Here is a 506,961-nt window from a genome sequence, read left to right on the forward strand (position 1 = left end):
CGGAAGGCTGAGGCAGGAGAGTTGTTTGAACCCAGGAGGCAGAGGTTGCAGTGAGCCAAGATTGCACCACTGCACTCCACCCTGGGTGACACAGCCAGACTCTATCTCAAAATAAATAAACAAAAAAAAAAATACAATGCAAATATTATCAACATTTAAAATCTACTATGTTTCTGTTCTACTGGCTTATTCAGCAAAATTTTGATCTACGTTTTAGTCTTTTATTGGAAGTTCAAGGTTCTTGGTACCTACAGTGCCCACAAATTTGCAGATTTATATATTTATTCATTCAACAAATCTTTACTGATTGTCCACCATGTCACAGTCACTGTTTCCAGCTTCTGAAAACATAATATTGAGCAAAGCCAACAATGGACCCTGCCCTCACAGGATTTTCAGTTTAATGCAATAATCAATGCCCTAAGGAAATAATTATACAAGTTTAAAAACTGCAATTGTGACAAGGGCTGGGAGGGAGAGTTAGAAGAATGCTAGGATAATCTGTATGAAGATATTTGAATATCTGGGGCTGTGGGTGGTCAGAGAAAGCTGCCCTAAGAAAGTGATCTAAGGATGAATGTGTGTCAATTAGGAGAAGGGAGGGAAGAGTTTTACAGCAGGGAACAACGGCTTGTGCAAAGGCCAGATAGTTCTCAAAGAAAATGTGAAGGAGGGAAGGAGGTGAGTGTTGGAGAGATGAGGCTGGAGCAGTACAGGGCCACTAAACCTTGCTGGGCTTGGTAGCCATTTTAGAAGTGTTTTGATATGTGTAATAGACCAACAGAAAATAACTGAAACTTTGAAGGGTTTTAGGTATGAAGGGATCAAGAATCATGAGTGTGGGTGGGGTGATAGGATCAGATTTGCATTTTGAAAAGATTACTGACTTCTGTAGAGAATGGATAGGAGGGCACGGCCAGAATGTGTGAGTTATTGTGACAGATGCTTCTCTGAAAATATGCATGTAAATTTAAGCTCTTGTAAAATAAATAATGTTTTAAAGAGATTGAAATTTTCTAAGAAAAGAAATACCATGGTTTTTATCTTTTGAATCTTTTGTGTTTATTTTGGGGGGAAGGCCAAAATTGGTTCATAAGTGGAGAAAAAGAAGAATGAACAGTACTTATCCTTCAAAATGCTAGGGAAAACCATGTCATTTATTTTGTTTGTTTGAGACAAGGTCTTGCTCTGTTGCCCAGCTGGAGGGCAGCCATGTGATCATAGCTCACTGCAACCTCAAACTCCTGGGCTCAAGGGATCCTCCCATCTCTACCTCCCAAGTAGCTGGGACTACAGGTGTGAGCCACCACATCCAGCTAATTCTTTTATTTTTTGTAGAGACAAGGTCTCAATATGTTGCCCAGGCTATATGGCATTGATTATTGATGTTGTTAACTTTCTCCGCAAATGAAAATAGTTTTACTGACTTTTTTGTATGCTCAATATAAACTACATTTTTAATATAAGACTACAGAAAATGTATTAAGAATTTTTTTTTTTTTTTTTTTTTTTTTTTTGAGACGGAGTCTCGCTCTGTCGCCCAGACTGGAGTGCAGTGGCCGGATCTCAGCTCACTGCAAGCTCCGCCTCCCGGGTTTACACTATTCTCCTGCCTCAGCCTCCCGAGTAGCTGGGACTACAGGCGCCAGCCACCTCGCCCGGCTAGTTTTTTTGTATTTTTTAGTAGAGACGGGGTTTCACCGTGTTAGCCAGGATGGTCTCGATCTCCTGACCTCGTGATCCGCCCGTCTCGGCCTCCCAAAGTGCTGGGATTACAGGCTTGAGCCACCGCGCCCGGCCAAGAAAGTTTTTTTTAAAAACTAAAATTCTCACCAGGCATAGTGGTTCATGCCTGTAATCCCAGCACTTTAGGAGGCCGAGGGGGGTGGATCACTTGATGTCAGGAGTTTGAGACCAGCCTGACCAATATGGTGAAACCCCATCTCTACTAAAATTACAAAAATTAGCCAGATGTGGTGGCATGTGCCTGTAGTCCCAGCTACTTGGGAGGCTGAGGAAGGAGAATCACTTGAACCTGGGAGGTGGAGGCTGCAGTGAGCCCACAGATTCTATTCTGGTGAACATCTTTTTAAAGTTTTCTCCATGCTTCTGTTCGTACATGGATTTGACATATAACTCTAGGAACAAGGGCTGTTTTGTTCAGCAACGTATATATGCCCAGGGCTTAACAATATAGATGCTCAATAAATACTAATTGAATAATTATTGTTAATATGTTGCTTTTTTCACTCAACGTAAGCTTGATTTTTTTTTTTTTTTTTTTGAGATGGAGTCTTGCTCTGTCACTAAAGCTGGAGCGCAGTGGCACAATCTCGGCTCTCTGCAAGTTCCGCCTCCCGGGTTCCAGCGACTCTTGTGCCTCAGCTTCCTGAGTAACTGAGATTACAGGAATGTGTCACCACACCTAAGTTTTGTATTTTTAATAGAGACAGGGTTTCACCATGTTGACCGGGCTGGTCTCGAACTCCTGACCTCAGGTGATCCATCAGGTGATTCGTCCACCTCAGCCTACCAAAGTGCTAGGATTACAGGCGTGAGCCACCACGCCCAGACAATCTTGATCTTTTCAATCAAAAGACTGATCTTTTTGGCTGGGCACGGTGACTCACATCTGTAATCCCAGCATTTTGGGAGGCTGAGGTGGGTAGATCACCCAAGGTCAGGAGTTCGAGGCCAGCCTTGCCAACATGGTAAAACCTGATCTCTACCAAAATACAAAAATTAGCTGGGCATGGTAGCACGTGCTTGTAATCCCAGCTACTCGGGAGGCTGAGGCAGGAGGATTACTTGAACCTGGGAGGTGGAGGTTGCAGTGAGCTGAGACTGTGCCATTGCACTCTGGCCTGGGTGACAAAGTGAGACTCTGTAAGATCAATCTTTTAATGGCTGGTCAATAATTTATAATAGGAATGTACCATAATGCATATAAATAGGATAGAATGGAATAGAATAAATGGAAGGTCAAGGGATCTTCTTGATCCTGTTTTTTAGGCTTGTAAACAGTGCCGCAATAAACATGTTTGCACGGACATCTTAATACATCTATCTGGGATAATTTCTTAGTGCTGAAATTGCTGGGTAAAAAGTTATATACACGTTTTATATGTTGATACATACAAGCAACCTAGCAGAAAACTTGTTCTTATCTATATTCCCACTATGCTCATTTTACTATACCTTGGATGGGTTAAAAAAAATTACTTATCAATGGTGACTTTTATGCAAATTTCTGATTACTAGCCAAGACTGCACATCTTTTTGAATGTTTTCTAGTCATTTGTCTTAAATCTAGCAGTCTGGACTGCTATAACAGACTAGCACAAACAGTAGTTTAAAAACAACAAAATGTATTTCTCAGTTCTGGAAGCTGGGAAGTCCAAGATTAAGGCACAAGCAGATTCAGTGTCTGGAAGAGGCCTGTTCCTCATAGACGGCACTTTGTCACTGCACATAGTGGAAGGGCAAACAAGCTCTTCCACAAGCCTCTTTTATAAGGGCTCTAAAACACAGGACCCTGTCCTCATGACCTAATCACCTCAAAGTCCCCACTTTTTTTTTTTTTTAAGACAGAGTCTCACTCTGTCTCCCAGGCTAGAGTACAGTAGCACGATCTTGGCTCACTGCAACCTCTGCCTCCCAGGTTCAAGTGATTCTTGTCCCTCAGCCTCCTGAGTAGCTGGGATTACAGGTGTGCACCACCACGCCCAGCTACTTTTTGTATTTTTAGTAGAGATGGGGTTTCACCATGTTGGTCAGGTTGGTCTCAAACTTCTGACCTTGTGATCCGCCCACCTTGGCCTCCCAAAGTGCTGGGATTACAGGAATGAACCACTGCACCCGGCCCGGCCTGACTTCTTAATACCATTACCATGGGGCTTAGGTTTCAGCATATAAATTTTGGGGAGAACACAAATGTTCAGGCCATGGCACTTGTGTTTTAGACGGTAGCACTTTGTATAAGATTTTTTAATACATGTCCTCTGTACATTTTTTCTTCCACTACATTTGTTTTTATAATTGATTTATTAGACCTCTGTGTATATCAGTGATATTAAGCCTTTGTCTGTCACATATATCACAGATTTCTTTTTCCTAGTCACCTTAAAAATCCTTTGTTTATAATATGCTCATTCCCTTTGCCATAGATTCTCCTTTTTAGAATTCACCTTAAAGAAATAATATTTACAAAGTTCTACTTTCAAGGATGTTCACTGAAGAATTGTTTATAATGGTTAAAAAAAAGAAAAACCCACAAAGCCCACCTGTAAACAATGAAATGTTCAACAGTGGAACACTGGTTAAATCATTTTTAAATTTTTATTTTTTATTTGTATTTTATTTTTTGAGACAAGAGTCTCGCTCTGTTGCCCAAGCTGGAATGCAGTGCCGCCGATCTCAGCTCACTGCAACATCCCCATCTCGGGTTCAAGCAATTCTCATGCCTCAGTCTCCCAAGTAGCTGGGACTACAGGTGTACGCCACCATACCCAGCTAATTTTTATATTTTTAGTAGAGACAGGGTTTCACCATGTTGCCCAGGCTGGTCTCAAACTCCTGACCTCAGGTGATATGCCCACCTCAGCCTCCCAAAGTGGGATTACAGGCACGAGCCATTATCCCCGGCTAGTTAAATCAATTATGATATATCCATAGTCATTGAAATGATACAAAAAATTTCATTATGTTAAAACATATTATTAACTAAAAGCACAAATATCTAGGATCTATAACTTATAAACACCAAAAAAAAATTTTTTTTAGGGAGGCACAGAGAAAAAGGAGACTGTACTTATACAACAGTGGTTAATTCTGGGTACTGGAAATAAGAGGTGATCCTTTCTTTTTCTCAATGAGATAATTGAACAAGAAAATCTAAAATTTAATGTAGCTTATAATTATGCAGATATATAGTAGCTAATGGTGCCTTAGACTGCAGGGCATTACTCCTGTCTTCAATCTTACAAACTTAACTTCTGCCTCATTCAATAACCTCAAGCAAGTTCTTTAGCCTTTTTGCACACGGGTCTCCTCATCTGTTAAATGATGATAATAATAGCCATCATGAATTAACTCAGGGAGGTTCTGTAAACCCAATGTTTGTAATTCACTATAAACTACATAGAAAATGTCACTAATAATATTTATATCTAACTATGATTATTACAATTTTTAACATAAAGGCAATGGCAACATTAACTCACTACCTTTATTTTTTATTATTTTTCTGAGACAGAGTTTCACTTGTCACCCAGGCTGGAGTGCAATGGTGCAGTCTCAGCTCACTGCAACCTCCATCTCCAGGGTTCAAGTGATTCTCCTGCCTCAGCCTCCCAAGTAGCTGGGATTACAGGCATGCGCCACTGTGCCCGGTTAAATTTTGTATCTTTAGTAGAGATGGGGTTTCACCATGTTGGCCAGGCTGGTCTTGAACTCCTGACCTCAGGTGATGCCACCCGCCTCAGCCTCCCAAAGTGCTGGGATGACAGGTATGAGCCAACATGCCTGGTCACTCAGTACCTTTAAGAAGAATATTTTTGTACTAAGCCAAAAAAAAAAAAAAAAGGAAAGGAAACAGACGAAAAAGTTGCCTACCAAAATTGACTGCAAGGGAAGATATAATAAATTATTCAACACTTACTACTTGCCTACTATGTACTGGTGGGGGTAGGATGGAGGTATAAGACAGTCCCTGTTCTCATGTGCTTCATTTTGGTGGATGACTCAAGTCAATCCCACAGACAGAAAGGCTACTGTCCCTACAGCCTAAAGAGGCAAAGTACCTCTACTAAGGGAGTGAAGGACAGTCATGTTTGACCCTCAAAGATCAGCTGGGCCAGGTATAGAAGCTAAGCCCCATCACAGAGATATGGTGAGCCAGTAACAAGTGTAATCTACAGCAGTTTTATGTGGGGTAAGGTGAAATTAGGGGACAAATTGGTTGGGGATGCCCCATTCTTAAGGGGTTCCCCTGGTAAGCATAAGGGGGAATTCCCTTGAATATGGTAGTACCCTAACAACAAGTATAGGGGTTAGAGGGGAGAACACATCCCTGCTTGCTAGTAGGAGACTGGAAGGGCTTGGGGAATTCCTAAAAACTCCATTTACAGTGTAGGAGATCCCCTTCTGTTAGTCAAAGTTCCCTTCTTACAGAGTATTCTGAGACATTTGTGATTACTATCCCCTGGAGCTTTGTTTCTGATTTCCAACTTCCTTCAGGGCTTAGAGGAAGAAAACTGAATACATACATATACATACATACAAAATCATAAATATATAAATACACAGGCATGCATAATCAACCACACGCAAACACACATACACATCACTCTGATACAGTTAGTTCAGTGGTCCTAGAATTTAAGTCATTTATTTGTACCACTTGAATCTAGTGTCATTCGTTCCTTTTTTTTTTTTTTTTTTTTTTGAGACGGAGTCTCGCTGTGTCTCCCAGGCTGGAGTGCAGTGGCGTGATCTCGGCTCACTGCAAGCTCCGCCTCCCGGGTTCACGCCATTCTCCCGCCTCAGCCTCCCAAGTAGCTGAGACTACAGGCGCCCGCCACCATGCCCGGCTAGTTTTTTGTATTTTTAGTAGAGACGGGGTTTCACCATGTTAGCCAGGATAGTCTCGATCTCCTGACCTCGTGATCCACCCGCCTCGGCCTCCCAAAGTGCTGGGATTACAGGCTTGAGCCACCGCGCCCGGCCTATGTCATTCGTTCCTAATTAGTCCATGTTTAAACATAACTTCAGATAGAAGACAATGAGGATTTTATAAAACATAAGGTAAGATATGTCTGAGAAAAAGGCAGTTCTGACATAACACAGTTAGGGACTTAAACGTTTTTGGTTGATTCTGGCACTATTAGCAAAAATAATATTAACATAAACTTATATAGTGCCAACTGTGTATTAGGATATGAGATGAGAAGTAGCAAATATTTGAATTTAACAGTTTTAGAATGAAAACAAGCTTTAGAGGTGAAATACAATTTTTTTTTTTTTTTTTTTTTTTTTGAGACGGAATCTCGCTCTGTCCCCCAAGCTGGAGTGCAATGGCCCAATCTCGGTTCACTGCAACCTCCGCCTCTCGGGTTCAAGCAATTCCTCTGCCTCAGCCTCCTGAGTAGCTGGGATTACAGGCACGCGCCACTGTGCCTGGCTAATTTTTTGAATTTTTAGTAGAGACGGGGTTTCACCATGTTGGTCAGGCTGGTATTGAACTCCAGACCTCGTGATCCACCCGCCTCGGCTCCCAAAGTGCTGGGATTACAGGCGTCAGCCACTGTGCCCAGCAAAATAATTCTTAAGTCCATTTTCATTTCCCATCACCTTGATCCTAGATAAGTAATTAACTTCAGTAACTCTTCCCTGTTTTTATGGGGGTGGAGGCTGTGGTGATTAAAATATAATAAATGTATTTATTTTCAAAATGTCTAGAATGAAAAAAAAAAAACCACGCATTAAAAACAGAGCACAAGTATTATTATAGCATTCTTCCATATGTGGCACATATTATATACAGCTTCACTAGACAGAGTTCTCTTATTTCTGAAGGGTAAAAACTCCATCGTCTTAAACCTCTCAGCAGCTAAAACAAAGCAGGACAAAAAAAAACAAAACAAAAAACCCTACAACTGTACTCACCTGAGGAAATGCATCAGAATTTCAAGCTCTTGAGCACTGGTGGCCAAGTGACAATATGTTTATTACTGGAAAAATACTCAAAGCCAAAATCCTTTTGTGGCAGGGTAGTACTGTCATTCTTTACATTAAAATTACCTATAGTCTATAAGATAGAACCAATGTTTTTTGTTTGATACACAACACTGCCAATCAACACGGGTACTAAAAATTACAGTGAATCAAGTGAATGTTGCTTTGAATAAATCTATACAATCAGTATGAGTCTGGATGTGGATTCATGTGTTTAGTCCATTTAAAAAATATTAAGGAAAACGGCCTTTTATAATATGTTTGAGAAGACTTCTTTATTTAAATATTTATTTTTAAAAGACTAGTCAAGTGGAAGTGGGGAAAGAGTGGCACAAAGGGAAACCAACTGTGAATAACCAATTGAGACAATTCACTACCTTGGGACCAGCCAAAGCTTGCTTTTTAAAGTAACCTTGAAATACATACCATATTCCATATTATACAAAGCTTTACATATTGCTCTTAGTTTTGAAATAGAAAAAAACTTTTTGAAGAGAGTAAGAATCATAAAACTAGAAGGTCTAAAAATTGTAACACGTCCTCTTCATAAAACATATATCTTTATTTACATTAATATATTATTTAGGAGGTTCACGCCTTTAACATAACCCCATTAGATAATCTATAACTGTAAAGAGTTCATGTATATTTCTCATTTTCTGCACATATGTATTAATGTAAAAAATCTGCCCTGCCATATTCTTTTTTAGTCAACAATTATCTTGAGCATTTTATTAGTTTGTGATTCACCTTCTAATACATATGTTGCTTAAGAGTAAAAAGCCCCTCCATAACTTTAAAACATCTTTTTTTTAACCTGAAATAGGCTTAAATTCTCACGTTGTCAGATGAGTCTTAACACTTTAGTATTTGCTAAATTTAGCCTATTAAGATTTTTTTAAAGGAGCATAAGGGCCCTAAATTGGAAAAAAAAAAAAAAAACTCTCCTACGATCATAATTGTGGGATTTCATTTCCAGTTCATTCTGTTGGAATCAATCTGAATTCCATGTAATGTAAACAGTTCAAAAAGTCTTAAAAATGAATTGTTGACTTTAAACAATCTTCGGAGCCGCTCACAATGTCCGTAGAAGCAGACTCCTCCCCGCTCCTGGGGAAAACCCTGCCTAATATTTATAACGTTATGACATACTGTAATACTCACAAGGTGGTTGTAGAAGTATAAACACGACTGGAGTTATCTGATTGGCTGCTGGTGATGTAACACCCATGTCAATACTTCCCAGTGAACGCACGTGTTCGACCTTTTATTTAAATTTCCATTTCATCACAGCAATAAGACACTCGGGGCGGTGCATTTTCTGTGAAATGATTATTGCCCTGGGCCCGAGGTGCTGCCTCGCACAATGCATCAGAGGAGGTTGTGTCCGTGGTCGTAACCTCCTCGCGTGAAAGGCACCGCCTGGTCCAGTCTTTGTGAAGGAACAAAATAAGTTCACTTCCTCGGGCACCGCCACCCACCCTCAGCAAATGACAAGGCTGGAGCGCAGCTCCCACCGCACAGTTATTTGCAAAGTCCCAGGTGAACTCGTGGCGAGAGAAGGAAAATGCGCGTCCCGGGCGCGGGTAGGTGCGTGTGGGCAGCGGGGAGGCGGCCAGACCCTGACACTCGCCAGCTGTTTGTCCTCCGCGTAGCCCGGCCCCGGCCGCACACGCCCGCCCCCTCCCTGAGACCCCCAACCCGCCGCCCGGCCTTTTGTCCCCCGCCCCTCGGCCGACTTCCTTCCCCGTGGCCGCACCCCCGCCCCCAGGCCGGAGGCGCGGCCCAGCCCCTTTCCTGGTCCCCTGGCGCCCCCACCCCACCCCAGCCCAGCCCCAAGCCCAGCCCCCCTCCCCCAGCCCGGCCCCCACCCTTTCCCCCTCCAGCGGTTACTGCTACCCCGGTGCATTGTGGGCGCACGGTCCGTTGTTCATTTGCCATTCGACCTCCGCCAGGGCCTGGTCGGACGGAAACGCTCCGCCGGCTTTATTGTCGCTTCGTTATGTGGCGGAGCCGAGCAGCTTAGCGTGCCTCTCACCCTCAGCGCCTGCGAAGCCGGCGGCGGCGTCGGGACTCCTCGGCGCGCGGAGGAAGGATATCTGTGTGGAGGGTCGGTGTGTGCGCGCGGCTTTAAAGAGGGGGCAGCGAAGGGTCTCCCCGCACTCCGCCGCTCAACTTCGAAGGCCTCGCTTGCCCCCGGCTTGCTCCTCACCTCTCCGCCGCCCGCCCCCTTCTCCGCGCGGGACGCTGCCCGGAGCGCGGCGGGGCGGGGGTGGAGGACGAGAGAGCGGCCGGAGGCGTCGGCCCGGCAGCGGCAGCGGACGCGTGCGGCAGCCCCGGGAGCGAGCGCGAGCCGGGCTGCCGGGCGAGAGGGCGAGGCCGAGCCCCGCGAGACCGGAACGCCGGGGGCGGGGGCGGGGGCGAGACAGAGGGGGAGCCGCGGGGAGCGCGCGGGACGCGGCCCGAGGCCGTGCGCGAGCCGGGGCACCGGGCGGCGGCGGCGGCGCGCGCCATGTCGTTCAGTGAAATGAACCGCAGGACGCTGGCGTTCCGAGGAGGCGGGTTGGTCACCGCTAGCGGCGGCGGCTCCACGAACAATAACGCTGGCGGGGAGGCCTCAGCTTGGCCTCCGCAGCCCCAGCCGAGACAGCCCCCGCCGCCAGCGCCGCCCGCGCTTCAGCAGCCTAATGGGCGGGGGGCCGACGAGGAAGTGGAATTGGAGGGCCTGGAGCCCCAAGACCTGGAGGCCTCCGCCGGGGCGGTCGCCGGCGCCGCCGAGGAAGCCAAGGAGTTGCTGCTCCCCCAAGACGCGGGCGGCCCCACCTCGCTTGGCGGCGGTGGCGCGGGGGGCCCCCTGCTAGCGGAAAGGAACCGTCGGACTCTGGCCTTCCGAGGCGGCGGCGGCGGCGGGGGTCTCGGCAACAATGGCAGTAGCCGCGGCCGCCCCGAGACCTCGGCGTGGCCCCTGAGGCATTTCAATGGGCGAGGGCCGGCGACTGTGGATCTGGAGCTGGACGCGCTGGAGGGGAAGGAGTTGATGCAGGACGGCGCGTCCCTGAGCGACAGCACCGAGGACGAGGAGGAGGGGGCGAGCCTGGGCGACGGCAGCGGGGCGGAAGGCGGCAGCTGCAGCAGCAGCAGGCGGTCGGGCGGCGATGGCGGGGACGAAGTGGAGGGCAGTGGTCTGGGAGCTGGCGAAGGAGAGACTGTCCAGCACTTCCCGCTCGCGCGGCCCAAGTCTCTAATGCAGAAGCTCCAATGTTCCTTCCAGACCTCCTGGCTCAAGGACTTTCCCTGGCTGCGCTATTCCAAGGATACTGGTCTTATGTCTTGCGGTTGGTGCCAAAAGACCCCTGCAGATGGGGGAAGCGTGGACCTTCCCCAAGTGGGGCATGATGAGCTTTCGCGAGGGACCCGCAACTACAAGAAAACCCTCCTCCTGAGGCACCACGTCTCTACCGAGCACAAACTCCACGAAGCCAACGCCCAGGTATAGTATATCCTGCTCCTACGTTTTTGAGATCTTTTAGGGAAAGGTTTATCAGCATTCCCTTCCCCCCACCCCCCAAAAAAATCTCAAAACCATTTTCCTGGGTGAAGACATCGTTCCAGTTGAGAGGTGCGGGAAGCTTACGCGTGGGGGTTTAGAAAGCCTGGGAACAAGTTTTGAAAAGTTCTGTGTGTTGTGGGGGGAAGGGGATGGAATGACAATTGTCTTGTCGTAGCGCTGGATTTTTTTTTTTTTTTTATGACTCAGATTTCTTATCAGATTGAATCAAAAAGAAAGTGAGGTTGAAGGTTTTAACCTAAAAGGCTGACTTTGCGGTAAAAAAAATTTATTAGCTGTGATTTTAGAGAAGCTGCTCTGTGCTCACAGACGTTTAGTGTGCTGGTCGAAGTCAAATCGGGCAACTCTTTGAAGAGTGGATTAAACAGTTTTCCTTTACCTTTAAGGCTGCCCCTTTCAGGAAAACGTCCAGCCGAAAACATTCTTTATATGAGATCAAGATAATGTGAAGTATGAGCGAGTATGTAAATGTAGAGAATGCTATTTGGAACTCCTTGCTCTTGTGTATAATTTTACTAAATTAATCTCTGTTGAACTTTCTTACCAAGGCCTGGTTTTGGTAAATTATTGTAGTTTTTACTTGTTTACTCAGATTTCTGTGCTGAGATTTTTTTCGTGCTGTTCCTTTTCAGAAAGATTTTTAAATGCAGTTTACAATTAAGTACTTTAAACTTAGCATTAGAAATGTTTAATGTGTAGTTATTTGTATCAAGTAGTGGATTTGGATTGGTAGGGAATTTATTTACCAAACACCGTGAAAGTGCTTACAAAAAGTAAGCTGTACTTTAGTTCTTAGTCCTTGTTTTAACATTTCCAGTCTAAAGATAGTAAGCCTTACTATTTTGATAATCTGTATTCAAGCCAAACAGATGTTTATCAGTCCTCACTTTTTGACTTGAAGGCAACCTGTGGTGGTAGATGGAATTCATTCTTTCGTGTTGGTAGCCAGTCGTTGATTTTATAAAGTTAGCTCTCAGATAGTAGTCTGTTTATTGGAATGATTCTCCTGTTCAGCGCACTTACCGTGGGTTAATTAGGCGCACCAGTAACCCACAGACACAGCACCCATGTTTCTCAGAAGTTAGGGCTTTAACTTTAAAGCACAGGGTAATTTCCCCGCCCCCGCCCCAGTGGACAATGTAGTAGGGTTTTTGTTGTTGTTGTTTTGCACACATTTTAGTTGCCTAAGCCCTAGAAGGAAGGTCATTTAACGATACAAGGCCGAGAAAGGTTAAGTAAGTTGTCCTAAGAGTCTAGGGTGACCCAACTGAGGCTAGAGCCTGTAAGGAATGTCGTAATGGAAAAAGAATGGATTTGGAGTAAATCTGGGTTCAGATCTCAACTTTCTGCAATTAACTAGCTTTGTGAGCTTGGGCAATAGAGTGAAATGGAACTGACAGTTCCTTGTCTTTCGTGTGCCAAACACATTTATTCTGCAAAGTATTTATTTTTTGTTCCCATTTTACAGAAGAGGAATCTAAAGCCTTAAAGGGTTAAGTAACATTCCTGAAGTTAGGTAGTAAGATGATGGAGTTGCAGGGGACTTGTGAAAATGGAAGTTTAATTTTCCAAATAGGGCTAGGTTGGTTACTTAGAAAATGTTAAATGGGATGAATTTTCTTAATCTGCTGTGGACCAATTACTCTATCAGCATAGTCTCTCCCTGAAGGTAAATCTGAATGGGAATGCAAATTATAATTAGCTCCTTTAGTGAACCTGAAATCAGAAGAAGGGGCATCAGTTGGATAACCTTAAGTTAGCCTCAGCCTGGGTGTATTCTCCTCTGGGTATATATCTTTGTCTTGGAATTCCTAGGAAAAACCTTTCTAAACTTGAACTGAACTATGAGTCTCTTCCTGTTCACTCCTTTAAATTCCCCCATCAGTGCAATCTGCAGGCCATCTCCTTTCTTTGGGACGTTCTATACAATATGCATATATTAAGGACTACAGTTTTAGTAAGTCCTGTGTGTCCTAAGGTTATATGTTAGTCTCCTTGATTGGATTTTGAGTGTTTTCACTTTGAATTGATCCTAATCATTTCTTAGTTTCGTTAGAACTAATCTTGAGGGGATATCTTGTTATCAACCCCAGGTACCAGCTGTATAAATATCTCTTTGTCTTAACTTGAGTGACAGGTTCCTCATCTGTTTTACTCTTTTTGGAGACTGCAATCATTTTTTTCCCCCGTTCTTCTGCCGTCTCCAATTACCTGTAGGAGGCACTATAACACAACACGTAATGTAAGCGCCTACATGGCTTAAGGTCAGAGGACTTTGCTCCTAAATCTCTACTTTTTTGGGCAGGCAAATTAGTTAATTTTTAGTTTCCATATGTATGCAAAGTATGTGTGCCAGCATAAAACCACTTAGTGCTGTTATTTATTATCATTATTACCTTTTTGTTTTGTTTTTTTGAGACAGTGACTCCATTGCCCAGGCTGGAGTGCAGTGGTGAGATCAAGGCTCACTGCAGCCTCCTGGGCTCAGGCATCCTCCCGAGTAGCTAGAACTACAGGTGCATGCCACCATTCCTGGCTAGTTTTTAAGTTTTTTTTTTTTTTTTTTTTTTTTTGTAGAAACGGGGGTCTCACTATGTTGCCCAGGCTGGTCTCAGACTTCTCGGCTCAAGCAGTTTTCCCACCTTGACCTCCCCAAAATGCTGGGATTACAGGTGTGAGCCACTGAACCTGGCCATTATTACTTATTTTGATCACCAGTCAGTTCTCCTTTTTTATACCTTCAGAGACTTTGTGGCCATCAGGTTCTTTGAACATTCTGAGCCTATTTCTCATACATGAAATTTTTCTCAGCTTCACAAAGGCACTCTTGAATATCTTGTCTTAAAAACCTGGAAATGAGAGTTCTAGAATTCTTCAGGCAAGAAATCAGTTTGAGTCTAAGAGTACTAAACTCCTATTTTCCCCATCATTTCTCAGAGTCCTGTTTCTGAGAGGAATTTGTTTTTTTTGTTTGTTTGTTTTGTGTTTTTTTTTTTGAGACAGAGGCTCGCTTTGTTGCCCAGGCTGGAGTGCAGTGGTGCGATCTCCACTCACTGCAAGCTCCGCCTCCCAGGTTCAGGCCATTCTCCTGCCTCAGCCTCCTGTGTAGCTGGGATTACAGGCGCCCGCCACCGCGCCGGGCTAATTTTTGTATTTTTTTTAGTAGAGACGGGGTTTCACCATGTTAGCCAGGGTGGTCTCGATCTCCTGACCTCGTGATCCGCCCATCTCGGCCTCCCAAAGTGCTGGGATTACAGGCGTGAGCCACCGCGCCCGGCCTCTGAGAGGAATTTGGCCACATCTTAACACAGTCATGTACTGCATAACATTTTCAAGGATGGACTGCATATATGATAATGGTCCCAAAAAGACTACAGTGGAGCTGAAAAATTACTATCATCTAGTAATACCGTAAAGTTGTAGTGCACTTTGTTTTGTAATCCCAGCAGATCGGGAGGCGGAGGTGGGTGGATCACTTGAGGTCAGGAGTTCAAGACCAGCTTGACCAACGTGGTGAAACCCTGTCTCTACTTAGTGTAGCCTAAGTGTACAGTGCTCATAAAATCTACAGCAGTGTATAGTAATATCCTAGGCCTTTCATTCAGTCACCACTCACTGACTTACCCCAGAGCAGCTTCCAGTGATGTCAGCTCTGTTCATGGTGAGTGCCCTATAAGGTGTGCCATATTTTTTTTTTTTTTTTTTTTTTTTTTTGAGACGGAGTCTCGCTCTGTCGCCTAGGCTGGAGTGCAGTGGCTGGATCTCAGCTCACTGCAAGCTCCGCTTCCCGGGTTTACGCCATTCTCCTGCCTCAGCCTCCCGAGTAGCTGGGACTTCAGGCGCCCGCCACCTCGCCTGGCTAGTTTTTTGTATTTTTAGTAGAGACGGGGTTTCACCATGTTAGCCAGGATGGTCTCGATCTCCTGACCTTGTGATCCGCCCATCTCGGCCTCCCAAAGTGCTGGGATTACAGGCTTGAGCCACCGCGCCCGGCCCAGGTGTGCCATATTTTTACTGTACCTTTTTCATGTTTAGGTAGATTAGATACACAAATACTATTGTGTTACAATTGTCTAAAGTATTCATTACAGTAACATAATGTACAGGTTTGTAGTCTGGGAGCAATAGGCCTGACCATATAGCCTAGGTGTGTAATAGGTTATACCATCTAGGTTTGTGTATACTGTGACATTTGCACAGTGACAAAATCGATGCATCTCTCAGATCATATCCCTGTCGTTAAGTGATGCATAACTGTATGTCATGAAAGGTTACTTTTCTCTAAGTAAGAAAAGTATCTTTTTGTTAATCTCTTGGTAGTGACCAAAAAGTTAATTCTTCTGTTAATTGGACCTTGGTTATTGTGGACTATTTGTGGGAGAGTCTTTTAAAACATGCTTTCTGAGTCTGTGTTTTGAGCCTTCCATTTCAGAGGTGTCCCTGTATTTATAAGGATATGAGGGACAATTAATAGTTTAATTTTAAGTAACAATTGACTATATGATCAGAGTTAGGTTTAATGATTAGCTCATTCAGTATCTGACCATTGGCCCAGAAGACTTTAAAATTAAGTGATTACCACTTATTCTTGGTCTAGACCACTTTCTACCCAATTGTGAAATTTTCATAGGCTAAAGCACACATCCTGTTAACTCTTCCCAGGAGAAACAGGCACCCGAATGTATTATTGTTGTCAATTTAGTTAACGTTTACAGAAACTAAGTAATGAATTCAGACCAGTGATCTGATTGAACTATCTAGTTGGAATATATTGATGTCAGTAGCTGAGCAAACAAAGAGTATAAGGCAGATCTATCAGCCTAATTTGTTTTGGCAGAAATAAGGGCCAACGTTGATTGGTTGGTTGGTTGGTTAGTTGGTTGGTTTTTAACACTTTTGGAAGAAAGTCTGAAAGATCTTTCACTGAGGAAAAATCAATTAGAGTTGAGCTTGTAACCCATTCAATTCCATTGTTTATTATTTATATATTTTACATTATTTATAATTTATTAATTCTTTGTGTTTTATTCAGTAACAGCTAGTTCATAGCACTTACGCTTTTCAAACTTTTGTTAGCAGTGTTTGACTATACCTTATTGTGTACCTAGGATTAGCTTCCTTCTCCATCTTAAATTTAGCTGTGTTAGGTTGATGCAAAGCACTGGAGATAAAAATCTGTAAATAAAACATTCATTCTCTCTGCCCTCAAGGAACTTGTAGTTTAGTAAGGAGAGATAGGACTGAAAAAAGACACAGATACCATGGTAGCAGTGTATAATCAGGGTACATTGAAGATTTTTTTTTTTTTTTTTTTGAGACGGGGTCTCACTCTGTCACCCAGGCTGGAGTGCAGTGGTGTGATCTTGGCTCACTGCAACCTCCGCCTCCTGGGTTCAAGCGATTCTTCTCCCTCAACCTCCTGATTAGCTGGGACTACAGGCACATGCCACCATACTAGGCTAATTTTTGTATTTCTAGTAGAGACGGGGTTTCAGTATGTTGGCCAGGATGGTTGCTATCTCCTGACCTCGTGATCTGCCCACCTAGGCCTCCCAGTGCTGGGATTACAAGCGTGAGCCACACGCCCAGCCTGAAGATTCTTAAGGAAGGGAGTGATCAGTTCTACCTGCAAAGGTTGGAAGAAACTTGTACAACTGACTCTTGAATTTTAATTGGATTTAATTAATAGGTGTTGACCAGGGTGGGGAGGGCATTTAGGCATTGCAGTTAGAAACAGCCTGAGGAGGAGCCAGGCGCAGTGGTTCACGCCTGTAATGCCAGCACTTTGGGAGGCCGAGGTGGGTGGATCACTTGAGGTCAGGACTTTGAGACCAGCCTGACCAATATGGTGAAACCCTGTCTCTACTAAAAATACAAACATTAGCCAGGTGTGGTAGCGGTTGCCTGTAATCCCAGCTACTCAGGAGGCTGAGGCAGGAGAATCGCTTGAACCTAGGAAGCACCCCACTGTACTCCAACCGGGGCGACAAGTGAGACTGTGCCTCAGAAAACACACACACACACAGAGCCTGAGGAAAGTGAAGAATGGTATTTTAGAGAAAGGAGAGTTTGGTTGCTGTGCAGGATGAAAAATCAAGTTTGAACAGTAAGGTCATGAAGGATCTCCTGTCGTGCTGAAAACATTAAATTTTATTCTCTTGACAAATGGGCAACAATAGCAGTTTTAAGCTGGGGGAGAATCATTATCAAATGTGTATGCATTGCCATCCAGAGACACCTACGAAGTATGTATGTGGGCTTAGAGTTTGAGGAGAGAACTGGTTGGCAGGCTGTTATAATAACCTGAATAGGCCAGGCGCAGTGGCTCACACCTGTAATCCCAACACTTTGGGAGGCCGGGGGTGGGGGAGGGGGTGGATCACCTGAGGTCGGGAGTTCGAGACCAACCTGACCAACATGGAGAAACCCCATCTCTAATTAAAATAAATAAATAAATAATACAAAATTAGCCAGGCATGGTGGCATGTACCTATAATCCCAGCTGTTCAGGAGGCTGAGGCAGGAGAATCGCTTGAACGCAGGAGGCAGAGGTTGCGGTGAGCCGAGATCGTACCCTTGCACTGCACCTTGGGCAACAAGAGTAAAACTCCATCTCAAAAATAAAAAAATACCTGAATAACCATAGTCTGTCTGCTCCCTAACACTTACAGGATTAGAATTTCTGGGGATAGTACTTAAGCTACCAGAGAGGATGCCATCACTCAAAGATTCAGAGATGATCAGAAAACTACAAAAGAGACCACCTTGTCTTTTTCTCTACCAACTATTATAATTTGTCATTGCCACTAGCATGTATTTGTTTGGCATCACACTTGCTATGGCCTTGTCTTCCTTCTATAAAATGAATTTATTCTAAAATTTGGAAGTAGAAATTACTGTTTTTGTTCTTTCAGTATATTCCAGTGAATTGCTGCAGAGTAATGAAGATTTTGATGTTTTCATTGCTTTTAGTTTACCCTTGAATGATTGTGTTTCAAATGTCTTTTTTGCTAATTCAGTTATTGGAAAAGGGCTGTAATTGAGTACGGTAGTAAATACTAATTTCTTGTTTCTTTAGTTGAATAACATTTTCCTATCATTTATGGATTGACTACAGGTGTGTTGTTTGACTTTCTATTACTTGCAACTGAAGTTAGCCTCTCTTCCTCTATTCCCACGAAAGTGTAGGAGACTGGTGATGGTCTTGTATTCTCTACAAGTTGGCGGCATTGTTTAGGCCGCAAGCTAGAATGCTGATGACCCTATGATTCTCTCCCTCCACCCCTTATATCTGTTTTATCATGCAAGTTCTGATGATTTTTAGACTATTTTTGTAGGCTCTGCTTGACACCTCATTGACATCTATCTTCTCTAATCAAGGTCTTTTTTTCTTGCAAGTATGTTGCGCTGTTCACAGTAGCTTTCCAGAGGGTACATGGCTCACACCTGTAATCTTATCTCTTTGGGAGGCCGAAGTGGGAGAATTGCTTGAGTCCAGGAGTTTGCCACCAGCCTGGGCAACACAGGGAGACCCTTTTTTTTTTTTTTTTTTTTTTTTTTGAGACGGAGTCTTACGCTGTTGCCCAGGCTGGAGTGCAGTGGCGCGATCTCGGCTCACTGCAAGCTCCGCCTCCCGGGTTCCCGCCATTCTCCTGCCTCAGCCTCCTGAGTAGCTGGGACTACAGGCGCCCGCCACCGTGCCCGGCTAATTTTTTGTATTTTTAGTAGAGACGGGGTTTCACTGTGGTCTCGATCTCCTGACCTTGTGATCCGCCCGCCTCGGCCTCCCAAAGTGCTGGGATTACAGGCTTGAGCCACCGCGCCCGGCCTGGAGACTCTTACCTCTACAAAAAATTTAAAAAATAAAATAACCAGGCATGGTGGCACACACCTTGTAGTCCCAGCTACTTGGGAGGCTGAGACAGGAGGATCCCTTGAACTCAGGAGGTTGAGGGTACAATGAGCCATGATCTAACCACTGCACTCCTGCCTGGGTGACAGAGTGACACTGTTTCAAAAAAAAAAGGAAAACTAGCTTTCCAACTGGTCACGGTATCTGTAGTCTTCTTTCCCTGATAATAAATCTCCACCTTGCTGCCATAGTCATCTCTTCTCTTTGTTATTTCAATTATATCACTGCTTCTGAAAACTCTGTAAGGTGCCAGTAGCAATTGTTCTAATATTTGGGAGGGGGAAGGGGGTTCACATCTTTTTTTTTTTTTTTTTTTTTAGAGGTAGGGTTTTGCTATGTTGACTGGACTGGGCTTGAACTCCTGGCTACCAGCCATCCTGTCGCCTTCCAAAGTGCTGGGATTACATGTCCCTCTTTATAATCTGGTCAAAATGGATGGACATTTACCTCTGAAATGTGCCCAAGTGCATATTTGCATTCCATAGGGCTGTTTAGAAAATCACATTGAAATTCTTTTACAAATCTGAACTTTTTTTTTTTTTTTTTTTTTTGAGACAGAGTCTCACTCTGTCGCCCAGGCTGGAGTGCAGTGGCCGGATCTCAGCTCACTGCAAGCTCCGCCTCCCGGGTTTACGACATTCTCCTGCCTCAGCCTCCTGAGTAGCTGGGACTACAGGCGCCCGCCACCTCGCCCGGCTAGTTTTTTGTATTTTTTTAGTAGAGACGGGGTTTCACTGGGTTAGCCAGGATGGTCTCGATCTGCTGACCTCGTGATCCGCCCGTCTCGGCCTCCCAAAGTGCTGGGATTACAGGCTTGAGCCACCGCGCCCGGCCAAATCTGAACTTTTGAGGATGCTATAGACCATCTTATGTTTTTTTTTAAATGCTGGATTTTTTTTGTTGTTTTGTTTTGTTTTTAATGCTGTTTCAATTACTTGAAGTGCTCATCCACCCATCCCACTCTTGGATCCTTTAAAGCTCTGCTCAGGTCTTGTTTCTTCCAAAAAGCATCCCCACACTTTAAAAACAAAAAACAAAACACTGGATTAGATACACCTGCTTTCTGCTCTTACACCACCTTAAGAGTCTTACCCACTAACAGTAACTTCAAATTAGCAACTGAATCATTTTGGTTCCCAGTGTAGACCCAGGCCAAAGTAGGCATTCATTTAATGCTATTAAATAAATGCGTAAAGTTAGGACTTTTCAAGCATTTTCGTTTGAGTAAAATATTTACTATTTTGTAGCCTATGTTATTTAAATATTGAACATCTAGATAATAGGTTATAAGGATTTTAATAAATGGACACTTATCTATGTTTTCTAAATTTTAAAAGACTTGATATTGAGGTCTCATCCAGACTACAGTTTTACTAACGGGCATCTTCACAAATGAAAAAATTCAAGATTTCGTATTTAGCTCTGAATGTCTGTTTCTTTAAAATCTCCTTGTTTAGCCAGTTTAGACTATAATGTCAGAGCTAATTGTGTTGTCCTTTTTGGGAGAGAGGTTAGAAAAGGTCACTACATTTGAAAAGACCAGTTGTGGATATAGTAATTTTTTTTAAACTTACCAGTGATATCTGATGTTATCGGTATACTAAAAGTGGACATAGAACATTAAAGAAGGATCTAAAGACGCAAAGAATACCTGGAGTTATTAGGGACCTATTTAAGATTTTGTCTCTGGCACTAAGAATTTATTAATTTGTTGAGTTCAGCAAATAATATTGGCAGTTTTTTAGTGCTTTGTACTTATTTAGCTCTTTTACCCAAATCCTTTAATAATAATCTCCTTAGAGAGTACACGTACTCTTGGAAATGATTCATTTTTTCGAAGGGCATATTTATTTGTGTGGTTTTTGTTTTTTGGTTTTTTTTTGAAGGGCATATTTAATAGCTGCTGCAGACATATGGAATAGTGCTTTAATCAGTGGTAAACAAGAAATTGCTGTTACTGGTTATAAAAGCAAGCGACATTAATGTTCTTGTACCATAGTAATGAGAAAAAAAAAATAGTGGTTGAATAGTGTTTAATTTGTACAGTTTGTGTCAGAGTAGAATGGGCAGATATTTTGATGGATAGGCTTTTGTCTTAGTTACTTCTAAAAATTAGAACATCTGGTATGGTAAAGGCAGAGAATCTTAGCAATTGGCACTGGCCCAGAAAATTCAGAGTGCAGTGACCATAGCCTATTATGACTGCTACAATAGGCATAGCCACCTCCTGAAGTGTTTTCAACTGTTTGATATATGAACTTTAGGCAGTTCTTGACTTGTGCATGCTGATTCACTGCTTTCACAAACACTTCATGGGTATATGCTGCCAGATATTCAGTGTTGAAAACTTTGCTTCTTCCAAATATTCATACAATATTCATACTTTTACTGTAATATATAGTAGATAGAACATTGAACCACATGAGCTTGGGTTCAGGTACAGCTTGTGTAACAAAGCTTAGTGTTGGGCCTGCATCAAAGCAAGATTCTTCCCCCTTATTTGGAATTTCTGTAGAGAGCATAGGCAAAAAAATTTGACTCAGTCTTAAAAGGGAAACCAAGTAAACAGAATGATGCTTTTGTAGAAAGTTACATTGTCCAAGTAATTGTTATAGGTGTTTTTAGTATCATTCTTTACATTTTCACACAAGTAGTAAATCGTTTCTTTCCTCTTTGCTACATATGAACTTTCACAACATACTGTTTTTTTTTTAAGCAAGTATTTGCAACAATCCAATACAACATACTGGTTTAATACAAAAGCTTAGGTTAAATAAGTCTCATTATTACGTTACTTCCTTTCTGCTGTTCCCCAAAAACAAAAATAAGAGTATTACTCATGAATGGACTTGTTCTGATTCCTCTATCCATGACTTAACAGTTTTTGCAGAATTGGATGTTTTGGTAGGAGGAGAAAATAGCTAATTTAGAGCATGGAACATTATTATATGGTGGGGGGGCATGGGTGGGAGTTTTTTGGTAAAAGGGCATTACGCACTTGGTACCAGAAGGGAACGGGAAGGTTGCCAAGGAATCGTCGAAAATGAGGAAATTTCTCTACTTTGTGTGCTTCATTCTGAAGTGATCATATACTCCAGATTCGCAGGGTTTTTCATACTATTCTATTTTCACAGTGAAACAGTTGAAGTGTGTCCTGGAATCTTTTTTTTTTTCTTTTTGAGCCAGGATCTTAGTCTGTTGCCCAAACTGGAGTGCAGTGATGCGATCTTGGCTCACCGCAACCTCTGCCTCAGCCTCCCAAGTAGCTGGGATTACAGGCGCACCCCACTACTGCCCAGCTAATGTTTGTATTTTTAGTAGAGATGGAGTTTGGGGTTTCACCATGTTGGCCAGAGTAGTCTTGAACTCCTGACCTCAAATGATCCACCTGCCTTAGCCTCTCAAGCTGCTGGGATTACAGGCGTGAGCCACCGCACCTGGCTGTGTCCTGGAATATTAATACTTTGGTTCTTTCAGTTGACTTCTCATATGTGGGAGCAGCACTATAATTTTTAGATGGACTGAGTTAGTTTCAGAGAATTGAGATGACTGTGACAGTGTGTGTGGCCTCCTGTGACATGGACTCAAGTAAAGCTAAAATTTTTATGATTTAGCCATGCATGTGATTGCATTAAGTCACATTTTGTGATTGTTTAGGGATCCACCATTTAGGATATTGTTTGTGAGACTTCTTTTGCAGTCCTGTCATCTCTACACCACTTCTCTCTTCTAAGCATGTCAGTCCTTTGAACCTGTTTACACTCTAGTATTTATTTCTCCACGTTTTTCTCCATGCTTGTAAAATCATAGATCCATGTATATGTGTATATATTTTATTATTTTATAGAAATGGTCTATGTTTAACTTAATATTTTGTGCCAAAGAATTGACACTTGAATAAGGTCAGTATTTTCAGTTATCTTTTCTACTAGAAATGGTCTAAGCAGTTTATCTCTTGGGAAAGAGATTATTACTTCAGTTGTTTAGCAAAGTGTGGAGGGGATATTTAATCAAAGTGCTGGAGGGGATATTCAGCTCTGCCTTGAGGGAGCTTACCCACCTAGTCACTGTATGAGGAAAGTCATAAAGTTTTAACTAACATTTGTAATACTGATTTATAGTTTAGGGAAAAGGCTCGGGGATAGTGACTTTCCAAGGATACGCAGTTAATAGCTGGTACAGACAGCATTCTGAATTCTAGCTCATACTCTTACGATTATATCACACAATTTTAATTGTGACTCCAAGTAGGTCTATAATGAATACCTGTATGATAAGCAAAATTTATAAACATTTAGAATTTTGAATTCAGGAATTTTAATTTACCTTACAGTTTATAGTATGTATGACCCTAAAGAGATAAATCGTTTTGAAAGTTGATAGGAAATTATATAACTAGATATTCCTGCAGTTGAAGCAGATTTTCCCCTTAGGGTCTTACCTTTATCTCTAGTTAGATTTAATTAACTTCATTGACCTAAACTGTTTGATTTTAATGTTTGCCAAGACTTAAAATTTACCTTTTTATTAATGGTAGACAGGGTGATATGCCTAGCACAAAATATAACTTGGATAGTTTAAGTTCAATCAGGGGAGACTGCTGCTTTCCTATCAGAGATAAAGCAAACTCATTTAATTCCTATAAATGAAAGTTTCTTTTCTGAAGAAAATAATTGCTCTTTTTAATTTTAAGAAATTCTCAATTCATATTCTTAGCTTATATTTGAAAGATATAACATGATGAATGTTATTTTTAAAATGAAATCCTGCTGATCTTCAGTCAGATGTGTTGATTTTTTTTTTTTAAATAATAGCAGTGGGTTGCACCACCATTGTTCACTCTCTTTCTTGATTACTTACAGATTAATATATATGATTATCGCTTTTTAAAAGCTTGATAATTTTTTTCCTTGGTTTGGGAGTTTTTAAAAAAGTCAATAGAGTTTAATACTAATGTTTTTTATCCAATTACAGGAGTCAGAAATACCATCAGAAGAGGGGTACTGTGACTTTAATAGTAGGCCAAATGAGAACTCTTATTGCTATCAACTTCTGCGACAACTAAATGAACAGAGAAAGAAAGGTATTCTTTGTGATGTCAGCATTGTGGTAAGCGGAAAAATCTTCAAAGCTCATAAGAACATCCTGGTTGCAGGCAGCCGTTTCTTTAAGACTTTATATTGCTTTTCAAACAAAGAAAGCCCTAACCAAAACAATACTACCCACTTAGATATTGCTGCAGTTCAAGGTTTTTCAGTCATCTTGGACTTCTTGTATTCTGGTAACCTGGTGCTCACAAGCCAAAATGCCATTGAAGTTATGACAGTGGCCAGCTATCTTCAGATGAGTGAAGTTGTTCAGACTTGCCGAAATTTCATTAAAGATGCCTTAAATATAAGCATTAAATCAGAAGCTCCAGAGTCTGTAGTTGTGGACTATAATAATAGAAAACCAGTTAATAGAGATGGTCTGTCTTCATCACGGGATCAAAAAATTGCCAGTTTTTGGGCAACACGGAATCTTACCAATTTGGCAAGCAATGTAAAGGTTGAAAATGATGGTTGTAATGTCGACGAGGGCCAAATAGAAAACTACCAAATGAATGACAGTAGTTGGGTCCAGGATGGATCTCCTGAAATGGCTGAAAATGAATCTGAAGGTCAAACAAAAGTGTTTATTTGGAATAATATGGGCTCCCAGGGAATTCAAGAGACTGGCAAAACAAGGAGGAAAAACCAAACTACAAAAAGATTTATTTATAATATTCCACCTAATAATGAAACGAATTTAGAAGATTGCTCAGTGATGCAGCCACCTGTTGCCTATCCAGAAGAAAATACACTACTCATCAAGGAAGAACCAGGTAAATATATATACAAAGATACTTCCTTGTTCATCTTAATTCTAGTTGGATATAACCTTGAAGTATATTTTTAATTGAATTATTTTAATTATAAAGTAATACTAAAGTTGTTTACAAAAGAAGGGGGGACATCATTCAAATGCATTACATATTTGGTATATTTTCTTTGTCTTTTTTCAACACATATATATGTGAGTTTATCAAAAGATGTATTAATAGCCAGGTATTGCATATATTGTTAAGGAACGTGGACTCTGCTGCATGTACAGGTCTTTGACCTTCCTCATTTTTAGCCTCTGTGCTCACTATTTTATACCCAGTGCTGGGAAAGATAGAATCTTTAGTTGTAATATATAATCACTTTGTTATTTCAGAGACCACCTTAACCTTTTTTATTTTATTTTTGGCTGTTAAAACATATTTAAGTGTTTCAAAGAATTTTGCCAATTATGAGATTATGGTATTCTAGTTTATTTAGGACTACTGTTCTTCTGTTTTTATTTATTTATTTATTTATTTATTTATTTTTGAGTGGGAGTCTCACTCTGTAGCCCATGCTGGAGTCTCACTGCAAACTCCACCTCCCGGGTTCAAGCAATACTCCTACCTCAGCCTCCTGAGTAGCTGGGACTGCAGGTGCATGCCCCACACCCAGCTAATTTTTGTATTTTTAGTAGAGATGGCATTTCACCATGTTGTCCAGGCTGGTATCGAACCCCTAACCTCAGGTGATCCGCTTGCCTCAGCCTCTCAAAGTGCTGGTATTACAGGCATGAGTCACCACATCTGGCCTAGAGCAGCTACTGTTCTGTTCTCACACGAGAAGCTATTTTGTTTGTCCACTGTCACCTGATTTTCATTCACCTTTGCGTTAGTTGCAAAGCCTCTGAGGCCTTTCTCTTCAATATATTTCCCTCCAAAAGTTATATAGGAATCTTAGAGAATCACATTGATAGTGGGAATTTTTTTAAAAGAAGAAGACCATTGTTAAGTCTTTAGTTTAATCTGACTGTGTGTATCTTTATTTGAAGAAGCTCAGTGGGTTTGAGGTTTCCTATGCATACCCGAGGCTTGTCCACCACTGTCATACATTATTTAATGCTAGTTTTTTTCACTTCAAAGCACCATAACTGTTCAGTGTCTGATTTACACGATGGTGGTCATTTGAGGATGGAGTATTTTCTGTTAAAGGAATCACTGTTTTTAGTTGCCAGAGGGCAAAATGCCATAGTAATCCTGTGAAATGTTCCTCTGGCTTTTTAAATTTGGGTTAGCTTTCAGAGGTAGGAGTGTGTGTGTGTGTGTGTGTGTGTGTGTGTGTGTGTGTGTGTGTATGTGTGAAATTTTTACTGTGTGAAAATCAGCTAGTGTGTATATATAATGAATACTATTTGTTGATCTTTTTCCTTGTACTTTATATCAAGTTTTAACAATAAAATCCCTGAGACAGTTTAGTTAAATAAAATATTAAGGGTAGATAGACTCCTTAGCCAGCACTTTGTTTTGTCTTAATTATATAGAAGACCTTGACAAATTTCTTATTAGAGCTACATTGTCTTCCTGCTGTATGGATTATTCCTATTTAACAGTATGGTGGGAACCCTGTAGTGTTTTTAAATACACACACTTTTCCTTAAAGAATAAATAAGATCTTTTGGGTGTAGTGGTTGTTTGATGGCAACAGCAGTAACCCCATTTAAAAAATTAATGCCACATATAATTGGAGTGATTTAAAGAAAAGCATTAATAATGAACTACAATGCATACTTTCAAAAATAATATTACTAGCAATTTTTATCAAGTATTTCCTAGCCATGGTTGTATCAATGGATTAGTTCTATCGTAAATTAATTGGTGGTCTAACATACTTTATCTCTTACGTCTGTGTGGTTTTGTTTTGTTTTGTTTTGTTTTTTAAATGGAGTCTCACTCTGTTTCCCAGGCTGGAGTGCAGTGGCACAATCTTGGTGCACTGCAACCACTGCCTCCCATGTTCAAGCGATTCTCCTACCTGAGCCTCCCCAAGTAACTGGGATTACAGGCACATGCCACCATGCCTGGCTAATTTTTGTATTATTACTAGAAATGGGGTCTCACGATGTTGACCAAGCTGGTCTCAAACTCCTGACCTCAAATCCACCCACCTCGGCCTCCCAACGTATTGGGATTGCATGTGTGAGCCTCCGTGCCCAGCCATCTCTTAAAAAGGATCATTTTCGCCGGGCGCGGTGGCTCAAGCCTGTAATCCCAGCACTTTGGGAGGCCGAGATGGGCAGATCACGAGGTCAGGAGATCGAGACCATCCTGGCTAACACCGTGAAACCCCGTCTCTACTAAAAATACAAAAAACTAGCCGGGCGAGGTGGCGGGCGCCTGTAGTCCCAGCTACTCGGGAGGCTGAGGCAGGAGAATGGCCTAAACCCGGGAGGCGGAGCTTGCAGTGAGCTGAGATCCGGCCACTGCACTCCAGCCTGGGCGACCGAGCAAGACTCCGTCTCAAAAAAAAAAAAAAAAAAAAAAAAAATCGAACCTTGCTTAACTCACAAATTTGGTTCTATCAGTGCCACCAATGTTGTTTGGTGGAAAAAAAAAATGGGTCTCGAGCATTATGGTTAGGGTAAAATATGATTTAGAGCCAAGGACTGGCGAATTTTTACTGTAAAGGGCTAAAACAGTAAAAAAAAAAGACTTTCACCTTTGTTGGCCATAAAAATCAGCTCATCAACTCTGCCACTTGTGACATGAAAGCAGTCATTTGTAATATGTAAACAAATGAAGGTAGGTGTGTTCCAGTAAAACTTGCCAACCCTTTGTATATAGCAGTGGTTCTTAATCATGGCTATGCACATTGGGATCACTTGGGAGCATTACATACCGTAAGGGGTCTCTCTTCCTGTGGATTCCAGTTTAATTGGTATGGAATGTGGTTTGGATGTGGAATTTTTTTTAAGGTTCTATAGGTAATTCTGTGAGTTAAGGTTGAGATCAGCAAATATTACTATATCGGAAAGAGCCTAAATTGAATCAAACATAATGAATTTGAAAATAAGCTATGCCACCTACCCACTGTAGTCCATGATCAAATTAAGCTCTTGTCCTCAGTTTCCTCATTAAAATACTGTGTTGATTTTAGAGATTATGAAAATGAAGTGACAAATATGAAATAACTCTCTTGGTCATGGCAGTCCTCCTTAAACTTGGAAAAGACTATTGAGGTTATTCACATCAGTTTTCCGGTGCTGTGTGCTTTCTACCAAATGCCAAATAGATGGTCTTAGCCTCAGCTTGATTTTTTTGACTGCTTGTAAAGACTTCCTTAAGCAGCTTCCAGTGTAGGGTGACTGATTATTAGGTAGTCATTTTAAATGTAGCCAAAATTTGCTTCTCTATAACTTCCTAATTCTGTCATTGGGAATAGTATAATTTATAATTAATTAATTAATTGTATTTATTTATTTATTTATTTTTTTGAGAGACAGAGTCTCCCTGTGTCACCAAGGCTGGAGTGCAGTGGCATAATTTTGGCTCACTGAAACCTCCGCCTCCCAGATTCAAGCTTTCTCCTGCCTCAGCTTCCCAGGTAGCTGAGACTACCGGCGTGCACCACTACACCCAGCTAATTTTTGTATTTTGTATTTTTAGTAGAGAGTTTCACTATATGTTGGCCAGGCTGGTCTGGAACTCCTGACCTCAAGTGATCTGCCCGCTTTGGCCTCCCAGAGTGCTGGGAATACAGGCATGAGCCACTGCGCCCTGCTTGAAATAGTATAATTTAAACCTAACCTAATTCCTCTAATCTACCTGATAACCCTTCAAATGTTAGACATTTAAAAAGTCCTGTTTTTGTAGGCTATGTGCTCTTCTGCCCACCTTGTAATTAATGCACAGAATTTATTCTAACTTTCCAGGCAAGTTCTGACCAATATAGAACACAGTCAGCCTGTGTTTACCAAGGTTAAGGCCTTCCCAAGGTCATTCAGCTAGTAAAAGTAGAAAGAGGCAGGTTTCATATTTAGGACTATCCAGCATTACAACCTTGCAATTAACTACTAAAGTAGTAGATTCCTATCTTTTTAAAAAATTAGTTCCTTTTAACTTTAAAATATTTTTATGATCCCCTTCATCATTAGTTATGCTTTAATTTCCATTTATTGAGAAAACAAAAAGTTTTCCATGAAATAAATGCTTTTAAATGAATGTAAAGTTCTGTAGCAAACATCTGAAAAGTCTTAGTGAATTGTTCAGTCTGCAAACAATGCTTGGCATGTTTGGATTTGTGGGTCTCTTCTAGTTACTGTGACTTCTCCCAGGTCTTCAGCCCAGAGTTTGTAAGATAGAGCTCTAATAATGCTGTCTTATATAATGTTGAAGCTTTTGTTTGGGTGCCTTTTAAAAATTGAGATAAGAAGGTATACTCATAGCTGCAGAGTTTTTATTCAGATGGTATTTTTTTATCTTGAAAGTAACGTATTACTACAGCGTCATATTTGTTGTTAGACTTCACTTCAGATCATTTCTGATACACAAGAATACTTGAAGGTAGAACTCAGGAAAGTTAGAAACTTCTGTCCTAAGAGAGTATGCACATACTGGGATTATGGAATAATTAAAACTGTCAGCAAAAACTAAAATCTGGGTAATCAAATAAGGGTAAAAATGATGTCATGAATGAATTGCTCTGATAATGTAAAAATTTCAAAATCCTTGTCTTGCTGATTTGCAACCAGGAAACATTAAATTTTAGCCAAATAAAGTAGATTACCTGAGATTAGAAATTGAATTACAGAAGTACAGATAACTAGTGCCTAAATTTGTTTTACAATGTGTGTTCACACATGTCGTGTCCCATTTAACTAGAACAAGTCAGGTGTTAATCTCATTTTTTAAAATCACTTTATTCTGTGGGCTCAAGGAACATGGTTTTCTGAGCCTAGATTTTTAAATTTATACCTGTCATACTAGCAACTTCTGCCTATTATGAATAATTTTATTCTGTATATACGTTGCATGCATACATACCTTATTTTGAAATGACGAAAGAAACAAATTAGCAAAATAAAGTAAAATTGGCAAAGAAGAGTGCTCATCATGGATATAAATGTGGTTGCCCTAATTAAGCTTTTAATTGGCTCTAAGATACTAAACAGCCTTACTCAAAAGAGAAAAACATACCAGTTCTACCAGGATGACAAACTTCCTGGTACCGTCTTCCGAAAGGAATTTCTCCATTTTTTATGTAGTTGACACCAAGTAATATAATTGGACAGTTTCCTCAGATATTTTCTAGTAAATGCAGTCGATTATTATATTTTTTGATCTTTGCCACAAGCTGATGTAGTCTGTGTAAATGATTTTTTTTCTTATGCCATACGAGGACTCAAATGTAAGGTAATTTTAGTTGATCAAAAGATAAAATTTAGAATTCTTTTAAATAATCTGGAAGTTTCTTTCACCTAGACTTCTGATGGAAAAGGAGTTTTGCAGCATTTTTAGGTTTGTATTAATCCTTACAAGTAGAGTTGAAATCAGGTTTAAGCTTTGCGTTTATTTGTGTAATTGCTTTTTTGGTAAAAAAGCATATAATTTGGTACTTTGAAAACTATTTTGAGAAAAGAATATTCAAACTAGATAGATTTAACAAATCCTAATAAGGCATATATTTGAGACAGAGTCTTGCTCTGTCACCCAGGCTGGAGTGCAGTGTCACGATCATGGCTTACAGAAACCTCTACCTCCTGGGCTCAAGTGATTCTCTCACCTCACTCTTCTACAGTCAGTCAGCCCCACAGTACTTGGGATTACAGGTGGGCATGTACCACCATGCCTGGCTAATTTTTTTTTTTTTTTTTTTTTAAGTAAAGATGAAGTCTCGCTTTGTTGTCTAGGAGGCTGGTCTCAGGCTCAAGGGATCCTCTAGCCTGACCTCCCAAAGTGCTGGGATTACAGGCTTTAGCCACCGTGTCCAGTCTAAAATACGTTTCAAAACCATGGGACATGGCCTTGGTGAAGGAGACTTGGGCTTTAGATTCAGTTTTGCCACAATACTAGCCTTGAGTATATCCCAGACAGCCTCCCTAATGGGAAAGAAGTAAAATTTCTACCTTAAAATTCTGAAATCTTAAAAGCTCTAGAGACCCAAAGCTTTTTCTTAATCATTTTGGCAACAAAGCAGCTACTTATATTTTTTTACTTCCTTAAATGTGAATATTCATGGGCTTTTTTTCTTTTTTTTTTTGAAATGGAGTTTCACTCTTGTTGCCCAGGCTGGAGTGCAATGAATGGTGTGATCTCGGCTCACAGCAACCTCCGCCTCCCGGGTTCAAGCGATTCTCCTGCCTCAGCCTCCCGAGTAGCTGGGATTACAGGCATGTGCCACCATGCCTGGCTAATTTTGTATTTTTAGTAGAGACAAGACAGGGTTTCTCCAAGTTGGTCAGGCCGGTCTTGAACTCCTGACCTCAGGTGATCCGCCTGCCTCGACCTCCCAAAGTGCTGGGATTGCAGGCGTGAGCCAGCACGCCCTACAAATATTCATGTTTTACTGTATAAATATTAATGTTTTGTATAAATATTAATGTTTTGATTATAGGGTGCTACTCCAGACCCCACATGAGGTGTTACAGTCATAGCTATAAAATCTGAAACATTCTACATTCTAAGTCTTACTCCAAGGGTCTCACATAACAGATTTATGGACCTGGATTAGTTTTTATTCTCTTAGGAGATTCCGGGTGTTTTGCTAAACCTTTTAGGCATCCCATGGAGTATGCTATGAAGGATGAGCTACAAGTCAGAATTTAATTTCATTTTTCATTAGTAACTGGGGTTATAATAATTGGGGAGAGGATGCTGAAAGCCTGATGCTTATTTATTTTATTTTATTTTATTTTATATTTTACTAAGAGACAAGATCTCCCTCTGAGGCTCACGCCTGTAATCCCAGCACTTTGGGAGTCTGAGGCGGGCGGATCAGGAGGTCGAGAGATCGAGACCATCCTGGCCAACATGGTGAAACCCTGTCTCTACTAAAAATACAAAAATTAGCTGGGTGTGGTGGCGCGTGCCTATTATCCCAGCTACTCGGGAAGCTGAGGCAGGAGAATCACTTTAACCCGGGAGACAGAGATCGTGCCACTGCACTCCAGCCGAGTGACAGAGCGAGACTCCATCTCAAAAAAAAAAAAAAGGCCGGGTGCGGTGGCTCATGCCTGTAATCCCCGCACTTTGGGAGGCCGAGGCCGGTGGATGACAAGGGTAGGAGATTGAGACCATCGTGGCTAACATGATGAAACCCTGTCTCTACTAAAAATACAAAAAAATTAGCCGGGCGTGGTGGCGGGCACCTGTAGTCCCAGCTACTTGGGAGGATGAGGCAGGTGAATGGCATGAACCCGGGAGTGGGGGTTGCAGTGAGCCAAGACAGCGCCACTGCACTCCAGCCTGGGGGACAGAGCGAGACTATGTCTCAAAAAAAAAAAAAGATCTCCGTCACCCAGGCTGGAGTGCAGTGGTCATAGTTCACTGCAGCCTCAAACTCCTGGGCCCAAGTGATCCTCCTGCCTCAGCCTCTGAGTACCTGGGCACACCTACAGGCACGGGCCACCACTCTTGACTAATTTTTTTTAAGATTTTAAAAATAGAGACAGGGTCTCATTATGTTGCCCACACTGGTCTCCAGCTCTTGGGCTCAACTCTCCTCCTGCCTCAGCCTCCTAGAGTGCTGGGGTTGCAGCCACCATACCCAGCCTTGATGCTTATTTTCAAAAATAAATAATAGTTAATGAGTTATACGATATACTAATGCATAAGAATCTTCAGTATTTAATTTTAAAAGATGGTAGTACGCAACCATATGGTAGTGGAAATAGTAGTCTGCCACTTTTTCCACTTTTGCTCTGCTTACTGTTGGCTTTCCTTCCCTGTATTGTACTTGACCCAAGAAGTGGCTACACTGGTGATTATTACCTGTAAGTTAGAAACTCTTTTAAGTGGTCAGAGTAAAGCTGAAGAGCTGGGTCAGTTAAGACATTTTTGTGACTTCTTCCTGCTGAAGGTGTTAAATTGTCTAAACCATATAAAGGTCAGTCCCTGAAAGTTTTTTATAGAACTGAATTTTTGGTTTCTGATACAGCCTTAATATGTAGTAGGGTGACCAGATAGTGTAAATTTTCATTCAAAGCTTTACTCTTCAGAAATGTTACAACTTTCTGGGAACTCCAAAATAGCTTTCCACATATAATAGGAAATTTGGAAATGTATTTATTTAAAATCTAAAGACACCGAGCAATAGGCCACATAATGTCAAGATTGAGGAGTCCCTTATGTGGAACTTATTCACAATAGGCTGACTGTGGGGTAGAAGCATATGCAGTGCCATGTGATAAATGTTAAAAGTAGATTATTTAAGATGCATGAGGCGGTGCAGTGGAGCAGTCCTAACTGTCCAGGAGAGTTGGGGAAAGCTTCATAGAGAAGGCAGTGTGAGTGAATCTTTTGTTATTTACAGGTTTGCTAGGAGGAGAAGAAGAGCATTTGTTGACTTGCAAGGTGGAAAGAAATTGGAATGAGTGGGTAGAAGAATAGAAAGGGAGTAGTGTGGGGACATCTCCAATTTCCTACCACCTTGTCTATAGGTATAACTAGTTATTTTTGTATTGTAATAAATTGTGACTTGTTTTACAGACTCTAAAGTAATGAGTGGTTTTTAACTAGAGATTTGATCTGTTTATATTGCATTTAAGACTACAAAGTTTAAGAGCATTTTTCATGGATTGGAGGTGGGGCATGTACTGGGGGAACCTGTTAGGGAGAAATAACAGCACTTCGGAATAATGCAAGGAAGAAGCACTTGAGCCTAGTCTAAGATGGGGCAGTCACTTGTCAATGAGTTTGCGAGTGAAAGGGAAGCTATTTTGAGTTTAAAAGGCCACTTCAGGAACTGTAAAGGGTGGTTTATATAATACATTTGCAACTGAATTTACTGTCCATTGAAAGGAGAAAACCGAAGAGAAAAAGTCTGTACCTGTTTGGGGGGTGGGGAGGGGCAGCACCGAATGCATTTGCTTTTAGTTCTGAAACTGTTACCATAAGAGAAACTTGCGCTGATATGTATTTATATGAAAATGAAAGTTGAGTGGATCTGAGTCTTGAGTTTTTATACAACTTGTTTAGCTGTTTCTTAAAACTTCTTTCCCAGTGTCTTGTCTCATATCTTTTCAAGAGTATTTGTATTCTAAGAAAATCTGGATTAGTCTGCACTTGCCTAATGGTTGGAATATTGAGAATCACAAGCAAATGGTAGGGAAACCTTCTTTCCAACTCAGTCTTGTTTAATTTAGCATTCACAGGCAGGTGCTATACTACTCACTTCACACATAATTCAGAAGGGTTGGTAGCCAACCATGATCTGAGAGATTCCTGACATGACCAAGGCACCAAGATTAGTCTTGTCTTTAATGATACTTTGTTTTGTCTTGTACTTTGCTCAGTATTTTCATTTACTAATATCATTGGTCAAGGGCACATTTTTGGGAGGTAGAGACTGAGATTTAGACCAGTCTTTTAATCCCATCTCATTCTTTTTCCACTGTTTGTTATAAGATTTTTAAAAATCTATGGTAATATTTTCATTTTTTTTTAGGAGTCAGGGTCTTGGTCTTTCGCCCATGGAGGGAGTGCAGTGGGAGCTTGCTGCAGCCTTGAACTCTTAGGCTCAAGCGATCCTCCTACTTTGGCCTCCTCCCAAAGTACTGAGACAGACATGAGCCACTGTATCTGTCCTTCCATGAATAATACCTCTCATGAATATATTTTTTTAAATGCAATACATGGTTAATTAGGGAAATATATAAATGTTAATTCTGAGGAGGTTGCTTTAAAGTAGACAAAAAGTCTTACTGTAAAGAGCAATGATAGCTAGTACCTTGGTATCCTTAAGATTTTGGAGAATGTATTGTTAAATAAAGGGAAAGTAATAAAATGGATGCTGGTTTAAGACAGAGTGGAATTAATGTTTATTTTTGTTCATTTCACAAAAAGAGCATATCAAGTGTCAGCAGCAAAGTACGTGTGAATATACTTCTGCTCTCATGTTCCCAGCATTGCAAATTGCAGTTTTTTGATTGCCTGCTTATGTGCCAGGCCCTGAGGCTTGGTGCTTGTAATAAACTGTCGGGAAGCAATGTAATACAGTTACTAAATAGTGCAGACCTCTGCCATTAGCTTGTGATTTAACCTCTCTCAGCCTTAGTTTACTCATTGATAAAATGTTGAAAGATTTTACTGCTGGATGCATACAATCTGTTTTTGTTATAGAGATTGCTATCTTTTCACTGAGAAAAGACATTTTTTAAAATAGAAGACATCCTACATGGCTTGTCATTTAGTTCTGGTCATTTGAATATTACATGCCACAGGTGTACCTGCCACCAGTCAGAAAAATAGCTGTCATCTTGTGAAACCACTGTGGTGTGTGTGTGTGTGTGTGTGTGTGTGTGTGTGTGTGTGTGTGTGTTTTAGACAAGTGCAGTAGTGAGAAGAGGGGTAAGGAAACTAATGTTTGAATCAGTCTTCAGAAAGGATTTGTGCTGTTTGCAAAGAAATCTTAGCCCTTTTTTTGCTACCTTTAAATGAAGCTTAAGATTCCCATAGGAAGATATTTGATATAACAAAAGCAGGTGTATTAGAGTTTATTTTGTAATCTTGTAATTTTAGAGAAAAAGATGATGACCAAGAGTTGCTATCATGCTTCCTAATGAAGCAAAATTTATTCATGTCAAGTAAATGGTTGGTTGTCTGGCTTCTATTCCATTCACATCAACATCTCTAATAATGAGTTACTAGGTGGTTTAGCTGGTTTTGAATAAGGTAAGCAGTGACATAATATATTGCGTCCTGAAAGTTAAGCACACTATTTGTCAAAAGATTGTCAACTTGAAAGAACTCACCGGTTATTGAGATTTGTTTTTGATACCAAGAACCAAGTAGTTGGTGCCTTTCAAAAGAGACATGAGACAAATACACTTGCAATTTATTTCATAAGGTTTTGGCCAAGAAGGTCTATACTTGTTGTCCATGTAGAATTAGAAATCACAAGTTCTAATATACTTTAGGGGTAGGGTAGGAGATAGGAAATGCCTCTTAAGAATTGAGGAAAGCCTTCAGCAGTTCACTATAGAATTTTGCATAAATAGAAACCTGTATTTGAAAACCCACTCGGCAGAATTGTGAGAAATGTCCTTTGAACAGACTGCATTTCAGAATGATGACTTTTTTAAAAAAGATAGAGAAGTCTAATGAAATTGAATAATTGTATTTTTTATTTTTATTTCAATTTTGTTGAGACAGGGTCTCACTCTTGCCCGGACTGGAGTATAGTGGTGTGATTGTAGCTCACTGCAGCCTTGGACTCCTGGGCTCAAGCCATCCTCCCACCTCAGTCTCCTCAGTAGCTAGGACTAGTACATGCCTGACCAATGTTATTTTTTGATTATTGAAATACATTTAACTTTAAGAAAACAAAACCACTAAATTTCAGTTAAATATTTTCAGTTCATGATAGGTTTTAGTTTAATTGTAGACCAAAAAACCAAATTATTCTTCAGATACCATGAATTAAAACTAAACTTTGTTTAGTGATACAAGTTGCAAAGGGCAGACTATTCAAGCCAGCATTTAACTATAGTATATATATATCCCAAAGTGCTGGGATTACAGGCTTGAGCCACCATGCCTGGCAAACAATATTTTAAAAAGCCTTTTATTTATCATGCATTATGATAAATACTGGGAAAATACCTAAACAGTATCCATACTGTTCTTAAGGATTGGGCAGAGGAGTTCTGTATCTATTTACTGTTCTTTCCACATTAAATGCTTGTTCATTGTTCTGGCTTCTAACCCATTTATTCTAAGCAATAATGCTACATTCTACTTAATTTCACCTTACAGAGAAAAGAGAAATCAACAGCCTGGTGGAATATCCTTAAGTTTTGGCTTTAACTCTGTCCTTAAGTTTTGGCTTTAACACTGATTCTCTGCTGTCTCTCTTTAGTACCCAGACCTGTGCCCCTATATCGCAAGACTCCTTAGGAATGTTACACAATGGTTAATTCCTTCTCTTCGCAGCAATATCTAGTATCTTTAACTTCTCCCTTTAGTGACTCCTTCCTGTCAGCATTTAAATATGTAACTTTTGGCCAGGTGCTGTGGTTCATGCCTGTACTCCCAGCACTTTAGAAGGCCAAGGCAGGAGGATTGCTTGAGCCCAGGCATTCAAGACCAGCCTGGGCGACGTAGTGAGACCTTGTCTCTACAAAAAATTACAAAAATTAGCCAGGTGTGGTGGTGTACACCTGTAGTCCCAGCTATTTGAGAGGCTGAAGTAGGAGGATCGGTTGAACCTGGGAGGCAGAGGTTGCAGTGAGCTGAGATCGTGCCACTGCACCATCTCACTGCACTCCAGCCTGGGTGACAGAGGGAGAACCTGTCTCAAAAAAAAATGTAACTTTCACTTTCTTAAAAAAGAAAAAATCATTACCCTATTTCCTATACTTCCCTTTTATAGTTAAATTTCTCAGAAAGATTGTCAGCATTTTTTCTTAATTGATCATCATCTTTTCACAACAGACCACTCTCGTTTTATCTGCTTGCCCACCTACTCACCAGTATTGCTCAGTAAGATTACCAGTGACATCCTAGGTGCTTATTGAATGAAAGTGATGTCCATTTTTAGCATTCATCTTGAATTCTAGGGAGCGTTGACAAAGTGGACTACTTTTCCCTTAAAGGTTTTATATATATATATTTTTTGTAACTCATTAAATGTTAGGATTCTGCCGGGTGCGGTGGCTCACGCCTGTAATCCCAGCACTTTGGGAGGCCGAGGCGGGCGGATCACAAGGTCAGGAGATCGAGACCACGGTGAAACCCCGTCTCTACTAAAAATACAAAAAATTAGCCGGGCGCGGTTGTGGGCGCCTGTAGTCCCAGCTACTCGGGAGGCTGAGGCAGGAGAATGGCGTGAACCCGGGAGGCGGAGCTTGCAGTGAGCCGAGATCGAGCCACTGCACTCCAGCCTGGGCGACAGAGCGAGACTCCATCTCAAAAATAAAATAAAATAAAATAAATAAATAAATAAATAAATGTTAGGATTCTTCAGTGTACTTAATCTTTTCTCACTGTCTCATCTGTTTCACTCCCATGGTTTTATTTGCCATCTATATTCTGTATTCTGACAGTCAAACTTTTTTTTTTTTTGAGATGAGGTCTCACTCTGTTGCCCCAGACTGGAGTGCAGTGTTGTGATTTCAGCTCACCGTAGCCTCTGCCTCCTGGGCTCAGGCAGATCCTCCCACCTCAGCCTCCCAAGTAGCTGGGACTACAGGTGTGTGCCACCACACCTGGTTGATTTTTGTATTTTTTGTAGAGGTGTAGTTTTTCCATGTTGACTAGGCTGATCTCAAACTCCTGGCCTCAAATGATCTGCCCACCTCAGCTTCCCAAAGTGCTGGGATTATAGGCCCGAGCCACCACTTCAGTCAAGCATTCTAGCTTTAATTAGTCTTATCCACTTATGAACCAATACGGATGCACCAACAATGTGTTTTATACATCTGGTACTTACTAGTTAGTACTAGCAGTATTGTTTGAGTGTCAATTACCATAATTGTAACACTTGGCTTGTTACATTATCCAATTAGATTCCTAGATCGCATCTATGATATAAATTAGGGAGAAACTAAGGCACTTGGTCACGTAGCCTGTAACAGAAATAGGAGTGGCATGTAATTCACCCTGGTTCTACAGCCCATTCGTAACCAGTACACTGTACTCACTGTACATGTCTTAGGCTTCTGTGAGCCTTGTAGTATTGAACACAGTAGATAATTCAGTACTTACAGATGGTACTTTTTATTTAAGAAACAGTTCCAAGAAAGAGTGGTGTTTTGGGTGGTGGCTATGGTGTGGTTTGTAGATAAATTTTTCTATGTTTCTTTTTCAGATTTAGATGGTGCTCTACTCTCGGGGCCAGATGGTGATAGGAATGTGAATGCAAATTTATTGGCTGAAGCTGGCACTAGTCAAGATGGAGGTGATGCTGGTAGGTACAGTAAGATTTTAGCAACAGTACATTTAAGATTGGGAAGTGTTACATCTTACCTGCAGCCTGCTGTAATTTCTCTCCCATAAGGGGGTTCTGTTGTATATAACTACTCTCAATCTATGTTAGCTATGTTTATGATGACGTTGGAAAATTGATAAATGCAAATTGATGTTTCTGGTTTTGTATGTTTGAGAGAGTCATTTGTTTAGTTTAAAAACTCTTACATATAAAAAGTAATTGAGTTAATATGCCTTATGGCTTCCTGATGGTATATAGATACGGAATGGAAATGGTAATTACGATAATGATTGAATTTATTTTAATTAGTTTTTATGCAAAATGGTGTAGTTAATGGCTATAGAAAATGTTGATTAGTTCTGTGTGATATCAGCAGTGCATTGGAGGAAGCTTGATGAAAATAAAAACAGAATTCATGAGTATGTTATGAATGAAATAGAATAAAAGAAAGTCAATCTTTACAGAAGAATGCCAAGCTGATAGAAGAATGATAGAATTGGAAAAATAGCTATTTTGCAACCCCCACAGGAAATAATTCAAAATCATCAGTGGATGTTAAGCCACTGTTAATGGGCTTGTCCCACTATGATTGGGTGAAAGGTTGTTGGGGAATATCATATTCACATGGTCTCAAATTATTCCCATAGATTCCCATAGATGATTTCCACTTGCAAAGGGGAAAAGGTAAATTTAGAATAAAGAGATCTGAGGAAGATTGTCTTAACTAAGTGATTAAACTTCAGTGTCATTAGTAAGAGAACAAACTGAAATTAAAGGCTGGCTGATTTGATGTACTACCTGGCATACAACATTTCTTTTTTTTTTTTTTTTTTTTTTTTTTTTTTGAGACGGAGTCTCGCTCTGTCGCCCAGGCTGGAGTGCTGTGGCCGGATCTCAGCTCACTGCAAGCTCCGCCTCCCGGGTTCACGCCATTCTCCTGCCTCAGCCTCCCGAGTAGCTGGGACTACAGGCGCCCGCCACCTCGCCCGGCTAGTTTTTTTTGTATTTTTTTTTTTTTAGTAGAGACGGGGTTTCACCGTGTTAGCCAGGATGGTCTCGATCTCCTGACCTCGTGATCCGCCCGTCTCGGCCTCCCAAAGTGCTGGGATTACAGGCTTGAGCCACCGCGCCCGGCGGCATACAACATTTCTTATGCAGTATTCTTGAGAAACTGTTTAGCTTGTATCTGATGACAAAGGAAAACCCAGACATCGATGTATACGACAGGTAGTCCAAACTCTAAAATATTAATGTTATGATAGACAAGTGGGGAAACCACTAGATTGAAGGAGACCAAGGAAGTAAACTAAAGTGCAGCATGGATCTTGCTTAGATCATGGGAACACAAAATGACTAAAGAGGACATTTTGGGACCAACCAGAAATTAGAGTATGTAGTATGTGTTAAGTGATAAGCAATTTTAAATTTCTTATACGGTGGTTATCTAGGAGCATGTTCTAGAAGATGCATTTAGGCTTGAAGTTATGAGCATGCATGTTTTCAGATAGTGCATAGAAAGCATGTATGTGTGTGTGTACATTAAAACGTGACAAAACTAGTATTTGTTGAAGATAGATATGGATGTTTATTGATTGTTTCAGTTTTACTAGCTTTGGAATTGTTTTCAAAGTTGATGAGAACAGAGACAATGAGGTACTTCTTACAAAAAGTAGTCATGGGCTCTGAATTCAGTATGTACTGACGAAAATAAAGCCACATTTCTGAAGAAACTGCCTTACTGTCTAAAAGAATTTATAAAACAAGTTTTCAGATGTGTTGAATTTTAAAGATTTTGTTTGTACAGAAAATTGCTAACAGCGCAAGAAGATGTTATTGCACTTGCTTTCTCAGTTTTGAAATCTAGTCCAAGAATGGGTTTAGTTGGGGGTGTGTGAATTCATATGTAAAGTTTTAAATTTGTAAATCTTTGATATGGGGTTATTCCTCTTAAAGGGGACATTTAGATTCATTAGTATTTTTGCATCTGAGATCAGCCTTTGCTTGATGATTTTGATGTCAAAAACTTACATTGCTTTTTCCTTAGTTTTCTATTATGGAATAATGTACCCAGAAGGATATTATTGATCAGTAAGCACCATTTTGAAGAGCTCTATGACCTCAATGATCCTTAAGTGTAGTGAATTACAATGACAGTACCTTTATTCAGGCCACTCTTGTAATTCCTACAAGTATTCTCTGTTGTAAGAATTAGGAGAGATGGAAGAAATTTGGGGCAAGGTTTACTCAATTTGAATTACCATTTTGTGTTGCAGATAGAGTGTTACATTCCTTGTTATCATGGATGTTGAATCTCGGATTTTCAGTTTACAAATCGTTTTAGGGATATTCTTCTGTCTTTCTTTTGAGATGGGCTCTCGCTTTGTCACCCAGGCTGGCCTGAATCTCATGGGCTCAAGCGATCGTCCCACAGCCTCTCAAATTACTGGGATGACAGGCACCAGCTACTGTGCCTTGCCTATTTCCTTATTCTTATATGTTGTGAATAATTATAGATATTAGAACATCTAACATGTCTTTTGATACTAGTTTCCCAAGTTATTTTAAGCAAGTCAGAAGAACTTATTGGCATGTGCTAGATAACATTTATTCTACAAGTAATTGTAGGACATATGTCTTAGACAGTAGAAAAACCAAGGCAAGTAAGATAGGCACAGTTCTTGCTGTCTTGGAGTTTGACTTTGTACCGATTTAGACAAGAAATATGGATCATAAAGCTCAAACTTTATTTAGAAATGTGAAACTAACAGTAGGTTGACCTCCAGGCTACCACCTCCATCCCATTCTTTATCCCTCACACAGAAATGCTTCACTTTAGGATTCTTACAGCTTACTTCCAAACACGAATTAGGTGCAACTATGATGAATTATAGTTGAATTATATGTAGCTATGGGTGCAGGGAGCTTTCTTTACATCAAAAACCGGTCAAGATATTCCAAGTACAGCACAGTTTACAGTAATAGTAATGATGTGCAGTTTTAAAATACTTTAGAGACATTTTTACTTTGTTGGGTATTAAGACTTTCACCAAAAGGAATCTTAAGTTATCTTAATTTTTAAGAGGAACAACATGTCTGGGAACATATATGGGAAATGATTCTTAGCAAATCCATTTGGGTAAACATTCTTTACTTTTGAAACCGTGATGCCCATGGGAGGAAAATGTATTATTGCTGCTTGAGTGAACTGTATCTTGGCAAGGAGTGTTTTAGGCAGCTTAAGTGCTTTGAATTGGGAGCATGCTTATCCATGGATGAGGAACAGCACAGAGGTCAGTATGGTTGGAATAGAGTGACTGAAAGGGTGGTTGGAAGCCAGGGCTCCACCAGGTAAAGCTCTGGAAGATACTGAAAGTCTCTAGCTTTTACTGTGAGGGTGGGTAGTCTTTGCAGCCTTGTAAGCTGATGGTGATCTGCCTTAAGGTAGTGTTTTAAAGAATCTGTGATTTCTCTCCTCAGAACACACTCCAGGAAGGCAACAGTGGAAGTAGGGAGACAAGTTTTTGGTGGCTACTGAAGACAGTCCAGGGGCTAGAGCTCACGATTGATTGGATCAGGGTGGCAATAGTTGTGGAAGATTCTGGATATATTCCTATTGCCAAAAGGTTCCTGGTCCAAGGAATTACATTAAAGATGGAATTAAATCCAGTGGATATAATTCCCACCCTTGCTAATCTGAAGATCCTTAGACACATGCATTATTCTATTTTGATTCTGTCTTCTGCACGTTATTTTATTTAAGGATGGAGTTAGAAAGAAATTTCAGTGAACCCTGAGAGCATTCAGTTACCTTGCCCTAATATGTCTGAAACAACAATGATATAGTAATAGAACTTTAAATTTTTAATTATCCTGTGTATATTCTTTATTCTCAGTCCATTTTTCTATACTAATCTTAAAATTATGTGCCTGTCTTGGGTTTGTAATAAGGAGAATATCCCATTTGATAGCTGGGCTTTAGGGTGATATAATCTCAAGTGATAGAGTAGTTAGAAAAAAGCAACTATTAGGAGTTCTGGTTTGAATATACCCATCCTTTAAAAGGGTAATTTCTTGTGGCGTCTGCACAATTAAATGATACTCATGTTTTTTTCTCCCCTACCAGCACCTTTTTTTTTGTTTGTTTGTTTTCGTTGAGACATGGTCTCACTGTCACCCAGGCTGGAGTGCAGTGGCGCAATCTTGAATCACTGCAACTCCTGGTCTCAGATAGTCTTCCCAAGTAGCTGGGACTGCAGGCACCCACCACCATGCCCAGCTAATGTTTAAAATTTTTTTGTAGAGACGGAGATGGAGTTTCTCCATGTTGCCCAGGCTGGTTGCAAACTCCTGGGCTCAAGTGATCCTTCTGCCTCAGCCTCCCAAAGTGCTGGGATTATATGCATGAGCCACTGTGCCTGGCCCATGATTTTTTTTTTTTTGTAAACTGAATTTCTTCTATTATAGTTGAATAGTATTTCATTTAATTGTGATAATAAAGTAGGAAGACATCTCAATTTTAGACTAAAATACAGTTTTATTTAACTCATTAAGAAGTTCTATCATAATGCTCATAGGATATAAATATATTTTCTGTTTTCTGACTCTGATAAGAGATAGATCTTTATTACCATTACTAATTCAGACTTTTTACTTGTACTAGGTACTTCACATGATTTCAAGTATGGTTTGATGCCTGGTCCTTCAAATGATTTCAAGTATGGATTGATACCAGGTACTTCAAATGATTTCAAGTATGGATTGATACCAGGTGCTTCAAATGATTTCAAGTATGGATTATTGCCAGAATCTTGGCCAAAACAAGAAACTTGGGAAAATGGCAAGTATTAGTCAACTAAACAAATACAAAATTATTAAATAATTGTTAAGAATTCAAAGCTTTCATATTCTGCATTTTTTTAAAAACAAGTATCAGTAGTTCTACATAATTGCTGTTCTCAGAGATAAGAAGTTTTGATAGCAAGTTTTCTGTTTAATGTATAATAAGCACTTTCTCTTTTTTTGTTAATTCTCATAGGTGAATCATCTCTAATCATGAACAAGTTAAAATGCCCTCATTGTAGCTATGTAGCCAAATACAGACGAACACTAAAAAGGCACTTGCTCATTCACACAGGAGTGAGATCATTTAGCTGTGATATTTGTGGAAAACTGTTTACTCGAAGAGAACATGTAAAAAGACATTCCCTGGTAAGTAACTTTAAATACAGCTGATCTTTGAGATAAACTGTATTTATGTCAGTGAAGTTTAAAGGGATTTAAACAGTTAATTGTGAATTTAAGGAAGATTGTCTCCTAAATTGCTTTAAACAAAGAGTTTGACTTTATGAACTGATAGTGAGCTTTTTACAGAGAAACAGTGGTATATTCACTCATTACTAAATGTGTGGTTTAATTTGAGTGGTTCAAATGCATTCTATTATATATAATATCCTTATATTGGATTTTTCCCCCCTTCAATTAGGTGCATAAAAAGGATAAAAAATACAAATGTATGGTGTGTAAGAAGATCTTCATGTTAGCAGCCAGTGTTGGAATAAGACATGGATCTCGACGTTATGGTGTTTGTGTAGACTGTGCAGATAAATCACAACCAGGAGGGCAAGAAGGTGTAGATCAGGGACAGGATACAGAATTCCCTCGGGATGAAGAATACGAGGAGAATGAAGTAGGAGAAGCTGATGAAGAGCTAGTTGATGATGGAGAAGATCAGAATGATCCCTCTCGATGGGATGAATCAGGAGAAGTTTGTATGTCTCTAGATGATTAACTGACCTACTATACTCCTCAAGGATGCTGCATTTGGACCTAATATGAATCGACAATTTGGATTGTTGAACTTGAAGGCTTGCAAAATATGGTACATGCTGGATAGTAGTTATGTTGCTGTGAAAACTGTAGGGTCAAAGCCTTATAGCAAAAAAAAATTTTTTTTTATATTTGCACAGGACTATACAGCAAACAACCATGTGGTTGGATTACATGGAGTCCCCACATATTCAGTCAGTTATCAAAGTAAAATATTTTCTATTTATAGGATATACAGTAACTATTTGGGTCCTATGAAAATAGTCCTTAAAGAGCTTACATTCATGTGCTACTTTAACATGAATGGAGAAAATCCATTTATGGAAGTACAGTGACAATTGACCCAATCACTCTGTCCATCAAACCACTCAGGCTAGTTTGTACTAGTAGAGTTTTGTTTCTATTTTTATTTTTATTAATTTTATTTTTTTTAATACAGATTTTCAGTGAGGGGCTTTTTCAACCCCATTGGTTCTATTTTCTTGTATTTTTCCATTTAATTTGCTTCATAACTTAAACCAAGTCTCTTCTAGTCTTAGGTATTATTTCTCAATTTTGTGCTGATGGGCATGTTTATAAGAACTGGAGAGGTAATTTATTGGAATGAACTAACTGACTTCCTCCATTCCCCCCTTCCTTTTTGACATGAATTTTACTACTTCACAAATGAAGAATGATGTTATGAAGTTACCGTGGCGAAGTTGACAAATACCACTAAAATGATTATGATTTAGAAGTAACTTTCTTCTGCTGCTCTAATCTGATAAATGGTTACTATATGATGTTTTCTGACATGGTATTCGGTTTTGGGTATCTGTTACTTTGGCACTATTCTTGTTTGCCTCTTTATTTTTGCCAGTGTACTATACCTCAGTCCTATTTGAAAGACCTAATTGAAAGAAAAATCATAGAAATAAGTAAAATGATTTGTTTTATAATTTATCCACCATGTCCAGTTTGGTTAGCTTGTTATGCAATATAAGTGAAATATCAGGTTTTTACCCATGTCCCTTTTATCATTAAAATTAACACAAAATGTGCATTCTCTTTTGTTTCATACTTAGCGGGATATTGATTGTTTTGAAATTATGATCAATACTTAATTTATTTTTTTCTGTTCCTTGAAGTCACTACACCTTGATACAGCCCTTCTAGTAGTCACCATGATTCAACAGTCTCAAAAATCTTACAAATAAAATTCTGAGAAGCTTTATTATTCTATAAACTAAATTCTTCAGGGTACAAAGGGTGACATTGAGGTGAAATTGTCAGATTTACTTAGCCTGGTGACATGAATTAGCTGATTGTGGAACTCTCAGCAGCATTTCACGTATTGTTAACATGTATGGCATTTATTAGCATATTGTATATTATATAAGATTGAGGGATGTCATATTTTCAGCTTTCTTTTAAATAAAAATTGAGTATATTTTCCTATTTTATATCAGGTAACTAAATTATGCTAGTTATGTGGAAAAAATTGCAAAGATGCTTTGACAGATATAATCCCTTTGGTGCTCCATCTGATCAAAGTTGGAAAGTTGATGTTTTTTAAGAGACAAGCTTTATCATTGTCTCTGATTTCAGTAGAATAATGGTTTATTGTTAGACAATGATGTTTCTGCTTGGATAAATCAAAGATAAATTACAGTTACATGGTTAGATGCATCTTTTGTCATCTATATTGTAGTTTCTACATAACTGTAAACCTGACAGATAAGAATAGTTTCAGTTTGATTTTTGTTTAAAACAGATGAGTACATCTTAATGTTCTAGACAAATGAGTAACATGTATTTCTGGTAGAAATTAGTTGGGCAAAGATACTATGAATGAAAAAGTATTTTAAACGTAAAATGTTCTTTGTGAATATGTAAGTATAGTATAAAGATTTCTTTCATCCCATTTATTCCCTTCCTTTAAATAAACTAGTTTACAATTGGTAGATCTGTCTATATATAAATATATATTAAAGAACAAAGATATATATCTAAAAATCACCTAAATCTGCTTTATTAGACTACAGTTCACTTATTGCATAGAAACTGGACTTTGGCTTTACATTCTTAATGTACTTTTACTTTTCCTCAAGATATGAACTTACTCTCTTGAAGCTGAATTTTCTTTTACTACTTAAATCATTTATGTATATCTGGTAAATTATGACCAAATTTTTGTTAGATTGCATACAGTAAATTGAAATACACACTTGGTACACTACAGGATTGTTGTGCTTTTGTTTGGTTTTAGTTGGAAATAAGGTTTGATGTAGATGGCTTGTTACTGTTAATTTAAAATATTCTATAATTGTCCATTTTATGTTGTGTTGTGACAGATTTGGCTATATTTTTAGTCAATTGAAATATGATACTTTAAAAGTTTGTTTTTAGGTAATCCAAAGGAAAAGTGTTTATACTCTTGAATATATTAGCCTCAGCCTATATAAAAATTTCTTTGAAGTAAACATTTTACCAGAAACAGAATTGACAGATTTTTCTACTTGCTGACTGCCTAACTTATTTTGTTTCATGATCTCGAGGGACTGCCTTTTCCCATCTAGATCTTTTTAAAAAATAGTTTTAGTACTAAGGTATACTACTGGACATTTCTATTTTTTTAAGTGTATTCTTTTTCTGACTTACAGTAAAATTTCAGGAAGTTGATAGATACTAAGAACTTATGATTGGTCTCAGAGGTAACAATGAAATACTCATAATTTTGTCTGTGGAACTCTGGCAGAATTATGTTACACATTTGGCGAAGTTGTCTCTTGTAATTTATATTTTAAATGAAAAAGTATTTTAGAGCTTTTAATTTTAATGAAGGGGAAGAGTATAAACTTTCTTTCATATTCACTCTGTAGTTACAGACAGTCTCATAAATCAAGATTGTGCATTATTTCTTAGAGTTCTCAGAGACAGATACTTCCATATGGACCCCTGTTCATCTTTCTTATTTACTAGATATTTTGCTAAATTTAGCACACTAGCAATTAAGAGTTTAAAAAAGAAGAAACATTATAGGAAAGGGAAACTGAACAGTAATGAGTAGCTTTGAAATTGAGGAAAACACACTAGCTGGGTTAGGTACAGCCATCCTAATGGAGAAGAGTGAGCTAAATGAGTTAATTCATGTAAAGTGCTTAGAACACTGGTACATAATAGGTGCATAACACATCTTAAAGTTGTTTAATAATAGATAACCAAGAGGGAAAAAGAAATGAGAAAAGACAGGGGAAAGGAAGGAGAAAATAGGAAATGAAAGGATTAGGACTTCGTCATTTATATTAATACAAAATGGTGTAAAGGGCCTGAATATGACTGGAGTAGTATCATATGGGGGAAAGTGTGATGGAAAATAGGTTTTTAAAAATCTTAAATTTTAAAACTTTAGTAAGCTTTATTTATATTTTTTAGGATTTTCTGAACATAGCATGAAGGGTTTAGATTCATTTTTCTGAAAAACGATTCAAAAAACTACCAATTTTTTTTTGAGTGCCCACACTTGCCATTGTGCTGTATACCTGATTTTACCTTAATCCTCTATAAGGTAGGTGCTAATTGTCTCCATTTTATAGATGAGGAAAAGCTCAGAGAAATTCAGAAACTTGGCTAATTTAACACAGCTGTGATAGAGCTGGGGGCTTTGAGCACGTCTGATTCTGAAGCCCATACTCTTTCAAGGAGGCTCTATTGCTGCCTCACTGAACAACTCTTGTAGAATTTCAGCTCTTAATGGAGTCTATGGATTTATATTTTTCCTATAAGACAGCTGTGTTTAGAATTTTGAGTGTCTTTCCTCCCCCCAACAAATTTCCTTACTACTCTTTCCTCATAAAGCAGTTGTTTTGTCACTTTGACTATATTAAGACACATCAGTGTAGCACATGCTCTTAACCGGCTGTGGCATTTTAATTTTATAAAAGAATGGTTTTTATCTGAAGAACTAGATAGAAACCCCAGTTTTTGTGCCGTTCAGTCACCCAGATCCTTAAACTTAACGATGGTACATAATATCCACACTTAGAACTAACAGGTGTTTAGTCACTTTAGGACTTAAAATGGAAAGTTTTTTTTTTCCTGCTGTATCCCTGCTTTCAACTGAAGTTAAAGAATTCTAGATAGTTTAAAATGTGTTAGGGATAAGCACACTTCAAAAGATGTTTTCTAGCCCTAAATTTGATGATATTGGGTACTTAAATTTGGAGTACACTAGCTATTGAGAACAATATTTTGGGTTGAGGAGAGTGATGGTTGAGGCCATTATTTAGTGGGAGCATTGGCATTTTGAACACTGTAAACATAAAAGAACACTTCTGCCTGCTGTTTGTAAAAGCTCTTTGGGAAGATCTTTTACGAAGACCAACTTTTTAAAATGTAAATTACCTACCTAATATAAGTGTCCTAAGACATGTATGTAAACTTCCGAAACTGTTTTGTCTGTGTATTTAGAAAATACACAAGAGTCTTTATTCAAACCTAAAAATATAAACTTGTGAGCACTAAACTGCTTCTGGCTTTGTGAATTTTATTGACTGACATTTAATTCAGATTTCTTTGCAAGTGTACTAATTTAGACTAATTGGGGTAAGGGAAACACCTTAATGAACTTGACATGTATAATTCAGATATCTTTGTACTTCAGGCTTACAAGTTTGAATTATAGAATACTATAAGGGTTTTTTGTTTATTTGTATGTTTTTATATGAAAGTACATAAATGACAAACTACCTCCAAGTAATGCTGCTTTAATTAGTAGCAGTGATTTGTAATCAGTGTATCTTTTAAGATTCTCTACAGGTTTTAGAAAACATTAAAAATTCCCTTTTAATTTACATTTGTGCATAATCTTGGAAATGGGTTGAAAAGCAAAGGTAAACTGCTTCATCCCGTGTTGTATATTTGTGGACTGATTGACTACAAGTGATGTGATGTTATAAATTTCAAGTCTTTGAAATTTTATTAATGTAGAGAAAACATAACTAGCTTTTTAGGTTATTTCAAAGTAATAGAGCAAAGGAAATCAGAACTGATTAGATTATTCAGACTTTTCTTAGAAAAATAGGAGTTCGTTGATTTTGTTTGGAGAAGGGCACAATACAGGGAAGCCTACATAGCATTATAATGCCTAGTATCTTTAAACATGTAAAGAGCTATCATGAGGCAGAATAATTAAGATACTTTATGTGTTTCTAAGGGGTCATGATTGGGACCATTGGCTCAAGATTGAAAATCGGTTTTTAATTATCCAAAGATGAAATGGGGCTGCTTCAGAAAAAGGTCTGCCGCTAGAGATAACTGCGTAAAGTCAAAGAGATTACTTAATCATTTTGGCTAAGGCAGTATTGACCAAACATTTCTATTTCAGAGTTGGATTTGTGCTTAGTTTTTTTTAGGTGTTGGGACCGTTGTAGTTACTTTTTGTTTTGCTTAGTCAACAAATAACTAAAATGATAAAATTTTGTATGTGTGAGTACTGGTGGATGAAGGATGTTTTGACAATAAAAATGACATAATTTAGGAAATTAAGAATTTAGACACCAACTTCAGCTTAATAGAAAAAATCACTACTTGAACTTCTTTCTTTTTCACCACAAATCACCACAGACCAGTGTTTGGGAGCAGGTATAGGAAATTGAATTATTGGATCTATGTTTAGGTAAGAAAACTAAAGGTTCTTCAGAATTTAGGCTATGACATGACTGTCTTTCTGAAGTTTAAATAAAGAAATTGAACTATAGGAAATCTATTCTGCTAATTAAAGTGAATGAAAAACTGCATGGCGCCCTACCTGCTATTAATACTGCCACTTTACTGTCAGCCATATTATTTTTTTCCCACCATGGCCAGTCTTAAATTTGGCAATAAGAAAAAACTAATCTTCCAAGTGTAATTAGGTATGCGTTAGAAACTTAGTAAAAGCTAAACACAAGACAGTCTTCTTGGCACAGGTCCTAACAGTTGCTGAGATAATACATAAGATGGTTTCAAGATTATTGTAGAATTACTTAGATTGAAAAGAGACTACCCAATGAAGCATACCCAGAGAGGTTGCCACAGTGACTCCAGTCAGTTTTAGGACCCAGGACTCCTGAACTTCCATTTCTGTATTATTTTTCCTGTACCAAACTCATTCAATAAATGTTTGAGATTAGGGATAAGTTTGAAGTTAGAAGATTCCAAAGTACACTCAAATAGTATTTGGCACATAGCTTGTTGCTCAAAAGTATTTACTAAGTGAATGACTAAAGGCACTAGCAACTTTAAGGATTTCGCCTGTTAGTATCATATGGCATGTAGCTATCAAGCCAGTTTCATTTAGTTATTTTGTGTTGCCAAGCATATGATACATGGTGTCACACTGAGCCTTTGGGATCCTTTGCCTGGATACATAACCCTAGTAGATAATGTTACTGCAAGATGTAATGACCAAATCCAACCTACTGCAGATGTTACTATGGAGATCTCAATGCAAAAGTAGCCGTTGTAATTTTTTTTAAACCATCTCCGTAACAACATTTAGTGAGAATTATTAGCCATTTGCTGCAAAATATTTGTTTAAAAATGTCTGACATATACACCACTAATATTTAAATGCCCAGCATTCGGTCTATATGTGAAAAAACTAGAAGAAAAGCCCTGTTGGAGTTTTGATGTAGCGTGCAATAATACATCAATAAAAATATTTTAAAATGACCTGATGTTTTAGTTGCCAATATGATTTTGGTATTTGTGAAGAGGTATGTTGGGTTTTGGCATTTATATTTTACCATATGAAAGACATATTCATGTAAAAGGTAATGTGAAGCTTAGCATCTCTGTCAGCCTGTCCCGTTTTCAAGTAGTCTCCTTGGATATTTGTAGCATCTGGATTCCTAAAGTGAGATGGTGGCATTTATGTACTGACATGGGTAATTCTCCAAAGCAGATCTTCCCACACTAATTTTTCAAGTACTTGTCACCTAAATCATTAATAAAATGTGCCCATTCCAAATAATAGCAAATGTAGGAATTGAATCAGCATCCCAGAGTACTAGTCCTGGGCCATATCCTCATTTATAGCAAAGGAAATTTGAAGAAGTCCTAAAATGACTTTACTTAAGGTGAAGTCTAGAATTTTACATATGTAGGTATATTTTTGTTAGTCTTGCATTTGTCTAAAAATTGTTTTTTTTATTTCATAGGCATAAAGATGTTTTTATTAAAATCTTACATTAGACTGAAGACAGTGTTTTGGAGCCAGGAATCATTCTAAACTTTTATCCTGTATTTGCCTTTTAAAGGTAGCTGACATCTGTGGTGGTCTTTCATTGCTCCTGGGGACTTGTACCACACTCAGATGTGAGCTCCCATTTCATTCTGTGGACTCTTCCTCTTTGTTCATACATGCATTCCACAGATACACATTGAATACCCACTTGTTAGGCCCTTGGATGAATAATGAGACCACAGGGTATATAGTGTTCTCAATTATTACTATACTGCAAGTCAAGTCAGTTGGGATGGGGAAAGATGAAAAATTAGACATCTGGGAAATTTTACCAAAAAGACCCTTTGTATCAATGTTTTTTTTTCTTTCTTTCTTTTTTTTTTTTTTTTTTTTTTTGGAGACAGAGTTTCGCTCTTGTTGCCCAGGCTGGAGTGCAATGGGACAATCTTGGCTCACCACAACCTCCACCTCCCGGGTTCAAGTGATTCTCCTGTCTCAGCCTCCCAAGTAGCTAGGATTACAGGCATGTGCCACCATGCCCGGCTAATTTTGAATTTTTAGTAGCGACAGGGTTTCTCCATGTTGGTCAGGCTGGTCTCGAACTCCTGACCTCAGGTGATCCGCCTGCCTCAGCCTCCTAAAGCGTTGGGATTACAGGTGTGAGCCACCACGCCCAGCCTTGTATCAGCAGTTTTTAAAAGCAGGAGCGGGTAGGAGGGGTAACAGGTTACAGGATGAAGACAAATATAAAACAGTGCAGATTAAGAATGCATACAGACAACTTTACATTGTCCCCCTTCAACATAATAAGAGGGGAAATAATACTTTCACCTTAAAAATGCACTACAGCGTTTTGGGAAAAAGATGTTAACTCAATTTTGACATGTGCTTGACATTTTTGTATTAACTGGTATAGAAAGATGATAATGTTGGTCAGTTACATCTTTTTCTAGGATATATATTTTTTAAGTGCTGCTTGTTTCTATCAGCTGTATTGGATAAGTCTGTAGAATTAGAAACGCTATTTTCTCAGAAGACTTGGTATATACTCGGAAACACACGATAGAGTCTGCCTACCATTTTAGGGGCGTAGATGATGGAGAGGGTTTAAAGACCTAGAGGAGTTTTCCTATCCAATAAAGCAGTTCACTAAAATTGCAGATACTTAGGTTAATGTTCATTTCACTTTTTGCAGGGTAGTAGAAAAAAAAAAAATCACCTTACAGGATGAAATCATAAGCTTCTGTAAGTATTCGCAAGGAAAGTGATAGCCTAAGTATCTGTATTTAATTTTAATGTGGTTTTTTTAATTTAAAAAAGCATAGCATATTTACATCCTCCAAAATTATTGTATCAAATGTTTAGTAAGTGTCTAAAATTCCAGTTTTCTCATTGGTTGGAATATATCATTCTGGATATGTTTCTTATTGCCTATTGTATATGCGAGTGTATTTTGCTTTTTAGTCAGGATTATTCGATGTATGTAGGAATCACCAAACTTTCTGTAAGGGACCAGACACTTCGGTTTGGTGAGCCATAAGGTCTCCATGACAACTATTCAACTGCTGTTGTGGCACAAAAGCATCCATAGACAATATGTAAGTGAATTGTAAGGCTGTGTTTTGTTTATTTACAAAATTAGGCAACAAGCCACAGTTTGCTGATCCCTGATCTATAGGTTCCCCTTCCCCCACACCTTGTCCCTGTAATACATACATTGAAGAATGATGTACCTTCCTAACATCAACGAATTCTTCCCTTCCAGAATTACAAATCTTGAGTAGCAAAGAGACTTAACTTTAATGGCATCATTTTAGCCACAGAGGATTAAAAACCTTACCATTTCAGCTTTAATCAAACAGCAAGACCGTAATAGGAATTTAGTTACACCATATCTCAGTACCCAAGGTGTCCCCCCGCCCCCTCCCACACACACCCTGGCTCTTATCTGATTGAGAAATAACATTCAAAACTTCATGAGAGGAGACTTTAACTTACTAATAAAAATAATTTGCTAATTTAGACCCTTTTGTTGCCACGTTATGTTAAAAGAGCCTTTTATTTTCAATCATGCTTCAACCTTGAGCACTATAACAGACTTTCTGTAGCCTTTCGAATGTTGAGTATCTGATTAATATCTACATTCATAACAAGGTATCACTAAATTAGACTTGTCAGTCATCCTGGGCATAGCTTGAAAATGCTAAGTTTGTGAATCAAAATAGCTTATGTGAAAAATACTTTTCCAAAAAAAAAAAAAAGAAAAATACTTTTCATCAAGCCCTCAAGAAGTTCCCAAGACTAAAGACTATCAAACTGAATAATAAACCTTTATGTCATTGTTTCAGACACACTGATTCCCCATTGGAAGTCCTAATGGAGGACTTTCTCATAGTCTTTGTGCTACCCAGTCTGGTGGAATAGTAGGCTCTCAGTAAGTACATGCCAAATGTACAAATTCAGTGCTGAGCACCACTCTTTAGAGTCAGAAAATTTCTATTTAAAACAAGTTGATCTAACTTGTTCCAAGAGTTTTCCCATAATATTAAGGCTAATATTAATCAGAAGTTAGTTTGATTCTAAGGGATATAGAAAAATTTCTATTGTTCTTCCTGTTTAATGAGATCCTATCCCATCAGGAGGGTCAGATATAATCAGGGAAGATATATAATGGAACTCTGAGGAAAACATAACCATTTAAGATCATGTGGGCATTTAATGCACTGTCCAACCCATAGCAATCTAGACTCTGTCTTCGATATTTTAGTGAAACTACCCTTCAAAAGGCCACTAGTGACTAGTTGTCAAATACACACCCCACTCTGCAGCATTTAGCATTATTAATAACTAGTTTCCCTCAGATAACACTCCTCTTATTTGATCCTGAAAGCATTGATATTCCCCTATTTCTTTGCTGGATACTTTTTTTTTTTTTCCCTTGAGGTAGGGTCACACTCTGTCACCCAGGCTGGGATGCAGTGATCTCAGCTCACTGCAGCCTTCACCTCTTAGGCTCAAGTGATCCTCCTGGCTGGGTGCTCTTTTCCCATTGTTCTTTCCATTGGTGTTATTCCGTTCCATTGATCACAGTGGCTTAAACTCTGGTAACTTTTATCCCTGATCTCTTCAGAGTTTGCAAACATGTAAATGATACCATGCACTGTTGCTTGGTGCATGAAGGATATTCAGTCACAATCCTAATTTGGGTCACAATTCTTTAGTTTCTGTTGGATGTCCTCAAGGTCTTTGGATTTACATTTTACTGTACGGAGTCTCACCATGGGCTGATGTTGCATAGTAAAGTCACTTTTAGAAAAATTATAACCTCACCTTTTCTGAAGATATTTAATGCATGCCAGCCGTGTTAACACTGTTTGATGAGGTGGTGTCTAGCTGACTTCATCATGTCTCATCATGTATGTGTCTCTGTTAACTAAAATCAATAGAATCTTAGAGCTGAAGGAATGTTAGAAACAAATACCCTGTACTTTATCCGGCCTCTGCTTGAACTCATGCCATAAATGTTTACCTCCCACTTACTACCTCATATAACAGGTCATATTATCTTGAGGTCCTATCAGTTCTTCCCTACATCGAGGCAGGTGGAAATCTGCCTCTCTGCAACTTCCACCGGATAATCATTTCATCCCCTGAAGCCACTCAGATTAGTTTGAGACTACCACATAATGATTTATGTAACAGTGGAGATTGGAAGGGAGAGAGGAGTGCTTGGGATCTTAAAATTTTTCCATGCCTAAAAAACAATACTCTAGGTTTTCTTTCTTTCTTTTTAGAGAGGATCTCACTTTGTTGCCCAGACTAAAGTGCAGTGGCACAATTGTATTTCACTGTAGCCTTGAATTCTTAAGCTCAAATGATCCTTCTGCCTCAGCCTCCTGAGTAGCTGGGACTACAGGCATGCCCCACCACTCCCAGCTAATTTTTTTTTATTTTTTGTAGTAACAAGGTCACACTATGTTGTCCAGGCTGGTCTCCAACTCCTGACCTCATGCAATCCTCCTGCCTCAGCCTCCCCAAGTGCTGGGATTACAGGTGTGAGCCACCGCAGCCAGCCTATGTTTTCATTTCTGTAAGAATATGAGAAACCCATGCTGTTTACCTTTTTTCAATTGAATGTTTTACTTTTCAAGACTAAGAATTGAATATTTGATATGAAAAATGGATGCCCAAAAAGATACTTTAAAGAGAGGCATCAAGAATTATTTTTTGTAAACTAGGATGTTAATTTGCTGGCACTGGTAATAACACTTATCTTGGAGAAGCAAGTTTAATCTTAAGATTAAGTCTGCAGTTTGATATCAAAATTTAAATGTTGCTTAATCCCAGGCTTTCAAGAGTTTCATAATTAATTGACTTAAGGCAGTGTAATTTTAGCATTCATAAATTTATGCAATTCCTTTAGCAAATGTATTACAGGGAAGATGAGAGGTTTTTTCTTTAATTGCATTTTAGATTATAGTCTAAAAGAAATAAGGAATATTTCAATATTTATTTATTATTAAATTCTTGTAAAACTTCAAGTCCCTCAAGCCCCAGTCATTCGCCTCGTTAGCAGCAGGATAGATTCATCATTATAGCTACTTTGTTATTTTTATGCTGTCCTTATTTTGAAAAACATTAAGAGTATATGTCTAGTGCATTTATGTCACTAAGATGGAATAATTTGAATATTCTCATTAGCTAATTTACATCCTAAAAGTTATTAATGCTCATTAGCATATTTTTGAACTTAAAAATATGAGTCAGAAAATTACCTAATAATAAACACCCAAACGCATTTTCTAAGGCTTATGTGCTATTTGAAAGCTACCACCGTAGATGTCATTATTCTCTTGGCATAAGGTCTACAAATGAGAGAGCTGAGAATCCTAAGACCATCCTGCCTGTCTAGGTGATTCATTTTATTGCCATTTGCAGGGATTGATTGATATGCGTGACAAAGGAAAGTTTTTACTCTTTAAACATTTATCACTCAGTAGCATCATGCCAATTTGCTGTAAGTTTTATGTTTAATGTAAGCCATTTCCTTATAGTATCAGTGTGACTCAACTTCTAAATGTTGGGAAACTAAGTGCAAATGATGCAGACATGCAGTATTTTTTGCAAGCAGAAAGTTGATAAATATGCATTAGCTATAGTGGTAAATATGCATTTACCACTGTAGAAGTTTGCTTTCTGCATTTATGATGTAAATCACTTGAAAAATCAGATTTGAGAATGTTTCCAGTATATTATACTTAATTAATGTCCTTTTTAGTGGCATATTTTAAAAAATAGTACCTCCTTTATCACCATAATTTCATTGTTGGAGATGACTAATGAGGTAATTGCAAAGGCAGAATGTAGTGTTTATAAAGAAAGAGACTCAGTTTTATTTTTTAACCACATGCACTCACAGAAAGAAAACCTAATCGTACCATTAAAGAAAAATCGCAGCAATTGAAGCTAAAGATTGATGTACTATGTAATTGAGTCCCATCATAATAATTTAAGTGTGTTTAAAGCATTTTTATTGTGGAATTAACAATTAGAACATGGCATATATTTAAGGCCTTTATATTTCGATTTCAGAGATGAAAGCTTTTAAAGACTTTTGAGAAGAGTAGTTATAGCTCATGAATGGGACTCTATCATGGACATTGGAAAGGGAATGTAGGGGATTCTTATGAGGCACAATAGTTGGAAAATATTCCTCAAGCAAAAATTGTCATGATTTGTAGATGTGATTTAGAAAGGTTTCAGAATAAACTACAGCTTCATATGAACTGGCTTTACTTCTCTGAGCAGGTAAAGTTGGGGAATAATTGGATAATTTTTTTTTCTTTAATATGTCCAGAACATTTGGTATATTCCATCACTATTGGTATCATTTAGATCATGTATATTTATTTAGCTCTATTAGAAACCTTTTTTTTCTTTATAGTAGAGAGTGATCTAAATAATCTAGTTTAATTATTTATAACATGAATTTTTAAAGTGATTGAGCTTTGTATTTTCCCTCTTTTTGTTTGTGCTTGACGAGTGTTCCATACATTCTTTGCCTTCATCTCTGAGTTCCTACGTAGTCCTTTGCTTACTTTCTTCTATCTTTGGCTAACTCTTGGGAGTTACTTTTCTGGCTAAATTCTTTTAACTAAATCTAGCTATGTTTTAGATAAAAAGACAAAGCTAAAGACTCACTGTATCTTCAAGATAACCTAAAATAAATTGGAATCCTATTTTATTTGCTAAAAATAATCTCAATGTTTAAATTTTTATTCTAATGTTAACCATGTAAATTTACTGCTGGATTTTGAATACTTTACTTCCAGGAATGGTTTTTTCACAGTGTATTTTCCTCTGCCTTAAATTTGGCCTTTTTGCCCTGACTGTGACCTTTCTTGTTTAAGCCTAACTGGCTAACAAATGCAGAGTGAACCTCAAAAGAGCATTGTTTTCACTTTTAAATAACCTTCTTCAGGGATTTTCAAACTGTGCTCTCGGGTCCTAGGGGCTCTTTGAAGATGCCTCTCTGGCTTGTCCGGGAAGGACATAGCAGAGTAGTAGGTGGGACTCTGGGCCTTAAGCTAAACCTCAACTACAGCAACTTCACTTTTATCTTATTTGTTAGGCTTTCAGGGTTTCGTGCTTACAAAAAAATTTTTTAACCATTAACCTAATTTTAAAACACTCATGAATGATGATGATGATGATGATAATAATAATAATAATAATAGCTTTTGTTTATAGAGCACATATCTTGTCCCAGACCCCGCTTTAAATATTTTTGAACACTTTTTTTTTTAAAAAGCCCTCTAAAATGTGCTTTCATCATCCCTGTTTTACAAATTAAGAAACTGAGACTTAAGGAAATAAGCAATTTACCCACAGCATCATAGCTACTAAGTGACAGATTCTGAATTCAAATTTGGGTGCATCAATTAATGTATTAGTTTAAGCCAGGAATGACAAATACAGGATTAAGTGTGCCCTCACCCCGTATTCCCACATCTGAGGCAGACAGGACTAATGGATGAAAACAGTCTTTTTCGCTAATCACCAACACAGCCTTAGAATCTTTCTTAGCAAGGTGCTATGGGCCGTCTGTCCAAATCTATTGGTGTTGGCATTAAATGAGGCCTATTTACTTCCCCTACTTTAAGGTGAGATATTTGTGGCCCCACACTTCCGAATAGGAAGTCTCTTTAGCTCTAAAAGTGTTTGCCAGTTGATTGTTTTGATATTAATAAACACCAAATTATCTTTGATCCTAGATGTACTTTATCATAATGAAGTTATTCTGTGAACTAAAATCCCTAACTCTGTCATCTTCATTCTAACTTCTAATATAGAAGTTTTGTTTCTGTATTTATATATTTGTAATCTGTATAATTTATACATTGATAATTATAAACACCACACAGTCCTCATAATCAGGATCATTACGGGTTTAAAAAAAAAAATTCACTTTGAGTAGCCTAGTGGAAGAAAGACCTAAAATAATTTATATTCTGAGACCTAATATTTTAGCTGTGGGGTGGAGGTGGTGAGGGAGAGGGTGGAGAACTCATGATTGGGGTAAGTCAGCCAGTTTCCATATAGCTGAGAATTTAGTGGTTTGAATAACCTTCACTGTTTCCACTACCAGCATGCCCTGCCCAAGAATGTCATAGCCACAGGGCTGGGTGAATGCCCAAACATTTTTAAAAAGGAGTATACACAACCAACCCCTTGCTGATTTTTTCAACTGCTCTTGCCAGGAGGGAACCAGTAGTTCCTGGGCTGTACCCATTCTTACCAGGGAGAGCTGGGTGCAATTAAAGTTTTTCCTGTTAGGTGCAAGACTTTTTGAATGACTCATCATAGTTCCTGCTCAAGACGTGTCAAAGAGGCCCAAGGCTATATTTAGGAACTTACTATGAAATTGCCTGTCAGTCCCAACCAATTTTTCCAATATAGTGTATATGGAGAGTTAGTAGCAAGTAACTTTAAATACATGAAAAGGTATTTGTTGTCGTTTTCTGTTGTTGCTGTAAACTGGTATTGAAGATTTTCTTAAATGGATGGACATTCCTTTCATTGTGAAATGATTCAACACCCATTCAGCATGCACATGACTATATTGGAATGACCCTCATGACCATCATCATGGAACCCATTAAATTCTTGTTTAAAAAAAGTTTGAATATGTCTTAAAATGTTTTCTATATGAATAAAAAAGGATCTTTCTAAAAGCTATTTCTGATGCACTTTTTTTTGAGATGGAGTTTTGCTGTTGTTACCCAGGCTGGAGCGTAGTGGCACAATCTCGGCTCACTGCAACCTCCGCCTCCTGGGTGCAAGCAATTCTCCTGCCTCAGCCTCCTGAGTAGCTGGGATTACAGGCATGCACCACCACGCCTACCTAATTTTGTATTTTTAGTAGAGACGGGGTTTCTCCATGTTGGCCAGGCTGGTCTCGAACTCCTGACCTCAGGTGATCCGCCCGCCTCAGCCCCGCAAAGTGCTGGGATTACAAGCGTGAGCCACTGAGCCTGGCCTCTGATGCACTCTTGAGTATTTTTGTAAAATCAGAGATTGTTGGACAGTGCTAAGGAGAATGAATCATGGTGACTGGGTCCAGTGACACTTGAAGTATGAAATTCTTTTGAGAGTTTAAAGAACCACCTCTTGCTGATGAGAGTGTTGGAAAATTCTATGGTTGGAAGTCAGCTCCACGTGCCTCCTGGTTTTTGCTTTTGTTGAATAAGAGAAAAGAGAGTAGCCAATTGTAAGTGATCGTATTCCTAGCTGATGAGGACTTGCTAAAAAAAAAGACAATCAAAGCCATTGATTCAATTACCGTAGGTATAAGAGTTTTAACTAGGATCAGTAGCCCACATGAAGTAGAAATAGAAAGGCCAACCAAGGAACTAGTGATTCTAAGGTAAAATTTCCAGAAATGTAGAAAAGAACACTTAAGATTGGAGATGATGCCAGTTTTATATAAACGGTGATTGATAGCTGTTAAGGTTTGATGAGAAAGGTTCACGTATGTCTGTTTTCTTTCAAAAGTTTGTTCCCCTGATACTTCTTTTCTTTTTTTCTGAGACAGTCTCGCTGTGTCACCCAGGCTGGAGTGCAGTGGCGCATTCTTGGCCTACTGCAACCTCCACCTCCTGGGTTCAAGCGATTCTCCTGCCTCAGCCTCCCAAGTAGCTGGGACTGCAGGCGTCCACCACCACACCCAGCTAATTTTTGTATTTGTAGTAGAGACGGGGTTTCACTATGTTGGCCAGGCTGGTCTTGAGCTGCTGACTTCATGATCCACCCACCTCGGCCTCCCAAAGTGCTGGGATTACAGGCGTGAGCCACTGTGCCCGGCCTGTTCCCCTGATATTTCTAAGTCACTGTTTATTAAAACACGTAATCCTAAGCATAAAAATTAATTTTTTTTTTTTTAAGAGACAGGGTCTTGCTGGGTCGCCTAGACTATAGTGCAGTGGCGCCATCACAGCTCACTGTATCCTCAAACTCCTGAGCTCAAGCGATCCTCTAGCCTTAACCTGTGAGTAGCTGGAACTGTAGGCACACACCATCATGCCCAGTTAAGTTATTTTAGTTTTTTAGGGGTTTTTGTGTGTGTGCTTTTTTTGTTTCGTTTTGTTTTGAGACAGGGTCTCCCTCTGTCCCTCAGGCTGGAGTGCAGTGGCATGATCGCAGCTCACTGCAGCCTCAACCTCCCAGGCTCAATCAGTCCTACCACCACAGCCTTCCAAGTAGCTGGGACTACAGGTGTGCACTACCACACCTGACTACTTTTTGTATTTTTAGTAGAGACAGGTTTTCACCATGTGGCCCAGGCTGGTCTCGGACTTCTGGGTTCAACCTATCCACTGGCCTCGGCCACCTGAAGTGCTGGAATTACAGATGTGAGCCACTGTGCCTGGACAAAGTTATTACTATTTTTTTAAAGTAAACATGCACTGCAGTTACCTGATGCTACCACATATTAACTGCATGAAAAATATTCCATAGAAGTAGAAAGTCCTTTTGACTGTGAACTTACAAACATGTCAATGGAAAGTATTATGAGCTATAAATTGAATATATTTTTTTCTTAATGACTTTGTAGAAGGGCTCTGATACAAGCTTAATATGAATACTAAAAACGGCCACTTTTAGCAACTGAAGCTAAAATATTGTAAGATCAGAATACTCCCGTCTTGTAGACTGATAGAAGGCTATTTATTAAAATTTTGGGGAAAATTTTTCTTTTTTTAATGTCTTGAGTCAGTTTGGAAAAGTGTGGGTTTTTTTGAAAAATGTTAATAGAGTTAAAAGTCATAAAATTTTTCCTTAAAAACTTACTGTTATTAAAATTTCTGGCCCATAATTGATTTGTTGGATAATAGTCATTAGTATAGTGCTATTATAGCATTTGCCATCACAATGCCATTCATATGGCCAACACACATAAAAATAATCCAGTGAAACTATTTCTCAAATATAAATTAAAACTAGAAAATGGATAATTTTTAAAAACTATACTACTATCAATTTGCAACTGTAAGGCTAGATAAGATTTGACATTATTGGGAGAGCCTCCCTGGAAAGCAATTTGGTAATACATTTCAAGAGTCATTAAAAAATGGTCATAACCAGGTATGGTAATGCACACCTGTAGTCCAAGCTACTGGGTAGATTTAGGCAAGAGAATCACTTGAGCCTTGGCGTTCGAATCCAGCCTGGGCAATATAGTGAGAACCTGTCTCAAAAAAAAAACTAAAAGTTTAAAAACTTGATGCCTTAAAAATGTACTCCTAGAAAACTATCCCAAAACAGAGATGACTTTCATAAAAGGATGTTTTTCAAACAGTAATTTGTAAGCCAAAAGAAAAAAAAAAACAAAACCTTGTTTCTAATATATATATTGGAAGAAATATGGGAAGAAGTAAGTCATGATAGATTCTCATATTATAATTAGGTACCCATTGATAATATTTTCAAAGAAAGATAATGTATTCTCTTGTTTGAATATTAAGGAAAAACTAGTCAAACACCATTGTATGCTTTCAATTTTGTATAAAAGATAAAAGAAACCCATCAGGGCCGGGCACGGTGGCTCATGCCTGTAATCCCAGCACTTTGGGAGGCTGAGGCGGGCAGATCACTTGAGGTTAGGAGTTCGAGACCAGCCTGGCTAACATGGTGAAACCGTGTCTCTTCTAAAAATACAAAAATTAGCCAGGCGTGGTGGCGCATGACTGTAATCCCAGCTACTCGGGAGGCTGAGGCAGTAGAATCGCCTGAACCCGGGAAGCAGAGGTTACAGTGAGCTGAGATCATGCCACTGTACTCTAGTCTGGAAGACAGCATGAGACTCTGTCTCAAAAAGAAAAGAAAAGAAGCATATGAAAATACAGAAAGGCGGCCGGGCGCGGTGGCTCAAGCCTGTAATCCCAGCACTTTGGGAGGCCGAGACCGGCGGACCACGAGGTCAGGAGATCGAGACCAGCCTGGCTAACACGGTGAAACCCCATCTCCACTAAAAATACAAAAAACTAGCCGGGCGAGGTGGCGGGCTCCTGTAGTCCCAGCTACTCGGGAGGCTGAGGCAGGAGAATGGCGTAGACCCGGGAGGCGGAGTTTGCAGTGAGCTGAGATCCGGCCACTGCACTCCAGCCTGGGCGACAGAGCAAGACTCCATCTCAAAAAAAAAAAAAAAAAAACAACAACAAAAAAGAAAATATAGAAAGGTATGACTAAATAAAGAAGAAAAGTGAAAAAAATCACCTATAATAGCACCACTTAGAGATAGTAATTGTTAACATTTTGTTGTGTATTCTCCCAAATAATTTTATGCATATGTAGCTCTATGCAGGACTGGTTTTCAAGCACACTGATAAATAGCCATGTCAGGTATTTATTTTTATTTTTTATTTTTATTTGTTTTTGTAGGTTTTTTTGAGACAGAGTCTCTGTTGCCTAGGCTGGAGTACACTGGCGTGATTTCGGCTCACTACAACCTCCGCCTCCTGGATTCAAGCGATTCTCCTGCCTCAGCCTCCCAAGTAGCTGGGATTACAGGCACCCACCACCATTCCTGGCTAATTTTTGTGTTTTTAGTAGAGACAGGGTTTCACCATGTTGGCTAGACTAGTCTCGAACTCCTGACCTCAGGTGATCTACCCACTTCAGCCTCCCAAAGTGCTGGGATTACAGGTGTGAGCCCCCATGCCCGGCCGTGTCAGGTATTTATAATCAGCAACTGTTCTGGTTGTTTAGTGTCCTTGCCTACTGGTGGTAAAATATGTTAACTATTACCCTTTTCCTATCAACCTATTGATGGATCTATTTTTATACTTTTAAAAATGTGACCATTAGCCAGGCATAGTGGCTAACACCTGTAATCCCAGCGCTTTGTGAGGCCAAGGCAAGTGGATCATGAGATGAGGAGTTCGAGACCAGCCTGGCCAACATGGTGAAACCCCGTCTGTACTAAAAATACAAAAAATTAGCAGGGCATGGTGGTGGGTGCCTGTAATTCCAGCTACTCGGGTGGCTGAGGCAGGAGAATCGCTTGAACCCGGGAGGCAGAGGTTGCAGTGAGCCAAGACCGTGCCATTGCACTCCAGCCTGGGCACACAGCAAGACTCCCATCTCAAAACAAAAAAAAAAAAGAGTGACCACATACTATGTTATCTGTCCTATAATCTGCCCTTTTTTAATTTAACAATGTAGTAACATATTTTGATGTTAATAAATACAAGTCTACCTCATTTTTAATAACTGCATTGAATTTGTGTGCTTAGGAAAGCCGTCTTCATTTTAAAATTACTAAAATAGTTGATTACTTTCCAGTTAAGGTTATCTCTAACTCAGTGGTCGTCAGCAAACTTATTCTGTAAAGGGCCAGACAGTACATATTTTTGGCTTTGTGGGCCATACAATCTCCATTACAACTAATCAATTCTGCCATTGTAGTGGGAAGCAGCCATAGACAGCCAATACCTAAACAATCCTTAAACTTAACTTCTGCACGCTGAAATTTGAATTTCATACAATTTTACATGTTATGAAGTATCTTTTAATTTTTTTTCCGTTTAAAAGTATAAAATCATTTTCCCCTTTCTTAACTCACCAGTCATACCAAAACAGGTGGCAGATTGCACTTGGCTCCCAGGCCGGAGTTTGCTGACCCCTCTAGTAGAATGCCTTCCTTCAGAGCTTTCATCTCCTGCTATGAAGTCTCTCAGTGTCACACCTAAGTTTCCTTCAGTTAGATGCTAACCGTCTTGGAATATATTCTTTTGATGGTACAGAGATGCCCTGGGTTGTAAAGCAAAAAATCACACCTCTGACTTAGCTTGTGTTTTTGTCACACGTTTCTGATCCAAAACATAAAATGATAAAATTCAGAGGTTGGGAGAACAACTTCATTTCTATTTTAGAAAACACAACCATTTGAACATGTTTACTGAAAGCACTGATATATTTTATAAATTCAGTTTTTCCTTCCTTTTCTTATAAAAGTTTCTCATTGCTCTTATACCTTTACTAAGAAAAAATTGCCTTGATATTGAAGAGGGAGACTTCCCTTACTGTTATCCTGTAAAAGCCATATTTCCCAAGCTGCATTATATACTCCCTTTGTTTTTTGTTTTTTGTTTTTTGTTTTTTTTGGAGATGGAGTCGACTGACTCAGTCACTCAGACTGGAGTGCAATGGCACGATCTCGGCTCCCTGCAACCTTCACCTCCCAGGTTCAAGTGATTCTCCCGCCTCAGCCTCCTGAGTAGCTGGCATTACGGGCACCCACTATTATACCTGGCTAATTTGTATTTTTGTAGAGACAGGGTTTCATTATTTTGGCCCCACTGGTCTTGAACTCCTGACCTCAGGTGATCTGCCTGCCTCAGCCTCCCAAAGTGCTGGGATTACAGGTGTGAGCCACCGTGCCTGGCCTGTATACTCCCTTTTTAAAAAATAATTTGTACTGCTTAAGTACTGCAGATGTTTTTCTTAATTGACTGCCACCAAGGAATATTGAGTATCAAGTATTCTTCTAAAGGCCCAATGTGCATTATCTCCTGTAGTTATCCATGTCGGCCTTGTGTGGTAGGTACTTATATTTATTTTAGTTTATATATATAAAAAAAAAATGAGTCAGAAAGGTAAGTAACCTGCCTAAGATCACTCAGCTAGCAAGTGCAGGATGGAAATTTTTTTTTTTTTTTTTTTTTTTTGAGATGGAGTTTTGCTATGTCATTCATGCTGGAGTGAAGTGGCATGATCTCAGCTCACTGCAACCTTCACCTCCAGGGTTCAAGTAATTCTCCTGCCTCAGACTCCCCAGTAGCTGGGATTACAGGCACCCACCACCACACCTGGCTAATTTTTGTATATTTAGTAGAAATGGGTTTTTGCCATGTTGGCCAGGCTGGTCTCGAATTCCTGACCTCAAGTGATCCACCCACCTCGGCCTCCCAAAGTGCTAGGATTAACAGGCATGAGCCACCCGCCCCCTGTACTTGGCCTAGGATGGAAATTCAAACCTAGATTTGTGAATCTTCAAAGATCACCAATGCTCTTGAGCAACGCTAGCCTGCATCTCTGTGATTTGCCATTCTGAGGAAGTGCAATTTTTGGTATTCAATAAGAACCTTGTGAAATGTTATTTTGATGTAATTGCAAAGGCTTGTCTCGACAATATCTATTTCCCATCCAAAAACAAATTACAAATTGGGTGGCCAGCATGATTAAAGGCTCAGAATGAATTAAGCCCCAAAACCTAATTATGTTCAAAAAACCCTGCAGTAGACAGAGGTATGTTTTTTAAATCTACTTACTTTCTGCTGTTTAGGTTATTTTTTTACATAGTCAAATCACTTTTGTTTTCTTTATAATTTCTGCTCGTGGTGTCTTTTATAGAAAGGACTTCCCCAATCCAAAATTATTAAAGTGATCATCTATTTTCCTTTCAATATTTCCCTTGAAGTAAACCAGTCTCCGAGCTGTTCGTAAGATTGTTTGGCAATTTATTTAGAAGAAATCCATGTCAGAGGATCCAAATTTAATATGCTTTTGCTTTGATTTCAGTATCAAAAAGTTAGATAATTTTGCTATGACATTATCTTCTCCCTTACAAGTCTTGATATCTGAATTTATAATGTTCAAACGTAACCCCACTTTTCAACAGATTCAGTTACCTTTGAAACTGTGTATCATGTTTATTAATTGCAGAGAAGCCCATGAGCTGTAGAAGAAAGCTCCTATTCCTAGGGATTAGTTCAGTATTACTATCTAAATAACTAGTTCACCGTCATAAATGATTTCTTAAATGGTCTCTTATTAATTCCCCATGAGAGAGATAATTTAATTCAGAAATTGCCTGTTGCATAGCCTATCTGCACTCTTGTGACCCACAAATGGATGATCCATATGTTGCTTTGAGGAACAACTGGATAAAATTTCAATCTCCTAAAAGACTCACTAAATAAATTTTTTATCTGGTCATATAATTGAGATTTATAGTCCACCAAATGAGCTCTATTGGTTTACAGCTGGGAATTGGCCATTAGAACTTCATAATATCTTTTTAAAAAATATTTTCTATCTGATTCCACAGAGATATTTTGGTCTGCAGCCTTTATTTTCTGCTCCTTTCTTTCCTGCTTTTCTGCTGAGTAGCTTGTGAATTTACTTTCACTTACATTTCTCGCTATGTGTTTTTCTGATTAGAAATGTAAAGCCACAAGATTTTAAAGGTAAGTGGTTAGAAGAAGCAGTGTACAAAATTGACAGAGGTTATAAGTGTTGTGAACAAGAAGAAAAGTATATATTCACAGAAAGAAACCTGGACAGATCATAATGTTTGCAGTGATTATTCCTGAGTGGCGGGAGCATGGATGATTTTCAGTTTCTTTGTATTTTGGTTATTTTCAAATTTTCAACAATGAGCTCAATTACTTTTACATAATTACAAAATATTTGGGCTCAAACATTCACCTATTTCCCTTTTACTAAAAGTTACTGGAATTAACATCATTTGATATAGTAAATATTTCTGAGTTAAGAAAACATAATTAAGATCGCAAAATTACAATAATTATTAAGCCACTGACTTATTCCATAGCACTGTGTAAGCACAGCATAGAATTAAGAAGATGAAGATCCCAGAATGTGGAAACAGAAAGCTGACAAGTGATTGAGGAGTGGTGAGAAGACACAGGTTCTGAGGACTGCTGGACAGCCTTTCCTGTTTTTAAAGAAAAGCTCTCTTAGAATGAGAGAAGAGTCATGAAAACCAAAAGGTTTCTGCATTTAATTCATTACTTAGAGGGCTGAATTTACTCTTTGATTTACTCTTTGATTACAAGCACTGGTGGTTATATTTTATCTACTTTGTGGAAATGAGTTAGCACATGTAGAAAACTGCTCCCAAAAGGGCTGAAATGAAGCCATTAAGACCGAAGTGTACTTTTTAAAAATCCAAACGTGTTGATTTATATCTTGATCTTGGTGATACTTATATGGGTGTGTTCACTTTGTAAACATTCATCAAACTATACTTACCACTTGTATGCTTTTCTATATGTGTGTTATACTTCAATTAAAAAATTTACTTGAAAGAAAAAATCCCACCATAGCTCTGCTTCTGTCTTTTTGCAATGCACGGTGGTAGCCACAGTGTTTGGTTCCCCAGAACATTTCCTCCCTACGCCCACCTCTGGATCTGGCCAATCGCAGCAGCTCATCTCCTGCGCTCCAGATTGGTGGGTATGTTTCTGAAGCAGAGCCAATCAGCGTGCTTCCCTGGATCCCTTTGTGTGAAAGGAGGCGAGAATCAAGGTGGGTGGAGTTGGTGTTGGTGTGTTAATCCCTGCACAGTATTGTGAGAAGGAAGGGCAGTGGTTGAGGTGTTTCTCCCAGCTGGTAAAGAGAAGCTGCAAGCTTTGCACAGGTTGACCTGTGATCTCTAAGTTGGATTTCTGAGTTCCTTGACACATGAGTCAGTTGCGGCAGCTAAACAAGGTGAATGTCTTTTTTTCCTCTGGATTAAATGACAGCTAAATTGAATTACTCTAAACCAGTGATTTTCAAAGAGTGCATCAGCATCACCTGAAACTTACTAGAAATGCACATCCTTGGGCCACACCCAGACCTACTGGACCCACTAGTGATGGGTCAGGGGCGGGGCCCCAGCAGTCTGTGTTGCAGCAGGCGCTTCAAGGGATTCCAATGTGCTCAAGTCTAAGAGCCGCTGCCCTAAGCTTACAACACACATCCTCTCATATCGCTATACCACACAAAATATCTCTACCATAAATTGACCTGTTGAGAACGTCTCTCTCTCTCTCGCTTTTTTTTTCCGAGCTCCAACCATGTATGCAGAATCCTAGGTGGAGAAAAGACATTCAAGAAACCAAGGGGGGTTCTCCTTACCTTCAGGTGCCAGTAAAAGTAACAATAGGAAATTTAGTTAGTAAAGCATTGCAAGACAAGAATTCATAATGCTTTTAATTGTAAGACTGTGATTAATTCCTGATTCATTACCACATAATTGATAAAGGAAGAGGGAGATAACCTTTGTAGTTTAACAGGACTGTAGAATCCTTTGTCCCTTGCCTCAGGCTTGCTGGAAGCTATTCTAGAAAGCTGGAGAAGCTTCCTCAGGGTTTATGCACCTCTTCCCCAGTTTGTCATAGTGTGGGCAAGTAATTGATATATGTGGATTCTTTAATAACTTGCCAGTGCCTTTTTACTAGTATTTCTACAGAGTATGTATGTTCACAAAGGGAGTGCTTGCAATGTTGGACCTAAACGATGGCTGATGCCTTTTTTTTTTTTATCTGAGACTTTAAAAAGTGAGAATAAAAAAAAAAAAAAAAGGCCGGCATGGTGGCTCATGCTTGTAATCCCAGCACTTTGAGAGGCCTAGGCAGGCAGATCACCTGAGACCAGCCTGGAGTTCGAGACCAGCCTGGCCAACATGGTGAAATCCCATTTCTACTAAAAATACAAAAATCTCAGGGCGTGGTGGCGCATGCCTGTAAATCCAGCTACTTAGGAGGCCGAGGCATAAGAATCGCTTGAACCTGGGAGGTGGAAGTTGCCGTGAGCCAAGATCGTGCCACTGCACTCCAGCGTGGGTGACAGAGCAAGACTCTGCCTCAAAATAAATGAATAATAATAATAATAAAATAAAAAGTGAGAATCACTGTTATTATCTTCTATACTTTGACCCTTATGCAGCTTTCCCTGGACTGAGATGCCTCCGTTTTTCTGGCCTGAAACTCTCCAGATGGAACGAGTAAGGAGGGGCCTTCAGGCTCTGCATAATACCTAAGACTCTGGAGAAGGTGAAGGCAAGCAGAGGGAAGCTGGGGGAAGGGAGGTGACAAGGATCCAAGCAAAGGAGTGGAAATTGGGCCTGGCGACTTGCTTTCCACCTTTCCTCCCCTGCCCTTTCTACCAGGTCAGATCCTCCTCCTGCTTACTATAGCTTTCACATGTCAATAAAAATACTGCGTCATGTAATATATAATGCATTTCAGGTGCTTGCTACAGTGCCTGGCATGTGACAGGTGCCTATTATTCTTAACATTATTATTTTACAGTAATAGTAATATATTTTCTTTTCCTTTTCGTCTTTTTTTTCTACTATTTAGTTACCTGCATGGCAAACTCTCACTCTGAAGGCCTTTCCATCCCTCACACCAGTAGGACAATATTAATCATACTCTTCTTCTGTGAGGCCACTTATATTACATTATGTTATGTTACATTATATTTTGTTGTGTCTGCATTTCCTTCTCAACTGTGAACTCCCTAAACGACAGGGCCTAGGTTTCGTTTTACACATGTTCGAATCTTCAGGGCAAGCACAGCACCTGATACTTATTAAATGTGTGTTAAATGAATATTGGATAAATTGAGTCACAAAGAGAAAAGGAGATATCTGAAAACCACATGCTTTATTTTAAGACTACTATCTATTGACATAGTATATGACCACCTATTGCCCTGTCCTTGGGTTTCCACAAGCTGCCTCTTTTGTATTATCTTTCATAGATTTCACTGTCTTTCTTATTGCTTCTGAATTTTTAGCAACTATTTCCTTTCGTGAAATATCTTGAGTTGCAATTTATTCCAATGTTGTCAGCTTTGCCACATTATCCATTAAGAGCATTTTTCTTTCATATTGGAATCTAAATCATTGTTAGCTATCTTTTATTGAGCCCTTGCTATTTATTAAACAAATATGTATTGAGTATCTACTATGCCAAGTACTATTCTAGGTACGCTATGAAATAAAAGAGACAAAAAACTGTGCTCCATGTCTGGTGATAGGCCATGTGTTTTCTATATGTGTCATCTCATTAAATCACATGTTGTGAAAATGAAATTTTTCAATTCTCATGGCAAGCCTCAATCTAGAGAACTGGGAAATATTTCTAATTTACGTTCATTAATCTCTTATTTTATCTTAAGTGATAAAAGAGACCATCAAAGTATCACTAACTATACCATATTCTATATTTTATAAAATTTACCAAGTTTACTTTCCAGCTCAAAGCCCATTATTGTTTAATATTGAGCATTAAAATTACATCCTAACCCATGGGCTACGTGCATCTCTGGATGTTTATTAGGTGAGGTTGATAATTGTGCTTTGTACCCAGGCAACTTGGATGAGACTATTAAACTCCTGTGTGCCTGGGTTCTTATAATTATTACTATTATTAGGATGAACCACATGGCCCAGAAATTTGAAACACTCCGTTTGATTTGTAATCCCTGTTGCAACTAGGGAGTGTTGAAGAGTAATTAAGAGATAGTTTATCGGCCGGGCGCGGTGGCTCAAGCCTGTAATCCCAGCACTTTGGGAGGCCGAGACGGGCGGATCACGAGGTCAGGAGATCGAGACCATCCTGGTTAATACGGTGAAACTCCGTCTCTACTAAAAAGTACAAAAAACTAGCCGGGCAAGGTGGCGGGCGCCTGTAGTCCCAGCTACTTGGGAGGCTGAGGCAGGAGAATGGCGTGAACCCGGGAGGTGGAGCTTGCAGTGAGCTGAGATCTGGCCACTGCACTCCAGCCTGGGCGACAGAGCGAGACTCCGTCTCAAAAAAAAAAAAAAAAAAAAAAAAAAAAAGAGATAGTTTATCCAGCTTTCTTGCTGAAATAAGATTTTTCAAAATACACAAAATTGTTTTACTATGGTTAAAAAACACATAACCTAAAATTTATCATCTTAACCATTTTTAAGTGTGCAGTTTAGTAACGTTAAGTATATTCACATTGCCAAGAAACAGATTTCCAGAACTTTTTCTTCCTGTGAATCTGAAACTCTGTCCCTATTGAACAATGACTTTCTTTTTCCACCTCCTTGAAATATCTTTATAGGGCTTCCATGGACAATGTTTGCAGAGTTCAATGCTTTTTCTCGAAGAGGTCTCTTAAAGCACAAGAAGAAAATAGTAAGGCCAAAAAGAATTGGTGTCTGTGTTTTCCTATGAGGCATTTTACCCTATCCCGCTGTCAAAATTGCTGGCTGTCAGAAAGCTCCCTGAGTAGCATTGGGTCTTTAACAGATGACTCTGGCCCTGAGTGGTGCCAGGGAGTCAGAATGTATCTTAGTCTGTTTTGTACTGTATACCAGAGACTGGATAATTTATAAAGAAAAGAAATGTGTTTCTCACAGTTCTTGAGGTTGAGAAGTTCAAGGTCGAGTGGCCAGCATCTAGGGAGGGCCTTCTGCATCATAGCACATCAGAGGGCATTACAAGTTGAGAGAGAGCAGGGGGGTCGAACTGGCTTTTATTATAAGCCCCTCTTTCGATAACAAGCCACTCCTGTGATGGCAACATTCATTCATCCATCTATGAGGGCAGAGTTCTCATGGCCTAATCATTTCTTTCTTTCTTTTTTTTTTTTTCTTCTTTGAGCCAAAGTCTCGCTCTGTTGCCCAGGCTGGAGTGCAGTGGCAGCAATCTTGGCTCACTGCAACCTCCGCCTCCCAGGTTCCAGCAATCCTCCTGCCTCAGCCTCCCGAGTAGCTGGGATTACAGGCGTGTGCCACCGCACCTGGCTAATTTTTGTATTTTTAGTAGAGACGCGGTTTCGCCATGTTGGCCAGGCTGGTCTCAAACTCCTGACCTCAAGTGATCTGCCCACCTCGGCCTCCCAAAGTGCTTGGATTACAGGCATGAGCCACTGCACTCAGCCTCTAATCACCTCTTAAGTGGCCCCCATCTCAACACTGTTGCATTGGGGATTAAGTTTCCAACACATCAACTTTGAGGGACACAGTCAAGCCATAGCAGAATGCCTTTTGCTTGTTTGTTCTGGGAGGACTTCTAGAAATGGGTTCTAGGAGATAAAAAGGCCATACAGCTGTGGGCTCCTCCCCCACCCCCCAGTGCTGGCATTCTCCCACTCAGAGCTCAGATAATGATCACGTGGCCTGCACTTAAATACCTCCAATGATGGGCCTCTCACTGCACCTGAGGCCAATGTTCCCTCATCATCTTCCCTTTATGATTACTACAGGTTGTGAGAAAACTTCACAAAACTGGCCTCTTAGGTACTTGAAAGTATTTAGAGTTACCTACCTGGTCTGGTTCCTTGTCTTTTCTGCTTCAAGCTGCTTTCTTTCTTCTTCTTTTAAGAGACAGGATCTCTGTCGCCCTGGCTGGAGTGCATTGATAGGATTATGGCTCACTGCAGCCTTGAACTCCTGAGCTCAAGCGATCCTCCTACCTCAGCCTCCAGAGTAACTGCGACTATAGGTGTGCACCACCAAGCCCAGCTAATCTTTTTATTTATTCTTTACAGATGGGGTCTTGCTATGTTGCTCAGGCTAGTCTCAAACTCCTGGACTCGAACAGCTTGCTGTAAGACAGAGCCTGAAAGCCAGGAGACCTACTGGGTGGATACCTTTGTTTTTGTTTTTTTATTTTTTATGTTTTCAAGATCTCTTTGATGTCATCCTTCCTCCCACTCTAACCCACCCCTGCCTTTACGGGCGAGCATGTCATCTAGGAATGTTCAGAGTACACTGTGTCTCTACCTTGGTGATGATGTAATCCCTCATCTCTAGCTGGGGCTCTGGGAATTGCCTCTTGCCAGATACGGTGTCCAGAGCAAGATCCAATAGCAGGTTCTATAACTTTCAGCTAAAGGGTAGCATAGTCAAAGAAAATCAAAGTGAACAGATCATAATAAAGATCACCCACTCAATCTGATTGGAAAGAAGCCTACGAAATTAGATATATAACATAAAAACAGACTGGGTCGACTGGTCATGGTGGCTCACGCCAGTAATCCCAGCACTTTGGGAGGCCAAGGCAGGTAGATCACCTGAGGTCAGGAGTTTGAGACCAGCCTGGTCAAAGTGGTGAAACCCCATCTCTACTAAAAATACAAAAATTAGCTGGGCGTGGTGATGGGCGCCTGTAATCCCAGCTACTCAGGAGGCTGAGGCAGGAGAATCTCCTGAACCCAGGTGGCGGAGGTTGCAGTGGGCCAACATCTCGCCACTGTACTCTAGCCTGGGTGACAGAGCAAGACTCCATCTCAAAAAACAAACAACAAACAAAAGCGATTGAGCCTGGTGGCTCACGCCTGTAATCCCAGCACTTTGGGAGGCCAAGATGGGCGTATCAGTTGAGGCCGGGAGTTTGAGACCAGCCTGACCAACAAAGTGAAACCCTGTCTCTACTAAAAATACAAAAATTAGCCGGGCGTGGTGACGGGCGCCTGTAGTCACAGCTACTCGGGAGACTGAGGCAGGAGAATGGCGTAAACCCGGGAGGCGGAGCTTGCAGTGAGCCGAGATCACGCCACTGCACTCCAGCCTGGGGGACAGAGCGACACTCCGTCTTGGAAAAAAAAAAAAAATACAAAAAAAAAAAAATTAGCCAGCTGTGGTGGCACACACCTGTAATCCCAGCTACTCAGGGGGCTGAGGCGGGGGAATCGCTTGAACCTAGGAGGTGGAGGTTGCAGTGATCAGAGATTGCGCCACTGCACTCCAGCCTGGGTGACAGAGCAAGATTCTGCCTCAAGAAAAAGGAAAGAAAAGAAACTTTAAGAATAAAATAAAATAAAAATACAAACCAGTGCTATTTCATTAAGGAACTGAAGAAACTGCTAATGAATTAAGAAAATGTAAAGGCAGACCCAACCCTGAGAAACATGTTGAAAGAATTGAGAAACAAGTAAAAATATTGTGCAACTTTATCAAATTCCATGTATATGTTTCTGAAATATATTAAAACTCAATTTTTTGACAAAGAGAAAGAAATAGTGCATGCTGTTTCTGCACTGAGCCCTGTAGAGTGTGCTTTTGCAACAATTGGTACTATAATAAATTCTAGACAGATAATTTATCTTCCACTATTTCAAGAAAGATTCCTGGACATTTCAAAATGAACTATGCCTTTGAGTTGAAGATTAACTTGTTTAGAAGACTTTGTGCTGCCAAAAATACCAAAAGATAACAAAAAATAATAAAGAAATAAGCAGCTCAAACTTTGCTGATCTTTATGATAAGCTAATTCTCTCCTGGTTATCTGCCTTTTGAAGCTCCGTTAACTCTATCCTTCACAGGCTACTAGGGCAGTAGCTTTCCAGTTTTTTGACCCTGATACACATAAGAAATACTGCAAATGGAAATCTAGAACAGACATTCTGTATGTATGTATCTATATAAATAAGAAAAAGTTGTATTAAGTATTTATTTCCCTTACCACTTGCAATTTACTGACATTTTATTTCCTTTTTCATTCCATTCCTTTTCTGTCTGAAATTCTGTTCTATTATTCTGTTTATTTTGTTTTATCTTATTTCATTTTTTTATATTTAACTTTTATTTCTTTATTTATTTATTGAGACAGGGTCTTGCTCTGTTGCCCATGCCAGAGTCCGGTGGCACGATTTTGGCTCACTGCAGCCCCTAACTCCTGGGCTCAAGTGATCTTCCCACCTCAGCTTCCTTGAGCAACTGGGACCACAGGTGTTTGCCACCACACCTGGGTTTTTTGTTTGTTTGTTTTTTGGCAAGGGCGGGGTTCTGGGCTCCATATGTTGCCCAGGCTGTGCTCACGCAATCCTCACTGCTTCGGCCTCCCTAAGTGCTGGGATGACAGGCATGAGCTACCCTATTCCATTTTTAAATCTCAATTGTGACTCACAAAATTGTTTTTCCCACTTACTAATTAGTCTTAATGAGTAGTTTGAAAAACACTGCTGTAAAGTGTGGCAAAAGGTGAAAGCTAGAAATGTCCTCTCTGCACCAGCCCAAGAACCTTTGCTAATCTACTTCATATTCACTTTCTACACTTCTTTTTCACGAATTCATTTATTCCTCATTTCACTTATTAGAGGAATACCTATGAAGCATCTGCCATGAGTCAAGCACTTGGCCAGTTACTGGGAAAACAGTGGTGAGCAGGAGAAATGTGGTTTCTACTTGTCCCGAGTTTACAGGACTAACCCACTTGTTTAAAGTTACCAAACTTCCTCCCCTGTTGGGTGTACGGCAGTGGGCTGTCTTAGGGAACCTGAATCAGAAGTGACCTAAACACCAAGGGAGACAGTGGTGGAGTGAGAAAGGAGGCAAGTGTGCTTTTTTTTTTTTTTTTGAAATGGATTTTCACTCTCGTTGCCCAGACTGGAGTGCAATGGCACAATCTCAGCTCATTGCAACCTCCGCCTCCCGGGTTTAAGCGATTCTCCTGCCTCAGCCTCCTGAGTAGCTGGGATGACAGGTGCCTGCCACCACGCCTGGCTAATTTTGGTATTTTTAGTAGAGACAGGTTTCACCATGTTGGCCAGGCTGGTCTCGAACTCGTGACCTCAGGTGATCCACCCGCCTCGGCCTCCCACAGTGCTGGGATTACAGACATGAGCCACCACGCCTGGTCACAAGTGTGCTCTTATATCATGGCACTGGGAGTGCCGTGATATAAGAAACTCTTTACTCAAGAGTTTCCTAGTGGTAACAATAAATGCAGTCTTCAGAAAGAAAGGCATTTTACTTGGTTTGATAATATGATGATGTATAGCGTCTTTCCTGCTTCCAATCTGATGGTGTGGGTGTGGGTAACACGTACATGATTACAACACAATTAAATAATATAATAGACCAACATAATATTTTTGAGTTGCATGCAGTTAAGGGATAGTTGAAAGGAGAGGAAATGACAGGAAATGAGGGTAAAAAAAAGGAGCCTGGTTGTGGGGAGGAGTTTTCCGCGAGAGGAAGAGATTTGAATATTTTTACAGATTGAGAGAAAAGAACCAGTGGAGAGGCAGAGACAGGGCATCATTAATTAATGCGATAAGGTGTTGGTAGACAAAGGTTTCCAGGATTAACCTGGAAAATAAAATCCCTAGAATGGTGACCACTTTATGGATAAAATAAAGGGATAATAGACAAAGCCTGTACTATTATTATAGTTATTAAAAGCAAAAGATATTTGATATGGTGGAAACTTTGCCATTAGCTACTTTTTCTCATTTTCTTGAATGGTCAGGTGATAGCATTTTGTCCTGAAACTACTCCCTAAATTACAAGTGCCCTTGCTTCCTCCCTTTATTTCGTGGATTTCTTTGGGCCCATCAAAACTACAGCATCTTTTGTCCTACGGCCCCTTGTTTGTTTGTTTGTTTGTTTGTTTTCTAACTTGTAAGGGAAGAATAGCATATACATTTAAAAATGCAAGCATCAAACTTATACAGTTTGATGAATTTTCATAAAGCGAACATATCTGTATGTAAATTCTACATTTACACACAGAAACAGAACATTACCAGCATCGTGGAAGCCCATCATTCTCAGAAACCCTTTCCCCATCCAAGGGTAACTGCTGTGCTGACTTCTAACAAAGGGTGCACTTTTAAAAGAGAAAATGAACTTTCCAGTAGATAAACTCACAAGCAAGAAGGTATTTCTTTAAAAGCTATCCAAATAAGGAAGGCATTTTCAACCTGTTCTTAGCTGTTTACCCAAAATATTTCTGTCACTCCTATATTGTTTGCCCAGTTGGAGCAGAAGCAGAGTGAAGAACAGGCCAATCAGGAGGCTTCTGTCTGGAAGACTCCCCTTGGAAACAAACATTTTGAAATGGGAGGTAGAATTAAAACCAAATGTGAACCAACTTATATAATAAGTAACCTGTTTCTGGCTATCTTATGCATCTGATGCATTGATACCTTTTTATTTTGCTTGTTTGTTTGTTTATTTTGAGATGGAGTCTTGCCCTGTCGCCCAGGCTGGAGTACAGTGGTGCGATCTCGGCTCACTGCAACCTCCGCCTTCCAGGTTCAAGCGATTCTCCCTGCCTCAGCCTCATGAGTAGCTGGGATTACAGGCGCCCGTCACCACGCCTGGCTAGTTTTTGTATTTTTAGTAGAGACGGGGTTTCACCATTTTGGCCAGGCTGGTCTTGAACTCCTGACCTCAGGTGATCCACCTGTCTTGGCCTCCCAAAGTGCTGGGATTACAGGCGTGAGCCACCACACCCAGCCTGATGCATTGGTATCTTTTTAAAAACCAGAATCTATTTTTCATTATTACTTACAAAATAAAATTTTGGAAAATACAGAAAAGTCAAAACAACCCACAGTTCATCACCCAGCAACATCATTGTTAATATTACGGTATATTTTCCTTTTTGTATTTCTTATTGATTAGATTATTTATTGAATGCATATGCATGGTCCCTGTGGCATTATTTGTAAGAGTGAAAAAATGGACATGTTTTAACATCCATAAGTAGGGAATGGTTAGATTATGGTACAAACATAGCATCATGACATGTTGAAAAGGATTAAGTGGAACTATGTGAACTGACATGGGAAGATACCCATCATCAATTTGTAAGTAAAAAAGATTCAGAACAATATTTATAAAATGATCTCATCTATATTTAAAATACATAGATGATGCCGGGCATGGTGGCTCACACCCATAATCCCAGCACTTTGGGAGGCCGAGGTGGGCAGATCACCTGAGGTTGGGAGTTTGCAACCAGCCTGACCAACATGGAGAAACCCTGTCTCTACTAAAAATACAAAATTCGCTGGGAGTGGTGGTGCATGCCTGTAATCCCAGCTACTTGGGAGGCTGAGGCAGGACAATCACTTCAACCCGGGAGGCAGAGGTTGAGGTGAGCCGAGATCATGCCATTGCACTGCAGCCTGGGCAACAAGTGCAAAACTCCGTCTCAAAAAAAAAAAAAGATGAAAAAGGATTTGGATGTTGACTTTTTATCCAAAAACAATTCTTTTGGTCTCACATAGATATGGCTTAAGTTTTTTGTTTTTGTTTGTTTTTTTTGAGACAGAGTCTCGCTCTGTCGCCCAGGCTAGAGTGCAGTGGCACAATCTCGGCTCACTGCAAGCTCCGCCTCCCGGGTTCACACCATTCTCCTGCCTCAGCCTCCCGGGTAACTGGGACTACAGGCGCCCACCACCACGCCTGGCTAATTTTTGCATTTTTAGTAGAGATGGGGTTTCATGTGTTAGCCAGGATGGTCTCGATCTCCTGACCTCGTGATCCGCCGGCCTCGGCCTCCCAAAGTGCTGGGATTACAGGCATGAGCTACGGCGCCTGGCCTTAAATTTGGTTTAGGAGTAATTAAGAAACACTTTGCAGCCGGGGGTGGTGGTTCACGCCTGTAATCCCAGCACTTTGGGAGGCCGAGGCGGGCAGATCACGAGGTCAGGAGATTGAGACCATCCTGGCCAACACGGTGAAATCCTGTCTCTACTAAAAATACAAAAAATTAGCCGGGCTTGGTGGCGGGCCCCTGTAGTGCCAGCCACTCAGGAGGCTGAGGCAGGAGAATGGCGTGAACCCGGGAAGCAGAGCTTGCAGTGAGTGGAGATGGCACCACTGCACTCCAGCCTAGGCGACAGAGCGAGACTCCGTCTCAAAAAAAAAAAAGAAAAAAGAAAGAAAGAAACACTTTGTATTCAAGAGCCAATGCATTTTGAGAACAATGGCAAATAACTATTCATTCAATACATACTTATTGGTAAATAATTGTTTAGAAACCAATACCCAATTGTCTCATGGAAATCTGTCAGGTATTTAGAGTTACCATGTTTACAATATTTCCTATTACATACTAATTTATCATTTTTAGTGAGTGATTCTCTTTTGTGAGACATTAAAGCGTCACTAAGTCAGGCACGACTTACTGAGATACAGCAGAATTTGAACTCAAGATGCAACCAGAATACTCCAAGTGCAAGGTCGTTTATTTCCAATTGCCTTGAAGTTGGCGACTACGTTAGAAATATGGCTGTGGAAGTACCCCATTCCTACAATATAAATGATTTCCCCCCTTTTTTATTACCAGAATTTGAAAGAGCCAGCATAAAGGAGTCCTCCTCTATGAAGGCATCGATGTTTCACTCAGACAGAATGAGATGCAGTATTCTTTTCATATATATGTCAATATTTATCTACATTATTGCATTTATCATGTATAGTTTTTTTTTTTAAATTTTTTGAGGCTGAGTCTTGTTCTGTCGCCCAGGCTGGAGTTAAGTGGCATGATCTCGGCTCACTGCAACGTCTGCTTCCTGTATTCAAGCGATTCTCCTGTCTCAGCTCCCAAGTAGCTGGAATTACAGGGGTGTGCCACCACGCCTGGCTAATTTTTTATATTTTTAGTAGAGATGGGGTTTCACCACATTGGCCAGGCTGGTCTCCAACTCCAGACCTCAAGTGATCCACCTGCCTCGGCATCCCAAAGTACTGGGATTATAGGCGTGAGGCACCGCACCCAGCCTATCATGTATAATTGTAACTATTTACTGAAGGGTCTCTTCCAATAGATTATACTCTTCTTATGGGCAAGGCTAATGCCTTTTCTCTTTGAACCCTAGTGCCTAGCATAGTATTCAACACATACGAGTACTATCCCTGAGATACTGCAAGGTTTATATAATGGTTTGTAGAAACCAATGGTAGTATCTAAATGCCTAGGTAAAGAAATACTTTTAAAAGCAAGTCTTTTTTAATGAATATTTTACATCTGACTGATTTATTTAGTGACCGTAGGTTTTATTTTTCAAAAATGGCCACCATAATGTATTTCATGCCGCATGCTACTTGTACACTGAGAAGGTGACACTCCTCCCATCAAGTACTGTGGCTTATATCCCCTCTGCTTGAACTTGGGCAGGTCTCTGTGACTGCCTCAACCAACAGTGTATATAGTTGGAAGTGATGCCATATGACTTCCAAAGATAGGTCATACAAATGCCTTAGATTCTGCCTTATCCTCTTGGGACACATTCTTGGGATCCAAAAAACTATGTAAGGAAGGCAAGCTCCCATATGGAAAGGCTACATGCAGGTGTTCCAGCCAGCAGCCCCAGCTGAGGTCCCAGCCATTCGCCAGCATCAACTACTAGATATGTGAGGGACTCAGATGGTTGCAGTCCCTAGCAGTTGAGTCACCAGCTGACACTGCATGGAAAGAAACAGGCTGTCCCTAAAGAGCCCTGCACAAACTGCAGATGCATGTGCAAAATAAATGATGGTTGTTTAAGCCACCAGGTTTAGGTAGCTTGTTATGCAGCAAGAGATAACCAGAACAGGTCACCGGGAGTTCACATGCCAGTGGAAATGGAGGGAAGGGTTAGGGGCCCAGAGCCATCCATTCTATTTCCTGTTTCTTAATCTTGGTGCAGTGAGAAGCAGCATGGTCAGATGGAAGCAGGATTAGAACAAGAAGGATGACCCCAAATGGACCCTGAAAAGTTAATTAGAAGCTGCTAATTTCAAACAGAAACATTAAAAATGTATTTGTGAGGCACAGAGTTTATTTTTTGAGGAGGCAGAAAAACTATTTTAAGTGATTACAGAATGATCGTGGCAAACACTCTTCTCTCTCTATATATATGTATATACACATGTATAATGTATATATATGTATAATTGTAACCATTTACTGAATATATATACTGAATATATATGTATAATTGTAACTATTTGCTGAATAGATAGATAGATACAGAGAGAGAGAGAGAGAAAGAGAGACCGAGTCTCACTCTGTCACCCAGGTTGGAGTGAAGTGGCATGATCTCAGCTCACTGCAACCACTGCCTCTTGGGTTCATGCGATTCTCATGCCTCAGCCTCCCGAGTAGTTGGGATCACAGGCATGTGACACCACGCCTGGCTAATTTTTGTATTTTTAGTAGAGACGGGGTTTCACCATGTTGGCCCAGCTGGTCTCGAGCTCCTGACCTAAAGCCATCTGCCACCCTTGGCCTCCCAAAGTGCTGGGATTACAGGCATGAGCCACCGCACCCAGCCCTAGTATCTTATTGATGTGTTCAGAATCATGTATGGTGATTGCATGGACGTGCCGCTTAACAAAAGAATTACGGATGGATAGTGTAATTATCTAATGCTGGTGATTTGTGAATTTGTGATGAAGGACCAATTACCTGCTGCAGAATGACTTCAAGATTTGCCCAAAGATTTGCCCAAATAATCAGTGTGAACAGAATGTGGTTACCACCCTTATCAATGCTTTTGACACAGTAAGTTATACTGTGATGAAAAAATTACACAGGAGCAAAATGCATGCCTCAAGTGTAGATGAGTTAACTGGCTGGTTCATGGACACAGGCTGCTTTCTTTCTTGGAAAATTACTTGTGACAGTTAAATTAACCTTGGAGATTGGCAAAGATTTGCATATTTTTTTTCCCATTCTTTATGAACTGCCAGGTTCTTTTGCGAGTACAACAGTGCACTTTTATGTTAACAATGAAATACATTATTTGGGAGGAAACAATGAAAAATGAGATAGAAGAAACCAACTATGAGTTATCAACCCTTTCAATCTATTAAAATACTGCAGCATATAACCTTGAATAAATTGTCTTGGTTCTTTAATGAAGATTAAATGTAAAGCATTTTTTATTAAGAAAAAACGGCTATTAGATGTGAATTTCCCCCTTATTCCCTTTTAAGCCAAACTACCTATTTTTTCTTTAAAAATGACATCCATCAGCCAGGTGCGGTGGCTCACACCTTTAATCCCAGCACTTTGGGAGGCCGAGGCAGGTGGATTACTTGGGGTCAGGAGTTCGAGACTAGCCTGGCCAACATGGTGAAACCCTGTCTCTACTAACAACACAAAAAAATTAGCTGGGCGTGGTGGCACATGCCTGTAATCTCAGCTACTTGGGAGTCTGAGGCAGAAGAATTGCTTGAACCTGGGAGGTGGAGGTTGCAGTGAGCAGAGACTGTGCCATTGCATTCCAACCTGGGTGACAAGAGCAAACTCTGTCTCAAAAATAATAATAATAATAATAATAAAATTAAAATGACATCCGTCAAGTTCGCAATGGTCTTTGGCTTAGACTAACAAGACTGCATTCCTTTAGACTGCCAAATGAACAAATGCTAGCATTTCCACCTGCTCTCTGACAGTGAGATACTCTCCTTTATGAAGTTGGAATAAATAGACGTCAAGACCTGCTTTGTCCTATTGCTTGAGTCTTGGAGGGCTAAGGTTAATTAAAGACAATTATTAAACCCCAAATATTGAGAAAGTATATGCAGAAAGATATTTATCACAGTATTGTGATTTTAAAATGTCAAAAAATTAAATATTTCAAAAACATTGGATGATGCATAGCTTATAAATTATGATTACGAAGAACATTTGGCAACAGGGGAGATCTTTAAGTGGATAGAAAAAGGAAAGAAATGTATTAAAACCCTAACAAAGATTGCTTTAGGGTAGCAGAATAAAATGTGATTTTATTTTCTTTTCTCATTTTTTCTCTATGTTCCATAAAGGTGATTATATTATTATTATTCAAAAGTACTTAAAACAATTGCTAAGTATTTAATGATGCTTGAATCCAGCAGGAGAGAACAGAGATCATTTTGAGCTATAGGTTGAAAGGAAATGACACGTAAATATGGAGAAAACCTTGATGGGGGGGGGGTCTTTCCTTCATCATATCTATGCAGATAGAAGAAGTGGCTTCCGGCCGGGCGCGGTGGCTCAAGCCTGTAATCCCAGCACTTTGGGAGGCCGAGACGGGCGGATCACGAGCTCAGGAGATCGAGACCAGCCTGGCTAACACGGGCGAAACCCCGTCTCTACTAAAAAAATACAAAAAAACTAGCTGGGCGAGGTAGCGGGAGCCTGTAGTCCCAGCTACTCGGGAGGCTGAGCCAGGAGAATGGCGTAAACCCGGGAGGCGGAGCTTGCAGTGAGCTGAGATCGGGCCACTGCACTCCAGCCCGGGCGACAGAGCGAGACTCCGTCTCAAAAAAAAAAAAAAAAAAAAAAAGAAGAAGAAGTGGCTTCCAGGTGGACACAGCCCCCTCACAAATAGGCTCTATTCCATTCCTATTTTTCCTAAAAAGAGCCTTTGCCTGAATTCTCCATCTAACTTCTTCAAATCCTCAACTAATCACCCAATCTGGAGTTAATAAAAAACATTTATGTATAAGTAGGAGCAAATAATATTTTACTTTTTTATTTATAAGATAGCAAATGCACATCAGGAATTGCAAAGCTGTTTCTGAGAAAACGAGGATCCAGTTTACATGAAGAGTTGTGAAGAATATATGAAGATGGGGTGCTATCAGAGGTGAGGTAACCCCGGTTTTGAGGGGAAAACCTTAAAACTAGCGAAGAAAAGCCAGTAAGAAGGGGAAGTAGAATTTGCAACATAGAAGTAATTGAGCCACAAACTTTAAAAAAAGCGTGATATAGAACAAAAGTTAGATTATGAATAAAAAATAGATTAACCTGGAGGGGGTGCGGCTAGCAGGAAGGCGTTGAATAAGTTATCTTGACTTTCTAAAAGATTTTGGGTTTTCAGAGTGGTCTCAAGTTGCATACCTGCAGCCCTTTTGGCTTGCTCTTCTGCCATAAGCATGTTATTAAGCTGCAATTTACATCTGTACTTGAAACACAAATTCAGATTTTAGAGAGTATCCAAAAGTTCTTGCTTTTCTCACCTTGCTTTAACAAGTTTAATCCTGGATGACACTGACTTTCTTCTATACACATTTTTCATTTAAAAGATTATTCTAGTTACAAATAACTACTGATAGGTTGATGCCAAATTTATTTAAAACGGTGTCTTTTTTTTTTTTTTTTTTTGAGACGGAGACTCGCTCTGTCGCCTGGGCTGGAGTGCAGTGGCCGGATCTCAGCTCACTGCAAGCTCTGCCTCCCGGGTTTACGCTGCCTCAGCCTCCGGAGTAGCTGGGACTACAGGCGCCTGCCTAGTTTTTTGTATTTTTTTAGTAGAGACGGGGTTTCACCATGTTAGCCAGGATGGTCTCGATCTCTTGACCTCGTGATCCGCCCGTCTCGGCCTCCCAAAGTGCTGGGATTACAGGCTTGAGCCACCGCTCCCGGCCTAAAACGGTGTCTTATAATGTTCATTTTGCCTTCTACCCAGCTTATATCCAAATAATTCCATCAAAAGTTTATATTCATTTCCCAAATATGAAAACCAATATCCTGAAATTCTGTCTGGTATCTTTTGGGCTTATCAGTATCATTATTTCCATATATTTGAAATAAAGACAAGGAGCAAATAACATAATCTGTGCCTTGATTGAAGCCAATATTTTTCCCAAGAGTATCATTAAAAAGTATCATTTTATTAACAAATCCATCTTATAGTCCTTTTATGTGACTGTAATAGTTCTTTGTTAATATAGCCATAAGAAATTATTTACATTAAAACAATCAGAAGTGTTACAGCTCTTTTAGAATTTGTCTAGTAGGTTTTCCAGTGACCAGAAAATCTTCTGCTAAAAAAAAAAAAAAAAAAAAATCAATTGGGTATAATAAATCAGTTATCCATTTCTCATCCCCACAATCATTCCTGTCTGACAAAAAAAAGTATAGGAGAGTTGTTTGCAGAACACATCTTACTTGTTAATGCGTCTTTTAAAATTCTGCTTCTTTCTTATGTAAACAATTCTAATCAAAATCTTTTCACACCTTCTGCTGCAACAATGACCCCAACCCCATACAAAACAACAGACACACACCTCAGGGACTTCCAGATTTTTCCAACTGTGGTTCCCATGATGAGAATTCTGTAGTGTAGGGTTTGCATCAATTATTTCCCTAATAACATCTAGTGAGTACATGTTTGTCACTCAACTGTTATATATGATCCAAATATGAACCCAGGGTGCTTTGGGTATGAGTCATATATAAGTCAGGTGCTTGATTCATACCTACTCTTCTTTTGACAGTAATCCTTGTTAATGCCCTAATTTTATGATGTAATTTTACTTGAATTAATCTTGAACAACTGCAAATTATGTAATTAATTACATTCAGCTTCAATGACAATTACTTTTTAATCTCAACCTCTCAGCCTGACATCCCAGCAGAAATCCTGTATATACAATGGCAGTGACGGGTGGATGGGAAGACCTCTCCAGCTTACTGATGTGTATGGACTCATTAATTATATAAATTGCATTTATTTTTGCAAAAAAAAAATTCGCAAAAAAAAAAAGTGAAGTGTATGCCATTTTCTTGGACTTAAGGGCTTAGAGAAGTTAAGGGACAGAGAGTGAAAGAAACTACCTTCAGTAGCTCCTGATTATTTTTCCCTTAACACTCATTTTGAAGGGGTGTAATTGGCATAACTTAAACAAATTATTGTGGTCACATAAATTTGGTTTATGCTGGATTTAAAATTGAATAGGTTTCTTTATTATAGAATTGCTTGTTCTTTAATATATTACTATATGTTGTGACTTTCCAAGAAGTGGAATATAAAATGTTTCCCAAACTGTTTTGAAAAGAGAGCACCCTTTCTTTCTAAACAAATAACAACTTTATTGAGGTATAATTTATGTGCCATGAAATTCACTTACCTTAAAGGAACAATTAAATGATTTTTAGTGTATTTACACTTACGCAACCATCACCAAAATCCAAGTTTAAAACATTTTCACCATCTCAAAAAAATGTGTTTCTATTTGCCATCACTCGCTATTCCTCACTCCAGCCCCAGGCAACCACTAATCTACTTTCTGTCTTTACAGGTTTCTCTTTTCTAGAAATTTTACATAAATGGACTCATATAATAGGTCTTGCTCTGTCACCCATGCTGGAGTGAGTGCAGTGGTGCAATCATAGCCCACTTCAAGCTGGAACTTCTGGGTTCAAGTGATCCTCCCGCCTTGGCCTCCCAAAGTGCTGGGATTACAGGCGTGAGCCACTTTGCCCTGCCACTTAGCATAATGATTTTGTTTTGTTTAGTTTTGTTTTTTGAGATGGAGTTTCGCTCTTGTTGTCCAGGCTGGAGTGCAATGGCGCAATCTCTGCTCACCACAACTTCCACCTCCCAAGTTCAAGTGATTCTCCTGCCTCAGCTGGGATTACAGACATGTGCCACCACACCCGGCTAATTTTGTATTTTTAGTAGAGACGGGTTTCTCCATGTTGGTCAGGCTGGTCTCGACCTCCCGACCTCAGGTGATCCGCCTGCCTTGGCCTCCCAAAGTGCTGGGATTACAGGCGTGAACCGCACCCTGCTTAGCATAATGTTTTTGAGGGTCATCCATTTTGTAGCATGTATCAATACTTCATTGCTTTTTATTGCCAAATAGTATTCCATATAAGTATACCACATTTAGCTTATCCATTTATCAGTTTATGGACATTTGGGTTGTTTTCACTTTGTGGTACTGTGAATAACATTTGAGTACAAGTTTTAGTGTTTTTATATTTCTCTTAGGTATATACTTTGGAATGGAATTGGTGAACTTACGTTAAACTTCTGAAGAAATTTCCACACTGTTTTCCAAAGTGGTTGCACCATTTGCATTTCTACTAACAGTGGATGAGAGTCTCAGTTTCTCCACATCCTTACCACCATTTGTCATTGTCTGTTGATTCTAACCATCCTAGTGGGTATGTAGTAGTATCTCATTGTGGTTTCTATTTGCATTCCTTGCTGATCAATAATGAGCATCTTTTCATGTGTTTATTGACCATTCATATCGCTTCTTTGCCCAAATGTTTATTCAAATTTTTGCCCATTTTAAATTGGGTAATTTTCTTATTATTAAGTTGCGAGAGTTCCTTCTATGTTCTAGATACAAGGCCTTAATCAGATATGATTTGCACGTATTTTCTCTGTCTGTGGTTTTTCTCTTCACTTTCTTAATGATGTCTTCTGAAGCATGAAAGTTTTTAGTTTTGACAAAGTTCAGTTTATCAATTTTTTAGTGCTTGTGCTTTAGTTGTATCTACAAAGGTCACAAAGATTTATTATGCTTATGTTTTCTTTTAAGAGTTTTACAATTTTGGCTCTTACATTTAGATCTATGATTCATTTGGAGTTAAATTTTGAGTATGACGTGGGAGGCAAAGGTTTAAATACATCTTTTTGCATGTGGCTATTGAATTGTCCTGGCACCATTTGTTGAAAAGACTATCCTTTCTCTATTGAATTACCATGGCACCTTTGTTGAAAATCAATTAAGCATAAATTTAAGAGTCTTTAATATGTTAATGTATGTTGTGAGTCTCCAACAGGGAGGATAGAAATGTTCACAATTTTTTTTTTTTTTTGAGACAGTCTCGCTCTGTAGCCCATCGTGGAGTGCAGTGGCGCGATCTCGCCTCACTGTAGGTTCACCCCATTCTCCTGCCTCAGCCTCCCGAGTAGCTGGGACCACAGACGCCCGCCACCACGCCCGGCCAATTTTTAGTAGAAACGGGGTTTCACCCTGTTAGCCACGATCACGATCTCCTGACCTCGTGATCCGCCCGCCTCGGCCTCCCAAAGTGCTGAGATTACAGGCGTGAGCCATCGCGCTGGGCCCCCAAAATGTTTTTAACAAGGAATTCTACTCCCTCCCCTGACCTTTAAAAAAAAAAAAAAAACACTGACTTTCATACAGGTTCTCATTGAGGTTCACAGAGCAAGCTGTAGGGAAGCCAAACTGTTTTCATGCTTCTCTAAATTATTCAGGGCTCTAACTTTTACTGAAACTTTGTTTGTTTAGACTCTAGGAGGCTAACTGTTGTATTTGAACTGCAAAACCAAAGACAATTTCTTTTAGTGTGCTTATTACAAAGACATCTCATTATGCAAAAATGATGCAACTTTGGAAGGTTTATGGATGCAAATTTGGAAGTATGAACAATTTTGCAATTGTGTCTTTTATGTTTTTAGGGCAATGCATCTTGCTTGATCATGATATATGACTGGAGAGAATATCAGTATGAGGTGTTACAGTCAAATAAGACTTGTTTGCATACACTTTATCACACACACACTGTATACACACACAATCACATACATATACACACATATTGGAGATACAGTTTTTTCTTTTTAAATATACACACATACTGAAGATATAGTTTTTCCTTTTCCTATTTAAAACAAGTAGATCTTTTCTTAATTTTTTTAGCTTCTGAATTTTAAAGTCAGTCACGTTTTTATTTAACCAAGTATAATGCAAAATGTTGGATTAATTGCTTAAATTTGACTTTGTTAAAATGACAATATTATCACTTTTGCATTATATTACTACAACGAACAGAAGAACTTAGTACAAAATTAAAAGCAAAAAAGTAAGGCCGGGCATGGTGGCTCACGCCTGTAATTCTAGCACTTTGTGAGTCTGAGGCGGCGAATCACCTGAGGTCAAGAGTTCAAGACCAGCCTGGCCAACACAGTGAAACCCCATCTCCACTAAACATACAAAAATTAGCCGGGCATGGTGGCATGTACCTGTAGTCCCACCTACTTGGGAGGCTGAGGCAGGAGAATCACTTGAACCCGGGAAGTAGAAGTTGCAGTGAGCTGAGATCGCGCCACTGTACTCCAGCCTTGGCGACAGAGCTTGACTCCCTCTAAAAAAAAAAAAAATGGAAAAGTAGAATTAAGTGTCTCTTTATTAGTTTGTATTTATCTGCAGAACAACAACAACAACAAAAAACACACAGGCAAAAGCCAACGATAAGAGAAAAAATATACAGTTACTTCGATGAGGAGATTGCAGCGTCATAAATCTAGACAGGGAGATTGCAAGCGAAATCATCTGCACTGCAGTCCTCTGCAGCACTGGCCAACCCAGGCGGCCTACCCCAGTGAACCGCTAAGCTTCAAGAAACCTACAGAAAATGACGGTGTAAGACAAGCATAGAGGTGTTCTACTGCGGCCCTCCAAAGTGCATTTAATTACCCTAACTGACACGCTGATTTTCTATGTCCCCACCTGCTAGTGATTTAGTGTTATTTTTACAAGAATAATATATATATTTTTAAATCCAGATGGCATTATCTCACCTTACATGTAAGAAATGATTACATACAGAAGTTTCCTTTTTTAAAAAAATAAAATAGAGATGGGTCTCCCTATGTTGCCTAGGCTGGCATCGAACTCCTGGGCTCAAACTATCCTCCCACCTCCGCCTCCCAAAGTGCTGGGCTGAGATTACAGGCATGAGCCACCATGGCAGACAGAAGTTTCCTAATAGGTAATAATACTGTTTATTATTATTATTATTATTATTATTATTATTATTATTTGGGGCATTCTATTATGCCCCAAACACAATTTATAGTAGAAAGTATGATTTCTTGCAAAACTTTAGCCATATTTAGAACAGCTTTCAACGCATAAGGCACCCCCTCTCTTTGTCAGGGCATTCCGGCTACTTTTGAGGCTTAATAGCTCTAGTCCATTTCCATTCTCACTATACTTTTTAGGTAACTTAAATGTTCATTTTAGTTTAAATCTCAAGTCCTTTTCTCAAATGGATTTTACTAATTAGCTAATTTAGGAAAATTGTCTGGTATTTTTTCTTTCCTTTATCACCTCAAACCTCGCTTGGTATTTGCTCAGCATTTTAAGATCTCCCCCGCCCCCCAGGCTACTTGGAAGCTTCCAGGCTACTTCCTTACGGGCAGTTTACAGATTTTGTTTTCAAAGGCCTTTAGTTGACCTTGACCTGCGTGGGTGTTCTTTCCTCCTATCGTATGTTACGGTTACCTGCAGAGGCTAGCGTCGAAGGAGAGGTGCTATGCGAGGATGGCCCCAAGTTAAACAGTGACAGCCTCTGCCCTCCTAGACCCCAGGCGCGCGGGGGGCGGGCGCGGCACACCGATTCCACCGCCACCTCCAGGCCTCGCGGTATGGCGGGGTCCGGGACGTCACACAAATGCCAGGTCACCCATGTTTCTGCCCTGGGGAACTCTCATGTCAGCCGGTCCCCCTATTCTGCTAAAGGAGAAAACAAAATTTCCCTCCCATGGACGCAGCTGGGCAGTTTGAGAACTGGTCGGGCAGAAGGCTGATCGCGCAGAGCCTGGTACAAACGGGAAGCAATTGCCCTGGAAAAAGAAATGAGGGGCAAGAATTTGCATGTCTTTCCCAGGACTATCAAAGTCTGGGAGAGTTTCCTTCCCAAAGTCATCTGTTCCAAACTGAACTAAAAAAGCTACCTCCCAGGGGCTCCCCAGGAACAGGTTCCCCTGTAAGGGCCGGCAGAACTTGAATAATTTGGGAAGAAGACTCCAATCAAGGATGGGAATTATCCCCTTACACACTTGGCTAAGATTCTTAGGAGAGTAAAGAGGGACTGGAAATTAATATATTTGGAGTCATATATAAATCTGACATTGTAAAATGCAGGCAGTTCTTATTCTGCAGCGTAGGGCCAATCATTATCACATCGGTTACTCCTTGTGGTATCTTTGTAAAGTCCTGATTTAAAGAACTGCTGTTTTGTTGTAGATGAGTGTCTGGGCTGATGGAACTCTCACATCACCTAAATAACCATGAGGCTGTTTTTCAGTTTGCTCACCTCAATGCTACACATTGCACATGCATTAACAAATATCACCAATGAATGATGATGGAGGTATCATCATTTACTTGACAATCTGTAAAGTACCTTCCAGGTAATTGACAATGTATACCTACTTAATTACTTATGCTCTTCACATCTCTGTTCCTTCTGTTTACTTTGCAAAGAGAAAAACCCTTTGAACCCAAACATTTGTCGACCCCAGTCCCAGAGAAGTCACAGAATTTGCCAGAGGGAAGGCAAATCTTTTAGCATCTACTTCTAGTATAGGTGAAATTACTGGGAGTGACTGCTCAGGAACAACTGAGCAAAATTGGCAATTTTCCCCACAGAGCAAAAAGATTTGATATGAAAAACATCATACAGCCACTCAAATGTAATTGCCAATATATTTACCAAATTGAACAAGTGATTTTTTTTTTTTTTTTTTTTTTTTTTTTTTTTAGACAGAGTCTCAATCTGTTGCCCAGGCTGGAGTGCAGTGGCACAATCTCGGCTCACTGCAACCTCTGCCTCCCAGGTTCAAGTGATTCTCCTGCCTCAGCCTCCTGAGTAGCTGGGACTACAGATGAGTGCCACTACGCCCGGCTAATGTTTTGTATTTTTTAGTAGAGATGGGGTTTCACCATATTGACCAGGCTGGTCTTGAACTCTTGACCTCATGATCCACCTGCCTCAGCCTTCCAAAGTGCTGGGATTACAGGCGTGAGCCACCGCACCCGGCCACGGGTGATTTTTGGATTATCCACACCATGGCTTCCCTCCTACAGATTGACTTTAATTACCTGAAGTAAGTTTGTAAGTTTAAATAAAAAGAAGTCGCAAGCAGTAGATAGTGAAATGAACAGAAATGGAAACATATCCTGAAAGTGTAATACGCTGGGAAATTTTACAGAGGAAGGTGAGATTAAATGAAAACAGGAAGAGTTCCCATGCTAGGTTAATTTACACAATGTCTTTTATTTGCTTACATTTATCTGGGGTGAATACATTTATAATTTATAATTTTAACTTTTAAAGGTGTGGACAGAAATGCTTTTACTGATTAGAAAATAATTTTTATTCCACTAGAAGTGGAACAATACTTCTTGTAAATAAATACTAGAAGTGAAGTACATCCAGTGGAACAAAATATTTAAAATAAAATATTTAAAACTACACTTGAAATTTCAAATGCATACAACTCAGAGGATAAAATATCTTCAAAAATCACAGACACAGAGTTTAGGAAGCCAAAGGCTGTGAACTTCCCTTCTCACTGAATCTATGCTTTATGTTGCATTCTTCACAGGTAAGCAATCAATGCCTGTTCTGCTGTGGACCAAAACCAGCCCCATGGAGCTGATCTTCAAAGAAATGGAATTTACTCTGGCATACTCTCATGTATGATACCTTTCCAAGGCCAAATCCCAAGATACCAACAAGTGTAACTTTAGGCAATGATCCAAATCTTGGATTAGCTGCTAAATAACGTTGGCAGAACAGTCCCTGGGTGACGAACATGCTTACAGGAGAAAAAGGCAGAGCTCTCTTCCAGAAACTTTCTTCTTGACATCCTCTTATAATGGTTGAAATCTCTCCTCTGTGAATGTGCAGTTTTTTGAATAAAACAACAGGCCCTGCTTGCCTGGTGGTGGCAAATGGGGACCTTTCTCTTGGTTTCCATGAGTAGACATTGGGGCCATGATGACTTCGTGTTTGCTTTTCTTTTTTTTTTTTTTTTTTTTTGAGACGGGGTCTCGCTCTGTCGCCCGGGCTGGAGTGCAGTGGCCGGATCTCAGCTCACTGCAAGCTCCGCCTCCCAGGTTTACGCCATTCTCCTGCCTCAGCCTCCCGAGTAGCTGGGACTACAGGCGCCCGCCACCTCGCCCGGCTAGTTTTTTGTATTTTTTAGTAGAGACGGGGTTTCACGGTGTTAGCCAGGATGGTCTCGATCTCCTGACCTCGTGATCCGCCCGTCTCGGCCTCCCAAAGTGCTGGGATTACAGGCTTGAGCCACCGCGCCCGGCCCGTGTTTGCTTTTCTTCCAGTTGAGTGTGCTCGGCCTACTCCTTGACCCAGTGCTGAGTGTCTGTTACATGTCAGGCAAGGGCATACGTAGACGTGAAGAAGAATAAGACACAATCACTGCTGAAGGAACTCACAGTCTGTGGGGGGTGTTCCCCAAGGCCGTGTCCCTGGCACTGCCAAGCTGAGCTGGCCTCCTTCCTCGGTGACTGCCACAGCCTGGACTGGAAAATAAATTTTAATTTCTAAGAAAGTAGAGAATGTGAGAGCGCCTTCAAAGTGAGGTTTACGGTTGTAAAACTTGGATTTCAGCGTGTTGTTTGAAAGGCAAGTAGTATTTATATGTACTCATGTGTACATAATTTTATAATCACTTACAGTGTGTCTGAACCAGCTCCTGACCTCAATGTTGTACTGCTCTGGGGAAACATCACACTTTTTCTACCCAGGGAACTTAAGTCTATCCCAAAGAATAGTAAATAGATTTAGAAACTCTCAAAGTGTTCTGCATAGAAAACTAAAAGGAACTCTCCTGTTTGAGAAACTGGGATGGGTTTTAAAAGATTGCAAATTCTTTATCACCACCCCCAACCCCTCAGAGGTGGAATTAATCTCTTCTCTCCTTGAATATGGCCTGGTTTTGAGACTGCTTAATGAATAGAAGGTGGCAGCAGTGACGCTGTGGCAACTCTTGGCTTACGTCCTGAGAAGGCCTGGAAGTTTCCATTTTCCGTCTCTTCTGGGACCCCCAAACTACCACACAGAGAGACCACATATCTTGCATTGGAGAGGGAGGAGGCTGGCCTCCTGGTGGGGCTTCCTGGAGCCTCTAGTTCCAGGCATCTTTTGAAAGACACCGAGAACTGCCAGCTGAGCTATCAGTCTACAGAAGCTAGAAAGCAAACAAAGTGGCTGTTGTTTTAAGCCACTAAGTTTGGGCAATTTGTTACATAGCAATAAATAATTGAAATAGAAAGCAAGCCATTCACTGTCACCTATAATTCTTGGTTAACAGGGAATGGCTTTGCTTTTTTGGAAAGACAGACTTAGTTCTCTAAACTGAGTTTTGGCCGATGATTCATTGTGAGTTGCAGAGGACACAGGTAAGGGTTCCTCTAGTTAGAGAACACAGGGATATAGGGTCAGAAAAGATGCAGAGAATTATGTGGGGAGTAGGCAGCGAGGTGTGACCTTTAGGGCCTGGCGGGTGGCGGCAGACATGAGGACCCAAATAGATGCTGTGAATAAAACCAGTGATCCCAGGCAGACGGTGGTACCAAGGCTATGAGTGCTGAAGGAGAGAGTGGGGAGGAATGATAAAAATAAAAGCATAATTATTCAAATAAAAATGTTTATTCATATGCCACATAAAATTATCTACCCTACTACAATTTTGGAAACACTGCCTAGAAATAACACCCTTTTCATACCTCATGGCTCCTTCTGAAGGAGTCCTTCATGAGGAAGTAAGTAAATAGGGATTTTTCTCTTTTTTGAAGAAACTAGATATTTTTTCTTACATAGTGAAACACAGGTCTTTCTTCATTACTCCATGCGGTGGTCACACTTAGCCCCATCAGCACAGTTATACAGGCACAGCCACACACCAAGGAACAGGTAGACACACAAACACACACACACGCGGACACACTCTTAAATAGGATGTTTTTCAAATTGGCAATCATGAAGAAAAATTGTCAACTTTTATACTTTCAAAGTTCCTAAAAATAGATGAGTCTATTTGATGGCAATTATGGCATTTTTGAGGGAAATAAGTTTACTCATATTTTCAAATATTTAAGCTTAAACTGCATAATTAGAGAATTCCGTATCATCTTTAATTTGTTTTTTTTTGTTTGTTTGTTTTTGAGACGGAATTTCACTCTTGTCACCCAGACTGGAGTGCAGTGGCGGGCGGCAACTTGGCTCACTGCAACCTCCACCTCCCCAGTTCAAGCTATTCTCCTGCCTCAGCCTCCCGAGTAGCTGGGACTACAGGCATAGTGCCACTATGCCTGGCTAATTTTTGTATTTTTAGTACAGACGGGGTTTCATCATGTTGGCCAGGCTGGTCTCGAACCCCTGACCTCAAATGATCTGCCTGCCTAGGCCTCCCAAAGTGCTACTAAATGTGCAGTTTCATCATTAGTCTTTTTTGTACTTTTGTGTTTTTATTTTTAATTTTTATCATTAATCTTTAAAAAATCAAATGAAAGTATTATTGGATAACAAAATTGATTTCAAAAAATTGATTTCAAAAAATTCCAGTTTTGTCTACTGCTTGAAACTTTAGGTTATGGTCTCATGAGCATGGTATTTCAATGTCTTCCCATGTAGGATGGGTATTTTTCTACTCTAGAACAGGTATTATTACCATGAGGTAATCTATTTTTAAGAGTGTCATAGGAGGCAGAAGGGAATCACTTGCTGTGTCCTAAAATTTAATATGTAGAGTTTTTTTTTTTTTTTTTTGACACAGAGTCTCGCTGTGTCACCCAGGCTGGAATGCAGTGGCACGATCTCGTCTCACTGCAACCTCCACATCCTGGGTTCAAGCAATTCTCCTGCCTCAGCCTCCCGAGTAGCTGGGACTACAGCTGCGCACCACCACTCTCGGCTAATTTTTGTATTTTTCAGTAGAGATGGGGTTTCACCATGTTGGCCAGGCTGGTCTTGAACTCTTGACCTCATGATCCGCCCACCTCGGCCTCCCAAAATGCTGGGATCACAGGCGTGAGCCACCACGCCCGGCGAGTTTTATTTTCATAATTTAAAAAACAATTTATCTGGCCGGGCGTGGTGGCTCAAGCCTGTAATCCCAGCACTTTGGGAGGCCGAGACGGGTGGATCACGAGGTCAGGAGATCGAGACCATCCTGGCTAACACGGTGAAATCCCATCTCTACTAAAAAATACAAAAAACTAGCCGGGCGAGGTGGCGGGCGCCTGTAGTCCCAGCTACTCGGGAGGCTGAGGCAGAAGAATGGCGTGAACCCGGGAGGCGGAGCTTGCAGTGAGCCAAGATCCGGCCACTGCACTCCAGCCTGGGCGACAGAGCGAGACTCCGTCTCAAAAAAAAAAAAAAAAAAAAAATTTATCGTTGATAGTGTTTCATGCAGTGGTTATAAGATCATTTTCTTAAAAATTTAAAGCTTTTAATTATTTGGGATTTTTTTTAAAAAAATGCCTGAATTTTAAAAATTGCATGTAGCCTGAGGACTTAATGTCTGTTTTGTGTTTTTTGGTCTGATGAATTTCTTCTGTTATTTCTATTTACTTATTCTGGAATCATGGGATTTTAGAGCTATGAGCCGTCATGGAAGTTGCCTAGTTCTTATCCAACCATTTTAATGGAGGCCCAAAGTCAGTTGAATAGTGGTTCAAAGTCACCCAGTGTCATTCATCTGCTTTTGTCTGAATGAATTAATATTTGCATGAGACTTCTGAGAAAAATCCCATTTCTTTGATGGAACAACTCTTCCAGCAGAATAGGGTTCATTGTGCCCTAAGGTGGGCAGCAGCTCAACACCAACATTGGGCTTTCTGGTGAGCAAGGCCTCTCCAGAATGCACAGAGACTTAGACTAAGCCTTTCTTCTGAGACCTGGTCATCCAAGTCCTGCCCCCTTGAAACATCTGTTCCATGGTATGCTTATGCCAGACTGATCCCATCTGTGAAGTTTTCCCCTGAGCTGAGACATAATAGGTTAGGTGAGATTCCTGCAATGTCCTTTCTTATTTTGTCCCGGGGGTCCAGACACAAACCTCGGTAGGAGGCAGCACTTTATAACTGAAAAAAAAAAAAAAAAACCCTGTACAGAGGGTTCTGCCACAAATGTATGACCCCAGGTAAGTCACTTAACAGCTCTGGTTTGTAATAGAGTGAATTAGGTGATCTCTAAGATAAACAAAGGTGGGGGAAACAGATGTTTAATTGAATCCTAAAAGGACACTAATAGACTAATTTTTCCCTTCTATTTGTATTTATTTTATTTTTATTTTTATTATATATTTATTTTTGAGACGGAGTCTTGCTCTGTCACCCAAGCTGGAGTGCAGTGTTGTGATCTTGGCTCACTGCAACCTCTGCCTCCTGGGTTCAAGCGATTTTCCCACCTCAGCCTCCCGTGTAGCTGGGACTACAGGCGCCTGCCACCTCGCCCGGCTGGGATTACAGGTGCATGCCACCACACCTGGCTAATTTTTGTATTTTCAGTAGAGGCGCAGTTTCACCATGTTGGCCAGGCTGATCTCGAACTCCTGACCTCAAGTGATCTGCCCACCTCAGCTTCCCAAAGTGCTGGGATTACAGACGTGAGCCACCACACCTGGTGTATTATTATTTTTAAAGTCATGGTAGTAAGTAGCAGTTAACATGGAACATGGATATAAGTATATTTTAGAGAATCTGGAAGTCAAGGTATGGAGAGCAAAACATGATGTGGAAAGTCACAGGGAGTTTGGACACTGTCTGCTTAACCTGGTGCAAGGAGAAACCGCTTCTCCCTAACTCAAAATCAGCTATCTTTTTTTTTTTTTTTGAGACGGAGTCTCGCTCTGTCGACCAGGCTGGAGTGCAGTGGCGCGATCTCGGCTCACTGCAAGCTCCGCCTCCCGGGTTCACGCCATTCTCCTGCCTCAGCCTCCCGTGTAGCTGGGACTACAGGCGCCTGCCACCTCGCCCGGCTAGTTTTTTGTATTTATTTTTAGTAGAGACGGGGTTTCACCGTGTTAGCCAGGTTGGTCTCGATTTCCTGAGCTCGTGATCCGCCCGTCTCGGCCTCCCAAAGTGCTGGGATTACAGGCTTGAGCCACCGCGCCTGGCCCAAAATCAGCTATTTAAAATCAACATTCTTGGCTACAGATGATTGGCTCAGAGGTGAATACTTGACTGAGGTGGAATCAGTCAATTTTTTTTTTGACCCCATATTTGGCAATAAGAGTCAAGATGGCCAGTTAGTGGTGTACCCAGAACTGAGGTGATAGAAACTAAGCTTTTCTGTGATCACAATTGATCACGTGTTCAGAGGAACACAAAGCTGGTCTGCAGAGGTGAAAAGAAGCTTCATGAAGAGAAAAAAACAGACAAAAAGCAGAAATGGGGAAGGTGTTCTGCCTCTTTCCTGCTAGCTTTGGGGATTTCACCCAGTTCCTTCTGAGGCCAGGATGCACTTGCCCTTGGGCACGATGAAGTATGCCTATGTCCCTGAACCCCAACAATAAACTCCCCCGGTAAACATTGTAAAGTCATCACATAAAAAGGGGCAGAAATACGCTTGTCTAGTGTAGTCTAATGGGCAAGATCAGTTTTTTAGGAAGTACGGTTCTTAGAAAAGAGAAAAATGGGTAAATTCCAGCAAAATCAAATGTGTGGGCTTCACAGGGTCCTTGCGCCAGCTGGCCCGCCCCTCCGAGAAACCTCTCTCCGAAGTGCTCCTCAAGCTTGGCCCTAACAAATGAACATGCAGTTCCTCAGGGAAGCCTTCCCTCCCCAGTTCCTGTCTCTCTCACCCCCTCAGGCCATAAACAAATAGGCCAGTGATTTCCAAATTAGTAAATTCTACAAAAAGACAATTCTTCAATTACATGTTAATAGTAACAGTATTAATATTGTCCTCTATCTTTATTCAAGTTTCAACTAATCAATTGGCTAAGGATTTTTCTTCTCCTTCTACTCATCTTCTAACCAACGGTCACTCTCTCAAGGTGAATTAGCCAAAATTTTTGGTTCAAAACCAAGAGCTGCGTGCGGTCAGTCCTCTGGATAGGTTTAAGCATGTATGGATGCCTCAGAAATAGCCTCTGCCTTCCACCAGACTAAGGGAAAAGGAGATGGTATTATCTCAAACTTCAGTCTACAAAGAAAGTCAGCAACTTTCTTTGAGCTCGGAAACCCCAGCTGTGAGCCTTCTTCTAATGACACCAGTAACACAAAGTAGATGAAGGAAGCTCTAGCTGAGTGGCTGAAATGTGCTTGTCCAAGTGTACTTTTCCTTGGGTGTTTGGGAAGGCTCCTCTTCACCCCCCACTAACTAATCATTACTATGGGGAGATGAAGAGGGAGAACCCAGATGGAATTCCACCTTTGCCATTGACAATCTGGGTGTCCTTAGGTTAGTTACTGGGCCTCCCTAATCCTCAGTCTCCTCCCTGTAAAATCAGCGCAGTATAATACAGTGTATAGATGGGTGTTGGAGGCTCAATATGAGGACTGCAGGTCATGTTTGTAACTTCATCACTCACATCTCACACAAAGTAACCATGCGCCGCATCTTGCTCAAAAAGTTGCCAGCTGTTCTATCAGGTCAGAAAAGTCCAGTCATGTGCTTCAGCCTGTCGCTCCTGTCCCTGTTCAGACTTCTCTCCTGGCATAGCCCTCACCCCAAGTCCTGTCTTCCATCCCTGGACACGATTACAGTTTCCGCTAACTAATGTGTCCTGTCCAGCGAAGTTATTTTCTAATGTGGTGGTGTCACGAGTCTCATTTTATAAGGCCTTTTTTCTTTACCTCATGCTAATCAGGTCCAGATATAATGTTGTTGCTTTTTCTAAGAAAATGTACTGCTTCCTTTCTATGTAAACAGCACATGTGCTTAGAATTATTTGGTGATCAATACTAATTAGGTATTCCGCTCAGTAGATGTTTAAAGTTTAAATTCTAGGCTTTCATCTAGTCACTTTGAGTTGATTGACCTAAACTCTATATTGATTAAATGTCTTCTTTTTGTTTGACCTCCTCAGTAAGGGAGGAAAATCATTCAGTTGTATTCCTTCAAATTTCAGATCCAAAAATCAGTCTGTAGGTATAAAAAGAAAAAATAAGGCATACAATAATGTTAGTGTGAAATGTTGCTTATGAATTCAATTAAAAGGAACTTTTGCTGAAATAAAAACTGAAATCCCCTGAAAAATTTTTAGTCTCTCTCTCCCCCTCCTGATCTCTTCATTCCTATTTTCTAATAAATCTTATTCAGACTGGAGACCCTACTGGGAAATTTCACTTTTAGTTTTGAGAAATGTCAGTTACCAGTGATGGGAATATCAGAATATTTAAGCAAAGAAAAAAAGAATCTCTTCTCTCTCACATGTGTTAAAAATAGTCACAGGGTATTTTTCCCTCTAAATTCTGAAAAAGGGGAAAAAAGCACTTTTTGGACTAACGTTCATGAGGGAGTATTTTCCTAAGGGGAAAACCTTTTTAGAAAATTGGAAGAAACAAAAAGATTTAAAACTGCAATCAGTTCTAGCAGAAGGAGGGGTGGGCCAGAAGGCATCTGCCTGTCCCCTTCTTCCCTGGCTCCCTCCCTCTGGACAGGCTCACAGGGCCATCAGGGAGAATGGCTCTGGCTGCAGGCAAACACCCCCTTTCCCCTTCAGATTGTCAGCAGCAGGAAGAGAGCAGAGTAAGTCCCTGCTCTCTAAAACTTCCTGGGGGCCTGGCCTCTTGAACCTGCTTACCTTGGAGGAGTCTTACCCCGCCCCCAGTCAAGTCAACTGAAATTCAAGCTTGCTCCTGAGCCACGCCTGAAAAAAACCTCTTCCTTTTAGTGCTCCGCCTAAAAACACTGGCAGTACCAATACTGATTCTCATCTCGTCTCCCTATCTCGCCCTCATCCTGAGCCCAGCCTACGATTAGCCCCTGGTCTTGGTGACTCTGCTCAGGGAAAAGCCAATCTTTTGGCCACCTCCGTCCCAAATGTTCCCATTTTGTTTCTTTCATGCTCCCTTTCCTCAATCACCCACTGCTGTGTTGTTCCCTTCGCCCAGTCCAGGAAAGGGCCACAGGACTGACTGAGACAGAAGAAAAGATGCAAAGGCAAAAGATTTTAAAGGTGGATATATTCTCTCTCTTTTTTTTTTTTTTTTTTTTTGAGACGGAGTGTCGCTCTGTCGCCCAGGCTGGAGTGCAGTGGCCGCATCTCAGCTCACTGCAAGCTCCGCCTCCTGGGTCTACGCCATTCTCCTGCCTCAGCCTCCCGAGTAGCTGGGACTACAGGCGCCCGCCACCTCACCCGGCTAGTTTTTTTTGTATTTTTTAGTAGAGACGGGGTTTCACCGTATTAGCCAGGCTGGTCTTGATCTCCTGACCTTGCGATCCGCCCGTCTCGGCCTCCCAAAGTGCTGGGATTACAGGCTTGAGCCACCGCGCCCGGCCTGTATTCTCATTATTCACTTACAGAGGCCAAATTCAGCAGATGACTCTGAACCCCCACTTGACTGATGTGCAGGCAAACATCAAATGATGCTTAGTCTATTCCTCCTAATTTGTAGTTGCCTAAGAATTTAAGGTTGTGGTCAGATTTTGATAGAAAATAAAGAAACAAGTCAATGTTATCCAACAGGATATAACCAAATTCTAAAAAGATGGTTTATGAGTGAATTCAGAATATGTCTTTTAAATATTGTTACAGTTCTAAATAATCATGTGAAGCTACATTAAGAATTTGTGCAAAGAATCAGTAATAGTATTAATGTAGGTGGAAGGCAGTATCCCATGTCTTTAAAGACTTTTTTACTTGCTGCTTTTTTTTTTTCAGACAAAATCTCACTCTGTCGCCCAGGCTGGAATGCAGTGGCGTCATCTTGGCTCACTGCAACCTCCGCCTCCTGGGTTCAAGCGACTCTTGTGCCTCAGCCTCCCGAGTAGCTGGGACTACAGGCGCCCACCACCTTGCCTGGTTAATTTTTGTATTTTTAGTAGAGACGGGAGTTTCATCATGTTGGCCAGGCTGGTCTACTTGCTTAGTTTCTTAAAACAAATGTACTCTTATCTCTGCCATTTTGCTATATCAAAGTCAGTATAATGATTATCTTTCAAAGCCTTTTTATAATATTGCTATTGCACAGTTTTCGACTCCTTGAATGAAAAAGGCTTGGATAATAACTACTGAGGAACACTTAAAAATACTGATTCTTGAATTTACATGTCTGTCTACTGCCAGAAAAATTGGACAAAAGTGAGAAATTCAGTTAGTTTTTTTTTTTTTTTGCCCACACTTAGAATCCATATTATTCTAGATGAGATTTGAGGGAGGTTCTGCTCTTGTGGAATGTGTAGTCAGGGAACAAACTAACTGCTCAGAGATGGTAGGTTTGGGGTCTTTGACCCAACCCTGTTGACTACTATTGGGCAAATCTGGGCAGGTTTTATGCCCTTTCAAAACTTCAGTTTCCTCATCTATCAAATGGCATAATAACAGTACCTGTCTTCTAAGTTTAAGATAATTGAGTAAAATGCAAATGTCTATAAATTGCTTAGAATAGTGCCTGGAATTCAGGGAACCGTCACAAAATGCTACATGTCAACTAGTTGGGAATCTAATTCTAGAAGTCATGCATGTTATGTCAAAATTAGTGAACATTTAGAGTTTTATAGATAAACTTACAGTTTACAGAATTTGCTTACATTTTTCATCTTTTCTTTTTGGTCAGCGACAGAGTTGAAACCAGATGGGATATCACACAATTACAAACCCACGAGTTTTCCTGTTACTTTAAGGTAGATGCCTAATTTGGGAGTATGTGGGTAGAAGAAACCAAAAAATGTTCCTTTGGATAATACCTGAAAACAGGGGTTACCGATTTGGATTTTCAGAACAAACAGCAAAACAAAAGCTCGGACTCTATCCACAGAAAGTGTTTTTTAGGGCTTCCAAGGATTCTTTGACCTTTGCTTTAGGAAACATGGACAATCTTACATTTGATTGGTGAATTTTCTGCTGGTGTTTTGTTTTTTTTTAAACCATGTTCCCTGCCTGAAAGCTAAACCTATTTATGGTGAGCGCTGTTTTTTCAATTAGGTTTATTTTCATTTTCCCATAAGCCATGTTAGCTGAGAACTTCCAAAAGTTTATTTTTCTTCTCTTTGCTTTTTATAATGGTTTTTAAAATAAAATATACAGCACTTATCTATAGATTTTCTCTGGAAATACTCATGTCTGAAATAAGCTTTTTTTCCACACCTTTAACACCACGTCATAAGAGCTATTCAAAAATGCCTTTCTGAATGTAATTGTCCATTTCTGTGGCAAACTCTTCGAGAGCAAGGATCGCGTCCAGTTCGCCAGCTTTGTGAAATATCTTGTGCAAGCTGGCGCTTAGCAAACAGTACTTAAGAATGATGATCTGTTTGTGACTCGGCTTCTCCCAAACATTTTCAGCTGGTTATCAGAAAACATTGTTTAAAATTCCAAGCTTAGCATTAGTAATATGTTTTCTCCACGAGGTCCCTGATTTGGGGTGAGGGGTGGACTGAAAACGAAAACCCACATCACCTTTCTAATAGTTGTGTAACGGAAAATATTCTCTGGTGAAAACACTCCAGGCGAAAGCGAGACTTAGCTCGGAATTCCCTCGGCGGCCGGCGCCTCCCCTCCGGGGGCCTGGCTCGCAGCCCGTCGGGACGAGGGTCTGCACGTCCCCGGGGGACTGAGGGCTGCTCTGGGTGAGGATGGGAAGGCGGGTGCCGCTTAGGAGGGGTCCTCTCGCCAAGGGAGAGAGCCCTAGGCCCGCTCCCGGGGCGCTGCTCTTCCCAGGCTGGGGTGGGCGGCAGCGGCAGCAGGACCTCGCTCCCTCCCGGCCGCCCGCAGCCCCGCGCCTCCTCCCAGCGCCCGGTGTCCCACGAGCCTGCGCGGTCCCCGCCCGCTCCGGCTCCCGCGCCTCCCTCCCCCAGGCAGCTGGGGCAGGAATTCGGCTGGAGAATCTGGCCCGGGCACCCAGCCCTGGAGGGCTGGACGGGTTCGCCCGGGGCCGCGCACTCATCCCGGTTCCTACCCGGCTCTCCGTCCCGCGCTCCTCCCAGCTCTGGCTCCCCCACTCCTTCCCCTCTCCCGCCAGCGCTCCCCGCCTCTGTTCCTCCCGCTCCCCCTCCCGCGCTCCTTCTCCCTGCCCCCATCCACGCCGCCGCCCCCGGTCTTTCTTCCTGCCCCAGCTCCTCCCCTGCGCCCCTTCTCCCTGCTCCCCTTCTCCCTGCTCCCCTCCTCCTCGCCCCTCCTCCCCTGTTCCCCTCCTCCCCTCCTCCCCCGCTCCTCTTCCCGGTTTGCGGAGCTCCCACGCTGTTGCTATGGAGGCGCCCGCGGCTGTTCGCGGCCAGGCGGGAGCTGCCCTGGGGCCCTGGGGACGGAGCAGAGACTCTGCCCAAGGCTCGGGCGCCTCGCCCCATTGGGGCCCAGGAACAAAGCGCGCCCTCCCCCACCCCGGGAGTGCGCTGTGAGACCCTCAGGCGTCCCGGGCCCCCAGGCTTAAGACCACCGCGAATCTGCTCGCCCCCAACCTCTGTGGGCAGGACCCCTGGGGCCGGGGTGACAGCTGCGCTCTACCGCGCTACCTTCCTGGCCCCCCGAAGATCACTCCCGCTCGCCCCATCCCGGAGGTGTCGCTGGGGCCGGAGGACGGCCAGATGGCCCCATTTAACAGGACTATCCCTTTTGTTGGGGGCCGAAGCAGCGTCCAGGCCAATTTACATAGGAAAATGGGGTTTGTGTCCCCAATTCAGTGCAGTGCCCCGACAGCTGGTGGCTCTGTCATCATGTCAGGACCCCACAGCATGATGTTTAAAGTGGCTTTATCTGTGCAGATGTGTGAGTGTGAATAGCAATTGACTGGGAACCAGTAGCTACTAGGTCTGGCTTGGAGATACTAAGCATTCACAGAGGAAATTTTATCAGCCTGGTCACCGAATAAGAGCCTGGACGGGAAAAGGCCTGCTGAAGACTTCTGATGCTCTCCTACAGACCTTTTAGCTTATCATTTTATTCAGAAGTCTAAAAAGCCAAATTGTTTGGGTCTGAGGAGGGCTTTGAAATCCTTTTATTTACAGCTTGGTCATTGCTTGTAAAAATTGTGAGGCTGAACATAAAAACGGTTTAAGGAGGACTGCTAAGACTTAAAAAAAAAAAGATGAAAGATCTAATTCATTTTATTGAACTACTTTGACTCAGCTGGTTTGTATCCAGAACGATAGCCTGTAGTAGGCTGAAAGTTATCATGTGTTTAGTTTGGATTCAGTAGCTTAAACGTGTACTTAAATTGCAGCATGTTGGAACAGGGAGAAACTTTCTTATTTTATTAGTGAAGAATTTGAGGCTCAGAGAAGTTAAGTGATTTTCCCAAGATCACACAACTGTGAAATATGATCTAAATTATTCAAATCCATAAAAGACAAAGGAAGAGGACATTTGAAAAGACAGTAGTTTTAGAAGCCCTTGAAAATACCTCCATCAAGAAGCTCTGGATCTGCAAGAGGTGGGGGCTTTCGAATTAAAAAAAAAAGCAGCAACCACTCTTGCACCTTTCCCCCAGTACGCTGGAGCCACCAACAGGTAACTCCCTAGAAGACAAGGGATCCAGAGGAATTTTTTTCCTGCACCTTTATACATTCATCATCTTTGGCTGAGACTGTATTGGAACCAATTCTAGCCACTAAAATTTTCTAGAACTGTGCACTGGGACTAGTGACTTTGTTTCCACAGAAGCTATCATTTTGTAACAAAGATGGAAAGTATAATATATGTTTAGGATTTGTAGGCAATGGGAAATTGAAGCTGGGCTGGGACTTTCTTAGTCCCCATTTTTAGGTAGGAGGACATAAGGACTCTTATGGAACCCGCATTCACCTTACCAGAGGGTAGGGAAGTTAATTTCGAAAGGCTTTTTTTGTTTCTTTTTTGGACAGGGTCTCACTCTGTCCAGGCTGGAGTGCAATGGTTCAGTCATAACTCATTACAGCCTTGAATTCCTGGGCTCAAGTGATCCTTATGCCTCAGCCTCCCAAGTACCTAGGACTACAGGTGCTCACCACCACACTGGCTTACTTGGGAAGGGATTGGAGCTCCCCAGAACAACAGCACTACCTACATTTATAATAATTTAAAAGAATCTTTGAAAGATGCTCTCTCTCTCTCTTTTTTTTTTTTTTTTGAGACAGAGTCTCTCTCTGTTCCCCAGGTTGGAGTGCAGCGGCACAATCTTGGCTCACTGCCAGCTCCGCCTGCCGGGTTCACGTCATTCTCCTGCCTTAGCCTCCTGAGTAGCTGGTACTACAGGGGCCTGCCACCGCACCCAGCTAATTTTTTGTATTTTTAGTAGAGACGGGGTTTCACCGTGTTAGCCAGGATGGTCTCGATCTCCTGACCTCGTGATCCGCCCATCTCAGCCTCCCAAAGTGCTGGGATTACAGGCATGAGCCCAGCCGAAAGATGGTCTCTTTACATCAAGAAGTGTATTGGAAGAACTCTGTTGTCCAAATTTCCCAATAGACTTCTATTGGCTAAACCCCCTGCCTTTAACCTTAAGTGAGTTTGTAATAATTTAGGAAAGAATGCCTCTGGGGAAGGTTTTAATTGAGCTGTAGTGAACCACAGGATGCTACATTAAGAAGAGAATATTTGAGTTTCCACACTGCACTTCAAACATGAGAAAGAACAGGGATGTGTAGCTGGATTGGAACTGGAGAAGGGTGTTCATTTCTGCTCTGCTTCTCACACCAGAACACATTAGCTTTTTTTTTTTTTTTTTTTTTTTTTGTCGCCTCATATTTGTTTGGGTCCATGTACTACCTGGATGAGAGTACCAAATACATAATGGAGACACTAGGTAATGAACATAAGAACCTCTCAATTATTGGAAAGAGAGGTATCTTTAGAGTCACTAAAAAAGTGTTATATTTTAAAAATAACTGTATACAAGGAAGGTATTCGAAATTGACCCCAGCATCACCACTACCACGCAGTACCCTCTATCCCCTTCACTGTTTTGTTTTTTTCTTATGAAGCACTTGTACTGGTTAACTACCAAGGTATAACAAACAGCCCCCAAACTCAATCTCACACAATGACCATTTATAATTTTAGCTCGTGCATCCGGGGTCCACTGGAGGTCAGCAGATCTAGGCTGGGCACATTGGGTGGCTCTGCTTATGCTGGCTGGGCTCATATGTGCATCTGAGAGTCTCCTGGGGCACTGAGTGGGACTGAGGAAGCTTCGCTGAAGCAGCTCTGCTCCGTATCTCTTATCTTGTTGAACCCGCAGACCAGCCTGGGCGTGTTCTCATGCAATGGCAAAACAGCAAGAAAGGCCTTGGAGTCATGAAAGCCTCTTGTTTCTCTAGAATAAATAGCCAGGAGCAGGCATGCTGTCATTTCTACCTCATTCTGTTGGTCAAAGCAGGTCACATGGCCAACCTCAAAGTCAAGGGAAAGGGGAAAAAGCCCCACTCACTGCAGAAAACATGACAAAGGGAATGGAGAGAGGGAGAATGAAGAGTTAGGGCCATTAATGCAATCAACCACAGCACTTGCCACCATCTAATTTACATATTTTGCTTGTGTTTGTTCTCTTGCTGCTGGAATGTAAACTCCCTATTGGTATGGACTTTAGAGGATATATTGCTATATCCCCGACACCCAGAACAGTAGCACATTATAGATGTTTAATAAATATATGGAATGAATCAATTAGGAGGATTACATTAATTATTTTGGCTTATGCAGGAAACCAACACTCCTTACGATGGCATGTAAGTTTGTGTTAGTTTATCCTAAATTGATTGTATAAATCTTTTAAATTTTATTTTATTTTATTTTTTTAAACAGAGTCTCACCCTGTTGCCCAGGTTGGAGTGCAGTGGCACAGTCTTGGCTCACTGCAACCTCTGCCTGCCAGGTTCAAGCAATTCTCATGTCTCAGCCTCCCAAGTAGCTGGGTCTATAGGCATGCACCACCATGCCTGGCTAGTTTTTATATTAAACGTTTTTAGTAGAGATGGGGTTTTACCATGTTGGCCAGGCTGGTCTCAAACTCCTGACCACAAGTGATCTGCCTCCCTTGGCCTCCCAAAGTGCTGGGATTACAGGCATGAGCCACCATGCCTGGCTGATGGTATAAGTTTTCTGATTTAAAGATTATTACCCATATTTGTAGAAAGTGCTGGCTATTTAGAATAAACATTTCTTAAACTTAAAACAAGTCTATATTTCAAAATGGTTTAACATTTCCCTAGAACATATAAACAGGTACCGTACAAAAGTAGATTGGTTTCATGGGCAGAAAATTAGAAGTAGGGAGAGGGGGAATTTTACGCATATTTTGGCAGAAAATATATTGCTTCTTCCTATATGGAAATAATACCAATATAATTTCAAGCTTTCAGAATTTGAATCTGAAATATTCTCAAGACTTTTGGATTTGAGCTATTCCAAACAGGTGTGGGATACAGGATATTACTCACCCAAATAACTTTTTAAAGGGTTTTTGGATCCACAGAATTCACTTATTTCTGTCCTTTTTCTGTCCCACTTTACCTAATCCAGAAGACAGCTCAAAGGAGTTTTCTTTAGGTGATGCTTTCAAAGGGGATTCCTATGCAATGTACGTTTTTTTAAAATTTCCTTGGAATTTGAATTTGTGCTGCCATTTTTTGACTGTGACAGATGATGAGGTAGGAGATAAAGTAGGCGTTAATGCTCCGTTACGTAAAGGGGAGTTTTGTGTATGTCCATACTTAGCAACAGGCTAATTTGGGACTCCTACGAGACACCCAAGTCTTGAACGCTGGAGTATCTGAAGTTTCAACATGCCAAGTGACTAACTCCTCAGATGGGCATCTTTTACACCCGAAAGCAGGATTCCAGGTGGATGTATTATTTTGGATAAAAGGGGAACCTGGAAAGTTAGGGGCCTGGACACATCCTGAATTCTAGTTCTTTCTCTCTCTCCAGACTACTGAATAGAATCCCCACAAACCATGAGTATTGCAAGTTATACATTTAAAAGGTTATAAACATTTCTCAGAAAGGTTTCATTTACCAATTTACATGAACGTACTTGCCCTATTGTTATTAAGACCCCCAAAAGGGTTTAGTTAGTTTCTTTTAACTTTAGCCCTTTGGACTGGGAGTTTGGAGAGGGTCTTTGGTTCATTCATTCAGCAATCATTCATTGAGGACCTACCGCATGCACCGAGTGCAATTAGACAGAGTCCTTGGCCCTAAGACACTCACAAGTGCCTTAAGATTTACAAGTCAAGGGGCAATTTCAGCACAGGGGGATAAGAACTAGATTGGAAAAAGGGTGCTGTGAAGGTTCAGAGGGAGGGGTGCCTAGGGACATCACGGGACGCAAGGAAAGTAAACTAACATTGGTCGTCGTTTGATGCCTTCAGATTTGCAGAAGTCCTTTTATATTCCTTCTCTCCTCTCATCCTGACACTAGCCCTCCCTGCAGGCCAGGGCAAGGGTATCCTTCCTATGACCCTAATATTCCTGTGTCAGGCTGAAGTGTATACAATCTCAACATTGTACACTTTGTAAGGGATTTAACCTGCATTCACACCTGGGTCTGCTGGTAGAAAGGAGCCTGGTGGATCTTGGGCAGAGCAGCTCCTGGGCTCTGGAGCTGGTGTCAAGGAGATGCCTACCTGCAGTATCAGGATGAAGGTAGGTGGAGCCAGACAGGAGATGCTTGAGGCCTGGAAAGAAAAAGCCAATCAGGACAGAGGTCTAGGATTGGCTGCAAAATGTGTTCTCTGAACAACAAACAAACAACAATAAAGGGAGAGCAAAGGAGAAAGAGAAGAAGAAAGACAATAGGGCCCACTGAAGAACAAAATATGTCAGTAAGGTCAATGTGCCAGTAAGGCCAAACTGAAAAATACAGGGAACGGCAAACAGGAGCAAATTATTCATCACCCCAATTCTCATCTGCAAATGGAGATACCTTTCTAACAGAGCAGGTGTGAGGATAAGAGGCAACAGAATTAAAGACTGTGTGGTAATGTTATCTCAGATGCTCAGAAACTGTGACAACTCCTAAATGTAGGTGTGGCTGTTTCACAACACACAATAGAAAGTAAAAAATACCTTTTTTTTTTTTTTCTGGATCAAATTCCAAGGTATGTGTACTCTTTGGGTCTTGGAAGTGAAATTTTGAATATGGAAGCATATCTCTTCTCAGTTAAGTGTGGGTCCCCTGGTCCCACAAGGTTATGTAAGGCCTACAAAGCAGGTACCTACAAAATTAGGATGACAGATTCAATTTCCAAAGTAAGTGATTTTACTATCTCCTAAGCATAGCAAGAGCTGCAGCTGAACTGAGACTCTGGTTCAGAGTTTGCTCTTGTGCACACCTCGCAGGGGTTGAACATCAATTGGAATGGGTGCCTTTGGTGATCGTCAGCACTATTCACAAACGTTCTGATTCTCTCCTCCCAAGCATGTGGTAGGATTGTACTTTTTGTTCCCTTAAGGCTAAGCATGGGATATCCTTTGGCTGATAAAATGTGTTCATAAGTAATTTGTGTCACGTGTAAGCAGCCTTTAGTTAGAAGCCTGGCCACAGAAGACATGAAGCATTTATTTTTTTAAGATGGAGTCTTGCTGTGTCACCCAGGCTGGAGTGCAGTGGCATGGAGTGCAGAGTTGCAGAGGCTCACTGCAATCTCTGCCTCCTGGGTTCAAGCGATTCTCCTGCCTCAGCCTCCTGAGTAACTGGGACTACATGCGTGCACCCCCATGCCCGGCTAATTTTTTTTTTTTTTTTTTTTTTTTGAGGTGGAGTCTCGCTCTGTCGCCCAGGCTGGACTGCAGTGGCGCAATCTTGGCTCACTGCAATTTCTGCCTCCCGGGTTCACACCATTCTCCTGCCTCAGCCTCCTGAGTAGCTGGGACTACAGGCGCCCGCCACCACCCCCGGCTAATTTTTTGTATTTTTTAGTAGAGATGGGGTTTCACCGTGTTAGCCAGGATGGTCTCGATCTCCTGACCTTGTTATCCACCTGCCTCGGCCTCCCAAAGTGCTGGGATTACAGGCGTGAGCCACCACGCCCAGCCCCCCATGGAGCATTTAGAGATGGAGCCTCTGTCAGCTTGGCTTCCTGGATGACTCAGATGGGCAGACAGCCCCTCACACCTGCATCACACACATAGAAGACACAAGAAGTAAATATTTTGCCGTGCTTCACTGCTATTATTTCCAGTTGTTTCTGCTGCATAACTTGGCCTATTTTGACTGATACATTTGATATTCTAGAGCCTGTTTTTTTTTTTTTTTTTTTTTTGTGGGAGGAGTGCACCGTTTTTGGAAGTACTGCAACACCAGGTTGATGAGTCAGGTGAACGGAGCAAGCTCCTATTCCATCTCCTTGCTGCAGAAAATCCACTTAGTATATTGTACTCAGATAGAGGACATATCAGATATTAACTGTAGATATTCACTAAGATACTACACTTGATCTTAGCCAAAGGCCAAAAGGCCAAAAACAATGAGCCTTTTTTTTTTTTTTTTTTCAATTTAAGGAGGAGAAAGTTTTTGTTAGTTTCTCTTGCTTCTTTTGTTGAGGAAATAGGAGGATAGAAGGGCCAAGAACAGTGGAAGGAGATACATGTGCCTGTTCTCCATTTGGGCCCGCAGTCTAGTATGAAGTCCCAGTGGATAGCCAGCAGCGACAGCAGGAGCAGGCAAACACGGGTGGATTTGTTACAGAACATGCCTGAGACATCACTCTGGAGACTCCCAGAAATGACCAAGGGAGATTTGGGAAGAGTGGCTAAGGTCCTGGTGTTACACTGGAGGTGCTAGGAGCTACTGCCATTTGGAATTAATATTACTGTGACCTTATGTGTTTATATAGGCTCAGGAGGTATGGCGACAGCGAGTCAGATAATAATTCAGCTGCTTTGGTTCATCGAGGCCTGGAGCATGTCTGTGAACGTGTGACAATATACACCTATTGATCTTTCTGATTGACTGTTGGCCTTATGCTCTGTCATTTGTCCATGTAGACTACTTTTATCTGGCAGTATGGATCAGTGTATATTTTCTTTAGCAGTTAAACTGAATGTATAAAGTATTAATTTTGTGAGGAAGAAAACCAAAATGTTTAATTAAAAAGCCAGTATAATTTCTAGACTTCATCATGGGACCGATTTTCCTTTTTTTAAAAAAATAAAATAAAATAGTTTTCTTTTTGAGAGAGAGGTGTGAAGTGTTTTGCTAAACTGTATTTACCTTGTCTATAGTAATGACTTTAAGAAAGCCAACAAACTCTCCCAAGGTAGATTTTATAAGGGGTGAAGGATGTTGGAAAGGAAGAAATAATAGAGAAACTGTTATGAAAGCAAAGGTATCTGTGTGATTGCAAATGGTACAAAAAATAGAAACTTTTTTGTTATCATCAAACTTAAGTTGAATTGCGTGAGGTTTTCATTTTAACACCCTGCCACAAAACCACAAATTCAGCTATGCTATCCAGGAAATGTTATTTACAGTTTACCCTCACCTTAGACTCTCTGACCCTTCAAGACACCTTAGAGGATTGGCTGCCCCTTTCTCTCTCCTCTAGTTTATCATCTTTGCCTCTTGTCTTTAGGCAGCAGCGCAGAATTTCCTGGTGACACCTGCTTGTGACCCCAGCTTTGAGAATCCATTAATTCTTCTCCATCTGCTTGGATCGATAGCTAAGGCAACCCTGGGCATCACAGTTTTGTGCACAGTAGAGCCATCCATTTTCCTCTTGAAAAATCATGTAAAAATTGGGAACAACGTCACCATGCAAAATAGAATTTCTTCTTTGGATAGTCAATGGCAAATTACTTTTGTTACTATTACATTTCTTTCAAATATTATAACTTAAAAATGTATAAAGCTCTTTCAAATGATGTAACTCATTTTTTTTACCCCAAAATGGTAAAGTCCAATTGAATATTATTATTCCTCACTTTATTGACTAGGAAATAGTCTTGCTCAAGGTTACCAATTGGTAACAGAAACGGAACTCACACTCGGAACGTCACACTTTTTGGCCATCTTCCCCTTTCTTCATTTAAGGGTCATCATTAAAAAATTAAAGGGTAACATTTTCTACAATATTTTAAAGCTTCAACACTGTTATTTTGCTTCTATACAAAGGAGTAAAGAAAAATTTTTCCACTTCGAGGTAAAGTACGATGGAGTGCTCCTCATGTGTGAACTGCTACATCTCCCTGACAACCAGCTCTCTTTCCCACATTGGCAAAGGAGGCCTGTGCCTCTCTGAACCACCTTCCAAATTCACCCAAAGATCTAGCTGCTGAAAAGATCATATGTACAAGCAGATAGCTGTGATCTGACAACTTAGGATACAAATATTAATCAAAAGAAAAGTAAATAAATAGTTGCCTGTATGTTACTTCATCCAAACCCTACCTTACTAGTCCCAAAAATAACAGCAGTAAAATATTAGCAGCAACCATTTCCTGAATGTTTACTCTAGAGCCAAGCCAAGCAGGACACTCAGCCCCATGTCCAGCCACTGTCATTTAATCCTCAGTATAAGCCCGCAATGTCAGTGCTATCCTGGCTTTATTTTACTGACGAGGCGCTGAGGCTTACAGAGCTTAGGTAACTTGTCCAGGTTTTACAGCAGGCAAGCAGCTGAGCGACATCTCCATTCACACCATTGACTTTATTCTTGTACAACAGGAAATCTCATTTCATAAAAGAAAAGTTTCCCACAAATAAAATCAAAATTCATCCAACCCAGAAAGAAGCTGAAGAAGTTGAGAGGTCATCTAACAGAGTTCTGCTTTGCTCATTGGAAACTGACTTCAGTGGAGACTTGTTAATCTTGTCAATTTTCCTAGAAAATTAATTTGCTTTGCAGCAAAGTCTTAAGACTGTGTGTATTAAATGTTACAGCTAAGCTAGACCCTTCAGCTAGTCACAAACTCTTCAATTTAGAGGGGGAAAACAGTAAATTAAGAGAAAGCAATGGGAAACATTTTTCACTGAAAGAAAAGCAAGCCACATAATATATTATTTTTTTCTAGCTTCAGGGTCTTGACCCTTTGGGGATGTTGAAAGGAATAAATGGATTGATTGAGGAAAGGGAAAAACAGCAACTTTAAAAAGCTTGTGGCAGATTAGATGGTGTTATGATGCCTGCTCCTGACTTCCTCCTGCCAAAATGAGATTCATTAAAGAAAACTCTTAAGTAAATTAAAACTCTGCTCGCCAATACCCTCCCCTCCAGATGTTAACAGCCAACTGTGGTTCGTTTGATGACATGGCTGTGGGTAATCAGTAGAAACGTTTCTATTAAGAGGGATGATGAGAAGCACTGGGAAATATTTTATGTACTTTTAACCAAAAATGACCGAACAGCTGACTGATTGATGACTTCTGGTATCAGGAACCCGAGATGCTCTCACTGTGTGAGCAATTGCTCATGAGTTCAGTCTGGCCATTCCCGCACCAACAAGATGCTGTTATTCCCTGACTTACGTCTACGATGAAAAGGTGGCTTCGAGAGCAGCAGCAGGGAGGAACCTTTGGCTCAGACAGTGTCAGGCCCCTTGGTGGATTGTGGCCATTTCTGGACTCATCACCAGGGTAGCGTATGTTCTGGGATACAGCAACAGTTCTTCCTGTGGGTATTTCAGTTTATGGGAAAACGGCAGAAAACAGAACTGCCTATGTCAAATTAGAATCAACTTCCTGTCCTGCTGCGTGTGTGTGTATCGATCCAGCTATCTATCTATCTATCTATCTATCTATCTATCTATCTATCTATCTATCTATCTCTGTCTGTTTACACATCTAACTATCTCTATAATGGAGACATATCTCCATTGGAACAGCAATCAAAGGACACATCTGGTCAGCAGGGTTATTAAATGACACAGTTACTTCCCGGTGTGGTGGGTGGGGGCTTGCACCTGGAAGAAGGCAGAGTAGGTTACACACCTGTTGTCATCTCTTTAATGCTGAAGGGAAGTTTAGAGTGCCCCCTTCTGTCACCTAAATTTCAGAAAATAGGAATGTTGATGTGAGTCAAAGGAGTATTCATTTGCTTGAATGTTTTTTTTTTTTTTTTGAAATGGAGTCTTGCTCTGTCGCCCAGACTTGAGTACAATGGCGCAATCTCGGCTCACTGCAACTTCCACCTCCCGGGTTCAAGCAATTCTCCTGCCTCAGTCTCCTGAGTGGTTGGGATTACAGGTGTGTGTCACCACGCCTTGCTAATTTTTGTATTTTTAGTAGAGATGGGGTTTCACCACATTGGTCAGGCTGGTCTTGAACTCCTGACCTCGTGATCTGCCCGCCTTGGCCTCCCAAAGTGCTGGGATTACAGGCGTGAGCCACCATGCTTGGCCTGTGCTTGAATCTTTTACCAGATTGTCAGCTCCTTAAAAACAGGGACTTGTTAGTTATATTTGCAACCTGTCATTGGGTGCTTGGATCATAATAGGAGCATAATAGATATTGTAAACGAATCAATAAATGAATGAGTTTTGGCCTGATTTTGAAATGGAGGAGGTCACCTTTTTCACTTACTTTGAAATGCTATGGTCAGAGAGGGTTCAGGGGTGCTTCTTGCCAGAGAAGTGTCCTCCCCTAGAAGACCAAGTGTGTCCAGGGTGTGCACAAGAGGGGAGGAGGAGTGGATGGGCTGCTTTGCTCAGTCTGCTCTGGGTTTTAGGAGAGAAGGAACCCTCACGGAAGAAGGGGCTAATTTGTCCTGAAGCTTACCAGAGGCTGAAGCTCCAATACAGTGTTCTCAGCCGTCACTGAACTTTGGGAGTATTAAAAAAACAAACCAACCAACCAGGATCCCACCCTAGGCTAATTCAATGAGAACCTGGGGCTGGTGATAATGAAGGGAATGAGGACTTTAAAAAATCTCTAATATGCAGTCAGAATTGGGGGCTGTGGCTCCAGTTCAGTGGCTGTCAGCTCGTTGAAATGTCAGAATAACATGTTAAAAATATGTATTAATAGATACTATCCCCCACATCCAGAGGTGGGCGTTAGGGCGTCCAGGTGGGGTTCGTACTTCTGTAATGACACATTTTGAAGACCATCAGGATTGAGACAACTCTTTGGCTTAGGATTTCACGTTTCAACGAGCAATCTAGGGTGCTTGTTAAGAACATGGATTCCTGGGTTTGCCCTAAATTTACTGAATCAGACTCCTGAAGAGAGGAACATGGGAACTGGTAGTTTTAAAAGTGCCATTCTCATGATAAGGGAAACATTACTAGCTTGTGTTTCTTAAAGTGTGGCCCCCGATCAGCAGCATTGGCAGCACCTGGGAACCAGAAACTTTGGGGTGGGACCCAGCAGTCAGCTATTGAACAAGCCCTGCAGGTGATTCTGATGCGCACTCCAGCGGGAGGACCACTGCTCTAGTTCTCTGTTTTTCAAGGTATGGGCCCCAGACCAACAGCACTGGTACCACCTGGGAGCTTGTTAAAAATGCAGACTCCTGGCCCCACCCCAGACCCAAGGGGTTAGAATCTACACTTTAAGAGGCTCCCCAGGTGATCTATATGCACACTAAAGTTTGAGAAGCCCTGTCTATACCCCAAATAAATACCACTTTGCTGTGGAAATCAACAGGTGTAAGCTGCTTTAACAGGAAGCAAAATCTAAAGTCGATGTTTCCCTTTCAGAACAGAAGTGGCTTTAATTCTAGAGAAACTGTGAAGCAAATCACTTGGAACTCTACTATTAAAACAAATCCCTGCATTGTGTTATTAATTCAACTGAAGTGAAGGATTCAAATACAATTAGATGTAAAGTTCTTTATTTTTTAGACGGAGTCTTGCTCTGTCACCCACGCTGGAATTCAGTGGCATGATCTCAGCTCACTGCAACCTTTGCCTCCTGCGTTCAAGGGATCCTCCCACCTCAGCTTCCCTAGTAGCTGGGATTACAGACGTGCACTACCACACCTGGGTAATTTTTGTATATTTTGTAGAGAGAGGGTTTCTGCATGTTGACCAGGTTGGTCTGGAACTCTTGAGCTCAAGTGACCCACCCGCCTCGGCCTCCCAAAGTTCTGAGATGACAGGCGTGAGCCACCGCTCCTGGCCAAAATTACATGTAAAGTTCTAACCTCTGTCCTGTATTATTTTGTCTTTCCATACTTTCCTAGTTTCATATAGAGTCTGTCAAAGTATTCTACTCCAGAGCCTGACTTTACACCTTTGGAATATAAATTTGTGGCGCGCACACACACACACACACAAACACACACACACACATCTATTAGATTAGTCAGGGTTCTCCACAGAAACAGAACCAATAGGATATATATAGAGAGAGGCAGAGGGCAGTGGGGAGGTATTTTAAGGAATTGGCTCACGCAGTTATGGGGGCTGGCAAGTCTAAAATATGCAGGGCAGGGCAGCAGGCTGGAAATTCCAGCGAGAGTTGATGTTGCAGCTCGAGTCTGAAGGCAGAATTCCTTCTCGTTAGGGGACCTCAGTGTTTTGCTTTTAAGGCTTTAAACTGATTAGATGAGGCCCACCCATATTATGGAGGGTAATCTGCTTTGTTCACATCTACTGATTTAGAAGTTAATAACTTCTAAAAAACACCTTCATAGAAACATCCAGACTAATGTTTGACCAAACAACTGAGGATGTGGTACAGTGAAGCTGACACATAAAATTAACTCTCTCTCTGTCTTTACACATACACACATATACATGTATATGTTTATAAAACATTTTTTGAATGTTGTAGAAAGTCATAAAATATGCCTATTATCAGAGCTACTGATAATTTCATAAAGTTCATCTATTATTACTCATTCTAAATGGGTTTTCCCTCTGTTTTATTTTCCCTTTCATTTTCCACCTTGCATTAAACTTATGTTCAGACAATATGGCCGGGCGGGTGGCCCATGCCTGTAATTCCAGCACTTTGGGAGGCCAAGGTGGGCAGATCACCTGAGGTCAGGCGTTCGAGACCAGCCTGACCAATATGGTGAAACCCTGTGGCTACTAAAAATAACAAAAATTAGCCGGGCGCGGTGGTGTGTGCCTATAGTCCCAACTACTTGGGAGGCTGAGGCAGGAGAATTGCTCAAAACCGGGAAGTGGAGGTTGCAGTGAGCCAAGATCACACCACTGCGCTCCAGCCTGGGTGACAGAGCAAGACCCCGTCTTATTAAAAAAAAAAAAAAAAAGGAAAAAGATAAAAAGAAAAAAAAAAACTTATGTTCAGACAATATAAAATCTTAGGATAACCTATGGCACTCCAGATAGCTGTCACAATTGCTTGTCCTCTCATATCTTTAAATAGCAAATTTGAATTAAGTAAATAATTTTTGACAGTTGCAACTTAAAACACACACAGTGAATCTTATTTTAAACATTGCCCCTGAGGTTTAAGTAAACTTGGCCTGATCCCACAGTTAAAGGCTTGAAGCAGACAGAAGTTATTTTTACTCTCTTTTCAAATTATCAGCCTACCTTTCTCACTCTTTATTGACCTTGGCGTTTGTGTCCATAAGGGCCATTTAGGTGTGGCCCTTGCTATACAGAATGACAACTCCAGACCAGGCAAAAAAAAAAAAAAAAAAAAAAAAAAAAAAGGGACAGCTGTCCTGGAGATAGACGCCAATTAATTTTGAGGCTTTTTTCTTTAGTGCATTATTATTATTATTTTTGAGACAGGGTCTCACTGTCACCCAGGCTGGAGTACAGTCACATGATCGGGGCTCACTGCAGCCCTCCTGCCTTAAGCAATCCTCCCGCCTCAGTCTCCCAAGTAGCTGGGACGACAGACACGCACCACCATGCCCAGCTAATTTTTAGTATTTTTATTAGAGATGGAATTTCACCATGTTGGCCAGGCTGGTCTTGAACTCCTAGGCTCAAATGAACCACCCGCCTCAGCCTCCCAAAGTGCTGGGATTACAAGTGTGAGCCACTGCGCTTGGCCAATACATCATCTTTTAAACATAATAAATGATTTCTGTATGGTAGTATAAACGCCATTTGTGTAGGCAAGATTCTGAAGATATTGTGGTTTTGCACGGCCCAAGAAGAGAAAAGGGGGTTAATTTATAAGAGAATTTCTAGGTGTGGACCCAAATAGCTCCTTGGATTTTTGCTTGCATGTGTCTTAATTGTGTCTTAGCTGTGCTTAGCTAAGGCATTTAGCTATGCACATGAGTCACTTTAGACCTCCACCCAGCTTGAAATTACCGGGTACTAAAAGTCATGCAAATACTCTGGAAATGACAATGATTCCAGAGATGCATTTGGCCACTGTTTGTTTAGGTGGATGATGGTATCAGGTGGGAGTCTCACCTGTGACAGAATCTCATCCAATTTAAGGATAAATGAGGCTTTGATGGAAGGTATCACAGAACTGCTGTGCTGCGAGACTGAGGGCAGCTGCAGACACTTGGGGACGGCTCCTGCATCCTAGGATTGGCTTATCCCTGATCATTCTCTCAGACTCCTCCATAAGGTGGGATGGCTGCTGACCAAGCTGAGGTTACATGAGTATAGCTTAAAATCAAAGAAGTAACAGGATTTCCTATTGGCTCCAGAAGAAACATCTCCCTAGTTGAGTCACAAGCTCATCCCTAGACCATCACAGCAGGCAGGAAGAAGGTTCTGTGAGGATTCCAGTCCAGGTCAGTTACCTTGCACAAATTTGTTCCTAGAAAAAGTGGGGACAAAGTTGGGCTGGGAAGATATAAAACGAAAGCTAGTAGAGTTTAAGAATTCGCTTGTTCATGGATTTTTTTTTTTTTTTTTTGAGACGGAGTCTCGCTCTGTAGCCCAGGCTGGAGTGCAGTGGCCGGATCTCAGCTCACTGCAAGCTCCGCCTCCCGGGTTCACGCCATTCTCCGGCCTCAGCCTCCCGAGTAGCTGGGACTACAGGCGCCAGCCACCTCGCCCGGCTAGTTTTTTGTATTTCTTAGTAGAGACGGGGTTTCACCGTGTTAGCCAGGATGGTCTCGATCTCTTGACCTCGTGATCCGCCCATATCGGCCTCCCAAAGTGCTGGGATTACAGGCTTGAGCCACCGCGCCTGGCCCTTGTTCATGGATTTTAATCGCTCTCTTGGCAGTCTCCTTCTTCTATGAGGAAGTTTCTTGCCCTTCTATAAGAGGTTTTTAGTTTTTGTAGTGTGCCACCAAGGCAGCCATTTTTGCTTATGGCTGATTTTTCATGCTCCATCTTGTATTTATTTCTTTTCCTTGGGGAATTCTTGCTGTTATAGCGAGTGTTCTATTTGGTAAGTATTGGGGTTCTGTTTGGTTATGGTGTAATAACTATCTGGTATATGGTTTAATAATTATTTTTTATTTTTATTTTTTTGAGACGGAGTTTCACTCTTGTTGCCCAGGTTGGAGTGCAGGAGCTCGATCTTGGCTTACTGCAACCTCCCCATCCCGGGTTGAAGTGATTCTCCTGCCTCAGCTTCCTGAGTAGCTGGGATTACAGGCGCCCACCACCATGCCTGGCTAATTTTTTGTATTTTTAGTAGAGACGGGGTTTCACCATATTGGCCAGGTTGGTCTTAAACTCCTGACCTTTGGTGATCCACCCGCCTCGGCCTCCCAAAGTGCTGGGATTACAGGCTTGAGCCACCGCGCCTGGACTTGTAATAATTATTTTTAATAGCTTTGTTGAGTAAGTAGATGTTCTTGTACCAATCTCTTAGACACTTACATTATTTCTAATTTACTCTCTTCCAAATGCGGCAAGATGGGATTTTTTTTTCCTATTGTAACTTTTTATTCTGTTTTGTTGATGCTTAAGGAAAACAGCTCTGCCCATAACTCACTGTAGCTTGGAGTTATGACACCAACTTGTATTTGGCCAATTAGAAAGAGTCCAAACTGCATTCTTCTTAGAAGGTCTATTCAGTTGATAAATGGCACTTAGCTGATTTTTTTTTTTTTTTTTTTTTGCATATAACCTTTAACAAGAACTCTTAAGTTGCACTGATTATGTCCCAAGAAATAAGGGACCGATGGTAATTCAGATGGGCACCTCTGAAAAGATCATCAGTTTTCTGTCCCATTCCAGCCAGATGTTTTGGAAAACCTTGGGGAAAGACTGAAATTCCCCACCAATCTGAGACTGTATGCAAGTCTTTACAACATTAATTGGAAAAAACAAGAATCCCAACATGGCACCAAATAGACCTCCACAGATAAAATCATTGACCAAATGAGCAGTGCGAGTCATTGCGGTAGGCAGATGCTCCTTAATGGGACCTTGAAGGCTGAAAAACAAGACATTGCTGAGTCCATTCCGGAAAAGAATGGGCACCAAGCCTCAGAAATACTCTCCAATTCCATGACATTTCAGTGCCTTGAAAGCTTGGTAAATGTTGGTAAATTTGTCATGATGCAGCCTCAATAATACTCTCCAATTCTGTGACGTTTCAGTGCCTTGAAAGCCTGATAAGTGTTGGTAAGTGTGTCATGATGCTTGTGGTCTTGAAGCAATGTCTGAACTCTTTCCAGTGGAGTGAAAGTTGCTTCTGTTGTCCCTGAAAGCACTGCTGCCACACCACGGGTGCAAAACTCTGGAGCACTGACATGCTTGTGGAGAAGGCAGGATAAATCCTCATACAGACCAAACATAAGTGCAAATATAGTTGTCTTCTGCATCAAGGGGGAAGGATTCCACGATACAAGCTTCAAAATCCATCCCTTCTCAAATGAAGTTTTACATCACGGGTTTTGATGCTATACAGCTGTTGTCAAAAGAGCACATTCTGAATGGGAAATGTGATTGTGAAATTGTTGAAGGCTGCACAACAGCCACACAAATAATGCTTCATTTCACCAACATTTGTAATATGAGGTGATACATCTTGTTTTGAAGATGTTAGTATTGGTGGCCTCTTTTCATGAGCCTCTGAATCCATCATGTTGCTTAAGAGCTTTCTTTTTCATGAAGGACTTTTTTTTTAACCTGCAATATCATCTGAGCCTGGAGTTTGGCAGGATGATAGCTTTTTAATAATGTTCCCAATTTCTTCCATTGTTATTCTTCTGTTAGGTTCTCTCTTCTTGAGTCAATTTTGATAACTAGATTTCTGTTCTCCAGGCATCCGTTTCCAAGATGGGATTTTCTTTTACCTTCACGCCCATTTTTTCTTTCCCTTTTCACCTTCAGTGAGAGAAGATATTTTATAGACAGAATAAAGAGAACTGTTAGTAGAATACTTTAAAAATTTGTTGTGAGAGGTAGTCGATGTCAGAAAGAGAAAGGCTTGTTTTTCTGGTAATTGTTCTCCTCTGAAGAATCTCAAAGGCAAATGCTTCCCCCATGAAGCATGGTAAGGACCTGCTACTTCTGTCAGGTTGGAGATGCTTTCACTTTATGGGTAATGCAAAAAGAAACATGTACTCTGGAGGAAAGGAAGAGGAAACATTTTTTTAAAAGACAAAGAAGGAGGGAAAATGTAGAAAAAAAAATTTTGGAAACGTATTCATGGAAGAATCTGGATGGACAGTGAGGGTTTTATGGTTTCATAAAATAGAAACTAGGCTGGGTGTGGTGGCTCACACCTATAATCCCAGCATTTTGGAGGCCTAGGTGGAGGGATCACTTGAGCCCAGGGGTTTAAGACCAGCCTGGGCAATGTAGGGAGACCCCCATCTCTACAAAAAATACAAAAATTAGCTGGGCACGATGGTGCATGCCTGTAGTCCCAGCTATTCAAGAGGCTGAGGTGGGAGGATCACTTGAGCTTGGCAGGTTGAGGCTGCAGTGAGCCAAGATCATACTCCTGCCTGGGCAACAGAGAGTGAGACCCTGTCTTAAAAACAAACAAACAAAAAAATAAACCAAATACAGATAACTTAAGTGTTGAAAAAATATGGGGCTGGCCATGGTGGCTCAGGCCTATAATCCCAGAACTTTGGGAGGCCAAGGTGGGAGAATCACTTGAGTCCAGGAGTTTGAGACCAGCTTAGGCAACATAGTGAGACCCTGTCTCTACAAAAAATAAAAAAATTAGCCAGGCACAGTGGCTTGTGCCTGTGGTCCCAGCTACTCTGGAGGCTGAGGTGGGAGGATTGCTTGAGCCCAAGGAGGTTGAGGCTGCTGTGAACTATGATCACACCACTGCACTCCAGCCTGGGTGACAAAGTGAGACCCTGTCTCCTTCACCACAAAAAAAAAAAAAAAAAGGAAAGAAAAAATATGCGTAGGTCACAAGATTTAAAAATAAATGCATGAACTAGACTTAGAGCAGAAATAGAGAAGTTTCAGAGCGCCAGGGGGAAGGAACTAATGGCCATTCTCCAGCATTAGACCCTCAGGATAAATTAGCCTCAGTCACTGGTTTAGCTGGGCTTGGCCAGGGGAGGTCAGGGTTCTTGGACAGTCACTTGTAGCCTGTGTACAATGGCAGAGGGGTAATTGTTCAAAGCAAACTCAAGGTGGTGTCACCAGAAGAAAGAGGAATGAATGCTGGCCAGGTAAAAGCAACAGTTGCCCTCTACGATGTCTAGATGGAAACTGAGGAAATATGTTCACCATCTTCTGGGGGCCATTTGCTTTTGTGATGGGCCAGTAATAGGATTGCTTTATTTCTTGTAGTGCTGTGCTTGAGTACAGGCAAAACTATGGAATTACATGAGTAATGTGGTAATGAGGATCATTTGCATTTGTTCTGTCTTCTTCTGAGTTATTTTCTGGGACAAAATTCTCAGGGATGGAATTCCCAGGTCAAAGGGGATGATTATGTTTATGGCTACACTACTTCAGTTCTACATGGAAAATAAATGACAGCGAAGATATTCAAAACAGGGCAAGCAAAAACAAGTGTTGGGCCCTAATTTTGTCAACCATGTTTTGTAAAGGATACAATAAGAGGTATGGAATAATAGTTAAGGTTATGAGGTAAAGGAGTAATATTATTAAATAATATTTTGGGAGTGCCAATCAAGGGAAAGATCTCAACCTCGATTGTTAGGTACTTTAGATTTTGAGCAACAGAGATATCCTCAGTTTACCTTAGTTGATGACCTTCCTTCCTTCCTCTTTCTCTCCCTTTTCTCTCTTTCTTTCTTTTGAGACAAGGTCTTGCTCTGTTGCCCGGGGTAGAGCACAGTGATGCAATCACAGCTGACTGTAGCTTTGAACTTGGGGGCTCAGTTGGTCCTCCCACCTCAGCCTTCAGAGTAACTGGGACTACAGGCATGTGCCACGATGTCCAGCTAATTTTTGTATTTTTTGTAGAGATGAGGTCTCCCCATGTTGCTCAGGCTGGTCTCGAACTCCTGGACTCAAGTGATCTTCCCACTTCAACCTCCCAAAATGCTGGGATTACAGGTATGAGCCACGGCCCCCGGCTGGTAGTTTCTTTTTAATACAAATTTTATTTTGAAGCAGTTGACTGAAAAGTTGCAACTACAGAAACAAAACAAAACAAAACAAAACTCTTTCTTTCTGGTAACCATTTGAGGGTAAGTTGCCAAACTAATGCTCACCCCGCTGAAAACTTCAATATTCATTTTCTCAAATGAGGACATTCTCCCATATCACCATAGCCCAACCATCCAAGGCAGGAAACTAACACTGATACATTTCTACCATCTAATCCTCAGACCCAGTCAAGTTTTGCCAACTGTTTTAAATAGTAAAAATAAAACAAGACAAGTTTGGAATCCAGCATTGAATTTAGGTGTCATCTCTTTCCTTCTGGAACACTTCCACTCTCCTTGACTTTCATAACCTTGATACTTTTGAAGAATACAGACAGTTATTTGATTATTATGAAAGCAATGCTGTGTTTTCCTCATTGCCTCCTATCAGGGAGCACACAATGTTGATTTATCCCATTTATTATGCTGTTTACTTGATTACCTGATTTAAGGTGGTGCTAGGCTTTCCATTATAAAGTTACTCTTCAACCATGTGTAATCAATCACTATTTAGTTAATACATGTTTTGTGGGGAGGCACTTTGAAACTGTAAATATCCTGTTCCTTGCCAAATTTTGAATTTATTTATATAAACATGGACCCACGGTTTCCTGTTTCACTCAATGGGTTATAATAAGTTGTTGTCACAATTTATTTTGATACTCAAATTGTCTCAGACTTGGCCACTGAGGGCCCCTTCAAACTGGCTCCCGTGTCCCTTTGACATGCCTTATCAGTCTTTGAGCATTTCCTTGATTTCTGGATCAACAAGATCTTCCAGGTCATCCTATAATTTTCCTGCCTCAGCCTTCGAAATAGCCATTTCTCCAAGAAGCCTGGGTTGACTTTTGGAGAGAATGGATGGTATTTAAGAACAAGATCTGGGTGCTAGATGGGCTCATTGCAATTGGGCTGTGCTCATTGGGCTGTGCTCACTGCTCCCAGGCCCTTTGACTAGACAGAGCCAGGGAACACACATGTGCGCACACACACACACACACACATTTGTTTCTGTATCTAAGCATCTCTATCATCTCTATTTATGTACCTAAGTACCTACATACCTACCTACCTAACTACCTACCTATCAAAAACCATAAAAAAGCTGGGCACAGTGGTGAGTGCCTGTAATCCCAGCTACTCAATAGGTTGAGGCAGGAGAATTCCTTGAGCCTAGGACTTTAAGACCAGCCCTGACAACATATTGATGCCCCATCTCAAAAAAAATAAAATACCAAAACAAAACCCCCAAACCATAAGGTCACACTGATATCACAGGGTTCAAGCTGGTTCTACTACCATTAACGTACTTACCTATTTTATCAATATTTCTTCATGCAACCAATCTCGCGTGACCACTGCTGCCTCCTCCCCAGCATGGACATCTCCTCATCCCATCAGTCCTCTGACCCTCCATGCTGCCTCCACCCCCACCCCTCTGGTAGACAGTCTCCCCACCCTGCTTGGGCTCCAAAACCCCTCTGACAGCTGCCATGACACCCCCACATGTGGGTGCTCTGTGCATCTGTCTCAGGCTCTGATACCACTTGCTGGAAAGTCCCTTTTGCATGGACAAAAGGCAGTTTCTTTTACGGGAGAAAACACTAGAGCTGGTTTTAGAAAGGTTGGCTTCCAGAGCCTTTGTCTTTTTTCGAGAAGGAGTCTCCCTCTGTCTCCCAAGCTGGAGTGTGGTGGCACCATCTCAGCTCACTGCAAGCTCCTCCTCCTGGGTTCAAGTGATTCTCCTGCCTCAGCCTCCCGAGTAGTTGGGATTACAGTTGCCCACCACCATGCCCGGCTGACTTTTCATATTTTTAGTAGAGACAGGGTTTCGTCATGTCGGCCAGGCTGGTCTGGAACTCCTGACCTCAAGTGATCCACCCGCCTTGGCCTCCCAAAATGCTGGGATTACAGACATGAGCCACTGTACCCGTCCTCAGAGCCTTTGTCTTAAGAGGAGATCATTATAAAGTGTGGGTGAAGTCCAGCGGCCATTCGAAACAACTGAAGGGCACGCTGGACTGCTGTGCAGCCAAAAAGACTTCAAAAGACCTAGACCTCTCTTTCTTTATTTTTCTTTTCTTTTCTTTTCTTTTTTTTTTTTTTTTGAGGCAGGGTCTCACTGTGTCACCCAGACTGAAGTCAGTGGCGTTATCTCAGCCTGGGCTCAAGCGGTCCTCCCACCTCAGTCCCCTGTAGCTGGGACTACAGGTGTGCATCACCACACACACCCTGGTAACTTTTCTCTTATTTTTTGTAGAGACAAGGTTTTGCTTTGTCGCTCAGGCCGACCTCGAACTCCTGGGCGCAAGTGATCTGCCTGCCTCGGCCTCCCAAAGTGCTTGATTATGGGCATGAGCCACTGTGCCAGGCCAAGAGCTAGAATTCTTTAGCATTACATAATTTTTATGTTGGCCTCTTGGAGACCATTTTGTCCTTGAGGAAACCAGGGCCTAAGCAGGTTGCTCATGCATTACCTCTTTGGTTTTACCCATAAGAGCATAAACTTCCAGAAAAGTGTTCTGTTACTTTCTGTGATGCCTTATCTTTTTTTTTTTTTTTTGAGGTGGAGTCTCACTCCATCACCCAGGCTGGAGTGCAGTGGTGTGATCTCAGCTCACTGCAACATCCATCTCCTGGGTTCAAGTGATTTTCTTGTCTCAGCCTCCCGAGTAGCTTGGACTACAGGCATGCGCCGCCATGCCCAGCTAATTTTTGTATTTTTAGGAGAGAGGGGGTTTCACCATGTTGGTCGGGCTGATCTCAAACTCCTGACCTCAGGTGATCTGCCTGCCTTAGCCTCCCAAAGTGCTGGGATTACAGGCATGAGCCACTGCACCCAGCCATGCTGTGGAAATAATGTGTTTGATTATGGACAGTTTTTTGGCTCTCCTTTCAGATATGTTCTATTGCCTGTGCCTAGAGAAACAGCCATTCAAGATACTTCTTAACATTTTCCTTCCTGGCCCTCACTTTTGGCTTAAAGATGTTTGCACTGTCCCAGAATTGTGCCCCAAGATGGGAAGATGATGGAACAAGTACTTAATGGAATGCAGCAAAAAAGAGCAAGGATGATTTGCCACGTTGTGGATCATTCCCCATATGCCTTCTTTTATGATTCTAATTCTTTCGTCTTTACTTAGCATTCAGTGGAGAATTCCCGAGTAAGAAAAAGAATTATTTCCCATCAAGAACCTTTTCCCATCCAGAAATAGTAGATCACTTTATATATTTATTATTAATGTAACCTCCATATCGCTTGCTGCATGGGCTTGCTGCCTACGCTTTCTAGGCTCCTCCCTCTTTGCACCTGGCAATTGCTACCTGCCTGAACCTTGAAGTATTCTTCTTCCACACCTCACCCTCCTGTGACAACGCTCCCACAGAACAGGCCAAGACATTAAAATAGTGGAATCTGTAACATAGATATGAATGAACCTGTAAATAGTATCTTGAATGAGATATTGCAAATAACACCTGTAGTGCATTTCCTGGCATTCTATTAAGACTCCAGAACTGCGCATCCTCCTCATCACCATTACTGTAGTCATTTGTTCTAATGCCCAGAAGCATCTCCAGGCAGCCTTGTCATCTTCCTGTGTTCGTTGACCTCACTGGGTAAATGAACTGTGACTCTGGACTCATCCTGTGCTTTCTCATGCTTGTTGCTTGGGCCTCAGCAAATGGGGCTCCCCCGCATTCTCCCCAAACCTCACAGAGTGTGCTGATTTCCAGCATCTTTAGGTCTTACCCTGAATTGCATTGTCATGCAGGTAACTGGCACACTCCCTCCCTGTGGGCTCATGATGTTATACAGCATGCACTTAGAAGTAAAAAACTTTTTCAGATTTATTCCAGAACAGCTATATTCCCTCTTCATAGAGCATCATACTATTATCTCTTTTTTCTCTCTTCCAAGAAAGCCCACTTTTCCCATCCCACAAGAGAAAAACAATCCTAACCCTGAGAACACCCCCACGTGTTCCAAATTTGGCTGCTTTCTTGACTTTCCCAATAGCAAACTCAAAAAATTACACCTTTGTTCTCCTGGGATAATTTGTATAACCTAGAAGTTATTTAGCCTTTTAACCCACACAGACAGTCTTTATATATTTTATTTTTCATTATTATATTAATAAATAGCCAATGTTTCTTGCAGATGAATTAGAAAATATTTGAGTTGCTGTAAATGAAAAAAGGAAAAGAAAATTACATATAATCTCAATAGCCAGGAATTGCTCTGTTATCATAGTAACGTATGGATTGCCATCTTGTCTCATAGAGTCCAGTTCTTGGGATGAAATTATTATGTGCATACTATTTTTAACCTCAATTGAAAATTAAGTTTAACATATTTTGAAACTTTGCTTGTCAATAAATAAAATTTGATGGAATTCCAACATGGAGATCCAGTCATGGCAGGGGAGGTGGTATGGTTAATAGCAAATAGTCTTACTGTTGATTCATCAGCATCCACACAGAATCTAAACATTGACAAAACGTCGCTATAGCAGAGAGGCTGTGTTGAACAATTTAATTAAGAGTGCACATCACAATCTGTGATTATCTTCTTGTTTATTTTTTGCTATCTTGTTTCTTGTCTATCATTCCTTACTAGAACATAAGCGCAGCATCCAACACAGAGCAGGTCCTCAATAAATATCGTCTAGTAAATGAATGAATGAATTATTGAATTCATATTCTCTCTTGCTGTTCTATAACTAAGCAGATTGTGGCATGGAGAGATAGTGCTCTCCAAGTCTCCATGGTCTCCCCTACATTTCCCAGCATCCCTTGCAGAGACGGTATAGCCACATGACAAGTTGAATTAGAAAATATATTTGAGTTGCTGTAATAATAAATATATTTGAGTTGAGGCCAATGGATTGTGAATGGAAGTAACCTGTGTCACTCCTAGGCTGTGGCAATTAAGAGCTAGTAATACTTCCTGCATCTCTTTCTTTCCTTGACTCATGACTCTGAAGGCCAGGTGTGTCAGTTGACATGGCTACAGAATGGAAGAAAGACATTTAAACCACAGCAGACTTATGTAAGTGAGAAATAAGGCTTTTTTTTTTTTTTTTTTCAGTTCATCCACTGATATTTTAGTGTTTCTCTTTTGGGAACTTACTGAAACACAGTCAAGACTATCCTGACACACATGATATAAAACCAGAATTAGACATATTAGACATTTGTTCTTTGGCTGTGAGACTGATCAAATTTAATTGACATAAACAGGATATAGTCTATGATTATAACTTCATGGTTGTATTTCCTTGTTTGATTTTAAAACACCTACCCTGAAGTGCTTGGGTGAAAGGATATAAATATTCTGAATGTAAATATTCTGAACGTAAATTCAGTTTCTTCAGATGTGTCATGGTTTGAAATAAAATATTTTATTTTAGTATGTTATTTAGATTATTTCTATTGTAAATTCTAATTTCTCTCACCCATAGGTTGTTTATGATTTCTGAACAGGAACAATTCCCTTAGAGCTGTAAAAAGGAAAACAATACTTGTGCTCTTGGGGTATCATAGTTTTAGGCGACAGCTGCAATGATGGCAAGTAGGATGAAGAGAGAGAGAGAGCTATTGGCTTGCTGTGGTCAATCAGTTACCTATTTTAGAAGTTCCCAGACTTTCTCAGTTCATAGCTATAGTTATTCAGTAATTTATGCATGGGCCCTAAGCCAAAAGATATATATATATAAAATGTGTATGTAATATATATACACATACACACACACACACACACACACACACACACACACACATATATATATATATATAAACATTTTGGTTTATTAAAGTCCAAATAACTTAATGGTTTGTATAGTGCCTGGCAGATGTCACCTTGTTTCCCTCAAAAGCTTGAAACCTCCTGCAGGGCCCGTCATCTTCACTACAGTGACCCAGGGTGCCTCAGCACATAGTTTGGGAACCACAGACAATATGATTTAATATTTGTGGGATTTGAGGAACCCTATCTTTTAATATCTAGCCTTTCGTGAGCCTCTGTTTTATTGTAAAGAAATCTGAATATCTACTCATAGCATGTCAAAAGGTAGTAACTTTTTAAAAAATTGAGATGGAGGTCTTGCTATATTGCCCAGGCTGGTCTCGAACTCCTGGGCTCAAGCAATCCTCCCTCCTTGGCCTCCCAAAGTGGCATGAGCCACCATGCCCTGCCAAAAGGTAGTAACTTGAGCTTCATGTGAAATTTGGAATTGCATAATTCATTGAAAGAAGTAGTCATCAGTGTGGATGACAGGTAAGGGTCGCTAGACAGAAGAACGAAGCAGTAAGCCACTTAGTCTCTGGTCATTTCCAGCCTCTGTTTTCTTCCAGAAGTCTGTGCTCTTGTGGCTTTCCTGTGGCCTCTCTAGCTAATCCTTCACGGTTTCTCTGATTGGTTAATCCTTGCTATGGAGCTTTTATTGTCGACATTCCTCAAGTCTTAGTCCTCAATTTCCATTATAGACTATGAGCAGATGGTCCCAAAACGTAGAATATTTTTCTTTTTACTGGTATTTCCCTTTTAAGATTTCCCCAGTCCTTCAATAAAAGAAAGTCAACCTTGACAGCCAGGTGATTGGAGAGATGGAAAGGTAAGACCATCAAGAGGTGCCTCCTTGGCTTTCTCTCCCTCAGGCCCCATAAAGAGAAGCTGAATCCCATAAGGGAACAGAGGCGCAGGGGGTGACATGGTGACCAGCAGTACAGCGAAGGGGCCACGGTGAGGCAGGACCTGATGGAGATGCATGACCTCCACAGAGAGCATCTTGGGAGGTGACTCCAGAGAGGGAAAGCGTCCATTTTCCCACAGTGTGGGAGCAGGTGTTCTCTGCCCTGGATGCTCAGGAGACTCACCGGAGAATCACTGGGGAGATTTTTAAAGTGACAGTCCCCCACCATGAAACAATAAAAACAGTTTTGGGGAGGGGATGCTGGGCATCAGGAATCTAAAAATGCGTAGCCAGGGTTGAGAACCACCTTGCTGGAGGAAGCTGACCTGAAGAATGAGTGGAGGTGAGGGTAAGGGAGCGTGAACTTGACTCTCTCCCTGCTCTCACCACAGGTCCAGGAGATGGGAGCCTGGACGTGCTGATGGCTGTCTTGCCACCATGTATAGCCCAGGAATAAACCTAGCATGGGAGGCTGTGGAGCTGAGCTAGGAAGAGAGTCAAATTTTGCTGACATCATTTGAGACATTCCTGAAGCTACTACTGTTTCTGGAAATGTCAGTTATGTATCCCACGTCTTCTCTTTTTCCTTAAAACCCAGTATGGCTTGTGTTTTCTGTCTTCGCACGGAAACAGCTGAGGACTACTTGTGTGGTTATTACTCCCTAGCTCCTTCTTTAACACCAAAACCTTGGAGGGGCGTTTGCATTTTAGGGAGTATATGAAGGGCTTTAGTTTATTTGTTTTTAATTGCTTTGAGACAGGATCTTGCTTGCTCTGTTGCCCAGGCTGGAGTGCAGTGGCATGATCGTAGCTCACTGCAGCCTTAAACTCCTGGGCTCAGGAGATCCTCCTGCTTCAGCTTCCTGAGTAGCTGGTACTATAGGTGCATGCCAACATGCCTGGCTAATTTTTTTGTTTTGGTTTTGAGACAGAGTCTCTGAGTCTCACTCTGTCGCCAGGCTGGAGGGCAGTGGCGTGATCTCGGCTCACGGCAACCTTCACCTCCCGGGTTCAAGCGATTCTCCTGCCTCAGCCTCCCAAGTAGCTGGTACTACAGGAGTGCACCACCACGTCCAGGTAATTTTTGTATTTCTAGTAGAGACATGGTTTCAGTATGTTGGCCAGGATGGTCTCGATCTCTTGACCTCGTGATCTGCCTGCCTCAGCCTCCCAAAGTGCTGGGATAACAGGTGTGAGCCATCGCACCTGGCCACCTGGCTAATTTTTATTGTTTTTGTAGACAGGGTCTTGCTAGGTTGCTCAGGCTGCTCTTGAATTCCTGGCTTCTAGTGCTCCTCTCACCATGACCTCCCGCAGTGCTGGGATTATATGCATGAACCACCACACTCAGCCTGACGGGCTTTATTTTTGCTTTGGTTGGCAGAGACTGCTTATTGTGTCCCAATATTTGTTCTCCCTTTTGTCCATGTAATAGCTTTTTTAGCTGAGCTGCTTAGAAAAATAAAGACTACAATTCTCAGTGTCCATCACCACTGTGCCAATAGGCATAGCTTTGGCCAATAGGATGCACGCAGAAGCATAGCGGTAGCATGTGGAACCCTCAAAAATCAGCAAGAATGGACCCTGTTCTCCATCCTTCCTCCTTTGTGCTGTCTGGAACGTGGATGTCTCCATGTTCAGCTTGAGGAAGAGATGGTAGGAATGGTGGAGCAGTGAGCTGGATGGGGAGCTTGAATCCCCGGAACTCCAGGGAACAGAGCCACCACATTGACTGTGGCCTGAGACTTCCAGAGTTCATTTATGTGAATGAGAAATAAATTTCTATCTTAATAAGCCAGTGCTATTTTGGGTTTTCTGTCACTCAAAGTGGAATCTAATTCTAACTAATATCCCCTATTAAGTTTCATCTTGATAGATTTGGACTGTCACTTTGTGTCTTTGGGCCCTGATGTCATCATTCAACATCTCCTTTATCCCATCCAGCTCTCTGTCATCTGTTAATGAGATCAGCGTGCCCTCAGTACTTCCATCCAAGTCATTAATAAAAATAGGATCGGGAGAGGGCTGAGGACAGCGGCCTCCAGCCTGCTCCAGCGAGCTCTCTCATAAGGGTCCTGGGGATCTAGCCACCTTGCCTTGGTCATCTCAGAGGTGGCGTGGAGAGGAACATTGAGGAGTTTCAGCCGTAGATCCACAGGTGTCAAGCTTTAGCATACATCAGGAACACCAGAGGACCTTTTTTCTTAAATTTAATTTTTTTTTCTCTTTTTTTTTTTTTTAATTTATTTATTATTATTATACTTTACGTTGTAGGGTACATGTGCATAACGTGCAGGTTTGTTACATATGTATACTTGTGCTATGTTGCTGTGCTGCACCCATCAACTCGTCATTTACATCAGGTATAACTCCCAATGCAATCCCTCCCCCCTCCCCCCTCCCCATGATAGGCCCCAGTGTGTGATGTTCCCCTTCCTGAGTCCAAGTGATCTCATTGTTCAGTTCCCACCTATGAGTGAGAACATGCGGTGTTTGGTTTTCTGTTCTTGTAATAGTTTGCTAAGAATGATGGATTCCAGCTGCATCCAAGTCCCTAAAAAGGACTCAAACTCATCCTTTTTTATGGCTGCATAGTATTCCATGGTGTATATGTGCCACATTTTCTTAATCCAATCTGTCACTGATGGACATTTGGGTTGATTCCAAGTCTTTGCTATTGTGAATAGTGCTGCAATAAACATACGTGTGCATGTGTCTTTATAGCAGCATGATTTATAATCCTTTGGGTATATACCCAGTAATGGGATGGCTGGGTCATATGGTACATCTAGTTCTAGATCCTTGAGGAATCGCCATACTGTTTTCCATAATGGTTGAACTAGTTTACAATCCCACCAACAGTGTAAAAGTGTTCCTATTTCTCCACATCCTCTCCAACACCTGTTGTTTCCTGACCTTTTTAATGATTGCCATTCTAACTGGTGTGAGATGGTATCTCATTGTGGTTTTGATTTGCATTTCTCTGATGGCCAGTGATGATGAGCATTTTTTCATGTGTCTGTTGGCTGTATGAATGTCTTCTTTTGAGAAATGTCTGTTCATATCCTTTGCCCACTTTTTGATGGGATTGTTTGTTTTTTTCTTGTAAACTTATTTGAGTTCTTTGTAGGTTCTGGATATTAGCCCTTTGTCAGATGAGTAGATTGCAAAAATTTTCTCCTATTCTGTAGGTTGCCTGTTCACTCTGATGGTAGTTTCTTTTGCTGTGCAGAAGCTCTTTAGTTTAATCAGATCCCATTTGTCAATTTTGGCTTTTGCTGCCATTGCTTTTGGTGTTTTAGACATGAAGTCTTTGCCCATGCCTATGTCCTGAATGGTACTACCTAGGTTTTCCTCTAGGATTTTTATGGTATTAGGTCTAACATTTAAGTCTCTAATCCATCTTGAATTAATTTTCGTATAAGGAGTAAGGAAAGGATCCAGTTTCAGCTTTCTACTTATGGCTAGCCAATTTTCCCAGCACCATTTATTAAATAGGGAATCCTTTCCCCATTTCTTGTTTCTCTCAGGTTTGTCAAAGATCAGATGGCTGTAGATGTGTGGTATTATTTCTGAGGACTCTGTTCTGTTCCATTGGTCTATATCTCTGTTTTGGTACCAGTACCATGCTGTTTTGGTTACTGTAGCCTTGTAGTATAGTTTGAAGTCAGGTAGTGTGATGCCTCCAGCTTTGTTCTTTTGACTTAGGATTGTCTTGGAGATGCGGGCTCTTTTTTGGTTCCATATGAACTTTAAAGCAGTTTTTTCCAATTCTGTGAAGAAACTCATTGGTAGCTTGATGGGGATGGCACTGAATCTATAAATTACCTTGGGCAGTATGGCCATTTTCACGATATTGATTCTTCCTATCCATGAGCATGGTATGTTCTTCCATTTGTTTGTGTCCTCTTTTATTTCACTGAGCAGTGGTTTGTAGTTCTCCTTGAAGAGGTCCTTTACATCCCTTGTAAGTTGGATTCCTAGGTATTTGATTCTCTTTGAAGCAGTTTTGAATGGAAGTTCATTCCTGATTTGGCTCTCTGTTTGTCTGTTACTGGTGTATAAGAATGCTTGTGATTTTTGCACATTAATTTTGTATCCTGAGACTTTGCTGAAGTTGCTTATCAGCTTAAGGAGATTTTGGGCTGAGACAATGGGGTTTTCTAAATATACAATCATGTCATCTGCAAACAGGGACAATTTGACTTCTTCTTTTCCTAACTGAATACCCTTGATTTCTTTCTCTTGCCTGATTGCCCTAGCCAGAACTTCCAACACTATGTTGGATAGGAGTGGTGAGAGAGGGCATCCCTGTCTTGTGCCAGTTTTCAAAGGGAATTTTTCCAGTTTTTGCCCATTCAGTATGATATTGGCTGTGGGTTTGTCATAAATAGCTGTTATTATTTTGAGGTACGTTCCATCAATACCGAATTTATTGAGCGTTTTTAGCATGAAGGGCTGTTGAATTTTGTCAAAAGCCTTTTCTGCATCAATTGAGATAATCATGTGGTTCTTGTCTTTGGTTCTGTTTATATGCTGGATTATGTTTATTGATTTGCGAATGTTGAACCAGCCTTGCATCCCAGGGATGAAGCCCACTTGATCATGGTGGATAAGCTTTTTGATGTGTTGCTGAATCCGGTTTGCCAGTATTTTATTGAGGATTTTTGCATCGATGTTCATCAGGGATATTGGTCTAAAATTCTCTTTTTTTGTTGTGTCTCTGCCAGGCTTTGGTATCAGGATGATGTTGGCCTCATAAAATGAGTTAGGGAGGATTCCCTCTTTTTCTATTGATTGGAATAGTTTCAGAAGGAATGGTACCAACTCCTCCTTGTACCTCTGGTAGAATTCAGCTGTGAATCCATCTGGTCCTGGACTTTTTTTGGTTGGTAGGCTATTAATTATTGCCTCAATTTCAGAGCCTGCTATTGGTCTATTCAGGGATTCAACTTCTTCCTGGTTTAGTCTTGGAAGAGTGTAAGTGTCCAGGAAATTATCCATTTCTTCTAGATTTTCCAGTTTATTTGCGTAGAGGTGTTTATAGTATTCTCTGATGGTAGTTTGTATTTCTGTGGGGTCGGTGGTGATATCCCCTTTATCATTTTTAATTGCATCGATTTGATTCTTCTCTCTTTTCTTCTTTATTAGTCTGGCTAGTGGTCTGTCAGTTTTGTTGATCTTTTCAAAAATCCAACTCCTGGATTCATTGATTTTTTGGAGGGTTTTTTGTGTCTCTATCTCCTTCAGTTCTGCTCTGATCTTAGTTATTTCTTGCTTTCTGCTAGCTTTCGAATGTGTTTGCTCTTGCTTCTCTAGTTCTTTTAATTGCGATGTTAGAGTGTCAATTTTAGATCTTTCCTGCTTTCTCTTGTGGGCATTTAGTGCTATAAATTTCCCTCTACACACTGCTTTAAATGTGTCCCAGAGATTCTGGTATGTTGTATCTTTGTTCTCATTGGTTTCAAAGAACATCTTTATTTCTGCCTTCATTTCATTATGTACCCAGTAGTCATTCAGGAGCAGGTTGTTCAGTTTCCATGTAGTTGAGCGGTTTTGATTGAGTTTCTTAATCCTGAGTTCTAGTTTGATTGCACTGTGGTCTGAGAGACAGTTTGTTATAATTTCTGTTCTTGTACATTTGCTGAGGAGTGCTTTACTTCCAATTACGTGGTCAATTTTGGAGTAAGTATGATGTGGTGCTGAGAAGAATGTATATTCTGTTGATTTGGGGTGGAGAGTTCTATAGATGTCTATTAGGTCTGCTTGCTGCAGAGATGAGTTCAATTCCTGGATATCCTTGTTAACTTTCTGTCTCATTGATCTGTCTAATGTTGACAGTGGAGTGTTGAAGTCTCCCATTATTATTGTATGGGAGTCTAAGTCTCTTTGTAAGTCTCTAAGGACTTGCTTTATGAATCTGGGTGCTCCTGTATTGGGTGCATATATATTTAGGATAGTTAGCTCTTCCTGTTGAATTGATCCCTTTACCATTATGTAATGGCCTTCTTTGTCTCTTTTGATCTTTGATGGTTTAAAGTCTGTTTTATCAGAGACTAGTATTGCAACCCCTGCTTTTTTTTGTTCTCCATTTGCTTGGTAAATCTTCCTCCATCCCTTTATTTTGAGCCTATGTATGTCTCTGCGTGTGAGATGAGTCTCCTGAATACAGCAGACTGATGGGTCTTGACTCTTTATCCAGTTTGCCAGTCTGTGTCTTTTAATTGGAGCATTTAGTCCATTTACATTTAAGGTTAATATTGTTATGTGTGAACTTGAGCCTGCCATTATGATATTAACTGGTTATTTTGCTCGTTAGTTGATGCAGTTTCTTCCTAGCCTCGATGGTCTTTACATTTTGGCATGTTTTTGCAATGGCTGGTACCGGTTGTTCCTTTCCATGTTTAGTGCTTCCTTCAGGGTCTCTTGTAAGGCAGGCCTAGTGGTGACAAAATCTCTAAGCATTTGCTTATCTGTAAAGGATTTTATTTCTCCTTCACTTATGAAACTTAGTCTGGCTGGATATGAAATTCTGGGTTTAAAATTCTTTTCTTTAAGAATGTTGAATATTGGCCCCCACTCTCTTCTGGCTTGTACAGTTTCTGCTGAGAGATCTGCTGTTAGTCTGATGGGCTTCCCTTTGTGGGTAACCCGACCTTTCTCTCTGGCTGCCCTTAAGATTTTTTCCTTCATTTCAACTTTGGTGAATCTGGCAATTATGTGTCTTGGAGTTGCTCTTCTCGAGGAGTATCTTTGTGGCGTTCTCTGTATTTCCTGGATTTGAATGTTGGCCTGCCCTACTAGGTTGGGGAAGTTCTCCTGGATGATATCCTGAAGAGTGTTTTCCAACTTGGTTCCATTTTCCCCCTCACTTTCAGGCACCCCAATCAGACGTAGATTTGGTCTTTTTACATAATCCCATACTTCTTGCAGGCTTTGTTCATTTCTTTTTCTTCTTTTTTCTTTTGGTTTCTCTTCTCACTTCATTTCATTCATTTGATCCTCAATCGCTGATACTCTTTCTTCCAGTTGATCGAGTCGGTTACTGAAGCTTGTGCATTTGTCACGTATTTCTCGTGTCATGGTTTTCATCTCTTTCATTTCGTTTAGGACCTTCTCTGCATTAGTTACTCTAGCCATCAATTCTTCCACTTTTTTTTCAAGATTTTTAGTTTCTTTGCGCTGGGTACGTAATTCCTCCTTTAGCTCTGAGAAATTTGATGGACTGAAGCCTTCTTCTCTCATCTCGTCAAAGTCATTCTCCGTCAAGCTTTGATCCGTTGCTGGCGATGAGCTGCGCTCCTTTGCCGGGGTAGATGCGCTCTTATTTTTTGAATTTCCAGCTTTTCTGCCCTGCTTTTTCCCCATCTTTGTGGTTTTATCTGCCTCTGGTCTTTGATGATGGTGATGTACTGATGGGGTTTTGGTGTAGGTGTCCTTCCTGTTTGATAGTTTTCCTTCTAACAGTCAGGACCCTCAGCTGTAGGTCTGTTGGAGATTGCTTGAGGTCCACTCCAGACCCTGTTTGCCTGGGTATCAGCAGCAGAGGCTGCAGAAGATAGAATATTTCTGAACAGCGAGTGTACCTGTCTGATTCTTGCTTTGGAAGCTTCCTCTCAGGGGTGTACTCCTCCCTGTGAGGTGTGGGGTGTCAGACTGCCCCTAGTGGGGGATGTCTCCCAGTTAGGCTACTCAGGGGTCAGGGACCCACTTGAGCAGGGAGTCTGTCCCTTCTCAGATCTCAACCTCCGTGTTGGGAGATCCACTGCTCTCTTCAAAGCTGTCAGACAGAGTCGTTTGCATCTGCAGAGGTGTCTGCTGCATTTGTTTAGTTTACTGTGCCCTGTCCCCAGAGGTGGAGTCTACAGAGACAGGCAGGTTTCCTTGAGCTGCTCTGAGCTCCACCCAGTTCGAGCTTCCCAGCAGCTTTGTTTACCTACTTAAGCCTCAGCAATGGCGGGCGCCCCTCCCCCAGCCTCGCTGCTGCCTTGCCGGTAGATCACAGACTGCTGTGCTAGCAATGAGGGAGGCTCCGTGGGCATGGGACCCTCCCGGCCAGGTGTGGGATATGATCTCCTGGTGTGCCTGTTTGCTTAAAGCGCAGTATTGGGGTGGGAGTTACCCGATTTTCCAGGTGTTGTGTGTCTCAGTTCCCCTGGCTAGGAAAAGGGACTCCCTTCCCCCTTGCGCTTCCCAGGTGAGGCAATGCCTCGCCCTGCTTCAGCTCTCGCTGGTCGGGCTGCAGCAGCTGACCAGCACCGATCGTCCGGCACTCCCCAGTGAGATGAACCCAGTACCTCAGTTGAAAATGCAGAAATCACCGGTCTTCTGTGTCGCTCACGCTGGGAGTTGGAGACTGGAGCTGCTCCTATTCGGCCATCTTGCTCCGCCCCCCTAAATTTAATTTTTAATTTGTTTTAGAGAGAAGCTTTTACTCTGTTGCCCAGGCTGGAGTGCAGTGGTGTGATCATAGCTCACTGTAACCTCGAACTCCTGGGCTCAAGCAGTGCTCCTGCCTCAGCCTCCTGAGTAGCTAGGACAGGACTACAGTCATGCACCACCATGCCTGGCTAATTTCCTTTCTTTTGTGGAGAGTGGGGGTCTTGCCATGTTTCCCAGGCTGGCATCAAGCAATTCTCCTGCCTCAGCTTCCCAAAGTGCTGGGATTACAGGCGTGAGTCACCAAAGCCCAAGTATTAGTATTTCTAACAAGTCTCAGGTGATGCTGATACTGACGGGTTAGAGGCCACACTTTGACAACCACCTTTTTTGGAAGGTGAACTGCAAGATGGAAAAAAATACTTCAAAGTAGTTTGGCTCTAGAAGGTAAGTCCTTCAGGAGGCAAGAGGGATGGACTGCAGAACATCTGGTGGAGGATTGGACTATGATGGGACCCAGCTCTGCATTGGGGCTTATAGGAAGCAGGCCAGCAGAGTTGGGAATGGATGAAGGTAGGTAGGTTGGTCCATTTGATTTTGGGAGGCTTCAGGAGGTTCTGGACAATGGCATCTATTTTTTTTTTTTTTTTTTTGAGACAGAGCTTTGCTCTTGTTGCCCAGGCTGGAGTGCAATGGTATAATCTTGGCTCACTGCAACCTCCACCTCCTGGGTTCAAGTGATTCTCCTGCCTCAGCCTCCCGAGTAGCTAGGATTACAGGCGCGTGCCACGACCCCCGGCTAAGTTTTGTATTTTTAGTAGAGATGGGGTTTCTCCATGTTGGCCAGGCTGGTCTCGAACTCTTGACCTCAGGTGATCCATCTGCCATGGTCTCCCGAAGTGCTGGGATTACAGGTGTGAGCCACTGTGCCTGGCCAATGGCATCTATTTTCTCAGTGAAAAATATGCCAGAACATTAACTGAAGCATTGACTGTTAACTATGTGGGGAGAAATTATGAAGTAGGGGGCAGCAGGCAAACTCAAGCATGGCTGAGTAACTGTGTAAGGAGGAAATGGACTAATCTTCGCATTAGTACATTACTAAGAACATCTAAGTATTAACCTATAAGCAGTTCCAAGGAGGAGATGGCACTGTATTCATCAAGATATCAGCAGGCCCAGCAAAGTGCTTGGTGAGTGCTCAAGTAATTTTTAAATTTTTTGTGTGTTATTTTAAAGACAGGATCTCACTCTGCATCTAGGATCCTGGCTCACTGCAGACTCACACTCCTGGGTTGAAACAACCTTCTTGTCTCAGCCTCCTGAGTAGCTAGGACTACAGGTGTGTGCTACTATGCCTGGCTAATTTTCTTCTGTAGAGAAGGGGTCTCCCTGTGTTGCATAGCCTGGTCTTGAACTCCTAGGCTCAAGTGAACCTTCTGCCTTGGGCTCCCAAAGCACTAGGATTATAGGCATGAGCCACTATGCCCAGGCTCCATTCATGTTTAACAATAAATGAGCCTGTGAAGTTCAATTTTTAGCTTATATTGTCCCTCCAGAACAAAATGGCAGTTCATTAGGTTTACATGGGTATGTTTTGTGTTAATTTTAATGAATTAAAAAATAATTTGTTTCACAGACAGACATTACATAATACGTGATTGTTTTAAGACAGATAACATTTTACACAATCATTAGAGTATTATCACACCTTAAAACAAAAAGATTGTGAAATGTACCACCACCAAACCCTGAAATGCAGTTTTCTTCCTAAAGTTGAGTTACAGGAACGTCTAACAGGTTCTGCTTCATATGATCACCATTGTCATCCTTCTGACACACATGAGCTCAGAATCATGGTTCAGCAGCCTCCTGTCTGGGGACATGATAAATAAAGGAAGAAATCTGTGGGCACTTGGAATAACTTCCTACCAGCTGCAGAGATGGGGACTGGCCTAAACCCACTGCTGGTTCTGACATGAAGGAGTTAGGAGCGGTGGAAAGTCAGAGGATAGCTTTGTCATTAAAACAGGTCCATACAGCAGGGGAAGGTGACCAACTGTCTTGATTTGCCTGGGACCAAGGGGAATACCAGTATGTGGGATTTTTCACTGCTACACCTAGGATAGTCCCAGGCAAACCGGGACAAGCCAGTCACCGTCGCCGGGCTGTCCACAATGGAGAAAAAAAATCCAAAATAGTAGCTCCTACAGCAAGGCTGCTGTTTGATTTCTGGTAGGAAGCAGAGCTGGCTTCGTGGGCGTGGGACTGGTGTAGCAGAATCGAAGAGGACTTAGAAGAACTCATTCTTAGTTTGATGCTCTGCTGTCATTTGAAATTCTTCCTCATTTTTGAACAAAAGGCCACTCATTTTCATTTTGTACTGGGTCCTGCATGGTGTGCAGCTGGTCCACAGGGGAAGAGGCCTGAGGGTTCTTCCCTCCTTTATTCCTAGGTGGCCTGATGCGAGAAGGTTCTCTCTCCCTCTCTCTCCTTCTCCCTCTTCCTTTCTCATTGTTCCCACCCCTCCCCTTCTTTCTCTTCCACCCCACTCCCTCTCCTCTTTCTGCTTTAAGCAAAACCTGTGCAAGGCATTATTTTATCCATTATATATTTTTAAAGTCCATGCCATCTTATCACAGGTGTTTGTGTTTAAAAAAAATAAACTTGGTTCACATGCAGCACTTCCCCCCTGCATGTGCTTCTCCCAGCAAGAAAAAGTGAGCCGGAGAAGGACAGATAAAAATATTTGGAAAAGTTTAAGAAAGTGTGGCAGCAATGCCAGTTGACTGCGGTCTCCAGGCTCATAGCAGGGAGAAGCCACCCTCTGGATCAAAGGGAACCCCCTCAGCAAAGATGAAAGGGGTGATAATTGTAAGTTAAGAGAAAGAGTTTTATAATAGAAGCGATAATAACAGCTGCATAGCAGGAAACTCAGGGAGCATTACATTGGGGCTGGGTGGGTGGGGCCCAGGCAGGTCGACTGAGGAATCTCTCCTAAAACTGTGCTATGGGAATCTGAATTCTCTCCAAGTTATTTCTGCTTTCCTTCTTGGATGTCAAAAATCACACTTTTTTTAAAAAATTTATTTATTATTATTATACTTTAAGTTGTAGGGTACATGTGCATAACGTGCAGGTTTGTTACATATGTATACTTGTGCCATGTTGGTGTGCTGCACCCATCAACTCGTCATTTACATCAGGTATAACTCCCAATGCAATCCCTCCCCCCTCCCCCCTCCCCATGATAGGCCCCGGTGTGTGATGCTCCCCTTCCTGAGTCCAAGTGATCTCATTGTTCAGTTCCCACCTATGAGTGAGAACATGCGGTGTTTGATTTTCTGTTCTTGTGATAGTTTGCTAAGAATGACGGTTTCCAGCTGCATCCATGTCCCTACAAAGGACACAAACTCATCCTTTTTGATGGCTGCATAGTATTCCATGGTGTATATGTGCCACATTTTCTTAATCCAATCTGTCACTGATGGACATTTGGGTTGATTCCAAGTCTTTGCTATTGTGAACAGTGCTGCAATAAACATACGTGTGCATGTGTCTTTATAGCAGCATGATTTATAATCCTTTGGGTATATACCCAGTAATGGGATGGCTGGGTCATATGGTACATCTAGTTCTAGATCCTTGAGGAATCGCCATACTGTTTTCCATAATGGTTGAACTAGTTTACAATCCCACCAACAGTGTAAAAGTGTTCCTATTTCTCCACATCCTCTCCAACACCTGTTGTTTCCTGACCTTTTTAATGATTGCCATTCTAACTGGTGTGAGATGGTATCTCATTGTGGTTTTGATTTGCATTTCTCTGATGGCCAGTGATGATGAGCATTTTTTCATGTGTCTGTTGGCTGTATGAATGTCTTCTTTTGAGAAATGTCTGTTCATATCCTTTGCCCACTTTTTGATGGGGTTGTTTGTTTTTTTCTTGTAAATTTGTTTGAGTTCTTTGTAGGTTCTAGATATTAGCCTTTTGTCAGATGAGTAGATTGCAAAAATTTTCTCCCATTCTGTAGGTTGCCTGTTCACTCTGATGGTAGTTTCTTTTGCTGTGCAGAAGCTCTTTAGTTTAATGAGATCCCATTTGTCAATTTTGGCTTTTGCTGCCGTTGCTTTTGGTGTTTTAGACATGAAGTCTTTGCCCATGCCTATGTCCTGAATGGTACTACCTAGGTTTTCCTCTAGGATTTTTATGGTATTAGGTCTAACATTTAAGTCTCTAATCCATCTTGAATTAATTTTCATATAAGGAGTAAGGAAAGGATCCAGTTTCAGCTTTCTACTTATGGCTAGCCAATTTTCCCAGCACCATTTATTAAATAGGGAATCCTTTCCCCATTTCTTGTTTCTCTCAGGTTTGTCAAAGATCAGATGGCTGTAGATGTGTGGTATTATTTCTGAGGACTCTGTTCTGTTCCATTGGTCTATATCTCTGTTTTGGTACCAGTACCATGCTGTTTTGGTTACTGTAGCCTTGTAGTATAGTTTGAAGTCAGGTAGGGTGATGCCTCCAGCTTTGTTCTGAACCAAAGACAAGAACCACATGATTATCTCAATAGATGCAGAAAAGGCTTTTGACAAAATTCAACAGCCCTTCATGCTAAAAACGCTCAATAAATTCGGTATTGATGGAACGTACCTCAAAATAATAAGAGCTATTTATGACAAACCCACAGCCAATATCATACTGAATGGGCAAAAACTGGAAAAATTCCCTTTGAAAACTGGCACAAGACAGGGATGCCCTCTCTCACCACTCCTATTCAACATAGTGTTGGAAGTTCTGGCTAGGGCAATTAGGCAAGAGAAAGAAATCAAGGGTATTCAGTTAGGAAAAGAAGAAGTCAAATTGTCCCTGTTTGCAGATGACATGATTGTATATTTAGAAAACCCCATTGTCTCAGCCCAAAATCTCCTTAAGCTGATAAGCAACTTCAGCAAAGTCTCAGGATACAAAATTAATGTGCAAAAATCACAAGCATTCTTATACACCAGTAACAGACAAACAGAGAGCCAAATCAGGAATGAACTTCCATTCAAAACTGCTTCAAAGAGAATCAAATACCTAGGAATCCAACTTACAAGGGATGTAAAGGACCTCTTCAAGGAGAACTACAAACCACTGCTCAGTGAAATAAAAGAGGACACAAACAAATGGAAGAACATACCATGCTCATGGATAGGAAGAATCAATATCGTGAAAATGGCCATACTGCCCAAGGTAATTTATAGATTCAATGCCATCCCCATCAAGCTACCAATGAGTTTCTTCACAGAATTGGAAAAAACTGCTTTAAAGTTCATATGGAACCAAAAAAGAGCCCGCATCTCCAAGACAATCCTAAGTCAAAAGAACAAAGCTGGAGGCATCACACTTTTCAAACAAAGGGTGTCATTGTGGTGTTTGCTTAGCTTTTGCAATTTTAAATGTGGAATGTAAGGAGGACGGGGATGGTGGGCTGAGACAGGGTAAATAACACTGAATTTGGAGTGTGAGGCCGGGTGGCTGAGCTGGGTGTAAGGCTGTAAAGGCCACTTTGGGGCACTGGCTGAGCTCAGCTGTGTTTTCACCTTGACCTCACCTCCTACCGGGAGGAACGTCCCTGGGGAGCAGCAGGGCAGGCCTGGAAGGGGAGGCGAGCGTGGTCCCATCAGCGCCGCCCGCCTGGCACCTCCTCCGGTGTGCGGGGCTCACCTGAGCCATGGGAACACATCTGAGCTACCGTAGGTCAGCGCGGGAGGAGGAGGTCACAGGCAACAGGACGCCGAGCACCGCAGCTTAGAAAGGTAAGTGGAGCAGAGCCTGCTGTGCCAAACGCACGGGCTTTGAGATTTTAAACGTATTTTTTTTCTCCCTGTCTTTGCATGGGTAGAGTGTCAAAGCCATCTAGGGGATGAGGCATGGGAACGGGAGTTGGGATCGGCTGCAGGGATTCTGCCCCAGGCGCTGGAAGGTTGCTCAGCTCCCATGGGTTCTCCTTCCTCCTCCTGTGCATGTAGGCAGTAGGGTTAAGAATAGCTCTGTGAAGGTTTGGGTAAAGTAATCTGGCCTTCTAGGGTGGAGGCAGGGGGTGAGGATGGTAGAAGTATACTGTAAATACACAGTATGACCCGGCTGGAAAATGATAATTTGTAAAGCATAGAAAACTTGGCTGTGTATATATGTTTGGCTCCCCATTTATATTAAACTAAATGATGAATGGCTTTCAGGCAATGAGGCAGAAAAGCAAAAGCATTTCTGAGTGGCTGCTGATAAGTCCGGAGGAGGAATACCAAACCCAGGCCTCCTCCTGCTTTCTTGCTGAAATGCCCTTGCGTTGTAAAAGCTGTACTTTCAAGCTGTGGTTCAACAATATGAAAACTCAGAACTGGCGGGGCGCGGTGGCTCAAGCCTGTAATCCCAGCACTTTGGGAGGCTGAGACCGGCGGATCACGAAGGCAGGAGATCGAGACCATCCTGGCTAACACGGTGAAACCCCATCTCTACTAAAAAATACAAAAAACTAACTGGGGCGAGGTGGCAGGCGCCTGTAGTCCCAGCTACTAGGGAGGCTGAGGCAGGAGAATGGCATGAACCCGGGAGGTGGAGCTTGCAGTGAGCTGAGATCCGGCCACTGCACTCCAGCCTGGGCGACAGAGCGAGACTCCTTCTCAAAAAAAAAAAAAAAGAAAAAAAAAGAAAACTCAGAACTGCAGATAGATGATTTAAAAATGATTATGCATATCCAGACAGCTCTAGATGTAACTTTTATTAAAGAGTATACATTTAAAAAAATTGTTGGGTCTTTTGAGGTTAACTCAGGTTTCCCTTGGAAAATAGTCTATATTTGTGTGTTAAAGTAAAGCTTTCCCAGCAAAGTAAATATTTAAGAAAACAATGACAAAGTCACCATTTTATGGAAGACAGAGGTAACTGAAATGATTGCTAAGTGGTGAATATCTAATTTCAAAAGATATGCCTATATTTATTTTATTCTCTTTTAAAACACATCTTAAGACTTAATTTTCTAGCCTTGACATGGCAACTTAAATTTTTAAAAAATCTATTTTTAGCACAAGTTTTACTGAATTGTCCACCAGAGGGCAGTATTAGATAAAAGTTTCATAAAAATATACATTCACTGTAATTCATAGAAATCGTATGTTTCATTTGTTTTTATTAACAATGATATTAATAGAAAGCACTTCCTTCCATCCACAGAAATAAAGTGAGCAAGCTCTGCATATTTGGTTTCCACATGGGGTAAATCGTTCTGAAAGCAGCATATATTAAGTTGTAAAGGATATGTTTGTTTCATAGCTTTCAAGATGAAAGAAGCAGTCAAAGGAACTACAGACGATTTGGGTGGTACTTTACAGGCCCGGGATTGATCCTATTGGCTTGCTAAAAAGGAGTTTGGTTGTTTCAACTCAATCTCCAACACGCTATTTACCCTCCCTGGGAAACCATCCAAATTTGGCCACATCCCATATGCTAGAAAAAGCTCAGAGCCAGAGCCAACTGTGGGTTTGCCTGAGGTGGCAGAACAGCATGTGGAGAGGTTGCAGGCTGGTTTCCAGGGGCCAGAAACATCATCACCACACCCGTGAGCTGTCGTGAGTGGGAGGTGGTAGGGAGTTATGCCTGGCTCCTACAAGGTCGTCAATAAATGTTGGTTTCTCTCCTATTCACTCGCTGTGTAATTATGTATTACTTTGTGGTGTTGCTTTTGTTTGTAGTATTTACAATTTTAAAAAATTAAAGAAACACATACACACATACACATGGTAAGCAAACAGTATAAGGTGGTGTAGAATTAAAAATGTCTTTCTGAACCCACCGACCAGACCCTCTCTCCAGAGGTGAACATCTGCAACAATTTTTTTTTTTTTTTTTTTTTGAGACCAGGTCTTGCTATGTTGCCCAGGTTGGAGTGCAGTGGCTGTTCACAGGTGTCATCTTGCTATTAATCAGCACGGGAATTTAAGCCTGGTTCATTTCTGACCTGGGCGGGTTCATTCCTCCTTAGGCAACCTGGTGGTCCCCTGCTCCTGTGAGGTCACCATATTGTTGCTGAACTTAGTGTGGACCCTCTACTGGCATAGCGTACTAGAGCCCAGAACTCCTGGACTCAAGCAACCTCAGCCTCTTGAGTAGCTGGGACCACAGGCAAGTGCCATCATGTCGGCTGGCAGCAACAATTTTTGTGTATCATTCAGAAAATTTTCATCCAGACACCTGTATATCCCATAGACATTTTTATGCAAATAGGAGCAAACTATATAGACCTTAGCTTGCACCTTGCTTTTTTTGTTCAATGACGCATCTTGGAAATATTCCCAATTTTATTTCTTAACTTTTCCCATTTTATTTCCAGTGAGACATATTTCTCCATGGCAGGAACTTTGTTGTAAGTATTTTCTTTTCCTCTTTGCCTTACAGTGTCTGAGAGAATACTCTTGACATACGAGGTGTGTAAAAACGATTCTGGGGTTGATTAGTTGGAATGTCAGTCTGTTCCTGGCAAAATGGGGGAAGAAGGAAAGGTTGTAATCACATAGAATAACTTTTATTGTTCATTTCCAAAAACATGAGAATTGGAAAGAGTACACTGGGTCTTGTGTAGTATTTTTCTTAGCCTCCAACTGCTTGAAATTGACAGCAAATCCTTGTATTATTTGGCATGTTGGTTGCCCCAGCTCCCCTCATTTGTCATTCAGTGGCGAGCTGTGCCTTTGGATCACCAGGTCTTCATAACCTCATATTAATGACTGATGCTCTGTGATAACAGGGCATGAAGGGAGCTCCGGAAGTCAACGATGACATTCGTATCGATCTGTTGGCACACACTATACAGCCTTGAAAATTGTCCTTCATTTAAAAGGCCGTGTATTAGGATAGTTGAAATCACATACAACAGTCCTACTACTTTTTACACTACACCCTTTGTTGAGCTTTTATAGCCTTGATTTGAGAAAAATTTTTTTGTTACTCAAATATCTATGCATTTTATCATTTAGAAATAATCATACCTAGGGGACTGCATTGTGGTGCAACCTTTCAAACATTTGAAAAGTCCCTCGCATAGTTTCAATAGTGAGTTACTACCATTTCCTACTGAATAAAGATTAAGTTTCTTAGGTCGGGACATGATCACAGCAAATCTTGAATGTTTATTTGCGTCCAAGAATCCACGTGTCAGCAAAGTAGACTCTCTGTTCCCCAAATGTGTCTTCACTGTCTGGGCCTTTTTTCCCCCTTGTTTGCCTGTCTGAAGTTCCACCTATGTCTTAAGGTCCAGCTTCAATGCTCCCATTTGGATTCAAGCTCGCAGACTGTGCGCTACGCTGTGTGCAGAGATGCGCCCATAGCTCTGGGGAAACAATATGGGTAAGGCACGTTTTCCTTTCTACCAGCAGCTCTGTGGGTAATGGCGGCCACAGTCAGGTGGGCAGTGCTGCAGCGGAGGCCTCACATGGGCTGCAGGAGAAGAGGGAGGGATTGGTTAGTACTGGAGATTAATTTGTGGTTTCCCAGAGGTGACACTCGAGTTGTTTTTTTAAGAGTCTGAAGACTTATTTGGACAGATGCCAGGAGTGGAAGGATATTCCAGAGCTGAACAAAGGCTGTATTTTCTAATGATGCTGGCAAATAGCCTGTGTCTAAAGGGTTCGGTGTGTGTGGAAGCGGCTAGAGCTAACCAGGTTTAGGTTCTGAAGAGCCCTGATTTTCTCAGAGCTCAGGAGTTTGGAATGGAAGAGGTCATGCGTGGAGTCTGTGCAAGGGAGGATTGGATGGATAATGACTGTCTTCATCAAAATAGGGAACGTGAGAGGTTAGGCAGGGAGAGAGGAGAGAATTACATGGGTCTCATACACAATGAGTTTATGGTGCATCAGGAACCTCTCCTTGGTGATTTCTAGTAAGATTTGGGAAGCTCAGAGGGGTCAGGAATGGGGCCCTGGGAGTACAAGTTAACAAAAGCATTTTCTCCTCTATGAACAAAATGATCTTGGGTTAACTTTCTAGCCCTGTTATCCTGGAAACCTGCTAGAAGTGCTAGCTGTGTGACCAGGTAACACCGCTGATGCTAAGAAGGGCTTATGATTGGTAAGTGCATATGGACAGGGAGGACCAGGAGTGAATCTGACTGTGCAGGGAGGAGGCATAGCTTCGGGCTTCATGGGTGGCCTGACTTGCAATGGGGCACTCTGCTTGCTGGGACCCGAGAGCCGTGGCTCAGTAGAAATAGTTCCTGACGTGTAGGGGCCAGGGAGGCTTCTGCACCCACCTGTATGGTCTCAGGCCCTCATATCTGACCTGTGACTCAGGCCCTTAAAACTAACCCATGGACTTCTGGGAGTGCTCCTCCTGCTGTGCTGTTTCCTGCTCCATTCCTCAAGTGAAGCCAGCATTGGGTGAGGCTTCTTGGAGTCTGTTAAGTTCTCTTAGCTTAGCCTCAGACTATCAAGAGTGGACATCGCAGGAAATAAGTCAGATTTATTTATATGTGACAGGCAAGATTTCTACTGTTCTGACATATTAAAGAGAATATTCTGGCTTTGTGTGATCGACTTGTTCCTCCATTGATCTCCTCCAGTGAGCCAGGCATGCGTCCTTAGCACCCAGCACATCAGTGCCGGTCACATGGCAGGCAATGCTCAGGCAGTAATTGTTGCTTAAAAGAGATCAATAAATATTTGTTGATTACTTTCCACATTTCAAGTACCATGCTGGTTTCCAGGATACAAATTCATGTCAATATACAATATACTCTTTCTCTCAAAGAATTCACATTCTATTAGACAGAAAACAGAATTTTGTCACAGTGTGTGCAAAGGGGAATGATGAATGAATGACTCGCATGGTTGATATTATTGTCTTACAGTAGCAAAAATAAACCCTCAATCAGGACCCATTCTGTATAGTATGTTTTTGTTACTTCTTTTCAAATTTATATTTACATTGTCAGATTGTCCTATCTCTCTCCCTACCAATGAGTCACTAATTGTAGTCATGGTCATCATTTTCACCATCATTGTTGTCATACGCATTGCCGTCATCACTTGGAGAGCACATATTGCTTGCCAGCGACTGTGCTAAGTGACCTAGTGGGATTATCTAGTTGAATCTTCTAACAGCCCTATGAGGTAATTACTAAAATTATCCCCATTTTACAGATAAGAAAACTAAGTTGGGTAGAAGCAGGATTCAAAACTGGAAGGCTGACTCCAGAGCCCACTCTCTACCATCCTGCTTCTTGCTGCCCTCACCTCAGGTATTGAGGTGGGCTGTGAAATGAAGCCTAGGCATTTATGTGCTGGAGCCCTGAAAGCTACATCTTGTGTATACATGGAAATAAAGTAAATGGTTCTTCAAATGTTTCATAGGTACAGTAGATTTAGGACAGTTGTAGTAACAATGTCTAGTTCTCATTTACAAATATCCTAAGTGAGAAATCAAAAATGTTCCCCTCCATGTAGGACTTTAAAACTTTTTAAAATTTTTGTGGGTATATAGTAGGTGTATATGTTTATGGGTTACAAGAGATAATTAGATACAGACATGCAATGGGTAATCAGGGTAAATGGGGTATCCTTTCCCCCAAGTATTTATCCTTTGTGTAACAAACAATCCAATTATATTCTTTTAGTTATTTTAAGATGTATAATTAAATTATTTTTGACTATAGTCACCCAGTTGTGCCAGCAAATACTAGATCTTACTATCTATTATTTTTTTGTACCTGTTAGCCATCTGCCCTTCCCCCACAGCCTCTGGTAACCATCCTTCTATTCTCTATCTCCATGAGTTCAATTCTTTTCATTTTTAGCTCCCACAAATAAGAGAGAACATGCAAAGTTTGTCTTTCTGTGCCTGGTTTATTTCACTTAACATAATGACCTCCAGTTCCATCCATGTTCTTGCAACTGACAAGGTCTCTCTCTTTTTTTTTTTTTTATGACTGAATAGCACTCCATTGTTTATATATACCACATTTTCTTTATTCATTCATCTGTTGATGGACACTTAGATTGCTTTCAAATCTTGGCAATAAACATGGGAGTGCAGATATCTCTTCAATATACTGATTCCTTTCTTTTGCGTATATACCCAGCAGTGGGATTGCTGGATCATGTGTTGGCTCTATTTTTAGTTTTCTGAGGAACCTCCAAACTGTTCTCCATAGTGGTTGTACGAATTTGCGTTCCCACCAACAGCGTACCAGGATTCCCTTTTCTCCACAGCCTCGCCAGCATTTGTTACTGCCTGTCTTTTGGATAAAAGCCATTTTAACTGGGGTGAGATGACATTTCATCGTAGTTTTTGATTTGCATTTCTCTGATAATCAATGATGTTGAGCACCTTTTTAGATACCCGTTTACCATTTGTAGGTCTTCTTTTGAGAAATGTCTATTCAGATCTTTTGCCCATTTTTATGTCAGATTATTAGATTTTTTCCTTATATATTCTCATTAGTGATTCCTCATCAGATGAGTAGTTTGCAAATATTTTCTCCCAGTTTGTGGTTTGTCTCTTTACTTTGTTGATCGTTTCCTTTGCTGGGCAGAAGGTTTTTAACTTGATGTGATCCCATTTGTCCATTTTTGCTTTGGTTGCCTGTTCTTGTGGGGTATCAATTTTGTTTGTTCACGCATAAAGGAATAAAATGTTGGCCCTAAAGTTAGAAATTAATATATAATATATTTTAGGTAAAGCTCAGGCTATAAGACTTTTTTATTGTACTTTACTATACATGGCAAGTTTAGTTTTATTGTATCCTGGTGGAAATCTAGGATAATTTTTTTTGACTTTTTAAAAAAATTTTTTATTATACTTTAAGTTCTAGGGTACATGTGCACAACGTGCAGGTTTGTTACACATGTATACATGTGCCATGTTGGTGTGCTGCACCCATTAACTCATCATTTACATTAGGTATATCTCCTAATGCTGTCCCTCCCCGCCCCCCTACCCCACGACAGGCCCCAGTGTGTGATGTTCGCCTTCCTGTGTCCAAGTAATCTCATTGTTCAATTCCCACCTATGAGTGAGAACATCCGGTGTTTGGTTTTCTGTCCTTGTGATAGTTTGCTGAGAATGATGGTTTCCAGCTTCATCCATGTCCCTGCAAAGGACATGAACTCATTGTTTTTTATGGCTGCATAGTATTCCATGGTGTATATATGCCACATTTTCTTAATCCAGTCTATCATTGATGGACATTTGGGTTGGTTCCAAGTCTTTGCTATTGTGAATAGTGCTGCAATAAATATACATGTGCATATGTCTTTATAGCAGCATGACTTATAATCCTTTGGGTATATACCCAGTAATGGGATGGCTGGGTTAAATGGTATTTCTAGTTCTAGATACTTGAGAAATCACCAGACTGTCTTCCACAATGGCTGAACTAGTTTACAGTCCCACCAACACTGTAAAAGTGTTCCTATTTCTCCACATCCTCTCCAGCACCTGTTGTTTCCTGACTTTTGAATGATTGCCATTCTAACTGGTGTGAGATGGTATCTCATTGTGGTTTTGATTTGCATTTCTCTGATGGCCAGTGATGAGCATTTTTTCACATGTCTGTTGGCTGCATAAATGTCTTCTTTTGAGAAGTGTCTGTTCATATCCTTTGCCCACTTTTTGATGGACTTGTTTGTTTTTTTCTTGTAAATTTGGTTGAGTTATTTGTAGACTGTGGATATTAGCCCTTTTTCAGATGAGTAGATTGCAAAAATTTTCTCCCATTCTGTAGGTTGCCTGTTCACTCTGATGGTAGTTTATTTTGCTGTGCAGAAGCTCTTTAGTTTAATGAGATCCCATTTGTCAATTTTGGCTTTTGTTGCCATTGTTTTTGGTGTTTCAGACATGAAGTCCTTGCCCATGCCTGTGTCCTGAATGGTATTGTCTAGGTTTTCTTCCATGATTTTTATGATTTTAGGCCTAACATTTAAGTCTTTAATCTATCTTGAATTAATTTTTGTATAAGGTGTAAGGAAGGGATCCAGTTTCAGCTTTCTATATATGGCTAGCCAGTTTTCCTAGCACCATTTATTAAATAGGGAATCCTTTCCCCATTTCTTGTTTTTGTCAGGTTTGTCAAAGATCAGATGGTTGTAGATGTGTGGTATTATTTCTGAGGGCTCTGTTCTGTTCCATTGGTCTGTATGTCTGTTTTGGTACCAGTACCATGCTGTTTTGGTTACTGTAGCCTTGCAGTATAGTTTGAAGTCAGGTAGCGTGATGCCTCCAGCTTTGTTCTTTTAGCTTAGGATTGTCTTGGCAATGTGGGCTCTTTTTTTGGTTCCATATGAACTTTAGTTTTTTTCAGTTCTGTGAAGAAAGTCATTGGTAGCTTGATGGGGATGGCACTGAATCTATAAATTACCTTGGGCAGTATGGCCATTTTCACAATATTGATTCTTCCTATCCATGAGCATGGAACATTCTTCCATTTGTTTGTGTCCTCTTTTATTTTGTTGAGCAGTGGTTTTTAGTTCTCCTTGAAGAAGTCCTTCACATCCTTTGTAAGTTGGATTCCTAGGTATTTTATTCTCTTTGAAGCAATTGTGAATGGGAGTTCACTCATGATTTGGCTCTCTGTTTGTCTGTTACTGGCGTATAGGAATGTTTGTCATTTTTGCACATTGATTTTGTATCCTGAGACTTTGCTGAAGTTGCTTATCAGCTTAAGGAGATTTTGGGCTGAGACTATGGGGTTTTCTAAATATGCCATCATGTCATTTGCAAACAGGGACAATTTGACTTCCTCTTTTCCTAATTGAATACCCCTTATGTCTTTCTCCTGCCTGATTGCCCTGGCCATAACTTCCAACACTATGTTGAATAGGAGTGGTGAGAGAGGGCATCCCTATCTTGTGCCCATTTTCAAAAGGAATGCTTACAGTTTTTGCCCATTCAGTATGATATTGGCTGTGGGTTTGTCATAAATAGCTCTTATTATTTTGAGATATGTCCCATCAATACCTAATTTATTGAGCGTTTTTAGCATGAAGGGCTTTTGAATTTTGTCAAAGCCTTTTCTGCATGTATTGAGATAATCGCGTGGTTTTTGTCTTTGGTTCTGTTTATATGCTGGATTACATTTATTTATTTGTGTATGTTGAACCAGCCTTGCATCCCAGGAATGAAGCCCACTTGATCATGGTGGATAAGCTTTTTGATGTGCTCCTGGATTAGGTTTGCCAGTATTTTATTGAGGATTTTTGCATCAATGTTCATCAGGGTTATTGGTCTAAAATTCTCTTTTTTTGTTGTGTCTCTGTCAGGCTTTGGTATTGGGATGATGTTGACCTCATAAAATGAGTTAGGGAGGATTCCCTCTTTTTCTATTGACTGGAATAGTTTCAGAAGGAATGGTACCAGCTCCTCTTTGTACCTCTGGTAGAATTCGGCTGTGAATCCGTCTGGTCCTGGACTTTTTTTGTTTGTTAGGCTATTAATTATTGCCTCAATATCAGAGCCTGTTATTGGTCTATTCAGGGATTCAACTTCTTCCCGGTTTAGTCTTGGGAGGGTGTATGTGTCCAGGAATTTATCCATTTCTTCTAAATTTTCTAGTTTATTTGCATAGAGGTGTTTATAGTATTCTCTGATGGTAGTTTGTATTTCTGTGGGATAGGTGGTGATATCCCTTTGTGATTTTTTATTTCATCTATTTGATTCTTCTGTCTTTTCTTCTTTATTAATCTTGCTAGCAGTCTATCAGTTTGTTTTATCTTTTATTGGTCTATCTTTTCAAAAAACCAGCTCCTGGACTCATTGATTTTTTGAAGGGTTTTTTTGTATCTCTGTCTCCTTCAGTTCTGCTCTGATCTTAGTTATTTCTTGCCTTCTGCCAGCTTCTGAATGTGTTTACTCTTGCTTCTCTAGTTCTTTTAATTGTGATGTTAGAGTGTCAATTTTAGATCTTTCCTGCTTTCTCTTGTGGGCATTTAGTGCTATAAATTTCCCTCTACACACTGCTTTAAATGTGTCCCAGAGATTCTAGTATGTTGTGTCTTTGTCCTCATTAGTTTCAAAAAACATCTTTATTTCTGCCTTCATTTCCTTATGTACCCAGTAGTCATTCAGGAGCAGTTATTCAGTTTCCATGTAGTTGAGGAGTTTAGAGTGAGTTTCTTAATCCTGAGTTCTAGTTTGATTTCACTGTGGTCTGAGAGACAGTTTGTTATAATTTCTGTTCTTTTACATTTGCTGAGGAGTGCTTTACTTCCAACTATGGTCAATTTTGCAATAAGTGCGATGTGGTGCTGAGAAGAATGTGTGTTCTGTTGATTTGGAGTGGAGAGTTCTGTAGATGTGTATTAGGTCTGCTTGGTGCAGAGCTGAGTTCCATTCCTGGATGTCTTTTTTAACTTTCTGTCTCATTGATCTGTCTAATGTTGACAGTGGGGTGTTAAAGTCTCCCATTATTACTGTGCGGGAGTCTAAGTCTCTAAGTCTCTTTGTAGGTCTCTAAGGACTTGCTTTATGAATCTGGGTGCTCCTGCATTGAGTGCATGTATATTTAGAATAGTTAGCTCTTCTTGTTGAATTGATCCCTTAACCATTATGTAATGGCCTTCTTTGTCTCTTTTGATCTTTGTTGGTTTAAAGTCTGTTTTATCAGAGACTAGGATTGCAACCCCTGCCTTTTTTTGTTTTCCATTTGCATGGTAGATCTTCCTCCATCTCTTTATTTTGAGCCTATGTGTGTCTCTGCACATGAGATGGGTCTCCTGAATACAGCAAACTGATGGGTCTCGACTCTTTATCCAATTTGTCTGTCTATGTCTTTTAATCGGAGCATTTAGCCCATTTACATTTAAGGTTAATATTGTTATGTGTGAATTTGATCCTGTCATTATGATGTTAGATTGTTATTTTGCTCATTAGTTGCTGCAGTTTCTTTCTAGCATTGATGGTCTTTAGAATTTGGCATGTTTTTGCAGTGGCTGGTCCCGGTTGTTGCTTTCCATGTTTAGTGCTTCCTTCAGGAGCTCTTGTGGGGCAGATCTGGTGGTAAAATCTCTCAGCATTTGCTTGTCTGTAAAGGATTTTATTTCTCCTTCACTTATGAAGCTGGATATGAAATTCTGGGTTGAAAATTCTTTTCTTTAAGAATGTTGAATATTGGCCCCCACTCTCTTCTGGCTTGGAGAGTTTCTGCTGAGAGATCCGCTGTTAGTCTGATGGGCTTCCCTTTGTGGGTAACCTGACCTTTCTCTCTGGCTGCCCTTAACATGTTTTCCTTTATTTCAACTTTGGTGAATATGACAATTATGTGTCTTGGAGTTGCTCTTCTTGAGGAGTATCTTTGTGGCGTTCTCTGTATTTCCTGTATTTGAATGTTGACCTGCCTTGCTAGGTTGGGGAAGTTCTCCTGGATAATATCCTGCAGAGTGTTTTCCAACTTGGTTCCATTCTCCCTGTCACTTTCAGGTACACCAATCATGTAGATTTGATCTTTTCACATAGTCCCATATTTCTTGGAGGCTTTGTTTGTTTCTTTTTACTCTTTTTTCTCTAAACTTCTCTTCTCACTTCAGTTCACTCATTTGATCTTCAATCACTGATACCCTTTCTTCCAGTTGATCAAATCGGCTACTGAAGCTTGTGCATGTGTGACGTAGTTCTTGTGCCATGGTTTTCAGCTCTATCAGGTCATTTAAGGACTTGTCTACACTGGTTATTCTAGTTAGCCATTTGTCTAATCTTTTTTCAAGGTTTTTAGCTTTTTTTGTGATGGAATCAAACTTCTTCCTTTAGCTCGGAGAAGTTTGATCGTCTGAAGCCTTCTTCTCTCAACTTGTCAAAGTCATTCTCCGTCCAGCTTTGTTCCATTGCTGGCGAGGAGCTGCGTTCCTTTGGAGGGGGAGAGGCGCTCTGATTTTTAGAACTTTCAGCTTTTCTACTGTTTTTTCCCCCATGTTTGTGGTTTTATCTACCTTTGGTCTTTGATGATGGTGACGTACAGATGGGGTTTTCGTGTGGATGTCCTTTCTGTTTGTTAGTTTTCCTTCTAATAGTCAGGATCCTCAGCTACAGGTCTGTTAGAGTTTGCTGGAGGTCCACTCCAACCCTGTTTGCCTGGGTATCAGCAGCGGAGGCTGCAGAACAGTGAATATTGCTGAACAGGTGCCTCCCAGTTAGGCTACTCAGGGGTCAGGGACCCACTTGAGGAGGCCGTCTGTCTGTTCTCAGATCTCAAACTCCATGCTGGGAGAACCACTACTCTCTTCAAAGCTGTCAGACAGGATCATTTAAGTCTGCAGAGGTTTCTGCTGCCTTTTGTTTGGCTATGTCCTGCTCCCAGAAGTGGAGTCTACAGAGGCAGGCAGGCCTCCTTGAGCTGTGGTGGGTTCCACCCAGTTCGAGCTTCTGGGTCACTTTGTTTACCTACTTAAGCCTCAGCAGTGGTGGGCGCCCCTCCCCCAGGCTTGCTGCTGCCTTGCAGTTTGATCTCAGACTGCTGTGCTTGCAAGGAACAAGGCTCCGTGGGTGTGGGACCCTCTGAGCCAGGTGCGGGGTCTAATCTCCTGGTGTGCTGTCTGCTAAGACCGTTGGAAAAGCACAGTGTTAGGGTGGGAGTGACCCGATTTTCCAGGTGCCATCTGTCCCCGCTTCCCTTGGCTAAGAAAGGGAATTCCCTGGCCCCTTGCACTTCCCTGGTGAGGCAATGCCTCACCTGCTTCAGCTCACGCTGGGTGGGCTGCACCCACTGTCCTGCCCCCACTGTCTGACAAGCCCCAGTGAGATGAACCCAGTACCTCAGTTGGAAATGCAGAAATTACCCGTCTTCCTCGTCGCTCACGCTGGGAGCTGCAGACTGGAGTTGTTCCTATTTGGCCATCTTGGAACCGCCCCCTAGGATAATTTTACTTTCAACTCTATGCCTTAAAGAAGTTTACAGGTGTTCTTGTAGGTTTAAGTGCATTAGAGTGTGCTGCCTATTAATACTGAATTCTTTCAAGCACAGGAGAGTGGAAAGACACTTAATCTGCACAATTTCCTTGACAATGCTTGAAAGTTCCAGAAACACTTTATTTCTCTTCCTTTTTTTTTTTTTTTTTTTTTTTTTGATATGGAGTCTTGCTTCGTCACCCAGGCTGGAGTGCAGTGGCACTATCTCGGCTCACAGCCATCTCTGCCTTCTGGGTTCTAGCAATTCTTGTGCCTCAGCCTTCTGAGTAGCTGGGATGCTGGGATTATAGGTGTGTGCCACCACGCCTGGCTAATTTTTGTATTTTTAGTAGAGACAGGGTTTCCCTGTGTTGGCCAGGCTGGTCTCGAACTCCTGACCTCAAGCAATTCTGCCTCAGCCTCCCAAAGTGCTGGGATTACAGGTGTGAGCCACCGCACCCAGCCCCTTTTCTCATTTTTGTAACTGGCTCTCCACATATCCCTCCACTCCCTTCCTTTGATTTACTTGAGGAAAGACAGCTCGCTTTCACTTCTACTCCCCTCCCCTCCATCCCACTTCCTGTACGAGGCTGCTGTGGAGCAGTGCAGTGGCAGGGAAGGCCGACCCAAGGAATCTCTTTACACTCCTGTCTCTAAATCCCCACAGCACCACAAATACAAGACCATGTGCTTAAGAAGGGTGTCAATATAATATATTGTCCGAGGGGGACACTTTTTTTTTCTTTGTTTTTTGAACAGACAGAGTTCCACTATATTGCTCAGGTTGGTCTTGAACTCCTGGGCTCAAGTAATCCTCCTGAGTAACTGGGACTACAGGCTGAACTGATTGAATTACACCAGGACACCAGGCACAAGTGGCAGTCCCAGCAAGCTCAGATGAACTGTCACCTTAGTAAAAGAGGCATTTACTGAAGGACTGTGGATGGCAGAAGAAACACAGAGCGGGCAACAATTTAAAATTGACCTCCTTTTTTGTTTTTTTCTTGAGACAGAGTCTCGCTGTGTAACCCAGGCTGAAGTGCAGTGGCGTGATCTCGGCTCACTGCAAGCTCCGCCCCCCCAGGCTCAAACGATTCTCCTGCCTCAGCCTCCCGAGTAGCTGGGATTACAGGCACACACCAGTATGCCTGGCTCATTTGTGTATTTTTAGTAGAGACAGGGTTTCACCATGTTGACCAGTCTGGTCTCGAACTCCTGACCTCAGGAGATCCACCTGCCTTGGCCTCCAAAAGGGCTGGGATTCCAGGTGTGAGCCACTACGCCTGGCCTGGCCTTCTTGAAAGCCCCTTAGTGTCACTGCCTTAGGAGGTCCTCAGGAGACATCTGGTTTCCCAGGCCTCTCCCTGCTGCTTGTGGCTCATGTTAAGGGAGGTGGGGAGAGGGTGATGTGAAAAGTCCTTTGTCTGCACTGTCCAGGACAAAATAACCACGTGTGGCCATTTTCATTTAAATTAAACTAATTTAAAAATTCATTTTCTCTGTTACATCAGCCGCAGTTGAAGCACTTGGTGGCTGCCGTATTAGACGGTACAGAATGCAGAACATTTCCATCATCACAGAAAGTTCCATGGGACAGCACTGTCTTCTCACCTCTCCCTGCTTCCTTCCTTAGTTCTGGGTTCCTTATCCTCCCTGACACACACACACACACGCACATGCACTGCCTGACTGTCCAAATTCCATTTGTGTATTGCACAGAAAAATGGGCTATTCAGGCTGCATCTAAAGGGCTTTTCTTTCCACTAAAGAAGAATTGTCAATGTTCTCTGAGGTGTTTTCCTAAAAACCAAAGACCTGTCTGCTTTGGGAAGAATTATCACTGTCTCCCAGAAGGCAGAAGTGTCTACAGTCCGTTCTTGTTTCTCTAAAATTATGACATTGGTTTTCAAATGTGGCACATTGAAGCCATTTTATTACTTTATCATCATACGGTGGATAAAGAAGTACAAGAAGTTCTAAGTCAAATCCTTTGTTTATTTGGCTATAAAAAGCAAAGAGAAGAAAATGAAAAAAGAATTACAGCTCAGCCTTAGGCACGACATCAGCTTTTAAATGGAACATATTTGACTTGTACTGAGGAATAGTCTGTCTGCACTGTGTTGAATAATTTGCCAGATGGCCGTCCAAACAAATGAACTGAAGCAAAACAGGCCAGATTTATGGTTTCTTTGCAGTCAAAAATAACTTTTCTATTATTAAAAGTAAATAATTTCATATTGAGGTGCTGTGGCTTACATAAGAACAATTTGTATTGAGAGGTACGCTAGAAAATAGAGTTATACTGCAGAAGTCAGTAAACATTTGCCTCAAGAAGAGATTATTCATTTTGTCTAAGCAATGCGCCAAGGGTGTATATTTATAATCAGTTTTTCCAATTGATCATCAGATTGTAAAAATTCTAGTACCTAAGCTTCTACTGAGACATTTATTGCTGGATTTTTCTCAGAAAATCCTCTTCCTTCCATTGCTATCATCTCAAAACAAACAAAAACGTAAAAAGGGAGATGCATTCTTTGAGTAACCCATTTTATAATTTTTTAGTTTTTTGCAGGAAGATCAGACTCCATGTAACTGAAGTGGCCTTGTAGTTTTTAGTTTTTATTCTGTTTATTCATTTAACAAACTTCCTTTTTTTCTTTTTTTCTTTTTTTTTCTTTGAGATGGAGTCTTGCTTTGTTGCCCAGGCTGGAGTGCAGTGGCGTGATCTCGACTCATTGCAACCTCTGCCTCCTGGGTTCAAGTGATTCTCCTGCCTCGACCTCCCGAATAGCTGGGATTACAGGCATGTGGCACCATGCCTGGCTACTTTTTGTATTTTTAGTAGAGATGGGATTTCATCATGTTGGCCAGGCTGGTATCGAAACTCCTGGCCTCAAGTGATGTGTCCACATCGGCCTCCCAAAGTGTTGGGATTACAGGTGTGAGCCACCATGCCTGGCACCTTTCTTTCTGAGACAGGGTCTCACTATTGCCCAGGCTGGAGTGCAGTGGTGTGATCTCAGCTCACTGCAACCTCCACCTCCCTAGTTCAAGGGATCCTCCCACCTCAACCTCCTGAGTAGCTGGGACTACATGTGTGTGCCACCATGCCCAGTCAATTTTTGTATTTTTTGTAGAGACAGGAGTTTCACTATGTTGCCCAACTGGTCTCGAATTCTTGAGTTCAAGCAATCTGCCTGCCTCGGCCTCCCAAAGTGCTGGAATTACAGGTGTAAGCCACCACACCCAGCCTCATTTAACAAACTTTCAGATACATTTTGATGTGTATGTCCTTCTAGGCAAGTGACAAGTGGGGGTGGGTGCCATTAGGGCTGAATTGCGCAGGGACCCACGCAAGCAGCATTGGCAGGATTTAGGGTGCATGAAGAGTGCATTGAAAGAATGCACTAGTAACTGGGGGAGACTCGTTAGGTGCCATTAAGAAAGTACAGGCAATAGAGGATGGTGGCTTCCACTCAGGTGGGAGCAGTGGAAACAGAGAATTGAGGCAATTTAAAAGATATATAGGAGATAAAATCCACTGGACTTCGTAATGGATTTGCTGCAAGAAGTGAAGGAGAGAGTGGTGTCAAAGATAACAGTGGGGTGAGAGGAGCCCATGATACTGCAAGGTAGTCTAGTTGGAGGAAAAGAATTCCAGAGAGGCAGTGAGAAGAGCACCAGAACAAACCTCTGGTATGGTCTCACCAAAGGGATATATGACTGGAAAGTGGGAGCAACGCCTAATATGTTGAGTGGGATTTCCAAATAGAGTGAGCTGCGCCCTGCTTTTCAGAGCATGCTCCAGGGAGAGGCCATCATGGTGCCAGAGGGGCTGGGCAAGTGAGGTAGTGTGGCATGGCAAAGTCTAGATAGGTCAAGAAAGCCCTTGAGTTTCCTAGGGCACCAGAGAGAGGCGGGAGGGTTGAGGCAGGGCCGGACACTGGAAGGGTCCTTAGAGAGTAATGTGGGATATGTCAGTAGATGTGGCATGGGCTGTGCCCCTAGAGACCACAGCATGACCATGGCACTAAGAGTGGGTGATGGATGGTAGGAACAGAAGTCCAAGGACCTCATGGAATGGGTTTCTCTCCAGTGGACCACAGTATATATGACTTTTGGGGATCAGAGACCATCAGTCTCACTACTTCCTGCCGAATGATGCATAAACGGCCATAGGAAAAGGGGAAGGGGAAATTGGGTTGACTGAGTTAAATCAGGAACAAAAGAGCCTTGAGGAGATCCTAACTTGGTAACAGTTCAGTAACTTGGAGAACGGCTGGGTTAATCATAAATGAAGTTGACATTAGTCAGCATTTGGAAAAAAGAATACATTCTGAAGGCCAGGCAAGGTGGCTCACGACTGTAATCCCAGCACTTTGGGAGGCCGAGGCGGGTGGGTCACCTGAGGTCAGGAGTTTGAGATCAACCTGGTCAACATGGTAAAACTCTGTCTCTACTAAAAATACAAAACCGGGCGTGGTGGCGCGCACCTGTAGTAGCTGGTAGTCCCAGCTACTCAGGAGGCCGAGGCAGTACAATCGCTTGAACCTGCGAGGTGGAGGTTGCAGTGAGCCGAGATGGCATTATTGCACTCCAGCCTGGGCTATAGAGTGAGACTGTGTCAAAAAAACAAAAACAAAAACAAAAACAACAACAAAAAAAAACAAAAACATTTTGAGCTTTACCTTATAGCAAAATATTCTAGATAGTTAAGAAAAAATTAGTATAAATAAAAGGCAAAGAAAATATAAGGGAAATATTATTTGACACCTGAAATGTGAGAGGCCTGTCTAAGCTGTGGGTGGGCTGTGAAATTTTAAAGCAAACCACTGACAGATTTAATGATACAAAGATTTTAAAATGTGCAAGCAAAAATGTGTCATACCTGAATTTAAAATGCACGTACATTGCAAAAACAATTATAGCAAATAAGACAGAAGTTTAAATTCTAACAATAGAAAGAACTCCTACTAATACATAAGGAAGGGTTAAGATCCCAAAAGATAAATAGGCAAAGGATGTGAACTGACAAATTGTAAATATAAATTGTAAATGTCTGACAGAGAAAACTGTTTAACATAATTAGCTTTTATTTAAGAACTACAAATTGACTGGTCATGATGGCTCACACCTGTAATCCCAGCACTTTGGGAGGCCGAAGCAGGAGGATTGCTTGAGACCAAGATTTTGAGACCAGCCTGGGTAACACAGTAAGACCCCCATCCCTACAGAAACATAAAAACCATAGCTGGTTGCAGTGGCACGCACCTGTAGTCTGGCTGCGGAAGGCGGAGGCAAGAAGATCATTTGAGCCTAGGAGTTTAAGTTTGCAGGGAGCTATGACTGTGCCACTGCACTCCAGTCTAAGCAACAGAGCTAGATTCTGTCGAAAGAAAAGAAAGAGAAAGGAGAGAGAGAGAGAAAAAAAAAGAGAAAAAGAGAAAGAGAAAGCGGGAGGGAGGCAGGGAAGGAGGAAGGAAGAAAGAAGGAAGGAAGGAAGGGAAAAAGGAAGGAAGGAAAAATTAAAACAAGGATGACATGCTTTTTAATATCTATCAACTTAGGACAGATTTTAAAAAATGATAATACTCCTTGCAGATGAGCCTACAGAAAGACACTCATTCACTTTGCCGCTGGGAGAGTAAATTGAGCCAAATCATTTGGATAGTAATCTGGCAACTGTAGTAAAAGTTTAAAAGAGTGTAAAATTGGAAACAACATACATTTTCCAAATAGGAGAATATTTAAGGAAATCAGTGTATATCTACATGCGGTACTATTACACAGCTATTGAAATGAAGGCATTTGAAAATATTTAATGATGGGGGAGTTGCATATGCTATAATGTTAAGTGACTAAAGGCAACATGCTGAATTATATATACAGTGTGATCACAACTATGCAAATAAATATGCATGGAAATAGCTTGAGAAAAATGTATCAATCTACCAGTGCTTATTTGTGAGGGTGGTAGTTATCTGATACTCTTTCTACTTTTCTGTACTTCTATAGTACAGAGTTAACTTGAAACATTAGAAAATAATCTTTGTTAGAAATAAAAATGTACTTTTAGCTTACTACAGCTAACTGACGGCTTCTGCTATAATGGTTCAAGATGCTTTTTTGAGACTGTTTTTTTTTTTTTTTTTTTTTTTTTGAGACGGAGTCTCGCTCTGTCGCCCAGGCTGGAGTGCAGTGGCCGGATCTCAGCTCACTGCAAGCTCCGCCTCCCGGGTTCACGCCATTCTCCTGCCTCAGCCTCCCGAGTAGCTGGGACTACAGGCGCCCGCCACCTCGCCTGGCTAAGTTTTTGTATTTTTAGTAGAGACGGGGTTTCACTGTGTTACCCAGAATGGTCTCGATCTCCTGACCTTGTGATCCGCCCGTCTCGGCCTCCCAAAGTGCTGGGATTACAGGCTTGAGCCACCGTGCCCGGCCTAGAGACTGTTGATTACTCAGAGAAATACTTTGGGGGAGCCAAAAAAATACTTTCATGGCTCTCAATATGTGCCAGGCAACATACTAAACACGTTACACATATTAACTCATTTATAACTCTCGATACTCATATGAGACAGGTCACATTATTATCCATATTTTATGCTGCAGGAAATTGAGGCACACAGAGGTTACGTAATTTCTCCACGGTCACACAGTTAGTAAATGGTGAAGCTGGGATTTGAATTCAGGCAGTATGGCTCCAGTTTTCCTACCCTCTGTGCTCGGTGAGGCTATGTTTAAGATAATAAGCAACCCTTTTTTAACTTTATTTTTGAGGTAGGGTCTCACGCTGTAACCCAGGCTGGAGTGTGGTGGTAGAATCTCGGCTCACTGCCGCCTCTGCCACCCAGTAGCTGTGACCACAGGCGCTCACCACCACACCTGGCTAATTTTTTGTGTTTTTGGTAGAGATGGGGTTTTGCCATGTTTCCCAGGCTGGTCTCCAACTCCTGACCTCAGGTGATCTGCCCATCTTGGCTTCTCAAAGTGCTGGGATTACAGGCGTGGGCCATCACACTTGGCCCCTTTTATAACTTTAAAAATAATTTTTTCATAGGTGGTTTTCAATGGCCTAGATAATAGATAACCTTATCTTTCAGAAAACAAGTAAACAATGGAACTTTATGAAAACAAACTGACATCAAACAATACTAAAATGTCAAATGATATTCATGGTCATGAATCTCCTCTGTGAACCAAGGGAGTTAAATTAGATGATCTTTCAAATCCCTCCTGGGTGTAATAACCCATGACTGTATTTATTAGCAAGAAAAATGGGTTTTGTATCCTGTACTAGAAATGGTAAAATTATTTCTTCCACCAATCATTTCCTTCCTAACCTCACACCGTTTTTTTTGGTTTTTTTTTTTTGAGGCAATGTCTTGCTCTGTTGTCCATTCTGAAGTGCAGTGGCACAAACAGCTCACTGCAGCCTCAATCTTCCTGGCTCAAGTGATCCTCCCATCTCAGCCTCCTGAGTAGCTGGGACTACAGACACGTGCTCTCATGCCCGGCTAATATTTTTATCTTTTGTAGAGATGGGGTCTCCCCATGTTGCCCAGGCTGGTCTCAAACTCTTGGGCTCAAGTGATCTGCCCACCTCCACCCACACTTTATTATTAGGTTGGTGCAAACATAATTATTAGAGAAACTTCCATGTGGGCCCGAACAGTACACTCTCACCCCTCCCAGTTGGTTGGAGCAGGGGAAGATGGCTCTCCCTTGTTAGGCCAATCAAATTCTCTCAAGTTTGGAATTGGTGCTCCAAAATTCTAGTCCCCTCTTGACTGCATGCGTTGGGAGGTCATGTAGGCCTCTGCTGGCCATTTTCCACCACGTGCTGGAAGAGCAGAAAAGGCAGCTATGTAGGGTGAGGAGGGAAGAGACCCTAGAGAAGAGAGGAGTCTTGATCCTGCTGCCCCTGGAGACTGGATGACAGGATGGGACTGGAAGGGCAGTGTGGCTGCCTATTTCCCAAATCCTTTCTCACTCCTGATTCCAGGCCTCTATGTGGCCTGACAACATCATCTGACCAGGGGTCCCACAGAAGACACCATGTGTCCTTTCAGTAAATCCCCACTTGTGTTTGCTTGGTCGAGTTTGAGTGGGATTATTACTTGCAGCCAAGCACATAAAATGCATGGGTGCAGCTGGTTTCCAGCACCTCTGGCTGTAGCCACAAGGTGAACAGTGAGCAATTTTCCTTTAGCTGAGCTAGCTGAGCCATTCTGCAACATCTGACATGAATTGTTTTTCTGGGATGATCTGGGCATTACAGTGAAATCAGCTAAAGGAAGGAATGTATCAAAAACTAGGAATTGCTGTGCAGATGATATTAAAAGAGATTGTGAGCGACCTGCTAGCCAGCTGGCTGACTGAAGGCTTTGGCCTGGGGTCTGAGGCTAGTTTGCAGGTTTAATTTGGAGGTGAGCACACTTGATTGTTTTCAGGTTACCCAGGCTTACTGTGCTTTGGAGAATTGATTCACAACCAACAAACTTGTGAGAAACTCATGGATCAGCCCACAGGCCAGCGTCCTAATGCGCAGGGAGATGCCTGTGTTGTTCAGAGCATTAGGTCTCAACCGTGCGCAGGGGGCGCCCCTGGTAACACAGGGAACTTCCCTGTGCCAGGCACTTGGCCAGTCCCTGTGCAACACTCTCCAGCCTTGTGCTGTGCTCTGTCCCTCTTGCTCTTGATACCATAGATGCCTTGGCTGGAGCTGGCTGGAGCTTGTCAGGCATACTTGCATATAATTAAATAAAAAGATATAAATGGAATCAAGTCCCAGAAGAAACAGTTAAAGAAGTCAAACGTGGCTGCTTCTGGGAGCATAATGAAGGGGTGAAAAGGGACAGCAGCAGGGACCTGCTTTCACTGTAAGCTTTTTACTACCCTGATTTTTTTGTAACTGTGTGCATATATTACACAGATACAAACAAATAAACGATGACTATCATACCTAGATCCTTCTCCTAAAATAGTGTCTATTATGCCTTAATGCCAGCCTGGATTCTCTCTCCTGTGTTACTGACACAGATCCTAATAGTCTCATTCCATTTACTCTGCTTGCTTGTAAGAGCACAGGCCTATGTTGTAATTTATTTCCTTTAGAAGCATTCATTTTTGTTCGCTTATTTATTGAATTGCTATGTGCAAGGCATTTCTACATGAAACAGTAACCATGTGATTGCACACTTTGTCCTGTATTGGCTAATTATTATGTAATCAATATAGTCATTTGGAGTTGGCCATTTTGAGAATGTACATATTCTAAAGAAACTTTAAAAATGTGGCTTTCCAAATAAATGTCTATGCCAGTCTTTAAAATGTTTCCTTATTTCCTCTGCTTTGTTCCAGCACTGGCAGGTTGAAGGCAGAAAGCACATCTGAAGCCGGAAGAAATGCTGTCTGAACAATTTGTTCATCCATTCATTAAAAAATGTATCGATCATCTATTATATGCCTGGTAGAGTATGACACAAAGTGGGTAGAACACACAGGACATGGTCTTCACCCTTAGGAAATGTAAGTTCTTGCAGGGTATTTTTTGAGGGGAAGGTAGCTTGCATTTTTACACTAAAAAAAATCATTACCTCCTCAGCTGTTTGCTGCAGCATCCCTTTGTATAGGATTTAGTAAAAACTTGTTTTGCAAATGTATGCTATCCACACAACTTTGCAGGACAACATCGAAGGCCCAGATTCTCAGTATCTTTTTCTGCTGCCCTGCCCCTGAGGGTTCTGCCGTGTCCCGGTCACTGAGACCCGGAGAGCCTCTGGGACCCTGGGAGCAGAGGGCTGGGGAGGGGCGCACTTGCAGTCTGAGCACAGTATGTGGAGGCTGCTCTGCCCATCCCTCCTCCACGGCAAATGTGGGCACTGAAAGTCAGCTTTGCAGAAACCCACTTTCAGGAGCCCGAGGCCTGAAGATGACAATTCCAGGCTGGCTTAGCTTCAAAATAGGTATTATTTTCCCTCTGTTTGCCACGTTGTCTACTTGTTTGGGACAAAAGTCAGCAGCACAAGGTCAGCAGCTAACATATCTGGACAATCATTGCTAAGGCTTGCTAAGGGAATGGGTTGAAATTGTCATTAGCAGGGCTGAACATGAGGACACATGCCTTCCACATGTTTCTAAAAATGGCCTTGATCATGAAGACATCTCCTTGGTTTTGAACTATTTTTACAACTCTAGGTAAAACCCCAAGCCCCAGTGAGCCTTTCTTGGTATACATTAGTTATCCTTAATTAAATAAATGGTTTCCAGATAGAAGCAGATACACAAAAACTTTTATTAAGTGGAAGTTAGACTTACTTCATGGTAATTAACCAGTTACAAGTGCATTTAAATTCATGTGTGTAGACACTGTAGAAGTCAAAATGGTCTTTTGAAAGTCCAGTGTTCTGGCTCTGTGCCAGTGCAACCCCAGGTAGAACCATCCACAAAGTAAGTACAGGTCAACGATGATATCAGACTAGATTGGCAACACCATATTCATTGTTACAAGCATTACAGAACAGAAAAGTCCAAGGACCAGAAGACGATTACTAAAGTGATTCTTACTATAAGCCTTTTCTTCTACTTAAATGCTTCCAGAGGACCAGTGTAGCAAATCCTCAACTCTGGGGGGACAGAGCCACTTCTGCATTTTACACTTAAATGGGCCACAGAAACTGTAAACATTTGGTGGTCTCTTGATGCCCATTTCAAGTAGATGCCAGCTGTCCCCTTGGGAAAGTGCAGTTTAACTGGTGTGAACATTGAACATTGTACATCTTCGATCTGAAAATTTCCTTCTGTTTCAATTAGCACCAGTTTATTTAAAAATATTTTTCCTGGTGTTAAATATTTAGGAAACATTTTTTTTTAAACAAACACACAAAGTCCAAAACAATGGAAAGCAACAGAAATTCAAAAAATTGTTTTAGAGAATAGCATTTAGAAAAACAAATGATTTAAACATTCAACAAATCTATGTACAATGTGCCAGAAGCTGGCAAGGAGCATGGCTGAGGAACAGTCAGGTAAAAGGTTTATCAACCTGAACCTCCACAGGCTGTATTTACAGTCAGATAGGTATTCAGAAATGTGTATCAGAACATCTGGATTTGGCTAAAAATCATATAAAAAGACACATTGCCCCTCCCCCAATAACTTCTAATTAGGTAGCAAACAATCCAGTATAACCTTAAGTACAGGTTTAGAAATGTGTGTGTGTGTTTTCCCCCCGTCCCCGTATTTTACAAACAGTTGAGAAACTTTCTCAATGGACACTGAAGAGAACCAGAATGGCAGAGAGATGGAGTTATTTCCACATTGTCAGATGAAGGAAAAGATATTTTTTCATGCTGAGGAATGTAGTAAAGCACTGATTAAAGAGAGAAGGCAAATTATTAGGGGAAAAGGTTTCATGAAAATATGAAATCAACAAAAGGGCTGAAGAAATTTGTGTATATTCTATGTAGACTTTCCAAAATATAAGTAATTTTGAAAAAAGATATGATTTGCCTTGCTGGACAATATTTTCATATTTTGTTCTTTGAAACTATAACCGAAACCCCTTGAAGAATATTTTTTTTCTGGGATTGAGAATTAAACCCAACAGATAAAACCTATGCCATTTTTATCCAATGAAATATTCGTTCACTTCATGCAGTTTCATTTGCTTGTTAATCCAGTGTTACTAGAACTTTTAAACAACTGGGCACATTTTCTAACAGCCAACATTTCCCATTGATGCTTAAGGAGTAAAAAATAAACCATCTCCCATTTATTCATCTTAATGATGGAATTTTTTAGAGCCTGATGTTTCAGAGTAAAGTTTCAATCTTTAAAAACATCAAGTAGGAGAATATAGATGGGCTTCCCATATCCCCATAAGGATATGTATCCAAGTTTATTTTGAATAATTTGCAATTGTGGTAGGTAGCTATGCAAAAATTTACTTGGATTCGATACAAAATACATGCTACTCTTTGAAAATGCATAGTTTATAATTTTATACATTCATTCACTAATATTAAAGACTTTTGTTAAGCAAGTACTTACCTCTGAATGGTGGTAAGATTGTATTTCAAAAGATCTCTAAACATTGGACAGCCACCTAGCTTTTGAGTTAGCACTCAATGACATGTGAATGCCAGTCATTTTCACACGAGTGTCACGCAGGAAGGACTGCTGTTTTCTCTTCATTCCTTCTCCTTTACTTGTTTAGCAGGCACTAAAAAGCAATGCTTTCTACTGATTGCATTTCCACTAAATACCCCGTTTTAAATATTTAATAATTTCATTTTAATATTTTAGATTTAGTGTAGAAAATTCAGAAGATGGCTTAATTTTTAAAAGTTTCCTTAAACATTGTCATGGACTAAGGGCAACAGAGGTTTTGTGATTACTGTTGTTCTCTCTCCAGTCTTCTCATTTGATAAAATGACCGTAGGTCACTCGCAGTTGCATCTGATGATAGTCATGAACCCTTTGGGACCTAGCGATTTTTTCTTATCCTGAGTTCTTCTTCTAAGTATATAGGATTTTGATACACAAAACACTTTGGAAACTATTCTAGTGTCTGGTTATTCCAGAGAGCCTATGTTTAAATGGCTGATCACTGTCCAACCATTAATTACAAAAATAGGAATTTTAGGGTGTGTTGTAGGAAAATATTGATTCAGGGAATTTTTTTTTTTTTTAAACATGTATGATCCATATTCCTGGGTTAATTTACACCCAGGACATTTTCAGTTATCGAAGTCATGGGACTAGTATGTTTTGGAGATTTTTTAGTTCTTCCCTAAAAAGCTAAGTCTTTTCTAAAGCTTTCTACCAATGACCAAGGAGGTTCCCCGAACAGTCGGCCGACAGTGAAAGGAGGGGCTTTGCTATCATCACAGGTGTTGGTCACATCACAGCCATTGATTTCCAATAAGAAGAGTATGGAAAAAAGGTTTAAAAAGTAAAACAAGGGTTGTAATCTGCAAAGTTATGCATTGCCCCTCAACCTTTTTTGGGAGAGTATGGGTAGCTTATCATTAAACTCCACTGTAGATCCCTGAGGGGTATATTCACACTCTGGCAGCCGCTCTTCCTCTTTCCTCTCAGTCACAGCCATCTGTGCCCAAAACATAGGAAGGGGGCTCCAGTGGAGTGAGGGGCAAGTGCTTAACAACATGAGTGGACTGGAGTCCTCTTCTCTTTCCATAAATACGAAATTATAACAATTATACCCTGCAGGAGCCACTTCCTTTTCACATACTAAAGGCCAATTCTGCTTTCATGCTCTGTAATTGTGGGCAGAAGTCAGAGCCTGGAGTAATTAAACATGGAGCCCTCTTGCTCTGCCCTCACTGTCCCCTCCTAAAGTGGAACCCAGCTCACATTCCTGGTTCTGATCACTCTATTAGCCTCGCATGTGGAAAGGACCAGTAGGGTTGCTGACTTGCACAGCAGGCTTTGAGGCACAGTGAAAGGATTAGCTATCTGCCTTGTCATTCTTTACAGTGAGTCTGAACAAATCTTTTGTGATGAGCGTGGCTGGCTGTCTGCTAAGCCGCTCTCCTCATGATCACCTAAAACCGTTCAGACAGATGGAATATTTCCCCCGAAGGAAGGGGCTAGCCACATTGACTGAGCCTTACATCTCAGTCACAGTAATATTTATCCCCTTGCACCTTAATTTAAGAGAGAGAAAGCAGTACCACAGAAACAAGAATGTCCCATCAGGGGCTTTAGAATTGAAAAAACGTTAACAACAGCCTGGCCTCCAGCTCAGGGAAATGAGGGCAAAGGGATGGGTAATCTTTCAATAGCAAATTCACTGGGGCTTGCCAAGATGGGGGAAAGCAAGACTGGTAGCTGGAATGGGGACTGTTCTCTTTTAAGGCTCAGTTTCTTCTCTAGAGTGCTGGTTTTCCTTTTAAGTTAAGGATTGTAGAGAGAATTCAGAAGAAATAGATGAGCACCTTTGTTTTTTTCTGTTTGTTTAAAGCAAATTTCCTTCTTTAATGGTAGTCTCACTCCATCCCCCAGGTGCAGCGGTGCAATCTCGGCTCACTGCAACCTCTGCCTCCCGGGTTCAAGGGATTCCCCTGCCTCAGCCTCCCAAGTAGCTGGAATTACAGGTGTGCACCACCATGCCCAACTAATTTTTGTATTTTTAGTAAAGACAGGGTTTCACTCTTCTTCTGTTTTCACTCTTTCTTTCTTCCTCTGTTGGCCAGGCTGGTCTCGAACTCTGACCTCAAGTGATCCATCCGCCTTGGCCTCCCAAAGTGCTGGGATTACAGGCGTGAACCACTGCATCTGGCCAACTCTGGTTAATTTTCTGAATTAAAAATTTAGGGAAATGGCCCTAGCAAGATAATGTAATAGTTAGACTTGAGAATTAATTTTTAGTATTTTCATGATATAAATAAATCAAGGGGATCTTCTCTTTGGAAGTTGGTAGTTAATAACTATGTGGATGGTGCCTAACATGAAAGAACATTTTTAAAAAACAAGGACTACAGTTTAATCACCATCTCCACCTTCTTCCAAAATCTACAGTTACCTGCTTTTGGAACCATAGCTTTCTCTTTCTTTCTTTCTTCATGGGTCTTTCTACATCCTGTTATTGTCATGGCAATGGTGCTACCAATGATTCTTTTCCATCAGAAGAGGAAAGCACTAAACTGCTTCCTTCTCCAACACTGTATTACTTTAGAAACATAATAATAAGTATCATTCATCAAGAACCCTGTTCATGATGTAGGAGTCTGGCCAAAATGTTTTTCTTGAGACTCCTTCTAGCTCCATGACTCAACTGCCTGTGAATGACTTTACTCCAAACTCAAGATGTTACACCTGGTAAATTAATGGGAGAAAGGTAAGATGAAATCCATTCATATTTTGGACTGCTTTTTAATCATTCACAATGAAAGAAATCTCAGGCATTGCCAATGTCATTTAAATTGCATTCATATTTAAACATGACTTAACCATATTACCAGGCGTTTCCAACTCTGAGTTTACAGTATGTTTTGATTTGATCATTACAGATTATAAATTTGAGCTGGTTTTAAAATTTCTGGCATTGACTTAAGTTTATATACATAGCAAATGTTGTATGCTAGCAGCAAAATAAATTTTCCCCAAGGAGTCAAAACTTTTACTCAGAACATACATTTAGCTAATAAGCTCCTATAATTAACTACCAAATTGGCTGAAATTTAGGGATTAGAGATCCGCTATAGTAAAGGGATTCATCTGGGGATAAATCAGTTTGCACTTGGCAACATGACTAACGGGTGGGCTCTTTATGTCTATGCTGAAAGGCCTGGACTGAAAAGATGGTTTGAGAACATGGTGGGTCCCTGGGTCTTCTTACGTCCCTAATCAGTCTGGAAGACTAAGGTCTGAGCCAGGCCTTTAATGAGCCCTTTCCCTCTTCCTTGCAAGCAGTACTGAGGCTGACTTAGGTTCAAGACTACTCTGGGTTGGCCTTGGAGGTGGGTATGTTGATTTTAAATATTCCTATTCTACACTGGGTTCTTACAGAGATCAAATGGAATAGTGTATGTGAACGAGACGGATTTTATTACATACGTGAAAAGGTCAGTGATTATCCCAGTACCATCAGGACTCCGATGTAAGATACAGTTTAAAATAACTTAGTCCATCTAAATGAAGGAAGCAACTTCTCATTTTTTCCATGACACATTTATTCCCATTTTGCTTTTGTCCTCAAAGATGCTAGAGTTTTGTATGTGGAAAAATCTCCTTTTGAGGTTAGTGGACACTCCGAAATAACCTAAATGCCTACCAGTTCTGAAGCAAGGCTTCTGCTGTATCATAGGTGAAGCAGGGGTAATTTGACACGGGAACGAAGACTCATGAGGCAGGATGGAGAGGGAAGGAGTGTGGGGAGGCTGGCAAAGGGCTTTGGCACAAGGAGGCAATGTGTGCTCGCTTCAAGCTTCAGAGGCTCCTGGCCACCTTCTCGGAAGGCACGAGGCTGCTCTTTGCCAGTCCCTCATCACAGTGGCCACGGTAGAAAACAGTAAGAAAATTAGGATAACAGTGATTCAATGCTTTGTGGGGCCCGGCCTGGGCAGGCCAAAAGGAGGCAGAGTGAGAGAGCTGGATAACGCAGCGTATCTCTATTCAAGTCTGCCATGAGAATGATATCCGGGGAGAAACGATCTCTTTCCCCTCTTTTATTTTAGTTGCCCAGATAGTGCCGACATGCGAGTTTGTGGGGCTGATGGATGAACCTGACAACTGTGGAATGTGAAATCCACTTTTCCTAACAGTTGAAACTGGGGGCCGCAGGCTGCACCTGCCTGTCTACAGCTTCTCTTTGGTCTGCATAGTGTTGGCCAAGAGTTTGAGTTAGTTGTCAACACTTACGTGCCAGGTAATATCCTATTTCCAAGTCAGAAGATCTAGCAGCCCTGGGCCTGATTTCTGCATGGTTCTGATTGTCTAGAGCTGAGTGTGGGTGCCCCTTCAAAGAGGGCATGTGTTCTCCAGTTCAACCTGGTCTTCACCATTCTTGTGTTCCTCTTTGCCTGATCCACATCAATCATTTACAGAACTTGCCTGGTCCTTCTGAGGCACTGACATTTGCAACCTCTCCTATATAGAATTAGGAATCTTTTGGAAATGAGACTCATTTGGTTCAAAACCGCACAGCAATAAAAACTTCTTGGGGACTTTAACGCTAATAATGGAGGCATTCCAAGGAGTGAAAACAGAGATTTGCAGGACTCCTCATCTTAAAGACCAGGAGCCAAGGCTGTACATGGCTTTCCCTAACTCTGTTCATTTCTAGTCCTCAAGTGTGCAGATTCTAAAGCCTATTTCAAACCAAGGTCCGAGTGACCTTCTGACCACCTCATAAGAGCTGCCCAACGGGTGTATGGCTGTTCTATCTCAGCTTTGCTTTTGATGTTATCTGCATACTTGGCTAATTAGGCTAGCTTCTGGATTACTACAATCTTAGAAAGAAAAGATGCTTTCTTGTTTTAACAGTGAGTGGGCTTGAAAAAACTGTACAGCATTATGAAATGGTTTTGGCAAAGCTCTAAGTTATTTGTGCAGTTTTAATAAACTCTTCACAACTCCCTTCTGTTTCCTGGTTCTTGGGAATGCAGTCACTTTCTGATCACAACCTCGTGTGCCTGCTAGTTCTTCACAGTGAAAAATCAAGCACTTGTTCTTTTTCTTTTTCTTTTTTTTTTTTAAAATTTTCTTTTTTCTTTTTTCCCTCCACTATATTTTGGAAGCACTTGTTCTTATGTGGAAATTACAGTTATATAGTTAGTGCTGAGGACAAAATTATTTTAAACACTACTGATCACCTAAGAATTCTATCTTTGGGCCTATCTACTATGATTTTAGGAATTTCCACCAAATGATACTTGCTGGTTAAATGCAAGTATCTGTGGTTCTGGTAGGTCAAGTGGTAAACTTGTCTTTGTGACAAAGAATTTATCATTTTACACTAAAAAATTTATAAGAATATTTCTCCCATGGCCTATAAGCATATCTATTAACATTTTTTAGATTTAAAATATATAAAATGACTCTTCAGGCATCTTTTTCCATACTTTGAAAACACACCGTTAATGATAAAAGGAGTAGCTGTTGCTATTTTGATTCTCTTATAATACCCATTCCATCTGATCTGTATTTCTACCCTTGCTGCAGAGGGTTAATTAAAAAGATATGCATCAAAACATTTGCTTAAAAGAGACATAGCCCTTTGTTTGGTGAGCCAGAATTACTTATAATATTAACACTTCCTGTCTGGTAAAATACTATATTTTAAAAAATAAGCTACAATGTATAAAACCAAGGTCATTTCTCGCAAAATGTCTGTGTTCTTTGTGATTACAAAACACTGCATCTTGTAAAATATTTCCAGTTAACTTGAGAAGTAGAGTATTGATGCTTATTACCAAAGTGTCATGTCTCTTAGAACTGTAGAAGCCTAACCAGTATATTTCTTGTTTTATTTGGAAAATTAAGTTATAATTGTTTTTGTATTTAAAGATTACATTTTGCCACAACATATTACCATTGTGATTCTCAGACCCACAACAAAAGTTATAAAACATGAGATTGTCTTCAAAAAAAGGAACTATTTACAAAACAGGACCAGAAGTAAAATTCCCATTTTGGTTCCTGGTCCTATGACAGATATACCTTTTAAAGCATGTATATCATTGGATATGGGCTTTTTCAAAGTCAATCATAATAAGCAAACCAGTTGGTCTTAAATACATTTTATAGTTTCTTGCTCTATTGGTGTGCATTACTCAGTGATACAACTGGTACCTAAAAAAAGTGCTAATCTCATTTTATTTACTGACTTCAGGTTTGGCTAGTTACAATGCAAAAAAGACACAAGAAACAGTTCTGATATGGAGGAATCCTCACAGGTACGAGGAACAGGGACAGTCCATGCCGCTGGTAGGGCTACTTTCTTAGAGAAACGAAATTTCCAATTGACCCGTGTGCCCGGGGCATTCTCCAAAATGATTCACATTCTCATTCATATTCATGAATCCTGCTCTGTTTCCACTCATTTGTATGCACAAATTCTTCCCCGAGTTCACACAGGTCAGTGCTACAGAAGATGTGGTCGATAGCAATTCTACAGGGTCATGAGAAAAATCAGCACCTTGTCCACAAGAGTCCATGGAAGTTTGTTTGCTAACATGCTATTAAAGCAAAATGTACATCGTTTACGGCTTGCTTTCACCTACAGAATTCTGCTGATAGCGAATAAACAGTCATCCATTGGGTAATGATAAAAAGAACCAGAAAGGCTTTGTATTCACAATTACATTCAGAAAAAGCCTTACATGAGTCTAGGAATATCCCCCACCCGGCCCCCACCCCCAGGCATTGCACCTGTGGTCCAAATATTAGCCTTAGGCTACGGGTCAGCTACGAACCGTTTTCCCAGGGCACTCCCCCACGCCTCACCAATGTCAGTACTGCCCAGTTCACGTAAATTTGTCTTGAAATAATACCATGTTCATTTGAAAAAAAAATTGTTCTGAGTAGAAAAGACTTTAGTGACAACAAAATTCTTCCTAGTTTTAGGAGTCTCCAGACCTATGTTTGCATGCCCTTTATTTTTCCCTGAGGAAATGAATATTATTTACAGTATTTTGCTACTATTCTCAAGGTATTCTCTCTTATATGTACAACTCTGGCCACTTTTCTCTGAACCTTTGCAAGTGAATGCTGCACTTTGGAGTCTGATGAAGGGGGAACACGGATTCAGCAGTGCCAGCTAATTCAGAACCCAGGGCTGCTTTCAAAAGTGTGGCTTAGTGTGACACCAGAAACAGCAGACTTAAAACTCCAGTGATCTTGAGATTTAATGGAGGACATTTCAGTTTTAAAAATCTTTTGCAACATATAGACATGTGGCTATCTCTTTGAAAAGTTTTTAGAAAGGTCAAGAATTGTGTCATTCTCTATTGAAAATTTTCATCTGCAATATGGTTATGTTCAGGCGGGAATTGTCTAACGAAAGGGCACCTTGTTGGTGCCTGGAGCTGCCGCTGGGCACTTTGCAGCTAAGCGCACACATTCTTGGTCAGAAACCCACGGCTTTTTTCCTGACACTGGCTTTTGCCAACCAAGGGAGAAAACTTTTCAGCTAGTGTGGTGGAGAGAAGTCCGTATCTGCTAGAGATGGCCCGCTCGGGCTGGGCACAGCAGCTCTGCACCCTTGGCCAGAGGTACTTCCCTTCAGGTCATTCTCTCCTTGCCTCAGGCAGCTGCTCCCAGAGGAGACAATGGCAGCTCCCTGGGAGGTGCTCAGGGATGGTGACCACTAGCTGATCAGCACCAAGAAGATGAGCAAGAGCCAGGTGTCCACAGACCTATTTTACCTCCCCCCCGACCCCCTTGCTACCTGTGTGTTTTCTCCAGGTTGTCACACTGCCTCCCACCAGTGCAGCACACATCTTCCGGGAAGGCCCAAGGCTTAACACCACTGCCTACTGGCCACTCTGTTTCGTCACTGTCTGGAGAATGTCCTGTCAGTCACTATGAAATGACTTCTTTGGAGAGAGATGAGAAAACTTTTCTGAAGGTTGGGGTGTCAAAGGAGAAAAAAAATCAAAAGGCTCCATCATGCCTAACTTAGAAATATTTCGGGACCAGAATCCATTGTTTTGCATGTCTTTTGCACAGACAGGCCTCCTCTGAGCTCCCTGCGGTGGCCAGGGCTCCAGTTCCGCCGCCAGCCTGCTGTGGGAGCAGTCTGCCCAGCCCTCCCCCTCCTCCCAGCCAAACGAACACATACAGAGAACTTGGTTCCACAGCGATGGCATCCAACGAATGTCTGGCTAATTTGGCACTTCATTTAGTTCCAAAATATAACAAAATAAAGCTACATTAAAAAAAAAAACAACCTAACTTGCATCATCAGCGGTGTATACTGGAATTCATAGCTTTCAGGGTGGCCTGTAAGGAGTATAATCCCTTTTCTTCAAGACCAGCCACCTGTGGTCTACTAGTTATTCCATGCATTGGTCCAGGGAATATGTGTCTGTGTCTAGGAAGGTACTGTGAGGGTCTGTCTGCACCTGAAGCCAGAAAAGAAACTACACAGAGCCCTGGGCTATCAGGCAGAAAGGAGCCCCAACTTGGGCAGGAGGCACAGAACTATGTGAAAAACACTTTAGAAAGGAGAAAAGATCCCAGGGAAGCTACATTCAGCTTTATAGTTCTGCTTACACCTGTGCACTGGCTGCACACTAGGTAAGGACTGAGCTTGGCTCAGCTAAGCTGGAGCTCAGCACTACTCATGGGATATATATCTGGGGGTGAAAGCCACGGGGCTTTGCTCCAGGACTGCTCCATAGCAAAGATCTCTCCCTCCTTGTGTTTCAAAGTTCTGGGATGGGGGATGGATTTTATACTTCATTACTTGAATCTTTTTCTATTAGTAACAGTCCCACGATCAAGGGCCAGAGAGCTTTGCTGAAGAGAAAAACCTCTGGTCCAGGAGTATACCCTATCATTTAAATACATGGTGAACTTGCTTAAACAGGTGACCAGCTCTGGCCTCCCAAGGCCATTGGGCAATATGGCCATGGCTCAGGGCTTCCTGGACCAGCCAGAGCATCGTCTCACATCAGTGGTGCTGCATGGGGGGTGACAGGACACCAGGAGGAGAAAGGACATGCTAGAGTAGAAGAAACAAACACATTTCTGCATTTTAAAAAATGTCATTTCCTGGCTGACCTTGTAAGTCTAAAACATACAGTATTGCTGGTGCTGTGACTAGTACTGATTGGTAATCAAGATGCAAAATTAGATGAAGCTCTTTTACTCTTCTTCTAAAATAAATGTTTTTAAAGAAACAAATAAATGAAGAAAAAACCAGGATCTCTTCCAAGGAATAATTTTTAAAAATTTATATGAAAGTTTAAGAAATAAAAGTCCCATAATATGTGAATGCACAGATCGTGGATGTTGCGCTGTAGAACCTCCTTATACTTTCTTTTGCTTGTATATAAAAAGAATATGTCATTACTAGATGACTTCTCTCTATGCTTAAAAAAGTGTATGTACAATCTCTAGACATATATTAAACTTTCCTCTGTGCAATTTCATTTAACATTCCTATGGCTGATCCCATGTCCCCTGTCCCTATACAGTGCCTCCTATAAGGTGCTCTTCCTACTTTGCATAGGTATAGGAGAAATAACTCTTTAGCAGGGCAATTGAGAGTAGGGTAGATAGAGAATGAGCTTATTTATAGGGCTTGACGACTCCCCTCTCCCCACCACTATCCTCCAAACAAGCAAACAAGCAAGTTACAAAGTCCAGTAAATGGAACACAGTGCAAGCCCTGGCCCTACTAAATTAAGAAATTCCTATACCTACATGCATTTTCCTTTTGATGTTCTGTATGTTCCCTTTTGAGCGAATTCTTAAATGAATAGCTCCAATATTTTTATAAGAAAAAATTAAGGTTTGACAACCTTCCATTTACTCACATGTTTATATTGTTCATTAACTCAGCTCCCAGACATGCTAAAGCATAAAACCTATAAAAGTGCACTCAGAATGGAAGTGGTTTGTCGACCTAACATGACTTTCTGAAAAGGTGGGGCCGTGTGGGCTGTGCTCTGCTATCTAAAGCAAACCTGCTGGGACAGTTTGAAGTTCTCTACCTCTTCTGAAATCAGTCAGTGGTGGAGCTTGGAGAGAAGGAAAATGACCCATTAACCTGGCTACAATCTTGACAGACAAGCAGTAACAAATAGCTCTGAGTTGCCATTTGTGTCACATCCCTGAAAGAAGCATCGAGGCTTACCCAGATGGCTACAGGTGCCAGTTCTTGACTGAGTTGTGGCAGGTAGAGAGTAAAATTAGCTGTGCTGCCTCAGGGGAAGAGCTTCTTATGGATCCAAGGAAGACTCCTAGATGTTTCCCAACAGTGACAGCTGGACTTCCTGAACTCAGCGTGGGGCTGAAGTCTGCTGGTGATTTCCGTGGACAATCGCTTCTCGAGTTTATGCCATCTGGGGGCCCTACAAGCTAACAGCTCTACCATGGTTCAGTTTGGGGTCATTCTTAAAAACAAAACAAACAAAAAGACATAGAAAAGATGTCCAGAGTGCTGCGCTTTCTTGCAACACATCCTGACATATACTGCTCCAAGAAGTCAAATGGAAAATAGGGAAAAGATTATTCACAACAAAAGTAGGTATTGTTCTTTGTACAAATGCTACTGAATAACCTGTAGCTTGTTTTTTAAGTGTCAAAAAAATCTTGGAAATGGCATAATTCAGAAAGCTTATCAAAATATGCCTCCTTTCTAAGTAAAATGGGCTTTGTTGGTTCAATTGCTACAGAAGTCCACAGTTTTAAATCTAGACATACAGCAAAAAAGTTGACTTTTCTTTTGAAGGAAAAAAGCTAGTTATAGCTGTTCCAGGCTGGGTTCTCAGTAAGAGCAACTTTCTTTTGTCATAGGTGGTAACTTAAACAATTTTTCTGTGTTTTTGCTGTTATTCCTCCAAGGTTCCTGAAAGGGCTTTTCCCAGCTTCAACTGTGTTTTATTCAGTAGGAAAAGCTCTTTCCAACACCAGGAGTGGGAAGCCAGGGCAGGAGCGGCTCAGGCCCCTCTGCCTGGGGGTCTCTCAGTCGAGGAACCTCTGGCAGGCCTTCTTCCAGCGGCAGGCGGTACACCACATGTCTCGGTTCTCCATCCCGTACACCTTCCGACATTTTTTGCCCTCTCCCCTGGGCTTCCTGTAAGACAGACGAGGAAGGTTAGTTTAGTGGGAGGAATTCCATGGGCATTCTATGGACAGCTCAAAATCCCTTGAAAGAGTGAGGGGGAAAAAAAAAGGCTGGCCATGGTGGCTCATGCCTGTAATCCCAGCACTTTGTGAGGCGGAGGTGGGCAGATCACCAGAGGTCAGCAGTTTGAGACCAGCCTGCTCAACATGGTGAAACTGTCTCTACTAAAAACACACAAAAATTAACCAGGCATGATGGCAGGCACCTGCAATCCCAGCTACTCAGGAGGCTGAGGCAGGAGAATCACTTGAACCCGGGAGGCGGAGGTTGCAGTGAGTCGAGATGGCGCCACTGCACTCCAGCCTGGGAGACAGGGCAACTTCTCTCTAAGTTCAGACTCTAATATGTGCTGGTTGTTTTCACAGCCACTCAACTGTTAAAATTTGCTACCATATCCCTTAGGCTTCTATTTGTCTACTTGTGGACATGCCCATTTGGGCATCTTCATAAAACTGAATTAAATAAGTAAACACAAGAAATGCCAGTAGAGAGCAACATTGCTCTTTCAAGTTTTAAAATAGGTACTTTCAAATGCTCCCTCCATTCTCAGTACAGCAGTCCCTGCTAAGGGTGGGGAATATGTTCCAAGACCCCCAGTGGATGCCTGAAACTGCAGATAGTACAAACCCTATATATATACTATGCATGAATTTCTTTTTCTTTCTTTACAGTTTCATGGATTGAAGATTAATTCTTACTGTCGATTTTTGCAACCTCAAAACCTCAAGAAAAAACAATTTTTTTCTTTCTTTGTTAAGTTGAAAACTTTCACCTTTTCACTTAAAGGAAGCACTTTACGGCTTGTCTTTGGCATATCTGAATTAAAGCCTCACCACTCTTGCACTTTGGGTCCATCATTAAATAAAAGAAGGGTTACTTGAACATAAGCACAGTTTGTAACAGTCAATCTAATGGGCGAGTAGTGTAGACAGTGTTAGTGGATACACTAAACAAGGGATAACATTCATCCCAGGCAGGATGGAGCTGGATGGCACGAAATTTCATTACACGACTCAGAATGGTTTGCAATTTCAAACTTAGGAATCATTTATTTCTGGAATTCTCCATTAAGCATTTTTGGACCACAATTGACTTCGGGTAACTGAAACCACAGAAAGTAAAACTGTGGATAAAAGGGGACTACTGTATTTTGGTTAAGGAACTTCTGGGGAGATTGTTCTTGATCTGCATTAAAAATTTTATCTTATAGTTCATTTAATATAGAGATTAATACAACATGGCTCTAAATAGACCCAATAATCACCATTACCTATTCTGTAAAAACAAAACAAAACAACAAAAACCCAATACCTTACTGTAAATTATTACCCCCTAAAACAACAAATCTTCATTAATAGGTAATGGATGGGAAAAACCACAGGAAAAAAAGAAAGGGAGTTTTGTCAATTGTGGAGAAATTTTATAGAAGATCATCTCTCAGGGTTCTCTCTGCTGTTCTGTTTTACAGTTAATTCCCTTGTGGTGAAGTATGTGGAGTTTTAAGCTGTCGTACCTTAGGCTGACTGTGCCTCTGGGAGGGGAGGACAGGACCGTGTGCGCATGCTGTCTCTGCTCTCCTGTGCCCACCGGATGATGATGTGTGGGTGACACCTGGTGAATACATGGAAAACAAAGTTGATGGGGCAGGTTCTCCACCCATGCAGTTAGTTAGCTTTTGCTATGTGGACACTGGTCCTTGACCATTAGAAGCAGAGATGAGGCCGGGCACGGTGGCTCACACCTGTAATCCCAGAACTTTGGGAGGTCGAGGTGCGTGGAGCACTTGTGGTCAGGAGTTCAATCAGCCTGGCCAACATGGTGAAACACTGTCTCTACCAAAAAGTACAAAAATTACCCAAGCTTGGGAGTGTGTGCCTGTAGTCCCAGCTACTTGGGGGGCTGAGGCAGAATTGTTTGAATCCCAGGGCGGAGACTGCAGTGAGCTGAGATTGCGCCACTGCACTCTAGCCTGGGTGACAGAGTGAGATCCTGTCTCGCAAAAAAAAAAAAAAAAAAAAAAAAAAAAAGAAGCACAGATGCTTTCCTCACAGAGACGACACATTAAAATGGAGGAGGGCTGCTTATGGCAGAATTAAAATGCATTCCCAAACAGAGAAGACCCACCAATAGCCAATATCTCAAACATTTTTTACTTCATATCTATGCATTTCAAGTGGCTCATAATACCATATTTTCACTTGAATAATATTTTAAACCTTAAAGTACATTCCTGTCTATTTCTTTTAATCCTCATGAACCCTGTCAAGTAGGGCAAGGCTCACGATTCCCTTTTTAGAAGATGAAACATACCTAGAGAGGTTAAAAGATTTATGATTATGTAGCTAGTAAGCGACAATGACACAATGCAGGTCTAGGCCTTCTGTTGGCTCTAGTGGATCAATCACAGCCACTAAATACATGGATTCTTGTATAAAACACCCCCTCAGCAGACTCTCAGGTCCAAACAGGAAGGAATAAAGGCAAGAGGCAGAGAGCCTGAGCAAATCAAGAACATATGCCATCCACCGAACACTTACTGAGCGCTCACTATGTGCCAGGTACACCAACAGCAGCTTTAATCTTCACAACGACCCCACATAGTATTACTATTGTTCCCATTTTATAGATTAGGAAACCAAGGCAGATGGAGGTTAAGTAACTTGCCAAAGGTCACGGCATGTGTCATGGTAGAGCCAGGGCTGTGCTGCAGCTCTCCCTGGCACCAGGACGTTTAACTCTGTTGCTCTTCTGTCCCTCATATCATAGAGAAGGACCCCTGCTGTCCTCAGTCCCTTCCGGATTACTCAATTCAGCCCTTTGCATCACCTGCTCTCGTAACACTAAATAATGTCCCCAGCTTCTGGAATTCTTAAAAGCTGCAACAAATTAATTTTTTTTGACAAAGGAAAAAGAATGTTTCAACTAATTAATCAGTATTGCCATATATGGGAGGGCAGACATTTAATAAATTTAAAAACCTAGGAGCCAACGTGGTCATAGGAATAGCATTGTCAATTAAAAGTCATGGGAGCGTTCCCTAGACATTCTTAGAGAATTGCTGTTCTCCAGTACAGGTATTAGTACTTTCTCTTCTCTTTCGACATAAAGGAATGCACGGGATACAGTTTGGATGTGTGCCCCTGCCCGAATTTCATGGTGAAATGGAATCCCCAATGCTGGAGGTGGGGCCTGGTGGGAGGTGTGTGGATCGTGGGGATGGATCCCTCATGAATGGCTTGGACCATTCTCTTGGTGATATGTGACCTCTCACTCTTGAGTTTACATAAGACCGTGGTGGTTTTATGCCCATTCCTGCTTCATACATGACGTGCCTGCTCCTGCTTCACCTTCCACCATGAGTAAATGCTCCCTGAGGCCTCCCCAGAAGCAGATGCCACTGTGCTTCCTGTACAGCCTGCAGAGCCAATTAAACCTCTTTTCTTTATAACTTACCCTGTCTCTGGTATTTCTTTACAGTAATGCAAGAATGGCCTAATAAAGATCATCAGTGTTATTTTCCCAGACATTAATTTTAATGCTATGGTTTGAATGTTTGTCCCCTCCAAAACTCTTGTTGAAACTCACTTGTCATTATAATAGTATTAAGAGGTGGGGCCCTTAAGAGGTGATTAGGCTCTGAAGGCTCCACTCCCATGGGTGGGATTAGTGTTCTACAAGGGCCAGTCTGGCCCCCTTACCCTCTCACCTTCTGCCATGTGATGATGCAGCATAAAGGCCCTCACAGAGGCTGGCATGTTGATGTTGGACTCCCCCGCCTCCAGGTTGTTAGTCAGTAAATTTCTGTTCATTACAAATTACCCAGTCTAAAATATTCTGTTATAGCAGCACAAAACTTAGACATTTAAAAAATTACACAGGGAGGGCCAGGAGTGGTGGCTTACACCTGCAATCCTAGCACTTTGGGAGGCCAAGGTGGGCAGATCACTTGAGTCCAGGTGTTTGAACCCAGTCTGGGCAACATGGTGAAACCCCATCTCTACTAAAAATACACAAATTAGCCAGATTGGTGATGTGCACCTATAGTCCCAGCTACTCAGGAGGCTGAGGTGGGAGGATCACCCGAGTGTGGAGAGTTCAAGGCAGCAGTGAGTCGAGATTGTGCCACTGCACTCTAGCCTGGGCAACAGAGTGAGACGCGTCTCAAAAAAAAAAAAATTATACAGGTAAGTAAAAAAATCTAACATTTGGAGCCATTGTTGCCATGAGTTTGTATTATTCTATACCACTGGTCTTCCTGCTAAAGTTGGGTGAAGCAAGGGCCAGCAGAGGTAACATTCAGAGTTTTTAAAAATAAAAGCTTTGGAGTTCAGTGCATTCATTTCATGTGTATAGATACGCAGCTTCCTCCAAGAGCAGAATCCTCCTCGCCCCATCTCATAATGGCTTTGGTTTTGTACAGGATGAATAACAGCAAACTAGAGGGAGTGAACACCTGAGACATCTATAGTCACTGTAGATGATCTATGATATGCTTATATGAACTGTTTTAAATTATCAGGAAAATAAACATAAAAATCTAACAACTCTTGTAGAACTAATAGAATCCCAAGAACACTGTGCTTCATTTTAGTCAGAGAACTGGAAAAGTTTGGTTGACATGACAGTAACACTACTTCCATCAGCCAGGGATAATGTGGAAGTTTCTAGATCGTGCAAAGTTGCCATAGCCCTTTTGCATGAAGTGATATGAGATTTTTGGATACTCTTCATTCAACAGATATTTATTAAGTACTTGCTATGTACCAAGCATTGTTACAGATTCTGTGGATATAGCTGTGAACAAAACAAATTCTCTGCCCTCATGGAGCTTACATTCTAGTGAGAAGACAGACAATAAATACAAAATCACACAAGACCATTTTAGTGATAAGTAGCTGACAGAAATAAAATAGGGTAATAGGCTAAAGTGTAATAGAGGAAGAGGACATTTATTTATTTTGAGTGGTAAGAGAAGGCCTCCCGAGGAGGTTACCTTTCACCTACAAGGCATTGCAGAAAAGGGGGTGGGCACTTTGTGGGAGGTGAAGGGTGGGAGGAGAGGAGAGGAGAGGGAAGTATCAAGCTATGCCTCTGACCTGCAATAAGGGATGTGAATGTTATTCTAAGCGCAATAAGTAAGCCATTGGAGAGTTTTTAAAAGCAAGACATCTGATTAATGCTTTAAAAAGATCACTGGCTCTTTGGGGAATGGACAGTAGATAGCCCGGAAAGGAGCCCTGGAAAGGAGCCCTGGAGTTAAGAGGCTTTTGCAGTATTCCAGGCAAACACATACTGGTGGTTTAGACTAGGTATGGTGGCAGTGGTGGGGAGGGGCTGGATTCCTGTTGTTTAGAGGCACAGCCTAGGACTTGTGGGTTGGGATGGGCACAAGGAAAACTGCATCTTTAGATCTATCAAGGATGAACTGAGGAGTCAAGAATGAATCCCAGGTTCTGGCCAAAGTGGCTGGAGGGACAGTGGTGCCACTTTCTGAGATGAGAAAATTGCAGAAGCAGCAGGGTGGGGGAGGCATGAGGAACAGGCTTTTGAAAATTCCAGGAACAGAGTTTGAGGGATATGGATTGTCTTTGGCTGTTTTGTGCTGCTATAACAGAATACCTGAGACTGGATGATTTATAATGAGCAGAAATTTATTTCTTACAGTTCTGGAGGCTGGAAAGTCCAAGGTTGAAGGGCCTGCATGTGACAACAGCCTTCTTGCTGTATCATCCCAGGGCAAAGGGTGGAAGGGTAACAGTGCACTTAAGAAAGAGCTGAACTTGTTTTTATAACAAACCCACTCTCCTGATAATGACACTAATCCATTCATGAGAGTAGAGTCTGCTAGACCCCATCACCTCTTAAGGGCTCCACCTCTCAACACTGTTGCACTGGGGATTAAATTTCCAACACATGAACTTTGGGGGACACTTTCAAAGCACAACATGGACCTCCTGCAGGAATGACCCCTCACCAAAGTCTTTCTTCCTGCTAATGGCTCTCTTAACTCTGGAGTTCAGCACATGTGTTTCTACAGGGCACAACACAGCAAAAGACAGAGGACCCACTTCAAACTTCCGTATGTGGCTTAGTTCAGTGGGAGGCTCAATATGACATGTGAGTTTTTCTTGAGACTTTTAATGGCAAGACAGTTATGTTTCAGCTTCCTATTTTAGTTGAGGATGAGGGTGGAGAAACCAAGCGAGTAACTGGGGCAGTCAACTACCATTTATTCAGTGCTTGCGAATGTGAAAGACAGGCAAGCAGGTTACCTATTATCTCTTCTAATTCTCACAGCAAACTTGCAAAATAAGCAATCTATATCTACATCTTACAGATAGAGAAATTCAGGCTTTGAGCAGGGAAGTGGCCTGCAGAGCATCCCAGAGGTAAAAGTAGCAGCAGAAGTAATTTGCTGAGAGCCTGCTATATAAGCTAAGTGTCTTCCATATGTTATCTATTTTAATCTTCACAACAACCCTATCATAGCCATCATTTCCATTTTATAGATGAGGAAATGGAGAAGTTAACTGCACTGCCCAGACCACACAGTTAGTAAATGGACTCAGGATTTGAACACCGTTGTCTGACTTGAACACAGCTGGCTTTGGAACTCACTTCTGAATGATGTCAAAGCCCTGCTTTTTGCACTCTTCATCCTACCACATCCCTGGTGGAAATAATGTGTGTCCTGAAATAAAGCCCCATAAAGCAAATACTCTCTCTCTTAGTGGTCTCTGCATTGCAATTTGTTTATTTCTTAACCATTTCTAAGTTCTATTTTGTGGCATGTGTTATAAAGCGTATAATGTACTTGGACAGTATAATATGATAATATTTCTAATTAAATAAAATTGTTGGGCTATATGTCCATAGTTTGTCTGTTGGTTAGGTGTGACCTCAGAAGAATCTAAAGAATTCTAAATTATTGTCTGTAAAAATTGGGGTTAATCTCTCCCATGTGTTGAGTATATCTGTGTTACAGGAATCAATCCTAAATAGGGAGGAGCCGCTTTCTCTGACCCATTAAACAGGGCTGAGACATAGTAAAGGCAGCAATGATGGTAAGAGATCTGTAGTGTCAGCTACATGCCAGGCACTGTGTGAACAACACAACTCTACAAGGTAGTACTAGAGTAGAGGATATTACTTTAGAAGGGTCACATGGTGTTCACAAATGCCAGAGCAAGGATTTGCAAGTAAGCCTCACACTAGAGATGCTGTGGCCTTCTGTAAATATGCAGGAGAAATTTCTTTTCTTGGAATTTTTTCTCTCTTAAGAGGGGAAAAAAAGGGCTCTGGCTTGGTTTTAACCTCATATAATTCTGAACCTTCCCTCAAGGCATTAAAAAAGAAACCTCAAACAAGCTAAGCATTTGACAATTAAGCACTGCTATTTCAGCTTTGGAGACCCTCCCCAACAGCCTGAAGCCTCCTAGAACTGCTCTTTGATAGCAAGTTGACTAGCTCATACTTGCTTTCTTAGGGGCAGTTATAGATCGAATGTTTGTGTCCCTCAAATTCATATGATGAAGCTCTAGTCCCCAGTGTGGCTGTACTTGGACATAGGGCCTTTAAGGAGGTCATAAGGGTGGGGCCCTGATCCAACAGGATTAGTGTCCTTTAAGAAGGGATAGCTAAGGCTGGTGCACTCCTTCTCCATGCTTGCTCTCCCTGGCTTGCCAGTGCCCTGGCATGTGCTTGTGTGCGCTCTCTCTCTCGGCTCTGCATGCACAGTGAGAAGGCAGCCATCTACAAGCAGGAAGGGGTCTTCACCAGAACTGAATTGGCTGACACCTTGATTTGGACTTTTAGCCTCTAGAACTGTGAGAAAATAAATTTCTGTTGTTTAAGCTGCCAAGTCTCTGGTATTTTATGGCAACCTTGAGCTGATTAATAAAGGGGCCAAGGGCTCTTAAGTTTTCTGTCATGAAAAGAGAAAGAAATGGAGATAATTAGGAGAGAAGGCAGGTCATTAGGGAAAAACATGTCAAAGAAAGTTGTAATTAAGGATATTCTCTTTCCTACCCCTCTCCCTACAGCCTTAGGCTACAAAAGACTGAACTTCCAGTTACATTTGTTAAATATGCAGTTCAGCCTTCTCGGCTACACACCTCCGGGAAGAGGTCTTACCCAGGGAACTTATTAAAGTCCAATGTTCAGGAAATCTAGCATAGGCAAATGAATAAATAAAATCCTACAACCCTTGGGATTTTTCAGAAAGGGATTTCTTCCCACTTTCTAGGAAGTGTACGAAAGTATCCCTCCTCAATACCAAGTCTCAAAGATATGGGAGAAAAGTAAACTCTAAACAGGGTTGACAACCTCAGGGTATTTATTTTAGAATACAAGGATAAGGGTAATTTTTTGAAAAGCATTTTATAACATGAATATTTCTCTGTTCTTCAGTTTGGACACAATTGAAGCCATCATTAATACAAATTCATTGTAACTTACAACTTTTAGAGCTTTGGTCTGAAAACCCTATTACACCAATTTAGAGGGTAAGAATTCACATGTTTTTAAATTCTACCTGGCTTGCCTGGCACTCCTGGAGCATTCAGGGACAGTTGCTGGCACGCTGCCCGTGGGTGTGCAACAGTCCTGCATCTGTGTGGGTGGGCCGTCATGAGAGCTAGCCCACCAGGAGAAGGAGGAGGACAGCAGCACCTGCTTGTTTTTTTTAAAGCATGGCCAGAGAGTTTAGCAACATAAAGAACATTCTTAGTTGTAGCCTTCTTGTCCTTCTAGGGTAAAATAAAAACCTTTGAAAATTCCACCCCACCCTTATTTTATCTTTAAACAGGAATGGCAAGCTTGACTGCTAAAATCAGTCTAAAGTCTTTGCTGAAACAGGTTACACAATCAGCAAAATTGGGAATTCTCTGGTGAAAGAATAAATTAGAAGCTCTCAGCTGGGCGCGGTGGCTCAATCCTGTAATCCCAGCACTTTGGGAGGTTGAGGTGGGCAGATTGCTTGAGCTCAGGAGTTCAAGACCAGCCTGGGCAACATGGGAAACCCCCATATCTACTAAAAATACAAAAATTAGCCAGGTGTGATGGTGTCCATGTGTAGTCCCAGCTACTCAGGAGGCTGAAGTGGGGAAGAGGAGCTGAGCCCAGGGGGGTTGAGGCTGCAGTGAGCCATGATGGCACCACTGTACTCTAGCCTGGGTCATGGACTGAGACCCTGTTTCAAGGAAACAAACAAACAAAAAGGCTCACATAGGATTTTAGTGGAATACCGACTTAATCCAGCTATAGTATGTCTTATATATCGTATATATATATTTTCTGTCAAAGTTTTTGTCTAGAATGTCCCAGGTAACCAACACAGAGTGAAATGAGGGATTCTGTAAAAATTCAAGGGCACTGAGATGAGGGTAGAAATACAGTGTCCGTAGCAGAGTTTTAACATCCCATTGTTGAAAAACAAATGGTACAAGGTATGCTGGCTTGTATCCTAGTGTGTAAGATACATAAGAACCATGGAGGACATGGAGCTAGTAAAGAGCCCCTCAGAGTGATTTCCCTATACTTCAGAAGATAATTTAATTAGAAAAGCAAAGGGGAAAACATTCCAGTTTGTCTGGCCACAGAGGTAGCCTGAAAGAGGTCTGAACTGGGCTGTTCCATCTACATGCTATAGCACCAGATGAGCAACATGGTGTATGCTTCCCATACACCACTGAAAATTCTTCCCAAGTTAAAGGCAGGAATTAATAGGATGCAGAATAGATGGTCTCAATAATTCTGTAACTGTGGCTGCCATTTTAGGTTAATACAGAGAGGCTGTCTCAAAAGTGATATCAAGAGTCACTCTGGGTCTTTTTATGTCTACCAAAAAAAAGTCCCCAAACAGACAGATTGTTAACCTCTGACACCTACATCAGTGGATCAGTGTTCTTGCCAGAAGCAAAACTAATACCAACACGGCTAAGCTGCCCTCTTCTAATGTCTACTAACAAGGTCACTCTTGCAGAGCTACCAGAAGTTACCACTATTCAATGAAAATACAACTTTAAAAATGACTCCAGACCCATGGTATTGTTTACAAATCACATTCCCAGAGTCTTTTCTGGAAGCCACTATTTCCCAAATTGCTTCCAGCAGTATGCTTTTTATTGTTGGCTATTCCTCTATGGAATTTAATAAATATTCATCAACAGAGCACAGCATAATTCATTCAGCCACTTTCACTTTTATCAGTTCCACAGAAGGGTTTAGACTTTGCTGGAAACCTCGGGGAGTTGCCAGTGGTTGACAATAAGAAGCTTTTGTGAGGTCCTTGGGGAGAGGGGTGGAGAAGAGAAAATAAGGTTAATATCTGTTATCATAAGCCACTTCCTGAACCTTATCAGGAGTTATACACCACTGTGAGCCTCAACAGTGTGCATGTCTGTGGCTGTTCTGTGATAAACTATAAAAGACCCAATATATTTTTAAATGAATGGTTAGAAATCAAGTTAATTCACAGTGATTTATCAGACAGGAATCATTTAATATGTCAAATCAATTCTTATGTACTACTTAAGGCTGATTGCATATTTCAGCACTCATTTATTTTCAGATTATCCATCAGCATGGATTATTCAGAGTTTGAAAGAAAAAATGATTTTAATGTATTTTTGAGACTTCAAAATGACAGAACCATATTTCCTAAGTAATAAAATTTATAGTTACTTATAATGATAAACACCATTTTTTCTATACAAGATCTGAGTTCAGCTATTAATTTTACCATCATTTGGAAACATACAAACATACTACCAACACAAAAAAATCTTCATATATTTCCAACAAGATGTTTATGAACAGTTGAAACTCTCTTGTAGTTTTCTGAAATGTGAAACACCTTTTTGAAGAGAAGTGATACCTGCTGATGAGTTTACAAATATCATTTAAGAAATATAGTACTTCTGGCATCCTGATGTTTGTATTTTTCTTGCATGCCTCTACTATTTGCTCTCTAAATTTAGTCTACATTGGCTTTGACCAGATTTTTGGCTTTTTCGTTTTTCTACTTACTGGAATGCCTGTGAAAGTGACCGGAGGAGATTGCCAGGAAATGCTGAAGCTGCTGCCATTGGGGGTGAACTTGGCAGATCCTGGAATGGTCACAGGGGGTGTGGCCTGTCAAATAAAAAAAACAGAGAAGGCTGTTATGAAGGAGTATTTTCCTTCGGAGCTTTAAGCTCTTATTACCAAAGGAGGACCTCAGAAATGGTCTCAGCTATATTAATAACTTAGACTAATTATCTAATAGGAAGAGATTAAACAAGGTTAAAGGGAGCAGCCAGAAATAAACTTTGTATATACACCCAAGCAAGCTATCTAAGGTATAAAAAGAGATGGTTTTTGACTGTTGATTTCTGAAAAGAATTTTATTATATATACATATACTTATTTTAGGATACCTGTGAGATAGAATTCTTCACTCTAAAATTGGGGAATATACCCTGCTATACTGTGAGGGTGGGTGTAAATTAGTACAATGTTCTTGGAAGGTAATTTGACAGTACATATAAAAATTCTTAGCATTCTCTGTGTTAGCTATTCCACTCTAGGAATTCATTCTAAAGAAATGTACGCAAGAATGTGCCTTGCACAACTATATATTATAAAAAAACAATTGGGGCTGGGCGTGGTGGCTCATGTCTGTAATCCCAGCACTTTGAGAGTCAGAAGCAGGAGGATCACTTGAGCCCAGAGTTTGAGACCAGAGAGGGCAACACAGTGAGACTTCGTCTCTACTAAAAATAAAAAAAATTAGTCAGGGGTGGTGGTGTGTGTCTGCAGTTCCAGCTACTTGGGAGATGGAGGCAGGAAGATTATGTGAGCCCAGGAGTTCGAGATTGCAGTGAACTACGATCATGCCACTGCACTCCAGCCTGACAACAGAGTGAAATCTTGTTTCAAAAACAAACAAACAAACAAAAAAAAAAAAAAAAACAAGGCCAGGCGCGGTGGCTCACGCCTGTAATCCCAGCACTTTGGGAGGCCTAGGCAGGCGGATCATGAGGTCAGGAGATCGAGACCATCCTGGCTAACATGGTGAAACCCCGTCTCTACTAAAAATACAAAAAAAAAAGAAATTAGCTGGGCGTAGTGGCGGGCGCCTGTAGTCCCAGCTACTTGGGAAGCTGAGGCAGGAGAATGGCGTGAATCAGGGAGGCGGAGCTTGCAGTGAGCCGAGATCGTGCCACTGCACTCCAGCCTGGGTGACAGAGCGAGACTCTGTCTCAAAAAAAAAAAAAAAAAAAAAGAAAAAAAAATACTGGAAGCAACACAAATGCCCAGTAATAGGGAAGTAGGTAAATAAATCACGATATACCTACAGAGTAATTCAAAACGTTGTTAAAATGGCATAAAAACAGATACATATACCAATGGAACAAAATAGGGTACCAAGAAATAAGTCCACATATTTGTAGCCAACTGATTTTTGACCAAGGCAATGAGAACATACACTGGGGAAAGGACATCCTCTTCAATAAATGCTGCTGGGAAAACTGGATATCCACGTGCAGAAACATGAAACTAAACCCCTAGCTCTTGTCATTTACAAACATCAACTCAAAATGGATTAAAAACTTAAACGTAAGACCCTAAACTATAAAACTATTGAAAGAAAACACAAGAAAAACACTCCAGGACATGGGCCCAGGCAAAGCTTTTATGGCTAAGACTTCAAAAGCACAGGAAACAAACAAACAAAAATAGACAAATGTGACTATATTATAAAAAGCTTCTTCACGGCACAAGAAACAATCAACAGAGTGAAGAGCAACCTGTTGAATGGGAGAAAATATCCACAAACTATTCATCTGGCAAGAGACTACTATCCAGAATATACAATGAATTCAAAACAACTCAATAGCAAAAACCAAATAATTCCATTAAAAAGCGGCAAAGGACCTGAATTAAAATTTTTCAAAAGCAGACATACAAATGACCAACAGGTACATGAAAAAATGCTCAACGTTGCTAATATCAGAAAAATGCATATCAAAACCACAATGAAGTATCATATCACCCTAGTCAGATTGGCTATTATTAAAAAGATGAAAAATAACAGATGCTGGTGAGGAAGCAGAGAAAAGGGATCTTGTACATACTGTTGGCGAGAATGTAAATTAATACACCTATTATGGAAAACAATATGGAGATTTCTCAAAATCTAAAAACAGAACTACCATATAATCCAGCAATCCCACTACTGGGTATTTATTTAAAGAAAAGGAAATCAGCCTATCAAAAGGATACCTGCACTCTCATGTTTACTGCAGCACTATTCACAATAGCAAAGATAATATGGAATCAGCCTAAGTGTCCATCAACAGATGAAGTGTCAAAATGTGGTAAGAACACAATGGAATACTATTCAGCTATTAAAAAGAATGACATGCTGTCATTTGCAGTCATATGAATGGAACTACAGGTCACTATGGTAAGTGAAATAAACTAGGCACATGAAGACAAACATCACATGTTCTCACTCATATGTGGGAACTAGAATAATTGATGTCATGGAGGTAGAGAATAAAATGATAGTTATGGGAGGTGGGGAAGGGTGTGATGGGCCATGGTGGGGAGATATGTTGGTTAGTAGGTACAAACATACAGTTAGATAGAAAGAATGAGTACTAATGTTTGATAGCAGAGTAGGATAGCTATAGTTAACAACAATGTATTTTAAATTTCATAACAGCTAGAAGAGAGGACTGGAAATCTTCCCAACACACAGAAATGATAAATACACAATGGATTAATATTCAAAATACCCTGACTTGATTATTATACATCTTATGCATATAACAAAATTCTATGTGTACCCCACAAATGTGTATAAATATTAGGCATCAATTTTTAGAATGGTGTTGTTGAAGAAGATTCATTGGCATGGGAAAATGTTCATGATATATTAAATAGAAAAAATAAAATACAGTAAAAACAGTTCTGCAACAGATCCCTTTTAAAAACTGCACATATATAAACACAGAACAAAGTCTTGAAGTACATACAAAAAATATTAACCAAGGTTGGAATTAGGGATGAATTTTCTTTCTTTACTGTGTTTAATATTTTCTATGCTGAGCATTTATAATTTCTATAAACAGAAAAGTCTCAACATTTCTAAGTCTATGCTTTGGGAAGGACATTCTAGATCAACTAGTGTGTGTTCCAACTCTCTCATTATATAGATGAGCAAAATGATTTAAGTAAGTTGGCACCCATGATTTCTGGCCTAAGTGTAACAGTGATAAATAAAGATGAACGAATTACTTGTTTTGACCAACATAATAAGAGTCAGGAATGTATTTATTACACTAACTAATTCAAACATTAGCTCTATTCCATTACCCTTGAGTTTAAGTCTGCTAAATAAGTGGCTAAATTTTTTGACTAAATTTGTAATTTTCTACTTACAAATATATTTGCTAGTGGCAGTGGCTTTGTACTTGGTACTACTGGAAAGCATTTTGACAATACACAGTAAGAGTCATAAGCTGTTCACTCATATTACATCCTCTGACTCAATAATTATTCTTCTGAGAATTTAAAGAAAAAATAAACACTACAGGCACAGAGATGTTTACAGTGGAGTTATTAATGATGATGAAAAAACAGGATAGATTAAAAAGTAAATATCTAACAATAAGAATGATTAAAACAATTTGGTGTTTCAATTTAATTGGATATTATTTAGCTATATGGAAAGTTTTTATAAAACAAGGGTGGGGGAACGTAATTACAAGTGTGTAAAGAAGATTTTAAAAAGTTGAATAAGGTAGTTGAGAATTATAGGACAAATATTTTCTTAAAATTTGAATGTATTAACATTGTATAAAAACAAATCAACATTTAAAAGAGTTAATGGCCAGGCATGGTGGCTCAAGTCTATAATCCTAGCACATTGGGAGGCCAACATGGGAGGACTGCTCGAGGACAGGAGTTTGAGACCAGTCTGGGCAATGTAGTGAGAGCGTGAGAGCTTGTCTCTACAAAACATTTAAAAAATTAGCTGGATGTGGTAGTGCACACTTGTAGTCCCAGCTACTTGGGAAGCTGAGGCAGGAGCACTGCTTGAGCCCAGGAGTTCGAGGCTGCAGTGAACTGTACTCCAGCCTGAGAGAAAGATGGAGACCCTGTCTCAAAAAAAAAAAAAAAAAAAAAAAAGTAACTTCTGGTGGGGAAAAGGGAGTTTTACCCCTGTCCTAAATTTGCAGGATTTGTCCCTAAGGTCTTGTTAGACTTTAGCACGACTCAGGATTACCTGGAGGGCCTGTTAAAACAGAATGCAGGGTTGGTGGGGGGCACAGAGGAGGGTGTGGAAGAGGGGTGGTCCCAAGAATTTACATTTCTAACAAGTTCCCAGGTGATGCTGGCACTGTTGATTTGGGGAATATTGAGAACCACTACTCTAATCCGAGATGCTTAATTATCCATTTAGAAGGCAGGGCATGAAGTCCCAGATTTGGAGTGTGATTCTGCCGTTGTGCCAAACCTTTCCAATGCTTACCTTTTATTTATTTATTTTTCTGAGACAGGGTCTTATTCTGTCACCCAGGCTGGAGTGCAGTGCCACAATCACAGCTCACTGCAGCCTCAACCTCCCTGGGCTCAGGTAATCCTCCCATACCTCAGCCTCCCAAATAGCTGGGACTACAGCACGCACCACCATGCCTGGCTAATTTTTGTATTTTTTGTAGATATGGGGTCTCACCACGTTGCCCAGGCTGGTCTTGAACTCCTGAGTTCAAGCGATCCACTTGCTTCAGTCTCCCAAATTTCTGGGATTACAGGTGTGAGACACTGTGCCCGGCCTTATTTTTTTTTAAATAGATACTTATGTAATGTGCCAGGCACCATTTTGAGGGCTTTGCAACATTAGGGATTTTTTTTTTTTTTTGAGATGGAATCTCGCTCTGTCGCCAGGCTGGAGTGCAGTGGTGCGATCTTGGCTCACTGTAACCTCCGCCTCCCGGGTTCAAGTGATTCTCTCGCCTCAGCCTCCTGAGCAGCTGGGACCACAGGCATACCCCACCATGCTGAGATAACATTACGGATTATTTATTTATTTATTTTTTGAGACGGAGTTTTGCTCTTGTTGCCCATGCTGCCGTGCAAGGGCGCGATCTTGGCTCACTGCAACCTCTGCCTCCTGGGTTCAAGTGATTCTCTGCCTCAGCCTCCTGAGTAGCTAGGATTACAGACATGTGCCACCACACCGAGCTAATTTTGTATTTTCAGTAGAGACAGGGTTTCACCATGTTGGTCAGACTGGTCTGGAACTCCCGAACTCAGGTGATCTGCCTGCCTCAGCCTCCCAAAGTGTTTGGGATTACAGGTGTGAGCCACTGTGCCCAAGGGATTTTTATCATCATAACAACCTTTATGGGATCGAATCCACAGGCAGCATTGGGCAAACTGAGACTAGACCATAGGACCCTATCTGTGTGAGATCCTGGCTTTAAAGGGAGAAAAAGAAACAAAGCTACTGGGCTGCTGTGTGTGATGCTGTTTTTCCACCAAGTTATCTTTTACTCATAGGCCAGATGGCCCCTGGTTTTGGTCAAGGTCAAAGTGATTGCTCTCACAGCCCCCTGCAAGTCACCTGGTAAGCATGATCAGTGTGCACGAGGTAGAGGGTGGTGGGAGCTGAGCGGCTCAAGGGCGTCATCAACTTAGTCTCTGTTTTGGCACAAGGAGTTTCTGTTCGGCTTGAATCTGGGATGGGGAAAGTAGGAGGTGAAGCCAGGGACTGGGAAGGTGAGACCGGGGCCAGGCTGCTCAGCCCATCTGCCACTGAGTCTGTGTTGAGCTTGATCTCAGTGTAGTAAAAGTCCTCTTCTCCATCACTGTAGTCGGAGTCTCCAACGCGCCTAATGCAAAAGAGAGCAAAACAATCATACTAAGCCAATCTGTTTTCTTGCCTCGAAATCTTGCACATGCGTTTCCCCTCCGTCTGGAATGCTTTTCCTCCCTCTTGTTTGCCTTGCAAACTCTTCCTTATCCTGCAGCACTCAGTTCAACGGTTCACTTCCAGGGAACCCTTCCTTGATGTCATAAAGCAATTCATTCATTCATTCATTCATTCACTCATTCAGTCAATTATTCAACAGTGATTTATTCAGAATCTAGTATGTTCAGGCACTGTTCCAGGGTCTCCTGATAACACAGTGAATAAAATATAGACTCCGCCCTGATGGAACTTACAGTGGGAACTTACAGGCAGACAAGAAACCCCTAAAGAAATAGATATTTATTAAGTGGGAGCTAAATAATGTGTATACATGGACACAGAAAGTGAAATAATAGACATTAGAGACTTCGAAAGGCGGAGGGTGGGAGGGAGGTGAGGGATGAGAAATGACCTAAGGGGTACCACTTTCACTATTCGGATGCTGGCTGCACTAAAAGCCCAGGCTTTATCACTGTGCAACACAGCCATGCAACGAAACTGCACCTTGTACTCCCATTCAATCTATGAAAACAGAGATTTAAAAAATTAAAAAATAATTAAAAAAGAAATAGATATTTAATACATCAGGTGTTACTAAGTCCCAGAAAGAAAAATTCAGCAGCCTAACACTGTTGTTAAGGAGGATTAGTGATGGGGGCACTATTTTAAATAGAGTGGCCAGAGGAAGGCTCTCTGAGGAGGCGACGTTTGAGTAGAGACCTGCCTAGAGGAAGTGAGGGAGACACCATGCTGGCACCCACAGTGAGAACACACCAGGGAGGAGTGACACAGAGCTCTCAGGTGGGCGGCCTTGCAAAGAGGCCAGAGGCTGGAGCTCAGGACACCAGGGAGTGACGGGGGAGGAGTGAGAACACGGGAGGAGTGAGAACACGGCAGAGGCAAGGTCATTCAGGGCCTGTAGCCCACGGCGACGGCTTTGGCTTGCATTCCGAATGTGGTGGAAGCCACTGGGTGTTTTCAGAACTCTAACTTAATTTTAAAAGGATCACTCTAGATACTGTCTGGGAAATAGAGGACAGGAAGACAAGAGCAAAAGCAGAGGCCACCGAGGAGCTGTTGTCAGCAATATTCCAGATAAGCAGGGCAGGCGAGCAGTGCAAGGGCCGAGACGTTAAGTCCTGGGTGTATTCTGAAGGTTGGGAGTTAGAACTTCACTCCTAACTGTTAGTGCTCTGTGCTCCCTCTGAAGTGTGTTTACTCATCTGTTTTGTTAATCACTGGCTACCTGTCTGTATTTTTTTAAACCTCTTTGTCGCCTCGCTATGACTGATTCTCTAGGGATGTGTTTTATCATGTGTCACTCCACACATATTGGTGTATTTGGCGGAGGGTAGGTACCTAGTAAATGTTGCCTGAATGAATGAGTGAATGAATGGAGCTGAGGTTGTTGTAGCACAGTGATTAAGAGAATGGGTTCTGGGGTTAGACTTCCTAGGTTCAAACCCTGACTCCTACACATTCTAGTTGTGTGCATGATTTTGGTGGCCTACAGACAGCTCCGTTCCTCAGTTTCCCCACTTATAAAATGGGGACCATTAATTATAGCACCAGATTATTGTGATGATTAAGCTAATAAATATAGGGTGCTTACAATCAGACCTGACACAATATAAACACTATGTAAAGTGCTTATTAAATAAAAACAAAGACGATGTTAGAAGGTCTCAATTTTCACCGTCACCAGGAAAAGTAGCTTCTTAGGTGTTTTCAAAGTTCCCTTCCCTGAAACATAGCACATTGTACTTTTCCACAGAAAGTTTTGAGTAAAATAAAATAACTCTCCATAATGTCAGAAAATGTTTATTAGATGATTTGTGAGTTTGTAGAGAAGTGGTGCTTCCCTTCTCTAGAAACCTGGCTTTCCAGGATGGCTGGGCAGAGGCCGTGGGTATCCCCTCACTGCAGCAACAGCAGATCACTGACTCAGAACATACCTTTTCTCCAATAATGAGCCCTGCATAGAACCTAACATAAAAATCCATGCCTCACCTCTTCACAAGCCTGTTTGTTCAAGTCAGTGGCTTGTCCTAGCCTAGCTCCATTTCCCCTGAGCTCCCAGGCTGAGGCGCCTGGGGAGGTGTCTTTGCACCATATCAGGTCTGGCTGGGCTTGGCCTTGTGACCAGCATACCACTAAAGACCCCACAGAGTGGGAAGAAGAACGTGCGTCTGTTCTATTCCTGTCCCCACTTCCTTTCCAGTTAAAGGCAGGTTGAGTTGCTGCTGGCTGCCACGTGCTGCTAATAGACACACAGGCCTGGGGGACATTGTGTGTCCCACGTGGGGATAAATCAGGACCAGCCCCTGGTGTACAAGAATGGAGTGAGATTTAAGAGAAAAGTGGTGTGCTTTTTATACAGGTACGGCGTGTACTGCAGATACATCAGAGGTGAGGGCATATTTTCTTCCGGCTTTGACATGTTTCCCTCTTCATCCCCTCACCAGCCAATACTCATTAAAAATTCCCCATCATCCTACAGCCATGTAATTGAGTTCATGGATCAAGGCAAAGGTGTGTTCTCTCTCCCAGTGCATGAGAGAGCACAGGCACTGGGCTTCATAAGTATAGATTGGCCTCAGAGTCCTGCTAACCCAGGCCCATTCCTGTATGGTGCCTGGCAGGGCTATGAACCATAATTCACCAGGGAAGTTCTAAAAGCACATCAGGAAAAAGGGGATCCTAGGAAAGCAAAGTGGCTGCATTTTGGATTCCACCCACTGTGCGAGCACCCCAGGAGCTCACAGGACTAACATGTGATACCAATTCTGGGGTCTATAAATACATATAAACAGCATATGCTTCTGATGGGACTGAATAGGGCTCAATTTTCTGGGCAGACAGACTTTAAAACAAATATCCTACCTCCTGGCTCTAGCTTTGGGAAGTTCTTTCTAAACCTTTAAAAAGCTGCTTCCATTGTGAATTGTCTTGACAATGAGATTTCAGGGGAGACACTGCAGGATTTCCTTCCCTGAAGGCTTGAGGAACAGAAGGGGGGTGTTCTGCCCTGAGGTATTTCAACTGGTATTTCTTACACATAAGGTAGACTCTGGTCAGGGAAGCCTTACAGGGCCATATCTCCAGTGCCTGTTGACCTATGGGTAATATGCTCTGGAAGGCTCTGGTGTGTCCCCAAACATCAGCCTGGATGATTACAGAGCTAGATCCCTGTTTCTCTCCATGGTCACTATGGAGCCACCCTCAAAGATTAGCAATATCACCTTAGAAGCTATTTTCACCTTCTGCCTATACCACTTGTTGGGCATGATGCATTTTCTAAATGTATCCCTTGCTGGGTAAAGTGACTACTGTATTTATTTCTCTGCACTTATCTTGTGGAAAGGACTCCTCTGTGTCCAAGCACACAGGAGCCTGGCCATGCATTTGTGCTTGCCTGATGAACACTGGTTGTGACTTACAGCCTCTCAAGGTCCCTTCTAAATCTCAGATCGCTGGATGAGATAGACTCAGGGCAAAAAGCACAGGACTAATGGAATACCACTGCCCCCCTGGGGTGACCTGTAACTGCTGTGGCTCCTAACCCTTCATTTTATCTTTCCTTTAGAAGGTTGTTATATAATATGAGGAAAATTATGCATTTTACAAATAAACAGCTTATTTGAGCAACAGAAAGTGACTGAGCCAGATGATCAGGCATCATAAGAATAAGCAACAGCAGCATCGATTGGTGTGGTGGTTCTTGAACCCTTTTTAGGCTATATATGCCTGTGAGGCTTAAAGTCATGAATACTCTCCACTGAAAAGTAAATGTACATTTCATTCCACAGGTAATTTCAGTGGGTTCAAGGACCCCTTGAAGTCCAATAACAGATTCCAGGTTACTCTAGTGTTTTGTACTTTACAAGTCTGTCTCACATATATTTTATCTTTGGCACTCACACTTGACCCTGAAGAGCTGACATTATTATAAATGTCCATAAGAAACTGTGGCTCTGGGCAGCAACTTGCCTAAAGTGACTCAGTAAAGTGAACTAAAGAGGCTCTAAGATGTTACATCCTTGTTCTTTCCACTGTGCCATATTGGCTTAGATGATCTACAGTGGCCATCTCTCTAGAAATTAGGAAGACCAAGTCAGCCCAGTGTCCAGAACCTTTAAGGCACACTGTGGTGCACAATTTCTGAGTGCGGGTGGCCTTAGACTGAGCAGATGGAGGCTACATCCCTGAAGAGTGGGCTGCCTTACCCCAGATGGATGGTCCGGATGTGTTTCTGGATACCTGCCGCAGTACTCAGCACCTTCCCACAGTTTTTCCAGAGGCATTTGAACATCACCTTCATGGAATTCTGTAAAGGGGAGAGAGTGGTATTAAAATGGAAACTATTTTCTAACAACATTTTCTTTCTGTCATCCCAACATATTTTTTTCCTTCATTAGAAAAGTTAACAGCATACCCAGTCTCGTGACTATAACTCAGGACACTGTTTTAGGCACCCTTAGGTTTGTGAGTATCTTGGTGACCTCAGTTAATTCCTCATATCCTTCATGAGAAATGAGCTCTGCTGGAATATTTCAGATCATGTTCATCAAGGTAGTCACAGGGCCATTTCGGCTGTCTAAACAGTGGATAACATTCACTGAGCACTTACTGTGTGCTAGGTGCTGTCTTAAGTGTTTATTTCCTTTAATCCTAAAAGACAGATACTAATATTAATCTCCATTTTACAGATGCATAGAAAGCTCCAGTAAAAAGTGTCCAGTCAATGAACCAGCTACTGGCAAAGTTGAAATATGAATCCAGGGACTCTGGCTCCAGAAACCATCCCCTCCACCAGTACAAAATTCCACCTCTTCAACAAGGGTTGCAGTATTTTCTTTTCCCTTTTTTTCGGACATAGGGTCCCACTCTGTCACCCAGGCTGGAGTGCAGTGGCACACTCTTGGATCACTGCAGCCTCTGCCTTCTGGGCTCAAGCAATCCTCCCACCTTAGCCTCCCAACCAAGTAGCTGGGACCACAGGTACATGCCACCATGCCTAGCTAATTTTTTGCATTTTTGGTAAAGACAGGGTTTTGCCATGTTGCCCAGGCTGGGGCAATATTTTCCAAAACAGTCCAGTGCCATGATTGATAGCACTGATTTTAGGCTTATTTCTCAAGTTCTTCGTGCTCTTATTTATAAAATAGGAATAATAATAGTACCTGTTTCACAGCATTATTATGAGGATTAAATGACGTCATGGAAGTGAATCACTTAGCAGAATGCTGACAGGAATAACCATTCAACCAACAGCAGCTATTACAGGATTATTATGATTGTGTGTCCTAAATTTTATAAAAAGTGAGTTTTCTCCAGGGAGGTCCCTTGTCATTGGGATGCCATCTCTTTGCTGACTGTTCCCTTGGGTATGGTGACAGTCACTTCCATGTGTTCACCAAGCCCCATTTCCTTTTCCTGCTGGGTACACAGCTAGACCTCGTTTCCCAGACTCCCTTGCAGTCAAGTGGCATCACATCACTGAATTAGGGCTGATGGATGAGAAGTGACACACATTCCTTTTAAGTCTTGCCCCTAAACTACTTCCCAGTATCACTCCCAGCCTGCGCTGCTGGCTAGATGCAAAGGACACAAAAGTCTTAGGGGACAGCAAAACCACCAGATCAGAGTTCTTAATTTTTTGTTTGCCATGAACCCTTCTGGCAGTCTGGTGAAACCTATGAATCCTTCTCAGAATAGTGGTTTTTAATGTTTAAAATAAAATACACAAATTTATAAAGAAATGCAAGTGTACTGAAATACAGCTAGAAAAAACATTAAATATTTTGTAACCCCATTAAAAAGTGATCAAAGGACATGAACAGACATTTCTCAAAGAAGACATACAAGTGACCAAAAAAGAAAAAAAATAGGAAAAAGATGCTCAATATCACTAATCATCAGAGAAATGCAAATCAAAACCACAATGAGATACCATCTCACACCAGTCGGAATGGCTATTATCACAATGTCAAAAAATAACAGATGCTGGCGAGGCTGCAAAGAAACGAGAATGCACATATACTGCTGACAGGAGTGTGAATTAGTTCAATCACTGTGGAAGGCAGTTTGGAGATTTCTCAAAGAACTAAAAATAGAACCACTGTTCGACCCAGCAATCCCATTACTGGGTGTATACCCAAAGGAAAATGAATCATTCTACCAAAAAGACCCATGCACTTGTACGTTCACTGCAGCACTATTCACAGCAGCAAAGACATGGAATCAACCGAGGTGTCAGTGGAATGAATAAATAAAACGTGTTACACATACATCATGGAGTACTATAAAGCCATGAAAAAGAATTAAATTATGTCCCTTGCAGCAAAATGGATGCAGCTGGAGGCCATTATCTTAAGTGAATTAATGTGGAAAGAGAAAAGCAAATACTGCATGCTCTCACTTATAAGTGGGAGCTAAACCATGGGTACACATGGACATAAAGATGGAAATAACAGACATTGGGGACTACTAGAGGAGGGAAGTAAGGAGGGGGGTAAGTGTTGAAAAACTATCTATTGGGTACTATGTTCACTACCTGGGTGATAGGCTTAATTGTATCCCAAACCCCAGCATCACGTAACAAACCTGCATATGTACCCCCGAATCTAAAGTAAAAATTGAACTTAAAAAAAATTTTGTAATATTGTAATACACATACTCTCTAATTAACGAAGTAAATAACAAGACCTTGAAGTGGGCCTAATAACTAGCATAATTTTAGGCCGGGCGCGGTGGCTCAAGCCTGTAATCCCAGCACTTTGGGAGGCCGAGGCGGGCGGATCACGAGGTCAGGAGATCGAGGCCATCCTGGCTAACACGGTGAAACCCCGTCTCTACTAAAAAATACAAAAAACTAGCCGGGCGAGGTGGCGGCGCCTGTAGTCCCAGCTACTCGGGAGGCTGAGGCAGGAGAATGGCGTAAACCCGGGAGGCGGAGCTTGCAGTGAGCTGAGATCCGGTCACCGCACTCCAGCCTGGGCGACAGAGCCAGACTCCGTCTCAAAAAAAAAAAAAAAAAAAAAAAACTAGCATAATTTTAAAGTAGTGTTATGAATAAATGATATTTCATGATATCTACTAAATTGTAATGTGATATGAAACATCTATGATTTTGGTAGGTATTAAAGTCGCAGGTGGTGCTAACATTATTATGCCTTGATGCCTTAAATCATAATTACAGGAAGTGTTAAATTATGGTTAAGAGGTTGGTGAAAATAAAGATACACTTTTTCCCTCATACAGGTTCACCGACCTCCTGGATTCTGTGTATCCATTTGGGGATCTGTGGATTCCAGGTTAAGAACATCTGCATTAGAAGGAAGAAGCCTGGATCCCCAGAGGGCTGTTTGGAGCAAAGACATCCACCCTCTTTGGAACCTCCACTGACCTGACTGGATTGTGACATGAGAATAAACAAACCTTTATTGTGTTAAGCTACTGACACGAGAAAAATGGGTTGTTTCAACAGTCAGCCCACCTGACCAACACATATAGCAGTGGTGACATCTTTCCCAAACTGATGGAACTGATGTAGCTTGATTTATGTGCCTGCTAGAATATCTGCAATCAAGTACTTCTGGTTCACACCATCATACTCTTGATTCTATGAAGCAATCATTCACTTATTTAGAAGACGACTCATCAGCTATTACTGATGGAATCAGTATCCAGATGATTTATCTGGACAGCCACCCCATGTTGAAGATTTTCCACAGGTTTCTGAATTGAAAAATGGTACTTGGGAGCTTCCAGAATTGAAGAGTGCTCATGTGTTGGTGAATGGCTGCCTTAAGCATGGCAAGCAGAGGACAAGTGTGGTAGCACATTGCAGCAGTCTGCTAGAGCAGATTACTGACCACGGAAGGAACCCACTGTTCACATGGGCTTCGTGAGTCCAGTGGCCCACTGTGCCCCAGAGGCTCTGCCTGGGTGGCCAGCATTCACAGCACAGCAATCTTTCTGTTTCTTCTGCAGCTCCTGGGCACACACACCCAGCTCCATGATGTTCTCCCTGCAGTGTGCAGTGCCGGGCGTAGGACCTAGAGCTACACGGAGCTAGAGCTAAAGCTCTTTGAGATGCGGAGAAGCAAAGACATAATTAGGAAACTTTAAGTACATGATCCTTATGAGTCTGTGTTTATTCCAAGGAGGCAGTTTACAAATTTCAGCCTCCGTGACCTTCTTAAGCCAGTGATCTAAACACATGAAACATAAGATGCGCCAGAGGTGGCGATTTAAATCCCAACTTCAAACCTGCTAGGTTCACAAAAAGAAATTCTGCAGAATTCAAAATATTATTTTACTCAAAGCATAGAATTTAACAGTACTGTCTTAGTCCATTTTGTGTTGTCATAAAAGAATACCTGATGCTGGGTATAAAGAAAAGAGGTTTATTTAGCTCGTGGTTCCGCAGGCTGCATATGAAGCATGGCGCCAGCACCTGCTCAGGTTCTGGTGAGGGTTTTTGTGTTGAGTTAAATCATAGTGGAGGTCAAAAGTGATGCAGGAATATGCCAAGAGGGATCTAACCTAAGGGGCATTCTGGCTTTACAACAACCCACTCTCCTGGGAACTAATCCATTCTCTCAAAAACCAATCCAGTCTCATGAGAGCGAGAACTCGCCATTATGAGAATGGTACCACGCCACTGAAGAGGGATCCACCCTGATGACCCAAACACCGCCCACTAGGCCCCACCTCCCAACACCCCTACACCAGGATCAAATTCCAACATGAGATTTTGGTGGAGGTAAATGAACCATATCAAACCATGGCAAATATTAATGAACAACTCCTTACACTATGAATGCTTTCTGCCCATTTTTCAAATGATGAAGCTATATTGTAGAAAATATCTTCCACGTAAGAGAACCAATGACTCAAGCAAAAATACATGTACCCAGCAGTCCAAGCATCTGTCTGGAAATGAAGTCATGATGGATGAAAACACTTTTTGATTAATTCCTAACCTTTTTGCTGATGGCATTCTTTCATTCATTAAACCAAGTATCTATTTAGCAAGGAATATTCTAGGTTTTGGGGATAGAGAACAAAAAAAGAAACGAGGCTTCTTTCAAGGAAGTGAAATTCTAGTAGGGGAGAGACATAAATTATAATATATGATGACCATTTCAGATATAGCATGAGGCCTGTAGAAGGTGACTTTTGAGCTGGGACCTGAAGGTTGGAGAAGGAGCCAGCCAAGCTATGAGCTAGAGTTTTCCAGACATAGCAAAGAGTTAAGTACAGAGGCCTGAAAATGAGAAAGAGCTTGGCTCTTGGAGGCCAGAAAGAATGAGGGTGTTTTGAGAGTGAAATGAGGGAGGCAGTGATTTGTTTGAGATAAAGTGGCGAAGCAGGGTCAGATCATGTGGGGCTTTGCAGATAAAGGTAAGGAATTTGGATTTTCTTCTAAAAGGAAAGAGAAGTTACTGAAGGAAGAGAGTGACACTACATGACTTGTTTGTTTGTTTTTTTAAATATGACTCTGTTTTGGGATAGAAAACAAATGAAGTCACCAGCATGGAGTCACTGCATGAAGTCACCACAGGTGAGAAGAGATGGTAGCTTAGAGGGTTTGGGCAGAGAGGATGGAGAAAAATAGACACATCCAAGACATATTTTGGAGGCAGATCCAACAATACTTGCTGTTGGGTTGACTATGAGGAATGATAAAAGGGATGGTGTTAAAGATGACTTCCATGTTTTAGGTTTGAATGACTGGGTGTGTTGTGGTTCTGTTTTGGATATGTTAATTTTGAGATGACTATTATGTATCAAAAGGAGACTGCATGCAGGACACCGGATATGTGAACCTGGAATCAGGGAGAGTCAGGGATAGAGATATAAATTTGGGGTCAGGAGCTGAAGGAGCACTTAAAACTTGGGTGTGGATGAGACCATCTAGGCAAAAATGCAGTTAGAGATGATTAGGGTGCACTGTAGCATCCAATATTTTATGTTGGAGATTGAGAAGGAGCAGCCAGAGAGGGAAGTGGTCAGGAGATCATGATATTAAAAGCACAAATAGAAGAAAGTGTCTCAGGAAGGAAGATGTGACCAACTGTGTTGAACAAGGACTGAGAAGTGTTCCTCAGATTTGGAATATGGAGGATGCTGGTGGCCCAGATAGCGGTAAATCTCGTAGAGTGTTGTGACTGGAAGTCAGATTGGCATGGACTGGAGAGTAAGTGGGATTTAGGAAAACAGAGAGAGTAAGTGCCAATGTTTTCAAGAAATTTTGCTGACCGATGAGCAGTCAAGGGAGGGTTTGTAAAGATGAGTTATACCAAGGTGAGCTTCTATGCTGATGGGAATGACTGCAAACACAGGGAAACTGATGGTGCAGTAGAGAAGCAGGGGTTAGCGACAGGATGAGGTTCTTCTGAAGGTCAGGAGAGCAGCACCAATATACACAGAACAGGGAGAGGGGCTGCCTTGGACAAGATAGGGCAGTTCTCCGCTGGAAAAAGGAGGGAAACCAGATGGTGGCTGCAGATGCAGTTAATTTGCTGATTTGGTGGAGAAGGGGGAAAAAAAAGCATTCCTGTATGAATGTTTCTAATTTTTCAGTGAGGTAGGAACTGGGGTCAGAACTGAAGACAAAGAGGGAAGGTTGTGTACGAAGTTTGAGGATACTTGAGAAGGATAAAATAGTTGCCTTACAACAGCAGTCCCCAATCTTTTTGGCACCAGGGACCAGTTTCATGGAAGGCATTTTTTCCACGGACTGTGGCGCAGGTTGGGCGAGGATGGTTTCGGGATGAAACTGTTCCATCAGGCATTAGTTAAGATTCTCATAAGCAGCGCGCAACCTGGTTCACAATAGGGTTCATGTTCCCATGAGGATCTAACGCGGCTGCTGACCTGCAGGAGGCGGAGCACAGGCGGTAGCGCTCACTCGCCTCCTGCTGTTTGGTCATGTTCCTAACAGGCTGTGTGCGGACTGATACCGGCCCGAGGCCCGGGAGTTGGAGACCCCTGCCTTAGAGAGCGGGGAAAGGAATGGGCAAAGCATAAGACACTAGTTCCGTATTTCTGATATTCATGGTGGGAAACAAGATTCCAGAAAGTTACAAGACTTATCCAGTGTCATCTGATGGCTCTTACCAATGAGTCAGTCAGATGTAGGCTTTCATAATGAATAGTATTGTACGACAAATAAAGCCAAATTCTTCCTACATCATGGGACTTTTTTAAGGCCTCAAATTGCTGATTGTTTTAGGATATGATAATCACTGTGGTATTTTTGTGCCATAACAAGTACTATTTATAAGATTACTGTTCTTCGTCCTTGCAATAATGTCAAGTATTTGTTTTTTAAACTGACAAGTAGTTAAGGTTGGTCCTTACAGAAAAATAAATATCATTGGTTTAACTCCTTTCCATAGTTTTCATTTGTTACTTCAAGTAGATGACACATTTTGGAGGCATCAAACCCCCAGAATCCAAGGAAGCTGACCATTATCCTCTGTTAAGTCCCCTGGAATTAGGATAACTACCAACAGCAATTGTTTATCTCCTCCTCACACATACACATACCTTCCTTGAACCCCTGCAAAAAGGCTCCAAAGAAATCTGTTGCCCAAAGAAAATTAGGTAATGATAATAAGAAATGTAATGAACTTTGTCTCCTTTTGCCTTTTTTCCTTTTGCTGGGTTTTCAAGAGGCACTTTGGGGATAGACTATATTCTATCCCAGTGCCTCACAGTGTCTGGCTAAATAAATATTTGTTACGTTCAATCTTGGAAAGGTTGTGTTTTGGGACCCTCAGAGATGAGCCACATTTGAGACATCTTAATTTATTTAAATAGCACTTTGTAAAATTTACTTAGTGAATTGTCTGTGTTCAAAGCATGTTTGTCAAAAAGATTTGTTCTGTAGAATTTAATGTTTCTCAGCATGATTAACTCTTGCTTATCTTACCTGGCTGTAAATTAACTTCTCAGGGGACATCCATGGTGATGCCCTGCATGGAGAGGATTGAATTATAAGATGGTTTTCCCTTCACTTTATATCGCACATTTCTCTTCCAGTCTTGCATACCCTACACTGGTAGCTGCTTGAGGAAAGTCTGAGTTCACCAGAAGACAATGGAAAATCTGCTACAGGAAAAATTGCTAATTTATAATGACTCAGGTCATTGGCAAAAGTGATTAGAAAACAATGTTGCATCCTAGAGATACAGAAAGTTCCTGTGGATTTGCAAGGCAGTTGTAAATAGGGACTCAGAAACATAATTACATATAGTGGGAAGACTATCAACTGTTTTGGGGGAGGCGGCACTCCCAAAACAAAGTTCTGCTTTCTCCTCCACCTCTTCCTTTTGACATTCCTTTTGAATATCTCATCTCACATTTATGATCTCATTTTAGTCCAGACTGTCAGAGCTCTGCCTTCATAGTTTACACATGCACAGATAGGGGCCATCTTTAAATTTGAGGGCAACACAGCTTAAGGCAAACACAGCTTAAGGCAATAAGAGCTTAAGAAACACCTATAACTTTGAGCCAATTCAATTTGTAGGAATCTATCCAAAGACAGTAATTCAAAATACTTGCAAAGACACATGTATATTCATCACACAGATTTTTACACTAGATAAAAATAAGAAATAACCTCAAGGTTGACAATAGGGGATTGGTTAAATTATGCCATATGACTGTATATTAAACAATCTTAAACATGAAGTTGTAAGAAAAGCTTCTTTGGTGTGAAAAGAAAAGTTACATGTCTATTAAAGGACTTGATGAGCTGTCCTATTTGACCTGACAGGTCTACACCATGCCTTTTCTGCACCATGCTCAGGGGCCCAGGAGGCTGCATTAACAGGGCTTCTGGCTCGTAGACCTCTGGTTGGATTTGGCCAATGAGAGGCACCGGCAGGAGGTGGGGAGGCACGAGAGACTGGAGAGCAGGAGGGTATTGATTCCTCCTGGCTCTCTCCTTCTGCCTGGCCACAGGTGGGCAGTGGTTACATTTCTCCTCCAACAGTTACCCTTTCTGTTGGGTAACCTCTCCAAAAGCTATATTTCCAGAGTTCTGGTAAATCTTCTGGATTGTAGAAATTCCTCTCTTGCAGAGTCTCTTTAGGCTCTAGGGGTTAGGGTTAATAATGGCCTTCCATGTTGTTAGCCCCTGGAGTCCTACACCACCCCCCTACTGATTTCCCCTAACCCTGTCTACACCTTTGTAAAGTGACTTGTCTCTACAAAGGCCAAAGACATTCTTGCATCAAAGCATGAGGCTCTTTAAATGGGAGTTTAGTGCTTTTCAAAGTCCCCTAACTACATCCAGTTGAAACAAATCCTTTGTCTACAAACAGACTACTTGCTGTTACACTAAAGAAAAGCAAGCCATGGGAGGAGGAGAACATGAAAAAATAGCTAAATAAACAACGCCCAGATTGCCGCATGGGTCCAAGCCTGCCCAAGGAAGCCAAACCAAGCAAAGCTGCTGGCAGAGTTGCAGCAGCCAAATCCAAACAGTCCCATCTGTGCTTCTACCCTGGCTTCTCCTCACAGAGCTAACAGATGTTTGCAAAGCTGGAATGTCCACCAGCTCATGGAGAACAGCTGAAAATCTACCCCAGTGGAAAGCACTTCTGCAGAATACCAACGTCAGCAAAGACCTCAAGTCTAACAGAATGGTCTTCTTCATATAAAGGAGAGGGAACAGAGGGAGGCCACTGTAGATTGGGAACCACTCTGTGCCTGGTCCTGTGCTAGGAACTTCCACATGTGTATCTTATTTAACACCTGCAACAGGCCCAGGAGGAGTTGAAGCTCCATGCAGTCGTGAGCAGACTCCTGGAATCTCACATATGCCTGATGTGAGATGTATAGCAGCTCCCAGACAAACTCTTTAGAATTTCTCAACATTGATGCTCTGGGCCACCATGGTTGGAGAGAACTTCCCAGAGATTTTCACCTTTGCAGCAGCTTCTGAACTGTTTCTAGGAACAACTGCCTTGGGTCTATTGCTGAGACCTTTGGCCAAGGTTTCCCTGATTTTCTCTCTGCTTGCCCTACCAATAGTAAGCCTCAATCCTGTTTTTAAAAGATGATTTCATACTTAGAATATATGAAGTAGCTTCTATTTTCTTGACAGAACCCAGACTGATACTTAGGATTGATACGGTGACTGTTGAAGCTCACCTTCAGTTCATTGAAGAATTATATAACATTTTTGAAGTATTTCGAAGTATTGTATAACATGCATATGACGTGTAAGTCCAACTAACGCTATATTCTAGAAAGTACATGAACATCACTTTATCACTCAGCAGCCTGGAGTTAACGTCACGTTCTGAGGTAACTGAGAGGATCTTCAGGTATTTTTTTTTTTTTGTATGGTGACGTGTGTGTGTGTGTGTGTGTGTGTGTGTATGTGTGGTGTTGGAATGGCAGGGCAGGGACAGGGGCTTACACATCCAAGACTCTCCAGAGAGGGCCGAGTTATTCTGTGCAGGTGAGTTGGCTGCATTATACAAACTTCCTCAGCTTGTCTTGTGAAAACCCACACAGCTTGGCAGCGGCTCCAATGGCTCTTTCAGGGTCAAGAGGTCCACATAGATCCTCAGCAGATGCCAAAAGATCGGTAAATGCACTAGTGTATTTTAAAATTAGTAACTTCCTAGAAGCTGGCAGGGGTTCCAGTGGTCTCCTGAATTGGGAAAGCAGCCATGTTACCTCATGCTACCTCACGGTTACACGGTATACAAGTTGACTTACCTTTTGGGGGATTTATTTATTTATTTGTAAGATGAGGGGACTAATGAGAGTAGAGGTTTTGGATCTTCAAGGTGTGTGGGGTTAATACAAAGTAACAGGTGAATTCAATGTATACCAAGCACAGATGAAACACCTCCCACCTCCATGTGCTGTTTATAGATGCTGTGGTGATAAGTGAATACAAAATTAACAAAAGTTTTATAAATGGAATAACCCTGTATTGTGCCTGGCTTTTTTTCCCCTCTGCATAATGTTTTTGTGATTCACTCACTGTTTCGTGTATCTGTAGTTCGCTCCCTTTTATGTGGTGAAGTATCCCATTGTATGATTATACCACAATTTGTTTATCTAGGTACCTGTTGATGGGCATTTGGGTTGTTTCCAGTTTGGGGTGATAATGAATAAAGCTGCTATAAACATTTGTCTGCAAGTTTTTTTGTGGATGTGTGTTTTCTTATCTCTTAGGGAAATACATACCTAAGAGTGGAATTGCTGGGTCATATGGTAAGTGTATATTTAACTTTCTAAGAAACTGCCAAACTGTTTTACAAAGTGGTTGTACCATTTTACATTTCTACCAGCAATAAATGAGAGTTCCTGTTGCCAACATTTGGTATTTTGTATACCAAAAATACACACTGTATAATTCCATTTACTTGAAATTCTACAACAGGCAGCATTAATCTATAGTGATGAAAGTTATACCAGTGGTTGGTTGCCTGTTTGGGACTTGGTGGTGCCTTTGACTGAAGCGGGGTATGAGGAGTGCTGGCCTTGGTTAGAGTGGTGATTACTCAGGTAGAGACAGTCAAAACTCACTGAACGGTATACTTAAAATGGGTTCATGGGTTCATTTTATTATGTGAAAATTATACCTAAGTAAAGTTGATTTTAAATGATTTCTATAACAGCAACAACAAACGACAAAAAGATTTCTGAATTAACAGAAATCCCTAGTCATTCTGTGTTTTCTCAATCAATGAATTCTAAAAGTGCATCTCATCTTTGGGGACATCTGGACATTTCTAGACATACTGAGTAGTCCTCTAACTTGGAAAGATCAAGACTGGGCTAGAAGATTTCTAAAGTCCTTCGAACTCCAATGTTCCAGAGCCTATATACTACATGGCACGTTATTCTAAGATCTTGTCACTAAGTTGCCTAGATATCACTCTCTTTATCCTGAATTTTCTCTATGAGGCCAATCAGCTCCCTGCCCTGGCTGACAATGCTGTATGTACCATCACCATGAAATCCGTGCAGTTGATCCAAGCTGCTGTTCTTAGCACCGCCCTCCCCAGCAGTTTTAACAGATGGATCTATTTCTGGAACAGCCGTTCTTTTTGCGAGAGGCACTCTCTGCTCAAAATTAGTGGGTTAGGAATTAAGTCAGCAGAGAGACTGGCAACATGCTTATTCGTGAGGGCTTTACGGGTTTGTTTTCTTCTTGGAGCAGCCATTCACAATTTAAAGTGATTCATAGCTTTTTGGCTCTGAACGATTAAAAATACAGAGTGGAGCAAATGATTAATTGTTTGCTACTATTGTTTGCTACTATTACTGAAGCACCTTATGTTAACTCAGTGCTTTCTTCTCTAACTTGAGGTTCTTCCTAATACACAGGTACAACTGTTCATGGTTAAGACACACACCTGTGAAATAAATGGAAATGATGAATGCTGAAATTTGGAAATTGCCTCTGAGATGCTGCTAATGTTCTGAAATGCAGAGTCCTGAGTCAGATTTCCTTTTATGCCCCCAATTTCTGCTACCGTCTTTGCTGCACTAACCTAGTGCATTGCAGAGGGCTTCTCAATGCACACCCAAATGAGCACAGGGTGGCTGAGGGATCCGGAGTCATCTTGAGCCACTGTGGCATTGGCGTGGTGAGTGTGGTCAGGGTGGAGGGTGGAGGCAAGCACCCCCTTCTCTCCACACCTATGCTTCTCAAATTCCCCATTCAGGCAGTTGCCAAATGGGGGGAAAAGAGGCAAAGTATTAGCAGCTAACATTTATTGCTCTTTACAGGGCCTCTCGTATATTCCTGACAACAGCCACATCGATATGGTGCCACCATTTTCCATATTTTATAGATGAGGAAACTGAGGCTGAAGAGGCCAGATGACTTGCTTAAGTCACGTAAGTCCTAAAGCTGGCATGACAATTTCGGAATGTACAGATTCCAGAATCTGACAGAATCAGGGATCTGGCATGGAAAAGGGCACATAAATCATTTCTGATCAGCGCTTCTTGATTTTCTTGGGGTCTTGTGGAATTGATGGTTAACTCTTTGACCTTCCATAGAATTCATTTTCTCCCACGAACTCCCAGAATGGCTGTATTCAGGGTCACTGCATCACCTTGTGGTCATGACGGAAATTGCACCTCCCCAAAGTTACACGACTCACAAAGTTGTGTGAGTCTGGACTCACACAACCTGGTTTTTCTCTGAGCTTGGAAGTTCTGTCAGTCTATCTTGAAATCCCAGAGGAAAAATTCTGCCAGACCTGGGCTTGACAAAGTTGGCTGGCTGACCTCCAGAGCCAGGATAGAGAAGCCTTTCATTTCCCTTCTCATATTCTCACCTACCTTGGCTGCAGGTTCCTTAAGGGTGACGGATACTTCATGTGGCAGACAGCCTGGAGTTCCTATTTCTGCTCTCCATTTCTTTCGGAACTTTGTGCACCCTTGCTCCCGCCCTGCCACATAGCTGTAGTTATGTCTGATTATTTTCTCTCCACGTTTTTCTCCTTGTGGGCCGAAGGAAATATAGATTCACTGAATTAACTTGCCTCAAACGTTTCCTCTGCTATTTCAGTTAAACTGATCTCTGCCACATTATAAGCTACACAGCCTTGGACAGTTAACATAACCTCAATGAGCCTCTTGGCACAATGGGGATAAGAATACACCAAAGATTTGGGGGATGATTAAATGAAATGCTACATTTAAAAGCATTTGGTAAAATGTAACTAAATATGCAAATATAGTGATTATGAGCAAATATTTCCTCCTCACTATTGATAGTAAGAGAGACTGCCTTGTCTATGCAGTGTACCACACACTGTCATCTTCTTTACATAAGCGGAACATGGATCTCCACAAGAGGTGGGAGTCAGTCGTCTCTGTGCTGGGGGGAGGTGGGAGAAGAGATGAGGAAGCTTCCATAATAATGAGAAAGGTCAGGATCATTGTTTCGTAGTCAGATATAGGCAATGCTCCCTCCCCTTTTGTTTAGAGTCCTCAATGTCTATTCAAATGTTGCCACATTCTAGCACATTTAATCTTCATGACTATCCTGAGAGGCATGTTAATACCTGTTTGCCTGTTTTACAGATGAAGAAGTTGATGATCAGAGAGGTGAAACGATATTCTTAGGTTCTCAAGGTAGCAAACAATGTGAATCTTTTGATTTCCAATCAGGACATCTTAATTTACCACAAATCATATTATCTCTTTATAACAAAGAACAGAAGCTTCCAAACTTTATGGATGATGAGCCACAATAAGAAATACATTTTGCACCACACATACACATATGTATACACTGAAACAAAATTATCAAGAAAGAATACTTATTATGTACAGTGTACTCTATTCTGTTTTATTGATTAAAGAGTGACTCACCACTGCTCAGTGAAATAAAAGAGGACACAAACAAATGGAAGAACATACCATGCTCATGGATAGGAAGAATCAATATCGTGAAAATGGCCATACTGCCCAAGGTAATTTATAGATTCAATGCCATCCCCATCAAGCTACCAATGAGTTTCCTCACAGAATTGGAAAAAACTGCTTTAAAGTTCATATGGAACCAAAAAAGAGCCCGTATCTCCAAGACAATCCTAAGTCAAAAGAACAAAGCTGGAGGCATCACGCTACCTGACTTCAAACTATACTACAAGGCTACAGTAACCAAAACAGCATGGTATTGGTACCAAAACAGAGATATAGACCAATGGAACAGAACAGAGGCCTCAGAAATAATACCACACATCTACAGCCATCTGATCTTTGACAAACCTGAGAGAAACAAGAAATGGGGAAAGGATTCCCTATTTAATAAATGGTGCTGGGAAAACTGGCTAGCCGTAAGTAGAAAGCTGAAACTGGATCCTTTCCTTACTCCTTATACGAAAATTAATTCAAGATGGATTAGAGACTTAAATGTTAGACCTAATACCATAAAAACCCTAGAGGAAAACCTAGGTAGTACCATTCAGGACATAGGCATGGGCAAAGACTTCATGTCTAAAACACCAAAAGCAACGGCAGCAAAAGCCAAAATTGACAAATGGGATCTCATTAAACTAAAGAGCTTCTGCACAGCAAAAGAAACTACCATCAGAGTGAACAGGCAACCTACAGAATGGGAGAAAATTTTTGCAATCTACTCATCTGACAAAGGGCTAATATCCAGAACCTACAAAGAACTCAAACAAATTTACAAGAAAGAAACAAACAACCCCATCAAAAAGTGGGCAAAGGATATGAACAGACATTTCTCAAAAGAAGACATTCATACAGCCAACAGACACATGAAAAAATGCTCATCATCACTGGCCATCAGAGAAATGCAAATCAAAACCACAATGAGATACCATCTCACACCAGTTAGAATGGCGATCATTAAAAAGTCAGGAAACAACAGGTGCTGAAGAGGATGTGGAGAAATAGGAACACTTTTACACTGTTGGTGGGATTGTAAACTAGTTCAACCATTATGGAAAACAGTATGGCGATTCCTCAAGGATCTAGAACTAGATGTACCATATGACCCAGCCATCCCATTACTGGGTATATACCCAAAGGATTATAAATCATGCTGCTATAAAGACACATGCACACGTATGTTTATTGCAGCACTATTCACAATAGCAAAGACTTGGAATCAACCTAAATGTCCATCAGTGACAGATTGGATTAAGAAAATGTGGCACATATACACCATGGAATACTATGCAGCCATAAAAAAGGATGAGTTTGTGTCCTTTGTAGGGACATGGATGTAGCTGGAAACCATCATTCTTAGCAAACTATCACAAGAACAGAAAACCAAACACCGCATGTTCTCACTCATAGGTGGGAACTGAACAATGAGATCACTTGGACTCAGGAAGGGGAACATCACACACCGGGGCCTATCATGGGGAGGGGGGAGGGGGGAGGGATTGCATTGGGAGTTATACCTGATGTAAATGACGAGTTGATGGGTGCTGACGAGTTGATGGGTGCAGCACACCAACATGGCACAAGTATACATATGTAACAAACCTGCACGTTATGCACATGTACTCTACAACTTAAAGTATAATAATAATAAATAAATTAAAAAAAAAAAAGAGTGACTCATTAAATTGATTCACAACTCACTAGTGGATTGAGACGTGCAGTTTGGAAAAAACTGATCTAGAAGGTTCTCAAACAATACCCACAGAACAGGTGACTATCACAATAGGTTTTAAATGGGTATTATGAAACTGAGGGAAAGGAGAGGAGAATAAGATGAACTCAGAAAGTTCTACCAATTAGACAGAACATATTGTCTGGTTTAAGCAAATTAACTCATAGAAATCTTTTGAAACATGATTTTTAAAATCTCTAAAATAACTGTATTACAGTTACTGTGTTCTGTCACATCATGAACACTGCATTTATCACTTGTAATTATTGCCTCTTTACACATCAATTTCCAGCCACCCAACTTTTGACACCTTGAAGGAAAAAACTATGCCTTATTCTCAGGGGAATAAGTATTTTGCCTGATATGTGCTCAATAAATATTGGTTCACCTAATGAATTTAAAAAAGAATAGCATCAGCCTCACCTTCTTGTTATTTTCACCATTCCAAGTAACTTTAAGTTCAAAAGGCCAAAGTAACAACTTGGTCTATGTAAAATCCATGCATTAAACATTAGTGGCTACAATCAGCATCCTATTGGTCTCACTTTGGGGACATCTAAAGTCTGAATAGAGGGAGAAGTCATAAAGAAAGAAGGATAAACACTATTCTTACTCGTTCATTCCTTCCTACTATCTAGCTTCTTCTGGAGTGGGCCTATGCTCATTCAATAAAAATAAATATATATAATAAAAATTTAAAAAATAAAAAATACAAAAAAGGAAGCTTTTTTCCTTTTCCTTTGGTGACTTGACTATAACTTAATTTAGTTAAAGCCTGTAGACCTTCCATATGGGGCTAACAAGTACAGTCTAATTGTGATGCAAGAGTGTGAATTTTGGCTCAGTGGCTACATTAGAAATGGAAGGGTGTGACAGGCTTTCATTAATGTGCCTTAAATAACATTGGGGTTCCCTGTGCTCTGAGTCCTCTGTCACAATCCTGGGCCATGCCTGTTGAGTGTTTGAACTACACACTCAGAAAACTCCAGGGAGAAAGTCTGTGAAGCTTAAAGTAACAGGAAAAGACTTCAGGTTCCTACCCTGTCCTGCCTGCAGGTACCCACTGATACAAGTGCCAGCCTCTCTCCCCCACTGGTCAAGTGAAGACCCAGTGTCCCTGGGGACCCACAGGGTGCCAGAACAACTCCAGCCCCTTTGCATGACACACTGGTATGAAACAGCAACTCTTCAGGCCACTGCCTCTGGGAAGGTCAGGGGTCTACATTAATATCCTTTTTTCTGGATAAAAATGTCAGCCTTTTTCACATGTACACACCCAGAGACAGTGCCCATATCACCTCCACTGTTACACATGTGGAATGATGCTGAGAGATGCAGGGAGGGAAGGCATTGTTGGATCAATGCCATCTCTTTGTTTTCCTCTTTGAAATGAACTGGGGGAGGAAAAAAGTTTGCACTGCAATCCTCAGGGCTTTATATCGGATTTTTGTTTGTGAACAGCCATTTAATAATGAAGCTACCAATACTAAATTTAAAAACCAATATATATAACAACAGTTTTACATTTATGTGGTGATTTTAAAAATAATGCCAAATGTCTTCTAGATTTAGTGGTAGTATAGTGGTAGTTTTGCTTCATTCTGTGAAATGGAAATGTTTTTGAAAAATGATGACCGAACATAACTTAAATGTACCTGAAGAGAATGAAAAGAATATGAACTTGAGGCTCAGGCAGATCTGGGCTGGAATGGTGGCTCTGTCCCTTTCTAACCTGCCTGACGGGGGCCAGTTAAATGTACAATCAATCTCCCTGATCCTCAGTTTCCTCATATCAAGATGGAAATGCAAAACTTACTATACAGGACTGCCGGGAGGATTAAACAAATGTGTAATCAATTAATTTGCTAAATCAATTAATTAGATGTCTTTTTTTTCTTCTACTCCTTTTTGTTTTGTTTAAAGCTCTCACTCTGTTGCCCAGACTGGAGTGCAGTGGCCAGATCACAGCTCACTGCAGTCTTGAACTCTTGGACTAAAGCGATCCTCCCATCTCAGCCTCCTGAGTAGATGAGACTACAGGTGCATGCCACTACACTAAGCTAATTTTTTTTTTAATTTAAATTTTTTTAGTAGAGACAGGGTCTTGCTATGTTGCACAGGCTGGTCTCCAACTCCTGGTCTCAAGCAATCTTTCTGCCTCTGTCTCCCAAAGCAGTGGGACTACAGGTGTGAGCCACTGTGCCTGGCTCTTCACTTTTTATTTAGTTAATATATAATTTCTAGGATGTAAGAATGGAAGTTTGTTTATATCTCAGCTTTTATGTATATTTCACAGATAACTGCATAAAAATGAGATACAAAATATTCTTCCCAATAACCCTTCAGGGCTGACTGAGGGAGAAAAGAGGAAAAGATATTAATTATACTTTACATTTGAAAAAAATAAGTCCCATGAAGAGAGTGAGTTCATACCGAAGCAAGCCTGAGGTCCAATTTTCTAACTTACAAATACTGGTAACTCCCAGGTCAGCAATTTATAACCAGAGGATGGGACACGTGCGTATATACTTTCAGGAAACTTACCAGTATATGTCATTTTTTAATTGTCACCATAACAATTTCTATTCAAACTTCAACAACATTAAAGAGGAACGTAAGCTGCTGCTTTCCACAGAAAGCGGGTGTAGGTCCAAGGTTAAGCTCACACTGGCCCTTCAGAGGGGACAGAAAGCACCTTCAGGAAACTGAACGCATGGTTGACCACCAACCTTTCTTTTCCTGGGAATGGGCTCGTCGAAGAGCAGGTTGCTGGCCTCCGCCTCGTCGATGCCGTCGTCTGGCTGCGCGGGGCTACGGAAGGGCTTGAAGCTGTCAGCCGAGAGCGGCGGCGACGGCGTGGACGGGTTGGACTGGTCGCTGGGGGCGCTCCAGCTCCAGTAGCCGCTGCTGCTGGTGCTGGAAGGCACGCAGCCGCCCTCCTTCCAGGATCCGCTGAGGCTCTCTGCGTGCACACAAACACAGTCAGTGCCAGGACCCCTGCGTGCCCGGGCATGGTTCAGTGGGAGCCTTGGTTCTACACCAGTGAAACCACTCCAGCCCTCTCAATCATCTGCAACAGCTGGGTATGTAAGTTTTAGCTCTATTTATACACCGCCTCCCAAAAGCCACACTGTAGTTTATAAACATTTAATTTTTTTAACCTCATGATAATAGGTTTTTCTAAGAGTTTTCTGATGTGTTTTTGTATTGTGCAACACAAATTCCTTGGGATCATAGTGGGGATTATATGGAAAAAAAAGATTTTCTTGTTCACTGAGTTTGGGGAGCTCTGGGTTTATTGACTGCAGTATTTCTAAGACAGGAATAGCATTTGCAGTATTCTTCTGAATGGTTTGGTCACAGAGTTCCCTCTCATCCCAACCCCTCTAATTTCAACATTTTTAAAAAAAGGGATTTCTTAGCTGAGGGCAGTGGCTCACTTCTCTTACCCTAGCATTCTGAGATGCTGAGGTAGGAGGATCGCTTGAGGCCAGGAATTCGAGGCCAGCCTGGGTTACATAGTGAGACCCTGTCTGTACAGAAAAAATGAAAGAATTAGCCTGGCATGGTGGCATGCACCTGTAGTATCAGCTACTCTGGAGGCTGAGGAGGGAGGATTACCTGAGCCCAGGGGTTTGAGGCTGCAATGAGCTGTGACTGAGTCACTGCACTCTAGCCTAGGTGAAAGAGTGAGATCCTGTTTCAAAAAAAAAATGGGGGGTGGGAGGTTCTTATAGGACTGTGATTCTTAGAATACATTTATAGGAAGTTAGTCTAACACTTAAGAATCTAAGAGAAATAATTTCTGTATAGTTATCTAAAGCCCATTTCCATTCTGCTTATTACAACAAATAGTAATGCTTTACATTTTGTGAGTGTTTTACATTTTACAAAGCTTATTTGCACAGTCTCAAGCATTCTCACAACATCTGTCCTTCAGAATAAGGATTATTATCCCAGTTTTATAGATGAGGACTCTGAGGCAGCAGGAAGCAAAGTGACTTGCTATGTGACTGGTAAGTATCCCTGGTGAGCCCAGGCCCAAGGTGGCCTGCTGGTTGGACCTCTTTCCTCAGTGCATGCAGTCCCTGGGCTGTAAACAACCTCCATTCTTTCTGGCAAAGCTGGGATAGGATAAGAATTTATTGGCAATAATTAAGACTGCTATTGGATATTACCTTTTCATTTGTGGTGGAAAGCATTATGAAATGTTCGCTAATGTGGAGAGATTTCTGCCCAGTTAGAATGTCTTCTGCCACCCTGGCTAATATGGCGAAACCCCGTCTTTACTAAAAATACAAAAATTAGCTGGGCATGGTGGTGTGTGCCTGTAATTCCAGCTATTAGGGGGGTGCTAAGGCAGGAGGATCACTGGAACCTGGGAGGCGGAGGCTGCAGTGAGCCAAGATCGTGCCACTGCACTCCAGCCTGGGCAACAGAGTGAGACTCTGTCTCAAAAAAAAAAAAAAAAAAAAAAAGAATGTCTTCTGGGTGCTCTTTTAATCACTGAAGATTTGCTTTACTTTTCAAGATGTACAACCTTAATTAGCATTTGTATAAATTCTACTTTCTTTTTGGATAATTTCTCCTCCATATTTATGTGCATTTTGAATATATTAAAACTATGTTCTAATTACAAGGAAAAAACATCCCCAAATGCCTCATTAAAAAAATACTGTTAATGTCTGTGTAATTAGTAATGAAGTGAAGACAAATGGTACATTAGCATTCATGGGGAAATTTCATAACTACCTTTACCTAATTATAGATTTCTAGCATATTCCTCAACTATGTCAAGCAAAAAGTTAAGTTAGAGGAGTGAAACTGTAAATTGAAATAGGAGAAACTACCCATCTCATTACAGCTAGGTTCTTTCAGAATGAAATGGTCATTTATGCAGTCTCATGCTTCGCCAGCATCAACAAAACCAAATTAGCATCTCACTCCCTGCAGTCTACACAGAGACTGATGCACTCACCAGACTAGAGTTGCCTGTTGTAAATAAGAAAGCTCCATTTAGTACAACAGGAGTTCAAGAAGAGCATAATATAAGGCTTGATGATTTTACTTGGTGTGAAAAACTCCCTTGGCAGGCCCTGGGTGGCTTATAAATATACTGTAGTATGCATTTGTAAAATAAAATAAAGCTAATGGCGCTAGATGTATAATCATGTTAAGTATGAGGCACTGAATTTATTTTGAGAATCAACTATTATTACAGTGTGGTTACATGGTTTCATGTCAATGCTAAAAGTGAATTTGCTTACTGATTTGTGAATGGCATTTCCTTTAGAAACACTATTTAGTCAGAAGGATTATAAGTGATGTAGTAAAGTTTTTTTTCAGAAAAAAGTCAGGTCTGATTTATAATATTCTTAGGGGACAGAGCCTCCTTATATTAAACCACTGTTTGTCAGGAATGGAGACAGGCACTGCTGGACTCTTACCCTCTTTGCAGACCCACTTCCTGACAGAATGATCCTTTTTAGGCATAGAAAATGATCACAACAGTTTCAAAAAACTCACTGATGTGCAATAATTCTAGAGAAAATCTTTTTTTCCTAAAAAAGTGCCTTCATTATCAGAAATTGCTTTCTCTATTTAAGAATTTGCTTTTTCTTACAGACTAAATGAGAGACAGCAGACAATTTGGGGTTATTAGTTGAGTAGTTATTTTTTAAACCATAAATGAGCACTGAATTACTTTATTACTATGCTAACAAAAGTTTGCATTGAAGAACCAAAAGGTTTATTTTAATTCTGACCTTTAAGTACAAAGGAACACTAAAAATGTTCTCAATTAAAAAAAGAAGCCAATGGTAAAAATAATGATTACTTTAAAATACACTTTTTTTTTTTTCCTTTAAGGATTCCATGACATTCTGCAATTCCTTTTTCTTAGAATATGTTTTGGGGGTTTTCCAGGGTTTTCGTATTTTTTATTTTTTAGAGTTGGAGTCTTGCTCTGTCACCCAGGCTGAAGTGCAGTGGCACCATCATAGCTCTATGCAACCCCAAAGTCCTGGGCCAGGACTACAGGCATGTGCTTCCACACCTGGCTATAGTTTTGCCTTTACTATAATCTTTTTTTAGCATTGCCAAAGTGAGAAAGGTAAATCTGAATACCTATTTGCTAGAGACCCCCAGAAGAGCAGTCAGGTCACTGAATGGGAGTAGTCAGGCCCATTTCAAGAACAACTCGTCTGGTGCTACGTAAAGAGGAGGTGTCGGCTGGGTGAGGTGGCTCCCGCCTGTAATCCCAGCACTTTGGGAGGCCGAGGCAGGCGGATCACCTGATGTCAGGAGTTCGGGACTAGCTGACCAACATGGTGAAACCCTACTAAAAATACAAAAATTAGCTGGGTGTGGTGGCATATGCCAGTAATCTCAGCTACTTGGGAGACTGAGGCATGACAATCGCTTGAACCCAGGAGTAGAGGTTGCAGTGAGCCAAGATAGTGCCACTGCACTCCAGCCTGGGTGATGGAGCAAGACTCCATCTCAAAAAAAAAAAAAGAAAAAAAAAAAGAAAAAAAAAGAAAAAAAAAAGAAGAGGTGTTATCCCAGCTTGGTGAATCATAATGTTGCTGGGCAATACTGATTCATGACATTAATTTGAATTCCTAGCATCTTGATCATTCTTTCCCCCTTATAATGGGGTTGGAGTAAGTTTTGGTGAGGATTGAATATATGTTCAACGAATTTATTTTAACACCTCACATCTAAAACCAAATTGGGTGTGAACCATCTCTCAATCTCATAATTGACCACGCTGGTTTCTGAGAGAAGGTTTTCACTGATCAGAAGTCTCTTTCAGTGGTCTCAGTGCATTACATTTCAGTGAACTGCAATCTGCAATCTGGCTTTCTTCCCTGGGGAGTGCTCTTGACAAAGCCACCAGTGACCACCTTCCTGATGCAATATTCAGTCTTTTTAATGCATGACCTTCTGAAGCATCAGACACTTCTCCTTAAAACATGCTTTTCCCTTGGTTTCCATGAAACCACACTCTCCTGGTCTTCCTCTACCTATCTGGTCACCCGTCAGGGTCTTCCTGGGTGCTTTTCCCACTGCCAATTCCTTGCATGATGGTGAGTTTCACTGCTTCCCTCCTTAGCCATCTTCTCTTCTCACTTTGCTTTTACATAACTCTCTCATGGTGACCTCATCTACTCTCATGGCTTCAAAATGTTGCCTTCTAATTCTGTACCTTCAGCCCAGATCTCTGTCCCAAGATACGCCCAAATCTCTGCCAGATGTTGCCCCTCGAATGATCCTCAGGCACTGCTTATTAAACATGTTTCCTATTGTCTTCTTCAGCAACTTCAGCTCTTGAACCAAACATTTGCCAATACATCTCTTCCTGTGTGTTTTTCACCTACTCCAGTGAATGTCCTCCCCTTGCTGAAGCACACCAACTGCCTGGAAGTCATCCTTGACCCACCCTCCTGCTCACTCTCTCTGTCCAGCACCAAATACTCTTGATTCTGCATTCTTCACATTTCTTGGTTATGTCCTATTCACCTCCACTGTGACCACCAAGGTCTTTTCTTTTCCTTTTGGTTGATAAACCTAATCATAACTTTGCAGGGCTAGAATCACTTTAATGGTGCTCCCATAGCCTCAGCATAAAGTCCAAACTCCTAGCCAGGCATAAATGACCCCTCCTGAAAGGTCTGCCAGTCTCTCCAACTTCACCTCCTACTGCCTGACCTCCTTATTTACTGTGTTGGATTATATGAGACAAAATCGTATCACGATTAAGAGAATAAATCTGGAATCAAAAAGACATGGAGAATTTCAGTTCTGCCAGTTAATCCCTATGAGCCTTAGTTTACTCATCTGTAAACTAGTGATAATAATATCTCATAGAATTGCTGTGGGAATTACAGGAGATAAGGCAAGCATAGTACTTGTTTACTGACACATAGTAATGCTCAATAAATGCTAGCCATTCATATGGCTATGATTGATGGTCCTTCTTCCCCAAAGAGACAGTATACTACCTAGGAGTGTGGATACTTTTTCAATGAGGTATTCAATTCTTCTAGCATGGTACCTGATAAATGTGTATGGAATAAATGAATGGACTAGATAATTCTATTTGATTAAGGAGTCTGAGATAATGTTTTTAAAAAATAATCTCAGAGTTCTTTGATCCAACTGCCTCCCCAGTCAAACAGAAATAATGCTAGGGAAAGTAATTCATTAGCTCAATCTTCATTTACCTGGGAAAAAAAGGGACACAAGTACTGCAAAGACATGTCCTAGCAAGGCAGAAAATAAAGGAGCTCAATAAAAGTGAGTTGAATGGAGGGATGGGTGAACTAAGCAGTGGGCTCCCTGGGAAAATGAAGAGGAGGCTGACAGCTCTGGGGGCCTCGATTTCTTCCATGTTTCCCTTTGCTTCCTGCTAATGGCTGAGGGTCAGTGGTTCATAGCGTTTGACAGGAATGAGATGCCTCAAAGAGAGGCCCTGCTCTTGGTGTCAAGGGGCCCTTCCCTAAGCCCCACATCCTGGGCTTACCGTTTGGTCGCACGGGAGGACTTCGAACCAAAGGGCTAGTCGACAAGCTGGTTAGTACCATTGCTGCTGTCACCTTGTCCATGTCTAGTTCCTCTGAAGATTTCCTGTAAAACACGAAGGGACATTGGTGACTGTTCACTCTGCATCTGCTGTGGGCTACACAAGGTACCATATGCTGTTACGCGTTTACTCTATTAACTTATCCCCATGAACAACCGATGCTCTGTTAGCTTTATTTTACAGATGAGGAAGCTGAAGTCCATGAAGTGAAGTGTTTCAAAGTCATACAGTATTAGGAAGACAAGGATTCCATCACCCATACTTCATCTAACAACTGTTCATTGAGAGTGTGCTGTGGGCTAGACCCTGTTCTAGCCATGAGTGATATGAGGTGAACAGCAGACAAGGTTCTTGCTTTCATGGAGCCTAGAGGATGGTAGGAAGCAACACGCTTATCAGTAAACAAACAAGCTAGAAAGAACAAAATCATTTCGGATAGTGACAAGGGCTATGAAGTGAATACACAGGCTAACGTGATAGTGCCTGCCTGTGGGGGCTGCATCTAAGGTGGCCAGATGTTTCTCTGAGGCGGTGACGTCTGAGGTGAACTGTGAATGTGGGGGAGAGTCTGTCCTGAGGGGCAGGGAAGTGCACCCCAAGCTGAGGCAGCAGCCTCTGGAAAGGCATGGCAGTGGGAATGTGCAGGAATGTTTAAAGGTTGATCTTACCGTGTGAGAAGGGGAGAGCAGTGCAGAGCTGGTCAGGTGGGGTCTGGTGGCCATGGAAGGTGTTCTGATTTTATTCTAAGTGAAACAGAAAGTCCCTGGGAGGCTTTAAGCAGGCCTAGTGAAGTAATATGGTGAATATCTGTAATATAATTAATTAGCTGAGCTGCTATATGGAGAATGGATTTTAGGGAAGGTAGAATAGAAGCAGGGAGGCTACTTAGGAGATGACTGCTAGGAGTCCAGGAGAGCTTGGACTAGGGTGGGGACAGTGGCTGGAGACCCAGCAAGACTGGCTGATGCAGTTGGACGTGGGAGATGAGCAAAACGGAGCAAGGAAGGCTGTCAGGTGTTGGCTGGAGCACTAATTAGAGCCATTTACTGAGAAGGGAAGAGGCTGGAGAAGAAATGCAACTAGGGGTGTTTGAGCTCCCGAGCTTTTAAAAAAGTTTTTAAAAACTACTTACTATAAAAAGAGTAGGTCATGGGAATAGTTACCATGTTGTTAAAGTGAAGAGCCACTGGCAATGATTCACTGAGATGAAGAGGTTGCTCTGGTTCATTAATTTTGGCCAGTTAACCCTGAATAAAGGTTCATAAGATTATGATCATGGTGACTGGAGTCAACTTCTTTTAAGCTTATTTCAATAAAGGAGGTAAAATTGAGAGGCAAAAGTTTGTGTCGTATGATGAAATCAAATAAATTGTACCTCCTGAGAGAGGTGAAATCAAATAAATTCACCTCCTGAGAGATGAACATTTTCAAATTAGAGAACAGCTGAAGAAGCCCAACAGAGAATTAACAAGCCATATCCGCAAATGAATTGTCACTTTGACACATGTGGCTTTCATTCACAGGTGTGCTACCTGATTTGTAAAAGCAATGAACTCTTAGAGATAGAAACTTCATAGCACTGCTTCACAAAAGAGTGGCAAGATAAATTCTTAAACTGGAGAAAAAAACAAATAGTTCCCAATTATGGGTGGGGGGGTCTGCTCAATTTCATCATGAAGTTACAATTTTTGTAAATTGTTACAGTTTGGCTCTCTGAAGTCCACCCATGATACTAAATTATTAAACAAAGCCTATTCTTTCAATCGAAGGTACCAAGAGACTGAAATCTTTCAAATTTTCTTCAATAATTCTTCTCAAAGCACCTTATGCTCCTTATGCACCTTACACACCTTAGCAAATTGTTCTATCAAAAGACAAATTACTTGTTTCAGAGATGACTATTAAAATACTTTTGTAAAGCAAGCTTAAGAGTGCACAGTAGCCGGGCACGGTGGCTCAAGCCTGTAATCCCAGCACTTTGGCAGACCGAGACGGGCGGATCACGAGGTCAGGAGATCGAGACCATCCTGGCTAACATGGTGAAACCCCGTCTCTGCTAAAAAATACAAAAAAACTAGCCGGGGACAAGGTGGTGGGCACCTGTAGTCCCAGCTACTCGGGAGGCTGAGGCAAGAGAATGGCGTAAACCCGGGAGGCGGAGCTTGCAGTGAGCTGAGATCCGGCCACTGCACTCCAGCCTGGGCGACGGAGCAAGACTCCGTCTCAAAAAAAAAAAAAAAAAAAAAAAGAGTGCACAATTCACTCCATACAGAAATGGAGTTTTCAAGACAACCTCATACACTTAGGGGGAAAACCTGTTCATTCATTTGGCATACCATTTAAAGATTTTACAGTATTCACAGTTTACAAGATCCCTGTACTTGGGAGTAAAGGTAAAGCCATTTTCTTAAACAGACAAAGCCTCTTGAAATCGCACCAGGGAAAGAATGCAAAGCACCTTCAGGTAATTCTGAGTGTTTTGTTGGCTCAATCTCCCCATGTAATGCTGGTCACAGAAGGGATAAATTGGGGCTTGCTGCATATCCACTAATCCACCTTGGGGCTCCTCCAACTATCTGCCCTTCCCAGAGCCCAGCTCCAGGATCACCCAGAGTGGGGGACATCTGAGCTGGCTGCTGCCCACACCTCTTCCAAGACTGAATTAGGAGGGCTGCTGACTTCTCTTTCCAACAGCCAGTCTGCTTTTATTCCCTTACTAACAAAGGTTTAAGAACCAGGATAGGAGGCCCGTGCACCTGGTACAGCGGGATGACATGATTTGGTAAGGAGAGGGTCCCCTCGCCCCTCTCCAGGTTCCTACAATGACTTGCTAAACAACCTTTTTCCCTCTTCTACATCTTGGTTTCAGGGATCATTTCACCCCTCTCTCAATCTGCTTTGTATCTCTTTTGATTTTCCACACCTAAGGTGAACATTTTGCTTTAGAGGTCTAATTGATAATTAACTCAAATACTGATTTATGTGTTTTTAAAAATATGACAATACAGAATGCATCATTGTAAAATATACATTTTGCATTGCAAAAATCTACCACATTTCAAAATAATTATTGAGCATCATAAAGAGATTTACAATGAAGAATGAAAAAAGGAATAATTAGTATAATCAGAGTGTTTTTGGATTTGGATTTCCTTTAAGTTTCCTGCTGGCACTGGAAATCACTAACAACCACAACAAAGTAAAAGGAATACATCACTAATGACTCAGTTACCTGTATTTCTCAGGGAATATTTTAATCATGCTACATGAAACATTACCAGATGAGATGGCCTTGTGCTAAGTTGTGTTTTTGTTTTTATCTTTGTTTAACTTCTTTTGGTACACTACTATCTAATTACTGATTAACTGGTAAATTCAAATCCTTGTAATTAAACACGAAGAGATGATATACAAAGTAGAATTTGTTACACTTTGAGAAAACTGCTGCAAGGCCCTTCTGGTAGATTTAGAGTTGTTGAGAAAAAACAAACCACTAGAGGTGATATTAAATATTCTCCCCTACTTTGAATCTCAATCTACAATTGAAAACCTTAAGAATCATGTTTACTAAAGGCTTTTACCTTTTTAATTAGTCTTTCCTCCAGCCAGATTTGAATACTATGGGACTTAAATTAGGAATTATTTAAAAATACAGGTTGAGTACTCCTTATCCAGAATGTTTGAGACCAGAAGTTTTGGATTTCAGAATTTTTTTTTTTTTTTTTTTTGAGATAGAGTCTTGCTCTGTCACCCAGGCTGGAATGCAGTGATGTTATCTTGCCTCACTGCAACTTCCATCTCCCGGGTTCAAGTGATTCTTCTGCTTCAGCCTCCAGAGTCGCTGGGATTACACGCATGTGCCACCACCCCCAGCTGATTTTTGTATTTTCAGTAGAGATGGGGTTTCACCATGTTGACCACGCTGGTCTCAAACTCCTGACCTCAGGGGATCCACCTCCCTCAGCTTCCCAAAGTGTTGGGATTACAGGCGTGAGCCAAGGTGCCTGGCCAGATTGCTTTGATTTTGAAATATCTGCATATATATAATGTAAGGTATTGGGGATGGGACGCAAGTCTAAACACAAAATTGATTTACGTTTCGTATGCACCTCACCCACATAGCCCAAGGTAAGTTTATTTTACCCTAGGGGACGCTGAACAAACTGTGTGTTGTGTGACTGTGACTTGCTGCATGAGGTCAGGTGTGAGCTTTTCCACTTGTGGTGTCATGCTGGTGCTCAAAAAGTTTTGGGCTTTGGACTGCTTCAGATTTCAGATTTTGGAATGAGAGATGCTCAACCTGTGATAGAAGTATTCGTTGTCACTCTACATGATTTGTTCCTGAAGCCAACCTGGATGAACAGGATTTCAAGACGGGAGAAACACATCAAGGAAGCCGGTGAGCCCTGGGCTTGCTGGGAGACCACTCAAGGGTCCTACGTGACAGATGTGGTGGAAATGGGGGCAGAGCCTGAGCCAGACCACGGGGGTGTGTGTGCCAGGCTGAGTGGTTTGTTGTATTCCTATAAGCAAAGTGAATTGACGGAACATTCATGAACCCGGGAGTGAGGTAATCAATCTGTATTTAAGAAATGAGTGAAAATGGGAAATGTAAGGAAAGTGAGGAAATGGAAGGCAGGCTGTTCAGCTGTTTTTAGTGGAGTAAAGTCTCATTTCAACCGTGTTACATTAAAAGGGACACTGCCCCTCCATGCAGAGATACTATTCAGTCTATGAGTATGGACCTTCCTGGATTTCTGCTGAGGCTGTGTTCTGGACCTCTCCAGGAGAGGCAGCAACAGTAATGACTAAGAGTGTAGGCTCCAGAATGAGTTAGATAATGTGGCTTCAGATCCACTCTCTGCATTGCTACCTGTGTGACCTTGGGCAAATTACTTAAACGCCCTGTTTCCTTATCTGTAAAAGAAGGATAAACATAGACTTGTTGAGAGGGTTAAATGAGAAAGTACATGAGCACCAGCATGAGCCTCAGCCACAGTCAGAATTCATGTTATGTCAGCTCTTACTAACCTTCTAATTCCTGACTACACCCATAGTGTGTGTCCCCCATGAGGGAGGAGAGCATCAGATGACTTCACTTGCTTTTCTTGTTCAGCACCAGCACTAGCAGTTGTGGATTTTCTTTTTGTAAGGCAGGTATATTATTTTTGATAATGAAAAGACTGCTATAACTCTGTAAGAGCTGGCAACTGGCTCATGGAGAAGCAGCTGCTGGTCCCTCACTAGAGTTTCCAGTCGGTGCTTTGGCAAAGACACTGCTCATTACATAATGAGTCTTGGCCAGACTGTCCACAAATAGAAAAGCCTAGAGTGCTTGTTTGGATTCCATGTTTAAGAGTTTATGCTTTCAGTACTCACTCTTGGAGCACTATGTGCTAGGGGCTGTGCTAGATAGGAGAATTAACAGTCTTTATAAAAATGAACAGTTTCTACCCTCTTCAGCTCTGGTCTATTGGAGAACTAGACCTTAATCAAACACACACACAAATAAATGTAAACTTACAAATGTGATAAATGCCAGGAAGAGTACTATTGATTGGATGAGGACCAACCTAGGTACTTCTAGCTAACGGGAGAACAGGTCTGAGACTGGAAGTGAGTATGGGTGTTGCCTCAGAGGATGGAAGAACTTTTGGGCAGTGGAAGAGCCAGGGCAAGGCTTCCTTTAAAAAGGAAAGGGAAGACTGAACACGAAGTGCAGTGTGCTTGGGAGGGGCAGTTCAGGGAGAGCCTTCCATGCTCTATAAGGGCTTTATCCTTATCTTAAAGGCCCTGGGAAGCACTGAAGTGTTTAACACGCAGTGGGGTTGGGAGAGGTTGGGTAAGGTTGGGGTGATGCTATCAGATTAGCTTTTCAAAAAGCTCATTTTGGCTGCCGTGTGGAAAATGAGTTTCTTGGGTTTGACAACCAATCTTTTATCTGAGGAATTGATTGTCTGATGACTGTGGCAGCAGGTTGCAGAATGACATCATCTACTACACGAAGAGGCAATCAGCGCAGTGCACAGCATCAGCAGAGGCAGCCCGGCCAGGTCTCATGCATGGGTGGGTGTGGCTGATCTGTCCTTGAGCGCTCAGCTATGGCCTGTGCTTACAAACCCAGCTATTGTTTGTGCTGCAAGAAGCCTTTTCCTTCTTTCTAGCCACTTCGTGCCTGAATACTGCCTGCTTGGAGGATGCATATAAACACTGTCTCCCGTGACTAGCTAAGGGAGAGATGTTTTACACCTTGGAGAGCCATAAAAGACATTTATCAGCAATTAAAGTGCTGTAGTAACAAATGGAAGTAAAAATGAATAATATATTCCTTAGATTAGCACTAATCTAGTTCCTTAGCAACTATTGAAATCTGCTGTCTAGACCAAGTTCAGTCACTTTTAAAAACTTGTAATATTCTTAAAATGAGGAATAATATCTGAAAATAAAATCTTTTACTGGAAAGGCATAATCATCCCCAATCTTGGAATTCTGAGAAAGCTTTTACTAAGAGTTTGGAAAACTGGATTCAGTAACTATTAAATATGATAAAGCACAGAACTTCATTTCCATTTTAAAGAAATCTTGTAGAAGAAGTGGTAAATGTTAACTCTTCCCAATTAATTTTAGCTTCTATTTCTTTTAAGACTATAGGGAAGTCAGTATTCATCAAAATTGATGGAAAAAGAAAAAAAATCAAAGGGAAGATTAGAAAGCTGCCTATTGCAATAAAGTGTTCAGTGGCCTGGATCGAACAAGATGGAAAAGTTAGAGTGAATACGTCATAATACATAAGGCAATATATATCAGTACATCTGAAGCCATCTGTGGCGAAGGTCATTTTTAAGACATTTTTAATATGTCATGGATCGATACTATACAAAAAAACCATGGCCTGTGGAAAATTTCTACACCCCTTCTTCTTCATTTCTGTACCTGGCCCAATGACTAACAAAGAGCTTGCAGACTGGCACTGGCCCATTGTCCACACTTTGAGTAGCATGAAGCTAGGCAGTTGCTTTAATTTCCATTAAATTTTGAAAAGACTCCCTCCTGTCCCTCTTTCTCCTGCTTTCTGTTCTTGCCTCATGAACCCTCTACAACTTCTCTCCCCACTCACTCTGCCCACTGGACCCCTGTGTTCCATTGCAAATTGACCCTCGCGTGACCTCGCCCTCTTCCCTTTTACCATACCCAGACTCTCCCTGGTAGGTCACTCCTCCTTTCCACTGGAGTTACTCATCCCTCTACCCCCAGTGAGGTCAGGTGGGGTGTGGGCCTTTCATCTGCCTCCCTTAGGAGACCATCCCCCTTCACCCACATGCAAAAGCTCCTGGTTCTTTGAGGCACAGGCAATGCACTTATCTTGTTCTCTCTTTTCTATTTCAGGCATTGACCTTCCTGTCAGGACCTCTCTCCCCTAATATTCATAAAACACTCTGGCACATAAATTACAGCCTTTATTTTTTACCTTGCTTGGAATTATAATCCTAGGAGATGTACTGAAGGTAGCCAATATCCTAACTGCATAACTTTTGTCTCCTTAACCCACCGCCCCCAGCCAACATTCAGCAGAGTGCTGAGTTGGAGAGAAAAGATGCTGCAGTCTGACAGACTGCAGTTTAATCCCCAAAACCTCCATTTATTAGCTAAGTGCTTTTAGGCAAATCTTGCAGCTTCACAAAACTTCTGATTCCTCATCTGTAAAATGGGAATGACAATAATACAGACCTTAGAGGGTTTGGAAGAGTTAAATAAGATGAGTAAAATATCCGACATATACTAAACACTCAATAGTTGTTATTATCCTCCTCCTCTTTTACCTAAAACTGTTATTTCAGTGAACCACTCTCAGGTTAAAAACCTGAATTTTACCTATTTAAGTATTTATAGGTGAAATAACATGAAATCTTGGATTTGCATGAATATACTGCAGCCTCCCACAACCCCTTCCTCAAAAGTGTGAGTTGGGGATGATTAGATGAAGTAAGATGGACAAAATGTTGACAACTGTTGAAGCCAGGGAATGGGTACTGAGGGAATCATCAGACCATTCTCTCTATATCTGTGTAGATTTGAAACTTCCATAATACGAATTTAAACAAGAACACAGCATGAACACACACCTGGATTTTGGCGGTCACCTGCCATCGCCCCATTTCAACTCCCCCCTCCCCTTTTCTGTCTAGCTCCACTCTCTGTCACTGCATCTGCTCCTCCATCTCCCAGGGACAGCCAGTCTCTGGATTTCTCCTTTCCTCACAGGCAGTAGAGGCTAGTACTACTGACCTAGAATAGCTTACTTCTGGCTACTGTTTCCCTCCCGCCGGGTCCACTGGTGGCTCAGTGGGGTGCTCCCTTCACTAGTATCCCTGAATCCCTGGCCTTGTGAGCCTTCTGCTCCACTGGCCCAGAAGAACCAAACCCTGGCTGAATCCTCCTGGCCTGCTCTTTACTGTCCCACCCCAGGGCGTTCAGTGCTGATGGGAAACAGCGAATGACTCTGCCGGCCGGATCCATCCTCGGCATGCACCCTACCTGCACATGACCTCAGCAGGCCCTTCACCCGCCTTCGCTCACCACACCTGCCTGCTTCTAGCCAGGATTCTGCCTTATCTTCATGTCTCTCTGCAAGGCTCAGCTCCTGCCAACCCAAGCAGCAGACGCCCTTTCCTCCTAGATTATACAGAGAATTGAGGCCTCTAGGCATGGCCTTTGTCCCATTCTGCCTTTCTTACCTTCTTGCTTCAGTCTCACAGGGAGGTTAGCATGGTGTTTTGCTTTCTGAAGCCACTGCCTCTACCTGTGCTGTCTTTATCCTCCTTCAACAAGACCTCCTCTCTCCTGTTCCCACTGGCCCTTCTCTATTAATAGGCTTCTGTTTTCTCCCCACTTACATGAAAGGGGCCAAACAGGACCAGAGAGGTAGGAAAGAAATGAGGAGAGGAGTCAAGTGATTACAGATACAAGAGGGAAGAGAATTTCAGGAAGAACAGATTAACAGCATTGATGTAGAGACATCAAGCCAGATGAGGACAGACAGGGAATTTAACTTAATTCCCTTGAACTTAGCAGCAAGGAAGTAGGTCTCTACTTCCTCCACTCTAGCTGAGGTGGAGACTCTAGCAGGAGTGGAAGTGGACTGCTGTGGGTTGCAGGGTGGATGGAAACTGGGAGGTTGAGAAATTAGAGGCAGTCATTGTAGAGGACTCTTAAAGACACTTGGCCATGAAGGGAAGGGAAGGGAAGGGAAACGTGGTTCTTTGAGAAGTTAGAGAGTTTTCCTGTCCTTCAGATGAAAGGAACTGTAGCATATTTAAATGCTGATAGGAAGGAGCTACTAGGGATGAAGAGGTTGAAGATACAGGAAAGAAGGGATGAGGAATGGACAAGGTCTTTACTGGGGCAGCATGACAAGGGTCCTGGGCTCCAATGGAAGTAGCTTTAGACAAAAGGAGGAACAACCACCCCTTCTACCCGGAGTGAGAACAAAGATGGGCTGGGTGTAAGCACACTTGTAGGTGTGGGGCTGGGGAAGTCGATGCTTCTCTCTGGAGGCCTCTCCTCAGAAGCAGGTAAGTTTCTCTGTGGAGAGTGGAGAGGACATTGCCGTGCTGAAGGTTTGGAATTGCTGTTATGAGTACTGGGAAAGAAAATGGAGCAGGACACCAAAAGTCTATCAAGCAGCAACTGAGGCTCAGCTGAGGTTGGAAAGCTTGGTCCCATCATGACAAGTCCTCTGCGGGGCAGCTCTTCCAACTCATGAAAATTCTCCGTGAGAAGACTCACCTTCTCCTCTCCATACCTGTGAATAAGCTGTGCCCTCTGTTTGGAACAAGCTTTCTTCTCTTCCTGCGCTGGCCTGCTTCTACTCACCCTTAGTACTCATCTCCATCCCGCTCCTGGGAGCTCCTGGAAGCCGCCTTCCACCTGCCGAGGGCCAGAGGTACTGACTGCTGTGCTGTTGGACTGCATGTGCTCCCTCCTCCTCCCCACTGCGAAGATCAGGGCTTAGTTTTGCATCTTTTTATTCCCAACTTCTAGCACAAACCCTTGCTTAGGGTAAGTTTTGTTTTTGTTTGTTGAGGCAGGGTCTTGCTCTGTCACCCAGCCTGGTGTGCTGTGGTGTGCTCATGGCTCACTGTAGCTTCCACTTCCAGGGCTCAAATGATCCTTCTGCCTCAGCCTCCTGAGTGGCTGGGACTACAGGCAAACGGCACCACACCCGGCTAATTTTTCAAGTTTTTATAGAGACGGGGGTCTCACTATGTTGCCCAGGCTGGTCTCGAACTCCTGGACTCAAGTGATCCTCCTGCCTCAGCCTCCCAAAGTGCTGGGATTACAGGCGTGAGCCACTGTGCCCAGCCTTGGGGTAAGTTCATAATCAAGGTTTTGTGGACAAATTAGCATTAAGTAAGGATGGTGACAGTCCCGGAGGAGTGGCAGGGGGAAGCACAGAACATGTATCTGAAAAACTTCTGCAGCTGTCCTCTGCTCACTCTCTTTCATCTTGTTAGACCTGGTGATTTATTTGTTTCCTCTTGTGGAAGACAATTCCTCACAAATTCAAGTATTAAATAAATCATTCATAGGATTTTTTTTTTCTTTTTACTGGCCCTAAAAATTGTTGGCTTATCTAGGCAAAATGGATTTTGTTCCAGTGTCTGTGATAATTCTTCTATATTCACAAAGGCTCATAGACACATCAGTGAACTCTAGAATGTCAGCAATAACATTATTAAATAATAAGTTTCAAATCCCCTGAAAACAATTCTGTGTGATTAGCTGGACTTCTTGATGTGAGCAGCCTGCAAAGCACAGCTCAGGGAGGCATCTCCAACATTCCTTGATGGCATTTTTGCTTTGTAGGTTTAGTGCTTTTGACTGCAGCCAACGTTTTCTCCCAGGAGTCACAAGGCCAGTCTTAAACTAACAGAAAGCCCTCTGTGTGCATGTGATATTGTGAAACAGATATTTTGTTTTCCTCCATCCCTGTTTCCTGCTGTATAACTCCTAAAATCCTTGGAATCTCCAGTGACAGGTGTCTTTGTGTGTGCTAATGAGATGACTGGTGGCTGGCAGCTTCTAGGTCGCTTCTGGCTGGTGCCGGTCACAGGAAAGACCAAGGCAGGATTAGAGGGTTGGACTTTCGGGCACCGTCCCCCAGTCCAACCTCTGGGGGTGGTGGGGGAAAGGGCTGATCACCAGTGGCCAATGATTTAATAAATCATGCCTACATACAAAGCCTCCATAAAACCCAAAAGGACAGGGTTTGGAGAGCTTCCAGACAGTGGGACATATGGAGGTTCCCAGAGGGTGGTGAGCCCAGGAAAGGCAGAGAAACGCCACACGCCTTCCCACATGCTGTGCCCTACACATCTCCTCATCTGTATCCTTTATAATAACCTTCATAATAAACCGGTAAATATAAGTCAGTTTCTCTGAGTTCTGTGAGCAGCTCTAGCAAATTAATCAAACCCGAGGAGGGTGTCCTGGGAACCCTGATTTATAGCCAGTTGGTCAGAAGCACAGTAAAACAACCTGAAACAACCTGGGGCTTGGGATTGGCATCACAAGTGGGGAATTCTTGTGGGACTGACACTTCTTCAGGTAGACAGTGTCACATTTGAACTGGAGGACACTCCCCTGTAGAACTGGTTGCTTGCTTGATGTATGGGGGAAACTCCCACACATTTGGTGTCAGAAGTGTGTTGTGGGAGTGCAGTGGGAGAGCCTGAGTGTTTACCCCTGAATTCTCAGAGCTCCCGTCTGGGACTGCCACTGAGGCTGCATGTGATGAAAAAAGACCAGAGGGAACACAGCAAATTCCTGAATTTATTTGGATAGTGTGTGTTTTGTGTGTCTCTGCGTATGGGTGTGTATATATCTGTCTATGTCTGTGTGGGTTGGTGTCCTGGGTGTGTGTCTCTTTATAGCTGTGTGGGCCTTGTGTGTATGTGTGTGTCTTGGTCCTTTGTGTATGTGTGTGTGTCTGTGTTTGTGTTCATGTGGGTTGATGTTCTGGGTGTGTGTCTCTGTGTGCACAGCTATGTGTGTCTGGGTCCTCTGTGTGTGTATATTTGTATCCCTGCGTTTGTATCTATGTGGGTTGGTGTCCTGTGTGTGTGTCTGTGTGTGTATCTCGGTCCTGTATCTGTATATGCATCTGTGTGTGTGTGTGTGTGTGTGTGTCGGTCTCCGTGTCTGTGTGGGTCAGTGCCTCTGTGTGGACTTGTGTGTACTCTGTGCATGGAGGAGGAGATGAGGGAGTGGGAGGTGGCTGTGCCCCAGACCCTGTCTCCTGCCCAGGGCAGCCAGCCTCTTTCTTCTAGCTCCCTGGGATGGCAAAGTCCTTGCTTGCTTCTCTGTACCCCACTAAGTATGAGCTTGCTCCTCAGTCATGGCCAAAGAAAGGTTATCAAACTCTGGAAAGGGCTCTTGATTGTTTCAGGAAGCTGCTGGCTGGGGTGCATTTAGCTGGGCTGTTGTCTGTGCAGGCTGTCAACCAGTCACTCCTGGGGTCCCGGGGAGCACCTCATCCAGCAGAGCCTGTCGTATGTGCAGGGGTGGCAGGGCCCAGGCTAATGGGGTTGAAGTGCCCTGTGTCATTTGGGTCATTCTCAGGTTAACGGTCTGCCTGATAAATGTCATGGTTATTCTCCAGAAGAAAACTAATCAAAGTTGCACCTCTCACTCTTACGTCTGTGTCCACTTTGAGTCACTCCAGGCTTACTGATGGGGTTAAGTATGTTATTGCTTGGAGCCTCAAATCCACTTAAGCCCCAATAATGTAAAGAACTTCTAGCTACATTTTCATGGTGATAACACTTATATCATGAGAGCAGTTGGGAGAAAACAAATCCAGCATTTTCTTATTTGACAATGCAAGAAAAATAAGGTGATTTTTTTCTTTTTTTCTTTTTTTTAAAAGAAAAAACAGATTTAAAAAGACCACACTTCTTATTTCCGCTGCTTCTCTTACCTGAAATAGTATCATTATTATGTTGGCAACAGACTGAAACATGGGCTAGAAGTGACAGTTGTAGCTATTTTACTTTTGTTTTTTCCAAGAGAGAAGACTCACATCATTCCTAACAGAGCCACCCCTATTGGGTTCCCCAGGAGCAAGGGGGCATGTGTCTCCCCTCAGAGAGCAGCTGTGGAGCCATCCCTGCTTGTGTGCTGCAAAGGCAGCGGGGCCTGGGCTCTGGGTAATGGCCTTGCCCTTCAGGAGCAGCTGCTCTACTTGGGCAGAGAAATGAAAGGCTCAAGTCAAGTGGGCTAATTTGCTGAGATGCTTTAGGCTGAGAGTTATTCAGAGTTTTTCATTATAACTTTAAATTTTGGTTTATTTCACCTTCAGCCTGTCTGGGACCTGCCTGCAGATTTCAGCCACTTCTGGATACGCCTGGGACAGGGCTGATACCTCCACTGTCTTACACGGTGAAGAGGGGGACAAACTGATGTGTGACATAGACCACTGAATCAATCCCCTTTTAAGCTGCTTAAGTTCCAGATTTAGTTTCAAAGAGAAAAAAAATTGCCATCTTTTTAAAAAAATTGCATCTTCTTTCTCCTAATAGCTAATATTTATTGAGCATTCATGACATGTATACACTATTTTAAACTGCCACTGTGGGTTGATGTCACTTTGCCATTTTATAAACATGGAGACTTTGGTAACTTTCTAACAGTACTTGGCCAGTCAGCCGGGCCTGTCCTCTTCAGAGGCGCAATGGGGTCTTTATACTACAGACTAATGCTGTTTGCATGATCATCCCTATCACTTTGTTTTTAATTTAAGACAAACATGTAATTTCCTATAATTGAAATATATATGTGAGCTAAGATCAATTCCTTTTAGGTCACACATTTAAAATTGTGTTATAATGGAAAGTATTTCCTTTATATATAGGGGTGGGTCCACATTAATGAGAACGTAATATATGGATTATAGGCCAACTACTCATTTAAAAAAGAGTGTTTTGCTTTCAAAAGGATCTCTATGGGTTTTCTTTAAATAGTATTCTTATAATATACCTAAAATGTTTTGAATAATTCAATTTCAATTCAATTCATATACTCAAACTCTAATCTCTATACTGACACCTGTTCTATGTTATTAGGTTGAACCATATGAAATTGTGAATCTTCATTAATCTTTTTGTATATAAAAATGGCAATTTCATATGGTTCAGCCTGTATTTGTGCTAATTCAAATACTATTTATCTTTTGTTTCACAGGCCAGAAGTGAACCGGTTTGTCCTCATTTAAATTCGATTGTTTCAATCAATGAGCCAGATAATGGTTCTCTTTTCTAGGGTGTGTATATTATTGAAGATAATCTTCAATAATATAATTCAAGCAGGCCTCAATTCAGTAATACCTACCATGTACAAAGTATTGCTTTAGGCAGAATTCCTTGCTCCAAAGCTTGTCAATGCTCTTCATAAGACACTTGGAATGTCCAAATTTGGGGAAATGGATGGAAGCACCTATGTTGCCCTCTGGAGGATTCTCATACACACATAACATTACTGGCTCTATTTCCTGTGTCCTTTTATTTATATTTTAATTGTGTTACCAATATATGTTTCTGTCAGTTCATACAGCTTTTATTTGATGACTGATCAATTTGAACTTTCAATACAGGTATCCTGTCCCTAGAAAATCGTAATTCTATCATTTAAAACATTTGTTCATAATGGAACTATCTAAGCTCTATGAAATCAAATCTATTTACTGAATATCCGCAGGCTGGACAATTGCACATCTAGATGTGTATACTCCGTGCCCAAGGAATATGACTTCCCCAAAGGAATGAGCAGAAGAATCTGATACAGCTAGAAACACAATGCAAAGGTTACCACTGGGCATAACAGCAGATCAGTAACATGGCTGGGTGGCTACTGGCCAGGGCATATCCAGTTTCCTGTAATAGGAGGTGGATGAATACAGGTTAATAATGCCAAACAGGGCTTAGGCAAAAGCCAAGTGAAGTCCACAGTCCAGAGAAGGCAAAGCATTGCAGCTCCTATTTAACATTTCTCCTGAAAACAATATACATGGCTTATAAGCCTAGGATGCTGGAATTAATATTTAATGTGGAAAGCATTGCTAAAAATGATTGTATAGCTATCAGGTATAAATCATAATTTCCACCTCTGCTAATAACTTTTAGCTCATTTAGGTTGTCATAGTTGTGTAGCAGCAGTTTATAGGCAACCTTACTGTAATAGCATGTTGATTCAACTATGTTGGAATTATTCAATCTATCTTCCAGTTCTACACTATTATGAAGTTCTAAATATTTCAAATACTAATAGGCCTCTATTAGTCAAGAGCTCAGTGGCTGTCTGTCTTCTTTCCTTTTTTTTTTTAGTTTTGAATTATTAGGAAGGCTGATTAAAATCAACTTTCCACATACTTCAAGCGAACCCATGAGCTTATGATAAGGAGTTAGCAAGCACATAGACTACAGAGCTGGGATTTACTTGAAATTTGATGGGAAAGTGAGCCAACTAAAAATTATTATAAAAATATAGAGAAAAAAGCATTTCCAATATGACACATCACTAACATTAACGTTTCTTTTCCTACTTGGTATGTTATTTCTATGAAGGTTCATCTACCACAGATAGAAATAAGCACCTGATTTCCTGTGTAAGTAGGAAAAACTTCTGAAAGTTCAGGCCAGGTGTGGTGGCTCACGCCTGTAATCCCAGCACTTTGAGAGGCCAAGCCAGGCAGATCACCAGGTCAGGAGATCAAGACTATCCTGGCTAACACGGTGAAACCCCGTTTTTACTAGAAATACAAAAAATTAGCCAGGCGTGGTGGCGGGCACCTGTAGTCCCCGCTACGCGGAAGGCGCAGGCAGGAGAATGGCATGAACCTGGGAGGTAGAGCTTGCAATGAGCCGAGATGGCACCACTGCACTCCAGCCTGGGCAACGCCATCTCAAAAAAAAAAAAAAAAAAAGCAGTAATGGTGTGTCAGTTTGACTCTTCCAAGAAGCAGACACCAAGAAAGGATCAGTTCTATAAAGGACTTATTGGGGAAGGTGCCTATGAAGGATGGTGGGGTGACAGCCGGAGAGGGCAGGGAGAGCCAGCCAGACCACCAGGCAGGTTTGACCCCTGGGAGAAAGGAAGGATTGGGTGGGAAGAACTTTGGAGCAGTTCTAAGAAAGTGTCAGCCCAAGGCGATGGGGCATCCTGAGGAAAGGTTGCCCATTACAGGAGTCCTGTGTCAGGCAGGATAGCCTGCTCTACTGTGCTAGGACCTTGGAGAGGATGAGCCCCAGGGAGGATGGCCTCGGTGGCTGCCGTGGATCTGCAGCAGCAGCAGCAGGAGGCTGTCCACCACCATGCTCCCCACAGCAGCAGCTTTGCTTGTAAGATCTCAGGGGTGCACTTCCATCCCCTCCGTGAGTGCTGTTTCCTTTTGGTGATTATGTAGTTTTGTCCCTAGGATCTCGTATCTTACAAACAAAGCTCCAAAATCCCTGGGCTAGACATCTTTGCCAGCTTCCCTGAGGACCAGTTGTCTGCTTATGTGCTTTTCCTACCCAGCCGGGTGGCACTTGCCGTTATGGTAAAGGGGAAAAAGATGGTCAGCTTAAATAAAGCCTCTGGGGTGACTTCCTATCTCCTGTCTTCCAGAACTGTTTGAGAGCCACTCCAATATTTGCCCAAGACTTACCCTTATTAACTTGTTTAGGTTATGGTCCTACCAGGTCAAACCCAGGGTATAATCAACCTCTTTAAATAAATCATAATAGTAAACATTCATGCAGCATTTCCCATTTGTCAACCACTGTTCAGCCTGTATATTCATTAACTCAGTTACTCCTCATAAGTCTATGAGGTCAATATTACTCTCTTCATTTTTTTAGGGATGAGGAAACAGCCACAGAGAGGTAAAGTGAAGTAAGTGGTGGGGTTTGGATTTCCACCCAGGCAGTTGGGCACTACAGTATGTATCCATTATGACAGTGATTACATCTCCCCAAGATTCACATGTTGAGGCCGTACCCTCGACATGATAGTATTTGGAGATGAAGTCTTTGGGAGGTAGTTAGGTTTCGATGAGGTCATGAGGGTAGAGCCCCCAGGATAACATTTGTGTCTTATAAGAGGAAGAGACACCAGAGCCTCCTCTCTCTACCGTGTGAGGCCACAGCAAAAGGTGGCTATGTGCAAGCCAGGAAGAGGACCTTCAACCAAAAACTGAATCTGCCAGGACCTTGATCGTGGACTTCCCCGCCTCCAGAACCATGAGAAATAAAGATCTGTTGTTTAAGTCACAAGTCTGATATTTTGTTATAGTAGCCTGAGCAGACTAAGACAGTGGTTTTTTGTTTTTATTTTATATTTGTTTGCAATCAGCTTTCTTAGGTTGAATAAGACAATGTTTTTACCCAGCATACTGGGGAGGGAGGTTGGCAAGAATTAGGCAAGCAGAGAGGGTACCAGACATGTGAGGTGCAGTTTAGCACAGGGCTAATTCTTCTGGCATACAGGAATACCAAAAGCTGGAGGCCAGCTTGGCAGCATGAGGCCCAGCTGGGTGAGCTTCGGGTATACTGTGGCACTGCAAACAGGCACATGAATCTCAGGCCTAGGCTAACAGAGTGCTTCCTGACACCATCCTATGGTGGTTCCTACTGTACTTCCAGCCATAATTGGTTCAACAGTTCTGTATGTTCTAGCCTTCCAGTGACAGACATCAGAGGCTGTAGCTAAGCAGTCACAGGGAAAATGGACACTGACAACAGTCCCAATGGCAGCGATGATTCTGATAGTAGCAGCAGTGGCAAGAGGAGTCAATAGTGGCAAATGGCAGCAGTCTCAGGAATACTGGGGTTAGTGATGTTTTTGTCACATCCACTAAGAATAGACAAACCCACTATAAATGGGAGGTCAGGGGTAAACTCTGTATCAGGAAAGGAAAATGTATAGATACATGTACAAAAAATTTTGTATATTATTTCAGTGGGTTGACAGATTCTTTGAAATTGATCCATAACCTCCAGCAGGTTAAAGACTCACTGCTTTAAAGAAACTCGAGGGAGTACCTGTGGAGCTCAAAATACATAACCTGTCTTTGAAGGTCCTGTGATAAAGGGCAGAACACCAGTGTGATTGTTTTATAAGGGTTTCCAGGGGACAGGAGAAACTACCAACTACTGAGGCTCAGATTTTTTTACTTTATATGCTGGAGAAATTAAAAGGGTGGAGCCGCAAAACACTAAGTGAACTACATGACTTCCGTAAAAGCGAATTATGCCTGATTCATCTCTTACAATTTTGAGGATATAAATATGCATGTGGGTAAAGGAGAAGCAGTGAAGGTAATGGCTCACAGCACCCCACCCCTATGGATGCATAACTATAGTATCCAGCAGGACAGACCACAAACAACACCCAAAGCAATTCAAATTGTGAAAAGTAGTACCTTGAAGGTGATCTCTTTAGTCTTTAAAAATGCCTTTAATAAATGCTCCACTATGGTTCGAGTTTGCTCCCCACAAAGTCCATGTGTTGGAAACTTAATTCCCAACGCAACAATGTTGGGAGGTGGGACCTCTAAGAGGTGATTGGGTCATGAGGGCTCAGCCCTCAGGAATGGATTAATGCTGTTATTGTGAGAGTGGGTTAGTTATCCCAGAAGTGGGTTCCTGATAAAAAGGATGAGTTCAGCCCCATTCCCTTCCTCTCTTGTGTACTCTCTAACCATGTGATGCTTTCTGGCACTTTATGACACAGCAACAAGGCCCTCACCAGATACAGCCCCTCCATCTTGGACTTCCTAGCCTCCAAAACTGTAAGCCAAATAAAATTCTATTGTTTGTAAATACCCAGGTATTCTGTTATAGCAATATAAACCAGACAAAGACAGGCTCAATCTTATAGACTATTTTTTAAAAAAGGGAATTAGCATGAAATTGAAGGAAACTTCCATAAATAACCAGTTTAGAGATGGGGGGGGAAAGTGGAAATGAATGGGCACGTCTCCCCAGAGACATGTCAACAACTGAGTTCCTGTAGAACTGCTGCTTAGGATCATTTTATAAACGTGTTGGAGCAGGGCACAGGAAAATGTTTGGATCTGCTGATGATCCTGACCTCTCAACTGATGAGGATAGATTTCAGATGATATTTTAAGATTATACTAAATAGACAGAATGTTGTTGTGTTTTAATGTGGGAAAATGCGAGGTAATGAATTAAAAAAAAGTATCACCAAGTTTAAGGCATATGAGATCTGAGTGATCAGTTACAACCCAGAAGAGTTTCCTGGGATTAAATGATAGAATCCACTGTTAGAAAAACGATCTCAGGGTCAGCTAGACCAATCTGTCACCTGAAGCCACTGACACCTTCCACTGCATCCTCCCTAGATGAACACTGCATTTTGCTTTCACAGTGAGGAACTCATCATCCCTGGAGGGAGCCTCTTCTTTCAGACAATTCAATGTTTAGAAGGTTGAAGCAACTTAGGTCTTTTCCTTATGTAGTACAGTGTTTCAGGATGACAGAGAGCAATTCTGATCCCTCTTTGACAGAAATGTCACTCACATTGGAAGGACTAGGATGCTTCAGTCTCAATAGATTTGTCTATTCTAGTTTATATAAATGAACTCACACAACATGTAACATTTTGGGACTGCTTTCTTTCACTTAACCATGTTTTCAAGGTTGATCTCTGTTGTAGCATGTATCAGTACTTCATTTCTCATATTGCTAAATAATATCTGTTGTATGGGTGTGTCACATTCTGTTTATCCATTCATCAGCTGATGGACATTTGGGTTGTTTCTAAATTTTTGGAATAATGAATAATGCTTTTATGAATATTCATATATGAGGTTTTGTGTGGACATGTATTTTCAGTTCTCTTGGGTATATACTTAAGAGTGGAATTAATGGGACATATGGTAACTCCCTGTTTAACCTTTTGAGATTAAACAGTGACTGCACACTGTTATAATTCCACTGGCAATGCACAAGAGTTTCAGTTCCTCCACATCCTCTCTGACACTTGCTATTGTACATCTTTTTTTTTTTTTTTTTTTAACAGCCATCATAGTGGGTATGAAGTCATTTGGATTTGCATTGCCCTGATAACTAAAGATGCCGAGCATCTTTTTATGTGTGCCTATTTTCCATTTGTATATCTTCCATGGAAAAACGCCTACACAAGTCCCTTGCCCATTTTTTCAACATTTTACTTTAAAAAATTGACATATAATAATTGTATATATGGGATACACAGTGATGATTTGATACACAATATATAGTGATCAGATCAGGGTAATTAGTATGTCCATCATCTCAAACATGTATCATTTCTTTGTGTAGAAACATTCAATATCCTCCTTCTAGCTATTTGAACTATATATTAATGTTAACTAGAGTCATCCCACAGTGCTATAGAACTAGAACTTATTCCATCTAGCTGTAATTTGTATCCTTTAACAAGTCCCCCCCGCATCCCCTCTTCTTTGCCCATTTTAAAATTTGGTTGTCTTTTTATTATTGAGTGGTAAGAGCTTTTACATATTCTAGATACTATATCCTTATATATGATTTGCAAATACTTTCTCTCATTCTTTGGGCTATCTTTTTACTTTCTTGATAGCGTTCTTTGTAGCACTAAAGTCTTTAGTTTTTATGAAGTCCAATTTATCTATTTACTCTTTTGTCACTTGTGCTTTTGGTGTCATATCTAAGAAACCATTGCCAAATCTAAGGTCATGAAATTTACTCCTGTATTTTCTTCTAAGAGTTTCATAGTTTACATCTTAAATTTAGGTCTTTAGGCTGGGTACAGTGGCTCACGCCTATAATCCCAGCACTTTGGGAGTTGGAGGTGGGTGGGTCACCTGAGATCGGGAGTTCGAGACCAGCCTGACCAACATGGAGAAACCCCATCTCCACTGAAAATACAAAATTAGCCAGGCGTGGTGGCGCATGCCTGTAATCCCAGCTACTTGAGAGGCTGAGGCAGATGAATTGCTTGAATCCAGCAGGCGGAGGTTGCAGTGAGCTGAGATCACGCCACTGCACTCTAGCCTGGGCAACAAGAGCAAAACTCTGTCTCAAAAAAAAAAAAAAAAAAAAAAAAAAAAAAAAAAAAAAAAAAAAAAGAAAAGAAAAAAAAAGAAAAGAAAAAAAAAGAAATTAGGTCTTTAATCCACTTTGAGTTAATTTTTGTAGAGGTTGAAGTAGGGTTTTTTTGTGTGTTTGTTTGTTTTGGTTTGGTTTGGTTTTTTGAGACGGAATTTTGCTCTTGTTGCCCAGGCTGGAGTGCAATGGCGTGACCTCAGCTCACTGCAACGTCCACCTCCTGGGTTCAAGGGATTCTCCTGCCTCAGCCTCCCGAGTAGCTGGGATTACAGACACCCACCACCACACCCGGCTAATTTTTTTGTATTTTCAGTAGAGATGGGGTTTCACCATTTTGGTCAGGCTGGTCTCCAATTCCTGACCTCAGGTGATTCACCTGCCTGGCCTCCCAAAGTGCTGAGATTACAGGCATGAGCCACTGCACCCAGCCTGAAGTAGGGGTTTAACTTCATTCTTTTGCATGGAGTTATCCACTTATCTCAGCATCACTGAAAAAATTAAATGACGTTAAAAAGACAATTCTTGAATTGTCTTGTCACCCTTGTTCAGAATCAGTTGACTGTAATGGGGAAATCACTTCTAGTAATGATGTTGGACATTTGCTTTTCATACTGTTGACGTATTACTGAGTTTATTGCCACCTAAATCCTCTAAGTGTTTTACAGGTGTTGCTGTTAAACCAAGTCTCCCCCATTCTGCCCTTGTGCAGGAGATAATTGCGGCTCGAATGATAGATTTCATCTTTATACCTCTTAAATGTCACCTTTTCAGTTCAGCTGGTCATTCCACTAAGTTGGGAACTTTAGGATGTGGGGTCTAATGTCTTTTCCAGGTTTGTATCACCTACATCTTCAGTTTTTCTTATCAGTCATAACATATTTGATAAAATTCGTATCAGGCAACTTGAACTAAGTATTCATGAATAAGACAAGGCACCTGTCTGTACGGAGGAAGCAGGGAGCAGAGAGACAATGCAGAAGTAAACTAATGAGCAAGATAACTTCAAATAGTGGGCTTCTTCAGCCATAGGTCATTTAGGGGAATCCCCTTAATCTATACATTTCTTTTTGTAGCACTTATTTCTTTGCTGTCATCTTAGAAGCTGGCTCTGTCTAAATGCCATTGTTTAAGATTGATTTCAGCAAGTGCTTCACTCTGAGATTGACCCTCCTTGTATTTAATGCTGACATCAAGTAGAATATCCTCTTCAGTACCCCTCAGAGGCATGCACTACAGGGATGGCTTGCTTTGGGTTCTAGAAGAATACATTGCAATCCTAAAATGATTACTTTAACTTGATACATTACAGAGTGCATGCTAACACTGCTGCTACTTTTTCCTGTATACTTAATACCAGCTGTCTTGGGTGCTGGTCCACTTTCTTTTACCATCAGCTGCAGCATTATACACATGCTCTCCTTCTCTGTAACAAGCGCCATCTTGCAGAAAATTTGTAGAGCCAAATCAGAGTAATAGTTGACTTAGCAGGAAGTCCTACTGAGGCCAAGGGAAATGAAATGTACCAGAGGAAAAACCTTTTCCTGACTCTGGATCATCTCTTGAGATGAAAGTCTGTCAATACTGATGAAAAGCAGCTGTGTCCCTACAGTTGAAAACAATGCCTGACATGTAGCATCCAACAAATATTTGTTGAACGAAATGAAAGAATCAATGAAAAATTTTGCACTATTCAACAGTTTTGCCTCTTCTGAAGATTCTTCTGTTCATGAGACTTTTTTTGAAAGTTCACTTGAGTATCAAACTTTCCTTTGTTTGTTTGATTTTGTTTTTAATTCCTTCTTGATCAATACAGCATTGACTACTACCAAGGTTCTGAGGTGGTATTAGCAGCCTCCAGGAAGCTCTTGGTACCTCTAGGCAAGCATGAATCATTCCATGGCATTACTGAACACTCTAATGATCTCCTCCTCCAGCCTCCTTTGTGTGCCTTTGATCTTTTCCTTCCTAGCTTCACATATTTACACTGGCAGTTTTCTTCAAGAAAAGAGGGCTCCAAAATTGAATTTCTCTTAGCAACCACTAGTTTCTATTTGACCGATAAATCATCTTCTAAGTGCAATTTTAGGTAACACACTGGTCCCACTTTAAGTCATATGGCGGCGGTGGTTGGGGAGAGGGTGGCAAGAGGCAGGTAGGGCCAGGATTGTGATCTTTCAGTATAAATATTTTGTTTGGCACAGAATCACTCTATCACCACTAATCTTTCTTTTCTGCCATTTTGCCTCCATGCGTACAAGCAGAAGTCAGATTTAATATTTATCAATTTAACTGATTCCATGGAAACAACAGTGATTTCTAAGATTAAAAAGAATTATGGATGCACACTGATCATATTTCTTGGCTGCAAAAACCAAAACTCTGACTCATCAAATTAAATTACTCATTAAAATACAGGCCAAATAAGTACACTCTGCATTCAGGTACTGATATCTATCAGAAGGGACAGGGAATGAAATAATACTGCAAAAAAATAATTTGCTTCCCTGTTCTCATGAGCAGAAATACAGGATGCATTTCTAGGACACTACTAATGTATAAGCCCACACAAAATGTGAACTAAATCGCCCTTGTCCTTTGTTTTTAATTGAACACTGTCTGAAATGGATGTATTTGCTGCTCCCCAAAGTGAGCGTTTTATTCTTTTTCTTCTGAGAAAGATACTGAGATCCAACGGGGGGCCCCGCAAGCCTCAGAGCAGGTTCCTTCAGTGCTTTGGGACAATATTCCCTGGCAGCAACTTATTTATGGCAATGGTTTTACTATTTGGATTGGAGCGGCATATTCCTAAGCCCTCTGTATTGGGTCTTCCAATTTCTGTTTTGGGGATGTGAAGCTATGTGGAAGCATGAGGCCCAAGGAAGGGGGTGGGGCTAGAGGTTCCCTATTCTACTGCCCAGAGTCTTGCTTGTAAGATTGGTCTGATCCTGCATATCTCAAAACTTCTTGCATATTAGACTCCTTTGGAGAACTTTAAAATATAATACAGATGCTCAGTTCCAACCCAGACTAATTAAGTCAGAATCTCTGGGAGTAGGGCTGGGGCACTGGTATTTTGAAAACTCTCCAGGAGACTCTGATACAAAGTCAGATTAAGAATTATTGAGTCTGGGCTGGGCACAGTGGCTCACGCCTGCAATCCTAGCACTTTAGAAGGCCAAGGCAGGTGGATCACCTGCAGTAAGGAGTTGGAGACCAGCCTGTGCAACATGGTGAAACCCCATCTCTACTAAAAATACAAAAATTAGTTGGGCGTGGTGGCTCATGCCTGTAATCCCAGCTACTTGAGAGGCTGAGGCACAAGAATCGCTTGAACCTGGGAGGCGGAGGTTGCAGTGAGCTGAGATTGTGTCACTGCACTCCAGCCTGGGTGACAAAGTGAGACTCTGTCTCGGGGGAAAAAAAAAAAGAATTATTGAATCTGATTTAGAGATGAACAGATGGACCCCTCCTGACTCCTGTTCTATCAACACCTTTGGAGGGGCTCCCTTAACATTATCTAACTGCTTTCATCCTTCATCATAGATATCATGTAGAGGAGCATTAAATCAAGTCATATGACATATTGGAATTATGGGAGTTAACTTCAAAGGCCTTGGTGCTCACAGGTCAAGAAACATTTGAATTTTCTTCAACACAGCAGGATCAATCTTCTGCCCAGCCTGCTTTCTAAAGCACTTCTTTCTCTTGATAGGGTCAAAGGAAATCAGGTCACTTAAAAAGAAATCAGCAACTCACAAAAGGAATCACAGTTCATCTGTGACCCTCTATCCTTGGATCATCCCAAGACATCTCTTAGCCTTCTAGCACCTGGAGCCCAAGTCATTTAAAAGACATTTACCATTCCTAAAGATTATAACTGATATTGACTGTGAATAGGAAGCTTATGATGTCAGGACCTGATCCACAGAAAGTTTTTGGATAGATGTCTAATTGCATGTTCAGAAAACTTCTAATATATATTAAGTCCTTTAAACTGTTTTTGTTCATAAGTTAGCAAGTTCAAGCAAAATAGTTCCATTTTTGGCACTGGTCTCTGTTCTCTATCTTTGGGATTGCACGTCTGTTCCCAAAATCTGAAAACAAGAACTCAAGAACCTATCCAGACCGGGATTATAATATTCATCAGTTTTAACCTACTGAAGGAGCTTTATATTAAATTCTACATGGAGGGCATATGCTGTCAGAAACAATACCTAAGTGCTGCTCAGCAAGATTTGTTACTTGCTGCTATTCACTGTCAGCTTCCTCTGCTGGTTTGGTTTATCTGCCTCAGGGAAAGCTAAGAAAGGCCAATTAAAACACTGCTTAAACTTTATCACACTTCCATTTTTAAGTTGCAAAGGCACTCTATACTCTTTAAATAGCTCCAGTATTTAAAGCCTCTCTGACACTTTTAGCTGATGTAAAACCTTGGCAGGGAAAGATTTAAGTAGAAAATACATGTGTGAAATGTCTTAAATCCAACTGTAGTCCACTCATCACTTCGTGGTCATTGCATCAACAGCAGGGCTGTTATGTACCACTGTGAGAAGATGTTCAACTCTCTGGTTGCTGTGCCACACCACCATTCACACATACAGTACCACTTACTCATTTTATTATTTCTTCTGTAAATATTCACTGGTTCCTACTATGTGCAAGTTCATGCCAGGCACTGAGGATGCAGAGAGCTGCATTCCTGAAGCTTATACTTTAGTAGAAGGATAAAATGGGGCAAACAGAGACCCTGCAGGCTGCAAAACTGGGTTGAAGTTCTGTTTTTCTACTTATTCTGTAACTCAATTTTCTCAACTACAAATGGAAATAGTAATACCTGCTTCCTAGGGCACTGTGAGATTTGAGAGAGAATGTGCACAAAAACCTTTGCTGCCTCCCTCTTCCTCTTTGCCAATCTGAACTCTAGGTTCTTTTGATTTTGTTTCTGCAAGTTCTCGCCAATGCATTCCCTGCTTTTTACATTCCCTTTCCTAGGTTCTGTCCTTTTGTTGGGATTATTACCGGTTGGCTAGCTGGTCTATCACTAGTTTTTTTTCTCCTTTTTTTCTTTAATCAATTCTTCAAACTGCCTCCTATGTGATCTCGCTGAAATTTAGCTCTCATCATGACACTGCTCCCTCTATAAACTAATCTTTGATGACTCTATATTACTTACTGAATGAAAGCTAAACCTCTTAGCATGCCATTTGAGGTCATTCATCAGCTAATTCCCATCTAGAATTGTCTCCTTCTCTCTCACATATTTACAGGGCTGAACTTGCATACAAATGTGTTAGTGTGCAAAGGTGCATTTTTGTAGGTTAAGGCATCAGAACATTCAACGAATTCTCAAATGAACCCAAAATGCTTAAAACCTGCCAAACTGTGCCTTCCTTGTTTTTGTTTCCATCTTCCAATGATCCCATGCTCTAGGGTTTTAGCCACCCCATAAGATTTTTCATTATTTTATTAAAGTCAGTATGGTTTATGATTTTCTTTATGGTACTCACTCTATCTGGAATGTCCAAACCCCTAGCTTGGCTTATTGAAATTCTACTTTCTCTTCAAGGTTATCTCAAATGCCATGTTCTCCAGAAAGTAACACTGATCTCCTCCATCAAAATTAATTAATCTCTATATCATGCTCCCTAATGCTTTCAACTGTTATTATCTTACTGTGGAGGGCTAGATCATTCTTCTCCATTTCTCCCTCCTCCCTGTCTCCATCCCCCTTTATCAGCGAACATTGTAGTTTCTCCCTCTAGAGGTAGAGTATTCTTCCTCACCAGTTGTTGTTGGGGTTGGCCAAGGGACTTGCTTCAGCCAGTAAAATTGGACAGACATGATGGTGTGCCTGTTCTGAATCTAGGCTTCAAGGAGCATGACAGATTTCTGTTTGCCCTTCTTGCACTTCTGTCGTTGTTAGGACAAGAACACGCCTGGGCTGGCTTGCTGATCCAAGGCAGATGACAGTCATGAGGAGTGAACCTAAACGCAAACTGCAGCTTGAAGCCCAGCCTTCCCAAGTCCAGTCTAGATCAACCCACCCCCAAAACAACCTGCTAATTAATAAATAAGTACGTAACTGAGGTTTTAATCCATTGAGTCTGGGGTGGCTTGCTACTCAGCATTATTATGCCAACAGCTGATATGATTTTTGTACAGTTTTGTATTTTAGTTTTCCATGTACGGTACACATCTATTCCTTTTCTCCACCTATAAAGTTCTAGTTGGCAATAACCACGTTGTCCTCATCTTTGTGTTCTTCAGTGACTTAGTCTATTTCTTGCACAGAGTGAGCACTCTACATTTTTTTCTTTTTTGAGACAGGGTCTCACTCTGTTGTCCAGGCTGGAGTGCAGCGGCATGATCATGGCTCACACTGCAGCCTCTACCTCCCAGGCTCAATTAATTCTCCACCTCAGCCTCTCTAGTAGTTGGGACTACAGGTGTGTGCCACCATGACTAGCTAATTTTTTTTTTTTTTGGCAGAGATGGGGTTTTGACATGTTGCCCAGGCTGCTCTCAAACTCCTAGACTTAAATGATCCTCCCAAAATGCTGGGATTACAGGCATAAGCCACCACTCCTGGTCATCTATAGATTTTTGTTGGTTTCAATTGGATAATGAACAATTTACTGAGGTTTAAAATAAACAGAGGAAGTCATTAATGACATCTTGATTATCATCAAAGACTACCTAGTGGGCTCCATGTGGTGGTACCAAAATAGTTTGACAAACTTCCATGAAATGCTTCCGGAAAAGATCAAAGTAACAATAACTACTATTAGTACACAAATAACTGTTAGTTACTAGGGCAATAATGGCAGGGTGGCCCTTTTTGAAATGTGCACAGGTCAATTATCACAAAGCTTTAAGGAGCCAGGACAAAGGAGCTGCTACTCTATTGTAAGCAGCAGATTTGGTGACTTGCACATGTACTCAGAAGGGCTTCTTGCTCCCGTAAATCTTCTGTGGGGACATTTTCTGCCTTTTCACCATGAATTTTAGTAAATTCATGGATGTTTCACATGGATGTTTGTCACTCTGTTTTTAGGAAATGTGTTAGGAGCTGAGGGATGAGAGAAAGCAGGTCACTGCTGCAGCTGGCAGAAGCAGGTTACTGAGCACATGAGAAATGAGCACACTCCAGGCTGAGAAATGAATCTGCCTTCCAGCTCTGAATTGGTTTCCACATCATGGATGTGATCTCAGGAAATCATTCAGCTTACTTGAAATGGAAAGAACTGAGATTGATGGAATGTAGTCATTGGTCTAATATTCTATACACGTTGTCTCATTCCTCCTCACAATAACACCATGAGAAAAGTGAAGAGCTTTAAAGATGTTAATTTGTCCAAGGTCACACAGCTATTAAATGGCAAAGCCAGGATTTGAATTCGAGTCTGTGTGCCTGCCTCTACGATCCACGCACTTCCCAGGACACTGCTTCCCACTGCATTCCCCCTGGTGTGTGCCCCCATCACCCAGATGTGACTCCTTGGACATCAGTCTCAGTCCATGTGGCATCTGAGGTTGACAAGCTCCCTGTACAGAGATTTCTCTCTCTGCTCATCTCCTTTGGAAGTCAGCCCTAAGGCTTTTAGCCAGAGCCACCAAGCCACTTCTGCTTTCTTTTTCTTTTCCTACCTGTTCTCAAAGTTTCACAGCCAAGGTCATGCAGGTTATAAGAGGACTTCTGAACTTTCTTCTCATAAGTTTATACACAGGCAATGCTTAGGTATAAGGTAAATTTTCAAGACTAGTTTATGCAGCAGTCTCTGTTTTGTAGCCACAGGAACTTCCTATATATACTAATAGCACTTTCTGTATTGGTCTAGAAGGTTCTATTTCAATAACTCAGCAATAGAGATGGCTAAGTATCTGGGTAAGGAAAGGAATTGTTCTCAGGCTGCCCATGGCCCTTTTCTCTTCTAAGCCGCCGCCGCCGCCACGGCGGCAGCAGCAGCAGCAGCAGCAGCAAGAACAGTCAAAACCATGGATGGGTGGGCTACAGGAAACCATCAGAAATCTCTTCTCATTCCCCACAAGGGTAAAGAAGGAAATACCACAAAGAACTGTATTTTCACAGTCCTCACCTCATCTCAGAGGGAAAACTCAGAAGCGGACCAAAGTCCTATAGACAGTTACAGCCACTTGGAAGGTTAAACGCAACTGCCCATTGGTTAATCTCACCAATCTCAGTCATGCAGCCAGTCACCGAGGGAGCTCATGAAGTTACTCAGCCAACAGGCAGCTGGCCAGGCAGGGGCCAGGGACTTATAGCACAAAGGCGAGTTTTCAATGGCTCATCAATGGGGCCCGCAGAGTAGCACAAATGCCAGGGTCCCATTCGCATTGGGTGACCACCACCCTTCTTGTATCACTTATTTCACTGTACTTTGATTGTGGGTCAATTGCTTACACCCTCTTCTGGACTATAGGATCTGTGAGGGAGGAAGCACATTCTCCTTCGCTCAGCACTGTCTCCTATGCTCACTGCTCTGCCTTCAGAGTCTAATAGTCTGAACTGTAGTAGATGTTTGAACAGAGATTTGCAATTTAAATGTTAAATCTTGATAAAGCTGAATTTATGTTGGAATGATGTGGTAACTTGAAGGAAATAGAGGAGAGAACTTGAGATTCCTTTATAATAAAAAGGAAGAAAAATGCAGATATTCATGGTCTGAACATCTTAGATACGCGAAATGCAAACTGGGAGTTGCGGAAGGAGTGGCAGCTGAGTAGGAGAGGACATAAGTAGTCCTAGATGTTTTGCATTAGAAGTTTCACAAGAGTTTAATTAAAATATATTGATATTTATATTGTTAATCTTACTCTGCAGTATGCCTAAAGGTATTCTGAGAATTGTTTTTCAAAGGCGTAATGAAATCAGAGAAATATGTAACATTTGGTTAAAATTTTCAATTGGTTGAAAATCTGCTCAGAGTTCCTTAAAACTTTTTAATATCCACTTCCACCATATACAAAACGATTTATTATGGTTTTTTAACCAAATTGACTAGGCAGTTTTTGGATGTCCTGCATCATTCCTGGCTCATAGTTTAAAAAACTGTTACTATTATTATTTAACACTTATAGTCCAGTGGAAGAACTCTTAGTACACATGCTTGGTCAGTTAATCAGTTGGTCAGTTAACCAAAAAAGCTATTAAAGAGGAAAACTATAAAAATGTTATATATATGGACTTTATACATTTTATTTTTAACTCAAAATTTAAATGTAATCTAGGCTAAGGTTTTAGAGGACAGGCTTACTTACTAAGCACACAGACTCCAAAGAAAGACTGCCTTGGTCAGTCGCTGTGGCTCACACCTGTAATCCCAGCACTTTGGGAGGCAGAGGTAGAAGGATGGCTTGAATCCAGGAGTTCAAGACCAGTCTACGCAACATGGCAAGACTCTGTCTCTACAAAAAAAATACAAAAAAACGTAGCTGGGAGTGGTGGCGCATGCCTGTAGTCCCAGCTACTCTGGAGGCTGAGGAAGGAGGATTGCCTGAATCTGGGAGACAGAGGTTTCAGTGAGCCAAGATTAGGCTACCACACTTCATCCTGGTTGATAGAGTGAGACCTTGTCCCCCCTCCAAAAAACAAAACAAAACAAACAAACAAAAAACAACTGCCTGTTTCTCTTATTAGCTACGTAATCTTGGGCAGAGTACATTTTCTGTATCTCAATTTCCTCATCTGTAAAATGGGATGAAAAGATATTTACTTCACGGGGCTGTCATGAAGATTAACGAATACAAACAAATTAGTTAGGCCAGGTCCTGGCACATGGTCACCTCTCAATAAGTGTAAATTATCATTGCATAAATCATGAAATATAGAAAATATTTAGTTGTGATTTAAAGTGAAACAAGAATTTAAAGTTATTTAAAAGCAAAAGAAGTACATAATCCTTAATATTTAAAAAGTATTTTCCATCTTTTGTAGCATTTGCAGCACCTAGTTTGTCATCAATTTTAAAAGCAACCTAGCTTTTTCAAAGCAATCAACTTAGTTTTTATAGAAATAACGCATTTTTACATTCCTCAACTTCTATGTGCACTTTCTACTGTGTTCTCTCTCCTACAAGTGATCAGAGAATATATTTACTGTTGGGAAGAGTGGGTTCTCTTTATCAGCATCCCAAACCACTCTCTCCCACTTTAAGAAAAAAGGCACCCTTTATCTATCTCCCTGTGAACTGCCTCAGGAAGAAAAGCCCTCCAGGGTGGCAATCAAGGTGTCAAATTAGGAAGATCAGTGTTGGTGTAGTAAACAGTGAATGACCCTAAGTATTGAATAAAAACAATTATTTTACATGTGGTTTCCAATTCTTTGGTTTCAAGAAAATTGAAAGATAACTTAGAAATAATATTTGAAGATACAGTACTATGTCACATTTGACATGCTCTTGTGAAACCAGTTCAAATAACTGAATGACACCAATAACAAAACTACAAATTTCTTCCCATTAAAAAAAGGAATAAAATTGAAGCTGAATAGTGTCATTCTAGTAATATATAAAACTCATCAAAAGACAAATGAATTTTTAAAGACTCCTCAATCTCATTAAGTCATGGTTTTAAGACAATTTTATTTTTTGTATTCACTTCTTCATCAGACTTTTAATTAATATATGTTGTGTTGATCAAATATCCACTACTAGTAGCTGGAAGTATAACTCATACCAGAAAAAAAAAAAGTTAAGCAGTCAGGATTATATGGTCAAAGGAAATGCAAAACATTTTAATTTAAATTTACAAATGTGTTTTAGAGAAGTATGGTGACTGGTAAAAAACATTGAAATCATAAATAGATTAGGATAAAGTTCATGGAGAAAGTGAAATGGAAAATGAGTTAAAATGAAAAGAAACAAGTAAAATTTCTGCCAGTTAAAAAAGAGCTTATTTGTGTATTTTAAAAAATGGATGATGGTGAGAATCAAATCTCTATGGTATTTAGATTCCACTGGATAACCTTAAAAGTAATACTATATATTTTTTAGTTAAGATATCAATATTACATCCTTTGCAACTATTTAGACCTAAAATGTAAAAATCTAAGATGTCAACTTTAAAGTGTGAGAGGGTACATGGTTTTCAAAATTCTTGCAGAGGATTTATGAGCAAAAAGTTTGAACACCAGCAATCTAGAACAGCCTGCCAGCTGTTCATTTTGGGCATCAGAATGGAAAACACTGGTTAATCCAGGGAGCCAACTGATAGATGTTCAACTGTTTCAACATTTCAAATGACCTTTAGCATCATTAGTTAGTTGTTAATGAGGGAAATGCTATTTGGTGGTGGCTCACTCTGATTCTCATCAGATTTTACACTTTCTAAAACCATTACAAGTCTTTTAGATGGAACTGTATTATATTTACACAAGTAATGTACACAAAACTGGTGGTGCTTTGAAGATTCTTAGATGGGATTACTTTTTCACAGTATCTCATCATCAATAATTACCTGGTGATGCTGGGATTTTTGTGATTTTTTTTTTCTTCTATGAAATTCAAAGTACTTTATCCATTATATTCAATTAGTCTTTAACAAATTCTGATGAAATATGTAGGAGGTAGTTTGACAGAGGTTAAGTGATACTCCTTTAGGGAGTCAAAGATGGTATCAATAATAAATCAAATAAAATCCATGACTCTTCCTATTTATAAAAACATTCTGGACACAAAACAGCAAGGTCATGTTAATAACTCAAAGTTTCTTCTTTACAGCCCATGCTGGGTTTAAGCTCATCAACCATATACCTTTTCTTTAGTTCACCTATGACAAATATATATCTGCGAACTGGCATTTCCCAAGCCCCTCTCTATTTTAATTGTATACACTCTTCCTGGCTAGCTTCATCCGTTGGCATGTCTTTAACTCTCGATACTCACAGATGATTCCCCCAAATGTCTCTCCAGTCCAGACCTTCTAAAACTGTATTCCTGCCTGCCATTAATGAAACCTTCACTAAATGGCTGTAGAAGCCAGAAACCTAGGAGTTGTCAGGCTTCGTTTCCCTTCTTTCTTCCTTATACCCGACTGAACCCAAGTTCTACTGATTTTACTTCAATGAAACCCTAAAATCCCTCTCCATTCTTATTTTTCACCACCACTGCCTAATTCGGGCACTCATTTTCTCTCTGCTGAGTCCCTCCTCTCAAAACAGTAACCCCTTAACTGATCTCCCTGCCCTAGGCTCTGCTCCATTCACTCTACACCCCACAATGCCATTCAAGCAGTCTCTTCAGAAGTTAAATAAAATCATGCCATTCCAGGTCTGAACAATTTCCAGTGGCTCTCCACTGTTTATCATTTAAAAGATTTCTAAGTGTGGTTTATAAAGTGCTCATGACCTACTCTCTATCTACTTTTAGAGCAACACCTCCTACCCTTCACCAAAGTGCAAATGCTAAATCCTAGGACTTGAAGAATAAGGCATAGTGTTTGTGTTACAAAGTGGTAGGGAGACACATACATATCACTATGAAATGTTAGGGCACTTAAATATTTTATTAGAGGTGTGGTAGGAGGGCAGAAGGAGTATAGTGGGGAAGACTTTCTGGACGAAAAACCAGTCCTTGAAGGGTTTTCTTAGGTTAAATTGTCAGATAAAACCCAGGACTTCCAATTAAATTTTCATTTCAGTTAAACAACAAACACAATTTTTGTATAAGTATATCCCATACAATATTGGGACATAAACAATGACCACAGATTTTTAGTTTATGCTAAATTCAATTTTCAGTGGGCCTCCTGTATTTTTATTTACTTAACACAGCAGCCCTACATCAGGTATATGGAACTGACAACAAAAAGAACATGGACACGAAAACACAAAGATTATGCCAAATTGTCTAATGCATTTGGAGTCTCAGATACATAGGGGATGGGGAACAGAGGAAGTTATGGGAGATGCTGCTGGAAAAGTAATGAGGGCCCCAGCAGAGAGGCTTCTGAACGACCTTGATTTGTCCAAGAAGATGATGTCATCCTACAAACTTAGAGTCAGCAATGAAACAGAGACAATATCCTTCATGAAAACTAGACTGTACATATAAGTTTTTGTGGACCTAGCTCATGTCTCCCTGAGGGCTTACTGTTAACAATGCTTATATGAATTCTAAACACATCTGGAGCCATACAGAGCTTGCCCTTAAATGGAGAGAGATGTATTTTCTAAAAATTAAATATTTACATTTAAACAGGAACAGCTTAAAAGTAAATTTCTTTTAAAAAGGAAATAGTGAACATTAAATATTTTTCTAAACAAATGTCTAATGTAGGTAGTGAGTAACACATTAAATCTAAGATGAAACAAACTAATGAATGTCTACAACAGGGAAAGAGTCAATAAATTATGGTCTTGTTTATATACCGTGTTGATTTAAATAAGATTTTAAGTCGTATGTTTAGATACAGAGCACATCAAAATATTGGCCATCTGACTCACAGATATAAAATTAATAATTATAAAATTAATACATATTTATTAGTTACTTTAACCAGCACAGAACCTTACTTTAAAACAAATTATTCAGGTTAACAATGATAAAAATAAATTAGCAATTTTGTTATTTCTTACTGCATTAATATCAATATATGTGTTTTTTAATCAGTTTGAAATTCAGCTCTGAAAAAGCAAGAATTCACGACATATTTAGATATATCTTTTTTAAAATATTTAAGCACTGAGGAATATTTTCTGTGATTTTTTTAAGGTGTAAAAAGATACTTTTGAGCTACTGGGGAGATCTGAAGATGAACTGGACATTAGATATTAATAATGAAGAACTATTTTAATGTTGTGAGGTGTCAGAATAACTGTGGTTAAGTTAAAAATAACATCCTTTTCTGTTGGAGGTACACACTCAAAGATTATGGGTGCAATAATATAATGTCTGGGATTTGCTCTTAAAATACTCCACTTTGAAAAAAAAGGTGGAGATAGTAGATGAAACAAAGCTGCCAAAATGTTGATAATTACTGAACTGGGATGATGGATATACAGGGAGTTCAATATTGATTCTATTTCGGTGCATGTTTAAAAATTTCCATAATAACAGGTAAAAACAAAACAGGCCTTTTTCATGAGAGAATAATTTCCTTGAAAGTACATCATATAATGCCTTTACATCTTCCAATTCATGTTAAAAATATACACACACACACACAGTTTCCTCTAATGGTTAATAAAGCAGTTATGCATCTGTATATTATTAATGATCACTCATTTATTGAGTACATTCTATGGACCAGGCACTGTGCTTAAAGATTACCATGCACTAGTCATTTAATGTTTGCAATAATCTTTTGGTCTAGGATTGATTATTATCCCCATTTTACAGATGGAGAGACTGAGGCCTGGAGCGGCAACACAATTCCATCATAATGATAGTACATATACTGTGTTGGAATACAAACTGAGGTTGCCTGACTTTAACCACAACCTATACTGCCAGGTAGAATAGCAAGAGTTTAAATAAAGATACTCACAATACATATTATAATGAAAAGAATGTGGGAAATCGCACACATATTTCTCCCTTGCTATAGCCATGTGGCTCAGGGCCAGACTTACGATCGGCTCAGACCCAGCATCGGTTCAGTCATAGATCAAGCTGTTGTTTTAAGTGGAAGAGGGGAAAGATTCTGCTCTCAGACAAAGAAGGAGATGCAAAAGAAACAACAGAAGTCTCTTCTCAGTGACAACAGCAGTTCTGCAACTGGTTTTTGTTTTTGTTTTTTTTTTTTTCGTTTTTAAAAATAATACAAAATAACCAAAACGCACAGTTTGCTTTTTTTGTGCCTTCTGATGCCTGGTTATATTTTGCAAGAGTTCGCTTCGGGTTTTAAATAATTCATCATGCAGTGCCTCTTGTTTGGCGCAGGCAGGCAGGGGGTGGATGGAGCGGGTAACGAGGGAGAGGCGAGCTTGGAGGACGCACATCATACAAGTGAGGAACTGGCACAGCTGCAGCCTCATGAGACCCCGCCCCGATGAGCTCATCCCTTGGCAGTGCAAATTAGGATGACATAATATTTCTGGAGAGCTCCTTCTAGCCCAATGCAGCAGGAGAGCTCTTGCTTTTCCTGAGCATAGGAAAAATTAGCATCGGTATTTCTAGCTGTTCCTGAGGAAATGGCATTTTATTCAAGGGTGTCGTGGGAAACATAACACATTGCCTGCCTTAGTATCAGCTACTGAGCAAAAGGAAAGCAGAGCTTATCAGTAAATAAGTCACTGATTGTTGCACTTGCCAAACTACAAAGGTAACCAGCATTCTTCAAAAACAGGGTCCAATTACAAGGGCATGAGATATAGTCTGTGTGATTCTTCAAAATTTTTTAGCCCAAGAATATAAAAAACACCACAACAATACTATTAAATAATAGTAACAATCATTATCATTTATTTAGCTCTTGCTTTATGCTAGAAAGTACTGTAAATGTTTTATATATTTTATCTAATTTAATCCACATTATAACCCTACAAAGTAGTCATCGCCACCTCTACACATATACACACTTTACAAATTAGGAAACTGAGGGCCAGAGACGCAGGGAATTTGCCCCAGGTCACAGAGCTGTGGGCCCAAAGCCTGCACTCTTGATTACTATGCTGTTTCTCTACAGGCCATAACACAGCTCTGATGGATGCATGGCAGTGTTTAATAACTCAAAATAAAACGTAGAACTCAAATTTCTTGTTTTGGCCAAGAAACCACAGATGATCAAAGCCACAATATCTTCCACGCCTGGCATTTCTCACTGCATTAGACAGCCAATTTTGTAAAAGATGTGGGGGAGAGTAGTATTTCTTAAGGGCATCCCATGAGTTAGGCATTTCGTAAGGCAAATTATATGGCTCAATCATTTAACATAGTAACTGTCGCATGTTGTATTTATTTTTATTATCCCTAATTTATATGTGACAAAAACCAAAGAAGCGAAGTAACTTGTTTAAAGGCACAGAGTAATTGGGTCTGGGGTTTGCAGCCAGGTCTGTTTATTTCTTTTTTTTTTTTTTTTGAGGCGGAGTCTTCACTCTGTCGCCCAGGCTGGAGTGCAGTGGCACCATCTCGGCTCACTGCAAGCTCCGCCTCCCAGGTTCGCGCCATTCACCTGCCTCAGCCTCCCGAGTAGCTGGGACTACAGGCGCCCGCCACCGCGCCCGGCTAATTTTTTGTATTTTAGTAGAGACGGGGTTTCACCGTGTTAGCCAGGATGGTCTCGATCTCCTGACCTCGTGGTCCGCCCGCCTCGGCCTCCCAAAGTGCAGGGATTACAGGCGTGAGCCACCGCGCCCGGCCAGGTCTGTTTATTTCTGAAGCAACACGCTATGGTAAAACCTGCACAAATTTTGGAGTCAATAAATCTCAATCTGAATTGTGGCTCCTAAACTTACTTTGCAATGCTGGGCAAGTTATTAATCCTCCTAAGTCCCAGCTTCCTCAGCTATGAAATGCGAATGACACTTCAGAGAAATATAGTAAGGAACAAAGAAAATGAGAAAATATAAATAAAGTGACTAGTCCAGAGAGCTCAGCAGTAGGAGGCAATCATTAAAAGTTGATTCTTCTTTTTTTCTTTGCATGAACCAAAACGATCGTTATGAAAATATTTAAGGAAGATAAAGGAACAAATGGAATACACCTGCAGTTTTCATCATTCCCTCCCCTCACTCCTCAAGTAACCTCTGTTGAACTATTTGAGCTAGGGTTTTAGGGAAAAGAAAAGTAAATGAAGGTAAGGGAAAGAAAGAATGGGAAGAAAAAGTAGGAACAGAGAGGATGAAAGACAGGTAGATAAGAAAGAGTGAACGGAAGAGGTGAGATGTAAACTACTAAAAGGGGAAGGGTGGCAAAATGAGTGGCTGGGTGGGGGCTGTGGAGTCAGAAGGATTTGGATTTGGGTACAGTCTGTACCACAAAGGCTTGGTGGCCTCAGATAATACACTCAATCACTTTGAGCCTCAGTTGTCTTAGCTATAAATGAGGTGATAATGTACTCTTCACAGTGTCATTGTGAGGTGCCAAGTAAGGTAACATATAGTTCTGAACCTATTGCCTGGCGTGCAGAAGGAACTCAATAATGGGAAGGGTATGAGGACTAAGAATAAGGAACTAGAATCCCTTCCACCACAGCTGAAACCTGGCATCCTCTTCTTGGCTCCCAGAGAGTAATCCTGCTTCATTGAATTAAGTGGGAGTCAATCATTTTTCTGTGAAAATTTTTTGAAGTTTTTTCACCAGAACCAGTTTCACTACCAATCCACCCACTCCTGCAGTTTGGTTCCAACACTGGTTGCAGTCTGGGGAAATGCTGTCTGGCTGGCAGGTAACTGAGTGCTTCATCTGAGCTGCAGTGTTGATCAGAAACATAGCCATGGCTTTGGGAGATTCCAGTTGGAGACAGAATCTATTTTCCTGAGTGAGATTTCACTGAAGCAGGACTGAAGAGGTATAAGGAAATCTTACCCAAGGAGAACAGAGTTTGATTACTGCTGGAACCCCCCGAGCCAGGATCAAGTTTCTGATCGGCCTTACTGCTGAGAATCACCTGGATGGTGGCTTCTCCTGTGTGCTTGCTACATGTCTATAGAATTGCATGCCCCATTCTAATGCCTACTACACAAATTAGGCAGCTTGATATGAACACCACCAACATCTATGCATAGGTTGCCAGAAACAGAACACACCTGGGGAGATGCGATTGCAGCACTAAGAACTTTAAACTTCAGTCACATGACAAAGAAATAGATTTAAATAATGGAATTCCTGTGAAATCATTTTTTCTTTTACAGTTAAGAAACACGTGTCCAGAAAATATTGTTTGTGTACTACATGACTATATATGAAATCATGCTGTTTAGTTTATTTAAAAACTTGTGCATTTAAATCCCAGCACTTTGGGAGGCCGAGGCGGGTGGATCACCTGAAGTCAGGAGTTTGAGACCCTGGCCAACATGGTGAAATGCCATCTCTACTAAAAATACAAAAAATTAGACAGGCATGGTGGTGCGTGCCTGTAGTCCCAGCTACTAGGGAGGCTGAGGCAGGAGAATCACTTGAACCCGGGAGGCGGAGGTTGCAGTGAGCCGAGGTTGTGCCATTGCACTCCAGCCTGGGTGATAGAGTGAGACTCTGTCTTTTTTTTAAAAAAAAAAAAAAAAAAAAAAGGTTGTGTATTTAGTTAATTGTGGTCACAGGTGATAAAGTATAATAATTACCAACAATAATAATGCATTTTACTTTCTAAAAAATAGATTAGATTTTTTTTTCCAATGGTGGGAGCATCTCCTTCTCATTTTTTAAAGCTATATCTTTGCAAATAACATTACTTCTAAACTTTGCCCTGGTTTAGTAAAGCTGATGGTTTATACCAGGAGAAGTTAATCTCTGTAATGAAAAGGTAGCCACTCAAACAACACGAGTTGAATTAGTTATAAATTGGGAAATGAAAGACGTGACTTGCATGTTTCATACACTCAAATTCTGATTAAACTTTAAAGAAACAAATAGAATCATATAATTTGATAACTGAAACCAACTTTTAAAGACACTTATTTCAAATTTATATTTGAAGAAAAACAAGTTCACTGGAGAATACTTTTAAATGAACAAGGTGCCTCCTGTCTAAGAGATAACAGATTAAACCCAATCTGATTTAAGGTAGTTATATCCTTATGACTGCCACTAAATTGACATTTGAAGCCAGAATGGCCATCTGTCCCTACCTCCATGAACAAGAACCAGGTTCCATTGCTAAATAGATAGCATCTACTGTTTAACAATCCATAACAAAATTTAGGGATCTTGACGTTAACCAGACTTTCTACTGGTAAATCTATTATTTAAAATATTTGCCACTTAAAAACAGCTGGTAAAAGCAAAATTGGCAGTTCTTCTAAACAAACGAGCTGGGTATATATCAAATTAACTTCTGCTGATATAAGACAAAGGAATGGTATATGTGGTGATTCAAATAATCAGTTATCAATGGTATACACACATGATCAATTTTTAAAGACCTGGACTACATCATGATGTATTTAAAGAAAAAAGATCATAAACATACCATAACATTAAAATATACATACTAATGGGATTTCAATACTTGAAAATCATCTTTATGAATTTCAACTATCACTACTTTCTATATGTATGAAAGTATCATTAGTAATAGCTGAATGTTTTATAGCTAGATAACATCAAGTTAGCCGGGTGTGGTGACATGTGCCTATAGTACCAGCTACTTGGAAGGCTGAGGCAGGATCTCTTGATCCCAGGACTCCAAGGCTGTGGTGAGCTATAATCATGCCACTGCACTCCAGCCTGAGTGACAGAGTGAGACTCCATCTCTAGAAAAAACCAAACAAACCAAAAAACGCCCCCAAACACATCAAGTTAACTGGAATTTTATTCTCTGTTATAATGCACATTTTTCCTTTTTATAGTGCTTCAGGCTAATCCAAAGGTTAGTTACCAAGGGCTAGAAACAAGAATGAAACACAAACAGTGCTAAAATCGTCTATCACATGAAGGCGAGACTTTTCCAAAATAAAAATGAACAGCCATATTCAAACTAATGATAATGTCTTCAAACAGAGGCTAAAAATACTAAAGACCAATTATATGTGCATACAGTATAAGAGAAACTCTGGTTTTGCACTATCTTTCATTCTGCTTGGAATTCACATGGCTTCTTGAATTTGCGCCTTGAGATTTTTCATTTGTTTTGGAAGGTTTGGGGTCATAATCTCTTCAAATATATGACTGTTTCCATCTTAATCTCTCTGTTCTCTCCTATGATAATCCAATTACATACCACATCCCGTTTTTGGGATTTTGTCTCTTGGTGTTCTATTCTGTTTATTATTCCCCTTTCCTGGTTACTAATTTTCTCTTCTGCTACGTTTAATCTTTGGTTAAATCCATCATGGTAGCCAGCTACCAAGGGACTTCTGGTAGTCTTCTGTCATAATAGCTCAGGGCTTATCTGTGTGACTAACAGAATATGGCAGAAGCGACAGTGTGCCACTTCTGAGGCTTGGCAACCAAAGACCTTACAGCTTCTATTTTGCTTGCTTGGATCTCTAGTTCTGAGGAAAACCAGCCACCGTGTCATGAGGACTCTCGAGCAGCCCCCTAGAGAAGCCCTCATCAAAAGGAACCTCCCTGCCACCCATATGAGGGAGCTCCCTTCAGATGGCTTTAGTCTCACTTAAGTCTTTAGATGACTGCCCCCAGACAAGATCTGATGGCAACCTTATGAGAGATCTTGAGCAAGAACCAGCCAAACTGGGTGTGGTGGCTCACACCTGTAATCCCAGCACTTTGGGAGGCTGAGGTGGGTGGATTGCTTGAGCCCAGGAGTTTGAGACTATCTTGGGCTACATGGTGAAACTCCATCTCTACTAAAAATACAAAAATTAGCTGGGTGTGGTGGCATGCACCTGCATGCCCAGCTACTAGGGAGGCTGAGGTGGGAGTCATTTGAACCCAGGAGGTCAAGGCTGCAGTGAGCCGAGATTGCACCACTGCCGGCCTGGGTGACAGAGTGAGACCCTGTCTAAAAAAAAAAAAAAAAAAAAAAAAACCAGCCAAATTTTAATCCTTAAATCTCGACTCATTTAATCTTTCCTATGAGAAAGATTAAATGATTTTTGCTGCTTTAAGTCACTAAGGCTTGGGGTGATTTGTAAACACAGCAATAAAAGCGAATCCAACCACCCATTAAGTTTTTAATTTCAGTTTTTGAATTTTTCAGTTGGTTTATTTTGGTAGTTTCCAGCTCTCTTCTAAAATTTCCAGTCTTTTTTTTAAATCTCATAGAACATATTAAACATTTTAAAAAGTGTGTATAGTAAATGTGTTATGTGGAGCCCTGTGCTTCCATTATCTGTTATTTTCCTTGTTTTTTCCCCGTGCACACTGTCCTATTTCCTCATGATCCTGGTTATTATTACCTGAGTAGTGGATATTTTATATAAAATCTGTAGAAATAATTTGAGGCTTTGATAAAAAAATTTTTTTGAGATGTACTTTACTTTGCTATTGGAGGTATAGAAACCAGCAATCCAAGATAATCTTGATTCAATTTCAAGGATTAAAAACTGATTTGAAGTTGAGCTTCAGACTCTGAGTGGGCCAATCTATTTCACTCTTATTCCTGGCGGTAGCCAGTCATGTCTCAATCCAAAGTGTAGGGTATTTACTAGCTTCACTCCCAGCTTTGGTTGGTTTCTGGACTGCAAGTTTTATTCCCTTATTCTACAGGGCTGTCAAAAGCCCTGCTACATTTCTCAGCTTCTCAGTTACCTCTTCCAGGATCATAAGATATCTGAGTGGAAAAGTGGTCCCACATGGCAGATTCACCTCTCTATTTCTTACTCATTTTCCATATTTTCCCATAATTTTAGACTTCCCATGTCTCTGAGCAATTCCTTTTAGTATATTTTGTCCAGCTTTTATTGTTCTCGGAGGGAAGGCTGGTTTAAATTTTGAACCTTACAAAAAAAGTAGAAATCCTTGTATTGTTTTATTAGCTAATCTAGAATTATAGTCACCTCAGAAAACAAAAGACCATATGCATATTTTTTTGGTATGGATCTGATAGCATAACTTATTCAAAACCACTCCCATATGATACAAACCAGTATTATCCAGATGATGTTTTGAAAAACTGCCAATCTACTCATTTATGACAAGTCAACTGGTCATAGCAAAATGTGAGAAACCACTATTGATAGAAACAAATCGTTTCTACAGAGACTGTCAAGCAGTTTCCTGTAGCATCAGATCACTAGACAAGCTGGCCATTGCTTCTCTTTAGTCTTCAGAGAAGGACACAGACTCCTGTCCTGTGGAAAACCAGTAGCCATGTTGTAAGGATACTCAGTCATATGGAAAGGTCCACAGGCCCCTGGGAATATTTCCACATTTTCTGGATTGTTTAATATTACCATATCAGGATGCCTACCTAATGGTTAGTTAACTAAAAGATGAAAGGAAGGAATGTTTCAAACATATAAGGAAGTCTTATATTTGAAGTACTATGACTATCCGTAACAAGAATTAGATGTCTAACTGTTCGGTATAATGCTGAACAAGATTAACTGGAACTTAAAAATTCAGATAATTTTCATTAGAAAGGGAGGAAACAAATTTCTAGATGTGATGCTGCCACTTTAAAAGGAATATTTTAAGTATATGTATGTTGCAGATAAAACCTTATTTCCTGTTGAAATACAGTTTATCTACAATAGAAAGATGAGCATTTTATCACAATACCTTTATATGTTTTAACATGCATTCCACTTGAACTATAAGATTATAAAATTATATTTCCTAATTTACAAATTTTAGATTTGAATGTTCAAAGTAGGTTATTTGTTGATTGTATTTTCACTGTCGTCACTATCTATTGATGGCTGTCTGCCATTTGGAGCTGGCCCTCAGTCTAGGACATATCCCTTAAAAGGAGAGCATGCTTCCAATTAATCAAGTTTCTTAATTTTCTCTACTGTGTCTCAGATTTGTTCATCCCTCTATTGTTTTACTTTTTTGAAACCATCCTGCAGGTTACTTCCTTCTCCTCTTACTTCTGTACACATCCTCTCAATTTCAATTTGCTCAGAAACTTTCAATGGTTACTGGGTCCTCACCTTGGCCTTTAAGGCTTCAGCATCATCTGGTCCTGATCTACTTATTCAAAATCACTTCCATTACTTTTGAAATAAGCCTCTACTTTATATAAGTTAGTCATGTCACCACTGTCAACATGATGCTTAGTTTTGCTGTTGTGATTCTCTTCCGGCTTAGGTGCTCTCTTTCCTCCTTACCTATCCAAACTATACCCATGACTCGGTCACCAAATATCAAAGACCTACTACTCTTATTTATGAAAATCAAATGCTACCTTCTCCTACACATCTTTTCTGTCCAACCTGATCCATGCTTGTCATTCTTTGAAATTATGTTTTACTCATGATTTAGAAAGCAAAAACTCAAAGTGCATCCTATACTGTCTTCCATTTTATCAGTGGTGTTACAAACCTGCTGAGCCAGGGGCAGAATCTTCAAAATCTTCTAAAGTTCCCACACAAAACCCATGTTCAACAAATGCCTTTTAAATATATTCAACTTAGTGTCCAAATCTAAGTAAAGGAGTTTCATTGGACAGCGATGAGCCTGCTTAGCCCACGAATTACCATTTGCTTCTCCGTTTTGGTAAATTAGCTGCCCAGATGACAAAATAGAAAGGTCAAAACTCATTTTGGTAGAGACCTGGTTCCTGGCCACAACACATAGATTATTTTTTTTTCCACGGGTTATACAATGGGATGAAATGATAAACTCTTCCACACTAATTGTAGGTTGTCTATTTCATGGCTCCATGTTTTCAATATAAAATATGCAGACCTTCTATTTAAACAAACTAGTAATTTATTTTTTCTTAGAAAATTATCATCAGCAGGTGATTTTCTTAAACTCATATGCAGCAAATGTTGCTTTGGTATGTATGCTTTACAAAGAGAAAGAAAATATAAACAGGAAGGAAGGAATTCCAGTTTAGTATACTAACCAAGTAAGCATTAACTACCGTTTGAAATACTGTCTACAAATAGTATGCTTCCTGCCATAAGGTCTATAGAATTGTCCTGTGGTTTCTGCCTGTCAAGTGGCAAACTCCTTTAGTAAAGCTTGTTTAACTTTCTTCAAAGAAGGCTACATATAATCACATGCTATTTCAATGGACAGTTTTTGAATCTCTTTCGTACAATACATTTTCTCTTATGCATAAAGCCTGTTTTGATAAAATATCAAGAAATATAACTTTCTACTCCTAAGTTCAGAAGTCGGAATGTTGGTAGCCCATATTTAAACATTACTTTTTTGTTATTTTTTTTGAGACGGAGTCTCGCTCTGTCACCAGGCTGGAGTGCAGTGGTGCGATCTTGGCTCATTGCAACCTCTGACTCCCTGGTTCAAACGATTCTCCTGCCTAAGCCTCCTGAGTAGCTGGGATTACAGAAACACGCCACCATGCCCAGCTAATTTTTGTATTTTTAGTAGAGACAGGGTTTCATCATATTGGCCAGGCTGGTCTTGATCTCCTGACCTCATGACCCACCTACCTAAGCCTCCCAAAGTGCTGGGATTACAGGAACGTTACTGTTTCTACAGCAGTAGTCCTTTATCATGGCTGCCCATGAAAATTATGAAGGGAACTTAAAAAAAATTGGTGCCAGGCTATGGGGATACACAGGCATAAGAATGATCCAATGGACTTTGGGGACTCGGGGAAATAGTGGGAGGAGGTAAGGTATAAAAGACTACATATTGGGTACAGTGTATACTGCTTGGGTAATGAGTGCACCAAAATCTGAGGAATCATCACTAAAGAACTTATTCATGTAACCAAACACCACCTGTTCCCCCAAAACCTATTGAAATAAAAAATAAATAAATAAAAATTGGTGCTTAGGTCCCATCCCATAATTTGTGATTCAACTAATATGGTCTAGGGCTTTGGGCCCTGGTGTTTTTTTAAAAAAGCTGGCCAAGTGATACTCATATCCAGCCAGGGTTAAGAATTACTGTTCCAAGTAGAGAGGAAATGGGAGGACCAGAACATCAGGGGAAGAAAAATAACAGTTTTTCAACAATAATGCTATAGTAGAAACAAAAATTTATTGCATACCTATATACATTAGGTGATACGCTAACCATGTTTCATCTCATGTTCGTTATCGACCTACATATAACAGATCATCTTAAAGTTTAGTGGCTTAAAACAACAAACATTAGTATCTCACAGTTTCTGTGGTCAGGAATTTGGGAGCCATTTGGCTGAGTGCTCCAAAGTTTCTCATGAGGTTTCAGGCAAGAGATCAGCCAGGACTGCAATTGTCAGAAGGCCTGACTGAGGCTGGATGGTCCTTTTATAAAGAGGCTCACTGACATGACTGTTGCTAGGAGGACACAGTCCCTTGCTAACTGTTGGCAGGGGGACCTAGTCTCTTACCCCGTGGGCCTCTTTGCGAAGAAGGCTGCTTGAGTGACTTCATGATATGGCAGCTGGCTTCCTCCAGAGCAAGTGATCCCAGACAGAGCAGGTTTTATGACCTTGTCTTAGAATTTACGTATCATCAATTATGCCACATTTTATTCATTAGACGTGAAACACTAAATACAGTCTACTCAAGGACAGGAAATCTCTCTATTTTTTGAAGGAATGGGGTATGAAAGAATTTGTGAACATATATTTTTAAAATAAATTTTTTATTTTGAATAATTTTTCTGGACTTATGATAGATTTAAGGAAAGGTTGCAAAAATAATATAGGGAGTTTCTATATACCCTTCACATGGTTTCATTTTTTCTTAATATTATCTTATGTTACTGTGCTACATTTGTGAAACCTAAGAAAGCAGCATTAGTAGACTATTACTGATTAAACTCTCGACTGTATTCAGATTCACCAATGTTTTCATTAATGTCCCCTTTTCTCTTCCAAGATCTAAATCCAGGATACTAAATTGCATTTAGTTGGCATGTTTCTTCTAGTCTGGAACAGTTTCTCAATTTTTCCATGTGTTTCATGACCTTGATAGTTTTGAGGAGTGCTGGTCAGGTATTTAAAAATGTCCCTCAATTTGGGTTTGTCTGCTGTATTTTCTCATGGTCACACTGGGGTTATGAGTTTTTGGAAAGATTACCATAGAGATGAAGTGCCCTTTTCATCATACCATTTCAGGAGGTACATTCTCTCTGATCATTTTAACTTGATCATCTGGTCAAAGAGATATCTACCAGGTTCCTCCAGGTAAAGTATTTTTCCCTTTCCACATGTCTTCCTTGGAAGCCAGTCGCTAAGTCTAGCCCAAACTTAAGGTGCAGGGATATAGATACTCCTCTACCTCCTGGAGAAGGAGTATCTGCATATATTACACTTGGGATTCTTCTCTAAAAAAGGTTTTTACAGACACATTTTAAAACCACGCACATTTATTCTATTATTTAATGTTTACAACAATCCTATAAGGACTATAGGATTTTTATAAATACATACATGGCTTAAAAAAGTTAAGTACTGTACCCAAGGTGACACAGCTAGTGAGACTTGGCATTTTACATGAGGTTGGTTTGACTCTAGAGTCTTTTTTTTTCTTTACTGAACCTTTTAACCTTTACATTGATAAGAACCTGCTAATATAATTCAAACATATTTTAATATTCTACAAGATTTTCAAGAACTTGGTAGAAAGGGCAATACAGAGCTTGCTTGTATTGAATTGTATTGAAACAACAATATCTTGTTGAATACTGTTGTTTCCCAGATGTGTATCTGTCACATGTACTTCTGTCTCCCCTGAGCACCTGGTATACGGGTACTCAGCAGATACTTAGTGGCTGAAAAGAAAATGACTCTTCCTCCTTACAAGTTATCAACACTGTCCTGAATGTCTATCATGGATGCCAAAACTTAAGATGGTCAGTCCCTTAATGCTCAGACCCAGGGATGAAGTATGAGATATGACAGGGCTCACACCAGCATGACTGGATAGAACCTGCAGGCTAGAAGGGTAGGACAAGCAGGAACTGTTAGTTTACTCTTTCCCTGTTCATACTTTAATGAGCAATTATAACTGAAGATTCAGGTTATTTAGCAAATACTCAGTCCCAAAATCCACTCAGGAAATGAGTATAATTTTTGGATTGCTAAAGTAATGGGTTGGTTTCATCATATCAAAGATTATACATCATATTTCTGGGTCATACCTAAGGCATTTTCTCCAAATTTTGGGCATTTGGAAGCCCAGATTCCAGGAGAAACCACGATAGTCTTTCAAGCAATCTCTTCTATACATCAGGTGCTCAGATGGTTCAGGGAGATGTCCCACACTTGGTTAAACTGGAACTCTGTCTCCCTAGGATAAGACAGCTAACTTATGGAGAGGTGGGCAGAAAGCCTCCAAGCTCCTCTCCTATTTCTCCTCCCCTTCTCTTATTTGCTGTGTAGATGGAGAAATGGAAGCAGCCCAAAGGAAAGGGCTGGTTCCTACTATGCTCACTATGCTAACAAACTCAGGGAGGCTTGGCAAAGGCTTCTAAGAGAAGACTCTAGTTCACCTGACCAATTATGCTGAAAAACATTTTTCTTCTCTTCAGTCTTCTAGCAAGAAAGTATGCTTGGAAGACACTGCTAGTTTCTTTCTCCTTACCTATGTCTGTAGTTAGGAGATTCCCAGCTCTAGATCCCTACTTACAAACTCCAGGGAAAAAGAAAATGACTTCTATTAAAATGACTCCTATTACACTCTGGAAAAGGGAAAAGCTGGGCAAACTGAATGCCTAATCAGGCTTGCTTCCAGTGCAGTCTACAAGCACACTTTAAAAAAGATTGTTCACATAGAAATAAGCTGCCCCTTCATCCATGCCCCTTATATCAAGGGAATCACTGGAAGGCCCACTGCCCCAGGGGATGAAGGTCCTCTGAGCAGAAGCCACTAACCAGATGATCCAGCAGCAGGACTGAGGGTGCCCGGGGCAAGTGCCAGCCCATGCCATCACCCTCACAGAGCCCTGGGTATGCTTGACCATTGAGGGCCAGGAGGTTAACTGTCTCCTGGACACTGGCCTGGCCTTCTCAGTCTTACTCTCCTGTCCCAGACAACTGTCCTCCAGATCTGTCACTATCCAAGGGGTCCTAGGACAGGCAGTCAGTAGATACTTCTCCCAGCCACTAAGCTGTGACTGGGGAAATTTACTCTTTTCATGTGCTTTTCTAATTATGCCTGAAAACCCCATTCCCTTGTTAGGGAGAAACATTCTAGCAAAAGCAGGGGCCATTATATACCTGAATATAGGAGAAGGAACATCCATTTGTTGTCCCCTGCTTGAGGAAGGAATTAATCCTGAAGTCTGGGCAACAGAAGGACAATATGGATGAGTGAAGAATGCCCATCCTGTTCAAGTTAAACTAAAGGATTCCACCTCCTTTCCCTACCAAAGGCAGTACCCCCTTAGACCCGAGGCCCAACAAGGACTCCAAAAAATTGTTAAGGACCTCAAAGCCCAAGGCCTAGTAAAACCATTCAATAGCCCCTGCAATACTCCAATTTTAGGAGTATAGAAACCCAATGGACAGTGGAGGTTAGTGCAAGATCTCAGGATTATCAATGAAGCTGTTGTCCCTCTATACCCAGCTGTACCTAACCCTTGTATTCTTCTTTCCTAAATACCAGAGGAACCAGAGTGGTTTACAGTCCTGGACCTTAAGGATGCCTTTTCCTGCATCCCTGTACATCCTGACTCTCAATTCTTGTTAGCCTTTGAAGATCCTTTGAACCCAACATCTCAACTCACCTGGACTGTTTTACCCCAAGGGTTCAGGGATAGTCCCCATCTATTTGGCCAGGCATTAGCCCAAGACTTGAGCTAGTTCTCATACTTGGACACTTATGTCCTTCGGTACATGGATGATTTACTTCTAGCCATCTGTTCAGAAACCTTGTGCCATCAAGCCACCCAAGCGCTTTTAAACTTCCTCACCACCTGTGGCTACAAGTTTTCCAAACCAAAGGCTCAGCTCTGCTTACATAAATACTTAGGGCTAAAACTATCCAAAGGCACCAGGGCCCTCAGTGAGGAACGTATCCAGCCTATACTGGCTTATCCTTATCCCAAAACCCTAAAGCAACTAAGAGCGTTCCTTGGCATAACAGGTTTCTCTGCTGAATATGGATTCCCAGGTACGGCGAAACAGTCAGGCCATTATATACACTAATTAAGGAAACTCAGAAAGCCAATACCCATTTAGTAAGATGGACACCTGAAGCAGAAGTGGCTTTCCAGGCCCTAAGAGGGCCCTAACCCAAGCCCCAGTGTTAAGCCTGCCAACGGGGCAAGACTTTTCTTTATGTCACAGAAAAAAACGAGAATAGCTCTAGGAGTCCTTACACAGGTCCAAGGAACCATCTTGCAACCTGTGGCATACCTAAGTAAGGAAACTGATGTAATGGCAAAGGGTTGGCCTCACTGTTTACAGGTAGTGGCGGCAGTAGCAGTCTTAGTATATCTGAGGCAGTTAAAATAATACAGGGAAGAGATCTTACTGTGTGGACATCTCATGATGTAAACGGCATACTCACTGCTAAAGGAGACTTGTGGCTGTCAGACAACCATTTGCTTAAATATCAGGCTCTATCATTTGAAGCGCCAGTGGTGTGACTGCGTACTTGTGCAACTCTTAACCCAGCCACATTTCTCCCAGACAATGAAGAAAAGATAGAACATAACTGTCAACAGGTGATTGCTCAAACCTATGCCACTTGAGGGGACCTTCTGGAGGTTCCCTTGACTGATCCCAACCTCAACTTGTATACTGATGGAAGTTCCTTTGTAGAAAAAGGACTTTGAAAAGTGGGGTATGCAGTGGTCAGCGTTAATGGAATACTTGAAAGTAGTCCCCTCACTCCAGGAACTAGCGCTCAGCTGGCAGAACTAATAGCTCTCACTCAGGCACTAGAATTAGGAGAAGGAAAAAGGGTAAATATATATACAGACTCTAAGTATGCTTACCTAGTCCTCCATGCCCACACAGCAACATGGAGAGAAAGGGAATTCCTAACTTCTGAGGGAACACCTGTCAAACATCAGGAAGCCATTGGGAGATTATTATTGGCTGTACAGAAACTTAAAGGGTGGCAGTCTTACACTGCCGGGGTCATCAGAAAGGAAAGAAAAGGGAAATAGAGGGGAACTGCCAAGCAGATATTGAAGCCAAAAGAGCCACGAGGCGGGACCCTCCATTAGAAATACTTATAGAAGGACACCTAGTCGCCTCCAAGAAACCAAGCCCCAGTACTCAGCAGGAGAAATAGAATGGGAACCTCACGAGGACATAGTTTCCTCCCCTCAGGATGTCCAGCCACTGAAGAAGGGAAAATACTTTTGCCTGCAGCTAACCAATGAAAATTACTTAAAACCCTTCACCAAACCATTCACTTAGGCATTGATAGCACCCATCAGATGGCCAAATCATGATTTACTGGACCAGGCCTTTTCAAAACTATCAAGCAGATAGTCAAGGCCTGTGAAGTGTGCCCAGGAAATAATCCCCTGCACTAGAGGCCATACATTTCAATCCCTGTATCTTTAACCTCCTTGTTAAGTTTGTCTCTTCCAGAATCGAAGCTGTAAAACTACAAATAGTTCTTCAAATGGAGCCCCAGATGCAGTCCATGACTAAGATCTACCACAGACCCCTGGACCGGCCTGCTAGCCCACGCTTTGATGTTGATGACATCAAAGGCACCCCTCCCGAGGAAATCTCAACTGCATGACCCCTACTATGCCCCAATTCAACAGGAAGCAGTTAGAGCCATCGTCGGCCAACCTCCCCAATAGCACTTGGGTTTTCCTGTTCAGAGGGGGTACTGAGAGACAAGACTAGCTGGATTTCCTAGGCTAAGAATCCCTAAGCCTAGCTGGGAAGGTGACCGCATCCACCTTTAAACATGGGGCTTGCAACTTAGCTCACACCTGACCAATCACGTAGTAAAGAGAGCTCACTAAAATGCTAATTAGGCAAAAACAGGAGGTAAAGAAATAGCCAATCATCTATTGCCTGAGAGCACAGGGGGAGGGACAATGATCAGGATATAAACTCAGGCATTTGAGCTGGCAACAGCTACCCTCTTTCGGTCCCCTGCCTTTGTATGGGAGCTCTGTTTTCACTCTATTACATCTTGCAACTGCATGAAAAAAAAAGACTCCTATTAAAATTAAAAAGAAAACAATTCCATATCAAAAATATATTTGAATGACATTAACAGGTTCTTATTAGTGTAAAGGTTAAGGAGTTACTCATCTCAACAGTATGAGGCATAGGTACTCAGGCAAATTTATAAACATGCTTAAGGATGTGTTTGTATGAACTTAGTGGGTAAACATCTATACATGTAATGATAAATAAATATAAACTAAATGTTGTCTGGAGAAAGAGAAACACATGTCTGGGATGTTCAGAGAAGCAGGTGGGCTTCAGCGCTGACCTAGTGGCTCTCCTGGCTGCTGCTGCTCCGCACACCCTCCATTCTCACTCATCCAGAAAGGCTCCTGGTAGCTCAGCAGCCAGCATGCCTGGAGTCTCCATTCCTTTCTCAGCAGAGAGCTGGGGGTGGGCCCAGCAAACCTGGATTGGAATCCTGACTGTGCCTCCTACTACCCAATGTTACCTCAAACAGGTAGATCAATCTCTGTGTCTCAATTTCCTCATGTGTAACATAGAGATAGAGATGTCTAACTTTATAGGGTCCCTGTGAAAATTAAATTAGATAATGAAAAGATGTAACATGCTTCACACAGTGGATGGTTCAGTAAGTGCTGGCTTTTGTAATGATCAAAACTTCCCTTTTCAATGATCTCAAGACTTAAAGATAGTGAAATGTGACTCTAAGAAAAAACAAGACTTAGTAATTTTCATAGCAAAACCCAGTGTGAGGCTTCCAGACTGCAAGACAGGGAGATCTTTTCTAGACTTGAAATGTGGCTAGTCTGAATTGAGATGTACTGTGAGTTTAAAATAAACACCAGATTTCTAAGACATACTAAAAAAAATAATCTAAACTGCATCACTAATATTTTTAAAATACTGATTACATATTGAAATAACATTTTAGACACAGTGGTTAAATTTATATTATTCAAATTAATATCACCTATTTCTTTTCACTTTTTAAAAATGAAAAATTTAACATGTGTCTCACAACATTACATATATATATATTTGGATGGCACTGTTCTAGAACATTGAAGTAACATGGAGACAAGTACTTCATTAAACTAAATCCTAGGGCACTAAAACAGTTAATTCATCTCCCCAAGGTACTATTTGAAAGTAACTCAATCACATGAGAACACAAAATGAAATATGTCACAAACTGCTAATCACATCATTAAATATAGTCTCCCTTGTTGCAGAGTATAATCATTCATGAGAATAAAGGGCTCAGGGACTTTCAAATCATGAAAAATTTCAAATCTCCATTCAAATAATCGTGTCATCCCTGCTAAATTTGTCATAATCTAATCTGGCTGCAAATTAGTGCATGACATCTTCATCACAATTCACAAGTGCACTCAACTGGCACAAATAGCTTTTTTAAATGCACAGAGCCAGGGAAAGGGTGATCTTTGCTCAAAATAATGCGCTTAACTAATGGACCATCCCTTTTACCATTGGGGAGGCCAGAAGTAATGAGGAGACACACATGAACTAACCAATATTAAACGTTCAAGTAGCTAATTCTGTGGTTTAAACTAGAAGACAAACAGATTATGTCTTTATTTTTTACTGATCCTCAAAGCTCATAAGTACCTAAATTTTTACTTATTCCCTTGTAGTAGTAAATGGCTATGAGAAAATGAAAGTAATACAAAACAGAAATGACACTTGTATGCGTTAAAAACTGTACTTTAAAAAATCTATGGTCAATAATTAAGAAAAACATTTACAATCTGAATGATCAATTTTTAAAATGTTTAAGTAAGTTTAGAGTAAAAACTGTGTGCTTTAAGAGGACACCTATTTCTTCTATTCCTACAATCTCCTGCAGCATTCTGTTTTTTCCTTAGTTTTGCCGTAAATATAGGTATCAGTGTCTCAATCTATTTGATACAAACATTTCAAATTTCCAAAGTCATAATCCAGGAACTACATAGTTTTACCTCTTTCTGGACTCCTATGGAATTTTAAAGCCACATCACATTGTAGTTTTGATGGCAGCCCCTACTTCTGCAATGTTACCATTGACTATATTAAGCTTTATAGATAGTCAAGATAGAGACTATATTAAGCTTTATAGAGACTATATTATAGTCTTTATAGATAGAGACTATATTAAGCTTTATAGATAGTCAAGATAGAGAAATTTCAATTCAAGGAATTCTCAAGCACAGGGAGAAATTGCTTAGTTTTGGTTGGTAGGGCTGTGGCAACTATGCAGCTAAGTTCCAGGACTAGAAAAATGCTCTGAGGGTAAATTTAACTATGAGGGGGAAATGACATCTTCAGGAGAAATACCATTACGTATGGATAATACCCAGTATCTTAATAGACTAGCCACCCACCTCAACCAAAGTTTTAAGTAAGTGATATACCTTAAGCTTGTAAATAATAGAATACTCTATAAAAAGTACAATCAACTTTGCTAGAAAACATGCATATCACAACAAGGGGATTACTATATATGAATGTGTCCATTAAAAATATTCCTCTGCAATTCCTCTTTTTATAATTTTGGAAGTGCTTTCATATCTGAAAATACCAGTAAATGCACATGAGCATGACCAAATTCCACATATCAGATTACAGCTGCAAAAACATTGTACTTCAAAATGAAGTCAAACACGAGCTCAGAACCACGCAGATTCTAAAGACAGAGTGTACAAAACAGGAACAAGCAGGCCCTTTGGCAAGATAAGGAAAACATCAAAATCGTCTCAACTACTCTTAACTGATTAAATATATTTCTGTCAAGGGAAAGTAGATTTAATTTCCTAGGACAGCTCGGACTTTCTCACAACTCAGACCTTCTCAGGATTGTTGTGAAGATTGTAAAATGGAACCAACACTTTGGGAAACTGACAACTTCTTATAAAATTAAATGCCTACTCTATGCTTTCAGGTATTAACCCAAGTGAAATGTAACCTCATACAATGTTTCCAGCACTGTTGGAAAGATTAAATAAAATCATAAACAAGAAAGTCCCTTACACAGGGTTGAGCATGTGGGAGGAGCTTATTAAATAGGTTCGATCGCCTTTCATGTTTTTGGATGTATAATAAAAGGCGAAAGATTTATACCATCTGAAGAGAAAGCACAGTATCTATTTTTGGATGTAATATTAAAAAGTACAGGGTTTCGATAGGGCAGACCTGGGTTTAAGTCCTGGTCTATTACCATTCAACCTTTTTTGGACCTACTCTGTGCAAAGCACTCTTCTAGATGTTGGGGATATTGTGCTGAATGTGACAGTTTGAGGCTTTACTCTTATGGGGTTCACATTCTAGCACCTTGGGCAAGATGTTTAAGTTTTCTGAACCTCATTTTTGCCTCCACAGTTCAAGTAAATTCAGCACCTATGACACGCTGGGTATTATACTAAGTTTGGCAGTACAAGAACCAACTAGATAGAACCTATGTTTTCAAGTACTTTTACAAGTCTGATGGGGGCAGCAGACAAATAATCATGTGAATTTGGTACTGTGAGAGGGATCAGGACCCATTGTTATGGGCAATAGGGAACTCAGTCCTGGGTGGCAAGGAGATTGGTCTCAGGGGTGAGTCAGAGAAGGCTTCCTGGAGAAAGGCATTTAAATGCAGTCTGCAGAGTAAACCAGGCAAAAGGTCCTCACGATTCACATTATTAGTAAGGTGAAATGAAAATATAGTTGGGAAAGTACACATCAATCAGTCCATAAAGTCCTTCATAATATAAAGCAGCACTATTTCTACTTTAAAGGCAATAGTATTAAACTGGAAAATCACTGTGTAGTCCTGAATCCACTTTATACTCTCTTTGACAATATGCTGTCTTCCTAATATGTGCTTCATCTGGACTTTCCTTATCTGCTTCCTTGATCCCAACACTTCTAACTTTCTGCTTGAAGAAACTGGGTACTTGAATAAATTGTTTTTAATCATATGGGACCAATTCTGACTTCCAGGCAAGTCCCTGGGATTTGCTAAATTCACAGTCTGCAGTGTAGGCTCTGTGGTAGGCCACAGTGGCCTCAAAGCATAAAACAGGCCTTCCAAATAACCATGAATCTTGCTATTCTGGTACCCACCAAACATTTAATAATTTTTTTCAAGCTAATTGAAAAGCCCTGTTCATGGGACTTGAATATAGTTTATACCATAAATAGCCAGAACTACAAAACAGTACAAAACACTAGCTCTGCTGGAAGACTTTTGATTTGCATTTGCTCTTTTATTTTATATGCTACACAAACCTCTGAAAAATGGAAGTAGGGAGTGAGACTGGGGACAAGGGCTTAGTAAATTCCTCTTTCCAAATACTGTGGCATTAAAATAAACTTGGATGACAGATGTCATTAGAGAAATACAGGCTACATTCAGCACATCCTCATTCCATGGTGTACACTCAGGCTGACTGAAGACTTTATGATTGCATCAGCAATTATGATGAAAGCCACTCCAACCACAAGAACTTTGAACCATTTAAGTAGATTTTTGAAAAAAAATGTTTGTTTTTTTTTTGAGATGGAGTCTTGTTCTTGTCGCCAGGCTGGAGTGCATGGCGCGATCTCGGCTCACTGCGACCCCCACCTCCCCGATTCAAGCGAGCCCCCTGCCTCAGCATCCTGAGTAGCTGGGACTACAGGTGCATGCCACCATGCCTGGCTAATTTTTTGTATTTCAGTAGAGACAGGGTTTCACCTTGGCCAGGCTGGTCTTGATCTCCTGATCTCGGGATCCGCCCACCTCGGCCTCCCAAAGTGCTGGGATTACAGGCGTGAGCCACAGTGAAAAAAATGTTTAAAGCACTTCATTTTCCTCTTGGGAAGTTGCAATAGTTGTTAGATATAGCAATTCTCCTACAAACAGCAAGGCTTTATGTGAAGGCTATACTCCATCTTCAAAAATATCTGTTTTATAGTCAGATGTCAGAGATGTTTCCTGGATTGTCAGAAGAAAAGAGATTGTGATGTAGAAATGCCCATTCCCAAAATAATGGCAAATATATAACCAGAACAAAATAATTGGTATAATAAAAGTGGGCACCATGCAAAGTCTAATGGAACCCTCTTCTCCAGCCTAAGTATGCTTGAGAGCCTCATGTAAACAGAAGAAATGTGTCTGGTGAAGTGAGAATGGGGAGTTTTTGTTCCTTGAAGGGAGAAACTGACCAACAGTAGGAGGCAGCTATCTGATGCCAGGCCCAAACCAATGTATTAGCAACATCACTTTTTAAAACACTGTGTAAAATCCGTATTTTAGACTAGTGGAAATGGTAGGGGAATGGGCATTGCTGTAGCAAACAGCAAGAGTGAAAGCAACTTATTCTTGGGTGGAAAGAACCCAAGGAAGATAGTAGGAAAAAGTTCTGGAAACAGAAAGACAGACTGGTGAGGGGAACTTGGCTTAGAGTCAGGAAAGACACCAAAATTTGGAAGGAAGTTAAGAAAGGAGGAAGGGAGAGAAGAAGGAAGTTGACTAGTTCTGAGACATCTTCTCCAACTTCTAGGCTGCCTCTGAAAGACATGGTCAGGCCCTTTTTTCTGGGGAGTAGGAGAAATGCAGAAATTCCATTCAAACATTGGTTCATTCAACAAATTATTTATTTAGCAACTAATGGTTCCAATCACGTTTCCTGGTGCTGGGGATTCAGCAGTGAAGACGCAGAAACTCGTTTAAAGCAATTTGATATCTATGGTCATCTACTAATGAGTGAGGTGTGATGTGAGTTCAGCCCCTGTGCCCACAACTGAATGGCCCCATCTACTTCCTAACAACTATATAATTTTAACTACCTGCAAATGACCAACAGCCTTCACCTCCCTAGTAGATTAGGAGTCCTTTATTTACTCTTTTATTCGTAGAGATGGGGTCTCACTATGTTCACCAGGCTGGTCTTGAATTCCTGGCCTCAAGAGATACTCCTGCCTCAGCCTCCCAAAGTGTTGGGATTACAGGTGTGAGCCCCTGCACCTGGCCCCACTTTTTGTCTTTTACAGTGATTTTTACTGTATCTTTTCTGTACTTATATACACAGGATGCTTGCCGTTGTGTTATGGTCACCTACACCATTTAAACCAATAAGATAGTATGCAGTTGCACAGTGTGGAGACAGTATATATCATACCACATAGCCCTGAGGTGGGGCAGGATCTACTACATAGGTTTAGTGTGTGGAATCGTCCAATATAACATGACCAGAGCTGCAACCTCTGATTTAGACAAGGAGTAAGGGTGCTGGGACCAATGATCACCCGCTGCCCAACTACCAAAAAATTATGCTTCCAAAATCTCTTGATGTTTATTCTGCATGAAGAGAAATCGAGTTGTCCTATGTGTGCCACTCAAGACAGAAGCCCTTTTTCCCTTTATTCACACGTTTAATGCATAGAGAAAAACCTAGTGCTTGGCCCACAGTAAACATTTAACAAACACTCAATTAGCATTTGGTAAATCACTTCCAAGGAAAAGGGTCCCTGTGGAGAGCAGCAGGACATTGGCCTGTGACTTTACCTAAGGTGTCAGTAACTGAACCAGGGGTGGACCCTCCTTGCCTCTTTACCAGAGGTGATTTATCAGGCCGAACTCAACCAGCCTGGATGGTTCCAGGTGCGTGAATCTTCCCTCACCTGCACTGTATAAGGTGTTTGCCTTCTCACAGAATCACCTTAACATTAACTTGAACTTAGTCCTGCGCCCTGGAAGCTTCTAGTTAACTATCCTTTAGGCTAATCGAGAACTCCTCCTGGATGGGCAAATGGTATCAGGCCAGGAGTTCAGGATATTCCTGCCTGCACAGCCAAGGTATGGTCTCACAGTCCTCATACATCCCCCCAGGCAGCTGCAACATGGAACAGGGTTGGCACCACAAGCAATGACTGTCAACTTGTGTGCAACTGGAGGCCAGGGATGATTTCTCACTCTGACTCAGAGGGCTGGGATCTCCTCAAACTCTAATTCTATGCTACCCAATAAAAACACAACGTAAGCCACATACGTAATTCTGAATTTCCTGGTAGCTACACTAAAAAAAAAAAAGAGAGAGAAATTAATTTTAATAACATATCTTATTTAGTATAACATACGCAAAATATTTCAATGTCAAATCAATATTAAAAATTGACAAGATAATTTATATCCTTTTCCTCATACAACTCTTCAAAATCCAGCATGTATTTTAAACTTTTCTTTTTTTTTTCTTTTTTTGAGAAGTTGTTTCGCTCTTGTTGCCCAGGCTGGAGTACAATGGCGTGATCTCGGCTTACTGCACTCTCTGCCTCCTGAGTTCAAGCAATTCTCCTGCCTCAGCCTCCCAAGTAGCTGGGATTACAGGTGCACACCACCACACCTGGCAAATTTTGTGTTTTTAGTAGAGACGGGGTTTCACCATGTTGGCCAGGCTGGTCTTGAACACCTGACCTCAGGTGATCCACCTGCCTCGGCCTCCCAAAGTGCTGGGATTACAGGTGTGAGCCACTGCACCCGGCCTTATTTTAAATTTTTAGCACATCCCAGTTCCGACTAGCATCATCTCAGATGGTCAAAAGCCATGTGCGGCTACTATCCTGGACAGCACAGCGCTGAGGAGTTCAGGAATCTCTGAAGACATCTTGGGGTGACTGTTCCTAAACAAATCTTTTCGACTAAAAATCAGTTTAGGAAAAATAAAAATATTTACGAACGAATCACTCTAATAATTCTTGTGTGGGAAAATGTTTATTCCCGCAACGTAGATAACCTGTTTTAACAAAACAATGTTAATGGGAAAAGTTTTGCTTTTTTTTAACCACTCAAATCTTAATATCTGGACATATTTATTACAGAAGAGGCAAGGCGGAGGAAGTCTTTAAACTGTCAGCTTGAAATCACATAAATAATCACACTGTAAAGCTAGGTGGGCAGCAAACTACTTCTCACTGCTAGGGTGCCCTTCCCTGACCAAAGAATGACTCCCTGGGCCAGTGTGCTGGTTCTTTCCTGGTCTTTGTTTACAGTGACAACGCAAGAGCCCTATAAGGAAGAGAGGAAGAGAAATAGATTGGATCTTGGTTTCTAACCTGTGGGTCTGAAGTTTCTGTCAGTCTGCTTGGACACTAACAACAGTCTCCTGACTGAACAATGTTTAATTTTCAGTCAAAACTATTTACCAAATGCTAATATGAGGCAAGCACTGTTTCAGGTGCTGCAATTTACCCACCACATATTTGAATTATTTTCCAAATATACGTGGAAGGTATTATAATGAGTAAAATAAAAATTCATACATAAGCATTAATTTCCACCAGCTGTTTCTCCTTTGCATTTTCCCAATCAGTGGAATCTAAAAGTACATACATGTAAAGATTCCCGAAATTGCTTGATGCTAAAGTGTGATCTTTCAGCATCAAAAATCACTATTTTGCTCTCCTTCAAGTGGTGTGAGTGGCATGACTTGAAGTCAGCCAGGATTCTTTTTTTTGTTTTGTTCTTGTCACCCAGGCTGGAGTGCAGTGGTGCAGTCTTGGCTCACTGCAACCTCCGCCTCCTGGGTTCAAGTGATTCTCAGCCTCCCAAGTAGTTGGGATTACAGGTGCTCACCACCACACCCAGCTAATTTTTGTAATTTTTTAAGTAGAGACAGGGTTTCACCAGTTGGCCAGGCTGGTCTCGAACTCCTGACCTCAGGTGATCCACCCACCTCTGTCTCCAAAAGTACTGGGATTACAGGCGTGAGCCACCGTGCCCAGCCCCAGCCAGGATTCTGAGATGAGATCTACCCGTTGCTTGTTATTAAGTTAACAGTCTCTTGTTAAGAAGCACTGCGTTTTAGAACCAACTATAGGCTGAGTTTAATTATTCAATGCTAATACATTCAACACAGATGATTTCATTATATAAATGCACTGGCTACTTTGCAGTATTTCCTTAGGCATAATAAGCTTTTACCATAAAAGCCAAACCAACATTAATCTGCAAAGCTGTCATTTTATATCCACTGCCAAGGAAAAAAGATAAAAAAAAAAAAAAAAAAAAAGAAAAGATAAAGTAAACCTTTATCAAGGAACTGGACCAATACAATGATCAAACCAGCTCTCTCCATCCCTTTGGGGCAATCTGATCTACAAGCTGAGGTTTCAAAGTATATTTTATTTAATTGCTGAGGGCAAGAGAACAGTAGGAGGTTTTGAGTCAAGCTCTTTATAATGCTAGACTGCTCTGCTTTGGGGGTAAACTTAAAAAAAAAATCTTTTTTTTTTTTTTTTTTGAGATGGAGTTTTGCTCTTGTTGCCCAGGCTGGAGTACAATGGTGCAATCTCGGCTCACCGCAACCTCCACCTCCCGGGTTCAAGTGATTCTCTGGCATCAGCCTCCCTAGTGGATGGGATTACAGGCCTGCGTCCTGACGCCTGGCTAATTCTGTATTTTTAGTAGAGGCGGGGTGTCTCCATGTTGGTCAGGCTGGTCTCAAACTCCCGACCTCAGGTGATCTGCCCACCTTGGCCTCCCAAAGTGCTGGGAATACAGACCTGAGCCACCATGTCTGGGCAAAAAAAAAAAAAAAATCTTTTAAAGTTAGCATTTTCAAGCCAGTCTAATAATCCCACCAGTTCCATTTCCTTTCAGTTGCAGTAGGAAAGAGCAAAATGCTGCCCTGGTGAAAAAGTAAAAAGTATTCACGTTTCAAAGCTGGCTGGTAGACAGTAGCCAGCCAACTCCTCCTGTATTTCCAAGCAAACACAAGGCAAAGCAACGTGTTTTTTTTTATACCTTTTACAAACAATCTGTGTTTAAACAAGGCATACACAATGCTTTCTTCCCAGTCTCTAAAAGCTGGCCACTGTTACGTGTTTAATTATACTCCTAAATCCTAAAGAATAAAACAGCCAGCTAGGTAGTGACTGTTTGATCTGCACGTCTTGGCTGGAGATGACAGTGCAAAGCAAATCTGCCCAGGCTCCTGTTTCTAAACTCCTCCAGCCAGGAGGGCCTGAGGCTTGTGGTGCAGCAAAGCCAAACTCTTCCTTCCCGCTGGAGGAGGGCAAGGAGTATACAGCACACACCAGTTGCATTCATGAGGAAACAATCTTCCTGCCCACCAGCACTATATTTAGAGCCATCTCTTGGCAATGCAAACTTATATTTCTGGGCCTTCTGCCACTTGGACCAAAGGAAAAAAAAAGGGGGGGGGGACAAGAAAAACTGGTTTGGTTCCAGTGCTGAGCCCAAACAACAAAAGTTAAATGTGGCCTTCCCCATTGATGCATTTCTGTGTCAAACATCCCTCCTTCTTCAAAAGCAGTGAACACTGGATGTGGCTCTAAAGAATGGAATGCTTTTTTCCCCTTCCAATTCTAATGAATAAAACGTGTCCTACTCTCTAAGGGGACATTTTATAAAGAAGGAAGTAATGAAGCAAAGTTATCTGAAAAGGACAGAATGTTTTAAAAATGTTTAAAGTAATATCATCCATGCTGGGGCTGTCAGCTTCCCCAAACATGTAGTAACCTCTGAGAAAAGTTAAAGCCCAAAGTCAGCTACAGAGTTGATGGAAAAAATACGCAGTGCTAAATAGCCAGGCCTCTCCGATCCTCAAAGGCAGACCCCATGAGAGATGCTCTCTAGCATTTGCTGTTTTGCTACATGAACATCTAGCGTCTGGGAATTTCAGGGCTCTTCACTTCCAGGAGAAGTGATGCAGGCAGAGACCTTAGTGTGTACACCCTGAGCAAGCAGCTGCCAGTCTTACTTGGCTTCGAACTGTGGAGTGCCACTGTCTATCAGAAATGAGCAAAACAAACATCTCTCCTGTCTACTCCCAAACCTAAAGGGTCTTTCCTGACTTTCTTCTTCCTGTTTTTTCTTTTCCTTACGATTGTATTTTCTGAACTAATTTTAACATTTCTTTCAGTTTAATATCTTGTCATGGTGCTGAGTGCTCAGTAATGTAGAATACTAACAGGACAGCCAGTATCTCCCACAAATGCAACACCAAGCAGGACAGCCATTTAGTGGTTTGGGTAAGTATTTCCTCTGCACTGGTATGTGCAGTCACCTCTAACTAGTTCAACAAATATAGAAAAGGAAAGAACAAAAATATCTGCAGCTTTGCAGCCATTTTCCCATGCTAAAATTATAACAGAAAATTAAAACAAGTATTAAATTTCTTTTGAAAATCCTCCACAAAATTTCTTAAAATTACGAAATGATATGTATGTATGCAAATTAACTCCACTTGATATGAAATATGAACACTTCTGAAAGCCCCAGAATAGTTCCATATAATACCTATTCTGGTTTGGGATTTCATAAATGGATAAATGCAAAAAGAAACTGACTTGCTGCCAAACAAAAAACCATTCTCATTGTTCAGGTCTTAAAAGACTGTTCACAAGGCCTCCTCCTTCGAGGCCTAGGGTAGATTGTAAGCCCTGTTCCCCTGCAGTTAGGCATGACCCCATGATCTGCTTGGGTCAATGGAACGTGAGCAGAAGTGACAAGTGTTGCTTCTCTAACGTTGGTGCTCAGTTCTCTGTGTTCTCTTTCTCGCTACATTTACCTGAATCCTGGATGGACATGAAGCATAAGCCAGAAATATATTAAAGACTTTGCTGTTTAAGTCTACTGAGATTTGGGGCTGCTTGTCACCATGGCAGACCTAGCCTAATCTGACCAATATAGTAAATTAGCAAAAAATTAACAACAATTAACAGAAGATAACAGGGTAAAAGTTCATCACAGGTCTAGCACCAAGGAGGCACTCAATTGTGTCACTCCTTCCATAGTGTCCCTTCCTACCATGGCTTAACATTTGCATCCACTCGACTTCCAGGATATATCCAGGATCTATTGAAATCCAAAGCAAATAAAACACTTAAAAAAAAAAGAAAGAAAGAAAGAAAAGAAATAACAGGGCTGGGCACAGTAGCTCACACCTGTAATCTGAGCACTTTGGGAGGCCAAGGCGGGCAGATCACAAGGTCAGGAGTTCAAGACCAGCCTGGCCAACATGGTGAAACCCTGTCTCTACTAAATTAGCCAGCCGTGGTGGTAGGTGCTTGTAATCCCAGCTACTCGGGAGGCTGAGGCAGGAAAATTGCTTGAGCCTGGGAGGTGGAGGCAGCAGTGAGCCGAAATCATGCCACTGCACTCCAGCCTGGGTGACTGAGACTCTACCTCAAAAACAAACAAACAAACAAACAACCCAAAAAACAGAACAGAATGGGTCCAGCTGAGGAAAACAGACATGACTACTGAGAAACAGTGATTCCCAGTGTCTCTAAATCTCAGGTTCTCAATACTGCTCATCCAGGTTCAATCTGAACTATTCCAAGTACTGAGTTCTAGGTAGAATCCAGGCATCTGTAGTGCTTCCCTGCCTCCCCTGGTGATTTCAGCGTGCAGCCAGGCTTGAGAACCATGGCTTCACATGACTGGGCTTTACCATTTTCCAAAACTCAGTCCCAGGACACTGAATATTTTAGGAAAGAAATGCACAAACAACAGTACCCCCAAACAGCAGTTCATGTTATAGCAAAATGTAGCTGAAGGCCAGCCATGGTGGCTCACATCTGTAATTACAGCACTTTGGGAGGCCAAGGAGGGAGGATCACTTGAACTCAGAAGTTCAATACCAGCCCTGCACAACACATCAAGACCCCATCTCTAAAAAAAAAAATCAGTAAATCAGCTGAGTATGCTGGTGCACATGTGTAGTCCCATCTACTTGAGAGGCTGAGAAGGGAGGATGGCTTTAGCCTGGAACAGCAAGGCTGCAGTGAGAAGTGATCACACCACTGCACTCCAGCCTGCGTAACAGAGGGAGACTTCGTCTCAAAACAAAACAAAACAAAAATATATATATATATAGCTCTCCATAGTATCATCAGAGCCCCTCAAAGAACACATGTTGCTGCACCAGAAACCCAAGTCTTTTGGATCTCAAGAGAGAAATATCCAAGAGCACTGTATCTCACTCCAAGAACAACCAAAGTTTCCTGGCACCAGATCTGTGAACACATAAGTTTCCATTACAATGGAAACAATGATGATATTGTTATTTACTACTCATTCATTGCTGATTATGTACCAGGGATATTATTATTTAAAAGATACAATTTAATCTTATCTTTATATCAACCCCACGAGGAGGTATTATTATCATTTCCATTTTACAGACTAGCCAATTGAGACTATAAGCTTAAGCGACCCACTGTGTTTATGTGTTTGAAAATGAAGAGGTTCATATACTGCCCCATAATACGGCATAAAACTGAGGAACAGGTCGTTTGGAACAATTTCTCTATATGCACTTCCAGTTGTCACAATACCTGTTTTTCAGAAACTCACTTGGTTTAACAACCTAAAGAACATGTCTTATTAATGGCAGACCACAAACCATAATTTTGACGAATATGTACTGAATAAAAAAATGATTATTATTTGAATTTTGATAAAGTCTGGCATCATTATATGTAATTCACTTCTTTGCCTGAGGTTAAACAGTGTTCATGCATTCACCAAGTGATGATTTAAGAACCTTCTGAGTGCTAGTTACTGCAGAAAAAATGGCAAGCAGGACACACAGTCACTGCCCTTTGCAAGCTTACAGTTCAGCTAGGCACACAGGCAATTAGGCAGCAAGAACAGTGTGCAAAGGGGCAGGTATTATGAAGTCTCTCAAGGTGGCCAAGGACACTCATGAGTGGCCAGTTGTCCTTCCATAGACAGTCATGTACCATGGTTATCTTGTAAGATTATAATAGAGCTGAAAAATTCCTATTGGCTAGTACTTACCATACTGTACTTTTTACTGTCATTTCAGAATACAGTCCTTCTACTTATGTAAAAACAAAAGTTAGCCATAAAACAGCCTCAGGCAGGTCCTTTAGAGGTTTTCAGAAGAAGGCACTGCTATCATAGGAGATGACAGCTCCATGTATGGTATTGCCCCTGAACACCTTCCAGTAGAACAAGATGTGGAGGTGGAAGACAATGATATTGATAATCCTGCCTGTACAGGCCCAGACTAATGTGTGTATTTATGTCTTACGTTTTCAGCAAAATGGTATAAAATGTGAAAAATTAAAAAATTTTAAAATAGAAGCTTATAGACTAAGGATGTAAAGAAAATATATTTGTATAGCTATATAATGTATTTGTGGTTTAAGCTAAGTGTTATTAAAAGAGTCAAAAAGTTAAAAAAAAACCCTTAAATGTTTATAAACTAAGAAAGTTACAGTAAGCTAAGGTTACTATATTACTGAAGAAAGAAAATTTTAAAAAATAAATTTGGTGTAGCCTAAGTGTACAGTGTTTTTAGAGTCTCCAGTAGTGTACAATAAGGTTCTAGCCCTTCACTTCACTCACCACTCACTCACTGACTCACCCAACACAGCCCCCAGTCCTGCAAGCTCCACTCATGGTAAATGCCCTATACAGGTATACCATTTTTAATCCTTTATATTATATTTTTTACTGTACCTTTTTAATGTTTAGATTTAGATACACAAATACTATTGTGTTACAATTACCTACAGTATTCAGTACAATAACATGCTGTACAAGTTTGTAGCCTGGGAGCAACAGGCTAGACCATATAGCCTAGCTGTATAGTAGGCTATATCATCAAGGTTTGTGTTAAGTATTCTATGATGTTTGCACAATGACAAAATTGCCTAATGACGCATTTCTCAGAATGCCTATCCCCATAGTTAAGTGACACATGACTGTAATTGAAGTGCACTGGGCTTTGTTTCTTATACCTATGGCCAATTTAACAGATAACACTCATGGTCCAGACTTTGGCCTCCTATGTTGGTATATTATAGCTGTGCCTTTGGAGCAATTTGTATCAATATCACATTGCTTCAAATACATCTTCATTGTCATCGGAAGTATTTCCAGTCTCAGATATAAAGGGTTTCCTTCAGTTCACAGTGGAGCAATGGCTCAGCTAGTCACCAAATTATCAGTTATCACAGGAACAGGCAAGCGGAGCAGAGGGGCATTAAAAGCTGGCTCTCGACCTGTTGAATTGCTGAGCATAATTTGGGCCTTTATTCTACCTTCGCTTAAGAGATTGATGAAGTGTGGGAAGCACACCTTCCACACAAAGGCCTTTGTCAAGTGTCACACTTATTAAGCATTTTGCACAGAACTACAGGTCATTATACATCATCTGGTCTGTGACAGCCATTTTGTTAGTATCTCCCTCCTTCTTTGAAAAAAACCAACAATGGTTTTGTAGATCTGTTCTATAACTCAGTTTCAAATATTAGAAAAGAAAGCAAAATATAATGACTCATTTTAAGAGTTTGCAAGAAGAGGACCATAATTGCTAATAATAAAATAGCTAATACTTATTAGGCTCTTACTATATGAAAGATACGTATACTAAGTGTCTTACGTGTACTATCTCATTTAAATTTATCAAAACCACAAAAGGTAGGCATCCTTGCATTTCATCAATTCTAAAGCATACATTTTTTTCATATTTTAATATGTTTGAAATCAGGGTACATTTTATAATCAAGTTATATCACAGTTTAATTGGCAGCATTATTTTTCTTTATGAATCACACAGAAAATAATGCTGTATCTTAAAATACATAGTGCCTTAGATGTAATAAAATATGGTAGTACTATCCCCATTTTATAGAGAAACTGAGCCTTAGAGAATTTGAGTAACTTGCCAAAGGTTATATAGCAAGTAAGTGGCAAAGGAAGCAAGTGATCCCAGGTTTTTCTGACTCCAAAGTTCATGCTCTGAACTGGTACACTATACTGCTTCCCACCACGGAGAAACACTAGATTTAAAAAACATTAATCTATTCAGCACTTAGTATCTATTATGAATGAGTCACATAGAATGAATGCAAGGAGTAGAAACACAAGCATAACAGCTTTTAATGTGACTGATTAGGGACTGTGGGCACCTGAGCAGTTAACTAGACTGTTCAGCTTTGTAGACTTTCGATGGACCCTAGAGTCACATTATATTTAAGCATGGGCTTTTTTTTTTTTTTTTTCCCCAGGACCTTTTTTTCCCCCACTAGCAAAATATCTCACGCCTACATACAAGCTTTGGACTGGGTGAGTAATATTTAAATCAACATTTTGGTGTGGCAGACTTTAAGATACCCCCCCCAATGATCTCACCTCCTACTGTTCACACCCTTTTTAATACCCTCTTTACTAGTGTGGCAGGACCTATGACTTGTTTGTAACCAAGAGAATATGGCAAAGGTGACGATGTATCACCTTCATAATTGGGCTACATAGACTGGGTTTCCATCTTGCTGGCTTTGATGAAGTAAGTTGTTATGGTGGGGAGGCCCACATAACAAGAGACTGAGGAGAGGCCTAACTCTAGTCAATAGCAGCTAGGAATTAAGGCCCTCAGACCAACAACCCAAAAGGAAATGGATCCTGCCAACAACCACGTAAGGGAGCTTGGGAGAGGATCCCTCCCCAGTTGAGCTTCCAGATGATACTCCAGCCCTGGCTGACACTGTATTTTATTTCTGAGACAGGATCTTGCTCTGTTTCCCAGACAGGAGTGCAGTGGTCTGATCATGGCTTACTGCAGCCTCAACCTCCTGGTTTCCATCAATCCTCCCATCTTAGCCTCCCAAGTAGCTGATCACAGATGTACACCACCACACCCAGCTAATTAAAAAAATACATTTTGTAGAGATGGGGGTCTTACTATGTTATTCAGGCTGTCTTGAACGCCTGGCTTCAAGTGATCCTCTTGCCTCAGCCTCCCAAAGTGCTGAGATTACAGGCATGAACCATTGCGCCCAGCCCTGGCTGACACTTTAAATTTAGCCTCATGAGAAAGACCCTGATGAGCAGTTGATCCAGCTAAGCTGTGCCCCGATTCCTGACCCACAGAAACTACGAGAGAATAATCTGCATGGTTTAAAGCTGCTAAATTTGTGGAAATTTGTTATCCAGTAATAAATAATACACTTGTTACTATGGTTTGAATGTACAGGGGTCCCCAAGATTCACAGATTGGAACCTAAAATCCAGTGTGATATTTTGATTAATGAGGCTGAATTCTCATGGATGGGGTAAGCACCTGAATTAGTCTGTTTTTGCATTGCTATAAAGACCTGGCCGGGCACGGTGGCTCACGCCTGTAATCCCAACACTTTGGGAGGCTGAGGTGGGCGGATCATGAGGTCAAGAGATCGAGACCATCCTGGCCAACATGGTGAAACCTCATCTCTACTAAAAACACAAAAATTAGCTGGGCGTGGTGGCACATGCCCGTAGTCCTAGCTACTCAGGAGGCTGAGGCAGGAGAATCGCTTGAACCCAGGAGGCAGAGGTTGCAGTGAGCCAAGATCGTGCCACTGCACTGCAGCCTGGTGACAGAGCGAGACTCTGTCTCAAAAAAAAAACCCCCAAAAACAAAAAACAAAACCTGAGTCTGAGTAATTTATAAAGAAAAGAGGTTTCATTTATAAAGAAAAGAGTCATAGGTCTTGCAGGCTGTACAGGAAACATGATGCTGGCATCTTCTTGGTTTCTGCAGAGAGAACTTATAATCATGGCAGAAGGTGAAGCGGGAGGAGGCATGTCACATGGCCAGAGCAGAAGCAAGACAGCGAGCACGGAACTGCTGCACACTTTCAAATCACCAGATCTCACAAGAACTCACTCACTATCATGAGGACAGCACCAACGGGGATGGTGCTAAACTATTCACAAGAAATCCACCCCCATGATCCAATCACCTCCCACCAGGCCTCACCTTCCAACACTGGGGATTACAATTCAACATGAGATTTGGGTGGAGACACAGATCCACACTGTACCAGTACCCTTATAAGAGGGCTGCAAGGAATTACCCTCTTGCCCTTCCACTCTTCCACTACATGAGGACACAGCAAGAAGGTGCTATTATGGAAGCAGAGAGCAGCTTCACCAGATACCAAATGCCGACACCTTGATCTTGGACTTCTCAGCCTCCAGAACTGTGAGAAATAAGTTTCTGTTCTTACAACTTACCCCAGTCTCAGCTATTTTGTTATAGCAGCAGGAAAGAACTAGTACAATTGGTTAAAAGGTAAATTTCTTTGTGTCACAGACATTTGTGGTGCTCTCAAATAACTGGTACGTAAAATCTAACTACAAATTTAACCTTTTGGGGGTTTGGGCCATAATCCTGAAAGATACAGTCCTAAACACTATAATCCTGAACACTGAAATCCCAAAAAATCATAATCCCTAACGTCTAAAATCCTGGAAATCACAATCCTGAGAGATCAAAATCTTGAAAATATAATTCTGAAAAAATAACTTAATAAAAATTCCTTGAGACTTTTATTTACATTTTTAAAAAGGAGATTTGAGAAACATCTAAAAACGTGACAGAATACGTTGTAGGCCACTTTACACAATAACATAGGTAGAAATTAATATACAGATATTGGTAAGCATAAACACTCAGGTATACTAACAATGGTCACATAGGTGTAAAAGTTATGAGAAGACAAACCATATTTATAAATAGGTCAAAAAGCAAAATGTGTAAACAAAGTCACTATGGTTGGTAATTGTGTGCACCCAGCTTTGTAACTGTGGCATCTGAAATACCTTGATAGATAACCTAAGCCTTTTGATGAGATCTGTTAAAAACTTCAGTGGGTCAGCAACATATATGCAGTTGCCCAAAGAACCAAGATCTAAAGAAATTTTATCTTTAACAAATGCAGATGTACAAAAGGACATCTTCCTTTACTGAGGAAGTTTCAATATTTCTTCATATGTGCACAATGCTTACACCCAACGTTGTGATAATGCACTTTTGTGAAGTCAAATTGGCAAAAAAAAAAAAAAAAAAGCATAAAATGAATTAGATGTCTCTAAAAATCTTGACACAATTTATACCTCCAGTATTGGACATGATGTGAAAATGAAATACATCGCATAGCAAATTGATGCTATGTGTGAAGGGGCAGAAATCATACGTGATTGAATAATTTGGCAGGTGTATTACTTTATTTTCATACTGTTATAAAGAAATATCTGAGACTAGGTAATTTATACAGGAAAGAGGTTTAATTAACTCACAGTTCCACATGACCGGGGAGGCCTCTGCAAACTTACAATCATGGTGGAAGGTGAAGGGGAAGTAAGGACCTTCTTCACATGGTGGCAGAAGACTGAAGTGCAAGCAGGGGAAATGCCAGACGCTTATAAAATCATCAGATCTCATGAGAACCCACTCACTGTCACGAGAAGAGCATGGGGGAAACTGGCCCCATTATCTAATCACCTCCCTCCCTTGACATGTGGGGTCCCTACCTAAACATGGGGATTATAATTCAAGATGAGATTTGAGTGGGGACACAGCCAAACCATATTATTCTGCCCTGGTCCCTCCCAAATCTCCTGTCCTTTATACATTTCCAAACCAATCATGCCTTCCCAACAGTCCTCCAAAGTCTTAACTCATTCAAGCATTAACTCAATGTCCAAGTCCAAATTCTCATCTAAGACAAGGCAAGTCCTTTCCACCTATCAGCCTATAAAATCAAAAGCAAGTTAGTTCCTTGCAAGGTACAATGAGGGTACAGATTGGATAAATGAAATGCTCCCATTCCAAATGGGAGAAGCTGGCCAAAACAAAGGGGCTACAGGCCCCATGTAAGTCCAAAATCCAGTGGGGCAGTTATTAAATCTTAAAGCTCCTAAAAAACCTCTTTTGACTCCATGTCTTACAACTAGCACATGCTAATACAAGAGGTGGGTTGCTATGGTTTTAGACAGCTCTGCCCCTGTGGCTTTGCAGGGTACCACCTTCCTCCTGGTTGCTTTCATGGGCTGGTGTGGAGTGTCTGCAGCTTCTCTAGGTGTACGGTGCCAGCTGTTGGTGGATCTACCATTCTGGGGTCTGGAGGACAGTGGCTCTCTTCTCACAGCTCCACTTGGCAGTGTCCCAGTGGGGACTCTGGTGGGGGCTCCAACCCCACATTTCCCTTCCACATTGCCCCAGCAGAGGTTCTCCATGAGGGTCCCGCCCCTGCAGCAAGCATTTCCATACATTCCGTACATCCAGGTGTTTTCATACATTCTCCAAAATCTAGGCAGAGGTTCTCAAACCTCAATTCTTGACTTCTGTGCACCTGCAGGCTCAACACTACATGGAAGCTGCCAAGGCTTGGGCCTTGCACCCTCTGAAACCATGGACTGTGCTGTATCTTGGACCTTTTTAGCCATAACTAGAGCAACTGGGACACAGGTCACGAGGTGCCTAGGCTGCACACAGCAGCGGGGGGGGCCCTGGACCTGGCTCAGAAAACCATTTTCCCTCCTAGGCCTCTGGGCCTGTGATGGGAGGGGCTCCCGTGAAGGTCTCTGACATGTCCTGGAGACATTTTCCCCATTTCATAGCTATTAACATTGGGCTCCTCATTACCTATGTAAATTTCTACAGCAGGCTTGAATTTCTCCCCAGAAAACAGGTTTTTATTTTCTATCATATTGTCAGGCTGCAAATTTTCCAAACTTTTATGATCTGTCACCTCTTGAATGCTTTGCTGCTCAGAAATTTCTTCCACCAGATACCCTAAATCATCTCTCTCAAGTTCAAAGTTACACAGATCTCTAGGGCAGGGGCAAAATGCTGCCAGTATATTTGCTAAAGCTTAGCAAGAGTGACCTTTGCTCCATTTCCTAGTAAGTTCCTCATCTCCATCTGAGATCACCTCAGCCTGGACTTCATTGTCCACATCAGTATCAGCATTTTGGTCAAAACCATTCAACAAATCTCTAGGAAGGGCCGAACTTTCCCACATCTTCCTGTCTTCTTCTGAGCCCTCCAAACTGTTCCAACCTCTGCCCATTACCCAGTTCCAAAGTTGCTTCTACATTTTTGGGTATCTTTATAGCAGTACCTCACTCTCTGTGGCACCAATTTACTGTATTGGTAAATACACTGCTATAAAGAAATAGCAGTTTTCGCACCATTATAAAGAAATAACAGACTGGGTAATTTATAAAGGAACGACTCACAGTTACACATGGCTGAGGAGGTCTCAGGAAACTTATAATCATGGCGGAAGATGAAAGGGAAGCAAGGACTTTCTTTGCATGATGGCAAGAGAGAGAAGTGCCAGCAGGGGAAATCCCAGATGCTTATATAACCATCAGATCTCATGAGAACTCACTATCACAAGAAAACATGGGGGAAACGGCCCCATCATCCAATCATGTCCCTCCCTCAACACATGGGGATTACAATTTGAGATGAGATTTGGATGGGGACAGAGAACTAAACCTTATTATAGCAGGGGAGATTTTTTGTGTTTTTCAGTTGTGTTTTTACTTCTTCCATGATTTCAAAACTCACTGCATTTACATCTGGAGAGTGGTTGTGGTCTGCAAATTTTCTATGTATATGCTGTCCAACTGAAAGTCTGGTTATTGCTTGGCCATTGTAATTAAGTGATTTTCTGCTTTTGCAGTACCAATAATAATTAGCTTTTAAACTTTTATCTTTCACCATTAAGGGAGCCTCGTATACTTAACTTATCACTGACTTTTTTTCAAGAGAATAATTTCATATATCTCTTACATTGTGTTATAAGAAACACAGTAAGAAGGAATGATATTCAGCTTCTCCAATACCAAATCTGTAGCAGTCAGGGTTCTCCAGGGAGATGGAACCCACTGCATATGCATATGAGAAGATATGTATTAGGGGAATTGGTCCATAGGATTATGGTGGTTGAGAAGTCCCATGACAGGCTGTCTGCAAACTGGAGACTCTTGGGATGCGGGTAGCCTGGTTCAGTCCAAGTCCAAAGGTCTCAGAACCAGGGAAGCTAATGGTGTAACTCTCAGTTTTAAGTCAAAATCCTCAGGCCCCAGGGGGCCACTGGTGAAAGCCCTGGAGTCCAAAGTTTGGTGAGCCTAAAGTTCTGGTGTCCATGGCAACACGAGAAAAGTCGGCCCCAGCTCTCAAAGAGAGAGGCCTTCTGTATTTGTTCTCTCCAGGCCCCCAACCAATTGGATGGTGCCTGCCAGTATTGAGGGCAGATCCTCCCCACCTGGTCCACTCCGACTCACTCGCACTAATCTCCTCTGCAAACATCCTCACATACATACCCCAAATTATGTTTTAACAGGTTTCCATGTATTCCTTAATCTAGCAAATTGATACCTAAAATTAAGTTCACAAGTCCACTCCTTGTCAACTTGGCACCTAAACCCACATCCTTAAGCCATAATTTCCAAATAAAGATAGTAACAAGGTAATAGTTCAGCCTAACATGAGGTAACCAACGTGATGTAACTATCCTGCATATAACCAAAAACTCACTATTTTCTTCCCCAGAATTTGGATGTCAGGATTTTAACATTTGGGATTTTAATCTCTTGCAATTGTGATTTTTGGGATGTTTAGATGTTAGGGATTTTACAGTTTAGGGATTTTGACCTTTCGGGATTTTGACATTCAAAATTATGGCATTTGGGATTGTGTCTTTTGAGATTATGAGCGGCACCTATCTCTTTGTTAGATCATAAAAATAATAGATCAGAATTATGATCAACACCAATCTCTTGGCTAGATTATAAAAATAATAGCTACCATTTATCGAGCATCCATTAAAAGCCAGGTAAATTCCAGCATGTATTAATGCAACTATGGCCACATCTACCAGCAATAATTCATTAGTGTAGTTACTACCTATATAAGAAACAGTAAGTGATGATTTCATTTAGCAATTAAACAAAAAGTTTAGTGAACTTTACTATTTCCTTGTCCAATTACTACTCCTTCTCTTATTGTGGTAAATATACTCTTTCCTTCTAGAATATGCTACTTCTTCTATTAATAATACCAGTTATATTATTCTAGGGGGTCGTTATCTTATTTAACCTGCTTCCCTGTTCACAGTAACTGATCCAAGGGTAGCCACCTCATCCAAACTCGGCCAATGGGCACCCTTCTCCAATATATTTTTTTTAATGTGGGGCAGGAGAGAGTAATGAAAATTCCTTGAGTTCCAAAGCAGGAAGGGTCAAACATGAACTCTCAATGGCCAGGTTCCCTGCTATATGCAGGAAGTCATTCTTCAGATGGGAAAAATGATATGAACACCCAGAAAGGGGCAGTCTGGTTCCTTCCAGTCATTTCTGCTATTTCCTGGTGTCAAGCTGCACCCCTGCCCTTTCTTGGGGTCACAGAAGCCTTACTATAAACTCCCTTTGGGATCCAAGCAAGCATAATTTAGCTTCAGTTATCTCCAATTAAAAGATACTTTAGTTAATACAATTTCCTAAACTATGTTACTGATATTTTGAAACGTGGATCCTTTATATTGTTTAGAAACAATTTTTCTATTACTAATTCATTACTACCACACTTAGCTGACTTCTGTATCACAGAATATTAAAGTTAGAGGGACATTACAATTATCTAGTCTGACTCTTACTTTTTTTTTTTTTTTTTTTTTTTTGAGACTGCGTCTCACTCTGTGACACAGGCTGGAGTGCAGTGGCACAATCTCGGCTCATTGCAATCTCTGCCTCCTGGGTTCAAGCGATTCTCCTGCCTCAGCCTCTGGAGTAGCTGGGATTACAGACATGAGCCACCATGCCCGGCTAATTTTTGTATTTTTAGTAGAGAGGCGGTTTCAACACATTGGCCAGGCTCATCTTGAACCCCAGTCCTCAGGTGATCCACCCGCCTCAGCCTCCCAAAGTGCTGGGATTATAGGTGTGAGCCACCGCACCCGGCCTGACTCCTACTTTTAAATAAGGAAACCACACCATACAGAGGTTAAGCTACCTTCCATAATGAAAGTCCATGCCAGAATTTCCTAAACTTTGACCTTTTATACCCATTCCAGTGAGTGCTATCATCTAACATTACGCTGAGGTCCCAGGAATTTATGGAGGCTTAAAGAATTTGACCTTTGTTTTAAAGATGCCTCACAAATCTGTCATCTTTCAAAGACTTGTAATTAACTTAATTAATAAATATCTTATAATAACAGTTTATTTGATTTCACCCATTAAAGTGTTCATTGTTCATTCTCAATTCTAAGGACACCAAGAAACACATGGCCACCAGTGTTAAAATTATGTAAAATAAAAGGACCTCTATGTTCACTCCTCTATGCTCTGGTTTAGTTTAACTGCTTCACTTCTAGACTGCATAATAGTTGCTAAACAAATAAGAATAATTCAAAATTTACTATATAATCAATAACACTGCCTCACTTTTCTACTTAAATTTTAATCATAAAATAATGCATATTGAAGAAAATATAGAAACAGAAAAGCAGAAAGAAAACATTCACTCATGCTTAATGTCTGAAATAGGTATAAGCAATAACCCTGAACTATATAATGCTTTGGCTAGTTTTTGTAAACTTATCGATATTGAGCAGCTACAATCCAATACTCCAAAGAGGCAGCTGTTAATATGTTAATCAATACCCCAGGTGTTCTCATATAAGCACCTTTACAAAGAAATTCACTTCCCTCTACTCAGCCTTTTTGCTGCTATTAAAATTACCTTCTCCTTGAAACCCTCTATAACTAAGGTCATCAACCCACTTTTCCCAGAGGTTCCTTTGCTTGCAGTATACATTTTAAGAGTATCTGGGTCTATTAGTCACCTTGAGTTTTAGAAGAAACTAAACAGGCTTCCCTGAGGTTTTCTTGGACAGTTTAGCTCAATTGAAATCTCTATAGCAACCTAAAGGCATAGATGTCTGGAATAAATAAACCATGCCAAAGCAAGCAGAGATTGTGGCCCAAGGGCATGCATGTTGCAACACAAGCTTTTGAGTGTAGATTATACTGCAGCTGCAAGATAGTGTGAGGAGAAAATACTATCTATGAGATAGTTTTTGGAAACATCCAACAAGATTGAAAACAAGCAGGAATAAGTGTGATTAATCAGATGTCAGAAATGATTCTTTAATACTAAGAAACAAGCCTACAGTACAAAATTGACTCTTTTTTTTTTTTCCTTTCAGACTCCTTAACAAATAAAGCTTTATATGATATGTCCTTGTAAGTACATCTCCCATAAGCCAATCAACCTGAAGAAGAAATTAAGAGGCTAAACTGGAAAAAATCAGCCTGCTTCCACCATGAGTTGGACACCGGCAAGTTAATGTAATTCATGCCCTTCTTAGCGCTCCAAATGAACACAAAAAGGTTTGTATTCAATAATAGTAAGGCATATTCTTTATAATTTTCTTTTAGAGGTGAAGGCCATGGGTTTGCTTTGAGACAACTACTGATTCTCAATGGATCTCTCACACTTTTAATGAGAAGGGATTAGGCAGTAACTCGAAGCCCAGATTTTCTTTGTGATTTTAACACAAGGTTGGCATCAGGAAATAAACGCGGTTAACATCGCATGCTATCTAACTCAGCTCCATCCAGTGGTGTGCTGGAGTCAGCTTATACTAGCTCGTGAAGGGCAATGGATACATCTCTTTCCAACCCCATGTTTAGACATGTCATTCTAGTAGCCTGAAATTGGCCCTAAAGGAGTATTTACACCAGAGAAATCAGCAAATGATATAAATGAGCACTTCTTTTTTTCTTCTGGAGAGCTAGTTGTCAAATATTTACCAGAACACCACTGGTTTCATCCATTCATCCAGCCATCTAACATGTATTTACTGAAATCTAACGTATGCCAGCTAAGACCTTGTGGTAAGCCCTAAGAGTATACAACCTACACAGTTTGTGCCATAAAACAGCATACATTTTAGTTTCCTAAAATGTGTGGACCAACAAACATACTGGTATATGATTTTCTTTCCCAGCTGAGTTAGATGGTTCATGATGATGTTCAAATCTAGAGATTCTAAAGAACTCTATTAGCTAATGCAGTGGAGCCTAGGAAAACTGCATTAGTTCTTGCTGGAAAGAATTAAGACTTACTGCTGAAACTCCTGATTTGGTGATTCTGCAGAGGCCCACTTACTCAGCAATTATTAAACTTTTTATTTTGAGATAATTGTAGATTCACAGTAAGTTGTAAGAAAATAATACAGAGAATTCCCATGTATAATTCACCCAGTTTCTCCCAATAGTAACTGTATTAGTCTGTTTTTACACTGCTGATAAAAGACTAAAGACATACCTGAGACTGGGCAATTTACAAAAGAAAGAGGTTTATTGGACTTACAGTTCCACATGTTCTTGAATGCTTTGCTGCTTAGAAATTTCTTCCTCCAGATACCCTAAATCATCTCTCTCAAATTCAAAGTTCCGGGAATCTCTAGGGCAGGGGCAAAATGCCACCAGTCTCTTTGTTAAAACATAACAAGAGTCACCTTTGCTCCAGTTCCCAACAAGATCCTCATCTCCATCTGAGACCACCTCAGCCTGGACCTTGTTGTTCATATCGCTATCAGCATTTTTGTCAAAGTCATTCAACAAGTGCCTAGAAAGTTCCAAACTTTCCCACATTTTTCTGTCTTCTTCCAAGCCTTCCAAACTGTTCCAACCTCTGCCTGTTACCCAGTTCCAAAGCTGCTTCTATATTTTCGGGTATCTTTTCAGCAGTGCCCCACTCTACTGGTACCAATTTACTGTATTAGCCCATTTTCATGCTGCTAAGACATACCTAAGACTGGGCAATTTACAAAGGAAAGAGGTTTATTGGATTTACAGTTCCACGTGACTGGGGAGGCCTCATAATCATGGCAGAAGGTGAAAGGCACACCTCACATGGTGGCAGACAGGAGAAGAGAACTTGTGTAGGGAAACTCCCCCTTATAAAACCATCAGATCTCATGAGACATATTCACCATCATGAGAACAACACAGGAAAGACCTGCCCCCAGGATTCAATTACCTCCCACCGCCCACAACACATGGGAATTCAAGATGAGATTTCAGTGGGGACACAGCCAAACCATATCAGTAACCTCTTGTAAAACCACTGTCCACTATTAAAACCAGGATAGTGATATTAATATAGTTAAGAGAGAACACTTCTATTACGAGGATTCCTCATGATGTCCTATTATAGCCAAATCGATTTACCTTCTGTCTCCATCCCTCCTTCACTCTTGGTAACCACTAATCTGTTCTCCATCTTGATAGTTTTAATAGATGTGTAGTGATAGCCCATTGTGGTTTTTATTTGTATTTCCCTAATGGCTAATGATGTTGAACATCTTTTTGTGTGCTAACTGCTTTTTTCTGTGCTTATTTGCTATATGTCCTCCTTAGTGAACTGTCTGTTCATGTTGTTTGCCCATTTTCTAGAGGATTGCTTTTCACTGTTGAGTTCTGAGAAACTTTATATATTCTAGATACTAGTCTTTTGTTAGGTATGTGGTTTGAAAATATTTTTTCCCACGCTGCAGTTTGTCTTTATATCCTCTTAAGAGAGTTTTTGTGGAGTAAAAGTTTTTAATTTTGATAGAGTGCAATTTACAGTTTTTCCTTTTAGGGACTGTGGTTTTAGTGTCAATTCTAAGACTTTTTCGCTGAGCCCTGAAGTCTAAAGATTTTCTCATATTGTTTCTTTTAATTTTACGGTCGCACATTTTATATTTAAGTTCATGATCCATTTCAAGTTAATTTTTGTATAAAGTATGAGACTTAGATCAGGGTTTTGTTTCATTTTTGTTGTTGTTGTTTGTTTGTTTGTTTTCCTATGGATATCCAATTGCTTCTCTACCATTTGTTGTGAAAGATAACCTTTCTTGCACTGAGTTTCTTTTACACTTTTGTCAAAAATCAGTTAGGCTCATTTGTGCTGTTTCTGAATTCTTTATTCTGTTGCATTCATCTATGTGTCTATCTCTCCACAAATAGCACACAGTCTGGATTACTGTAGCTATATAAGTCTTGAAATTTATTCCTCCTACTTTATTCTTTTTCAAAATTGTTTTAACTATTTTACTTTCTTTGACTTTCCATGTAAATTTTTGAATAATCTTCTCTATATCTATAAAATATCTTGCTAGAAATTTGATAGGAATTGCATTAAACCTATATATATTTTTGTGAGAATTGACTATATTATTATGTTGAGTCTTGCAATCCATAAACATGGTATGTCTCTCCATTTATTTAGATCTTTGATTTCTTTCATCAGTTTTGCAGTTTTTAGCATATAAGTCCCATACATGTTTTATTAGATTTACAATTAAGTATTTTTTTCCTTTGAGAAATTTTAAATGATACTGTATATTAAATTCCAGTGGTCATGTGTTCATTGCTAATATACAGAAATACAACTTTTTTTTTTTTTTTTTAGGGCTAAGTAGATTTTCTTTTTTTTTTTATTATTATTATACTTTAAGTTCTAGGGTACATATGCATAACGTGCAGGTTTGTTACATAAGTATACTTGTGCCATGTTGCTGTGCTGCACCCATCAACTCATCAGCACCCATCAACTCATCATTTACAACAGGTATAACTCCCAATGCAATCCCTCCCCCCTCCCCCCTCCCCATGATAGGCCCCGGTGTGTGATGTTCCCCTTCCCGAGTCCAAGTGATCTCATTGTTCAGTTCCCACCTATGAGTGAGAACATGCGGTGTTTGGTTTTCTGTTCTTGTGATAGTTTGCTAAGAATGATGGTTTCCAGCTGCATCCATGTCCCTACAAAGGACACAAACTCATCCTTTTTGATGGCTGCATAGTATTCCATGGTGTATATGTGCCACATTTTCTTAATCCAGTCTGTCACTGATGGACATTTGGGTTGATTCCAAGTCTTTGCTATTGTGAATAGTGCTGCAATAAACATACGTGTGCATGTGTCTTTATAGCAGCATGATTTATAATCCTTTGGGTATATACCCAGTAATGGGATGGCTGGGTCATATGGTACATCTAGTTCTAGATCCTTGAGGAATCGCCATACTGTTTTCCATAATGGTTGAACTAGTTTACAATCCCACCAACAGTGTAAAAGTGTTCCTATTTCTCCACATCCTCTCCAGCACCTGTTATTTCCTGACTTTTTAATGATCGCCATTCTAACTGGTGTGAGATGGTATCTCATTGTGGTTTTGATTTGCATTTCTCTGATGGCCAGTGATGATGAGCATTTTTTCATGTGTCTGTTGGCTGTATGAATGTCTTCTTTTGAAAAATGTCTGTTCATATTCTTTGCCCACTTTTTGATGGGGTTGTTTGTTTTTTTCTTGTAAATTTGTTTGAGTTCTTTGTAGGTTCTGGATATTAGCCCTTTGTCAGATGAGTAGATTGCAAAAATTTTCTCCCATTCTGTAGGTTGCCTGTTCACTCTGATGGTAGTTTCTTTTGCTGTGCAGAAGCTCTTTAGTTTAATCAGATCCCATTTGTCAATTTTGGCTTTTGCTGCTGTTGCTTTTGGTGTTTTAGACATGAAGTCTTTGCCCATGCCTATGTCCTGAATGGTACTACCTAGGTTTTCCTCTAGGGTTTTTATGGTATTAGGTCTAACATTTAAGTCTCTAATCCATCTTGAATTAATTTTCATATAAGGAGTAAGGAAAGGATCCAGTTTCAGCTTTCTACTTATGGCTAGCCAATTTTCCCAGCCCCATTTATTAAATAGGGAATCCTTTCCCCATTTCTTGTTTCTCTCAGGTTTGTCAAAGATCAGATGGCTGTAGATGTGTGGTATTATTTCTGAGGACTCTGTTCTGTTCCATTGGTCTATATCTCTGTTTTGGTACCAGTACCATGCTGTTTTGGTTACTGTAGCCTTGTAGTATAGTTTGAAGTCAGGTAGCGTGATGCCTCCAGCTTTGTTCTTTTGACTTAGGATTGTCTTGGAGATGAGGGCTCTTTTTTGGTTCCATATGAACTTTAAAGCAGTTTTTTCCAATTCTGTGAAGAAACTCATTGGTAGCTTGATGGGGATGGCATTGAATCTATAAATTACCTTGGGCAGTATGGCCATTTTCACGATATTGATTCTTCCTATCCATGAGCATGGTATGTTCTTCCATTTGTTTGTGTCCTCTTTTATTTCACTGAGCAGTGGTTTGTAGTTCTCCTTGAAGAGGTCCTTTACATCCCTTGTAAGTTGGATTCCTAGGTATTTGATTCTCTTTGAAGCGATTGTGAATGGAAGTTCATTCCTGATTTGGCTCTCTGTTTGTCTGTTACTAGTGTATAAGAATGCTTGTGATTTTTGCACATTAATTTTGTATCCTGAGACTTTGCTGAAGTTGCTTATCAGCTTAAGGAGATTTTGGGCTGAGACAATGGGGTTTTCTAAATATACAATCATGTCATCTGCAAAGAGGGACAATTTGACTTCTTCTTTTCCTAACTGAATACCCTTGAAGAAATACAACTGATTTTTGTGTTTATTTTGTATCCTTTGACCTTGCTTAACTCTCTTTTTAGTTCTAGGAGTCTTTTTAAAAAATAAATTCCTTGGAATATTCTACATAAACAATTATTTTATCTATAAATAGGGACAGTTTTGGTTTTTTTCCTTTCCAGCCTGTATGTCTTTAGCTCATTTTCTTAACTTATTGCACTGGCTAAAACTTCCAGCAATATGTTGAATGACAGTATTGACGCCAGACATCTTTGCGTCATTTCCAATCATACAGGAAAAGCATTCAGCTTTCCCCCATGAAGTATATTATTATTTGCCCTTTATCAGGTTTAGGAAGTTCTTTCTATTCCTATTTTTCTCAGCATTTTATCATGAATGCGTGTTGAATTTTGTCAAGTGCTTTTCTGCAGTGATTGATACGATTATGTGATGTTTCTTCTTTAGCCTATTAATGTGGTGACGAATAGGTTAAAGATTGACTGATTTCCAGTCAATCCAGTGATTTTTTGCTACAATGATTGATCTTCAAATACTGAGTCAGCCTGGAATAAACTCTACTTGTCATGTAGTACTATTAATTTTATATATTGCTGAATTCTATTTGCCAATACATTAAGAATTTTTGAATCTGTAGCCATAAGGGATATTTCTCTGTATTCTTATTTTTTTTTGTACTGTCATTGGTTTTGGTATTAGGGTAATACTAGCTTCATAAAATGAATTGGGAACTGTTCTCTTGTTTTTTAGTTTTTTGGAAGAGATGTGTAGAATTGCTTTGTTGATTTATTAATCTTTTCAAAAAATGAAATTGTATTAGATTGTTCTTGCACTGCTATAAAGAAATACCTGAGACTGGGTAATTTATAAAGAAAAGGGGTTTAATTGGCTCACGGTTCTGCAGGCTTACAGGAAGCATTGCTGGGGAGGTCTCAGGAAACTTACAATCATGGTGAAAGGGGAAGGGGAAGCAGGCACATCTTACATGGCCAAAGCAGGAAGAAGAGAGTGAGAGAGGGGAGGTGCTACACACTTTTAAACAATCAGATCTTGTGAGAACTCCATCCCGAGACAACACTTGGGGGACGGTGCTAAACCATCAGAAACCACCCCCATGATCCAATCACTTCCGACAATGCCCCACCTTCAACGTTGGGGAATACAAATCAGCATGTGATGTGGGTGGGGACACAGAGCCAACCCCTGTCAGGGATCTTTGTTTCATTAATTTTCTCCACTGTTTTTCTGTTTTCAATTTCATTTATGTTCTTTATTATTTCTTTCCTTTGTTTGCTTTGTGTTTATTTTGCTTTTCTTTTATTGTATTTATTTTACTTTGGGTTCTCGAGGTGAAAGCTTTGATTATTGATTTGAGACTTTTGGTCCTTTCTAATACATGTGTCAGCACTCCATTAGCTGTGTCCTACAAATTTTGATATGCTATATTTTCATTTTCATTTAGTATAATGCATTTTAAGATTTCTCCTAAGAGTTCCTCTTTGATTCATGGATTATATAGAGGTGTGTTATTTAACAATTTTGAGACTCCTACTTTTATTGATGTACAGTGTTTTTGAGTGTATCCCTTTGTATAGCTTTCTTTAGTGGTCTCTTTAGATATTACATTATATGGACATAACTTGTCACAGTCTACTGGTGTCGTCACTTTACTAGTTCAAGTGGAATACAGAAATCTTATCTCCTTTTACTCTCCCATTTTTAATTGTTTTAAATATTTCCTCTATGCACATTTAGAATTACATCAGACATTATTATATTTTTTGTTTCAACCATCAAACATAATTTAGTAAACTCAAGAGAAGAATGTTGTATTTACATGTTTTTGCTTACCGTGCTCTTTCCTCTTTTCTGACATTCCAGAGAACTCCTTTTAGCCATTATTTTAGGGTAGGTCTGCTTGTGACAAATTCTCTTAGTTTTCCTTAATCTGAGAATGTCTTGATTTGTGATTCATTACTGAAGGATATTTTCTCTGGGTATGAATGCTGGATTGACAGTTCTTTTCTTTCAGCACATGAAAAATATTTTGCTATTTTTCTTCACCTCCATGGTTTCTCAGCAGAGACTATTTCTTTGATGAGCCTTTCTATTTTTTCATTTGTTTCAAGCATGTTCCTAATTGTTCACTGACGCATTTTATCATGACTGCTTTAAAATCTTTGTCAGATAATTCTAACACCTCTGTCATTTTGGTGTTGGCCTGTATTGACTGCCTCCTTTTTTCATTCAGTCTAAGATCTTCTTGGCTTTGTGTATTATGAGTTATTCTGAATAAACATTTTGAGTTATTCTGAATAAATATTTTGTATTATGTAATGAGATTCTGAATGTTATTTAAATCTACCTTTTTTTTTTTTTTCTTTTTTTGATACAGGGTCTTGCTCTGTTGCCCAGACTGCCAGGCTGGAGTGTGGTGGTGCAATCACAGCTGACTGTAGCCTGGATCTCCTGATCTCCAAGGCTCAAGTGATCCTCCCATCTCAGTCTCTCCAGTAGCTGGGACTACAGGCACATGCCACCATGCCTGGCTATTTTTTGTTTGTTTGTTTTAGTAGAGATGGGGTCTCCTTATGTTGGTCAGGCTGATCCTGAATTCCTGGGCTCATGCAATCTTCCTATCTTGCCCTCCCAAAGTGCTGGGATTACAGGTGTGAGCCACTACAACCAGCCTAAATCTTCTTTTTCTAAATGGCTTTCTTTGCCATGCCTCTGGCAAAGGAAAGATTGAGGTGCTGCCCTGTTACTGCAAGGTGGGGACAGAAGTCTACGTTTCCTACTCGGGTCTCCTGACAGCTGAGGTGTGCAGTGCTGCCTTACTGTTGACCTCCACATAGTCTCTGCTCACATCATGAAGGGAAAGGGGTAATTACTGCCCAGGGGGGATAAAAATCTAAGCTCCTTACTTGGCCTTCTCTGAAACCACCCCAACAGGAGTGCTAGGATGCCTCCTTAGGGCTTCATGGGGTAGAAGTCTGGGTTCCCCACCAGGCCTCTGATGGCAAGGGTGAGGGTGGGTCCACATTTCCTTCTGTGGTGTTTGGCTAGAGGATTGTCTAAAAGTTTTCTGTCTTGCTAGGATGTTCCTGTTTTGGTCTTTTGACTAAGAGAGAGCAGGCTCCATTGGAGCTTTGGTCTATGCTGTTGACATTTCCTATTTGCCACCTTTTTCAGCTCCACGTCTGGGATACACGAAGCAAAATGAAAACCCATGAAACTTACCGCTATGCTGTTGCTGTGGCCTGGGGGTTTCTAGCCAGTCTGTTTTCTTCTCTCTACCTTTCATCTTTATATTTTTAAATATATAATATTCAAGGTTTTTAGTTTGACTTAGGGGAAGAAATACAAAAAAGTGTGTCTACTCAACCTTCCAAAAGTGGAAATCTCCTACTCAGCTATTTTTATTAAGCATCCTATCATCTTAGGAATTAAAAAACAAAAATCACTGGATCCCAACAAAGCAGTTGGTATTCTTGCTAAAATCATGGAACATCAAACACCTTGGTTATAAAAACACAATTTAGTCTAAATTAACCACAAGGAATTTGCTAATAAGGCCTGCAAGAAATATTATGGGTTTTGTGAATTTTGTTTCTTTCTCTAATTACCTGACATATTATAGTTTTAAAATTAGAATATCAACATTTTCACTTATAGTTAGATAAAGCATGGATGCTAATGTTTGGTCATTCCATTGGTTTGTTCTTACTATATTTAAAATGGTGGCATCTGAGAAGCCCTGCAAAGTGTTTGAAGGTAAAATAAATAATAAAGAAATTTTCAGCAAGTTATTTTTCAGTGTGTATGCAGCAGACTTGTAGACCTGTACTGACTATACTCAGATAAGGCCAAACCTAAGGTAGGTAAAAATTTGAGAACAGTAATCATCATTTAAGTTGAATATCCCAAATAAACTATTTGCTGTTTATTTTAGTTTACTTCTTAATTTACTCAGGGTGTTGGAGAAGTGATAGGGTGGAAGAAATGCAAAAATTATACTGCGAGTACAATACAGTACAGTTGTTTGAATACTTATCTTTATGGACAATTCTAGAGTGAAATGGCAAGTGATAAAAATGTGCTCCAACACAAAACACTGCCTTACATGGGAGACTGCATTAAATTATTTATCTTCTTTAGAGGGAAAAACATATACTACAAAGAAAGTAAAAACGTTAGTAAGAAGAATGAATATTTATCCTAGTGATAAAGAGTAGCTTATAAAGTTGGCTTTAGCATTTATACCATTTGTATTATGCACACAATTTTTCAAAAACTTTGCACTTCAAAATAATTTTTCCATGCAATCTCCATAACCATCATTTTTAATAGCTGCATGATAGTCCTTTGGGCATTATACCATAATTCAATTCTCTAAGTAATCCATTATTGCTAAATATTTAGCTCAGTTACAGTGTTTCACTTCTATAAATAATGAGTGACAAGTGTTTTGCTTATTGTTTTCACCCTATCACTACTTTGGATTATTTACTTAAGCAAGAGACCCTGAAGTAGAATTACTGAATCAATGGTATGATAATTTTTATGACTTCTCATAAGAATTGCTAAATTCTTTCCCAATAGAGTTGCACAGCTTTGCAATACTACCATCAATGTATGCAAATAGGAGCATGTCTGCACCCTCTCCAGCAAGTTACTGTTGTTTTTTAAAGGCGATTTTTAAGTTGAAATATTCATAACTTAATTTGCAATGATTTAATTAGCAGTTATTTACTAGATTTATTTCTTTGGTGAATTATCTGTTATCGACTTTAGTCATTAATTCCTTGAGATTTGGAAGTTTAATCAATTTGAATCAATTATTTATAATAATAAAAAACGTGCAAATTGTTTTCTAGTCTTTTAAAATTTGTTAATATAATAAGGTTGTGATTTTTATACAGTTAAAATTTCTGATCCTTTTCTTTTTCTTTTTTTTTTTTTGGAGAAGGGGTCTTGCTATGTTGTCCAGGCTGAAGTGCAGTGGCTACTCACAGGTGGGATCCCATTACTAATAAGCATGAGAGTTCTGATCTGCTGTTTTCAACTTGTGACATTTCACCCCTCCTTATGCAACCTGGTGGTCCCTGGCTCTTGGGAGGTCATCACAATGATGACAAACTTACTGCGGACACCCAATTGACGTAGCGCATTACAGCCCAGAACTCCTGGACTCAAGTGATCCTTTTGCCTCAGCCTCCCGAGTAGCTGGGATGATAGGTGTGCACCACCACACCCTGCTGATTCTTTTCTGTGTGATTTGTTTAGTTTATTCTAGGCTTAGGATCTCATTCACTGTAATTCCGCATTTTTCTTTTTATATGTATTTATTTATAAAATTTTCCATCCAATATAAATTAGTTCAGCATTTGTTTAGAGAGGAAGGGCAAAGTTATTTTTTTTAATTGCTAAGAATTTATCTTAATATGATTTCCATGAATATTCCTGCCCTTCCCTATTGTTTTATCACGTAAGAAACTGCTAGTATGCCAGGTCCTTTGGCTGTTTATTTCAGTCCACTAATCCTTACTTAGCCTTGTATCATTACTGTTTCAATAACTGTAGCAATACAGAAGTAGTATAAAGTCAATAGCTGCTTGTTAAATGAATACTGAATCTGGCAGGGCTGATAGCCTTCAGTACTATTTTTAAAGAGTTTTCCTTAATATTCTTCCCCCTGCTTGTTATTTTTGAACAATGTCAAATCTACAGAAAAGCTAAAATCATAATACAATGAACATCTGTATATATCCTTCACCTTGAGTCACCAATTATTAATAGTTTGTCATATTTTATTTTCTCTGTGTATCTTTATATACATACAACACACGCACACACACTTCTTTTCCTGAATCATGTGAAAATAACCCATGGGCCAGGCGTAGTGGCTCACACGTGTAATCCCAGTACTTTGGGAGGCCAAGGTGGGCAGATTACCTGAGATCAGGAGTTCAAGACCAGCCTGACCAACATGGCAAAATCCCGTCTCTACTAGAAATGCAAAAATTAGCTGGGCATGATGATGGGCACCTGTAATCCCAGCTAGTTAGGAGGCTGAGGCAGGAGAATTGCTTGAACCCAGGAGGCAGAGGTTGCAGTGAGCCAAGATTGCACCACTGCACTCCAGCCTAGGGGACAGAGTGAGGCTCCAACTCAAAAAAAAAAAGAAAGAAAGAAAGAAAAGAAAGTAACCCCCCACAAATATCATAACACCTAGCCCCTAAATATTTCAATATATAGCTCTTAAGAACAAGGACATTCTTTTTTGTAACCATAACAGCATTACTATATTCAATACTATTATCCAATACACACTCAATATTGAAATTCAATATTCCCATAATTAACTTCAAAGCTTAAAAACTGATCAAGCATCACCCATTGAGAAAATATGTGCAAACCATACATCTGATAAAAGTCTAATATCCAGCATCTATAAGGAACTTAAACGAATTAAAAAAAAACATTAAAAAGTGGGCAAAGGACATGAACAGACACTTTTCTAAAGAAGACATACATATGGCCAACAAGCATATTAAAAAAAAGCTCAGTGTCACTGATCATTAGAGAAATGCAAATAAAACTACAATGAGATACCATCTCATACCAGTCAAAATGGCTATTACTAAAAAGTCAAAAAATAACAGATGCTAGTTGGGTTGCAGAGAAAAGGGAACACTGAATACACTGTTGGTGAGAGTGTAAATTAGTTCAGCCACTGTGGAAAGCAGAAGACAATTCCTCAAAAAGCTAAAAACAGAATTACCATTCAATCCAGTAGTCCCATTACTGGGTATATACCCAGAGGAATAGAAATCATTCTACCGTAAAGACACATGCACACAAATGTTCATTACTATACTACTCACAACAGCAAAGACATGGAATCAACCTAAATGCCCACCAATGGTAGACTGTATAAAGAAAATGTGGTACATACCCACCATGGAAAACTATGCAGCCATCAAAAAGAATGAGATAATGTTTTTGCAGGATCATGGATGGAGCTGGGGGCCATTATCCTTAGCAAACTAGTGTAGGAACAGACAACCAAACGCCACATCTTCTCACTTATAACTGGGAGCTAAACAATAAGAATTCATGAACACAAAGAAGGGAATGACAGACACTGGGGCCTACTTGAGGATGGAGCATGGGAGGACGGAGAGGAGCAGAAAAGATAACTATTCAGTACTAGGCTTAGTACCTAGGTGACAAAATAATATGTACAACAAACCCTGGTGACACAAGTTTACCTATATAACAAACCTGCACATGTACCCCTGAACCCAAAAAAAAAGTTAAAAAAAAAAGGATGAACCATTACATTAGTTATGTGTCTCTAACATCTTTCAATATGTCTTCCTTCCTTCCTCTCTTCCTTCTTCTCCTTTCTTCTTTCCTTTCTCTTTCTTTCCTCCTCCTCCTTCCTCTCCCATTCCTCTCTTCTTATCTTTTATGACATGACATTTAAAAAAAATTCCAGGCCAGTTGTTTTACAGAATGCTTTTAAATTTGGATTTGTCTTACCTTCATTTGTGTAATTATGCCACTACATCCAGCTAATTTTTGTGTGTTATTCTTGACAAGTTTTGAAATCCTTTTATGCCCTAGTCTTATCTCTTGGAATATGAGACTCATCAAATTGGAATTTTGTCAGTAACCTATTATATAAATAAAATTTAAAAATATTTCACAAAAATGACACTAAACCTTAAAATCAATGTATAAAGAATGACATCTTTACATTATCTAAAGGAAAACAGTATATATTTCTTTTAGTCATCTTCACTTGTGTCTCAAAATTTAAAACATCTTCATATAGATACTAATAATACACTTCTCATTAAGAATACTTTAGTTACATTATTTCACTATTGAGAATTTTTATATTATATTTTCTTATTGGTTATAAACTAGAGTCACCCTCTAACTACAGGATAACTGTTTTTTTAAAAATCGATCTTGTTTGCTGTCACTTTACTAAACTTTAGAATTACTTTTCTTAATTTCCTTTATTTTGTTAATTTTCCTACATTTGCAGTCAAAATAGCTAAATATGATGATAATAATATACCATGTGAGGTGCCGAAGGCTCAGAGATTCATCCCCAGCGGAAGGAGCAGCAAAGCTCACGGGGAGGTGGGACCTCAGACGGGCTTTGAAAGGTATCTGGGTGTTAGGTGATACGGGGGCAGGGATCATGGTGATAAGGATGGAGGAACAACTAATGTTCCAGGAAGAAGGAACAGCGTGAGAGGATTCAGAGAGAAGGGAGGACCAGCGAGGGCAATGGCAAGTAGCACAGTGTGGCTGGAGGGCAAGGTACATGGAGGGAAGAAGAAAGAGAAAGAAATGGAAAATACACTGGTAACATTACTGCAGAGAGCCCTAAATGTCAAGCTTGGAAGTATGTTCTGAACTTTTGAAAGAGTAGGAAACTGTCAGAAATTTTTAAGAGATTCCTATGGCAGAAAGAGATCAGAATGGTGCAAGTAGGACTCGAGAAGGGGATAGAATCTTCAATGGACACGACTGGCTGTTGGGGGAAGAGGAGAACAGCGGCATGTGTATTGAGTTGGATGGTGGCCTCAAAAAGGAGATGTCCCTGTCCTAAGCCCCAAAACCTGAAGGTGGTCTTATTTGGAAAAGAGGTCTTTGTGGCTTTGCTAATATAATTACATTAAGGATCTTGAGATGAGATCATTTAGATCAGCCGTGTGAGCCCAAGGTCCCATAACAAATGTACTCATAAGAGAAAATCTGAGGACGATTTGAGACAGATAAAAGAGAAGACACAGAGAAGAGGAGGGGGCAATGAGATCACTGGGGCAGAGACTGCAGTGAGGTACTTACAAGTCAAGAGCGCTGACAGCCACCACAAGCTGAAAAAGGCAAAGAATGGGTTATTTCCCTAGACTGCCGAGAGGGAACACACCCCTGCTGGATTTTGGACTTCTGGCCTCCAGAACTGTGAAAGAACAAACTTCTGTTGGTCAGGTCAACCCACAGTTCATAATCTGTTACAGCAGCCCTAAGAAACAAATACAGCCTTCTTTCCACAAAATCAAAAGTTTGGAAGAGAGCTGATTTGGAGAGAAGTGCTTAGAAACGGATCCACATAATTTATATAGTCTGAGGAAAAATTATGGCGTTGGATTAAGGCACAGTAAGTTCGGCAGAAAAAGTAGGGCAAAGTCTTTTCCTTTCTCACATCCTTAGCTCAGGATCACTAGTCTTGTCTGTTTGCCTAGGGATGAATTTCGAGAGCTTGCTTAAAATGTACATTCTTGGACCCCCATCTGTAGACATTCTGATTTATTTGTTCTGAGGTGGGGCTCAAAAATCCACAGTTTCTAAACCATCCCATTAACACAAGAGTGGGCAAACTTTTTCTGTAAAGGGCCATATCTGTAAATATTTTAGGCTTTGTGGGTCATACAGTCTCTATCACAGCTACTCAATTCTGCTACTGTTTGCAAAAGCATCCAATGACAATACATAAACAAATGAGCATGACTGTGTTCAATAAAATTTTATTTATGCACACTGAAATTTGAATTTCATATAATTTTCACATGTCATGAAATATTATGCTTCTTTTGATTCCCCCCCAACCATTTAGTGATGTATTAAAAACAGGTGGTGAGCCAGATTTGGTCCACGGGCCACAGTTTGCCAACCTCAGCTTAAGGATGCTGCACTTTGCGAATCGCTGCTTTAAATGTTAGGGCTGAGAATTTTCAAGCCAGTGGCATGTCATGAACCAGCAAGAGAGAAAGGAATACACCAGGATAATCCTCAGCAAGTTGGCAGTGTCTTCTAAAACAGCAGCCCATAATGTGCCACCACTTTTATAGAAGGGTGTTGCTCATGGGTACATGGTCCTTCAGGCATGCCATAGACTTAAAAATAAACTGAGAGCCATTGTGCTGGAGTAGTGATTGGCAAACCCAGCTTATCGACTGGGTTGGGCCTAGATGAGAAAGCCTGGTTTCCACTAGTTTAATTCCACCATTTTTCTCCCATTGAAGAATGGCTGGAGAATGATGGAGATAGTCTCAAATTCACTCTGATTTATAGGAATAAGTTCTTCATAGACATCAGTTAAATGTAATTAGCAATAAATGGCTTTTGCTATATCTCTTAATGTTGAACTGTGAACTGCCACCAAAAATATTAGGAAATTACTGCTTAGAGAATGGGCAGTTGCCTTCCCCATCCCCGAGCAATCATCACTGCTGTCTTCTCTCAGTACCTCTTGCTTTGAGTTAGCGCAGCTGGGATATATTTATTTTCAAGCCTCTCTACCTGGGTTGCAGACACAAGCAAGTATGCATTACAGAAATACATGACAAAACCAAGATTCAATAAGATCTCAACAAGCTGGAACTCTGGGCTCGATATAACAAGATGAAATTTAACTAGGACAAATGTAATTGTCTGCATTTACATTTAAAGAGATTCAATTATAAAAGCACAAGTTGGGGGAGAGACGGCTTTACAAGCAGCTGTGTGATGCAGCAGTTCAGAGGATAAAAGGCCTCAGGGATGTTTTTAACTAGAGTCTCAACAAGAGCTAGGGAGATGGGGCTGCTGAAGTACTTAATATAATTTTGGCTGCATTAATGCAATTACGATGTCCAGATGAATACAAGAGTCCACTGTACTCTGAAATAATCATATGATATGTAGAGTCCTTTGGCTATTCTAGGCATTAGGTTTTTAAAAGAACATTAAAATAAGATAGTAGGAATGGTATTTAGCAATGGGACTGTAACCAGAAGAGGAGGAGGACCAGGGTAAGAAAGAGCCTGAAAAAAGGGTTTCATTAAGGACATCTGAGGGAGCTGGGGTTGTCAGCAGTGCTTTTGAGGAAGTACAGTCAGTCGCTGCTTGGTATTTGCAGGTGAATGGCACCAGGACACTTCCCACCCTCAAAGTTACCAACATCCTCACAAAATCCTCCTGTCGGCCTTCTATGCATGCGGGTTTTGCATCCTGTGAATACTGTATTTTTGATTGGTGTTTGGTTGTGGACATGGAACCTGCCCATATGGAGTGCCTACTGCACTTACTGAAAAAAATCCACGCATAAGTGGACCTGAACTGTTGAAAACTGTGTTGTTCAAGGGCACTGTACTTGGAAAAACTTGAAAATCAGAGAAATGGCATGGTTTGAAAGTTAAACTACAAAATCAAAGCATAATGGGTCAGGGCCATAAATGCATAAGGTCTATATACATTTGCACTCCTGGAAACCAGATATCCAGATTGAACATGTGTGTTCAGCAGAGGTGTGTATGTCCACAAGGAGCAGGAGCAAAAGTGGGATGACAGAAGCAAACATATGCCTTGCCTATCCTGCCTTGTCCAGAAGAGAAGGCCTGTCCATCTAAGAAAGACCAGAACATTCAACTATAGCTGAAGCCATCACACATTTAAATTATGTGACTTTAGTCCTTTTTTTTTTTTCTTTTCCAACTTTTAAGTTCAGGGGTACCTGTGCATGATGTGGCAGTTTGTTACATGGGTAAATATGTGCTGCGGTGGTTTGCTGCACAGATAATCCCATCACCTAGGTATTAAGTCCACTTAAGTCCATTCTTGTTCTGACTCCATGTTCTCCTAGCAACAGGGGTAGCCTTTGGATAACGTGACTTCCATTCAGTTTCCCTAATGGGAGAAGAGGACGTCATAGATTTCTTATTGACATTTTTGAATTAATAAACTTTTTTAGAGCAGTTTTAAGTTCACAGCAAAATTGAGAGGAAAGTACAGAAAGTTCCCATTTTCCCCCTTCCCTCAACCTGTACAACCTTTCCCACTGCCGACATCGCCCAACACAGTTACAACTGATGAACCTACACTGAGACATCGTCATCAGCCAAAGACCACATTTTACACTAGGGGTCACTCTTGGTATTACGCCTTCTAAGGGTTTTGACATATGTAGAATGACATGCAGAGTCACCATTATAGCACCATACAAGGTAGTTTCACTGCCTTAAAAATCCTGTGTTCTCTCTACTCATCCTTCCCTTCCTCCAACCCCTGGCAACCACTGATCTTTCTACTGTCTCCACAATTTTGTCTTTTCCAAAATGTCATATAGTTGGAATCACAGAGTATGTAGTCTTTTCAGATTGGCTTCTTTCACTTAGTGGTGTGCATTTAAGCTTCTTCCATGTCTTTTCTTTTTTGCTGAGCACCCTCTGTCCTCATACTCCATATGTCTTTTCGTGGCTTGATAGCTCATGTCTTTTTAGCACTGAACGATATTCCATTTCTAGATGTGCCACAGTTTATCCATTCACCTACTGAAAGTCATCATTGCTTCCAAGTTTTGGCAAGTATTAATAAAGCTGCTATAAAGATCTATATGCAGGTTTCGGTGTGGATAAAAGTTTTTAATTCATCTGGATAAACACCAAGGAGTGTGATTACTGAGTTGTGTGATAAGAATATGTTTAGTTTTGTAAGAAACTGCCAAACCGTCTTCCTAAGTGACTGTACCATTTTGCATTCCTACCAGCAATTACTGTTGTTCCACTTCCTCACCAGCATTTGGTGTTGTCAGTGTTCTGGATCTTGGCCATTTGAATAGGTACATAGTGATTTCTTGTTTCAATTTGCAATTTCCTAATAACATATGATGTTGAACCTCTTTTCATATGCTTATTTGCCATCTGTGTATCTTCTTTGAGGAGGTGTCTGTTCAGGTCTTTTGCCTGTTTTTTAATTGGGTTGTTTTCTTATTTTTGAGATTTAAAAGTTCTTTGTATATTTTGGATAACAGTTCTTGCAAATATTTTCTCCCAGTCTGTGGCGTGTCTTCTCCTTTGCTTGACATTGTCTTTTGCAGAGCAGAAGTTTTTAATTTTAAGGAAGTACAGCTTATTAACTGTCTCTTTCATGGAGCTTGTCTTCGCTCTTGTTTCTAAAAAATCATCACCACACCCAAGGTCATCTAGGCTTTCTCCAAGGTATCTTTAAACATTTTTAAAATTTTATTTTTTTAGAACAGTTTTTGATTGACAGAAAAACTGAGATGATAGTGTGGAGTTCCCATATAGCCCCCATGCAGTTTCCCCTACTATCTTACATTAGTATGATACATTTGTCACAACTAATGAAACAATGTTGATACATTATTATTAACTAAAGTCCACACTGTATTCAGATTTCCTTGATTTGCTTAATGTCCCTTCTCTGTTCCAGGGTCTCATCCTGGATACCATATTACATTTAGTCTTTATGTCTCCTCAAGCTCTTCCTGGCTGTGATGTTTCCCAGACTTTCCTTGTTTTCGATGACCTTGCTGTTTCAAGGAGTACTGGTCAAGTATTTTATAGAATACACCTCAATTGGGATTGGTCTGATGTTTTTCACTTGATCACACTGGAGCTATGGGTTTTTGGGAAGAAAACCACAGAAGTAAAGCATCATTTCCATCACATCATATCAAGGGTATATACTAGTAACAGGACTTATCACTGTTGATGTTGACCTTGATAAACTGGGTAAAGTAGTATTTGTTAGGTTTCTCCACTGTAGTTACTCTTTTTTTTTCCTCCTTTGCATACTTCACTCTTTGGAAGGTCATTATGAGCAGCCTATACTGAAAGAGTGAAGCGTTATGTACTACTTCCTTGAGGCGGGAGTATCGACAAAACTTATTTGGGATTCTTCTGCAAGGCGATTTATTCATTTTTTCCTCTTTATTTATCAAATCATTTATTTATATACATATGGACTCATGGGCATTTATTTTATAGTTTGGGTTAACCATCCAATACTACTTTACTTTGTTGTTTAAGTTGTCCCCAGCTTTAGCCACTGGCAGCTCCTTCTGTTAGATCTTGTGCTCCTTTGACATGTTGCCATCAGTGAGGTTTTTTACTTCTTCACTTTCTGCTTTCTGGTATTATAAGATTCTCCAGGCTCATCCTGTGTATTTCCTGACTCATTCCTAGAATCAATCATTTTTCCAGGCCCTGATTCCTTTTACTAGAAAATAGTATTAAAAACCAAAGTCTGGTTGGTGGGTGTTCTTCTTGCTACTGGGTTATTGTTGTTTCTAGCCCATCTTGGCCGATAGAGCAAGAAAATATATGTGTGCATACTAACCCACGTATATACACATATCTATAAATATGGCATCTAGGCCAGGTGCGGTGGCACACACCTGTAATCCCAGCACTTTGGGAGGCTGAGACAGGTAGACTGCTCAAGCCCAGGAGTTTGAGACCAGCCTGGGCAACATGGGGAAACCCTGTCTCCACAAAAAAAAAAAACAAAAACAAAAACAAACAAACAAACAAAAAAAACCCCACAAAAATTAGCCACAAAAATGTAGTCCCAGCTACTTGGGAGGCTGAAGTGGGAGGATCCTTTTACCTGGGAGGCCAGGGTTGCAGTGATCTGAGATCATGCTGCCGCACTCCAGCCTGGGTGATAAAGCGAGACCCTATCTTAAATAAGTGAATAAGGCATCTACACTTACAGTCCCTTTTCATATGAGTTGCTTAAGTGCCGAGCTACAGTCAGCTATCTGGTCAGCCCTACAGAGATCCAGCTTCTGTGTCTGTCTGAGACCGACTGACTTTTACTTGAACAATTTTCTGCTACACTACTACCTACCATTCCTCTTTCTTCAAATTTCCACAAGGATGTTTGGTCTGAAAAAGGAGACATTTAGAAAGGACCTAATAATTGTATTCAAATATTTGAGTGACTGCCACGTAGAAGACAGTCTGCAGTTGCTCCCTAGGGCACAATCAGAACCACCCATGTAAATTACATGGAAGACAATCTGAAGTTAATATGAGGAAAACTGTGTACAAATCAAAACTTTGTCATAAAGAGAAATGTGCCGGTCTTGAAAAGTCCTGAACTCTGTATCATCAATAGGTGCGCTCAGTCAGAGACAATCACCAATGGCTTGTCCTGGATGTTGTGATGGAGACTCCTGTTCTGGGTCAGAGACTGGACTCACTGATAGCCCAGACTTAAAGCAAAAAGTCTGAACCTGTAATAAGAGCTATTTTAAAAGAAACAGTCTTATATGCTAAGCCCTTGTGCTGATAGCCCATAAGATCAGGATTTATTATCAAGAAATGAACAAATAAAACTCCTGATTATTATACAAAAAGAATACATTTTTAGTAAGTCCACGTTAGTTGTTAAATATGGTAGTAAAATATACTAAAGCACAGAAGAGGCTTGTTTTTATTGAATAAGTGTGATTGAAGCAGAGGTGGATAGTATACACTTTAATTGCTAAGATTATGGCAAATATTTGAACCACTGCAATAACCTCATGCAGAGAAAAGATTTTGTGCACTATTTTACATCTGCTGTACTATATGTGCTACTTCATCTGATAGGAAGCTTCTGGGATAGCATCCAAGGAAATCAGGCAATTCAGAACACCTTTTTTAGAAATGCTGCCAGATGTTTTCTCTTTACCTCCCTCTTTCTTCAAAAATTATGCATGAGAACACACACGTGTATATGCATATTTGCACGTGGACATGTGCATGCACACACACTCACCTTAAAGGTCTAATCATGTCGCCAACATGTCACCAGCAACACAGGAGTTCTTACTCAGAAAAGCAATAACACAAAACCCTACAAGAGTTAGGAGATCAAAGTGCTTCCTATGCTAAGCTTTTAATAAACACAGCCCCAACATCCTGCGGAGGGTAACTGCATTTTAAACATGCACCTATAGTCTTACAAACTATGCAGAATAAAATCATCAGGAATTTAAATGAAAAAAATACATTTCAACTGAGTCAATATGGCTGATTTCTTTAATTTTCTAGTTTTCTTTTTTAACAGTGAGGCGAGTTTTTATGGCCTCATGCTAACCCCTTCCCAATATATTTTCTGGTGACAATAATCACAGCTCTGTTCTAGTCTCTCCTTCCTACTTCTGAGATCTGTAGTACAAAACTAAGTTAGGTTACCAGTTCACATTGCACCTTATAATTTCAAATGCCGCACAAGCACCGCCAATATGCTGTAAGGAGAAAAACAAATTGTAAAGGAATTTCTTTCTTTTAAAAAATTATCTTGTATAAAATCTTAACTGCAATAATTTTCCATCTAAAATTTCCCTACTCTGATGAGAGGAGGAAACAGTTTCTTTGCCATATTGTAGCCATTATGATTTAGCGGGTTCCTACTTTCCCGTATTAGCAGGATTTCAAGTATATTTGCAAATTTCAAAATCAAAACACCAGGCAGTATAAATTTATGACACATTTTATTTTTATTAATAAAACTCCAAACAGGATAGTCAGAATTTCATGCATTACGCAGTGACATGATTTTTAAAAAGTGCTAGAATAATTAGAGTAGTTGAATACTTTTATAAACACAAAAAAGCAAAACCAACAGAATAAAATTTCACTCATTTGAACCAAAATCATTTATAATTTATAAAAATTAGCTAATGTTGGTCTTGGGTTAATCAATCTTTTACTACTAGAAAATGCAGAACTTTTAACAACAAATCATAAAGAAAAATTAAAATGTTTAATGAACTAGAACGGCAGACCCTACCAGCTACCTGCTCTATAACCAGTCTCCCTTTCTTTCTCACTAACAGAATGTTTCATTTATTTGGGATGGCAATAGGTGTAGCTAAAAAATTATATCTCCTAGGTGATAAAGGTGGCCAAATGACAATTCTGTCCAATGAGATGTAACTGGAAGGCATGGGGTAGAATTCAGGGAAAGCTGCTTAAAAGAGCAAACTCAATTCTTTACCTTTTGTTCTCTGAATTTCATCTTGTGTCTGCCTGGAAAAAAGTGTGCTGTTGGAAATTGTAGAAAGGATCTTAGGTCTACAAGGATGACAGCCACCTATGAAGGAAGGCGGAGCATGAAGTCACAAGGAGTCTGGGCCTTTACGACACCTGAGCCACTGCATATACTGCAGCGGTTTCTTTAAGATTTTTTTATTACATGAAGGGGGGAAAACAAATTTGCTTAAGCCACTCTTTAGTCGGGTTTCTACTGCATGCTCCAAACCAACTCTAACTGATAAAAATTGTGTTGTGTACCCTTAAGAATTTCAAAATCTCCACTTAAAAACAACTATGTACTAACCACTACCCATTCTTCTCTACTTCTTAAACCAGATCTCCTAAGTACCTCTACTTTGAAAAACTATGAACTGTGTTTGGGTGAATATGTGCTCCTGAAAGTAATGTACTATTTTCATTAAAATTTATTAAAGCATTGCGAAGTGTTAAGAGTAAAAAAGATGATATGAACCATTAATTTCAATTAGATTTCCTACAATGACCAATGCTAAAACTAAGAGAAACCATAAGTAAACAACTCCAAAAACATTAGGAAGAAACTAGAATGATTCTACAAAAGAGAAAAACAGCATTTTTGATGACAGTTTTAAAGTGAGGAAATGATTAAAAACAGGTACAGCGTGGACATCATCACGCACTTCTGACAGTGTCACAGCATAATTAGTATGGTCTGGTGGTGGAAGAACTAGCTATTGGTTATGAGGTCTAATTTAGTTACCATCTTTACATTGATATATCAACAAAAATGAAATATAACTTAACTTATATGAGGTACTGTAATGTGCTAAGTTAAATTAATTGTTAAAGATGGTAAACCCAAGAACATTACAAAGAGCATAACCAAAAATAGGCTAGGTGCAGTGGCTCATGCCTGTAATCCCAGCACTTTGGGAGGCCACAGAGGGAGGATAGGTTGAGGATAAGAGTTTTGAGACTAGCCTGAGCAACCTAGTGAGACTCTGTCTCTACAAAATTGTTTTTTAAAAAATTGGCCAGGTATGCCTGTCATCCCAATTACTCAGAAGGCTTAAGTGGGAGGATCTTTTGGGCCCAGGAGTTTGAGGCTGCAGTAAGCTATGATCACTGTACTCCAGCCTGGGTGACAGAGTGAGACTCTGTCCTCTGAAAAACTAATAATAATAACAAAAAAAACACCCTAAAAATAACATGTGATTCAGCTTCAACAATAAGCAATAAAATGAAGTAGGTACCTTCAAAGCTTCTGCCAGTATCTCGGGTTTAGACTTCCATTTTTGTTTGATGAAGATGAGGATTATTATACTCAACGAAAGATGTCAAGAAGAAATAGTCAGAGGAAGGATATTTGTATGTTAAAATCCAATGACTGGTCCATGAACAGATATTTACAAGTATGCATTTCAGAATCTGGTAAGAAAACAAAGGTAGGCAAGGTGGGAAAAGATTGGTGTGGACGTGTGTGGTGCTGGTTATCAATACCACAGCATTTCCAGTGTGCTGTGTCAGCTAGAAGCTGTTCTCACTCTTCAATGTGCATCAGTATCCTCGGGGTTAGGGGTATTTTGAAAAAAACAAAGATGCTTCAGTCTTGCCCAAGAGTTTAAGTTTCAACTGTGCAAGGACTGGGCCCAGCTAAAATATTATTTTAAGAACACCTCAGGCGACTTTAATGTGCAGTTAGGGTTGCGACTCCCTGGCCTAGAGTTACAGCAGTTGGCCCTGAACTGGACCTTGGTTATGTGGAGGACATGGATCAGTAGAGAGAAGGACGATGAGTGTTCAGGAAAGGAAAATAGGAAAAGGATGAGTTAGGAATGCCTGAGGGCCAAGGACTGGTGATGAGTGCAGATGGTGTGTTAGAAAGGTACCGGAAATAAAAATCACCTATGTAAATACACACACACACGTACATGAGGTAGGGCCAGTTTACAGACTTTTTTTTAAAAAAACAATGACAGGAAATGGGAAACTATAGGTAAGAAAGTGACCAGGTGACGTTAACTGGGGGAAGTCCAGTGCAGCAGGAGCCCCAGGGAGGAGTGCCAGTGCGGGAGATGGGAACAGGAAGACCAGCTGAAAGATGGGTGGCAGAGGTCCCAGGGTGAGATGGTGACACACAGATTGAGTGGAGCCACACTGGGCAGAGTGGGCAATCTGGGGGTTAAGAAGTTCTGAGGGCATGAAGCTAATATTATTGAAGGATGCTCTGGGACATCAATAAAAAATAAAAAGGGAGGAGGGGCAAAGTGAGAAGAGGAAATGTTGAAGGCACTGCAGACAACTAAGAAGGAGTTCACTAAAAATCCAGGTGAGAGACCCTTATGAAAAGGGTGGACGAAAATGCACATTGCTAGGGACATGTCTCAGGGGGCAGGGAGGGTGAATGAAGGAACAATGTGACCCCAGTATTTTAAGATGCAATATTAATTTGGGGCTGAGGGAGAGGGAAAAGGGAGCACTAGAGCAAATCCTGCTGAATTGATGTGGAGCTGGTTTAGTAAATGCATGAAATCCTTAGAGCTCATCAAGAGTAAAAAAATGAGTGTTCTGACTAATATCTTCAGGTAAAATGGAATTAGGATGACAGTGTAGAATGTAAAAGGATATTTTCCAGGTGCAAGCCTACTTTCACTTTTTGGGCAGAAGAGGAAAATCAACAAGAACCTCCTGCTCATAATCTGCACTTCTGAGAGAAGAGTGCACGCAAAGTGAAGTGGAGTGATAGCGTATCACTAGCCATCCCTGTCCCTGCAGATCCTTATGCAGAAATAAACAGCAGAACCTGCCCAGACAGGGGGAAGGAGATTTCCATCTCTAATCAAAGTAGGTGAAAAATACAGGGCCCAGAGTCAAAATTATCAGATGAGCGGGCAGTCCCAGGTGCAGGAAATGCTTAGAAGTTTGGTGGCTCCCACAGGGGCATGTTTAGTGGGGAGATAACTGCTGAATCTCAGCCTGTGGGAACCACAGTCTTAGTAGCAGACTCTGATTTGTTGGAGAACATGACTCACTGAGCTCCCCTCTTCCAAAAGTGACTCCTACCTATACACAGCAAAACACTTCCTTACTCTGTGCAGGCAGAAGCAGCCAAGGCTTCTGCTGACTAGTCTCCACTCTGTCTACAGTTATCTGGGCTGAAAAAAAAAATGATTGCAGTACTTTCAGCAAGGGAGCAGGGAACAGCAAGGAGGGGAAGCTCGTTTTCTGGGAGGAGGAAGGGGTAAGGAAGTGATGAGCTCAGCCAGGTACATTAAGTTGGAGATATTCTCAGGACATCCATGTAGAGAGGTTTGTAGGTGGCTGGAAGAATGGTGTAAAGTCCAGGGAAAGATTAGGCTGGACCTGAATCTTGGGAATCAGCTCACAATGGGTGCCTGACTCTTGAGAGCAGATGAGCTCACTGTCGGCCCACAAACATTTGCTGAATGACTGGAGAAAGAAAAATAGAAGACCAAAGGCACAGCCCTGGGGGCACATCTGATGTGCCGGTAGGAAAGAAAAGTAAAGAATATCCAGCCCGGGGCACAGAGTGAGACTCTGTCTCAAAAAAAAAAAAAAAAAAAAAAGAATAGAGACAGAAAGGAAAAGGCAGTGGGAAGGCTCGCACCATGAAAGCACAGGAAAGAGATTCGAGGTGGTCCCATTTTCACCTATTAGATTGAACAAGATTTTAAACAGAGAAAGAGAAAAACCGATTAGGCTGTCTGAGCTGGTGGGAGTGTAACTGCTGTTGGGAATGCAAATTTGAACAACTTCTGGCAAAAGACATTAAAACACCCAAAAAGTATGCAAATCCTTTAATTAGGAATATTTCTTCTCAGGTTTATCACTTGGAAATATGTAAGAATATACACAAGGCTTGGCTACAGGATGGTTAAGGTGGGGGCATACTCTAACATGATCCCCAAAGATCCCTGCTGCTGGTTTGCAGACCATGATATAATCCCTTCCCCTTGAGTGTGGGCTGGCCCAGTGACCTGCTTCTAGCAAAGAGAATGCAGCCAAGTTGATGGCATGGGATGTCATTTCTTTAATTAGGCTACAAAAGATTGTGACTCCTGTCTTGCTAGCAGATTCTCTCTCTAACATTGTAAATGCATGAGATCCTTTTAACACATCAGGAGTAAAGAAGCATTGTAAATATATGAGATCCTTTTAACACATCAGGAGTAAAGAAGCATTAAATGTATGAGATCCTTTTAACATATCAGGAGTAAAGAAGGTTTCCTCTTGCTGCCTTTGCTGAAGCAAGCTGGTATATGGGGAGGCACACATGGCAAGGAACTGAGAGCCACTTCCAGCTGACAGCCACCTAAGAACTGAGGACCTCAGTCCAACTACTCTTCCGGAAATGAATTCTGCAACAATCACGTGTGCTCACAAGTGGATTTATCCCTACTTGAGTCTTCAGATAGCCTGGCCAAAACTTTAATTTCAGACTTGCAAGAGATCCTGAAACAGAGGACCCAGTGAAGCCATGCCCAGATTCCTGACCCACAGAAAGTGATGTGTGTTGTTTCAATCCAACAAGTTTGGGAGTAATTTATTTGCTACACAGCAATAGATAACTAATTCAGTTAACCACAGTGCTATTTGTAACAATAAATACATAAAACAACTAAAATGTCTACTAGGACATTTGCTGACTAAAAATGGCACATATGTAGGGGCAAGGGAGGAGCAATGGATTTTAGAGAAATTTGGAATTGAATAACCTAAGACATGGTGACTGATTTAAGGTGGGGCATGGGGGCGTGGATCAAAGATGATGTCCAGTTTCCTAGACTGAGCAATAAAGAGCAATTGACATAGGAACATTGGAGAAAAAGTGCATGTGAAGAAGATGATACATGTCATCTGGAGAACACCGAGTATTGACGGGTCTGTAGGTTATCCAAGTGAAGATGTTTAGTATGTGATGGGCTCAACACTCAGATAGGAGAGATAAACACCAAAAAAGTGGCACACACATGTGCTATAATACAATTCGTTAAAATTACACTCTAGAGGTAAATAAATATTCATGAAATACATTCACAATGTATTAATTATAATATATATTAAAAAGTTCAAAACATCATGTACCATGTAAGCCCATTATTTAGAAAAGTAAGCTGTTAATGTAAGGGATAATATAAAGAAATGGGTAGAATAATAACGAAGTATTAATAGTAGTATCCATAAACCAAATGGCTGGTTTGTGGATGCTTTCTGTTTCCTTTATCTATATTTACAAATTATTTAAAATAATTGTATATTTCATTATAATAAAAACAATTGCATAACAAAGGAATAAACAAAAAATCATCAATAATATAGAATGCTACAATAAATTAAGGAGGTTTCATTATTTTTATAGACTACTCTCTAAGTACCACAATGAAAACTGAGAAGTTATTTTTTATTTGGCAAGAAGAAAGCAACTGCTTATCTAAGACAATGCAATGCCACCTTCTCATTAGTGGAAGAGGTTAAATGATGTTTTCCTACTTGCTAAATGTATTGAATGGTATCCAATACAAATAGCGGGATGAAAGAATTTCAAATAACGTGGCAAAGACATCATAAGAAGTGTTGCATATGAAAAGGCATTGATGTACAGACATCTGAAATTTATACTTGATATAAATAACAAGAAAACTGACATTAGTTGGACAAAATTAAGAGGTAACAAAGCTACAAAAAAGAGAGAGCCTAGGCAATGAAATTATGAATAAACTAGACGTATACATAACCATAGAAGAAGAAAAATTTGTTATTTCAGGAAATCTTAATATTATTTTGGTGACTTTTGACTTTTTGCCTGACAGATGTGTTTCTTAAGAATACAAGTAACTTTAGGAAAAAAACTTGAGCTTCTTCAATTTTGTTGGCTTTACAGAGACACTCATATAGTAATCATTCACAGTTTGATTTTAATATCAATGATGTAAAAAGAGCAATTATTAATAGTTCAGGTTGATCATCAAAGAAACTGCTGTTAATCTTGTAGCTCAACATTTCAAAAATCTTTCCAGGAAACAGCTCATATTAAAGACAACCACCCAATATAAAAATACTCTTCATTAGACAAATCACCTCTTTTGAGCAGCAAGATATCACATTGAAAGAAACCAAAAAGTTACTTTAATTTTCCAACATGTCTAACTTATTCTCTGGAAAAAAGCTATGCAACATGAAACTAAAGCTTCTAGATGAAGGAGATCAAACAGTAAAACTGCCAAGGTCTTTGCAAACAAATGCACAGTTAATTACAGATTTTGTTTCTGTTTGGACACACACAAAGCTGTGTCTGGAACAAACCAACAAGTGGATGTGAAATTAGCCATTCTGAATAAGTGAACCATTGATGGTAAATGTGTAAAATGATAAAACTGCAACTAAACTTGAGGCTTAGGTTTGGAGAGAAACTCTAGGATTATTTTCCCTGTCTGGTTTCTATGATACCATGAGTAGAATTCAGAGGAACCTTTTCATGTACGTTTATAAAAACAAAAACGAATGACCACAGTATAAATGTACGGTACATGAAGCATCGCATAGACAGAAGTGCATAGGATAAACCCTAAACTGAGCAAGCCTGTGTTCAAACCATGAGATGAGTGACAGATTTTATTTCCTAGATGCAGAGAGAATCCAGCTGTAGGGGAATCTCCCATCCCAATGCCCTCACACAAACGCGCACACAGAGCTTAGATGAATAACAACACAGAGACTCAGTGGGACAGACAAGAAGCACCAGCATCTAAAAATGCAAATGAATGACCCTTGGGTTTCTGAATGGAACCTGCCTTTTTCTGTTTAAAAAATGCTGTTCACCCTGTTTTAATGGCATGGAATAAAAATGGCACGGTAACTTGTAATTTTGAGATATTAAATATGAAATATAAAACAAGGGGTTATAAATCAGCTGAAGACTAATTAAGATACTTAGACTGTCATTCAAAAACATTCCACAGAATGTAATAAAATGAGTGGGTGGTTGGTTCTATTTTAATAACTGAACCCTGTAGGAAGATTTTATTTCTTTAAACTATCAGCCAAATATATCCAGGACTGACTAGAACATCGAAAATATACTTTTACATTATGTTAAGCTAAAAAAAAGAAACAAAATGCCTCAGAAGACTACATCTGAACAGTGTTCTGATTCCCAGCTACTCAGGAGACTGAGGCAGGAGAATCGCTTGAACCCAGGAGGTGGAGGTTGCAGTGAGCCGAGATTGCGCCATTGCACTCCAGCCTGGGCAACAAGAGGGAAACTCCAGCTCAAAAAAAAAAAAAAAAAAAAGTATTCCTGTAGCTAATAATGAAATTATGTTTAACTGTTTTTCCACCATTTTATGATAAATATGAAATCAACCAACGTTTCTCAATGAGGGAGCACTGGCATTTGTAGTAGGAAATTACACATTGTGCAGGACTATTCTGTGGAACTAAAATTAGCCCTTAGACATTTCCAAATGCCTCTTGTGGGTAGAATGGGGCTTGGTGGTGGTGATGATATTAATCACTTATTGAAAACAATTGATTTTGACTGGTCCAAAATTTGTGTCCTTTAATTGGAGAAACATAGTTACTTGCATCTTGGAAAAATTGACCCTTATCTAGAAACCAAATGAAACCTGGTATCTTAGTCCTCTTTTGTTGCTTATAACAGAATACCTGAAATTGGGTAATTCATTTTTTCAAAAGGAGTTTATTTCTTACAGTTGTAGAGGCTGAGAAGTCTAAGGTTGAAGGGCCACATCTGGTGAGGGCCTTATTGCTGGTGGGAACTCTCTGCAGAGTTGTAAGGCAGCACAGGGAATCACGTGGTGAGGGGCCTGAGTGTGTAAGCTCAGGTCTCTCTTCCTCACCTTATATAGCCAGCAGTCTCACTCTTGTGATAACTCATTAACCCACTGATCCACTAATAGGTTAACCCATTCCTGAGGGCAGAGCCCTCACGACTCTATCATTTCTTAAAGAGATCTCTATCATCTTACCACCTCTCAATACTGCCACATTGGAAATTAAGCTTCAACGTGAGGGAACAAACATTCAAACCATAGCATTCTGCCCATGCCCTCCCCCCAGATAAACTCCTGTTCTTCTCACAAACAAATGTATTCATTCCCCACACCCCCCCCCCCCATAGCTCCAAAGTCTTCACTGGTTCCAGGATCAACTCGAAAGTCCAAAGTCTCATCTGTGAAATCAAAATAAGTTATCTACTTCCAAGATACAATGGCAGGACAGGTATAGAGTGGACATTCCCATTTGAAAAGGAAGAAGACTGGGTGTGGTGGCTCATGCTTGTAATCCCGGCATACTGGAAGGCCAAGGCAAAAGGATAGCCTGAGCCCAAGAGTTTGAGATCAGCCTGGATAAACACTGTGAAAGAAAAGAAAAGAAAAGAAGAAAGAAACAAAGAAAGAAGAGAAAAGAAAGAGAGAAGAAAAAAGAAAAGAGAGAGAGAAAGAGAGAAGGAGAAAGGGAAAGGGAAGGAAAAGAAAAGAAGGAAAAGAAGGAAGGAAGGAAAGAGAGAAAGAAAAGAAAAGAATAGAAAAGAAAAGAAAAGCAGGGAGGCAGGCAAGCAAGCAAGCAAGCAAGCAAGCAAGCAAAGGAGGGAATAGCCCAAAAGACAGTGGTAACAGGCCCCAGGTTAGTCTGAAGCCCAAGAGGGTAAACATCAAATCATAAAGCTGGAGAATAATCTCCCTTGACTCCACATCCAGCATCCCGTGTATACTAGTATGGAAGTTGGGGCCCCAGAGCCTTGGGCAGCTCTGTCCCCACCGCTTTCCTGGGTTCAGCCCATGCTTTAGCTTTCCCATGCTGGCACTGCACACAGGTAGCTCTATAGTTCTGGGGTCTTGGTATTGGCCCTGCTCCCACATCTCCACTAGGCAATGCCCTGATGGGAACTGTATGGCAAGTTGGAGCCCATATTTCTGCTTGGCATTGCCCTAGAAGGGGCTCTCTGCAGTGGCTCCACCCCTGCAACAAGTATTCTGCCTGAGTCCACAAGCTATATGACACATTCTTTGAAATCTAGGTGAAAGCTGCCACGCCTCCATATCTCTTGCATTCTGTGGGCCTGCACAATTAACATCATATGTATGCCTCCAAGGTTTTTACAGCTTGTACCTTTCAGAGTGGCAGGCTGAGTCACACCTGGTACCACTTGAATCACAGCTGGGGTGGTCAAGGAGTGCTGAGGCTAGAATGCAGGGAGCAGAGACCTGCCGGGACCCTGGGCAGGAAGCCCATGGAGGGTGTCCCGGGTTTGTCTGGCAAAACTATTTTGCCTTCCTAGGCCTCTGGGCCCATGATGGGAGACGCAGCTTCAAAGATGTCTAAAATGTCTTCAGGGTCTTTCTTCTAGTCTCTTAGTCATCCCTTCTCTCTGTACTGATCTCCTCAATAAAGGTCACTGAAAAAAAAAGCATGTTCTCCTGAACATGTTTTTTCACTCTTTACAAGGCCAGGATAAGAGTTTTCCAAATCCTTCTGCTTTGCTTCTTTTTTGATTATAAATTCCATTTTAAGTCATTTTTTCCCTCTCACAGCTTAATGTAAGTGGTTAAAGGTAGCCATGCAGCAGCCTGATGTTTTACTGCTTCAGCATTTCTTCTGCCAGATATCTTAATCCATGGATCTTTTTTGCTCTTTAGTTTTTCATTTTAATTTTTAAAATTTTTAAATTTTGTGAGTATATAGTAGGTGTATCAGGTTCTACATTCTATAATGTCCTTAGGCATGGACACAATGCAGCCAAGTTCTTTGTCAGTTTATAACAAGAAGGGCCATTACACGTTTCCAATACCTTGTTTCTCAGTTCCATCTGAAACTTCATTGTAATGGCCTTTAGTGTCCATTTTTCTTTCTTTTCTTTTCTTTTCTTTTTTCTTCTCTTGAGATGGAGTTCTGCTCTTGTTACCCAGGCTGGAGTACAATGGCACGATCTTAGCTCACCACAACCTCCACCTCCCAGGTTCAAGCAATTCTCCTCCCTCAGCCTCCCAAGTAGCTGGGATTACAGGCATTAGTCACCACATCTGGCTAATTTTGTATTTTTACTAGAGACAGGTTTTCCTCATGTTGGTCAGGCTGGTCTCGAACTCTTGACCTCAGGTGATCTGCCTGCCTCGGCCTCCCAAAGTGCTGGGATTACAGGCATGAGCCCCCGCGCCTGGCCCTAGTGTCCATATTTCTATCAGAATTCTGGTCATGACCACTTACCCAATCTCTAAGAAAATCCAAACTTACCCTAGTCTTCTTGTCTTCCAAGCCTTCACCAGAATCTAGGCTTTGTCTAGCCTGCTCCTCAAAATTCTTCCAAGCCTCTGCTCATTACTCAGTTCCAAAGCTGCTTTCATATTTTCAGGAATTTGATATCAGCAACACCCCTTTCTCAGTACCTTTTTCTGTCTTAGTCCATTTTCTGTTGCTTATAACAGAATACCTGAAACTGAATAATTTATAAAGAAAAGAAATTTATTTCTTACAGTTATGGAGGCTGAGAGGTCCAAGGTTTAGGGCCCGTATCTGGTGAGGGCCTTCTTGCTGGTGGGAACTCTTTACAGAGTCCCAAAGTGGCTCATGGCATGACATGGCAAAAGAGTCTGAGTGTACTAGATCAGGTCTCTCTTCCTCTCCTTATAAAGCCATGAGTTCCACTCCTGTGATAAACTGTTAATCCACTGGCCCATTAATCCATTGATCCATGAATAGAATTAGCCATTCACCTCTTAAAGGCCTCACTTCTCAAAACTGCCACCTTGGGGATTAAGTTTCAATATGAATTTTTGAAATGGACAAACATTCAAACTACAGGAACTGGAAATTACGGTTAACATTTCAAATTGTTGGATTCTAGACAATAATACATATAAAAACTTGCAAGGAATAGTTATGCAATATTTATTTTGCAATATGCTGAACTATTAAATCATAAATTGTTTTACAATTGAATTGCTCTTTTAATTTTTAGACCTGAACTCTGAAGTAAAGGCTTATTTCCCTTGAGTCTAGCCAATACTTAATGATACATCCTGAGGTTTCTTGATTGTCCAGGTAGAAGGGATTTTAAGAGTTTGACTGATATAAGTACCCAAAATAGCCACTGGTACTCTACCTCCAGGTACAGGAAAAACTGAGGCAGCTAGGGTTTGGAGCAGACCCCTAGCAAACCACAATAGTCCTACAGGACAGTGGCTTGACTGTTAAAAGAAAAACAAACAAAGAACAACAATGACAACAACATCAACAGAAAAGACCCCACAAAAACCCCATTCAAAGGTCAGCAACCTCAAAGATCAAAGGTAAAGATGCCCACAATGATGAGAAAGAATCAATGCAAAAATGCTGAAAACTCAAAAAGCCAGACTGCCTTTTCTCCTCCAAATGACCGCAACACCTCTCCAGCAAAGGCAAAGAACTGGGCTGAGGCTGAGATGGTTGAATTGACAGAAGTAGACTTCAGAAAGTGGGTAATAACAACAAACTTCACTGAGCTAAAGAAGCATGTTGTAACCCAATGCAAAGAAGCTAAGAGTCATAAAAAAAAAAATACAGGAGCTGATAGCCAGAATATCTAGTTTAGAGAGGAACATAACCAGTCTGATGGAGCTGAAAAAAACAACACAATAACTTCACAATGCAATCATAAGTATCAAGAGCAGAATAGACCAAGCAGAGGAAAGAATGTCGAGCTTGAAGATGATCTTTCTGAAATAAGACAGGCAGACAAGAATAGAGAAAAAAGAATGAAAAAGAATAAACAAAATCTCCAAGAAATATGGGATTATGTAAGGAGACTGAATCTATGACTGATTTGGGTATCTAAAAGAGATGGGGAGAATGGAACCAAGTTGGAAAATATATTTCAGGATATCATCCAGGAGAACTTGCCCAACCTAGAAAGACAGGTCAACATTCAAATTCAGGAAATGTAGAGAACCCCAGTAGGATAATGCATGAGAGGATCAACCCCAAGACACATAATCATTAGATTTTCAAAGGCTGAAACGAAAGAAAAAGTGTTAAGGGCAGTCAGAAAGGCAAGGTCACCTACAAAGGGAAGCCCATCAGACTAACTTAAGTGGACCTGTCAGCAGAAACCCTACAAGCCAGAAAAGCTTGAGGGCCAATATCCAAAATTCTTAAAGAAAAAATTTTCAACCCAGAATGTCATATCTGGCCAAATTAAACTGCATAAGCAAAGGAGAAATAAGATCCTTTTCAGACAAGCAAATGCTGAGGGAATTCATCACCACCAGGCCTGCCTTGCAATAGCTTCTGAGGGAAGCACTAAATATGAAGAGGAAAAACTGTTACTAGCCACTACAAAAACACATTGAAGTACACAGATCAGTGGCACTATGAAGCAACCACATAAACAGGTCTGCAAAACAACCAGCTAGCATCATGATGACAGGATCAAATTCATACATAACAATACTAACCTTAAACTTAAATGGGCTAAATATCCCAATTAAAAGACACAGAATGGCAAGCTAGATAAAGAGCCAAGACCCATCAGTATGCTGTATTCAAGAGCCCCATCTCAAGGCCAAAGACACACATAGGCTCAAAATAAAGGGATGGAGGAAAATGTTCCAAGCAAATGGAACACAGAAGAAAGCAGGTGTTACAATCCTAGTTCCTGACAAAACAGACTTTAAACCAACAAAGATCATAAAAGACAAAGAACGGCATTACATAATGGTAATGTTAAAGCATTTGATTCAACACAAAGAGATAACTATCCTAAATATATATGCACCCAATACAGGAGAACCCAGATTCATAAAGCAAGTTCTTAAGAGACCTACAAAGAGACTTAGACTCTCACATAATAATAGTGAGAGACTCTGACACCCCACTGACAATATTAGACAGATCATCAAGACAGAAATTAACAAAGACATTCAGGACTTGAACTCAGCTCTGGATCAAGCATTCCTAATAGATATCTACAAAACTCTCCACTCCAAAACAATGGAATATACACTCTTCTCATGACCACATGGCACTTACTCTAAAATTGATCACATAATCAGAAATAAAAACACTCCACAGCAAATACAAAATAACTGATATCATGCCAGTCTCTCAGACCACAGCACAATCAAACTAGAACTCAAGATTAAGAAATTCACTCAAAATCACACAACTCCATGGAAATTGAACAACCTGCTTGTGAATGACAGTTAAATAATGAAATTAAGGCAGAAATCAAGAAGTTATTTGGAACTAATGAGAACAAAGAGACAACACACCAGAATCTCTGCGACGCAGCTAAAGCAATGTTAAGAGGAAATTTATAGCACTAAATGCCCACATCAAAAAGCTAGAAAGTTCTCAAGTTAACAACCTAAAAGAACTAAATCACAACTAAAAGAACTAGAGAACCAAGAGCAAATAAAACCCAAAGCTAGCAGAAGACAAGAAATAACCAAGATCAGAGCTGAACTGAAGGAGATAGAGACATTAAAAACTCTTCAAAAACATAATGAATCCAGGAGCCGATTTTTTGAAAAAAAATAATAAAATGGATAGATGGTTAGACCAGATTAATAAAGAAGAAAAGAGAGACAAATCAAATAAACACAATCAGAAATGATAACAGGGATATCACCACTGACCCCACAGAAACATAAACAACCATCAGAGAAGACCATAAACACTTCTATGCACATCAACTAGAAAATCTAGAGGAAATGGATAAATTCCTGGATGTATACACCCTCCCAAGATGGAACCAGGAAGAAACAGAATCCCTGAATAGACCAATAACAATTCTGAACTTGAGGCAGTAAAAAAAAAAAAAAAAAAAGAAAGAAAGAAAAAAAAAGGCCCAGGACCAGGATTCACAGCTAAACTCTACCAGAGGTACAAAGAAGAGCTGGTACTATTTCTACTGAAACTATTCCAAAAAACTGAAAAGGAGGGACTCCTCCCTAACTCATTCTATGAGGCCAGCATCATCCTGATATCAAAACCTGGCAAGAGACACAACAAAAACAAAAAAAACTTCAAGCCAATATTCTAGATGAACATCGATGCAAAGATCCTCAATTAAATACTGACAAATGCAACCCAGCAGCACATCAAAAAGCTTATCCACCACAATCAAGTTGGCTTCATCTGCAGGATGCAAGGTCGGTTCAGCATACACAAACCGATAAATGTGATTCATCACATAAACAAAACTAAAGACAAAAACCACACAATTATCTCAATAGACGCAGAAAAGGCCTTGGATAAAATTCAAGATCCCTTCATGTTAAAAACTCTCAATAAACTAGATATTGAAGGAACATACCTCAAAATAATAAGAGCCATAAATGACAAATCCACAGCCAATATCATACTGAATGGGCAAAAGCTGGAAGCATTCCCCTTGAAAACCAACACAAGACAAGTAAGGCATCTCTCACTACTCCTGTTCAACACAGTATTGGAAGTTATGGCCAGGACAATCAGACAAAAGAATGAAATAAAGGTATTCAAATAGGAAGAGAGGAAGTCAAATTATCTTTGTTTGCAGATGACAAGATCCTATATCTAGAAAATCCCATCGTCTCAGCCCAAAAGCTTCTCAAGCCAATAAGCAACTTCAGCAAAGTCTCAAGATAAAAAAAAATCAATGTGCAAAAATCACTAGCATTCCTATAGAGCAACAGCAGGTAAGCAGAGAGCCAAATTATGAATGAACTCTCATTCACAGTTGCTACAAAAAGAATAAAATACCTAGGAATACAGATAACAAGGGAAGTGAGAACTCTTCAAGAAGAAATACAAACTACTGCTCAAAGAAATCAGAGGACACAAACAAATGGAAAAACATTCCATGCTCATGGATAGGAAGAATCTGTATCATTAAAATGGCCATATTGCACAAAGTAATCTCTAGATTCAATCCTATTCCCTTTAAACTACCATTGACATTCTTCATAGAATTAGAAAAAACTATTTTAAATTTCATATGGACTGAGAAAAGCCCAAATAGCCAAGACAGTCCTAAGTAAAATGAACAAAGCTGGAGGCATCACACTACCCATCTTCAAACTATACCTCAAGTAACCAAAACAGCATGGTACTGGTACAAGAACAGACACACAGACCAGCGGAACAGAATAGAGAACTCAGAAATAAGACTGCAAACCTACAACCATCTGATCTTTAACATACCTGACAAAAACAAGCAATGGGGAAAGAATTCCCTATTTAATAAATGGTGCTAGGAGAACTGGCTAGCCATACGCAGAATATTAAAACTGGACCCCTTCCTTATACCATATACAAAAATTAACTCAAGATGGATTAAAGACTTAAATGTAAAGCCAAAATTATAAAATCCCTAGAAGAAAATCTAGGAAATACAATTCAGGACACAGGTACGGGCAGAGATTTCATGGTGAAAACACCAAAAGCAATTGGAACACAAGCAAAAATTGACAAATGGGATCTAATTAAACTAAAGAGCTTCTGTACAGCAAAAGAAACTATCATCAGAGTGAACACACAACCTACAGAATCGGAGAAAAATTTTTGCAATCTATCTATCTGACAAAGGCCTAATATCCAGGTTACAAGGAACTCAAGCAAATTTAGAAGAAACAAAAAAGTCCATTAAAAAGTGGGCAAAGAACGTGAAAAGACATCTCTCAAAAGAAGACATCCATGTGGCCAACCAACATATGAAAAAAAACTCAACGTCACTGATCATTAGAGAAATGCAAATCAAATCCATAATGAGGTACCATCTCACACCATTCAGAATGGCCATTAAAAAGTTAAAGAACAATAGATGTTGGTGAGGTTGCAGAGAAAAAAGAATGCTTTTACACTGTTGGGAGTGTAAATTAGTTAAACCGTTGTGGAAGACAGTATGGCAATTCCTTGATAGAAATACTATTTTTCCATCAAGAAGCAGAAATACCATTTAACCCAGCAATCCCTTTACTGGCTATATACTCAAGGGAATATAAATTATTCTATTATAAAGACACATGCATGCATATGTTCATTGCAGCACTATTCACAATAGCAAAGACATGAAATCAACCTAAATGCCTGTCAATTATAGACTGAATAAAGAAAATGTGATAAATATACACCATGGAATACTATGCAGCCATGAAAATGAATGAGATTATGTCCTTTGCAGGGACATGGATGGAGATGGAAGCCATTATCCTCAGCAAACTAACGCAGGAACAGAAAACCGAACACCACATCATGTTCTTACTTATAAGTGGGAGCTGAAGGATGAGAACACATGGACACATGGTGGGGAAAAACACACATTGGGGCCTGTCGGAGTGGGAGGTGGGAGGAGGAAGAGCATCAGGAAGAACAGTTAATGGATACCAGGTTTAATATCTAGGTGATGGATGATCTGCATAGCAAACCACCATGACACATGTTTACCTCTGTAACAAACCTGTACATCCTGCACATGTACCCCTGAACTTAAAATAAAAGTTGAAGGAAAAAAAAAAGCCATTTTAACACCAAAAATGCAAAGCTGTTCATCTGGCTGAAAATTTCATCATGGATTGGCGGAGTGAGGGACCTGCAGTATATTACTTGATTTTTCTATTAATTCCTTATTTCTAATCACCATTGCAGTCAACATGGTAGTGACTACTAGGGTTTATTACCCTTCCTTTTAGAATGCTACTCAAATGTAACTATAAATATCCTTATCAAACTGTAAAAATTAAATATCTTACCCCTGAAGTAAGCAAGGACTAGGTACATAAATCCTTACCTTTCATCAACAGGCCAATTAGTTGACTGCTGTGCAAGTTTCAAGCTTGGGGACCCATCTTACCACTTAACAGAATTATTATTGTCTTTTAAGTAGTCATCCCCTGCTTTTCCCTAGCACTTCTAGCTTGTGATGCTGTAGCTCTGGGGAACACAGAGAACAAACTGGAGCAAGAAAATTGCTGTTTTTTTGGTAAGATACTGCATCATATTCCCAAGCACACAACCTGGAATCCATACCTACTCAATTCCAGGGACTTTGGTGACAAGTCACCACAGCCATCAACTACCTTATCAATTCTGCAATTATGGGGGACCCAGCCTTGAGTTAACATCTTTTCTTAGATAACAGGAAACATTACTTAGGAGTAATTTCACTTACCTAAGAGAAATGTAGAAAGTCCCTGAAAGTCAAGGAACAAACATACAAAACTAGATATCTTTTTTTCACTGTAGGATTTTTACTTTTTTTCTTTCTCATGAATTTTAACAAAATTTATTCATTTGTTTTTGGTGTCCAAAAGGCACAGGAATAAGAAACAAAGAAAAACAGTTTGGTGTTCTACCCACCAAATTAAGCATCACATTTTCCAAGATTGATCATAATTCTGATTATAGCAAAAATGCCCTGTTATTTCCTAGCATGGTCATATTTACATGAAAATATGCCTGACTTTGATTTTTAGTTGTCCTCTCTCACCCTAGGATTCTCACTCGGCTCCCGTACGTCTGCAGACAGCAATGCACCACACTGGTTGCATTGATCTCTCCCTAAGCTGCCACCTGCCATCGCCTCCCACCTTTGATCCCTTGCCATCATCAGTGTCTTCAAACAGCACTGCTGTGTTCTGCCTGCAAAAACAAGCATACTCCTCAGTGGAAAAATACCACATTCCAGCTTGGTGAAGCAGGTGGTGTGTTTCATAGGATGGAGCAGAAAGTAGCATCTCTTCTCAAACAAGAAGGAAGACTATTAGCACATCAGCACAGAAAGTCGTGCATGATGAATTTTAAGTGCTGCTTCACAAATGAAAATGTGGTAAAGTTTGAAAAATCAGCTTTGAAAATGTATTAAGTCCATTATTCAAACTCAAAGTCTTAACTTTTTTAAAAAACCCATTTTCCCATCTTTCAAATAAGGAGGATGGAGTAGATGATGTTCAAGATGCTCAAACTTCTTTTTGCTCCGTGAGATCTAAAACCTGATCTTGGCATCACATAATGACCATCACAGTCAACACTGCTCACAACATATACAATGGGATGCCTGGTATGTTTTACAGCTATTATCTGGACTAAATATCCCATTTCATTTCTAGCCTAGGTAGGCAGAAGATGAAAAGGTTTGTGTTTTTTTCTTTGTGTGGACAATTTGAATTAATGTAATTAAATTACTCAGAGTCTGGGAAATGAAGAAGCAACAAACGTACTTGAACATCAGAGTTTCTGCTACAGGCTCAGAAGAACTCAGTTTTTATTTAATTTCTATTCTTGGAAGAAGGTTCTTTTTTTCCATGAAGGCTCACTCCTCTGAAGCTAAATAGGACCAAATGGAGCTTCAATAACATGGAGACCAAATCCTACAACCAAGAGTGGGAGCTGTCCCATGCCACAGACACAGCCTTGCAAATGCAGGGAATTCTGCCTGATTCTGACTAGGACTGGCAAAGAAAAAGAGAGCAGCATCCTCATGACAAAGGCCTCAGCGACTGGGTCACTTCTAACTGTGACAACTGCAATACAGGGCCATACGTCCTCCAGCTGATACCATGTACACACAAAGAAATTACTTTTCATTTTTGCATGGTTTTCCCACACACTGCTAAAATGACCAAAGCAGATACTCTACAGTTTTGCTATATATGCAGGAGCAACCTTGCAAACTAGTGTGGTTTCATTTTTGAGATCAAAGGAAGCCGACATTAGACTGTCAGCTCAGCTGGGTATGATTCCATAGGGAATACGAGCACTATAATTCCATTGTAATAACGTCTTCCTTTATTTACAAGGATGGCAATAGAAGGAATGACTCAATATAGACAATTCCGAGCCCTGAAACATCATGCACATCAATGACAAGCTATGGAAGCCTGTTCCTTACTGGTCTCTTGCTTGCCCAGAGGGTAGGAGATAACCCTTCTTCTAGGTGACACATCCAGGAGGGTCCAGCGGCTGCTGCATGTCACTGCTGAGTAGAGTCTGCCATTGTGTGATGAATTAGGCAGAAAGTCCTCAGCCAATGCTAATGGCTAAGAAGCCATTTCATCAGATTCTTACCCAGTGAAAAGGTGTTTTTTTAAAATAATGAGAAAAAAAGCTTACTGAATTCTTTAGAGCATAGGCCTTGGGACAGCATACCACAACTGTTACTTCTAAGTGGGTATCCAATAAACATTTCTAATTGACCAAAAAAAAAAAGTTAACAGTGAACCAATATTTACAGGAAAAAAAGTGTTCAATATACGCACTCGTTTAGCTTAAGAAAGTGTCAGCTCTGCTTAATCTATTTCTTTTGTTTGCATTAAAAAAGTATAAAAACGTAAATGTGTATGTATATTTATATTCATATTTTTATATGTATATGTAGTACACTATTATCTGATCCATTGAGAGAAAATGACCTGTCTTTTTACATCTGTTACTGGAGTTACAAAAGTATTAACAATTTAATAAGTAATATCATAAACTAACACTTGTTAAACATAGGTTAAATATTTTCAAAACCACAAAATGGGCTTTTACCTTGTTTTAATCTTAGCAGATTGTTAAGCATCTTTCTAGTTTTGAAGGAGGCAGTGAAATCCCAAACATTCTTGGTTTTCTCTATTCAGCCTGATCTTATCCAATCTAAAGGAGAAACAGGTTATTCCACCAGCTTTGGACAAACAGTGTGGGGAGAAAGGAAACTCTTTGGCTGCAAGGCTAGTTCCTGTGTGGCAGAGGTACATGAGGTGTCTGGCCTGTCCACATGTGGGATAAGTCAAAAGACCTCCTTAAGATCAAGGAGCAGCAGAACTCCACAATTCCTCCCTCCTAACTACCAGTTTAATTTACTAAACTATTTTATCTCCAATGTGGAAACACACTTTCCAAGAACTCTCTTGTTCTCTGAAATTATATTCCTCCCAAAATTACCTGCAACTGAAGGTAGATTGTTTTTTCAGTTGTAGATCTTATTATACTTTGTTTAAATTGCCTACAAAGAAAGGGACAGTTAATTAATTGAATGTGAAGATGAATTTGAGGCTTAACACATTGGTGGTGAATCGCAAAGTGCATCTCTTTTTAGGTTTGTAGCAACATCAACTCCACATGTTAATTTTCAAGTTTTAACATTATTTGTGGATATGTGGAAAATATGACTACACCGTTTGTTAGGAATGAGTCAAAAGAGAAACTTGTTAGTCCTGAAAAATAAACATGCGGAGAACACAATTCTTAAATATAGCTTTAATGGGAGGTGATGCATTCTATTATGGTTAAGAAGCACAACAGAGGCTAAATGCTATGCTCCCCATGGTCCCTCCTTACAAATGTGGTGCAGCTGTCTGGTACTTTCAATGCGATCATTTGATACAATCATTAACGCTAGCTACCTGCTTAGTATTTGCAAAATTACATTGCATGTGCAAAGAATTGAGGTGATATTTTGAAAACCACATAGTTAATGTATTTATCAACTGTGGTTAGAAAGAACAGTTCCTCCAAAAACAGTTCACAATTACCAGTGTTCAAGATAGGTTGTTTTATTCAGTAGCCTTTGATGAATCTGGTCAAGTCTGATCACATCCAAGTGTCATTAAAGATTAGGGTTATCCTGGAATAATCAATCCCAAAGAACAAAAATACATGTTTCTACAAAGATTTGATAAAATCTCGCATCCAGCTGGGTGTACTGGCTCACATCTGTAATCCCAGCACTTTGGGAGGCCAAGGTGGGCAGATCACTTGAGGTCAGAAGTTCTAGACCAGCTTGGCCAACATGGTGAAAACCCTGTCTCTATTAAAAACACAGAAGTTAGCCAGGCGTGGTGGCATACACCTGCAGTCCCAGCTACTTGGGAGGGTGAGGTAGGAGAATCGCTTGAACCTGGGAAGTGGAGGTTGAAGTAAGCTGAGATCGTGCCACTGCATTCTAGCCTGGCGACAAAAATGAGTGAGACTTCATTTCAAAAACAAAACAAAACAAAACAAAACCCTCACATCCTGTAGACAAAAGCCACATTTCACTTAAAAAAAAAATGTGATAGCAAATTGGATGCAAAAATAGCAGATGACCTTATAAGATGTTATTCTTAGAAAAGGGCAGCAACATTAGGCAATCTATTATGAGATGAATACTATTTTTGTGGTTAAGAAAGCAGAGTTCATGAGCTTCCTTGAAGAAGTGTTTGCCAAATCCAGCTAAAACAAACCCTTAGCAGGAGAGAGCAAAAAAATCTTTTCATAATTTAGAAATTAAGCTGTACAAGCAAAGCTTGCCTTGAGAAATGCCAATGTATGAAAATCAAGATGTAGAGAGGTAGTTATACATATTAAAACAAAATGCAATAAAATAGCAAGCACTTCTAGTACATTTATTTACAACATGACTATGGTTTGACTAAGTTGGTCCACATACCATTCTTTATATATATACTTATTGTTTATTTGATTTTTGCTCAAAGTATGCAGGTCTTTGTTAAAGGGATCTTAAATTCAAGATGTCTTAGAACAAACTTCTGATTTCCCTCCACTCATATCTACTTTCTTTTGTATTACTCCTGAATTATTATTTTTATATTGGCACCACCAACCATTTTCTCCATCCAGCTGCCCAAGCCAGCATTTCTGACACCATCCTGAGTACCCTCTTCATCCTTACTAAGCTCCCTACCGGCTTTATCCTCACCATGGCCTCTTGAACATAGCCTTCTTCTTTGTTGCTTTTGTACTGGCCAAAGGTTTCACAATTACTTCTCTCAGATTTCTACATCTGCCTCTTAATTATTCTTTCTGCTTTCAGTGTCAACACTTGTATACACTCCCTGGCTCCTCATCCCCATAGGGTACCAGATGACATTTTTGAAATGCCAATCTTATGGTATCACCTGAACAGCTCTCCATCACCTAACAGATACAAATCAAATTCTAAAAGTATTCCAAGTTAAGCCTAACTCTCCAGCTTTATCCTTTATCATGTATCCACCCAGAGCTCTATTTATAGGAGAGAGGAAAAAGGCTAATATTTAAAAGAAGAATCAGTAACAGTTTAAGCCAGTAACAAAATAAATCCTTTGTACTTATAAGTATTTAAAATATATATTTGACACATTTGTTGCATTTCCTAGTTTACAAGCAGTATGTATTAATGAGCCACATTTTTACAATACAAAAAAAGCATGAGCAAATGCATTCAGTGTGATAACTGTGGTCCAAACCTACAGTATGTTTACTTCGTATGTTTGAAACTGCTGTAATGGTAGCTACCGTGGGGCACGTCAAGAGTATCTGGTAATAACTAACGAGGCTCTCTCAAACTCTGGAAATGAAGCCTGCTTTTATGTTTTTAAAGAACCAGAACTGTGATAATACCCATTTAACCTTCCTTTGATTTAGATGGAATTTAAACATATTCACAATAACTATAATTGTACTAAACATCAGTTATGCACAACTAGGAGTCATTTCCCTTTACGGGACATACAGGAATCATGCTGCAGATTTCTAACTAAATCTGTTTAGTTCCAACTAATCCAGCTAAACACTGCCTGGCCCACAGTTGATGAAACGCTTCCCTCCTTACCGTGGATGCTCTTCCCCGCCACCCCAAACCTCAAGAAACACTGCCATAGAAAGCTATGTTCCACCCCTAGCAGTGTGAGTGAGGCATTTTCTTCCTGTGTGTTAGAGTAGGAAAAGAGAGAGAGCAAGAGACCAACCACTGCCTTTGGAATAAATGAGATGTTGGACTGAAATGCAAAATTAACTTATGCTTTATTCTAAAGCTGCACTGTTCAATACAGTCATCACTAGCCACGTGTGGCTATAGATCACTTGAAATGTGCCTAGTCCAAACTGAGATGTGCTATAAAATATATAGCAGATTTCTAAGATTTCACATGCAAAAAAAAAAAAAAAAGAATGGAAGGTGTCTTATTAATGACTTCTTATATTGATACATGTTCAAATAATGATATTTAAGATATACTGGGTTAAATAATGAGTTATTAAAATTATTTTGCCTGTTCCTTTTTCCTATTTTTTAATAAAAATTGTATTTACTTAGAAGCATTCAGAATGTCAACAAAACAGCTATACCTTTTTTTTTTTTTTTGCGACTAGAGTGGTATTCAGTTAACAGAACAACTATTTCATATAAACTGCATCAGAGATAACTGAAGATGAAATAACTACCATCCCCATATATAACTCATTTGTGCTGTGCACCAAAAAGAACCTGTTTTAAATTTCCACGCCAATTTACAACCCCCATACTGTACCAGGCACGGTACAGCGCCTATCGAAAATATCACCAGGACAGGGCTATCTAAAGACATATGTGGTAGTGTGTTAACTGTACAAAAAAAGGCACTGTACAGTTTAAAAACAAATCTTACACAGCCTTATATTTCAATTTTCTTCTTTAAAAGGAGTGAGTTGTGTGCAAGGGGGTTAATGCTCTATAGCAGGGGTCCTCAGTCACCCCCAACCCAAGAGTCTATGGCCTGTTAGGAACTGGGCTGCAAAGCAGAAGGTGAGCTGCAGCGGGCAAGTAAGCATTACCACCTGAGCTCCGCCTCCTGTCAGATCAGTGGTAGCATTAGATTCTCACAGGCACGTGAACCCTATCGTGAACTGCGCATGTGAGGGATCTAGTTTGCACACTCCTTATAATAATCTAATGATAAATGTAATGCACTTGAATCATCCCGAAACCATACCCCACCACCATGGAAAAACTGTCTGCCATGAAACTGGTCCCTGGTGCCAAAAAGGCCGGGGACTGCTGCTTTATAGACAAGGAAAAAAAAACTGCAATAGAACCAATTGCATCATCATTGTCTTCTTCATCTTCCTCCTCCTCTTTATCTTCCTCCTCTTTCTTTTCTTTCCTTTTTTTTTGGCCTTGATGACTCCCTTTTTTGAAAGTATCAGGCTTTCCTTTCAGTTCAAAATGCAGCAATATTCTTTCGGTATTTTTCTGGCAGCTTCGCAGTCGTCTTTTCTTAAGGCTGTTTGTCGTATGCAGCAGTGTCTTACCACATCTCTCCCAGTTTCTTCTCAACATCATCAATGGATAGGCCAGGATGTTCTCCTTTGATTTTAGGGTGAAACTCAGAACAGAACAGAAGAAAGGTCAAAAGAGGTTTCTTGGGTGCGTGTCTCTGAGAAATTCTTAGAAAACTCTGAGAAGTTGATGGAAGCATCTGGGTGCTGCTTCCTGTTCTCCTCCCAACAAGTTTGCACAAAGAATGCATATGATGACTTTTTGCCTCTTGGCTTCTTAGGATTTTGCCTCTAGGCTTCTTAGGATCTCCTTTGCTCATGTTATTTTTCCTCAGCAAGGCAAGAGTCACCCAGTGCCCACCTGGCTCTCATTTGCCCTGGTACTGTCTCTATGGAGCTCAAAATACCACAATCACTATCTTTTTTTCCTATTTTCAATGTAGCTATTACAAATTTTTTTATATTATAGATATAGTTCACATTAAATTTCTATTAGACAGTGCTGCTTGAACGTTCTTTTTAGATAAACAAATGACCAATATCTTGTTTATTACTTGCCTTTCTATATAATAAAAGCAGAGTACAGAATCCATACTGACAAGGGGAGATAAGAGTAGGAGGAAGAATCTCATTATTTCTATTTCTTGATTATTTACATTTTGAGCAGATATAAGGAGGAAAAAAATATGTTGCATCACATCTAAATGTAAACCTATTCTGCAGAGGCAACCTATGGCATGAGCATCACAAAAGTGGTATAATGGTACTCCTAAACACTTTGGAACATTCTCATATATCCAATCTGTGCAACAAAGCCAATGGTCCACCTTGTACGACAGTGCTACTGGTCCACCTGAAGTTTCAGTTTTAACTTTTCTCCATTTTGCTGCCAACGATGATTTACACAGAAGGACATTTACGAATTATCTAAGGACTCTTTGGAAGTGATACTTGCAAATACCCAAGCTTTGTTGATCCAGAGAGCATATCCTTCATTAATGGCAAAGTGACATAAATTATTATTTTAAAAATTCATATTGATAATCGGAATTCTAAATTCACAATGCCATTCTAAACAGGTGGCACATTATAATCTAACACTAATGTGTGCTTATAATAAAGAGCTTATAGTACACAGAAAATTATGGATTTTGAATGTCATTTTTAACACCAACCAAAAGAAGAAGAGTGTAACATTCTCTTTAAAACACACACACACACACACACCGCTCCGGAGCGTCTGGAGGAGGCAGGTGCAGGTACGGGCGGCGCCGGCTCAGGGGCTGCTGGAGGCCCAGGAGGCTCGGACGCGGGGCAGGAAGCTGCCTACCACGCCGGCTCCTGCTCGCGGGCGCCCACAGCGCGGACATGGCGGGCTGGTGGCCTGCGTTGTCGCGCGCGGCCCAGCGCCACCCATGGCCCACCAACGTGCTGCTCTACGGCTCGCTCCTCTCGGCCGGGGACACGCTGCAGCAGCGGCTGCAGCAGCGACTGCAGGGCGGCGAGGCCGACTGGCGCCAGACGCGGCGTGTGGCCACGTTGGTGGTGACCTTCCACACCAACTTCAACTACGTGTGGCTGGGCCTGCTGGAGTGCGCACTCCCGGGCAGCGCGCCACGCGCGGTGCTGGCCAAGTTGATCTGCGACCAGGTGGTCGGTGCGCCCATCGCGATCTAGGCCTTCTACACCGGTATGAGCATTCTCCAGGAAAAGGATGACATATTTTTGGACCTGAAACAGAAATTCTGGAATACCTATCTGAGCGGACTGGTGTACTGGCCCTTTGTACCGCTGACCAACTTCAGCCTTGTTCCTGTTCAATGGAGAACAGCTTACACTGGAGTCTGTGGTTTTCTCTGGGCCATCTTTGTCTGTTTTTCCCAGCAGAGTGGTGACGGCACACTGAAGTCAGCTTTCACCATTTTACGTACAAAGTGGACCAGTGCCATAGAAGGGTCCCCGGAGAAATGAGAACTCAAGGACTCTCTTAAAGGGACCACATATTTGACCTAAAATGCACAGAATTGCCTGTAGACAAAATACTTGATGTGCCAATTATGCATTTCATTTTGAGGAATTACTGCTATTTATAAACCCACTTAAAAAAATTATGATTATTTTTGAATTATATTCAGATATTTTTTCCTGTTCTAGTCTGAAATATTACTTCTCTAATTTTTTGGTTGATATAAATAATAGTGGCAAAAAAAAACAACAACAACAACACACACACACACATATATACTACATGGGCCAAATTTGTGTTATAAAACAAGCTTGACTAAGCTATAATTAAGAACACTGAGATAACATCAACGTTATTAGTGTTAGTACAAGAAAGAGAATTGCTGGTTTAGAAAAGTTCTTGTCTTACCTTACTACCTTCTTTCACATTTTTATAGAACATTAAGAGAGTGAAGTGGCAGCATATGTGCATTTAGATTAAAGAAATTCATCTACAGGCACTTGGCAGGAAGAGAGGGCTATTTTTAAAAACAACAAACAAAAACCTACTATTCCATTCAATGAAATTTTGCCCCAGAGTAAGAAGAGAGACAGAATTGCTTCTTTTTCAAGTGGTTTCAGATCCCAAGTCTTTCAAACTGAGTTCTGTTCTTACAGGTAACAGAAGACATTGTAAAGAACAATTTTGTCTGTACTTGATTTGTGTGTTGATGTGAGAATCTAAATTCTCAGCAAGATAGGGCTTGATTGTGTACTGATGGCACAATGTGTTGCATTAAGTCATAATGTCAATTATATTGGTTCCTACCATTTCCCTGTCTGCATCCCCCTATCCCCATGATTATACTTGAGTTTTAGAAAGATCATTTTGGCAAATGTGTAGCAAATAGACTGTAGAAAGAAACCAGAGACAACAGTTATTTGCTGCCTTGAATTACTGAAATGATGGGAAGGGATGGGAATGGATAAAGGTTTCTTGGAAAAGACGCTCTTTACAGCTACTTTATGGGGATTGCCTCAGTTGTTGTTGTTGGTTTTTTTTTTTTTGAGACAGAGTCTAGCTCTGTTGCTCAGGCTGAAGTGCAGGGGCACAATCTCAGCTCACTGCAAGCTCCGCCTCCTGGGTTCATGGCATTCTCCTGCCTCAGCATCCTGAGTAGCTGGGACTATAGAAGCCTGCAACCACGCCCGGCTAATTTTTTGTATTTTTAGTAGAGACCGGGTTTCACCATGTTAGCCAGGATGGTCTTGATCACCTGACCTAGTGATCCACCAGCCTTGGCCTCCCAAAGTGCTGGGATTACAGGAGTGAGCCACCATGCCCGGCCATGGACTGTTTCAGTTCTTAAGGGGAGCCCACCAATTATACAGTACCAGTATTTCTCTAACATGAATGAGTACATTTATACTTCCCTCAAAATATACTTTTTAAAAAAGAAATGTTCTAAAATTTCAATGCTCTATTTTTTAAAAAGAAATATTTTAAAATGTTAAAGTGATCTTTTTTCTTTTTTTCAAAAGTAGTCTCATACTGGTTACAGAGTTTGTGACCTGAAAAGTTTTTAACACATTTAAACATTAAACATTTGTTCCAGGAACTGCTAGGCTTCTAGAGATTCAAAAATAAAAGATACCATTTTTGTCTTATCTCACTTAATTACAAATTTGACATAGGAGACTTTTCAATAAACTGTCTAAAGTACATAAAAGAAAGGAGACACTACCATTGAAAATGGGAGCCAAATTAGTTCACAGTTTCCCACCGTATTTATAGGATTTTGCTTGTAGCTCAGATCATTTCCTAACTTTGAACTCAAAGGTCAATGTGTTTCTGAAGTTCTTTTAAACTATATGATTCCCAGAATGGCATGCTATAAGGAGAAGATGATTTCATTTTATCTAGCAAGTGATAAATATGACATCACTATATTTTAAAACCCTGAAAAACAAATAGTACCATATGGTTTGTTTTCTTCCAACCGCAAAGTAACAATCTGTAGTATTCTAATAAACTGCTGTTAGGTCTAAGAATATTTTTGGCCAAATTTTCCTTTTTTCTTTGTTATAACTGGTTTGCTAATAGATTTCTCTAGCTTTAGTTATAATTAGAAGACAGTTACTGCTTTGCATAATCAAATTGTAATTGCTGTTTGGGTGAAATCCAACCAATTTAAGCATCAGTACCTTCAAAATCATGATGTCTGGCAAAAACAGAATAATAAATGTCAGACTCTAATGATCTAGGTTATCTAATAATGCTTGCTTAACTGTTGAATTATTTTAGAGGCTGGACAACAAGTAATACTTGAATTATCAACATATTTTGAGCATTACATTTGTAAATGACAATAAGTTAATGGTCTCCAATAAACACAAATGGTGATGATAAGGAACAAAAATTCACTTGAGATCAGAAACCTATCCCAGTCTTAGTTCTGTCATTGGTTAAATATGTGTTTCTGGGTGAGTCACTTAACTTTCTGGATCTGTTTACTGATTTGTAAAATGGAAGTTATGAAATCTAATGATAATGGACATTTGTCAATTTTATTCCATAGATACACCACATTTTGTTTATTCACTCATCTATGGAATAAAATATTTTGGCAAACAAATGAAGTACTGACACATGGATGAACCTTTCAAACATGCTCTCTTTTCTTGTCCTTAAACTCTTGAAGCCTATTTTCCTCAACTTTCCATAGGGGTCAATGAAACTAGTATTTTCATCTCTCTCAGAGAGAGATCAGCCCTTGAGTGATTGTTGTCCCAACAATTAGCATCGACACTTTTAGTATTTGTTACCCCCAACCCAATTACTGTGCTCCCCAATGATCCTAAAAGCTAGGAATAAATTTGCTTTCTGTTAATGATAAATCTTTAACTCTAAAGAGAAACAGTGCTTGCTCATGTACTCTCACACACTCTTGCCCTCTCTTTCTGTGTAGTTATCTCTCCTGAGGAAAGGTGAATAATTTGAAGAATACTTTGAGTACCCAACTCTATAATGCACTTACTCCAAATCACCCTTAAAAAAGAAAGTAGTGTTTCTTCCTTGAAATCAATCACGCAATATCCCAGGGGTAAGCAGACTCTCCTATAGTAAAGATTTGTTTCTACCAACCCCAGGAAACTCAGAAAGAGGGGTAGTTTGTATTATTTCCTCTCATGACTCAATTAATTAATTAAAGAATTAATTCTAGGATCCTAGGGCCAAACAATCAGTTGCCATTTTTCACAGGAAGCTTAGGGCCCTCTTAAACAATGAAGATTCCAGGTAGTCTGCACTGATAACTCAAGGCTGCCGACGGCAGGGAGATTGCCCCTGTCTCAAGCCTGCACAGCCTAGGGCACTTTTAATATATGAAGTACAATATTGAGGGGTGGGAGGAAGGCAGCCATGAGAACGCACCTCACAGATCTCCAATAACAGGGAGCTAACCAACCAAGGAAAGGCCCAGTTGCTGGCCGCTGAAACCATCTGCTGCATTTGTGCCAAAGCCACAGCTCCCACATACTGCTCCCAGCAAATGACATAGTACATCAGGGTTACCAATGCAGGACTCCTGAGGGCCTTGCCCGGCTACCTAGGATACTTCCCTCCAACTTTCTTGCCCTCTCTCCATCACTGCGCTCAGACAAGCACCTTAACTGACAATGCATGTCCCTCCTGCCCCATTTCTCCCTCAGGTGTCTCTTTTACTAAAACATTTGCATGATTAATCCTGTCTTGGCATTTGCTTCTCTAAACACCCAGCCTAACACATCTGGATTAATAACTTACTTAAATTTAAACATTTTTTAAACTAGCAACTTTAAAATTGGTTCTCAAATATTGGGTAAACAGGGAGTTTCTATTGATACTGACTTCTTCCTTCTCTATTTCAATCATCCCCATCTTGAAATATATATCAATAAAAAATTGGGCTTTTAAATAGATGTGTCAAATTAATAACATTCTTAAAACTAAAAGATTGTCCTTTAATTACAGATTTATCCCCAGTCCTAATGGGAAGGGAGCAAATTAGGAACTGTTATTTGAAATTAGCTACATATGTGTCTGTCCCTCTCATCCCACCGTAACCTCCAGGAGGGTTGGCACCTGTCTCAATCATTATTTTTACTGAGTACCGGGTTCGTAGCAGGTACTCAAGAAATATCTGTTGAATGGAGGCAGGAGATGATATTAGTGATGTGAAACTACGGTGAGGTATAGAGAGTAAGGTGGGAAGGGGTTCCCAGATCTCTCTAGTTACATGAAATAAGCAATTGAAATACGTGTGTTGCTTTTATTATGTAAACCACAGAAAATAAACTTTGAGTTTCATTTTACAAACCAGAGAAAGTAAAGTTCAACAAAAATCTTAGCTTTAATGAGAATAAGCAAAAGATAAAGTGAGAAACGTTACAGCGAACTGATTTTAAATGATTGAAGAACTCTGCACTCTATGGGCCTAAAATGATTATCTTGCTTTTTGGCCAAAATATCATATATATATATTTAAACATTAATTATGTATTTTATAACATATGGATACAGATATTCCTCAGTACCCATGGGGGGCTGGTTCCAGGACTCCCTATGGATACAAAATCAGCAGATGCTCGAGTCTCTTATATAAAATGCTGTAGTATTTAAATATAACCTAGCACATCCTCTGGTATACTTTAAAGCAGCTCTGGATTACTTATAATACCTAATACAATGTAAATACTATGTAAATAGTTGTTATACTGTATTGTTTAGGAAATAAAGACAAGAAAATAATGTCTGTACATGTTTGGTATAGACAATTTTTTTTCCAGATATTTTCGATCAGTGGTTTGTTGAATCCACAGGTGCAGAACCCATGGATACACAGGGCTAATTGTATATAGATTTCCTTGTATTGATAAATTTCACTATACTGTAGATTTACTCAAAGTTCACTATTTATGCCTGTCAACAGATACATTTCTTCTTGGTAAACAAAAGGAAAATCCTATATCTTCCTACTGTATCAGGTAAAGAAGTTTCTTTAAAACAAAATATTGATAGATGACAGTGGGAAGTCTGACATTTATTAAACTTGATAACAGTAAATGGAAATAGAGTTTGAGAGTTTGATTATTATAATCCACAATGCTTGATTCCTTCATCATCATTTTTTTAAAGCAACTTATCTCACCAACTGCCAGCACACTGTATTTATGATGATTAAATTCTTACTACAGCAATGAAAACAAGTATATCAGTAGACACCCCAAACAATGAAGCCTTAAGTAGTATTTCCCATAATAGATCAATACATCTAAATTGTATCTTGTCATTGGGGGATTTTTGCTGTGCATTAATGGATTTAAAACCTAATTAACTTTCCCACACTGTTTAAGAACCTCATAATAACGCTGGCATGGGCTCATGTACTTTTAAGTACATTCAGTGAACTTGAAAAGGTGAAAAATATCCCACATACCAGAGTCAGAGAAGGCAGAAAACATCTTTCTTTTTCCTCTTTGCATTATTTTCCCCAGCAAGTGCTCCAAGTGAGGTGGAATTAAAGAATACAGGTATACTTAAAACAACCTATGGCAATTTAAAATGATTAATTCCAGATATTTTAACATACACAACGTTCTAATGGAAATTTTATGTAGAATAAGTCCTATAGAATTGCAAGTTGGTACTAAACTGACACTGGAAGTCTAACTTTTGCCCTACAGGGGTAGGAAGAAAATAAAAGCACAGCTCTTCACATTTCAAATTGTTAACATGTCATTTTCCTGTGAGATAACCAAACAAATACAAATTGAGATGCCTATGAGGGTCAGGGTATGATAAAATGTTTCACAACCATGCCATAGTAGCAGGAAATAATCCTAAATAATTTAACATGTATTTATATGAAAAAAAATTAGAAAAGCAAGTAATTCCAAGTAGTTAAACAGAAGTAATGAATATGTGAACATTTTCAATTAAAGGTTAAGGAAAACTAAGAGGCCTATAATTTTAGAAAGTCTCACAAATCTGGCAACAGGAGAAAATAATAATTTTCTAGAGAAGATACTTTTGATTTAATATAGAAAGAAATGAAACTCTAATTACAAAAAGTGAACAGGCAGGAAAGGCACATTCATTCCTCTTCCAAAGGTACTGTTTCCCAGGTTAGCTGTTAGAAACCACTTGGACAAATGCAGCACTTTTCAAACAATTGCTATAAGCTGTAAGTTTCATTATAAATGATTTTTGGCAACACATTTTTGGAAATGTGGCACATATATTATAAATAAGCAATCTCTTGTGCTACAGCATCTCCTTTCTTTTTTTCATCTGACAAATATTCATGAGTCCCCAGAACATAATTAACACTGTTCCAGGGCTAGGGATAAAGCATGAACAGAGTAATCTAAAATCCCTGCCGACGTGGAGCTTGTTTTCTAGGTGAGACAAATGATACGTAAGAAAGTAAAAGGCCTAATATGTATGCGCCACCACTGCCACTGTCATTCTGCCAAAATACTGTCTTTTGGTTCAGTGCTATTGGGTGTGGTTTAAATAAAATTATAATGTGACAAAGCCCTCTTTTTTTTGTTGTTTTTAGAAAGAAAAAGTCCTTTTGATATTTCAGGTAAACCTTCTTGGTTGAGTTTTAAGGTAGATCTGTCATACAAAGATTATCATGATATAAACCAGGTATCACCATCTTTTTTTCTTTTTTTTTTTTCTTTTTCATATTTTAGACTTTGCAGACCACCTGTGGTCTGTGTCACCTATTCTTCATTTCTTTTAGGCCTTTAAAAATGTAAAAGCAGGTCAGGCACAGTAACTCACACCTGTAATCCCAGCACTTTGGGAGGCTAAGGTGGGAGAATCCCTTGAGCTCAGGAGTTTCAGACCTGCCTGGGTAATATAGTGAGATACCATCTCTAGAAAAAAATAAAAATAATTAGCTGGGCATGGCTGCATATGCCTGTAGTCCCAGCCCAGCTACTCTAGATAGAGCCTGAGGCAGGAGGACTGCTTGAGCCCAGAAGTTCAAGGCTGCAGTGAGCTACCTTTGCGTCACTGCACTCCAGCTTGGGTGACAGAACCAGACCCTATCTCTATTTGAAAAAAAAAAAAAAAAAAGTAAAACCATTCTTACGTTACAGGACACAGAAAAACAGACCAGGGGCTGAATTTGGCCTGCAGCCACAGTTTACTAACCTCTAACCAAAGATCTGTGTATACTTGCTTTGAAGTGGCTACAGTCCTACTTAATGTATGCTCAGTCCTATTTATGACGTTTCATCCTATTTTTTTTTGCATTTATTCCTTTGCTCTTTATTATTCATTTATTAAAATTGAATAAAACATTCTTTTCTAGAGCTACAATAGTTCCAACTACAGAAGCCTCAAAGTCAGTTCTGAAGAGTAGGGCCACCTGCTCTATTTCACACAAGCAATAGAAAAAAATTCTTGGCAGCAAACCTCTCGTATGTCTATATGCTGAAGAGAGTCTGTACACTGGCAAAGATTATGCATGCTCTCCACCAACTTCCTGGGGCAGACACATGTGAGATTTAATGTTCCCTTACCTTGCTGGAGGAACATCAATATTGGAGGAAACAACTTTTCTTTTCTGCTCAAGGAGACAGATGGAGCGAGTGTTTTCTTTTTCATGGTCAAGGACCCGGCTGGCTTTTTTGGTGTCTGCTGTTTTCACATCTTCCTCCATGGCCAAGGAGAACACGTGTTGATGAGACATTTTTTTACTACAGTCACGTTTTAAGTCCTCTGATTGAAATGTGAAGGTCATTTCCCGCTTAATGCTCCCCACCTATGAAATGAAACACAGAAATTCTTACTCACATAAAACATCACCTTTGTATGACTCCTGCAGATGATGGTGAGGAGAGATTACAGACACTGTCCTCCCTGTTCATCTGAAATATTGTATAATTTTAATGAGAAAAATGCAGCATACAAATAAAATAACTTCACAAAATAATATACAATTAATGCATCTATAATGCAAATAAGAAATATCACAAACACACACAAAAAAATGCCTTCCAGGTATATAAAAACAAGGATTGAAAAGCATAATACCTCTAATTTTTTAAAATATAAAACATCACTGTTTTATCTCCCACAACTAAGAAAATTCAAGTAAACTCTTAAATATTTCAGTCTGATTATCATGATTAATAGAAGAGAGCTAAGTATAAAATCAAACTTTCTTTTTGGCTAATAATACTGGTCTTAACGACACTCTGTAGTTCATGAAGAAATCTTTTTTACCCTTCATCTCCAGCAGTTAAGATTTTTTAATTAAAAAAATTTTTAAATTATACTTTAAGTTCTAGGGTACATGTGCACAACGTGCAGAATTGTTACATAGGTATACATGTGCCATGTTGGTGTGCTGCACCCATTAACTCATCATTTACATTAGGTATATCTCCTAATGCTATCCCTCCCCCCTCCCCCCACCCCATGACAGGCCCCAGTGTGTGATGTTCCCTATCCTGTGTCCAAGTGTTCTCCCTTGTTCAATTCCTACCTATGAGTGACAACATGCAGTGTTTGGTTTTCTGTCCTTGCGATAGCTTGCTCAGAATGATGGTTTCCAGCTTCATCCATGTCCCTGCAAAGGACATGAACTCATCCTTTTTTATGGTTGCATAGTATTCCATAGTATATATGTGCCATATTTTCTTAATCCAGTCTATCACCAAAGGACATATGGGTTGGTTCCAAGTCTTTGCCATTGTGAATAGTGCCACAATAAACATACATGTGCATAGCAGCATGATTTATAATCCTTTAATATGTCTCTACAGCAGCATGATTTATAATCCTTTGGCTATATACCCAGTAATGGGATGGCTGGGTCAAATGCTATTTCTAGTTCTAGATGCTTGAGGAATTGCCACACTGTCTTCCACAATGGTTGAACCAGTTTACGGTCTCACCAACAGTGTAAAAGTGTTCCTGTTTCTCCACATCCTCTCCAGCACCTGTTGTTTCCTGACATTTTAATGATCGCCATTCTAACTGGCATGAGATGGTATTTCATTGCAGTTTTGATTTGCATTTCTCTGATGGCCAGTGATAATGAGCATTTTTTCATGTGTCTGTTGGCTGCATAAATGTCTTCTTTTGAGAAGTGTCTGTTCATATCCTTCACTCACTTTTTGATGGGGTTGTTTGATTTTTTTCTTGTAAATTTGTTTGAGTTCTTTGTAGATTCTGGATATTAGCCCTTTGTCAGGATGGAGGTTCCAAAATGGCCGAACAGGAACTGGCCGAAGAGGAACAGCTCCAGTCTACAGCTCCCAGCGTGAGCAACACAGAAGATAGGTGATTTCTGCATTTCCAACTGAGGTACCGAGTTCATCTCACTGGAGTTTGTCGGACAGTGGGTGCAGCCCATGGAGCAAGGCAGGGCATCGCCTCACCCAGGAAGTGCAAAGGGTCAGGGAATTCCCTTTCCTAGCCAAGGGAAGCCATGACAGACAGTACCTGGAAAATCGGGACATCCCACCCAATACTGCACTTTTCCAACGGTCTTAGCAAACGGCAAACAAGGAGGCTATATCCCGCGCCTGGCTCAGAGGGTTCCAAACCCATGGAACCTTGCTCACTCCTAGCACAGCAGTCTGAGATTGAACTGCAAGGTGGTAGTGAGGCTGGGGGAGGAGGGTCCACCATTGCTGAGGCTTGAGTAGGTAAACAAAGTGGCCGGAAAGCTCGAACAGGGTGGAGCCCACCGCAGCTCAACGAGGCCTGCCTGCCTCTGTAGACTCCACCTCTTGGGGCAGGGCATAGCTTAACAAAACGCAGCGGAAACTTCTGAAGACTTAAACATCCCTGGCTGACAGCTTCGAAGAGAGTAGTGGTTCTCCCAGCATGGAGTTTGAGATCTCCATGACCCACTTGACTTCCTCCTCAAGTGGGTCCCTGACCTCCGAGAAGCTTAATTGGGAGACACCTCCAGTAGGGGCCGACTGACACCTCTTACAGCTGGGTGCCCCTCTGAGACGAAGCTTCCAGAGGAAGGATCAGGCAGCAACATTTGCCATTCTGCAATATTTGCTGCTCTGCAGCCTCCGCTGGTGATACCCAGGCAAACAGGGTCCAGAGTGGACCTCCAGCAAACTCCAGCAGACCTGCAGCTGAAGGTCCTGACTGTTAGAAGGAAAACTAACAAACAGAAAGGACATCCACACCAAAACCACATCTGTACATCACCATCATCAAACACCAAAGGTAGATAAAACCACATAGAAGGGGAGAAATGGAGCAGAAAAGCTGAAAACTCTAAAAATCAGAGTGCCTCTTCTCCTCCAACAGAATGCAGTTCCTCGCCAGCAATGGAACAAAGCTGGACGGAGAATGACTTTGACGAGTTGAGAGAAGAAGGCTTCAGACGATTGGTAATAACAAACTTCTCCAAGCTAAAGGAGGAAGTTTGAACCCAACGCAAAGAAGCTAAAAACCTTGAAAAAGATTAGATGAATGGCTAACTAGAATAAACAGTGTAGAGAAGACCTTAAATGACCTGATGGAGCTGAAAACCATGGCACGAGAACTATGTCACACATGCACAAGCTTCAGTAGCTGAATCGATCAAGTGGAAGAAAGGGTATCAGTGACTGAAGATCAAATGAATGAAATGAAACGAGAAGAGAAGTTCAGAAAAAAAAGAGTAAAAAGAAATGAACGAAGTCTCCAAGAAATATGAAATTTGGACTATGTGAAAAGACCAAATCTATGGCTGATTGGTGTACCTGAAAGTGATGGGGAGAATGGAACCAAGTTAGAAAACACTCTGCAGGATATTATCCTGGAGAACTACCCCAAACTAGCAAGGCAGGCCGACATTCAAATTCAGGAAATACAGAGAACACAAAGATACTCCTTGAGAAGACCAACTCCAAGACACATAATTGTCATATTCACCAAAGTCGAAATGAAGGAAAAAATGTTAAGGGCAGCCAGAGAGAAAGGTCAGGTTACCCATAAAGGGAAGCCCATCAGACTAACAGCGGATCTCTCGGAAGAAACTCTACCAGCCTGAAGAGAGTTGGGGCCAATATTCAACATTCTTAAAGAAAAGAATTTTCAACCCAGAATTTCATATCCAGCCAAACTAAGCTTCATAAGTGAAGGAGAAGTAAAATCCTTTACAAACAAACAAATGCTGAGAGATTTTGTCACTACCAGGCCTGCCTTACAAGAGCTCCTGAAGGAAGCACTAAACATGGAAAGGAATAAACGGTACCAGCCACTGTAAAAACACACCAAATTGTAAAGACCATCGATGCTAAGAAGAAACTGCATTGACTAACGAGCAAAATAACCAGCTAACATCATAATGACAGGATCAAATTCACACATAGCAATATTAGCCTTAAATGTAAATAGGCTAAATGCTCCAGTTAAAAGACACAGACTGGCAAATTGGATAAAGAGTCAAGGCTCATTCAGGAGACTCATGTCACATACAGAGACACACATAGGCTCAAAACAAAGGGATGGAGGAAGATCTACCATGCAAATGGAAAACAAAAAAAAGCAGGGGTTGCAACCCTAGTCTCTGATAAAACAGACTTTAAACCAACAATGATCAAAAGAGACAAAGGAGGCCATTACATAATGGTAAAGAGATCAATTCAACAGGAAGAGCTAACTATCCTAAATATATATGCAACCAATACAGGAGAATCCAGATTCATAAAGCAAATCCTTAGACAACTACAAAGAGACTTAGACTCCCACACAATAATAATGGGAGACTTTAACACCCCACTGTCATCATTAGACAGATCAACTAGACAGAAAGTTAGCAAGGATATCCAGGAATTGAACTCAGCTCTGCACCAAGTAGATCTAATAGACATCTACAGAACTCTCCACCCCAAATCAACAGAATATACATTCTTCTCAGCACTACATCACACTTATTCCAAAATTGACCACATAGTTGGAAGTAAAGCACTCCTCAGCAAATGTAAAAGAACAGAAATTATAACTAACTGTCTCACAGACCACAGTGAATAAAATTACAACTCAGGATTAAGAAACTCACTCAAAACTGCTCAACTACATGGAAACTGAACAACCTGCTCCTGAATGACTACTGGGTATATAATGAAATGAAGGCAGAAATAAAGATGTTCTTTGAAACCAATGAGAACAAAGGCAAAACATACCAAATTCTCTGGGACACATTTAAAGCAGTATGTAGAGGGAAATTTATAGCACTAAATGCCCACAAGAGAAAGCAGGAAAGATCTAAAATTGACACCCTAACATCACAATTAAAAGAACTAGAGAAGCAAGAGCAAACACATTCAAAAGCTAGCAGAAAGCAAGAAATAACTAAGATCAGAGCAGAACTGAAGGAGATAGAGACACAAAAAAACCTTCAAAAACATCAATGAATCCAGGAGCTGGTTTTTTGAAAAGATCAACAAAATTGATAGACCACTAGCAAGACTAATAAAGAAAAAAAGAGAGAAGAATCAAATAGACAAAATAAAAAATCATAAAGGGGATATCACCATGGATCCCACAGAAATACAAACTACCGTCAGAGAATACTATAAACAACTCCACGCAAATAAACTAGAAAATCTAGAAGAAATCGATAAATTCGTAGACACATACACCCTCTCAAGACTAAAACAGGAAAGAAGTTGAATCCCTGAATAGACCAATAACAGGCTCTGTTATTAATAATTGAGGCAATAATTAATAGCCTAACAACCAAAGTAAGTCCAGGACCAGACGGATTCATAGCCAAATTCTACTAGAGGTACAAAGAGGAGCTGGTACCATTCCTTCTGAAACTATTCCAATCAATAGAAAAAGAGGGAATCCTCCCTAACTCATTTTACGAGGCCAACATCATCCTGATACCAAAGCCTGGCAGAGACACAACAAAAAAAAGAAAATTTTAGACCAATATCCTTGATGAACATCAACGCAAAAATCCTCAATATGATACTGGCAAACTGAATCCAGCAGCGCATCAAAAAGCTTATCCACCATGATCAAGTGGGCTTCATCCCTGGGATGCAAGGCTGGTTCAACATTTGCAAATCAATAAATGTAATCCATCATATAAACAGAACCAAAGGCAAAAACCACATGATTATCTCAATACATGCAGAAAAGGCCTTTGACAAAATTCAACAGCCCTTCATGCTAAAAACTCTCAATAAATTAGGTATTGATGGGACATATCTCAAAATAATAAGAGTTAGTTATGACAAACCCATAGCCAGTATCATACTGAATGGGCAAAAACTGGAAGCATTCCCTTTGAAAACTGGCACAAGACAGGGATGTCCTCTCTTACCACTCCTATTCAACAGAGTGTTGGCAGTTCTGGCCAGGGCAATCAGGTAGGAGAAAGACATAAAGGATATTCAATTAGGAAAAGAGGAAGTCAAAGTGTCCCTGTTTGCAGATGACATGATTGTATATTTAGAAAACCCCATTGTCTCAGCCCAAAATCTCCTTAAGCTGATAAGCAATTTCAGGATACAAAATCAATGTGCAAAATAAAAATTTCAGGATACAAAATCAATGTGCAAAAATCACAAGCATTCCTATACACCAATAAAAGACAAACAGAGAGCCAAATCATGAATGAACACCCATTCCACAATTGCTTCAAAGAGAATCAAATACCTAGGAATCCAACTTAAAAGGGATATGAAGAACATCTTCAAGGAGAACTACAAACCACTGCTCAACAAAATAAAAGAGGACACAAACAAATGGAAGAACATTCCATGCTCGTGGACAGGAAGAATCAATATCGTGAAAATGGCCATACTGCCCAAGGTAATTTATAGATTCTATGCCATTCTCATCAAGCTACCAATGACTTTCTTCACAGAATTGGAAAAAACTGCTTTAAAGTTCATATGGAACCAAAAAAGAGCCTGCATTGCCAAGACAATCCTAAGCCAAAAGAACAAAGCTAGAGGCATCATGCTACCTGACTTCAAACTATACTACAAGGCTACAGTAACCAAAACAGCATGATACTGGTACCAAAACAGAGATATAGACCAATGGAACAGAACAGAGCCCTCAGAATTAATACCACACATCTACAACCATCTGATCTTTGACAAACCTGACAAAAACAGGAAATGGGGAAAGGATTCCCTATTTAATAAATGGTGCTGGGAAAACTGGCTAACCATATGTAGAAAGCTGAAACTGGATCCCTTCCTTACACCTTATACCAAAATTATTTCAAGGTGGATTAAAGACTTAAATGTTACACCTAAGACCAAAAAAACCCTAGAAGAAAACCTAGACAATACCATTCAGGATATAGGCATGGGCAAGAACTTCATGTCTAAAACACCAAAAGCAATGGCAACAAAAGCCAAAATTGACAAATGGGATCTAATTAAACTAAAGAGCTTCTGCACAGCAAAAGAAACTACCATCAGAGTGAACAGGCAACCCACAGAATGGGAGAAAAATTTTACAATCTAACCAGCAGTTAAGATTTTAACAAAATCCGTTCCAAGGCCATATCATAAAGTCAGAATAATTTTTCTTATCATTTGCAACTAAATGTAATGATGATTAAGGTGGGAGACCAATATAAAATTAAACCTCAGTGAACTGAATCTTAGTACTTTAGACTTTGTGATAACTGAAAAAGGAGACTGAAGCTAAAGAAAGGTTTTTGTAAGGTAATTAGTACTGTAAATGAGGACTGGAGAAAGCCAGTTAAAGTCCCACTATACAAAGATGAGTCTATCTGGTAATCTGGAGTCTCACTAATCAGTGGGGTGTATTTCAAAATATGCACAATCATGAGACATTTCACGGGCCTGTGATACAATCCATTTCCTCCGGTTGGGTCATCTGTGGAGTCAGTAAATCTTCACTCTCCCATTTAAATAGAATATGTGCTTGTTTCTTTTTAATTTTAGGTATGAGAAAAAGCACAAAGGTTTTAATCAAATAGATTCAGATTTATAGAAGCTAAGGTCATGAGTATAAATCATTTTCAGAATACAAGGAGAATAAGTGTGTTTGATAATAGCAGAGACTGGTAAAGGAAGGTATTAATGACTAGAAATTCTCAGACTAAAGGAAAACTGAAATACATGCATGCTGGAGTCACGGCATCTGCCACAACATGAGACTTTCCAGAGTCCGGGGATGACTTGGGCCTTGGAATCCATTTGGCTGGCATGGATCTTTCCTATGACACATAGAGCACTACACAGAGCTCCATTCTCATCTTGGCCTCTCCTACCAGGAAGAAAAGAAGATTCTCTTCCCATGGCTTTCCTGTCAGACATACACCCAGCTCCACAGGAAGATGGTCACCTACTCTGGTCTACTTGTAACTCATTAAAAATTCACAATATTTCTTAGGCTGTATTAATGAAATCAAATAAAGATAAAAGAAAATCTATTGTCTGTTTTTAAGTGTTCACTGTTTCAATGACATCAATATACAATAGAAAGACAAAATATTTCAGACTTCCACAAATGAAATAAATGATAAAAATGTGTTTAGAAAATCAACAAATATAAGGACAAGTATGTTAAACATCCATCACTAGTCAATGCTCTGTGTAACTCTCTTTACCTGGAGGTGGGGGGAAAGGGGGAGTTTTTCACTTCTCCACCAGTCCATTCCTAACCTATGTTACAACAAGAAAACTCTAAACAACAGGCATAAAAAAAGAAAACAAAGGCCTAGTTTTGATGATTATAAATTGCTTTTAAGTGTCAAGTATCATGTGAATTAAATATTTAAGTATTCACAGTATTAAGTTGAAACAAAAATTTACATCCATGTCTCCCTTGGGGCCAAATGCATTAGTTAAATGAATTCTATCCAAAATTTAAAGGAAGGAAACAACATTACAGGAAGTCTAGCTTTTAGCTTCAAAAATTTAGGGAAAAAAAAAAAACCTGAAGCAAATTAATGCAAATAGAATATATTCCCTATAGAAATAATAACTGTATGTCATGCTCTTAGCCAAGGATTCATAATAAAATATAGTAATATAAAACAAAGCAATCTATAAATCTTCTGTAATACTTTCTAAGAAAAAATTAATCTCTCAATAGTAATCAGAGAAATTTAGCAATATAACAGATTTTAAAGAAAATTTAGCCCAGACTTTTTATTTAAAAGTAGAATTAAAATGACCAAAAAGGACCAAAATAAATCTAGAGATTAGTAAAATATTTTGGACACTATGAATCATGGGTTCCACCATTTGTAATGCTAGTGGAAGGGGTAAATGGCAGATGTAGATACTCATTATGTCACTATGCTTTAAAGCATGTATATATGTATCACATGTTCTTTTTAATGTTATTTTATTCATATCAATTATTATATTTAAGACACAAAAAATGACAGCTCACAGGAAAGGAGAGTAGAAAGCATATATAACATCAAGTCTTAAGAAGCTGGGCTCAGAAATGGCCCAGAGAAATAGGGTGGTGACTGGAGGGGATGATGGACGAGAAAGCATTTTAAGACAGGAGGTAAAAGAGTATGTTTGTATACTGAGGCAGAATGGAAAGGAAGGGATGAGCAAGGGCTGGCAGCAGCAGTAGAAGGTGACAAGGCTCATCCAGCTATTGCAAATGAGAACTGACTGGAACCTACATTAGCTTAACTGAAGAAAGAAGCAAAAGGAAAATATAATTCCCATTCATATGAGATTTCCAGAAAAGGCAAATCTACAGAGATAGAAAGCAGATCAGTGATTTCCTGGGGCTGGGGGTGAGAGCAGGAACTGACTGCAAATGGGCATGAGAGAACTTTTTGGGGTGATGGAAATGTCCTAGGACTGGACTGTAGAGATATTTGTATGAGTAGTAAGTTTATTTAAAATTATTGAATTGTATCTTACAATGGGAGGAATGCTATGGCATTTAAATTATACCTCAATAAAGCTGAGAAAGTAAGGATAGAAGGACGGACGGACGGACAGACGGAAGGAAGGAAGGAAGGAAGGAAGGAAGGAAGGAAGGCAGGCAGGCAGGCAGAGTAACTATTGATATAGAGGGTATGTTTCTTTTTTTTTTTTTTTGAGACGGAGTCTTGCTCTGTCACCCAGGCTGGAGTGTAGTGGCACAATCTCAGTTCACTGCAACCTCCACCTCCCAGGTTCAAGCAATTCTCCTGCCTCAGTCTCCCAAGTAGCTGGGATTACAGGCACCCGCCACCACACCCAGCTTTTCTGTATTTTTAGTAGAGATGGGGTTTCACTGTGTTGGCCAGGTTGGTCTTGAACTCCTGACCTCGTGATCTGCCCACCTCAGCCTCCCAAAGTGCTGGGAATACAAGTGTGAGCCACCACACCCTGGCATAGAGGGTGTATTTCTAAGAACCCCTGGAAACAAAAATTTGGAAATTGTGATGCAAAGAGGTAGCCACCAAATGTATGGATCTTAAAAACAAAACCAAAGAAAACAAAATAAAACAGAGGTGGCATGGCAACCCAAGCTGCTGCAAGCAGTTGTGTATTATACCCTGAACGCTGGTCAAATGAGGCTAAAATTCAGTCCCCATTCAAGCCATATCCCCAGGCTTCCTTACTTTGGATGAAGCACATTTTTCTGATTCATGTACCTGGAGAGGACCTTTTTGTACTTCATCTGTCCAAATAGGGTGTTTTTATTTATTTATTTTCCCAATTTGTACAATGCCCTGGTGACAAAACTGTTCTTGGTGATCTGCAAGGTCTAGGCTAAGTTAGCTTGCTGCTTCTTTGAAGGTGGTATCAATTATGTGATTCATAAATATGAGCTGATATTCTTGTTAATGGAAAACTTGAGACAATCTGAAAAATCACTCTATGCTATAGGTCCTAAGCAGGCAAAGTGTTCAATGATAGAAGACAGCCAGAAAGAACAAAAAAACATCTGATTGGAAGGAGAGAACTCAATAGCAGCATTAAAGCTGGTAAGGGCAAGAGAAAGAAGAAACAGTATGCACGGCACTAATAGATGAAGATGCTCACCTTTGGGGATAAATGGGGATCTACCAAAGAAGGGAGGGCTTCTCACAGCTATGGGATTCCTTGTAAGGACCAGGAAGAGAACACAACATAGGTAAGAAACTGACGGCTTCCTGTAGGAGAGAGACCTAAGTGGCAGGGAAGAGCTGATGCTGATGTTCAGATTAATTTCCCCCACATTAGGATTGATTTAAAGAACTTGCTTTCCTAACACTGTAACTTCTATTGCTCATCAGCACTTCGTAGTCATATTGTACTACACTAGCTACCATCAAATTCCTTCTCCCTACCCAAACAGAAGCTCTTCATATAGTGTATCACAGACATACACATTATTCCGTATAATTTCTTGCAAGGGAACAAAGCTTCAATGTTCAATTATATGAGAATACCACCAATTACTGAGTTAACGGACAAATAAAACTCAGAATTTTCATTCCAATGAACAGCTTTTGTTTTCCTAGAAGAAGATAAACAGTGTATATATAAATATGATATACTTGGGGAAATTGCCATTTTTTTTTAACAAGAAGTTAACAGTATCTATTTAAGTCCTGAATTTCTCTAAATGGTATCCTTTGTAAATTCGATGCAACTTCCTAAGACGGACTGAAGCTCATCATTTCTTCTCGATACAAAAACATCTAGTTTCCATAGGAAGATCATAAGGGCGCATCAGAAAAGAGGACGTCTCTGACTTCAGCCCACCTACTTGACCAAACCTTCCTTCTGCCTACACTCAAGTACACTCCACGCCACCTTAATCCTCACGCCCTTCTTACAGATTTACAGTAATGAAATGCTAAAAAGCATGTGTCAACACTCAACTTTTGGAAACTGTCCTCAGTTACTCATCTCAACCCAATCAGTTTTGAGGAGTTGGCTCTGGAGATTAACAGGATTTCCAGGAATAATCTGAAAACAACCCGTTTGCTTTCTGGGGCTTTCTGGGTAGTAAAAAAATAGTTTAGACATTCAAAAAAAAAAAAAAAAAAAGGCATGAAATTTAGGCCATAGCAAAAACAACTCTTAGCAAACAATAGGATGCTAGTAAGAGGACCACTTGGCTGAGCAACTCTTTAAGGCCCTTCCACTCACCAGGAAACCATAAAATCACACCTGAAAAAGTTTATAAAAGAATTTTCTTATATTTCAGATTATTTTCCCCCACATTAGGATTTAAAGAACTTGCTTTCACAACACATAATAAGACACATTACAATTTGGTGACTGATGACAATGATACATCAACCACTGCATGGAGTGCAAATCAGACCCAATAGATTTAAAATACGTTACAAAAAGATAAGCAAAACTGATATTAATAATAAAAATATTTGATTCTCTCAATTAACTTAAAATATTACTGCTGGCCGGGCCCTGTGGCTCATGCCTGTAGTCCCAGCACTTTGGGAGGTTGAGTCGGGCGGATCATGAGGTCAAGAGATCAAGGCCATCCTGGCTAACATGGTGAAACCTGTCTCTACTAAAAATACAAAAAAAAAATTAGCTGGGCGTGGTGGTATGCATGTGTAGTCCCAGCTACTCAGGAGGCTGAGGCAGGAGAATTGCTTGAACCTGGGAGGCGGAGGTTGCAGTAAGCCAAGATCACGCCACTGCACTCCAGCCTGGTGACAGAGCAAGACTCTGTCTCAAATAAAAAAAAAAGAAAAAAGAAAAAAAATTACTGCTAAGGATCATGTTCAAAGAAACACCAGAACCTTAGAATAAACTGATAAAAAAATGACACCCAAAAACAGTCAACAGAACTCTACTTATTTTAGATTACATTCTTCAAATTTCATGCTAGGTAAACAGAAAAATATGTTGGTGGCAAATCTATAGTCCTAATGAATGGCCATAATAGAACCACTTTAAAAACAATAGATTCCAATTACTAGCCCATTGATTATATTATTCCCTTAGCCCTCTGAAACCAATGAAGTGTTTGGTGACTGCTTTTTTCTTAAGTACATACATTATTTCTCTATACCAAGACACAGGAACTGGCTGATGAAAATCAGAATGGTTTGGTGGTAGTGGTGATGTAACCATAATAGGTCTGTTGCCCTATGTGCATGGTAAATCAATACCCCGAGACACCAGGTTGCACTGGTTGAATCACAGGGCTGCCAAACAAGGAGATAGGAAGACACCTCAAATCTGTCTGCCAGAGGAGTTTGGGGATAGGGTTTTTAAGGGTTTTGGAATTGGCCAAAGTGTGGAGATTGTTGACATCTGTTGTTCTACTGGAATTCAAGATCTGTTTAAGCAATTCTTAAATGGAAACCTATGATTCTAATGTCAGAGGTCCTATCTATCTTGAGCAAAAGCCTCATGATTCTAATGTCAGAAATCCTACTAGCTGGGCACGGTGGTACGCACCTGTGGTCCCAGCTACTTGGGAGGCTAGGGTGGGAGGATCACTGGAGCCCAGGAAGTCAAGGCTGCAACAAGCCGGATTGTGCCACTGCACTCCAGCTGGGGTGGCCGAGACCCTGACTCAAAAAAATAATAATTACCACAAAAGAGAAATCCTATCTACAGGTACAGTGGGGGTGCAAATAGTATCTAGTGTTCCATGACTTGCAGTTACAAAAAAAATGAGTCAAAGGAAACCCAAATTAATGCTTAATTACAACAATATTTCTGTCAACAATTCTTGTTAACCCCTGAGGGCAGCTTCAATGATGGAGCAGGGAGTAAAATTCAGCATGACAGAGCTGAAGCCCTGTGTTATGTTTTGGCATCTTATATTCAAACTACACAACTACACTATCTCAGGTATCAGTGTTGTTAATGCTGGGTTTACTACAGCAAGTTTTGTTTTGTTTTGTTTTGACTTTAAGTTCTGGGATACATGTGCAGAACATGCAGATTCGTTACATAGATATACATGTGCCATGGTGGTTTGCTGCACCCATCAACCCGCCATCTAGGTTTTAAGCCCTGCATTTATTAGGTATTTGTCCTAATGCTCTCCCTCCCCTTGCCACCACCCACCCTGACAGGCCCTGGTGTGTGATGTTCCCCTCCTTGTGTCCATGTGTTCTCACTGTTCAATTCCCACTCATGAATGAGAACATGCAGTGTTTGGTTTTCTGTTCCTGTGTTAGTTTGCTGAGGATGATGGTTTCCATCCATGTCCCTGCAAAGGACATGAACCCATTCTTTTTTATGGCTGCATAGTATTCCATGGTGCATATGTGACACATTTTCTTTATCCAGGCTATCATTGATGGGCATTTGGGTTGGTTCCAAGTCTTTGCTATTGTAAATAGTGTACTACAGCAAGTTTTAACTTTAATCTGTTGACAATTTAATATTCAACAAAGCATGACTTGGCATGCTGCATGGAAGATTAGTCAGCAGCACATTTAGGATGGAAAGTTATTGGAAAAGTTGGTAGTGGAAGACTGCCTGGCTAAAGTTTCAAGCCTTTTATTAACATTATGCAAGGGAGACACACAACTTCGGTATTTTTTCTAAAATCCTTTCTGAAAAGGCTTGGATAGAAACATCCATTTCTGTAAAGTCCAATACTAAATTTAACCTCAGCTAAATTCATTTGTATATTTTTCCCAACCATATGGTAAGGACTGTAAACCAAAATGGCATGAGACACGTCTCAATCAATTTAGAAGTTTATTTTGCCAAGGTTAAGAACCTGTACTGAAGAAAACAACATGACACCACAGGAACAGTCTGTGATCTGTGCCTCTTTCTCCAAAGATGATCTTGAAAGCTTCAATATTTAAAGGGGGAAAGTAGGCTGGAGGGGAGAGAGGGAGGGTAGGTAATCCACAGCTGCAAGAGAGAAGGAGCAGGGAGGGGACGAGTCAGTTACATATTCACCTTGAGCTCAGTAAATCAGCACTTCACACAAGATAGGGTGAACAAAGAGTAGCCACATGTGGAGATATTTAACCTTTATCTGTAGCTATCTGCTAAGGAACAAAAGGAAAAGCAGTTTCCTGCATGACTCAGCTTTCAGCTTAATTTTTTCCTTTTGGCACAGTGAATCTTCCTTTCACAGGACAGAGGGAAAATCAATTATCAGTGTGGGTTGATCTTATAGAACTTAACTTCAGGATACAGAATTTCAAATATCACATTAGTTACTTAGATATTTTATTTGTTTTATATAATTCCAAGTTCAGCTCACCCATTCACACCTAATCCATGTAGAAATCCTACGAATTTTGTCTTCAGAATATATCTAAAATCCAATCACTTCTTACAACCTCCAGTTACCATCCTGGTTAAGCCACCACTGTCTCTTACCTGCATTTGTGCAATAGTCTCCTCCCCGGGGCCCTGTTTCCACTCCTATACCACCTCCCCTGACCCCCAGTTCTTTCTAAGGGTAGCCAGCCTTATCTCTTAAAAATCAGGGTCAGATCATGTCCCTCCTTGGCTGAGAACCCTCCAATGGCTCCCCATTTATTCAGAACAAAAGCCCAAGTCCTTGCCTCCAAAGCCCCATGCCTCTATCCGATTTTCTCCCACTCCTACTTCCTTCTCTTCACTCTCATGGCTACCCCCAGCCTTGCTGGACTTGAACATGCCAGGCACACCCCTGCATCCAGGCCTTTTTACTGGCTTCCCCATCTTCCTGCAAGGTTCTTCCTTCAGATACCCACATTGTTTGCTTCCTCACCCTTTTCAGTCTTTGCTCAAATGTCTCTTAGTGAAGCCAACCCTGACCACCCAATTTAAAATTGCAATGTTCCCCTCTCCCTCCTCATTCCCCATATTCTATTCTATATCAGCTACAGAATTATCATTCTAGCCAGCTGTGGTGGCTCATGCCTGTAATCCCAACACTTTGGGAGGCTGAGGTAGGTGGATCACTTGAGCCCAAGAGTCAAGACCAGCCCGGGAAACCTGGCAAACACCCGTCTCTACAAAAAATTAAAAAATTATCTGGGTCTACAGGCATGGTGGCACGTGCCTTTAGTCTCAGCTACTCGGGAGGCTGAGGTAGGAGGATGACTTACTTTAGCCTAGGAAATTGAGGCTGCAATGAATTAAGATCACACCACTGCACTCCAGCTTGGGTGACAGAGTGAGAACCTGTCTCAAAAAAACAAAACAAAACTAAACATAATTATTTTTCTACAGCACTATAGTTTTATCATTCTGCAGGACTTATTATTTTCTTACAAACTGCATAATTATTTATCATGCTTATTGTCTAAGCTGCTCCATCAGAATGTTCGCTCGATGAAGATAATAGGGATTTTTGCTTTGGATACTGATGTACCTCCCGGAGCTAGAAGAGCATCTGAAACAGCATGGGCACTCTTGTAGCATTATTACATAAATGGAGTTTCAGGTGCAGATACATGTTATATGACAGCACCTACTCATAAAAGTCTAAGGAGGATAGATGCCAAGTTCCTAGGGCTGCAAAAGCGTGGGATCACAGAATCCCTCAGCTAAAACAATTTCCTAAGCTACTAAGAAGGAAATAGTAAATTGTACAATAACTTGGGGGAAGAAATGTGTATAAGTACAGAATGGTCACTATCTCAATTCTTTCCTTATCATAGTATTCAACTTTAGTGCATGGAGGACTTTGCCTCCAGGAATACAAGCCTTATTTTATAATAAGATTTATGGAGAAAATTTGGTTTATTTTATTTTTAAATTATGGGACTTTTAACCTTCTTTCTACAAATATCACCAGGTTAATACAGGATAAACTTGTGGAGAGATCAAAAGGCAAAATCTCAGAAGCAAGACGTGGTTAAAGTTACATAAATTTCAAAATCCTGGGAAATGACTATTCTATCTTCCAGGGTGAATTGTTAGGGGCAGACCATCAAGCGGCCTGGTCCCCAGGTATGCCCGAAACACTTCTTCCTCCCTTTCTATGGATCACAGGAAATCTAGTGCCCTACTCCCCCAACGAGTTCTAACATTTATAGTCAAGAACAATCATAATGATAATAAACACCAACTTTACTTCTTCCACATTTAGTTTATGGTGACTATTTTATGCAGATGGAATTTGAGCCCCACCCAGTTATTTCTTTTCGAAGGAGGCCAAGCAGCTGTTCTACTGAAGAATAGCTGGACTACTGACAGTCTGTCCATTCCAATAGCTATGATGGCCACACAGGGCCCGCTGACTGCCACTGCCACAGCCAGAGCCGGGGACCCTGGACACAGGACAGAACATCTATCTCTGACTTTTCCCCACTGGAGTTTCTGCCAAGGGGTCCCACACTCTCCTCACCTGAACCCTACCCAAACCTACTGTACATCAGCAGAAGTGTTGCTCGAGAGATCAACTTTTCCACACCCCTACTGGAGCTGACCCTCATCTCCCCAGAGCCCACTCTCATCTCAGACTCTACTCTGAGCTCCCCATCCTCCCTGGCCCAAATCCCAGGCACAAACACACAGCAAGAGAGAGATTCGTGGGAACAGAAGCAGTATGCCAGAGCTCATCTTCATGGGTTAAATAGTTCATTGCAGCTGTCCTGGGAATCAACAGAAACTTTAAGACATAGTTTCTCTGACTAAACCACACATTTCAAAAATGCAGTTAGAACAGAACCTTTGGGCAAGTTGGAGAATGTACTTCTGATATGTATAAATAAAAGGCCAAATCACTTCTCAAAAAAATATACATTACACAATTTCTCTGGGCAGAAACAGGGCCAATTGAATCTTTTCTTTCAGGAATCTGATCTGAGAGACCCAGAAACTGATGTCAGTTAGTGGTGGTGGCTGGTGGTGATGAAGCAGCACAGACTGAAGCAGTAAAGGTGAGCAGGCCAGGCCACATGCACACAAGAAAGTAGAGGAAACCAGGAAGAGCAAGGGCAAGGAGGAGCAGGAGGAGGAGAAGGGGGGAGTAGGGGGAAGAGGAGGAAGAGGGCAGACCTTGGAGGAGGAGGAAGAGTTGGGGGAGGGGGAGGGGGAGGAAAGAAGTAGACCCCGGAGGAGGAGGAGGAGGAGGGGAGCAGACGCTGGAGGAGGAGGAGGAGGAGGAGGAGGAGGCGGTGGCCGCCTGAGGTGGCAGCAGAGGCAGTGGCAGGGAGCAGACCCTGGAGGAGAAAGGGGAAGGTAACAGGAGGCAGAGTCGAGGAGGAAGAGGGGAGCAGACCCTGGTGGTGGAGGAGGAGGAGAAGGAGAAGGAGGAGGAGAAGGAGGAGGAGGAGAGCGGACCCTGGAGAGAAACAGAAACAGAAGGCAGGAGAGTCCTGGGACAGACCAGCAGTAGTGGGAGCCACAGAGCTCCAGGCTGAGTTTGCAGAGTTTCGGCCCAGAGGCCTGGCTTCGGCTGTCTCTGGGCTTTAACGTCTTGATATCCTTTTTCATAATTGAAATTCCCACCCCACCCACTGCATTTCACCTTTCTTTTTTAAAATATGTGAGCTGGTTTCAAATTCTTTCAACAAAAATAACTGAACTAACTAACGCCTCTAATTCCTTTGGCAATAAGAACTAGAAATATAACTTTTCAAATTCATCAGTGGTTGCCACAGTCTAACACAACATCTTTAAAGTTTCAGAGCAGATTAGAAGCAGATTTTAAGTAAAAAAGAATATTGGTTGCTGAAGGTTATTCCTTCAAATACATTTCATTTAAAATACAATTTATCATTCCTTTGGGCAGTAAACAGCAGGTGAAATTAAAAACTCAAGTTGAAAACTAATGAATTCACATTTTAACTTGGATTGTGCTAATTCACAGATAGGCAATTATTTTTACTAGCTGCACAGATGACTAAATAAAATCTGTTAATAAATGCAGCTAGAGTGTATTCAAGAAATTAGGCAATACATATTAGAATAAATTTGCATATCTGCTTATCATAAATGTAATTCTTTATAATAGAGGTTTTACTGGTATATAAGAGAGTAGATAGAAACGACTATGAGGGAGAAACACTTCCTACTTCAACACTGAGGCTTTCATAAGGGAGATGGCTCAAAAGAAGAACTGCAATAGCCCATGATAGATGACTGTAGGAATCCGAAGACCTTAGGATAAAAAGACATGCTTGAGGGGTTCCAGCCTGCTCCTGATCCTTTCTGCCTGCTTTCCTGCTTGTGGGCTCTGGGCTGCTAAGCCGGTCATAATGAGAGAGAAAGAGAGACAGAGAGACAGAGAGAGAAACAGAGAGAGAGAAAATGAATACGTAAATACAACAGGCACATATACACATCTCCTGGTGGTTCTGCTCTTCTGTTAGAAGCATGGCTTGAGATAAAGCATTTATTTATGCTTTAACCATCTCTCTCCCCTAGTGCTCCAGAAACCATTTAGAGGAAGAGAGCAAGTTTTGCTCAGTTTTGAATCCCAGGCACCTGCTGTATTTTTACCTGGCACATACTGGGTGCTTCATAAATGTTTATTGAATTAATGTAATTAAGTGGAGATAATATGGCAATAAGGCCAGCCTGCAAAAGCTGAAAAAAAGATCTGTAAAATCTTTTTTTAGGAGACAGAAGTGATTGCTACCCCATACTCACAATACTCCAGAGCAAGCTTGTCCAACCCATGGCCCGCAGGCCACATGCGGTCTAGGATGGCTTTGACTGTGGCCCAACACAAATTCATAAACTTTCTTAAAACATTATGAGATTCTGTGTGTGTGTGTGTGTGTGCGTGTGTGTATTTTAGCTCATCAGCTATCGTTAATGTTAGTGTATTTTATATGTGGCCCAAGACAATTCTTTTTCCAATGTGGCCCAGAGAAGTCAAAAGATTGGACAGCCCTGCTCTAAAGTATACAGAGGACAAAATGACAACAATAATAGTAGTAGCAATCATAATAATAACAGCTCCAGTTACTAAGCCCTTACTAAGTATAAGACACTTCATTAAAAATTGCTTCATACATATTATTTCACTCCAATACCAGAAAATCCCCTGATCCTGCTCAACTACTGCTCTTTTGCTCTATTCCCCGTCAGTCAAGTTATCAATGGAGTTGTCTCCCCAGGCTGTCTTTACTTCCCTACCTCCTATTTACCCTTCTATTTATTGTAATTGATTTCTACTTCCATCAAAACAACAATAAAACCAAACCAAAAAGTCATGCTTTCTCCAGGGTCACAAATGAGCCTATCACTAAGTTTAATAAACACTTTTCAATTTCCATTTTAAACAGTACTAAACACAATTAGCTTCCTTGAAGCATCATATTTTCTCAGCTTTATTATAGCTGTACCATTCCCAATTTGTATTTGCAGAGAGGAGACTTCCCTAGCTGGCTTAAACATAAAGAGGATTATTGATAGTTCCTCAATCTCCTAGAAGCCTGGAGAATCAGACTGGGATGACGGATAAGACAACTGCACATAGCCAGGAGAGAAGTCCAACCACATCACAAGTCTGAGCTAGCAAGAATACCCCGCACTGCCTCCCACCACAAAGGGTCTGAAAGCTAGAACTTCCACCACAGATGCCTATGTAGCACCAGGAACCTTTGCCACTGTGTTTGCCAGATCTCTTCTGCACATAGCAATGATCTCACTGTCTTCCTTGTGCTTCTTGTCACATGCATCATATGGATGCACAGTCTTGGAAGAAACCAAGTCACACACAGAATCCTAGTTACAGGGCATTCTAGGAAATTTAGGCCACAGCAGCATAGGAAAATAATACATGGCAGAAGTATTAAATGAGCCAATCTACAGTATCTGCCACACCACCGTATGTTTCTGCATTTCTTTTTTTTCCTTTGCAGCCTCCTCTGTCTGCTACCCCCAACACATATTTTTCAATCTGTGTACTTCTCTCTATTTCTATTGCTATCATCATTTTTCACTTGGACTACTGCAATAACTTCTCACTTCCACTCTTTACTTCTAAGAATCCACGTGTTATTGAGAGAATCATATAAGAAAGATGTTGTAACTTTAATATGTCACATAAAAATATCACTGCTAATAGACTCGTTCTTAGTTATAAATAGTACATTTTTAGACATATCATTTAAGTAGATAGCTACCCCTCTGGCATGAACTCAAGGTGCCAGAGAGACCCCTAGCAGAGATACATATCAAATGACTAGGAACAATGCCAGAAATTCTATCAATGGGTTTAAATCTCTTCTCTTTTTCTTCTTCTCTTTCTAGAGAAAAGGTCACGCTCTGTTGCCCAGGCTGGAATGCAGTGGCATGATCATAGCTCACAGCAGCCTCAAACTCCTGGGCTCAAGAACTTCCTGCCTCAGCCTCCCAAATACCTGGGATGACAGGCATATGCCATCACTCTTCATTTAGTTTTTTAATTTTTTCATTTTTTTTCTAGAGATTGGATCTCCCTATGTTGCCTAGGTTGGTCTTGAGCTCCTGCGCTCAAATGATCCTCCTGCTTCTGCCTCTCAAAGTGTTGGGATCACAGGCATGAGCTACCATGCCTGGCCTAAATCATATTCATATCACTAACCCAGTATTCCTGGCTAACCTATAAATATCCAGGAAAGGAGTCTTTGTTTGCTGTGAAATTGTATAAAGCTGGAATCAAATCCCAGCCCTGCCCCTTACTAGGTTAATCTGGAGAAAGTTTTTAACCTCTCTGCACTTCAAGGTCCACCACTAGTCATCTATAAGATAGGGAGGACAGGTTAGTTAAAAGGATCAAATGGAAACACCTAGTAAAGTAACCGATAAATAGGCAATGAACTGTAGTTCTGGTAACACCTTTACTGAGAATTAGTTTGCAAGACTGATTAATATCCAATGTGATGGTTAATGAAGAATAAAGCATTCCAGCAATTTTACATGGGCCCCCTGTGTAAAAGGGATCACAGAGAAAAAAGAAGTACTATTGGGAGAGAACAGGGCTCTGCTTAAACAGAACAGTATGGGCCACCAGCAGCAGTGAGAGACAGGTAAGGCCTCTGGGAGCCTTCAGCTGGCAGTGGGTCATAAGAAAATAGAAATAGTGATCAACCCAGGAAGAGAGAATGAAACCCATTCTCACTCTTTTAAAAGCTTCTGTCTGGAGTGAGCCCAACAGGGAGCCATCAGTGTCTCTGACCATTGTCCATATCATCCTATTATACTTCCTTAGCTCAAACCGCACTCAAGAAAGCACAGGAAATCAGAACCACAGTGGAAGATGGACGAGAAGCTGGAAGAGGAAGTGTTCAGCAATGGCACACCATTCTTTGCCTTATTCTATGTCCCAGAGCTTGTTCAGCAGCAGCAGTAATCTTTCTTAAACCAAAGGGATCCACGCTTGGATCTTCTTCAGAGGACAAGCCTGCGAGCCAGATAACATTGCCCTGCTAATATCCTGCTTTCATCTTCAAGTCAAGAGGTGAGTCAAAAGACAACTTTACGTTAGTTAAAATGTACCTACAGCTCTGTACCACCGTGAACAATGTAGAAGATATTATTTTCCACCAACATTTCTCATATATTTGGTCTATGGACCGACTCAATGAGCAGTTTTGTAAATGCAAGAAATTTATTATTCATTTGTACTTTCTAAGATGATGTCATTTAATTTAGTACTTTGAAAGACAGAATCTGTAGACAGTGGGATTTTATAAGTAGTTTTATAGACTTCTTACACTTACATTCTCCTTACAAACACAGCCATGTGGCCCTGACAACCCTAGCACAACAAATGAGACTTGGCTGGCAGCCAAATAGTACTTATCGTAAGACCATATACAGAGCAAATTATTACTATGTGTTTATGAATGTCAAAGGTCACACATTCTGTTTTTTAAAAGTTGAAGTCTCTTGTTCATGTGTTAGCATCTGAAGGATATTCCACAACAAGAAGGTAAAATATGCCAAAGCCACAATTTACTCTCTAGCTTGAAAAGGCAAATAAGTTGTTTACAGCCAGAAACATGTACATTCTTCCAGGGAAACAGCAGACAAGTGATAGACACTATATAAACACCTTCTGTATCTCCTTGTAACACACAATTTTAAAGTATATGTTAATACATTAATTCCCAACTAAAACACCTCTTAATTTTCTTATTTAAAGATCATTTTCATAGAACTCTTCATAAAAGAGATTGTATGAAAGACTTCAAAGAAGATACAAATTATAAAGCTTGAATATTTATTCCAGCCCACACATACACCAGTCTCCTTTTTTCCCAGAGATAATAAGGAAAAAAGATATTTTAGTAGACCTCTGAAAACAGTGTTTGCTTGAAAAGTCATCATGAATACAACAAATATTTTTGCTAGGTATTTTAAGCACAAGGGAGAACAGTGAAATATATATATATATATGTATATATGTGTGTATATGTATGTATATGTGTGTGTATATATGTGTGTGTATATATATACATACACATACATACATATACACACACGTGTGTGTGTCACTAAAATCTATGTTCATGGAGCTTACAATGCAGTGGAAAGAAGGGGCACAAATAAAAGAATCACATAAGTATAATATGAAAACCTCAACAAGTGCTCTGATAGGCACATGGAAAGACTATGGGCACACAAGGGAGAAGAAAAATCAGAGGTCTGGGAAGGCAATTCTGAGGAAATGTCTTTGTCAGCTCAGACCATTACAACAGAGTATCAGACTGGGTGGCTTATGAACAGAAATTTGTTTCTTACAGTTCTAAAGGCTGGAAAGTCCAAGATCAAGGCACCAACAGATTGGGTGTCTGGTAAAAACCTGATTCCTGTGGTTCACAGACAGCCATCTTCTCAGTGTGCCCTCAGATGGTGGAAAGATGGCTACCTAGCTCTCTGGCCTCTTCTTGTAAGCACACGAACCCCATTTATGAGGGTTTCACCCTCATGACCTAATCCCCTCCCAAAGGTCCTATTCCTAATACTATCATACTGGAGATTAGGTTTCAACATATGAATTCTTGAAGGACACAAACATTCTATCTATAGTGCTTCCCTACCACAACAACCAGACAGGGCAGAGCAGGTGGCTTTACCATTACACTCTGGAAGTCAGGAACCCGACTAGGTGTTTAAAGATTTGAAGGCAGGAATCAAAAGCTATTTTTCTTATTTCATTTAATCTTGGAATGAAAATAGTTTTTAAATTTTAGAAATCTACCTTCAAATTAAACATGCTATTAAAATTTTATGTAGAGACAATCAAAAGTTATAGTTTAAAAAATATTTTTGAATGAGAAACTTGAATGTTTTTTCTTCTCTTTCTTTTTATTTATTTATTTATTGAGACAGGGTTTCGCTGTGTTGCCCAGGCCAGTCTTGAACTCATGGGCTTAAGCAATCCTCCCACCTCGGCCTCCCAAAGTGCTGGTATTACAGGCATGAGTCACTGCACCCAGCCTGGAATATTTCCTGATTTTGATTTCAAGAAAGTCTGAGTACTTGAGGTGCTTACCATGAAGTGATCTGAATGGAAGTTACAGAAGAACTATTCTATTCTATTTCTTTATTATACATTTCTGCTCCCCTCCACAAATTTTTAGCCTTTCAAGAACATCAAAAAGTAATATACATAGAATAAAAATATTATAGCATGTAGGCCACGCCCTTCCTCACTCTTATACTGATTCTGACTCCCCTAGAGGTCCATGCAAACACTGAGTGGTCAGCTGGGCTGGGTTCAATGCCAATGCCAAATCCAATACAGATAATTTCCTGCACTTGCACTTTGATTTCCTAACACTGGAAGCTGACCCTGGTGATAAGAAGAGTCTGGGCTACATTTAGGAAGTTTCAACATTTGATAAAAGTAGTGCTGATTCAACTTGTGCTACTCACCTCTCTTCCACTATTTTCCTGGCTTAAATCAGATCAAAAAGAGTTAGCATGCTCCAGTATTCTGCATCCCTCTGTTAAGGACAGAAATACTCTACATGTCAAGATGTAAACTTCTGTAATCGTTGAGGATTTGGAAGGTCTTTCAGCAAAGACGAATAAATTATCAGTCTTAAAGATTGTGGACTTTACTGGTAGTAAAACGGTAAGGAGCTATCCGCACAACCATGAATTTAGTCTTGCTAATAAAGTATGATTTGGAAGCAAAAGATGCACACACACCCAAATACTCCCAAACAGAGGAAGAACACAAAATATCTGCAAAATTACAGCAATCTAGGGCCATTTGATCCAGATGTTAATGGCCTGAGTGATGCAAGAGTCCCTGTATTAAAACACAGGTTGGTGTCTGATGTTCCTAAGTCAACACTGTTTATTATCCTCAAGGGACAGGGAAGCATATACTTCAGAAGATTTTAATAAAAATCGTTAAAGTAAAATGGATGGGCCCATATCCTCTGCCATACTAAAAACTATCTGACACTATTAATTCCTAGTAATATTAAATAAATAAAGAGTATATTTTTATACTCTTTAAAGAATCGCTTTATTTTCTAAGTTACTGAGTATTGTGTATAATGTTCAAGATTTTGAAGAAGGAATCACTCAACTATCTTGGATTCTTATCAGGGAATGCTGCTCATGAATCATGCCTGATTAAACCAGTTTTTTGATTTTGCAGAGATTTGCCTCTCCACCTAGGTAATGCAGGCCATATCACTGATGTATTCAATTCATTGACTAATGACTTGCACACCTTCGCTGATGTTTTTTAGTAGTTGCTCTTGAGTAAATCTTACATGTGGTTTCCAGCAGCAAGCATTCATTCCCTAAGCAGATACCTTAAGACATAATTGATATTTTATCTTAGAGGGTAAGAACTAAAAGACATTCCAGACTTACTGAGTAACCCAGCTTTTTAAATACAGAGATTTCACACACACACACACACACACACACACACACACACACACACACACACACGTGTTAATTCTTCTACTTTGAGGATACTATTACCAGTTCATTTCAAAATGACCAGGAGATCTTTGAGGTTTAATGGGGAGGACTAAATATATTCTTTAAAGTCAGCAACAGTCTTCCATGGAAAGCAAAATAAATAAGTCAATCAGTTAATTTTAACATTGTCAAAGTTATCAAAGAAAGAGGTATTTTCTAGGCAGACTGTTGAAGTGGTCATGTTTTTGGTTAATAAGTTCTTCCTTAGGTTGGACTTAAAACTTCTCTGGAAAAATTTAACTCCATTTTTACTCATTTCAATATCATTAGAGACAAAGAATAATTAGTTAATATTGTTGTAGAATTTCAAACTCCTAAGGAACTCCTAAAGATACCCAGCTCAGCAAGATTGCAGGATATAAGATCAACAAGTGAAAAACAGTCACATTTCTATATACTTAGAATAAATGTGTGGAGACTGAAGTTTAACACACAGTACCAGGTCAGGCGCAGTGGCTCAAGCCTGTAATCTCAGCATTTTGGGAGGTTGAGGCAGGCAGATCACCCGAGGTCAGGAGTTTGAGACCAGCCTGGCCAACGTGGCAAAACCCCATCTCTACTAAAAATACAAAAATTAGCCACGTGTGGTGATGCATGTCTGTAATCCCAGCTACTCGGGTGGCTGAGGCAGGAGAATTGCTTGAGCCTGGGAAACAGAGGCTGCAGTGAGCTGAGACTGAGCCACTGCACTCCGGTCTGGGTGACAGAGTGAGACTCCATCTTAAAAATAAAATAAAATAAAATAAAATAAAATAAAATAAAATAAAATAAAATAAAATATAAAATAAAACATAGTACCACTTACAGTCATCCCTCAAAAAAGGGAAGTATTTAGATACAAATCTAACAAAGACATATTCAGGATCTATATCCTGAAAATTACAAATTGCTGGTGAAATAAATCAAGGAAGACATTGATTAATTATATAAATTGAGGGACATATTGTAGTAATGGCTCAAAAGAGTCACCATAGTAAAAATGTCAATTCTCCTAAATTGATTTATAGGTTGATGTAATTTCTATCAAAATCCCTGCAAGATTTTTGTAGACACAGACATGCTTGTTCTAAAATGCATATGGAAAGGTACAGGACCTAGAAAAACTAAAACAATTTTGATAAAAAAGAATAAAATAAGAAAAGTCACCCATCCCTATGTTATGGCTTATTATACAGCTACCATAACTCAAGATGGTATGGTACCAGCAGAGCACATCAATGAAACAGAACAGAGGGGACCTAGAAATAGACCCACACAAAGATCTCCAACTGATTTCTGTCAAAGGTAGAAAGGCAATTCAATGGAGGAAAGCGTGTTTTAACGAACAGTTCTGAAGCACTGAACCTCCACAGGCAAAAAACATGAACTTTAGCCTAAACCTCACATGTTCTACAAAAATTAACTCAAAATATATTGTTGGTACAAATGTAAAATGGTACAGTCACTATGGAAAGGACTGTGACATTTTCTTGTAAACTAAACATACACTTACCATAAGATACAAAAAGCAATTGTACTTTTAGGTGTTTATCCAAGAGAAATGAAAACAAGTTTATACAAAAACATATACATGAATGTTCATCCCAGCTTTATTCATAATATCCCCAATCCAAATGTCCATCAATGGGTGAAGAGGTAAACTGTGGATATTCACAGTAATCAAAAGGAATGAGGTGTTGATAGTTGGATGAATCTCAAAGGAATTATGGGGTGTGAAAACAGCCAATCTCAAAGGGTTTACACACTGTGCAATTCCATGTATATATAACATTCTCAAAATGACAAAATCATAGAAATGAAAACAGATTAGTATCCCAGGGGTTAGGAATGTCGAGGTGGCAAGGAGGGGCTGTGGCTATATAAGGGCAACATGAGGGATCCACGTGGCAGACAGTTCTGTGTCTACAATGATGGGGTCACATGACTCCACACATGATAATATCGCGCACATGCATACACACGTTAATGTGAAACTGGTAAAATCTAAATAAAGTCAGTGGGCCGTATCAGTGTCGCTTTTCCAGTGGTGATATATTATGGTTACACAAGATGCTACCATTGAAAGAAACAGGTGAAGGATGAACAGGATCCTTCTGTATTATTTCTTACAACTGCAGGTGAATTTACAATTATCTTTTAAAGTTTTAAAACCTAGACTAGGTGAAGTGGTTCATGCCTGTAATCCCAGTACTTTGGGAGGTCAAGGTGGGTGGATCCCTTCAGCCCAGGAGTTTGAGACCAACCTGACCAACATGGTGAAACCCCATCTTTACAAAAATTACAAAAAATCAGCCAGGCATGGTAGTGTGTGTTCCTAGTCCCAGCTACTCACCACTGCACTCCAGCCTGGGTGATGGAGTGAGACTCTGTCTCAAAAAAAAGTTTTAAAAACTAAAATAAAAGGTAAAAAAAAAAGATAGATAATGTATTCGAATTACTCCCTTTTTACGGGTGACTCAATAAAGGCACAAGCAGTAAAAGAACTTGCTTGAGATTATACTATTAGTTAAGAGCTAGTTAAAAAATAAGACTCAGGCCTCTGATTTTTCCACTATGCCACGCTCCTTAAAATAAAATAATAAAATAAGCCATCACTACTGTTCCATCTCATACTGAGGGATTAAAAAGGTAGATACCTTTAAGCGACTAAAAATCTAGTTGAGGATACATGGAATAGATATTAAGGGAATAGGTGAGTAATAAGGTTAAGTATTACATGATTCTATCTTAAATATAATAAGAACTCAGTGAAAAATGCATAGACTTATGTTTGTCACCAAATTCTACTGCAACATCTCAACTAATCCAAGGCAAAAAAACCTCATTTATTACAGAATACCTATAAGAAAGGGACCTTTTATCCAGCTTCACAGACTTATCCCCAGATATCATCTATGCTTAAGATACCATATTATGGGTGGTAGGTTGACCACAAAGGGAAATGGATGGCTAATGATTACCAGACCCTACTATGTTACCTTTCCCCACCCTCCTCGTGGCAAGCACAGCAACAAAAAACATCCCAGAAACCACAGGTCCTTTTCTTCACAGAAATAAACCACATACAACAAATCTATCCCATTAGAGGTAGAATTTATCTCCCACAGACTCTAGATTTAAATTTATTACCACTGCAATCCTGGCTCAAAGGGGACAAAGACGTTGCTATAACACTGAGTTCTAGTTTAATAGTATAAACTTGGCAACCAAACACTGTAAAAGGACTGGAAAGTGTGTTCTACACATGGGGCTGACTCAATTTGCAAGAGAGTGTGTTCCAGTAAGAAAGAGTATCATTTGGATTCTGGCAAGGATGGTGGATTTTCAGGCTCTGTTTACCTGGCTCTGAAGATGATGAGGCTTTAAGGTCTAAGGATGAAGATGAAAGGTTTTATGATAGTTTTTTACATTTGGGAATAGCTTGTTACACATTAGGGGCTAGCTTTTTACACTTCTATAGCTTAACTATTTGCTGAAATGTGTTTTTACTGGAATTCAATTTTTCTGTTGCTGTCAATAAAATACTTGCTTTTACTGCACTATGTGCATAACATTGAGATTCCATTAAATTTGTTTTGTTATGCTTTCTATCAGTTTTTCTAAAATATTTTATTGTATTCATATGTAACAGTAACTTTTTAGGATTTCACACAAATTTATTACAAAGTTGCTGGGTTTGTACTTTATTTACATTTACTTTTCCTACATGTACTGGATAGAAATTCACTCCTAAAAGTCATTTTATATTATGGCTCACTTTTTAAATTACCCATTATTTGTTTTATATTACATGCTTGGTATGGAATTAAAATCACCAGAAACTTGTCTTTTTTTCTCCATTATTTTTCCCTAATATAGAAATGTAACTGTTAATTTTTTTCTAATATAGAAATGTAACTTCATTTTTTTCAGAATGAGTTGACTATTATAATCTTTCTGCGGCTTTTTCTTATGTGAACTCCATTTTAAAATCTCATTCATAATACATGCATAAGATAAAAAGTACTTAATTTCCCTCAAAAAAAACCTTCCATATAAAAGTGAAATGCATCTTATATGATAGCATGACACTGGCATGGAGTGTTGCTGGCAGAGACAAGGCTGATGGGGTTCCAGCACTAACGCCAGGCTCCACCCCAGCCATCATCCCATCCTTCCACCCTCCTTCCCATTCCTTGGTCTGTGCACTCGCTATATGCTTTTTGTTGTTTTATTTTGCTTTTTGCCCAGAATGCCATTCACCTCATTCTCCACTTTATAATCTCTTTCAGTCTTTAAACTTAGCTCTAACACCATTTACTCCAAACCCTTTGCAGACTCCCCTAAGTAGTGACCTTTCCCTTTTTATGTTCCCAGAACACTTTTGAGTTCATTACTACAGAACTCATAAGGCTATATTGCATATATGTGCACATGTGTTTGTTTCCCTTGCTTGACTGAAACACCTCATATGGGAACCACAGGAAATTGCCTAACATGAAGCAGGTGACAAACTGAGCAGACCTGATTTCTGATCATCCTAGCCATCAGCCTTCTGGGCTGGGCTAGCACAGTTGTGCATTGCTTAACAATGGGGATACCTTCTGAGAAATAAATAATTAGATAATTTTGTTTTGTGATGATAGAGTATACTCACATAAGACTAGAAGGTAGAGTTACTACACACTTAGGCTATATGGTATAGCCCATTGCTCCTAAGCTACAAACTTGTACAGCGTGTCACTGCTTTGAATACTAAAGACAATGGTAACACAGTGGTAAGAAACACAGTGTTATAATCTTATGAGAACAGCTCTGTACACACAGTCCATTATTGGCCAAAACATTGTTATGCAGTTCGTCACTGCAGTTTTTGAAAAATAGGGGCACATCTATTCTCATGGTTTAAGGAAAAGGCATGAGCCAACAAAAAAGACTAGACGTCATTTTTCTTTTTTCCAGCTCAGCCAGGCATAGATCTCTCGGGACTCCCATTTAGAGAGTAAGGCCTGAGAAAAAAAAAAGTCTGTGCTCATTTAGCCATACAAAGGGTGGAACTTACTTTTCTGGTAAGTGAATCTAGAGGGTAATCCCACTCATAGAGCAACAGCTAAGAAAGGAATCTAGTGCCCTCAGCCAGTAGAGACCCCTTGAAAAACACACTCTGTTAAATGTTCAACATACTTTACACACTAAGGCTAGAATATCATCTCTTGGACCTTTAAAACCTGCACTGAAAGGAAAGGGCAGGAATGCAATATTGGGCTTTCCTGACAAGAACCCTAAGATAACTATTGGGAATGAATGAAATAATTTGGGGATGTGTTTCCACATTTTCATACTTATGGTAAAAATAATAGTACAGTAATCCCATCAATATTAGTATATACATGCCACATTAATCAATTTTTAATAAAAGAAGTTTCTACCCCTTTTGACTGATAAACTTTAATAATTTCTGCTGCAGATTTCTCTAAAATGTATTAGTTGCTTTCTTGCCTATTGAACAGAATGAATTCTTGATGGTACAAAGTCATCATTGTGGAAATGTTGTTATTAAATTATAACACAGAGTAATGTGCCCTCAGAAGCTACTTGCTACCACTTTACATAGACTCCGAATGTTATAATTTCTTATTTTATATGCCCACTTGTACAGTGTTTTCAGTTTCATGCTTGCTGCTCGTAGGACATTGTCTGGTAGTAAAGGATTATCCTCTTCCTGCTGATTCCCAAGTTTTCATTTGTTGTGCATCAAGAAAACACATAACCATATTTGCTAGGACTGCGTCTTAAGTAGGAGTGAGTGGGGCGATAGGTTTATGTTTCTCACTGAATTCAGAACTCCTAGAAAGAAATAATATTTATCTTTTAGCCCCCAAAAGTGCCTAGCATGGTGTTTTGCATACCATACCATTAAATAATGTTTTCTGATTTAAATTAAGCAAGTATATAAGCTGTATTTTTACATCTATTTTGGCCACTCAAGCATTGCTAGGTTCCTTGCTCTGTTTTAAGGTAGGTCACCAATAAGAGTTTGCTAGATGAGGGACCACTCTATAAATGACATCATTCTTGTGGTCTGCTAGGATATACACAGAAAGAATCTGTGAAAGACGCATTGAGTCACATCTATAATCCCAACACGCTGGGAGGCTGAGGTGGGAGGATCACTTGAGCCCAGGAGTTCAATACCAGTCTAGGTAACACAGAAACACTCCCTATGTAAAACAAACACAAAAATTACCCGGGCATGGTGGTGTGTTCCTGTAATCCCACCTACTTGGGAGGCTGAGGTAGTGGGAGGGCCACTTGGGCCCAGGAGGTCAAGGGTGCAGTGAGCCATGTTTACACCACTGCACTCCAGTCTGGGCTACAGAGCAAGATAGCATCTTTAAAAACAACAATCTATGAAAAATGAATTAAATTCTAGATGATTATTAGTTCCTTCTTTTTTCTTACCAGGACTTTAAAATGTTCTACAAGTATTGCTTCTATAATAAGAAAAAGTTACATAAAACCCAAGATTATTTTAGCAGTTCTGTGCAAAACAGACTTAAATGAGGAGGCAATGGAAGCAAAAAAATAAAAAATAAAAAAAGGAAGAAGAAACTATAGAAATCAAGAAAATTATTATTGGAAAAGAAAAAAAAACAGTAGAAAGAATAAACAGGACTTGGTAATAGATGAAATACAGGAAGAAAGGTGACAGAGGAAAATCATCAGAGAGTGTCTGTATAATAACATGCTTGTTCTTTCATTTTCTATTCATTGAAACATTTATTGAGGGCTTACTCCTAAACAGGTATTTTTATTGAGTACGACGATGATGGAGAAAATGAGAAGCAATTGGTGTTTTCTGGGGAAGGAAAGACAATGCTGATGGCCTGCAAGACACTGGGAAACAAGAGGTGCGTCACGAGGTTAACAGGAGTAAACAAAAGACCAAAGCAAGAATGAGTCATAAAGGAAGACATCAACACAAAAATCTACCAATACACTGCAGCTAAGATAAAGACAGGTACAAATTTAGAAAGAAAGGATACAAAGTTATTTATTAAAGTCATCTTGAACTACTCATTTACCCTCTCTGACCACGGCTGCCTCGTGATTGAATTGAAATAATAATGACTGTGATGATTATAAGAAATACACAAGATATTGTGTATGAAATGATGCTAAACAGTGTTAAGGCACTATAAAAACACAAGACATAATCAATGCTTTGCTGTTATGACATCCAAGGATAAAAAAGGACAAATGCATTCATTTCCATTGTATGTTAACCCTTAAAAGTAAGCTTCTCTCTCTAGTGATATGTTCCAGTTCTATGTTTTTCTCCATTTCTCCTCAGTGCCTTCCTGTCAATTTTATCAACTTTTTAAAAAAAAGACACACCAAAAATACTCAGCAAAGCAAAGATTAGAGGGACTGCTTGAGCTGGGATCTCCTGTCCAACTCACTGGGCACTGTACTGCAAAATAATATAATTAGAGGAACTTGCCTGTGACATGGTTTGAAAAACTAATTTTCAAAAAGCCTTGTCAGATAGCAACATTAAGATGGGATTTCTTTAAGTAGCTACAAATACATTTCTCTTTAAAAAAACGAAAATCAGAATATAAGTTTCTACCTGAACCTAGCCATTAAGCTTAAGTTTAAATTCTACTCCCTTTGCTTAGAACAACAGAAACAAAAAAGAGGGGTGGGAGCAGTAGTCAGCAAATTGGAGCTTAGACTGGTTTTGCAAGTTAGCAAATTATTAACCACAACCAGCTTTCTACACTTGTCAAATGAAAACTATAATATGCATTCTGTACTTTCACTATCCTTGCAGTTGTCAATTCATATTGTAATTACTTATTTGTTTGACTATTATTTTTAACTTTTGAAAAGTTTTTAAATTTCTGTGGGTACACAGTAGGTGTACATATTTATGGGATACATGAGATGTTTTGATACAGGCATGCAATGTCTACAAAAATCATGTAGAGTAGGGTATCCCTCCCCTCAAGCATTTACTCCTTTCAGTTACAAACAATCCATACAGTCTTTAAGTTATTTAAAAATGTACAATTAAGTTATCATGTTTGACTATTTCCCCACCAAACTGTATGTTCCAAAAAGAACCACGTCTTTCTAGTTCAATAGTATATTCTCTGCACCCAGCGAAGTGTCTGGTACAAAGTAAGCGCTACATGGATACGATGTTTTGATATCCCAAGATAAAGGTGATAGCAGAGGAAATTTATTTAATTATTGATACATGTTCTTAATTGTATGAGTACACTTTTGATGAGTAAAAGTGTTAATTTTGATAAAAGTCTAATTATCAATTTCTTTTCATTTAGAAATATTGTTATCTGGTTCTTGTCTAAAAAAATCTTTGCTTAAACTATTCACAATAGCAAAGACTTGGAATCAACCCAAATGTCCATCAGTGACAGACTGGATTACGAAAATGTGGCACATATACACCATGGAATACTATGCAGCCATAAAAAAGGATGAGTTCGTGTCCTTTGTAGGGACATGGATGCAGCTGGAAACCATCATTCTCAGCAAACTATTGCAAGGACAGAAAACCAAACACCGCATGTTGTCACTCATAGGTGGGAATTGAACAATGAGAACACTTGGACACAGGAAGGGGAACATCACACACTGGGGCCTACTGTGGGTAGCGGGGGGAAGGGGGGAGGGATAGCATTAGGAGATACACCTAATGTAAATGGTGAGTTAATGGGTGCAGCACACCAACATGGCACATGTAAACATATGTAACAAACCTGCACATTGTGCACATGTACCCTAGAACTTAAAGTATAATTTAAAAAAAGAAGAAAAAAGGAAAAAAAATTTTGCTTAAGATATGGATTCAACCTAAATGCCCATCCATGAATGACTGGATAAAGAAAGTGTGATACATATACACAGTGGAATACCATTCAGCCATAAAAAAGAATGAGATCCTGTTTCTTGCAGTGACATAGGGGTCATTATCATAAGTGAAACAGGAGGGGGCGGTTCCAAGATGGCCGAATAGGAACAGCTCCAGTCTACAGCTCCCAGCTTGAGCGACACAGAAGATGGGTGATTTCTGCATTTCCAACTGAGGTACTGGGTTCATCTCACTGGGGCTTGTCAGACAGTGGGTGCAGGACAGTGGGTGCAGCCCACCGAGTGTGAGTCGAAGCAGGGCGAGACATCGCCTCACCCGGGAAGCACAAGGGGTCAGGGAATTCCCTTTCCTAGCCAAGAGAAGCTGTGACAGATGGCACCTGGAAAATCGGGTCACTCCCACTCTAATACTACACTTTTCCAACGGTGTTAGCAAACAGCACACCAGGAGATTATATCCCACGCCTGGCTCAGAGGGTCCCATGCCCACAGAGCCTCGTGAAATGCTAGAACAGCAGTCTGAGATCGAACTGCAAGGCAGCAGCCAGGCTGGGGGAGGGGCGCCCACCATTGCTGAAGCTTGAGTAGGTAAACAAAGCAGCCAGGAAGCTCGAACTGTGTGGAGCCTACGCATGGAGCCCACTGCAGCTCAAGGAGGCCTGCCTGCCTCTGTAGACTCCACCTCTGAGGGCAGAGCATAGCCAAACAAAAGGCAGCAGAAACTTCTGCAGACTTAAATGTCCCTGTCTGACAGCTTTGAAGAGAGTAGTGGTTCTCCCGGCATGGAGTTTGAGATCTGCGAACGGACAGACTGCCTCCTCAAGTGGGTCCCTGACCCCTGAGTAGCCTAATGGGAGGCACCGTCCAGTAGGGGCAGACTGACACCTCGCATGGCCGGGTACCCCCTCTGAGACAAAGCTTCCTGAGGAATGATGAGGCAGCAACATTTGCTGTTCAGCAATATTCACTGTTCTGCAGCCTCCGCTGCTGATACCCAGGCAAACAGGGTCTGAAGTGGACCTCCAGCAAACTCCAACAGACCTGCAGCTGAGGGTCCTGACTGTTAGAAGGAAAACTAACAAATGGAAAGGACATCCACATCAAAACCGCATCAAAGACCAAAGGTAGATTAAACCACAAAGATGGGGGAAAAACAGAGCAGAAAAGCTGAAAATTCTAAAAATCAGAGCGCCTCTCCCCCTCCAAAGGAACACAGCCCCTCATCAGTGATGGAACAATGCTGGATGGAGAATGACTTTGACAAGTTGAGAGAAGAAGGCTTCAGACGATCACACTTCTCCGAGCTAAAGGAGGAAGTCTGAACCCACTGCAAAGAAACTAAAAACCTTGAAAAAAGATTAGACAAACAGCTAACTAGAATAACCAGTGTAGAGAAATCCTTAAATGACCTGATGGAGCTGAAAAACATGGCACGAGAACTACATGGCGAATACACAAGCTTCAGTAGCCTATTTGATCAAGTGGAAAAAAGGGTATCAGTGATTGAAGAGCAAATGAATGAAATGAAGTGAGAAGTTTAGAGAAAAAAGAGTAAAACGAAATGAACAAAGTCTCCAGGAAATATGGGACTATGTGAAAAGACCAAATCTACGTCTGATTGGTGTACCTGAAAGTGACGGGGAGAATGGAACCAAGTTGGAAAATACTCTGCAGGATGTTATCCTGGAGAACTACCCCAAACTAGCAAGGCAGGCCAACATTCATATTTAAGATATATAGAGAACACCACAAAGATACTCCTTGAGAACAGCAACTCCAAGACACATAATTGTCAGATTCACCAAAGTTGAAATGAAGGAAAAAAATGTTAAGGGCAGCCAGAGAGAAAGGTCGGGTTACCCATAAAGGGAAGCCCATCAGACTAACAGCAGATCTGTTGGCAGAAACTCTACAAGCCATAAGAGAGTTGGGGCCAATATTCAACATTCTTACAGAAAAGAATTTTCAACCCAGAATTTCATATCCAGCCAAACTAAGTAAGCAAAGGAGAAATAAAATCCTTTACAGACAAGCAAATGCTGAGAGATTTTGTCACACCAGGCCTGCCCTACAAGAGCTCCTGAAGGAAGCACTAAACGTGGAAAGGAACAAATGGTATGGCCAGTGCAAAAACATGCCAAATGGTAAAGACCATCGATGCTAAGAAGAAACTGCATCAACTAATGAGCAAAATAACCAGATAACATCATAATGACAGGATCAAATTCACACATAACAATATTAACCTTAAATGTAAATGGGCTAAATGCTCCAATTAAAAGACATAGACTGGCAAATTCGATAGAGTCAAGACTCATCAGTGTGCTGTATTCAGGAGGCCCATCTCACGTGCAGACACACACATAGGCTCAAAATAAAGGGATGGAGGAAGATCTACCACGCAAATGGAAAACAAAAAAAAAGGCAGGGGTTGCTATCCTATTCTCTGATAAAACAAGACTTTAAACCAACAAAGATCAAAAGAGACAAAGAAGGCCATTACATAATGGTAAAGGGATCAATTCAACAAGAAGAGCTAACTATCCTAAATATATATACAACCAATACAGGAGAATCCAGATTCATAAAGGAAGTCCTTAGAGACCTACAAAGAGACTTAGACTCCCACACAACAATAATGGGAGACTTTAACATCGCACTGTCAACATCAGACAGATCAACGAGACAAAAAGTTAACAAGGATATCCAGGAATTGAACTCAGGTCTGCACGAAGCAGACCTAACAGACATCTACAGAACTCTCCACCCCAAATCAACAGAATATACATTCTTCTCAGCACTACATCACACTTATTCCAAAATTGACCACATAGTTGGAAGTAAAGCACTCCTCAGCAAATGTAAAAGAACAGAAATTATAACTAACTGTCTCTCAGATCACAGTGCAATAAAATTACAACTCAGGATTAAGAAACTCACTCAAAACCGCTCAACTACAGGAAAACTGAATAACCTGCTCCTGAATGACTACTGGGTACATAAGGAAATGAAGGCAGAAATAAAGATGTTTTTTGAAACCAATGAGAACAAAGATACAACATACCAGAATCTCTGGGACACATTTAAAGCAGTGTGTAGAGGGAAATTTACAGCACTAAATGCCCACAAGAGAAAGCAGGAAAGATCTAAAATTGACACCCTAACATCACAATTAAAAGAACTAGAGAAGCAAGAGCAAACACATTCAAAAGCTAGCAGAAAGCAAGAAATAACTAAGATCAGAGCAGAACTGAAGGAGATAGAGACACAAAAAACCCTTCAAAAACATCAATGAATCCAGGAGCTGGTTTTTGGAAGAGATCAACAAAATTGATAGACTGCTAGCAAGACTAATAAAGAAGAAAAGAGAGAAGAATCAAATAGACAAAATAAAAAATCATAAGGGGAATATCACCACGGATCCCACAGAAATACAAACTACCATCAGAGAATACTATAAACACCTCTATGCAAATAAACTAGAAAATCTAGAAGAAATGGATAAATTTCTGGACACATACACCCTCCCAAGATTAGATCAGGAAGTTGTTGAATCCCTGAACAGACCAATAACAGGCTCTGAAATTGAGGCAATAATTAAGAGCCTACCAGCCAAAAAAAGTCCAGGAGCAGATGGATTCATAGCCAAATTCTACTAGAGGTACAAGGAGGAGCTGGTACCATTCCTTCTGAAACTATTCCAATCAATAATAAAAGAGGGAATCCTCCCTAACTCATTTTATGAGGCCAGCATCATCCTGATACTAAAGCCTGGCAGAGACACAACAAAAAAAAGAGAATTTGAGACCAATATCTGTGATGAACATCAATGCAAAAATCCTCAATAAAATACTGGCAAACCAAATCCAGCAGCGCATCAAAAAGCTTACCCACCATGATCAAGTTGACTTCATTCCGGGGATGCAAGGCTGGTTCAATATATGGAAGTCAATAAATGCAATCCAGCATATAAACAGAACCAAAGACAAAAACTGCATGATTATCTCAACAGATGCAGAAAAGGCCTATGACAAAATTCAAAAGCCCTTCATGCTAAAAACTCTCAATAAATTAGGTATTGATGGGACATATCTCAAAATAATAAGAGCTATTTATGACAAACCCACAGCCAATATCATACTGAATGGGCAAAAACTGGAAGCATTCCCTTTAAAAACTGGCACAAGACAGGGATGCCCTCTCTCACCACTCCTATTCAACATAGTGTTGGAAGTTCTGGCTAGGGCAATCGGGCAGGAGAAAGAAATAAAGAGTATTCATTTAGGAAAGGAGGAAGTCAAATTGTCCCTGTTTGCAGATGACATGATTGTATATTTAGAAAACTCCATCGTCTCAGCCCAAAATCTCCTTAAGCTGATAAACAACTTCAGCAAAGTCTCAGGATACAAAATCAATGTGCAAAAATCACAAGCATTCCTATACACCAATAACAGACAGAGAGCCAAATCATGAATGAACTTCCATTCACAATTGCTTCAAAGGGAACAAAATACCTAGGAATCCAACTTACAAGGGATGTGAAGGACCTCTTCATGGAAAACTACAAACCACTGCTCAGTGAAATAAAAGAGGACACGAACAAATGGAAGAACATTACATGCTCATGGATAGGAAGAATCAATATCGTGAAAATGGCCATACTGCCCAAGGTAATTTATAGATTCAATGCCATCCCCATCAAGCTACCAATGACTTTCTTTACAGAATTGGAAAAAACTGCTTTAAAGTTCATATGGAACCAAAAAAGAGCCCGCATTGCCAAGACAATGCTAAGCCAAAAGAACAAAGCTGGAAGCATCATGCTACCTGACTTCAAACTATACTACAAGGCTACAGTAACCAAAACAGCATGATACTGGTACCAAAACAGAGATATAAACCAATGGAACAGAACAGAGCCCTCAGAATTAATACCACACATCTACAACCATCTGATCTTTGACAAACCTGACAAAAACATGAATGGGGAAAGGATTCCCTATTTAATAAATGGGGCTGGGAAAATTGGCTAGCCGTATGTAGAAAGCTGAAACTGGATCCCTCCCTTACACCTTATACAAAAATTAATTCAAGATGGATTAAAGACATAAATGTTAGACCTAAAACCACGGAAACCCTAGAAGAAAACTGAGGCAATACCATTCAGGACATAGGCATGGGCAAGGACTTCATGTCTAAAACACCAAAAGCAATGGCAACAAAAGTCGAAATTGACAAATGGAATCTAATTAAACTAAAGAGCTTCTGCACAGCAAAAGAAACTACCATCAGAGTGAACAGGCAACCTACAGAATGGGAGAAAATTTCTGCAATCTACTCATCTGACAAAGGGCTAATATCCAGAATCTACAAAGAACTCAAACAAATTTACAAGAAAAAAAATAAACAAGCCCGTCAAAAAGTGGGTGAAGGATATGAACAGACACTTCTCAAAAGATGACATTTATGTAGCAAACAGACACATAAAAAAATGCTCATCATCACTGGCCATCAGAGAAATGCAAAACAAAACCACAATGAGATACCATCTCACACCAGTTAGAATGGCGATCATTAAAAAGTCAGGTAACAACAGGTGCTGGAGAGGCTGTGGAGAAATACGAACACTTTTACACTGTTGGTGGGACTGTAAACTAGTTCAACCATTGTGGAAGACAGTGTGGCGATTCCTCAAGGATCTAGACCTAGAAATACCATTTGACCCAGCCACCCCATTACTAGGTATATAGCCAAAGGATTACAAATCATGCTGCTATAAAGACACATGCGCACATACGTTTACTGCAGCACTATTCACAATAGCAAAGACTTGGAACCAACCCAAATGTCCATCAAGATAGACTGGATTAAGAAAATGTGGCACATATACACCATGGAATACTATGCAGCCATAAAAAGGGATGAGTTCGTGTCCTTTGTAGGGACATGGATGAAGCTGGAAACCATCATTCTCAGCAAACTATCGCAAGGACACAAAACCAAACACCGCATGTTCTCAGGCATAGGTGGGAATTGAATAACGAGAACACCTGGACACAGAAAAGGGAATATCACACACCGGGACCTGTCATGGGGAGGGGCCAGGGGGGAGGGATAGCATTAGGAGATATACCTAATGTAAATGAGGAGTTAATGGGTGCAGCACACCAACATGGCACATGTATACATATGTAACAAACCTGCATGTTGTGCACATGTAGCCTAGAACTTAAAGCATGATTTTAAAAAAAAGCATTCACTAAAAATAAAAAAATTTTTAAAAAAAATAAGTGAAACAGGTCAGATGGTCAGATACAGAAAGACAAATATCACATGTTCTCACTTATAAGTGAGAGCTAAATAATGTGTACACAGGGACCCAGAGTATGGAATGATACACAACACTGAAAGGGAATGATAACGGGGTAGGGGGTGGATGGATGAGGAGAGATTACTTAATGGATACAATGTACATTATTTAGGTGATGGATAACCTAAAAGCTCTGACTTCACCACTACACAATCTACGGATGTAACAAAATTACAATTGTACCCCCATACGTTTACACAAATAAAAAAATAAAAAATATCATAATGATCATAGCATAGAATTTCAACCTCCTAAGGTAACTAAGACTATAGTGAAACAAACTGCATTCACTTGGTCTCTGAAAATACCAGTTTTGTGTTTTTATTGTCTATTTGCTTCAAAGAAATGCTCTCTCATTTGGTCAGAGTTGAGAGTTACATCTAATGCCTGTTCAGTTCTTTTGAGACAGGGTCTCACTTTATCACCTGGGCTGGAGTGCAGTTGCGTGATCATAGCTTACTGAAGCCTGGAACCTGTAGGGTCAAGTGATCCTCACACCTCAGCCTCCTGAGTAGCTGGGACTACAGGCACATGCTGCTGTGCTCAGCCGATTCTTTATATTTTATATAGAGAAAGGGTCTTGCTTGGTTGCCCGGACTTGTCTTGGACTGCTGGCTTCAAGCAATCCTCCTGCCTCAGCCTCCCAAAGTGCCAGGATTATAGGTATGAGCCACTGTGCCTGGCCTCTGTTCAATTCTTGATAAACACTGAAATTACTTCAGAAGAATAAAATGTATCTGCCTTTTGACTGACTTGATTTTTTGTTTGTTTGTTTAAAGGAAAATGCTAAAATGAAGACCTACAAATTAAAACTTAAAACTATTTGAAATTGAAAAATTAATTTAAATTTATTAAATTAATCCTTGCCTATCCCAAAGTTACAAAGATATTCTCCTCTGTTTCTTCAAGAAGCTCTGTAAGTTTTAGCTTTTATATTTATATCTATGATTCATTTTTAAATAGTTATTTCGTGTATGGTGCAAGGTTGAGGTAACTGAGGGTTGGTTTGTTTTTTGTTTTTCTTCTTTCCAGATGAATAGTCTTTCCAGGACTGTTAGTCAAAAAAGCTTTTTAATTTCTTTGGTGCCTTTGTCAAATCATTTCTGTGTGAGTCTATTTTGGGGTTATTACATGAATCTATCTATCTTGTAGCACCAGTAGCACACTGTCAGGATTACTCTCACTTTATAGTAAGTTCTGAAATCAAGTAGATTAAGTCTTCCAATTTTGGTCTTGCTTTTCAAAATTGTTTAGCTTATTGTAGTTATTTTGCATTTCCATATGCATTTGAGATTAGCTTGTCAATTTCTTACTAAAAATCTTGCTGAGATTTTAATTGGGATTGTGCTGAATCTTTTAATCAATTTGTGGAGAACTGACATCTTAACCATATTAAGTTTCTAAATGAACACAGTTTATCAATTCATTTATTTAGGTCTTTGCTCTCTCTCATCAATGTTTTACAGATTTCACACACCTTTTTTATACATTTTTCATTCATTTTATCCCTAAGTGCTTAGTTTTTGATGCTACTATAAATATTTGAAGTCCCCTTTTAGTAGTTTTGTTGATTCCTTAGGATTTCTCTGCATATAATATGTCATCTGCAAATAGAAACAGTGATATTTGCTTTTTTCCTAATATTTATGCCTTTCACTTATTTTTCTTGCCTTATCACACTGGCTAAAACCTCCAAGATGACATTGAATAAAACAGGGCAGACATCCTTGCCTTATTCCTAATATTGGTAGAGAAAATTCTTTTGCTATGAAACATGAGGTTAATTATAGGATTCCTATATATATACTTTATCAATTTGGGGAATTTCCATCCGATTTATTGAGTTTTTAAACCATGAATGAGTACTGAACTTTGTCAAATGCTTGTTTATGCATCTATTGAGATAATCATATGGCGTTTCCCTTTCAATCTACTAATACAGTGAATTACACCAGTTGATTTTTAGTATTTAAACAACTTTACATTCCTAGAAGAAATGACTTTGATTGTGATGTATCAGACATTTTATATCACTAGATTTTATTTGCTAATATTTTGTTAAGTGTTTTTGCCTATGTACATGAAAGTTTGCAATGTTATTTGTAACGTCATTGCATGGTTTTAAAGTCAAGGCTATGCTGGTCTCATAAAATTTATTGGAAGGATACCATCTTATTTCTTTTTTGTAAAGATTTTTGTAAGACTGGTATTATATCTTCCTTAAGTACTTTATAGATTTCACTGGTAAAGCCATTCTCATTGGGAGTTTTCTATGTACAAAGGTTCTTAATTATAAATTCCATTTATTTATTTTTTTTACCTCAAATCATGGGATATTTCTTTAACAGATGGTATGTTATTCAGATATCCTGTTACTTCATGTGGTCAGTTCTGTTAACTTGAGTTTTTCAAGGAATTTTCCCATTTCATCCATGTTTTCAAATTTACAGGCAAAAGTCCTTTACTAACATAAAAGTAATATGTCTGAATTTTCATTTTAAAATCTGTAAGATCTAGAGTAATGTCCTTTCTTTCATTCAATCAGCTTTTGATTTCACAGATTTTCTCTAATGTTTGTCTTTTTATTTCCTTCCTCTTCTTTTTCTAACACCTTTGGATGGAAGATCACTGATTAAAGGGTATACATTTCCCTCTAAGCACTGATATAACTTCCACAAACTTTGATGATGCATTTTCCTTTTCAATCAGTTAAACTATTTTTCTAACCACTCGTGATTTCTTCTTTATTCAATGGTTTATTAAAAGAATATTGATTGGGCCGGGCACAGTGGCTCATGCCTGTAATCCCAGCACTTTGGGAGGCTGAGGCGTGCAAATCACTTGAGGTCAGGAGTTTGAGACCAGCTTGCAACATGGTGAAACCCCTGTCTCTACCAAAAATACAAAAATTAGCCAAGCATGGTGGTGCACACCGGCAATCCCAGCTATTCGGGAGGCTGAGGTCATGTCACTGCACTCTAGCCTGGGTGACACAGCGAGATTCTGTCTCAAAACAAACAGACAAAAAACAAACAAAAACAAAAGAAATATAGTGATTGATTTTTAAGTATTTGTGAATTTTCTACCTAAATTTTCATTATTTATTTATTTTTTTTTGAATTTTTTTTTTAATTTTTATTATTTATTTCTAATTTTATTCCATGTGGTCAAAGGATATACTCTATGTGATATGATTTCAATTCTTTGGAATTTACTGAGATTTGGTGTGCCCCCCAGTATACAGCGTACATTCATACTCATGGTAAAACTGAAAGGAATGCCTATTTTGAAACTGCCCAGTGTAGCAGTCTGTAAGCATTAATTAGATTAAGCTGTTTGGTGGTGTTATTCAAATATTCTATAACCTTACTTTTTGTTACCAATTCCATCAATAATTGAATGTAACAAAGATATTCAATGATAATTGTGAATTTGTCTATTTCTCTTCTTGATTCTTTGGGCTTTTGCTTCATATATTTTGAAGCTTTCTTATGAGGCACATAAATATTTAGGATTTTTATGTCTTCTTGATAAACTGACTCTTAACATTGTGGGATATTCTTCTTCATCTCTGATCATAGGTTTTAGGTTCTAAGGCAAGATATATTTTCTATGCTAAAGTAAAAAGATAAAACATGAGACCAGATTGCTAGACTCAAAAAACCATTACTTTGTGTTGAAGTTAATCTACCAGGGGTAGGAAAGGGTTGCCCCTGTCTTGTCTCCAATATGACCACTATCGGTACAGGGTGATAGGAACTATCATAAGCAATGGGTTGTGATAGTGGGAAAGTAGGTGTTGGAGTAACAGCTGCAGGCCTGCTCCCCTAGGGTTCACTCCCATGCCATGCTGGTCTATGATGATTTTATTTGCTTGGCCTTAACCTGAATGATGGCTCCCACCAGGATGCCAACAGCACTAGCCATGTATGAATGATGCGGCTGTGTGAATTCTTTATGTTTCTTAATACAAATATTTTGCTTTTGTATTTCTCAATACATTAACCTGAGAGGCCCTTAGTTTTACACTGTGTTCTCAAGGACATGAGCAACCTCGGGGATAAGTCAGCAGCGACTCCAGGTCTGTCCGACAGGCAGACTTTCACTCCACAGAATGACTTTGACTATGCCTTCTTCTACTGGATGAGTGGAAATAAGCCTGAACAGAAAAGCGACACAGAGAGGTTAAAAGAGGTCAGGGTTGGTGAAAGGACCAGACTGAAAACAGTGAGAATGAGGCTTGCATATATATACATATATTTAAGAATTTCTGAACCAAACCTTTAATCCTGGGTCATTGGCTGATTTTTACACAAGAGTCATTCTTCACTGGATAAGGCTAAGGCTACACTACATGTGCACACACTCATGCAAAAATCCCAAGACACTGTGGGGCAAACAAGATTGTAAGAATGAAACCTTTGTTTTCATCCCATGCTGCTGGGGATGTATATTTGAAGCACACACACTGGAACTTAACCTTTCAAACCTCTGTACTTCTGTGTGGCTTTCAGATAAAACTGTAAACAAGAGCTTCTTTGTGGTGCAGGGCCAGCCAGCATCTTCTGCTGCAGTGGTGATAACAAAGTCTGGGGAGCTAACAGAGAAGGGAAGATTTGATGGACAACACATGAAATCAGTGTGTACTTACCTCGTTGACCGCTGTCTCTGTGTTGAAATGGGACAAGTGGAATAGAACACACTGGGTGATGTGTGCCTGACTGTGGGTTCAGTCTTTCCAAAATCATCCCCCTTCTAGCTTTTAGATTTGTCTGAGCCTTATAGAACTTCAAAAGTTGCTGGTTTAGTGACTGCCACATAGTCTAGTTTGTATAAATATAACGTGTTGATCTTTCTCCTGTTGTTTTAGGGTATTGTTTACCAACATTTTATATGAAAAAAATACCAAAGATTTTTGTCAAAAGATTATGCACCACACAAAGGATCTGATTTGTAAGCCTTGTGACCCTTTTACACAAAGTGGGCATCTTTACCCACTCTCTCATTATGCTCCTTCCCTTATTTCCTATATTAGACAAGATCTTCTGTCCCAAAAACTTGACTCCTCTCCTACTTTTAACTAAAACGACAAGATGCACGTACATACTGAATTCTTGGGGTGACTCCAAATTACAAAAGACTTGCATTAAAAATATGAATAAATTAGGAACTCTGTAGCCTTCATTTCCAATCCATACCCCAATGGTTGAAGTCCATTCCTTATTGTGTTTACGTCAAACACTTTTACTGCTGGATTTGTATGGACCAGGTCTGTTTACTGCTCTCAAATCCTAGAGTAGACAGAAATGAGAGATGGGTGGTGGGGGCAGGAGGAAGTCTTCCACTTAGAAACTTGAAGTGGGTGACTAAGAAATGAAAGAAGAATGTCCATCCAATTCACTCAGGGACTCTTCCACTGATGCAAGAGACCAATGTCAAAGCAGCCACAAGACTGTCTAGTAGCATGCAGATTGAATGTAATTCAGCTCTGTTCACCGCTAGAATCCGAAGCTTTATCTTGAGTTTACAAGAAGAAAGAGTGAGGAAATAAAAGGAGAACTTGTCTTTGTCTTTTATTTCCCCTTATTTCTGAACTGCAGAAGACAACCCCCTTGAGATCTGATGACACTATCACTGGAGTGTATTTATTGGATGTTTGATTTTGCTGTATTGGATTCTTCCTTTCCCTTACTTCCCCCAGTGTTTTCTAACACATTTACCCTCTCCTTTCCTCCACTTCTTTTTTTCCTGAAAAACACAATGAATGAATAAAGTCTTATTGGCACCGAAAAGCCAAAGCAACTGTGGTTGCATACTAATGGGTACGGCGTTTCTTTCAGGGGTGACACAAGTGTTCCAAAATTAGATTGTGATGATGGCTGCACAACTCTGTGAATATACTAAAGAACACTCAATTGTACACTTCAAATGAGTTATATGGTATGTGAATTAAATATAATAAAACTGTTGAGAGACAGAGACAGAGAGAAATGTAGCACTGCATCTGTAGTGTTCCAGAGCTCAGTCCCAGTCACCTTCCCTTCTCTACCTGCTGTACCTCTTGGTATGCTCCCTCAATCCCGTCACTTAAATATCATCTAGTGGCCCCTGTCTTCTGAATTTCCATTTCCAGCTCCATCTTCTCCACTGAATTCCAGCCTTCTCGACATCTCCATTTGGAGGTCTAACAGGTATGTCAAACTTAACATGGTTAAGACAGAGATTTTGATTCTTCTTTCAATCTGAATCTTTTCTTCCTCCATACAGTCCCATCTCAGTAATACACCACCATCCACAAAGTTTACTAAAGTTCAGTAAAATAGCCATGTGGTTGAACAAGATAGAAAAAATAACTTTTTTTTTTTTTTGAAGACAGTTTTACTCGTCGCCCAGGCTGTAGTGCAGTGGTGCGATCTCGGCTCACTGCAACCTCTGCCTCCCAGGTTCAAGCGACTCTCTTGCCTCAGCCTCCTGAGTAGCTGGGATTACAGGTATCTGCCACTACATCTGGCTAATTTTTTGTAGAAAAAATGACTTTTTCAAACAATCAAACCATTAACTTGTAAATGAACTTAACTAAGATCTTTGAGGTATCTCACTTTAACACATAAAGCTAGACATAGTTTACAAACAATGAAAACTATATCATTCTATCATAGTTTTTAAAATAAAGATAATTTTTCCAAATAACCTTGTGCTAGAGTGCAAGAAAAATTCAAATGACAAAAATCAATACAGGGAGTTGAGAAGACCTATTTGAATAGAGATCTCTTTTAGGTCTCTTTTTTGAATCAGAATAAAGAGCAAAAAGGGCTGGGTGCAGTGGCTCACATCTGTAATCCCAGCACTCCAGCACTTTGGGAGGCCGAGGCAGGCAGATCACCTGAGGTCGGGAGTTTGAGACCAGCCTGGTCAACATGATGAAACCTCGTCTCTACCAAAAACAAAAACAAAAACAAAATTAGTCGAGTGTGGCGGCACATGCCTGTAATCCCAGCTACTTGGGAGGCTGAAGCACAAGAATTGCTTGAACCCAGGGAGGCTGCAGTGAGCCGAGATCGCATCACTGTACTCCAGCCTGGGCAACAGTGAGACTCTGCCTCAAAAAAACAAAAAAAAAAACAAAAAAAAAAAGAAGAAGAAGGAGCTAAACAAATTGTTGTCACTCAGCAGATGGCTAGAAGCACATTTTCAGAGCCTCTTGAACATCCACCAGCCACTCAGGTAATAAGATATGCAAACAGAGACCTTGCTGTCTTTCTGTAAACTCTACCTTGGGTCTTATCAACCCTTCAAGTGGCTCCTCCCCTACTGTCACCTCCTCTTTCCCACACTAAGATGCCACAGTGTTTGTTCTGTGTTTACGTAGGCTCAGTTGTCCATTTCCCCCCTTTTCTGAGAATTTTTACTGTAACTAATAAAACAAGACTACATTTTTTTCAAATAGGTACTCTTCAGATATTTATTTTTATAAATTCTAAGATCCCCTTTCTAATATTTCCACTCTTTTTCTAATATTCTGTTACATTAGTTTTGAGTTAGAAGTCTATGAACCTGACAATCAAAACATTTTCAAAAACTTGCAAAAAATTGTTAAAAATTAGAAATTAGTTCCTGTAAGCACTTGCAGCTGAGTTGCAAAGTGTGCAAAAACTACATGAAAGCATTTATGACAACCTATGAAAACTATTTCACATTGTTTTAATTTATAATTTACTCCAAAATATTCTTTATCCTTAAATTTCTATTGTGGCTTAGGTACCAATTCCAATTATTTAAAAAAATCTGTTCATCCCAAATGTTTTCCAAAATGTTTGACAAATATCTGTCATTCGGTATAAAATTCTTCATATATATATTTTCAACAGAAACTGTTCGATTCTTCTCTGAGGATTATTTTACACATCTATAAAATGGGGATAATAATATCCACCTCTCAAGGTGATCCAGAAGATCAAGTAAGGTTGGCCATGAGGGCCTTCTATTAGTTACAATGCACTAAATATTGGGTAATACGGAAATAAACGTCGAACAATATCCAATTAAGAGTTATTATACATGGTCTCAGCATTCACAAGTGCTTAAATCCCTTTACTTGTAATAGCAATAGTGTTGACAGAAAATGTATCAGTCCTAGAATCCTGGTAAATTTTATGTTCTTTTCATTGAGACTCTCCTGATAGTTTCAATCTTTTTTCCTCTAGAACGTGAAAAACAGGCCAGGCGCGGTGGCTCACCCCTGTAATCCTAGCACTTTGGAAGGCCGAGGTGGACAGATCATGAGGTCAGAAGATCGAGACCATCGTGGCTAACACCATGAAACCCCGTCTCTACTAAAAATACAAAAAATTAGCCAGGCGTGGTGGCGGGCGCCTGTAGTCCCAGCTACTCAGGAGGCTGAGGCAGGAGAATGGCATGAATCTGGGAAGCGGAGCTTGCAGTGAGCCAAGATCGCGCCACTGCACTCCAGCCTAGGCGACAGAGCAAGACTCCATCTCAAAAAAAAGAACGCGAAAAACATTATTAAACACACTTTCCTGGATATAAACACCTTGTGAATTTCTGCTCCCGTGGCGCTTTTAGATTCTGTTATAATAACACTTCCCACACTCTCCTGTCTTCCACATTAGACCCATCGTGGGTACTGATTTATTGAGAAAGGTAGTGTTCTCTACCAGTTTTTAAGCTTCACACACAAGAATGGTATTCACAGATATACAAGTGAAAATTTACCACAGGAAATACTCCCTTTTTTAGAAATTCAATATTGAAGAGTTATCAGTTTTATGAGGAAAAATATGTCAAAGCTTCTATGACCCACTACAACACTTTAACTCTCCTTTGTGCTTGTGAAATTCACTTGAAAACTTATTTCTTTAATTAAGCAGTTTTAGTTATTTATCTCAAGGATAAGACACTTATCCATGCCTTTCCTACCAAGAAAAGAAATTGTAAACCAGTATTTCCCAAAATGTATCCCAAAGATGCTCTAGAAAAAAAGTCTGATAAATATGTAAATATCACAATCTATATATTCACTCTCTTAGAAACTCAAAATGGCCCTTGGCATATATAGCCAGCAACTTTTTTATAGATATATGTGTGTTATATTACTTGTCCAATTTCCTCTATGTTTGAAATATTTTATAACATAAAAAAACTGTATCTCTACTTTCAAGTGGAATTTCCCGAAGTCCATTAATTACCGAGCCCTTTTCTCTGTGTCTAGACATCTCCCTAATAGTGGGAGCAAGCAGATGTGAGTTTAGAGGTACACTCTGGGCCACCCATTTCCATCTACCCAAAAAACAAAGAATGATTTATTCACCAAACAAAATTACAAGTCCAAGACACCAACGCACAGGAGGGTGGCAAGGGCAAACCCACGCCTTGGAGATTCCAGCCACGTGCAAATGAGAGGTAGAAGGTGACATCACCTTATTTCCACAGCAGCTTTAAGAACTATATTCAATGTGTGTGGTAAGCCTCTTCCCACCTACCCTTTTGGATAATAGCCAGGTTTCTCCAATATAAGAGCTATAGATCTGAACAAACTGATGAACATAAGAGATAGGATGTCTCTGTCCTCTTTGCACAAGTAGATAAACGACTCACAGTTCCTGAGCTGAAAGGGAAGATTAAAGCTCACCACATATTATGATGGAATACCACAGAGTTCAGATAAACGGGGTCACTTCAGGAAGTAGCTCTCTGAAATGCTTTGGTAGCATTAACAAGGAGGTTGTAACAGTCAAAATAACTGCAGGATTTTGGATCCTTGAGCACAGTTTTACAAATGTTTCCTTTCTGAAACCCAAAACAAAATAAATTGCCATCCATATCTAATTTCAGGAGGTCTCTGGACCATATTAAAAAACAATAGCCAATGATGGAATCATATTATTCCAATTTTATAGATAACATGAAAGCATACAGACAGTAAGTAACTTGATGTAGCCATGCAACAAGTGAGTGGAGAAGCTAGAATTTGAACCCAAAGCCTATGCCATATCACTTCTTGATCTACAGAGAGGTAACAGTTGGGTGGGGGCAGCTGAGAGGATCATCTCCTTTAACTCAGCCTATTCTCTCCCATCTCACTGATGCGCCAACAATGAAGGTCACATTTATGAACTAAAATTATCCTTTCTGCAGGTTTTATCAGATGGTATTTCAGGGTATACAACCTTTTAAAACACTGTGTTTAATTTAAACTGTTGGAGCACTTTTAATATTCACTTATTTCAACTAGCCATCTACAATTAGTCTGAATCAAGGAGATATGACTTTCATTTAACCTTCCATTATGACAAGAACATATGTAAAGCAAACGTTGTCACCGGTGACGGTCAGGTATGGCACGGAGACCTCCCATGGAGCAGTGCCCAGGCAGCACTCTACTACTTCTTTGCTCCTCAAGCCTCCATGGTGTTCTGCAACATGAACAAACCCCCTTGTGTGTTACTGCAAAGTCCTGACTTTCAAAGAGAGTCTGAACATTACAGACTCTCCTTGAAAACTCTAGAGTCAAGCTTGCTTCCTATAACTCTAGATTTTCCCAAAACTGTATCTTCAATGACGTGTAAAACTTCAATCGTTCTAATTCTATGAACACATATTTCAGAGTTATATTCTGTTCCATTTCATTTAGTAAATAAGAGCAACTAGAGTTATTTGCCAAATTCAGTGATCTAAACTCATCTTTTGACCAGCTATTCCAGAATCACCTCCTAGCCAAACCACAGAATCTTCTTCATATGGATCACTTGGTTACAGTTGTTTTAAAGGTATATTTCAAAGTTACATCTCAAATTGTGGTAGCTAAGAAAAGGCTTTGGGCAGATCTAATCTTGATCTCATTAGGGATAAAGAGGAAAAGCGACTTCATACCTCTTTACAGACAACTTGGCAGGAATGTGTTAGAATGTGGGCTCCCTGAAAGCAGAAGAAGGCCTATTTACTGTTGTATCCTGTGTGTATAGCAGGAGCCTGGTAAACAGTAGGACTCAATAAATATCTCCTAATAGAGGGAATGAGCAGAAACACGGACAACACACCCAAAGAAAATCATCCATATTTCAACAACGTAGAGTTGGCTAGTTATGAGGGTCTCTAAGTATTAACAAATATTTCAGAAAGTCTAATGGAAATCATGCATTTACCTTAAGATGAGATGGCACAGGGCAACTAAAAGTCAAGTTTGCTTGACTTCTGCAAACATTGTATCAAGTCATTGTAACAAGGCTGATTGTTTCATGCACATCAGAAGTTTGGATGTTATATAATGACATGGGGAGGGAAAGGCTCCCTTACTCCTTTAAGTCCCTCTTGCAGGGAAGGATACGTTAATCTAACTGGGACAGATTTACCAATTTTAGAAGATCAAACCCACATAGGGCTGTGACTCTCTCAGGCTCTGTTAGATGGGGTATCACTACGATGCCCAGGCTGGCCTCGAATTCCTGGGCTTAAAGCTCCCAAATAGCTGAGACTACAGGTGCACCAGGCCTGGTTTGGCTCCCCCCTACTAGGGGGGCAGAGGGTAAGCAGATTCAGGATAGGGCTTGATTTCTTGCTCGTTCTCTTCTTTTCTCTAATGCTTGTGTTATGGGGCCTTCAACGGTCAACCAGTAGTAAAAATGCTGGTGAAGGAGAAGAGGCTCTAACAGTTGACTGGTAATGACATCTTCTAGGCAAATTTACTATCAGCACCCCACCAGGGACTATGGGCACTCACTTCCCAATGAAATGGGGTTCTTTTCTCATCTGTTATCCTCTGTGTATACGTGTCCCTTGGAAAGCTCACAGGGAGTGGGGACTGGCTCAGGCAGGATTCACAGAGGGTTCCACCCACCACACCACAGCCAGATGTAAGTCCACTGCTAGCTGAGGTACTTTACAAAGGATAAGTATTCCAAAAATAGAAGTTAATAAGCAGTAAGTAGTAGATCACTTCAGAAAATTGTGGATTTTCAACCCACAACTCTAAGAGTGTGAGCTGTAGATCATTCCTGAGCATAAAAAACCAACCCAGAAGTGAGGACAATAAATTGGGGTTGGCAAACCAGGGCACAAATGATGGCAGCAGCAAACTTGCTAGCAGCCCCAGCTGGACCAGGCATACCAACCTGCATAGAGTCAGTGCCCTCGGTGGTCAAATGAAAGTACTGGATTACTAGATAGTGTCTGTTTGCCTTCCAACTCCAGCAGTCTACAATTCAATGAATGACAACTCTGTCTGGTATCTTAAGCATATGCCTTTTGCTTGAGCCAACAAAGACCATTTGCAAGACACATACTTGTTAGCAAATTGGAATTCAGTGTTTGCTGCACAGTTCCTGCCAAAGGCTTCTTAAAGTCATCTGATATTCAAGAGATAGTCTAATAGACGTGTTAACCATCCCTGAAGAACTGGCACAGATGAAGCAGATTCCATTCAATTAATATTTATTGAGCACTGAAAGTGGTAACTCTATCATATATTATCTCATTTAAAAGCCTTTCTTCTCCAGTTTTTCAATAGTTAAAATCTTGGTAGGCTTCTAGCAGTCTTTCGTGTCCAAGCGTTTCATAAGTTTATTACACCAGCAAATTATCAAACCCTCTAGATTCTTGTGTTCTTATCTCTAAACTGCTACACAGGATTGCAGAGCACACTCCTGTGCTTGTTATCTCAACCTAGCTACTGTTTTCCCTTCACTGAGTACCAACATTGCATCCTTTTTATGTTTGACAGTGCCTTTGTTTTTTATCTGTTTGTTTGCTTGCTTGTTTGTTTGTTTATATTCTGTTTTTTTGGTAGTGTTCCTTATACAGGGGCCCAGGGACTAGTTGGTGGTAGGCAGGGGAGTGGGGAGGGGTTTGTGTGTTCAGGACTGTTACCACTGCAGATAAATGTTTAAGCTTCTTTTGATCAGAAATTGAAAACCATGTAATACAAAGTTTCTCTTATCTCATTTAAAGCCCATATTAGTATATATTAGTATCAGTTAGAGTAATCAAACAACAAATCTCAAAGACTTAGTAGCATCTATTTCTGTTTCCTCAGTCATCCCAAATCTTCCTGGAAATAAATGGGCACACAAATCCTAATAAATACAGAAAGATGCCAGTTCAGTGATTAGAAGCACAGGCTATGGACATGAGCCCATGCTTCCCACTTGTGACCACATACTGGAATGTGGTATTTCACCTCAACTCAACATCATCAGATGGAGAATGGGAGTCATACTGATTCCCAAGTCAAAAATTTTCATAAGTTCCTCCTTCACATAAAGCATTTAGTAAAGTTCCTGCCTCAAAAATACCCAACAAATACTTGTTTGTATTAATATTATTGTGGAACCCAAATTGTCATGGATTTCATTCCCATTCTTTTATTGATTTTTTTGGCTTACCCTTTGTTTTCTCCAACCCACTGACACATGACTTTTCTACCTTCACTCACTCCCTCCTGCCCTCACTTTTCTTATATCACTCAGTCTATCATTATACACTTGCCAACTCTTTCGACAGTAATTCCATCTCTTTCTTTCTATTGCTCACCCATCAGGCTAAACCCCACCTCTGCTGAATCCAGCCCTCCACTTTCTCTACAAAAGGCAATGTAGTATAATGCATATGGGTGCTACCTCTGGGGTTAGACTGTGCAGGGTTCAAACCCCTGCTCTGACACCTAACAGCTTTTTATCTTTAAATAAGTTGCTCATCCCTTCTGTAGAATGAAGTCGATAACAATAATGCCTGACTCACGGATATGCAATGAAATTTAAATGAGACTATACACTTGGATTTGTGCTGACCCTGGTAAGCGCTCAATACATTTAGCTGGGATTATTTTTATTATATTACTATATGCATGAGACAATGGAATAAAGTTGGGAAAATCACATACCCAGACAGACGACTTGAACTATAAATGTGGAATCACAAACCTCAGTTGGGTCCTTGATACTGTCTGGCAACTATATTCATCTCCCTAGTACATTTGCTCTCAATGCCTTCAGCTTTTACTTTAAAGCTCCCTCACCCTCAGCTGATGACCTTCCTTTCTGCTACATGGAGACAACAGAAGCCATCAGAAAACCACTATCATCTGATCATCACCCAGTATAGAAAATGTACCCACATCTGGACTCACGTTCTCCATCTTCTCTCCAATCTAATGGAGGAAAGTTCCCAAGGGCCGGCCCTTTATTGGGTTTCAGGTTCCCTCCCTAAGGCTTTCCAAGGACTTTCCTCCTGTAGTTTTTTTCTCTTTTCTTTACATCTTTGGTTCCTTCCTAGATGACCCCTCAATGATCCTCACCACCTGGTGTTTATACCCTAGTAAAATTCCCTCTCCTTAGGTTGTGGGTGGAACCTGTGACTTACTTCTAACCAACAGAATATGGCCAAGTTGCTGGCCTATTCCTCCTGACTACATTGCATCATGCAAGGCTCCATCTTGCTGGCAGGCAGGCTCTAAGATTCTCCTTGCTGGCTTGATGAAGTAAGAGGCCAAGCTAAGGAGGCCCATGTGACAAAGAACAGTGGGAAGTAGGGAAGGGGTGAGGGAGAGCAGCTCTACAAGCTGAGAACAGCTTCCAACCAACAGCCAGCAAGAAGCCTAGGACCCTCAGTCCTACAGACGCAAGGGAATGAATTATGCCAACAATCTGTGTAAGCTTAGAAGTGAATTATTCCCTGGTCAAGCCTTCAGATGGGAACTCAACCCATGTAATACCTTGATTGCAGCCTTGTGAGACTCTTCACAGCAAACCTAGTTAAGCTGAGCCTAGACTCCTAACTCTAAGAACTGTTTTAAAGCAAAAAAATATCTGTAGTAAATTGTTACACTACAATAGAAAACTAATATCCCCTCTTCCACATAATTCCCTTGATGCTCTAGTCACAACACTAGGGTCTACTGTATCCCATCTATTAAAAAAAACCTAGGCCATAGGCTTTCCAGCTATTCCTCCTCCTCTTTGTTCTCCTTTCCAACAAACTTGTCAAAAGAGTTTTTCATGTGTCCCTCTGTCCTCACCTCTAATCAGCTGCTTAGCCTACTCTAAGCACATCACTGAAACTTCTCTTGTCAAGGATACTAGTAAGTTCCACCTTATCTAATCCAAATGAACATCTTCTCTCTCTTTCTTATTCTGTATCTCAGCAGCATTCAACACAGTTCCTTACTCCCCACCCACTTTTTGGAACTACTTCTTCTCTTGGCTTATTGGACTTTACATTTTCTAGTTTTCCTTCTACTTATTTGGCTGCCGCTTCTCCTTAGCGTTTGCTGGCTTCTCCTTTTCTGCCCAAACTTAAAATAGTGCTTTGCCCCTGAATCAGGCCCCAGGCTCTCCTCTCTCAGCCCCCTGCACTCCTTTTAAAGCCCCCAGGCTTTACAGGACATTAACACACTGATGTCCTCAAATTCCTCCCACTATCTCTGACCTCTCCTATCCATTCCCCATCTCACCACCATCTGCCTAACCACACCCTCCACCTGGTTGTCCTCAGACTTCACATGCACAAAACAGAAAACTTGATTTTTGTTCTCTAGGTTTTCCTAATCTCAGTAAATAGTACCTTCAACCAACATTTACATCATGGTCTCATCCTGGATTCCTCCCTTTCTTTCATCACCCATCAACCAACGCATCCACAAGTTCTTGTAGGCTGATCCTCACAATAGATTCTGAATTTGCCCACTCCTGACAATCTCTAACTCCAAGCTGCCCTCCCCCTCCCTTGGTCTGCGTAGTGACAGCCACCCAACTGGCCTCCCTGCCTCCACTGCTGTCCTCCACACAGCATGGATCTTTTGAAAACTACAAATCACCTTGTAAGACTTTATTGCTTAAAACTTTTCAAAGACTTCACTACCCTTTTAAAGGGCCCACCAGGCTCTCTTTGTAGGGACCTCCCAGCCTCCTCGACATATCTCATACCTACCAAGTTCCAGCCACACTCACCCTTTTCTCCTTCCCACCTCAAGACTAGTAACTGCTACTCCCTCTGCCTGGAAAGATCTTCCCATGTGAAATGTCTCATATCTCAGGTCAAATGTTCCCTCCTCAGAGAGATCTCACCCACAGTAGCTTTTTTTTCTTCCTTTGAAACTCTAAGATACCATGATTTTCTTCACAGGACACATCACAATATGAAGTGTTATTCTTGCTTATGCATGTACATCTGCATCTATGTGTCTGATTGTTGCTATGATGCCTCTCACTAGATGTGAGCATCAGGAAGGTGTCCACTGCTATGTTCTATGATAGCTGCTAGCACATAGTAGGTGTTCAATAAATATTTGTTGAATAAATGAATGCATGAATATATATGATATTAACATTCGTATATGCATTATAATAAAATTATCTAGTGATATTCCATTAGAAAATCTCTTCAGATATGGTGTCTTTAAAAGAGTATTTTAAAAAGATAAAATTAAACCTCAAACGACTCAACATTCTGCGTAAATTTCTGAAAAGTTGTGGGCAAATGAAAGTGTTATAAAATGAAGCCCATTTTAAAAGAATTTAAAGGAATTTGGAAATGTGAAAAATCTTTATTGATCAAGTGAATTATCACACTCGTTATTCTGTTTTTATGGATTTGAATTTTTTTCCTATATTAAACTTGTTTCCATCACAGAGCATAAATTATTATTGTTTCTATCACAAATTCTGCAATCACTATTCAAACCACAAGACACACTTTCAGTACTTCTGGACAAAAATGCTATGGAGTCACTACTCTTGTTATTCAATGTCACTGACACCATGTGACTTCACTTCAAACCCAGATATATCCTGTAGCCATACAATGCAGGCTTTTCAACAGACCATGGTAATGAATGCGGTCACGGTTTGGATTTCAACAAGCAGCTGTCAAAAACTATCATCCTAAATGACTACTTGCTGAAAATTTCTCACTCCCAGAGCTGGTACTTCCAGGGTGGTCTAGGAAATAAATTTCTGCCCACATCTACTCTGGGGCTATTCTAATTGCCGATGTTCAACATTTCTTTGGAAATGCAATGTCAAGCTTTGAGGAGCTTTTTTGGTGAGCATCCAAAGCTTTTTTAAATGGTCTCTATTAAGCTCACTTGTTCATGAATTTTTTTTCTTCCTGAAATAGCAATACCTTCTGAAAACTCCACTAAACAGTTATTCAGCTGATTTTAAGAACCATTCTTAAGAAAAATCACTCATTCCACTGCTTACCACTTGCTGCCCTCAAAACTTCTTAGCAACATACACCGTGCATGAACCTCAACGTGGTTTGCTTTGTCCAATCGCATGCCTGAAAGCCCAACCAGTCAGTTGTGTAATAATAAACCCCTTATCTCCTGAAGATACACAAACGGAAAAATCTCTCGGCGCTTCAGTGCACAGGGGACTCCGCTAGAATTCTCAGCAGAAACTCACATCCATTTTAAACGCCACCCCACCCCCTTTTCCTGATTTCCTCTTTTTTCCTCATTTGCAATTTTGAGGAGGAAAAGAAAACCCAAACGCTAAACGATGTCGAGTTTAGCGACATGGGAGGGCGAGGGTCAATGCCAAAAACTGCTAGCAAAATGCATGTGGAAACCGAGGGCTTGGTTTTTGCTGTGCTGGGTTTACCGGTTCTCTCACAAGCGCCTGTGATGGAAACTCATCAACAATTGTTCTTGGATGGAAGAACGGGCTTGAGAGATTGACAAGAAACACCTCTTTCTAGTTTCAATAAGCTTGAACAGCCCTCAAAATAAGGAGAAGGGGATACTCCTTCCTTGGGGGAGAAAAAAATCTCACTCTCCCCTACCTCTCCCGTCCCCACCGGGCACGAACCGGCGCCTCCGTGGTCCCATCACCCAAGTTCCCCACCCCACCAGGGAGAAGCGCCCTTTCCCAGCACCCACACCAAACAACAAACCCGACCCGGCCTTTGAGGAAAGGGGGAGCGGCCGCCTGGGAGAGACGCAGGGGCCCGAGGCGCAGGCAAATCAACAGTTCCTCGCGCTGCTCCGCGCGGCCGCCTGCGCCGCCTGACACACCCCTCCCAGCCGGGTCTCTCCCAGGCGCCGCTGACCGGCCTCGGCCAGGCGCCTCGCCCCGGGGCCCGGGCCCGCCCCCCTCCCCGAGCCGGCGGGTCCCACACGCGCCACCGCGCCCAACACGCACCTTTAACGCGCCCCGGGCCGGGCCCTTGGGGGCTGCGCGGCCGGGTCCGAGGGGCACGAAACGCTCCTCGCCGTCCTCGTCGTCTTCGTCGCCGTCCACCACCTCGACGACCACCTCCTCGTCTTCCTCTTCCTCGTCGTCATCCTCCTCCTCCGCGACCCCTCGGGGCTTCTCCTCCACCCGCCCGAGCCCCCTCCGCCGCCTGCTCCCGCCCTCCTCGTCCTCGTCTTCCTCCCCCAGAAGCAGCAGCACCGGCGACGAGGCGGCTGCGGCGGCCCCGGTGGCCCGAGGGGGGCCGGTCCCGGCACTGCGCGGCGGCGGCGGTGGCAGCGGCGGCCTCCAGCTCTCCGGGGCGGGCGCCGGGGCCGGGCCCGGGACAGGGGGCGGGAGCCCGGGTAGGGCGGCTTCCTTGGCAGGCGCGGGCGCGGGCCCGGCCGGCTGCAGCGCGGCGCCCCCCCGGCGGCTGCCCAGGCTCGAGCGCTTGGCTAGACGCCGCGCCTGCATGCCTGAGCGGGGGGCTGCGGGCCGCGGCGCGGGGCCGGAGAGTTTGTCACCTCCTCTTCCTCCTCTGACTCCGCCGGTGGCCGCTGTGGCCGCAGGGCCGGGGACTCGGGGCCGCAGGGAGCTGCAGGAGCCGCCGGTCAGGACCCACGGCTGCCACTGGCTGCAGAGGCGCGGGCGCCGCCTTTGCTGGACCGGCCGGCGGGGACGCCGGCGGCCGGCGGCTACGGCGGGGCGGCGCGGCGGCCGCGGGCGGGGGTGGGTGTGAGCGAGCGGCGCGCTGCCGCCTCCGCCGCCGCCGCCGCCGCCGCCGCCCGGGAGCCGCGGGCCGCGCTGCGCTCCATGCGGCCGGCGGCCGAGCCCGCGCGCGCCTCTCCCGGCCCGCTGCGCCCGCGCGCTCCGGGCCTACAGCTGCCGTGCCTCGGCGCGAGCTGTTTGTGTTGTGTGTTTTCCACCACCGCCCCCCTCTTCGCGAGCCATTCCTCACAACCCTCCGGTCCCCACGCTCAGACAAAACCCGGACTGGATTTTTTTTTCCCCTTACCCACAGTCTCCGAAAGTCTGGCGCTTCGAAGCAGTTGGCCCTGACACCAGGACAAACGCTTAACCGCAGCCCATTCTTCCCTCCGGAGGGAGGGGAGTAGACTTCGCTAGAAGTAAGGTTGTCGGTCAAAGTTAGACTTTGAACGTAGAGATTTGCTACAAGTCATTTTAATGGTCACTGATGTGCATGGCAGCTGCTCCTGAGCTTGTGCGAAATCAGGAAGGTGTATCAATCCGAGGTTTGGGATGAATTCCTAATAATCATCAGAGTCGCTTAGATTTTCGAAATACTGTTTCATGAGCGATTGTCTACCAATCTCACACTCTGAACGCACCACTCTAGGCCTTGCAATTGAGCTGCCCTGGCTTTGTGCTGAGTGTGTAGGTCTTTCAGCTTTTACTCCTGCTATTCTACCTTGAGTGCCTGATTATAATGGCTGAATTCCAAGAAGCTTTCTGCTTGCACTGTCTGATCTGTAGACTCTCTTCTGGCATTGTTCAGGATTTTGAAGAAACAAATGGGTGGGGATTCAAGATCGTTTGAGTTGGTTACTTAAGAAATTAATAGGAAGTAAGACCAAATCTGGAAATCAAGCACATAACATGACTAATTTAGCCATTTTCTGACAATTTTTAGGTGTGATAAAGAAAATATATTTGCTATTTGTTTGGGGTTAGGCTATGTAGTAAGTCGTATTTCTTTTTTTATTATTTAAATTTTATTTATTTGTTTTTATCGAGATGGAGTTTCGCTCTTGTTGCCCAGGCTAGAGTGTAATGGCCTGGACTTGGCTCACTGTAACCTCCGCCTCCCGGGTTCAAGCAATTCTCCTGCCTCAGCCTCCTAAGTAGCTGAGATTACAGGCGCGCGCCACCATGCCCAGCTAATTTTGTGTTTTTCGTAGAGACGGGGTTTTACCATGTTGGCCAGGCTCGTCTCGAACTCCTGACCTCAGGTGATCCGCCTGCCTCGGCCTCCCAAAGTGCTTGGATTACAGGCGTGAGCCACCGCGCCCGGCTTGTAAGAATGACTTTCTTACATTCAAGTCATACCCCCAATTCCATTCCTGTGGAGGAGGACTGGGGAGGATCTTAGGCATCAAATACCCTGGTAGGCGCCTCCATGGGGCCAGAATAAAAGGTGTATTCGCCTTCAGCTAATTATTGTTGGACATTTAACATCATATGCTCTGTTAGATACGTGGACGGGCTCGTTAAATGCTCACTTATGGTGTCTTCCAACTGTTGAACAGGAATGATGACAAAGATTCTAAAATGAACTTTTTGTTCTCCCTGAATCAGATTAGCTTCCTGATGTACCTATTTCAGGTGATGACACTCTCGTTATAATCATTTGAGCCCAAAATAGCGGTATCATTTTAACTCCCTTCTCTACCTTATCCCTAGAGGCAATTGCCCACAACAAGTCCAACCCATTGTTCTTTCTGAAATGCGTTTTGAATCCACCCCTTCCTTTCCATTCCCAAAGCTCTTCTAGCATTTTGTGACTTCAAAAGTGAAAGTTTCTAACAGTTCCACACGCCCATTTTCTCTCCCACACACCCTCCCTTTCCCTCCTCAGACACCACCACCAGATTTATGTTTCGCAAACCCCATTTAGATCACACGATTTTCTTGTTGGACTTCATATTTGTAAATATTCTGTTCAGGAATTCAGAGAGAAGAAAACAGAACATTAAGAGATGGGAGTGTCTGATCAAAGCACGGAATAGCAGGGACCAGCCAAAAAGTTAATAATCAGTATCAGCTAGAGTGTGCAAAGAATGAAGAAAGGTCATTAAAGTGGTTTCGTCCCAATTGGAAGAAATTTAGCTTCGTTGATTCGGGGAGATGATTTTAGAGTGAGGCAGCAGGGTCTTTCTCTGGCCGTGAAAAGGAAAGATCAGGGGCAAGGGGTGGGCAGACAGGTATGGAGAAGCAGGTGGAGGAGGACAAAGGTGTGAGGCAAGCTGGCTAGTAGTTAGGCACATGGTCTCAGTAGCACCTGTGTCCGAATCCAGGCTGTGGAACTTGCCAGCTTTACTTTTACTCATCCTCTTTCTGTGCCCATTTCTTTATCTGTGAAATGGGGATCATAGTAGTAAAGTTGTTTTGCAGATTAATGAGTTAATAAATGCAATCAGCTTTCAAGCGTGCCTGAGACAAGCAAGGGTTTATATGAGGGCTTATCATATTAAACATTGTCATGGTAGGTAAACAAGGTGGCTTGGGATACTCTCAGAGAATAACAAGGTGGCTCTCTTTTAAGTAAGCTCAGTAATGTCAGTAACTAGCAAAATGTGCTTTTAAAGACCAACAACTTCTTGTCAGAGGACCATGGTCAGGCCAAGGATATAGCTTTTGTGTCTAAAATTGCTACAGATGAAAGAAAGTAAATGTTTTCCTGAGAACCTAGAGGAAATACAGAGTTAAATGAATTGGTGATTGGCATTTGTGACTTAGTGGAAGATGATACACTATTATACATTCTTTTAAAATTGCTGTATATGCTTTGAAATCAGCTTATTGTTTCTCTTAGGCCACTTCAATAGACCACATACACATCCATTCCCTGGCCCCACATTGCTGGAAAGGCTGCCTCTGAATGGGGGAAAAAAAGAGCTGACATTCGTTTTCAAACCATTAAATGAAGGCTAATGTCACAAAAGAGGTTTCACCCAAGCTGGACTTTGAGGGATGAGAAAGATCTGTTCAGGCAAGGAGAGCAGCATTGTCTAGGCAAGTGCAATCCACTGAAGACCACCCTCATTAAATCAGAGGACATTTAGTGGGAATAAAATAAAATTACCTAATTCATTAGGAATCAAGAAAAGATCTCATGATATGGGCACATGACACACTACATGCATGACGTGCGCTCAGAAGTAAAAAAATACCTCATGATGCCAAGCAAGTGGGGAAGAGTCATTGCTGCTTCTTTCCCCCACATTCACTAAGTGTAACACATTGTTTTCTTCCAAAACTGGGAGCGCTTGTCACTCAGGATGAGAAAGTGTGCCTCTGAGCCATGGGGTAAAGAAGGAGCCCCTCCAGGACAGTTGGATTGAACACATCCTCATCTAAAACATTTCATCGTTCATTCTGCGTGGATTTACTGAGTCCTGACAAGTTCCAGGTCTTGTTCTTGGTGCTGGTGTGCAGCAGTGAACAAAATAACCCTCCCTAGGGGAGGGAGCAGACAACAATCAAAATAAGTGAACAATATGATTTTGTGGAGGCAGTAAGTGTCTATGTGAAAAAGTAAGAGAAAAGTAAAGCGAAGGAGGGGTAGAAAGTGCTGGAGGTTTAGTATAAAGACATGTGCATTTCAAAGTGCATTTCTTTATATTAAAACAGACATAAGAATAGCGTGAAGTTTATTGTGAACTTTGAATGAAAACTCGCAGCTGTGGACTCTGTCTTCTTCTCGCAGATAGAATCCATTCTCCCCTACTGTCCGCATGCTTTGGTCGAACAGTTTGAGAAGCACTGGTGAGGAAGAACAAGAGTAAGCTTTGGAGTGAATGTCACTCCGTAACCACATAGTAGCTGCCTGGCTCCTGTCTGGTTTCTTCAGATCCTCAGTGATTCTTAAACCTTTGAGTTCTGAGCCCTAAAGATACCTAAAGCATTTTTTTTACATGTAATGAAAAGAAAGAGAGAGAGAGAGAGAGAAAGGAGGGAGGGAGGGAATCAGGCTCAATTTGAGATTATGTTCAGTTATTTTAAAATTTAAGATTCAGCAAAATAATCATGTTTCCAGAATCATGAGGTATAACCATAGCCAGAACAGAACATACAACAAATTTGTACCCACTAGTGGTGGTTCTTTTTTGTCCTTGTGAAACTTTAATAGTTGAATTTGTTGAGATTAGTAGCTCCTTTTAAAAATTATTTTAAAAGTAAAAGTAAAATTTTGCCCTTTAAAAAGGTTATGAAAGTAAGATTAGCTTAGTTTTTCCACAGTTCTGGGAAACTTAAAAATGATTTCATTTGATGACTGTCATCCCACCGTATGAAAAATAGATTAAGGTTAAGAGAATCACTCGTCTATTACAACCTTCAGGCTGAAAGCCTGTCTAAGTCAAGCATAACCTCCACCCAGATAAATGTTTCTTCCATGAGCAATTAACTTAAACTCTCTTTCAAAACATACAGTACTTTCAAAATACTAGTTCCTTACAATACCTTTCAAAGACTTAGGTGTTTTTTTAGTGAGTGTTAACATGATAGCATTGCCTTCTTTTTTATGTAACACAATTTACTGTTTCAGTAGGTGCAATTTTGTCTTTGTTGTTTCCTGATCAGTTTAGTCATCTCATATTGGCACTTGAGAGGCAATAAATAGAACGCTGGACTGAGATTCCAGAGATTTGAGTTGAATCATACTATGGGGATTACTAGCCATGGAACACTAGTTAAGTCCCCTGATCTCTGCAGAGTTGACAACTCAAATATGAATGAGTTGTGCTCCCCAAGGAGCTCTTTCATTTTAACTCCTGAGTTCCATGATATAAAATGTCAACTTGAAGTCTGTTTTAAGATTAAGCCAAATACCCATTATTAAAATCCACAAATGGAGTCTAGTGTGTATGTTAAGAAATGCATGTCAATTTTTTTTTTTTTTTTTTTGAGATAGAGTCTCACTCTGTTGCCCAGGCTGGAGTGCAGTAGCTCAATCACAGATCACTGCAACCTCTACCTCCTGGGCTGAAGCTATCCTCCCACCTCAGCCTCCAGAGTAGCAGTGACCACAGGCATGCAACACCATGCTCAGCTAGTTTTTGGGGGGTTTGTTTGTATTTTTAGTAGAGGCAGGGTTTCACCATGTTGTTCAGGCTGGTCTCAAACTTCTGGACTCAAGTGATCCACCCACCTCGGCCTCTCAAAGTGCTGGAACTGGGTGTCTCTTTTAAGCCAATTCTAGGTGCTGTCTGTATCTTAGGACTGCCATCTCTGTTCCTAACAACATCACCCTTAATTTCATGAGCCTTCCCTGCTTTGTTGGGAATACAGCAATTATAAAATTATGCATTTTCTTGCTACCTTCTTATTTTGCTAGTTATTTCTTCAGTAATAAGATGCCTAACAGCCATGAACCAAGTAGTTTCTATGTTTTATTATTTGTATTTACCTCCCTTTCCACAAACTGATAATTGTTCAATCTAAGATATATAATTATTTCCTACTTATGGTATTTTCATATCTCTGAGGCTTTTCTCGCCATCTTCCTTTTCTTACAGCTTTTTTTATGCAGGACCCTTCTGGTGTCAGTAATTGCAATCCTACTCACACTAAAGAAATAAAAACAGGGCAGAAGAGGAATTTATCAGCTTGGGTAATTCAAGCACACATGAACCTGAGCTTGGGAAAATTAGGTGTGGGGCCTTAAGTGATGCGTGGTCCTCTGTCTTTTTGTCTCTCTCTCTCTCTCTCTCTCTCTCTCTCTCTCTTTCTCTGAGTGTGTGTGACACTTATTTCATTATCTGGCTGACTAGAACCAGATCCACAGGCAGCTCTGGCCACACACTTGTCCACCTTGTGAGCAGGTGCAGAGGAACTCTTTGCTATGTGCATCAGCTGGAAAAATCCCAGCGAATGATTTTTGGACGGCCAAGTCCAAATCATGAGTGGACACTTGTGGCCAAAGGTGGATGGCCATGATGGATGGCCTGCACCAAACCATGTAGTTAAAGAGAAGAAGAGTGATGACTGTATCGAGCAGAAAAAGGCCACCATATGTTATAAATATAACCAATACTATCACAAATCTGAAACATACAAACTTGTAGAAAGGATAAAAATCACATCTAAACTCCCTACCCAAAGATAACCCCTGTAATTGTTTTTGGTATATTTATTTTCATTTCTTTTCTATGCATCATCCTTTTTGTCTCACATTATTTTTCCACCTAGTTTTATAATGAGAGGTTTTCTTTCACACATGGTGGTATATAACTTGTAGATGTTTATGGAGCTAGTAGGGTAAAAATAAATCATAAAAATATTAGCAGAATATATGCGTGAATATTTTTATAACCTCTAGGGAATGATAGCCATTTTAGACTTGATACCAAGTCAGGGCCCTAGCACAAAGGTGATATAGGATCACAAAAAACTTGTAGACTTTTTCACAAAAGACACCATTAAAAAGTTTTAAAGTAAGTGAAAGATAGAAAATATTATCAACATAAAATCAAGAATTAATATGCAGCAAAATGCAAATAATTCAGTGTTATTAAAACACTTAGATATAATATTTGCTTACCAGGCTTGTAGAAATTCTAAAGCTTTCATACTATTCAGGGTTTCTGAGAGTATGAGTACGCTGTTGTATGTATCCATCACATGGCTGTATTCTACTGCAGGATCTGTCATGCTTCTCAAAGACTCAGGTTTTGTTTTAGTGAGTGTTAAATGGTAGCTTTGCTTTCTTTTTTATGTAACACATATTAACTATTTCAGTGTGTGCAATGCAGTTGCCAGTTGAAACCAGCAATTCCATTTGTAGTTATTCATCCTAGAGGAACACTGTGCCTAGTGGCACAAAGGAATACAGAGAGGATACTTATTGCAGCACTGGTTTTAATAGCAAAATATTGAAAACAGCATAAATATTCATCAAAATGAGAATGGTTTAAAAAGAAGTCTTTGATGATGTACGAGCCACTATGCAGCCACTACAAAGAGGGAAGTCACTGTGTGCTAAAAGAGAAAGGAGGAAAGGACTCATATATTTTTAAGTGAAGAGAACAAGCTATAAAATACTTTTTTATAACATGATCTCATTTGTATTTAAAACATCCTACAAAATATACTATATACATCTATTAATACATAGTGTCATTTCAGATGGATACGGGGAAGCCTCTATAGGATACCTGCTAACCTCTAGGGAGGTGAACAGGCTTCAGGGAGGAGGCAAAGGAAGTCTCCCATTTTCCCTATTTTTTGCCTTGTTAAAAAGAATGGGCAGGGCACAGTGGCTCATGCCTGCAATCCCAGCACTTTGGGAGGCCAAGGTGGGCAGATCACCTGAGATTAGGAGTTCAGGACCAGCCTGGCCAACAAGGCAAAATCCCATCTCTACCTAAAATACAAAAATTAGCTGGGCGTGGTGGTGGGCACCTGTAATCCCAGTTATTCAGAAGGCTAAGGCAGGAGAATCACTTAAAGCCAGGTGGTAGAGGCTGCAGTGAGCTGAGACAGCGCCAGTGCAGTCCAGCCTGGGCAACAGACTGAGTCTCTGTCTCAAAAATAATAACAATAAAAAAGAATGTATTCAAATATTACAGTTAATTTAAACATAAAGAGTAAAAACTCTTCATAGCAAAATTCTTACTGCAGAACATTGTGTCAAGCTGTGCGATGATTTCACCACATCTTGCTATGTAATATAGTGCTGCCAGCCTTTGTACAGAAAGTATTATACACCTTTTGGATTCTTTCCTTAGGATCAGTGCCAGAAGTAGAATCAGTTGGTCAAATAGTATGCACATTTTCTCGATACCTTTGACTAGATGGCTTAATGAAAGAGTTTGCTGCAGTGTGCACTCTGAAAACCACAAGAAAGTGGCTGGCGTCCTGCATGCTCGCTTACTTTAATCATGTCTCACTTTTTCCATCATTCTCTCCCTTGCCACTTTGACAAATGTTCCATCAAATTTTATTTTGTTTTAATTTTTGTCTTTGATCATTAATGAAAAACATAGTTTCCCATGTGTTCAAGTTTTACTTCCCCTTCTGCACATTATTTTCTTATCCTTTGCCCATAACTCTGATAGAATTAGAGTTTTTCATATACACTTGTGTGAGCCCTTGACGTTAAAAACCCTATTGCCATATGTTCTGCAAGTACTTATCTAGCTTTGTTGTTAAATTTCTTCACATTTTCTTCTCTAAATCTTTAGGTTTACCTATGGGCCTTTCTTTTCCTTTCTTCATTGAACTTATTTACAAATTATTCCTGTTTCCCACCAATGTTTGTACCAATGACTTCTGCTAGACTTCATCCATTATCATTTACCATCAATTCCTATTTCCTTTTATACATTTACCTGCAGCAAGGCTTCATTTCAACAACTATTTTTTTACTTGCTTATGTCACATCATAATTTCTTTATACTACAGTCATGTGCTATTGCTGGGAAGAATTCTTAAAATTTAGTTTGCAGATTTGATTCTCATTTACTTAGTTATTACTTACATGCCTTTCTTTCTGTGTTTTAGTTAATAACCCTTAGTTAATCCTTCTATCCTAATAGAAATATTTCTAGGCTTAATGGCTGGGTGTGGCGGCTCATCCCTGTAACTCCAGCACTCTGGGAGGCTGAGGCAGGTGGATCACCTGAGCGCAGGAGTTCAAGACCAGACTGGGCAACATAATGAAACCCTGTCTCTACAGAAAAAAAAAAATACAAAAAATTAACCGGAGATGACAGTGCACACCTATGGTCCCAGCTAAGGAGGCTGAGATGGGAGAATTGCATGAGCCTGGGAGGCAGAGGTTTCAGTCAGCTGAGACCATGCCACTGCACTCCAACCTGGGTGACAGAGTGAGACACCCTCTAAAAAAAAAAAGAAAAGAAAAATATTTTAAGGATTAAATAATAATTAGCATAATACCTCTAATACGCAATGCTTTCCAAAATACTAAACCTAGCCCTTTTAATGTATTTAACATTAATATAAATGTGAGCATACAAATGGCTCACCTGCTAGAACATTCTGCAGTGATGGAAATAGTCTATATCTGTGCTGTTCACTAACAGCAGCCACCAGCCACATGCAGCTATGGAGTACTTGCAGTGTGCCTACTGCAAATAAGGAATGGAATTTTAGATTTTATTTACTTTTAATTAAAGTATGAATAGCCACATGTGACTAGTGGCTATCATGTTGGATGGTGAAGGCTCAAACCTTCCAAGGGTCATTTTCTACTTTCCAGATCCATTTTTAGGTAGATCTGACTGAGAAAATTAAAAAAAGAGAAATCACACCCAGGATACTTTGCTGCAAATCCAAACTACCATAACTATGTTTTTTCTCATCTGTCTACCTAATTTTAAAAATTAAATGTTTTGAATTTGAGCTTATTTTTAACAACTCTCATTTATTACCTTCATCAGGTTTCCAATTAGGGTATTTTCAGGTTTGATGACAGACATCAAAAGCTCCTAATCTATCCCCTTTGCCTCCAGTGCTATTTTTATCTACACCATTTTAGTTTCTATGTTTGTTATTTTATTATCAAGCTCTTCCAGGGGAAGAAGTACCTAAATTAACCCCAGCAACCTATCATGGGAGTTTTGAAAGCCATAAAATAGAATGAGACATCAGCATATGCTGATATAAATACCACTGGGATTTCTTAAAAGCTAGTCATAAATTTCTTCTTGTTGTTATGCCTGTTAATATGAAAAAAAATGAGAGTGAGACAGAATTTTGTAAGAAGTGTAAAAATTCCTCAGTACTTACCATACTTGCCAGGATAAAGAATTTTCCTTAAACCATTGTAGATATACTGTCCTTCCAGTCGACAAAGTGCAAGGATGAAGGAGGGCTGGGGAGGGCAGCCTTGATTACCTTACATTTCTTTCACTGTGGATGCAGAGGTTACTTGCAACATTTTTGTCACATTTCTACAAAAGCTATGGTGGAGCTGTTTGTTCCATCATCTCCTCCATATAAACCCCATTATCCTCATGCCCCCAGTGGCTCCATCTATTTATCTAGTCACAGCCATCCTGCCACCTGATGTCTTGCTTCCTATGGCCACACAGCAGGCAAAGCTGGCTTGGCCGAAGCTAGAATTCCAATCAAAACCTTTATTTCAGAATAAATACTGTTTCTCCTTGCTGCTTTCCAGAACTTAAGAGGAGTGAGGAGAAGAAAAATAAAGAGAAACAGGAAAAGAAGAAGAAAAAGGAAAGGACAAGAAGAGTGACCAGTAAGAAAAACACAAGAATAGTCTTGCCTCTTTGCTAATTTGTTATGTTACATATAACAATCTACACATCCACAAAAAGATTTTTCTCTATGTATTCTGTCGCCACTTCCCTTACTCAGTTTTCAGTGCAGAGAGGAAATAGCTAGTGATGATCTTGGATATAAAAATAATGATCCTTAATATTTGTTTCCGAATCTTTTCCAATAGGTTTTCAATACAGAGTTCCAGCCACCACACCATGATCATTTTACCTATGTTGTTTCACAAGGTTTTTTTCTACATTATTCTACTGTAAGTGATACCATGTTCTCGTCAGCGTTAAATACCTTTGTCTTATTCTCAATTCATGTTCGGCTTGTTTCTCCCAGTGATCTCTGTATCCCTTTTACATACCTTGCAAATAATTAGTGATCCCCTACCCAGGGTATTTATGTCTTCTAGAATCTAAAATCCAATGTCACCCTAAGTGCATGAGCTGCCACCTTTCAGAATAGCATTCAGCTTGTATTTTTTTAGGCCTGTAGATATTCCTGGCCAGGACTGGCTACATAATTTGCAGAGCCCAGGATAAAATAAATATGCAGGACTCCTTGTTCAAAATTATCATGAATGAGACAGAAGGGCATTAAACCAAGCATGGGCTCTTCCAAGCAAGAGGCCCTGGGTGACAGTACAGGCTGCATGTCCAGGAAGCAGGGAAATGAAGAGGGTCTGAAGTAAAGCTACCACAGAGGATAAAGTGAGGTGAGGGTGGATTTGAGAAACAATTCCAAAGCAGAAATCAACCAAACCTGGTGACCAACAGGATGTGGGCAGAACAAGAAAAGAAAGGAACCAGGGACAATTGTCTGTTTTGAACTTCAGGGACTAGGTGACCTTAGTGCTGGTCACTGAGTTGGGGGAGCAGGCTTGGTGGGGGACATAGCACCATTTAGGAAATACCAAGTTTCGGATGCCCACAGACATCCAGGTGAAGTGTGATAGTTGTTTGATGTTTAAGAGATAGATCTGGAGGCCGCGGGCGGTGGCTCATGCCTGTAATCCCAGCACTTTGGGAAGCCGAGGCAGGCGGATTGCTTAAGGTCAGGAGTTCCAGACCAGCATGGCCAACATGGTGAAACCCCGTCTCTACTCAAAATACAAAAAATTAGCCAGGCGTAGGGGTGCACGCCTGTAGTCCTAGCTACTCAGGAGGCTGAGGCAGGAAAATCTCTTGAACCTTGGAGGTGGAGGTTGTAGTGAGCTGAGATTGCACCACTACATTCCAGCCTGGGTGAAAGAGTGAGACTCTGTCTCCAAAAAAAAAAAAAAAAACAACAAAAAACAAAAAAAAAAAACAACTCTGGAGAGGGGAGAGGGTATCACAAGCAGCAGATTGATTTTCTGTGGTTAGGATAAAGTATCCAGAGGCAACATCATATACAGATCCAAAAAGTGCTGCATGTCAAACAGCTCATCTGGAAGTGAATATGATGTGGTTTGCAGAACTGTTAAAAGATTGGGAAAGTGGTGCTAGTGATGGGAGAGACCTGATGTAAAGGACTCATGTGAAAAGTTTTAATAAAATAGATTCAAGGAGTGTGAGAATGGCAAAAAGCAAAGTATTATTTTATAAAATGCTTTTTGAAAATATTTACCTGTAACATTTAATGAATAGTTTTTTTTTAACCTAGTCACACACACTATAAGGTAATAAGTTCAATGTAGTACTTTTGAGTGGCAAACTCATATATTTGATATCCAACACAATAGTTGGATGTCTAATAGGCATCTCAAGCTTAACAGGACCGAAATAAAATTCTTGGTTTTCTTTTCAAATATGTTTCTTCCCCAGTTTTGCTCATTTTAATAAGTGGCACTGCAATTTACCCGTTAGTTTAAGATAAAAACTTAGAAGTCATTCTCAACTCCTCTTTTTCTCCCACATCCCAGACTTATCTTCAAAATACATCCTAAATCCAACCAATTCCACCACCTCCACCACTACGGTATTCATCCAGCACTCATCATCTCTAACCTGGACTACCTCCTAACTAGTCTTACTGTTTCACTTTTGTCCTCCTACAGGCAGACCACCACATAGCAGCCAAATTGTGTAAAACACACAAAAAATAAAGCATGCCCCTCTCCTGTCCAAGAGCCTCTGATAGTATCCCATCACACTGAGAAGATATCCAAATTTTCCTTCTGAGGCCCAGAAGACCCTGTAATTATATTACTATCTCCATCCCACCTCTCAGTAACCTGCTCTCCTTTCCCTCCTTCCTATCTACATTGCCTTCTGTCTTCCTTCATCACACTAAACTCATGTTCATATCAGGCTGTCACACTTCCAGTCCTCTCTGGCAGAACACCCTGCTTCCAGATCTTACCATGACCTGCTGGCTCCTGAGTTTCATTCAGGCATCTGCTCAAATATGTCCTTAAAAAGGCCTTTCCTCACCACCCTGCTAAAATTGCACTTCAAACCTGATTCTTTTTTCTTTTGAGCACTTATTACCAGCAGCTCTATGACATTGAGATATCGTCTGTCTTGTTCATCCCTCTGTCCCTAAAATAGTGCTTAGCATTTATAGTTGCTTAAACATTTCTTTCCTGAATTTAAAGTAGTACTTGACTATTCCATCTATATCCCCGTAAGAATGGTTAACCATTCTAGTGGGTCAACAAACTTTTTGTGGACCTTTTTGTTGGAAGCTCTAGTGGTTCTCAAATTTCACCATGCATCAGAATCACTTGGAGAGTTTGTTAAAGCACAGATTAATGGGATGCAGCCTCAAAGTTTCTGATTTTAAACATGTGGGGTGGGGTTGGAAAATTTACATCCTAACAAGTTGCAAGGTGCTGCTGCAGCTTCTGGTCCAGGTACCACGCTTTTAGAACATAAGAAACAACTGAGTCAAACATCACCTCTGGCAATGCCACTTCTTCACATTTTCTCTTCCCAATCCCTTGACCCTTTTTTTCACTTGCCAGTAGCACCACAGAAAGCCATAGGACTTGTGCCCCAGATCTACTCCTCACTAGGACAACCTTGTGATATGAAGCACTTGAGGACCAAGGCTTCCATTCCTCCACTTCCAGGATTTTGTGCTGCAATTCTCAGGTTTTGCACAAAGTCGTAGAAGGAAAAGTGTTTGTGGAGCATTGTGCATTCTAATGATGTCAAAATTTGTAAAGGGAATGCCTTTTATCCTCCTCCCCTGCCAGGCTTTAAGCCAGTGCTTTCTGCACCTTAAGAATATGTCAGCATCATCAATACTAAAAGGTTGTGGTTCACCCCAATCAAACAGGACTCTTTTCCCAGCAATTGCAAGCCTGGGCAATGACTGATTGTTTAACTTCTGCCCTGTGTTGTTGGAAGGAAGCAGGGCTGAGATCTAGTTCTTCAACTGCAGCAGTGAGATTTCCTATGTATTCCAGTGGGTAATGGCTGGGTGAAGGAAGAAGTTTCTGAAACCTTTCTCACTTTGAAGGGGTGTGTGTGTGTTAGACTTCCACTTAGATGAATCAGCCTGGAGCCCTTTCAGGCTTCCATGTTTCTTTTCCACCCCCGTTTTTTCATGCACATTTAAAATTGAGTGATAATTCTGAGCCCCATTTTCTTTTTATCTTGTTTCCTGATAGTCTCCTACTGCTCATTCCTCAGAGTAAAATCATGAAAGCTCTCTCTAAGAAAACAATTATCTTGGGGGGTATGACCCATTCAACATTTACCTTATTTACATTTACAACATTCAATACCTTAGCCATTTGTGATGGGTTAATCAAGCTTTTAACAAGTCTTTGAAATCAGGAGAAAGGAATTTTATGGGAAAATGGCAGTAGTGTAATCAGTGAACATCTGGGGTACAAAGCATGTCAGACAAGGGACCCTTGTGTTGGAACTGTTCTGTAATTTAATTCTGTTTAATTCTATCACACATGTAGATTCATGTAATTACACGAATCTACATGTGTGATAGAATTAAACAGAATTAAAATACACACTACTGCACTGTAAATACACACAGAATTAAATACATACACACACACACACACGACTGTAAAACTGGTGAAATCTGAACAAGGTGGATTGTATTGTCAATATCCTGGTTAGGATATCGTACTGTAGTTATTCAAGATGTTACCGTTGGGGAAAACTGGGTACATTGGAGAAAAGTAGGTACACGTAATCTCTGTTATTTCTTACAACTGCATGTTAAAATAATCTCAAAATTCAAAGTTTAAAAAAGAATTGCTGCGGAGAGGACAGGACTGGTGGATGTCAGAATGCAGAGTCCCCGTTTGCAGTGAAAGCATCGTCGGAGCCCAGAGAAGAGGACAGAACCCCAATCTAAGGGGAAGAGAGGCATGGAAGGGAAGATGAGGCATGCTCCTAGGGAAAACTCCATTTTCCTCCTGTCCTTAAATTATACTGAGGAGAATATAGTCTATCACTAAGTCATAATTCCTAGAACAATCATCTGTCAGATGTGAAAGCAATAATAGTACTAGATGACACTTACTGAGTGCTGCCAGCTGCCTGTTTCATGAGTTATCTTGTTTGATCCTCTAATGTTCTATGGGATAGGTACTATTATTATATCCATTTTACAGATGAGAAAATCAAGGCGCAGAGAAATGAAGAAACGTAACTGGCAACTGGCAAAGCCAGGATTTGTCTGATATGCTCAGCAGTGCAGCATCAACACTATTGGGTGCTCACCATGTGCTAGGTATACTGCCCTAAATGCTTTCTCTTCATGCTGAAGAAAGTAGCCTATCACATCTGGAAAATTCTCTGTCAGATACTGGCATCAAATTACATTTGTCTGTTGTGTGCTTAAGTGTCAGGCACTTTACATAAGTCATCCCATTGCATCCTCACAGCAAGTCTGGATGTATTTTCTCCACCTTATTGATGAGAAAGCCAGGCCCAGAGAAGTTGGCTGTCTTCAAAATCACACGACCAACATATGCAGAACAGCAAAGGCGCTCAGCCCTGAATTCCAGAGCTTTGAGCGCCGTGGCCTCCAACTCAGAAACCACAACCTCAAAGTCATTTAATTTTCCGCCAAGTTAGAGCCTCCTAGTATTCACTGACCAGGCATGAATCTATTTTATTTATCCTGGTGTGCAAAGGATAGAGATTTAGCATACTCATTTTGCCTAGTACAACTTGGGAACTTTCTTTGCTATGTGAATCTGTTAGCCCAGGGACAAGCTCTTTGTAGTTTCACGGTTCAATACACAACAGCAGCACATACAACTCGATGTTTAATAAGCCGCCTTTAATGATGATGGTCATGACTTTTTGCTTTGAAGGTTTGCAGGAAGCGATGAACATTTCTGACATATAAGCGATCTCTTCTTCCGTTTCTCTCCTCTTCGTGTCACTCCAGAGCACCTAGCAGGGGACTGGGGATTTAAATGGTTATTTATCTATTAGTTCCTCTGAGTGAAGTGGACACATTCTGTGCTACATCATCGCCCTGTAATCACAAAGACTGGACACACGAAACCGCGAGGAACTTGTCAGGGGAATTTCTTGCAGACTGATGGGGTGAACCAAATAAATTAACAGCATCTCAGCCGCAGGCTCCGGGTTACAAAGCGGATTCCTCCTGGGCGGCGGGCCCCAGTAGGCTTTCACTTTTCTGCTGGGGCGCTCGCCCACTCCGAGCCAACTCCACGTCCTGGTTTTCGTCCTTGCCTCCTTCCCGCCGGCAGCCGGCTGCGGGTAAACACGCGGGGGTCGCAGAAAGAGGCGGCTGCTATTGGAGGAGCCCATCCAGGCCTCCCCTACGCCTAGCTCCGGAGCTGTCAGTTACTCGAACAGTGCGAGCGAGATTTTGGCGCCACAGCTGGGAGTGAGGCTTTTGTTCCATAACAAAAACAAGCGCCTGAGTGGCAAGGCTGCCAGCGCCCAGCCCAGCCGAGCAGGCATAAAGGAGCCCGCGTCGCGGATGTTTGCGACCTGTCATTAGAGACAGCTCCCTCAGCTTCCAAACGATCACATGGAGACAATGTGGCAAATTATGTTTGCACCAGCAAAGACCCTGCTCGAGCCACGAAGGTGAATACTGTGCACCGGGATCTAGTAAGGGGGGCCTGCTTGCTCAGGCGGAAAAACACCAACGAGTCATTTCCAGCGCTTTTTGTCTCTGTCAAAGAACTTCTGTTTTCCCTCTGCAGCTGAAAGGCAACCTTCTGGTTGAAACAAGTTAAATGATGAATCCAAGAGGAAAAACTAGGTATTAAGATGTCATAATGTAGTTCTCCCGATATGGTGGTCCCCCATTATGAGTACATAGAGATGGAGTCTACTATATTATTTGTTTGATGTTTGCACATATGATGCTAAATTAGAACACGTCCAGACCCAGGTTACTCTCTACTATGGAAAAATTCATGTGAAAACCAGAATTCAAAAGTCAGATAGATTAGGGGCGAGTGTTCTCATTTCAGTCTTTGAGTTTCAAAGCATTCCAAAGACTTGAAACTCCTCTCCAAATCAGTAAAGCTGACATCTAAAGTGCCACAATTGAGAATTTATTTATTCAGATTTAGTCTGGTTAGAATGGAAGTACCTTTGAGAAAACGATGTTAAAAGATAGTCGTTTACACCTTAGTGTGAATTTGTTTAATTATTTTTCTTTTGAGAGTAGGCTTTTAGGAAGGAAAGAGACTAGTTACAACTGAGTTCCTAGAAGGAGACAGATGAACACTATGGGTGGAAATGAATGCAGAAACACAGTCTAGGTGTCCCAGAAGCCCTGTTTGTGGCTTCACAATTCTGGAGAAACCCAGCTTTTTAAAGAGAGGGTTGTTTTGTTTTGTCTTATTTTTGCAATAATAGAACTTTCTACAGTTATGGACATGTTCTATATCTGCACTGTCTCATATGCGAACCACTAGGCACATGTGGTTATTGAGGACTTGAAATGTGCCTGGTGTGACTGAGAAACTGAATTTTTAATTCGATCGGATTTAAATAGTCACATGTGACTAATGGTTCCCATATTGGGCAGCACAGCTTTAGAGCATTTTAAAAGGTGTCCACAAATCTTCAGGAAAAAAAATTGCACAGTGTGGTGGGCAGCCTCAAAGACGGCCCACAATAGTCCCCACCTCCTGGTATTCATGCCCCTGAATGGGATTCCCTCCTTTTGAGCATGGGCTACAACTAGCAATTTGTTTCCAGCAATGGAACATGGCCAAAGTGGTGGGATGTCACCTCCAAGATTAGGTTACAAAGGGACTCCAGCTCCATCTGGAGCATCTTCTTTGGCTCTCTCCCTTGTTTGCTCTGAGGGAAGCCAGCTGCCATGTCATCAGCTGCCCTATGGAGCGGCCCCGCTGGCAGGGAACTGATGTCTTCAGCCAACAGCCAGCAAGGATCTGAAGCCCTCAGACCAACAAACATCAAAGAACTAAATGCTGCCAAAAACCACGGAAAGGAGCTGAGAACTGAATTCTCCACCAGTCCCGGCCTAGAGATGACTGCAGCCCTGGCTGACACCTTGATTGCAGCTTTGTGAACCAGAGACACCCAGGTAAGCCATGCCTGAATTGTAGACCCACAGAAAATGTGAGCTAAGAAAGGTGTGTTGTTTGAAGTCACTGAGTTTTGGGGCAGTTTTTTACACAACAAAAAATTTTGGTATGGTTAGGTTCATTTAAAAGACATTTATATGAGTTAGGGTATCCCCCGGTCCAGAGAAACCTCCAAACATTAGTGTCTAATGCAATAAAAGTTCTGTTCTTTTAACAGTGCCATGTGGGAATTCTGGTGGTGGTATGAGACCCAGCCCTTTTTCCTTCAGGTTGACCTAGAAGTCATTTCCATTCCAGTCAGCGGGAAGGGGAGGGAGAGTGGCTCCCATGGGGAGCAGACCTGGGGAAGATGCACACCATTTCTGCCTATGTTCTACTGGCCTCGCTTAAATGACCACCCCAGACTGTAAGGCAGACTGGGAAATACAGTCCAACTGTATGCCCAGAGTGAAGCCAAAGCAGATTTGAGGATCAATCAGCCTGTAGGTTTTGCCAAAGCACAGTATTTTTTGAGGTGGGTAAGCCCCTTGACAAGAACAGGCCTTCATGGCTTGCCAAACCCTGGGATCGTGCAGACAATAATCTCTTAATAAATAATGGTACGCCGGGCGCAGTGGTTCACGCCTGTAATCCCAGCACTTTGGGAGGCCGAGGCGGGTGGATCCCGAGGTCAGGAGTTCAAGACCAGCCTGGCCAAGATGGTGAAACCCTGTCTCTACTAAAAATACAAAAATAGCCGGGCACAGTGGCAGGCGCCTGTAATCCCAGCTACTTGGGAGGCTGAGGCAGGAGAATTACTTGAACCCAGGAGGTAGAGGTTGTAGTGAACCAAGATTGAGCCACTGCACTCCAGCCTGGGCGACACAGTGAGACTCTGTCTCAAAATAATAATAATAATAGTAATAGTGATGACAGAACTTGAAAGAGGCTATTATCCCCATTTCAAGATGTGAATTCGCCAAAATTGTCAGAGTATTCTAGTCCCATAAGTTCCCATGACTCAGCCAAAAGTCAACCAAAGCAAAGTTGTGTGAAGAAAGTTATGGCACAGTTTTGGAAATGACAATGGAAAAATCAGGAAAATATTTTTATTTTCTGTCACCCCCCACAAAAAAATCTGTGGACGCATTAGCAGTCTCTTCTCATTCCTGCCTCTACCCTCTGAAACCCAAAACAACCTCTAATTTACTTTCTATCTCTGTGCATGTTCGAATGAGCATGTTCTAAACTACAGAGTGTGATTGGGGTGGAGTTCTACGAGCTGAGGCATCCCTTAGATGTGATTGCAAAGGTATCTTCACATCTGTTGCTTTGGAGGCTGATTGATTTTCTGGAGGCTGCCCCCAATGTCACTGTCCGTCTTAGGGTTTATAGTGAAAGGGGAAAAAAAGAAAAGATTGGTTTTGTTGATTTCAATTGTTTTAAATTGAGGAACTCATGTGTCAATATATTTTTGCTCCTGTATCAGTACATTTCTGAAATGTCACTCCTCCCTTTTATCACCCTGGTCACCTTCCACCCACCTCCCTTAATGTTAACTTGTGAGCTAGTAAACATGGGAATGTTAACTGAGTATGTATCTGTCAACATGTGTATTAGCCCGTCTTCACGCTGCTGATAAAGACATTCCCGAGACTGGGGAATTTATAAAGAAAAAGAGGGTTAATGGATTCACAGTTCCACATGGCTGGGGAAGCCTCACAATCATGATGGAAGGCAAAAGGCGTGTCTTCCATTGCGGCAGATAGGAGAGAATGTGCAGGGGACCTCCCCTGTATAAAGCTATAAGATCTCATGAGACTTATTCACTGTCATAAGAACAGCATGGGAAAGACCCGCCCCTGTGATTCAATTACCTCCCACTGGGTCCCTCCCATGACACATGGGAATTCTGGGAGCTACAATTCAAGATGAGATTTGGGTGGGGACACAGCCAAACCACATCAACATGACTTAAAAAAAAGTTTTAGCACCCTGAAGTAAACAACCAAAACAAAAAAAAAAAGGAAAGAATGCTTGACACAAATCCAAAGGCAGGTGTTTAAGGAGCTAATGTCACTTAAGCTTCAGGGCTCCTTCCTTGTAGGGGTCCCGTCTTAGGCTGAGTGCTGCCCTGCAGAGAGAAGCAGCAGCAGCAGCTCTCACATGTGATGAAGCCAGGAGTACTGCCCAAGGAGGGGGCCTCTCTATATTCCTACTTTTTAACAGCTTTATTGAGATGTAATACGAATAACATAGGATGTCCCCTTTTAAGCTCTGTAATTCTGTGTTCTTTTTACAGTATATTCACAGACTTGTTAGTAGATTTTCATTACTGTAACCCCCACAAGAAAACTGTGGACCCATTAGCAATCTCTTCTCATTCCTGCCCTTAACCCCTGAAAACCAGACAACCTCTAATTTACTTTCTATCTCTACAGATTTGCCCATTCTGGACATGTTTTTCTTTTTCTTTCTTTCTTTTTATGAAACAGCCTGGATAACAGCTCTGGAGTAGAGTGGCATGGTCATGGCTCATGGCAGCCTTGACTTCCTGGGCTCAAGTGATCCCTCAACCTCAGCCTCCCAAGTAACTGGGACTACAGGCGTGCGCGACCATGCCCGGCTAATTTTTTGTAATTTTAGTAGAGACAGGGCTTCCCCACGTTGCCTACACTAGTCTGAAACTCCTGGGCTCAAGCAGTCTGCCCACCTTGGCCTCCCAAAGTGCTGGGATTACAAGCGTTAGCCACCTCGCCCCTTCATGGACATTTCATATAAGTGGAGTCATATCATACATGGTTTTCTGTGACTAGTTTCTTTCACATGACATGATGTTTTCAAGGTTCACCCACGTTGCAGCATGTATCAGAGCTTGATTTCTTTCTATTGCCGAATAAAAATACCTGGTATGGACAGAGCTCATTTTGTTTATCCAGTCATCAACTGATGGGCATTTAGGTTGGTTTTATATTCATTTTGTCTATATTATATTATTTGTCTATATTCTATTATATTCATATTTTGTCTGTGCCCTGCCAGTGGTCCCAGGGTTGTAAGTGGGGTTGGCAGACTGCCAGCAATACCTTCACATTCGCCTGCCCTGCTGTGATAATTTGCCTTTGGCAGCTGCCGGGGAGCACTTGGACCCTATCTTTGATCCCTGGAAGAGTATCTGAAACTGAGGCTGCTCTGCACCCTGTGCAGGGTCCATTAGGACCATGTTTCTAGGCATCTTGCTCCCTAACCCCAGGACCAGCCCAGCAAGGGCAGAATATGGGGAAGAGGAAGAGGTGCAAAAGACTGGCCAAGGCTTACTAGCTGCCAGGGTATTCGTTGCCAGTGCCATGCCAACTATGATCAAAGAGCTGGAGTTCTCTGAAGTCTTGCTCGACCAACAAGCCTTGTCTGAGCAGGAAACTTGAGGAGATTGTAAAAGTGACACTGCTCACCATCTATAAGGAATTTTTCTAAGCTCTTCATAATTTTTTCAAAAACATGTGGTTGGCCCGGCACGGTGGCTCACGCCTGTAATCCCAGCACTTTGGGAGGCCAAGGCGGGTGTATCATGAGGTCTGGAGATTGAGACCATCCTGGCTAACACGATGAAACCCCGTCTCTACTACAAAAACAAAAATTAGCCGGGCATGGTGGCGGGCGCCTGTAGTCCCAGCTACTCAGGAGGCTGAGGCAGGAGAATGGCATGAACCCAAGAGGCGGAGCTGACAGTGAGCCGAGATCGTGCCACTGCACTCCAGCCTGGGTGACAGAGCAAGACTCCTTGTCAAACAAAAAAACAACAACAAACAAACAAAGAAATGTGGTCAACCATGATAAAGGAAAAATTGGATTATCTTTCTACTTTTTCAATGAAAAATCATGTTACTAAATTGTCATAGCAAGAGGCAATAAGAAAGAATACAGAGAGGAGTGATTTCAGTGAAAATGGTGGAGTAAGGCACTCTAATATTTTACCCTTCCATAAAAGCAAATAAAAAAAAACTGGAAAAAGTGATCAGAAGCAACTTTTTTCAACTCTAGAAATTAACTAGAGGCTTGCAGCCACCAGGGAGTGTTTATTCAAGGAAAGCACTGAATCTCAGTAAGCTTTGTGGCATTTTAACTTAACCTCGGACCATACCTCACACCCAACTCAGAGGTACTTGTGAAAGGAATAGCTGGCATTCCTGGTATTGGAGCGACAATTAGAATAAAACTCATTTAAAAAGAATTGTAATTATTTTCCCTTTAAAAACATATGTGGTGGCTCTGTGGAAGTCTGCTCCAAAGGCTTGTCTTTATTTCACTTGACCTGGAACTCACCCAGTCCAAAAGCTATGTGGGGGTAGGGGAAGCATTTGTCAAAAGCATCTACAGGCACATGTTTTAGTGTCTGCTGCCTGAGGTGATAAATAGTTGCTACAAACCAAAAAATTAGGAAGAAAAGGCTGGGAAATGTTATATTCACGAAGGCTTTGCAAAGCACATGCATATTCCTGGGAATCTAGAAGCCATGCCTGCCCAGGAAAGACCTATCAAGACCCTAAGCTCTGACTTCTGGATGACCTTGAAGCTTTACACAAGAAGGAAGTGAAGGCTAAGGCAGAATTGTAAACTGCCTGGCTAAGTGTTAAAGGCAGGCCCCAACACACAGAGTCTCTTGGCAAACACTGTAATATTTTTGGTCTCAGGCATTTGAGGAAATCTCTGTCCAATTATTGTTCTAACAGAACAGAGACTTCTATGGTCAAACATGACAAAGAATACAGACTTTACAGAATTAGTTTATAAAAATCATTCAATGAACAAATGAAAATAAAATGAACAGCAGCAACAATAAACCCTGGGGAGAGGAGAGAATTTATTTTCCAGAGTTGCCACATAACACTCAAAACATCCAGGTTGCAGCAAAAAATTATGAGCTATACAAAGAAACAAAAAATGTATGGCTCAAACACAGGAAAAAAAGTTAATAGAAACTATCTCTGAGGAGGCCTAGGCATTGAATTTACTAGAATACACTTTAAATTAGTTACCTGAAATATGTTTAAAAAGTGAAAGGAAACAATATCTGAAGAACTAAAAATATCAGAATAATGTCTTACCAAGTAAAAACACCAATTAAAAAGCCAGGTGTGGTGGCACATGCCTATAATCCCAGCACTTCAGGAGGCTGAGGTGGGCAGATTGCTTGATCTGAGGAGTTTGATATCAGCCTGGGCAACATCATGAAACTAAAAATAGAAAAATAGCTGGGTATGGTGGTGTGAGCCTGTAGTCCCAGCTACTTGGGAGACAGAGGTGGGAGGATTGCTTGAGCCTGGGAGATTGAGGCTGCAGTAAGCTGAAGTCATGCCACTACACCCCAGCCTGGGTGACAGAGTGAGACTCTGTCTAATTAATATATGAATGAATGAATGAATGAATGAATGAATAAAAAGATAGAAATTTTATTTTTAAGATAACCAAACAGAAATTCTGGCACTCAAAAGTATAGTAACTGAAATAAAAAAATCACTAGGGGACTATTCCATCTAGATTTAAACACGATTCCAATCGTAGATTTAAACAGGTAGAAGAATCAGCAACTTGAAGATAAATCAATTGAGATTATCCAGTCTGAGGAACAAAAGAAAAATGAATAAAGCAAAAAACTAATAGAAACCTTAGAGACCTGTGAGATGTCATCATACACATAATGCTAGTCCTGGAAGGAGAAGAGAGGAGAGAGAGAGAGAGAGTGTGTGTGTGTGTGTTTTTAAAAATAATGGCAGGAAACTAAAATTTGATGAAAAATGTTGTCTATACATCCAAGAAGCTCGATGAACTATAAGTGGGATAAACTTAGAAAATCCATAGAGAGATACACCATAACCAAAGACAAAGACAAAGAATCTTGAAAATAGCAAGTGGAAAACAACTCGACTCTATATGATTCAAGAAGGAATCCTCAATAAGATTAATTGCTGATATCTCATTAAAAATCCCAGAGGCTAGAAGACACTGGAATGATGTATTCAAAGGACTCAAAGTAAAAAAGAGTCAGCGAAGAATTCTATATCTGGCAAAAGTATCCTTCAAAAATAAAAATAAATGAAGACATTCCCAGATAAAAAAAAACTGAGAGTTTGTTGCTAATAGACCTACCCTCCAACAAGTGCTAAAGAAAGTATTTCTGGCTGAAATAAAAGAACACTAGATGGTAACTGAAAGCCATATGAAGAACTAAAGATCTCTGGTAAAGATAACTATACAAGGAAATATAAAATACGTTTAATTTTTTGTAACACTTTTTTCTCCCCATTCTGATTTGACTGCATAAAGCAGTATTTATAAATCTATGTTGACGGACACACAATGTATACGAATACAATTTGTAACAATAACAGCATAGCATGGGGGTGGGTGGGGAGAATGGAGCTATGGAGAAGCAAAGATTTGATATACTGAAATTAAGTTGGTATTAATCTAAACTAAATTGTTATAAATTAAGAGATTAATTATAATTGCCAGGCAGCCACTAGGAAAATAACTCAAAAATATAGTCGAAGAAATGACAAAGGAATTTAAATGGCACAGTAGAAAATATCTACTTAACATAAAAAAGAGCAGTAATGGAAGAATTAAGGAATAAAAAGGATATAAGACATATAAGAAACAAATAGCAAAAAGCAGAAGTCCTTCCTTATCAGTAGTTATGTTAAATTTAAATGGATTAAACCCTCTAATTAAACGGCAGAGATTGGTAAGATATATGAAAAAACATGATCCAGCTCTATGTTGTCTATAAGAGGCTCATTTTAGATTTAGAGATACAAATTGGTTGAAAGCAAAAGACTGAAAAAGATATTTCATACAAAACATAACCAAAAGACAGCTGGAGTAGCTATATTAGTATCAGACAAAATAGATTTTAGTGCAAAAATGCTACTAGAGACAAAGAAGGCACCATATAATAATAAAAGGCTCAGTCCCTTGAGAAGATATAACAATTATAAACCCACATACATCTAAAAATAGAGCCCCAAAACACCAAACAAAAACTAACATAACTGAAGGAAGTAATAGCCAATTAATGATAACTGTAGGAGATTTCAATATCCAATTTTCAATAATGGATAGCGCAAACAGATCAGTAAGGAAACAGAAGACTTGATAGTGTCAAAGGACACTATCAAGAAATTAAAGAGATAACCTACATAATGGGAGAAAATATTTGCAAATTATGTATCTGATAAGGGTCTAATATCCAATATATATAAAGATCTCTTAAACTCAATAACAAAAAAGGCAAGTACTTCAATTTAAAGATGGGCAAAGGATCGAAAGGGTATTTCTTCAAATAAACATATACACATGTATATACTTGTATATGTGTGTATATATATACACACACACACACATACATAGTGCTACTATATATATACACACACACACACGTGTATATATATACACACACACACACAAGTGGCCAACCAGTACATATAAAGATGCCCTTCCTTATAGGAAAATATAAATCAAAATGACATGAGATGCCACTTCACACCTAATAATGGAAAAAAAAAAAAAAAGGAAAACAAGTGTTGGTAGGATTTGTGGACATTGGAAATCTTGTGCATTCACATAAAAATATAAAATGGTGTAGCTGCTTTTGAAAACAGTTTGGCAATTCCTCAAAAAGTTAAACATTAAATTATCATATGATCCAGCAATTCCTCTCCTAGATATATACACCAAATGATTGAAATCAGGTACTCCAAAAATCTATGTGTAGACAAATGTTCATAGTAGCACCGTTCATAATAGTCAAAGGGCAGAAAAACCCCAAATGTCCATCAACAGACGAATGGATAAACAAAGTGTGGTATATTCATACAATGGAGTATTATTTAGCCATAAAAAGCAGTGAGGTACCAATACATGCTACGATGTGTATGAACCTCAAAAACATTACACAAAGTGAAGCGTAACACAGAAGGTAACATCTTGTATGATTCAATTGGTGTGAAAGATCTAGACTAGGTAAATCCATAGAAATAGAGAGTAGATTGGTGGTTACCAGGTGCTGGGAAGGAAGACATTGAGAATAGCTGCTTAATAGGTATTGGGTTTCCTTTTGGGGAGATAAGGATGTTCTGGAACTTGATAGAGGTGGTGGTTGCACAACATTGAGAACATACAAATGAACTGTTCACTTTAAATGAATACTTTTATATTATGTGAATTTTACCTCAAATGTTTTACATAAAGGATCAAGTACTGTTACAAATGACAACATAAATGAACCTTGAAAACATTATGCTGAGTAAAAAAAAAAACCAGACACAAAGGGACACATATTACATAATACCATTTATATGAAATGTCCAGAACAGGCAAATCCATAGAAATAGAAAATAGATTAGTAGTTACAGGGAATGGGGGAGGGGAGAAGTAGGACTGACAGCTGATAGGGACAGAATTTCTTTTAGGATGATGGAAATGTTTTGCAATTAAGTAGTGGTTGTGTGACATAAAAACCATGGAACCATGGAACTGTACATTTTGAAATGGTGGCCTTTGTATTATATGACTTTTATCTCAATTTACAAAAAGTATACAGAGAAAAGATGCAGGGAAAATGTATTTTAGAGATATGTCAGGCCGTTAGTTAATAAAGTTATAATAAAATTATGACATTTCCAATATTTATATTATTTTTCAGCTTTTCATTGTTTGTAATTTGTCGTGATTTCTTCTCTTACTCTACATGTGTATTCACTTTTGTACCCATTTTGTATTTTTTTTCTAAGAGGGCTTTCAGATTGATTGCTTCAGGTTTCACAAAACTGGGATGCCACCCTTGCATTACTAGGTACAGAAACTCAGCTACCCAAGGTGCTACTAGATTAAGGAATTCTGTCACCAAGCAGGCTGTGCACTGCTTCAAGAAGGCCCACTCTCAACTCCTCCTTGCAATTCCCTGCCACATCCCACCAGTCCTCAAGCCTCCTCTGAGATGTACCTTCCTTCTCTTCCCACTTCTCCCATTGCCACCACCTTCATTCAGGTTATTGTTGGCCACCTAGACTCTGGCAATCACCTGACTGCTCTACAGTTTCACAAAACACTACTTCCAATCACCCTCCAACTGCTACCTGGGAAGATCTTTCTGAAATGCATATTCTCTGTCTCTTCTTACCTCTGCTGGGAAGCCTTCCAAGGCTCTCATTGCCTGTAGGACAAAACACAAACAAATACATCCTGTCCTATCTGTCTAGACCCATCTCATAGCTTTCCTTCCCTGATGTGCATTCTCACATCAATAATGCCTAACTCCTCCCCTTTCCCAGAATCTCAAGTATTTTATGTCACCTGGTATCTTTTGTATAGTTCTTCTCTCATTTAGTAAGAAATGTCTCCTCCTCTTCATGGAAAATTCTTTATCTGCCTATGTCTACCTCAAGTATGGCCTCTGGGAAGGCTTCCCAACTCCCTCTACAGTCCTTATACTTTACATTATAGTTATTTATACAGATATTTTTGTATCTTATACATTAATGTATATGTTTGCAAATCAACTATAATAATCTGAACTACTTCTGTGGTTGTATATGAGTATAATAAAAAGCATATTGCTAGGTGTCCTACAAAAGGACACATGTTCACGTGTTGGAAACTTAGTTGCCATTGTAACAGTACTGAGAGATGGGGTCTTTAAAGATGATTAGGCCATCAGGGTTCTGTTCTCATGAATGGGATTAATGCCATTATTGCAGAAGTGGGTTGGTTACCTTGGGGAGTGATAAAGGGGTGAAGATAAAAGAATAAGTTTGGTCCCTGTTTTCTCTCTGTCTTGCACACTTTTGCCCTCTTTCTTCCTTGCCATGTGATGCCCTTCTGCCATGTTATGACACAGCAACAGGGCCCTCACCAGATGGCCAAGCAGATGCCAGCACCATGCCCTTGGACTTCCCAGCCTCCAGAATCATGAACCAAATAAATCTCTTTTCTTTATAAATTACCAAATCTGTGATATTCTGTTATAGCAACAGAAAATGGACTTAAACACATTTATATGAATATATGTATATATATGAATATGTATGAATATATAAAATCATATATATGAACATATGTATATATATGAATTTATGAATATATGTGAATCTATATAAAACATATATATGTTTTTGATTTGTTTCCTAAAGAGCTATAAACATATCCAAGGCAGAGATGGTGTCACATCTATTTTAAAAATGTTTTCCTCAGCAGTTACTATATTTTCTGTACTCAGTAGGCACTTACCCATGTGCCAGGGACTCATACAGTGGAGGAAATACTTTTTGAATAAAACTGAATTAAATATTCTTTTCCTTAAGGACTTTAGGCACTGAATAAAGAAACTAGCACATGAACACAATTAGGACTATTAATATTATAAATAAATATCAAGTAGTAAACTGCAAACCAATTAAATGAGCACTGATAACCTAGACAGTGGAGTGGATTACATCATCATCATCCTCCTCATCATCATCATCGTCACAATTGTGTAAAGCTAATCAAAGGAAAACTTTCTGAAGCAGAGAGGTAGTAAACAAATAAAGCTGAAGGGTTTCGGTTCAGGGTAAGGAGAGAAAGTGGTTCTTCCTGGGAGTAAAGAGCTGGAAGACTGACAGGGGAGAAAATTTAAAGATCTTCCTGGGGAAACGGAAAATTCTTTGATCCCAGTGGGAGGCACTTGGGTATTTTAGTGTTTTCTTTGGACGTATTATCTTTTAGTACTGAGATGAAAAGAGATTTAGTAATGTAAGAATTTTTACTACTTTGGCAAAAATTCCCCAAAAGTCACAAATCTCGTTTTGTGAGGGACAGGGAGATGGGAACTCAGCTAGTTATGCTGAGCCAATTCACAGAGCCAAATTAAAGGAAGGCATGGAAAGTACACCTTGTTTTCCCCTCTTCCTGATTCTTTCTCACTTTCAGATGGAGCAATATGAGGGCTTCACAGAAGCAGCAGGCTCTGCCTTCCAGGGACCCGCTGGTGGACTAGGAGAAGTGACTAGAAGCTTTGTTGGGCTAGAATTCCAAGGAGACCATGAATAAAACAAGTCACACTATATTTCTGTGTGAGGCAGGAAGAGAAGGAAATCACCTCTTTTTTGGCATGCCAATGGAAAGGGGATTTAAATTTCCTTGGGGAAGCGTGTGCTTATTTAATTATCTAATTGTAAATTTATTATAGTGTTTAATAGTTTTCTCCCTCCCCAATCCCTCCCTCCCTCTCTCCTCCCTCCCCTCCCCTCCCCTCCTCTCCCCTCCCTTCCCTCCCTTCCCCTCCCCTCCTCTTCTCTTTCTTTCCAAAGGGCTTGGTTTGGTGCCTCTCCCCTTCCCATCTTTCTCCTCACGTCCTGAAGCCTGTTTGTGCCCAGTGTTCTGAGCACCACAGAGACCACCAGGAGGGCTTGACCCGGCCTTGGATGAGAATAATGACATGCCTGGAGCAGGAGATGCTCATTAACCCAGAAGAACAAATAACTGATGGGAGAACTAAAATAATAAGATGAGCCAAAGCAGTCTCAAACCACAACATAATCAGCAACTTTAATATTGTATTTCTTTCTTCCTTCAACAAACCATTATGTGTGTGCTGTGTGTTTGGCACTGTGCTAAGCATTTGAGCGACATTGCTGGGTAACTACAAAGAAGACATTTTTGAGCAGACAGACAATGAGTGGATCATATCAGTAATTATGAAGTTACCACTGTGTGTTATAAGAGAGCTGTTGGCGCTGGAGTGCTAGTGGGTGCCGCTCTTCTAGGTGAAGGAGACATCACAAGCCAAGGTTCTGTAGCCAGGAGACATGGCAGGTTGGAGAGACTGAAAGGTGACCAGTATGGTCATTACCAGATTTTACTTTTTAAAAAAACACTCTGACTACTCTATAGATAGAAGCCAAAGTAGGAGGGAATTCTTCAGCGGGACACAGGGTAGCTCGTGAAACCTGAAGTCTGAAAGCACAGCTACATCTCAGTAAAGCCTGGAATCTGACCCCAGAGAGCCTCTCTTTCTTTCTCTCTTAATTTTTTCTCTCTCTGGCCCCCATCTCTTCTCTGTCTGTTTCTCTCTCTTCCTCCTTCTCCTTCACCCTCTCCTTCTTTTTCTCTCTCCCTGCCCGCCATGTTCTTTCTCTCTCTTTCGAACGCCTGCATTACTCTTTGCTCTCTCTGCCACCCCTGATTAGAGCTTCCTGATCTTCCAGTTCAGCGACCCAGAGGAGAACTCCTCGGGACCTCGGTGCCCCACCCACACATATCCTACCCTTGTTTATTCCTTGCTGAATCAGCTGGGACTCACAACTTGTGGGGAAGAAGATGCAACAGCATCCGTGTAGATTTGGTCACTCACCGCTAGAGTTCCAGAGAAGGGGGCTGGCTAGACTCCCCATATATTTGTTTGTTTGTCTGTTTTTTGAGACGGAGTTTCGCTCTTGTTGCCCAGGCTGGAGTGCAGTGGCGTGATCTCAGCTCACCGCAAACTCCGCCTCCCGGGTTCAAGTTATTCTCCTGCCTCAGCATCCTGAGTAGCTGGGATTACAGGCATGCGCCACCACGGCCAACTAATTTTGTATTTTTAGTAGAGACGGAGTTTCTCCAAGTTGGCCTCAAACTCCCAACCTCAGGTGATCCGCCCGCCTCAGCCTCCGGAAGTGCTGAGATTACAGGCGTGAGTCACTGCGCCTGGCCGTGTTTTTTTTGCTGATATGAAATTATTCATTTACATGTTCTTATGCAGTGACCAAACCACAGACTTTTAAAACAGCCACAGGGTGGGGGCAGTCTATTACCCTAAGACAAGACACATTTATTTGGCCAAAGTATTTACTTGTGTGCTTCTTATGTACAAGGCACTGTGATAGGTGCTGGAGAAAAAAAAAAAAAACAGTTCCATACCTTAAATTGCAGAAGGCAGGTATCCTGTGCAGAAGGCAGGTAAGTTAACCAACAAGCCTCCACAGCCTTGGGCACTATGCAGAATATTTCTTGTCTTTAGTTAAATTTAACTCAATTCGTTTGCCATATTACAGGCACAGTGTAAGGGAATACAAAGATAAATGCCTGCACTCTACCCCCAAGGAGTTCAGAGTCCAAGAGAGAGACAGATATATCAACAAATATTAACAGTGCAGAGGGATAAGCCAAGAGTCTAAGTATACGAATAATTCACAGGCAGGAAAGAGAAGGGAGTGATTATCCATCGTCCCCAACCCCTCACTGGGAAGTCTTTGTGGAAGAGGTGACACCTACTCTGGGCTTTGAAAGGCATTTCAGGCAGTGGAGTTGGGGCACAAAGTCACATAGTGATGAAACTGAATGGCATGTTTAGAACGATGTTGCTGGAGGGTGAGAGGAGGATAATGGAGGTGAGTGCCTGAGAAAGTGGAGAAGGCAGCAATGGTAAGATTGTGAGGGGCTTTTTGTACCCTGATTAGGACTTAAGGCAGATGCCAAAGGGCTGGGAGGAGAGATTCATGATTCGATTTTGGTTTTAGCAAGCATTCCAGCAGGACATTGATGACTGATGAAGGGAAGACCAGAATACAGGCAGAGAGAGCAGTCAGAAATCTATCACAGTAATTCAGACATGAGACAAGGAGGACCATGGCATGCGGATGAAGTGGAGAGGCGACACATGAGATACCATCAATTGAGAGAAAATACAGACAGCAGAGGGACAGTGAGACGGAGAAGAGAGAGGTAGATCAGATCGTTTAAGTTGGAGGTAGTTGAGCATTTAAGTGGAGATGTTTTAGAAAAAAGTTGGGTATACATGTCTTGAGCAGGCAAAGCAGAGCAGAAATGTAAATATGAAATCTTCTGGAATTTAGGTGTCAGAATGAAGGGAGAGATGGAAATCTCCTAAGCAAAGAAGACAGGAGAAGCCAAGACAGAATACAGTCCCTTAGGATCATTAAAGTGATTACAGATGTAAAAGCCCTATAAGCCAGGAGAATGGGAGGATTTCAAAATTGAGAGTTTTTTTTTTTTTTTAACTTTTATTTTAGGTTCAGGGGTGCGTGTGCAGGTTTGTTATATTGGTAAACTTGTGTCACAGGGGTTTGTTGTACAGATTATTTTTGCAAGGCTCTTGTATCCATTCGAACCCCGAGAGCGCGCCAACAGACAACACGAGGCGGTGGAGCAACACACTGTTTTAATGAGCGCCTGGGTGCAGACGGGCTGAGGCCTAAAATGGCATCAGCATCAAATGAGGACAGGGCAGGGGCTTTATAGTCTCCTGTAAACAGGAAGTGTCTCAGTCTGATGTAACTGCTACGCAGTACCCGGATGGCCTCTCTCTCGGTCTTCAGGGGGTATGTGTCTTCCAGCCAGCTCTCTTCCTGCTTCTGTTATCTTGCTGACGCACGCTGCTGGCGTCAGTGGCCTTGTGCCTTGGGACTGAGCCTGAGGAGGGAGGAGTTATTCACCCCCTGCCGAGCTTCCAGGCCCTGGGGAAAGTCTATTTGGTTATGGAAAAAGGGAAAAGGGACGTTCTCAATGACTGCTTCAGTCGTGATATGGGGGGTGGGGGGCACCTTGGAAACAGAAAAACTTAATTTGGGGGGTATTCTTGAGAGATGGGTTGGTATTCATAGTGTCATTGCAGCAGGAGCATCGTCTGGATTGTCTGGCGGTTAACCATAGTTTCAACAAGACTTTTAATAGCTTTTATTATTAGTGAGATAACACGGGGGAGAAATAGGAGGAACCCAATGATGAAGATTACTGTTCCTTCCAGTGTTTTAAATCCTCCTAAATTAGAGAACCACCCTCCTAGAACGTTTATTGGGTCCCATCCCTTCCAGCTTTAGGCTGGTATGTGGGCTACTTTTCTGATGTTTGAAGGGATTTCAAGTACTGCTTTTCTGTTATCGTCTATGTTAAGACAACAGTTGGAGATATTAAACTTACCACAGACCCCACCTTCTGCTAATAAGTAGTCTAGTGCTAGCCTGTTTTGATAAATTGCTGTGCTCATTTAGTTTTGTTGTTGCGCAAGCATTTCCAGGGCTGAGGCGGTTTGTTTAGTGATTATCTCTAGAACCGCCTGTAGTCTTATTATTCTATTTAGCATATATATGGGAGTCCGATAACCCCGTGAACCATCCTCAGCCCAAGTGGCAGGACTGTAATACTCCATGATCTGTTGTGGAGGCCATTTGTCCTGTTGCCATCTTTGGCTTCCTCCTACCTTTAAGGATCATTTTGTTGTTGTTGTTGTTGTTTCGGTTATTATATACAGGGACTCTGAGGGTGTTGCCCGCTGTTAATGTTTTGGAGGAAGGAGTAGTCTTGGGGGTGAGCTTGATCCTGGTGCGATGGGTCCAGTGGGGGAGTCCTTGGACTCTCACTGCAGTTGGCGTGCTGAGTATCACAGTGTACGGGGCCTGTCCACTTCGGTTGTAGGTTTTTGTGAGGGTCGAGTTGGCAGATAAACACATCTGTGCCTGCAAGACAGTTATGTTGAGAGGACAAGGAGATGTTGACAGGAAGGGGCATGGCCTCATTTCCTGCTTCAAGAATGAAAGACATTGTCTGGATTAAGGAGGGGAGATAATTCCCGAGTGGCTCAGAGTCTGGTAAGGGTGGAGGCCCCAAGACAAAAGTTCGGCCATAGGTGATTTCAAAGGGACTATGAAAAGAGGGTGCCTTTGGTGTTGCGCAGCGTCTCATGAGGGCGAAAGGGAGATAGTATGATGCAAGGCTTTTGTATGGGTTCGAACCCTGAGAGTGCGCCAAGAGACAACACAAGATGGCGTGGAGCAACACACTGTTTTAATGAGTGCCTGGGTGTAGAGGGCCTGAGGCCTAAAATGGCATCAGCACCAAATGAGGACAGGGCAGGGGCTTTATAGTCTCCTGTAAACAGGAAGTGTCTCCGTCTGATGTAACTGCTACGCAGTACCCGGATGGCTTCTCTCTTGGTCTTCACGGGGTATGTGTCTTCCAGCCAGCTGTCTTCCTGCTTCTGCTATCTTGCTGACACACGCTGCTGGCGCAAGTGGTCTTGAGCCTTGAGACTGAACCTGAGAAGGGAGGAGTTATTCACCCCCTGCCCAGCTTCCAGGCCCCGGAGAAAGTCTTTCAATTTTGTCACTCAAGTACTAGATTTAGTACCTAATAGTTATTTTTTTCTGATCTTCTTCCTCCTTCTGCCCTCCATCCCTCAAGTAGGCCCCAGTGTTTCCTCTTTGTGTCCATGAGTTCTCATCATTTAACTCCCCCTTATAAGTGAGAACATGCAGTATCTGGTTTTCTGTTCCTGTGTTAACTTGCTAAAAATGATGGCCTCCAGCTCCATCCATGTTCCCACAAAAGACATGATCTTATTCTTTTTTATGGTTGCATAGTATTCCATGGCATATATGTATTACATTTTCTTTATCCAATCTGTCATTGATGGGCATTTAGGTTGAGTCCATGTTTTTGCTATAGTGAATAGAGCTGCAGTGAACACTTGTGTGCATGTGTCTTTATGGTAGAATGGGTATATACCCAATGGGTAGATACACAATAATGGGATTGCTGGGTCGAATGGCAGTTCTGTTTTTAGCTGTTTGAGGAATTGCCACACCGCTTTCCACAATGGTTGGACTAACTTATACTCCCGCCAACAGTGTGTAAGCATTCCCTTTTCTGAGAGTTTCAAAGAGAAAGTCGTCTGAAGTATCAGTTGCTACAGAGTGACTAAAAAGAGGTTATATAAGGATTTAGCAGTTAGGAAATTGCAGCAAATCTTTACCAGGGTAACTTTACCTGCATTGTCAGGAAAGAGAGGCCAGTTACAGGGTTGGAAGTGAAGAAGCTGAGTTATGAGTAGAGGTTGTTCCATTAAGAAAATTGTCTTTGAAGTCATGCGGAGAGAAAGATCAGTAGCTAGAAGGGGACACTGGGTTTGGGGGGATGGTTTTAGAAGTTAGAGTCTTGAACATGTTTGTCCATCGAGAAGAAGCAGCCTGTGGAAAGGAAAACTGAAGGGGTAAAGAGATGGAGAGGGATGCATTCTGGACCAGGGTTGGAGACATTAATTGACAACAACAAGAAGAGCACATCTCCATCTGAAATTGTAAGAAAGGAAATAGATGAAAAAGGTTTGTGTGTGTGTATGAAAGGAAAACTCAGGAATTTTAAACCCAATGACCTCAATTGCTCAAGTATGAAGAAAGCCATTTTCCAAGGTGAAGGATCAAGAACGGAGAGAAACAATGAAGGGCAGGCACTGGTGTTTTACATCTGCTATGAACATGGAAGGAATGAAACTTGCAAAGTGGAACTAACTGGGCATGGAAAACGATTTGAGAAATCATAAATTAGCAGAGATGTCTATCAGCAGCCCAGAGGTCTAGAAGTCCTGCCCATTCTCACACCATTAAACCCAGTTCTAACACACTTTGAACCAGATCGTCTAATTCCTCAAAGCTCAGGGCACCTTGTGCTCATGGGGTAAGTATTCAAATTAGATAAATTAGTACAAAATCCGTGCAAAAGGAGTATAGTAAAATCCTTTAATCTATGGACTCTGCCAGCAGGAACTGAATGCAGGTTTTCCAGTATTAGGAGAATGCTCACTGGCTGTTTAATGTCTTCACCAAAGACTAGACAATGGGAAATGGGCTTAAAATGCAGCCAAGTTTCAATAAGGAAGAATATTCTATGGAAGAGTAGCTAAACATGTTAATGGGCTCTGAGAGACTACAGGGAACAGCCTGCCCTGTGGAATACATATGTCTTAAGTGGTTTTGATCCAATCCTAGGAGCATGGTTTATTTGATCTCTTAAATTCCCTTTTAGTGCTATGCCACTGTTGGATTTTAAGCAAAAAGGAATATATAGTAGCACATCCCATATAATGGAGACAGCACATAGTACTTTGTTTCTTTCTTTACTTTTTATTTTACTTTCTTCCATAATAGGCACATTAGAGGTAACTTCTATGTAAAATTATCTGGACAGTACATTAAAATAAGTCACATGTGATTATTAATTGTGTCGTAGTCCCATCAAGTAAAAAAGATTCATAGACCCTCAAGCCTCTCTCCAGCCTTGTTGATTATCACTAGCTTGATTAAAGGGAATGATACTCGTTTGTAAATGCATTTGGCAAACTTACCCTGCTATTGTTTCCATTATTTTGCAAATTACAGACATTGAGATGAAGGCTCTGTAATTTCCTAGTGTTCTCTTTATTCCTGCTTGGAAAACTGGTATTGCCCTGGCATACTTCCACTTTGCTGTTATTTCATTTGAATACAGCAAATTCTTTATTATGATTAACAAAGACTTCTGCTCCATTCCTCTTTGAATATCAGTCTGCTCATAGAGATGTGTTGATTTTGAGCCCTGCTGTCTCCTTGAATCTCTCTGTTTCACTGATCTCAAAGATGTTCAAGACAACAGACACCCAAGTATTCCTAAATGACATGTTTTTTTGTGTGTTCTCCATTTTGAATTTGTTATATGTTTAGTAATTTTACCTTTGTCTGGAACTTTTGTCTGGAACTTTTTTCTCCTCTTCTTTAACTTGTCTAATTCGAAATGCCTCCTTAACTCATTACCTAAGAGCCTGAAAATATGCAAGTGGTCGGGTTTGGTAATCTTAACAATTTGTAAGCTTCTTTGCCCTTTGATATTTTGGGGTTTTTCTTCCTCACATCTCTCTCTCAAGATTTTTGCTCAGTGCCAGGCACTTTGGGGGTATCTTGAGTATATGAATAACTTTCCTTGAGCACTATACACTTCTAATCCATTAACTAATAATTGCACTGGAATCACCCAAAATCAGGCTCTCCTTCCTTAAGTCCTGCCTGAATATCTAGTATAATATTCATTGAGCAATCCTCACACCTACAGAGTACTAAGTGAGTATTTTCCTCCTAAGATCAGTCATATTTAGAAAAAAAATCACATTAAATAGAGCTCTTCTAGGTAGAAAGTGTTAGAACCAAAACAGGTGCATGACTGTGACTTGGGAGCCCATCCTCCATGATCAAATATCAACATGGAAAGTTCTTCTCTTATCTCTCTCCCCCAGCTCCTTTTGTCTCCCCCTTCCCTCCCACTCCTCCCTGGTGTCAGCATCTTCAGTCACTGCTTGTTACTTTAACCCAATTGGGCAAATACTGGAAGGAGTGTACTGAGGATAACAATAGCAACAATAACAGCTCACATTTCTTAAGAGCCTAGCACGTGACAGGCATTGTTCTGTGTTTTACATCCTTTATCTCAGTTAATCTTCTCAACAATTGCAGGAGGAGAGTAATACCAGAGAAGTGGACCCTGAGAACTCAGAGAGCTAGCGACTAAGGAGAAGGTACAGGATTTGAACACAGGATGTCTGATTGCAGAGCTAGAACCACGCTGTGTCTGTGCAGAGGAAGCAGCCAATGAATCATGAGTATTTTATGGTGATTATTATTCAGGTGTGTATCTTCCATGTATTGAGTACTACTACCACATGCTTAGGCTGGGTTTAACCTCTCATCTCATTTACTTTTCACAATCACCCATGGAATTAGGATTTCCGTTTAACAATCAAGGAAACTGAACCTCAAAGGCATTCTGTAACTTGCCCAGCATTACTCATCGAGTAAGAAGGGGGAGTCCTGAATATTCCAGCTAGTCTGCCCTTTTCACCTCTCTTCAGGGTTTGCTTTAGAGAGTGGATTGAATTTTTCCTCATCAGACTGAGGATTCTAATGAGGTCACACTGATGATAGTAATTAGAAATCAGTGGCTTGTGTTTCTCCCTTCATAAGCAGGGTCTTCGTGCCTGAGGGTGGATCACGTGGGCTCCCACACATCTCCTCTTTCTGGGAGCTGTCTGTGCTCTGTTGGCCCGTCTGCCAGAGGGAGGTGTATCATACAGTGGTCTGTGGCACAAGAGGAGAAACTCACACCTGTCTTAACCTCAGCAGTGCTTTGTGTGCCCTGGTGCCCTGATGTCTACAGCTGTCTCAATGTTCTTTAAAATGTAAAAAAGCTCTTTCACTTTTTATTTACAGTCCCTCTACTGTCCATGAGATTCAACTACCAGTGCATGGGGACCAGGCCAGGGCTCAACGCCACATGACAAATGCCATTCTGTATCCAGAATCTTCCTCCTGTCCACTGACTAAGAGGTGCGTTTGTTCCCTGGTAGATCTCATTGAGCCTGGATCTTTCTCTCCTCCTAATGAGCTCTCCGAGGACACTCCTCTGGTGGGGTCACCTTATCAATTTTCTACATATATTCTATGCTTTAAATCTCACTTAGACTCAGGGACAGAGTCCCTACCAGCTGCTTTTTGCTTTTCATCTGTCCCATATCCAAACTCCATAGCCCATGGCACCTATTTCCTTTTGGAAAATTGCTCTTGCCCCCAAATGTTATCTTGGCAGAGGGTAATGCTTGCCTCTGACTAGGGAAGCTGCCCCGCCAGGAAGTGAATGTGCAACCTTGTTTGGCCAGTCGGTGCTCCCCTCTGGGACTGTGAATCATGAGTAGGTGACACAAAGATGTTAGAGATGGGTAGAAATGCTGCCCACTCCTGCTGTGGGTCCTGAGGGCTGGCTCTCACATTGCCCCTAATGCCTGCGAGTTCCAAGCCTACAGCTGATTCCCCTCCCTCTTAGCTTCTCCTCTGCTCCCAAACTTCCAAGGGTCTTATGCTGCTTTCACTGTGCAGGCCTCTCTCATCATGGTAACTTTTAAGCTTGCCCTCTCCAGAGCTGAGAAGCCTGGATTTTTTCTCCACCTTTTGTTGCAACACATTCTATTTTCTTCTGCAAAGACTGATGACCAGGGCATCTTCATGGCTGTACAAGAATGCCATGAAACCATGTATCTTAAATCACAGAATACTCTTGAAATAAAGTCTCGTAGGAACAATATGTGTGTCTAGTAAGAGAACAGCATCTCTGGTCCATGCCAAGTCTGAAAACTAGTGTTATGGCTAATCTTGCTCTTCTTCCCCAAGGATATTCATAGCTGTTGATGGTTCTGAATGGGCAGAAGAAATAATATGTGACTGGGAGCCAGAAAAATTAGAATCTTCTTCCATCTCTGGCACCATCTCATTGTGTAGCTTTAATCAAATTACTCAGCAGCGTTTATTATTGAAGTTGGAAAAAATAAAAGCATTGCATTAGATTTTCTTTAAGTTCCTTTCACACTATGATTTGGGTGTTACCTCTTCCAGTGGTATTTGCATTTTGTCTTCCAAAAGATCCCTAGAATTGCTAAATAGTAGAAAGGAGAGCTTTATTGGCGGTATCAGTCTGCAAACCAGGAAGAGATGGTCTTCAGCATGGACCAAAGGTGCTCTCTCTTCAAAGAGGGAAAGGGCAGGTTGGGTTTTATGCCTCCCAGGTCCAGCATCATGCAATAGAATCCTACACATTGAGCAGGTTTGGGGATAAAGCTGTACATATTTATGAAGGAAGTCGAGCGCATGTGCAATGGGTAAACATACATGTAATATACATCCCACGTTCACTTTGAGGTGGGGTTTCAGCATTAAAATGAGGTGGAATTTGGAACTTTACAGCAAAAGGTGAACTATAGGACACAGACAGTTTGTGTGCAGTCTCTATTAAGCTGGCTGAAACTGGCTTGAGGTTTGCAGTTGCTTATCAAGAAAGAATGTTTATAAGACTGGTCCTCTATCCAATCAGAGTTACAGTGACCTGGGTTGTAAATCAGAGTTAGGAAGGCTCTGACACTTTGCCTGATAGCTCCTATTGTTAGGAAGTTTAGCAAGGGTATAAATTTTTTCTTGTAACTGTAGGAATTTAGGAAGTTACCATGCCAGCCAAGCCTGAACCCTTGGCTCATAGATAACTTTCATTCCCTTAACTAGGGTCCATCTTAGTTGAGAAAGGGGCATCTATTTTGGTCTCTCAGATCACAGTTATATCAGAAGATTCTTGAAGTTTTCAAACTCTTGAGATCAAACATAAATCATTAGTATCCAGAAGTCAAGCTTTATAACAGGCTATCAGGAAAAATATTTTTGGTTTACTGAGATGAAGATGAGAGGAAGGAAAAGGGAAGAGAGGAGAGGCTTCTCCAATTTTACTATTTGTGCTTTTTGGAAATTGCAACTTCACAACCCATTCCTTTTCTCATTAGACAAATAATGCAAAGAGCTTAACTACCACACCAGCATGCTATGAGGAGCTCCCTGGTGTGCTTCAATATTGGACCAAACACAAGACAGATGTATTCCTGCTGCCTGTGTAACATTACAACTCATTGATCAAACGCAGCAACATCAACATCTCAAGGAGTCCCTTTGTTCAAAACACAGTAAATGACTCCACATTTTCCCTTTGAGTCAATAAAAGACTCTGCTTGTCACCTTGCCTGGAGCGGGGTGGTTTTTCACTATGTGAGTATCCGTCTTTTCATTTCTGTCCCTTATGTTGATGGGCACATGTCTGTATTGCTGTCCCTGTTACAACTCACCCCAGTGAATGTTAGCTGTGATGCCGGTAGTTACCATCTCTTGACTGTTTACCCAACAGATAACAATGCTTACAAATGCCTTAAAAATATTACCATTAGGTTTCAACAACTGGATGAAATAAATATATTTTTCTCTTCATTTTGTATGAGGAAACTAGACAACAAGAGGGTCAGTAAATTCCCGAAAGTCATACAGATAGTAAGAGGCAGAGCTGGGCTATGCACTTGTGCTTATTTTCCTCAGTATTCTTGCTGCTACAAGGAACCTTGAAAGATGAGATTTTCAAGAGCATGAGCAGATTGTCTCAGGAATTGGAGGAGGATAAGCACCTATTACTTATCTCTATTCATTTTGACTCCGGCCTGTGTAAAAGCAGGAAATAGAAGGCATGAGTGTTCTCCATAATATTTGCAGTTCATAAGTTAGAAATTAGCAATCAGCCCCTTTTCACGTAGGACACAATAATAGACACTGGCACAGTCCCTGCAATTTAGTTATGTAAAGAAAACAGGAAACAAGCACATTTTCACTGCAGTTTCAGTCTGAGGAGGGCTGGCATCTGCTGACGTGAGGGCTAGATTTTCTTGTCAATATCGTATTTACTATCCCGATCACATGAGCAGAGAGAGGAGGATGAGTCACAGTTAACTGCCTGCTAAATTAGGAAAATGTAATCCATTTGTTTCTTTCAAATTAGATTCCCCCAAAGCATTTTAGACCTTTTTTTTCCTCAGCAACCATAGCCACAACCTAAACAGCTAACACATTCCCAAACTAGGCTAATCTGGCTGTCTATTATAGCTAGACAATCTGGCTGTCTATTATAAGTAAATAAATTACCATTTTGCAGCATTTCCTTCCAAAATTAGGGCAGGATTTTGAGTACATTCATCTTCACCTACAAATGCCAAACTTCTTCTGCCCTGGCTTGACTCATGTCCACCCCTCACTGCCTACTTTCAAGAGCCATCAAAATACAATGTAGTATGTTGATGATTAATATTTCTAGAAAGCCACAAAGTAGTCCTTAAACAATAGGAATCATAAATCATTAGCTCTGTGAGGAATCTATTGGATCACTCATTTTATAGATAAGGGAAATGGAAACCCAGGAAGGCTGAAGCAGTCTCATGAACTTAGCTCTCTGGATGCCAGATTGACAGTTGCAGCCCCCCTTTTTTCTTTTCTTCGTTTTGCTTTCTTTTTTTTTTTTTTTTTTTGAGATAGGGTCTCACTCTTGTTGCCCAGGCTGGAGTGTAGTGGTGCAGTCGTGGCTCACTGCAGCCTCAACCTCCCAAACTCAAGAAATTCTCCCACCTCAGCCCCCTGAGTAACCAGGACTACAGGCACGTGCTACCATGCCAGGCTAATTTTTTTATTTTTATTTTTTGTAGATAGGGGGTCTCCCTATGTTATCCAGGCTGGTCTCAAATTCCTGGGCTCAAGCAATCCTCTGCCTCAGCCTCCCAAAGTGCTGGGTATACAACCATGAGCCACCACTCCTGGCCTCCTTTTTTTTTTTTTTTTTTTCTTTTCTCCTGTGCACACCAGTATACCTGAAAATCAGTGCCGTATAGGAAATCCTGGTTTGGAAGTGTAAAATGTGTGATGATCAAACAAACAAAAAAGCAAACAAACAAGCCAGCAAGTCCACAGACTGTGTCAGCTCGGCCATTCTCCAGGAGGGGTACTTGGGATGAAGAGCTGGGAACTCTTCTGTAGAAGATAGTTCAGCTTAATCTCCCAACCTGCAGCCTTTCACTTCCTTTTCTTATAAAATGTGCTGACTTGGATTAGGGCCTGATTTCTCATTTTACTCATATTTAGCAATGAGGTCAGAGACTGGTTTTCTTCAACCATAGACACTAGATTGCCTGTTTTGATCTTTATTTTCAAAGAATGCTACCACTCTTTGGAAACTACTGGTGTTATTTCTCCAAGTGAACTGAGCTGCATGTTTTTGTGCCCTGCACAGAGGAGGTACAAGTTTTAGCAGTAACATAGGGCAAGCAAAGGGTACCGCTAGGAACCGTCATTACTCCTTGTGGTCATCATTGCCATCTTCATCTCTTAAATTTAGGCTCTGTTAGGGTCTTTACATGGATGCCTCACGTAGTATTCATATGAATGTTTTATAAATGGGAACACTAAATCTTAGAAGTTAAAAAACGTTGGCTAGGCCACATCACTAATGAGAAACTTAAGCCTGAAACCAGGAGTCTGACTCCAGATCAAGTGGTTGATTATGTGTGGCCTTGGCCAATTCACTCAGAAGGAAAATAGTACAGGATTTTCAGCAGCATCTGCATTTTGAACAGAGCATCTACACATCATATAGCTAGGGGTGTTGGTTCAGATTGCCGCCTTTGAAGGTTGGACATGAAAGTTAACTTTTCTGTCTTCATTTCATCTCCAGTCTAACAGTAATAATAACAGGTTGCTGTAGGAGTGAAATGAAAAATTGTAGCATCTATGAAAATCCCTAGAGCAGTGATAAGGACTTGGTAAATCTCACTTTCCTCCCTTGCATCAAGGAGATGCCTGGCCTAACCCAAAAGAATAATTTGTAATTTGTAATGGTGATGTTTTTTTTTTGGGGGGGGGGGATGGAATCTTACTCTGTCACCAGGCTGGAGTGCAGTGACGTGATCTCGGCTCACTGCAACATCTGCCTCCCAGGTTCAAGTGATTCTCCTGTCTCAGCCTCCTGAGTAGCTGGGACTACAGGCAGGCGCCACCACTAAATTTTGTATTTTTAGTGGAGATGGGGTTTCACCATGTTGGCCAGGATGGTCTCGATCTCTTCACCTTGTGATCCACCCACCTGGGCCTCCCAGTGCTGGGATTACCAGCATAATGGTGATTTTTAAAAAACTGAGAAGCAGTGCTCACAGACAGACATTTTGAGATGAATGGACACCAGTGTAGTCATTTTCAGGCAGCAGGGATTTGTACAACGAGGAGTTCTAGTACAGAAGCTAACAGCAACAGAACCAGACTACCTGGGTTCAAATCTCAGCTTGCTGTCTGCTTACTGTGTGACCTGAACTCTCTGCACTTTTATTTTTTCTTGAAAAATTAGATTTTGTTTATAGAAAACCAAGCAATTCAATTTTTAAAATTGGCAAAGGGACTGGGTACGATGGCTTATGCCTGTAATCCCAGCACTTTGGAAGGTCAAGGTGAGCAGATTGCTGGAGGCCAAGAGTTCGAGACCAGCCTGGGCAATATGGTAAGACCCCATCTCTCCCCAAAATTAAAAAATTAGCTGGGTGCAGTGGTATGCACCTGTAATCCCAGGTTTACTGGATCATATTTTAATTCTATATTTAGCTTTTTTTTTTTTTTTTTTTTTAGACAGAGTCTCACTCTGTCACCCAGGCTGGAGTGCAGTGGTGCACTCTCGGCTCACTGCAACCTCCGCCTACTGGGTTCTAGTGATTTTCCTGCCTCAGCCTCCTGAGTAGTTGGGATTACAGGTACATGCCACCATGCCCAGCTAATTTTTGTACTGTTAGTAGAGATGGAGTTTCACCATGTTAGCCAGGCTGGTCTCGAACTCCTGACCTCAGGTGATCTGCCCACCTTGGCCTCCCACAGTGTTAGGATTACAGGCGTAAGGCATCACGCCCAGCCTCTGTACTTAACTTTTGAGGAACTGCCATGTGCCTGCTACTCTGGGGTGGCTGAGGTGGGAGGATGGCTTAAGTCCAAGAGGTCGAGGCTTCAGTGAGCTATGATCACACCACTGCACTCCAGCCTGGGCAACAGAGTAATACCCTACCTCTTAAAAAATGGCAAAGAACTTGTATAGATATTCCTCCAAAGAAGATATACAAATGGCCAAAAAGCACATGGAAAGATGCACAAATATTTATCATTAGCCACCAGGGAAATACAAACCACAGAACAATGAGCTACCACTTCACACCCACTAGGACAGCTATAAAAAAAGGGGAGAAAATAACTAGCGTTGGCAAGAACGTGAAGAAATTGGCACCCTCATACATTGCTGGTGAGAATGTAAGATGATGCAGCCTCTGTGGAAAGGTTTGGCAGTTCCTCAAAAGTTAAATATATAGGCTGGGCGCGATGGCTCACGCCTGTAATCCCAGCACTTTGGGAGGCTGGGTAGGTGGATCACCTGAGGTCAGGAGTTCGAGAGCAGTCTGGCCAACATGGTGAAACTCTATCACTACTAAAAATACAAAAATTAGCCAGGTGGGTGGCATGTGCCTGTAATCCCAGCTACTCAGGAAGCTGAGGCAGGAGAATCACTTGAACCCAGTAGGCAGAGGTTGTAGTGAGCCGAGATTGCACCACTGCACTCCAGCCTGGGTGACAGAGTGAGACTCTGTCTCAAAAAAAAAAAAAAAAAAAAGCTGAATATAGAATTAAAATATGATCCAGTGATATCACTTTTGTGGGTATATCCAAAAGAATTGCAAACAGGTGTTCAAATGAAAACTTGTATGTGAATGTTTAAAGCAGTACTATTTATAATAGTTAAAAGGTGGAAGCAACCCAAATGTCTATCAACTTGTGAATGGATAAAGAAAATGCAGTATATCCGTACACTGGAGTATTATTCAGCCATAAATGGAATGCAATATTGATACATTGTTGCAACATGGATGAACCTCGAAAGCATTGTGCTGCGTGAAAGATACAAAAATCATACGATATTTAATCACATTATATAATTGAATTTATAAGAAATAGGAAAATTGGTAGAGATAGAAAGCCAGTTAGTGATTGCCAGTGGCTGGTGGGAGGGCAGTAGGTATAGTCAGTGGGTATACGGTTTTTTGGGGGGGGCGATAAGAATGTTCCGGAGCTAGATAGTGGTGATGCTTGCACAACATTGTATATGTGTGTGTGTTTTTGGTTTTGGTTTTTGGTTTTCAAGACAGGATCTTGCTCTGTTGCCCAGTTTGGAGTAGTGGCATGATTACAGCTTACTGCAGCCTTGACCTCCAGGCACGAGCAATCCTCTCACCTCAACCACCGTAGTAGTTGGGACCACAGGCACACACCATCACACTCTGCTAATTTTTTATTTTTTATAGAGATGGAGATCTCCCTATGTTGCCCAAACTCCTGGGCTCAAGTGATCCTCCCTTCTCAGCTCCCCAAAGTGCTGGGATTATAGGTGTGAGTCACCACACCCAGCTGTGCAATATTGTGAACACACTAAGTGCCACTGAATTGTGCACTTTAAAAATGGTTAACATAGTAAGTTTTATGTTATGTGTATTTTACCACAATTTTAAAAAAGGGATCACGGTAACACATACCTCATGGGGTAAAGTCTTAAATTACATAGTAAGCACCAAATCATTGTTGTCAATGATGGTGAATGGCAGGGATAAAGGCTAGGAGAAGATAGAAAAGTCAAGATTGAAAAGGTGGACTCTCAATTACCTAAAAACGCTTCTGGATTAGTATTGTTCTGGACTGTCATAGGTATGAATAGAACATTGCAAAACCTTATGGGAAATTTCAGACGCAAATCATTATTTGGGAATTCTGGGCCAAGCATGACCAGCCTGCTTAGGATTCAAGAGAGATTGTCCACTAAATACCTCCAAAATGAGCTTGGGGTACACATTTTGTGTGTTGCTTTTCTTGCTTTATTTCTTAGCCAGTCATCTTTATCAAAAATATCCTTTTCAAAATGAGGTACCTATGGTGTTTGTGGATAATTCGGGGTTCTGTGTAAAGTAATTGTTAAAACTATTAAATAACTGAAAACATAAAATGTAAAATGCCAAAACAAAGAAAAGGTGGACTCAGGAAGAAGTTAGCTGAGGCCTGGCTGGTAAGAACATGAGGGATGAGTGCAGGAATTATGTAGGCAACATGGAAGAGGTGGTGTAGAAGGAAAACGTGTATACATGTGTATAGTAAGTTAGAAGGAGATACAGCAACCTTTTCATAAAATTCTAAGCAACAGACTAGTGTACACAAAACCAGCCTGAAGTCAATGGTAGGTTGATATTCTGTGGTAAGAAGAAATTCAGTGAATTTAATACAGCATGCATGACTTTGCAAGCTCTAATTTGTGAAGTAATCCAAGCTTCAGTTTGAGAGAGAGAGAGTTCACACCAAGAGCCTTCCTCTTTTTTTTTTTTTTAAACATTCCTGGGTGCAATTAAAAAGAGTAGTCAGGGTGCTTTGGTGGGGATGGACATTTTTGTTGGGCAGTACAACAGATTTCAGGAAAGGAGGCTATAATATTCAGTCCCACCTTGTCTGGTGGTAGCTCTGATTCTAGAGTAGTCTAGATACGCACTTTCCAAGGCATGACCCCAGAGAGAGAGAATAATGAGCTGATAGCTAGTAGTGCACCCCACAATGGCTCTGTGGGACACTTCTCATTTTCATGTCACCCTCAACCCTCCTTCACCTGCCAATATTCTGACCATGATAGGCTAGATGTGAGGTCTATGGACTGCACACAGGAAAAAGCTGTAATTCTTGGAGTCAAAACATAGAAGGGAGAAGAGACAGGGAATAAGATATGAGCTGCCACAGACCCTTGCAGCTCATAGTTATCTACTTCCTTGCTCCTTGTCTAGGCTTGGTGCTTAGAAACTCCTTTCTAGCAAATGCTCTCTTAGAAAAGGGAAATAAAATGCAGATTTGCAGCAGGCTAGGGCTAAAGAAACCCTGATATGTGCACTAGAAGCTGGGGGAAAATACAGTTATCAGCTAGGTTTACAAGCTGTTTTTCTGTCTTGCAAGTGTGGTGGGTGGAGTTGTTTATAGGTGAAGGTGTCCAGATTCCTTTATCCCAAGCCCTTGCCTCATGCATACATTTTCTTCTGCAACTCGGTCTCCAACTAGTAAATGAGAGTCCTTGCCAGTTGGGTTCCTGGGCAGTTTATTAGGCAGAATTGGGAGAATGGAAGAGGGTAGACCAGAGAAATGGAAAGGTTGATGGAAAGGAAGTGAGTGAATGGGGCTAATGGCTTAGGGTGGCAATGATGATCTATATCACAAAAAGGGGAGAGAAGGTAGGCCAGGGGGCTGAGCGGAGAGAAGCCGTGTGGACTGTTTTGGAAGAGGGAATTTTGGATTTTACAAGTTAGAGGCTCTTGGGGATTGCTGGAGACCTAGGGGTAAGGGGAGAATTGGCAGAAAAGGAGGTAGAGGCTTTGATGGCTCTTGATTAGAACCCCCGAGGGAGAGGGAAGTATAGATTCAAATCCTCTTTAATTCCTATTTGGCAGCTGGACTGGTACTCCTTAAACATAGAGTTGAGAGCACAGGAGATCAGCATGTATTTGGGTCTCACAAATAAAAGTAGAGACTTGACTGCCCCGTGGTATAACTTGTCCCTTTCTTCTGAGAAAGCGATCCAAATGATGCAAAGACCATTGATTCAAAGAAACATGGATGAGAAGCCATAGCTCTAAGAAGCAAAACTCTCCGGTGGGACATTGGAAATGTGCTCTCTGTGATTCACTCTGAGATGCTTAAAGGGTTTGTTTTAGCAGCAGCACCATCTTTCTCTGTATTTGTATTAGATGGAGCTTATCTCTGCAAACCATGTTGTTTCTTTCAGAGAAGTTCCTCTTTCTACACGCATGCGCGCGCGCGTGCGCACACACACACGCACACACACACGAGTTGTAACTTACCACAGCCGTAGAAAAGAGAATGTCCAGGATAGCTTGAAAGTTAAGGAAAGATCTCAAGGACCATTGATTTAGGAAAACTAACTCCAGGGACGTTCGTTTCACCAGCCAGTTTCTCCTTCCCTCCACAACAGGTGAGGGAAGAAATTTAAGTTCTGCTTACAAATGAGGTGAGAGTTCATTTAATCCATTCACCGTGACCAAAGTTACAAAGGGCTCTCTGGTTATTAAGCATTCAGTTATTTTTTCTTGTTTTCAAAAATTGATTTTTTTTTGGTCTAAGAAAGTAAATAAAGCCTATTTCTTTCAATCTTTCAAAATATTGCAATGAGATTATTTGAGCTCCTGTTCTGGTAAAATCATCACTTCTTCAAAGATGATTTCTTGCAATTGTCTCATTATTTACATGGTCAGAGAGGTTACTTAAAGAGTAGCCCTTTAAAACCTGGAGCATTGAGAGAGAACCACAAACAGCCCTATACCATGAAAAATCCTATTTATGTGGGAGGGAAATTTTCTTAAACTTCAGTTTTTAAATCTGTTTGGGACATTAAATCTCTCCACCTCCCACTCTCTCCTCCCTCACTGACTTCTGAGGAACAACAACCACCAAGAAAAAAAATAAAACACTGTGTTTTGAATTCCATTATGTTTCCAAACTTCCAAGTCAGAGGAAATTGTTTAAAATGACTTACCCCACACAAATACACGGAAGGAGGAATGGAAGAATAACTTGCCAGCTCACAAGATCACTTTTCTCTACTAACCACCCACTTTTGCTGACCTGACAAATTAAAAGTATGTAATTTCCTCACAGCATTTCCGACATATTTTAGTGATATTTTGTAAGAGTTAAGAGAATTCTGTTTGCTCTTCTTACACAGGCCTCTTGGACTTTGGTTCCTTGAACAGGATCCTAAGCTTGGAAACTCTCCAAGTGACAGAAAATTGGCAGGTTCTTCATCGTTGATTCCTTACTGGCTCTTTGGAGAGGAAAGGAGTTCTGCTCAGGACTTGGCCGAGCCCTTTGCTTGGCACCTTAGCCAGTAACTCAAAGTTCAAGGAACTTGACAGACAGAGGCTGTTTTTCTGGTGAAAGATTTGAACGTGCCCATTTGAGTCTGTCATCGCACGTCTGCATCTTGTCTCCTTCCAGAGGATGCTTATTTCTGACCAGGCTCATGATGGGTGTATTCTATGTGGAAAGACTTTTGCCTGCCCCTGCGGCATTTACCTTGGATCAGGGTGAGCCCTGGATCTCTCCATTGCCTCAATGCATACAGCCTCACCGTGCCAAGTGGAAGCAGTGGCAGTGTGTGTGTGTGTGTTTAACTGTTATTCAAACAGTTTAAAAAAAAAAAAGACAGAAGGCTTAGACAGATTTCCAGAAAACAGACTGTGTCAGTCTAGACTAGTAAAACCCAGCCAGTTTAATTTCTGAATTTGTTGTTATTATTTCTGAATGTATTTTGTATTTAACCTACTTCTCCCTTGCCCCATCCCCACAAAAAAAAGAGTAAAAAGGTAAGAAAAATAACCAGTTTCAACCACTATCCTGGCATTATGAAAGTTAAAATTCCAAAGATTAGAGATTATATATTGCTCCTATGAAAAATAACCTTTGTGTGAATCTTTTAAGATTCCTACTTTTTAAAAAAAAATCACAAAAGCAGCATATGTTATTGTTGAAACTTTAGAAAAAAATAAGCCAAAAGAAGAAAATTGAAACCATGTATAATTTCACCATCTAGACATAAGATTACATGGTTTGTTAAGTAAAAATTGGTCTTGAGTTAGGTAGAACAGAGTTCAAATTATGGGCCTACCTGTATGATTCAGAGCAAGTTAACCTCACTGAGCATTGAACTTCTGTCCATAAAGTGAGACATATTTATAGGGCTATGGAGGGTTGTGGTAAAATTCTGGACACAAAAGTAATTGCTGATTGATAATATCTGTATCGTATCCCCTAAACTACTGATATTTCATTGTTAATTTCATACTACCTGCAGTTTCAGAAAATGGGCTCATTAAATTTTTCTCACATTCCGTTCTTTGTTATATTGCCATGACAATATATGTGGTAGATAAACCTGTAATCCCAACACTTTGTGAGGCTGAGGGGGGCGGATCACTTGAGACCAGGCGTTAAAGACCAGTCTGACCAACATGGCAAAAACCCGTCTCTTCTAAAAATACAAAAATTAGCTGGGTGTGGTGGTGTACCTGTAGTCCCAGCTGCTCGGGAGGCTAAGAGAATCATTTGAACCCGAGAGGCACAGAGGTTACAGTGAGCTGAGATCGCACCACTGCACTCCAGGCCGAGTGACAGAATGAGACCCTGTCTCAAAAAACAACAACAAACTGATAATGTGGAGAAATTGGTACACTGCGATTGAGGATGTGAGGTGGTGCAACCACTTTAGAACACACTGAGTTCCTCAAAGAGTTAAACATTGAGTTACCATATCACCCAGCAGCACTACTCTTAGGTATCAACCCAAAAGAAATGAAAACATAGGACCACACCAAAACTTGTACATGAATGTTCATATCAGTATTATTCGTAATAGCCAAAAAGTGGAAACAACTCAAATGTCCATTAACTAATGAATATATAATAAAATATGGTATATCAATAAAGTCAAATGTTATTCAGCAATAGAAAGGAATGAAGTAGTGGAAAGTGCTACAATATAGATGAACCCTGGAACATTACGCTAAATGGAAGAGGCCAGTTACAAAGGACCGTGTATTACATTATTCCATTTATATAAAATGTCCAATTAATCAATTATGGTTACAAAGGACAACCTACTATATCCTTATGGTGGTGAAGCCATTCTGTATTTTGACTTCGGTAGTAAAATGCCAGCCTACACAGCAATAAAAATCGCATAGTGCTAAATACAAGCACACACACACACACAGACACAGACACACACATAAACATAAGCACAAGTAAATTGGAGAAAATCTGAGTAAGATTTGTATCAATGTCAATATGCTAGTCTTGATGTTGTATGACAGTTTTACAAGATGTTATCATTGAGGGAAATTGGCAAAGGATACATAGAATTTCCCTGTATTACTTTTTACAACCACATGTGAATCTAAAATTATCTCAAAATAAAAAGTGTAATTAATAATAAATAAAATAATACAATAAAATAACCTTTTGACCAAAAAAAAAAAAAAAAAGAAAAACCACTGAGCAGAAGAAAATAAAAGAAAAAAGGGATTATAGTATGCAGAAGACACAAAGCCTAACCTAGCTAACACTTTTTTTTTTTTTTTTTTGAGATGGAGTCTCACTCCCATCACGCAGGCTGGAGTGCAGTGGCATGAGCTTGGCTCACTGCAACCTCCACCTCCCAGGTTCAAGCAATTCTCCTTCCTCAGCCTCCCAAGTAAGTGGGATTACAGGTGTGCACTACCACACCTGGCTAATTTTTGTATATTTAGTAGAGACAGGGTTTTGTCATGTTGGCCAGGCTGGTCTTGAACTCCTGACCTTAGGTGATCCACCTGCCTCAGCCTCCCAAAGTGCTAGGATTACAGGTGTGAGCCACCACACTCGCCCCTAAAAATTTAACTCAAGCCAATAGAAGCATATTAATCACACTCATTTCTCACTAAATTTGAATAAAAATATCAAATCAGTAAGGCAACAAGAAAATGAGATTTTAAAAACAATTTCTGAATGAATAAAACAAATTAAAAGAATATAGAGCTAATATAAAATTAAAACAATAAAAACTGGTGAATATTAAATTACTGACAGTATTACAAATAAAAAACTATATAGGAGACAATATATGTAGTAGATAAACATAATCCAATATAAGAAGAATTGATGTATCTGAATTGAAAAACCACAAAATAGAAGATATATCTCCTATATAGTTTTTTTATTAGTAATACTGTCAGTAATTTAATATTCACCAGTTTTTATTGTTTTAATTTTATATTAGCTCTATATTCTTTTAATTTGTTTTATTCATTCAGAAATTGTTTTTAAAATCTCATTTTCTTGTTGACCAGAGCGCTTATAGGTGACCTCTCCATGTGGCTTGAGCCTGTCACAGCATGGTGGCTGGATTCTGGGAGTCAGCATTCCAGGAGTGAGCTTTCTAAGAGGAAAAAATGAGGAGCTGTCATACAAAAAAAGGTAATTTTTTTTTTAAAGATAGAGTTGGGAGGTTCTAGGCCAGCCCTTATATGTATGCAACTGGCATGTCTCACTGTGCGCCACCCATGAAACCCCAAAGCCTCTCAGAATGTAGTGTGAAAGCCACTGCCTGAGTTAAGACCTCTAGATTTAGATGTCATTCAGATTTCTCACACAAAGGTGGGGATGCAGTAAGGTCACACTAAAGCCACCTGTAGTTTAGTCCCTTCTGAAACCATGGCTCCACTTCCTGAGGCCGTGATAGCTGAGGATGACTTGCTATTTGTGAACGCCTTCTTCTTCCACTTGCTCTGTGCCCCAGCCTTTCCCAGGAGTTCCCACGGGGCTCCCCGCTGTCCTGAGTCCTCTCCCACTTGTGAGTGGGCCCCACCAGGGCTCTGTAGTGGCTTTTTTTGCTACTTCTGAGCCAGTGGAGCCACCTCTGCTGTTGTATCCCCTTTCTCTCCCACTTTGTACCTCAGACCTTGTACGAAGTGGGAACAAACATTTTCCATGTCCATTTTTCTCTATGTGAAGGCCACAGGGTCAGGCTTGTTTGCACTCTTTCCTCTTTAAAAACAGAGCTTTTGGCCGGGTGCGGTGGCTCAAGCCTGTAATCCCAGCACTTTGGGAGGCCGAGATGGGCGGATCACGAGGTCAGGAGATCGAGACCATCCTGGCTAACATGGTGAAACCCCGTCTCTACTTAAAAAAAAAAAAAAACAAAAACAGAGCTTTTGCTTGTTCATTGGTTTTTAAGGGCCTTGCTTCTCATGAAGGCTCTGCTTCCTTAGACTTTGGCACAAAACCCAAAGGGACTGAGCAGGAAACATACCTGACTCCTCCTTCCCCGGGATACCCTTGAGAGCCTTTTCTTTCCGCTCTCAACTGTTGGCCTCACACCAGGCCTGTACTTCTTGTACCTCTACCCCTCCACCCTTTCCCTTCAGGATTTCCTTCCCAATCTTCCTTCCCTGTGAAGAATGGCCTTTATTTGCCCAGCAGCTCAAGGAGGTTAGTCTTTCCAAATAGATCTGTGCACCAGCTGACCCTATGAGATGCTCCCGTGAAACCCCCTGGGCTTTAATGAGCAATGATCAGGGCAGCAGGTCCCTGCTGGCCCCTTGACTATGCTCAGGCAGATCTCAACTTCCTGGGCCTGAGCAGTGAGGCCCAGCTCTGGAACCCTGTTACATTGTAGTGATTGAAAGGAAGCTAGAGAGAGAGCCGTTGGCACTCCTGAGAACAGAAGCTAGGCAGCCAGATTCCCATCTGATAATGGGTTGTATCCTGGCTTACTGGGAAGAGAAGTTTATCGTAGACTCTACTTGCTAGGTGTCCACTCGAATAAAGGCAAAAGAGATGTTTGCAGCCCTTGCCTCTTGAAATGGAAGAGCCACCTAGTTATTGTTTCTAAAACCCTGTTTTCTCTTGTGTTCTTGAAAACCTTGGCTTCATTTCCTAATTCCAGAGTCCTCCCATTCATCTCAGATCCTCCTCACCTATACGTGCCACTTGGACCTCATTTTCTGGCAAACTACCATGGGCTCACCAGCTTCGGCTCCAGTTTTCAGAGCCATGTGATGAGACTTCCCTCCTTCATCACAGACTGTTTGGCACCGATCCCAGCCAGGGTGAGCTTCTACTGCTGCAGAATCAGAAAAGAAAGGGGACATTTTTAGCATGGAGACTATGATGGTTAATACTGACTGTCAACTTGATTGGATTGAAGGATGCAAATTATTGTTCCTGGGTGTGTCGTTGGAGGTGTTAGCAAAGGAGATTAATCTTTGAGTCAGTGGACTGGGAGAGGCAGACCCACCGCAGTCTGGGTGGGCACCATCTAATCAGCTGCCAATGCAGCTAGAATAAATCAGGCAGAAGAACATGGAAGGACTAGACTGTGTGAGTCCTACGACCTTTATCTTTCTCCCATGCTGGATGCTTCCTGCCCTCAAACATCGGACTCCAAGTTCTTCCGCTTTTGGGCTCTTGGATTTACACCAGTGGTTTGCCAGGGGCTCTTGGGCCTTCAGCCATAGACTAAAGGCTGCACTGTTGGTTTCCTTACTTTTGAGGTTTTGGAACTCAGACTGGCTTCCTTGCGCCTCCCCTTGCCTATGGTCTATTGTGGGGCTTCATTTTGTGATCATGTAAGTCAATACTGCTTAATAAACTCCCCTTCGTATATACATCTATCCTATTAGTTCTGTCCCTTTAGAGAACCCTGACTAATACAGAGACCCTCATTGTGTACCACAGGTGTGAATTCCATTCTGTTATCAATATTCCCTTTCTGGAAACAGTTTATTTACCACATATTGCTCATGGTAACTAACACAAGCACACCTATTCCAGATAAACTTTTGTAGATTTAGGGGCAACCCCAGCCTAGAGTGGGGCAGGGCAAGACAAAGTAGTCCTGTAATACCTGTCCAAGGTGTCTGACCCTAAGATGGTGGGAAAATCATGCCACTATTGAATACGTATGTTGCCACCTACCCATCTCCACCTGTAGCAGACATCACTCATCTGTCATAATATTTTTTCTGGTGGAGCACAAATTTAGCCTCAGCATCTTTCTCGTCTTAGGACCACAGCAACAGCATGCAATGGAATTTGACATGTAAAGGACACCTTATTTTTCACTTCTGAAATATAATGAAGATGAGTTTAGTTAATCAGAGTGAAGAGGGTAAGGGAATGGCTGATTAGAACAGCCTGTGAAAGAGGAGGAAGGAGAGGAGGTAAAAAGAAAATGGGAAAGCCAAGCTGGGCTGTCAGGGGTGAAAAGTCCCCAGGAGATAATGATGGAAACGTCCCTGCTGGGGAAACAAGTATGGATTAAGAACCTGTACCTGGAAGAATTGATATTTGGGAATATCAATTTTTCGTGGCTAGAGATGCTGGGATAGCAACCATAACCATAAGTCAAAGCAATTTTTCCTGGGTCCCTAGCCAAGAAAAGATTCTGTTTCTCTAGGGGTGAAGGGGGTTAGCGGAGAAGTTAAGTCTGACTCAAGAAGTGGGAGAAATGGAGGGTGAGGAGGGACCACTGTCCACCTGGAGGTCAGAGCTTAGAGAGATGTGCCCAGGTACCTTAAAGGAGGGATGCCTGTAGGAGTGCAGAAGAGATTTTAGGTGCTTACTGAAAAATGTGTCACTTTACTTGTGATTTCACTTAGTTATTCATAAACTGGACTACAGAATTTCTTCACACATTTTCAACAGTGTGCTTGTGCACATCAATTGGATCACAGGGGACAGAGTAAAGGTGGGTCTATGAATCTAGAGGTGCAATTTTCAGAGTGAAGAAACCAGTCCTGTAAGTCTTTAGCTGGTGGTCACACATTTCTCATAATGGAAAGTGAGGAGAAATCACATGGGAGTGCAGCTGGAGGACTTGCCGTCCGGGGGCTTCCCCAGGAATGTTGAGTTTTGTCGCGACAGAGTATGAGATCTCAGCTCTTCCCACCAAAGGGGCCCCTCCTGTCACCTTCTCCTGTGACTGTTCTGAAACAGAATGAAGCTGCTGTGACTTGTGCTTTTCCCACCCTATTGCAGTTTAAGCTCTGGTTTTGCAATATATTGGCACACATGATACCATGACTTAGGCTAAGAATAGTGTCTGTCTAACTGGGCTAAGCAGATTCCAGGGAGCTTTACAACTAGTTACTGCTGATATTTTAACAATGCTTTGAAAAGGAAGGATATGGCATGAAGGTTTATGTTAATTCCAGTTAATTAACTGAGTGAACCAGAGAAGACTTCCTCCTTTTTTCTTTCACTGTTTCTTACATGAAAGAGGCATGGATCTTCCTTCACCAGTCAAACATATGACTGATTTGCTGAGTGTCGTTGATTCAATGCCTATAACCTCTCACTTCACTTCCTTCCTCTCTATTCTCTCTGTTGGAACCACATCAGGTTTTCATGACCTCTTACTTGGTTCCTTATAAATCCTCCGGGGGATCTCCACCTCTCTTCTCCTTTTAGGTCATTTAATAAACTTCCCTCAGGCTATTATTCTTAAACCATAATTTTTAAAAAGCTTTAGTTTATTTTTATTTGACACATAATAATTGTACATATTTATGGGGTATGGTGTGATGTTGTGATACGTGTATACGTGTGTAATGACCAAATCAGGGTAATTGGCATGTCTATCATCTCAAACACTCAACATTTCTTTGTGGTGAGAACATTCAAAATTCGCTCTTCTAGACATTTTGAAATGTACATTGTTGTTAACTATATCACCCTATTATGTAATAGCGTACCTTAACATATTCCTCCTAACTGTAACTTGCACTCATTGATCAACTTGTTCCCATCCTTCCCTCCCTAACTTCCCCAGCCTCCGGTAGCCACTATTCTACTCTGTACTTCCACGAGAGCAACTTTTTTAGATTTCACATGTGAGGGAAATGAGGCAGTATTTGTCTTTCTGTGCCCAGTTTATTTGACTTAGTGTCCTCTAGTTTCATCCACATTGTCACAGATGATAGGATTTCATTCATTTGAATCACTGAAGAGCATTCTATTAGGCATCTGTACCACATTTTCTTTCTGCATTCCTCCATTGGTGGACACTTAGGTTGATTTCGTATCTCGGCTATTGTGAATCATGCTGCAATAAACAGGAGAGTGCAGATGCCTCTTTGATATACTAATTTCATTTATGTTTTAAACTATAATTTTGATTATTTTATTCCCTCTCTCAAAAGACTTCATTGGCTCCTTGGGGAGTGTAGAATCAAGAGTTCAGACAGCTTTGTCCAGCATTCTAAACTTTTCAGAGCTGGAACCAAATTCTCCTTCACAGACTCTCTTTTTAAGTGAAACTGAGCTACTTACTCTTCCTCATAAACAATACATATGTTCTTGTCTCCTCACCTTATGTTATTCCCTTCCTTGAAGCAGCCTACCGCCTTTAAGTGTTTAACTTACATATATTTTTTTCACTAAACCAGTGTTTCTCACCCTTGGTTACACGATAAATCACCTGGGCAATTAAAAAAAAATCCCAATGTCCAAGCCTTACCCCAGCGCAATTCAATCAGAACCTTCAATCAGAGGTTGGACCTGGGCATTAGGATCTTTTAAATGACATTAAAATATATAGATAACATAAAGTCTGCCAATTTAACCATTTTAGAGTACAGTGGCATTAAATACCTTCGCATGTTGTGCAACCATCATTACCATCTATATCCAGAACCTTTAATCATCCCAAACAGAAACTTTCTACCCATTAAACAACACCTCCCCCATTCCCCCTCCTCTCCCCAACCTCTGGTAACCACCGGTTTTACGTTCTGTCTCTATCTGAGAATTTGACTATCCTAGGTACCTCATATCAGTGTAATTGTATCGTATTTGTCCTTTCGTGACTTATTTCACTTATTGCGATGTTTTCAAGATTCACCCGTGTTACAACATGTATCAGAATTCCCTTCCTTCTTGAGGCTGAATAATATCCCATTGTATGTGTAGACCACATTTTGCTTATCTATTAATTTGTTCATGAACACTTGTTTTTTCCTCCACCTGTTAGCTGTTGTGAATAATGTTGCTATAAAGATGGATTTACAAATACCTGTTTGAGTCCCTGTTTTCAATTCTTTTGTGTATATATGCCAAAAGCGGTATTGGTGGATCATATGGTAATTCTATGTTTAATTTTCTCAGGAACCTGCATCAGTATCTTCTGAGGTTCCCAGGTGGCTCTAAGATGCAGCCAAGTTGACTTCTACTGCTGTAAAGCCTCTCCCAGTTTCTCCAGCTAAATGTAATCTCTCCCTCTTACGATCTCAGCTAACAGTTTAATGAACTTTTCTATGGAACCTATTTATTTTTTTATTTTTTTGAGATGGAGTCTTGCTCTGTCACCAGGCTGGAGTGCAGTGGCATGATCTCAGCTCACTGTTGCCTCCGCCTCCCAGGTTCAAGTGATTCTCCTGCCTCAGCCTCCCGAGTAGCTGGCTCTACAGGTGTGTGCCACCACGGCCAGCTAATTTTTGTATTTTTAGTAGAGAGGGGCTTTCACCATGTTGTCCAGGATGGTCTCGATCTCTTGACCTCATGATCCGCCTGCCTTGGTCGGCATCGATTTATTTCTGCTGTATTATTTATATTGTTATACATATTATTTGTGTTAGATGTTAAGTGTAGGATGACAAGCACAACCAAAAAAAGCTGTGCTCTCATGAAACTTGCAATTTAGTGGAGGAGACAGATATTAATTATGTAATCATATAAGTGTATAATTACAAATTGAATTGAAACATGTTTCTATTAAAGGCAAATTAAGAAAAAACCCTGACCTAGACTGGAGGTCGGGGGGCAGGGGGGTCGGGGGTCTTTCTTAAAAAAGTAATGCTTGAGGTTTTTTCTAAAGGTTAAAAAGGAGTTGCCTAAGCATGAAGTGAGAAGGAAGATCATTCCAGGGAGAATAAACACAGATTCGATGGATGAAAAAAAAAAAAGGGTCAGTTTTGCTGAGATATGGCAAGTGCTGCAAGATGAAATTGGCCATTTTTAGGGGACACATCATGTAAGATCTTGCAGCTATTTTAAGGATTTTGTTTCTTTATGCTAAAAGCAATGGCGGAACCATTGATTGAAGGGATTTAAGCAGTGACATGACAAACTCAGGCTGGCATTTAGAAAAGATCACCCTGCTGCTGTGTGGGGTAGGGATTGGATGGGCGTGGAATGGTTGTGGGGAAACCAGGCTTTTGCAATGGTCAGGGTGATAGAGGTGGTTCCTCAGTGTAGGGAGGTTGCAGTGGTGATGGACAGGTGTCAGAGTTGAGAAGTACTTAAGGTGGGTGATCCTTGTTGATAGTTTGAATATGAGCAACTAGGGAAGGTCACTGTCAAGGATGATGTCACCTTTTCTGACTTGCCTAAAGCTTTCAGATTGTAACTGTGTTTGAGTAAACTTTGCATGCTTCCAGAATATCTTGCACAAAGCTTATGTTCACTGAATAATAATTTTTGAAGGAATGAATGAGTCAATAAACCAAATATTACATTATATTGAACACACCCATATGAAGCATACTGAATATTAATGCAATGCTGTAGATTATTATTTTTTTACAGATGGACATTTGCACAGTTGGTTCAACTGAATTAAATTCAAAATGTTTTCTGCTTCTGTTATAGCCAGACCTGTGCTAGGCACTGAGAATACATACATAAATAATATATTTTCTGCCTATGACTAGCTACAAAAACAGTAGAGAAAAAGACATGTGAATAAAAATTATAACAAAATGTAATTGTAAAAATAAGTACACACTTTAATTGCAGAGGAAATACAGAGGAGGCAGTGATTAATTTTTTTTTCCAGGGGAGCTAGGAAAGTTCCCAAGACAGAAATATAAGTGCAACATATTTCAAGCAGAGTTAAAAAAAATGTACTTGGATGATTTAGGGAATGGTGAGCTTATTGTGGTTACAGCATGGGATGCAGGCAGGCAATATCACTAAGGTGGGGAGACAGACAGGGAAGAGGAAGGAAGACAGGGATTTGGCTGGAGGCCTGAGCATCATGGCAGCGTAGGAACTGGGAAGAGTGAGGAGGCCAAAGTATATTTCATGGTACTTTGGCCCTAATTTTTGTAAGTCAAAAGATTTCATGGTCAAATAACTTTGGTAAACACTGATAATTACATCTCCTTCTTGGAAATGTGTATACACAATGGCATATTAGAGGCTTACAGAATAGAAATTGGTTTAACTTTGTCCAACATATTATTTCTCAGACACATTGGACTAATAATAACCCCGTTTCTCTCATATAACATAGCACACATATTGACATCCTGCAGGAGAGAACGGTTTGGAAAATGTTACATTGGGCTTTAGATCAGAGATGGTTTACGTGGTTTTGCTGTCAACTATGGTCAAGGTGTGGTGTGGGCTTCTGCTAGTACTAATTGTTCACTACCAATTTGCTATGAATTTTGCTACTAATGGGCATATATGGTGTGACAATAAATTTTCACAGCATATATGCTCATTGAGCAAGAAACAATATACAGAAGGATTTAGTTATCTGCAAGCAGCAGACAGAAGAAGAGAGCTACAGATCGAACGTTTCCTTAAACACACAAACATGTCCCTCAAGAATAGAAAAGGTGGTGTGGTTAGGCTTCTAAACACTTCTGACCCTGTAAATAGAGGATTGCTTTATAACGCTGTGAGAGATGGTTAAACTTTAATAATGACTGTGTTGTCATTATTGCTAACTTGTTGAATGTTATTTTGAGTTTTTCATCCTTTTGAGAGTACTGCCATAAATCCTAATATTGTAGAGGGTGTCATAGATAGAAAGAGTTGAGACCCATTGCTGCTTTGCCTGAGAGGCACCGGAATATTGATGTCAATTATCAGAGTGGGCAGACACTGGATGGAAGTGAGGTTCCAGTAAGATGAGCACAGCTCAGTTGCTGGGGTGACTCTAGTGAAAACTGTTGGTTTTGTATGTTCAGCATCCATTTAACCTTCTGGTAAAACACCATACTTTTCCTTTTAGGAATAATTTCCTGAAAATTCTGATGGCTACTTGAGTGTGTAAGAGTCATTTCATTCCCATGTGGTGAAATAGGATATCCCTTTTTCCTCTAGCTTCTATATTGCTCATGTGTTTATAAATTCTGCTACTACCCAATGATTCATGGGTTTCGCCTCCGAAGATTTTTTCCTAGAGAGCAAAGTCTTTTCACTTGTTGTTTTCTGCAGATCCTAGACAGTATACATCACGTTGTGGGACCAAAAAATGAATGAAAGATGACTGTGTCTAGCCTAAAGCATCTCTTCAATCAGAATAATGAAATGACTTCACTCCAATGGAAGCAATTATAAAGGTGTACACCAGAACCCACCCCTCTCTTATTTTATTTGAATACTGACTACCTAAGTTTTTTCTTTCTGGCTTCTTCAGACAATTCGGAACTCACCTGTAAGTTCAGATCAGAAGACACCTTGACAGCCTCACTATTCTTCCAAGAAAAAAAAATACTACCTTTATATTTCACTCAGAAAAAACTTGTTTTTGCTTTTTCTGGGGTTAAAGTTCTCAGTTGGCAACCCTTAGTGTGCTTTCAAATATTTTAAAATTTGACCTGCCTTTTGATGCTCCTGCAGCTTTTCCAGGATTTCTTTCTGTCACTGGATTTCTTTAAAACCAAACCAAAACAAAATGAAATACACCTTTTTTTTTTTTTTTTTTTTTTTGGAAGGAGTCTCGCTGTGTGTCCCTGAGGCTGGAGTGCAGTGGTGTAATCTCAACTCATTGCAACCTCTGCCTCCCGGGTCCAAGCTATTCTCCTGCCTCAGTCTCTCAAGTAGCTGGGATTACAGGCACGTGCTGCCACGCCTGGCTAATTTTTTTTTTTTTTGGTAGGGGTTTCGCCATTTTGGCCAGGCTAGGTTGGTCTTGAACATCCTGACCTCGAGGAATCCACGCCCCCCTTGACCTCCCAAAGTGCTGGGATTATAGGTGTGAGCCACTGCACCCAGCCAACGTAAATCTTTATTTTCTATTTGTCTGCCTCTTCTCAGTTACCAGCTTGGAATATGGCTTAGAGCTCATATAAGATGGTAAGTTCCACCTAAGGAAGTTTGGTCCCAAAATATTCATCTTTCTTTTACAATTGCAGCATGATCCAAATTTTACTTTACATATAAGTTTTCTCTTCTGGTGAGACAAGTTTATTCAAAATCATATGTACATTGAGACAAATTGTATATTGTTTTGCATAACTTCTGATACTACTGGGATTAATAGAGCGATAGAATGAGAACTCTACTATTCCATTAGGAATGGCCTCTTTCTCCCAAAATGAAATGCAAAGGAAATGTAAATAAATCTCAATACAATAGAACAGTTTGATTTTCACCTTCAGGAGTGGTAGAAATTGTAGTGGGAGGACATTAGAGAAGCACAACTAGAGTCAATAAAACTCTGGGTTTTGGGAAAGGAAGGCTGACCCTGTTTACAGATGCCTGGAAATCTTGGAAGGTTTTAATGCCAGAGTAAACAGAAACTAGACACAGTCGTCATCTTGGATTTTTTAAAGGTCTCAGATTATTTTCCTCTTCATGCATTTGTATTAGGGCACAAAGAAGAATTTGATTCCAACTTGGCTATTATGCAGGGAAATAAGGATGTCTAATACTTACATAGAAACTTCCCAAACTAAGATTAAAATGATGTAGGCTGTATGAGAAAGCAAGTCATTGGTGACTCAAAGGAAATCTATAAATATGAATAGCAGGTACAGTAACAATCTCATTGATCGGAAATTAATAAGGAGCAAGGAAAATTTAATACTGGCAAAATGTCTCGATAATATCCATTTATTCATTTATCTTAAAAAAAATTATAAGTTCCTATTATGTGCCAGGCATCATTCTAAGTGCTAGAGACTGAGTGGCGAAGAGACAGTTCCTGCCCTTGCATAGTTCACATTCCAGTGGTGGATATATAAACTCAATAAACCAATGTATTCTTATTGCCAACAATTCTTATTTTATTAAGAAAACAGAGAAACAGGATAGAGCTTAACTGGTGGAGGCAGGAGAGGGATGTGAACATGGCATGGACTATCTAAGACAGCAGGAAAGTCCTCTCTGTGGAGATCCCATCTGAACCAAAGCCTGAATGATGAGAAGTAACCAGGCCTGTGGTGGGTGTCAGTAGAACATTCCAGGCACAGGAACAGCAAGACCAAAGGCTCTGAGGTGGAGACTAGAATGAAGGCAAATGTGGCTAAAGCAGAAGGAAAGAGCAAAAAAGATAATGGAAAATTATTCATTTAAGCACCAAATTGGGATGCATATGTTTTCTCTTTTGGTCGGCTTTATTGAAGTGCAATTCACGTAAAATAAAATGTACCTAGTTTAAACATAAAGTTCAATGAATTCTGACACATGTATTCACTTTAGCTTACTCTAAGACCTTATACATTTTCTCTGGCTTTAAAAATTTTATAGTTTTAGATTTTACATTTGAGTCTATGGTCTATTCTGAGTTAATTGTGTTTAGTTTAAGATAAAGGTTAATACTCATCTTTTTCCCCATAAGGATCTAGTTGTCTCAGCACTAGTTGTTGAAAATCCTTTCTCTATTCAATTACCTTGGTGTCTTTGTCAAAAGTCAATTGACTCTGTACATGTGTCTCTGTTTCTGTTGTGTACCATTGATCTGTAAGTCTATCCTTTCACTAATGCCTTGTCATCTTGATTACATAGCTTTACAGTAAGTTTTGAAATCCAGGAGTGTAAAATCAGTTTTATAGTTTTTTAAAATATATAAAATGATTTGGCTATTTGAGATTCTTTGATTTAAGGTATAAATTTTAGAATCAGCTTGTTAATTCCTACACAAAACCATCCTTCTGGGATTTTGATGAGGATTGCATTAGGGCTATACATCAATTTGTGCAGAGCTTATATCTTAGTGATTTTGATTCATGAACATCATATATCCCTTCATTTTATTTGGATCTTCTCTCATCAGTATTTTATAGTGTTTGGCTTATATGTCTCATATATATTTTGTTAAATGTATTCCTAAATATTTTGTGTTTTTATACTTTTGTAAATGACTTTTCCTACAAGTTTATTTTTCAGATTTTTGTTAGTCATATATAGCAATACACTTGATTTTGTATATTGACCTAGCATTTTGCAGTCTTGCTAAATTTACTTATTACTTATGAGGTTTGGTTTGTTTGAAATGAATTACAAAGTGTATTGGTTGAAACATACAGGTTTATATGTTTGTAATTGAGGTCTAATGCAAAAAGGAGGCTGTGATGTTTAAGATGAGGGCATCTGAGCACTTCTGGAGGCACCAGGCAGACTAAGCAGGGACTGGGAGCACATGAAGTCAACAAACTGTCTGGGAAAGTCCTCATTCTAAAGAGCCAGCCAGCGGATGGGCCAAGTTTAGTTCAAGAATATGCATTTTTGAAATGCAGATACCAATAAGAGGCAAGATCCTTATCTGCAGTAAAGGTTCTTTTTAATTTTTATTTTAAAAAATTTTGTATTTGCATAAGAATGCCAGGTCATAGTAAAAGGTTCTAAAAGAGCTATTTTACTAAAATCTTTTAAGGTAGATCATCCTTGGTAAGCCACTTGGGATAAAAGGTGACAGTGAACTAAAAAGACAAATGGGAATTTCATTTTGTTTCTATACGTGTTTGTGTGTGTGTGTGTGTGTGTGTGTGTGACAGACACACACACACACAGAACTTAACAAAAATTAAATGAAATTTGATGAAAATGTAAGAGATAGCAGGACTAAAAACTCATTGAGATTAAGTAGCTGTTAAAAATCCCATCCCCCACTCTCTCTTTCCCCACCACACTCTGCAAGCCTCCCTCCCTCACATCCCACAAGTACTTAAAGTCTATTTTACTAAAACAATACAAAGAGTTGTTTTTTTTTGGTTTGTTTTTTGAATAACTAAGTGTCATGGTTGAAGAAGCATAAGGTAGAGCCAGCAGTGACCATGAGAATAAAACATTTTTTTGTTAGACTTTGAATCTCTGCAGACCAGGGAAAAGGGTCAAACTGACCTCATCTATCACTTGTGGGCCAGGCTAGTCCAACTAACATCTGGAATCCACATGTGGCAACACAGGCTGCCTCTTCTTATCTCACTTCCTATGTTTATAGCAGTGTTGGGAATGTGCATATTTCCACTTTTGGAGAGGGTTCATCGGTGTAAGATTTAAGGCACTTCCCCAAACATATAACTTTAGATTTGCTGGTTCATTTTCCACCTGCTTGGGAAAGAGCTACTCAGAGGGGATTGTGTAGGGAACCTCCTTGCTCCCTCTGGTCACTTTAACTTCATGTCCAAGACTATGCCTGGATTTTTTTGTTTGTTCATTAATTTATTCACTCATTAATTCAACAATTACTTATTGAGAGCCTACTATGTGCCAAGCATTGTTCTGGGTACTGGGGATCTGCAGCAAATAAAATAGACAAAAATATCTATCTTCATGGAATTTATATGCTAAGTCATTTGTTCAGCCATTTGTTGTACTAGGACTTGGGTCTGATTTGACGGTTTCATTGAGGGAGGAGAAAATCACATTAGCATAGAGGGTGATAAGTGCTCATACAAAGGTAAGCACATGGTACAGTGCAGTGAGTGAACCTATCCTGGGGAACCAGGGAGCGCTCCCAGTGGGGATGTCAGACTTGAGTAGGAATTACTTAGATGTCATAGTCCATTTAGCATTGATATAACGGAATACCTGAGGCTGGGTAATTTATAAAGAAGATAGGTTTATTTAGCTCATGTTTCTGCAGGCTGGGAAGTTCAAGACTGGGCAGCTGTGTCTGGTCTTCCATGCTGCCATGCTGTTTCCACTTATAGCAGAAAGTGAAGGCAGAGTGGGTGTGTGCACTAAATCACATGGTGAGAGAGGAAGAAAGAGAGAGCAAAACCAAGGAAGCCAGAACACTTCTTTTTTTCTCACAGACAAGGTGTTGCTCTGAACCCAGGCATGGTGGTACGATAATACATCTCACTGCAGCCTCCAACTCTTGAGCTCAAGTGAGCCTCCTCCCTCAGCCTCCAGAGTAGCTAGGACTACAGGTGCACTGTCACTGTTCCTGGAAAATACATATATATATATATATATAGTGTGTGTGTGTGTGTGTGTGGAGATTGGGGTCTTGCTTTGTTGCCTATGCTGGTCTCAGACTCCTGGTCTCAGGCAATCCTCCCACCTCAGCCTCCCAAAGTGCTGGGATTACAGGCCTGACTCTTTTTAACAATTGGCTCTCATAGGAACTAATTTATTCCTGTGAGAGTGAAAACTCACTTACTGCTGAGGTATCATGAGGAATCTGCTACAAAAATGCAAACATCTCCCATCAGGCCCTACCTCCTAAAACCACCACACTGGGGATCAAATTTCAGCATGAGTTTTTTTTGGGGACAAACCATATCCAAACCACAGCACTAGGTGAGAAACTGGGACAGGCATTCCCAGCAGAGGAACAGAAGCTATCTGGGAAGTCAGATATATGTGGTGGCCTGGGGGAGCTACCCTCCAGTGTGGGATGGAAGGGGAGGAGTAGAGGCAGATGAGGCTGGAACTGTAAGCAAAGTTTCATTATTGAAGACCGATATGGTTTTGTCATGTCCCCATTCAAATCTCAGCTTGAATTGTATCTCCAAGAATTCCCACATGTTGTGGGAGAGACCCAGGGGGAGGTAATGGAATCATGGGAGCTGGTCTTTCCTGTGCTATTCTCATGATAGTGAATAAGTTTCACGAGATCTGATGAGTTTATCAGGGGTTTCTGCTTTTGCTTCTTCCTCATTTTCTCTTGCTGCTGCAATGTAAGAAGTGCCTTTTGCTTCCCACCATGATTCTGAGACCTCCCCAGCTGTGTGGAACTGTAAGTCCACTTAAACCTCTTTTTCTTCCCAGTCTCAGATATGTCTTTATCAGCAACACGAAAACAGACTAACACAGTAAATTGGTATGAGGAGTGGGGTGTTGCTGAAAAGATAACTGAAAATGTGGAAGCAACTTTGGAAGTGGTAACAGGTAGAGGCTGGAACAGTTTGGATGACTCAGAAGAAGAGAGGAAAATGTGGGAAAGTTTGGAACTTCCTAGAGACTTGTTGAATGGCTTTGCCCAAAATGCTGATAGCGATCTGGACAATAAAATCCAGGCTGAGGCGGTCTCAGATGGAGATGAAGAACTTGTTGGAAACTGGGGCAAAGGCGACTCTTGCTATGTTTTAGGAAAGAGATTGGTGGCATTTTGTCTCTGTCCTAGAGATTTGTGGAACTTTGAACTTGAGAGAGATGATTAAGGGCATATGGTGGAAGAAATTTCTAAGCAGAAAAGCATTCAAAAGGTGACTTGGGAACTGTTAAAAGCATTCTGTTTTAAAAGGGAAACAGAGCATAAAAGTTCAGAAAATTTGCAGACTGATAATGGAGTAGAGAAGAAAAACCTATTTTTTGAGGAGGAATTCAAGCTGGCTGCAGAAATTTGCATAAGTAGCGAGGAGCCTAATGTTAGTCCCCAAGACCGTGGGGAAAATGTCTCCAAGCCATGTCAGAGACCTTCATGGCAGTCCCCCATCACAGGCCTGGAGGCCAGGAGGAAAAACTGGTTTTGTGGGCTAGGCCCAGGGTCCCTGTGCTGTGTGCAGCCTAGGGATTTGGTGCCCTGTGTCTCAGCCGCTCCAGCCATGGCTAAAAGGGGCCAACATATAGCTCGGGCTGTGGCTTCAGAGGGTGAAAGCCCCAAGCCTTGGTAGCTTCCACATGGTGTTGAGCCTGCAGGTACACAGAAGTCAAGAATTGAAGTTTGGGAACCTCTGCCTAGATTCCAGAAGATGTATGGAAATGCCTGGATGCCCCCGAAAAAGTTTGCTGCGGGGGCGGGGCCCTCATGGAGAACCTCTGCTAGGGCAGTGTGAAAGGGAAATGTGGGGTTAGAGCCCTCACACGGTGTCCCTACTGGGGTACTGCTAGTGGAGCTGTGAGAAGAGGGCCACCATCCTCCAGACCCTAGAATGATAGATCCACTGACAGCTTTCACTGTGTGCCTGGAAAAGCCACAGATACTCAATGCCGGCCTGTGAAAGCAGCCGGGAGAGAGGCTATACCTGCATAGCCACAGGGATGGAGCTGCCCAAGACCATGGGAACCTACCTCTTGCATCAGTGTGACCTGGATGTGAGAACCTGGAGTCAAAGGAGGTCATTTTGGAGCTTTAAGATTTGATTGCCTTGCTGAATTTCAGACTTGCATGGGCCCTGTAACCCCTTTATTTTGCCCAATTTTTCCCATTTAGAATGCCTATATTTACACAGTGCCTGTACCTCCATTGTATCTAGGAAGTAACTAACTCGCTTTTGATTTTACATGTTCATAAGCAGAAGGGACTTGCCTTATCTCAGATGAGACTTTGGACTGTGGACTTTTGAGTTAATGCTGAAATGAGCTAAGACTTTGGCGTACTGTTGTGAAGGCATGGTTGGTTTTGAAATGTGAGGACATGAGATTTGGAGGGGTCAGGAGTGGAATGATATAGTTTGGCTGTGTCTCCAGTCAAATCTCAACTTGAATTGTGTCTCTCAAAATTCTCATGTGTTATGGGAGGGACCCGGGGGAGGGTAATTGAATCATGGGGGTTGGTCTTTCCTGTGCTATTCTCAAGATAGTGAATAAGTCTCACAAGATCTAATGGGTTTATCAGGGGTTTCTGCTTTTGCTTCTTCCTCATTTTCTCTTGCTGCCACCATGTGTAAGTGCTTTTCGCCTCCTGCCATGCTTCTGAGGCCTCCCTAGCCATGTGGAACTGTAAGTCCAATTAAACATTTTTTCTTCTCAGTCTCAGATATGTCTTTATCAGTAGCGTGAAAACAGACTAATACAAAGGCCTTCCGTGTGATGATGTAACAGCTTCCTATTGCTGCTGTAACAACTTGGCTGAACACAAATTTATCATCTTATAGTTCTGAAGGTCAAAAATCCAAAACAGGTATCACTAGGCTAAAATCAAAGTGTCAACAAGACTGCATTCCTTCCTGCAACATCTAGGACAGACTCCATTTCCTTGCTTTTTCCATCTTCTAGAGGCCACCTGCATTGTGGGCTCATCAGCCCTTCCTCCATCTGCAAAGCAGCAGCATAATGCCTTTAAATTTCCCTCTGACTTGTGCTTCCCTTTTCTACTTTTAGGAAAAGTAGAAATGTGATTAAATTGAGTCCACCTGGATAATCCCAAATCACATCCCCATCTCAAGGTCAGCTGATTAGCAATTTTAATTTCATCTGCAATCTTCATTCTCTCTTGACATGCAAGATTATATATAGTCACAGGTTCTGGGGATTAGGATGTGGACACCTTAGGGGGCAATTATTCTGCCTATTACAGAAGGGCAGCTAATATTGAATGTAAGCAGAGGAGCAATATGATCAGATTTGCATTTAGAGTATTTGCTGTTATGGTTGTGTGGAGATTGGGGCTGGGGGTGGTTTGGGTAGGCTAGGCAGAATGGAACTGGGAGTATCTTACAGAGATTTTAAGTAAAAAGCCTAGTTAAGAGACTATTTCAGCAATTAAGTGAAAAATGACATGTGTCTGTATGCATATACGTTAGGTAACTTAACCCTACGGTTCTTAGAAAAGTTCAATCTAATTAAGTTTGAGACATACCTCATAGTGTGGAGAAAAGGAAATTGTTTTTAAATCCTAAAGGCATGATTAACTTTGGAACAAAGGTTAACTCTTCATATACAGTTTCCTTACTTTTCCCAAGAAGACATGTTTTCTTAGTTTGTAAAATAAGGATGTTGGACTACCTTGCCTGTAGAGTTTTCTCCTTACTAACATCTCTGATTCTATGAACAGAAGAGGAGAATTGTTTCCATCTTACTTAGACTGTGGCTTGGAGATAAAGTCACAAATGATGAAAAATACCTTTGGAAACATAGAAACAGAGCTACTGCTAAAGCCAAGTGCTTTCATTTATTGAACTACAAAAGACTAAAGAAAAATGTACGGATATGTGAAATACAAAAAATTCTGTGAATCCCAAGAGCTGGAGGCTCCATGAAATTCTCAGGATGTTTTCATAAGAAATATAGCAGGCTTTAGCTTCACTTCTTTTTACCATGTGGATGGGAAAAATGGACTGAGCGGTGGATTCTTACCGTGTCTATCAGGACTCTTGGTGGCATGCAACAGAGGCTGACTGATATGGTTTGGCTCTGTGTCCCCACCCAAATCTTGTCTTGTAGCTCCCATAATTCCCATGTGTTGTGGGAAGGACCCGGTGGGAGATGACTGAATCATGGGGCCAGATCTTTCTTGTGCTGTTCTTGTGATAGCGAAGGAGTCTCATGAGATCTGATAGTTTTAGAAAGGTTGAATTTCCCTGCACAAGCCCTCTCTGCCTGCTGCCATCCACATAAGATGTGACTTGATCCTCCATGCCTTCCACCATGATTGTGAGGCTTCCCCAGCCACGTGGAACTATAAGTCCAATTAAACCTCTTTCTTTTGTAAATTGACCAGTTTGGGGTATGTCTTTATCAGCAGTATGAAAACAGACTAATACATTGACTCTGCCTTGGGAGGGTCTTGAGGCTGCTGATGGTCTGGGAGGCTGTGTGGGCAGGGAGGACTGTCAGGAAGCAAAGAAGCACAGAGCCTCAGAGCTAAGTGCATGGACAAGGGGATGCTGCCGAAACATCAGGATGTTGTGTAGCCCCTGCATCTGCAGAGAATCTGGGGTCACATTGTTTCCTCCATTTTTGTGTAGCCAGCTGGAGAGTCAAAGCCCCCCGAGCAAACATCTGGTTGGTACATGCCCACCTCCTTAGCTAGAGAGGAAGCATCCGTCTACCTCAGCTTTGCCTCCTATCTGGCTCACTATTCACAATACGAAATCTCCTACAAGGGAGAACAGATTTGAAAAAGTGTGTGGATGTGGGGGTGGGATGGTTGGTTGCCAGATGGCCAGAAAATGACAAACGTCTTCCTATTTTTGTTTTTCTCCCTGATCCTTTGGCCTCCTCTTGGCTGTCTTTTAGTTTGTTAACTTACTATAAGGGAGATATGTCACATCAATCTAGACTGCTGATTAAAGTGGGATCTTAATTACCAGGGTGAGTCAGGAAATGAGATTTAAAGAGTCACTTTGATTCTTCTGAGATTGCCATTCTGATATCGCATCAGTTAAAGAGTCACTTTGATTCTTTTGAGATTGCCATTCTGATATCGCATCACACTGTAAATGGTAACCCCCAACCCCAGGCAGGTTAGGTGGAATTTTTCCAGCCAATTTCTAATTGAAATTGTCTGCAACACAAAGGTGCTGCAGACATAGCTTCTGACTGCTTCTTAGCCAAGGTTGTGTGGACAGATGGACAGGGGTTGGCTAATAGCCCACAGAGATCATTGCTTTGGGAGATGGATGCATTTGTGACAGTGATGTTTGACCACACAACCCATGACGCTTAGCCGCTTCAGTACTGTCCCTGCGTGTAGTAATTCTCCTAGTCAGTGCTCAGTGGCAGAGATTAGCTAAATTGACTGTTTTGTTCTCTGGAAGGGTCTGTTTACTGTTAATAGGACCAGAGATAGAAAGGGATATTAATTAGTGCTAAATTCCCCCATCATATTGATCCAGAGTGAGAAAACAGATGAAATCCAGCCACTTGGGAAGAAAATATCTGGCTTTTAAAGGGTCACCCTGTGTGTGTCTCTCTGTTTGGCAGAGAGGCTGGGACAAGCACAGGCTTGCCAGGAGGAGAGGAGCCAGGGGGCCAGACTGGAGACCTCCAGTTCAGTGGTTGTCCTCAAGATGCTGGCTGCACAGAAGGAGATAGAACAACCACTTTTTCCAAATTATTGTAATTTTTTTTTTAAAACAAGCATTGGCTTTGCATGAATTATTGTAATGGTGCAGAAAAAGCCAAAGATTTGGGGGTAAAAAGCAGCAGCATTTAGTAAGTGGAATTTATACAAATAACTCTCTCATCGTCTTATAATAGATGAAGATTCCTTGAAGCCTGAAGTGGGGAGGCAGAATATCTGAAACGAAAAGCAACTTCCTCTGTTTCCCATTGGACATCTTATTGTGTCAAGAAAGGCAAAGGGTGAGCATTCACAAAATGGTCACTCATGAAGCGTGGTGTTGGCCAGCAAGCCAAATTTGAGACATGTCTATGCCTGTTTAGCCATTTGTGGGTAGCAACTATTCAGGAGAGAAGGGTTGGAGGCTGTGTTCGCTCTTGGCCACATTGCCTTCAGGTCTGTTCCTAAACCTTTCCCTGCTCTGCTGTGGGTGGCAAGTTGGGGGTGAGGAGGGAGCCTGCATTTCCAGGCTCCATTGTCTGCTGTCTTCTGATGGGCTTGGGCCTATAGGAGACGCTGACAGACTGGAGGCCAGGAGGACAGCAGGAGCTAGTGTTTCTCCCTGTCTCTCCAAGCTTTGGGCCTCATACTTTGCTACTGCTGTGACTCTTCTGTGGTGGCTCAAGTGTCCCTCTGCCCCCAACAGTCTTGCCAGGGTTCTAGCTTCCACCAGGTGCCCAGTCTCTGGGCTCTGGTAATTCTGTCTTTCCCCTTTTTCCTTCTAACCCAAAGACAGTAGTGCCTTCTCCAGTGTGGATGATCTCTGGAGCACCTCACTATCTCGTCTAGCTTCTCAGCAAATTCCATCACCTGGGTAACCAACTCCCTGTATTAAACTCTACTTTTAAAAATACTGAAATGATTTTCCAAATTAGACCATGACTAATACAGGCAGAGGGGTGTCTTTCTAACAAGAAACACCAGAAACTATACAGGACCCAACCTGTCCACCCCCGACCGTGGTTTGAAACAACAATCAGCTTCCTCCTTTATCGCTCCCGGGCTGCTCTGCTACAGACACTTGTGTCTTTCTGTAGTCTGATACATCTTCAATTTCAGTTTTCTCATTCCATCTGAACTCTCAGCATCTCTCTGCCATCCTCGTGCCTGTCCTCAGAAGCAGCACTGCATTGAGTAAGAGCACTGGCTTTGGCATTGGGCTAACTTGTTTCAAATCTCAGTTAATGTCTCCAAGCTCCAATGGCGCTGTCCAATAAAGCACAATGAGAGCATCATGTGTGGTTTTACAGTTTCTAGTACCATATTTAAACACATAAAAAGAAACAGGTGACATTAATGTTAATAATATATTTAACACAATAATTTCAAAAATCATGCAATCAATACAGAAATATTGAGATATTTTACATTGTTTTTTTCTAATACTAAATCTTTGAAATGTAGTATGTATTTTATACTTATAAAACATTTTTTTTTCTTTTTTTGAGATGGAGTCTTGCTCTATCACCTATGCTGGGGTGCAGTGGCGTGACCTCGGCTCACTTTAACCTCTGGCTCCTGGGTTCAAGCAATTCTCCTGCCTCAGCCTCCCTAGTAGCTGGGACTACAGGTGCACGCCACCATGTGTGGCTAGTTTTTTTGCATTTTTAGTAGATACGGGGTTTCACCATATTGGCCAGGCTGCTCTCGAACTCCTAACCTCAGGTGATCCGCTTGCCTTGGCCTCCCAAAGTGCTGGGATTACAGGCGTGAGCCACTATGCCTGGCCCACTTATAGAACATTTTAATTCACATTTGCCACATTTTAAGTACTCAATGTTCATATGTGGCTAATGGCTACCTTACTGAACAGTGCAGATCTATAAGAAGAGATAATAAAATTGCTGTAGCCATTTTTTCTTTTTGTTAAAGGTTAGAGATAATATGTACAATGCTCCTACTATATGCTTGGCATATAGTAGGAGCTTAATACAGGTGAACTGTGATTATTATTAGCTATGGGTGCTCAGCTTCCTTTCTATTTCCCTTACTAGCATTTTGAAATTTTCGTTGCTCTTCTCTCTCTTCATGGATTTTACCCATGATCTTCCATTTTCAACAGATAATCTTATTTTCTCCCTCAAAGAGAACAGTGGTCAGCCGAGTATTTCACTTCACTGACTAGTCATACATCTGTGATGGAAGCTTTATTAACAGATAGAATAATTTTCACAAGTTGAAAAAGTTGCTTAAAATAAACAATTGTTAAAAGTAATTCATAGTACATTAAATGTATTATCTTAAAACATAAAGAATGTGATTCCTGGGCAAGATGGCTGAATAGGAACAGCTCTGGTCTGCAGCTCCCAGCGAGACCAATGCAGAAGGTGGGTAACTTCTGCATTTCCAGCTGAGGTACCTGGTTCATCTCACTGGGACTGGTTAGACAGTGGGTGCAGCCCACAGAGGGTGAGCAGAGGCAAGGTGGGGTGTCACCTCATCCGGGAAGCGCAAGGGGTCACGGAACTCCCTCCTTTAGTCAAGGGAAGCTGTGAGGGACTGTGCCAGGAGAAACTGTGCTATCCGGCCCAGATACTACACTTTTCCCATGGTTTTCACAACCCACAGACCAAGAGATTCCCTCAGGTGCCTACACCACCAAGGCCCTGGGTTTCAAGCACAAAGCTGGGCGGCTGTTTGGGCAGACACCGAGCTAGCTGTAGGAGTTCCTTTTCATATCCCAGTGGCGCCTGGAACACCCGTGAGATAGAACCGTTCACTCCCCTGGAAAGGGGGCTAAAGCCATGTAGCAAAGTGGTCTAGCTCAGTGGACCAATGGAACAGAACAGAGGCCTCAGAATTAATACCACACATCTACAACCATCTGATCTTTGACAAACCTGACAAAAACAAGCAATGGGGAAATGATTCTCTATTTAATAAATGGTGTTGGGAAAACTGGCTAGGCATATGCAGAAAACTGAAATTGGACCCCTTCCTTACACCTTATACAAAAATTAACTGAAGGTGGTTTAAAGACTTAAACATCAGACATAAAGTCATAAAAACCCTAGAAGAAAACCTAGGCAATACAATTCAGGACATAGGCATGGGCAAATACTTCATGATTAAAACACCAAAAGCAATGGCAACAAAAGCCAAAATTGACAAATGGGATCTAATTAAACTAAAGAGCTTCTGCACAGCAAAAGAAACTATCATCAGAGTGAACAGGCAACCTACAGAATGGGAGAAAATTTTTGCAATCTATCCATCTGACAAAGGGCTAATATCCAGAATCTCCAAGGAGCTTAAACAAATCTACAAGAAAAAAAAAACCAAACAACTCCATCAAAAAGTGGGCAAAGGATATGAACAGACACTTCTCAAAACAAGATGCAGCCAGCAAACATGAAAAAAGCTCATCGTCACTGGTCATTAGATAAACGCAACTCAAAACCACAATGAGATACCATTTCACACCAGTTAGAATGGCAATCATTAAAAAGTCAGGAAACAACAGATGCTGAAGAGGATGTGGAGAAATAGGAACACTTTTACACCATTGGTGGGCGTGTAAATTAGTTCAACCATTGTGGAAGACAGTGTGGCAATTCCTCAAGAATCTAGAACCAGAAATCCATTTGATCCAGCAGTCTCATTACTGGGTATATACCCAAAGGATTATAAATCATTCTACTATAAAGACACATGCACACACATGTTTATTGTGGCACTATTCACAATAGCCAAGACTTGGAACCAACCCAAATGCCCATCAATGATAAACTGGATAAAGAAAATGTGGCACTTATATACCATGAAATACTATGCAGCCACCAAAAAAAAAATGAGTTCATGTCCTTTGCAGGGACATGGATGAAACTTGAAACCATCATTCTCAGCAAACTAACACAGGAACAGAAAACCAAACACCGCATGTTTTTACTCATAAGTGGGAGTTGAACAATGAGTATATACGGGCACAGGGAGGGGATCATCACACACCGGGGACTGTCAGGGGATGGGGGAAAGGGGAGGGATAGCATTGGGAGAAATACCTGATGTAGGTGACAGATTGATGGGTGCAGCAAACCACCATGGCACTTGTATACCTATGTAACCTGCATGTTCTGCGCTTGTATCCCAGAACTTAAAGTATAATAATAATAAAAAAAAATAAAGAATGTACAGTCAGTTGACATTCTTTTGCTATATAGAACCACTTTTCTTTTTTGAGACAAGGTCTCACTTTGTCACCCAGGCTGGAATGCAGTGCCATAATCTGAGCTCACTGCAGCCTCAACTTCCTGGGCACAAGTGATCCTTCTACCTCAGTCCCCCAAATAGCTGGGACTACAGGTGTGTGCCACCACACTTGGCTAACTTTTTTGAATTTTAGTAGAGACAGGGTCTCGCTGTGTTGTCCAGGCTGGTCTCAAACTCCTGAGCCTAAGTGATCCGCCCGCCTCGGCCTCCCAAAGCTCTGGGATTATAGGTGTGAGCCACTATGCTTGGCTGGGCCACCTTCCTTTGAGTGTGGGTTAGCTGATGGGGTTCCCGTTGTAGTACTCCCACAAATCACACATAACTCATTGTCCATGAGTCTAGCTTGGGATTCTTGAAAGTGGAGGAAAAACTGAAAAGTACTTTTTGAAGAAATAGGATTGCAGAACACCCTCCACAATGTGTTGTAGTTGTCCCACCCATACCTACACTAATGACATTCTTAGTGAGCCTCACTTGATAGACTTTATAAAGCAATTTTGTTTTTAAGAAAAGGCAACTCTTTTCATACATACATTCTATTGATTTATATAATATTTAATTAAATTTCATAATTCTAATAAGAAATGCATAGGCATAAATAAGCTTGTGGAAAAAAAAAACAGAGTTTTTGCTAGTGCAGAACTCAACTGGGGAAGTGGAAGTACATGGGCTTCTAGGGAATGGCCAGTTGACCACACAGAATGCCAAGGGCATCCTTCAGGATGTTCTAGAAGAAGGAGGCAGAGCAGAGCACCATTTAGTCAGTGAGTTGGTGAAGTGGACATTGATGATGAAAGTCCCCACTGTACCCACATTGTCCTTATCTGCATTCATTGTTGTTCTTTTCATTCTTGCTCAGGGGAAGCTAGTTCCCTTATTCAGTAGCCAGGAGTTCTCTAGAGAAACAGAACCAATTGGATATAAATAAAAATAGATTTATTAGAAGGTGATTATGGAGGCTGAGAAGTTCCACAATCAGCAGATTTTGCACAGTCTACAAGCTGAGGACCCAGGATGCAGGAAAGCCAGTGGTATAGTTCAAAGGCCTGAGAGCTGGAGAGTGGAAGATGAAGATTTTAGTCTGAGAACTGGGAACACTGATGGAGGAGGGAGATGGATGTCATAGCTCAGAAGTCAGGCAGAGAGCAAACTCAACCTTCCTCTGCTTTTTGTTCTATTCAGGCCCTTAACAACTTGCATGATGCCCAGACACACTGGGGAGGGCCACCTGCTTTACTCAACCCACCAATTCAAATGCCAGTCTCATCTAAAAACACCTTTGTAAATGCAGGCAAAAATAATGTTTTTCCAACTAGTGGGGCATCCCTTGGTCCACTCAAGTTGACTCATGAAGTTAAACCATCACACCCTCCCATCCCAAGAAATCCCTCCACCTCTTCCCTAGATCCATCCAGCCCTGTCTACTCAGAGCACTTGCTCTGCCAGTTTGCTACTCTTATTTCCTGATCTTCTCCTCTTGTACATTTCCCTAGACCTACAAGCATGCTAAGCATTTCCTAATGCTAGAAAGGATCATTAGTGAATAAATGAATTGAGATGCAACATTTCACCAATAATCTGTCCCTTGATCTTGCCCTTTTATCCTTCTCTTCCCATATTTCTCCCCTTGCTGCCAGACTTCTTAAAGGAATAGCTGCACTTTCCCTTCTCTGAATATTCTTCTGTCTAATGCCTTCTGGCCTCCACACTACAGCTTTACTGAAATTGATCTTTCTAATGCCCACACTATCCTTCTAATTCTCCATTTCATCCTGATTCTATTCCTCCTCTCCACATTGTCTGCTGCCGTTGGTAAACTCCTTTTCAAATTTTCTATTCCTGTGATATTTGTGGCATCATCTTCTGAGTAATTATCTCTTCTTCCGATGTGCCCTTTCTGTCTCTCTATGGTCTTCTCTTCCTTGTTCCGTCTCTTAAATAATGGTGTTTCTTGGTGTTTCACTTTTCTTGTTCACTCAACATATTGTCAGGGTCAGGGCCTCTGTTCTTTCCCTACTTGGCTGGAAGCTGAGCTGCAGATTCTGACCCCCATCTCAGCATAGTCCTGGGGAATAGGGCTGAGGTGTAGGGTGAGGACAGCGAGAGTTCTTAGAAGGAACTGATGTTTCTTATACAGATCAGTGCCTGAGTCTGGCCTTGAGAAGTAAAAGATGGGAGGCTAGGGGAGATACCTGGGATAGCCGGTGAGGGGAGTGGCAATGGCTACACTTCCCATGCTTGGTGGGGCAGGGACACTGGAGTGCCCACAGGCACCCAAGGTCTCTGTCTGGAAAGAACTCAGCCCTGGACATCCAGCCCTGGCACCCAACATCTTTGTCTCGAACGAGCTCAACCCTTCGCCCAGGCAGGGCAAAACTGCTGGGGTCACCAGGGGCAGTAGCACCAGGGGCAGGAACTGAGCCTGGATGAGAGGTCACTGCTGGTGCAGCATGGATGTCCCCCTTTGGCCGTCTCTGAAGGTCCCACTGCTTCTTCACTTCAAAGAGCCAGCATTTGGATGCTGTTCACGACAGAAGAACCAGACAGCTAGGTTAAAGGTGTTTTTAACTTCTTTTCTTTTCATCCTCTTTTCCTGTGCTTTCACTCGCTGCAAGGAGGAACTTGAAGTAGCAAGCAGGGGTGGCAGCAAGAAAGGCAGATGTGGGGTAAGCAGAAGGAGAGCATAGACTCTGCCTCTGCCACCTCTGGGCCATGCAGAGAGCTACTGTCAGGGGAGGGGGCGCTAGCAGGCTGGGGAGAGAATCAGGTAGTAGTTAATGCACAGGTTAGGAAGTAGTGGTCTAAGCAATAGAGATAAGAATCATTTACTCAGGTGTTTGAACAGTTGTCTTGTGGCAGGATCATGACTCTTTATGTCATTGGAATGAAAATGGTGAAATGTGGCCATGCCATTTCCATTCACTCAACAAATATTTATTGGATGCTTTCCAGGTGACCAGTATATCTAAAGCTGGTCTTTCTCCACTTAGCACTAAGAAAGGTTCAAGCCCCTTCTTGGTTTTCTACAGCTGTAAATAAGATTCTCCTATGACTCTCAGAAAGCTGCATCTTACTGAAGACACAGATGCATCCTTTGCCATCAATACCAGTATTGTTTAATCTAAAATGCACACACCGTAAACCAGAGGAGTGGTACCATATTGAGGAGGGAACACTTTATTTTTGTACTCCAACAGTTTATTTTTCAAATATTTCTAAATGAACCAAGTGCCCAGAAATGGTGAAACTTTAATGACTCCAGTTTCTGGTGGATAGGTTCAAAAGTGTGAAAGCACTCACCACTATGTTCCTGCCTAAAATCCCTGGGAGTAGGGGGCTCATTTTCTCACCTCTCTATTGCTAAATTAGAATTTCGCCACTTTCTGCAACTGAATTAGAGCCTGTACTTCAGCCAAAACACAGTGTGGATTAGACAACTAAAGACGTCTTTTCAAGTGAAACAAAGCACTTAATGCCAGGCAGGAAGTGTCCAGGATGGCGTCTGGCTTTGTATGCGCTCTCAGGCCCTGTGGGTGCCAACAAGGGAGGTGCAGTGAGGCAGGAAGTTGCTGGGAACCTGAGCCAAACATAGAAGTTAACAGAGAACCCCTCAGGGACCCGCAGCTGCCACCACTGTTGGTGCAGGTGAGCAGGTTGTGTTTCCATAGGGAGGAATCAATGTCAAGTGCGAAAGTGTGTGTGTGTGTGTGCGTGTGCACGCATGTGCATGTGTGTGCCTGTGCGCCTGTGTGTGCGCACATGTGCGTGTGCGTGTACGCGTGTGCGTGCGTGTGCCTGTGTGATGTGTGCGCATGTCCATGTGCGTGTGTGCGTGTGTGTGTGCGTGTGCTTGTGCAAAGGCTTGTGTAGGACCTGGGCCGGGGTATGGAGAGAAAACATTAAAAGAATCATGATGATGATAAATGGGTACCTTTCGTTTTCTCTGGTGCAAAGGGGCGGGGTCTCTGAAGGAAGGAAGAAAAACATGTTGGGGAGAATAAGTCAGGGGCCTTTCATATATGCTATTCCGTGTAACCCTTTAGATGAGTATTGTCCCATTTTCATGAATGAGTAGACTGAGGCAGACAGAGTGGCTAGTGTACCCGATGCAGGTTAAATGTGAATACATGGTGCCGTTGGGATCTGAATTCTGGTCTTTGACCCCAAAGCCTGTGGACATCCCATTCCCCACACTGCCACTCCGATGGCTCCTTCTTGTAGTTGCTTCAAAGCACTGTGTACCCTAGTGACTTAGTGCATGGAACTCTGGAGGTCAATCACTTTGTCTTTCTAGGCCTCTGTGTCCTCATTTGTAAAATGAGGCAGATGAAGCAGATGAACCCAAAGTGCCTGGTACATAAAACACTTATCAATTATTTGATGAATGAATGAAAGATTGAATGGAACCCAGGGCTCAGTCGGCTGTGTATTGCAGGTGGAGTAAAGTGAGAGAACTAGGCAGGCAGAGGAACATAGAGACGTCTCTGTACATAACAGAATTTAGAAAGACACTTACTACTAGGGCCACGTGGTGAAACCTGTAGTCTTTCTCTCTCCCTTCCCTTCCCTTCCCTTCCCTTCCCTCCCTTTCCCTTTCCCTCTTCTTTCTTTCTTTCTTTTTCTTTCTTTCTTTTCTTTCTCTACCTTCCTTCTTTTTCTTTCTTTTTCTCTTTCTTTCTTTTTTTCTGCTTTCTTTCTTTTTTTCTTCTTTCTTTTTCTCTCTTTCTTTCTTTTTCTTTCTTCTTTCTCTCTCCCCCTTTTCTCCCTCCCTCCCCTCCCTCCCTGCCTCCCTCCCTTCCTTCCCTCCTTCCTTCCTTCTTTCCTTCCTTCCTTCCCTTCTCTCTCTCTCTCTCTTTCTTTCTTTCTCTTTCTTTATTCCTTTCTCTTTTTCTTCTTTTCTTTCTCTCTTTCTTCTTTCTTAGCAAACAAACAAAGATCCAGTTCCAATGAGTTGGTTAAATGACTCACTTTGATGTGGCTACTTTGTAGACCTAGATATACAACTCAACACTGGCTGTTATGTGGAAAAGAACAGAAGCGAAACTTGAAAGCTGCTGCCTGTTTATATTTGCTGCAAAGAGGAGTAGCAGAGTTGATGATTTTTTGTATCTGAGCCCGTTAATCAGTCTTTGAATATGTGATGGAAGTTCTTGAGCCCAGCAGGGCGTGGAGAATGGAACCGCACAGCATGTGCAAACAGGAAGGCTGGGAGGCAAGAGTGCTGCTGAGGAAGAGCTTTGTGGGTGGGGGCCAGCGGTTCAACTGAGATGCTGACTTACTCTGTTCTCACTTTTATCTTCAGCAACATCTGTTACCATCACGCATGCTTTGTGATTTCAAGGGAAATTTAAAAGGTGGAGTATGGGTTATTGTAGAAGAGGAAAGAGAACAGCTGCAGGAGCTAAGAAGAAAGTGAGATGGGTGGTTTAGCAAGGGCCAAGAGCAGTCAGCGCCTGTCCAATGCTCCTGGCATTCCACTGAAATCAAGGGACAATCTCTGACAACCTCAAACCTAACCTTGTACAGGAGGTAGTTTTGTTTACATTTCAAAACAGAGCATGACCTTAGATGAAAATGAGAGACTTGAGCACATGGGGCATTGCAAAGGCAAGGAGAGAGGGGCATTTGGTTTAGGGGGCACAGTAAAAGCAGGGCTGGAGTACACACGGTTGCTTTGTTTTAGGACCCAGTGGGAGACCATTGGTGTCAAGGGATATGAATATTTAACATTTTCCCAAGGAAACACTGAATCTGTTAGTTTTACCCTTCTGCATATTATAAGATGTATGCAAGAGAAAGACAGAGGACAATTCAGGGTCACTTGATCCAACTAGTTATGAAACAGAATGAAGTGAGAGAGAAGCACCAGTGGATTGAAAACCATGTAGAAAAATAACACTAACAGTAAATGTGGTTGACAACAGCAATCTCAGAATTAAAAAGTTTTCATTTTTAAAAAGCTTCCCAGTAATTAATGAATAAGAGGAGTGAGAGTAGGAAAGGTGTTTTGTGTTTTTTGTGGGAAAATTATTTTTACCTCAATTTAAAAAAATGTTAATTGGAGGCCAGGCACAGTGGCTCACGCCTGTGATCCCAGCACTTTGGGAGGCTGAGGCGGGCAGATTGCTTGAGCTCAGGAGTTCGAGACCAGCCTGGGCAACAAGGTGAGATCCTGTCTCAACTAAACGTACAAAAGAATAGCTGGGTGTGGTGGCTTGTCCTGTAGTCCCAGCTACTTGGGAGGCTGAGGTGGGAGGATCATTTGAGCCTGGGGGCAGAGGTTGCAGTGAGCTGAGATCGTGTCACTGTACTCCAGCCTGGGCAACAGAGTGCCCTGTCTCAAAAAAAAAAAAAAAAAGTACTTAGGTGTTACTGGGTTGATATAGTTTATTTCTGTCCATTCTTTCTTCCTCTTAACTGCTTGCCAGTTATCTACTTTGTTGAGCCTCTATTCAATTACTAAGTTAGTCTTCATTTAAATGATCAGAGGTTCTTTCATTCAGTAGTGCATATGATTATCATATAACATTTATTCATGGGGGGTGGGGTTAATGGAAGATAACTATGAGTTTTGGGCAAACCCATATCTCATTAATTATGTTTCAGTGGGAACTCCATAGTTTTTCAACTTATTGTAATTGGGGAGTTTACATTCCCCTGATGAAAGAAAAACTTCAGCTGAATTAAATTTAAGAGAGTTTAATTGAGCAATGAACGATTCGTGAATTGGGCAGCCCCCAGAATCACAGCAGATTCACAGAGACTCCAGGGGTGCCTCATGGTCAGAACACATTTATAGACAAAAAAGGTAAAATGGTGTACAGGAATCGGAAGTGAGGTGCAGAAACAGTGAAATTAGTTACAGCTCGGTGTTTGCCTTCTTTGAACGCAGTTTGAACATTCAGCAGTCTATGAGTGGTTGAAGTATGGCGGCTGGGATTGGCCAGCACTTAGCCATTGTAACAGGTGCATACTACTAAGCTGGGTTTTTTATTTTGTGTGACTATTAGGCTAGGTTACAGTTCATCCACAAGGACTCAAATGTAGAGTACAGAGTCTGTCTCAGGCCATATTTAGTTTGCTAGAACACCACCATCATGATATTGCAAAATATTTTTACCAAGAAGCTCAAAGCAATATTATTGAATAGTTATGAAATCAATTGAAAATAGGTAAATATTCTATAACTAGTTGTAGAAATGGAAAGATGTATATTCTGAGTCCAATCTGAAATCATTGCCTACCTCTCTTCAACCTTCTCCTTCTATATCTGTAGTTCATTAATATCATCATCTATCCAGAGACCCAAGAGGTGTCTTTTCATCTCTATGCCCGTAATTTCCTACATCTTATCAGTAGCCAGATCCCTTTGTTACACCAACTACTTACGTCTAAAATTAGTATTTTTTCTCCCCATATCCTCTGCCCTGGTCAAGCCTTCATTGGCCCACCTGAACTGGTCTCCTAGCTTCTGATCTCAGCATCCCCCGTGCAAACTTCAAGTGCCTCGGATGGAAGCCGCTTAACTCCTTGCCATCATATGTACAAATCTTGCCTGCATCGCCTGCAAGGCTGTGAGTTCCAGCGGGGTTGGAGGTGGGTCTGTCTGATCCACCTTTGTGTCATCAGTTCTAGTACAAAGCCTGGTAGGTTGGCTGTGAGTAAACCTACATGCTATTCATCTATCTGTTTATCCACCGTCCATCCCTTCAACATATATTTAGTGATGTCTTATTATGGGCAGGCACACTTGTAGGCAAATGAGAATATGGAAGTAAACAAAATAGATATCGCTGTCCTTAGATATGTTGCTTCTTACACTGATACATACACTTAAACCTTTATAAAGACATTTTATAAATTTATGGAGTCAAACAGATCAGTGTTTTCCTCTATGATTTGTGCCTTTGTGCATTGCTTAAGAAATATTTCAGTTTTAAACCATAATAAAGCCATAGTAAATTTACATCTCTCATAGGATAATTTTGATTAAGAACTCAGGCTTGGAAATAAAATTATCTGAGTTCAAATCTCATCTTTGCTACTAAAAGCTGGACAAATTTGTTAACTATTCTATGCTTCAGTGTGATATCATTGATTACCATGAGAATAATTATTTAACTCATTAAGGTTGTTTTGAAGATTAAATGAGCTAATACAATGAGATGCCTGTAGAATGGTAACTCATAAATAGTAAGGTTATATTATTGTAGCTATTATGTTTGTTTCTTATTATTCTCTCTTTAATCCATCTGAAATGTATTTTCATTTATGGCATAAGCTGGGAATTGAATTTTATGTTCTTTATTATTATTTTTGTGTGTGTGTGTGTTTTGTTTTGAGACAGGGTCTTGCTCTGTCCTCCAGGCTGGAGTGCAGTGACACAATCATGGCTCACTGCAGCCTCAACTTCCTGGGCTCAAGTGATTCTTCCACCTCAGCCTCCCGAGTAGCTGGGATTACAGGTGTGTGCCATCATGTCCAGCTAAGTTTTTAAAAATTAGTTTTGTACAGACAGTGTCTCACTGTGTTGCCCAGGCTGGTCTGAAACTCCTGGCCTCAAGTATTATGTTATGCTTCATATGGAAAACCAGCTTTTGCCAAACCTTTTTTTTTTTTTTTTTTTTTTTTTTGAGAGAGAGTCTGGCTCTGTCGCCCAGGCTGGAGTGCAGTGGCACGATCTCGGCTCACTGCAAGCTCCGCCTCCCAGGTTCACGCCATTATCCTGCCTCAGCCTCCCGGGTAGCTGGGGCTACAGGCGCCCGCCACCACACCCAGCTAATTTTTTTTGTATTTTTAGTAGAGACGGGGTTTCACCATGTTCACCAGGATGGTCTCGATCTCCTGACCTTGTGATCCGCCCGCCTCGGCCTCCCAAAGTGCTGGGATTACAGGCGTGAGCCACCGCGCCCAGCCCAAACTTCTTTTTAAAATCTTTCAGTGGCTTCTGTGTGCTCCTAATATCACAGTAAAATTATTATTTTTTCTTTTTTTTTTGAGATGGAGTCTTGCTGTGTCACCTAGACTGGAGTACAGTGGCGTGATCTTGGCTCGCTGCAACCTGTGCCTCCTGGGTTCAAGCCATTCTCCGGTCTCAGTCTCCACTCCACAGTAGCTAGAACTACACACATGCACCACCACGCCGGCTAATTTTTGTATTTTTGGTAGAGATGGGGTTTTGCCATGTTGGCCAGGCTGGTCTCGAACTCCTGACATCAAGTGATCCAGCTGTCTCAGCCTCCCAAAGTGCTGGGATTACAGGTGTGAGCCACTGTGCCTGGGCTATCACAGTATAATTCTTGATTTGATCTACTCTGCTCTGTAGAATCTGGACCCTGCCTGTCTCTCGTATTTCCCTTTTTTGTGACTCTGTTTCTGTGGTTCAGACACCCTGCTTTCTTTTGTGGTCCAGGAATATACCAGTGTCTTTTCCTCCCTGGGGCCTCTGCACTTGCTATTTTCTCTTCTTGGAAGTTTTTCTCCCCAAGTTTTATACTGATGCCCCAAGTCATTCAGGCCTTCCCTGACCACCCAGTAGAAAAGGTATCATTCTTCCTGCACTAACAAACCAGGGCACTCTCTATTTTGTCATCATTTACTTTATTCCATCTTGTTTTACTCATCACATTTAGGATCTGAAATTTGTTTTGATTAATCATTTTTCTTCCCCTGCTAGAATGTAAGCTTCACTGGAACAGAAACCATTAGCTGTTTTATTTATTGCTGTATCCTCAAAATCTAGAACAGTGCCTGGGAAATAGATAATAATTACCTTAGTGAGTAGTTTGTACTTTTCTCCTGATCCAAACAGGCTTGCTTTCTGGATGGCTAATACTGGTGACAGTACGGAAGGTTGATTTGAGGTGCTACAGAGTGACTTAGGATGGGGACTGGCCAGACAAGGGCAGGAATGGTGGAGAAGGAGATATGCCGGAGGCCTGGCAGGCTGGCCGGGTATTGATTTATGTGTGCTTTTGTGAGAAGATCCAGGTTTTCCTGACTTGGAGCCCTGGCATTGGCTGTGCACCATGCCTGGAATTTCTTTCACTGGCTTATTATTTCAGTCTCACATTAAATGTAACCTGCTCATAGAGGCCTTTCTGGAGCCCTTTCTGTAAAGTGGATCTTCAGAGACTTGGTACAATCAGTGGAGACATCGAGATACTGAATACCCCAAGAATTTAAACGTGCATGCCAAACGTTTAAAGGTAGGCATAGGCACTAAGGCCATTAGAATGTGAGCTCCAGTGAGGCAGGAGTTCTGTCTCTTCTCTCTCACCATGTTTCAGCTCCTGGCACATAGTAAATACTCAGCAAATATTTATGGAATGAATCAATATTTGGTTTTTCTGTGGCTTGTTTTGTTTTCCTGTTAACTTTGCTTTTCTACTTTGATGTTGAGATGATTAATTTTTTTTCCTTTGGGCCTAAACATTTAAAGCTGTTGCTTTGAATGACGTGTCTGTTTTAGAAAACACTCTGCCAGATTGTGGTGCTGTTTATCTGCATGTCAGATGTCTGCCTTCTTCCCCGTGCCACCACTTTTTGGGCTGGTTTGACTTGGAGGACATCCCTATCTTGTTACCCTGGCATCTCTTCAGAAGTTCACAGTTACAGAGAAGCTTTTGGTGGGGGAAGAGTTCAAGTATGAAATACTAAGATTTGATAGGCACTAGTTCAAGACAGGCTTGTAGAACTATGGATGATAGAAAGGTAGGAGAATTCAAATCAAATCAAACATTTATGTAGTGCTTGCTGTGTGCAGGAAATTGTAGTATATGCTACGGGGAATATTTCAAAGTTAAATGTGCCCTGAAGAGCAAACAAGGCAGCTGGGAAAGATGATTCCACTCCAGAACCACCACATTTACATTGGGACATACCGAGGGAGACATTTTGGAAACAGATGTGATGCCTGGGAGACAGTTGGCTTTGGAGTGCCTAGGTCTAGCCTTGAGATTTTTAAGAATCATCTAGGATGAGAACAAACATTCAAAATGGCGACCTCAAAAGTACAGAAAGGTCCTGAATAATTCTTCAAAAGTG

General features: G+C 40.8%; 2 protein-coding genes, 4 long non-coding RNA genes, 3 other non-coding genes and 3 pseudogenes across 12 annotated transcripts; 5 read left to right on the forward strand and 7 right to left on the reverse strand.

Annotated features, from left to right (window-relative positions):
* Positions 1-9,033: 9,033 nt before the first annotated feature.
* On the forward strand, positions 9,034-49,529 carry ZBTB10 (zinc finger and BTB domain containing 10). Of its 2 annotated transcripts, none has more exons than XM_015145614.3 (6): positions 9,034-9,320; positions 24,189-25,077; positions 39,080-39,178; positions 43,860-44,036; positions 44,235-44,407; positions 44,682-49,529. In XM_015145614.3, exons 1-6 carry the CDS (start codon positions 9,225-9,227, stop codon positions 44,985-44,987), a joined length of 1,740 nt encoding a protein of 579 aa, XP_015001100.1. In that variant the 5' UTR covers positions 9,034-9,224; the 3' UTR covers positions 44,988-49,529. The 2 variants fall into 2 exon arrangements, with proteins under 2 accessions (XP_015001100.1, XP_015001098.2); XM_015145612.3 differs by lacking the exon at positions 9,034-9,320 and adding an exon at positions 9,667-11,224.
* A 36,453-nt stretch (positions 49,530-85,982) lies between these two features.
* LOC114680478 (U7 small nuclear RNA) lies at positions 85,983-86,041 on the forward strand. Its single transcript, XR_003732699.2, has one exon. It is a non-coding gene; the product is annotated as a U7 small nuclear RNA (small nuclear RNA).
* A 7,269-nt stretch (positions 86,042-93,310) lies between these two features.
* Positions 93,311-93,771, reverse strand: LOC100428696 (OCIA domain-containing protein 2 pseudogene; annotated as a pseudogene).
* A 16,633-nt stretch (positions 93,772-110,404) lies between these two features.
* LOC100424884 (mitochondrial nicotinamide adenine dinucleotide transporter SLC25A51-like) lies at positions 110,405-122,772 on the reverse strand (annotated as a pseudogene).
* Positions 112,149-112,343, reverse strand: LOC114680540 (U2 spliceosomal RNA). Its single transcript, XR_003732751.1, has one exon. It is a non-coding gene; the product is annotated as a U2 spliceosomal RNA (small nuclear RNA).
* Positions 122,773-148,710: 25,938 nt separating the features above from the next.
* LOC114680285 (uncharacterized) lies at positions 148,711-168,766 on the forward strand. The gene is made up of 3 exons (XR_003732416.2): positions 148,711-148,745; positions 149,631-149,725; positions 168,611-168,766. It is a non-coding gene; the product is annotated as an uncharacterized LOC114680285 (long non-coding RNA).
* Positions 168,767-169,522: 756 nt separating this feature from the next.
* Positions 169,523-420,984, reverse strand: ZNF704 (zinc finger protein 704). Of its 3 annotated transcripts, none has more exons than XM_015145519.3 (9): positions 420,499-420,984; positions 360,816-361,057; positions 228,228-228,331; positions 222,430-222,662; positions 203,766-203,866; positions 199,192-199,459; positions 193,602-193,706; positions 184,087-184,184; positions 169,523-182,522 (listed from the first exon to the last, which is right to left on the reverse strand). In XM_015145519.3, exons 2-9 carry the CDS (start codon positions 361,034-361,036, stop codon positions 182,411-182,413), a joined length of 1,242 nt encoding a protein of 413 aa, XP_015001005.1. In that variant the 5' UTR covers positions 361,037-361,057; positions 420,499-420,984; the 3' UTR covers positions 169,523-182,410.
* LOC114680503 (U11 spliceosomal RNA) lies at positions 286,436-286,569 on the reverse strand. Its single transcript, XR_003732721.1, has one exon. It is a non-coding gene; the product is annotated as a U11 spliceosomal RNA (small nuclear RNA).
* LOC100428970 (mpv17-like protein) lies at positions 352,528-353,188 on the forward strand (annotated as a pseudogene).
* Positions 420,985-449,525: 28,541 nt separating the features above from the next.
* Positions 449,526-450,894, reverse strand: LOC106999804 (uncharacterized). The gene is made up of 2 exons (XR_001446712.3): positions 450,356-450,894; positions 449,526-449,827 (listed from the first exon to the last, which is right to left on the reverse strand). It is a non-coding gene; the product is annotated as an uncharacterized LOC106999804 (long non-coding RNA).
* Positions 450,895-450,925: 31 nt separating this feature from the next.
* LOC106999828 (uncharacterized) lies at positions 450,926-474,460 on the forward strand. The gene is made up of 5 exons (XR_013397317.1): positions 450,926-451,370; positions 457,257-457,427; positions 458,010-458,126; positions 472,142-472,268; positions 473,740-474,460. It is a non-coding gene; the product is annotated as an uncharacterized LOC106999828 (long non-coding RNA).
* LOC114680287 (uncharacterized) lies at positions 453,767-470,141 on the reverse strand. Its single transcript, XR_003732418.2, has 2 exons — positions 468,793-470,141; positions 453,767-454,034 (listed from the first exon to the last, which is right to left on the reverse strand). It is a non-coding gene; the product is annotated as an uncharacterized LOC114680287 (long non-coding RNA).
* Positions 474,461-506,961: the final 32,501 nt, after the last annotated feature.

Source organism: Macaca mulatta, chromosome 8 (assembly GCF_049350105.2).
Source record: "Macaca mulatta isolate MMU2019108-1 chromosome 8, T2T-MMU8v2.0, whole genome shotgun sequence".
Lineage (NCBI taxonomy): Eukaryota > Metazoa > Chordata > Mammalia > Primates > Cercopithecidae > Macaca > Macaca mulatta.

Coding starts and splice junctions, on each gene's coding strand:
- ZBTB10 (XM_015145612.3), top strand. CDS start 10,247: ATGTCGTTCAGTGAAATGAACCGCAGGACGCTGGCGTTCCGAGGAGGC. Junction 11,225..24,188: donor TCCACGAAGCCAACGCCCAG/GTATAGTATATC, acceptor ATCCAATTACAG/GAGTCAGAAATACCATCAGA. Junction 25,078..39,079: donor ACTCATCAAGGAAGAACCAG/GTAAATATATAT, acceptor TTTCTTTTTCAG/ATTTAGATGGTGCTCTACTC.
- ZNF704 (XM_015145518.3), bottom strand. CDS start 419,957: ATGCAGGCGCGGCGTCTAGCCAAGCGCTCGAGCCTGGGCAGCCGCCGG. Junction 228,332..360,815: donor ATTGATGTTCCTCCAGCAAG/GTAAGGGAACAT, acceptor CGTGTTTTACAG/GAAATCTTCAGAGGAACTAG. Junction 182,523..184,086: donor AGAGGCACAGTCAGCCTAAG/GTACGACAGCTT, acceptor TCTGTCTTACAG/GAAGCCCAGGGGAGAGGGCA.